The sequence below is a fragment of the Stegodyphus dumicola genome, chromosome 3 (genome assembly GCF_044657685.1).
Source record: "Stegodyphus dumicola isolate Sdum_Otavi_A_Nest chromosome 3, ASM4465768v1".
NCBI lineage: Eukaryota > Metazoa > Arthropoda > Arachnida > Araneae > Eresidae > Stegodyphus > Stegodyphus dumicola.
The window spans coordinates 67,332,187-67,908,902 of NC_140770.1; the positions used below are offsets into that span (position 1 = coordinate 67,332,187).

At 33.1% G+C, this 576,716-nt stretch overlaps 7 protein-coding genes and 1 long non-coding RNA gene across 12 annotated transcripts; 4 read left to right on the forward strand and 4 right to left on the reverse strand.

The window, feature by feature from the left end:
- Positions 1 to 330: 330 nt before the first annotated feature.
- On the forward strand, positions 331 to 46,073 carry Sras (Ras converting CAAX endopeptidase Sras). Of its 3 annotated transcripts, none has more exons than XM_035354370.2 (9): positions 331 to 790; positions 7,881 to 7,986; positions 13,602 to 13,682; positions 18,648 to 18,708; positions 18,830 to 18,888; positions 25,456 to 25,564; positions 33,045 to 33,113; positions 33,260 to 33,314; positions 45,715 to 45,940. In XM_035354370.2, the coding sequence occupies exons 1-9, from the start codon at positions 669 to 671 to the stop codon at positions 45,794 to 45,796; spliced, it is 744 nt and encodes a 247-aa protein (XP_035210261.1). In that variant the 5' UTR covers positions 331 to 668; the 3' UTR covers positions 45,797 to 45,940. The 3 variants fall into 3 exon arrangements, with proteins under 3 accessions (XP_035210261.1, XP_035210260.1, XP_085669100.1); XM_035354369.2 differs by having other exon boundaries at positions 350 to 790; positions 33,252 to 33,314; positions 45,715 to 46,073; XM_085812974.1 differs by lacking the exon at positions 331 to 790 and adding an exon at positions 9,309 to 9,475 and having other exon boundaries at positions 33,252 to 33,314; positions 45,715 to 46,073.
- Positions 46,074 to 92,830: 46,757 nt separating this feature from the next.
- Positions 92,831 to 178,406, reverse strand: LOC118184836 (guanine nucleotide-binding protein G(s) subunit alpha-like). The gene is made up of 12 exons (XM_035354567.2): positions 178,156 to 178,406; positions 159,177 to 159,323; positions 153,687 to 153,759; positions 153,461 to 153,515; positions 127,129 to 127,248; positions 121,720 to 121,817; positions 115,414 to 115,468; positions 115,233 to 115,330; positions 108,283 to 108,462; positions 105,156 to 105,277; positions 99,860 to 99,918; positions 92,831 to 93,701 (listed from the first exon to the last, which is right to left on the reverse strand). The coding sequence occupies exons 2-12, from the start codon at positions 159,289 to 159,291 to the stop codon at positions 93,504 to 93,506; spliced, it is 1,173 nt and encodes a 390-aa protein (XP_035210458.1). The 5' UTR covers positions 159,292 to 159,323; positions 178,156 to 178,406; the 3' UTR covers positions 92,831 to 93,503.
- LOC146998019 (uncharacterized) lies at positions 175,260 to 190,107 on the forward strand. The gene is made up of 2 exons (XR_015040221.1): positions 175,260 to 175,537; positions 189,313 to 190,107. It is a non-coding gene; the product is annotated as an uncharacterized LOC146998019 (long non-coding RNA).
- A 3,980-nt stretch (positions 190,108 to 194,087) lies between these two features.
- LOC118198214 (transcription factor 12-like) lies at positions 194,088 to 348,554 on the forward strand. 2 transcript variants are annotated; one of them, XM_085812975.1, is made up of 15 exons: positions 194,088 to 194,446; positions 197,618 to 197,685; positions 207,070 to 207,175; positions 234,537 to 234,559; positions 298,473 to 298,560; positions 306,553 to 306,695; positions 315,503 to 315,584; positions 317,057 to 317,136; positions 317,830 to 318,045; positions 322,344 to 322,425; positions 322,526 to 322,712; positions 328,834 to 328,920; positions 333,976 to 334,121; positions 341,658 to 341,803; positions 345,041 to 348,554. In XM_085812975.1, the coding sequence occupies exons 1-15, from the start codon at positions 194,371 to 194,373 to the stop codon at positions 345,074 to 345,076; spliced, it is 1,566 nt and encodes a 521-aa protein (XP_085669101.1). In that variant the 5' UTR covers positions 194,088 to 194,370; the 3' UTR covers positions 345,077 to 348,554. The 2 variants fall into 2 exon arrangements, with proteins under 2 accessions (XP_085669101.1, XP_035225728.1); XM_035369837.2 differs by lacking the exons at positions 194,088 to 194,446; positions 197,618 to 197,685; positions 207,070 to 207,175; positions 234,537 to 234,559 and adding an exon at positions 258,634 to 258,784.
- An 8,271-nt stretch (positions 348,555 to 356,825) lies between these two features.
- On the reverse strand, positions 356,826 to 380,474 carry LOC118198215 (uncharacterized). Its single transcript, XM_035369838.2, has 3 exons — positions 380,426 to 380,474; positions 369,110 to 369,944; positions 356,826 to 358,430 (listed from the first exon to the last, which is right to left on the reverse strand). The coding sequence occupies exons 1-3, from the start codon at positions 380,472 to 380,474 to the stop codon at positions 358,289 to 358,291; spliced, it is 1,026 nt and encodes a 341-aa protein (XP_035225729.2). The 3' UTR covers positions 356,826 to 358,288.
- A 75,232-nt stretch (positions 380,475 to 455,706) lies between these two features.
- Positions 455,707 to 484,343, reverse strand: LOC118199688 (cancer-related nucleoside-triphosphatase homolog). Of its 2 annotated transcripts, none has more exons than XM_035371599.2 (6): positions 484,191 to 484,343; positions 483,507 to 483,669; positions 471,252 to 471,351; positions 464,697 to 464,882; positions 459,063 to 459,132; positions 455,707 to 455,890 (listed from the first exon to the last, which is right to left on the reverse strand). In XM_035371599.2, the coding sequence occupies exons 1-5, from the start codon at positions 484,225 to 484,227 to the stop codon at positions 459,067 to 459,069; spliced, it is 552 nt and encodes a 183-aa protein (XP_035227490.1). In that variant the 5' UTR covers positions 484,228 to 484,343; the 3' UTR covers positions 455,707 to 455,890; positions 459,063 to 459,066. The 2 variants fall into 2 exon arrangements, with proteins under 2 accessions (XP_035227490.1, XP_035227496.1); XM_035371605.2 differs by having other exon boundaries at positions 484,157 to 484,311.
- Positions 484,344 to 484,502: 159 nt separating this feature from the next.
- Positions 484,503 to 485,624, forward strand: LOC118199679 (cyclin-dependent kinase 2-like). Its single transcript, XM_035371587.2, has one exon. The coding sequence runs from the start codon at positions 484,582 to 484,584 to the stop codon at positions 485,473 to 485,475; it is 894 nt and encodes a 297-aa protein (XP_035227478.1). The 5' UTR covers positions 484,503 to 484,581; the 3' UTR covers positions 485,476 to 485,624.
- Positions 485,625 to 508,785: 23,161 nt separating this feature from the next.
- LOC118199673 (leucine-rich repeat-containing protein 57-like) lies at positions 508,786 to 532,529 on the reverse strand. The gene is made up of 5 exons (XM_035371575.2): positions 532,358 to 532,529; positions 526,812 to 526,947; positions 520,457 to 520,725; positions 519,504 to 519,689; positions 508,786 to 509,082 (listed from the first exon to the last, which is right to left on the reverse strand). The coding sequence occupies exons 1-5, from the start codon at positions 532,436 to 532,438 to the stop codon at positions 509,041 to 509,043; spliced, it is 714 nt and encodes a 237-aa protein (XP_035227466.1). The 5' UTR covers positions 532,439 to 532,529; the 3' UTR covers positions 508,786 to 509,040.
- Between the last annotated feature and the right edge of the window lie 44,187 nt (positions 532,530 to 576,716).

Here is a 576,716-nt window from a genome sequence, read left to right on the forward strand (position 1 = left end):
ACCCTGAGAGTGCTATAGCACTCTCACTCTCCGCATCCCGGTAAAAAATATCGGTTCCCGAATGACATCCTACCCACATAAGAATTACAACCTTAATTGACTCATTCAGGCTGAATTGACTCTGCGGTCTGTCACCCGCTGCTACATCTTTTCCCCCTCCCCCATTCGCCGCCGCTAGCGCAAACCTGACTCTCTTTGCCCCCCTCCCACACCTCCTACTACACTACTCTTCTTTCTTTTCCTTCCAAATTGTTATCAGAAGGCGAGCAAAAAGGCGTTTCTGCATCTTGACACTCGAGAATAAAATACGATCAGTGTATCTGTGTGATATTGCAAACAACACGGAACTATGGTGCATGGATACCTGGTTCTATAAAGTGTTCGCTGTTGTCCGCAATTTAACGTATTTACGCTGCATGTTTTAATACGAATTAACCACGGGTACGTGGTTACTACACAAGTCCTTATCTAACTGAGAGTTATTCGGAGATTCGGAAAAAATCACTATTGCACGCTATATTGACAACTTTCGTACCTTTAGTGGCAACATCACCTGAGATAAGGTTTGTTTACATGTGGGAGCATGCGTGACTTTGATAAAGTCATGTCGAGACATTTAAAAAGTACTCTATGATGTGGGGTTTAAAAGTCCAGAACGAAAGTGTAACATGCTTACTAAATTGTTTCTCAACCGCCTTGAGTTAGGATGTGTCTCCAATGTTTTGGTGTGCGTTCTTCTCGCTACATTGTATGTGGGAAGTTTATATGTATGGAGGAATACACACGGAAGGTGAGTATTTTTTGAAACCACAACATTTCTGCTGAAATATTTTCTTACCGATTTTCTAAATTTCTGCCCGAGAGTTATTTTTTTTTTTTTCCGCTTATAGTGTAGAATTGGGTGCCCCTTCGATTGGCGACAAATTTTGTTCAATTTTGGTGATGAAACCCCATTTCTGATTACCATGATAGCTTTAACTTAATTTTAGCTTCCTGATTTTTTTAAACTGAAAATAGATCATAGATGTACATGGAAAAACTAAAGGCAGTGCGAAGTGCCGAGTTTGTCCAATTCTGTGATATTTTTAAGTGAAAAATGATCGATGTGTACATGAACACCGAGTTTGCAATTCTTTTACTTCTTATTTTGGTTTCTGTAGCAGCCATCTCGAAATTGTGCCTCCTTGACGCTGATCTTGACGTCAAAAAAGAATCGCCAAAAATAAACAAGGGGCACCCAATTATAAACTTTTACCTTTTTTTTTCTATTGAAATACTTGTATAACGATTTTTAATAAAGAGGTGATTTATTTAATGCGATAAAGAAAGCATGAAAAAATTAAAACTCAGTTTCCGTGAGAATGAAATGTACTCTAATCTTTCTTTAATACAGAAAAGTGAAATTTTAAAGGTACTTGGGGTAAAATATAACATTGCCCATAAATTGCGCTGGCAGTGACCATGCGACGTAGATAGTCAGGAGCCCTAGACATAAGGTTATCAGACTGCTGAGCCACCTAGGAGTTGTGATGTCATCGAAGTATATATCCAGTACTTTTAGTCTAGAGTGATTGTCTATCTAATTAATCATTTGTGAATGATTAATTGATGACCTAATCAGTTAATTATTCGCATATGTACTATGGAATGTGATGTACAGTCAAAGAATTACGTTGGCAGTGACAAGATGATGTAGACATTCTGAAATCCTAAACATAAAGTTACCAAATGTTTGGCTCACCTAGGATTTGTGATTATATCCAAGACTGTATCTAACACAAGTTTAGAGTGATATCCATCTAATTAATCATTTACACAGTTAAATGCATCAGTTCCAGTTGAAATGATTTTCTTCAATTCAAAACATTTGATATCCAGAAAGATGTCGACTAGAGCTGTCTGTAGTAAAGGAATTGGGGAAAGTGCAGAATCGCCCACTGCTTGGCACGTTTTTAAGAATTGCACATACTTGGTATCCATGCACGCATCGACCTATTTTCACTTAAAAAAACATACCAGAATTGCACCAAAATGGCATTGTGCCCTAGACTTTATCCATGTACACATCGACCTATTTTCACTTAAAAAGTCAAAGAAAATTGACAAAAATACAATTCTTCTTACTCTTGTAGAAAGCTCCAAACAAATAAGTGGGCAATTCTGCACTTTAGCCAAGGAATTTTTAAACTTGGAAGTGAATTTCAAATGCTCATAAAGTTTTTTTTTTTTAATTTTTAATTAATTTTTTTTTTTTTTTAACATATAAAATCTAACAAAGAGTTGTTAAGAGAAAACATATCTAATGAAAAATATCCAAGAATGTAAGAAACACGTAAATCCAACTTTTACTCCTTCATACCAATTTTTATCTGTCATACAGCCTTTCATATTTTACATGTTGTAAGCTTTCTAATTAGTGAAATGAGTTTTCAATTAAGTGATCTGGACATGGGCATCCGCGGAGCATTTTTAAAGGGAAAGGTGTGGTGTGGTGTGGTGTATTTAATTATGGCAAAGCACACTAGGGCTATATGCCTAAGGGGAGGGATGCCTTCGTGGAGGACTTTCTAAGGGAAACTGGCTTGTATACACGTTACACAGTAAAGGGAAAGGAGAGGCCATTGGAGACAAATAACAACGATAATAAATTTTGGTACTTTTCCGTTTTGCCGGCGCAAACGAAAAAGTTGCCAATAATGCTACAACTGATGCCAAACGGAATATCTTCGCTGGTAACCTTTTACGCTTCATTTTCAAAACAAGTCGCAGCCATTTCTTATCAGACTGATTGTTTCTTTCAATACTGGCATACAATTACATAGAATTTTTGCAAGATAGTTAAATTTTATGCCCTAAGACCATTCGCGGTAATTAAGTCAATTAGGATGCAGTCACCCCACTCACAGGCGAAAATATAGAAAGGCAAAATCAAGGGTTAAATTCATCCATTCTAATGAGAATGCACTAGCGAAGCAAAGCACTACGGTTTTACATAATTTCTGAGTAAGCTATTCGTACGAATTGAATAATTCTTGCATTTAAACTTGTATTCCAAATTAAGATTTAACTTGAAATTAATGTAGATAATTACTGAGAGAACTATATTTTTGTAGCGTAGTTTACGTGAGATGAGATCACTTGGAGTCACATAATAAGAACCGGAGAACTAGGATGTTGAACCATGAAAGCATAGTAAATTCTTAAATTAATGTCTTTTTACAAATTTATTGTCTATATTTATTAGCTTTTTACACAATTTTAAACCATATCAAAAGAAAAAAAATCTTAGAAGTAACATTTTTTATGTGTATACTGTCGCCAACAAAGTCTGCTTGGCGAGATTTGCGCTGGCGAAACGGAAAAATACCTAAATTTTTTTTAAATTTTCTAATTTTGAGTGATTTATGAGAAGCTTACAGAATGCAGTATTGCATTGATACAAAAACACATGTATTATGCATATATTTTATATTGCAAATTGTTTTTAGTTTCATGCAAACAAGCAGGATGTCAAGTTGATGTAGCATAAGCAGGCGGTATGCAATGTGGAGGTATACAACCTCTTAACGCACAAGTTGAGCAAGAGCGAGACATTCACAACTTATCTATCAGTTTGTACTGTGGTGTGTGCTCGGCATGCCAAAATGTCTCACATGAGTGACAAGTGTACCTACTCAGTGCATTTAGCTACTTGTGTCTTTCAATAAACTGCAGATCTTGCACTTATTTTTAGTGTCAATTTAGTAAGTTTTTATAACTTTGTGTGTTGCTTTTATTTTTTTTAAACATGTTTTCAGATGCCACCTCTTTGCCATGGCTACAAGATAAGTAAAGGAAAATGGAAGTTAAAGTTGAATGGATCAAAATGCTCACATTTATGTAAAACTCAAATGGCCCTCTGAACTGTCTTGTTCGTCAAGAAAAATTGGTGTATAATAAAAACTCAAATTTGGGAAGACACTATTTAAACTAAGATATATCATTTGGCTATATTTGCCAAATAAACATGCATCATTTGACTGTAAATATCCTGCTGGTGATCTAATGAATGAAGCTGATGAACTTCAGGCAAGAAGAGTCAAGTTTTGTATTTAATTTATTGGGATCTGTTTTCCAAAACTGTTAATTGATAATGTTAACAAAGAGACTGCTAAAAGATGCAAACCAAACACAAGTGGTGAATACATTAAAAATGCTTTATAAATGCGTCCGAAAAGCTATTATAGGATTTTAAGAGCAAGTTAGAAATTCTTTAAAAAATTAAAGAATTGCCTTTGTCTTCTTAAACTGTAATATACAGAACAGTCAAAATGTCTTCAAATATAACCCATAAATGAATCAAAGATCTTAAATTGATCTCAGCTGTTTCAATAGTTGTTGATGAATCCTGACATAAATGACACGGCAGAAGTTTCACTTTTTATTCAGTTTATTTCGTGTGTGGGTCCTAAAGAACATCTTTTACTGACTATTGTCACTAAAAGGATTGCACACATGGATTGCAAATGTTGTCACTGAATGCTTGGCAAAGCTTCATATTCCACTCGATAAAATTGTTTCAGTTTCAGCAGATGGAACAAAAAGTATGACGGGAGTGAGAAAAGGTTTTGTTTTTATTTTGAAGGAAAATTTTAATTACAAGTTACTTGTTTACCATTGCATTATTTATCAAGAATTGCTTTGTGCGTGGACATTTCCAAAAGAAATTTGGGTAAAAGTATATTTTAGGATATCCCTTGGCGGTACATGGATACTGAGTTTGTGCAATTCTTTGACTTATTATTTTGGCTTGCACACAAAGCCAAAATAACAAGAGAAAGAATTGCATAAACTCTGTATCCATGTACACATTGACCTATTTTCACTTTAAAAAAAATCCCAGAATTGTACAAAAATGGCATTGCGCATTCCCTTCACTTTGTACATGTAAACATTGATATATTTTCACTTAAAAAGTCTAAGGAGCACCCAATTCTACAATACAGGCAAACAAAAAATACATAATCTCAATAAACTACATTTTAAACCAAACAATAACATAAAAAAGGGGAAACATGTTATACATTTAAGCACTACAAAAAGCAAATATCCTCTTACCCTATTTAGAAGTTCCTTCGTCTTTAGTCTGTGGCACACAAAATTCCTTAACAACATCCAAAAACTTCCTAAAATTAACTGAAGTTGAATCCATATATCGGCATAGCCACATCTGAACCTTTCTTTCTTCCTACAAACCCATTTAAATCCATCTAAACGGTTTTTACGTTCGACTAGACACTTATCCTTTCTACATACAGGACACTTATAATGACTATTAAGTAAACTTTCATTTACATACCAGTCAGTTAACGCTTTTTTCCTCTTTCGTTCCAAATCGTACAGAAACTTCAAATTAATCTTATTACTTTCAGCCATTCTATTGTGTAAACAATAAAACCACAAAAAAGTGCTTACAAAACATCCCATGATTCAAAATTTCCCAGAATCATGCACCCGATTACGCCACAATAGGGTACAATAAAACCACAAAAAGGTGCTTACAAAACATCCCATGATTCAAAATTTCCCAGAATCATGCACCCGATTACGCCACAATAGGGTTTCCATAACATTCAACTACTCAGGCTACCATAAATGAAACAACAACTTGGCGATAAATGAAACAATAACTTGGCAATAAATGAAACAACAACTTCGCCATAATACAAGGGGTGCCTTAAAGTCTACTCTAACCAAAATTTGTAATCTGAAGCTTTGTTGAATCACATTTGAATCTAAAGCTTTGTGTGACTGCTTAGTTTAAAGAATTTTTAGGTGAAATGGAGACAAATACATATCATCTGCTGGATAATAAGATATGTTGGTTTTCAAGAAGAAATATTTTATTGGTTTGTCTGGAAAGTTCATGCTGATTTTTGGCAGGTGGCCTAATGACAGGTCTGAATTTATCAGAATGGCTAAAAACAAATGACATGTGTACATATCATAAAAGATGGTGCTTCAGGCATATTTGGAAAAAAATTGGCTACAATACATTAATTTTTGTCAGTTTTATGCTCTTTTGAATATGGAAGAAAACAAAATGTATTTTAGGCATTTAATGGTTTTTTTTACTGGAAAGGCAAGCAAAAAAGCTATGTGCTGTTTATGGCAAAGGTGCTGTAGCTGAAGGAACTGTGTGGAAGTTGTTTGCTAGGTTTCAACCTTAAAGATTAAGAATGCCCAAGTAGGCCCTCCACAAAGATCAAGATCAGATTAAAACACCATGTCAAAATTCACCATCCACAAGCATTTTGTGAAGCTTGACTACATAAGCTGTCTTGAAGTAGGGTTTTCCACAATTTAAGGGAGAATTTCCATTTGTGACTCTCTCTATAAATGCAATGAAAAGACACCATTTTTGAAGTAAGTAGTGTCGGAGGATGGAAAATGAACCATTTATAATAATGTTGACGCTCTTGGGGAAAGATTCTCAACATATTATAAATAATCAACTGCACTACTATGTTAGATTTTGCTACACTGCTGCTCTTATATGCTGGTAGGGAAGCCAGCTGCCATAGCTTTTTGTGCAGGTTCAGATCCTGGAGTAGGCATGAATATTTATACACACAATAGTATATTTGTGGCAGGAAGAGATTTAAATTGCTGGTTAGCTGAAAGTCTTCTAGAGAGATTGATGGTAGAGAAAGAGGAGTGGTGACCCTCAAATTCATTCCCAGGAGGTATTCTTTCAAAATTATGATGAAAGCTGGTCAAACTCGTATTACCTTCTATATTCAAGGCCTAAACCAGTGAAAAGTACATACTTGCTTTTGAGCTGGAATAACAGATGTGGACCTGATTTAGCTGCAGAAGATAGGTAGGATTGGAAACAGCTGACACATTGCTATGTTAAAGTAAAAAGTTTTAAAACATAAACTGAAAAGGCAATAAAAAAATGGAAAAGAATATTACCTTTATTATATTAACATTATAGTAAAGGTTAGTTTCAGAAAAAAAATTGAACAGTCTAGGATTTTGAAATAATTTATGTTATTCAGGAAATTGTAGTCATGCTCTCCATTTATTATTTTATGTAAATAACTGTAATTTTAAATGATTACCAAGCTTCATCATTCAGCAAGCTTTCTATTATGGAAAATTGTAGTCTTATTTTTGTACAGTTACAATATGCAGATTTCTTAAGAACAGCTGTTCTCAACCTTTTGACTAACTCAGACCATCTAAACAAAAACTGAAAAACTTTAGTACCACCACTACATTTTACAATCATTATTTTCCAACTTCTCAATAGAAATATTAAATATATATACCTTTTGCACAACCTATTGGATATTTGTATTAAATATGCACACATAAAAAATATTAGATTAAAAATTGGTTGCCATTTTAATAAGCAAAATTTAAGTTATAATACTTTAATTCTAAAATTTAGTGTTAAATTTGGGCCTGTTTAAGAGAGATCAATTTCTTTATGTCTGGTCTTATTTCACTTAGTTTTAACTGCAAATTAAGATCCACTTTAAACTTTGGTTGGTATTTATTTTTCAGATATAACATGGAAGAAAATCCTTCTCACACAAATAAGTTGTGCAAGAAGGCAATACAAATTTAATAGCCTTATAAGAAATGCCTTTAAATTCTTTCCTTCAGTTCAGCCAAAAGTTAACAAGTGTGGTATTTTTGAAATATTCAGTTAAAGTTCGATCACGGGAAATTTCTATCAATTGTTCCTTTTCTTTATGAGATTTTTGAATTTAATAGTTAAAATTACTTTGTTTCTTTGCATACCACCAGTGGTATGCATAATATCAATTGAGAATCGCTGCTTTAGAATATATGCATTTAAATTTTATAATATGACTGTTTACTTTCAGAGATCATCCATCAACGATAAAGAAGAGAATTTTAAGTGTCTTCCTGATGTCTTTTGTGTCTGCTGTCTTTGTGTATGTTTTTGCTGATCGAGAATATTTTGGATCTGTAGGTATTTTTAAAATCTTGTTAAATTATGGTAACTCTTTTTTTTTAAACTACCTTTCTCTTGATAGCAATTTTTCTGTTCACTGCCAAAATGCTTATCTGAGAACTTCTTCAAAGTAGAGTTGTTGCAGATATGTTAGAATTATTTTTGAGTGTGGAAATATGTTTTAAAAACGCTCTTGTTATCTAGTTTAATAAAAGTTAAAATATACTGCTTCTTACTGCAACTAAAGTTTGCAAATTTGAGTTTAATGAGATTGAAAATTGTGCTGATCAATCTAGATACTCAAAAGTTAACAGAGGAAGATAAAAAATATTATGCACATAAATGATGAAAATTATTTCATTACATAAGAAATTTTTAAAAATGTTAATATGAAGGAATTCAGTGTATTTATTATACGCTTACATTAGAAAAATGGTGCATGAAATGATAATAGTTTGAAGGCATATAGTAGTTATAAAGGCGAATTAAATTATATATATTTATGTGTAAGTGAGAATGAAGGGTAATAATATGTTCTGTTTACATTTGCTAATATTTTTCTTTCTATTAACAAAAATATTATGTAGAAACATGATTCTAAACAGTGTAATACAGATGCAACTAAAAATGTAAATTTTATTGTAAAACAAGTTTTCTTGAAATTCATTACTATATATACATAAAAGCAAGTATGCAGTCACTCATGAAATAATTAAAAGTTCACAAACTTCCTAGAATGCCCATTGCCAACTCTAGAAGCTGTTCTGGATTCTTTTAGAAAGATGAGATTTTTTATTTCTTATCCTTTTCTTGTTAATGTTTTCCCAACTTTTCTTTTTTCACCATCAAATCAAACCAATTAGAACAAGTGCATATCTATGTTAAATCATCTTTTGGTAGTCTTTCCCCAACAGGATTGTTCTCATTCTCTGAGAACTTTCTTCAGGAAAAAGATATTGTATATGTTTATTCGTCTTATGTTCATTTTGTCTCATGCATTTATTAAACTTTCTGAAAAAGCACATTATATGCTGCATACCGTGTTTTGCTAGGACAGGGAACGCTAGTATTTGAGTTTCTACCCAAGGAAACTCAGTGATCTCAAAATGGGCCCTGTGGGCTGCATGTGGCTCTGAAAAGAACTTTATGTACTTCCTCCCCAGTAAAATAGTGTGCAAAACAGAGTGCAATAAAACATTTACTTGCCCCCAATTTCTCATTTCTCTATTAACAAAAGTACTTTCGTTAGAACTGTCAGAAGAAAATAAATAAATGAAGCAGAATAATTAGTTTGTCTCCTTACAGAAACTCAACCATTTTCTATTACTTCCATTAGGATGATAGAACACTAGATGAAGAAGACAAGACAAATGTTTTGAAGCTGAAGGTTGGCAGGGATGTTTGCTAGTAAAATCCTGATGGTCTTGGTTTGCTGTCAGTCATGCAAAATAGAAAGCAGAAAATATGAAAAAGGATGGTGATGACGTGCTTGTTGTTGCTACGGTAATATTTTCTATATTAATTGTGTCTGTTGTTAGCAGCATCAAATTGTCCTCACATGTGTTTGATATTTCAACTTCAAATGTTTTGGAAGTGGTAGCCTCTTCTTATGTTTGCGCAATTACTGTTGTGGGAGAAGGTGCTGGTTTTGAACATCCAGGATACATATCCATGATTTTTTAGCACTGTTTTGCAGAGTCATTCATTAGTTTTTATCTCTTTTCTGAAACCTTCTGGCCACCATTTTATTTATCCATTCTAAAAAGTAGTGTAAAAGAATTCAATTGCAATATTTTTTGTCATCAGCTTACATTATTCAGTGACAAAGTAAAATTCTCTAGAGAATCTTTATTAATTGCATTTATAATGTATTTTCAATTTCACAATTAAATGAAAACGTGACTGTACTGTATTTTCATAAAGCTACTTAACAACCGTCGACTATAGGTTCTACTGTACCCTTACCATACAGCTACCATATCTCTTGTGAGTTTGAGTGCAATATGTGGTCCGTGCATCCATGTCTCTCTCATGTGCAACTGTCTCACTGAGTCATGTGTGTTGATTTGATGGTTTGAGTTTCTTGATTGCCCCAAAATCGCTCTGTCCCACCAGGCATTTGCCTGCTCGCCCACCAACACTGTCTGCCTCTGTTCACAATACAAACAATACAGAGAATATAAAGACAATACTAATTTAATTTTCTTTTCTTCACACAAAATTCTTAAATCAAATTGTTTTATTTAGGTATTGTTCTGTTATCAGGACTGGATTTAGAAATGTATATATATGTATGCATGTATGTAAGGATGTATGTGTTCATATTTGCATGTATATATTGTAAGTACAAATGTGTGTGTGTATATGCATATACACATATATGCATATACATGATATACACGTGCATACATTTATACATTTCTGAATCTGGTACCGATAACAGGAAAGTACCTTTATTTATTTAAAATTAGTTCACACTTTAAATATGAAATTTTATAATTATCTATTAATGTAAAAATTCAGCTAGATTATCCCGTTACACATGTATTATTTCACATTACACATGTAAATTACATCAGATCATGGATATTTTGGTGGTTTTCTATCATGATGAAATATATTCAAATAATTTTTTCTTAAAACTTTCTATAAACATACACCTTTCTTTGGCCAGCAGACAAAACATACTTTATTAGATTTAAATAACCATATGCAAGGATTTCATCTGATTTTTCCATTACAGTATAAATATCAAAATAAAATAAAAATCAGAATTGAATTTTTGCAATTCAACTCAAAATAATTAAATTACCAATAAGCAATAATTATCGTTAATTGTATTTGAATGTGCAGGGCTACAGACTAACCGTTATATTTTGTAAAACATTGCTCTCATTTCCTAATTTTTAATAATGCCAATATGAGCATAAAAGCTGAGTGTAGAATTAAAAATGCATATGTATTTATAAATGATTACAGAGACTGATCGAAGATAGTTATTATGACAAGATCTACAAAAACTGTCTCTCAAATGAATACTATGGTAGAAAATTTAAAGAAGCTGAAGTACACAATAGCTTATCATATTTTAATTCAGGCACAAATATATATATCCAGTTTTAATATATATAAAAAAAGCACAGATATAAAAGTTTCCCGCCACTGCTAATATCATCTGTGCAAACAGTTTGTGTTGCCGTGTTTAATCATATTTTGCCAAATGATTTTTCTCATTTGAAAGAAAAAGACTTGCTGTGTTGTGAAATTTGTAAAAATATATCGTTGTCGTTTAGTACAAGTTGTTTGAAATGGAACTATCGTAGTACCAGATTAGAACCATCATTTATTTCCAGTTCTGTTACAAAAAGTCAGCTACAGAATCTCACCAAATCATGCGTATAGCTTTAGGTACTAATGTTGTATCCTATAACACTGTGAAGGCTTGGTGCCAAATGTTCAAAAACAAAGACTATGACATTTAAGAAGCAGAGAGCTCTGGCCGCCCTACTGATGTTGCTGAGGCCCACCTGCAAGAACTTGTGGAAGAAGTTTAGTATGAAACCACTCAAGAGTTTCCTAAGGAGTTAGTGCCTTGTCCATTAGTTGCACTATGCATTGCATAAACTTGACATCCAAGCTCAATTGCTGGGGGCTGCAAGCAAGAGTTTAAGTGGATTTACTTGAACAACACAGGCCAGTCATATAAAGATCATGCTTTGTATCTGGTGGGATTGCCGTAGTATTCTCCATAAAGAGTATCTGGAAAAAGGTAAAACCCTCAACAGTTAGGTGTGCAGTGAGATGCTATTCCGTGTTGATGTTGCTAATCAAGGAAAAACATCAAACTGAGTTCCTGCACAAAAAAGGAATTCCCTGTCAAGAAAATGCAAGACAGCATGTGTCTGCATTCACTGGCTGGACTCTAATGGGATCTAACTCTACAGGCTCGAATAGGATCTTTTGCAACATCCACCATATAGCCTCGACATCACCCCTGGTTGCATGGAGATTTTAATGGTTTTCTCATGTGTAATATGAATACAAGCTAGTTGCCCTTTAAAAAGGTCCTTCATGAAGGAATCTATCTTCTTAAGCATATAGTCCTTGTGTGCTTAGCCTTAATAAATTAACTCATCCTGTGTAACTTCAGGTAATATCATTTGCCCCTTAGTTTATGCATGAAGGTTTGTTTTTATAATTCCTGAAATTTCCCTGACGACCTTTTTCTCAAAAGCATTTGGAAATTATATGTAAGAAAATATGACAGAAATAAATAAATAAATAAATAAATACATGAAACTGGTACAAGATCCATTTACTAGATAAATAAATCATTTAAAATTTAAAATCCATTTGATAGATAGAAGGAAATATGGAGGTAGAATAGACACAACAGTTTGCTGATCAGACAAGTTTGCTAATTGAAAACAGATGATTTCTGTTGTCATTTGATAAACACTTTTTAATTCTGCTGTTTATATTTAGTCCAAAGGGGCAATTTGCCCAGAAAAACTATTAATTTCCTTTTGGCATTTTGCATTGATTCACTATAAGCGTTGTTTCACTTTTCTAATTGTTGCCATTAAATATTATTGCCCTGTATTATATTTAAAGAAATTAAATAATGAAGAATCTGCATAAATGTATGTATATTTCTTGCATTGTGATAAAACAACAGTACCTAGAGCCATCAAATTTTGAATGAAGTAATCTTCCTCCGAATATGGGCATCTGGAAGCCCAATTTTGGATTTTGGAATTTGTTTTATTATCGATTTCATATTTTGTAAAACTTAAATGAATTTTTGATTAACAAACTCAAGGATTTGAAAGCAAGCTATGGCAATGTTGTACAGAAAAAAAGAAAAGAATTATATCCAGCGCGGGAGACTGTGTATCGGAAATTCTAAAGATATGCTCATTTAAAAATTATTTTGCGATATTGCTCTTGAACTGAATTTTATGGTATGGTTTAAGTGCAAAGAACATGATGTTTAATAAATAAAGGCAACACACTGGCTTAATCTGAAATGTAAAATCTGAAAGCTTTCAGATTTTTTAAAATTTTTACTTGTATTGTTCTTTAAATTTAAATTCATACTAAAATGTACTTTCAGCCAGCCAAAGTACAACCTTATAAAGGAAGTATCCAATAGATTTGAAATTTGCACCATGTATGTATGTAAGTTCACACTGTACTACATATGCAGTTCATGTGTGCTGCTTAGAAGCAGAATAAAAAGAAAGTTCATTAACTGTTTTAAGTACTGGAATTGTGTTTTCCCATTATTCCTTTCTAGGGAAACCTTCAGTATGTTTTGTTAGAAATAGGACAATTAGTAAATTTCTGAATTTCACAAAAGAGCAAGTGTGGATTCCCCTTCCAAGATATTAGTGCTTGTACTAGATAAAATATAAAATCACAGTGCTATAGGTTACTGTAGTTCTGTAATTCTGATAGAAGAAATTAGGTGTCTAAGAAGGTTTGCTTTTCTTTGATCAAATCAGTTACTAATGATACAATTTTAAGCTAATAGAATTTTATTTGTTGTTTATTATGCTTATATTATGTTCTCTAAGTGAAATTTTTTAACCGTGCTACTGAATTTCACTTGATATATTATTTTTAGGATCACACCTACTGGTCACTGTTGGGCTTGCGACTTTCAGGTATCATACCAGCTGTTTTTTTGCCTTTGATTCTCACCATGGTAAGCTCTTTTTTCAACTCATTAGCTCTTACAGGAAAATATATTTTTGTGTTTAAATTTTAAGAAAGCATAAATTGGAATGCCAAAGCATAAACAATAATAATAGAAGCATAGAGCATAATCTTATCAATGTCTAAATTCTAGTCTCAGATAATATTATTTCTTAGTTTTATTTCCTACTATACAAAGAAAGTGAAATACATAATTATCATTAGATGTATTTAATTGCTTGTATCTTTGAAAATTATGTGGTTTACTAAATTAAATTCATAAATTTGATCGGTATTAAAAGTTTCTCATTGCAACTCCATTACCTACTTTATAGTCCTCTTTTGGATTTATTAATGATTTCGTACTTAAAATTCGTTAAAATGTGATGTTTCCTCCGACAATGAAAAATTTTATGTAAGTGTTAATTATTACATAAAATTTAAGAATCCATTTAATTATAATGCAGTTAATTACAGTAGTTTCATAAGTAATAAAATTTTTTGTTTTATTATACCTAAAAAGATTTTTTTTTTAAACCTAGAATTTTTATTTTTATAATATTTCTAACAAAGGGTGATTAAATAAACTATCTTATGTTTCTGTATTTTTCAACCTTCTTAAGCCTTTTAATAGCTTGTATTTTGTTATCGTATAACCCTGTTATAGATTGATTTCTAATTGCTTTGTGTTTTCATTGCTGTCTGTAGATCTGTTAAAGTGTGCTTTATCTATGTAATATTTTGCATGAATAAAAATTATGCATGGTATAATTTTAAGTGAGTGAATGGTTTACTGTATTAAAACCATTTCATTTAAAAATGTATTCATGAATTTTTTATCTTAATAACAGCAGAGTTTTTAAAAAAATTTGGGTAAATAATTACAAATTTTCTCAACATAATTCAATATTTTAATTTGTTATATAATAAATAATGTCAAAATTTTGATCTGATTTTATTATCTTAGAATATATCCACATAAAACTTAATAAATCTGTATAGAACTATATTCTGTGAAATGTAACTACACTATTACCCCGTTCAAATGCAACGCTCTTTCGCACGTACAGCCACAGCCACCATTTGAATTAGGGAGAAACGAGAATATGAAGTAGATCATTTAGGACCATTCGTAAAAATTTCAAGAGGAAATACAGAATTATTTGTAATAAGTGATAATTTTACGAGATTTACACGCTTATATCCTATGAAAAGTACTGCAACCAAGTATGTGTTAGTTGCATTGAAGAGTTTTGTAGTATAGTGCTGTAGTATAGTTTGCTTTCAGGACTGGTTCAGATGCACATTGTCTTCAATCCCTTAACCCATAAGCCACTGTGAGCAATGAATGATGTCACAAACGCGAATCAGATTTGGCGGATTTCTAACATTTACTTGCATCTTTTTTGACATTGTTTACTATTGCTGTAGAACACCATCAGAGTTTTAACTCTTTAATTAATTAAAATACACCTAAATTAATTTAAAATGCGATTTATATATGAGACTAAATGATTAAAAGAAGAAAAGAAACCACATAGGCTGCTGAGCAGTTTTAAATAAAATGTTTAGTGGCTGCTAAAATTTCAAACTTTGCTTTTTCAAAAAAGGAATAAAACAACAAATTAATAGTATTAATATTAATTATAAATATCTTAATATTGATTATAAACATTTTAGAGAATATTTTATATAATTAATTTATCTCTTAAAATCGTTTTGAATGTTTTTCTGAAGATTTTAAATAAAAGCTTGTAATTTATGTTTATATTAATCAATTGAATAGCACTGGGTTTTATTTTATATCTATGTAATGGAATTCAGTAATACAATTTTTAAGCAATTTGGAATGATTTAATGACTATATAGACAGCTTGTATTCTTTAAACTGTATTTTCTCAGTTTGCATTTTTTAAATAAATTCTTTTATTTAAAGTCCTAAAACTTATATACATATGGCCTAAACTATTTAATACTTTTACTGCTTAATTAAAATCATATACTTTATAGAAATAAGAATGCGTTTTACAAAATACTGAAAAGAAAAATTATTTGAAGTGGGAATGTAATAGAGATATTTGTTTCAAAGTTTTTGCATAAAAATGTGTTTTTATTTTTTTTTTTTCTCAGAAACTAATTCATTAATTGCAAAATCTATCCTTAAAGTTATTAAGAACTTCCTAATAAATACAATAAGAAAATAGGGGGAAAATCATTGAAAATTGTGAGAGAAGAATGACATTTTAATTGTTAAACGTTTCTTCCAAAAATTGAAATTAAAAAAAAAAAAAAAAAAAAAAAAAAAAATTGACAATTTTTTAAAAATTATTTTGTGTTACAAAACTGTTTAATAACATTTATAGAACTAGATGAAAGTTCTTAAACAAACAAACAAACAAACAAAAAAAAAAAAAAAATTCGAAAGGTATTAAATCCTCTAGTCGAGTTGAAGTCGATATGCGCGTCTTTAGTTTTATTTGAACTGTATTTCTGGAATACCCGGCATCAGATAGCATTATCCGTACTTGTTTACAAATTTCCATATTTCATACGGTTCTATGTAATTTTTTTGGATGATATTGCGTCCTCAGATATCTACCAACGCGATTGTTTTGCTGACAGTCCAGCGAGCAGTCATTAAGTGAACCTCGCCGTCACGCAGTGCAGTATGGGAAATCTATCCCGAGATGTAGGAATGCCCTGCTCCCGAGAGGTAGGAATGTTCTACATCCAATTCGGAGAAGCAGTTAATGCTTGTCGTCGTGTGATCGGGACATATTGAAAAAACCAGTTTTCACCACCGGTCGAAGCTGCTCTTGTAAATGGGGCTTATAAGCTGAAAAATATAAACGAGAGTTTTAGCTTTGTTGTATTTTTTTAATAACATACTAATTTGTATTCAATATGAATATTGCTTACATTAATCAATATGTTAATAATTTCTCTTGATGTCTCAGTATATTAATAAACTTCTTTCTGTGATAAAAATTGAAAAAGTATTTATTCAGTTTACGTAAATTGGAAACACTGTTAAAGTCATAGGAATATCATTCTTTAGAATTTAAAGTTTTTCAGTATGAAGAAATCTCAGTAATTTTATTTCAATCAGATTTCTGGAAAATGAAGGTATATTCTCAATAGGTGACTAAATTTCATAATGCATATCAGTTATTATTTTTTCCCTGGTTTATTGAGAAAATATATAATTATAAGATTTTTATAAAAATGGACTGAATTTTGTTATTTAATGTATTACTTTTATATTATATTTTCAACAGCTGAACAGTAATATCATTAAAATCCAAAAATAAGGAATATGATCAGATTCCTATTTCAAGGTCATAATCCATACCAGAATGGCATTTGTTCTACAAATTCATTATGCAGGACACTATTTCCCTTTAGTTATAGTGGGTTTAACTTTTATTTATTTCCAAGCCCAGTTCAGTATCACAAAATATCATGGAAAATTTGAAATAACTAAATAAATAAAAATATTGAAACCCCTATCAGTATTGGAAATGCAGGGAATTTATCAATTTATTAGCTATAAAAATATTTATATACACCATGTATGTCCACAAATGTTATATATTCCCAGTCTTCCATTGGAGGTGGAGTTTCTCCCACTTCTTCAGGATGGTCTTGTACTACAACTTGGCTGTGGCCTAGATAATTTCACACTTCATCAAAGTGTCCATGATGGTTCTGACAGGCATGGATGTTTTATAATCCTCAGAAGAAACTTCCCTCCAGACTTCCTCATAATTCTGTTCAAACAGGACTTGCAATTCTTCAGTGGTAATGTAATATTTAAAAATATGTTTACTTGGTAATATCAACATAATGTAGTTTTCAGTGGTTTGATGCTAATTTTTTTTTAATTAGGCAGAAAAGCAATGTTAATTTTTAATAGATTTTGGATAAAACTCTGCTGCTTTTGAAGAGCCTGTGGTTACTCTAGCGGTGGCACTATCATACTTTAAATATTATGTTTTATGTCTCATATAATATTAGCAAATGTGCTTATTTGCTGACTGTTCTTGTTATTTTCTTACAGACATGTTGTCTGTATTTATGTTGCCTTGAACAGAAACTAAAATTTAATTCTTCTTTTAATGTATGAATAATGTGTGACAATTTTCACAGACATTCATAATGAAGTTTCTTCAAGAATGTATTTTTGGGTCTGTGCATATCTTTGTTTTGCACAGCATTTGTCTCAAGGCACACTGTACCGCAGATGCAGGTTTTGATTAAATCACTTTAGATAATTAATATTTGCTGCTAAAAATAGGCTATATTCACTTTATAAAAATTTTAATATGGCCAGAATCAAAGTTTTTTATAATTGAATGGGTTATGTAATTTGCACCATAATTATAAGGTATGTGATCTTGTTATGATGAAAGCATCTTTGAAGAATGAAACAAAATATATATATATATTGAAATATAAGCAGTCACGCTTTTTTTTTTTTTTTTTTTTTTAAATTTTCCATTCAAGCTTATCATAGTAGGTGTAATAGGTTTCATTCCTGCTCTGGTCTTTGTTACTCCCTACTCATCCAATATGATGTCTTCAAGAATCTTCATCCCAACTTTTATGAGATATAACCCTTCAACTAATTTTGAAATTTCACCATTCCCTTTCTACTGTAGGCTTTTCATCAGACTCTGTAATTTCTTCAAGATTGCTGTAATGCCAGAATTATGAAAATTATTAAACAGGAGTTCCTGTTTTTGATTTATGAAAAAATTTCCCTTTGAGCATGTCTTTTCCGAGCTGGGCTAGTAAATATAATTGTAGTATAGTAAATTATATTATACAGTGAAGTGAGATTTTGCATTCAAAAGACCTTTTCCTTAAATTTCTTTGTTTTAAACTTACTGTGTAAATTTTTTATAGTATTATTTTTTTCTGTCTTGCACTTTTTTTTCATCAATTTGTGAAAAATTAATTTATTTCATTCCAGGTACTTTTTTTGGGACCAGTGTCTCTTCATTATAGTGATGGAATTTATAATAAATTTTTTGGTAGTAAAAGTTTTGTTTATTTTCATATGGCTTTCTTATTTTTTTTATTCAATACTGATTTTTTTTTTTTTTTTTTTTTTATCATAGTGCAGAGAATGAAATTTTTATCACATAATTTCAGATTTAAATTTGTGGATATACTGCCTAACTAATGTTGTTTGGTTAAGAAATCATGTGATAGTAAGTATTTATATATACACTTAATACCCTTTTAAATGTTATATATTAATGAAATAATTCCCATATTACAGGATGAATTACTGAAAACTTGCACCAAAATTATTTCTGAAGTAAAAGGTGCTATTGATGTGCTGATTTCACAGAATGGAAATTTATACAAGGGCTCATAATTTGAGCCCATACACGAATTTTAATAACTATTCTAGCATTCTTGGAAGTTAGACATCAGGTGATTAATATACGTGTTGGAATACAGAGTTCCATCTATGAACAAAGGGCCTAGAATATGATCATTAAATATTCCACTCACCCATTTACACTTCATAAACACTGGTAGTACTTGATGAAGACAATTGGGATTATTTATTGACCAGTAGTGCATCTTTCTGCAGTTGACATGACCGTGATTTATAAAATTTACTTATCACTAAACAAGATGTGTAACAAAGCTTATGTATATATTGTAATACACAGATAGAAAAGTTAACACAATTTCCAACATCATCTCCATGCAACTTGAGAGAGAGCTATATGAAACAGATGAAATATATGACAGTAGAGTATATGTAACACACTTGGCTGATAGATGCCACTTTGTCTTGCAGTGTCCCGGGAGCAAATTTGCAGACCTGCAGCAATGGCGGCCTTAATTTCATGCTCTTCTCTAGTCATTCATTTGTTTCTGCAGTGCTTTATAAATATTACATTTCCAGTTTCCTGCAATTAGTTAAAAGGGATTACAAATAGTTGTTGAGATGGTTTTGCAGCTGTTGGGATATCTTTCAGCATTCATGTTACAGAAACAACTTTCTTCCTACATTCAACTTTTTTAGCATTAGTAAGTACCATCTTTTAGCATATCTCGTTTCCATAAACTATCACAAAGTACTGAGTGAGAAGAAAGCAACCAGTGCCAAGCAGTGTAAAGGAAAGTAAATATAGGCAAACATGTGAACATCCATAACCAGTAACTATGCCATTAAATGAGCAGACAACTGTTGGTATTTACAATTTTGATAGCATGCTAGCTCTATAAACTGCTTTCTCTAGAATTCTAAAAAAAAAAAAAAAAAAAAAAAAACCACTAACATTTTCATTTCTTCTAGTTTTATCATATTGATGTCAGTAGGCATTGTTCTGTTTGAAAGAACATAACCTTATTAACAAAATACACAATTTAATAATTATTAAAATTCAGGCATGGGCTCAAATTATGAGCCCTTGTGTAAATTTCCATCCTGTGAAACCAGCACATCATTAGCATTTTTCATTTCAAAACTAATTTTGGTGCAAGTTTCAAGTGATTCCTCCTGTATCTGCCATAAATGCTAAGGTATTGTATTATTTCCACTGAAAGAATGCTTAGCCAATATAACTTTGAGTCAGGTGATCAGGTGTGCTATTCTGGTGGTTGGAAGAATATTTAATGAAAAAATAAAATATTGTTGTGTGCGTACGGGTTTGTTACAAAATGAATGCACGAGTCCGATGAAAAGTGAGCAAAATTTATTATTATCACAACAAATATGCTTAAATTTCCTCAAATTATTGTGTAGTATTACAATATCTCAGAGTAGATATCTTTAAACTACTCAAACGTTCAATAGAGCTTAATTCAAAACAGCTAAAGAAAGCTAATCCGCGAATTCACTACAATCAACAAGAGCAGTTTTCTAAACAAACTCTTAAAACAACAACAAACTAAGTAACTAACTACGAATTGAGAGGTTTTGTTCCTTTTATAAGCTTTTAAATACCGCGCAAGAACTTTCTGGAACTGTCTCGAAATCAAAAAGGGATATTTATTAAATATTAAATGCACGCACTCTTGTATTTTAAATTTTCTGGCTTAGCTTTCTTTTAATATTCGTCACACATTGCACTGTGCGGAGAATAAAACCATTTAATTTATTATTCAACAAACATTAGCTATTTAAATACCAAATCCGTAACATTGGCCCCTTCCCAAGGACTGCACGAACCGGGCAGTACAATCCCTGGACAGGAAGCCAAACTTGAAACTAACACATAAATACAATAATAAGCATTACATTACAATAACAAACAACATGAACAATAAATGCAATAAATAAAACAAATCAAATGCTATCGAATACAAAATACAAATCAAATACTAAATACATATTTAAAAACAAAAAGGACCATGGTCTTACACTATTTACAATTATTTACACTACGTACTATGGCCATAGTAATGAGCTAACCTAACCTGTCGTAAAGAACGACTTTAAGTTCTTTACGACAGAGTTCGAAGACTTACGGATCCAAACTACGAGGTCATTCAGCCTGTTTAGGACCATGTATGAACCATCCCAAGATGACTGTAATTTAGGTCTGACTCCTTTTCGTTGAATCAGGTTCCACAACCACACTTTGTCTTCTTTGTTGAACTGTGTGCCACACTTTGTCTTCTTTGTTGAACTGTGTGCAGTAGCTTTCATGTCGTATCTCGTCTTCACTTTCTCCGTCGTCAAGTTGACTCGCTTTCATGCAGAAGGTTGCATCACTTCAAACTGGGCCTGGACATCTTGGATGTGTTCCTCAGGCGATGAAGGCGCATCCATATGGCGATCAAACAGGCGGTCACAAGACAGATGAAGGTCTCAACCGAAGAGCATCTGAGATGGATAATAGCTGGTAGTCTGATGTTTCTCTCCAACCCTAGTATGATTTTGGCAGCTTTCTGAGTAGGGTCTTTCACATGAGACGTCGGCATTTCCAAGTGATGATCCCTTTTGAAAATGGATCATCATGTACTCAGGTGCTGAGAAAAACATATTGTTTTTGAAGTCTAAGGAAAAATTATATTTCCTTAAAAAGTCCAATCCGAGTATACATGGATCTGTAATATCCGGCATATAAGCCGTGTGATGGTAGGCGGCATGTCCAAACGTGATGTTCAGGTTTAAATTCCCAGCTATGTCGATTTTATCGCCAGACGCCATCTGAAGGGTAACACAGGAGGGCGTCCAAATAAGTTTATCTTTAAACAGTTCAGTTAAATCTTTTCTAATGATGGTAACATTAGCTCCTGTGTCAATGATCATATTGCAAGGAACTCCATCGATTTGCCCGTTGATGGATAGTCCGTTACTGTTGCCACTCACTGTAGAAATCTTGAGTGCTTTAAAACAAGGTTTTTCATTATCTGGCAACCTCTGTTCCTTGATAAGGTCATTAATTTGTTTCCTGCGTCGTTGCTGAGAAATGGTCTCAATTTTCGTACCCTGGGGTGTTCTGCAATTCTTTCGTACATGGCCTGCAGCTCCACAGTTCCAGCACTTTGGTTTCTTGTCAATCCTTTTCCTTGCCGTGGCATCTAATTGTCTGTTTAAATCATATGCCTTATTTTCCATGCTCTGGGGTGTTCTGCAGTTCCTTCGTAGGGGCTTTCAACGCCGCAGTTCCAGCACTTTAGGGTTGGTTTCTTTTCCCCTTTATTCCGTCTCAAGGCATTCACTAGTCTTGTCAACTCATCCGTTTTATTATCCGTGCTCTGGAGTGTTCTGCAATGCCGTTGTAGGTCACCTTCAGAACCACATCTCCAACACCTTACAGCCACTTTGTTCTCACTGTTACTCCGTATCAAAGCGTCGATTTGTCTGGATAAGTCATCTAAATGAGCCATCAATTGATCCACTGGCTCTTGGACTCGCACAGCTCTGACTGGGTAGTGATCTCTACGAGTTGCTTGCTGGGCTGAGTGGTGAGATGACAGGCCTTAGCTTGGGAATTCCATCCGTTTGCATCTGCAACTATAGAAAATTGGGTATTATACACTTGCCAGGATGTCTTGCCATCATATGTGGATAGCTTCAGAAATAGACGAGCAGGCATCAGCATCGGTAAGAATTCAAAACACTCAGAATTGCTTTCTTTCTAACGCTTTGCTCTTCTTTAAAGTGTTAACTTCTTTGGCAACAGCAGCAGAAACCCTTTCCTCAATTTGTTGTGGACGGCAGAAACTCTTTGTTCAATTTGTTGCTCTACTGCAGAAACTCTCTCTTGAATTTCTCCAACTTTGTCTTCAACTGTATCTATTCTTCCTTCCAAAGCTTCGAACCTGTTTTCTATTATGCAAGTAATTTCTCTCTTCAGTTCCTCTTGACCTACTTTCATTTACTCTTTAACAGATTTCATCTCTCTTTTAACGAATTCTTCCATTCTTTTCTGACTAGCTTCCATCTTTTCTTTCATTTTTTCCTATCCCGTTTTCATTTCTTCCTGTCCCACTTTTATTTCTTCCGGTCCTGCTTTCATTTCTTCCTTAAATGAGGTAAAGGCTGATAACTGCCTGAAGTGTTCTTCCATCAGTCTTGTTATTGGCATTCAAACCCCACTCCTGACACCAAAAATTGTTGCGTGCATACGGGTTCGTTACGAAATGAATGCACGAGTCCGATGAAAAATGAACAAAATTTATTATTATCACAACAAATATGCTTAAATTTCCTCAAATTATTGTGTAGTATTACAATATCTCAGAGTAGATATCTTTAAACTACTCAAACGTTCAATAGAACTTAATTCAAAACAGCTAAAGAAAACTAATCCGCAAATTCGCTACAATCAACAAGAGCAGTTTTCTAAACAAACTCTTAAAACAATAACAAACTAAGTAACTAACTACGAATTGAGAGGTTTTGCTCCTTTTATAAGATTTTAAATAGCGCGCGAGAATTTTCTGGAACTGTCTCGAAATCAAAAAGAGATATTTATTAAATATTAAATGCACGCGCTCTTGTATTTAAAATTTTCCGGCTTAGCTTTCTTTTAATATTCGTCACACGCTACACTGCGCGGAGAATAAAACCATTTAATTTATTATTCAACGAACATTAGCTATTTAAATACCAAATCCGTACAATATGCCAAAAATGCTGCTTTTTCACTTTCAATAATTGAAAGGTCATCAACCAGAAACTATTGTGCAGAATCAATCAAACTGTTTCACAAGCAAGCCTTGCTATATTAGCTGTCAAAATGTATACTGATTATGTGGCTTAAGTGTGAAGTTTCTGTGAAAAAATACATTTAAGGTCTCTGTTTGAAAAAAAACAAAATTACTTTCTGAACAACCCAGTAGGTAGTATAAACAGGTTTACATAGTTTCAGGATCCATTTAGACCCAAAACTGTATCTGAGTGTAGTTTCATAGGGGAAAAAAATCTTATTGAGTTGTTTAATATTTTTAAGGTGAATTTTTTTTATAATTTAATTTAACTGAATTTAGACATAAGTAAAAGATGAGTATCAGTTGCTAATTGGTAAAGCTGAGTGAACCTAAATTATTGTAATTGTAATGCCATGTTTGCATAAAGCTGGATGCTAACTGTTGAGTTCTGTCTCAGCATGTGTTAAACATGATTCGAATGAGAGTAAGCTGTACTGTACAGTATAAAGTGCATATGGTATATTATGCACTAGAAAAATTAAGCAGCAAGGAAGAAGCTTTCTGAGAGGAAAAAACATGTCTCTGGATTTAAAGAAAGGGTGTTTTTGAGAAAATAACCTAAAACTGCTAACAAGATATTATTTCTTCATTGGCTGTAAGTCCTGGTATTAAATTTTATAATTCCAAGCTAGAAATAATTAGATACTTTTTTATGATATTAACAAATAAATACTTTGTGAACCTTAAAACTCGCAATTTAAACCTTGATTTGTTGGTCAAGTTTAATATTTATTAAGGAATAAAAATTCAGTTTGGGTTAACCTCAGATTTACTTTGTGCCTTGATAGCTATCAATGAATATATTCTTTTCTTTGAAACAATAAATAATACCATAACTGTGTGTTTTATTAAGTTAATTTTTGTATTGTTTAGCAAATGTGATTACTAACTTAAAAAAAAAAAAAAAAAAAAAAAAAAAAAAAAAAAAAAAAAACCTTTTTAAACAGGAGTAGAAATGTTTGTGAATAGTTTCAGTTAAAAAAAATCTTTATTTTAAATCTTAATATATTGAAGTGACTTAGTTATTTAAGGTTAAGTTAGATTAAATACTCAAGGCAAATCTCATGAAGGCTATCTGCCTGAGGGGAAGCCTCTATGAGAGACTGTCTTAGGAAAATTAATTTGTATTCACATTCCACATGGAAAAAATTACAAAAGTACCCAAGTAGCTTATTGCTGGAGTTTAAATAATGTGCTTTTTAAGCAAATCTTACTCAATTTTTTCATCTAATAAACAGTGAACATAAAATCTGAATGTAAGGGAATTCAGGTTTTTAATTTGCCATCATGTTATAATTCTGCTTTGAATATTGTTTTCTGTCAAAGTAAACTAAGGCTGTCATGTTTTAATGCAGTGATAATTTGGGGAAATTGCTAGTATTTTATGCTATACTATATAATAAAGATTAACCAAATATCCATGTTTAAAAATATATAAATTTACAGTTTTCTGAAAAGTTAAAGCAAGTGTGGTATTATTTACAAAAGTAGTAATAAAAATTACTGTAATTTTTTAAAGGAAAAATTTTTGCTGTATATTATTTTCTATAATAATACAACTTTTTAAAAATATATACGTAATTTTTGTCTAGGCTCCGTTTTTTGAAGAATTTACTTTCAGAGCATGCATGTTGCCAATTTTAGTGCCATGTTTTGAATACGGAACAACTGTGATTTTATGTCCAATTTTCTTTGGCATTGGTAAGTTATTTTAGTTGATTATGCCAACAATAGTTTTTATAATCAAGACGTGCAAAAGTTTTGCTGTTTTGTACACAGGGCAACTACAGTGTGTTTTAGGGCTGAATTTTTCCTGTTAATGCACTGAAGCTACTATATGCTAATTAAAGTTATCTTATTTCACATAAAAATAATCTGCATAGAGAAAGGATTTTAAATAGAATCGTCTATTTAATTATGTATAATTGTCTTATACACTGTAACTTCACAGACTGAGAAGCAATAATGTTTTCTTTCTGCAGTGTAATTATTCTTAACCCTATTTCTTATTTATGGGATTGGGCATCTATGAGCTACAATCTGTTCTTTAGAGCAAGACCTCAGTTTAGTGGTCATCTTTTAAGACCAATTTATTTACTCAAGATGTATATAATTAGGGAGTGTTCATTTCATAGTTAGGTCATTTCTAGTCCCCTATTCCAGTAGTTAATTTCAACACAGGCATTTAGAAGCTCTCTGATTGTAATGACAATTGTAGTATTACAAGGTATGCATGTAGAAAGCTAAATAAGTTCTTTTTCTCAGAGCTTGATTTATTAAGAATTCATTTTTTGTAGATGCAGTGTATATTTCTTCAAGTAGCTGAAGTTTTTATGCTTCAAAAATGCAAAACAATTCCAGCTTTATTAGAATGATTGTTATAAACCTTATTAGAATAATATTAAAAGTAACTTTTTGATTGCTGTATACTCTATTTTTATTTCATTATATTTAAAAAAATATTTCTTAAGGTTGCAGCTCTCCCTTTGATTTATGTTTGTAACATTTCTTCATGCTGCTTTTAACTTATTTTTCTTACTTATTGAAACTATAATTCAAATCATTCTCTTTCAGTACACTCTTGCCAACATTTGATTTTTTTCATATGCTTACATATTCAGTGGTTTTGTGCCAAAATGGCTTTCTAATTTTTCTTTTAATGTAGAGAAGCAATAGTTGAAGTGACAGCCAGTAGTAGATCTGGCAGCATCTAAATTAATTAAAATTATAATATAAAAAGTTCAAAAATGAATTTTATTGCATTTAAAAATGGAATCATGATTTATGCTTAAATTTAAATAGCTGTTAAAGTTATTCCTTTAAAATATTAAAATCATTTTACTATTCAGAAACATATTCATTTAAATAGTAAATAACATTTAAATAGTAAATACATTTAAATAGTAAGTAAAATAGGAAAATTTATTCTAAATTAACGTGTTGTTTGACATTTCTAATTTGAAGGAAAGAGTGGAATTTTGAAAAGCAGTGCAGGAAAAACTAGTGAACAAAAACTTCCATGTATATTTTAGACATTAATTTATAATTTTTAATGAACTTGAATTTATTTTTGCAGTTGGTGTTATAAAATTTGTGTTTTGGATATTAATAATTTTAATTTGTATAGTGTTGCCTGAAAGACAAAATCTCTATATCTTAGATGAAAATAAAAATCTAAAATAATAAATAAATTGTATCTTAGAAAAATTCTCTAAGTAGTGATTAATAGCTAAAATGCAATTGTATTTTGTATCTCTTACTATGTTTTTTTAGTTAATAATCACTGTTTAAAAGCAAAATATCAAACATAAAATATGTTACAGATTTCTGAATTTTGATAATTTAGTTCAGCCTTATACATATGTAAAATATAAAAATTGCGATGGCTTTGCTCTGTGCGAACAGGCAACCTATAATTAACTTTTCACAATTTCAGGATCTTTCCCCTAGACCAGTACTTTCTAGAACATTCTGGCATGTTATACTAACTAGTATAACATGTATAAACTAGTATAAATACTGAGTGCATGCCATTTTTTGTCAGACTGTTTTTCTTTTATCGTTGCTGCCAGACCTTGCTGCTGTTCTTTCCATCTGTCTTCCTTTTGTTAGAACAGTTATGACGTAGAAAGTCTAAATTTAATCTTACTTAGTGTAAATCACTATTGAATATGTAATTTGGAGATTTTCACCTAAAGGAAAAATTATCTGCTCTGAGAATTGAATAAAGATTTGGTGTCATTTTGCCACCTTCCACTCAACCACAACAGTGCTCTTCTTCTTCAATGGCCAGACAGCCCAGGATGGGCCCTTGCCTTCTCCAGAATCGATTTCCAAGCTCTTCTATCTCTGGCCATGGACATTCACTTGGTTATTTTTAAAATTCTTAAGTCTGTTTCCAAACAGTTGAGCCACCTTAAGTTTAGGTCTCCCTCTTTTTCGGGTGCCGAATGGTTTGGCCGAGAAGATCTTTTTAGTTACTTGATTTTCATCCATTTTGCACAGGTGTCCTGCCTATTTAATTCTCTGAATCCTTATATATTTTATTATATCTATTATTTAAAGGATTTATAGAGTTCAGAATTAGTGCTCCTTCTCCAGATATTGTTACATTTTATGCCACCAAAAATACTTCTCAAAATTTTTCTTTCAAAGACAGAAATGATACTTTTAGCTTTATCTGTCATTGCCCAGGTCTCAGCAGAAATTAAATTGTAAATTAAAATCTTTGTTTTTCTTCTAGTGAAGTTAGACTTCAAGTACTTTTTGAGACCGAAAAAACGTTGGTTAGCATCTGTGACTCTACTATGGATCTCAGGCATTAAATCATTGAGAGCATTAATTTCTGATCCTAAATATTTAAATTTGCTAACAGTGCAACAGTTCTGTGATGTAGTTATATCGTCAAGCTTTGTCATTCCTTCACTTTTAGACAAAGACATGCAATAGTGTTTTAGTAAAATTTCTCCATATTTATCTGATAACTACTGAGGGTGTTTACATGTTTTAAGATCAATTTTGATAAAAAATAATTTTAAAAAAAGAAATAAAGCAAGTGTTTTGAAATAAAAATTTCTGGCCGTAGCTTATTATTTGAAATGAGATATATTGTTTGCTTCTTTAAAAATTTATCCTTCTTTCAAAATGCCACATGTAAATAAGCCATGGATTGAAGGATATGCTTTTATGCTTTCCAAAAAGAATATTTTTTCCACAATTAAAAAACACTGTGAAATTCATGGTATTAAGTTTTATAAGTTCAAAATAAGCAATGCTACTAATCAGAATGGGAAAATATGAGTCAGTACTATATTAAAAATTACATTAATTATACATTAAAAGAAAACTCCAAACGAATACCCAAAAAAGGTATGTACTGAAAAAGGTTCAAAAGTTAAATTGTTGCTAATTGAAAAAAATCCTGCTTCACAGAAATCAAAGTCTTTAAATCGTTTGTAGCAAATATAATTGAAATAAACTAAAATTTACAATTTAAGCAAGCTAAAATACGGAACATTTACCAGCTTTTGCCAAGGCACATGGTGCATTATAGAACGATTTGTAGAACCCTGTATGAAAACTGTTTATCAGGAGATAAGTGGAAATACTTTGGGGCCTTTGATAAAGCATGTGTTTATGTAAATGACTGCCCCTTCCCCCAAAAGAAGGTCTTTTTATTATTGAAAACAAAGTTACAAAAATGTACAAACTTGACTCCATCAATGCAAAGAAAGCTTCAGTGGGGGGTTTTATGATTGTTGCAGGATTCTTTTACAGTGTGAAATTAAAAATAAGATGAGTGGGGGAAAATATTAAAATTATTTCCACATACTATCAAGAGAAAGTTATACATAGATCACTCTGAAATTTTTTAAATATGTGCAGATGATTAGTGACAGAAAAAAATTAATGGTTAGATTTGAAAATATGAACTATTTTAGCCTAGCAGATGATTTTTTATTGGCCAGTTCCAAGTAGTTCAGTGTAGAATAAATATTAGACAGAAGGAAAAAGGGAGTTGATATGAGAATATTATCGAGCTGCAATTTTCTATGATTTTAAAGTGGGATTAAATCAACATCTACAATTAGCATTTGGAAATGAAGATGCTACTTATGCCACTGTATTCATATGGTTTACAGAATTTCACAGAGGTCGCCCTTCTCTTCAGGATGAAGAAAACACAGGAAGGTAATCCCGGATAATGTGTCTGCTGTAGGAAAAATATTAATCGATGATAATTGCTGTACCTACCAAATGAAACAGAAGGATCCGCCGCCATACATAAAATTATTTATGAAAAATTGTATATGATAAAACTTGTTTGCCATTGGGTTCCCCATAATTTAACTGAGTGCCAAAAAGAGGAGCATGTAAGAATCAGTAAAGAAACCCTTAAAATACCTAAAGATGGTGGCCACCACATTATTTATAAAATCGTAACTAGTGATGAAATGTACATGCCATCTTTTGACCACAGTTAAAATTTAGTTGAAGTTGTATATTGTCGATGTTGTACTTGTTAAGTACCATGTAATTCTGATGATTAATAAAGATGTAGGAGCCGAGATATAAAGTAAAAAAAAAAAAAAATTACCTGATGTGCAGCTTTGACCTCAGTGGGGTATAAACTTTCAACGGTTTCAGATTCTTCAGTTTTTTTTCCTTTGAAGATAAGGTTAGAGCTGTGATTTGATGAATTCCTGTCTGTATTCAGTTTCAGTCTTCCTTAGATAGTAGTTATAAATGTTTTGCACTAGTTAAGAGAAGTAGGCTAGGAATGTTTTGTCTGAGAAGAATAAAAAATAATTGAAGAAGATAATAGTAGAATGATAAATGAGCTCATGAGTAATTGTTCTGGTAGTGAAGACTCCGTGGGTGTAGCGATTTGTATGCCAAATTTTGGCAGAGCCTGAATTGGAAGCCTGTTTTGCTTTCACCTCATGGTCCAACACTACAGTGAATACTTTATCCTGAACTCAATCTGGGAAGTAATTGGAGCCATGCGAATTTACTAAAATTATAGTAGATTTAATAGGGATCTATGTAATGAAATTGAATTTCTTCACTTGGTTTTTGATGATGACATAATGAAGATAATAGTTGAAGAAACTAATAATTTATATGAAGAGAAAAAAACCATCTTCTTCAAAATCTGCAACTCTTACTCATGCAGATGTGTCTAAAATGAGAAGATTCTTGGAATTAATTATTCTAATGAAAAAAATGAAAAGGTCTAACCTTAAAAATGCATTTCACAACTGCTAGTTGCATCATTCTTCAATAGCCTGCTCTCTCAGGATATTTTTCTGACTAATTGTAGTTTCCACATTTTAGTGGATAGTGATGCAAAAAAAGTTAGCTGAATTGGGATGCCTTATCAAAAATTTACAGAACAGATAGATGTAAAGCAATTTATGTATTGATGAGTCTCTTTTTGCATGAAAAAAATTCTGCCTGTACATCCCATCTAAAAGGTCTCATTGTTGAATTAAAATATACAAACTCTGCCAATTGGAGTCTGGATATATCTGGAATTTTTTAGTTTACAGTGTTAAAGACACAAACCTGATAACTAACAATGGTTCTTATGATAAGCAAATAGTGAAAATGTTAATGGCAGATTTGTCTAACAAAGGCTATAATTTATATTTAGATCTTTTTTTTTTTTAATTCACCACCCCTTGCTGAATATTTTAATTCACTCCAAACAAACATATGTGTGCAGTTCTTATAATGCAAAAGGAATGCCAAAAGGTTTTATGCAAACAAAATTGAAAACAAGGAGAGCTGGTTGCAATGCAGAGAGAGAGAATATAATATAAATGTTTTCAAAGAAAAAAAATTATTATTATTATTATTTCTTTTTAATTACTGTACCTGTTTTGATATGGCTAAACGTGCTCAATATAGGACGAAAAGACAGCAAACAGTAGAGAACATTCTAAAACTGAAATGTACCTCAGACGACAATACAAATATGAATGGTGTCTCTGACTGAAGTATGAAAGTCCCATCTCTGATTTTTTTTCTAATGGAATTTTAGAATATATCAGTATGACTTGACATTAATCAGCCACCCTAAGAGAGCCTTAAAATTTCTCATCAAGGTGTCGGAATCATGTGTTAAAAAAGAAGAAATAAACAAAGTGTGATTTCAAATCAAAGTTGGACTCTTAATCATAATTTTGAACTAAATCTGCAAAAAGTATCCATAATATTTCATCAGTTAGTAAACTGAGTTTCTTTGAAATCTTTTACATTAACAGAATTTACATTAATTTTCCAATCTAGCTCTTCCCAGTGCTTTCCAAAATCAAATATCTCAGTTTATTCACATTTCATTACTATTTTTCTCAACAGATCTAGCTGCATTTGCTTTTGCTTTGCTCCACATATTGCTTTCTGTATAAACTTGTTTTGCTTCTTCCATTGTTCACATTTTCTTTCTCCCTACTGAGATAGAGGAACTTATGGCTGATCTCTCTCAAAAATGATATCAAAACCTATGTCTACCTAAGGTTTCTTTTCTGTCTAATTTTAAAATCTATGTGTGTTTAGCCTTAAGGAAAAACACAAATGTGATACTTGCCCTTAAATCTTCTTATACAACCTGGAAGCAGCCTTTAATTGGAAAAATACAGGCAAATTTTACTAAAATGTTATTGCATCCTTTTGTTCAAATGCATGTGTTGTAAAGGTGTTATAGGTTAAATGTGCTGAAGGAAAGTATTGTCTAAATATCCATGTTGGCTGAATGTCCTGTTGGTTAAATTTCTGTGTTGTCTAAGTGTCAACAATTGGAGCAGGATATCTTTCGAGAAGACTGTAAGGAAAGCTGTCTTATATATTCATATTACACATTGGGAAAACTTGTTTTTATTCTATTGGAACTAAGAACTGAAGCCAGCATGAGCTACTAATGCTAAGCAGTCTGTTATGTAGCCATTTGTGCACCTAAATGTTACTGAATATTTTCGGAACATTGGAGACATGTATGTCTCGTATACTATATAAATTAACTTCACGACTTCTTAACTGTGTGTGTACTGTACTGTATTATCATGTTCTTATTATCTTAAAGGGAGGAAAATAAATAATTTAACAACAAGTTTAATTTTATTTGGTCTAGAAAGAATACTGTACTATCTAAGCAACAGGAGTTTGACTATATTAAATATATATTACAGGATGCAGAATGACAGACTTTATATTTATAACTATTTATTAATGTTAAATTGTTGTATTCTGCATCAGGGTGAACTATATTTATGAAAGGCTGAAATGCCTGTGATGAATACATTTTCGATTGAAAAGTAATGAACGTGTATAATTGTTCATTGCATACTTGTATGATTCTGTAATATTTTGCAGAAATAGTTTTAAGATTACAATTTTGTATTCAGAATGTGCTCTTGAATACAAATACATATTTTGTAACTAAAAATAATATATACATAGTATGCTCAAATGGGATACAAGGTAATATGCTTATCAATACTGAATCGATAATATAATACAGTATGTTCAAATAACACTGAAGCAGATGTTCCAAAGTGATAAAAGTAACTATAGGTAAAAACTCCAAAATTAGAAAGTCTTCAGCCTCATTTTGTATTTTGTTAAAGTTTATGGGCATAAAATTTTATTTTATTTATTTATTTCAATATTATTCTTTTAGCTCATCTTCATCTTTTGAATGAAAAGCTAGCTCATGGAGCTAAGTTCAAAGTAGCTGTTTTACAGTCTTGTAAGTAATTTTGTATTATCTGAACTTACTATCTGACATTAAAATTTGTTTTATATTGGGGGTTAGCTGTATTCTGGGTTTAATACATATATTTTCTCCTATATATATTATTTTTTCTTTAATAAATATATTTCCTAGTATTTCAGTTTGCTTACACTACAGTTTTTGGTGCTTATTCAACATACTTATTCTTACGAACAGGTAAGTTGGATGAAAGTACTTTTCTTTATTTCTGTAATACTCAGTTTCTGTATAATACATATTATGTATTCATTTATCTTTGAAATGTTATACAGATAACCTTTGCTGAGCATGGATTTGTGGAATGTTATTTTGCATATATATGTTACCTTAATTATTTCCATTTAATTTTTCTAATGGTAGATCTTTGTTCATATATGGTTCAATGTTCATTCATCAGTATTAAATGCTTGCTGGCATCAGCTGTGGCCAGAAGTTATCAACAATTTTAAAGGATTACCATTGATTAAAAATAAAGCCAAAAGAATTGTACAAATTTCTAAAATGCCTGGCAATGAAATATTTTCAGATAGGCAAGAAGAAGTCAAAGAATTCAACGTGAGATGCTGAATGAAAAATTGGATAATCTTATAACTCTGACTGTGAAAACAATGATATGAAGAAGATAAAATGCCTTTAACTTACAAGTCAAATGAATCATTAAAAATGACATAGGAAATGCCTGCTTTTGCAAGGAGATTGACCCAAATGAAGAAATCATAGGACACTATATGAGAGTCATTAAAAATCTCTGCACTCTTTATTGCAAACTATTATTTATTTATTATTATTTTCTTTACTCTTTTAAAGGGTTGCAGCACACATTGTTGTAAGCAATAGTCACCAGCTTTTTTAAAAAAATAATTGTAGCATAAATTTATTAAGGAGAAAAAATTCCATTCAATTTATGTATTATATTATATATATATTCCCTTTTAATTGCAACAGTATGTTTCCTTCAGTGACTTGACAGCCCTTGAGGACCCATGATTTCTTTAAAATTTGATTCTGGGATATTCTGCTCTCAGCCTTAGTCTTCCAGTTAATGAGGTTTAAGTTAGACAGGTCTCTGTCCAGACAATTTAGCCATGTGTGTTTTGGTTTTTCTCTTTTTCGAATGCTTTGGGGATATTATTTTGAACTTTTTTTCAGGCATTCTGATTAGATGACCAGCCCTTCTTAATCTTTGGGTGCTAATGAAATTTATGATGCCTGGATACCCATATGTTCTGTAGATTTTTGTACTAATACTTCACCATATTCATCTATTTGAATATCTCCTACAACTCTTCTCAAAATCTTTCTCTCAAAGACTGCAAGTATTTCTTTATTCTATTCAATCACTGTCCAGGTTCCAGTTCCATACATCAAAACAGGTCTAATTAAATATTTGTAAATTGTCAGTTTAGTTGTCCTTTTGATAAGTTTAATTTCAGATCATTCTTTAAATCAAAGAGTGCTATTATACATTTCAGAAAAGATATTGTTCTCTGTGTTAATTACACAGCCAGGATAGTTGAAACACTAAAAAATTTTCTATTTATGAATTTCTGAGAAGGAATGATTAAATTTTGGCCTAGTGCATGACATATAGTATTTAGTTTTTGTTTGTTTGATGCTAAGATGCATTTTAGCTGCTTTGGCCTCCAGAAAACTTTTTGCTAACAGATGTTATTGGATGTTTCTCACCTTTAACATTTATCTGTAATAATACAGTGCCATTACCAATATTCAAAACGTTCAAACTGTTCAGAAAAGTTCAGACTGTATAACACTGGATTTTCTGTTAAAAATTTCTTGATTTCATTAAAAGTGTTTTGGCACTCAGTCCAATTTATGGTTGATTTGAAACATTTTCCTTTTAACAAATCTCAGTGGTAAAGAAATCAGAAATATGCCTTCGATAATATCCCGCAAGTCCTAAAATTGACCGGACCTGTATTTTTGTGGTAGGTTTATTGAAGTCCTTTATGGCTTGGACTTTTACTTCTCCTGGTCTTCTTTGACCTACTACATGACCTAGATATTTGATGGTCGTATGAGCAAACTGACATTTTGAAGGCTTAATATGCAGTTTAGCAATTTTCATCTTCTCCAAAATAATTTCTAGGTGCTTCAGATGCTCTTCCTAGATTCATGAGAATACTATGACATCATTAATACAGGTACAGCGAATTCTTCACAGTTTTTTAATAATCCAGCCATCAAATGGCTAAAATCATGTGGTGCATTTTTTAGCCCGAATGGGTAACCTTAAGGATCTAATGTGCTAAAACTTGTCTCAAAAGCAGCATAACACTGAGCTCTTTAGTTAATGGGATTTGCCAGTAACCTTGAGTAAGATCTAGAATAGTTATATATCTTGCAGATGATGCTTTTTCTACTAAATGTTCAATGTTTGGCAAGGGAAAATATTGTGTCCAAGTTGCCTTGTTCAGGTGATGGTAATCAATGCATGGTCTTGCATTTTTTCCAAGAATTTCAACCAGTATGAGTAGAAAGGTAAAATCCAATTCATCTGCTTCTGTTACTTTGAGATTTGTCACCTTTCTCCTTCAGTTTTTAAAATCTTGGTTTTGCTGACAGACATCTGATAAGGTTTTGCACATATTGGTCTATCTGCTTCTAGTTTAATATCATGTTCAGTAAGGTCAGTACATCCTGGTTCATTAGAGATAATACAGGAATACTTGTATATCAACTGCTTTAAATCATTTAGTTGATCTTCAGATAACAGTAAATTCAACTGGATGCCTTGCAAAACTTCAGACATTTCAGTATCTGACTCATTATTTCATAGTCGTTTATCCTGTCTTTTAAACATAGCAAGTTTATATTTTCTGCTCATTGAAAATACTGTTTCAGCATATTAATGTGGTACACATGAGTTTTTATTTTTCCGGGAAACTCGATTACATAATTTGTCTCTGATAATTGTTGATTTAGTTTTCCAGGACCTATTCACTTAACTGATAATTTCGAAGAAGCCATAACTGGAACTAAGTCTCCTTCTTAAAATTTATGTTCTGTTTTTGCAATCATACCAGAGCTTTTGCCTTTCTTTGGCTTCTTCCATGTGCTGGAGAGCGAGTTCTTGACATCTCCTCATTCGATTCATTAGTTCAAAAACACAGCCCACTGACACTATTTTCTTCTTCTTTGCCAGATAATTTTTCATACAATAGCGTAATTGGAGTTCTTAAGTTTCCGCCATGAACTAATTCTGTTGGCATGAAACCTGTACTGTCGTTAATAATGGTTCGAAGGGCAAATAAAGCCTGATGTAGTATTTTATTCCAGTCCAGACCATATTCTGGACATAGGACTGTTCTTTGATCTATTGCACCAAGATATTTTACTGTACATTTATTTACAATTTATTTACAAATCGTATGCCACCTGGCATGTTTACAAGCGTTATGCCTCCTGGCATGTACATGATAGACATATTCTGCCACCTGGCATGTGAATTGATACATCATATTAGTTTTCTGCCACCTGACAGATACGATGCAATTACCTCAATTAGCGGTAATACGCCCGACATTTTGGCGTGTCCGCTTCCCTTACGTTCTGTAACGCAACTAACTTTTTGTGCGGTGCGCCCTCTGGGCACAAATCACCACAATCACCGAGGAGGCCAAAACATCCTCCCCCCCTCCGATGAATTACATTCATCTTAATACAATCTTCAATATATGCAAACAAGTAAATGAAAAATATAGAAACTGAAAACATACAAAAACCTTCAAAAAGTATAAAATTACATATCACACTTACCAATCTTCTAGCAAAACATCTTATATCTTACTATATTGAAACGTTAACTATGAGGGTTAAACTAGAACAAACAAATAAAATTATTAGTACAATAAGAAATAAAAAAATAATAAAACATATTCAATATAAACCAAACACTTAAGTTAATGTTCTTCAACTGGTAAAAGACACAGTTTGGTAATAGGACGTTTAATGTCCCCGTGCACAGTTTTTAGTCTAACCACTCGGACATTATTGTCTCTTCCAGGAAACACTTCTATTACTCGCCCGAGTTTCCAACGTAATGAAGGCATATTATCTTCTTTAATGAGAACCAAGTCATTTAGGCGAATATTTCTGCTAGGCTGTCTCCATTTGCTACGCTGCTGTAGTTGGCACAGGTACTCCTTACACCACCGATTCCAAAACCCTTGGAACATCTGCTGTGTTAGTTGCCATCTTTGCAATCGAGACACTCGTACTTCAGTTAAATCTTGTTCCGGAACAGCTGTTAAAGAAGTCCCTATAATAAAGTGTCCAGGAGTCAAAGCTGTCAAATCATTGGGATCACTGGAGACCGGTGTTATTGGCCTCGAATTTAAGCATGCTTCAATTTGTGCAATTAGTTAGAAACTCTTCATAAGTCAAAATTTGAGTTCCAACACATTTCTTTAGATGCAGCTTCATAGATCTAACAGCTACCTCCCATATACCACCATGATGTGGAGCAGCTGGCGGGTTGAATATCCACTTTATGTTTTCATTTGCTAACCACCTTTGAAATTCTGAAGCCTTACGTAACTCATAGGCGGTAAGCACACCAGATTGCTTTTCACGAGCGGATTTACAGTTGTTCACGAAGCGCAGAACATAAGCCATTATTCCCAGTACTTTGGTTAAATTTCCGTACAGTTCAAGATTTAGTAACGGTTCTGTAGATTCCACAAGTGTTTTCAAAGTAACACATTTACGTTCTTCACTAACGTTTTGCAAGTCAGCTTCGGTATTCATTTCGTTTATGTGATGTCGAATATCTACTTCTGAAAGCCAGGGTGGCCCAGAAAACCAATCACTATCATTAATTAGAGCTTTAGCATCCATGCCCCTCGTAAGTTTATCAGCAGGGTTTGTCTTCCCACTGCAAAAGTACCAGTTGTTTAAAATTATTTTCTCTTTGATTTCTACCACACGATTTCTAACAAATTGTTTCCACTCGTTGGCAGATCCCTTGATCCAGTCAATGCAAATTTGGGAATCAGTCCAGTAAAATATATTTCCGTTATTATCACTGAAGTACTGTCTGGGAATTTCGAAAAACTTTATTTTTTCAACTTCTTTTAACCATTCCTGAAATATGAATTCTGTATCAAGGGGAACACTTTCGTCCCATTGAATACCCTTTTCCCACATAGTTTGCATTAAGAGTTTAATTCGAACAGTAAATGGATTCATAATTGTTATTTAAACCTTCAACACCCTCTTTCCACAATAATCGAGTTTCATACCTTTTATTCTTGTAAGTTGTATTTCGTTCAAATGACTCTAAAATTTCTTTATCTGATAGAGATATTTCTTTATCCGAACTTATCCCAATTGCTTCTAATTCCCATAATTTTTTAACTCTTTCATAATCTAAGTCCTCATTTACAACGGTTATATGATTAACTCTTGCGTCCTTACAATTTGATCCTTCGTCCTTGCCTTGAATCACAAAACCGAAAGTGCTTTCTGTTGCGACTAATTTTTTACAAATCTTCACGTTTCGTTCTCCTAAAATTTCCCAAATATAATCCGAACCTATTAATACTTGAATTTCGTCACTCGTACCAGCATCTGCTAATTCTATTCCCTTCTCAAACGCCATCTTTCGTATCCACCGAGAAGGAACTTTTACTTGCCCTAGTGTTATAGAATCAATGACTATTGCGTTAATTTTTATCTTTTTACTGGGATGGCTTACATTTTGCAATACGATTTCTACGATATCATACAAGCGCTCTTTTGCATCTTTGCATCCAAATGTGAAAATAATAAGCGCTTCTTTATTAATAATTTTCAACCCCAGTGAATCAACCACTTCTCGTAAGATGAATGACTTTGTTGACCCTGAATCTAGCATACAACGTAATACCTTTTCGTTCCCCCCTTTACACCTAACTGTTGCCGAAAACGTCTGTAAAAGAACGGAAGTCGGTAGTTTAATTTTGTTATTATTTTCATTGCATAAGAGCGAAAGAGAAGCTTCAGGGATTGGCGTTTGTTTTGTCTGATTGGAAGTATCCGTCTCTAAATCTTTCGATGCAGCGTCACATATTAACGAATTATGTAAACCTTGGACATTGCACAGTCTGCATTTTTCATCTTTATGATCACAGAAACGCCTGGGATGCCCTTTCGAAAAGCAAATAAAACATAAACCTCGATCCATTAATGCCTTTCGGCGAGCCTTTAAATCAAGTGCGCAATCATGATTCATATGACAAGCAGATAAACAAAATATGCAGACATTTTGATTCTCTTTCTTAGGCGGGGTAGAGAACTTTCGATTTTGATTAAAATGTGATTTTTGAAAGTATTTAGAGGGAGTTTCGCTTTGACTAGTTAATACTGAAGCACCTTGCTTATTCGTACTGTAAATATTTCTTTTAGAATGCATGTAAGATTTATTTTGATAACCTTGATGGGAACTTTTGTTTCGTATTGATGTTTCATTTACATCAAAATTCTTAGAATGCATTAACATCATTGATGTTTCCCTACATTCCACTTCAGTTTTCAAGAACGTTAGTTCAGTTAGAGTTAAATTCTCGGGTATTAATTTTAACAAAATAGGGGATAATAAATGTCCGTAAGAACCACTAGTAACATTTAAAGAATTTAAATTCCTTATTTGTATTTCTATATCGTCATAAAGCTTCCTCAAAGAAGCCGTATTTCCGGAATATTTTACAGGTTCTAAACTCAACAATTTATTCATATGCGCATTAATTAGCAGGTCATCTCTGCCGAAACGGTTTTTTAGTATATCAACAGCCACCGTATAGTTTTCACTAGTAAATGTTAATCCACTAATAGCATTTAAAGCTAAACCTCCCAAAAGCGATTTTAAATAACAAAACTTGTCAACCGAACTGAGACTTTCGTTTTGGTGAATGGAATTACTAAACTGATTCCAGAATTCAAGCCAAGAACAAGGATCACCGTAATATTTTGTAATCGTTAATTTTGGCAATTTTAAAGTATTAACTTCACAAGTTTTCAACTTCGTGGATATAGTTTCCTCACTAGAATTTCTAGATTCAACTTTACACGCGTTTTTTCTTAATTTTTCCTGAATTTTACATTTAAAACTTATAATTCTTTCCTGATATTCCTGCGCGGAAATTACTTCTGTTTCTAACTCCTGTTCCGTAATTATAAGTTTTTCAATCTCAGAATCGTATTGTTTCAACAACTGCGATTTTTCAAGTAACATTTCGAGTAATTCTTTTAATTTCTCATCCGCGGTTTCACCCTCTTCTAACAATGCAGAATCTATTTTACTCATCAACTTGGTAGTTAAGTTACGCGTCACCGTACGCAACTTCTTTGCCTTATTCATAGCCTCCATTTTACCATTAGATTCTATCAACTATAATAATCACCAAGATTTTTATTCAACAATTCTATTCAAAACTGGAAAAATGAAAAAGGGCCTACCTCGAATTTCTTCGCGTTAAATCCTGGCTTTTCAGTCATGAACTCACTAATTTTCTTCGTCCATTCTTCATCTCCACAAATCAAGTCTGGTGTCACCAGAAAAAATGTACGTATCCAAATGATCAGAAGGTTGTTGATGCTTGTTCTTTGATCTATTGCACCAAGATATTTTACTGTACATTTATTTACAATTTATTTACAAGTCGTATGCCACCTGGCATGTTTACAAGCGTTATGCCTCCTGGCATGTACATGATAGACATATTCTGCCACCTGGCATGTGAATTGATACATCATATTAGTTTTCTGCCACCTGACAGATACGATGCAATTACCTCAATTAGCGGTAATACGCCCGACATTTTGGCGTGTCCGCTTCCCTTACGTTCTGTAACGCAACTAACTTTTTGTGCGGTGCGCCCTCTGGGCACAAATCACCGCAATCACCGAGGAGGCCAAAACAGGACTGGAAGAATTATGGATTGCTTTATGAATGGTAAATAGAACTTCATAAAACTTTAATTCCAAATTTTTCTAGGAAATTCAATGTCAGCATGCTCATAAAAGATATGGCTTGGTCTGCACCTCTTTTGGAAATCCCATTTGACTAAAAATTTGAAGAAAACCATCAACAATCATTGATGAACAAATATTTACAACAGGAACTGCAGTTATCAGATATTTATTTTCTGAAGGTATCACAAGCAGAAGCCCACAAGCATCAATATTTATTTTTGAAAATATATGCATGGTAACAGCAATTTTCAATGGCTCTTTCTTTTTATCTTGTGGCTTTCCAATTCTTTGACATTTGTCACTAGTTTTAACAAAATTCTTGACATCTTTGTAACGATTTGGCCAATAAAAAGTTTTGAATAATGCATCTTTGATCTTTGTTGCACCAAGATGGGCTGCTATTTCTTCATCAGAAATAGTCATCAACTGTTTCCGATATTTCTCAGGAGCAATAATCAACAGTCTTTGTGTTCCATCACAATCTTCTTTTTTGAAAAAGAGCATATGTCCTTTCAACATATGCCTTGTACCTTTACAAGATTTTATTTTATCTCCCTCATGAAGTGGCTTCAATTCAGCGCTCTCCTTCTGTTCTGGTATAAATATTTCTAAAGAGGCCTTTATCAGATCTAATTCAGAACATCCATATTTCATAGAAGGCAAACTTTCATTTTCAGTCAGTGTGTCTTTGTCTGCAAGTTCAGTTTAAAAATTTAACTCATCTGTTGAGTCTAAATTTTCCATTTCTTTTAGACGTCACTGTTGAGCATGAGTTTGTACAGAGTTTATCATATGGATTTGAACTTCTTCATCTCGTTTTGCCTCTTCAAATAATCCAGCTGTTTGTATCCAGCTAGAAGATGCCTTCCTAGATTTAATTAATCTATTTGTTATTATATGACCAAGATCACATTCAAGCTCTACCTTAGTCAAAGATAAGGATATTGGATGTTCTCTCAAAGATGTTCATATCCACATGGTTTCACCCTTGTACATGGAAGGCTATACATACTTTTGGCAAATTAAATCCACTAGTTGCACTAGTATCTCTAAGTATGGACATTTTATAGCTGGTATGTGGAGGTATGTGGCTGGTTACCTAGGCTGGTATGTGAAGCCATAATATCCTTAAAACTCTTTTTGGAAAATTCATTTGAGGGTACAGTTTCATTTGATGATACAGTTTCCAAATTCTTCATGAGCTTATCACATTAAGGTTGAAAATGCGAGTAGGATCCGCATTCATAACAACAATGTTGTCTTCATTTCACGAATTCCCATTCCTAAATTTTATTAGTACGTTCTGTCTTAATTATATGTTTAGTATTAAAATCTTTTGAGATTTCTTTAGGATTTTGTCTATAGTGATAATTTACTTTGCATTCTTTTCCCATTTTGATGACTTTCTTGAAGTTTTAAACCTTGTTTTCTAGGATTTTCCTTCTTAAAGCTTTGTTTAATACTCTCATACTCTTCTAATTTTTCTGCTAGCTCATATGGAGTTTTTAATTTCATCAACAAAATGGTCTTTTACTTCCATAGGAACTCTATATTTAATTTTCTCAGTAACTATGAAATCTTTCAGATTTTCAAATGTCTTAATTTCTAAATTTGCAATCCACTCCAAAAAGTAACTATAAAGTTCATAAGCATAATTTCTTCAAGGCTTTTCAGGAATGTTTTGATGTCAGTAAAAGCATTGTGTCAGCATTTCACTATTAAGTTTATATTTTTTTAAGATTAGATTTTTCACATATTTGTATTAAATTGCATCTTCAGGTGGTTCTCTAGCTAACATATTGGAGATTTCAGTAGGTTTAACACCCAAAAGATAAGGCACACAATCTTTCTTAGGGATCTGAGTCATTTCAGCCTTTTTCTCAAAATTTATCAAATATAGCCCAATTTCATCTCTTTTTTTTTTTTTTTTTTTTTTCATTAGACTCTGGAGTAGTTTGTGACAACTGGATTTTATAGCTTGATTTTACTTTATTCACTATTGATTATCTAGCTCGCATTTCCCGATTTTCCAATTCAAGCCGCTTTATTTCTAATTCATATGCCCTTGCTTCTCGAGCCAGGCCTTCTTCTAAATCAGCAATTATGTTTAACTTTGAGAAACTTATTACTCGGAGAATTAATTTAACTTCTTTTTTATTGTAAAAGTGACTTTCAGTGATTATTATTATTATTATTATTATTATTATTATTATTTTTTTTAATTTATTTCTGGGACCTTACTTGTGAGTGGCATTTTCTCACCTAATTCTTTGGCTACTTCTATTAAATCTTGTTTTCTACCCTTGGCAAGAAATGTCATTTTTTGAAACAGAAAACTCTTGGGCAGTGTATCAAAATTAATTTTAAAAGCCTTTTAGCCAATATTAAAAAAATACAAATCAACTTAGTCTAGGTTTCTTTTCTTTTTTTTTTTTTTCTTTCTTTTTAATTATAAATTCAAATATGACACAATGTATTTAAAAAAAAAACACTGAATACAATAAAAAGTATGTGCTTTTCATTTAATAAAAATCTGCAAAGCTTGCTCTGAATAATTTATACTAAAGTAAATAAAAAGTATTCAAGACTCTAACTTGATTCACACAACAAAATTCTTGATTTAGGACTCTAATACAAGAGCTCAAATTTCAAAAGAACATCCTAATCAGGCTAATTATTTTGATGTTTTAATCCAAAAGTTCAAACTTAGAATATCGTACTATTAGTTGAATTCAATAATAAGGTGAAACATTTTCATATAAAACGGCACTGTATGTAAAAAAAAAAAAAAAAAAAAAAAACTGATACTCACATGTGCTGTATTCCTTTCATTTTTAAATAAACACTAATTTCACTTTTCAATCCCATTGGCGATGCATATTTTTTATATGAACGTAATAAAGTTTTAGAGAAATCTTACTATTTTGATCATACAACCATCTTTTTTTCGTCAAACTTATAAAATAACTGAAAAAAAATTAAGCATATGCATCTTCAAGCATGGATATTTTATGTGCAAAGTTTCTTTACATTTCTTACTGGTATAACATTGATAGCGTAGCAATGCAAATATGTTACAATTCCTACAAGCTGTTATATGTGGTTTGAAACTTTTATGTCCAAGATTAATATCACAAAAAAAAAAAAAAAAAAAAAAAAAAAAAAAAAAAAAATTGTTCCTACTAGAACCCCCAAGATGTTCAACACCTTCAAATAGGTCTTCGTGAAAAATTCTTTTTTTTTTTTTTTCGTATGCATCTTCTTCTCCTGCCTTCTCACCTCTTTAAAAACTTCAGCTGTGTTTCTTGACTATTATCTCTGTAACATTTTATCATAATATTTTCTTTTATTTTTTTGTAACCAGCTCACATTCTTTTTCAAACCAGCTTCTACATATGATGTTTTCACTGTCACCAAGATTAAAATCTTCTGCATTAGGGAAAATATCCTTAATTGCAGTTGCCTGAATCCAACTTTTGGTTGAGATGAGACTGGTATTTTAGTTTAAAATTTTGGTGCTTTAACGGTTCGTAATTGTACCCCCCCTTTTTTTTTTGTTTTATCTCTCGTATCTTTATCTATCAGTTTTATAGTGATTTTGGCCTTTATGAGTAGGTGGTAAGAGCCAAAAGCAGTACCGCATTAGGTCTTATATCATTAATGTCTATCTATATCTATTATCTGTCTATCTATATTTAAAATCAATAAATACTATGTATATAGTTAATCTAGTTCTATGTCTCTCCATCAGAGGACTGCCAATTAAGTTTCTATATTTTTTAATGATAAAAAAATGTACTGGATATTTTCATACCATCATGACAAAATTACTTGGATTTTACACAAATCCAACAGTTCATTTTCTGACCTATCAATATATTTTGTTGTCTTGTTCTGAAATATAAATTTCTCTGTGATTTGAATTTTTGGGGAATTAATAGCACTTCTTATCTGTGTGATTTGACCTATCCTGGCCAACCTAAAACAGCTTTAAAATCAGGGTCCAATTAATTCTTTTTTATTAAGAGATTATTTGGGGTTATGTAGAGGTTTGGGGCATAGCCTGTTGCCCCATTCATAAAACAGAAACTTGGTTATTAGAAATTAAGGATGATTTGTGAAAACATTAAAAACTAGAGTCTAAGACTCTGGCACTGTATGTTTTGGCCATAATTGGGCCCTAGCTAAAATTTCACTGCCGGTTTAAATTGCTTTTTTGCCTATTTTTTTACATAGGAGCTATTATAGTAATACAGTGGTTTTTTATAGATTAAAGAAAGGATTGTATCTAAATTGTGTCTGTATTTGCTTAACATCAGAATCTAATAGCATGCAACAGATTATAAAAATTAAAATAAATTAGACTTCCATCTTAGTGTAAGTTAGAGAAAAAGAAAGGAAGATAATTCACTAAAAGAGAAGCATAGGCAAAAACTTAGAATTATGCGCTAAAGTTATGTCTTTCAGGTAATGTTCATTAGCATTTAGAATCATTAAAAGATTAGTGAAACTTAATGGCTTTTTGTTTTTTAAAAATTTTGACTATTTTTATAATATGAACTTTTGTAAGATAGCTATAATATGTAATTATGTATTATTTTAATAGGACATGTTGCTGCTCCATTTATTGTCCATGCCTTCTGCAATCATATGGGATTTCCAGATTTTGGTCAGTTATTGAATCTTGAACAACCCAAAAGATCAATTCTAATGATTATTTTTGTCACTGGATTAGTACTGTGGATACTTTTATTGAAACCAATGACAAATCCTTATATTTACAATAATTCTTTGTATTGGCCAACGATTTTAGATTAGTATTGTGTGAGATATGTAAATAATAGGTGCTAATGCATTTATATTTTTATGGCCTTATGAACTAACTTAGTGCTTTTAATTTGTAATATATTTTTGTTATTGTAAAAAATTTCATAATGAAACTATTAAAATATTGCTTTTTTTCCCCTTTTTGAATATTTTATGACATCACGATCTTACAATCTTCTAATCATCTCCCTTTTAATTAAGAGTGTGAATATGTCAAAGATGAAAAATAACATACAAATTTTAGTACTGATATAATAGCCTTAAAAATAAATTATATCGGGGATGAAAATAGGTGTCAGTTTAAGTGTGTATGCATTTATTGCATAGCACAAATATACATTGAAGAGCAAAAACATTATAACCACCTACTCAACATGTTGCATGACCTTTGGCCTGCATAACAGCTGCAACATGCCTTGGCATGGATGCCATAAGTTCTTAGTAGATGACTGGAAACTGGTTATACCAAATGTCTAAGTAGCAGTTATGCAAAGTTGAGACATTCTAACATGGTGGTGTTTGAGCTCTGAGCTGTCTCTCCCTGACATCTCAAATGTGCTCTGTCAGGTTAAGATCTGGCGAGCTAGGTGGCCAGGACATTGATTGGAATTCATTCTTATGCTCCTCGAACCACTCCAACACAATTCGAGCCTTGTGACATGGGGGCGTTGTCTTGCTGGACGATTCCATTTTCAGTTGGGAAGACACATACCATGTAACGGTGCATCTGATCTGCAGTTATGTTAGATAATTTGCAGCTTTCATGGTATGTTCTACCACAATTAAGCATCCCAGAACTACCCATGAGAGCATCCATCAAAACATAATACTGCCACCACCAGCCAGTGTATGATCAGCTGTACAGTAGGGAGCAACTTGTTCACCTGGAATAGTGTGTACCTTGACACGACCATCGATGTGATGAATGAGAAATCTTGATTCATCTGACCTGGCAACTCGTCTCCCACTTATCCATGTTCCTGGGTCCCCTGTAGGCATAGTTGACAATGATGCTTTATCAGCAGAAGCACATGAGTGGTATGTTTGCTGTGCAGTTCCATATCCAACAGTGTCCACTGAACTATGTAGTATTGGACTGTAAACTGAGCCACTGTCTGACATTGATTTTGCTGTATCAAGCAGAACAGTCTAGGGCAACCTTTTTCATTGATGATACTTGAACATCCAACACCTTGGCATCTACTGCTGGTTTCATGGGTGTTTATTCAATTTGCATAAATACTAACAATGGCAGATTGTGAACAACCTACCATTCGTATAATTTCAGAGATATTTGTTCTGAGTCTTTAGGCTGTTAAAATATGCCTTCTATCAAATTTGCTTAGATCAGCAGCCTTTCCCATCACTTGCAAAAGTAAGGGTAAGAATGATTCTTTACCTTTTCCAACAGCAGTTAAATACCATTCCCACTTAATCATGTGCTCTCCATGTCATCCAGATGAGTTCATTGAAAAATTTTGGGATGGTCCTAATGTTTTGCCATATCAGTGGAAATTCACCCAGAGATTTCATGTTGTATGGATAATAAAGGTATGCATCTTGAAGCAATTTACAGAATTTTTGCAAATATGTAGTCTTATTTCACTGTGCCATCAGCTACAGGAAGGAAAACTTCTATTAATTGAAATCTGTTCGTAATCTCTCATTTTATTTACCTAATTTTAGCTCTCACATCACAGATCTTTAGACTTTTTCAGTTATTGCAGACCTTTTATTTTTAAATTTCAGTTTTCAAAAATATATTTTTTATAAAATTTTGAAATTTTTAAAGATTACATAATAAATATTTTCAGGCTTCCAACTTATTTGAAAAGAGGGGAGAATGTAAACGATTTTTTCAAAAAGTTCAGGGAAAAACATAACTTTTCGCCAACAGTTAGGGAAAATGAAAAAAAGTGCTGATCAATCCTCTCAGATGATAAAAAGTTCAAGTTTTAATTAATGTACCAAAAAAATTACTTCTCTTAATAAAAAAGCAAATGAAGAATTATTGCACTTTTTGTTTTTTTTTGCAAACATTAGTTTACCCACTTTGTATCTGATACAGTTTTATCCCATAGTGGTTATGTCAGTAGTCTCAGACTGACAGCTCATAGTCCATATTTGTCCCAGAAAATGGATACATTTGACCCAGAAAGACTCTGCTGTCAAATAGCACCCTAAAGAGAGAGTTTCAGCTGTCGTCAAGGAAGTTTGCTGCTTAAAAAGAAATGCATAACAACAAGGGGAAAAATTTTAGCGATTTGAAATTGTTACCCATGCTATTTCCACCATCTTTTAAAGATATTCTTGTGTGATGGAAAGATCTGGCAAGTGCACAACGTTCTGTTCTCTGTAGTAGCAAACGCAAATAGATGGGATTCTGAAAGTAGGGCCTATCGTCTCGCAACTTCTGTAATAGCAGACGTAGCAGATATCTTTCAGTTCTGCGCCAAAACCAGAGGCATCTTCTGGCACGCGGGAGTTGCACTTTGATCAGAAGTGTTTAAAAGATTATAGCAGGCTTCAGTTAAAAATCTTGCTAACAGAAGCCACGGAAACTGTCCCGGAGCACACCATGGAAATTCAGAAGCTGCCTCTTCAATCCTTTTCGGACTGCCCAACAGAAACCACAGAGATCTAGTCCCTGCAGTACTTCATCGATGGAACTCGAGATCCTGAGATAAGCCCCGTGAATGGGAGGATCTAAAAAATGCCTTATTATACGTCATAAAATTCGAGGCAACTTGTCGAGCAACTCCTAGAGACCACCTCCCAATCAGTCCAGGAGCCAGTGGATCAAGTGGCTGCTCGTCCAGACTATTTAACCAGGCATGTGAGTACAGTGAAGTGAAATAGGAATGGCAACAGACCGATACTAAAGTTCCATAACTGCGATGGGGAAGGCTACTTACGATGAACTGTAGAAAAATCTCCAAGGCATGGAAGTTGAAACCGCTTCCCTGCAAGGAGGCAGGAAACAAATTAGTGCCAAGAAATTCTGCCATCTCGCCCAGCAGAGGTTGCCACGTATTAAGAAGCCCCATTTTAAAGCACTTCAGATTTCTACAATAAGTGGCGGCAGTAATGGACTTCATATGGGGCATATCAATAGAGTTCCTTGCAATACACATATCGAAACAGAAGCCAATGTTACTATTATTCGAAAAAATCTGGCTCAACATTTGGAAAGTAAAACTCATCAGGACGCTGCCATGTGTTACCCTTCAGACTGTGTCCGGTGATAAAATCAGCATGGGTGGAAAGTTAAACGTTAACATCACATGTGGAAGTACCCCCTGCCATCATATGGCACATGTAGTGAATATTATAGATCCTTGCATACTGAGGTTAGACTTTCTAAGAAAATACAGTTTTTCCTTGGACTTTAAAAATAACGAACTGTATTCTGCATCTGAGGACATACCCTGTTTGGAATTAAAGGTGGAGGAGTTAAATCCGTCCACCAAATCATAAGTAAAGATGATATCAGAGCACCAACAAGAACAGAATATTTACTTCCTGAATCCATAGTTAAAAACAGAAATTTCCGGGACAGCATAATGGAATATCTTAAGAACTGTAAGAATCCAAAAAGAGTATTAGTAGCATTGGCAGTCGTCAACCTATTAAGAACCATAATTCCAGTGAGAGTTATCAACCTAAGTCATAAAATGATGTGGTTCCAACTCGTACTCCATTGACCAGCGTTAAATGAAATAGTAACTCTCCAGAACCCGTGTCTTCAGATAGCCTAATGTCAGAGTTATTGCACAGTGCGTAACTAAACGATGAAGAGAGAGATAGAGATCCTGCAGATTCAAGAATTTCAAGATGTTCTTTTCCCTGCTCATCTTCTGAAGTGATCAAACCATTTGGTACAGCGTTCCCATACGGGGGAACGTCTGCCGAGTGCTAAACAGGAAGAGGTAAGGAAAGCTCCAAAGGGCATGGAAGAAAGTGATGTTATTGAGCCTTGAGCAAGTCCTTGGGCGTCTCTCATTCAGACATCTTCTCTGGTCTCACAGAAGATGCTTACCGGCTTAAGCTATTCGCACCAACATTGAGTTGTCAAAGGCGGGTTTCTAGCTTGGCATAGTTTATCATTTTTTAAGGGTTGGCGACTTTCAAAAGTTTAGAAAGGAAAATGGGTTCCTTTTCTTATAAAAAGAAGGAACACATTTACTTTTATTAAAGTATATATAAAAAGGGGCATATTTTTTATGGTCACAATCTTTATCCTTTTCCTGAACGGTTTGAATAGTTTAAATGACTGATTTGAAGGGGGGGGCAAAATCGTGTTGACATTTTTTGTACTTCTTAGAATTCATTTAGCATTAAAGATGTGTCTTGCTCAATCAAGCCTTTAATTCATTCCTCTTTGAAAAATTTCGTCCGATAAAAGATACTAAAAATTAGACAGCAGATTTCTGTGTAAAAATTTAGACATAAAATAAGTTGGTAAAAGTGATTATATGAACTATGAATTGAATTATTCTGTATGCCTGCTTTTTTTTTTTATGGAAATACTTGGCATTTTCAGGACACAGAAAGTGCTTCAAAGAACTTTGAAATATTAGTACAAACACATTAATCAATTAAATTGAAATGAATAATGGGATGTAATTTAAAAGACAGCAATAATTTAATGTAAGAGATTTAGATTTAAAAATTTGCACACACAAATGATTTATCAGATCTTGTAAGGTTTTATTTCATAAATAACTTTGATTTTGAAATATGGCATTTGAACCTATAAACCTGTGTGGATACTGAAAAACCGATGAATATATAAGAATATTATCATTTTCAGTAAGTTTTCTTATTGAATAATAAATTCTGACAGTCCTATGCTATAAGAATAGGGTCTAAGTTTGCATAAAAATTCCTTTGTTAAATAAAAGAATTTAAGTAATTTCTGTAGCCCTTTTCTCAATACACTACCATCATTAATATATAATATTATTATATTATTAATATAATAATCATAACCATCATTAAATCCCTATTTTATCTAATCATTTCCTGAACATTATCATGTATATAGATTGACCTCGTCTTTGTAACTGATAATTATTACTTGCAAATTATTCTCTTGCTGGTGAATTATTAACAACTCTTTCTATTGCTGAGTTAGGGTTAACAACCTTCGCTCTCACTACCACCTGCCTTACGGAAATCGGCGTAAAATGCTGGTACCTGGGCTGCTTGTGCGCATGCGCGAACGTAGGTAGTGTAAATAGCCTGTTAGCTATTCGCACCGTCGGTGCGATTAGCCACTGCGCTTTCTTATACATACTTTAATAAAAGGAAATGTGTTCCTTTTAATATATATATAAGAAAAGGAACCCCTTTCTAAACTTTTGAAAGTCGCAAACGCTTAAAAAATGATAAACTACACCAAGGTAGTAACCCGCATTTAAAAGAAAAAAAAGATTCACTACAACACTTATACAGTTCGCGTACGTAGAATCCGTTCTTTTCGATTGCGCTCAAATGACGGATCCGACAACTCAGTGAGCATGCGTGTTAATGTTGGTGCAAATAGCTCAAGCAGCTAATCGCACTGCTCATGCGAATAGTATCGCCAGTTGGTAGATAAACCCTGGGCCGAGAAAAGACGACATTTACTACCGAGCAAGCACTTTGGTACGTAGGTTATTTTTTTAAGGTCGGATTGGTCGCTAAATGAAAAATCACCGTGAGAATCGGGGAAATTTTATATGGAACAATGTGATACAACATTAAGCTACTTTTCGACGTAATCGCCGTACCGATTTGTCATAGCGTGGTACCAATTTTCCAATACCTTCGTCATAGAAAGCAGCCGCCTGTGTTTTTAGCCAATTCTGTACGCTGGTTTGCAGCTCGTTGTCTGTGGCAGAATGCTGTCCTCCTAGCCAGCGTTTCATATGGGCAAAGAGATGAAAATCTGAGGGAGCCAAGTCAGGACTGTATGGTGGGTGATCAAAAATTTCTCATCCAAAACGCTGCAGAAGGATCCTTGTTTCACCTGCAGTATGCGGCCGCACATTTTCATGAATAAGGACAACACCTGACGACAACGTTCCTCTTGTCTTGTTCTGAATTGCCCTGCGAAGACTTTCGAGAGTCATACAGTACGAAGCTGCAGTGTTAAATATTTGCATAATTGCCTGTAGTAACGGCAACCGCCGGCAATAAAAGGAGGTGCTTTCCTTAGTGGCACCGCAGTTCCTTTTAGTTTGAGCCAGAATAGACCTGCCCGGGGAGAAGCCAGGGGATGAGAGATTCCGGTTCCCGCCCTGTTCCGGTTCCCGCCTTGTTGCGGATCCAGTCCTGTTCCGGTTCCAGTCCTGTTCCGGTCCTGATCCAGTCCTATTCCAGTTCCAGCCTGGCTGTTTAAGTCCAAAACACGTAGGAGCGGATGTCTGAATTCAGCGAAATGGAGATATACGCCGAAAGGGCTAGATGGATTCTGTCTTTTAAAGGAAAGTGTTCTTCACCGTGCCGGCATAGCTGTTACTTTAAAGAACTTTGAATGTTTTCCACCCAAGATGTTAAGTTTTTGTTTGTGATGTTAAGTTTTCATCAGTGTTGAAGTTCCAGTTAAATAAACCTTTAAGTTTTAGACAAGGTTTTTGTGTTCTTCAGAAAATTTTAGATTCGAAGTCAGATACAACACATAGGATTATTATCGGAAAAATCAACATTTGGCATCAAGCGACAGGATATCGTCTGCAAGGTAAGCGACTCTTTTATTTTTGAATCATGGAAGCTTTAAAATTAGCAAGAACTCAATATAGAAGACTATTCAGTAAAGCTTGTAATGAATTTGACAATGAAGAAACTAAATTTAATCAGGAAGAAAAATTAATTAAAATAAAAGTTATTTCCGAGAAAGCTAAAGTTTTGTTTGATACTGAAATGAAAATACGAGAATTAATGTTTAAAGAAATTACAGATGAGACTTTACTTATTAAAGAAATAGATGAATCTGAATTATATTTTGATAGGTGGAGACTTCTGGAAAGTAAAGTAAAAGATTTTACTTCTGGAACCCCGAATGTAACTTTAATTGATCCGTCCTTTGTTCAGAATAAAATATTACATTATCCGAAGATTAAATTGCCTATCTTTGACGGCAACGTGAAGAAATGGCTAGGATTTTGGGGGCAATTCCAAAAGATTGATAAAGATCCTACATTAGATAATAATGATAAATTTGCTTATTTAGCACAGGCTATGGAGAAGAATTCTCCTGCAGAGGAAATAGTTAAAAGCTTTCCGCCAACTGGCGATAGTTACAAGAGCGCAATCGAAGCATTGCAGACGCGTTTTGGTAACAAAGAATTACTAACGGAGATTTATATTCGTGATTTGTTAACCCTTGTTATTCAAAAACAAGGTACACGCTCTTTGCGGAAACTATACGATGAACTGGAATCTAATCTAAGAGCCTTGGATATATTGGGAATAAATAGAGGCAAATATTGCGCGATATTATATCCATTGGTAGAATCAGCATTGCCGAATGAAGTCTTAAAAACCTGGGAGAGACTTAGGTTTTCGCGTAAAGGATCAGAAAGCTTAACCGGCGAAAACGCCCAGTTAAGAGAAAGGGAATCTGACCTTGAGCGCCTTTTATGTTTCTTGCGCGGTGAAGTTGAAAGTGAGGAAAGAATTTCTTTAGCAGCTAAATCTTTCAATGTTTTCGATCGATTGGCTCACGGTAATAAGAAAGGGAATTCGGGTTTAAAGATAAGAGAACCTGGCTTAAAACCTACGGCAGCTGAACTGTTTACTTCTTCAAATGAAGCTAGAAAAGGCTGCATATTTTGTTCCAGTATAAATCATGGTTCTGTGGAATGTTTTCAGGCGCGTAACTTATCGTTGTCGGAAAGAGAAGTTTTGGTCCAAAGGACACGCTCTTGTTATCTGTGTCTGAAATCTGGACATTCTGTCAGGAGGTGTAGATTAAAAACAGTTTGTTTTACATGCGGCAAAAGGCATCATATTTTTCTATGTAAGGGCCATTCACAAATGAGTGAGACAAGGGCAACGGAACAGCCTCCAAATCAGGCTGAAACACTCGCCAACATTTCTTCAAGGTCTCCTAAAGTTTTGCTGCAAACAATAAGAGTAATAATTAAAGGGGATAAAAAATCTCGTTCGGCTCGAGCTATAATTGATACTGGTTCTCAAAGGTCGTATATTCTGCAAAGCGCAGCTCAAGATATGGGTTATAGGTATACGGTAAAGGAATACCTTAACCACGCATTATTTGGCGGTACAACGACCAGTTTGTGTGAACATAAAGTTTACAAAATTCATTTATCTAATATGTCTAGCTCGTACAGTTGTAATTTTGATGCGTTAAGTCAGCCTATTATTTGTAATAGTATACCTTCTATTGGACAAGGAATATGGCTTAAAGAGCTTGCTGACTGTGGAATAAGTTTAACAGATCGTTTAGAAGGACCCATAGAAATTTTAATAGGAGCCGATGTTGCAGGACGATTATTAACGGGGAATCGTAAACAAATTTCAAATGGTCTTGTAGCTATTGAGACAAAGTTAGGATGGACGGTTATGGGAAAAACCGGGGAGTTGAATAGTGAAGGTTCAACATTCTTAGTTACATCAATGTTGAATAAAGAGGCTTGTATTTCTGATTTATGGGCTCTCGACTCGCTTGGTATTACGGCCCCATCCGAACAAAAGACTAAATTGGAATTGTATGGGGCTACCAGGCAACATTTTCTTGATAATGTAAAAATAGAAGATGACCGCTTTGTAGTGTCTTTGCCTTGGTTGGAAGGGCACCCTCCCCTGTTGGATAATTTTGAGTTATCGCTTAAAAGGTTGCACGGTACGATTAGGCAACTTGAAATAGATAATCTTCGCCAAGAGTATGAAAATATATTCCAAGAATGGCTCAAAGAGGGCAAAATAGAGGAAGTACCCGTAAATGAATTAGATTTACCCCATCATTATTTGCCACATAGACATGTTGTTAAGGAACATAGTACTACGAAGTTACGGCCAGTATTTGACGCTTCGTCTAAAGTAAAGGGTTCTCCGAGTCTCAACGATTGTCTTGAAAAGGGATTAAACCTTATTTCATTTATTCCTACAATCTTAAATAGATTTCGCCAAGAAAAAATAGGGGTGATTTCTGATATTCGTAAGGCCTTTCTACAAATTGGCCTGAATTCTAGTGACAGAAACTTCCTCCGATTTCTTTGGATAAAGGGTGAAGTTGGCTTGAAGCATTTTCGTCATTGTCGAGTCGTATTTGGTGTAACCAGTATTGCGAATGTATTAGGTTTGTTATGGGAAAGACAAGGCGATACTTTTCAAAAAAATGTTGCTAATTTACAAAATCTTTGTTTCGAGAAAGTTACGAAAAGAAGTATTTTGGCAATAGCCCATAAAGTATTTGATCCCATCGGTATAACATGTCCAGTCCTTATATTACCTAAGATGTTATTACAGCGTACATGGGAAGCAAAAGTAAAATGGGACGAAGAAGTTAACACCGAAATTAAAAGTAAATTTTTGAAATGGATAAAAGACATTTTTCTTTTGAAAAACATTAAAATTCCAAGGTGGATACGATATCAGCCAAAACAGTGTTCAATCCATGTTTTTTGTGACGCCAGTCAAGCAGCGTATGCGGCAGTAGTTTTTATTCGTGTAGAAGAACCTGAATCAGTTTAAGTCCAGTTGCTTCAGGCTAGGTCTAGAGTTTCCCCTTGTGGTAAAAAGGAAACTACCATTGTAAGATTAGAATTGTTAGCAGCAACTATTGCATCTCGTCTTGCTGCAGACGTTCTAAAAGACTTTGAGGCCAGAAGTATATTTTTCTGGACAGATTCAACTACTGTCCTTGCATGGATAAAAAGGGAAGAACAATGGGGGACATTTGTAAAAAATAGAGTACAGGAAATAAAGCTTTTGACACGTGTGGAGGATTGGAGGCATATACCTGGTCACCTTAACCCTGCAGATCTTCCAAGTAGAGGGTGTTCAGTTCGCCAACTCTCCCGATCAAAATGGTGGGAGGGTCCGAGCTGGCTTTTAAAATCCCAAGAAAATTGGCCGAGTGCCGAATTTATAACTGATGAAGCGGAAATAGCCAGCGAGAAAAAAAAGGCAGTGGTTTCATCTCTAGTGTCTACTGAAGGGTTTAGTTTGAGTGAGCGATTTTCTAGCTATCGAAAAACAGTTAGAGTTGTTGGTTGGATTCAACGATTTTTCTTTAATTGCAGAAATAAGAAAAAAAGGAAAGGTGAACTCACTGTTGATAAAATTGATTTTGCAGAAAAGGTTGTTATTCGCTTGATTCAATCGGAATCGTTTCAGGATATAGAAGACGCACGCTTACGAACTCTTAATCCATTTTACGATGCGGGAATTGTAAGAATTAAAACTGGTGCGTTTCGAAGAGATCACACGTTAGAGTTTAGAACACCTATAATATTACCAGGAGAACATCCATTAGTTAGGAATTTAATTATGGAAGAACATAAAAAGAAAGGACATGCAGGTGTACAATATATACTGAATACCTTAAGGGAAAGGTTTTGGTTGTTATCTGGCAGAAGAACGGTGCGTTCTGTTTTGAGTAAATGCATTACTTGCAAGAGATATTCTGCTGCACCTGTTGACCACATATCAGCCCCACCGCCAATAGAGCGAGTAAATGATTCAGCAGTATTTCAGGTAACGGGTATAGACCTTTGTGGTCCTTTATTGTTGAGAAACAAAGAAAAGGCATGGATTTGTGTTTTTACATGCGCCGTTTATAGAGCGGTCCATTTGGAGTTGCTGACTTCTCTATCTACAGAAGTGTTTCTTCAGGCTTTTCATCGGTTCGTGTCACGAAGAGGTAAACCCACAACTGTGTACAGTGATAATGGAACTAATTTTGTAGGAGCTTCAAATGCATTTAAATTAATAGATTTTGAACAAATTAATCGGCAGGCAGCCAATGAGCGGATAACATGGAAATTTATTCCCCCTGGTGCTCCATGGTAGGGTGGTTGGTGGGAACGTCTGATCGGAATGATGAAGCAAGTCCTTAAAGTTCTTAAACATGCTTGTTTAAATTATGAAGAAATGTACACGATACTGTGTGACTGTGAAGCGATTCTTAATGACCGACCGTTGACAGTAATTCCTTCCGATCCTGAATTTAAAGCTTTAACTCCTGCCGACTTTTTAAAAGAAATTAGAACTAGTAGTTTGCGGGATATAAAATACGGTATTAAATCAAGTAATTTACAAAGAAGATTTCAGTATATTCAAACTGTACGAGAAGCATTTAAAAATAGATTTCGTAAAGAATATTTGGGAATTCTCAAGGTTTCGCATAAAAGAGCTGAAAGGAAAGTTACTATTAAATTAGATGATATTGTTTTGATCGGTAGTAGTGACAAAAGACTTTTTTGGCAACTTGGTCGTGTCATAGAACTACTTCCAGGACCTGATGGAATAAATCGACTTGCAAGAGTAAAGACCCGAAATGGAATTTTGCTTAGAGCAGTTCGAACTCTGTATCCTTTAGAGGTAGCGCAAAATGATGTACCCGTGAAGCTGCAGAATGAAAAACAAGATTCGTTGTCTGAACTTAAACTCAACATAGATGATAAATCTGTCAGGCCTGTAACACGATCTGGTAGAACTGTAACTCCGCCGGACAGACTGGCATATTAAGGCTCTTTGGCATTGTTTTACTTTGATGTGAAAGTTCACTTCTTTTTCTTTTTTTTTTCTTTTTTTTTCCCCTTAGGTGGAAGGATGTTAAATATTTGCATAATTGCCTGTAGTAACGGCAACCGCCGGCAATAAAAGGAGGTGCTTTCCTTAGTGGCACCGCAGTTCCTTTTAGTTTGAGCCAGAATAGACCTGCCCGGGGAGAAGCCAGGGGATGAGAGATTCCGGTTCCCGCCCTGTTCCGGTTCCCGTCTTGTTGCGGATCCAGTCCTGTTCCGGTTCCCGTCTTGTTCCAGTCCTGTTCCGGTCCTGATCCAGTCCTATTCCAGTTCCAGCCTGGCCGTTTAAGTCCAAAACACGTAGGAGCGGATGTCTGAATTCAGCGAAATGGAGATATACGCCGAAAGGGCTAGATGGATTCTGTCTTTTAAAGGAAAGTGTTCTTCACCCTGCCGGCATAGCTGTTACTTTAAAGAACTTTGAATGTTTTCCACCCAAGATGTTAAGTTTTTGTTTGTGATGTTAAGTTTTCATCAGTGTTGAAGTTCCAGTTAAATAAACCTTTAAGTTTTAGACAAGGTTTTTGTGTTCTTCAGAAAATTTTAGATTCGAAGTCAGATACAACACATAGGATTATTATCGGAAAAATCAACAGCAGTGATGGTTGTGCCACGGAGCATGAATTCAACCAAGAGAACGCCTTTTCGTTTCCAAAACGGTAGCCATACACTTTTTGCTGGAGAACGTGCGCTGGAACTTCACTGGCTTAAAACTTGGAGAGTGTGAATGCATCCACTGTTTCGATCGCTCTTTTGTTTCTTCAATTGCATAATGCACCCATGTCTTATCTCCTGTGACAGTTTTGTCCAAAATCTCATCTCCGTCCTGATGGTAGCGCTGGAGGAATGTTAATGCGTTACCCATTCGTTTTGTGATGGCCAGACAGCATCTTGGGAAACCATCTCGCGCAGAGTTTGCGGTATTCGAGTTTTTCAGTCACAGTGCTATAGAGAGCTACTATGAAATTTCAGGAAACAAGTCACTCAACCCAGAAATAGTGAGCCGACGATTTCCGTGAATCGCCTGATCCACGCGCTGAATAAAATCATCGGTTGACACTGGCTCCCTTCCCTGGCCGTCTGCATCATGAACACCTATGCGTCCAGCTTCAAAGCTCCTGCACCATTTCCGCACTTTGCTGTCACTCATGAACGCTTCTCCGTACACTTTACTCATTCGTCTATGAATTTCAGCTGCATTTCTTCCTTCAGCATGCAGAAATCGAATGACTGAACACAATTCACATTTGGCGGAAGACTCTATTTTTCGAAGCATATTTATTACTCCTTACGTACTGAGAAGTGACAACTGCGAATCGACACGTTTCCCGGGCCAACTAGAGACACTGCGCACAGACTAAGCGGATTTTCCCCGAAGCTTTCCTTCAGCGACCTATCGGACCTTGAAAAAAAAATTGCTCTCGTATTTCAAGATCGTGCCTTTTGGATATGTAATGTGGCGATAACATTCGAACACCTTATAGAGACCGCTGTAATATGTCTTGCCTGTGAAGCTTATTTGATATATCTGAGTGACATCATCGTCGGTAAAAATTTTGAACAGCATTTGGAAAATCTTACACAGGGGCTACAGAAATTGAAGGAAGACAGTCCAAAGTAAAATTCTGCCAAATGGGAATTTTTCAGACAGGAAGTGATTTACCTTAGACATGCCATCTCTGCCGAAATTTGTGTAAAGTTCCAGAAAAAGTATCGGCAGTTTTGAGATTGGAGACGCTTTGAAAATATTCATCAGCTGAGGACTTTCTTGGGGCTTTGTACCTACTATAGGAGATTTATGAAGGACATTTCTTCCAGCGCAAGACCCCTTCACAAGCTGACAGAGAGCAAGCAAAAGTTCTCGTGGACAAAAGAATTTGAGGATGCATTTAACAAACTGAAGGAAGCTTTAACATCCACGACAATTGTGACATCCTCAGTAACCATTTATTCTTGACAGGGATGCGAGCAATGAGAGTGTCGGTACCGGTTTGTCCCAAAAAATAAATGGTTAAGAATGTGTCGTAGCGTACTGGAGCAAGTGTCTGTCTAAACCGAAGAGGAATCACTGCGTCACCAGAAAAAGAGTTGCTCGCCATAGTTAAAGCCGTAACGCATTTTCATCGACGGCAGAAAATTCCTGCTGTGCTCAGATCTTGCGAATTTCAAGAATCCCATATACCAGATAGCCAGTTGGATACAGAGAGTCGAAGACTCAGATGGATCCAGGTGTATGACATAACTGTCCGTCATATGAAAGGATCGTCGCATGGAAATGCCAAAGCCCTGTCCAGAGTCCCAGAAAGCTGCCGATGTTCCACGGTTCAAGCGAAATAAGAGCTAGTTTATTCGGACACACGGTCAAGTTAAATCTTCTGATCCAAACCCATGGAATGAAAAAGAAGTCAGAAAAGACCAGATGGAAGACGGCGAGATTAAGCACATAATTTTATATTATTTCAGGATATTTCGATCCTACGTTAAAGGAATATTGTGCTCTTTAGAACTGCCTCCATATTTAAAATGGGGGCGAGCGGTGAAATTGCTGAATGGATGAAAATGCAGTTCGTTGAAAAGTACAATTCCACGGCTAACGCGCTCCTGTCTCGTCCACTGCATGGTTGGTACTAAACGTACATGACATAAAACGTTAGACACCGCTCTTTTCAGTGAGCGCAACCCCACCTTTCTCGGAATAAATGTCGCTAGATGGCATGCGTTTCAAATAAGGAAGTTCTCTTGCCGCACCCTGTACATTACCCCACCAGCCAAACGTTAAAATTGCTGAACAGTGTTTGTTCCGACTTGGGTTTGAATCCAGGCGAAGAGGCTGAGTCAATGGCATTTTCGTGATTTTCCCCCTGTTTAACATGTATACGAGCCATACAGACGAGTCAGGTCTGGGAGACGCCATTGCTTCCGCATATGTTATATATTATTATGGAACAGAGATTGAGAATAATAAATTTAAACTCAATATTTATAACTCAGTTTATCAAGCGGAAGCTGTGGCTATTTTTTATTCATTGAAATGGATTAAGAAGACTCTTAAAGGGAAATATGATATACATATTTTACCTGACAATTCTTCAAGCTCTTTCACGACTTGATCAAGATAATCCTTTAATGGTAGATATTAGAGAATTAAATAAAGACTTGAGAGAAGATCAAAATATTGTGTTTAACTGGGTGAAGGCACACGTTGGACATTTTGGAAATGAGAGGACGGACGCACTGGCCAAGGAGGCAATTACCGATGTTAATGTTCGTGATATTGATGTACAGGGATTAACAAGGAAAGCTGTGACTATTATGAAAAATTATATTTATGGTAAATGGAAGGAGGAGTGGGAAAGGTCTGATCGAAATAAAGGTTATATGAAATTTGTTAAACTTAAAAAAGGTGTAAGTTATTCAGACATTGACGTTAACCAAATAATTACAGGTCATGGCCGTTTTCTTTTCTATTTTAAAAGGTTTAAATTACAAGAGTCTGACTTCCGTGATATCTGTAAAGAACCGGTCACTGCGGAGCATTATGTAGAAACATGTAAATTATTACTGATATCAGGAACGAGTTTAAGAAAAATGATGTTTTTAATATATATGATATTTTAAATGATTTTAAAAGACTGAAAATATTTGCCAGGAAAATGATGGAGAAGATTAATCATGATAAGCTTGCAGTGGAGATTTTAATTTTGTTTTTTATGTCTTAAGTTCTTTATGTCTGTTTGTTGAAAGTGTTGTTTCTAGCTTGCTCTGGCGCAGCCTTCAAAAATGCCATAGGGCGACGTAAAGTCTGCCAGGAGGGTCAGGCTGCGTCCCTCATATCATATCATGTATACGAGCCAGTTTTCCTTAGAAAGTTGTCTGCGAAGGCTTTCCTCAGGCAGATAGCCCTAGTGTATTTTGCGATAATAAACTAAATCAAGTCAAATCAAATCGTTATACATTAAGTAAGCTGCTTCTGATAGTTGCCTCTATGACAGTCAACTAATCTGCCTTCCATGCATTGACCATTTTCGAAAAATCCTAGGCCTGTTAAAGCTTGGTGGATCAACGAACAATGAAGGTAATTTCAAATATGTAAAATGTAAAGTTAAGAAATTACTGGGACATGAACAATTTGTAAATTTATGTATTGATGAAGTTCGAATGAAAAAGGTGACATAGAAAGGGGAATAAAATTAATTGGCTGTCCTGAGAATCTTGAATGTATTGAAACAACATTTGTTCAGTCTTTTATGATTTCTTCTTTATTATCAGATTATAAAGATATCATTACATTAGTAATAATTCGTTTGCCGTAATGCTGCACAAAATTACGCTTTATTTCATTTATGTTGGCAAATGCCAAAAATATTTAAGAAATTTTAATTTTTCTGCTACTTTTGATCTCCTGTGCTTTTTGTTAGATAATAACTAAAATTAATAAAAAGTACATTTGCATACTTTTTGAAAGCTCTGAAATATTCATAGTTTTAAAGCATTGGATACATTACTGATCGTTCATTTAAGTTATTCTTAAAACTACAAACAGAAATAATTATTTATAAATAATTAGTGTGATAAGATAACAAAAAAAATATTTTTATGTCTTTTAATCGGTTTAATAGTGTTTATATTTTGTCAGCTAATTATTTATACTTTGGAATCCTTTCATTCCTTTCCTTCACATCTGCGAAAATAAACCTGCAAAATGTGGGATCAGCGAAATCAACAGTAAATTTTGTAAATGCATTTTTCTGAATATTTAATGGAGAATTTTATTTTAGTATTTAGTATAAGTATGAACAATCAAACTATAAAGATTTATTTATGTTAATATATTGCAACCTTTATTTATTTATTTATTTTAAAACTTTGTTTTTCAGCAAGTACTAAAATGTCATTACTATGCAGTATAAAAATAATTGTACAAAACATAGTAAAATATTGGATAGAAAATTTCATGAATATTTCTTATAGCCTTAACTGTAAATGAATAAACGACCTTTTATATATGTTTTTCCCCCAAGTCTCTGAAAATTTAATTACTATGCATTATTTAAAACAAAAGAATTTAAACATTTAACGAAAGGCGCATATTTAAACCTGAAACAAAGTAAGGGAAGACTCAGACGCCTTCCGTGACGTCACTCTGTAGCTAACCAGGCCATTGTTTTTCCAGTTGGCCGCGGCCTGACCACCACAGAGAAATTGTCAGGATCCTCCTAGCCGATTCTTCTGTAGCAGTAAGGTCTGCAAGATTGTCGGAGCCACTGCAATGGTTCCAACACTCTGGTAGAGTCAGCGACTGCACTTGAGCCACTCTATTGGCGACAAATGGTTTCCAGGCTAATCTTTATAATATGGCAACAGGTTGTTTGGCGACATTTTGGTAAGGCGATAAAGGTTACTAGCTAGGACTTTAGCAGTGTACATGGATAAAGTCAAGAGTGTGCGCAATGCTATTTTTGTGCAATTCTGGGATGTATTTTAAGTGAAAATAGGTCGACGTGTACCGTGTATGTGCAATTCTTAAAAACGCGGCAAGCAGTTTGCGATTCTGCACTTTCTCCCAATTTCGCACCTAATCTTTGTCATGATTAAGCACCTTTGTTCCATAAAAGTTCTAGCATAAACGTAATTCGGCTAGCAGATTGTTGGAAAAAATGTTGAGTAAAAAAAAAAAAAACATGCCTTTACTTTGTGAAAACAAAATGGCGTCCAAACAAAAACTAGCAGGTTGCTGTAGCAGGGTTGGTCGCCAAATTTTCGCCAAAAATCGCCAAGTTACCATAATCCAATGATTAGATTTCCATTGTTTAGATGATCCTTTCAACCAATGAAGGGCGATTTGAGAGTCGCTCCGTTATAAAATCTGTTTCGCGAAATCAGGAAAGAGACCTTGTAAATAATTTTTAAACGTGCTGCCATTAACGCTAATGTTGTAAGAGTCAAAGTTTTTAAAGGAGCAGCCTTACTTTTTGACATGATAAAGCTCATTTTAATTTGGCCATTGCAATTCATGTACCTTAGGAACGCAACAGTCTCATATGCCCCGACATGCCTTAACACATGAAGAGAAATTTCATTTATTTCTGCATCTCAAAAAGTTTTCTTTCAGTCGATACTGATTCAAGTTCACAAAGTTCAGAACACCAGGTTCTCCAATTACTTTGTAAATTACTTGGCAAATCTTCGTCCTATTTTAGATCACGTTCCCATATTTCTTGTAGAAGAATTTTCGCAGTGATTACAAAGGGACTAATCAGTCCACATGTATCATATATCTTTGAAATAACTCTTAAAACTTGTCGCTTGGTGATTCTAACATCAATGGAATCCCTAACATCTCTTAAATCTACTTTAATTCTATCCTCAATCAGATCCCACTTCAATGCCAAGAAGCCTGTCCCTTGCTTCAAATCAGTATTTCTCATATCCGCTTTATTCTAAAGCTTATACAATTCCGGACAATAAGTTTTTAATTTCCTCAAATGAAATCCCGCTGCTTTCAATATCTCTGTTGCCGTAGAGGTCAAATGATAAGCACCCTGAATAGTATTGGATCCATAACACAGATCGTCAGCATAAAAAAGAGAATTTAACATGTGATAACATTTTGGGTGATGTTCTTTAAATTTCTTAATGGGAAATTTCAAAACGCAGGCCAAGGAAAATGGCGAAGTCGTTAAACCAAATGGCAGTCGATTTAAATGAAGAGTTTTGGTAGAACTACCTACCTCTTCTGGAAACCACAAAAATATAAGATATTTTCTATCTTCCTCAGCTATCTCTATCATAAGAAGAGAGAGAGAGAGAGAATGTTTTGAAGGCTAGGGCTTTTCAAATCAGAGGAAGGTATGCCTCACGGCAATGTTTTTAGTGTTACACTTTTTAGTTTTAAAATAAATTCTATTCTAACAGAACTCCTTCCAACCTTTCAACTATTATATGTTAATGACCTCCAGATTAGTTGTAAATATACAGACATGAGATTTATACAGAGACAAATGCAGATTGCTTTTGACAGGTTTCAGAAATGGTCAGACAAGCATGGATTTATAGTTTCAAAGAAGAAGACGTTTTGCGTTCACTTTTATAAAAAGCGTAACCTTCATCCTGAGCCTAAACGTCACCTACAAGTGTTATTAATTCTAGTTGCGTCCGAACTGAAGTTTGTAGGAGTAATGTTCGATGGAAAGCTAACTTTCTTTCCACATGTCCATTGCTTGAGAAAGAAGTGTTTTAAAACATTAAACATCTTGAAAACATCTAAACATCCTCAGGCGATGACGGCGCATCAGGAGGGTTATCAAACAAGAGATCACAAGGCAGAGGAAGGTCACGACCGAAGAGTATCTGGAGATGGGGAATAGCTGGTAGTTATTAAGGATGCCGTCTGACTGGGGATGTAAAAGGCGTCGTTTTGTTTTTGTCAATGCCGAGTATCTTGCAAAGTTCTTTGATTACAGCCGAGGTAAAATTTCTTCTCTGATCGAAATATAACTGAAGAGGCACTTCGAACCTGAAAATCCAGTGCTGTATCTGCTACTGTGATAGCCTCATAATCAAGAATAGGATATGCTTTAGGACACTTGGTGAAGTAATCAATGACAACAAGAATGTATTTGTTGCTATCTGTAGTTCGTGGCAAAGGTCCCAAGATGTCAAAGGCGATACGTTCTAAAGACGCTCCAACGTTGTAATGTTGCAACTTGCCTCGGCTGCATTTCTTTGGTCCTTTCCGACTCGCACAAGCATCGCAAAATCGGCACCACGTTTTCACGTCATCCTTTGCATTACTCCAGTAGAAGCGTTCATGAACTCTCTTCATTATTCCGAAGTGGCCTCCGGTAAGGCTGCTAAGTGGTTCTTTAAGGACATCCGGGATCTTGGGAGTATCAGCTGCCATCAGAATGTCTTTCAATCATCCGATTCGAATTTCCGGTACAAGTCGCCGTTTCGGATGTGGAATGGGTCCCAGAGTGCCCAATATTGTTTTGTGGTAGGATTATAGATCGAAATATTCTGCCAGGTAGGTATTCTGTTTGAAGAATCCATCAAGTCAATTATAGGTTTAATGTAGCCATCTGCCAGCTGGATTTTCCTGACTTCTTTGTCACTCCATGAATCATGATCAGCCGATGTTGATGTAATTTGTCATGCGACTGGATTAAGCAGCTCGTTTTTCGCTTCAATCCTGTAATAAGATCGGCAGCTTTCTGGGCAGGATCTTCTAGAAAGGGCGTCAGCGTTTCCGTCTGATGATCCCTTCCGATGACTGATAGTCATGCCATATTCCTAGAGTCTCTGTAGCCACCTGGCTATTTGGCCTTCAGAATTCTTGAAATTTAAAAACCAGGTCAACGAAGTATGATCCTTGCGGACCAGGAATTTTCTGCCGCAGAGATAGTGATGGAAATGTTCTATGGCTTTAACTATGCCGAGACACTCGTTCCTGGTGACACAGTAATTCCTCTCCGGTTTTGATAGGCACTTGCTCCAGTAAGTCACGACATGTTCTTAGCCGTTTATTTCTTGGGATAAAACAGCACCGACGCTCTCATTGCTCTGTGTTCAGAATAAATGATTTATTGAGCTAAGGATATGTCAGAATTGAAACCGATGTTAAAGCTACCTTCAAGTTGTTAAATGCGTCCTAACATTATTTTGTCCACAAGAAATTTTGTTTGCTTTCTGTCAGTTTGTGGAGTGGTCTTGCGACGGAAGAAAAGTCCTTCGCAAATCTCCTATAGTAGGTGCAAAGCCCCAGGAAATTTCACTGACGGACATTTTCGGGACGCTGCCATTCTTTAACGGCTGACACTTTTTCAGGATCTGTGCACACCCTTCAGCAGAGATAACATGTCCGAAGTAACTCACTTCCTGTCTGAATAGTTTGCATTTAGCGGGACTCAACCTTATATTGGCTTCTTTTAGTTCTGAAATACCTTTCTAAGATTTTCTAGATGTTCTTCAAAACTCTTTCCGACGATGATGATGTCATCGAGGTATACCAAACAGGCTTCGTAGGAAAGAACTTTCAAAACAGTCTCCGTAAGGCGTTCAAATCTTGCGAGGCGCAAAGTCCAAACGGCATTGTCACTAGTATTCTGTCTCAAGGCACTCAGTTGCGGGTTAAATCGTGTAAGCGAGCAGCCCTTTGATTCACTGGCTCTTGGACTTGCGCAGCTTTCATTGTGGGTCGGTCTGTACAAGTTGCTTTTTGGCCTGCCTCGAATTTCATGGCGTACACCAGAGCACTTTTTAAGCCCTTCATATCTGCCATTTTCAGAGCTTTCTGTATTTCAGGATCCCGGATGCCGTCGATGAAGTATTGCAGCGACAGGATTTCCCTTGTTTTTGTCGGGTACTGCGAAAACGCGAGATCAGAAGACAACACTTCAACATCCGTGGCAAGTACCTGAAGTGTTTCCATGGGCTTCTGTTGACTAGATTTTAATCGAAGCTTGCTGAAATCTTTTACACATATCTCCCAAAGCGGAGCTCCAACGCGCTGGATAAAGCTTCGAAATCTAGGCTTTGGTTCTTCGGAACTTCAGGTTTGGTTCTTCGGGAGTTGGAAGGATATCCACAGCGTTTGCTCTCCAAAAAGCGGCGAGATGACTAGTTTTAGCTTGCGAATCCCATCCATTCGCATCCGCCACTGTAGAAAATAGTGTCTTATACACTTGCCAGAAGGTCTTCCCGTCATACGTGGATAGCTTCAGAGCGGGACGGGCAGGCATGGGTAAAAATTTAAAGCCATCTGAATTGCTCCCTGGCCTCGTTAGGAATTTCTTCAACGTATCAACTTCTTTGGCGAAACCCTGTATTCAAGTTCTTGTTCGATTTGTTGTTAGACGGCATAAACTTTTCCTTTGATTCATTATTCCACAACAGAAACTCTCTCTTCTATTTGTTTTTTTACAGAAGAACCGTTTTCTTGAATTTGTTCAACTTTATTTCCAATCACGTCTCTTCTGCCCTCCATAGCCTCAAATGTGTTTTGCATTATGCAGGTAATTTCTCTTTTAATCTCTTCTTGTCCTGCTTTCATTACTAATTTAAATGCAGCAAAGGCTGTCACCAACTGCTTTAAGGGGAGTCATCACTTTTGCGCAACAGAAACGTGAGAATTTTGCTGATTTTTGAGTTTTAATAAGTCAAATTGTTATGGGCTATATACGAAATTTTCAGTGTGTCATTGCTATACATAGATGATTATGTTTATTGATTTATTTAATTTTACTAACAGTGCTTAAGAACTTGTTTTATAAAGAAAAAACAAACTCTATTTTTCGAATATTTAAAATTTGTGCTGAAGCACTGCGTGCAAACTCACAGTAATACAAATTTAGTTACAGTAATAAAATTTTTACAGCTTTGTGATGAAACATCATTAGGTATGATTCTTCCCCTATTTAAGTTTTAAAATATCAAAGAATATTAACAGCATTACAATAAGATCTTAGAAAACAGAATAAGCATTGAAAAATTTGTAAGTAAAGTTATATAAATACATAAAAAATAATTTTTCAAAGAAAAAGGCAGATGCATTTTTTCAGCAATATCATCATGTACTTGCCCTGAAATTTTTAAGTCAATAGTTATGATAGATTTTTTTAAGAGTGTGCGCAAGCATGAAAATCGCCATTTTGAGAAAAATGTTTTTTCAAAATTTTCAGTATATTTTCTCTCAAATAACACTAAAACAGTTTAAAAAGGCTCAGCTGCATATACCATACCCTCCTCTTCAATAGCTGTTACTGAAACCAAGTTTGACTCTTTTCCTTGCTCTGCGAGTATCTATTGCAGACATACCTGCCTTTATTTCAGCTGACTGAATACGACGTTGACTAGTGTCTGCTGCAAACTGGACTGCATTACCACCAATTCGGTATCCAAGTTCATTTATAGTATATAATCGCCCAGCTTGACCATCGTTGTATATAATAACTTCCTCATTCACTTCTGCCTTTAAAATATTATAACCCGCAATTTTTAGGACACAATTTCCAAATCAAAGGATTCAACGATTCATTTGGATTCTGTGTACAGTGGGTACAGAAAGTATTTGCATACATACATTTTTGTTCACAATTTATAAGAAAATGCATTAATAAATACAAAAATTGGCATTTAAAAAATAGAATAAGCCTATTCATTTAAATGAATTACAAAAAATACAATAATATTAATAAAAAAACATTTTTTGCAACAATATTAAAATAGCTTATGTCAAAAAAAGTATTTGCACACTCAACTCAACTCTAGCAAATTTGCATTTTATGCTATTATTTGACAGTCATCCCGCAGTAAATAATATATGTAAGACGACTATAAAAGGAGGTGTTGTCGAAACGTTATCAGTTGATTGCCGATTCAAATTGTAATGGTACCTAAGAAATCTGAATTGTCGATTTCATTGCGAGAAAATTTTTTTTCTCTACGTGAAAATGGCCTTAGTTATCAAGAAATAGGTAAAAAAGTAAATGTTTGCTTCTCTACTATTTGGTATGTTATAAAGAAAGAGGATCTACATCAAATAACTTGCGCTCTGGACGCCCAAAGAAACTTTCACTGAGAATGAAGCGAAAAATCATAAGAGAAGCATCGAAAAATCCATTTGTTAGTGCAATTACTTTAGCCAATGATGTCGCTTCAACATCTGGAGTTCAAATCTGTGCCCAAAGTGTTCGAAATGTCCTGCACGATGCACACATTTATGGGAGATCACCAAGGAAAAAACCTCTCCTAACTGAACGAAACAGACTGAAGAGACTTGAATTCGCTAAGGAATATATCAATAAGCCAATCGATTTCTGGAAAAATGTCATATTCTCCGACGAGAGTGAGTTCAATATCTTTAAATCAGATGGCAGAAAATTAGTTTGGAGAAAACCTTGTGCTGCTTTTCATACCAAAAATAGGTTACCTACAGTTAAACATGGAGGAGGTTCTGTTATGATTTGGGGGTGCATGGAAGGAATTGGTAATTTGTGTTTCATTGATGGGAATATGACAGCTCGAACCTATATTGATGTGTTGCGGGATAACTTGCCGCAAAGTGCAATAAAATTGGGTATCGGTAATTCGTACTATTTTCAGCAAGACAATGATCCCAAGCACACTGCCGGTATAACTCGTATGTGGTTGCTTTATAATGTACCCAGAAAACTTGCCGCTCCACCACAATCACCAGACTTAAATCCTTTGGAAAATCTGTGGAATTCTTTGGATTTAGAAATAAGAAAAAGGAAGATTTCAAGCAAATCTGCCCTTAAGCAAGCCCTTATTGAAGGGTGACCGAATACTGAGCCTACTGTTACAGAAAATTTAATTAAATCAATGCCAGCAAGATTACAAGCAGTAATAGATGCTAAAGGCATGCATACTAAATATTAGTTATTTGAAATTTGCTTATATATTTTATTTCTTTTGTATTCATGCAGGTGTGCAAATACTTTTTTGATACGAGATATTTTAATTTTGTTACAAAAAAAGTATTTATATTATTGTAATTTTTCTGTTTGTTTTGGATGATTAAACTTATTTTGATTTGGCAATACCAATTTTTTTATTTCTTAATGCTTCTTTTTATGAATTGCAAACGAAAATGTAGGTGTGCAAATACTTTTTTTACTCACTGTATGTCCTCCTAAACACTTTTTTAGTAATAATGGCATGCTAATATCTTTAAATATATCTTTGATAGCATCCATTACAGGTGGTGGAATTGAATTTTTATGTTTGTACGATTTCAGATTTCCACTCGCACTTGCTCTTTGATATGCACACCACGAACCCTCCCCTGTTGGGCAAAAATTGTAAATAGGTTCCACTTCAGTTGAACATTTGTGGTAAAATATTGCACATATTGCCTTTTGCATATCTTTTACAGAACTGCAAGTTTTCTAATAGCATTTCCAAAATAAATTGTCAATTGGTTTATAATATCATCCGTAAGGCGACCCGATATGGCAATGTCGATTTAATGATAATGACGATTTAAATGCCCGATATGGCAATATTTACCTCACAATCGTTTTTCTTTATTTCATAATTTTTAAGGTTCTAATTCGAATATCGTAACGTCGTTTGTTTTAATAGGTTCAGAAATGTTTGCAGTTTCTAAAAATGCAAAAAATAAAATAAAATTCGATTTTTTTTTTTTTGAATGTGTAAAGGTGATGTTCTACGTTCCCTTAACTGTTCTGCGGTTTATTATTATTTCTACGGGGACTATAAATTTGTTTTTTGTTATTCAGATTTCTTAGAAATTTATTTAAATTTTTCTTTTTTTATTTTAAAACAGCTTTTTGATACACACACAGGCCAATGAATTAGAAACTCAAGATAAATGTTATATTGGACCACTTTCTGCTCTGATTCGTTTGGGCATCGAGTCTATATCCTTCTAGAGTGCCTTTACGTCCAGAGAATACCATATCATGGAATGATTAGGCAGCTTTGTACATCTTGAAAATTAGATGGAAGAGGAGAATGCTGTCGAACGCGTGTTTCCAAAATATGCCTGCCACACATTTTCTATGGGGTTAAGATCCGGGTTATAAATTTGGTCAGGGAAGGTGTTGAAAGTCAGACTGATATTCAGCGAAACAATTTTGAACCCGTCTGGCACGATGTATAGTTATTATCGTCCATGAAGTATTCGGCGCCATCAGGGTAAAAATGCAATATTGCAAGGTGCACTTGATCAGTATATCTAAGTATCTCATGGCTGTTTGTTTACTCTCGAGGAACAACAGGGCACTACTTCCATGCCAACACAACATGCCCAAAATCATGATACTGCCAGCATACCCTCGCACAGTGCGAGTAAGGCAAGATGGATTCGTGGCTTCATGGGGTTGTAACAGCTTTAATATTGTTATTAATATCTCGTGCATTTGAAATAGATGAATAATAATGTACAGGTTACTGGCAATACTGAAACGCAGGCTCGAGAGTCGCATGCATTTTCTCGCACGAAGCATGTAATTATTTTTTTAAAGTAAGTTTATATATTTCTTCTTTTCTTGTTTGTATGTCGCCATTTTTTTAGTGTAAAATAAAAGTTATTGCTGCGTTACATCATTGGAGTTTATTTCAAATTATTAAAGAGGTATCACAGTCTTAATTATTTTGTAGGCACCGGCCGAGATCGAATAATCGTGCGTATTTTTATTTTATTATTTTATCACTGAGAGTAATATTAGTGGTACCGGATTATTACTTCCTATTAATATTGAATTGCTTTATTTTATTAGTTCATCACTGGACGCAATATTAGCGATACCAGATCATTACTTCCTGTTAATATTGAATTGTCTTATTTTATTACCGTATTGGATATTATTTTTAATATTCCTTTTAGTTGTCCAGACAGTAGATATATACTATATTGCTCTATGTTGTTATTCTTATTTTAGTCACAGTTAATGTGGTAGAGAAAATGAACTTCATATATTTAAATATTTCATTTTTGAGGTATACGTATTTAACAGAGTGCATTTAATTCCGTGATTCCAAACTGCATTAATTAATTAAAGTAATTGAATTGAGCTATTTTGTGGAAGTATAAAGAACACGGTGTTCGTTAATTTTAAATATAGAAACAACGTTTTACTTAGGAAGAGCTCGTAAAGAAGATTTGCAAAATCTCGAGGCTGAACTGGGAGTTCATATGACTGCAGATTTGAAAATAGTCGATTTAAAACAGAAAATTGTTGAAAGTAGAGATTATGATGAAGTATTCGTCAAAGGAGTCTTAGACACAATAATAGAAGAACGGAAAGAGAGGGAGGAAAGGGAAAGAGAGGGAGGAAAGAGAAGAATGTAGGAGACAGGAATAAGCAGAAGAGCGCAAAAGAAAAAAACAGTATGAATTAGAGAGATAAAGAGTTGAAGCAGAGACAAAGTCTCAAACTGCCGGACAGGTCAGGCCGAAAACGGAGCTGCGTCACCTTATGCCGAAATTCGATGACAAGAAAGGAGATATCAGTTTATATTTGCTGCTGTTTGAAAGGCAAGCAGAATGGGCTCAAATTGACAAAGAAGAATTTGTATCTCATTTACTAGGACTACTTCCTTATGAAGTAACACAGTTAATAGCTAGAGAACCATCCGATGAAGCTAAAGACTATGAACACGTGAAGAATTTATTGTTAAGACGGTTTAAGATAAGCCCGGAAAAGTTTACGCAGAAATTTATGAAACATCAAAAGAGTAGCGAATTCACATGGATGGATTTCAACTATGAAATAGAAAATTATTGCAAAGAATAGATGACTAGTCTGGGAGTTGAGACTTTTGACCAGTTGCTAGATTTGATGGTGATTGACCAACTTAAACGTCGATTTCCTCCTGAAATTCGAGATTATTTTCTTCATGAGTGGTTAGAGATATCATCTAAAAAATTATCTGAAAAACTTGATGCCTATGAAAAGGTTCGCGGAAACGTTCAAGAAAGTCCTGTCGTGGATAAGCAGAAAGAAAGATATAATGCACTAACTTAAAGTAAAGTGAGTTCAGATAATAGAAATAAAACTGAAAAAAAAAATTGTCATCAGGATTTAATTCGCAAAGCTGGTTCCATAGACCTAGAAGTCCACTTCCAGATGATATATATGAAAAACGAGAGACGACACAATGTTATCAGTGTGGATCCTATCATCATTTAAGACCCCAATTTCCAAAACGTAAGAATAGTACTGAATCTCTTGCTAATCTTAACATAATTAGTGCAAAACCAGAGGATAAATTTCTATTACCTTATACTATTATGGGTTACGTAAATGGTCATGAAATTCCTATATTAAGGGATTCAGGTGCTGGTATTGATGTAGTTTCTCGCAAATACATCACGCCGGAAATGCTGACACAGGTGAAAATGTGTGAGTGCAACAACCATTAGATTTGAATTCAACCTATTTACCATTAGCTAAGGTCGAACTAAATTTCGATCTTGGGCGAGTTAAAACTAAGTCTGCCATTATTAGAAATGAACTCGACAAAGGAAGAAACTTATTAGGCAATCAAACTTTTGCACTGTTGAATAAACAAAGAAAGGAACCTGATAGTTGTCCTCATCGGGTTAATGCCGTCTCTACTAGAGCTTAAAGTAAAACAGAAATAACTGAACGCGATGAAGAGAAGCTCTTGAAACCGATGGAGGTAGAAATTGAAGTATCCAGAGATGCCATTGAAGAAGTTAAATTACCGGAATTAAAACATAGAAGATGAAGCTCTCCTGAAAGTATTACACATTGACTCAAAAAGGTTTGAAATTAATGGCGTACATATGATTCCTGAAAGTACAGGAAACGAATTAAATGAGCAAGAAAATTTTTCTCATTTAAATAAAGCGTCGAAAAGAAATTACTATGTGAAAAGAACAATTCATTTTATTATTTTTCCCTTTACTTTTTTGTTTGGGTCTTTTCAATTTTTCTTTTCCGAACTTTTTAAATTTTCCTATGATCTGGGTACATCTGTGCAGCAAACTGTCACACCTACCTATAAATTGATCACATGTAACTTCGAAGATGTTTGCGAAAATTTGAAAAACGATAAAGAAATTAATATTAAGAATCCTTTTGCAGTGCAGCTTTATCATCATCTTTCGGCTTTAAATTTAATATCAAAGGCGCTAATAATTGACGAAGAAAACAATTGTCGAAAGCAAATGGCACTTGAATATTATCCAAAAGGCACAGATGAACTAAGGAAAGGTTTTGCTGTGAATTATAGCCGAGGAAATGGTCCAACATGGAAGAGATCTAGGCTCCGTCAAGGATAAAAAAGGAAGACTATTTTGAATGCTGTCCATTTTCTTCCCATTTAAATGTGATGTAAAACTGTTGGTTGAAAACTTAAAATTTTGGTTTAAAGTTTGGAACTTATGAAAGAAATTACCTTCTCTTAAAATAACTGAGAAGGCGGAGCTCATAAATTTTCGAATTTTACAGAACTTTCCCTTCGGAAAAAGTCTCTCCGTTGGGGGGGGGGAGATTGTTGCAGCTTTAATATTGTTATTAATCTCTCGTGCATTTGAAATAGATGAATAATAATGTACAGGTCACTGGCAATATTGAAACGCAGGCTCGAAAGCCGCATGTGTTTTCTCGTACGAAGCATGTAATTTTTTTTAATAAGTATATATATTATTGCTGTGTTCCATCATTGGAGTTTACTTCAAATTGTTAAAGAAGTTCTCGCCAACAGGGTTCTCGCCAAATTCCACGTCTTACATCAGTGCAAAATAAGGCGTGATGTGATTAATCCGACCACATTACCCGTTTCCAATCCTCAGATGTCCAGTGTCTTTTTTCCCGACACCACTGCAAACGAATTCTTGCATGTCGGAAAGTAATGAGTGGTTTTCCTCGCAGGCACCCAACTATGCATTCCTATCTTCTGCAATTCTCTGCCCGCGGTTCGAGCGGAAATCTGTTGGGAAGAGCCTTGGTTGACGATCTATGCTAGTTGAAGCACAGTAGAGTCCCTGTTCTGCAGTACAATTCGTCGGAGACGCCGCCGATCACTTTCTTGGAAAACTGTGCTCAAAGCGCAGTTACATCTTTTAGATAAGGATTGTGGGTTCTGATTCCAACTTTTCAAAACCTTAGATATGTATGCTTTTGAGGACCGAGTGAGATATCCGTCTTCGAAGTCGAGGCCCCTGCTAAACAAGCACCAACAACAAGCCCTTTTCAAATGCTGAAAGATCTGCCATTTTTCCGATTTTACTTCATTCATCGTGAAAAGCACTCTTACATCTTACTTATACTAACATTCTAAGCACGTATACCCACGTCATAACGAAAATTGCACATTTCATTCCTAGCTCGCATTCAAATGAAAATCTTAAAGGTTTATATTTCATTGACCAGTGTGTCTATTAATAATATGCTAACTGCATATAAAAAAAAAGAAAATATTTCAGACCTTTCTAGAAGTTGAAAGTGATAAAGCTTCGTCATATGCAGAATATAGGAAAATTAGGGTGACAATGTATAAGTTGAGAAATCGAAATATTAAAAAAAAAATTTTGGGTACTTTTCCGTTTCGCCGGCGCAAATCTCGCCAAGCAGACCTTATTGGCGACAACACACAGTATACACATAAAAAAATGTTAAGAAATGGTAATTCTAAGAATTTTAAACATTTTTTTTTTATTTTTTTTATTTTGGAGGCATAAATATTTTAATATCGTTTAGAATTTTTTCAAATGGGTCTTTTGTGTCCTTTCGCCACATAAATTCGCGAGGTAACTTTCCAGATGATGCCGAGCAGTTCCTCTGTGTTTCTTATTCCGCCATTTTGCGCTTCTCCATAGTCTTTCAATTTTTTGCGTGTGCGTTCCAGTTTCCGGATCTACAAAATTGTATTTATGGTTCACTTTGAAATGTTCGAAACTTTCCTCTTCCAGTTTTTCAGTGCAATATGATTTCCATGAATCGGAATATATTGTAGTTCCTTTTTCGATGTTTTCATTTATTGCCTCTATAATACTCATGGATCGGTTTGGCACCATCACAAGGAAACATTTGTTTGTTTCACGACAAACTCCACCAAAGATCCACTGTTGTGGTAAATCCGTCCCGCGTTGTTTTTGCGCTTCGTGAACATACTTTCATCCACTTCAACGATCACACCAGGTCCTCCTATTTTGCGTTGTTGACGTTTAAGTAAAGAATCCACACAAACCTCTCGCATGTAGTTATTCCAATCCACAACTGTTCCGTGACTGATTTCCAACTGCTTTTCACACCATTTAACTGAGATTAATTCTTCACTCCAACCATAAATGAATCTTAAACACTTCAAGAAACTCAATCTCGATGATTCAAACCATGTGCCTTTCCGTATACTTCTTTTATTGCGGCAAGTTGAAAGGTTGCAACGCCATTGAATTTCGTCACCGAAATATAATTTCATTTCATGATTATTTTCACAAATAGCAATGTTAGGCAAAACGCCTTTCGCTTGAAAGAATCTGACGGATTCTTCCTCTGTCCTGGGCAAATCCCAAATTTTCATTGGTTTTTCATCTATTTTTGACATATTTGTAAAAGACGTTAATTTAAGAATTTAAAGACGTTAAATTAAAGATTTACTATGCTTTCATGGTATAACCTCTTGATTCGCAGGTTAATATCACGTGATTCCAAACGATCTCATCTCACGTAAAACACGCTACAAAAAATCTGATTCTCTCAAGAATTATCTACATTAATTTCAAGTTAAATCTCAGTATGGAATACGAGTTTAAATGCAAGAATTATTTCAATATTATAATTAAAAAAATTCTATGTAACTGTATGCCAATATTGAAAAAAAAAAGTTAAATCTGATAATAAATCTCAGCGACTTGTTTTGAAAAAGTGCCGTGAAAGGTTATCAGCGAAGATATTCGCTTTGGCATCAGTTCTACCATTTTCGGCGACTTTATCGCTTGCGCCGGCGAAATGGGAAATTGCGCTGGCCAAACGGAAAAGTACCAAATTTTGATAGGCTTGTCTTGAAAAGAATTGTAAAATGGATAAATATAAATAAATAATATACTTATAAATATACGTATCAAAAAAAGGAGTAAATGTTTTCCACAAAAGAGGTGCTTAAGGAACTGAAACTGCTTAAACTCACCTTTAAATATCTTTTATATTTGAATCGTACTCACCCGGCTTTTAATTTTAATGTCAGAGATTTATGGACAACTAGTATAATCTGTAAACCAGGGATTCTCAACCGGGGGCAGGAGAATTTCATGGCTTTTGGAGGAAAGAATATAGTAAGCCTTTTATTTAGCTGTTAAATATTTAATTTTAGTTTATGATTATATAAAATTTCTTTTATTCAAGTTTTTGTGTTTACCAAAATTTTCTATACTTTTCATTTTTTAATTTATAGAACACATTAAAAATTAATCCAAATCTAATTAAATGCATATGTGTATTTTTCAAGTTATGGAAAGGAAGGGGGATTATCTTCTAACAGTGGTGAAAACAGTGCAGAGCCCCCAAAAATGTTGAGAACCACTGATAAACACTTTCATTGCACGATGTCACCTAACCTTTTCTGATTTTATCTTATTGCGTTTTAGCATAGATTATTTGATTAAATACTCAGAAAAATCATAGGCAGTTTTTCTTAAATTTTTGTAGTATATATTCATTGTAGAAAAATTAATTATTAGCATAAATTATCATTTTTATTTCTGTCTGGAGTTAAATTATTCATACAAACAAAATGCCGGGAATATAATTTTACAACATAAATTATAATTTTAGAAGGTAAATTATTAAATGTTATCGATTAACTCGTTTTAAATACTTTCTTAAAATACTTGTATGTATTTAGAACGTGCTATTTCATTTAAAAATAGATTTAAAGAACGCCGTGCTCAATTTCATAATTAGAAACCCTCATGCCTTTCACAAAGCATTCTCTTGTTTAAAAGCTACAAAAATAAAGTAAATATTAAGGAAAATTCAGTTGTTCTTTTTCAACATTAATTGGAGAAGCTCTGTTTCAAAACTCACGTTGCTTACTCAAGAGGTTCAATAAACACTTCCTAAATATTTCTTGCAAGTTATTTTACTGTATGTTTCAATAGATAACTTCATTCATGTACAAATAGCAAAGAAAATGTTAAAAAAATTAAAGTTTGAATCGTAAAGAAGCAAGCATAATTAATGCGAGGAAAACAGATAAATATTTATAACAAATTAGCAAAAATTACAGAGATCCAGAAGTTTTTCTCATATTTATATAAAATTAAATATGATAATGGAATGTCATTTTTAAAATTACCATACTAAAAATAATTTTAAAAAACTGATAGTAACATATTTTATTACTTTATGTATTATTTTCTACTGACCTATAATAATTAATCTCTTGCTATTTGATAAAAAACTGGACTGTAAAATAGTTTCACGTGAGTAGTAACCGGAGGTACTCGGTAGGCGGAAGTGACGTCACAGAAAAGGGGCGTGGCCTCCGCCATTTTGAATTTCTCCGGAAGTGACGACACCAGCGCCATCTTGTATCACGTGTTGGAATGACATCATTAAACTTTCGTTTTGATTCTGTGGCAACGATCTTTTCAAAGTTTTTATTTTTTGTGGCAACGACACTATTTTTTATGTTTATGGCAATGAGCTCTTAACCACGTGTTTGGAATGACATCACTTTTAATTTATTATTTTTAATTATTTGACATGTGATTAATATTATTTTGTTATTTGATTAATTTTTAATACGTCATTAATTTTAACTTTTTAATTATTAACTATTTAGTACATCATTATTTTACTTATTACCTTTAATGAATTTTTGTGGAAATTAATATTATTTTCCCTGAATTTTAAAAGTAACTCCACCGCTGGGATTCGAACTCGCTATCTCTGGGATGGGAGTCTAGCGCTTTACCGCTCGGCTACCGTGTCCTCTTATCAGACTTGTTATTTGAAACTCTCTTTGTCCCTTTGAGTTTTTGCACCATTGATGACATAAGGCTGAAAGTCTGCGCATGCGCTTTGACATGAAAACCGCGTCACACATTTGTTTTTACACGACGGCTAGGATTTCTTTTGGCTTCTTAATCATTACTTTATTCATTGCTGTTTTAAATGTAAGATTTTCCCACGGTTTAATTTTTTTTATTATTAAGATATTTTTAATTGTTTTCAATTTTCATCTCATTCTTACTTTTTTTAAGTTATTAGTTAATTTATTAATTTTTATTTTATTTTTTTCCCTTTCCCAAACATAAATTTTATTTTTAACTTCAACAAAAGTGAATTTAAATTTTCTTTTTACTTTTTATCTTGCAAAGTTTATTTTTTTTTTTTATATTTAATTTTCTTTTTGGTTTTACAAAAGTAATATTTATTTTTACGAATTGAATTTTTCCTTTTCACTTTTTTATTTTGCAAAAGTTTTTTTTTTTTTTTCCCAAAATTTTTCCTTTTTGTATTTTTACTTTATTTTAATTTTTTGTTTAACTTTCTTTTTGGTTTTACAAAAGTAATATTTTTATTTACGAATTGAATTTTTCTTTTTCACTTTTTTATTTTGCAAAAGTTTTTTTTTTTCCCAAAATTTATTCCTTTTCGTATTTTTACTTTAATTTATTTTAATTTTTTGTTTAAACTTTTTTTTTTTTTTTTGGTTTTACAAAAGAAATATTTATTTTTCCAAATTTAATTTTCCTTTCCGCTTTTTATTTTAAAAAAAGTTGTTACTACAAAGTTGTACCTTGTTAAGAGAGTTTTTTTACAAAAGTAATATTTAGTTTCATAATTTTAATTTTTTTGAGTTTTTTGTTTACACAAATGTTTTTTTTTTTTTGTTACACTTTTATTTTACCCTTAACTTTTTTCCCTTGTTTTAAATACAATACGATGTTACATTTCCATTTCTCCAAAAGTAAACTTAGCTACATTTCTGTGTCTTTGAAATTTTAAGCTGGAATTTACATGCATATAACTTCACTAGATAATATTTTCTGTAATATTAAGCCAATATACACAATGCTCTTTCTATATAGTTTAACTGGAATACTACATTTCTTACTTTTTTTACTACTAAGTTGGAGATACTCAGAACTTTTCCTTCTAATGCATTGTACTAACTATTAATGCCTGTATTAACTTTTTTGGCCAACTATACAAAACTTTGTTGATTCCCTTTTACACGTCTTACTTTTATTCAAAGGATTCACCAAACTATGTCTGACAAATGTAATTTTTACACTTTCCATTTACACATTTACCCTTATATTTAACTTATAAAACATATTCATGCTGTATTTCTGATTCCTTTTTCCCACAATAAATACAGACTTACACATGTTTCTTTATTGTAAGACTTACTAACTTTAAAACAAATCTTACAAGGAGCAATAAATTTTCATGGTATGAAGCCCACTCAAACCAATGCATGGAGCATTTCTACCCAGTTAAGTTTAGATACATACCAATGGTACTTCATTTTTTCTTATTTTACTCTACAGATATTTATACATATATATTCAGAACACTCCCTTTCATTCAGTAAGATTCATTTATACTACTAACACAAATTTTGCTAACTCTTTGAAATATTTTACGAAAATATCCTGTATTTTCTTGCACACATCCTACTTAAATCACCAAACATACACTGAACCTTGATTTTTCCTTCATGTGAAAACGTCACTCGGATTTTTAATATGATTCCACCATTTACCGCAGAACTTTATAAACACTACTCTATTTGAACTTATCACAGCCTAACTCTCTTAACAAGGTACAGAAGATTGAATTATATTTTAACTACAGAGAAGAATATCCACATTGTAATGAATTATTTTAAATTTGAATTATAATCACATTTTGTGAAGGAGAACTTAAAGTCTATAATACACATGGAATTAATATTCAGCCATGGAAATGAAACTTTATCGCCTTTTTCCCAATTTGGAATATAAAAATTTGTTAACTTGGAATATTTTTAACGTATTCATTCTAACTTAACTGAAAAATACTCATATTTCCCATTGTCAATCAATAATTTATTTAGCACTGAACTCTTACAGCCTTTTGAGAACGAAATTTAATTTATCATACCTGACAAATGACTCCTACATAGTTATGATACATTACACGAAATACTGAGTAGAGTTCCAAATAATGATCTAACATAGTAATTAACATAAAAGACCTAACACAAATAATTTTAAGATAGAAATTTCAAACTGACATTGCTTACTAATGAACTTTTACAGCTTTTTTTGACTGACATTTAACTTCTCATAGATAATAAATAAAATTACACACAAATAATTATACAAAATAGGTAATAATGACAGAAAGTCCATATAATGATCTACTATAGTCACCAACTTTAAAAATTTTAACGCATTTCTAATATAAGAAAGACCACACTTTTTTGAAAAGCATTATTTTAATTAAACATTGGAGCCACGCAGTCCTGCGCACATGCATAACATCTTTATTTATCATGAGCATGACACATAATAAGTAAATAAAATTTTCACAAAGTACGAAACACATTTCTCTTTTAACTGAACTGTACTCTTAATAAAAATGCAGTATGGAATGCTTAGAACACTCAGGGCCACAGTTCCTCATTTCCCCACGCATTGACCAAAATATACATGTACTTTAAAATCAGTTAAACAAATTCAAATGTTAATATTCAAAGAGGAATACTTCACAAATTAGATGAAAGAAAGGTACACAATGAACTTGAGTGAAAAATACACAAAAGCATGTAAGGACCGAGAAAAAGATGTATTCGTAGAGAACTTTTTTAAGATAAACTTGCTCTATTTTTGCACATGGGTTACATTTTGCATTTCAGATTAAGGAAACATTCAAGATAATTCCTGTATAACTAGGGATTTTACTCACACTTGTTAGTACTGTAATTTATTAGAACAGTCACAGACATATAGGACAAGTATGCCATTTCCAAGGAAAACAATTTTCCCAAGCCAGACTTTAACAGTGAAATATAAAAGGGAATAAGAATATCCCATATTTCAAACAAAATTAGTATCTGAGTATGCAAAAACATGAACAGGAAACGAATATTTTTTCTGAAAATGTTCCGAATGGTTTAAGTCAGGACTAGTTTCATGAACAGAGCATGAAAAATTAATTTTATTTTGTCTGTAGTACATTTACTTATGCTAAAATCTTCCATTTTGGTTGACTGTACTTTACATTCAGACCTAAGTTGATAAATCAGAGTGATTTTGTGTTTTAAAGCTTCAAATTCAGAAATACTACAACTCAAAAGCAAAAAGATTAAAACGACAAGAGAATATACTGCAAGCAAGCGAACGTGATAAATGACTTTTTGGGCTGAATTTCATGACTTCATAGATGGGGTGCAAAATTTTAATGCACTGTATATGAACTATTTTTCAAATGTATTACGATCACCAACTTTACATAGACTTTAAGTAAACATTTCATGTTAATTTACCATTTTATCTATGTATTTACTAAATTTTTGCATTTTGTTTATAAATATAATAACAAAAGGACATAAGAGAACATTTGTTTCTTGAAAATGTCCATAATTTTACCCAATTGTTATTTCTTTCATAGCTTTGAAGTAACCTATTAAACACATAGTTATCTTGTATTGACCTGACAGCCGTTGGTCTTGCCAATGTCTGAGGGAAGTCACAAAGCTAGAGAATTTAAGTAATATTTTACCAGCACGGAGAACTTCTTACGGCGTTTTCGATGAAAATTCACCGAATTTAGTAGTTCGTTACTAACCTAGGAGCCTTTAACTATTTTTTTTATTCGAAAAAAAAACACATCAGAAATTATCATCAAGATTTTCCATACACATATATTGTACTACTTTTCATGCCATTACATTTCAAATGAAATTTGATTCATTGTCAGATAGTTAAATGTTTGTTATTATTTGTATCGCATACGAATGCATTTTCGTGTCTCACATACGCTCATTACATATGATTTAACAAAATTACGAACAAGTTAGAAGTTAAATGAATATTTCCTGAAATACTGTACATTTCAATCCGGAAAGTTTACATGAGTACCTTCATTTCGAAACCCCTAATGTTTCTTTTCCTGAATTCAAAGTAAATTTTGAGTGTAGAATTTTCAGTTTTGACAGAAGTTATTTGTAAGTGGCTGTGATGTGTTCGTGTTTTCATAAACCGTTTTTGTGAAACACCCTATTGGTAACCTTTAGAACAGTTTAAATATTACCATTTTTTACCTTACTGCCACTGCAAATCATTGAATTTTCAAATATTTTCCTTTTTTATCGTTTACAGTGCCTCGTAAAGTCTTGAGAACAAATTTTTACTAAATACTTATATCATTCGATTTAATAATTTTGTTACACGTTTGGAAGATTTAACTTCACTATCACGCTAAACCAGAAGTTAAGAAAAGAAATGTAATTGTTATCTTAGTATTCTATGGGGATAGATTAATTTTCTCTGACATTGACGTATTCGCATGTAGATAATAGAGACTTTTAACCCAGCTCATACAGACTTGGAATATTTTCTCTAAGTCACCACGATGACAGACTTGCATTATCATAGACGTTTTTCTCGTGAAATATATTTCTTTCTTAAAAGTTTATATACTAATTTCTTTAGAAACATGTCTAAGAAAATACCTCATCTTCATAAGAAACATCAGATTTGATTTAAATTAATAATAAAATAAGAATCATTAATTTGTAAATATATTTCTCTTTGACTCAAAAGTTTCTTTATCATATTCGAAATGAACAATTAATTGTACATAACTAATATATTGTATTGATGAACCAGAGTTATATTTTACCTTACTGCATTATATTTCAAAGTGAATGTGTTTTATTGCATATTTTAATAAAATCTTAAAAGCTTAAATGAGTGTTTCATTACAAAATTTGTACTTTCTAACTTTATTCTACTGAAACGAAAACATTCATAACTTATTACGAAGAAAAAGTTTTACATATTATACTTTTTGATTAATTTTCATACCACAGTATTATCTTTGAAAATTTGTTTCCTAATCCACTGCTAATATATTACTAATTTTCGCTCTTTCAATACACTTCGTACGTGATAAAAAAACTCAGTTTAGAAACTTTTTTCCTTAACGTCTTGTATTGCATTGCTGAACCGGGGCCATGCTTTCATTTTTATTACATATCATGCGAATATTTTAAAAAAAAGCATATTTTTTTCCTTCTGTTAGCACAATTTTAACCAGCATTTTACTATTACAGAGACTTCTTTAGTAAAATTTCAAGGGTTAAATTGATCGTTTCATTATTAATTTTGAAGATTCTGGGTATATCCTATTTAAAAGTTCATAACCGATTAGCAAAATAATTTATATATGTACTTTGTTGTCCTCTTGGTTAATTTTTAAAGCGTTTTTCAACTATAACACTTGATTTCTAGCGAAGTATCGAAATGATTATTTACTTTCCACTTTTTCCAAAGAATTTCGTAGACACATATGTTCAGTACGGAATATTTTCCTAACTTAAAAATATTATTACCAAAATAGAAAAATATGCAAAATTTTCCTAAAAATTTATATATTTGTTTTTTAAAAACATGTACACGAATATCCACATTTAATTACTTAATGTGTACTTTCCTAGATCAGAACGAAAATTTCGAACGAAAATTTTTTAAATAATGTCATATTCCATAAAATTTATGTCTTTGTGAAGTCATCGTCTTTTCGCAAACGTTTTGAGAGTAGACGTTTAGACATTTCGAAACTGTTTTCTCTTTGCTATTGGAAACTATTTTATCTTTGCTGTTGGTATATGCCAATGAATTCTGGATACTTTTTTCTTTTGGTTTATCTTCAGCTTATGAGTTATTTAAATACTTAAAAATATATTTGTAGATCTTTTATGTTGACACTTGTGATAGATTTTTTTGGACGTATTTGGAAAATGTATTTTATTCACGTGAATGAAACTGATGTTTTCTTAAAATTTTATTATTCAGAGTGTTAGTCAATTACGATAGAATGCCGGATTTGTTCTCTTTATTCAACATTCATATGAACTTCGGTATTCCAAATCCCTCACGCAAAATGTAATTTTTCTATCAGTAATAGGAAGACGAATGGAATAAATGCAGGTTATGCAGACATAAGATGAAAAATCTGGAAGTAAAAGACATTCTCCAGATCTAAACAATTCAGTAGAATGTGCAAATATTCATCCTATTCGAAGCTTATTTTTTCAATTACATAGAATATAAAATGTAAATTTAATAAAAAGAGATATAATGAAGATCGAGTATTCTGCAAAATCTGGATGGTAATTATACAAAATTAGTCATAAAGCAGGTTTTCGTAAAAACTGGCTCCAGCGGAGGAAACACGCCGGCAGTCTTCTGAAGCTCTAAGTGAGCACCTGATCTTTGCTCTTACAAAAGCTAAGTAGAATTGTAAATTCTACGTAAGAGCGAAGATCAAATGACCACTTAGAGTTTCAGGAGACTGCTGGCATGTCTCCTTCGTTGGAACCGCTTTTTACGAAAACCTGCTTTATGACTAATTTTGTATAATTACCATCCAGATTTTGCAGAATACTCGATCTTCATTATATCTCTTTTTATTAAATTTACATTTTATATTCTATGTAATTGAAAAAATAAGCTTCGAATAGGATGAATATTTGCACATTCTACTGAATTGTTTAGATCTGGAGAATGTCTTTTACTTCCAGATTTTTCATCTTATGTCTGCATAACCTGCATTTATTCCATTCGTCTTCCTATTACTGATAGAAAAATTACATTTTGCGTGAGGGATTTGGAATACCGAAGTTCATATGAATGTTGAATAAAGAGAACAAATCCGGCATTCTATCGTAATTGACTAACACTCTGAATAATAAAATTTTAAGAAAACATCAGTTTCATTCACGTGAATAAAATACATTTTCCAAATACGTCCAAAAAAATCTATCACAAGTGTCAACATAAAAGATCTACAAATATATTTTTAAGTATTTAAATAACTCATAAGCTGAAGATAAACCAAAAGAAAAAAGTATCCAGAATTCATTGGCATATACCAACAGCAAAGATAAAATAGTTTCCAATAGCAAAGAGAAAACAGTTTCGAAATGTCTAAACGTCTACTCTCAAAACGTTTGCGAAAAGACGATGACTTCACAAAGACATAAATTTTATGGAATATGACATTATTTAAAAAATTTTCGTTCGAAATTTTCGTTCTGATATAGGAAAGTACACATTAAGTAATTAAATGTGGATATTCGTGTACATGTTTTTAAATAACAAATATATAAATTTTTAGGAAAATTTTGCATATTTTTCTATTTTGGTAATAATATTTTTAAGTTAGGAAAATATTCTGTACTGAACATATGTGTCTACGAAATTCTTTGGAAAAAGTGGAAAGTAAATAATCATTTCGATACTTCGCTAGAAATCAAGTGTTATAGTTGATAAACGCTTTAAAAATTAACCAAGAGGACAACAAAGTACATATATAAATTATTTTGCTAATCGGTTATGAACTTTTAAATAGGATATATCCAGAATCTTCAAAATTAATAATGAAACGATCAATTTAACCCTTGAAATTTTACTAAAGAAGTCTCTGTAATAGTAAAATGCTGGTTAAAATTGTGCTAACAGAAGGAAAAAAATATGCTTTTTTTTAAAATATTCGCATGATATGTAATAAAAATGAAAGCATGGCCCCGGTTCAGCAATGCAATACAAGACGTTAAGGAAAAAAGTTTCTAAACTGAGTTTTTTTATCACGTACGAAGTGTATTGAAAGAGCGAAAATTAGTAATATATTAGCAGTCAATTAGGAAACAAATTTTCAAAGATAATACTGTGGTATGAAAATTAATCAAAAAGTATAATATGTAAAACTTTTTCTTCGTAATAAGTTATGAATGTTTTCGTTTCAGTAGAATAAAGTTAGAAAGTACAAATTTTGTAATGAAACACTCATTTAAGCTTTTAAGATTTTATTAAAATATGCAATAAAACACATTCACTTTGAAATATAATGCAGTAAGGTAAAATATAACTCTGGTTCATCAATACAATATATTAGTTATGTACAATTAATTGTTCATTTCGAATATGATAAAGAAACTTTTGAGTCAAAGAGAAATATATTTACAAATTAATGATTCTTATTTTATTATTAATTTAAATCAAATCTGATGTTTCTTATGAAGATGAGGTATTTTCTTAGACATGTTTCTAAAGAAATTAGTATATAAACTTTTAAGAAAGAAATATATTTCACGAGAAAAACGTCTATGACAATGCAAGTCTGTCATCGTGGTGACTTAGAGAAAATATTCCAAGTCTGTATGAGCTGGGTTAAAAGTCTCTATTATCTACATACGAATACGTCAATGTCAGAGAAAATTAATCTATCCCCATAGAATACTAAGATAACAATTACATTTCTTTTCTTAACTTCTGGTTTAGCGTGATAGTGAAGTTAAATCTTCCAAACGTGTAACAAAATTATTAAATCGAATGATATAAGTATTTAGTAAAAATTTGTTCTCAAGACTTTACGAGGCACTGTAAACGATAAAAAAGGAAAATATTTGAAAATTCAATGATTTGCAGTGGCAGTAAGGTAAAAAATGGTAATATTTAAACTGTTCTAAAGGTTACCAATAGAGTGTTTCACAAAAACGGTTTATGAAAACACGAACACATCACAGCCACTTACAAATAACTTCTGTCAAAACTGAAAATTCTACACTCAAAATTTACTTTGAATTCAGGAAAAGAAACATTAGGGGTTTCGAAATGAAGGTACTCATGTAAACTTTCCGGAATGAAATGTACAGTATTTCAGGAAATATTCATTTAACTTCTAACTTGTTCGTAATTTTGTTAAATCATATGTAATGAGCGTATGTGAGACACGAAAATGCATTCGTATGCGATACAAATAATAACAAACATTTAACTATCTGACAATGAATCAAATTTCATTTGAAATGTAAAGGCATGAAAAGTAGTACAATATATCTGTATGGAAAATCTTGATGATAATTTCTGATGTGTTTTTTTTCGAATAAAAAAAATAGTTAAAGGCTCCTAGGTTAGTAATGAACTACTAAATTCGGTGAATTTTCATCGAAAACGCCGTAAGAAGTTCTCCGTGCTGGTAAAATATTACTTAAATTCTCTAGCTTTGTGACTTCCCTCAGACATTGGCAAGACCAACGGCTGTCAGGTCAATACAAGATAACTATGTGTTTAATAGGTTACTTCAAAGCTATGAAAGAAATAACAATTGGGTAAAATTATGGACATTTTCAAGAAACAAATGTTCTCTTATGTCCTTTTGTTATTATATTTATAAACAAAATGCAAAAATTTAGTAAATACATAGATAAAATGGTAAATTAACATGAAATGTTTACTTAAAGTCTATGTAAAGTTGGTGATCGTAATACATTTGAAAAATAGTTCATATACAGTGCATTAAAATTTTGCACCCCATCTATGAAGTCATGAAATTCAGCCCAAAAAGTCATTTATCACGTTCGCTTGCTTGCAGTATATTCTCTTGTCGTTTTAATCTTTTTGCTTTTGAGTTGTAGTATTTCTGAATTTGAAGCTTTAAAACACAAAATCACTCTGATTTATCAACTTAGGTCTGAATGTAAAGTACAGTCAACCAAAATGGAAGATTTTAGCATAAGTAAATGTACTACAGACAAAATAAAATTAATTTTTCATGCTCTGTTCATGAAACTAGTCCTGACTTAAACCATTCGGAACATTTTCAGAAAAAATATTCGTTTCCTGTTCATGTTTTTGCATACTCAGATACTAATTTTGTTTGAAATATGGGATATTCTTATTCCCTTTTATATTTCACTGTTAAAGTCTGGCTTGGGAAAATTGTTTTCCTTGGAAATGGCATACTTGTCCTATATGTCTGTGACTGTTCTAATAAATTACAGTACTAACAAGTGTGAGTAAAATCCCTAGTTATACAGGAATTATCTTGAATGTTTCCTTAATCTGAAATGCAAAATGTAACCCATGTGCAAAAATAGAGCAAGTTTATCTTAAAAAAGTTCTCTACGAATACATCTTTTTCTCGGTCCTTACATGCTTTTGTGTATTTTTCACTCAAGTTCATTGTGTACCTTTCTTTCATCTAATTTGTGAAGTATTCCTCTTTGAATATTAACATTTGAATTTGTTTAACTGATTTTAAAGTACATGTATATTTTGGTCAATGCGTGGGGAAATGAGGAACTGTGGCCCTGAGTGTTCTAAGCATTCCATACTGCATTTTTATTAAGAGTACAGTTCAGTTAAAAGAGAAATGTGTTTCGTACTTTGTGAAAATTTTATTTACTTATTATGTGTCATGCTCATGATAAATAAAGATGTTATGCATGTGCGCAGGACTGCGTGGCTCCAATGTTTAATTAAAATAATGCTTTTCAAAAAAGTGTGGTCTTTCTTATATTAGAAATGCGTTAAAATTTTTAAAGTTGGTGACTATAGTAGATCATTATATGGACTTTCTGTCATTATTACCTATTTTGTATAATTATTTGTGTGTAATTTTATTTATTATCTATGAGAAGTTAAATGTCAGTCAAAAAAAGCTGTAAAAGTTCATTAGTAAGCAATGTCAGTTTGAAATTTCTATCTTAAAATTATTTGTGTTAGGTCTTTTATGTTAATTACTATGTTAGATCATTATTTGGAACTCTACTCAGTATTTCGTGTAATGTATCATAACTATGTAGGAGTCATTTGTCAGGTATGATAAATTAAATTTCGTTCTCAAAAGGCTGTAAGAGTTCAGTGCTAAATAAATTATTGATTGACAATGGGAAATATGAGTATTTTTCAGTTAAGTTAGAATGAATACGTTAAAAATATTCCAAGTTAACAAATTTTTATATTCCAAATTGGGAAAAAGGCGATAAAGTTTCATTTCCATGGCTGAATATTAATTCCATGTGTATTATAGACTTTAAGTTCTCCTTCACAAAATGTGATTATAATTCAAATTTAAAATAATTCATTACAATGTGGATATTCTTCTCTGTAGTTAAAATATAATTCAATCTTCTGTACCTTGTTAAGAGAGTTAGGCTGTGATAAGTTCAAATAGAGTAGTGTTTATAAAGTTCTGCGGTAAATGGTGGAATCATATTAAAAATCCGAGTGACGTTTTCACATGAAGGAAAAATCAAGGTTCAGTGTATGTTTGGTGATTTAAGTAGGATGTGTGCAAGAAAATACAGGATATTTTCGTAAAATATTTCAAAGAGTTAGCAAAATTTGTGTTAGTAGTATAAATGAATCTTACTGAATGAAAGGGAGTGTTCTGAATATATATGTATAAATATCTGTAGAGTAAAATAAGAAAAAATGAAGTACCATTGGTATGTATCTAAACTTAACTGGGTAGAAATGCTCCATGCATTGGTTTGAGTGGGCTTCATACCATGAAAATTTATTGCTCCTTGTAAGATTTGTTTTAAAGTTAGTAAGTCTTACAATAAAGAAACATGTGTAAGTCTGTATTTATTGTGGGAAAAAGGAATCAGAAATACAGCATGAATATGTTTTATAAGTTAAATATAAGGGTAAATGTGTAAATGGAAAGTGTAAAAATTACATTTGTCAGACATAGTTTGGTGAATCCTTTGAATAAAAGTAAGACGTGTAAAAGGGAATCAACAAAGTTTTGTATAGTTGGCCAAAAAAGTTAATACAGGCATTAATAGTTAGTACAATGCATTAGAAGGAAAAGTTCTGAGTATCTCCAACTTAGTAGTAAAAAAAGTAAGAAATGTAGTATTCCAGTTAAACTATATAGAAAGAGCATTGTGTATATTGGCTTAATATTACAGAAAATATTATCTAGTGAAGTTATATGCATGTAAATTCCAGCTTAAAATTTCAAAGACACAGAAATGTAGCTAAGTTTACTTTTGGAGAAATGGAAATGTAACATCGTATTGTATTTAAAACAAGGGAAAAAAGTTAAGGGTAAAATAAAAGTGTAACAAAAAAAAAAAAAAAAAACATTTGTGTAAACAAAAAAACTCAAAAAAATTAAAATTATGAAACTAAATATTACTTTTGTAAAAAAACTCTCTTAACAAGGTACAACTTTGTAGTAACAACTTTTTTTAAAATAAAAAGCGGAAAGGAAAATTAAATTTGGAAAAATAAATATTTCTTTTGTAAAACCAAAAAAAAAAAAAAAGTTTAAACAAAAAATTAAAATAAATTAAAGTAAAAATACGAAAAGGAATAAATTTTGGGAAAAAAAAAAACTTTTGCAAAATAAAAAAGTGAAAAAGAAAAATTCAATTCGTAAATAAAAATATTACTTTTGTAAAACCAAAAAGAAAGTTAAACAAAAAATTAAAATAAAGTAAAAATACAAAAAGGAAAAATTTTGGGAAAAAAAAAAAAAAAACTTTTGCAAAATAAAAAAGTGAAAAGGAAAAATTCAATTCGTAAAAATAAATATTACTTTTGTAAAACCAAAAAGAAAATTAAATATAAAAAAAAAAATAAACTTTGCAAGATAAAAAGTAAAAAGAAAATTTAAATTCACTTTTGTTGAAGTTAAAAATAAAATTTATGTTTGGGAAAGGGAAAAAAATAAAATAAAAATTAATAAATTAACTAATAACTTAAAAAAAGTAAGAATGAGATGAAAATTGAAAACAATTAAAAATATCTTAATAATAAAAAAAATTAAACCGTGGGAAAATCTTACATTTAAAACAGCAATGAATAAAGTAATGATTAAGAAGCCAAAAGAAATCCTAGCCGTCGTGTAAAAACAAATGTGTGACGCGGTTTTCATGTCAAAGCGCATGCGCAGACTTTCAGCCTTATGTCATCAATGGTGCAAAAACTCAAAGGGACAAAGAGAGTTTCAAATAACAAGTCTGATAAGAGGACACGGTAGCCGAGCGGTAAAGCGCTAGACTCCCATCCCAGAGATAGCGAGTTCGAATCCCAGCGGTGGAGTTACTTTTAAAATTCAGGGAAAATAATATTAATTTCCACAAAAATTCATTAAAGGTAATAAGTAAAATAATGATGTACTAAATAGTTAATAATTAAAAAGTTAAAATTAATGACGTATTAAAAATTAATCAAATAACAAAATAATATTAATCACATGTCAAATAATTAAAAATAATAAATTAAAAGTGATGTCATTCCAAACACGTGGTTAAGAGCTCATTGCCATAAACATAAAAAATAGTGTCGTTGCCACAAAAAATAAAAACTTTGAAAAGATCGTTGCCACAGAATCAAAACGAAAGTTTAATGATGTCATTCCAACACGTGATACAAGATGGCGCTGGTGTCGTCACTTCCGGAGAAATTCAAAATGGCGGAGGCCACGCCCCTTTTCTGTGACGTCACTTCCGCCTACCGAGTACCTCCGGTTACTACTCACGTGTTTCTTTAGAAGTTTGAGTATACAATTTAAATACACTTTGTAGAATACAATTTGAAGAAAAATTTCACCAAAGGTATTTAAAGAAAATTTCTGTAAAAATAATAAAGAAAAAACATAAGTTTTGCAAATATTTATTTTGAAAGCATCTTTTGCTTTAAAAAAAACCTGCTTGAAAATTTTCTGAATTTAAATTACAGTTAACAGCTAAAACGGAAATAAAAGTATCGACTTCATTTCAGACTGATATAACTAGATAAATTTAAGATGAATTATTCATAATCTTAAAAAAGTTATATTTGTGAAATATTTTCATAACGTTACTATTAAATAGCATGTATTTGTTGAAAATTAAGTAACGCTATTAATGTTTATGTTACTAGTTTACCACATAATTATCGAATTGCCGAAACACATTCCAAAGAATGCTAAAATGGTTAACTAACTATGCCTGGTAAGCTATAACTTAAAAAGTATCTACATTGTAATTAAACAAAAATAAACATCACGATTCAATTTCTGAAAAAAATCCTTAAGAGTTATATAAAGCTCTTCTTAAGGCCAAAACAGATTGAAATTTTAGTGCAAGAAAAATATTTCTGTTGAATTCTCGGAATGGGAGAATAATGCAAAATTATTTTTGTTCGTTAAATGAATATACGAAAATACCATAATATAGAATATATCAATCTCTGAAGTATTTAGGACAAATGATGTAGTTTCTGTTATCCTGGCCGTGGGATTCGTTTAAGTTTCTGTTATTTCACGAAAAGTGAATTCTAAGCTTTTTATTATGCGGGAGCAATGCTTTCAAGATTAAGCATGACGATCATCGTATGAACATCATCGAAAACTCTCTTCACATTCTGGGTATCCGTTGCTGTAGTATAATGCCAAAAGCAGTCTCGAGGCTTCGAACATCTCCGATCACAGTAAGTATCGCTGGATCTGCAAGATCTTGGTATAGTCGGTTGCTTCTTTGTTTCGGCCTAATGGAAAAAAAAGAAGATTTTTAAAATTTAACAAAGTATTTTACATTAGTATTTTTTTTTTTTTTAATTCCAGACATTCTGGAACATTTATGAGGAATGTCCGAACTCATCAATGGTTTATTTCATCACCGAGATAGTATGTAATTTTGCTAGAAATGCTTGAGCCTATCAATATTCATGTTCGATTCTTAAGATTTTTCTAAAGGTTAAATGGAAATGTTACTTAGAATTTTCTCTTTATTTATTCTTATGCCCGTTTTACTGCATTCTTATTGTTACATAAAAAAAAAATAGAAAAAGTAATAGATGCAGTATCGATGTCTTTAAAACAAACTAATTGATGATATAAATCAGCAAAATATTCACAAAATCGTGTATTTATCTTCCATATTGTGCTCAATAAATAATAAAAATTATTTCTTTGAAAGTTATGCTCATAGATCTATCACAGAATACCAGATTTTCCAAATACATGTTTCATTATTTCATATTTACATAAATATAGTATGAAGGATTATTCTTAGTAAGAAACTTCAATGACCTAAAAGGATAATGATGTTTTTTAAAATGAAAATGCGCTTATTTCAGTTTCGGTTCAAATATGATCACGGCTGTTTTATAGACCTCATAACATTCAGATTGCTGGGGCCTAGAATTTCAGAGGGACCTGCAAGATATCTTCGCATTAGATAATTTTTCTTACATTTACTGAAAACATACACAATACCTGTCACAAATTATACTGAGACTTTGTGGAAGAAATGAAAATTGAATAATAGTAAGGTTTATCCTAAGTTTTTAACAGTTATTTTTAGTTAAAGCTACTTTCCTGTCCCTTTTAATTTCAGCTTACAAGTTTAGTTCCTGCCAAGGTGCGTTTTTAGAATCTCGGTTAATGCAGATAAAGGAAGAGCAGTACTTAAGTGGAAGTTCCACTGAGTTCGTTAGAGAGCCAGAGATTCTGAGTAGCGCACGTTTGTCTTTTGGCTTCACTCTCTCTAAGCTATTACTACGCTCGGCCGTATTTCAGGCCTTAATAGCTTCGTCGTTTAGTTAGCATTTAAGGGGCTAACTCTTGTAGAATTTTGATAGCTTCGGCTATATCTTTTTAGTTAAGCATTAATTAAGTTTGATTTTCTTAGTACTTTTGATTTCAAGCCCAAGTGGAGGCTTTTCTGTAAGTCTTGAGAAAAGAGCCATCTGTTAATTCTTACTTTGAGCAATAAAGAGTAATTAACCCTTGAGTTTACGTTTCTGTTTCTTGAGCTGAAGCGATTATTTGCTTACCAGTTCTGAAGGTTCCACAAACATAGCTGTAAATCCAAGGTTGGAACCCTATAGACTAAAAAGCATTATGCGACAAGCATAAATAAAAATTAATAAAAATATGTGTAATTTCTAATTGAAACAGTACTTTAAATTCTCGAAGGTAAAACTACTAATCGCCTAAGCCGTGACACTTTGGCTGTAGAACCTGTTGAATATTCGTCCAGTAACAACTGCTGCCTTCCACAAATCTTCCACAAAAGTATCTTATTTTCTTAGGCGTATATATCCTTTGTGTGCTTTGCCGTAATCCATATAACCTAACCTTCTGCCGAAACTGTCATCTTTAGACACTTAACAAAATTATGCTTGTTTATTTTAACCTGAAGCTCTGGAAAATATATCATATAGATGGAATCACTTGTAAGTAAATGTTTTAATACTAATTTATTGAAAATATGGGTTTAATTTAAAAATAACTAATTCACACTCATAACCGTAGTGGAAAATTTTGGTACATATATTAATAAAGTAGGATAATAATGGATCAAAGTCGTGTTTTTACCAGCTAAGGTAGAAAAATGGAATACAAACGATAAAATAAAAGAAGTTTTCGTAATTTATTTTCTGTATAATATAAAAAAAAATGGCGGGTTCTCTTAATAAATCCTCCACAAAAGGTATCTAATTCCATAAACAGAGTTGAGCGTATTTAGTTCTGTATAAAACATCCGAAATTAGTTCCTGTAAATGCATCCCGCTTTAACTATATTTTTTTACGTATTTACTGAAAATATGAATGATATTTAACAAAGGATTATGTAATAATTTATGTTGCTATTACAAGCTGCAGTACATGCAAAAATTAAACAGGATGATTTTCAGATGAAACATAATAATAATTTTCTTATTCGATTATCTGCTTTGCATTATTTCGGAACTCGCTATCCAAAGCGGTGAACCAATGATTGTCATTAACTGTCATTTTTAATTATGATCACGAACTCCTAGGCCATATATTTGAAAAATCAGGCCAGTTACTATCCTAATTACTTAACTGTAATTACATACTGCAATTATAAATACAGCTGCATTGTAATTGAAGTTATAGTCATAACTACATTGTAATTAGAATTACTTTGTAATTGCAATGTTACTGCAATTGAATTGTAATTAAATTTCACAGTTACTAAGTGATTGTAATTAGATTATACAATAACTGTCATGTATCTGGCTGCAGTCAGCCAATCAGTCATGGTAAGAATCCAGCAGACTAGAGTTGTCTGCAAAAGTGTGGTAGGGCGTTTACGCCTGAGTTCGAGTTTCGATTTTAGCCAGCATTGGTTGATTTAATTTGTAAGGTATTGAACACCTGTGTTTCATTGGAGTTATTTTTTTAAATCATATAATAACAACCTCATGTAAATATTTGTACATAAAAGTCGTGCTTCTATATAATAAAGGGTTAAAATTCTAATAATGTATTGTGTCACGTCTCTGCCATCCCGACAAGCATGACAATAATTTTATAATTACAATTACAATGTAATTGCAAATGCATTGTAATTACAATTACATTGTAATTTTAATTGAAAAATCTAATTTATATCTAATTAAAATACATTGCAATTGCAATTACATAGTCAAATTACTATTGCAGTGTCATTGTAACTGTAATTGCAATTAGATTTTGCCCAACAGTACTGAAATACATAAGGTAAAAAAAAAAAAAAAAAAAAAAAAAAAAAAAAAAAAAAAAGGGAATATAGAGTTCAGAAGAAGACAAATTGTTGGTGTTTCTCTGGCTTTTATATCTATTGCTACAAGACAGCAAGTTATTTTTTTAATGTATCGAGAGGCATAATCCGCAGGATCATGTCCGCATACCTAAAAAATTGAAGAACTTCGTTATTACTTCAAAATAATTCCTTAAACTTAAGTTACCTGAGTAGGATGTTAGAGTGTAAGAATAAAATTTTAGCCGCTTCCAGAAGAATAAAAACTTTCTAACTTGTAGCAATAAACTAAACTAAAAACTTGCTATCTCTAAAGACCTGTCTGATCAAAATAAACTTGTCGGACTAGAATAAAAACTCGCTGCTCAAATTATAGCAGAGCGTACCATTCTTCAGAATTCACCAATTTCTACTAAAATGCCTGTGGGAAACTTTATGAGTCTTTTTTTTTTTTTTTTTTTACATAAATAAAGATTAATGTTCATCGTCGGGTGGCTGTTGCAAAGACCGATGAGTAATGTTCGTGCTAAATGCTGGTTCCAAAAATGTCCTCAAGCAAAATTGGACAGTACTTAATGCAAAATGTGTATTGGTCAGCGTCTTTACCACTTTGCGAAAGATTCATTAAATGAATAGGTCTCTCAGAGACCCACCGTCCGGATTTATGCATTTTTTGCGAATTCTGATTTTTCTGGGCTGTCTCCTGAATCTGCATTTTTGAGAATTCTGATTGTTCTGAGCTGTTTTTTGAATCTGCAGTGGTGGGTCAATGACATCATTATCAAAGACTGTTGATGAATCAAATACACCTAGATGTTCAAACTTCGTATCCTCAACGGCGTACCGTATATCAAGGTAACAATTCTCCATTTCACCGCAAAACTGGTGGCAGATAGTGGATATGAAAGTGAATTGGAATATCTTTCGCAATCTGCAACAAATTCCTAATTTTAATACCACTGAGCCCATCTGGGATGTTCTACAGGACAGATTTAAAAGTTTTTTTTCTGTGCTATCATGAAATGAATCAACTGTTTTGCAAGAATGTTGACTGAAAAAAAAAGGGGGCTTTAATGATGAAATAAGACTTGTGCTGGTCATTTTCAAGAATAATAGCTGCAGTTATCACACTTGGCTACAGTCCCTGCTAGACGGGACTTTTTTGAGAAACGAGATTCTGGTAGCATTGGTTTAAGTGGGACTATTCCTAGAAAAAAGAGCCCCGACGGAAGTGAGCTCCCGCCTAGTTACGGAAACTATGTTGCGACTACGCGGGATTTTTTCAAACCTCACCGAAAATGTCTCGGGTAGAGTCAACCAATCAGACGAAAGTTCTGCTTCTAAAGGATCACGGGTAACTTCCAATATGGCAATGGCTGGAACAGCACGATCGTGAACGGTGGAAATAGAAGCCAATTTTATTGACGAAATTCAAAAGAAACCACATTTTAAGAATGTTTACATACTAATTAAATGTATAATCGTTGGCGCTTCAGAGTTGACAGTATTTTATGAAATTTTTATTTTCAATACTTTAGATGACTTGTTTACAAATTATTCGTTGCCAAAAGTTCGCCAAATTCTCACATTTCTGCTGAGCGATCTGATACCGTGTAGAAATGTTAGCTTTACTACTGAATTTATTTTATTAAATCTAAGGTAAACAATTTTGGAAAATCTTTTTATATATGCACGACTTCACTTTTCTACTAGTTATTTTTCAAACTGTTTATTGCATAATAAGCAACATGTAAACAACATCAAAGATGCATAAAAAAGGAAAGCATTGCTTTAGTAATTGATGACAATACTAATTAAATTTGTGTACTATTATTTTAATGTTTTTAACAAAATACTTTTTAGATTATAAATACATAAGAAAGAAACTGTATTTTTATTGTAAATTCTACATATTGATACATTTGAATTGTGAGTAAAATCATTTGTATATACATTCTTTAATGTAAATCTCCTTAGTTATATTAACAGACATACATGAACAACTACAAACCATCGTATATTTATGTATATGTAAATATATGACTTATTAGATGTGTATTTATACGTTTATACGTAGTTGATAGCAGTTGTACTGATTAGTTCTTTGCACATTATACTGCTTATGTAATACACAGTTAAAAAATAACTGATGAACATCGATATTAAAGAGTGTACACTTTTTGTTTTTGGAGTAATACATTATTATATCATATGTATGATTTACATAGAATACACATGACTTATAAGATAATAAGAAATTAATAATAAGAAGAAATTTAACAGCTATGCTTAATTTAACAGCATGTATAATATTTGGTCACTTAAACATACAGTGCACAACTGATTATTGCTTTGGCATGTATCTACTTAAGGAATTTCATAGTACTTTCTCATTAGCCACCCTTACTGATTTCAAAAGGCAGTAAAATTAACGTTTCTTCTCTTTAGCTTTCAGAATCCCCAGTGTCGAGATCAAAGTGATGAATTTAATAGCCACCACCTTTCTGTTATCTTAAATAATAACAAACAAGTTTAAAATGTTTAATAAAATATACATTCCACACAGTTTCATAGGCATTATTTGCTTTACGAATATATATATCAAAATGTTTTTAAATTTACTTTGTATTACGTGTATTAAAGTCTTCATTTTCCATTTAAAATATTATATAAGTTGATTATTATGATGCTGATATTTTCCCGCAGATATTTTTAGTCAATTTTAGTTCTGCTTTCGCAGCTATTGAAACCGAAATTTTAATTACGATTCCTGCAACGATTTACGAAATGGTTTCCAAATTAGTTACTCACGGTGTAGATGGAGTTTGATGCATTTCTTTTTAAAAATAAAGATCAAACAATTGCTTATTTTCCATTTTAATCTCATTCTAACAAGTACATTTTTGAAATTTTACTACTGTTATGTAGTTTCACAGTACAAATACTTGAGTTTATTGGCAGTTTCTCCACTATACACTTCCGCAATATAAATTTTTAAATTTCGTATAAAATCAAATAAAGAAATAATCAAATAAGCGTCTAACTTTGCACTTAAATGGGCTTTAAAAAATTAAAACTTTTGGATTATTTATAAAAATTTATGAATAAGATCATGGGTAATGGCTGTTCTTTAAATATAAATTAAAATCTTACCAAAAAAAGGTCTCTAATGAAGCATCGTGCTTTTTCATATTCATTACTAATGTTTGGATCTGTAAAAAAAAAAAGAAAAAAAGAAAAAAAAGAAAAAAAAAAAATCGAAATATTTTGTGCAGCAAATATAGTTATATAGTTATTTCAATAAATAGAAATATAAGTTTAAGCAAGGAGAAAAGAAAATGAAGAATTATCAAGAGTAAATTAAATCTAATCCAAACAGGGCCGTGCAAAATACTGCTTCTGCTTAGTAAATATTGATTTGCTGTTTACATTAAAATAATAATAATAATAACACTTCAAAAATATAAAGCAGTGTTTTCCTATTTTAACTGAACAGTTGAAATTTTGTTTATTAGTCCAAACGGGCTTTGTCCCTGAAGGACTATTGTTTTCATTTTGCGATTTTGCGTTGGTTCACTATAAATGTCCGTTTCACTTTTCAAACTGTTCCCATCAAATGTTAGAGTCTTGCATTATATTTGAAGAAATTAAATAATGAAAAACCTGCATAAATGTATGTATGTATGTATATTTCTCGCATTGTGATAAGACCGATGAACACTAGTAGTTCGACCCGAATTCTCAGGGAATGGGCTAGCTGCATAAGTGTTTGCGAGGTTTGTCAATACGTAACGTGAATATGAGTCATGTTGCCGAAAGAAATGTTCTACTAAGGCATTCTTAATATTAAGCAGATAGCCTTCTTTATTTTCTCCATGCTTCAAGCATGCATCATTGAATTGAGCCACAGTCAGTTTTACTCTCTTTCTCTCTAGTCTTTTCAAATCTTTTATTTACCCCTTTTCATTGGCGAATGATCCTCTCCCAGTTTCATCACATGATGAATCTTGGAAAACTCATTTTTATCGTTCCGATAAATGGGAATCAATGGATGGTTATGCTTCAACCGATTTATTTAGAAGATTATACCCACTTGCTAATGTCAATTCTGGTGCCGAATTGAGAAAGTTGGCGTTCTGTAGACTCAACTCTTACGTCGTCCACGAACGTTATTGCTCTCCAGATCAGTGGCGTAAATAAGGGTACGCAAGGAATGCAGTCGCATAGGAGCCCGAGCCCATGAACGTCCTGCTGAACTACATTTACATATTTAAACTTAAAACACGTATAAAAATCATGTATTCGAGTAGTTCAGTTTACCAAAAAGTTTTCTTAAAAAGAAAGTGGGGAAAACTTTACCATATGATCTGGCGAATATTTCCAATGGTCAAGACAAGTTTTTGAACTCAGCATTCACGCGGCTTGGCAAATACCCAGCTTTTTGAGAGCTGTCAATTGACGTGGCATGAGATCTTTAAGTTATATTTCTAATTATGACTGGTTAACATATTGAAGCATTTTAAAACATTGAACACATTTATTAATAATTTAAAGCTGCATTTCATTTTAATGATACTTGTAATCGATATAATTTAAAGTATATTTAGTTTATATTATAGCCACTTAATAATCATGAACATTTGCAGTTTTACAGTGGTCAATAACAGATGTTTCAAGCCTTGCATATTACGTACTCCAAAATATTTTTTTTAATTGTTAAATTTAAAAAATTCTAAATTTCTCTAATTAGAGATCAGCATAAAAGTCTAAATTTGTATTTTCTCTAACTTAATTACCGAAAAGGTCAGGTCAAAAAGGAATAAACCTCATATAAGTTAGGCAGTTTAATAATAAATATTATAAACATATATTTTTTGACAAACTATTAATATATAATTGACAATATTATGAAGTTACAGAACCCATAAATAATAACTAAAAATCTATTTATATTAAAAGTAAACAATCATCAAGAATATATTGAAAAATAAAGAATGGCACGTTTGTTACGTTCTTTCTCTCCATAAATCTCTTTTGTATTGAGATTTTTACTGTTTTTGGCTGGTTGAATTGGTCGCAAAGGTTGCAAGGGCTGTCTGCCTTAAGAGGGTGATGCTTTCTGCATTACATAAGAAGAAAATCGCGAACGCCTCATGCAGCCAGATAGTTCTTTAGGGTTTGAAATCGTCCACACAAAGAAAACTGAATTACTAGATAGTAACTGCGTGGAGGAACCACGCGAAGAATATATATTGTTTATACTGAAGATGATTTTTTTTAACCTCTTTCAGCAGTGCAATAGTTTAAACTGATATTTCAATTTTTTTTTATATTCATCTAATTCCTGTTCTGTGTATTAATTTTGTGTACTTTTGAGAATTTAACATGAATACATTGCACGAAGTTTTGCACATTAAGTTGCACTAAAACGAGGAACTATCACCTGGAGGAAACAAGAAGCTACTTTTACTCCAAGATTCTCTGCGTGGAGAATTGCTACGCGGAACAGCTGTTCCTAGATAGTCTCACCTGAGTCCCATGTGGTCTAGTGGCTATCAGGGATAAATAGAAGGGCTAGGTCATTCCTTTGTTCGACTCCTCGCCGACGCGACCCTCATGGAGGGGGTTAAGTGGAAGTAATCTGACGTGTCTGTGTTGCACCTGCTCTGATTTCGCGCGCTTAAAACTGTAGTTTCTTTCAGTTACGAGACGATTTTCTAGAGGTCGCATATCCCAAATTAATTTTAATCATACATATTTGTTTTCTAATAATGCAAATATTTAATAATCTGTGTTTGTCAATTTTCCTTTTAAATTCTATATTTAAAGTATCCTTTATGTAATATGGCTTCTTGTGCTGTAGCAACGTACCGTAACACTTATAGAAATACGAAAGGAAGAGATATTGTATTTCATGCTTTCCCAAAGGACAATTTGCTTTTGTCGAAAGAATACATACATAAATGTCGACGACAGGATTCTATTAATGTGAAAAACGTAAGAATTTGCGGCGAACATTTTCCGTGCAGTCATTATGAAGATGACATGAGAAATCGCTTGCTTGGATTGCCGCAAAAGAAACTGTTGAAATGCAATACTGTGCCGAAAGTAAATTTATCGTGTGCAGTAAACGAAATAACACCAAGAAATCGGAGACATTTGAAAAGAAAGCTAATGCAGAGTGCTTTTGAGAGACTACACGAATTAAGCCCAAAGAAAATTCATTTTGAGGCCGAGAACGAAATTGAAGCTGACAATAATAAATCAAATGTGAATGATTTTGAAATAAAATTCACAAGTGACAATGCCCTAAGTGGCAATATCCCTGAATGACCTAAATGGAAAGATAAACAAGAATGTATTGATAATTTGAAGAACAAAATAATATCCTTAGAAAATTGTAAAAAATATTGAAAAATAGAGAAAAGAAAAATTTTATAGAATATTTGCTCAGCGACAAAGAAGGTGGACGACAGCTAGAAAGAAATTTGTACAGGAAATTCAGAAATTAAAATCCCAAACAGCGAAATTTAGGAAAATACAACACAGATCGGAGAATTTGGAAAAACGTCTAAATCTTCTCTTTTAAGTCCTGAGTGGCTATGATTTCTGCTTTTCACCCAGGCGGCCCGGGTTCGATTCCCGGCATGTAATGTTAGCACTGTAGACTTCCAGCGATCCGAGTTCAAATCTCGGTGGAACCTGTATTTTTTCTTTTCGAATTCAAAATAATGGATGTCCAAATTAGCCATTCGCACTCCGAAATAAAATTAACTACAAAAATCCCTTCTAGTCTCGAAAAAAATAAAATATATTCAGAGCGTCATCTTCCCCTCTTCCATAACTGGCTGTGAACTTGACTGATGATATACATATTTTTTATACATTTGACTATATTTACAAAACTTGTTGCAAACACCAACCATACATACCAGAGAAAATTTATTTTTATTAATTTTGTTATTTCGTGCCCAAGCGCTTTATGTTCATTGTAATGTATGATACAGCAGATGGTCAACTAACTTTATTTCTGACGATGGCATATACTCGAAAAATAATGTACAGTAGGCGCAAAAGTCAATGACATTTATTAATGCACAGATATATTATTAGTAATATTCTCACACATATAAAGGGTTGTCAAAAAACTCTTCCCCCATATAACAGCTCCTAGTGGCCTTTCCGTTCAACCGATCAAAATGAAATTTCAGATATTGTTATTTGAAGGTATGTGCTAGAGATTGTGATGATTTAAAACAATAGAGCTCTCACGGTTACCATTACAGTAAAAACATTTCGACGTTTTTGAATGGCAACACGCACTTTTTCTTGCTCAAACTGATCATTGCATTGAAAAACCATGAACGACATTGGAACGATAAACTTATCACTAACGTTGCTGGCTTAAAGCATTCGCAAAAAGAGCACCGTAAAGGATCAATGACAAGATGCGACAGGAGAGGGGGGGAAAGGAATTTTACTACTATTGCAAGTTTTCAACGTGCTCACCTTCGCAGAGGATAACGTACTACATGCGGGAAAGTGTTGACAACAATGGCGAATGTAACATCACAGAAAGAATCTGTATAACTTCACGTTTTATATCATCTTTCGGTTCTAAGAAATCTTGTGGATTTGTGTGTAAACCTTAGATTTCAGATAAATCCAAACCAGAGATCCATCGAAGGGCGGTCGGGAGTTCGCGATGACCACGATGCTCTGTGTAATGGAGATGACACTATTTTGAAACTTAACGTACTTTGAAAAGTTGTTATTCCAATAACAGTTTTCCCCCCTGTTTGGGATTGTAATTGTTCCTTTACAATACTCTTCTTTGCAAATGTTTTAAGCCGCCGGCAATTTTCACAGTACGTGCATCGTTCCAACGTCATTTATAGTTTTTCACGCACTGATCAATTTGCGATCTCTTCGCTGCAATTAAGAACTCTATTTTTTAAATCATCACAGTCTTGAGTGCATACTTTTAAATAACTATATCTGAAATTTCATTTCAATTGGTTGAGTGGATAGGCATCTAAAAGTTCATGTATCGGGGAAGTTGTTTTATGACCATCCTATATATAATTAATAATATATAACTTATAATTGAGTAGTCTGTGGCCGGGGAAATGGTGCCAGGTAAAAAATACTGCACCGCTCTTTACAAGGTCTTTTATTCACGATGATTATACATCAAAACTCACGGAGCTGTACACTTGGCAGTGAGTTCCTGAAAAGCTTCACCGAACTCAGCAAAGAAATTACAGAGAGGGTACTAAATGCAAAAGCATGCGTAAAAGGAGATATTCGTTACAGTTCAGTTAGTTTTCATTTATATCTACAGCGTTCACATCTGGTATTGGCTTGCATTCAAGCTTCGTAATAATAATAATAATAATAATAAAATAATTTAAATAAATAAAAAGGAACAAAATTCTATTATACTTACCGGTAGGTGAATAGTTCAGATATTCTGGGAAATAGTCACCTAGCCTTACACCTTTTTCTATTTTCTCTCGAAGTATATCCTGTTTGTTCAGAAACAGAATGAAACCTGATTCCTTTAGAAACCTTCACAGAAAAATACGACAGGAATCCTTAAAACAACGCTCAAAATAAAGAACACTGAAGGTATAGCAAACTCATCTGTTAATTTATCAATGTGGATTTCGGATTATTTGTATCTTCCTTCGTGTACTGTTAAAATGTAGAACTAATAATGTTATGAAACATAAATATTTTATGAATTCCACAAAATATTCATTTCTTTTTATCTGAATTCCCAATTTGATTTTTTAGTAAAACTTCGGGGATTGTAATTGTCTCTGAAGAAAAATCATCGATGAAAGATCATCGATCTTTTGCGAATCTGGAGGTATGTAGAATATTTCCATGGTACTAGATGATAAGTATTTTAAAGGATCTGCTTTTTTTTTAGTTGTACTATAAATTTTGGTTCAAATAAAACTTCCTTTATTGTTCATTATATTGTCTATAATTTAATTATTCATTGCCTAGCTTACATTGCGCAAGTATCCTGATGAGCTTGATACTTGTGTAGCCTAAACTAGGCCATTAAATTAAAACTAATGGGAAGTTCAATTTCAAGTTATAGACATTTTTGATTAATTTTAAAATTAAATGTGAATTCAGTTGGGAAACTGTAATTTTTGTCTTAAAAGTTGGACGTTTTGAAGAAAGTTTTACACTACTTCAGTTACTGAAGTAGCTTTTATATCGTTTTGTAACTTCAATGTTACATTGTTATGTCATTATAAAACTTTTAATGTTTTTCTAAATATTACGTTCAAAAATAATATTGCATGAAGTAGCTGAATGTTAATTAGGCTGCGACAATTAGATGTTTGTAGCGAAGGAACATTGTACTTAAGTGCGTAGAAGCTGCAAAATCTAAAGAAGTATTTTAGCTCCAAGCAATGTTCGATTCTTGACAGGCTGTCGACTCATTAAAAGGGCCTTGTTTTCTGTCATTGGGAAAGTTACTGAACGTGTTTAAAGTGATAGTAAAGCCAGGCGTGAGTTTTAATGAAAAAGGCTTGAAACTGCATTTTACTAAAGAGCCAAAAAAATCATTTAATCTGTTTTGGGTTCTGAAACTTCGGAGTGGGATAACGATAGCGACTGCATCAATTATAGGCATCAATATATTTGCTATAAATATATTGTTAAAAGAATGGTAAATTAGGTTGTGCTAATTAGAACTTACTCACAGCATACTCTGCGGAAAAAGAAAAAAAAAAAAAAACTTGCGAAGTTAGAAACTTTGCAAACTTAAATTTCAAGTTGAAGGAAAGTACCTAAGTTTATTTTGAGAAACGAAGAAATTTTAAAATTGTAAAAAACATGCAAAATTATAAAATTATCGAAATAACGGGTTCATTGATTACTCCTCAAAGATCTTGTAGATCTCTTGAATCCCTAGTATCGAAGGAGTTGTTTTAGTTTACGATGTAGTAAATAAATTAGAGAACTGAGAAAGAAATAGGCAGAAGCATGACGAATTCAAAAAGATTTATATAACAGGCTTACATTTGACTACATGTGGCTCATGCAAGTTTATAATTTAAGTGTGTAAAATTACTCGTAAAAGTCATTAACAGATATATAACATACATGTTGATTATTCTTTTGGAAGGCCTGCTTAGGCAATTTTTGGGTCACTTTTTACTTCCTTGTACGAAGTAAAAAGGAAGTATTGTAATCGCGAAAAGTTTCAGGCAGCATATTTCAACGAAAATATCCATTTTGACCGCTATCGAATGCAATATAACGATGTTTTTGCGTCAAATCTGTACGTAAGGACAGAATAAAATACTCTTTTCCTTCAAAAAAAAAAAAATTATAAAACTGCTTTAAAATTAATTCTGAAGAGAATTTTTCGTGGCATCTGTACGAACGTATGTACGTACGTGCGTACGTTTGTGCGTACGTACGTATCTCGCATAACTCAAAAACGAGTAGCCTCAGAACGTTGAAATTTTGTATATAGGACTGCTATAAAATGTAGATGTGCACCTCGTATTTTGGTTGCAATCGGCCGCACCAAACGTATATAAATATATTTATATATATATCCACTCTATTACCCGGCTCAGTGATCTCAGTTTCTTTACTCTTATATGTTTGTAAATTGTACATTTTTTGTTTTAAAAATGATTGAATTATGTTGTTTTTATCTTCCGGTTAAGGATTTTATGCCTTTAGTAAATCTGTGTGCAATATTTTTAGAATTATCAGCAATTTTAAAGTTGTTTAATTGCCGCTAAGCCTTTTTTAATGGCGACCATTGATGTTTGCATTTGAAACAGGAGACTAGTGGATTTGTTGCCAATCTAGAGAAAGTTAGCTTCGCAACAACAAAGATAACGCATTCATTTATTATTGCCAATTAAATCATGCTTAATTCTTTCTGGAATTTTTTCGAGGAGATAAGCGTTTGAGATTTACTTCGTAATTTTTAATATAGATATTTTGAGTTTTTAAGTATTTTTGCCTTCTCGCGAAGTGAGAACTGAATTAATTAAATGAGAAATACTCAATCGTCTGTGAAAAACTGTTTCTGTTTTGTTTTGTTTGCTTAATTTCTTTTATACATAGTTCTAGCTTTATTATAGTATTTGAATAGAACATGTGGCAACGATTAGATAATTCTTTAAATGATATACATTTTGTGCATTCTGAGTTATAATATGAATGAAATATAGTACTGTTAAGTAAACCTAGCGCCAGAGTGTCGCTATGGTAAACAAAGTGAATTTTAAAGAATGCATTTATTCTATTGTGGTTTATGCGCTGTCGGCGAAGTAGGTTTAATTCAATCTAATAAGTTTAAATAAAATGCAAGAAAAATGCGTATAATTTAATATTCCGTACAAGGAAGTCATGTGGTGTACACATCAGATTTTTTTATTTAATTTATATGAGGTGTGATTCGAAATTATTGCAAAAGATTATTTTACTAAAAAGTGCGCCTTTCCTTTTATTTTTTTAATCAGATGAGAAACAGAATATTATCCTAATCATTATTAAGTGCTAGAATAGAATAAGGACTTAACCTGCTTTTCCAAACATCCAAGAAAAGAGATAGAGATTCCTGAAGTCTGTTCGTTTGGTTATCTTCTCGGAGAGTAAGATCAAAACCAGAAGAAGCAACAAGAAATAAAATGGCGGTGATACCGTCAAACACTTGAATCCATTTTCGTCGTTCACCTCTCTGTCCTCCGACATCAAACATCCTTAGTAAAATTTAAAGGAACATTAGACACCAAAAAGTACTGATAGCACATAAGTAAAGTAATCGTTAATAAATTTAATTGCATTCGACTAATTTATTACATGCATCAAAAATCTGAAGAAGATCTTAAATTAAATGTGGATAATTTTTTGTTTTTTATAGATATATATATAAACTTTAAAGTCATAAAATTCTGTAAATTCTAACGAACGTATCTTAATTTATTTATAGAGTAATAGTGATTAACTTTTGCACCTACTTTTGCTGTATTCTGCAAATATTTTTGCTAAACCTTCTGAATGCTATAGAATGGCTGCTCATTTTGAAGCAACTATCTTCAAGGTAGTTAAGACATGGAAAATCCCCTGCGGGTGCAGAAAAAAGTCGTTCGCGGTGCAGAAAAAAGTCAGTGTTGTTCTTTCCAGTGCACAAGATGCAGAGATGTATTTCATACAACTCTCTTGAAATAATTTACGGAAGATTCTTCATTCGTTTGATTCAAGGAAATCCAGATATGAGTTGCAGTTGCAGAGCTTTGGAACCACTTTGACATTTGCATTAAAATTCTTTATTGGACTAAGATTTGACATCTAATAAACCTCAACTAGATCTGAATGATTTTCTGGAGAGATAAGACTAACATAGTCAAATATTATCGATCTGGTCATCTGTTACCTCAGATCTCATTTCGCCGTAGTATGATTGTCGAATGTTTCCGAATATCTGTCATGCAGCTCATAATATAGATAGTGGATATTTAAAGCTTCATTTAGGGAAAGTGAATTTTGTAACATTCACAAATAAGGAAGCGCGTCAGAGAATTAAATTTTTGAAGTTGAATTAATAAGTTACAAATTTTTATGGTTTACGCAAGAAATGCTTTCATACAAAACATTGTGATTTGATATAAAATCCGAAACTATTCAAATTATTTGCTTGAAAACAAAGTTATCAGCTTAGTACAAACTGAATTTGGCATATTGTTTGCACTTCAAATTTTTCTTTTAAGAAATTATTCAGTAGAGTAAAATTTTCACTAAAGCACGGCATGATGAAAGAGGAGTTGAGAAATTCGTGAGGATTTTAACAACTGTAAAAATTCCTATATTAGTGTCAAAAATTCTGCCTTAGCCGAGTAGCACTATGCTCTGAAGTTTCGAGTTTCACCCTTTGTAAACAAAAAAATGTCGCACGAAGGCGAGCTCTACTGCCACCGTTTTACGGTTCTCATTACACTGGTCTGTCTTTGGCTCTTAGTTCCGTGCCGAGAATTTTATGGTGACCAATCGAGAATTTTGTGGTGACCATTTGTGGTAGATTTCATACTGCCTTCTACTAGCAAACAGTGGATTTCACCGAATTTTCAGTTTGAATGGTAGAACTTTTCTAGTGTTTGGAGGGTATTTCTATTGTTTCTATTGTTTGGAGGAACAGAAGTATTTTACAAGGGCAGAAAAAATACTTTTCTTCTCATTATAAATGCTTCACTTATGGTTCGGGGGCAACTTCAGCAGAAGAAATCTCTAGCGCTAGCCAAGCTGGACCGTATGAAATCAAATTTCACAAGTGCCGATCCGATCATGAATCTGAGAAAATTCGGAAAAGCTGTTCAAAGGATTTTCACTTTTGGCAATAAATGTTGATAATTTGAATGTGCTTTAAAGCTTTGAAGTAGACTGTAATAACTTTTTAAAGGGTACCCTCCAAACAATAGAAAAGTTCTACCATTCAAACTGCAAATTCGGTGAAATCCACACAAATGGTCACCACAAAATTCTCGATTGGTCACCATAAAATTCTCGACGAGGAACTAAGAACCAAAGACAGACCGTGAAAACCGTAAAACGTGGTCGTAAATGAGAACCGTAAAACGATGGCAATAGAGCTCGACCTATGTGCGACATTTTTTTGTTTACAAAGGGTGAACCTCGAAACATCAGAGCACAGTGCTACTCGGCTAAGGCAGAATTTTCGACAATAATCTAGGAAGTTTTACAGTTGTTAAAATCTTCAGGAATTCCTCATCTCCTCTTTCACCATGCCGTGCTGCAGTGAAAATTTTACTCTACTGAATACTTTCTTAAAATAAAAATTTGAAGTGCAAACAACATGCCAAATTCAGTTTGTACTAAGCAGATGACTTTGTTTTCAAGCAAATAATTTGAATAGTTTCGGATTTTATATCAAATAGCAATGTTTTGTATGAAAACATTTCTTGCGTGAACCATAAAAATTTGTAACTTATTAATTCAACTTCAAAAATTTAATTCTCTGACGCACTTCTTTATTCCTGAATGTTACAAAATTCACTTTCTCTAAATGAAGCTTTAAATATCCACAGCTATCTATTATGAGCTGCATCACAGACATTCGGAAGCATTCTTTGTATAAGGTTGAAATTGCTGCCTTTTGCATGTTTACAGTTTCATTTACTAAGATGAAATCACTTACAGTAGAACTCCAATTATCCGAATGAGTTGGGACCGTACCCCATTCGGATAATCAAAAATTTGGATAATTGGATTTTTTTCCCAAAGAAAGGTCTATATACACTTTAATTAATTACTGCATGTTGAAAATGGGAGGAAAAAACTATTTTTTTCTCCCATTTTCAAGAAAAAGAGTTAATTAAAATGAAAAGGCAACAATTTTGCGTACATGTTATATAGTGCACTAAAGAGTACTTGTAAGTGCTGAGAGTCATTGCTTGCTGAACATCTCGGTCAAAGTAAGCTGTTTGCCTGTCTTCATTCGTTTTCGCGCAGACAAGACGCGCATCCGCTTGACAATGAGAAGTTGCATGTGGTCACACTCAAACTGCCGCTCCATCCACTTCAACGCAGTTTCAATGCCAGTTCACGAGCTGATGGTCCCGTGTTTGCTTCAACTTCGAAATTAAGGTCATCTTCTTCCTCGACACTTTCTTCTCACACTTTCAATAAGTTAGTCATCATTTATAATTTGAAACCCAGCGTCTGACGAATCACACACCATCCATTCTGCTGTATCCTCAGCACTAACTTCTAAACATGCAGGAATTTTCAAAAGAATGTTTCTTAATTCCTTAAGTGACACGTAATCCTCATCTTCTTCTACCTCTTCCCTTTCCTTTTCTTGAGCTTCTTTTTCCTTTGTCTCCTTTTCCTTCTCTTCTTCAGTTGATTCTGAAAAATTCTGAAAGCGATTCGGATAATCAGCGATTCGGAAAGTCGGAGCTCGGATAACTGGAGTTGTACTGTACTATGATGGAGGGCGTTATCCAATTCACTCAGTAAGAGCCTCCGACGTACGTAGTTAATGTGAAAGTGAAAATCACAGTGTGGTAAATGAACTTGCTGTTCCACATTTACAGTAATCGTTGTACACGGTGTCACATATGCATGCAATGGAGGATCCTTCTGCATAACAGCATTTCTGCACATGATCAGGTGTATCTTCCAGCACTACGTGGTTGATTCTTTAGAACATTTATCGCTGAAATTTTATCCAAAACAGCGTTTAACAGAATAATTAATTTACAAATCCGATCCTAATAATTTGTATTTGCAAATGAGAAAGACAGCGTAATGTCGCTTGTACACGTACGCAGTGTCAGTTCTCCTCAATTGCACACTCAAAAAAGCGTAGTTTGTAGAATATCGAAAAAGTTAGCACGACAAATTATGAATGCTTAGTAATGTAAATAACTTGTTATTTTAACTTCTCCCTTTCCTCCCTTTCCTATATACCCAGAAAAATTAATAAATTTCTGTTTGATTCGTCATAAATGCCTCCCAGTAATAAATTTACCCTTTATCTTAATACGGATCACCTTTGAATGACACATAATATAGCTCTGAAGTCAACAATTTAAATAATTCAAAGTTTTGTAGCATCTGAATTACCGCTGCACCAGAACTTGAGAACATAATGTTTCAATTATGTTACACCATCTACATAACTACGATGTAAGGATCCTAAGTTTTACTAACGTTTATTTTATTTTAAAACTTTACTATCTTTCTTATTTTCCACTTCCGGCCAGAATTAAATGCGTTAACTTGTTTATGCAAATTGTACTTGCTAACGCCCAAGTATTTAAGTTATGGCTTTTTGCCAAGAGTTAGAAAGAGAGAGAGGAAGCGAGCCGCCTTGCCACTGCATTCTTACGAGTTTTCAATCAGTTGCTGCTTGCCTTTAAGGCCGAAGTTTAGTCCTCTTGATATTTGAAAACGCATTGTAGTTTCAGAAGTTTGCGTACTACCTACGTAACTTTTTAAAAAGGCCAGTCTTAGTGTTAGGCATTTGTATACTAATTCAAAGTTAGCTTTTAGTTTGAGTTTTAGTTAGTAGTTTTGTATTTTTTACGTTTAGACCACAAGTGGTTGGTCTCTGTATCCCGAAGTACGGGAGCACCTGTAAAGTACTAGAGAATAAATAGTTCGGTATACCCTTCCTGCTTGTGTCGTCTATTCCACACATACTGGAACATAGCTTTAGTAAGTTCTCTGTTCCTATTCAGGATACGTTATGTTTCCCAGGCACGTCAAAAGACATACAAGTCCTGACAACATTTCTGAAAATTACATTTCGGCATAGTTAAAATTAAATCCAATAGTCTGTCTAGATTTTGCAGGTGAGCAACCACCCTCACATTTCTGCAAAATTGCACAGTTGCATTCACTTCCTGTGCACGCGTCGCTGCAGAGATGCAAAGCATTTAAAACTCCATGCATGTACATACCCCAAATAATACTCCATGCATGTTCTGGGAAGTTATCATTTCTTGATGCGCTAGTATAATATCTTTCCATGCAAATATAAATTCGTTACTTTACATTTTGTTTATAAATTGGATTTTTTAAAAATCTATTCATTTTTAAGTCATGATTCGATTCTTATGGAACAACGTAAGGAATATGTACAAATGTAGTTTGCAACGGAAAAAGCAAAATGTATTTATGTATCATCTAAGAAATTGAATAAGCGTTTTAAGGTCTGATTTTCTTAAGCTGGTCCTCATGTTAATTCTGTGAGAGAAACTAAACTACTATCTTTTATGAAAAAAAATTTTGGAAATTTTATAGTATGTTTTAAAATAATTTCTTTATTTCTGTTTCAGTTTCTCCTATTCTTACCAAAAGATTCAAGAATAAAGAAAAATTGCTGATTCTCTATTTTAAATTACTGCCTCATTTCTCAACTCGAGAGAAAAGCTTTTCTTTTCTATCACAAAAATAATTAAATTTTATTTCTCTTTAAATTTGCTACTATTAAACTCAAAGAAGAAACATTAGAAGAAAATATTTTGTTTTCCCACATAAAACAATATTCCAGTATATCGTAAAGCAAATCAATGTCCATTGTAGCGACTTACTTTCCTAAGTACACTTAAAATTATTTATTTATTCTCGAGATAACAGCATTTAATAAAATAAACATCTTATTATACACGAAGCGTTTATTTCAATTCAGAAATTATTTTGTTAGTATTTTTAAAATGATGTAAATTACAGCAGCGGATCTTTTTGTGGCTCTTGAGATTTTTTAATTCAATTACGGGCTCCAGATTTCATTGAATTGTGACCACTAGGGTCATAGATAATAGATTGAAGCATATGATGATTTGTATAATGAACAAGGAAAATTTTATGACCATGAAATATAAAAATTGCTTTTATAATAAGTCTGAAACTTTATATTGAAATTTCTTGAGAATAAATAGTAATGGATTAAGAGTTGCGTAATTCTTGGCATTTATGTGTATATATATACAGGGTGATTCTAAATTGTTTCGACAAATTAAGAGGAGTGATAGTATTCATCCGGATGAGCAATAATTACCATAGAACATAGGGTCTCATTCCAGTATGAGAGGCAGAAAAGAGGAATATTAGAATTCCTACCTGAACTTACAACAGTGTTGGGAGAGCGAATGAAGGAAACCAAAAGTTGCGCAATCAGTTTTTGAAAAACTCACAGAGAGTGCACAAAAGGGATAAAACCGAAAGCTTGGCGTTCGAGCGTTAATTCGAGCTCAGACTTTGATGGCAAACACTAAAAGGCACATCTTTAGTTCGCAAGGTCTCAACCTCGCAAACGATTGCAACGAGTTAATTATCTAAATCAAGGGCTAAATATTATCAACTAGCTCCAACTCAAGATAGTTTTGATACTATTCCCCATGGTAGCAGTTATTTTGCCCATCGCCATCTTCTATCCTGTCCTCCTGGACTTTGTGTGCTGAGCTCATTCTACTTGAAGTGCCCTTCTATAGACACGAAGTTCTGACAGCCGGAACACAGCATGAACTTTTCATTCTAAACTCGGCATACAGCGGAAGGTGGAGTTAGGTGATAATATTCAGCCCTTGATTAGATAATTAACTTGTTGTAATTGTTTGCGAGGCTGAGACCTTGCCAACCAAAGATGTGCATTTGAGTGTTTGCCATCAAAGTCTGAGCTCAAATTAACACTCGAACGCCAAGTTTTCGGTTTTATCCGTTTTGTTCACTCTCTGTGAGTTTTTCACTAAACTGATTGCGTAACTTTTGGTCTCCTTCATTTGCTCTCCAAACACTGTTGTATGTTCAGGTTGGAATTCTAATATTCTTCTTTTCTGCCTCTGAGAGTGGAATGCGACCCTATGTTCAATAGTAATTATTGCTCGTCTGGATGAGTACTATTATCCCTCTTAATTTGTAAAAACAATTTAGAATGTATGTATTGTGCTGGGAGAAAATTAAATTTAATGGTTTCATCAGTTATAAAATTCAAAATTCCAATATTTACCAAAATGTCTGTATACCGCCGCCATATTTCTTAGGAATCTTAACATCAAATTCAATTTTCTGAATTTCGGTAGTTCGTTTTCTGCAATGCAAGATGTCCTGCGTATAATATCATTAAAATCAATTTCAAGAACATTGCAATTTACTCTTTGCATTTACTCATTATTCTAAATTATGCTTACTTGATCAGACGGAACATAATCCTCTTTACGAATGTAGTCAACTTTATTCAGGAAGCTAACAAAATAATAAATAATAATAATAAATAAATAAAGATTCAATAAAAAGTAATGCAATAGATGGTCTTATTGTAGTAATCATATTGTTTAATCGAGTTAAAAATAACATTGCATCTGAAAACATAAACTAATAAAATATTTGAGCCTATGAATATCTCAATAGTAAAAATTCAAATTTTCTTCGAGGGAATCGCATGCAAAAATATATTCCACTTATTATGATATTACAGTCATCAATTTTTTTGTTTTCATTGAAAAGAGCACTAACGTTTCTTGTCTAACAAGCCCCCACCAGTGGCCGAATGGCTAAGACTCTAAATACCGGTAGTTCGACCTCGTTTCAAACCTAGACGTGGGTATTGGTGTATTTAATTATGTGTATGTGTGTATGTGTGATTATGGCAAAGCCTCGAGGGCTATCTGCCTAAGGGGAAGGATGCCTTCGTGGAGGACTTTCTAAGGGAAACTGGCTCGTATACACGCTACACATGGGGGAAAACCACGAAAACGCCCATGCAGCCAGCCCGTTCGCGGGATTCGAACCTCCAAATCTAGACGAAAGGGCTAGCTACATAGTTAATTTACCTCATGTGTAACGTGAATACAAACTAGTTTCTGTAAAAATGTCTTCCACGAAGGCATCCCTCTGGTTAAGCAAATAGCCCTCGTGTACTTAGCTGCGTTTAAGTAAGCAAAAAACGCAGTCTAACATATTATTCTAAGTATTATTGTATTTATCCTCTGTTTCATTTGCTATGTCAGCTTATTAGAAGTGTGAATTTTATGACTAAATTTTCGTAAGTTTTAGAAAAACATATCATAGTATTTCTTTATTATAAAATAGGGTACCATGAGACCAGAATTAAATCCTCGTTGCAGAAACCGAACAGAATTAAATCCAAGTTGTAAGATGATTCGCTACCACATGTACAAACTTCTGTAAGTGATTGGACTGCTGAAAGATGAATTGGGATCACATAATAATGCATGATCTGAAACACAATCATCTCGCAGTAGAGGAAGTTGTTGGAGAAGCGATAAGCCGTCCATGACGAAAAATTGTCATCAGGCAGCAGCCCGCAGCAGTAGACGGATGGAAAGTTTCAGAAATGCGAAGTTAGCAAAATTGCATCTAGCATATGGACCAGTAACCGAATCCTCGTACTTTTGTATGGTTACATCAAAGTTAATGTGAAATGGGTTTCTTCAGGAGACGTAGCGTGCATTGGGGACGAATGGCGTGCACCTCCGAAACTGAAGAGATGCAGAAGACACTCCACGTGATAGTGCATTCTATACCAGTACACATCTAATTTCTGCTCGTTGAAGTTTTTTCTAAACTATTGTCTGGAATAGATGAGACTAGTTTTACCAGGGAAGGTTGTATATTGTACATAGCTCCCATGTAAGGGCGGTAATGAATCAAACCCCATACTAAAATAATATGCAGCAGAATACTGGTTTGGTATCAGTGGCTGGGCTACATCGCGTTGTGGAAGACCACTTAGTATGCCCATATCTCTTGCCTGTTCGTATGGACAGACTGTGTTATAAAATTATTTGGCATAAATTTTGCCTCAATTATTAAATGATCAGCAGATACAGCAGTCACTGCATTATAATATATGTTTTATTGCCTAACAAAACCACAGCCCATTTCAGCCGCGACAGTTTACAGCACTTAAATGTAACATTGGAACAAGAGTGGAGGTCCTATTCATTCATTCATATAAAAAATTGCAGAATAAACGATCTTCCAAACTATCCTCCCTCGATTTTTTTTTCTGGTGTCAAACAGAAGGTCTGGTGCACGGTACATCCGGTGGGCACTGAGGAAGATCTTGTCAGTCCAATCTGCATAAATACCTCGACCGTGCGAAGGACGCCTAAAATATTTCAAAACGTGCGGTTGATTCCATTCTGCGTAGATGTCAGGTTCGTGCTGTAGCTGATGGCCGAAACTTTGAACACCATCTGTGATGTATCTTGATTGTAGCTGTTGTTGGATTTTGATTTTATTTCCATTTCTCCTATTCATTATACTCTTCTACATGATGACAACGATTTCGAGCCTTTCTGAGCTCTAGTCGTCTCAGAAGTTTGTACACGCAGCAGAAAATTACCTTATATATTTTATTTAGATTATGCATGCATTTTTTGTATGTACACAATGAATTTTAATTGCATAATTATGGCAGAATTTTGTTAATATATGATTTTTTATAAGAATGTGAGTAAATGTAAATAAATATTTCCAACAGCAAAATTAAACTTTAAATTGCGTTTAAAGGAGATAAGTCTTTTATTTAAACATTTTGATTCAAGGTATTTGGAAAGTACAAAAAATATTAGAATTCGCGTTAACAATAATAACAAGATAAAATTTGGGCTTACACATATCTACGGCATCAAATTCAATACACATTATGTTAATCAAAATATCATGAAAAATTACAAAAAAACGTGACATCTCTTTAAACATTTATGAAAAATCGTTCATTACTACGTTTATCGGTGTTTCAAAATGTTTCCTCAAATTTAAAGATTACATTGAGTATGTGTAACAAACGCGTTTAAGAGGCCGTTTCTTCATGGATAGGCACAATAATTTTTTTAAATTAGTCTTTTATAAAAAGAGGATGAAAATTTATTAAACTTGAATTATTACATCAAGCAGAAGATGCATTTTACAAATTCAAAGGGAGGATGAAGTAGATTTCGATCCTAACGATAGCACTTGTGAAATGATTTCTAGCCAACAGATGGCAGCACTAGATAAAAAATTTAAGAAAAGAGTAAACTTGCCTGCAATGTGAATTATATGCATGAAATGTACAAATGATTTGGGAGATTATAAAGTTGCATTGACACATCTATAATGACATGACTCTGATAGCACAAACAAAGCAGTTTATTAAATTTGGAAGATGTAACAATGAATATCGGTCGTTGTTCCGCAAAAACAAATTTCGTCTTGCTAGTCGCAGTCGCGACAGGGATCGTCTTTCAAATGTTCCCAGTATTTTTTCAAACATCGTAAATGTACTCTGTCTCTTATAATGAAAAGACGCCCCCAAAAGGTCAAGTGAGGTAGCTGTCCACTTTATAAATCCGCTTTTACTTTCCTAGACATATACTGCAACACTTAACGAAAGTTATCATACTTTGTGAAAGCTTTGCAAAATCCTTAATATATGAAAATACATGAAAATTACAATATATTCACGATATTACAATACAGCACTCGGTATATTAAGTACACGAAAAAAACATCAACAAATAAATAATCAGTTAATATGAATTACGAGCAACAACAAGTTACAATTTTATATTTATGTGGGCTTTAAACAGGAAATTTAGGCATTTTGAGGACCCTTAACAGGTATGTCTTGAAACAACAATAAATCTAAAATAAAGGTGTTCTTCACCCTTTTAGTGTCAGACGAAAGTTATGTTAAAGCTAACTGAAAAGCTTTTTCATTTGGCAAATTATATTTCCTTGACACTCTCCATCTACAAAATGTATCACCTTCGATTAATTTCTTCTAAGTCTCTTCCTCCTAAAGTCAGAGTCGTAGCTAGGGTTTTCAGCGCCCAGGAACAACTGAAGATTTTGCGCCCCCTACTGCTTACCAAGGATGGAAACATTTTATTCTAAAATGTTGTAACATCAGTTTGGCGCCCCTTGGATTCTGCCCCCTTGCCCCCCTCTAGCTACGCCCCTGCCTAAAGTTAACCTTTAATCCTTTTCTTTTTATTTTGTTCAATAAAATTCCTTTACTATTGTCCAATTTGTTTTCATTTCCTATGTTTAAGTGAAGTACTTCAGATAAAAAAATGCAGAATGTTTTGTTTCTTAACGGAATGACGCTCGTGTCAACTTCTGTTGAAACGCATAAGGCTATTCTATAAAAACTTCGTCATTACTTTTTGACCATACTCTATTTTTTTCAGTCTCTAGAACATTTTACATAGTTAAGTTTCATTTAACATTTCACATTGCATAACTTTGCTGCCATTACTTAGCACAACATATCTGAACCTAAGTGACAGCTGATTGAGAAAATTAAGGATAAAAATCTCAAAATATAAAAATAAATAAAACTGATTAAGGAAAATATTTTTTTTTAATAAAAGTAACACTATTTAGAAGATATATGTTGATGATTTCCAGAAAATTTTAGACACCTTATCAAAATCCGGAAAAGGAATCCTTTTTTTTTTTTTTTTTTTTTTTTTTTTCAGGGAAGGAGCAATTTTCTGTACTCATACGGAGTTGTAAAAAGGGGCAAAATTCTTTGTGAAGAACTGCTGGCTTAAAAGAAGACTGATGCATACGATAGCGGGTATGTTTCATCTGACAAACAGATACTTTAACCACTTGCGCTAAAAAACGTGCCACGCACGTCGAGATGCTTTTGTCTCAAACCGCGAACGACGTGAACATCACGTCGATAGGCATTTATCGCAAAAATGAAAATAACGTGGTTCACACGTCGCCTAACAACGAGATTGTTTATTTGTCGAGTTACAGCTCTGGATTGCACTCGCAGACGCGGAGCGGCGTAGAGACACTTTACCGCTTGTTATATTTTAGCGCACGGCACCGCAACCGTGAAGTTTAGTCGTAGCGCAAGTGGTTAAAAGTCTGTACGAAACATTGTACCTATTTTTTCTGTTATGTTTAATGTAGCCACGTTCTTTATTATGCATATTACCATGTCGGAAAAAAAATAGGTATAATTTTTTAATGTCGGGTGCAAAAATATCTTACCGGATACAGTGGATAATGTGACTTCTGTCACAGATAATTTCAGGCACCCTGCTTAAATGCCATCCTTAGATGTTGGACGAATTGCTTTCAAAGTACCTGGGACAACGCTTATTAAAACTTTTGAAGCGAGGAGGCTACTCTGTAATCCAAGCGCGACATGTGAAAGTTAATTCAGTACACATCTTCAATAATTTTCCTACAAATTAAAAACTTTGATCTTTTGATTCTCTTTGCAGGAATCTCAGCAGCTCCGGTGACTGACGCTTGACCATTCGCTAACGAGTCATATTTTTCTCTTGACCTTGCGGGATCATAAAACTAAGTCACGTACCCTGAGTCAGGAACAAAGCTTGTGTGCAGAATTACAAGTGTCCGTGCAACAGTTCAACGAAGTCTACAGCATCACACGCTATCAGCACGGCTTTCATTGTTGAGGCTTCTGTTTACTCTGCAGCAGACACAGCTCATCTACACAGGTGAGGCGAATGATGACACCGGACACAAGAGTGGCATCACGACGTCTTTTCGGAATTTCAGTTCTTTACCTTTCGTTCGCATAGCCGGTAAAGTGAATAGTTGCCGTTACATTTCTGATATGTTAAGGTCTGTGGTTGTGCCCTATCTTCGCCACCTGCGTGAAGCTATCTTTCAAGAAGATACTGCACGACCGCATGTTGCTTGTGCTGTCCTGACCTTCCTTGATACAGAGAGTACGACTGTAGTTCTGGCAAGCACGTTCTTCAGATCTCTCCCCGATTGAGAACATGTGGTCAATCCCATGATAAGATGCTCGCCAATAATGCCGAGAAACTCGTATGCCACCACTCGTAAGCTTCTATGATTGATGAATGTTTGGATAGATTTAAAACTTTATGGAATGAAGTACCCGTATCTGTTATCCAAGTTGTGATCAACTGGATGCCCAGCCAGATTAAAGCTGTTGTAGCTGCCAGAAGTAGCAGCTCTGGTAACTGAATTCAACTTACTGTGTGCCCCAAACCACCTGCAAATTTAATCATATCTTCCTCCCAGTATACTTTAGATGTACAATAAATAAGATTCTGCTGTTTACTTCCCTTCGTGGTACAGCAATTTTAATTGCAAGCAGAAGTGCATCAGATTTTTACTTCCAAAATATTGGAATTCAGGAACTACTTGTTAAAAGGAAATACCTCTTATCGGGAGGATGATTGTATACATGTACGTGTTTATGTTTAGATATATATTATTGCATGTAATACTTTCGATCACGCACGCATCCCAATTTGAAGTCGATTTTTCTTAATAAAAAGAGGCGTTTTATAGTCCGAAAAATATCAAATGTTACACTGTTAATGTACCAAATGTTACGCCATTAATATTGTTATAATCTCTTTACTTGCGTTGAATTCTACAATAAGATCCAGTTTTTCTGAAATTTTCAAAAATTAATTCCTTATTAGTACATAACGGAAAAAAGTAAAAGAAATAATTACTATTTAGCTGAGTCGATAATCGGAAACTCATTCATTCTGTTAAATGCTCTTTGGACTCCTTCATCAGCCCATAGCTTCATGACGTGGTCGTAAAATTCCTGAAAATATAACTTGAATTGTAAAAATGTGCTTTTATAACCCAGTGTACCAAGAAAAAATATATTTTGGAAAACATTTGTTTGTAAATGATTAGCCTAAGTATCTACTTTGATTGCAATATAAATAAAAATGTAACTACAGCACAGTTAGAAAGATTTATACTGTTTAAGGGGGGGGAGAGAATTGGAAATTTGGCCTTTGCATGCTAGGATGTTGTCATTTACCTCTCTCTATTATCCGTTATCTGCCGTAATATGTAAACTTCAAATTATGTCATGAAGATTGCATGCAGATGGCGCTCATGATGATGTGTTAGTCAATTTTTACATTTAAAGAATTGTGCTATCCAGCAATTTGTCCCAGTTATAAAATCATATTAAATCTACTACCTTTCCTGGCTGCAAGCGTTAATTTGCTATCTACAAATTAAAACACCTCCAATTTCATTAGAGCTTTGTCTACCTAATCTATTACACATAAGCAACACACATTTTATATATATATATTGTATATATATGCAATAAGATGAAGCTTGCAGTCTCGGATGAATTTTAATATACCTTTTTATTTTCTTTTACAAACATTGTTAAGCCAACAGAAATAAAGTAGTACAGGAAGCGATTGTTCTCGAAAAGTTACGTCGATAGTGTGCAGAATTTTGAAATATGTTTTAAACAGCAAGCAACAAATCCAGTTAGCAAGATAAGCAAATACGGTATTTTCAAGATTATTATTCATTTCATTATTATTCAGAGGTAGGTGTATCATTATTCAAAACGAGTTTCAATTTCGATGCATTGATTGGATGATAATTAACACTGTAAAATTATTATTGGCTGAAGGTTTATGTAAGAGCTTTCATCATTATTGGTATATGAGTATCATATGACGAGTAATAATTTTGAAATGACACAATTTAGAGTGCTTTATAATAAGTAGTTACTATTTTTAGAACAGAAAAGAAAAATAGCCGCATTAAAAAGGTTTGAAGTGAAATGAAAAAGTTTTAAAGAAAGCTCTCTAGGTAATTGTATATACTACTAACGCTAATGCTCATAATATTTAGACCTTTCGCACAGCATGTTGCTCCTAACTCACTCTCGTATAACGTTTAATCTGTAACGTGCATATTTTCTTCCCTTTGTTTAAACCGTTATTTTGTAAATAGTACGTAAACAAATCTGTGAATTATTATTTCGATACTTTTATATATCCTGTAAAATGTTCCTATAATATCTAGCATAGTATGTGACTTTTATGAAATTGATATAAATAACCCTATATTTTTGAAGTGCAACATTTAAACTCAATAATATACTGTTCAGTTGTTGCAACACAGTATTCCAATGGTTTTTCTTTCAAGGGCCTTGTATACTCATTTAATGTCTTCCCGGGCTCGTGGCAAAGAGATACTATTTGTTTTTCCTCCAGAGGACACACAATAGCAGTTGAATAATTAATTTATATTATAATTAATAATATATATAATTAATATTTAACAAATTGAATTTTTAATTATATTCGTCGTATAATGCGCTTTCTTTTTTTTTACGAAGACACATGAAAGGTTTGTCTGCGAATTGCGATGCTCTTATCTTTTAAAGACATTTATTCTAAGAATATTTCTTAGGCTTTCGAACAATGGTATACTGAATTGATCACTGCCAAATGGAGAACAAATCGGTAAATTCCCAAAGGTTACGAATCGTTAAGCAATAAGGGGAACAATATGTGTGCGTGAACAATACTTGAGCGGGTAAATAATTCTGCAAGGAGGGTAGATTATATTCAATGCAGGTGTGCATAGGAATGCTATTCTCGAGAAAAGGAGAGCATAATTTGGGGTAAGAATGACCTTTCGACCAGAATGAATTCGCAGGATTAGGACTCAGATGTTTTCTCTTTTTTTTTAGTCATTTGAAGCCGTAATTTTGCAGTGAACATCGGAGACTTTAATAAATCGCTTTTGCTTTACTTAAAATACAGTCGACTTAAGTGTTCCTTTTAGTAGTAAGTATGGATCCTGCCAAACTAAACAAACACTGTGCTGTCTCAAATGCAAAGTCGTCTACGAAAGAAAACGGAAATCATGTTGCAGCAAGGATATTTGGTTAAAGCTCCATATGTGAGTGGAAGAAAAATGAAATCACAGTAATTAATATGCCAAAGAATAAATATGCTTTATATAAAAATGACTTATCCTAGAAGAATATTTTGCGAACTAGGTCCTAGAAAATCTCCAGAATAGATTAAATGTAACAGCTCACGTTTATTTGGCTTAAAGTGGGCAAAAGGGAATGAAAATGAAAACTTTAAAGAAACTTCATAAGGTACTCCCGCCTTCTTAGCATGACTTCGTGGTGCAGTGGTCATCATGCTGGATGCGTATTCGAGAGGTACGTGGTTCGACTCCCGGCGAGGGCATTGCTCGTTTTTCATGACTTCTGCTTCAAAATAATCCTAACGAATCTACAGAAACACCTGAACTAAAAAAGGTGGTGGATGATGCTTCTCCATCACCAGGATTTGGCGATTGTGTCCCCTAATCCCCAGTCGTTCATTAAAAGGGGGGTATATAAGGTATTTCTTACGCCTTCTTAGCATGCCTTCGTGGTGTAATGGCCAGCACACTCGGCGCGTATTCGAGAGGTCCGTGGTTCGAGTCCCAACGAGGGCATTGCTCATTTTCCATGACTCCTGCTTCAAAATAATCCTAATGCCTCCACAAAACTTTCGGTCAACTGTAGACTGTGAAACTCGGGTTTCAGTGGCAGCATACCTCACATGAGAGCTTTGAAGCTGTAACAGTCCTGCGTCTCCTTGTTGAAAGTGCCAAATAGTGATTCTCATTCACCTTTGTGGATCTTAGTTGGCCTCGTTCGGGTATTCTCGAAATGGATCCAATGCCCTGAAACCATTTCCATAAACTGCACACGACACTGGCCACACATTGCACACGACATTGAGTTCTCTAGCCACCTGCCCTTGATAACCTGCCACCAGATACCTTATAAAGCTAACCGAATTCTTTGGAGAAACAAGGCGAGTGTCGTGAAGGAGTACGAGCGCACAAATTGCCAAAAACCCTTCGTGCGTTAATATCCCTTCCACAATCACATCTCCGCAGACACAAACGCGTAGACTTAAGTGTTTGACTTTGAATATTTGCATAATTCTTTGGTGGCTTATGTAATATGTTAGGTTCAGTACTTTTCGTAAAAATAGTCATAATTTGCGAATTCTGTTAATTTCGCTCACGAGTGTACTGTCGCCGTGGGAGACATCAAGTTAGTCTAATCTGTAAACTGAAACACATTAATTTTAAGCTATTAGTAATTCTAGCCTTTTTATCAGCGAATAATTTTGTGATTAATGATATTATTACTTTTATTGAGTAGAACAGAGAGTTAGGTACCTCTCAGTTCTGCTTGACACTTTTAGATATTGTCGCTTTATTTGCAAAAATTGTTACTATTTAGAGCTACAGTAATGAATGAAGATTTTCTCATCACCTGAACTGTTTGTTCAACAGATCTTTACGAATGCAATAGTATTTAAATAGTTTCATTAGTAATATGCACCAATATTTATTCTATTGCAGAAGGAAGTTTTTTATTTTATTTTATTTCAATATTACTTAATTTAAAAATATTTTTGTTTCTCTGAAACAAAAAACAAAATATAACTTTTCCACCAAATTAAGGTATGAATATTTTTTGGGGGCTTTATAATCTTATTTTCTCTTTCCTTTCTGCATGCCTTCGTGTTATAATAGAAAGCACGCTCAACGCGTTTTTGGGAGATCCGGTGTTCAAATCCCGGCTAGAGCACTGCACATTTTTCACTTCTCCAGCATCAATAATTCTAATGACTATACAGTGGCGCCCGAAATAGGTGGTGACCGATAATTCGTCAACACCAGGATTTGACAATTGGGTCTTCTTATCCTAGATGCCCTTTGAAAGGGGGAGTATATAAGGTATTTTTTCCTACCTTTTCCGCATATCTTCGTGGTGTACGCTCATGGTGTACAATGTGGAAGCACACTTGAGGAATATTCGGGAGGTCCGGAGTTCGAACCTCGCCCAGGGCATTGTACATTTTTCACTTCTTCAACATCAAACTCCTAATGATTACGCAGCTTAAACACGTAACGTATTTCTATACCTGCTGTAATAATACAATGGAACCTATTTTTGCTTACGTAGACTTATACTAAAATTAAACATGCCGTTAATGTTTATCTCTGTAAAATAAATTGCATAGCATATTCGTACTGATACTAAGGCATTGTTTTTACCTGATGCAAAATAATAAAATTGCTAACAGCGCATATTATGGTTTTAATAAAAAAAAGGTTATTTAAATTAAATAAGAATAAAAAAAATGCGTGAATTAATTTACATGCAATAATGCTTCGATTAATTTCAGTACCAAATGTCTAGAGACCAGATCAATAGACTACTGTAGTATAATATTCTCTTGCCGCTATGAGCGGCTATTGTTATTGGATTCTATTGTTATCCTGTTTCACTAATATCTTCACTGTAATATTCCATTTCAGCCTTTCCACCTTCAGGCTTTCTGGAGGATTGCTACAAAAACTGTGATGTGTAAAGCATTTTCCTCTCTTCTGTAGATATTCAAGGTGAGATAAAAAAAAAAAAATGCCATTTCAGCTTTTCTCTCTATTCCTGCTCCCTTGATTATGATTGGTAGAGAGATTTTTGGAAAAGGTAGCTTTTCAAAGTAGTTAGTAGTTTTTCAAAAAAAGTTAGTTTTTCAAAGAAAGAGGCTAAAAGAAGTGATAAGACGTATTTTACCATATATTGTTACTTTATTCTGCATCAGGTAAAAACAATGCCTTAGTATCAGTACGAATATGATAATATCAGTACGAAGTGTTTTTCGTATTCATTCTATTCGATGCCCATGCCACGGACATTAATGTTGTATCTAAATAATATCCGAACCAACAGCTTTATGTTCGAAAGTCTAAAGTGGGACATAAGCAATCTACTGAGAAAATCTAAAACCGAATGCTTTCCTGTATATTTTCTCTTCAAAGATAAAATTCAAAATCTTGTTTATTATTCGTTGATGTACTAAAGAAAGAATTTTTTTAAATCTGTATTCTGGCCAGATGGAACATTTATATGCCATAGCCTTCAAAAATATTGTGTTCGAAACGAGTTAAGCATTTTAGAATGTATCTGAATCACATTCTGCTGACAACACACAGAAAAATGGTAAAATATTAACAGTAATAATAATAATAATAGAAAATTAATCTAAGTTAACTCCTCATACCTGTGGAAAGTGATAATCGTCAATGAGACTAATAGCATTCACGTATTGCAAACTCGCCATATTCTTTTCATTATCGAGATATTCTGGAGGCTTCAAATTCATCATATTGCCAGTCAGTTCCTGAATAAATGAAAGAATATCCACATGATTAGTAGATAATATTATTCATATATGACAACCCAAGTTAAAATTCTAATTATAATAGCTTTTTAAGTCCTTTATTTAATTTGCATATTTCTTTTTTCCATTTTCTAAAAATATTAAATTCTAAAAATAATTGCTAATAAATAAATGACGACTTAAAATAAAAAATAAAATCTTTTAGTCAAAAATAATCAAACGAAATCTAAAATTAGGCAAATTAAGCAAACTTATTTTGGTGTAGATTTTGAATATATTGATTTCGAGAACGATCAGACACAGGTCTTTCTTCAGGAGTATATAAATTTTTGAAAAATGACAGGAGCAACGATCGCTTCTATGCCGAAGCATGGAGCGGAGCAAAGTGAACACGAATGTAGTGCCATTTATCGGGCAAAATAAATAGATCAGTCAAGAGGTATTGATACAGCCGCTATTGAAAAATAGACTTAACCCCCTTCTCAGTCTGATATTAGTATAATATCACCTCTACTCAGGGTCCAATTTGTATTACTAACATATACAGTTCGCCATCTCTCTTTAAGAAATTTCCCATAGTTTGAATGAACTCAGATATACTTGAACACACCTGATTCGCTGAAACGATCGCGGGAGGCTTTAAAAATTGCTTTAACTTTTACTGAAAGCTTATATTATATTATTAACTAAATGTTACAGCGTGAGATAAGTGTAATAACTTTATTAAAGATTATGTGTTAAGAGCATGAAATGTAGTCTGACGATTCCTGCAGTGCTATAGGATGGGAGCCAGCCCACGCGGCACCCCTTGGGAGCAACATTTTTCAAATGAAATATAATTGTATAAGTGTTAGTAATATGGAACGTTGCAGCAGAAAGAAGGTTTGTAATCTATTGTAGCATAGCAAAGCTTACAATAGTTATTTGCTTGCTTAAGCAGGGAGGATGCTTTCATTGAGAATTTAAGCTCTCCGCAAAAGGTTTAGAAACAGAACTTTCTCATATTCATGTTACAAAAAGTACACTAGCTCATATTCGCATCAAACATTCATGAAGACAATGCTAGATATAGGTCGACCGTCTCAACCGCAACCCTGGGTGGTATTTTGCCAAAACACATAGATTCATCCAAAAGGGGGTTATTACTTGCTGCGATGTGAAAGGCCACATGAAAGTCTTCTCTCTCCGGAAAGAGAGAACGGAAGGAAAGAAAGTCTCCCATCCTTCCACTCTATTTTGAGAATAATTCGGTCAGAATGGCGCATGCGTATTTGCGCCCATGGTCGTGGATGAGGTGGTCGAACTAAACCAATGTTACACGTAGCGCAAACCACGAAAAACAACTTGCCCGGCTTTGACTCAGCCACTCGATCATTGGTGAGGTTAAAAATCAAGAAATGCTGAGCAGTCTTAAGAAACTGAATTAAGGAATTTTATATTGCCAGAATATCCAAAGAAATTACAGTGAGATTTTAACAGTTCTATGTTTTGCTATGCCTTCATAACTTCGTCGAAACTTTGAATGAAAACTAAGAATGCCAATTATGAATAAATGAGGATAATTCCTCATTGAGAGAGAAATACTTCAAAGTTCTACATACGATACTGCTTGAAAAGACGCAACAGAAAGAACGCAATTATTGCCAGAACTATTGCCTAACTATTGCCAGAACGCAATTCCAAATAGTATAATAATGCTGTGAATTTTTCTCCCAATTGCTGTATGTATATATGCTCCTATAACTTTTTATACTTGCTGTGAGGGGAATTTCCCTACGTTTAAATTAATTAAGAAGAAGATCTGATTTAAAAATCATATTTTACACCTTAGCAATTTAAATATTTAATGTAATATTTACAAAACAGCAATTGGAGTAATCAAACTTTTAGTAATAACCGACGATTTTCTTGACAGAAAAACACGCAAAATAACACTTTAGAATGTTGGAATTAATATTTGTTTAAAGAATAAATCTAGAATCTAAATCTAGATCTATTCATTTAGTTCAGTGTCTGCCATGTGGTACTTGACAATTTTTTGGTGTGCATTGTAAGCTGCAAAACCTCTGGCTACGCCACTGGATTCATGTGATGATAATTGAATGTCTCATCGCCCATCACAGGAGTTAGCAACCTTTTCAGGTGTACGGAACCAAAACGCCTTCCTCAGGCATAACCGAAATTTTAGGAATTATTATTACAGCAGTTTCACATGTCAGGCGAAAATGAATAAAATCAAAAACTAATGACAAAGCTTTTATGCAGAATCTTTCTATTCTTCTATTCTTGAGGAATTTTTATCAGCCCATAAATATAATTGGCTTTAGCTGTCATATACAGCCACTCGGTTTAAAGATTCATTTTTGATATCAGAGAAAATATAAATAGTTGTTTTAGTTTCTTTTCTCCCTGGAATTGATAAAATATTTGAATTTTGTTCTGAATTTCTTTTACCTACATAATTTTTTTTCCAAATTTTTCCAAAATAATTTAAATTTCCAGTTTTTCAAGAGTTTCACTTGGGATAATATGTAAAATAACAAACAAAAGAATAATATAATAAATATATTCATAATTTAAGTACATTTGGATAATAAAGCAACCTTCAGCTTCCGTTCAAAATTTGTGGGCCTTTTTTCGTACGGATTCGGATTACTCTAAATAGTACTTGAAATTATGTGTAAAAGAAATGGATTACTCTAAATTGTCTTGAAAGACAGACAGATGACTTACCATCTCGTCCTGAACTCTAAGTAAAAGAACTCCGACTCAAAAGAATGGTAAAAATAAACTTTTTTTTTTTTATTTAATCATTAGCTTAAAGGTTACACAACGTGTGTAATAACAGAAAATAAATTGCTACAATTTGCGAAAAACAGAGCAAATATTAAATTAAAATTTAAATATTAAATTACAAGGCAAAATGGCCTATAGATTTTGTCCAAAACCCTCAGAAACACCCGGCAATTACTACTAGCAAGCTAAGTCTGATTCAAATAGAACTCAGTTGCTCGGAGAAATAGCAGCGAGATGGTTGACAGCAGTTGTTAAAAGGTGTCCCCTGCATTTGGAACATTTTCAAGCCTATAACTACCTGCGGGTTTTTATATGAATCTCTGGAGATATTCCCCGAAAGAAATAGTGGAAAATATTAAATAATGCCCAAAGCGCCGCACTAATTGAGTGCAAAATTATGTTGTCGAGCTGGTGACACGGTGAAGAATAGAAAGAAATGATAGAATTTTTTCCGTTAGATTTAGAGAACGATAGCTCGAATTGGTAAGTATTGACCTTATACCTTATCAAGGAGACAGAGAATTCTTTCACTCTCGATGCTATGTTTTGATTTCCTACCAAGCAGGTTGTATGCAGAACAACATGTAAGCGGAGTTAGCTTTAATGAGCATATTCAACGTGTTTCATGAAGATCAATTTGCTATCCGAAACGGCTCCTAATTATTTTGTTGAAGGGACAGTTGGAAGTTGAGTACTACTGACGAAAATATGATTTAATAGCCTAGCATTCTTGTTATGACTTCTGAAGATAATAATACTGCCTTTCATTCGGTTGATACTGATACTCTACCCTGCGCACCGGTGATACATATAGTTAATCCTAAGTTGGGATTATCCATTGCATAATTTGGTTTATATGAAGCACTTAAAATTGCTGTATCGTCAGCATATTTAGCATACAAAATGATATAGCAGCTCATTGATAAACAAATTAAACAAAATTGGGCTTAGATCAGAACCTTGAGTAACTCCGGCTGAAATTCGTTTTCTAGCTGAGAGTGGGTCGCCAGTGCGAATTTGAAACGTTCTATGTATTAAATATGAACAGATTATTTTAGCAAGCTTGGGAGGGAAACGAATGTTATGACTTTCAAAATTAACCCTTGATGCAGACGCAGTCAAATGCTTTTTCGAAATCCACATAACATGCCGCTACTGACATCTTTTTAATGAAGGCATCCGCAGTTTTATCGTCCATAATAAACAAACGATGTACTGTGCTATGGCCTTTGCAAGACCCAAATTGGGTTCTGTCAAAGATATTATATGCCTCAGTTGCTCTATGAACCTTCTTCCTTAAGCTCAAGAAATCTGTGCGTGCACAGCTGATCTTTCACATTGCTTCAAAATGTGATTCTCGGCCTGTATCTAAAGTCTTATTAATATTAAAAGTGTTTTGAAATCTTATTCAAAACATTCCATACATGTTTTAATACAAAGAGAAATAGTGCAATTGCTATACTACACCAGTATATCGTCGAATTTATTCTATGTTACTTGACATTGAATCATTTACTATTAAACTCAAAGAACGTAATAAGACATAAAAAACAAGTGAATTTAAATTCATAACATGTGCTTGCACTTTCTTAGCTTTGCAATGCATAAAAGCGTCGTCGTTATACCTTTCGTACCCTTAAATTTTGCCACAATCAAAATTTAAGTCAGTGTAAATAGAATACTTCACATATGTAATATGTGCAGTACGTACGGGTAATTTAAATTTTTGACTTTTGCTGCCTGTCTGAGCTTATCATCTCCAGGGAATATCTAAGTTGCCAGTACTTTACAAGGGTCCGCTGTACCAACATTTTTAAAGGTGAAAAAACTTCTGAAACAGTCTTTCTTAATATCACTTTTTCACATTACTATGTGTTACTTCTTTCTATATTAAATAAAATTAAATGCATCTTATCCTTAGTAATTGGATGTAAAGAAACTTTAGGCTGTGTCTTGCATGAAAAAATTTTTCGTATACAATGGAGTGGATTACGGAAAAGAAAATGAAGGCCATCTGCCAAAGGGAATGGAAGCCTACATGGAGGACTTTTAAGAGATATTGGTTCATATTTAGGTTGCACATGAGGGAAACCACGAAAAATGCCCTGCCTCTAACCTGTTCGCCGGGATTTTCATATATGGCGAATTACCAATGTTCACTGATCTTACCGCTCCGCCCCTTGCTGGGCCATTTGGCACACAGTGTTTGGTACGTATACCAATAATTTTCACCTTTAGCCTAATATATTTATAATTTTCTACCTTGTATGTAAATATACTGGAGTAGAAAATACACACAGATTAAAAAAAATTTTTTTTGAAGCTTCTACACCCGGTTTCATGAGCTCTATTTGGTTCCTGGCCAAGTTTTATATTATTAGACCAAAGGAGCGTTAGCTCAGAAGGGCTATTAATTTCGTTTTGGCATTTTTCGTCGATTCACTGTAAATGTCCGTATCACTTTTCAAATTGTTGCCACCAAATATTATCGCCCTGTGGTATATTTAAAAAAATTAAATAATGAAGAATCTGCATAAATGTGTCTGGTGTTGTTATAAAACAACGGTACCTAGAGCCATCAAATTTTGAATAACGTAATCCTCTTCCGAATATGGGCATCTGGAAGGCCAAATTTGGAATTTTGAACCTGTTTTATTATCGATTTCATATTTTGTAATACTTTAACGAATTTTTGATTAAGAAACTCAAAGTTTTCAAAGCGAGCAACGGCAACAATGTAGGGTGGAAAAAACATTTTTACCTCCAGCGCGTGAGAGTGTATATCGGAAATTCTAAAGATATGCTCATTTTGAAATAGTTTTGCGAGATTGCTCTTGAATTGAACTTTATAGCTTAAGTGCGAAGAACATGATATTTAACAAATAAAGGTAACACAGAAAACGTTAAAAAAACGCCCCTTTGAGCGTAATGTAAAATCTGAAAGCTTTCAGATTTTTTAAAACATTTTATTCATTATACTGTATTTGTATTATCGATCTGAAGACTCGCATGTAACTATTGAGCTCCAGAAAGGAAAAATATCCCTGGCACACGATCCTTGCCCTATAGTAACGCCCTCATTTATCCCTGCAACAGCCGACGGTGCTCGAAAATTAGTTTGTAGCAGAGTGAATCGAAAAATCTGAATTCCAGGTATTACAAAGCTAGTCGTCACATGGAACCGACTCCGTTGCCTCAGAAAAGCCCCAGTGTGAATGGCCCTTAAGTGATCTTTAAGCGGCAGATCTCTGAAGTCAGACACTTTTTGAATATGGCTGAACATTTTCTTTTTTAGTGAAACAGGTCTCATAACAGAGGAAGCGGAACCTTGATCTACGTCAAATCCAGTACTTCACTAAATCCTGCACTAAATTTTCACTTCATTAGCTCCCCAATCTCAGCACTAGAGAAGATTCGGCAATATCTATAGAAAATGGACAGATGCAGAGTGTGATTTTTTATTGCAGCCTACAGTCTTTTCAATAAAAGAACCAGTACCCAAGATCTGGATATTCTCATCAATTCAAATGTACCTGTCAGACGACTTAAATGATAAACCATTAGTATGAGTAGCAGAAGAGGAAATCTAAAGGTGGCACCCTTGATAACTATTAATAAACTATAATAACTTGATAACTACTAATAAATAATTATTAACAAACAACGGTCTGTCAGTAACAGGATAAGACTCCCCAAACTACTAGGACTCGTACATTTTCAATCATAATCAGTTATAGTAGACACAATTGTTCTAAATAATCTTCATCAAGAACTTCAGCCTAAGATTAAAAATGAACTCTTGCCGGACCATCATCCTGCATTTTTGGCTCTCTATAATTTTACGACTATAAGGATAATACGATCACTAGAACCAACTGGGACAAATTAAGTGATCTCTTTAAAAGTAACATTACTGCTCGATTCAGACTCACCACAGTCCAGTTTATGCAGCAATCAGAGGCTTTACAAATTCAGTGATTAAACGCATTTGTAATACTACCACATCATTGAAAACTTTACTCCTGATTCTGTTCTGTAATTAATGAAGCGTAAAAATAGAATCTGTAAATGCTAGATTGCCAGTAGATTGCCTGAACATTAAAGATTATAAAGCTCTCTGTAAAGGCATATTAAAGAACAGTGCCACAAGCATAGACGAAATGCATGCAACGATTTAGGCAGTTCACTAGCGACAAAAAGACAACAGCATCTGGAAATTATCCAAAGGGTTAAAAAATATGTGTATGTGTGATTATGGCAAAGCCTCGAGGGCTATCTGCCTAAAGGGAGGGATGCCTTCGTGGAGGACTGTCTAAGGGTAACTGGTTCGTATACACGTTACACATGGGGAAAACCACGAAAACGCCCATGCAGCCAGCCCGTTCGCGGGATTCGAACCTCGGACCGAACTACCAGTGTTCAGCGACTTTACCGCTCAGCCGCTGGTGGGCCGAGGTTAAAAAATAAAAGAAGGCACATCGGACCTTGTATGGGTGTCACTGGCATGAACTATTCCCCAAACGACATAAAAAATCCCATTGTCGTTAATTCAGAACTGCGGTTTTCTCCAGTGTTTAAAAATATGAAGAGTGATTTTGCGAAAGAAACTGATGGAATTACCTCAGATTATCTGGCACATCTTCTAACTAGTCAGCTGCATTTCACAATGTCTAATGAAATTATGTGCTGAGCAAGACGAATCTCAATTAAGGAAGAAACTCGTTGCTAGTCAATCATTCTAAACTGCTAACATACAAAGCTATCATCATCTTTCGTATCTATCTTTTTGTATGCTGCTCCAGCTTGGAGTATTTTGCAGTACTCCGAAACAACTTAAAAGAAACTTACAACTTACAACTTCAGTCTTTTCCTAATAAATGCCTAAGAATCATAGTAAATGCGCCATGGTTCATTGAATTCAGCATTCTATACGGAGACCTGGGAGTAGAAGCAATTTCATCTACGGACAGGAGAGTGAAAAAAAAAAAAAAACTTTTATTGGAATTACAAGTTTTTAACGTGCCCACCTTCACAGATGATAACGCATTGCATGCGGGAGATTGTAGACAACAATGACGATCTAATATCGCAGGAGGAATCTTTATAATTCCAAATTGTATGTCATCTTTCAATTTTGACAAATCTCATAGATCTGATGTGTACACCTTAGATTTCAGATAACGTCAGAACCAGAAATCCATCCACGTGAGGTGATGTATTTCAGTATGTCTGTATGTATGATGGATTTCAGAGTATGTCATAAACATTAACTCCGGTATCAGAACACCCGTGTTCATTAACATGGCGATCCCTTGAGAGAGCAACAGCTATGTAAAAAGCATATAACCAGTTGGGGAATTGAGTATTCTTACAAAAATAGGCTTAAAGAATATAAAAAGAATGAAATTTCACTGAACAGCTGCAAAATATCTATTTAAGAAAAAAAATTACGTATTGAATATAAAATAACTGTAATTCATAAAAAGTGCTAAGTTATTTTTTAAAAGTTCAGTTTTCTTAATTTTCCTGTTAAGTGCATCTAAAGAAGATGTTAGATCTAGCATCAAAAATTCTGAATTGGCAACACCGCTTTCAAAGATACGGGAGCTATATAGCGTAGCACTTACCATCTGTGTTAATTAGATGGCGAAATGAGTCAGTGTCTTACGGCAATGGCAACATGAGTGCTTGAGTAAAATCGGAATCCCAGCCGAAGGACACAGAAACCCCAAATAACACTAACTTTAGTACATTCTTGCATAATTGAATTGCGATAGTAACAGAAAAATCTGTTGTTATTGCAACATTTTAGTTAGTTGTTAATATTAAGCGTTTGTACAAGATATTGAACGTACATTTCTCTGTATTTTGGAAGAGCAGAATACTCGGGAAAAAACGTGAACAGTGGAGAAATAATACCCTCATGTCAAGACGTGATTCTTTCAAGAATTTTATCTACCTGTTAGTCCAAAAATACTGGGCGGTTTTCGTTTGGTCACGAAAATGTTTTTGTTTTTCTAATTTTAGAAATGAAGTCTGGGAAAGATAAACATGCGTATTGCAAAAATGTTTTGCTTTTATTGCGTGCATACAAACCATAAGAACAGGAGATCTTTTATATCTGTGGTGTGGATAGGACAAATATAATCTATGATGAGATGTTTATCAAGCTATTATGAAATGAAGAAGGAACCAGAAGCATCTGCTGAGGCATCAGCTTGAAAGTGTATTGTTTCCTTATCTAATGTACGGAAAACGAATTAAATATATTTTAATCTGCTCTCAAAGAACGACAGCTTATTGAATTTGAAGCCTGAGATATGAAAAAAGTCGTTGTGTAACGTGAAAATCTGCATCGAAATATTAAGTCAGATTGATAACAATCAAGTTCTGTTGGTGTATAATCTTTGTTAAGCTATTTTAAGCTGTCTTTTCCTTTTCTTTCTCTCTTTTTATCTTTCCACTTTAAAAAAGTTGTTATGATAAGTATGTGAGCTTGTAAGCTGGTTAACATTATCCGCGGGTACTGGTATTAAGCAAACTGCGGATAATACCACCCTCTATATATTACACAGTATTCATAAACCATATACCATAAATGTATTAAAGTTTATTTCATAAATTAATTTTGTTAAATATAAAATTTAACTCATTATAAAAATACTCTAGATCTTTCATTTAAAGAGAATGTATTGTAGCTGGCGTACGGGTCCGTAATAGATTGAATGCACAAGTATGATAAAAAGTTAATAAAATTTATTCTTATCACAAGAAATATAACAAAACGCTGGATTTTTCCTCAAAGATATTCGAACAATATCACGCAATATAATCAGTAGCTATATTTTAAACTACTAAAACATTAAACAGAACGCAATCCAAAGCGCGAAGAAAGATAATCCGATCTCACCGCGAATTCGCTACAATCAACAATTGTTGATTATAGCGAATAACAACAGCTATCAAAGCAAACTGAGCTGAGATGTCTAGCTCTGGCTTTTTAAAGCATTTTAAATGGGCCTCTTGAGACAATTCTAGCAATTTCTAGAAAGCAAAAACAGTAGAATTACTGTTACAGCTAACATAGTAGTCAATTACATTTATTCAAATTAAATATCAATTACAAAGATAAACTTTTATTCAATGTTAAATGCACGCGCTCTTGTATCGTTACTTTTCAGTCGTAGCTTTCTCTTAAAATTTGTCACGCTCTGCACTGCTCACGCTCTTTTAATTATAATTCTACTAAAAATAACCTAATTAAATACAAAATTCATAACAGCATTTTCTCATACTTTTTCTCTTTTCTATACTTTTAAAACGTTCGTGATTCAAACGCTTTAGTAATAGTCAGCAAACCACAACGTAATGAAAATTTTCTGCGACTGCACTACATACCGTTTCATGCAGATTCAAGCTATGATAAAGCAATAAAAATAGTGCATTTCGATCAAAGCACAAAATAAGCATTGAAAGATTTTAATCACCACATGCATATTTCTATTTATTTTGGGCAGTGCCGTGGGAAAACGAAAAAGATGCATTTGGACTGCTATTTTTCTTCATGTTATGGTCCGTTCTATTAGTTCTTTTTCAGCTTAATAAGCTGTTAATTTCTTTGATTTCTTATAAATTTAAGCTGAGATAATTGTAGATATTGAAGTATGTGTATGAGGTTATGATTGTATTTCATATTTTAGTTAAACAGTTGTAGTTACCTTAAATAACCGAGCATGAAATGAAACAGATTTAGAGGATAGGACTCAAGTAGTATACATTTAGAAAATGCAATTATACGAGTTAAATTAATTATTTGTTATTTGTAGGATTTCTAGATACAACATCAGGTACAAACTGTGTTATCATCTGAATATTTACGTATGACTTACCATGCATGCTGTTACTGCTTCAAGACTTTTTCTGATTTAAGTTATAAATTTCCCTCTCTTCAATTGGATGACAAGGATTAGATTTGGAACTTTTCATATGGTGACAGTGTGAAAAAAATACTTAAACTTATTTGGATAGATTTTTCCTTGATTTTTACTACTATTGTTTAGATTTTTAGAAAAATGTTGATTTGGGGCACTTTTTGGTATATTTCTTTTAGAAATCTATAAAATTTTATTTAATTTTGATCAATTCTTAAGATATAAATTGATTCTTTTCTTTATTTCTCGTTTCATGACGTATTCTTTCAGTCGAAATGTTTTTGCAGATTTCATGAAAAGCGGCGTAGTTTAATTTGAGGGAAAAATTCTTAATCAGCATAAGTTTCCTGAGCACCTGACATTCCACACAGTTTTGATAAGTGCTAACATTAATACAGTTTAGTTTTTAAAAGATTATTCGGTCCGATTGGTATTGCAGCATTGAATACGATCGCGGGTATTGTAGCTAGTAAATTTATTATAAATTCCCAGCCAGCAAATTTAGTTGAGAAAGCTTAAAATTTGTGTTGTATTATATTTTAACTTCAATTCATCAGTCACGAGGAAATTGCGTTTAAAGTTAACATTTACCTTCTGCGTTTATTTTTTGTTTCTAGAGTTACTTTCAGCAAAGGCCAAAAATTCGCCCACGTAGTAAAAGTAACGCTGGTTGATAAAAGCTGTTAATTAGGTAGTAAATCCCCTCTCAATCCTTATAAATCTAATAGCTTACTAATCAGTTTTTATTGAGTATTTTAATTATGACTCAGAAAGGAGAAGAATTATGGTTAGTAACATTTTCCACTATTTTATTAGTTGATCGTTATTAGTTTATCGTAACGCAAATCAAATCATTTTCCTTTCGAAAACGTGTATTAAATACTTACTAAAGCAACTTCACTTTTAAGAAACGAAATTCGGTTCAACGTTATACTATATCATGTTTCTTCTTATTCCGAGAAAGTAATTAGCTCCAACTGGGTTGTCCTTGAGCGCGAACCGCGGAATTCATGGTGTGTGTGTATTTAATTATGGCAAAGCACACTAGGGCTATCTGCCTAAGGGGAGGAATGCCTTCGTGAAGGACTTTCTAAGGGAAACTGGCTCGTATACACGTTACACATGGGGAAAACCACGAAAACACCCATGCAGCCAGCCCGTTCGCGGGATTCGAACCTCGGACCGAACTACCAGGCGGAATTCATGAAACAATTAATGGATTTATTTATCTATTATGCACTGCAAATAATGCTTCATATCTGAACCAACATGTTTAAATATTTATGTTGAGCACCTAATCAAGCATAGAACATCATTCTAAATCTTAAAAATTTTCGAGAACGAAACATTTATGAATTTTGAAGTATGTAAAATTATTTTATATGTTACTTGAAAATGGCAAAGGACAGGACGACTATCTGCGTTAAGTAGTAATGCCTTCCACCTTTTTGGAAGACTTTCGAAGGAAAATTGACGTATTCACACTATACGTGGAGAAAACAACGAAAACAGTCAGTGCAGCCAGCATATTTGCCTGGATTCGAAACCAGGTTGAACTACGAATATTCAGTGATCTGCTGCCCAGACGGTATAGTAGTTAGAGGAGCCTACTACGGTACCGAAGAGCCTGGGTTCGAATCCCGCAGAAGGCATGGATAGGTGGTAGGGGAAGAGAGGTGAGAAACTCTCGTACCCGTTCCCCTGCTGTGGTATCCATCAAAATTAGGGGCAGAACTGAGCGAAATCGTAATTTCACCTGTAAGGCGCTTGCCAACGACAAGCGCAATCTTGGGCTCCTTGCTACGATGAATTTCGTGGGCTTGTCCTGATATTACTGTCAGAGAAATGAGATAAGTCTCAACACACCATATTCAGTGGTCTTAACTATCTTCTGGGTTTCGAGTATGTAAGACTTGTAAAACCAATGAATGGTTCTTGTAGCAAAGTGTCTAATTTTTATTCAAATATACTTTTCTTATTCGTCTGGAAGTGAAATTATAACTTAGAAAAACAATCTTTTGATTTCTATTCACTTTAAACCCCATGTGAAGGCTTAAACTGATTAATCATTATTAGTAAACTTAATTATTAATGTTCTAGACATAAAACAGTAAAAATTTAAAGCACCAACTAAAAACGCCATTATGAAATGGAATATTTTAAAAATTATTATAATAAATACTTTAATTTTGAATACTAATAAAAATGTAATGCATCGAAGACACTTTCTTCGAAGCATTTATTGCTTCCAGTTCGCAAATTTCGAGTCTTGGCAAAATATTACAAAGCATTGTGACAAGAGCGAAATTTTCGTAGCAAGCCTCATAACCAAACAATACGCTGAAATACATGCGCAACTATGTCTTAAATAATTAAATATTTTCCTTACTGAACCGATGTATAAATTTCCATGTGGCATTAATTAAATCTTTTCCTTATTGAAGCGTTGTATAAATTTCCATGTGAAGTTAATTTAGGATGATATATCGGAGCATTAATTTTTTGTCTAACATTTGGTTTGTCTAACATTTTAAAGTAAGATTTTACGTTCTAGATCTTTAATTACTGAGGAACTTATATTTAAATTAGCAAACTTATCTTAATCACTTAGATTGGAATTTTGTTCTTGCTAAACTGAAATCTGCACACCAAGATCAGATAGCAATTTTTTTCCTCTCATGATTTTTATATTTTTTAATTTAAAAAATATTTTATTTTATTATTTATTTACTTATTTTATTCATTTATTCATTTATTATTTTTTTTTATAATTGGCAAGTTCTTCTAGGTCTTAGACTGTAATCTGAAATGTTCAAACTGTAATTCATTTTAGACATTGCTTACTGCAGTTGCAAAGATATAACATTTATTATTATTATTATTTTGGTTAAAAACTTTTGTATGTATTATGTGATTATTGTATTTGTCTAAACAGGACTCGATGCCCTTTCGTAGGAATACTAAATCCTTGATGCTCTGAAATGAAGTTCAGTTGATAATTACATATGAATTGAAAAACCAGCTTTACTTTACTCCACCGACAGAGCAGCCGGTCGACTTGGAGATGGTGCTTATCAGCCTGCTTAAACCTGCCATCGATTTTAATTTTTTTTTTTTTCGGATTTACTAATATCTTGGAAATATATGCATGTTATGAGTGTTTCAAGTTTATGACATTTTTTTACTGCCCTTAGGTATGGCAGGATGTCATTTAGATATTTAGTCGACTGGAGATTCCAAAAGCTGTTTCAGTGCATTTCTGGATACATATGAGCGTGTACGTGTTGCAGCAGATGTTATTTGCCCATGGATGTTTGTTTTCATCTGATGAAACGTGGAGATGATGAGCACTTGTTTCTGGACAGTCAAAAATATAATGGGCAGGGTCTCCAACCCCTCACCGCATATGCACTGCGCACTATTCCAAAAGCCGAAGAGAAATAAATGGCTCATGGATGGGCCATGTCCCGTCAGGAATTGTGCTAGCTCAGAAGTACCACTGCGTAATCGATATCTGTCTTGGGAAGGTAATTATAGCCCTTAACTATGCCAGTGTCGTCGTTATCCCGGGAACTTTGCTTCATCAAAGAGTCCTAATGATCGTTTTCATGTGAAACTTCGGCCATGGTATGTACAGTATTCGCGTACATTCGTCCGTGGCTGCCAATTTGGCAATTTCGTCTGATTAAAAGACTAACTGAATAAATGATCATCCTACCCATTAAAATAAAGCAAAAAAACATGTGTGCTCATGTCCTTAGATGCTTCATTAGTTTCTAAAACGCGTGATTAGTTATTTCTTTGTAATATATATTAAATACTTCTTCAGAAACTGAGTTTTCTTAGAACCGAGTCTTGAAACTTAAATTTGTCACTAAGCATAGCAAAAGGATTCTTTAGTATTCTGTCTATTTTGGGGGTAAACATTTTAACCAGTAAACTCAGGTATAGAGTTTCAATATTAAAAATCTCGATCGAGGGAATCTATTTTAAACTCAACTGTAATTTTTATCGAAAATGTTCAGCTTATTTATGACTTTATTTGTAAATCTTTTTTGTCTGACATTGTACCTAGAAATAAAAATTCTTAGTTAATGTTTGATTTGTAATTTCCTTTCCTGAATATGATTTATTCTAAACTACTACGTTAATTTCGCCAACTATAATAAGAATGCATAGACTACTTACATTACAATTCTTCCATTACAATGTCGTTCAAAATCATTAACCTAGTATGCAAACAAGATTTTTAAATATCTACCTTGAGGCTGTTACAAAGAGGCAGCTGTCTTTTACACTCTTTCTTTTCTACAAAAGGGGAACTCCATGGGAAAATCAATTGAGAAGCGTTTTCGCACATTACTTACTAAAAGCGCGGTTCCTCAAAGTTGATTGAGGATGTTGTAAAAATATTCACCTGGGAATGAAGAACCGCAAATCGCACTCTTTTGTGAAAGGGGTCATTCTTAACGAAACTGGCTTTTTGCATGCTTAAGAGAGATCTTATGCTTGCCGCAAGCCTAAGGCACAGACTCTTTGTTTTGTTTAATTTAGGTGTAAACTTTTCAGAGTAATTTTACAAAAACTCCAGTGTGGAGTATTTTTTAACCTAACTATATATGTCTTTTAAATGGACTATTTTATGAAGTCGTAATAAATTACGTTTGTACTTTTCCAAGAGCAGCCCAGGAGCAACCAATGTCCCAGGAAAGGAAATCCAGCATGTGTCTGCTTTGTTTTGAAGAGATTCTATAAGGCTAATCACATGGTAACAAACAAGTGATTTACATATGCGGTGAGATGACAAAAGGCTTAAAAGAAGTTCAACAGAGCTGAGGAAATTAAATTCGACAAATCCGTATACAGTTGTGACCAGAACTCTCAAATTATGCGAAAGACCGAAATTTAGTGCAGTATCTTGTGTTAGAATATGCCCCGGACTCTATAGATTTTCTCGGATTTTGTTATTATTTGACGTATTTTTTATTATTTCGCTCCACGCCCGTTTGACATCAGAATAGAAATACATTCATTAGCCAAAGTCAAATAGCGATGGTTTCTAGATAATACGTTATAATATTCCTTTTTTAATTAGTTATGAAAGAATAGTAAAACCTCCTCTTGAACTATAAATGTACAACAGAGGCTTACATAGTTTAGTAAAAATAATTAAATATCCAAAAACGAAATAAAAGATTTCAATGAGAAAAAATTTACAAGCTGACAGAAGAACTAAATTCAAGAAACTTACAAAAGGAAGGGCAAAAAATTGTTGCGAAAAAAATCATGATGAAGTGGAGGAAACTTTAAGTTCAGAGAATTTAACTACAAAATTACTTCAGTCTTAACTTGTATTACCCACCAGCGGTCGAGCGGTAAAGTCGCTGAACACTGGTAGTTCGGTCCGAGGTTCGAATCCCGCGAACATGAGTACCCGGGCTGGCTGCATGGGTGTTTTCGTGGTTTTCCCTATGTGTAACGTGTATACGAGCCAGTTCCCCTTAGAAAGTCCTCCAGGAAGGCATCCCTCCTCTTAGACAGATAGCCCTAGTGTGCTTTGCTATAATTAAATACACCAACCAACCTAACTTGTATTATTTTAGACCCGTGAGGAAAAAATGTTTAACGTCTTACACACCCCTGTAGCGGGAATACAAGTCGATTTGGAATAATCCAAACCTCTTTAAAGTTGAAACTGACTTGTGCAGTGATAGATTTAATAATTCTGAAACGAAATAAAAAAAAATTACTTTTACGTCAGTGATAAATAGAGGGACAAAAGGTTTGGTAAGAGAAGCTACAATAATTTTGAAAGAATTTGTAACACTTTTGAACAGGTATCCAGTAACTTAGATGTTTGTAAAAAGATTTTCTTAAAACTCTAATAATCATTATTTGAAGAAAAAGAGAAAAATTAATTTTTTAGCTTCTGTATCAACTACGTTTCGTACTTAAAAATATGTAGATTGCAATTACATCATGTAGTAATGTAGGGAAAAGTGGAGGAAATTTAACCTTTTAAAGAACAATTTTGACGAAAGATAGATATTTAACAGCAAGTTTTTTAATGAAGCATTTAGAAAGATGTATAACAACTTACAGATAAACATTAGTATACATGTTACGGTGAAACACCGAAATCTGGAGAATGTCGACTTTCACCGGTGAATGTCAACATTCACATAGTCGCTTGGTGCATGTCCGAAATATTTTCCAAATACTCTTATTTCTGACTTACACCGGTAAATGTCGACATTCACCATGTGCTAATGGTGAATGTTGAACATATAAGAATATTATATTTTCTTCTCCGTAATTCAGTTTCGAAAAAACGCACTTGAAACTTAAAACGAGAACTTAAGAATATAAGAACTTAAAACATACAGTACATTCAAAATGAGAAAAGAAAATAATAGAAGTTAAAAACTTACTAAATTATGTGATTCAAATCTTATTTACTGCAACAACTTAAACTATTAGGACACTTTGAATTGCACAAGAGGTCCTTGCTTTTACAACTGCATTTATTTGTGGAACACTTCCTTTTGCAATGACAGAACGTACATATACTCCTCTCTTTTCGACCTACACCAGAGCATATCTGTGATTGTCGACATACACCGGTGAGGGTCCGAATGTAAAGAATAATGTACAAGAATGTAATGCAATATTCGATCTTTCACCAACGCATTTGGTGAACGTTGACATTCTCCGGTGAAAGTCGACATTCTCCAATTTCGGTCTTTCAAGGCAACATCAATATAAAACTGGAGTTAAGGCGAATGCATCGAGATTTTCCCCATTTTACACACATTGTTGCTGCATTTCCTTACTGGAAATAAATGCAAAATAAACTTGTTTTTAATAAATTAAGTGTACAACTAGAATAGTTTAACTAAATGTGGATAGTCTGAAATCTACTTGTGTAATTATTACGAAGCTTAGTAAATCATTAAATAAAGAATACGATGAATTCTTGAAGCGAATATTAATATTTAAATGACAAATAAAGTAATTTTCATTGTTTTTGATTGATTGATTGATTGATTTTTTAAATTTTTTTTAATATTGCGCCTTTACACAAAAATACCGAGCGGATGGAACTTGGCGTCGGCATTAATCCTGATTCTAATGCGAATGCTGTTGGTTCTCAAGGAGTCATCTCGGGTATTTCGATGGACCAGCTTATCAGCGTTATGATACAGACTTTACGAATGGCATGAGTTATCTGGCGAACCGGACTCAATCATTGACCTACTGCAAGTTATGATGAAGAAGTGAAAGGAAACAACTGGAATTCTACTAGAATGAGTACCCGAGATTACTTAATGTATAAGATATTTCTCCGGCCTTCATAGCATGCTTTCATAATGTAGCGGTCAGCACGCTCGGCGCGTATTTGAGAGGCCCGTGGTTCGAGTCCCGGCGAAGGTGTTGCTCATTTTTCATCTTCTCTGCTTTCAAAAAATACCTAATGTCTCTACAAATGCAAGATATATCCCCCCCCCCAAAATTTAATTCTAAAACTAAACGTAAAGATGTTACTGACATTGTTGATTGTGAAAATAATAATGATAAATTTATAGATAAATAAAACATAAATAAATCATAATGATAAATTTATCTACTAGGCTAAGACTGTAAACTCTCTAAAGCTCGTTAAACGCAATAATGCTTACAATGTTCAACGCATTAACGTTCAAAATATTTAATGCTGTCAGAACTGATAATTCTAATCTTCAGATAAATAAAATCCAGGCAGAAAAAGTCATTCAGCAGTAAATAGCAGCGATCCGCAACTACCCAGTGCTTCCCCCCATTATGGTTAAGCATACGAATAGCTGTACATTTTGAAAATTTATCAAAATGGACTGATGAAACATTTCATGGGTAAATTAACTGTGAATTTATGAAAGTTCTTCCGAACACAGAAATGGATAAGAAATTAACCTCCGTAATTAGGGGAAAAAAAGTGGAAAACTGCATAGTAACCCAAAGATCAAAAGCCACTTAAAATCTTACTTAGATGGCTTCCCTTTCATGCACCTATGGAAAAGATTAGAGAGGTACTTGAAAGAATTACTCAGCCTGTAGAATCATTAGGTTATTTCGAAGCAGAAGACATGAAAAATAAGCAATGTCCTCACCGGGACTCGTTCCTGGACCTCTCGAATACGCGACGATTGTGCTACCGTTACAACACGAAGGTATGCTGAGAAAAGAGATAAAATACTTTATATACCCTTCCCCCCCCCCATTTTAAAGAGCAAATGGGAATTATTTAGGGGACCCAATAACCAAATCCTGGTGGTGACGAATTATCGCCCTCCACCTTTTAGTGCTTATCGTTACATTGTACCGTTACTTACTATGAAGGCATGCTGGAAGGAGGAAGAAAATACCTTTTTAGCTGACCCCCAGAAAGCAAACGAAGAAACCAATGCTCCTATTCCTAATTCGACTGGTACCAAAAGAAGGGTTTGAAAATATTTACTACCTAAAAGATATTCTCCATTTTGTTTTTATCAAATGGAAAAATATATCTCTAAGAATCGTGTTACCCAATGTCACAACTATAAGCTGTGGCATCGTTCTTCGGAGATGTGTCATTTGAATCCCAAGTGTGTTAAATGGAGACAAGGCACAAAACTCAAAATTGCCCTTGGAAAATTTTAAAAGCCAGTTAGTTGAAAAGCTAGTTGGATGGGTTGGAAGGATATCGGCTTCGTACCGAGGTTGCCTCAAATTTCCCACAAATAAACCAACCAAGAAAAATACCTTAAGATTCGGAATTTGTCTTGCTAAAGCCCATCAAGGTGACCAACCTGAAATTTCTTAAAGGTATTAAAAGTACTACTGAAGAACCGGCTTTCTCTGTTGTTGATGATTCGAGCACTGCGTAACAACAACTACGCAACAATTCACAGCATTACTTTAAATTTTTTTACGATTAGTGTTACTTTTTAACATTTCTATCATATCATTTGATAAATCGAGTACTCGATTTATCAGCAGTACTTGATTTAACAACTGACATGATAAAAACGTTAAAAAAGTAAAACAAATTTTTCCATTATTAATAAAAATAACGTTGATGTTTTTTTATTTAATAAAATATTTTAAAAAACTATAAATGAATTCTACTCAACTTTCAGTAAAAATGAATTTCATGTTATAACTTTCATAGCCAACTAATATATAGAAACATTTGTAATAGTTTAATTGATAAGTTTTATATTTTCTTGCAAATGTTTGCAGAAATCAATAATAACGATAATAATTAGAACATTGATCAGTGGCGTAACTAGGAGAAACAAGGGGAAATATTTGTCCCGGGCACAGCATTCAGAGGGCGTCAAATTGATGTTACGAAATTTGAGAATTAAATATTTTCCTTTCTTGCAAACAGTAGGGGAAGCATAAAGTAGACGGGTAATTTTGTAAAGCTTAAACGAATTTTTGATTAACAGACTGATCGATTTCAAAACGAACAATGACAACACTGTTCGGAGGGAAAAAAATTATAGCTCTAGGGCGCCAGACTGTCTATCGGAAATTCTTAAGATATGCTGCTGTAAAATACTTTTAGACTAAAGGGGCGTTAGCAAAAATGCTCTCAAAACGTGTATGTGGGTGTGAATTCGAAAAACGCCCCTTTGGACGTAATGCAAAATCTAAAAGCTTTCAAATTTTTTCTAATATTAAATCGACGAATGCAAAATTGTTTATTTTACTGCATTAAATATATATAAATATGCAACCAAAATTATCTAGTTAATTAACAATTACTTTTCAAAATTAATTCCGCTTAATAACTGAATTAAAAAATTGTTTTAATCCGTTTACATCTCCTTAACTGTAGGGTTCATTTTGATTGATAAACCGTAAGTTCAGTGTACAAAATTGTAGAAGAAGTTTAAAAAAGAAGACTTCTTAAAACTTCTTAAACTTCTTAAAAACTTCTTAAAAAAGAAGTTTAATAAAATCAGTCTCGAAAAAATGTTGCCAGGAAATGAAAGATGAAAAAAGAGAAGGCTGAAAAAATTCCTTAAAGAAAAATATTCGATGAAAAAATATATTGTTGCGTTTTTCTCTTCTGACACCAGTTGTTACGTTATTTTCTTCCTTCACGTTCGTACGGGGTTTGTAGATTTGGAGTGAATAACGACGACACTTCATGAAGTATCGAAACACACTTTATTTACCAATATTTTATCAGGACAGCTCCAAAACACGTTTTTACAGTGGTCGATGAACTACTATAGACACGATACGTTCAGGACACAGCCTTCACACTGTCAGGCAATAACGATGAAGAAAGCTTCACTGCAAAGCGCCCGAGTACAGCTCCCAACTCTGCTTGGTTGTTCTCGGAACTCCACGTACTCTCGAGATTCTCCACGCGATGCACTCGACGATACACAGTCTAAGGCAAAACTCGACGATGCACTAATTCGCGATGCACTAAAAGACTCTCTCGATGCACTCGACGACCAACTCGGCGATAGACTTCGAGACACTCGCTCAATGACTGACTATCAGCTCGCTAGACGTGGCACACATACTAACTGACTGCGGACCAGCAGGTTTTATTTAGCTTTCGGCTTGTGTTCGAGAACATTCTGGGCTAAACCGGTAAGAATTCGTTCCAGAAGGTTCTCCATCCGTCCATGGTATATTGCCAATTTTGTCGCCAAATGGGCGATTTCTCTCCACATATGGCAACCCGGCCTTCCCTTGGCATTTTATGGAAACCCTAAAACTGCTTTGCGGGGAAGCCATGTTACCGCGCCTGTACATTTCGTAACAATATGCATGAAAAAAGAAATAAAGGGAGTAAATAAAAATGTATGCATTATCAACATTTAATGTTAGACAATTATTTGTAAAAAAAAAAAAAAAAAAAAAAAAAAAACATATTTTAGCTTCTCCTTCCTAAAAAAGAGACCCAAGAAAGAAATGCATTAATTAAGCAAATAAATTTATAATGAAAAAAGGTCAATTTCCTTATTTTTTCAGAAAACGGCATGATGTTATGATATAAATTGATAAATGCTAATAACATCACTATTAATATTTTTACACAGAGGGCAAATCAAGGGGGAAAAATGCATTCCGAAAACTTTCAAATGTAGTTAACACATCGAAGAGTTTACCGTTAAAGTTAATATATATATAAAAACCACACACACATACACACACAAACCCCTCAAAAACAAATTTGCAATCTGCTCGTAATATGCAAATTTCAGTTTAATACCTGAAACAGTTTTAAGCTAAGCAGTTGTAACAGGTTTAATAGTTTGCGGGATTCATTTAATTTATCTAACAATTAATATTTATTTTAATGCAACTTTCCTTTGATTCTTGTCAATCCATGTTTTCTTGCCAGAACGTTGATAAGCAAGCGCGCGTGTATCCAAAATGAGGTAGAAAGGAGTAGTATTTAAGGGAAGGTTTGAGAAGATGATTTTAGAGCGTGTTATGCCTGCTTGAAGTTCCCTTTACTATCTTGAATTACAAGCGATTAGATTTCTGTGGCGTTGAGCACTTTTAACCATTAAGCTTGTTTACGCCGACTTTTACATGTCAGAGCAATCCTGCACCTTAAACTATCCCGTGAATTGTTAGGCTAAACCTAACTATATTTAATTTTAAGTTCATCATTACTTTTTTGAGCTAAGCCAAAAGTGTTGACTTCTGTAAGCACAATTCGGTGCCATCTGTGATTATATTGAGTTAATAAAGGGTTCTTTAAACCCTTCTCTTGCGAAAAACATGAGAAGTTAAAAGTTTAAGAACTAATTCTGCAAGAGTTAGATACAAGACACAAAATTTTATATTTAATACGTGTAATTAAAATGACAAAGTTAAATAACAAAGGGGGAAAGGTTGCTATAGTATCATCGAAAATATTTCTTTCCAGAAGTTAAAGAGCAATAAACAGGAAAAAAAGGGCAGGAAACGGATGGGCTAGTAAATAGAAAATGACGGAACAAAAAGCTTCATTAAACATTCCACTGATATCGAACCATAAGCTACACGACTAATTTCCTTTAATGAAGAGAAATCAATACAAAATAAAGCACAGTACTCTACCTAGATTTCGAATCTATATTTCATAATTGTAAAAATTATAAAGTTTGGATTTTAATATATCCTTTTGTTTTATTTTCAGTTTTAAATTAAAAATTTCTGCTCAGGAAATTATAAATGTTCAGAAATATTTTAAATAGTTAATGTAGTATAGTTTAAATAGTTAATATTTTAAATAGTAAATGTATTTACTCTTCTACCATACAAGAATATTATATATTTAAAGCCTTTTTTAAAATAGATATGTAGTTATTCATGGAAATCACTGATAACTGTATTGAAAATGTAAACAGTCTCATTGAACAGCAATGAAAATGAGGAAAATATGAAGCTGCAAATTTTGGAGGTAAATAAAAAAGATCAGAATTACTTTTAGTAATTCACTGTTTTCGGCTAACATATAACTATGCTCTGACTAAAATAAAATCCTTAGACACGATCATATCTTCCATATGAAGTTACAAACAACTTTTTGTTTAGCTCAGGACATAATTTCTAAATTTAGAAATGCCGGAGCCCTGTGAAAGATCATCAGGAAAGAGGAGGAAGACTAAATAGATAAATAAAATGATAAAGTGATTGATAATTAAAAAATTAAATAATTAATGATTAGAATAATTACATGATTAAAACTTAAATTTAACAAAATGTAAAAAGATAAATAAAAATTTAATAAGGTATTTCTCCCGCCTTCTTACTATACCTACGTGGTGTAATGGCCAGCACACTCGGGGCGTATTCGAGAGGTCCGTGGTTCGAATCCCGGGAAGGGTATTCCTCATTTTTCATCTATCGTGCTTCCGAATAACCTGATATCTCTACAGTGGCGCCCGAACTAAAAAAAGGTGGTTGAATGACGATTCTTCACCACCAGGATTTGGCAACTGGGTTCCCTAAAACCCCAGTCGCCCTTTAAAGATATTTCTCCCGCTTTCTTACCATACCGTCGTGGTGTAATGGCGAGCACACTCGGCGTGTATTCAAAAGGCCCGTGGTTCGATTTTCATTTATCCTGCTTCCAAATAACCTGATGTCTCGACAAAGTTATTAAACAAATGAAAATAGTTAAGTAATAAAATAAATTAATGGACCTTGACTTATTTCGGGTTGAAGCTTGAATTACAATTTTACACAAAAACTAAGAAATTGCTCAACCGGTTACCGATTGAATTTAACCTCTGAATATAATGTACTGCTTCAATTGATGAGAGAAATAAAGACAATTTTTTTTCAGAGATGCCAATTAAAATGGTTAAAGCTTATCTAATGAGTCTAGACGGAATGCCAGAAACAGTAACAGAATGTAGAGAAAATGTCTAGCCATAATCTCGTGCCAAAATAAATCTAACTGTTAAATGAAAAGTGATTGAGAAAGAACTTTTCCCCGAATTCGAGGGTTAGCTAAGACAAAAGTAAAACAGGACAATTTTCGTCCCATCTTCGGTTATATCGTTCCCAAAAGCCTGCAGGTGCTCTTTCCCGCGAGAAGACACTAGCGTTGGAATGAAAAATTTAAGCGCTGTCATAAAGTCATTTTACTTTTTGCAGAATAAGCCTATCCATGTGGCTGGAGGTTTTTCTTCACTTAAAAGTTTCGACCTCCATTCAAGGGTTTGTTTCCCAAGGAAAGATAGGTATGCATTCAGAAGTGAGGATCGGTTATTTTATATAATTTTATTATTAAAAATAAAACTTTTAAGATCTAATTTCTGCTCAAATTGTTGTTCAGTTATATAAGAAGAACATACATAAAAATAAGTATATTTATCTAGTTATGTTCCGGCAGTTTTATGTTCTTCAGAACATAAAATTGCCGGAAGGAATAAAGAATATAATACATAAAGAATAAAGAACTATAAATAAATACATAAAGAACTGCCGGAACTTTCATATTGAGGGTTTTGGAGCCCTCCGCTAGAATTATGGTTTATCAGAAAAACTAAGAAGTGCTGGAGCCTGGCTCCGATTCAATTTAAGCTCTGGCTTTTCTAGGAAAAATATTAAACTAGTATTGTTCATTGAGAGCACATATGATGTAATGTACCTTTTATGGAATTTGCTTTTCACTTACTGAAAAATATCCATTTGTTACTTAATTCATAACAGCATAGTGTCACCATGGATGCTCTAAAAATATATTCATAGAAACAAATGTCCAGGAAAAGTACAGCGGAAAAACACTAGAAGACATTTTGTGGTTTTATTTTTGATTATTTTATGCAAAATTATTTAATGTTATGTCATAAATGTTACCGAAAGATAAAATTTTATTATGTATGAAATTAACATTACTCCTTTATTTTTATACAAGAAAGCTGCCTGTAGCTTGCCTGTATGGTATGAGAGTTATATTTTAAGATGGATTTAGAAATAATAAAATTAAACATAAAATGTTATAGGAACGCAATTATATTACGTAGGATTGCATTATGTGGATATACACTTATATTATGCTCTTATTTAAAAAAAAATTATACGACAAATAATTGTTATGACGCTTATTTTTTACCTTTTACGTAGGATTGCATTATGTGGATATACACTTATATTATGCTCTTATTTAAAAAAAAAATATACGACAAATAATTGTTATGACGCTTATTTTTTACCTTTTATCTCAAAGAAATTCTTCTAAGTGGAAAAAATTTTCACCTTGTGTGTAGTCAATGGATATGTCATTTATTCTTTAAAACGCTGTATATTTTATAAAATACGATATTTATTTTTTATGCATTTACTGTTTTGATGCACAACTAACAAAACAGTAAGTACTAATTAAATATTGGATTATATCTGAATATTTTCCACAGCAAAACGGCTTTAAAAAAATAAATAAAAAATAAAAAACTTTTAAAGGGCAAAATTAAATGTTTGATTGAATGAAACTTATTGTCGTATATCAGCAATATAATCAGTGTACAGTATGATATTTTTGTTCTAAGAAGAACATTATCGCATTTTTCGTAATAAATAAATAATACATTTAATAATTATAACAATCCATGTGTAATATTTCATTGTCTTTTTTCCCAGGAATGCATTGTCTTCGGATAATTTTTCTGTGGATACTTTTCTGAGGATAATATTTTCCGGGAATATCTTTTTCAGGCTCTTTTGTCAAGGTTATTATTATTTTTTCTCTTCCAAGAAATATTTCTCCGACATTCCATGCCGTGAAAGATGTACTCTCAAATGACGGCACAGTTTTAGCAGACTACAATTAAATGGAAATTGAAATTTATATTTACTAATACAGTAAAAATAAATCGAATTTAGTAATTCAGCGATGTTAATATTTATTTTGTCAATTGAACAACACAATTCTTGTTTTCTATCATATTTTGAAATGAAATTAAAGATCATACAGTTGACATGTCTTCATATCATACCTTGATGGCTTCTAAAACATTTCTTCTAATATCCTTAGCCTTTTCCTGCCTTTCACTGAAATTGAGAAAAGAAAAAATTATATTTAGGTAATAGGAAAAAAAAAAAAAAAAAAAAAAAGCTTTGACCATTTAAATCTTTGTGTTACCGTTCAAAAATATGCAATAGGAGTGTTTTAGTAATAATTTTAATGTGAAGAGGAATAATGAAAAAAACTCTTTGAGTTACCTGTCGGAAAATCCTTGAATGTGTAAAATTTTCATTTGTTTTAGGATTGTTGACTTTCCGGACTCTCCAGCTCCTGAAAAATAATGTTCAACTCTGTTACTTCTCACGTTATTTTATTTTAAACTCATTTTGTACAGGCATTAGGTTATTTCGAAGCAGGAGACAAGAAAAACGTGTAATGCCCTCGCCGAGACTTGAACCTCGGACCTCTCGAATACGCGCCGAGTGTGCTGATCATTACACCACGAAGGCATGCTAGGAAGGCGGGAAAATACATTATATACTTCCCCTTTTGAAGGCTCGCCAAATTTTGGTGGTGGAGAATCATCATCCACCACCTTTTTTAGTTCAAGCGCCACTGTAGAGACATTAGGTTATTTCGAAACAGGAGATATGAAGAATTCCCTAGCCAGGACTCGAACTTGGGGCCTCTCGAATACGCGCCGAGCATACTGACAATTACACCACGAAGGCATGCTAAGAAGATGGTAAAAATGCCTTATAATTTTAATGGCTTAAGTATTATAGTAGCCGTTATCATGCTAGATACTTTTCCTATACACGTCATATACTTATCATGGAAAATTTTCTTTACTTTTCTTTTCTTTAATATCTTTATGATAGAAAATCTTTCATTCAAATCTACTGAAATAAGTTTTATAAAGTAAAATTTTCTTAGCTTTGATTCAAGCGCGCTTTCAGTGTGAATGATGGTAAACGTTATTGTAAGCTAGAGTACTTCTTTTAAAAAATACCCATAATTTTAACATTGAATTAGCCTGCACTATAATGATTGCTAAATTATACACTATGAATATTGTAATATTTTAACTAAATTGTGATGATTACTTAATTCGCTGAATTTAGTAAAATATTAATATGCTAATTCAGAAAAGGAAGTAAATCATTTATCATCATGTAATAACTTAATTAAAATACTGGCTATAGTGTTCGATAAAACTGACCTTTACCCACCTTGTTCATTCCTGAAGCAATTAAGCACTTATCTAGAAATTGTGAAAATGGTGAGATCTCAACAAGAAGAAAATTTAATGGACACGTAAAATATGACTTAACTTTTTATTTAATTTTAAATACGTTACTTTTTGACAATTCATCTTCTTAAAAAGTAATTTTTAAGGAAACAATCTTAGCTAAATTTCATATTTATTCCTAGCTTTGATTCCTTTTTTGAAGTACCGGAAGCTGCAAATTTTTTATACTTTTTGGGAAAAGTTTTAGTTTAGCTAGTCAATAATTGTACTGTTATTTTGTATATCTATATGCGCTCTTAAGTGCTTTACTGCTGTTACGTTTGGTTTGCTACTCGGTCTTTTAGAAAGTTTTCGGTTGTTATATTTAACATCAATAACATTTTCTTTCAAGGGCCATAATCCAAGAAACATTACGACAGAAATATAAAATCGACATCTTAAATCAGCATTTAATACTTATCTTCCGTAGGGAATGAGATTGGAAATCTAAACAATAACAAGCAAGAAGGCATTAAAGTTTTAATCCAAAATTTAAGGATTATAAATTAGATTTCAGAAATCTCCTGAATTATTCGCCATCCATTTTTGTATAAGCAACTTTTCATTTTCGATTTCCAGACCGAAAACATTGCATAAAGTAAGTCAACATAGGAATGTTGCTGACATTCAGCTTTCAGAAGCCATAAATACTTATATCTGAAAACAAACATCAGCGTTTAGTGTGTCCTTTTGCTCATATATCTTTCTATGCGCCGATCAGGCTGGAGGCCTTCTTCGTGGATAATACGGAAGTGATATCAATCATTGTTCGACGAAAGATAACCGTACAATAATGGTCGATTCGCTTCACGTGGACTCTTGTATTAGCAGCTAATTTATCTTTTCTTTGAAACTTGCTGATAACGCAGGAGCTCTTTCAGTAGAACCTTAAAAGACAGCAGTTTAAGAACCCCCTTTAGAAAGAACAGTTTAAAGCAAATGCATGTTGAATGTACGGGTCAAAGGCAATAATTCCAGAAAATGTAATTTTCCCACCAGTCTATTTTACTTAAAATACTGTCTATTCTACTTAATAAACTGTTAGCTTCAAAACGGTTATTTTAAGGAACAATGATGGTATCGTGAATAATGGGATCAGTTTTTTCTTCTCACCGCCAAGGATATCTGGGAATAAGCCCGTGCCAAGCCTAATCGGCACCACCGTGGAAAAGCCTAACGAACGCCTTATGCGGTGATGATATTAAGGGGAATTGCTTATGGTTAACACTTAAAGTGAAGTATTATTAACATAACAGAAATAAAAAAAATTACATTTTCTCTTTTAATTTTTCTAAATGGGCAAACGTTTTATGCTTTCTTAAAACCCACACTCAAACATATTTATTGAAGAATTATATAAATATTTATATTATAAAAAAAATAACATTGCAAGCGAAGTGAAATAATGTACTAAACGCACTGGATAACAAATATACTGCTTACCACTCTTTATTTTCTTAAAATAAAAAAATAATAATAATAATTTGCATGTCTAATAAGTTTGCAAATTAATTGTTGTTCGCAGCGTCGTTTACGACAAGGTTCGAACAGTAATTACAACAGGGCACAAAAAATGCTTTAGGGTTGATGTCCAAAATTCTTTTCTGCCCACTTTTTTGTTGTTGACAACGATATAGTTTCAACCGGCGAATGCTACATATTTTCCAAAAGTTTTCAAAAACTACAGTTCATGCCCAAGATCTATACTATTTATATCGTTTTCATTTTTATTAGTTAATGCTTTTTGCTGTTTTTGACATGAGTTAATCTTGTACTATATATAGGAGAAAATACGTGATGCCGATGCGTATGTAAGGGTAGACGCGTTCGACAAATTGATTAATCCTTATTTTGTGTTTACTGTTGCAATCGTAGTAATTTATGTAACAATTACCGTTTTGGTGATTTTTTTTTTTTTTTGGTGATTGCTTACTGTTATTATACATAAAAAAAGTTAAGTGTAGTTACTTATTATGTTAAACTTAGGTTAGCGTTTTAATTCAGGAAAGCGACAATTTGAGCAAAATTTTTCGAAAAACGTTTTACATGAACCATTTGTTTATTAAATGTAAAATTATTAGCTATCGCGAAAAAAGATTGACATATTACAGAATAACATTGAATTTATATAGTATACCTATTTGAGATTTGAAGTGAAGTAAAAATATACAAGGTGCTTTGATATTATAAATTGACCATTTTCTCATTTTTAGCAGTACGGAAAACTGAAGAAAACTTATTCGTTTTCATTACGTCTTAAATACAAACTTTAAATTTGATTTATTTATTTTAATAAACAAAAAAGTACCACTACTTCCTTGAATTATTTGATATTGATCTAATAGTTCATATTTTTTCCCAGCAATAATTTAAGATATACTCAGTTTTTTAGAAGGAAGGTAAAATACTTCAAACAGTGACTTTCTGAGTATTTTTAACAAGAAGTGTTTCTCGCAGGGGTTCTTATAATAGTTATTTTCTACTTTGATTTTACAGGTACAGGAGACGTGAAAATAGTTCAATACCCTCGGACGTGAAAATAGTGCAATACCTTCCGATTGTTAGCCGACTGTGGTTTTTAGTTACATCACGGTATCATTTGGTAAAGGGAGTAAAACCATACATTTTCTATGCTTTTCGGCTATGGTTTATGTTAATTCTAAGATTGCACAAGTACACTAAATTCCTTGTTATCCGTTTTGTAGAATACCATACTTGATTCTCCCAAAATGTTGTATTGCTGAAGCTTGAAGGAGAAAATTCATTATCTATGACTCTTTCGAAGGAATTCAGAAGGATTTAGGGAGTCAGACTGCTAACACTTTAAACGAGTTAAAAATACTAAAATAATAATTCAAACATTCATGCTCGGAAAAACTAATTCTTGATATCATAAGAAAGGAAATTCTCGGACCTCGTTGAAATGATTTCCAATGTTCAAAGTTTTGAAAATAAAGAAAAAAGTCAAGGGTGTGTGTATAGTGAAGATGAATTCTATGGAATTTTATTAGAAAATATAAGCTGTTAAATGTTTTTTTCAAATACGAGCAATCTGTAATTGCCTAATAAAATGGCAGGTTTAAAATCAATAACCACATTTAATAATTTTAATCTTAATTTTATTTTTAATAATCAATCTAGTTATATAATTATAATAAAATACATTCAATACCATAACTTCTAAAGATAATTTTTGTGAATATTAGCAGTGTTATTGTAATTAATAAATGTTATTCTTCAAAGTCAAGTATCTGACACAAAAACTATTATTATTATTATTATAACATAAAATCGCACAAAAAATCGGAATATTAAAGAGATTTATAACTTTTTGTTCTAAAAAGGGGGAGAAAATAAGAGGCAGTACATCAAACGCGTAAAGTAAATAATAACTGATGGCAATTTATTACGTTTCATATCAAATTACAAATCCGGCAGTTATGCGTGTTAAAATGTATGAGCTCTATTATTCCTTGCTTTTTATTATTAAAATTTTCCAAGTCTTTCAGTGTTATCTATGACGGAAGCCATCTTATCACAATTTCCATCAATGAAACGAATAGAACTTTTACAGACACTGAATATTATAATCCAGTTTTACAATCGATGACAAATTTTTTACTTTCTTCCACAAAATAAAGGAAATATTCTAATTTAAAAAAAATTTCCATTATCAGAAATAAACATTTTTGCCGGTTTAACTGCTTTTTACATGTTGTCTGTACTTACGGACAAAATATAGGACTCTTTATTCCAAAATGGATTGTAAAATAAGTTAAAAATGGAATTTTTGTGACGTCTGAACGTATATACGTGTGTTATCTCGTGTCACTCAAAAGCGATTAGCCGCAGAACGTTGAAATTTTATGTATGGGACTGCATCTAGTTGTGCATTTTCTTTTTTATTGAAATCAGCAGTACCAAAAGTATATATATATGAATTTCTTCCTCTATATTGGAATTTTTTACATTTATTGCTTTTAATTTTATTCCCCTTTTGCTTGTAAATCCTACGATACTGAAAATATAGCAAAGAGTTTTTCTATATTTTATATTAATATTTAAAATATAATGTCGCTCAGGAGGTATAGTGGTTAGGGAAGCCTACTACTGTACCTAAGTGCCCGGGTTCGAATCGCGGAGAAGACATGGATGTTTGTAAATGTACAGTCTCGGTGCTGGATGGTGGCACTCTTAATATGCGGCGAACCGAAAGATCTCTCGTGTGGATTGGAGTAAGGGTAGACCCCCGGACATTATCGGTCAGTTTTATCCATTTACCATTTGCTTGCAACTAAAGGTTTAAAATTCTACATTAAATTAATAGTCTGAGGGGAATTCAGGGACATTTAAATTAATTAGATACAAGTAATTAAAATTTTTCTCAAAGTATCTAAATAATTAAAGAATTTCCTTAATCATCTGAATAAGGAGCCAATTAATTAATTTTTCATACCTAACAGGAGAAATTTGATAATGTTCCTATATTCCTTCATCCACTGAGCTATTTCTTTATCTAAAGTTCGGCTGTGACGATAACTAGGGTCTGGAGGTCTACAGCAGGACATCATCTTTCAGATACAGATTTTCTCTATAACAGCAACTGTAAAGAGAAAAATAAAACCAAATAGATTTATTGAAAGATATGCTAAGCATTTAATCAAATTTGACGCACATTATTAAATATAATTTAAAAACATTTTTGTATATTTAATTTTCGACGAATTGTCCTATTAAAGATAAGATTTTATTGGGTGTGTATTATTTAATTACAAAACCTTGGTCTAAGGAGAGGAATTTTTTCATGAGAGATTTGTCAAAGGAAACTGACCCCTTGTTTACGTTACGCACAAGGAAAATCACTAAAACGCTATGTAGACAGCCCAGTCAACCACTGGAAACAAAACCGAGGGTTAGCTATATTCTTTTGCGTTATAAGCCACTCTCGGTTCTCTTAGATTTATTCCAATCACTTTATTCTTAGCTAAATTTAGAAATCTGAAGAATTTATATGCTTAACTAAAAGATACATATTCTGAAGTATGCTCACGATGATGCTAAAATACTCATGTCTTCAGTTGTGCAGAGGTAATGACACCCTGAAGATTAACTTCATTTTGTAAATTCCAATTATTTTGCTATCCAGTTTTGATCTGAAATTTAATTTTTCCTAGGTTTTCCAATTTGTACACGCTATGTTCAAGAGGATATAGGTGAAATGAATTTATAAGATAAATACGCTTCTAAGAATGTCATGTCTTTGTAATTAATTTGGACGATAGGTATCTGCTGCCACTTTAGTCTGTTACTTTAAAATAACAACTTCAAAACTATTTTCCAACACCGGATTTGGCTTGTAAACATGGGAACAAAAGACGGAGGGGGAATGGCGAGTCGCTTAAATTTTTCCCCATCTTCAGTTCCGCTTCATGAAAACAACACAAATGAAGGCTGAGTTGAACTACAACCTCAAATGACTCTAAGAAAATATATGCGCTGGGTGAGGATATAAGTTACGTAAATGGGGAAAGAGCTGGCAAAACCTTGGAATACTTATTTCAAAGTAACACACTAAAGTCAAAGTAATCTTCTAGTATAACAGTAAGAGCTGTATTATTTGCAATGGTTTGAATGCACTCGCTGCTAAACTTAACTCGATGTAAAGAAGAAAAAAAAAAAAAAAAAAAGCTCATAAGTTTCTGTTTTTGAATTTATTAATTTATTACTAGCAAAGAAGAGGTGATTTAGATTATGATAGCAAAGCTTTTGTAATTTAAATAGTTAGAGGAATATTGGAGTGCAACTTAAATGCGTGAAAGATAGTTCAAAGCAAAAAGTGTGCGTCATAAATGAAATAACTTATTTTCTGAATATAAATTTTTATCAAAATCATTTAATTTCCTGATTTCCTGTCAACAGAACTTACAAGCACGTGATTTTGTCAATTAGTTTTGCAGCTATAATCCTCTCGAAAGCTTGTTGTCAGGAAAGGAGATGTAAGAGATACTCTGATGATTTCTCTGTCTCTAGATTGTTCTCATCAAAACTTAGATCACAGCTAATCAGCTAATCAGATCAGGGCTTAAACTGCGCCGGAACCCACCGGGGCCTGGCTCCGGTACTTCTAATTTTTGAAATTAAACCCTGAGACAAATTTCATAGAAAATCCTCTATGAATCTTCTTTTTAGGCAGAAGGCTCTCACATAATTTGCCCTAATCAAGTGGTAATAAGTAAATAAACAACGAATACATCAATAAACAGATTGTGTAAGTTTTGAGGAAGAAGAATAGACTTAGTCTTTAAGTTGTATTGCAATGATTCTTCTTCTGTGCGCGTTAAATCTTTCTAGAACTTCAGGGGCGTAGCTAGAGTTTCCAGCGCCCGGGGTCAACTGAAATATTTGCGCCCCTTTCTGTGTGCCAAGAATGGAAAACATTTCCTTAAAAGATTTCGTAGCATTAATTTGGCGCCCCCTGGATGCTGCGCCCGGGGACAAATGTCCCCCCTTGCCCCACCCTAGCTACGCCACTGTAGAACTTCGTTGGTATTTCGTTTCTTCTTCCCTAAACTAGCTTTCGATTCGCATTCAAGATACATAGTCTATTCAAGCCATCCTTTGTTATTCTTGAGAACAACCGAATTTTTGGTCTGCACAAGCTCTGAATGAGGGCTCAGTAGTATTCGTAGTTAATGGTTAAGAGAAAAAAGTAAGAACAACATTTTCTGCTTCTGCAGCTGAAGAAGAATGTTCTGTATTTAAACCTTCGAAACTAATCCTGGAAATTTACGACGCTCATTCTTGTTGCCTTAACACTTCTAATAATCGTTATTTGAAGCGTTATTTTAATTCAGATAACCTATTTTGTTCATGGGAAGGGAAAGAACGTTCTTTCACCAAATATTCCGATGTTAGCTCCTTCTTTTCGTCGATTTTAAGTCCCTTCTCACTTAAAAAATTCTGTCAAAGTTCTACCTCAGAAAATTTTCCAAATCATTAAAATCACAAAATACCTAGCATTTCATCTGAATTCTTCGTCTGTCGTCCTTAATGTAACACAGAGAGCAATAACAATAAAGAAAGTGCTGATAAATTTTCTTTCGAAAATCTTTATTTCCACTGATGATATTTAGAATCCAAATAAAAATTTAAATATCTTTTCAAAATTTTGCTAGTTGCAAATATTGAGGAACTGAACTTCAATGATGTTATAGTCAGGACCAGTTTAAGGATTCCGCAACACAAGCAGTTGTGAAGATCCCAGACTAGAGAAGGGCCTCGCAAAGTGTTTTCACATTAAATAACCTTTCGTATGTTTACTGCCCATCTACCCAACACCTTTCACAAATTGCTTTGCGGCTTTGGGGAGAAAAAAAACTTGAATGGCAATGGACTAGAACCACTGTATAACAAGCTTAAGTAGAAATTAAGCAAGTAAAATTTCTCACTGAAATAGTACTTTAAATTCTCAAAATCAAAACTATTAATCACAAAGACCATGACAAATTGGGTCTAGGCAATTCCCTGTAAATTATACTGCATCCAGCAAGCTGTCCTTTTTGTTTGTTTGCAATACGTTAATACTTAATTGTCTTTGTGAATGGAAAAAGTTTGGGGTTACTGCCATTGGCGTAAATATTAGTGTGAAAAATATGCCGATGGCATGGGGGCGCAAAACTTTAGACAGTACTTAACGTGTTTTATGTCATTTCTGATGAAGACCCAATATGAAAGCGGGGGAACATTTCCACTGTTCTGAGAAAAGTCTGTAAGCCAGCCAGACTAATGTTTCATTGTTGGGATATAACAGGTTTCGCATGTATGTTTTATTTTTTCAGAAGCGGTTAAAAAGTGAAGATGTGCTTTCAAAACTAAGGAATTCTGTATTTTAAGCCAGGAGCCTGGTCGACTAAGTAAGTAAATTGCAATATTATAACTTCGCGAATTTTGCTCTGAATTGGTTGGTTTAGTTTACTTGATTATGGGAGACAGATGAAGGCCTAAGGAAAGAGATGCCCTCGTAGAAGACTTTCTACGGGAACCTGGATCCTATCTTGGTTACGTTCGGGAAAACCACCTACACGCCCATGAAGACAGCACATTCGACTCGAATCGATCCAGGTCAACTACAGGTGTTTAGTAACTTTACCATTCGGTCACTGATGGGCCACTTTGCATTTTAAGGTAAGAAATTTTACATTTAACTAATTAAACTAATTAATTAATTAACTATCATTTAACTAATTTAACTAAACATTTAACTAATTAAAGTATAATAAATATTTCATTAGCTGAAAAGTGTTTAATGAGGGGGCTGTATGAAAAGTTATATTTTATTACTTATACAGTCCATCCAACTCACTATGCAAAAGTTGTTTTCATAAAATTATATACTTTGTTCCTGAAAAAGTTTTTAATTGGATGCATTTTGTGTCTAGAGCAAGGGTTCTCAACCGGTGGCACGAGTACAACTGGTGATACGCAAGAGAAAAATTGGTGATACGCAAAGAGGCAAAGTATTTTTAACTATTAAATTTAAAAATTAAAATACCAATATACTGATTGAGTTTTTTCTCTAACACTCGTAAATTTATGCGATCTGAGCTTTCTTCAAGAGGGGTGGTGGCAGTAGTACTTTGTAGTGGTGGTACTAAAGGTTTTCAATTTTTGTTTAGATGGTACGCGTTAGTCCAAAGATTGAGAACCGCTGGTCTAGAGTCAATATTTAAGGAAATAAGCTAGTAGAGTTCTTTTTCGAGGACATTTCTTTGCAAGTAAAAATAAATAAATAAATTGCTTTTCTTTTCAAATCTTGTGGCGAAACTCTCCAGCGAATTGAAAATTGATACTCAGTCTCCTTTCAAGAGTATTAGTTTTCAAAAGAGAAATCCACAGAAAACATTTTTTTATAAAAGCTGGCTACATGTGTAGAGAATAACCATCCATATATTCAGATATTATTTTTCCTCTGAAATCGAACTCAGCATGTAACTAGATTTTTCAGAAAAGTTGATTAACTGCTCAACCTTCAGATGTAATGTAGTACTGTCTATAAATTTAATGAATTGAATAAAAAATCCGCCTTAATTTCAATATTAATTTCTTTCAGTCTTGAAACTGGATAATGTTCAATGAATGAATGAAGGCAGGGAAGTTCAGACAGCTGAAAGAATGGATGTCCAGGAATAATAATAATAATAATAATAAAAAAAATAAAAAAAAAAAAATCTACAAAAATGACAGTAAAAAACGCAACTTTAATAAATAAAGGCATTTTTTTACCGTTAATTTTAACAGTCATATTACTCAGCTATTGTATTATCTTAATTATCAAAAAACCAAAGAATATAGAAAAAAGAAAAGTAGAAACCAACAGAAATTAAAAGGTGAGAGAGAAAACCTTTAGATTACAATAATCCTTTACCAAAAAATTATATACTTAGAGAATTTTGCTTATGAAGTTTTCGATGTATGTTTTTAAGGTTACGATTTAAGGCGTCTATATGAATGCACGTTTTAAAATTATAAATGTTTATTTTAAGAAATTCGTAACATTTTTTGCACAGTTTTGAATAATTCATTTTTCTTCAGTAACTCACGGTATCAGGAGGAATTCTCAAGTTAGATTTGTAGAGTCATAAGTTTATTTTTAGCCCAAAGGACGTTAGACCAGAAGGGCTATTAATTTCGTTTTGGCATTTTGTGTTGGTTCATTATAAACGGGGTTTCACTTTTTAAATTGCAGTCACCAAACATTAGAGCCCTGCATTGTATTTACAGAAATTAAATAATGAAGAATCTGCGTAAACGTATGTATGTTTCTCGCATTGTGATAAAACAACGGTACCAAGAACCATTAAATTTTGAATAACGTAATCTTCAACCGAATATGGGCATCTGGAAGCCCTACTTTGGAATTTGAAATTTGTTTTATTATCGATTTCGTATTTTGTAATACTTTAGCGAATTTTTGATTAACAAACTCAGCGGCTTCACAGTGAGCAATGGCAACACTGTGAAGGCAAAAAAACATTATCTCCAGCGCGCAAGATATTGTATCGAAAATTCTAAAGATATGCTCTTTTAAAATTATTTTGTGATATTGCTGTTGAATTGAATTTTATGGTTTAAGTGCGAAGAACATGATGTTTAATAAATAAAGGCAACACACAAAACGTTTAAAAAAAAGCCTCTTTGAGCGTAATATAAAATCTGAAAATTTTCAGTTTTTTTTTTTTTTTTGTTTTTTTTTTTTGTTAAAAGCAGGAGACGAGAAAAATGTGCACTGCTCTCACCAGGACTCGAACCCTGGACTTCACGAATACACGTCAAGTGTGATTCCAATTACACTGCGAATTCATGCAGAACAGAGGAAAAAATTACCTTATAAATTGCCCGCAAATATATAATTTAGAGGACTTTTCCATAAACAGATTTTACAAGCAAATTATTGTGTATGCTGTATCTAGAAACACGTGTTTTTTTAAGTAAATTATTTTTGCAATATATAAACTGAATTTCGAACAGGAATAACCGTTTATCATTATTTATGTGACCATATAAATATATTTATAAATTGCAAATTTCCATTCGGCGTAATGCCTTTTATTCAATGTAGATCGTGCCCGTGTTATCAGTCAAAGCGTAAAGAAAAACATAAGATAGATTTGTTGAAGAGAACATCATGATTGGAAAGCAAATTAAATAAATGTTAAAAGAAAACGAAAGATGTGCATGATTGTAAGTAAACAATGTAAAAAAAAGGGGGGGAACTAAAGCAAATAAAAATCCGGAACCTAGCAAAAAAGTCTTCAATGTGAATGAACAAACAGAGATTAGAAGATAGAGCAAAAGAATTTGTAAATACAACGTAAAGTTATTGAGGGAAAACACTCATTAAATGAAAAATCGAATATGGAGAACACAGATGAATAAGGAAAAGCAATTTTACACTTATCGCATATAATATACCAGATATAAGTGCTTACAAATTTTGTTTTTAGAAATAAGGTTATGTTGTTGTTGCTACTTTTACTCACTTGTCTGACAAAGTCAGCACAAGCCCACGAAATTGGTCGTGGCAAGGAGCGCTAGAATGAGCCTACCGTTAGCAACAGCCTTGAGCACCATTCAGGTGACAGTGCAATTTAGCTCAGTTCCTCCTTCAGTTTTGATGGAGAGCACCCCGGTGGGATGTGTCCCAGGATCAACCACCTCTCTCCCCTTCCACCAAATCACACGAGAGGACTTTCGGCTCGCCGCATATTTAGAGTGCCGCCATGCTGCACCGACACTATACATTTACAAACATCTATGATCTTCTCCAGGATTCGAATCTAGGCCCTTCGAAACGGCAGTCAGCGACGCTAACCACTATACCCGTTGGGCGGCAAATATAAGGTTACTAATGCCATAAAATTATATATAGTCTAAAACAGTGGTTTTTAAACTTAGTTGACTTACGAATCCCTTAGAACTATAAGGTAATTTGTCGGGGAGCCACATCCCATCTTTAGAAAAATATATTTCAAAATAATACTTAAAATAGATCAATATGTTACAGATACTTTATGCAAAAGTAATTAAATAAAATTAATAAAATACAGAAAAAATGATGGTCTCCCTCTGTGTATAATTTGCGGCTATGTGCTGACCAGTAGTTGCGTGTTTCCTGCTAAAGTACGACATAATTTCGTAGAAAACAATACCGAATTGAGAAATAAACTGTCAGATTTTTTAAAGAGGAAGTGCAACAACATTTTTGCTTTCCTAGAAAATCATGACAATATTTGCTAAAAACATTAATTAAAAGTAAAGAAGATTCCTACCTAATTAGTTAAGGTGTAACTCAAGTAGCCGAAGTTTATTTCAGAGGATATGATCGAGCCTTGTATAATCGATAGTGTCAATTGTTTGCTTCATGACACTATAAAATATTTCTCCCGTATTCTTAGCATGCCTTCGTGGTGTAATTAGAAGCATGCTCGACGCGTATTCGAGAGGTCCGAGGTTCGAGTCCTGGCGAGGGCATTGTTCATTGTTTATGTCTCCTGCTTCGGAATAACCTAATGTATCTGCAACACCTCTAGGTTAGCCTCTAATGCCCAGTGTCAAATTCCACTCTTTATAGATGAATGAGAGATATAGCTAACTACGTACAAGAGACACTTATCAGCCTCATCAAGTACACCAAATTTAGGGTATAAATGAATGGATAGACTGACGTCACCAAGTTGCCGGTTTTAGTGGTATTTGTTCGTCACACATACTTAGAAAACTACCAAGACTTTTTTTTTTTTTTTTTTTTTTTTTTTTTTTTTTTTTTTAGTCACTACCAACCAACATATCTGGAGATGAAACCTTTCGGACGAATTCCTCTGGTCAAACTGAAAATTGTTCGAAAATTTTGTAAATATATGTAATGCTTTAGACATACGTATGAGATATTTCCAAAATTAAATATGAGATAAAGAAATATAGCATCAGTCATTGTGTTCTCCATAGACACACACTAACCTTAAGATTAGTTTCTGACCTTATATGTGTTGAACGATGCCATTAAAAATTTTATAAAGTTATGATCTCTGAAAAGAAGATTTCTTAAACTAATGTGTGAAGATATCCAAATCCATTATCAGACCCTTCTGCTTCCCAGTGAAGTAAGGTGGTTATCGTCAGAAAAAGCACTGAAACGTTGATAGAGTTGCATGTAGAGGTAGCAGCATTTTTTGGTGGACTATTAACCTTTACTGGCGATGATTTTTAACGATTAAGACTGGTTGTGTAAACTGATTTATTTGGCCAATACATTAAGCAAAATAAACATAATGAATCTACCTTTGCAATGAAGAAAGAGCGACAAATTATGGTACAAAATCCAAAAGGCTTTCTCCTAAAAGAAAGTAAACAGTGGAAAGAAATAGTATCTGAATAGCACCAGCTCAAACAAGTTCTATTAATGGCAAGTTAAAACTAAAATAAATGATGCTGGGGAAGAACGCAGCGCTTCAGTTAACATAAGAAATAGGAAAAATATCCACCTAGATATTTGTTAATATAAATCACTGGGAGCAGAGATTTGCAAATTTTGATTAGGAAAATGTAAGAACAGCCAATGATAAATACGTGATAAACTTTGATTGGCTTAAAGAAATTATTGAAGCATGCAAGAAAAGGTACTTTTACATTTATTTTAAGAAAATTTTATCAGTTGAAAATGTGAAAGATTTGTCTGAAAGGAAATTAGAATTGTCTTTACAGAATCGTGGCAAAATAGTCAATTTAGAAAGAAAGTGTTTAACCTACAGCAAATATCTAAAAATTTAAATTCAAACGTATCAGCTGCGTTCTGCATAATAAAAAAGCGCGAATCAAGTGAAAAAATGCAAACTATCTGGTCTTCCAAAAATCCCTTTCATTCAGCAGGAGATTGTAGACTGATTTAAAGGTCTTGTGATACCACGTACTGTAAGAAATTATACAGATAGACTTGATTATATAAAGGCAGAAAGGCAATGAAAAAGCCTTATATTAGTGACTCAATTAGGAATAAAAGGCTGCAGTTTGCAAAATAGCATGTTAAAAAAATCTTTAGAATTATGAAAAGCTATAATATTCAATGACGGAAGGAAGTTTGATTTGGAGGAAACGTAGAAAAGTTATTATTACTCAAAATATGGTTTCTACAATAAAATGCGGAGGAGCGGAGAAGGAAGTATCATAGTTGGATGATGTATGTCCTGGAATGGACGTAGTAAACTAGCTTTCTTTGATGGCATTCTGAATATGTGGACATTTTTGTGAGATAACTTATTAGATAGTGCGTCAAAATTAGGTATACAAAATAGTTACCAGTTCCAGCAAGGCAACGAACCCAAGCACACGGCGAGGGTGACTAGAGAATGATTATTATACAAAGCTCCTCCATAGATTAAAAACACCTACCCAGCCTTCTAATCTGTACGCGGTTTCGAATTTGCGGCATTCGTTAGATTAAAATTGAGACAATATACGTTTTTAGGTAAAAATGAATTTCATAAAAAGAATGTGAAACGCTGAATAGATATTCTATCATAAACGCTGAATTTTCTATTCTAACTATTTATGAAAAATCACGTTTTATGAAAAATCCAGTTAATCCGTTCTGCACCCCCAAAAATATCAACATAAAAATCAATTTTTCTAATAAATAATACTGATAAATAATATAACCGTAGTTTACCTTTACGATAGCTTCCGACAGCGACCTTAACAGCTTCTCGTTAATCCACACCAACAACAGCTTGTAGGAGTTTTGAACGGTGCTTGGAAGTAACGGTAACTCCTTTGTTTACATCAAGTTTGTTCACTTCTTCCCTTTTCTTCAGAATAGAGCAGATTGTCGATGTCGAAAGTCTTCGCCAATTCCGCCACTCTTACACCACGCTTATGTTTATCTATGATTTTCTTAATTTCAACGGCCATGGCTTCCTTATTTATCTTTGCAGCACTATCTGAGGCAACAATTTTCTTGGGAGGCATCGTAAAATAATTATTTTCACGTTAAATGTAATAAACAATTAACTCACAAGAACACAAATACGTAGATCAAAGCACACTGAGCCATCTGACGAGAGGATTTCCCGAATCGAGGCGGATCGGAAAAGGGCGCCACGCATACCAACAGCCTGTCTCATTGCTCGTTACTTGAGTCAGTGCTCATATTTAGGAACAACTGTTTCGCTCATACTTTCCTCGTATCTCGAATTTCTCGTATATAGAGGTGGTTGTATCTTGAGGTTCTACTGTATTATTTTGTAGTGACAATTTTGTGCTGTGACATCGAAAGTGGTCAAGAAATAGTTATGGTCGTGACCAGCTGAACACTTCTATATTCTTGATAAAAGATTTCTGAAGTAAACATACGCAGCTAAGTTCGAACAAGCGGCAGCCTAAATGTTAATAAGACAGAAAAGCTGAGAAGAATGCGTTTTTCAGATAAATGCTAGATTTAGAATAATGAAGTTATTGTTGCACTGGTTAGTTAAGGTTTTCAAAAATTTAACAATATTATCAATTAAAAGACTTTAGTATGAATGTTATGGTCATGTAAGTCTATGTGTCATACGATATGAGAGTTAAATAACGTTCATGCATGAGCTTTACATAAGACTCGTATATAACAGGCATTAATTTTTAAGTGATGCAATTCAAACAGTTTTATTATAACTACTTTGTCACTTTCAGGATAAAAATGAGAAATAACCAAATTAAACAGACCTTGAGATCTATTGAAGATCATTACAGTAGCTCCCATTTGTTTCCGGACACTTTTAGTTTTTTTTTTTTTTTTTTTTCCCCAGTTTTAAATGAAAATAACAGTTACTGAATATTAGTGAAATGACATTATTTTTTTTCCACATATACTCTTGACCACCTTATTTAAAAGCTCTGTGTTTTGAAAAACGTTATTTAAAACGTTTTTGATAAAAGAATTTATTCCAAAAGTTCTGGAAATTGAATCATCTAAATATCTGGACACTTTAAAAAAACATTCAAGAAAATAGTGGAACATTCAATATTTCTTTGGCTAAACTTCAGCTAAATTGACTGTTTTCATGGACTTTGGCATGGATATAACCATTTTTTTTTTCCTATAAAAATGTTCCATTTGTTCCATCTCTTCATAAGAATTGCTTTAAATAGAGCTTTCGAAGAAATATCATGTTTCCTTATTCTTTTCTTTAATTCATTCCATACACAGAGGCCGAATAAGACCGATAACAAACTACCAAACTGTTTATTACTATATTAAATTTATTATTTTATTGCGTTATTTACAATTAACGCAATAAAATAATATATTTCTGAATCCATTTTATTTAGTAACAAATCGGAAAAGCTAGTGATATGTTAAATTTTGTCACATACTCCTATCTATTTATCTTTTTCTGCTGTTAGTAAATATGCCCTGAAGAAAACGACCACTAAGGAATTTTTGCGCTCCCATACAGGTAATCGGCTAGCAAAAAATGGCTACCACTGATGCGCTCGATTTATTCGTTTTCCAAGAAATGTTGGTTAGTTTCAGCTGCCGCGAAAAACATCGAAACTTCCTGTTCTGACAGCTTCACCGAAGATATCTTATTGAACACTGTCAACAAACCATTAAGCCGTAAACTTTCATCTTCAAAGTTTGAAGGCACTTTGCACAAAAGTCGTCAATGACTGTTATAAATCATGCTGCTTCCGTGTGCTGTAGCATTCTACTTGCTGCTTTCATAATTCAGATCCAGTGCTTTTATTTAGGTTGACGGTACATCGTATGTGGCTTTGTTAATGTTTATTTTGGATAAATACTTTATTGCTATTCCTTCTTCGTAAACTGGTTAAGTATAACCATTTATTATAATGTACGAATATCTCACGAATGAGGTAGAATTTCAGTTCTTTTGTAATTTAAAGTCATCAGTTTGGGGACATTAATTACAATTTGACAATTACCGTACTTTTCAAGATAACAAACATTTCCCAGTTCTCGAATTTAAACATTCATTCAATGTAACTTTATTAATAATTAATAAGAGCTTAATTAATTAATAATGCTTGGAAATTTTTTCTGATGCTAATATTTTCATTGTGGGTAAAATCTAACTCACAATAAAAGAAATTTAAACTATTACCTAGTTTATGCTGCATGCAATCCTTTAGTTATTTTTCACTTTCACAACAGCATAATCCTCCGGAAACTGACGCAGATAAATTAATATCTATTTCTTAATAACATTTTTCAACAAATTCGTTAAAGTCCATACTGGTAGTAAAGTTTATAAATGATTTTTCAGAAGAGTTATATTACATATCTTTGCTATAAATTTCTCTTCCGAATGTGAGCTATCAATTGCATCAAAAGTAAAACGCAACGATAACAACCATTGTTGTCTATATCAATGTTTCCCAACTAAATTTATTTACGAATCCTTTATTTTTAGAACAATACGTCGGAACTCCTTAAGTGCATTTAACATAGTTTAAGAGAATATTAAAAATGTAAATTCATTGTAGAAGAGAAAAGTCTTGTGGTTCTGGATCAAAATGCATTTAAGTTTGATGTTTCCAGAGACAATTTAATTATCATTTTATCATTTCTTGCGCCATACATATATATATATACAATCGACTTGTACATGAAATACAGTGACATGATTTTAATATTATTAAATTATAATGATGATATTCAAGGCTTAAACTGCGCAGGAGCCCGGCTTCTCATTTTTTTTTTTTTTTTTTTTTTAGAAGCTGAAGCGAATCGTGATCCTAAGTAAGAGGGCTTTGGTAATATTTTTCCGAAACTGAATCACAATATCAGCAGAATGTACAGTAAACTTATGAGAACTTGTTGGAGAAAGTAATTTTTTGTATCTCAAAAGTACTAGACGTGATCATCCTGCTCTTGCCTTTCCCTGATTCGTTATCAGCGGTTTTAGTTACTTGCGATTTACAATAGATAACAAAAAGGATAACCTTAATCGCAGTCCCGGATCTAGAGCGGGCAAGTCGGAATCTGTGCCCGGGCGGCAACATCTGCGGGCGGCATATTCAAGCGTGGCTCTGGATCGTATTTGGAATTTTGTCTAACTTTGATACAACATTAGTAGACAACATTCCAAAATGTTGTAAAGTGATTGGATTAGATGATAATACTAGAATTTTAGGTAAAATAAAGTACAAAAGAGAACTGGCTATTTATAAACGTTTGATTAGGAAGACCAAGAGAGTATGTAAAGAGAATTATTTTTTAAGAAACGTTGTTTATTACGATGGTTTTTATAAGACAGCAATGGGGGGGGGAAAATATATCTGATGGTATGGGTGATGAGCAAGATATTAATATTGTGTATGTTAAAGAGGTACTTGATTTGGGTGAACCAAAAGATATACATATTTTTGAAGACGGTGTTTTGAAATGTAGTGAAAATGACTCACCATTCACATATGATGAAGTTAAGAGTATTATTGGGTTTGAGGAATATGGCTGCTGCAGGTCCGGATCGCATACATTCTGTTTTGATTAAAAGATTATTCTGCTATTACCTAGATTTTTTTTTTTTTCCTATATAATGCCTGTCTTAAGTTTACTCTTTTCCAGATTGTTGGAAATTTGGTGGAATTATTTTGATCCCTAAAGCAAAGACCCATTACACTTTTGAATATTTTGGGTAAGGTGCTAGACAAATTGGTAACTAATAGAATTTTACACTTTATGGTTAATAAATGCCCACTTAGTGAGTTTCAATATGGATTTACCTTTGGAAGAGGTACGGAGGATGCACGTTACCGGGTTGTTTGGTATGTCAGACGTTTCAAAGGTGAACAGCACGTAGCTTTGATTTCTCTAGATATTTCGGTTGCATTTGACTCTGTTGATTGGTTTTCCTTGTTGCATGGTTTAATTGATTTAAAAATACCTAGAAATTTGTTTTATCTATTTAAAAGTTATTTTAGTAATAGAAAATTTTTTAATTGTTTTAAGGATAAGAGTAAAGACTTAGTAATGAATATTTATAAGGGATGCCCTCAGGGCTCCTGCAGAGCTCCCCTGCTCTGGAACATTATTGTGGATAACTTGCTGAAGCAGAAGTTTTCTCAAAATGTGGAATTAATTTCATATGCTGATGATATTATGATTCTTATAAAACACGATTCCCTTGAAAAAATCGGAAAATTATTTGATGGAACTGCTCTAATACTAAGTAATTGTCAAAACAAAGAAAAATTACAATTTAATATTGAAAAAATATGTTCATTGTTTTTTCCCAGAAGAGATAAAAAGACTAGACCACCAAATTTGAAATATCAAGGCAAAAGAATCAAATTTGTAGATAATATGAAATATCTTGGCGTTATAACTGATAGCAAATTAAATTTTATAGAACATTTTAAGTTCGTACGAAGACGAATTGATCTGATTTTATTAAATTATAGAACTTTTTCAGCTGAGATTTTAGCCTTGAAATCCTCCATTCTGAGGAAGATTTACTTAAATGTAGTGCTTCTAATCATCATGTATGGAACTGGAGCCTGGAGATTCAGGGCAGGGGAATTGGTTAGATTACGGATGAAGTTAGACAGTATTCAGAGAGCTTGGGGTTTAGCTTTAACCCGATGTTTTAGAACGATGCCTACCGAGGCCGTCTTTGTGTTGGCTCGGCTGCCTCCTCTCTCAATTTTATACGAATTTTACTATGAGAAATTTTTATTTAGATCTGAACGAATGGAACTGAAAATGTATGAAGATTATTTAGTTACAAAGAATGTTTTTGAAAAATTTAATATTCATTTAATACATCCTTCCAATAGATTTGGTTTAGTTTTTGATAAAAGTAATCCAACTGTTGATGTATTTGATATTTATACAGATGGTTCTGGGGTCGGAGGAAGCGGAGGGAGCCCTTTTTTTTTTTTTTTTTTTTTTTTTACTATGGAACTAAGTGGATTATAGAATGTTTAAGTCGAACATATATAATTCAGTTTTCCAGGCAGAAAGTGAAGCATTTAAACAAAGCCTTATTATAGATTAAAGAATTAAAGATACCTTGTTTATACCCAGGTCTGTAAATATTTACACTGACTGCCTGTCACTTCTCCATGCGCTCTCCCGCCCAGACAATTTCAATCCATTAGTTGTCAAAATTAAGAGTCTTTAGAAACTTTGAGTTCATATTTAAATATTAAGCTACATTGGGTTTATTTACCAATAAAGCCCATATAGGCTTTATTGGCAATGAGCGAGCCGACAGCCTGGCCAAGCAGGCTGTCTCAAATGTCAGTGCAATGGATATTGAAGTAACAGGTTCGAAGAGAGTTGCTATTCGAAGAATGAAAGAATTTTACGTTAACAAATGGAAAATACAGTGGTTTTCTTTATCTAAAAACAAAAAAATTATGGAACTAATTAAAATCCCGAACAAAATGAAATGTATGAACAATATTGATGTTAATCAGGTTTTAAATGGACATGGTAAGTTTCCGTTCTATTTCAACTGATTTGTAGGAAAATAAACTATGTAACAGTTGTCAGGTTGATGGTGATGCTAGGCATTGTGTGGTTGATTGTAGTTTAACAGCCCCTATTAGACAGATTTTTAACCTTACTGAATTTAATCTAAGTGCCATTAATTTAAAAGTTTTTAAATCATATACTATTGCTCTAATGAAATTTATTATTGAAAATAGGGCGCTTGTAGGAATCTTCTGTTAAAATTGAATTCTGTATTTATATGTGTTTTAGATATCTGTGGTGTTCTATGTTGTGATTTTTTTTTTTTTTTTTGTATGTTTGTTTGTTGGTTGGTTGGTTTGTAATTTTGTGTTAGATGTGCTTACTTATTTTTAATTTAGTATTTTTGTTGTTGCTTGGGGGTGGCTGGGTTACTGGCTGATCTCGTTTGTGGAGATACGGGCCCCTTCTTTTGAGCTATGGGGACACTCGTGTCCAGGTGGGATGAAGGCAGCCTCCAGTTCTTACAATTCTTACAACATTAGTAGTTTTATAGTCAAGTTTAAAAACATCTGTTAAGAATATTTATCATTAATTACTAAGAAACCTTTTAATGAAACAGACAGTTAAAAGAAAGCTAAGTACAGCCGAATACGACTCTAAAGATAAGATAAGAGAGAGAACAATAGAGGGACTCCAGGCGTCACTGACAAGCTTAAACGACTCTATCAACACCCTCTTAAACAAGCTATAAAACTTAAAGCTATCGAAACTGAGGAGGCTTCTTGGGCCTATATTCTATCTCTTTTATGTTGCTGATTTTCCGACGCCTTTGACAGGTATTAATATTTATATTGGTTGTTACGCCGACGATACGGCTATTGCTTTGAAGTCATGCCTTGCCGCGAAGTGAGAACTGAATTGATCAAACGAGAAATCCATTTCTAATGAAATTCGAGAAAATAAGTATAAATGAAGCGCAGCAAAAGATGTGTATTATTTAATAGTCCGTATAAGGAACTTGTGTGGTGTCCACATCATACTTTTAATTTAAATGACTGTAAACTTATATTTTTTGTACACTTTTAATGTTTAATACAGTTATGTTTGAAGTGTTTTATTTAGTTATAGTGTTATATGTTTTAACTATATTATATTTTCAGGTTATGTACTGTATATATTATACATACATCTTATTGTCATACGTATAATATTAGACATTACCCTCTAAACACAAAAAAACTCTTGTATATGAGCAGAACCCTTGCCACTTCCATACTTATATATAAATTTGTTATTAATGTACCCTCAGTAAGGCGTCCTTGGGACTTTCAAGCTAGGTGTTATTATCACCAGATAGTGGAAGATATGGGATAAATACTTGCTTACCTCTGTTAGACATCAGGGATAATCGTCTTCCGTTACCTATCACATTGAGGATATTCGTAACTGCATGGGACTGATGGAAAAATGTTGTCTTTTCATGTATAATTCGAAAAAAAAAATTTTAATTTACATGAAAATATATCAAATTTATTGCTCATCTTTAAGAATAGAAAATCTGAATAAACTTTGTCTCACTTGTTAGATGGAAAGAGATAAATCTGTTCTGGTTATGGTAAAATAACTTAAGACTTTGGTTCATGCTCTTATAGAGAAATGGCGGAATAACAAATCACTTTCTGAAGCTAATATTCTCGATTCATTGAAATATTCTGCTTCTGTGATTGCACTATTTTCACTTTCAAGAATATTTTCATATACATTGTCGTTAAGTAAATTTTACAGTTGAAGTCGATAGGTCTTACTGCAGCAATTTATTTATACTACGATATTTTAAGATCTTCAATTAGAATACATAGATATAATAGAGATATTACAAGATCTTCGTAAAAATTCAGGAAAAGATTTCAGTGCAATTTATTCAGAGTCAGCCACAGTTCTCGGACAAATATATCAATTCTTAGAATAAAGTCCCTGCTCAATCTGAATATGAAGGAAAACTAAAAATGCTTTTAAATATATATTATTTTGATTTCTGAGATTGCAACTATTTGTACTAAAATATCAAATATGGGGGAAAAAATTGCGTTATTAGCAAAATAGTTTAATTGCAGCAGAAGCTTTGGAGACCTGCAGTTTACAGATTTGTTTTTCGTAACACTTACAAACTTTGAAAATTTTAACGTTATCAATTTACCACGTGTACTTCGAAAAGATCTCGGTTTCTTGGTTCAGATTTAGCCATACAGTAATTGTGATATCCAATTATATAAAACTATATAACGGATCCAATTATATAAAAATTTGTCTCGTCTAAAAATATCCAATATGATATATCATTGTTTAACATGTGTTTCGTGAACTCCAGGAGTATTTTTTTTTTTTTTAATTTTGTTGTAGAACTGTTTTCCTGATGATTGCACATTATATATATGTGCTGTAAGGACTCTTTTAATAGCTTCAGGGTTAACTTTAATTGCAAACTCTTCTTCTAAATCCTCTTCAAGTTTTTCAGCACTAAATTTTGGGGTTTTACTTCATTTTGCGTAGTACGAACCATCAATTCCTTGGTATTAATTTGGAATGCAGTGCATCTTTAACACTTACATGCAATTTCTACCGTTTTATAACATCAAAGATAATTTATATGGAACTGCTAATATTTTTTTTTACTAAACAAGACTCTAATATCATTATTCAAACGCATACAATAATTCTTGTGATGCATTTTCCTTAAAACAAATGTTTGACTAGAAACATCGTCTGCCAAAATATCTCAACAAAACATTCGAGGGTACGAATTACTATTAAGTTACTAGTTAACATTTTTTGAATAGATTCTTTTATTACAAAGAATATTTTGTTGGTATTTATTTTGCAGCAAGCAAGGTTTAGAATGCAGGAAAAATAATATATTCTAAAAATTTTTGAAGTCTGTGTTTCAGTATTTAGAACAAAATCTATGCAAATAAATTTAAAACATACATAGGCCCGTAAACAAATGTGAGTCATTGTTTACATACTCGTACGTATATATATATATATATATATATATATATATGAGAGATAAAATTATACATTTTACATCTCATATGTACAGCCTTCATATTTCATACGTTTAACAATCAGTTTTAAATAAAGAATCTGGACTGTATGGGAAATATTAAATTAATCAAATTTTTATTAAAACAATGTTTCCAGTTGTATAATATCCTTGCTCAGTACAGTTTTAAATTCTATTTAAGTAAGCAAAGTAAATTTGGCAGTACCATGTAAACATGTACAAAGGAAGTACTTTACTTTCGATAGAATAATTTAATTTTAATCTACCCTCCCTAGAAAAAATAGATAGTTGCATAGAAACATAGATAAAAAGTAACATTTAAATGTAAAAAGTTTCTAAGATTTTACAGTAATCATTGTTATAAGTCTTAAGTAAAAATTTTCAACTTACCTGCGATTGGAGCATGCAAATATACAGTGGTTTGAGCTACAATTTGCTTAAATTCCCCTACATCACGGATCTTCCGAAAGCGCATTTTCGATCTTCATCGTAGAATATTCATCCATTGCCCAACATACGAAATTTAAGTGAAATGTATGTACTAAGTTTAATAGATATTTAGCTGAATTTTTTGAACTGCTTGCGAGTTACAGAATTACTACTTACTGCGATCAGGATGAACATTTCTCTTATCTTTACATGATTCCCATTTCAATAATATCAATGTCTAGAATTGCTTTTTATTTTACTTATCAGAATTCCTTATCTTGCAATACAAAGGAGTATCTTTCGGAGAGAAATTTGCTATATAATAAGTTTCTTCGTTTTATTTTGCCCAAAAAGTGAAAGTGTTACGTTATCGTTAATGTAATTAAATTAATGCGGGGACACTTCTCATCAGTTTGCTTGATGTTCCTCATAACTCTATGCGTCATTATATGCTTTTTTGTCATATACCACTTGCTTTGTTAAAGTTCATTAACCAGCAAACAAATCATTTATATTTTGCTAGTTTTCAAAGAATTAAGAAAATCAATCCAAAAATGCTGAGGTAATTTTAGGTTTTCATTGTTATGAAATTAATTAGTTGACACGCTGAGAGTTCTTAAAAAAATTAATATCAGTATAAGCAAACGATTTTGATATTCAATGTTAAAACTGCTTTTTTATTAAAAATAGAAAAAAAAATTTATTATGATTTATTATTTTATTAATTATTATTTACATTAACCAATTATTATTTATATTAAAAAGCTATTTTAGACTTCATCAAGTGAAATTACTGAAGTTTTTTAGTTAATTATATATGAAGTTTTGTGAAAATTCCTATTAGAATGCTGCAATTTTCCGTTTACAACTAAAATATTTTATTAAATTTACCGTTAAAATTATTACAGCTAACAGTTGTGATCATTACTCTTAAGTTTCACTTATAGTTAGAATTTTGAGTTAAAAACTATTCCTATCTCTCTGGTCTCATGTCGTAATTTTCGTTCTGAGTAGAAAGTTATGCAATTTGAAGACGTAGCATAGTTCAAGATAAGAGTTTAAACTTTTAACTGTGGACCTGTTGCAGTTGTACGCTACATCACCGTTAGAGCACAAGAATTAGTTCTTTCTGAATATGTGGATGGCTCGAAATTTTATTGTAGCTTTGATTTTGAAAAGTGAGATAGTTTTAATAGATGCTCAGCTTCGAATCAGAATTTTATTTTCTAAAAATTCAGATTTCACGTCAACCAAATTGACAAGGATTCAATTCAATCTTTTCCAGTTGAAATTGCGCAGACAGAAAAAAAAAAAAAAAAAAAAAAAAAGACTTATTCAAATATTCGCTTGATATGTTATAAAACAGACTAAAATATAACCTGGTTAATCAATGCAAGACAGTAGTTGTATTGTTAACAGTTCGTTTCAAATGTGATAAAGGAGTAATGTTTTAACCAAGGAGAAACAGTTTACGGAATAATGATTCTTATTCGCCTAATAATTTAAATTAAAATAAAGTTGATGTTTCTTATGGAGATACTGATATTTCTTTAGACATGTTTCTTTTGAAATTAGTACTTTTTTTTTAAGTCTATGGTAATGCAAGTCAGAGACAGTGATAACTTAGAGAAAAGTCCACATGAAGGTGATTAAAATCTCCGTTACCTATACATATGAATACATCAGTATCAGAGATATTTTATATATGATAATAGTTTGTTAAGATAAATTCCATCCAAGCTGACGTTTTCAAAAAATTAAAAAATTATTAAATCAATCATTGTAAAAATTTAATAAAATATGTTCCCGAGTTCTTAGAAGGCAGCATTAAGTAGTTAGAAGAAAATAACTGAAAATATGATTATGAACAGAGGTAGCAAAAAGCGATAATAAGTGTCCAAAAGATCTCACTCACCCTCTTTGGAAACAATTGAGTGGGAACTCAGGAAAACATTAGCGACTTCTCGCTATGTCTTGGAAATTGCACAAGACTTGAAAAGGGTGTAAAAGACCCTTTTATTAAAATCAGAGTACATTAAGAGAAGGCACAGGTTGTGCATAGCTTGTACAGCCAGCATTTGTGGTATTTGTGGTATAAATTAAAAGTAACGAATTTTATCTGAACTAAGTAAATTGTAAGTTACCTCAAAGGCTACACAGACAGAATGCGTGCAAGTTGACTCAAACCTAATATTGGCGTGATAAACCTAATGGCGAGAATAACGCAACATTGCCATTTAAATCACTGTCAAGAGATTCAACTAGTAACGCGGCCTTCAGCAGGTGGAACACACTGCGTTTCTATAATCTAAAACCTTTCTTTAAATGCTATTTCTTTCAACCGCACCTCAATACGCACAAACTAGAAATTAGCATTCTGAAAACGATAAACATATGCTTAACTTTTGTAAGTGAGTGTATTATCGTCTTGTATTATATTCAACGAAATTAAATAATGTAGAACCCGCATAAATGTATGAATGTTTCTCGCACTGTGAGAAAAAAAACGATGGTACCTAGAGCCATCAAGTTTTGAATCACGTAATCCTCGATAAGAATATGGGCACCTGGAAGCCAGAATTTTGAATTTCGAATTTGTTTTATTGTCTATTTCATATTTTGTAAAATTTTGACGAATTTTGGCTTAACAGACTCAACGACTTGCCATTGCTCGCTTTGAAATCGCTGAGTTCGTTAATAAAAAATTCGTTAAAATGTTACAAAATATGAAATCGATAATAAAACAAGTTCCAAATTAGGGCTTCCAGATGCTCATATTCGGTGGAGGATTACGTTATCCAAAACTGGATGGCTCTAGGTACCGCTGTTTTATCACAATGCGAGATACATACATACAGTTAAGCAGATGCTTCATTATTTAATTTCTTTAAATATAACACAGGGCGATAATATTTGGTGGCAACAATTTGAAAAGTGAACCGACATTTTTGCGAATCAAGCAAAATGTCAAAACGAAATTATTAGCTCTTCTGGGCTAACGCCCTTTGGGCGAAAAATAAATAATAAATACTGCACACACTGATGGTAAGAAAACATTTTTTGCTCTCATCATTAATGTGTTTAAAGCTGAACAAACGTAAGTTTCAAATCTTTTGCATGCCTTTTTGCATTACTATCGGTTTAATTTAAAAATTGACAATTTTGTTGCTTATTTTTTTCTTTGGATGTACTGCTCATTATTATTCTGCACCTTTTTTTCCCCTCATTCTTAATTCCTTGTGCAAAGTAAAAGAAGTGCTGTGATTGCGAAAAATTTCAGGTCTAATATTTCAATGGAAATATGCCGATAATAGCAAGCAGTAATCCAGCTAGGCTGAAGGGTTGAAAGCAAGTGCGTTGTGTTCAAGATGAAATTTTAATTCAGACCGAGTTTTGGTTCTTAATGCATTTTGATTGGATAATTAATACTGCTCTAAAATTATTATTGTCTGTCTGGGTTTTAGTTACATAGTTAAGCAGTGTTACGTAAAAATCATATGTCATGGATTAATCGCGAAATGACGCAGTGCAAAAAGAGATTACTATTTTTAGAATAAAGAAAAGAAATTAATTTAGGCGTTAAGAGCTATTGCTTTTACATATTCTTTATTTTTCATTTCTTATACATATTTTATACTATTGCGTGCGTGCGGATTCTTAACAGATTGAACGCACAAGTCCGGTAAGATGTTAATAAAATGTATTCTTATCAAAATTAATATATCAGAGCTCTGGAATTTTCCTCAGAGATATTCGTACAAGTGTTCACTATATCACTCAATATAATCAGCAGTTATACTTCAAACTACTAAAAACGTTAAATATAACGAAATGCAAAGCACATCTAAAGAGAAAGCTAAATCGGATTTCTCAATTCACTCGGAAATCACAACTCGTAACAATAATAATTAAGCAACCTACTCACACGCTCTTTTTCCGGCCTTCTATAAGTTTCAACCGGTAGCGAGATATCTAGAAAGCAATAAGAGGATGGAATTACGGTTACAGCTATCATAGTGGTCAAATATATTTATTTAATTTCAATACAAATTACCGAGTTATCAATTTACTCAATGTTAAATGCACGTACTCTGTAATTTTATTTTTTCGGCATAGCTTTCTCTTAAAATTTGTCTCGTGCTGCATTGCACGTAGAAATACAGCAATTTTAATTATAATTCTACTAAAATTACCTATCTAAATACAAAATTAGTAACAATCCGTTTTGCAGGTTATCTTCAACAATAAATTTTGCACTTCAGAAGGAATTTACGAATGTAGGAAGATTCTCAACATTCTAGCTGACTCATTTGTCTTGCAGTGGATTCCTGCTCATTGTGGCATCAAAGGAAATGGACCGATTTTCTGACAAACCCCTAATAACCATATGACTTTTAATTCTGCAAAATTCCTAATTAAATTAGAATTTAAGAGAAGGTTTGCCTCCTGCCTATTAAATGAAGTTAAAAGGAAAGGCCTGGTAGTGTCACACTATCTCAAAGCCAGTTATTCCAGATTTTCCTCGTTCTGTAGCAGTGGCGTTATTTCGTCTTTTGGCTGGGCACGATTGTCTGAATGCCCATCTTTTTAAAATCCGACTTAAAGACTCTTCAACCCTTATTCTTTGTAACTCTAGACAGTCCATAGATAAGGAACATATTAACGAATGCACTACGCTATTATCTTTTAAGTCTGCTATTTTTAATATTGAGAATCAAAATCAAGACTAATGGCTTATTGGCCACATGTCTGGCATTTTTTAAAATAAATTTTATACAAATAACGAAATCTAAAGCGGTCTCTCGGGTTCTATACTTACATTTGGGAAACTCTTACACTCCTTTCGAAAAAAAAAAAAAAAAATTATAAGAAGTTTGTCCCATACGGCAAAAAATGACCAGGATATTTACACTCTTTCTAAAAAAAAAAAAAAAAAAAATCGAAGCATCATGAAGGAAATGGTTGTTTTTGATGAAACTGAATATGTGTATTGATAGTATTTGTTTATAAAGCATAATTTTAAGTTTTAATATTTTGGCAACATTGATATTAAATTGTAAAAAGAATGAGTTAAAAATGTATCTGGAAGAGAGAGTTTTTTCATTATTATGGTTTGGTAGAATGTGGTAAGATTTCTTATGTCTGATTTTCTTTAATAAAGTTTTCTTTTTGTATATTGCCATAATGTATTTTTGTTAGAAGTGGATGATTCTTTTGAGAATGTTATATATATGCCAATCTTAAAAAACCAACATTTGGTAGCAGAGCGTGGTTGACCCTCTGTTAATAAACTTTCAGATAGAACATTGATGTTGTTTAGGATTAACAAAATAGCCAATTTCTCTAAGAAATAAATTAGACTTGTATTATAATTAGTGAATATAAATTAGAAAATATGGCATATAATATGATAAATTTGAGTCATATAGAAAAATTAAGTGACGATAATTATCTTATTTGGACCAACAGAGTTGAAAGTGAATTAAGAAGTTTAAAGATATGAAGAAGTGTGATAGAAGCTGATGAACCACCAAAACCATATAAAAAGGATGATGTTAATTTCGAAAATGAAATAAAAACTTGGGAAATATGGGATGATAATAACCCGATAGCAAGAAATATAATGAATCAAACTATGACAGCTCCACAAGCGTTAAAATATGCGAATGAAAAAAACGCAAAGAAGTTATGGGAGAAAATCAAAAATGAAATGGCGGCAAGAACAGAAGATATTCAAATCAAATGCAGAATAGAATTAGCTCAACTGAAAATGAGTCAAAATGAATCAGTATATGATTATATATATGAATAGAGCTGTTATTCTGAAAAGTAAAAGTATTCAAGTTGGAGATGGTGTGGTGTATTTAATTATGGCAAAGCACACGAGGGCTATCTGCCTAAAGGGAGGGATGCCTTCGTGGAGGACTTTCTAAGGGAAACTGGCTCGTATACACGTTACACATGGGGAAAACCACGAAAACGCCCATGCAGCCAGCCCGTTCGCGGGATTCGAACCTCGGACCGAACTACCAGTGTTCAGCGACTTTACCGCTCGGCCGCTGGTGGGCCTCAAGTTGGAGATGAAATAAGAGATAAAGAATTAATTTACTTCATACTAGAAGGACTTAGAAAGGAATTTGAATTTGATGTTAAAATTATTAAAAGCAATAAAGAGAAAGATCTAGCTTCAATTAGACAAGCTTTAAAAGAAACAGAAGGAAAAAATAAACAAAGAGGAAAAGAAATAGAAGTAAGTTCTAAGGCAAAAGAAAACTAGATAAAATGGAAATATGAAAGAAGATGCTTTAATTGTGGAAAATTAGGACATTTAATAAAAGAATGTCGAAATAATAATAATAGTATAAAGTGCTTTTGCTGTGGAAATTCGGCCACAAATCAACTGAATGTAAAATGAAAACTAAACAAAAACACCGACAGCAGAGAAATGTAACAAATAAAACTTATAGAATATCAAGCAAGGAAAGAGAATATGAATCAGCTACATGCTTATTTGAAGTATCTAAGAAAATAGAAAGCTCATATCTTAATCAAGATAGAAATGATGGAAAGAATAAAATAAATAAACAAGAGAATAGAAAAATTAAATGGATTATTGATTCAGGAGCCATATCTCACATGGCAACTAATAAAGAAATATTTACTAATTTTAAAGATGAAGAACGACAAATTATGACTGCTGAAAAAGGGGCCATGATTAAATCAGTTGGTATTGGTAACATTAAAATGCAAACTGATAGAAATAAGAACATCTTGAGAGTAGAAAATGTTCTGCAAGTACCGAATTTAAGTGAAAATCTGCTGTCAGTATCAAAAATTGTAGATCATGATTTAAAAGTAATTTTTACCCAAAATAAAGCAGAAGTGATCAATAAACAGGGAAACATTCTATATATAGCTAACAGAAATGGAAATAAATTTGAAGTTGAAGGAAATATTGTTGAAGAAGCTAAAATTAGTTATGTTAATAATGTACTATGGCATCACAGACTGGGTCATATAAATTATCAAAGGCTGATAGAAATGAAAAAACACTCATCGGTCACTGGATTAGAAAATGTAAAAATTTCTGAAAACAATTGTGAACATTGTACATTAGGTAAAATAACACGAACATCTTATAAAAAGGTGAAATTTAAGCAATCTGAAGATATTTTAGAATTATGGCACATAGATTTAGTTGGACTTATTGAGAAATCAATAGATGGAAGTTGTTATTTTTTAACAGTGGTAGATGATTACAGTAATTTCATATTTGTGATAACAATTGAGAAGAAGAGTGAAACTTCAGAAGCTCTAATCAAACTTATCATTCAAGAAGAGAGACAAACAGGAAAGAAACTAAAAAGAATTCGTAGTAATAATGGTAGTGAGTTTTTAGCTAAAAATATAAAAGAATTTTTTGAAAAAATGGGAATTAAGCATGAACTTACAACCCCTTATACTCCGGAAAGTAATGGAAAAGCTGAACGTTTTAATCGCACTATAATTGAATCTGCTAGAACTATGTTAATTGATGCAGAATTACCGATAAAATTTTGGTCTGAAAGCGTTAAAGTAGCTGTACATGTGAATAACAGGAGTCACAAAAATGATAAAAAGTTTACACCATATGAACTATATAAAGGACGCAAGCCTAACATTACTTATCTTAAAAGATTTGGATGTGAAGCATATGTTCATATAAGACGAGAAAAACGTAGAAAGATGGATCTAAAAGCTAAAAAGGGGATTATGATAGGCTATAGCATGAAGAGAAAAGCATACAAAATTTATATCCCTGAACTAAATAAAATTCAAGAAGTGAGAGATGTAAAATTTGATGAACAGAAACTTGGATCACCTTTACTAAAAGAAAATTATTTAAATTTCGATAAAAATCAAATATTAGAAGAACTTATTATTTTTTATAAGGAACAAACTAATGGAAATGCAAATAATTCAGAAATAACTAACAGATACTATAGAGAAGATAATACAACAGATGAAGAAGCTGAGAAAATTTTGCCATCCAATAGTGATGATGAACACGATGATAACAATTCATTGGAAAAGGCCAACCGAGTATCCGCAAATAAATGAAGAACCTGGAAATGATAATCATGGAAATCCTGTACAGAAACCAGCGCGAATTACGAAGCCCCCAGAAAAATTAAAAGATTATGTAGTATACAATACAAATGAAGGATTACCTAAGACGTATGATGAAGCTATAGAATCTACTGAAAGTGAATTCTGGCTGCAAGCAATGACAGAAGAATTGAGTTCAATGGAGGCTAATAAAGTCTGGGAATTAGTTGAAAGACCCATCGATAAGAAAGTTATTAAAAACCGCTGGATATTCTCAAAAAGGGATGAAAAAGGTAATTTAGAAACAATTTACAAAGCAAGACTAGTAGCAACCGGATTTAATCAAAGAAAAGGAATTGATTATGAAGATGGATTTAGCCCAGTAATGAGACTTGCAACCTTTAGAACATTACTATCGATTGCAGTTTACAAAAACTACAAAATAAGATTTTTCGATGTAAAAACTGCATATTTAAATGGATACTTGGATAAACCAATTTACATGGAACAACCACCTGGCTTTATATCAGATCCGAGCAAAGTATATCTTGTAAACAAAAGTATATATGGATTACCACAATCAGGAAAATGCTGGTATGATGAATTATGTAAAGTTCTTAAAGAAAAGAATTTAACCAGACTAAAGTCAGATCCATGTGTTTATATTTATAAAGATAAGATCAAATATTTTATCATAGCAGTATATGTGGATGACTTAATGGTGATTGGAAATTCAAATTCTGAGATAAATGACATCATCTCTCAACTATCTAAATCGTTCGCATTACGAGAAGTCACTCAAACACAAAATTTTTAGGAACAGACATCCGGCAAGAATCTGGAAAACTTATACTCAGTCAAGAAAACTATATAACTAAAATCTTAAAAAACTTTGAAATGGATGAATGTAAACCTATCAAGACTCCAGGAATATTGAGTGAAAATCTTGATGACATAGCGTCTTCACCACTTGTGCCGAAGACAAAATATCAAGAAGCATTAGGTTCATTGATGTACTTAGCAACAGGTACAAGGTCAGACTTAGCTTTTGCAGTAAGTAATTTGTCAAGATATAATCATGATCTCAGAGAGAAACACTGGAAAGCTGTAAAGAGGATATTTAGATATATTAAAGGAAAACAAAATACTTGTTTAGTGTATACTTCAGACAATGGGAAATTAAATGCTACATCAGATGCAAGTTGGTGTACCACTGAAGATGGAAAATCATTTGGAGGTTATTTCATTAAATTAGGCAAAAATTTCATAAATTGGAAGTGCAACAAACAAAGAATAGTTGCTCTATCTACAATGGAAGCTGAACTTTTAGCATTCTGCGAATGTGCATGTGAAGTTAAATGGTACATCTTTTTACTTGAAGAATTGGGTCAAGATGATCTAATTGACAAACCAATAGGAATTAAAACAGACTGTCAAGCATTAATAGATTGGATTAAAAAACCAAAACAAAGTAGCAGTTCAAGGACATTAATAGAAAATATTTCTTTGTTAAGGATGAATATGAAATGAATCAAATCTTTCCTCAGTTTGTGTGTTCACAAAATCAAGAAGCGGATATTTTAACAAAGTATCTACCTAGGGTGAAATTAAAAGATGAACTATTAAAGTATGGACATGACTGACTGATTAAAATTATATCTTTAAATACTTATATTAAATTTATCTTAAATAAGGGGGGAATTGATAGTATTTGTTTATAAAGCATAATTTTAAGTTTTAATATTTTGGCAACATTGATATTAAATTGTAAAAAGAATGAGTTAAAAAGGTATCTGGAAGAGAGAGTTTTTTCATTATTATGGTTTGGTAGAATGTGGTAAGATTTCTTATGTCTGATTTTCTTTAATAAAATTTTCTTTTTGTATATTGCCATAATGTATTTTTGTTAGAAGTGGATGATTCTTTTGAGAATGTTATATATATGCCAATCTTAAAAAACCAACAGTGTATAGCTTATACACAGATAATAAAATCAAGGTCATAGTACTTGTTCACGGCTCACAATCACCCATTGAGTGTTCAAATTAGTAGTTGGTCGAACCGCCCCTGGTGGCAAAGCATGCTTGAATTCGTCGAAGCAAGGAGTGGTAGAGGTTCCTAATGTCATCCTGAGACACATTCTGCCAGGCATTCATCAGTTGTCGCTCCAGATCTGCGATATTTTGTGGTGCTCGAATTTGCCCTTGAGAATATCTCGGATCAATTTTTTATATATGTTTTCTGTATATTAACTCATTGTTCTGTTTCTCTGATATTCTCTTCGCAGCTAAACTGTTTTCTTTAGTGTTTCTAATGTATTTTCCATTTCTTCTAAAAACTTTTCCTCCTGATCTCAGTATATATGATATGGGCGCTACTACTTATATGATGATCTGGGGACGTCTTCCACTTTTTGGTAATTTAGACACTAGATCATGAGTGGGTAAAAGCCGGCCTGTGGGCGAAATTCGGCTCTTTTAATTACTTAATACGGCTCGTTATGAAATCCTGTGCAATGACCTTTCCATTTCTTTCTTACTTTATATTGTACGCAAACTATCGAAATCAAGGAAGTTAGAATAGAAGGAGGGAACGTTCAACTGAAACATCGAATCTTGGTAGCCATGTTACTACTGCTGTGACTTGCGCAAGGAAAGTCTGTCATTGCAATATTTTTAATCATGTAGTCCATTTAGTAAAGGCAATTATAGTAAATTATCTCTGTGTAAGATATACTTGTTTATAGTAAATTATCTCTGTGTAAGAAATACTTGTTATATTTAACCATTTGCTTATTACATTTAAAAATTAAATGTTATATATATTAAGTTCAGTGAACAATCTGAATTTTAAAAAATACTTGGTTGCATATTTCCAGAAATGATAAATATATTTATAATGAATATTTATTACACTTATATACTGTTTTATGGAGTAGAAAGAGTTATAAATGTTTCTAAATCAATGAAAGTAGTTTGCTTCAGAATGCTATAAGTTTACTTATTTATGTTTTTTCTTGTTGAAAATTAGCATTCCTCCCGTTGACCAAAAGAAGTGAACCATATAATTGCGCGGAAGGATCGTTCCGATGGACAGAGAGAAAGGGTTGTGTGTCTTCCCGGCTCTGAATGGTGCTGAAGACTGTCCTTCTTGCCATGCCTATTCTAGGTGTTTGTCGACGTGGCCAGTAGCCGTGATTCTGTCGAGCGGGGTGCAAAAATGTGATGCATAGGTTCCTAACATGGAACAACGCTTTGGAAGACTGCATAGTAATAAGAGTCTATCCAAGCATTCCGTATAATCTTTCTACATCGCCAGGTACCTGCCTGTCATAATTAACTGTTAAGCAAACTCAAATCATGTTGTACCAGTCAAGTATATTCGTATGTTATCCATTGTATAATTTCAACAATGTGTCATAGTTTGACACAATATGATCATCAATTTTGTTAAACGGAAAGAAAGTAGCCGATTAAATCTTTGATTTCAACTTAGTGCAATTTGTACTTCTGCAACAGAGAACCTTGGATTTACACTTAAAACTGCGTTTATTCTCATGGTCTTTTAAAAAACAAAAATTTCAAAAACAGCATTTCTGAAGGCTTAATATTTTGTATGCAAAATTATTAGGATATTCATTCTTTTTTACAGTTTTCTCCTTAATTGTCTTTAAAACATAATTTTTTTCACTTAAATGGCCAAAGGTATATTTGAACTATAATTGAATGTAATTTAATTTTTTATAAACATCTTTAGATACCTTTGTTAGGAACTGCGATATTGTGTGTACTGTTGTAATTTTAATAAAAATGGATGTGATTTTTTTTCGCTGTTGCATTTTTTTAATTCAATATCAGACAAAGACATTTTCGCATCACACGTAGAAATTTTCTAATCAGGAAAACATTAAAAATAAGTTAGAATATAAATTTAAAATCCTCTATTCCTTAATTAGTTGTCGCTTTTGACATTTATCATGCAAATCTATTTGCTGTTTATTTTTATGTCTATTTGTTTAACATTTTAGATTTTCTAATTCCATGAAGTTATTTCATTTAATGTAGCTGAATCAAAATCAACACTTTTCTCAAACTTCTACAAAAACAATCTTCCTCCCCCTTAAAAAACTTCTAAAAATTGATAAATGGATAAAAGTTAAAATGTGTTTTTAATTGAAATTAAGAATTATTTAAATTATTAAAGTATGCAAATAAATGCTTTAAAAAAAGAAAGAAATGCTATTTGCATCAAGTACTAGTCTCCTGAAATTAGCTATTTCAACAACTGCTATAACCAATAAAAAATATGTGAATTTTTGTTTTAGTGTATTACAAGTATTATTACAAGTATTATAGTGTATTACAAGTAGTTTTAGTGTATTACAAGTATTAAGCATACTAAACTTTTTTTCCTATCTGTTATACATTTGTATATAAAATCATTCTTTAATAAATTATGATAATATTGTATAAATCAGAAATATCACTTCTTGAAAAATTAGAACGTACACCCAATAGGTTGCTAATAATACCTAAACTAATCCTTGAAGTATGCAGAAACATCAATGTTTTACACACGCATTTAGATTTCAAACTATTTCTTAATAACTTTCTGTTCGTAGTGGTAAAGGCATTAGGCTTTTAGAAGCAGGAAAGATGAAAAAATAGCCACTGCCTTCGCCAGGAATCGAACCACGGACTTCTGAAATTCCGTCTCAGTGTGCTAACCACTACACCACGAAGGTCCGCTAAGAAGGCGGGAAAAATACCTTATGCAGTAAATAATGGATATCATTTTTATTACTTTAAAACAAAAATTTTACAATAGCGAGGCATTTCATTGTAACTTTAACATATTTGTTTGTTGGTCAGTTCAATAATTAATAATTATTAAATAGCTTACCTTGAATTTTCATCGCCTTATACTTATCAGGGAAACACTTGAATTTGACATAGTCGAAACACTTGAATTTGACATTGTCAAAACACTCAAAAATTTAATATATGAGCTATCAGAATTGTTTACATGTTCTTTATTTTTTTTTAGCATCGAATACTAGTCGTTCGGTTTTATTTTATCTGTCGCTGCAAACACACGGCAAAATTAAAAAATACACTCATGTCCATAAATTAAGGATAATTCGGAGTCACGCGGAAATCGAACTCTAAAATAAATATATCACCTGTAAAATCACTACACACATCTTCAAGAATCATATGCAAATTTCAGGAAGTAACCAGATGACATCAATGGTACGTCACAATGACGAGAGTGTAAGAGAGTGATGTATAAGGAATACAGGCAAAGAAGTAAAATTGTTCGCAGGCGCTTTATACGCATTTCAGTGCAATAACAGAATAGTTACGACACAAAGGACGCATTTGGATGATTTTTTACGTGGCAGAATTATCGGCCGTCTGGAATGGGGGCATACCCAACTAGAAGTATCAGACGAACTTGGAATTGCCCAGAGTGTCATCTCCAGGCTTTGGCAATGATTCCAAGATGACGGTAATGTGAGTAAACGTTACAGCACTGGTCGCCCTAGAGTTACAACGCCGAATGAGGACCGCTATTTGGCAGTTACTGCCAAAAGAAACAGGCGGAGCACAGCCTCAGACCTGTCTCGTCAGTTCTTTTCAGCCACTGGTACGACAATTTCAAGGCAGACCGTGTACAGACGCTTAGGGCAGATTGGTCTATATGCTCGTAGACCTGTCAGATGCGTTCCACTTACTATAACTCACTGTCGCCTGCGGTTAGCCTGGAGTAGAGAGCATGCATTGTGGACACCGCAACAGTGGGCTTGTGTGATGTTTTCCGACGAGTCCAGGTTTAGCTTGCAGTCTGATTCTCGCCGGATTTTCGTATGGAGAGCTCCAGGTATCCGTTACCACCAAGAAAACATTATTGAACGACACCGTTACGGTGGTGCAGGAGTGCTCGTTTGAGGTGGAATTATTCTGGGTTCCAGAACTGACCTGCATGTTCAAATTGGAACCATAACAAGCCAAATCTATCAGGATGTCATTCTGGAACAACATGTACGTTTGTTTCGGGGTGCCATGGGCGCACAATTTGTGTTTATGGATGACAACGCCCGTCCTCACCGTGCAAACATCGTAAGCGAATGCCTTCAATCGGAGGATATCACCCGTATGGACTGGCCAGCATTCTCACCGGACTTGAATCCAGTAGAGCAGGTGTGGGACATGCTTGGCCGACGAGTTGCAGCCCGTCAACCTCCTCCTACATGTCTACCGGAACTTCGGAGAGCATTGCTTTTTGAGTGGTGTAATATCCCCCAAGATCAGATCGATAATTTGATACTCAGCATACCTAGGCGTTGTACGGACTGCATTGCATCGTCTGGGAGACATACAATGTATCATACCAACTATGTAATATTGGTTTTTTGTAAATAGGTTTTTTTTGTAATTTGCTCCAGGGAGAAAAAATCACTAATTTTTTTTAATAATATCAAACATATAGCATCTTCTTTTGCTCTTTTCCTTTTGTTTACAAAATAAGCTTTACAAATAAGTCAAATTTGTTTGGCTTCTAACTCTTCCTTTGCCTGATTTTGCATTATCCTTAATTAATGGACATGAGTGTACATTACGAATCAAATATCTGGCCCGAGGGCAGCGCCATCTATATAGAAGTATAAACTAAGGCATAAAAATTTGTAAAACAATATTTTTACTGGAAAATACATGCACGGAACAGCTTAGAAACGCGCATGTTTCATTGCCGTAACGCAATGTTTTGAAATTACAAATATGGACGCCGCTTGTTAGGTAGGGTTTCATTCCCCGATAGTGGAGGAAACAACGAAGCCTCTCTCCTTCTATTCTTACCTCCTTGATTGAAATGGAGCCTGACTCGTCACTATCGAGATCTATCTCGATGGCGACTCCTGAGCAAAGAATTTGACTTTCATAGACTTTCTTTGGCCTGAGTGCGTGCCAATTGCTAAAATATATGAGCTCAGAAACGCCAAACTATGCTAGCGTTCAACTTAGGCTGAGAAGACTAGATATGCTAAAAAGCACGTGCATCCACCAGAAAATATGTTTTTAATATTTATAGCGGCTTTAAATTAGAAATTAAAGAATGAAATATTTATACTTTTGAGGATGGAGGAAATTTTGGATGAAAAATGGAAAAAATATTTGCAAACGAACTTCGAGATTTCACGTTTTATATTAAGTATATTTTAATTAATAATTATTTTTGCAACCTAGTGTTTGTGATGAAAGTAAAATTGTATGTAAAGCTATACTAAATTTATAAAAATGCTTGCTTAATCAATCAATGTCTGTGTTTGCTTCATATTCCTTGAAATTTACTCGCACATTTTACATTACATTCGTTGAAACACATGAAAATATGTCGTTAACCCGTGTTCATCGTTCATCGTCTGAGACTTATTTTAAGTAAAAAATACGAAATTAAGTGCATAAAATGTTGTTTTAACTTACAATCAAAAATTGGAAATAAAGTGGTACTGCAAAAAATCGTCACACATGCGCACGTCCAACACTCTCTTGAGTCGGTGTTGGCACGTCACATCTAGTGACTGAACGTATTTGCTTAATCTTGTACTAGATAATTGTCAGAATTTTTTTTTTCGCTTTGACATTCGCAATAGACATAACGAAATAATAATTCTAATGAATAACTTTCTGTTCGACTGGAAATTAAAGAACTACCGTGAATCATAAAATAAAATAGGGTTCATGTTCGGCTTTTCCGGAGAGCAGTGAATGACAAGTTTTTGAAAGCGAAACGTGGTAATTTGAAGTTAACTGCAACCTGTAAAGGCAGTATAGCCTGATTATGAACTAGCGTCCCATAGCGTTTTAAAGTTTAATTTATTTTGATTAGTTTACGAGTATAATTTGTAATTCTCCAGTGAATTGTTAAATGTATTTTTATCTTAATGATGTGTCAGTCAATTTCAAAAAAGGCATGAGAGCTCCCGTCCTCTGCTTGCAGAGGTCGAAAAGCCAAGTTCCATGTTAAATGTTTTTTGAAAATATATATTTTACAAATACTTTTATTTTGTAATAAGTAGTTTACGATATGGCGAGTAATGAAGAGCATCTGCATTTATATGAGGTGTTCCAGAATTGTTTTAACAAGATAGCTTATCGACGTGGTAAGAGAGTTTTCCTTTCTTCTTTTTTTCCTCCCTTTTTCTACCCCCTCAGCTTCGATGTCTTTTCTGATATCCTTTTTTTTTTTTCCCTTCTTTTTTTAATTTAACATCATTTTTCCTTGGCATTATTTCGAGTGTATTTAATAGTTAGGTGTTTTTAACTTTTTTTGTGAAAATATATATATGGTCAAGTTTGCGTTACGCTTGTTTACAGTGTTTAATAATTTGATATTTTTTACATAAACAAAAAAATTGTGAACGTCAAATATTTTGATTACAATGTTTGTATTTCCGTCGTACCTTAAAAGTACTGATTTTCTGTATTGTGATCTAATATAGAAGTTATTTTTAGAGATATCATTTAAGAAATAATAAATTATCTAATATTTTTATAATATACAAGTACTTTAACCCAGTCAAAGAGCAACGTACTAAGCTTAAGAAACATTTAGCTGTTTAATTTAAATTGTTAAATTTCCGTACAATTATTGAAATTTTTTTAATAATTTTCTGCTGTACAGTTAGTTAAATGCACAACAGAGAGTCTTGTTCAATTTTATTCCCCCCCTTTTTTTAAACCTTCAGTAACAGTGTGAGTTTCGAGTATTGGATATTTTTCATTTGTGTGAACAGAAATGCTGGATTTTTGAAACTGTCATAGCCACTTTTTAAAAATAGAAATGGATTAGGTTTGAAAATGTCTTGTTTGTTTACATTTCAGTAACTGCACTTATGTACGAGAGCTTGATTTAATCAATTGCTAACATATATATGTAAATTTGAACAATGTTGGTACATTTTGTTTATGACTAACTAAAGCATATGTATGCAGCAAAGATGCATTCTTTGTTGATTGTTAAAGCTTTAGCTTTACTGTGATGTTGTGATTTTTTTTGTGTGGCATACTAAAAATGATAATGGATTGGGAGAGAGAGTTAAAGCATTGGTAGGAAGGAAAAATATTGGAAAAGGACAGAAATTTTTATATTTTCTCTTTCATCTACATAAATCAGTGTAAACGCTTCTTATATGAAAAACCTTGCTTCAAGTTATCTTTTTCATATATTGAACACATGCTCCGAAGCTGCATTTTTACTGAACCTGTAAAGTCTGTGAAAGTTTCTCGGTGGGGGGAGGGGGAAGAAAAAGTATAAACTTTTTATAGTGGGCTAAAAATTAAAATGATTAGATATTAAAAATTATATAAAGCTCAATTTAAAAATAACCGCATTAACACTATATTAATATTGTGTAATAATCAATTTCAGAATATATGGGGTAATTTTTGGACAAGGGGGTTTTGGAAATAAAAAGAGTTAAAATCAAATAAATTGAAGAGGAAATACTAGAAATGTTACAGGATAGAGTAAAGTATAAAATGTTATACTTGTATGTATTTGTTTTCATAGGAATTCTCGCTTAGTTTTTAGTGGCCTTCTTGCATTTTGGTTTTGCGGTTGCTGTTAATATAACCTCCAAAGAGTTTTCTTTCCTAGGCAGTAGTTTCACATAAATTCTGCTAAATGCATTTCAATGCTCTGCTATGTGTAATAGTCTCTCAATAGTATGTAGTATTTTTCACTTCCATTTTAATAAAATATGCAGGAATTGTAATAAAATACACAAGAATGGTAGTAAAATACAATTTCAGGTGAGGAACTACTACTTGTATTCAAAATTTTATGGCTTTGAGTGCTGTCGTTTTTGCATAATGCAAGAAACTAACATGCATACATATAGATTCTTCATTATTTAATTTCTTTAAAAATAATACATAGCAATAACATTTGTAGGCAACAATTTAGAAAGGGATTCGGAAACAAAAGTGGCATGGACAAAAAAAGGAGCTTCAGAATTTTCAAATAATAAAAAAAGCATCTCTAATACCAAAATAAAGGTTTTTATATTCAAGTAAATACAGTATTATAGTGCTTAATGCATATAATAAATGCTTTGTACAACAAATATCCTGCATAATGAATGCATGTACAAAATTCATCTGGCATTACAAACTCTGTTTAGCATTAAGAAGTGCATGCAAATGTTGTCGCATGTTACAGATCTGTAGCTAGGGTATTCAGAGCCTGGGGATAATTGAAAATTTTGCACCCATTCCTATTATCAACAATGGGAAAACATGTCATTTTAAAAATTCACAACATCAGTTTCGTGCCTTGCTGAGCGCAGCAGCCAAACCTCTGGCTGCTGCGCTCAGCAACAGATGTCCCCCTTGCCCTCTCTAACTGTGTCCGTGGCATGTTATTAAAATGTTAAACATGGAATTAAATTTTTTTTAGTTCCCATTTAAGCAGCACCTAAATATGGAATGTATATTTGCACAGAACGCAAGACGAAAAGTAGCCGACAAGTAAACATTTCATGATATTACATTATCATGAAAGAACTGCAAGCCAGCCTTGAATAGACGCAGAAGAAAGTCCAAAGGGAAATATCCTTTGGTGAGGGACACAAGAGTTGATCTTAAGTAAATTAAAAGGTCTATAGCTGTTTCAACCATCCTGGTAAAATTCATAAGTCTAGACGATATCCCTCGCATTTAGTTGAAATGAAGAAAGTGATAGATCTTTAAAGTGTCAATCACCTGCACTAACTGAAGAAGAGGCAGAAGTTATTCTGAATACTTTCTTGAAACTCATACTTTCCAGTAAAACAAAGGCAAGGTGCATGAAAGCAATTGCCTTGCAATGATAATGGAAGACATAGAATGTATCGTATAAAGTTGAACTAAAAACAAGTTGCATAGGTGTGTGTTTAAATAGATTTTAAAGGTCATGTATTAGCATATCCCAAATGTTTCCAACATGTTAGTGTTAAGTTACTATCCTAACATGTTGCTAGGATTTTTTAATGGTCTTTGAAAATTTTTTTTTGTGATATTTCAGAATTTTGGACTATGCGTGGAAACAAATTAAAATTATTCATATAGTATTTTAAAGGAAATAGTGTCTCATAAAATGGTTTCCATTTTAGAGTAGATGGCATTCAGTTTGTGGAGTGTATATGATAGTTTCAAATGCCAGTCAATACTTTTATGTTTTTCAGTGACATATATAGCATGCTTGATTGTAAGCTTTTTAAAATAGTCTTCTAGGTGTATTTAAGTATTTTTTATTATACTTTCATATGAATAATATATTTTTAATTTTACAGATAGTAATAGAGATGTGCCCTATGATGTGTTGTATGAAAATGATTGTGATAATAAGGGACTTCCTCAGGTAAGAAATTACATTATTTTTAATATTGTGGAAAATCTAATCTTTTTTTTTTTTTTTTTTTTTAATATGTTAAAAACTGGGAAATATTTTTTTCTTTTACATTTTCGAGGTAAATTTTAGTGCCAGGCTTTCATATAATAACACATTTCATGCATTATTAAGCCGTCAAGAAAACTGTCCAGAAATAAACTGGCAATATCAAGGCAAGATAAATTTCCAATAATTTTCTGATTGAAGTTTAAAGTAGGATGACTTGGAAGCATGTTTTATTAATTACTAAAATGCTGAAGGTGTTCATGAAAATTCTTAAATATATCATGAAATAAAATACTAGAGTCGGGAATGTGAATGCCAGTTATGTGAAAACTCCGAAAGTTGCGAATTAAAAAAATACAGTTCTTGGTAGCAAATCTGATTGAAGAAAATAAATTTCCAATCTAAAATCGTAAAAACAGTCATCAGTTATTAAACTAATTATCTACATCCAAACTGCAAAGACGAAAAAACTATTCATGAGATAAAGCAGTATGTCACCAAAATAGTAGTTATGTGGCAACCTACAAGTGTTGCCAAAAAGTACTTATGTGGCAACCCAAGTATATGCATATTATATGTCTGTTTTACCTAGTGCTTAATGCTGAACTTGTGTGGATACTGAATTTGTGCAATTATCTGATTATTATTTTTTTACCAAAATGCAAGGAAGGAACATATAAATAACAGTTAACATATATCCTTCTTTATAATATTTAAGCTGGAATAGTGTAAATTAACTGGATTATATGAAAACAATATGAAGATCTTACGATTGTGTTGAAACATTAGTCTTAGCTGTTATTGATGCTAAATTACACTGTTTGACAACAGTGTTCTATACAGGCTTTATAATGGTTTACAAGTCTCTCATTTGTTTATTTATTTTTATTTATTTATTATTTTTTTTTATTGAGGAAAGAGGTAATTTTTAAAACTCTAAAATATTATACACTTCAAGTTAACATGGGAGCACATACATGGCTATGAAAATTGAATCACTGCTTTTCCTTTTATTCTTCCTGTTTCGCATGTGCATTGGATTCTTGTGAATATTCAGTTCCTTCAGTGTGCTTTTACATTTGGCAGTCATTTACCAAACTGGTACATTTAAGCAATAATTTTGTCTACCTGGTATATGAGGAAGTTAAAATTGCAGCTGAAATTCTAGCACAACATTTTTGTTAATAATTATTCTGTATATTATAAATCAAATCTTTTAACCCTAGATTAAGTGCATGGGTGATAGGTGTCTCCCAGTGATATTTGTGAAAGTTTCCAACACTGCATTAATTTTCAGAGTTGTGCCTTTCAGTAGCTGAACGTTAATTGTTGCTGTTTGTTGTGATGACAGCACCATAAAAAATGATTTTTCAAATTCTAGGTGCATTTTAACCTTTTCGTCGTCTGTAACATGTCTAGCGCGTTCAAGTGAAACTTCTACAGGGCGGCTGTGACGCGCTTCAAGTATTCTTCTACATTTTAACCTTTTCGTCGTCCGTAACGTGTCTAGCGCATTCAAGTGAAACTTCTGCAGGGCGGCTGTGACACTCTTCAAGCATTCTTCTACATTTAAAAATTTTTAAACGTTTAAAACTCATTCTAAATGTTTACTTGTTTGAGTTTTTATTTTTGTTTGTTCTAATACCTCCTAGAGGGCAGTACTAATCAGGCATTCTATTTCTAATTGAATTTCCTCTGGGTTTTATGAATATTTGCACCATTTTACGTAAGATACAAGACAGTGAAAGATCTTCAATGTCTACTCGGTAGAAAAAGAGAAAAAATGAGGTTGTGAATTTGAAAGACGAGAAGGATATACGTTTGATGAATACAGCCCATAATAACTCTATGATTGATGTTGAAAAAAGGGAAAAGAACTGTAAAAAAAACCAATAATTGTAAAAGATTACAACAATAAAATGGTAGGGGTGGACCGCCTGGATCAGATGTTATCAAATTAATTCTGCTATTAGAAATAAGCAGAGATATTATTACTTTTCCAGTATGCTGTATTTCCTTATAATTTTACTTCATAGTCATTTACATTCATCCGCTACAAAAAGTTATGTATGTACAGAGAAAACAACATTACATGCAGCGATAAACAAAGGGTCGCTGGGAAGAAATTTTCGTGGACAGGAGAGGACGGCGAAAGGGTTAATAGGTGAGTGGAGACCTATAACTCATATGCCTAATTATGCAACACAAAAGTATATACCTAACTTAAAGGGTTAATATTTCTGAACTCTAGTTCATAAGTATTGATGAATTCACAATATTAAAAAGTAAAATATTATTCAAAATTAAATTGCAATAATATTCTTTGTAATTTGGTATTTAAATTATATTCTCTTAGTTAAGAGTAGTATGTCGATTTCTTCGAATACTGATGGTTCTAAAACAAGTATTTTAATTCTGTATAACCATCAAAAGATATCTTTTGATTCAAATCAAACAAAGTAATTCAAATGCAAAAATATATCTAGCAATTAACTTTTAGGAATCACTTTTATTTTATTTCTTTACAAAGTGGTTATAAAAATCTTTCTCAATATATGAACCCCTAGCGGCCTATCCACTTAACCAATTGAAATGAAATTTCAGGTATTGTTATTTGAAAGTATGTGCTGAAGATTGTGATAATTTAAACAGTAGAGCTCTAAATTTTGAGATGGCAACCCTCACTTTTATCTTGGCCGAATTTATCAGTGCAGTGAAAAGCCATGTACTGGCTTTTAAACAGAACATGAGCAAAGAATAGCATTGTAAAGGACAAGTGTCAACACAAGAGAGAGAGAAAAAAAGGTTGATCTTTACATTATGGTAACGTAACTTGGCGTTTTTTTGGCGAAAATTTGGCGACCAACTTTCCTACAGCAACCCTCTATTTTTTTTTTCCGCCGCCATTTTGTCTTCACGAAATAAAGACATGTTTCTTTTCTTTTTATCTACTGAACACTTCTTCCAACAATCTACTAGCCGAATTACACTTATGCTAGAAATTTTATCTAACAAAACTGCTTAATATTCACTGCAAAATTGGTAAAAAGTGCACAATGCCATACTCCTTACGTGTTTTTCAAAATAACACATACACATAAACCATGTACATGCCGACTTATTTTTACTTAAAAAAAATCCCAGAATTACACAAAAATGGCATTGCGCACACTCTTCACTATATCCATGTACACTGCTTTTTTCTCATAAATTAGAAAAATTTCACGAAAGTACATGACAATTTTCTGAATCTTTAAACCCGGGAAAAAGAACATATATGAAATTACCTGATCGCGAAAAAGTTTATACCCTTTCCAAATATGAACATTTCCACATATAAAATAAATAAAATATCCAAAAACTTTTACCTCTAAATCATATATTATATTATACACGTCACCAACGAATTCATACCGCAAGCATTACAAATACTTAGTGTCAGATATTTAAATTATTTCCATGCACGTTTACTTCAACTTAAACGTATACCAAATTCCTACAAACATAAAATTCACAAAATAACTATCATTTAATTAAAATATCACTAAACCATGTACACGTCGACTTATTTTTACTTAAAAAAACATCCCAGAATTGCACAAAAATGGCATTGCGCACACTCTTCACTATATCCATGTACACTGCTTTTTTCTCATAAATTAGAAAAATTTCACGAAAATGCATAACAATTTTCTGAATCTTTAAACCCGGTAAAAAGAACATATATGAAATTACCTGATCGCGAAAAAGTACATACCCTTTCCAAATATGAACATTTCCCCGTATAAAATAAATAAAATATCCAAAAACTTTTACCTCTACATTATCTATTATATTACAAACGTCACTAACTAATTCATACCTTTCCTTCATTACAAATGGTTACAAATACTTAGTGTCAAATATTTAAATTATTTCCATGCACGTTTACGCAAATTACTTTACTTCCACCTTACATTTAGAACAATGCATAAAAATAATATCCTCAAATAATTAAAAATACTAACTTACCTATTCTTCTTCAGAATCTTGATTACGTGTCCGATAAACCTTTCTTATTTCTGTTTCAGGATCTTTAAAATCATATTTATAGTTCACACCAAGGTACCAGGTAAAATAAATATTTTAATAAAACATCTTTACTTCTATCTCGCACAACCTTAAAGAAACACTTATTACCCCTTTCAATCCCACTAAATACCCATTTCGAATTCACTTCAGTTAGGGACATGGGATCCAAAAATTAACGAACACTGTTTCACACAACACAGAATAAAGGCAAATACAAAATTTCAGATTTTTTCCCGATTTCCCCCCTTTTCCGATTAAATAACCGTAATTCGTCCATTAATATTACATGGCATATCACATGATCCCTCATTTCCCTCACACAAAATAATTCGTAATCGGAGCTGAGTACTGCTCACATTATTACCAAAGTCCCAGGTAGTAACCTTTATCGCCTCCAAAATGTCACCAAACTACCAGTTACCATATTGTAAAGATCAGCCGAAAAAAATTGTTAGAACTACAAATTTTTTAATATGTGCACTGTTTCAAGATGGTCATCCCTCATAACTTTGCAGTTTCATGGCCATCCTGATCCCCTGACCTTTTTCTGATGAATTTCTAGCTTTGAGACTATCTGAAATCTTGAGTTATACACATCAGATCTTCAAGATTTGTCATAATTGAAAGATGCCATAAAACGTGGAGTTGCACAGATTCCTCGTGCAATATCGCGTTCATTGTTGTTCTTGACAATCTCCTGCATGCAGTGCATTATTCTCTGTGAAGGGGAGCATATGAAAACTTGTTATTCCAATAAAAGTTTTTTTCTCTCTCCTTGTCTTGTCATTTGCAAATGATTCACACGGGCAGTTTTTGTCATATATGTATTGTCCCAATACCATTTATATTTTTTCAGTGATCAGTTTGCCATTTGAATGTTGCCAATCGAAAATTTAATAAATTTTCACCATAACCATGACTACAAACAGATCTCGAGTGCATACCTTCAAATAACAATGTCTGAAGTTTTATTTCGATTAGTTCAGCAGATACATTAGGGGATCGTATATCAGGGGAAATTTTTTATGGCCCCCCTATATCAGTTAAAATTAGTTACATAAGAAAAGGGCGAGTTCTTGTGAATTTTTCCAATTAAATTTACTATTATTGAACCCTTTCGTGACAAGTTTTTTTTTTTCAACAGAACAATTTTGATAACATAAACTATGAGTAGGGCACTCTAGAATGCTAAAAATTAAGATGTTATATTTTTAGAAAAATTTTGAACACTGATTTAGGACCGGGACATATATGTCCCATCAGTTCTGACCGCTGGGACATATGTGTCCCAGTAGTCTTCAATGAGTAATTTTGTAAAGAAAACCAATGATTTTCTAGTCATAAAAATTTAATTATGAATCGTATGGTTTGAAACAATCAATGCACAATGCGACATTACACATCGTGTGCATTATTTTAGTGCGCGATTCCTTCTTTTGTTGTGCACATTTACGGCACCGCCGTCGTGTTTTTGTTGTTACTGGCAGATGGTCACCAACAATGAGTAAGCTTCGTGATGTTTTGGATGGGCGTCCAGTTCCTCTACGGCGTTGATACTGTGCGTTGAGCTTTCCGGACGCCATCAAGGCTTCTGCAAAAGGTACAAGGAAATCAAGAAGTGGGGTTTTTCGATGTTTGAGTTCGCAGTACATAATCCATGAGTTGACCACTGCGCTCATCAATAGGCGAAAAAATACTTTTTTCCACCACTTGCAAGATTTTTGATCTAATTCATAGACATTTGCCATTTGATCTGCAAGGTCTACACCTCCCATGATTTTGTTGTAGAATTCGATGGCCACAGGGCACTTAAAGTCTTTTTTGCTTCCATCTTTCATGGTGCGATTTACTTTTGTGTATTTAGCTTCGTGGCAATTACTTAGCATCATCACTTCCTTTGAATCAAGCCACCTCGCACACAATGTTCCGTTTTTAGTTACAAGAAACTCAGCCTCACCCCTTTTGCTTAGTTTTGTTGCAAAATTAGGAACATCTTTGCATGTCTTGATGCATGTACCAAGAGCAGGAAATTTCAGGGTTTCCATCAGGTGCACACTTGTAAAAAATCGGTCAAACGCAAACATCACGTCTTTACCTCGGATTGTCTCCGTTAGCTTTGATACTACCCGTTCCCCGAGTGTGCCTTGAACTTCACCCGTTTCTTTTCCGGAATAAATGTTCATGTCATATATATATCCTGTTTTTGAATCACATCACTGCCAAATTTTTATCTCTCTTTTCACAGGTTTCATTGGCATATATTGTTTGAGGGATGAACGTCCCTTAAATTTCGCCATCGATTCATCAATAGCTTGATATGAGCTTTCGCTTCGGCACTGTTTGACGGTTTGTTTCAGGCACGAAACATCCTCATCAATATAATACTATGTTTTACTTGCATTTTCTGGCTTTTCTGGTGCAGCAAAATATAGTTTCGACAGCAATGTTTTACATCTGTCTCTGGAAATAGCATTTTTTATTGCTACGTTTCCCAAAGAAGGATTAGATGACCAATAGTGAGAGAATTTCGGCACCCTATTGTAAGACATGACAAGCATGCATCGAAGGACAAGCATAATTTCAGAGGGGTCTGTAGGGTGAATTGTTTGTCCTAACTTTTCGAGTCGTTGGTTTGTCCATTGAGAGATCCAAATCATAAGACTTTTTGGAAATATCTTGAGAAACATGTCCAATTTCGTAGCTGAACGATTTAATTTGAATAACAAACTAGGCGATGACTCTGCTGGAATTGTCATTCGAGGTTGGAAAGTTGAATCTGCATGAAACCATAAGATTGGTTTGCAGCCTGAAGCATTAGCTGACGGTATCTCATCAACTGATGAAAGTGATGTTGTATCAGTATCACTTAAAGCATCGCTGTTCTTTGTATTTTGGGGAATGGTATCATGATCGATATCCATTTCACACTCGTCTGAATCGGATGAGTACTGAAAATTGTGTGTAGGATCTTGAAAATCGGGATCGTCTATTTCATCATCCAAATCAATATCTTCGTCATCTGACTCTTCTAAAATGTTTTTGATTTCTCCATTATTAAGTTCCTGGTGTCGAGTCATTTTAGATTGAATTAATATGTGCCTAAATTAAAAATAATAAGCAACTATTTCAAAAGTAAACGAAAAATATAATATCTAGAGAAATGATCACATAGGACTGTTGGGACAATGTGTTCCCACTATCCAAGACGAGAGGGACGCATATGTCCCGATAATAAAAACGGATGTAAAATTTTGTCACTTACCAGTTTATTAGAGGTAATCCGCTTCGTGAGTAACTTATCTGGCCTTAGATTTATGGATAAATCAAAATTTAAGTGAAAATAGGCGGTATTTTCCAAAACTAAACTATTTACATTCGTAGAGTATCGAATGAGCTGCTATAACACTTAAAAAACGTGGGAATTGCATTATGTACGGTAGTGCCATCTATGTTCTGTGAATGAAAATACCTTATATTGGCAGGACTGGTGGGAAAATCTCCCATTAGACAGAGAAGCGTTTCTATTCCAAGAGTATTTTTTTGAAATTTGCTTGGGACATATGTGTCCTGTTAGGTGCGAAAGGGTTAAAAAAATTCAAATTAAATTTTGTAGAAGGTTTATAAAAGTTGCTTCATTAATATGTGTAATGACTGCAATTTTGCAAATCTAATAAATACAGCAATTTTCTGAATTTTAGTCATTTAATTCAATCTTTTATTAAAATTAAACATTAAGTCTAAGCTACAATTGCTATTAATGCATGATTAAAAAATATATAAAATTGTTAGGAACAGCTGTCATATACGGAGCGGGTTGGCAAAAGATTTCTTGCGAAACATCTTTGGCGAAAAACTCCATGATCTAAATTTTTTGTTTACATTTCAAACTTAAAGGCCTAAAATGTCTGAAAAAATGCATTTTTCAGATTTATGACATTTTAAAACACATGATTGACTTAAAATTAATATGAATTATACTTCTTTGTTAGAAAAACAAAAGGCATTCCATACAGAGAACAGGGCTGAGTTATTTTTCCTATTTCACTATCTGGTCTGTCTCCAGCTTTTCAGCATCTCTTGGGGCCATCTTGTCTAACAGTGCGTGAGGTTAGAAGAAATTTTTTCGAGAAATGAGCTTGTCCCTTGCCTACCATTGATGGGTTCCTAGCTGAAACAGGTTTCATCAAAGCCTGTGTCCTACCTAGCTACATGAGAGATTTTGAAATTGAATTGAAAATGTATTAAGTTATGTCCCTCGTATGATTTCTTCAAAGAACTGGTTGTCACCAATCAGATATTCCCAAACTAAAAATTCTGGGAAATGTTTCTTTTAATGCGTGGTTAAAGATAGCTTGTAGATCTGGTAACAATTTTAGGCAATCGGCAATGTAGATGCCATATTAATCAAAATAAAATATACTTTAAATTAGTTTTCTGAGAGGAAATTTCACCCCTTCCTCTGAAAATTTTAATTTTCTTTAAAAATGCATTTTTTACAACCATACCGATGTTATGCATGCAGCATGATCTTAAAAAGTTGTTAATTAATATAGCATGTCAGTTATGCCTTAATTTTTAGCATTGCAGTGTGGCTAAGCATAATTTTTTACCATAGGAGTCATATTTATTTACATTTTAGACTTGGCAGAATAGTAATTTAAGTCAGTTTCTGCACCTGCAGTGTCTTTTTGCCAAGTGGGACCAAAATTAAACTTTCAGTTTTGTGCACCAAGAAATCTGCCTTCTTACCCACTGGCCAAATTGCTTGTTTTTGCGTAGAAACTGTAATTTTAATTGTAAAAATTGGTTTAACTGTATTTGATGTTTTATATTTTTCAATTTTAAATGAAGATATTTTGAAGTTTAATTTTTGCCTCGTTGTGAAGTGAGAACTGAATTAATTGAATGAGAAATGTATCTCTAATGAAATTCGGGGAAATAATTTTAAATTAAATGCCGGAAAAAATGTGTAGAATTTAATATTGGAAGTCATAGTGTACACATCAGATTTTCCCCCTATGTAAAATACATTCAGATATGGATGGCTTGTCTGCGCAAATGTTTTTATGGTTTATACCATATATAGCATAAATACACGCCGATTTCTATTCGAAAACCCTCATCAGATTCAATTGAAAATAGACTTTTCCAAAATTCACAATCATCTTATATGCAAAGCTACTATAATAAAATTGTATTGCTTGATAATTGAAGGCATGACGAGAAATGTTTTTCTGAAAGTAGATCAGAAATAAGTTGTACATTTTTATTTTTCAGGATGCACTTCCAAATTCTCATGGTGTGAGAGGATTAGATGACTCTATTGGAATTACATCAGAAAATGGAACAGAACACTGGCCATTGGGATGCAATGTTTATGATGGTAATTTTTTGAATTTTTTAGTTGATTTATCTTTTTTATTAGCCAATATACTTTTTTTAAATGTAAACTAATGTAAATTTTAAATGCAACTTTAAAAATCATTGAAGTCTTTATTAAGAGCATGTAGGTTCACTTTGTTTGAAATGCAAACTTAAATATAAACTTATCTGGGGCTTAATTATTACCAGATGCACTGCTAACAATCTGCTGGTGTTATTTGGTGTTGAAATCTGTTATTATTATTATTATTATTATTAAATCTTTAGCAATTGCATTCAAAATGGCATTGAATAAATTGTTATTCTGTGGAACTTGTCTCTGCTTCTATACAAGCTCTAATACACAATGTTTTTTGTTTTATGGTGAGCACTAACCATTTTTAGGCTTTCGCCACTACTAAGGCCAGAAGAGGTAGCCATTTTATTATTGAAGCTCGTAATAGGCAGCCACCATTGCCTCCTGTGAGAGAACAGGCAGTTTGCTTCCATACCTTCTCCAGGATTTGAACCCAGGCTCTTCGGTATCACAGTCAAATAGGGAAACTGTTTGCTATAGTGTCATGATGACCTATAGTATGTTACTGTTCTCCATTTTTTAGGTCTGAATGCATATTCAACTGTTGGCGTGCAACATCAGTTTTATAATCATAAAATTATGTTAATGGTTGTTTACTTGTAATTTATCAAATCCAACTTCTTGAAGCTGTGTACAATAACCTTTCCAACAATTAGAAAAAAAGTTATGGCTTATTTGATGCTTTTTTGTTATTCACTACAGTAATGCACATGTGGAAAGGTATGCACACAAATGAAGTCTCCTTTGGCTGCCTGAAAATTATGCCAAATACTTACTATGACAGTAAGACCTTGTTCAACATTGTTCTTTCTCTTTGAGAATAAACTTTAAGTTCTGATCTTCCAATTTTCCTTCTTTTCTATACTTGCAAGTGTTCATTACATGATTTTCAAAGGTAACTGTTTCTTTCCCAGAGGTAACAACTGACAAATCAAGTTCTTTGGCATATTGTTATTCTTGTTCCAAAGATAAACAGTATTTTTGTTAATGAAATCATATTCCTGTAAATTCATATCCCAGGTCTGATTCTAATACTTTGTCTCAGTTTAACACAGCATTTCCATTATGGATCTTTGATCATAAACTGTTTCATTATGTGAGAATTAAAGTACGAATAATTTTTTTTTTTTCCAAAATATTTCATGTCTAGAAATTTAGAGTTGTTTCCATTACATTTCTAAAAAAATTGAGTAAATATATGATGCAAATTGCAGTAAGAAGCTGATCCTTGCTGTAATATTTTTAAATTAACATTGAACCCCCCGCACACAAATCTTATCTGCATCTTGCCTTAATCCCCCTTTCCCCCAAAAGAGAGTAAGGACATTAATCCTGTGAATGGCACAGCTTTTTAAATTTGCACAGGAAGACCCATATATAAACACGAGTATTTAAATTTATATAATTACTTATTTTAGTCTATGTTTTCAGAAACTTCTTTCATTAAAATGATATTTAGAAAGAAATATTTTAAACTTATAAGCTAATATGTACCAGGTGACAAAATATATCAAAATTGGATAAAGGTGGGTCGTGCCACTCAGGGAATTAATAAAAAGATAAAAGAAACAAAAATCTCATATTTGTCAAAGAATTCAGAACAGCTTCTAGGTTTGCTGAACAATCACAAGACTTAACAAAATTGTGGAAACTGACCGAAGCTTAATCACAAAAAAGCAAAAGTAACATAGTTCAGCAAAATTATTATCCACAACTACCATGATTATGTTGCTGCAATCAGTGTTTCCTTTTGCTATGATGTCATTTGTTATGCATTTTTTATCCTTATTCCAAATTTTTTTGGACTACTGTTAACCCTTACCAAGGCCGGCCATAGACAGTAGGCAAAATAGACAACTGCCTGCAACAGCAGAATTTAGGGATGGGAAAACCAACTGAAGGAAGGAACCTAAAAAATATATACTGATTGCCTGAGTCTAAAAAATAAAGGAATAATAAAATTAAATGCTACAGCAATTTGCAGGCTTTTGGCCATTCATATATTTTGAGATGCATAGCAGACACAAACACAAAAGCTTCTAAGTTCTGGGTATTTTTATACGCGACTGTGCGATGCAAATTGAGAAATGCATGCTCACTGCTGACAGGATTTAACAAGCTTTTTTTACTCTCTAATAAAAGAGAGTTTGATTTAAAACAATGCTTTATTTATGCAATGATAACCACCATATCCATTTGGATGATGGTAGTAATATTGTTTATGCAACATTTACAGTGTAGTAGATGTGAAAAGTTCTTTTTAATGTAAGTTTGTATTATTTATACCTGCACCTTTAACATTCTAAGTTCACTCAATGATTTTAAATACAGAATCGTGGAATTTTAGAAAATGGAGAATACATGTCACGAGATTAGCTGGTACATTCAGTGTCAAAAGTTTCTGTGTGATATTTTTTGTTGCAAACATTTTAGTAATTCAAAACTGAGTTCAGTTGTAAATTTAGGGTTATAGAAACTGGAAAAATATTGGCAAGATATTAAAAAAGCGGTAAGCCTCGAAAGCTCATATAATGGGCAGAGCTGAAACAAAGGCTGGACATCTGTCAGACGGTAGATTCAGCTGCACAAAGATCAAGTAATTCTGAAATTAAATATTGACATGGAGTAATGTTATGCATAATGCCAGTTGTTAAATCACAAGGTGAAAGTTCTCTAGCCTTTCGGGGTACAAGTGACAAGCTTTATGAACATAATAACAGAAATTTTGTGAAGTTAATTCAATTGCTAGCTGAATTTGATCCAATAATGGAAGAACATTTTTATAGAATCCTCAATAATGAAGAAAAGTCAGCAACATATTTAGGAAAAATCATTCAGAGTGAAATTATTTGACTGTTACGTAACATAAAGTCTTAAGGCCCGTTTCCACTGCTGCGTATGCATTGCGGTGTATATGCGTTTCTCCAATCAGCGAGCAAATTCACTTTGATTGACATCTGCAATCCGGTCGATGTGCTATGATGGATGACAGATGGATGAAGTTCAACTATGTTCAACTTCTGTTCATGTGTTTGCGGACGCGTTGGTGTCACGAGGTTAAAAAAGGAACAATCAGGTGTTGTCTCCAAAAATTAATGGCGGTTGAAGTAGAGATGAACTCTAGCTTAAGGAAAGAATGTTTTGCTAAAAAATACTTATTTCTAAATTAACATTATGGCAAGAAATCTGCATACTGAAAGAGATAGCAATCAGCTGAATTTAGTTTAAAAAAAGAAAAGAAAAGAAAAATAAGATAACTGAAACTACAATACTAGTTCGCAGAGAGCAGTGCTTACTGTCAGGAAAATCAGGTGAAAAAGATGTACTTCCAAGTCCATGAAATAGCCAAATTTGTCTTGACAATTATTTCCTAGTTCTGCATACACATTTACTTATAATGAAAATGAACATCTGACTATATCAAACTGCTACAGCAAATTGGATATGGCATTAAAAGATTTGTTATTTTTTCTTTTGAAAGAGGTAAAAACTAAAAACGTTAATTATAAATTAAATTTGATAGCCTTTTAAGTATTTCACTGCATTAAAAAGTATGCTAAATTTGTATTTCTCTATTTATAAATATACCTTTTTGGCTAACATATATTTTTAGCAGCGTTTAACTTCAATCAGAATGCCACTTTAAAAGATAAAATGTTTTTGGTAAGAAATGTCCTAGAAGCTGAAGAGCAAACTCTTGTGAATTTTTTAGACGACAGCACGGTGAAATAGGACCAAAAATTTTAGTTTTAAGAATTCATTTACTTGATGATTATATAGGCCAAAATTCCATATCATACCTGTATGACGATAGCTTAGTGGTAAAGTTGTCGGTAACATGATTTAACTTTTGGGGTCGTGAGTCGAATCCCTTACGCATTTTCTACCCTGTCTGCAACTTTCTTAGTTTCTTGTTCCAATTTGATCTATATTTGTGTTTTATAATTTATTTCTATTATTATATGTGTAGTGGGGGAGTTAAAGATGCTAAATAACAATTCCAATGTTGTTTTCCACACCACAGAACATTTAATAAAGATAATCAGAAGAAGGTACAAATTAGATTAATCACAAGTGCCTTTTGATACAAACAGGATTCTGTATAGCCTTTGCCAGTCTTATCACATAACCGATTAGTGCCTACTAGCACCTTGCTGTTGTATTATATAGTCAATTTACCACCTTCGTGTGGAAAACTATAGTTCCTTATTCTACACCTTCACGTGTAGACAGACATCTCACCACCTTCACGTGGGATAACAGAAGAAAGTCTCTGTCATACTCCTCTTTCACCTCGCTGCTGGTGCATCGGTGAGGGCCTCTGGTGGTTGTGTCGCACTTACAGATATTACAACTCGTCTGTTCTGACACATTTTCGTCCTCGAAAACACGGATCTGCAACACTGGAACATCAAGACAGCACCTGAAAATAAATTTTAAAAAAACAAAAGAAAAGAAAAAAAAAAAAAGAAGTGTGGAAGAACCACACCATAGTTCTATATAGTAGAAGTCCACAGCTTCATGAGATTAGCTACTGTAGTTGTACATCCAGGACCTTCATGGTGTCCCACTTTTTCCACCTGGTAACGATCTTTGCCTTTCCTCGCTGTTACACGATATGGGCCGAAGAACTTTGGCCTTAACTTTAGACCACCTCCATAATGCGTTCTTTGTATGGCAACTAAGTCGTTCACATTGTACACTTGTGCCTCTTTTCTCTTCTTGTTGTATGTTTTTCTATTCTCTTCCTGAATTTTTAGAATGTTTTTCCTTGCTTCCTCTCTCATATCTTCTCCATCTTTCATCATAATATTTCTTTCTTCTTCTTCGAGAATTTCCATAATCTTTAGGTCTTCTCGATTTCTCATTTTAACACTAGTGAGGAGCTCAAATGGAGAACTCTTTGTGCTTCTGCTTTTAGTACTGTTTAAGATCCTTTGTACATCTCCAACATATTTGTACCACTTGGTTGGATCATCTATGGATAATTTAGATAGGACTGGAATCAGAGTGAGATGAATTCTTTCCACTTGCCCATTTCCTCTAGGAACGCCTGTAGTTGTAAATATGTGCTGGGTCTTCTCTTGACTACAGTAATCTTCAAAGTCTTTAGAGGTAAACGCCGTACCTTTATTGCTTATAATTCTCAAAGGACTACCGAAAGTTGATTGTTGCAGTTTCAGCTTCTGCAATGCCTCTTGAGCTGATGTAGACTTTACTGGATAGAGTCACACGAACTTTGTGAATGCATTAACCACGGTTGGGATGTGATTGTAGTTCTTATTTGTCGACGGGAATGGTCCTATAAAATCGATATGAAAAGTGCTCAAAGGAATACAGTCAAAAGTCTTTAATCCGGACTCGTCGGGACTTCGGCGATTCCGGATTATCGATTTTTCCGGATTATAGATCATCAGTTTAAATCTGGTAAGATGGCATGCAGAAATTATAAAATTAAAAATATGAAACCGTAATTTATAAAATAATGAGCAATTATGATTTAAAGGGTATCAAAATTTACCAAAAAAGAAGCCTAATATTTATTTGTTTACTTTATTAAACATTTCTTTCAACGCGCGGATGCGTAAAGCATACCTTATGCATAGCCGAAATTAGAAAATTGCAACCAGAAAACTATTTGATTTGTATTCGTGGTATTTATAATGACGAGGAATTTGATTTAAATCATATCAAAGACGGAGTACATCGAAATTAAATACTACATTTAGTAAAGAATTATAAGCCGAATAAAATAAAAACATCTGCTCTGAAGATAACGATAGTGTTGACAAATCAACTTCCAGTTCACTGAGCGCCGCGACGTCTCCCCCCCCGCGCAGAGCAGCGTGAAATTGATAAACAGATTTCGGAACGGTTAGATAAACAAAGAATATGCCTTTATCCATTTTTTGTAGCAATTCGCTTTTTTGTTTGATGGACATCGAAACATACTTTCGTTTTCTAGATCCTTTGGAAGCTCCAGCATCGGAAATTCTATTTGACATAATCAAAACTTCAAGCTTACTTTTAGAAAATTGCTCTTACAGTCTGCAAAAAATAATAAGCCGGATCCAATTCGAAGATTAAGGAACAACGCAATCATCAACATAACTGAAATAGATAATTAGATAATTTTAGCTTATAGCGTCTGTTATACATTAAACGCGCACGCGAAAACGTATTCTGCACTTGCGCAGATGCATATGCACAGTCGTAAATTTCTTGGGCGCACGAGTAAAACGCCTATGCGCATGCGTCAATGCGGCGCATGCGCAGAAAGATTTTAGCTTTGAGGTCCGGATTATAGATCATTCCGGATTATGGGTGTCCGAATTAACGACTTTTGAATGTACTATCTTTTGGTATGGGATTCAGCAACCCTTCGCTCTTACCTCGTTTTCTGTCGCACAAAATACATTCTACACAATTCGAAATAACTTGTTCAATTTGTTTTCTAAGGTTAGGAATGTGAAAGTCGGTTTTCAGCAGATCTTCCATTTTAGACACTGCGAAATGTCCCTTGTTATGGATACTACGTATGATTTCTAGCTCTAATGCTTCGGGTACCACAAGTAACTCACGACCACTGTCAAACTTGTATAATACTCCATTTTTCACTAGAAAATCTTTCTTTAGTCCTTGCTCGACTAAGGATTTTAGCAACTGGAGATGCTCATCACTTCTTTGCGCAGCTGCAATTTTGGCTGTAACTTCTCCCTGAGAACAAGTAACCATCATAACAGCATTTCTACTTAATGAATCCATATGTTTCATTTGTTGCCCAGATCTGTGAACAATTTCATAGTCAAATTCTTTTAGAAGTAACACCCATCTCGCCACTTTAGGGGTTAGATCTTTCTTAAACATAGTCTTCTGGAAAGCATCGCAATCCATAACTATCCTGACCTTAGATCCTAAAACTTAATTCTTGAATTTCTTTAGAGCTTCTACTATACTATTCTATACTAAAACTTCAAGCTTATAACTAGATAGCTTCTCTTGTTGGAGACTAGTTTTTTACTCATGAAGTAAATGGGGTGTAACTGTACATCATCTGACTTTTGTAGCAATACAGCGACGAAACCATGACTGCTTGCGTCTGTATGCAACTCTAATGGTGCTTCTTGTTTAAAAATAGGAAGAACCGGACTTGTGGATAAAAGTTCTTTCAATTTATTAAATGCTTCTTTTTGCTCAGGCCCAAATTTGAATTCTGCTCCATTACGAAGAAGATCACTTAATGGTTTCGCTATTTTTGAATAATAGGCAATAAATTTCCTTAAATACCCTGTAAGGCCCAAGAAACTTTGAATCTGCTTAAGGTTTTTGGGTTCTGGGAAATTTTGAACAGCACTGGTTTTTTCAGTAGAGGGGCGAATAGTACCATCCTCAATAACATACCCGAGAAATTCTATTTTTCTTTTCCAAAATTGGCATTTCTTAAAATTAATCTCCAAACCATATTCTTTGGCTACTTCTAAAACGCGTTTCAACTTTTCTAAACCTTCTTTCTCATTTTGTGCTGGAATAATAAAATCGTCCATGTAAGTAACAACAGTGTCATCCCAAATTAAATCTCTAAACACATTATAAATAAGTCTTTGGAACACACTAGGGGACATGCACAAACCAAAAGGTTCTTTAAGAAATTCGTACAAGCCTGCATGAGTAATAAATGCCAAATATTTAGTGCAGTTTTCCTCAACTGGAACATGAAAAAACCAATTTTTTAAGTCTAGTGTCGAAAAAACCTTTGTTTCACCCAAACGATCTAAAACCTCTTCTACTTGTGCCATAGGAAAAGAATCCTTAACTATTTTTTTATTTAACTGGCCTGAAGTCAACACAAATCCGTGTCTTCCCACATTTTTTTCTACACAAAACAATTGGCGAAGCATATTCTGAACACGACGGCTTTATAATCCCATCCTTTACCCATTCATCTATTTGATTATCAACAATTTTTTGATCAGCAAAAGGAATTCTCCTCGAACGCTGAGAAACTGGAATTTCATCTTTTAATATTACTTTCATTTTTAAGTCTGTACTGTGCGGCTTTTCTAACGGTTTATACTCATTAATAAGAGTGGAAACAGTATTGCGTAATCCTTCATCTTTAATCTGCAATAAATCTGTTTCGCTGTCTCCCTCAATAGCTGCAGAAATAAAAGACAAAAAATTCCTTTCCGAGGAGACGGAATCATTTTTATATTGCGTAATCGTCACCTGGTCACAACAGATCATTTTTAGGCAGGAAGGGGGGGAAAATACAGTCTGTTATCAAGTCATAAACCATCGCTGCTTCTATATCTTTTTGTTTTTTGCTTTCGCGTAAAGAAAAAATAAACTTAGCCGTTTCTGCTTTAACCGCGTGACCAAACGAACTTTTGAGCTCTATACAACAATTTGATAATTTATTCTGAAAAAGAGATTTCTTTACAACTATCAATTCACTTCCAGAATCTATTAAACATTTTACTTTCTTACCATCAATCAACAGTTCAATAAATTCTAACTTATTCCTAGCTGCATTATTCGATTCAATCTCTAACCCAGATACCTTTTTTGGAGACAAACTTTCCTTCTTTTCTAATTGTTTGGGACAATTTCTCGCAAAGTGAAATAATTCCCCTTTATTCTCACAAACATAGCAAATACGTTCTGGTTTACTACTACCCTGATTTACAAACTTCCCTGAATCCTTGAAATTGTTCTGAGCTTTTCTAAGATTGTTTTTGGAAAACTTAAGCTTTTTATTTCTGGAGTTTCGATTCGCGTGTTACTTGTATCAACTAAAGATTTACCCCTGGATGAATAAAATAAATCACATTCTCTCCCCAACTGATTAGTGGGAACCAACTTTGACCGTCCTGAACACTAATATGTGTCTTTGTTTTAGAATCCAGAGTTTCATACAACTTATCAGATACAATAAGATCACACAATTTCTTAAAGTTATCTACCTCTCTTAACTTGCAATAATAATTGAAAGTTGCACTGAGTCAAGACGCGAACTGAACATGTGATTCAGATGAATGTCTCTGTGCATTTTTAAAATTGTTCAAACATTCACGCTGTGTTGGCTGAAATTCTTTCAAGATTAGAGTTTTTAATTTATCATAATCCGCAATTTCTTGTTCAGAAACATACATTAAAACGTTATTACATTTATCACCTAATAAATTAATCAACACTTCTGATTTTAACTCCACTGGTAAACTTTTAGTAGTAAAAGCTTTCTCAAGTGACTGAAAATACAAATGCAGAGCTTCCGGTTTCTGGGGTACAGCTATAGTTAGTGTTCTTTCAAGATTAGAGTTTTTAATTTATCATAATCTGCAATTTCTTGTTCAGAAACATACGTTAAAACGTTATTACATTTATCACCTAATAAATTAATCAAAACTTCTGATTTTAACTCCAGTGGTACACTTTTAGTAGTAAAAGCTTTCTCAAGTGACTGAAAAAACAAATGCAGAGCTTCCGGTTTCTGGGGTACAGCTATAGTTAGTGTTTTGACGCTTTTAATGATATCTTCAACACTAGTCTGCATGTTTCCTCTATCACTCGATAATGATTGTGATTTTAAACTTTCTAACTCAATCTGCTTCTCAATTTGAGCTAATTTAAGACGTTCGATCTCTAACAGATAGTGTTCATTACTTGTTTTAGACGTCCGATCCTCTGCGATCGATTTGACGACACCACGAACAAATTCAACGTTCGTTTTGAAAATATCAGAATTTTCGATAATTTTTCTAATGTCAGCTTTTTTAGCATTTTCTGGAACAGTCTGTCCAATTTGTTACGCAATTACTATTAAATCACTTTGCTTTAAATTATTTAAAAAACTCATTTTAAAAACAAAACAAAAGTATCACTATCTTCAAGAAAGAAATAAAGCAAAGTTTTCACAGTACCTTCTCTGAAGTATCCAAGTATGAAGTATCCAAATATCAAGTATCCAAATATCGTGGTCAGAGCCCCCAGATTTTCTGTAGTGGGGGAGTTGAAGATGCTAAATAACAATTCCAACGTTGTTTTCCACACCACAGAACATTTAATAAAGATAATCAGAAGAAGGTACAAATTAGATTAATCACAAGTGCCTTTTGATACAAACAGGATTCTGTATAGCCTTAGCCAGTCTTATCACATAACCGATTAGTGCCTACTAGCACCTTGATGATGTATTATACAGTCAATTTACCACCTTCGCGTGGAAAACTATAGTTCCTTATTCTACACCTTCACTTGTAAACAGACATTTCACCACCTTCGCATGGGATAGCGGAAGAAAGTCTCTGTCATACTCCTCTTTCACCTCGCTGCTGGTGCATCGGTGAGGGCCTCTGGTGGTTGTGTCGCACTTACAGATACTACATATGCATTAAATGTAATGTTTTATTTATGCTCTTATTTATTTAAATTTTTCCCGAAAAAAAAAATTATATGATACAAATTTGAAGCATGCTCCCTGTATATATATATATATATACGAGGCGTATTCGGAAACTAAGTACCGTTTTGAAGAAAAAAAAAATAGTAAAACAATTTTTTCGAATCCAGTTTTATTTTTGCATGAAAATACATGTCTTAAACTATTTTTCAACATAATTTCCGCTAATGATCAAACACTTGTCATAGCGGGTGACCAGTTTTTGTATACCATCGTCAAAGAAACTTCCCGCCAGTTTTGATAACCACGACTCCACAGCATTTTTCGTGTCATCGTCAGATCCAAAGCTCTTGCCACCAAGCTCGCACTTCATGTGCAGGAACAAATGATAGTCGAACGGCGCCAAGTCCGGGCTGTACGGCGGGTGATCAAACTGCTCCCAATGAAACTGTCGAATTAACGATTGAGTGACACCAGCAGTATGGGGCCGAGCATTGTCATGGAGCAACACAATTCCTTTACTGAGCATTCCTCTTCATTTATTTTGAATGGCATGTCTTAGTTTTGTTAAAGTCTCACAATATCCTGCCGCATTAATGGTTTCACCTCTGGGAAGAAATTCAGTAAGCAAAACGCCTTTCCTATCCCAGAAGACAGTGCACATGATTTTTTGTGATGACATTGTCACTTTGAACTTTTGTTTTTTCAGAGAATGAGTGTGTCTCCACTCCATCGATTGTTGTTTCAATTCTGGTGTGAAATGACACATCCAAGTTTCATCACCTGTCACAATTTGGTTTAAAAAGTTTTCTCCCTCATCACTGTACCACGTGAGAAATGTCAAGGCACTACCAAGTCGCTTTGTTTTGTGAACATCAGTGAGCATTTTTGGAACCCATCGGGAACACAGTTTGCGATAATTCAAGCGGTCAGACACAATTTCGAACAAAACAGTACGTGAAATTTGTGGAAATGCCTCTGAAAGAGTTGTCATTGTGAAGCGTCTGTTCTCATGAATTGCTTCATCAACTTTCCTTACCAAATCATCGGTGACAACAGAAGGCCGACTACTCCGAGCCTCGGCGTGGACATTTGTTTGACCTGCATTAAACATTCTTACCCACTTTCTCACCATTCCATCACTTATCGCATATTCACCGTAAACTTCTGTCACTTGATGATAAATTTCGGCCGGTTTAACATTCCTCGCGTTCAAAAATTTAATCACAGCACGAATCTCACAGTTCAGCGGGAGAACTAATTGTCTTAAACATTTTGAATGTGCACAGCAAACTGAAAACACAACAGAGAGCAACCAAAATGGCGACAATTGAAAGTCAGTGAACAAGAAAAGACAGCACATGCGCTGGACGCCTACCACAGCGCTGCGACGGCGCTAGAATGAAACGGTACTTAGTTTCCGAATACGCTACATATATAGTTTTCATTCTTGCTATAATGTATATAATTTTGTGTAAATGTACATACATGTGCTGGGACGTTTCCAGCTCTAAACTTTCACTACCAATTAACATGAGACAGTATTAATACCCTAAACATTAAAAAAAAAACTTACTATAATAATTGCTTTTAAATTCAGTCCTCTTCCGCAGAAGCACGGGAATGGCTTAAATAATCCATTTTCTTTACCTAATGTGTGTTTATATATATTGTTACGTTTTTTCTTTTCTGACATCAGTTGTTATGTTATTTTCTTCCTTCATGTTCATACGGGCTTCGTGTGGAATTGGAGTGAATAATGACGACACTTGATAAAGTATCGAAACCCACTTTATTTAGCCAATATTAATCAGGACAGCTCCAAAGTCACTTTTTACTGTCGTCGAAGGTCTACTATCCACACGCTGACACAATCGGCGACACAGTCTTCACATTGTCAGGCAATAACAATGGAGACAGCTTCACTGCAAAGCACCAGAATACAGCTCCCGACTCTGCTCGGTCGTTCTCGGAACTCCAAGTACTCTCGAGATTCTCCACGCCACAACTCGCAATGCACTTGAAGGCACACAGAGCACAGCTCCCGACTCTTCGGTTTAGTCGTTCCTGGAGCTCAACGCTCTCTCTCTCTATGATGCACTAACCGCAGTACACTAAGAGACTCCTTAAGTGCACTTGACGACCCACTCGGCACTCGCTGCCTGGCTGTCAGCTCGATCGACTCTATACACAGACTAACTCAAGACACACTAACTCGCACTCTGGACAAGGTGCACACTTTCTCTCTCGACAAGGCAGACTGACTGACTGCAAACCAGCAGGGTTTATATAGCTTTCAGCTTGTGTTCCAGAACATTCTGGGCCAAACCAGTAAGAATTTGTTCCAGAAGGTTCTCCATCCGTCCATTGCATATCAGCAATTTTGTCGCCAAATGGGCGACTTCTCGCCACATATGGCAACCCTAAACTTGCTTTGTGGGGAAGCTACCTTACTGCGCCGCCGTGACATTTCATAACACTGCCCCATCCCAAGGACTGCACGTCTCGGGCAGTACAACCCTTGGTCAGAAGCCAAATTCGATACAATCAAAACGCTTTAAAACATACAGATAACATAGCTAAGGAAACAAATATTTACACTATATACAAATTATATACACAAATTAAACACATAAGAATTTTAAATTATACAAATTAAAGTTCTGAATGAATTTCAGTCTCAGACTTTTCCATAATTTATACCCGGGTCAAATACTTTACCACTGCAGTTCTCAGATGCACTTCTGTTTTGCATATCACAGTATCAAGATTCAGTCCTTTCAGACTTTTCATCCACAGGAAAATCTGAAGCAGTTTGTTCCTTTGCAGCATGCATACAGTTTACCTCGGTATTTTTAGCAGCTGGTACGTACTTGTTATTCCCTGTTTTATGGGAACCAGCTTCAAATTCTGCATCAGAGTCATGAATGGAACCTAATTCTTTACAAACAGAAGCATCCTGGTTTAGAATAAAGTCCTTGTCTGCACAACCTGCAGTATGAGACGCACATATAGTTTGCGAAGTGGGGGAATTTTCTTGCAATACTGGAGCACACTGCATAAGCTGCACATTAGCTTCTCTCATCTCTGCATCACTTGCACTTTCAGATGGTTCAACACTTCCTGCCTGTGACTTCGTAACTTCACTATCAGTTTTGACAAACTTAACAGTTGCATTTTCATTTCTTTCTACTTCAGCCACTTGAGAATCAAAAGCTTCTTTCCCGTCTTTTATTTCTTCAAGTTTTCATTCTTTTCCTTTAATCCCATTAGATGTTTCATCCATCATTTTTTAATTTTTCTCGGGCAGTTCAGTTTTAATCTTTCTTGGGCAGTTAGCTACTTCTTTCATTTCTTCATCCTTTATTTCTTCAACTGCCACTTCTCTCATTTCCACAGTGTCTTTTATGCCTCCATTATCTTCTGCAAACTCCATTTTCACCTGGAGTTGGAGTTGCTCTCGTACCTTTTCTTGGCCAATATTTGTTTCTTCTCGTCGGGCTTTCTTCTCTTCCAGTCCGTCTTTGATCTCAGCTGTCACCTCTTTATATCCAGCTATTATCTCATCATATCCGGCTTTTAACTCTTTCAGTTCGGCTTTCATCTCTTCCTGTCCGGCTTTGATCTCATCTAAGAAGTCCATCAAAATCTTCGTTTCCTCCACCATAGCTTTCCTCTGCTGGCGGGTCACTGGCATTCACTCGCAAATCCCACTTCTGACACCAATTGTTGCATTTTTCTTTTCTGACACCAGTTGTTATGTTATTTTCTTCCTTCATGTTCATACAGGGTTCGTGTGGATTTGGAGTGAATAACGACAACACTTGATAAAGTATCGAAACACACTTTGTTTAGCCAATATTAATCAGGACATCTCCAAAGCCACTTTTTACAGTCATCGAAGGTCTACTATAAACACGCTGACATAATCAGCGACACAGTCTTCATACTGTCAGGCAATAACGGTGGAGACAGCTTCACTGCAAAGCACCAGAGTACAGCTCCCGACTCTGCTTGGTCGTTCTCGGATCTCCACGTACTCTCGAGACTCTCCACGCCACAACTCGCGATGCACTCGACGGCACAGCTCCCAACTCTTCATTTCAGTCGTTACCAGAGCTTAACACACTCTCTCAACGATGCACTAACTGCGATACACTAAGGGACTCTTCAATGTGCTCGACTACCCACTCGGCACTCGCTGCCCGGCTGTTAACTTGATCGACTCCGCACGAACTGACTCGCTAGACAAGACACCAACTATCTCGCATTCTAGATGAGGCACACACACTAACTGACTGTGGACCAGCAGGGTTTATAAAGCTTTCGGCTTGTGTTCAAGAACATTCTGGGCCAAGCCAGTAAGAATTCGTTCCAGAATGTTCTCCATCCGTCCATGTATATTGCCAATTTTCTCGCCAAATGGGCGACTTCTCTGCACATATGGCAATCTGGCCTTCCCTTGGCATTTTATGGCAACCCTAAACTTGCTTTGCATAGAAGCTTCCTTACCGCGCCTTGACATTTCGTAACACTATATATATATTAGAGAAAAAGCTTGTTTTTATAACTTCTATAAAAAGAGATATGAATTAAAAATTTTTTAATTAAAAATAATATTTTATGGATTATGCATGAAATATAACTGGGCATAGTGCATTTTAAAGCAAAGGAGATTTCTAATAAATTATCCAGTTGTGACCTTGAAGAAATAGATGCTAAAATTTTATATATTGCCTGCTTTCTCCCCAAATTTGGGCATATTTTAAAAATATGCAATCTTGCATGGCAAATTTTGTGTAAATATTATGAACCTTTCTTTACAGTTGCTCTGTATTTTTAAAGTACCAACTATTTTTTAATTCTATATTGAACTATAACCTTTTTATTTTATTTAGTTATTTATTTTTTTCAGTAACAGTACATTTTAGTTTTAGTAATATATATATTATTTCATTAATATTTAAGGCTTCTAGAAATGTAAAAAAATTAAAAAAATTTACTCCAGCTTCTATGCAATTAGAGATGTTCATAATATGTATTATAACCTTACTTATCTAAAAATTTATCTAAAAAAAGTGAAACTGACTTTACTTTCACAGTTCATAAGCAGAAATAAAAATTTCTAATTACATAAAATTTAAATATCTTAAGAAACCAAATCCTGTAAGTTAAATACAGAGACATCTGGTCGCAATAAATGCAATCGACCACCGAAATTCCACGTGCTTAAGTCCAGCGCAATAGTATAAATGGTCTTCTGTCTGCGTATGCGTTTCTGCCAATGACATTTCGCGTTCGTAACGTACTAATGGAAATGGGCCTTTACGTTGTAAAACAAATTCAAAAGTTAAATATTATTCAGTTATTCTTGATTTAATTGTACTTCTGGTGCGAGTAAGGTTGAAGAAACCACACTTGCAGTAAGATATGTTTCCATTGATCAATCAGATGTGGGATTTGAATGCAACTTTCATGAACATTTTCTAAGTTTTTTTCCTATTGAAAGATCTACTTGGTAAAGAATTATCTCAAGTTTTATTAGAAGAGTTGAAGAAAAATGGATTAAAATTTGATTATAAAAGGTGAAGATTAAGATAATAGTTCAAATATGCAAGAAGACATAAATTGGAAGTATAATCAAGAAATAATACATTTTTAATTCCTCGGCATTTACATGCGTTGTAACAGCCATACGCTGAACTTAGTAGTAAACAGTATGGCAAAGTCTTCCTAGCAGGCAGAGAAGTTTTTTAATATGTTCAAAAGATATATAAACTTTTGCATCGTTGACTTTTCAGTTGCCCATATTAAGAAAAAACTTTAAAACTCTTACTTTGAAGCTACGAAGTGTTTGTTGGGAAAGTTGTATAGATTCCCTAAAAACTTTTAAGTCTTGAAATAGAAAATATTTATGATGCTTATTAGGCATTTATGAAAATGTAGAAATAGATAATATGATTCAAGATGAGGCCTGCAGTTTATTGATCACAATAAAACAATTTAAGTTTTTATGTTCGATTGCCATTTGGTATAAACTTTTGAATCGTATTAATCTGATAAGTAAGCTACTTCAGTCAAAAGATTTTGATTTATCCCTAGTTACTGTTTTACTAAATAGTTCATTTACTCTTTTAAAGAATGAAGATTGGATGAGTTTTGACAATGAAGCTGAAAAATCAGCTAATGAAATTGACATAGAAAAAAAATTTGAATTTACTACACCATGTCCTCGCATTTGATTTAAAAAACCAAATTTTTCATAGGAAAGTGCAGATGAACCTATACAAGATTCAAGAGAAAAATATAAAATAGAATTTTTATTTTATTTATTTATTTATTTTTTGTACTAAAGATCAGGCGATTAAATGCACTGGAGCTGAGATTCAACCTAATGAATAATCATAATGATTCTTTTGAATTTTTATGCAATATCCACAGACTTAAAGACTTGTAAAAATGAATTACTGGCATATTGTAAAGGTCTGAAAAATATCTAAATAGATGGTGATTCCTTCAATCGTAATGCTTTAGAATTGGCTGACAAAATAGGCCTTGTTTCTTACTTTTAAAAGAGAATAAAGGTCCAGCTGATGTTCATAAATTGATTTCCTTTTTTAACATGTGGCCAAATTTAAGCCATAAACTAAAAAAAATACTTAAGAACTGTATCTACTCAAAATCGTCTTAATGGATTAATAATGTTGACCATTGAACAGAAATTGAGTAATATATGAGATCTGAAAGAAGTTAGTTTGACTTTTGCAGAAAAAAGCAGCTTGAAAGAGATTATTTTAATTTAGGTTTCAACTTGGTATATTGTACTGGTATTCTTTATTCTTTGTTATTTTAAAAGTATTGTTTGTATTAGTTTTAGTTCTAAAGTTTGTGTGTTTTTAATTAAAAAAATAATTTATACTAGTTATTTAAAGAGGACTATCTCAGCATAGCCGACGTTCTGCATTGTACTGTGTATAATTGAAATCCTTGCACTGGGCAAATTAAAGGGAGACAATTTAAGATAATGCGTACATGCAAAATTGCATTCTGCAAGTACGCATTCAACTAGGGTTTACTGTTCTATCGTATTAACTGAATTTTCTGTTGCTGTCGGAGAAGCTGCCCAGATTTCAAAAGATTGGCAGATTTTTTTAGTCTTCTACCGTATAATTTTTATTCTTTCAGCTTAGTAAAAGAAATCCTCTCATGAAATGTAATAGAGTTCGTACGGTCCTTAAAAGTCTTTAGATTTTTTGGAATATTCCTTAATTTTAATCATCTGAAATTTCTGTCTTGTTTTTTTATGACTGCTTTTTTGAGTGTGAATTATCATTTTGGATGAATATTTTTGACAATTCACTGACAAATATGATTATCTTTCGAATTTTTTCACTGACAAATATTTTGGGTTCATGAGTTATAATTGGTTCCTATTTTTAATATAAAGGATGGAATACTGGAGTTTCTGAGCAAGGAGTAAAACAGCACAACAAGCATTTCAAAATCATTTAATTTTTTTTCTAATGAAGAGCTAGGCAGATAGCCCTCGTGTGCTTTGCCATAACTCAACACACACCAACACCTAATGAAGATCTCTAAAACAACTTTTCACTTTTGGGGATGTGAATTCTTTTAATAAACAGCTTTAAATTTGGTGACTTTTAAACGTTTTGGCGATTTTAAGATCAGTTTCTCTAGAAAAATTTTATTTCGAAGGTATGGGAATTTTTTGACAATTTTTTATACATTATAACATTGATAAATTTAACTAAAATAATGGTAATATATTGAAATTATATTTAAGGGATGACATTAAAATAAAACATTTTTATTTTTATTTTATTTATTTAACTTTGGCTGTCATATTATAAAGTAATATTAATTTCCATTTTGATGACTTATACAGTATATTGAATCTGAAAAATAAATAAGGTAATAAATGCTATAAAGCACAGTTTACAAAACAGTTCATAGCAAAATGAAAATAGCTATGTAATGAAATAAAAATTTCTTTCTTTTAAATTTATGATGTTAAGAATTTTCCCCATGTACCGTAATTTCCGGAAGAAACGCCGCGGCGTTTACGTGTTTAAAACTTAAATTTTCAGCGGGTGCAGCGTTTCTACCCATGCGGCGTTTAGGTGCACTAAAAATAAAATATTTCCTATGATGGTCATTGTACATAGTTTGGATGGCGTTTAGGTGCACTAAAAATAAAATATTTCCTATGATGGTCATTGTACATAGTTTGGATGGCCTTGTCATTGTGCATAGATTGGTGCTGTTCCCACACAAAAGACCACTCAGTTGCTTTTTGCGAACGTTTATTTTGTTTACATTCTTTCCCTTGAACGGACCTACATGCCTTATTCACCCTAAATGAGATCTCAGAACAATAACATTCTTCCCCCTTTCAAATCAACATTCTCATCAGTTTGAATAGTCTCTCTTCTCTGCTATTCGATGAATCTTCCAGAACCCATCCTCTCCCCACCCCTGCCTTTTCTGAAATTTTTTTCAAAGGTGGACACGACTCCCTGCCTCGCAATAACGAACTCTGACGTATTTCCCCTTCAGCATGAACGGATTTTTCTTGGCATTCTGCCAAATACAGATCCCATCAGTTTGAGTACAAGTACTTGTTGGATAGTTTTTAAGTAAGAAGGAAGCGGAAAATTTTTGAAAATGTCTCTAAACGGCACAGAAGCTATACATTTCTTACCTTTAATTTATTTTTGAGTTATGGTTTCATTTCATGCATTTTTCTTAACTGGTATGTCATATATCAGGACTTAGGTTGAGTTTTTGCATCTATACGGCCCACGACGATGTCACGCGCAATTTAATCTATTGCGGCGTTTACGCTAATGCGGTGTTTCTGTGTAATTTTAATTTTTTTCCCGCCATTTTTCTCGAGTGCTGCGTTTCTTCCGGAAATTACGGTAATTGTCTCAGAATATTCAGAATTGTCAGAATATGGACCAGTTTATATATATATATATATAAAATTAATTTTACACTGATTTTTTTTTTCTTTCGAAATATTTCTTGCCTTTTTTCTGTAACAGAATTGGTAGGGCTAATTTTTCTTTATGATTTAAAACATTGCAACTTGAAAAATGTAAAAAGATTTGATGGCAAGATTTACAGACCCACAATCCTAGAAGGCTGCATAAAAATGTGACAAAATGACAAACATCTTCATTGTATTAACACATAATGGATGTATTTTACAAAATGTTTGTGATGAATTTTTTACATTCTGGAGAATTTTTGGAAGGACAATAAAAGCATAATGTTTGAATGCTGTACTTCTGATACTAATAGTCTTTCTCTTAACATGCTTATCTTCCCTTTATTTTCTCAACTTTTCACTAGACACAAATAGGGAAAATATCAAAAATGTTTCTAATCTTTTTGCATAGACAAGCATTGATAAAAAAGAGTTTTTCTATTAATAAAGAAGTTAAAAACTGACAATTTGAAAGATTCACCTTATCACCTATAATCATATATAATCTTATCACCTATTCATCTCCATGCATCATACACAAGGCTGGTGCTAGGCAGTTTCCCTCCTGATGCTCTGTGCATCCTAAATTCTGCTGCCTAATGCTCTCCTAAATTCTAAAAGTTTTGCGATTTCTAAACTTTATAAATATTCATATTTGTTGTGAATATTAAGCTTTTTCTTTACATTCTAAATGCATTTAGTTTTTTAGAATGACAGAAATCTTTAGTTAGCTAAAAAAATTCTAAATTGAAGAAGAAATGTATTGAAGAAAGAAAGTGAATACATAAAGAGGAAGAAAATTATTCTTCAAAGATGTGCAGAGTTATTATTATGCATATTAACCGCTTCCCTTACAAATTTTTTTGAAAAAAATTCTGAAAAATCATCACATTTTTTATTTTATTATTAAATACAACAAAATGAAACAAATCAAAATATGTAGGTTTTAAGTTGAATTTTTAATTTTTTGAAGGTGTAAAAGCATTTATTTTTAATATTAGTTTACTATCCCGAGTTATTTCGGACAAACGAAAAAACGTTGAATATTAATCTTTGTATGATATTTTTTGAAACAAGGGACAACACAGAGTGATACAGGACGTTCTACACTGGTATCTGGTCTCTTTTCTTACTGGCTTACCGCTGGAATCTCTTTCACGGGAGCACAAAGTGCACTGTCTCGTTGGATTTGATTTTTTTTTTTTTTTTTTTTTGATTTTTTCCCCACCTTTTCCTAATCACTATCTGAAAAATCATCGCTTTCGCTATCTTCCGTCATCGCCATTATTTTATTTTTTCCAACGCATGGATCCTTCTTTATACATTACTAATCCACAAGCCAACGTATACTATACAATAGGAAAACACATGATCAGTCCCTCCAAAAAAAAACCGTGCAACCAACAAAATTTGGCAAACTGCCAATCAAAGCTGAATATTTCCTTTCATTTCCTCCAGACCGAGTAAAACCGTGATAAAAGAAATCGTACTAACAAATTCTGCTTTGCCCGAGTTTTCTCGGGATAATAATTAACTGCAATATATATGAACCCGAGATAACTCGGGATAATCAGGCAAGCTTTTAACCAGTGATTTATAATTTTAACCTTTACTATAACTTCTTTCCATTTCATCACTATAATGCAAATCAGATAGATTTTAAAGTACTTAAGGAAAATCCCGTCGACCATTCTTGCCTATTAAAGACAACACATCAAACTAAGCGATTTTTCCGCCAAAAATGGAAAAGTCGTCTTTAAACATGCTGGTTTTGGTGTAACCTTGATTACACATGTTAGTTATTCAGTAAAGACTCCTTTTCCCCCTAAATCACGCATTTTTTTGGGGGAAAAAAATAATTAAAATTTGGGACCTGCCTACCACAGAAGAGCACACTGTTGAATATTTCCATGTTATGGAATCTTCCTGGCGATTAAATTAAAACCTAGCGAAAATAATTGGTCTTACAGTATATCTTCTTAATAAACGTAATGGAAATATGAATAAATGATAATATAATAAATTTGAAAGACAAATAAGAATGTTACTTTTTTTCTTGTACAGTCCAAATTCCGGAATTGTCGGGACTTCGGCAATTCCTGGGATTCTTCCGGATATTAAATCATCATTTTAAATCTAGTAAGATTGCATGTAGAAATTATAAAATTAAAACTATGAAATCGCGATTTATGAAATAATGAAGTATTTATGATCTAAAGGGGTATCAAAAGTTACCAAAAAATGCTTAATATTTATTTGTTTATCTTATTAAACGTTTCTTTCAATGAAAGTTGTTTAAAGTTTCTTCGTTTTTGTGCTAATACTTTCTCTTTAATTCTGTAGACAGACATAATCTCTTGTTTAGTTACTTTGCTGAAGCCCTGTAACTGCTGTGTCGAGAATTCCAACTGGTCAATCGAAATTTTTTCGTTTTCAGTAACTTCTCTGTCACTTTCTTCACTATCAGTAGCGGTATTTTCTGGATTTAGAACCATACTACAGATTTCGCCATTCATTAATTGATTGATGATAGAAAAGCATTGTCATCACAATGAAAAACTTCTTTTATATCATCATCATTTATTACTGCTTCTCCACATTTCTTTACAAAATCTGTAAATTTGAAAATTTCACCTTTGTTTTGCGGTATCTTTGTTACGACAATAGAGTTTAAAATTAGCGGCTATCATCATCAAATTTAGCTATACTTCACTATACATTCTTGGCTATGCATCATGAGTTTGGTGACTAACGACAAGTTGTTCCATTAAATTTTATCTTGCTTCTATAACTTTTATCAGATCAAGTAAAACCTCGTTAGGTACACTTAAGAGATATGCAAGTTAGGAGATAAAGCATGCAGAAACTAGTGTGAACACTGGTTTGTGTATTGAAACAGATTTCTAATTGTTAGAAAAGATGTTTAAAGAGAAGAAAATTGATATAAATTAAGCCAAATGTCTGGAAAGGCCTCAAATTAAAAAGACGTGTAAGTCTTTTGTAGCTTTTAATGTGTAATTATCTTAATACAATTTAAAAATCAATTATCATAAATTACATGGATTTTAAACTGTAAAATGTTATTAGAATATGATTTTAATAGTGTTTTTTTTAACAAATGTTTTTTAAAAATAAATAAAATTTAATAGTGGTTATGTAAATCTATAAATACTAAGGGTATTTAACTACCTAATTTAATTATTTGTAACTAACTGCTCACCTTATCTCTAAATATTAAAGCAAGTTATTGGCTTTCATTAATTGTTACTGTGGTCACAAGATGCAGCACAAAATTCTAAGAATTAATGTAAAACTTATTCTTTACATCTAGTGAGACTTAAAATAATAATACAGAACAATTTATCAGCTCTGGTGCAATAGTCGCTTATTGGAACAGGGTTGCCACGCTACGTGGAAAACCGGGAGAACCGGGAAAAGTCAGGGAATTCGAAAATTGACCAAAATATTCAGGGAAAAGTCAGGGAATTTAAGTATTTTTGTCAAAATGTGGAAAAGTCAGGGAAGTTCATACAACGATGCCGCCAAAAAAAGCGATTTTTGCGCCGACGTCGGAAGAGATAACTTTTTTGGCGAATTATGTATCACGTGAGTGTCATTCGGGTAGCTGGCATAGAGCCAATTTTCGCAGCTCCAATTTGATTGTCTTTTAGAAAGGCAAAGCAACTTTTGGTTTCCAGTATTCTCGAGAATCGCATGTGCAGTGCATGAACTAAAGAAAGTACCTGTTCTCGTATAAAACAAAATGGGTTTAATCCTAGTATACGGTACCATGGAGGTTAGAATCAAAGAATATGTATTGTAAAGAAGAAAAACTTTTCTGCAACAGACGTGGCTCCGTTCCATCATAGAGGGAAACAGCTGTGCATGTCTGATATATCTGTCGCCGAAGATCGAAACTGGTGTCGAAGTTCGAAGGTCACGTTATCAAGAGTTCATAAAATGAATATCGTTTAAAATTTCTTGAACGACTTGCGCTAAAAAGACGTGCCACGCACGTCGAGATGCTTTTGTCTCAAACCGTGAGCGACGTGAACACCACGTCGATAAGCATTTATCGCAAAAATGAAAATAACGTGGTGCACACGTTGCCTAACAACGAGATTGTTTATTTCTCGAGTTAAAGCTCTAGATTGCACTCGCAGATGCGGAGCGGCGTAAATGAGACACTTTACCGCTTGTTATATTGTAGCGCACGGCACCGCAACCGTAAAGTTTAGTCTTAGCGCAAGTGGTTAAACTCTAAAGGAAAAGAAAATATTTTTTGGCGCAAGTAAATTAATTCATGGATTAGTTATTTTCAGGGGAAAAAAAACTACGAAAATCCGTTTTTAAAATTATTGCGTGGATTTATCGCAATAATTTTAAAAACGGATTTTCGTAGTTTTCTTTTTGTCAAAGAGCGTTTCTTCTTAACACGTGTTTCTCAATTTCCTGTACACATCGCGAAGAGAGAAATTCTGGCCGCCAGGTTCCGTCGCCAAATCCCTTGACAAATTTTCCCTCCGCATTCTAACGGCGTAATAGCATTTTACTTGTATGGAACCTTTTCTTCTTTACATAGACGTTCTTTGTTTAGAATAATAATGGGATTTTGCGACATCATGATGCGCAGTAAACGGGTCATTTTGGTCTTGGCGACAATTTTCAAAATCGTGCCAAAGCCTTACCGTATACTACCTTTTTTTTTTTTTTTTTTTTTTTTTTTTTTCTTTTTAATAAATACCTTGCCATTTTGCAGTAAAATAAAAAAATAGTAATCAGTCATCTAGGCTAGCCATGTAATATAACTATATTCGCTAAAATATCGTTGATTATTCTAATTCAATTTTTAAGTAATTATTTTTATGTTATTCATATAATTTAATGTTGCTTCTTCCCTCTAAATTTATTTATTATTAGTAAATAATATTTCCAAATTTCAAGAAATTTTCTCTGGCATAATCCTAAAATTAATTATAGTAGTATGATGACATACCATCACGAAATTTAATGCACATATTTTTTCCTTATGTATGCTGCAAAATAAATATAAAATACCTCAATTTATTAAAATAGATTTCTTTCTTTCGTTTAGCTGCAGAACGTCTGCAAAAAAAGCCTTATTTTATTCCAGATTGGGAAGATTCTAATCTCAATCTTCAGTGGAGAAAACAACAACTATTATAATTATATTTGTGTTTTCAAGTGTTAAGGTGCCTTATGTCCTCTGGGATTTATTGAATAATTAAGTGAATTTGCTACACAATACAAGTAATACCATAATTAATTTACCTCTTAGCACAGCCAACGTACATTACGCGGATAGACTGGAATTTTCTTGAAACACACCTGGAAAACCTGGAAAAGTCAGGGAATTTCATTCTCCTGTTTGAGTGGCAACCCTGTTGGAACCTTACAGTATATTAACTCTTTCGCATCGAGAGAGGGCAAAATCTCAATTCCCCAAACATCGAAAACGCCCGTATCTAAGAATTTCTCTTGGAATGCTTTCCCTTCCCCCATGACAAGTTGAATACTACAGTGCTAACAATAGCCTTACTTAAGTAAAGCGAGAACTTCTTTCTTCGACGCTTTGACACTGCGTGAAGTTCCCCCTTGGGACGGGATTGCAACTTCGGGCATCAAAAGCTAAACACTGACAGTAAACAAAAAAAAAGGAAGGAACAAAGGAAACAAGGAAGCTACTTTTAGTAGCTTCAAAAGAATGATTGACATGTGATTTAACAACACCTGAAAGCAATGAGTAATGCAGCAACATGAAGGTTGAAAGCACTGGGTAGGAAATTATTCAGGCGTTTCGGGTGTCCAGCCGATGTCTGAATTCTCAGGCGCTTGGGGCGACTTCGACGCGAAAGTGTTAACAGTGTTACAATCCCAGAAACTCTACATGAAGCTACAACATTAACTGTGGACAGAGAACAATTAACTTTTAAAACTTGCCAACTATGCCTACATCAGGTATTCAGGTTTCTTCTGCTTAACAGGTCTCTCTCTTGGCAAGAAGCAAGAGTCTTCTGTTACAAATCGTGCTGATTAGGATTTTATTTCTCATTTTAATCTACGCCATTTGACATAAAATCTATCTGTTATTTACTAAATCTCTAGACTAAGCACGTGGCAAAATGAGACATAAAAGAAAAAAGTCATCATAAAGGTAACTGTTAGTAAAACTCAAAATGTCCCTTATCTTTCAGATGTGTCCAACTATTTACAGGTGTAAAATATTTAATACTACTTGATAAATTTTATGAAGTGGATTTTATTCTCAAATTTGTGTTATAGTTATGTTTATTAAATTATGTTTAATAAAAATGCAGCCTACTTAAGAATCTATTTTATTCTTGGAGTGTTATTACAAAAAGGAAGTTCAGACAAGTTCATTGAATTTTAATTGAATTTATTCAGCTTCCATTTGCTGATAGGTCCTTAATTTTTTTCATTAATGGTCCTTAAAAGTACTTAATTTCCATGTGCAGAAATGTGTACAAACCCTGTCTAAATGAATTTTAATATTATGGAATAGAAGTTTTAAATTTTGCGAACTTAACAATTTACATTTTATATTTTGTTGATATTAGGAATCCTCCAAAGGAAGGATTAATAAATAAATACTTATACAGTCAAAAGTCGTTAATTCGGACACCCATAATCTGGAATGATCTATAATCCGGACCTCAAAGCTTAAAAACTTTCTGCGCATGCGCTGCGTTGACACATGCGCATAGGCGTTTATGCGTGCGTGTAAAACCTTTACGACTGCGCATTTGCGTGTGCGCAAGTGCAGAATACATTTTCGCGTGCGCGTTTAATCTATAACGGACGGTATAAGCTAAAATTATCTAATTATCTATTTCAGTTGATGTTGATGATTGCGTTGTTCCTTAATCCTCGAATTGGATCCAGCTTATTATTTTTTGCAGACTGTAAGAGCAATTTTATAAAAGTAAACTTGAACTTTCGATTATGTCAGATAGAATTTCCGATGCTGGAGCTCCCAAAGGATCTACAAAACGAAAGTATGTTTCGATGTCCATCAAACAAAAAGTAGAATTGCTGCAAACAATGGATAAAGACATGAAGAAGGTGACAGAGAGGTTAGTGAAAACGAAAAAAATTTCGATTGACAAGTTAGTCGGTATTCTCGGCACAGCAATTACGGGACTTGAACAGCGGAACTTTGTAACTGAACAAAAAATTATGTCTGTTTATAGAATTAAAGGGAAAGTATTATCACATAAAAAACGAGGCAACTTAAACAACTTACTTTGAAAGAAATGTTTAATAATATAAACAAATAAATATTAAGCTTTTTTTTTTTTTTTTTTTTGTAAATTTTGATACTTTTTAGATCATAATTGTTCTTTATTTCATAAATTACGGTTTCATATTTTTAATTTTAGAATTTCTGCATGCCATTTTACGAGATTTAAACTGATGATCTATAATCCGGAAAAATCGATAATCCGGAATCGCTAAAGTCCCGACGAGTCCAGATTAACGACTTTTGACTGTATTTAAAATTTTTCTCGCCGTTCATTGTGAGGCAGTAATACTAAGGGGACAGCATTTATGAAAAATGTGTGTTTTCTTTTTAGTAGCAACAATAATGTCTTCTGTAAATTTTGTTTTTTTGAAGAGCTTATTTAGGCTGTGTTTTTGAAATAAAAGCTTATTTAAGCTGTGTTTTTGAAATAAGAGCTTATTTAAGCTGTGTTTTTGAAATAAGGCAGAATTCAGCTTTCAGTTGACAGTGAATAAAACAAGCTCAGACAAAGGTTGAATTGTGTCTAATTGATATAATTATTTATGATTGTTGTAATAACAAGCTAAATGATTCTTATATTTCTTTTTAGGTGATGTTAATAAAGCACAAAATGTAAGTTGAATCTTTGTATTTTTCTTTAAAAATATTTTTATTAAATATCAGCTTAAGCTGAAAACCAGTATGCAAATTATGTTAAAAGTTTAAAAAAAATTCTTATTACTTTGCTATTTTAACAAATATCTTCAGAACTTGCAATTTCAAATGTCTGCTTGCATCTATAGTAACTTTCAATTTTAATAATGGTCATGTGACAAGAATTAACATTAAAAATTTTTACAATGGTGTTTTTGCGATTGTGTATGTGTGGCAGTAGTATACATAATAATTTAATTATCATCTGTTTTCTTGCCCACCAGCGGCCGAGCGGTAAAGACGCTGAACACTGGTAGTTCGGTCCGAGGTTCGAATCCCGCGAACGGGCTGGCTGCATGGGTGTTTTCGTGGTTTTCCCCATGTGTAACGTGTATACAAGCCAGTTTCCCTTAGAAAGTCCTCCACGAAAGGCATCCCTCCCCTTAGGCAGATAGCCCTAGTGTGCTTTGCCATAATTAAATACACCACACCACACCACATCTGTTTTCTTAGTAAATAAAGTAGTGTCAGAATTGTCACCATTGATTTTAATTTTCTGTGCTTGAAGCCAGGTTTGCAATGTATGGATGTATGTTTGCATGTTTGTTTGATTGAGCTAAAAGATACATTCTAAATGAGAATTGCAGTATAATCTGCAAGAAGATGATGTAAAGAAATTGTCTCTACATGTTAACGCGAGTTATCAGCTTTCTTTAATCTTTGCTGTGAATGCAGAATCTAACACAAAACTATAAGAATTTAAAAAAAAAAAAAAAAAAAAAATCCCGAAGGTTTCAGATTTTAAATTACATCTAAAGGGGCACTTTTTTTAATGTTTTGTGTGTTACCTTTATTTATAAAATATCGCACCTACACCATAAAATTCAGTTCAACAGCAATATCGCAAAGTAATTTTAAAATAAGCATATTTTAAGAATTTTCGATACACAGTTTTGCACGCTGGAGATAAAACATTCCCCCCCCCCATCATCATGTTCTGCGGCTCCCTCCTTACCACTGCAATCTATACGCAGCAAAATATTTTAGGTCATCAATCAAGGAAAGGAATATAACTGGTGACTTAAGTGTAGAAAATTTGAAAGGTTTATTGTACAAAGCTTTGGATAGAGTCATTTCCCAAGAATGGGAAGCATATTGCAATCATATAGAAAAACTTGAACATTCTTCTTGTAATAAGGACAGACTTCTAGAAGCATTTATCGATGATTTAGTGATTAAAACTGGCAACAGCAATTCTGATTCAGAAGAAACTGAATCTTGTGACAGTGACTTTTCTGATTTTACACCTCTATAAGCACCGCTAATTTTTTGGGGGGGCCATCCAGAGTGGAGGTAAGATTACTTGACCAAGTAAGTCTGAATGTTGTTAATTTGACCAGACTTCAGTTTTGCAAATGGGCAGGCTACATGGCCATTTTTGGTTTTTATCCCATGAGTAAAGAGGATACAAACCATGTTTCCTTAGGAAGTTTGCTACGAAGGCTTGCCTCTTCTTTAGCTGATAGCCCTTGCATATTTTGTCATAATCAAATAAATCACACCAAATCTCTCAAATGTTAGGAGAAGAACTATTGAAATTGTCGCTGCTGAGAATTTCATGAAATTTCCTTTGTCACAATATACGAATGGTGTTTTTTAAGTAAGGGCCATTTGAAAATAAAAACCGAATGAAGAAAATTTTCAAAAACCAAATTTATTTTCAGATGCTGCATATGTTTCTCTTTTTCAACATAACTGCCAAGTTTGTTTAAACATGTATCATACCTTAGAACTATATTTTGAATACCCTCTTCATAGAAACTTGCTGCCTGCTCTGATAAACAAGAGGTCACTGCCGTTTTCCCATCCTAGACCAGACATTTCAGGAAATTTGTTTGAAAGAGTGCTTATGGTGAAACTTCTGTTCTCAAGAATTTTCCCTTCAACTGAAGCCACGATGTCGTCTACAATCACAGATGGGTGACCGGAGCGGGACTCATCATGCACGTTGTCATAGCCAGTCTCTGACCCACTTATGCACTTTGCCTTCACTCATGGCAGTAGCTCCGTAAACTTCAGATGAATGCCTGCAGTAGACATTTTTCTTGCAGCCAAAAAACTTATCACAAACCGTACCTCACATGCAGCGGTTGATTTGATAATCTTGAGCATTTTAACCCTTTTGCGACGGCGCACCTTTGTTTAAGACACTTGTGCGGGGCGAAAGGGAATCAAAGGCAGTCACTGTACGGGCCGGGGGCGTTGCATCGCTAAGCCTAATTTCATTAAAAAAAATCAGGAAAAAAAAATTTCACTTCTAGCATTGTAAATTATGGTATCATTTTAGGTTATTACTTGAGCTCTTATATATGTTAAAATTAGCACTTAATAACCTTTTTTTATTTATTTTACATGAAAATATACTTAAAAAATTGCTGCTTATCTTGTAAAATAATTTTCGGAAGCGCTATTCAAATCATTCCAAAGTTTTAATATCAGTTTAAGCATAAAATTAATAAAATAACACAATAAAGACTATTTACAGAAAGAAGTAACAAAATTTTAAATGAAGACTAATTGTAGTAAATCTCAAAGCACGGAGAAATATCACTTTCTAACTCTTAAAAAATGAGATGAGTTTGGATCAAAGGATACTTTGTACTGTATTAGTATATGCAGCAAAACGGTCCTTACTTAAAAGCATGCTATGTAAATGAAAGACTACCAAAAATAGGCAGCAATACATTGACAAATGCGAAACCCTCTTCTGGGATAATAAGAGGATAAACCAATGAGTCTAATAATAATTAGCCAATGAACCTTTAAAATTAAAAAAGTTTCATTTTATTATAAAAATATCAGTACAAAATTATGTTAATACAAAAAAGCTAACTGTACAATATACATCTGTAATGCACATTGTAAATATAAAATAGGTATCTGAATAATTTAGAAAACCTCTGTTCTCATTTTAATACTTTATTATGTTACTTGCTATTACAGTGTACTTAAAAACCTGCATTAATTGTTAATATGAGAATCAGGCTTGGTAATTAAGATAAAAGCAGTTTTGATTTTAGCACACCTTCTTTGCTTCCCAGCTCCATTAAAATTACCAGCTTTTGGTTTTCTCTGAAAGTTGGGAAAAGAAATAACGTTTGCTAAAAGCATTTATTGAGAGTATAGCATATAAATAAAACATTTTTCTTCCAAATGATTCCATATCAATATAATGATGAAATGTGTAGTCATTATTAATGCACAAGCAATAAATTAACAGAAATGTGAAATAAAGAAAAATAACGAAACCTCATTCAAAGAATAAAGAAATTATTTTGAATATTCTCACTGGCATAGCCGGAAGAGAGTGATTCACCACAGGCGGCACACTTTTTTGGGGTGGCATTTTTTATAGGAAACATTATTTGGTAAAGGTTAGTCATGGATTTTTGAAGTATGTAAAAATAATGAGATTCTGAATTGCATACAGAATTAAATTGGGGGGGGGGAGTAAACAGTTTTTATTTTAGGTAAAGAGTTTCAAAGAAATCCCGTTGTGATTTCAATGACTACAATACGCTTGTTATATCTTTGTTATTCTATTGAAACTTTTGAATGAAAATTACGAATATCAACTAGATTTTGATCATGGTAGCATATATAATGAATAACTCCTTTTTGAGAAAGAAGTATTTCAAGGAGTTTCATTACATTATTTCTAGGGAATAGGAATGTGAAAGTGGCAATCCTTTAGAATTTTTGCAGTTTATTCTAAAATACAAATTTTTGAATTTCTTTCTAAAATACAATGTCCAGAACAAAGTTTTTAATATTGTAATGCTACTGTGAACTTTTCTAACAGCTGCTGTAAGCAATGCTGGTTGTGAGAACAGTTTTCTAAATGAAAATACTTTAGAATCATAAATCTTTATTTTGCATTTAGGAAATATTTACGAATTATAAATATTCATTTTTCATTTAGGAAGTATTTAAGAACTATGCAAATTTATTTTGCATTTAAGAAATTATGGTTTTGGGAAAAAAAAAAAAAAACCAAGCAAACTAATAACATAATTTTAAAATATTGGAATTAAAATTTTTCTTCAAAATAAGCATAGAGTTTAAATTTATTTCCCTGTGCGTTGTTTTGACATATTTTTAGTCATGAGTATAGTAATATTCAAAAACCAAAAGCAAATCAAATGTAGTGAATTACAAAAAATTTTAACAAAAGGAATTTTTAGAAATTTAGAATATATATATATTCTCTATTTTCATTGTTTTCTCTTATGTTATGTTTGTGCGAGTTATGCCATATTTTTGGCTTTAAACTTGTTTGATATTAAACCAGCTGGGTTCCAGGTTTGAAGATACCAGCAAACATCTTGCAATCAGTTTTGATGCATGCACTTGCCTATAAGAAGTCTTATATTAATTCTCGGTAACCCTTAATGGCAGAATAAGTTGTATATTTTCATGTTATTTGCAGCTACAAACAAGTGTTCTCTAGAATTATGAAGTGATGAGAATTTGAAATGGAGTCTCCAGGTGTCTAGGGTGCTGTGCTTATAGAAAATTGAAGATTGTATTTCATAATTAAAAATTTAAACTCCGATAGAATTTTATGTTACAGTGTGTGAAGTTTGGTAATCAGGCAATGGATTGTAGTTTGTTCTTTCACTGGGCTACTTGCTTTGGAATAGCCCAATGGAAGAGTGAGCTATAGCAAAGCAGAACATCTAAAATAGAAGAAGCACATGCCCAGATGGAAGAATGGGTTACCATTAGCTTGAAGAGTATTAGACATACAAGATTATCCATAACCATAAAGAGCAGAAATATCGATAGATGAAGGAAATGTGATATTTTAATGGCTTTGAAAAAAAGGTCATCAGTCAGCTTGCGAAGAAATAGCTCAAGCTACAATAATTTTAGAAGCATCAATATACTGTAATTTGAGAAAAGTTTTGTAAGAACGAAAAGTTTCTTCCCGCTTCTTTACTGCATAGTACAACTTTATTGAAAATGAAGACTTCATGATAAAGATGAATTTCTGTCTCGAGTAAGCTGATGTAATTTGAATTGAACTGAGTTGTTCTCAGAGTGAATCCTATGAAGAATTCTTAAATCCTATTGTTTCAGGATCACTTTACGTCGGTGTTCTTCTGATAAATTGTCAAAGTAGAGATATGATGTATGTAGAAAAACAATTATCTATCACTCTGAATAGGATGCAGAAATGGTAAGAAAGAAATAAGTTTGTTTTCAAAACATATGACTACATCATTTTCTCAGAAAGCGAAATCACCATCCCATGCTTGAGCTTCATCAAGAATCATTGATTCCACTTGTACCTGAAGTGAAATTTTTAGGAGTGATAGTCGACAGAAAATTAAATTTCCATCCATATATCCTGTACTTATGGAAGAAGTGTTTTGAATTGCTACATGCTTTAAAAGCCCTGGTGAACACCTGAGGCATGAAATGTTGTGTAGTGCTTCACATTTATAGAACACTAGTCTGCTGTAGATTGGATTACAGCTCAGAAGTTTATGTATCAGGGCAGTATTCACTAGTTTTATTGAAACTAGATCTCATTCAATCGCAGCCTTAAAGGGGTTTAAAATAACCTAAAAAGTTAGTAAAGCTAATCACTGTAGCGCTAGATGAAACAAAAATCATGGTAAAAATATAGAATGAAAAACCAATTGAAATTAAAAATAGCATTTAAAAGGGTGATGCGTTGGCACGCCTTCTCTTCAGTCTTCACTAGAAAAAGTAATAAAGAGATTCAAATATCAACACCAGAGGAAACACCTTTAATAAATTGGTAGAGTTATTGTCTTTTGCTGATGACATTGACATTATAGCTAGAACAGCAGCAGCACTAAAGTGGGCTTTTATATTTCTAGAGATGGTATGAAATTAATGAAAATAAAACAAAATGTATGCCATGCACTAAAACAGACTTCAGGGGCACTTAGAAATTGGAGAATATAAATTTGAAACTGTTGACAGCTTCACATATTTAGGCTCTGAAATTAACAACAGGAAAAATATTACTACAGAAATACAAAAGAGAATCACTACAGTCTATAGATTCTTCAATGATATATGAAAATACACTCTATAACAAAACAAATTGACGCACTAAGAAAGAATCAACCGATTGCTTTGAAATTTTATATGCATAAACGTTATGGTTTGGTTATGCATTATTTTGTTGTGTAAAATTATTATATTATTTTATTGTGATTAATGAATTTGTATTGTTCTTATTTAAAAATTAATGTATGGTATTTAGTATTGTTTAAACTTTATTACGGTAAAGCTCCTTTAAGTTTAGCTGAACATGTGCTTCAGAAAAAAAACCCGAGGCTTGTTACTTCCGTTTTCCACGAAGCGGTCAGTTGTAGCCAGCTGCATTTTCCTCATTTCGTGGGGATTAAAAACACGTGTTTTGCTCATTCAGAGGCGAATAGTTCTAAGGGGCGGTGATTATTTGACAGAGTTATAGGTTGGAAACATTCCTCTTTGCATGGGAAAGAAAGGGTCTGTCATCTTGCTGAGATTTCTGAATTTTCTTAGAAATTTCGTCATGGTTTATCACCTGGTTGTAGTTGGCTAGAGGGGGTCCAAAAGTTTCGTTAAGATTGGTTAAATTTTTAATTTTAGTGTTGTTTGAGCCAATAATGATTTTGAGGCATTTCTTGATGAGTGTCAACCGAGTTTTCTTAAGCCGTTGCATGAGAGGCAGGAGCAGATTTTTGGACTGAAAAAAGAGATTTTAGGGAAAAAAAAAGAGAAACATGGCGAACCTTCGGGGGGTCAACTGTGGATTACAGTTAAGGGTGATTACCGCGTTCCCCTGGTTCTGGCTGCGGACGCCTGTCCAAGCCCGTTCGTAGTCTCATCATGGTAGACGGCGGCGAAGTGTTTCTCCTGTCCTGCAGTACAATGGTATTGGTTTCATTATGGTGGTTTTTTTTAGTAGAAAGAAACAGATTTTCTGATGGAATGGAATATGGAGTAAGGGCGCGTCTTCTTTTCCTATTAATCCCGAATTGCTCGCGCCGAAGATACAGATTTTGTGATGTTAATACTGAATAAAAGGAGTGGCTTCCATTTCAAGTATTTTTCCGAAGGTTTCACACTGAAGATGCAGATTATTCCAGAGATTATTGACTGTCGTCAACTCCTCTTGTCTGTTTTTATCCACAGCGACAGCACAAGGATTTTGGAAGAATTAAATTCTAACGTCTTAGCTGACCTTTTATATAGATTAAAATTAGGATTTTACTACTAATCAGTTAATTAATAGTTAAGAAGGTGATAGTTATGTTTTTTTATATGTTTAATTGTCATGGGTTTAAATTGAGTACATATTTAAAGGATTAATATGAGGTGTTTCACTATGATTTTTGTATTAATGGAATAATGTTTAAAATGAGATTGATACGGGAAAAAAAAAAACTATGAGTAACTTTTAAAAAGATTTTGTAGGGGTAGTCTGGCCAGCTATTTTAAATTATAATGTGTGGGAATATTCAATAAATGTGTTTATTATTTTTATTATTGTATGTTTCTTTGAGTTAATTGTGGTCTACTGTGTCACCCATGTGATCCTTACGGAACATGGTTATTCTATCGAACCTGGGTAACCATATTGCGGCAGTAAAAAAATCAGTTTTATAAGTTGTGCCCTATATGATCAATTACTTAATTTATTTTGATTTTGATGGGTAGACTTCTTAAGTGTGAGATGTATCTTTCCCTGTTGTTTTGAAGAGGTCTGAGTGGTATTTTAAATTTTGTTTTATGGCTATCTGTAGATTTGTATTGAAATTTATGTGTTTTCAGGTTAGAGATCTGAATTAGTTTTATAGTTTAGTGAGAGATAGCGCGTTTATTATTTTGATGGAGAAAGGCATTTTCGCATTTTGTTTTGACAATAGATTCTTTTTTTTTTTTTTTTTTTTTTTTTTACCTAAACACCAGGGAGGATATTTTCTTTGATTTCTCCTTGATTTTAAAGTGTTAAGATTTTGATTCTGAGAGTAGTAAGAAATTAAATAGTAGTTTTTTTTTGGTCGCAGCACCAGGAAAAAGTCAGTTTAGTTAGTTTAAAAGTTAAAAGTTGAGAGTAAATGTAAAAGGTAAATATTTTTTTTTTTTTTTCTACGTAACAAAGCTTAGACCAAATATGCAAATGATTAAATTTTGGTGTTCAAAGAATGAATAGTGCGATCTCCAGCAGATGTATATAAAGAGCTGTTCTTGAATTGTTGTTAAAAATATCTGTTGCATTGCGATTTAGGATACCTTTCAATGACTGAAGAAAACGTCTCACTGTAGGATTTGAGCTCATTACAAGCAACTCTCTGAGTTTAAAAGATGTCGTATCATTTTGAGAAAAGAGAGAGGCAGGTTGGGCAAATTGGAGAATTGCTCATTATATGATTCGAAGTGATGCTGCAATTAGAAGATGCTGCCAAGAATGGGTGGACAATTGCAGATTTCAGCGTCATGTTGGTAGCGGTCGACTTAGGGCCACAACAGATTGGGAGGAGAGAGTGATTGTCAGATTAGCTATCACAGCACCTGATTCATCGCTAACAACCATCAGACGTGTGACCCGCGCATAAGTGTCCACCGTCCCAGTCATAGATAGCTGATAGAGTGAAATCTATGCTTGTACCGAACGTTACGCCACCTGCCATTCATGCCTGCACACTTTTGAGCCAGATTACAGTGGTGCATAGTTCGATTAGGTTAGAATGATGCTGACTAGGGACATATAGTCTTCAGTGACGAATCCTGCTTCCAACTGTGTCTTGACGTTTATCGAAGACGTGTCTGGTGATACCCAGAGCAGCGTGCTGATCCTACTTTCACTATTGCATGCCACACAGGCTCTCAACCAGGAGTTATGGTCCGGATGCCATTTCCCTTGATACCCGGACCCGTTTGGTCATCATTCGAGGGACACTTACAGCACAGCGGTACGTTGACGACATTCTGAGACCTATTTTGCTACCGTTCCTTATGCAGTACCCTGGCCTTATGTTTCAGCAAGACTACATACAGCATATGTTACTATGAAGTATCTTAAGTGCCATTCCCACTGGGGTTTATCTGAGCTAACAGAGTCGGTTCCATGTGTCAACTATCTCTGCTGTGCCTGCAGTTCAGATTTTTCAACTTGCTGCCCTTTGGGGAAAAAATGGTTTTGGAGATGGGTCAACTATGTTAATTGTGTTTGTTAGCTCAGATAAACCCCAGTGGAAACGACCCTTTACAGCTTTTCAAACACTACTTTGGCCATCCAGATCGCCAGGTCTCTTCCCATCAAGCATGTCTGTGATATGATGGGAAGGCGACTGCATCTACCAGGGAATATTGATGACCTTTTCCGAAAATTGGAGTAGATGTGGCAAGAAATACCACCGTAGACTACCCGGGAGCTTTATAAGTCTATGCCACACCATGTAGCAGCTTGTATCCAGGCTAGAGGTGAGTTAACACCTTATTCAGCTCGTTACTTTGTAACTATGAAACTCTGAAATAAATCATTCAATTGTTCTGAAATTTTAATCATTTTCTATTTTGTATATAATTTTCCTATCCACCAATTTTTGTCTCCATTGGAGAATTCCTTCTTGGTGCACCGATTTTTTTTTTTTTTTGTTATGAAGTGTATATGAAATCAAGTGAGTGTAATTCAAAGAAAAATGAATGTTTTACTGTATAGGAGCTTTCTAAGACCAATTTTGACATATGCATGTGAAACTTGGACCATGATATGCACAGGACATGTTGAGTATTTCTGAAAGGAAGGTTTTAAGAAGTATTTTTGGAGGAATACAAAAAGAAGGTATGTGGCTTTGAAGATCCTGCTTCCAATTGTGTCATGACGTTTATCAAAGATGTGTCTGGTGATGCCCAGAGCAGCGTGCTGATTCTACTTTCACTATTGCATGCCACACAGGCCCTCAACCAGGAGTTATGGTCCGGGTGCCATTTCCCTTGATACCCGGACCCATTTGGTCATCATTAGAGGGACACCTACAGCACATTCTGATAATTTGGGGCTAAATCACTCATATAATGAACCTGACATCATTAATTTCATTAAATACCAAAGAATAAAACAAGCAGGCCACATTATCAGAATGGATGAAGACCGTGCAACAGAAAAATCTTCAACACCAGACCCAGCAGCAGCCACATGGAAAAAAAGCAGACCAAATCTAAGATGGTTAGACTACCTAGAAAATGACCTAATGGTCTTAAAAACCAAAAAATGAAATAGCAGGACAAGGATTGGCTTGGAAAAAGCTTCTTGAGAAGTCCAGGGCTCAACATGGGCTGTCAGGCCATTGAGGAAGAAAGGAAGATCTTATTCAATATCAGGATGTGCAGTTGGTTCTGGAGCCTTCAGAACATCTCCTGTGTAGAACTTGTATGTGTATTGTTTTGAATCTTCATTTCAGTTGAGATGATAACAACTGCCTCTTTCTTCATCTATACTTTAGTATGATGTCACAGCCCCACCACTCTTGTTGGCTTTATTGTGTTAGATGACAGCTGTAATATATTGTTTGCTGTGCGACAATTACAGCTTGTCAGCTTGTGTGCCACCTTTCGCTACCAGCATTCAGTTACTGATTGGAAAATACTACTTGTCTGATGTGAATGCCTAGGCTGTAAACCAGTTTGAAATCTTGTCTTAGTAAAATGCTGAAATTCAAGTACTGGATATTTTTGGTGATTTTTGTCAAGTAAAATACTACCAAAATCATATATGAGGAAATTTTCTAAAAGCACAGATATAAATACTGTAGTTATATTCCTATATTTACAGATGGATGGAAAGCACCTGGTTATGATGGAACATCATTTGTGGTTGGGAACCATATGGAAGGGAGGCAGTTGAATGGTGGTTGTTTAGGGCTTACTACTATATTATGCCCTTTCATTTGCATGTAAGCTTTGCGAAGAAAAAAATATATTATTTATAGTGACTCACCATATATTATAAAGTTTTGTAAACATTTTCAGATCCCACAACCATATAGTAGTTGAACTTTTGCAATTAATTCTAAATCCAAGGAGCCAAGGTACCAAATTCTTTCCATCTGTGTTCCCAGGGATCTAGAAATAAAAGGAAATGAGTTGGCAGACAATGTGGCAAAGTCTGCGATAAAAATATCCATGCAGCATGCCCCATTAAAACTGTTTAATGAACAAAATCATAGATAAATCGTAGTTACTTTGGTGCATGCAGGTAAATAATAAAATATCAAACTTATAGTGGAATACTGGAAGTATTCTGAAACAGGAAAGTGGAAGTCCTTTTAATTCTTCTTAGAATTGGACACTCTTGAGTCATATGTAAGGCAAGAGTGAGCTGTTGGGCTTAAACTGTAATGTTCCTGTATTGGTACATCATATTTTAATCGACTACCCATTTTTAATAGACTCTATTCAAAGTAATTTAATAATTATGATTTAACGCTTGACCATGGGAACTGGAAAAAAGGATGTTTAACCAGAAAGATAGCATCTCTCAGATATTAAATAAGATCAAAACCATTTTTAATCTATTCAGATTATTCGAGAGGATATTATTTAGTTTTATTTAAAGTTGGTTAATGTTAATTCAGAAGTCAAACAACAAAAATCAGCGTAATATTTGCAAAATTTTCACAGGACTAGTTTCGATGGTTTTACCGAACCACCATCTTCAGCTGCAAAACCGCAAATGAACAAGATAGGAAATAATGATTAGATAAGATAAGAAAGCCTGGACAAGAATAAGCAAGTGGCGCCATCTGCTTATTCTTGGCGAAACCAGAACTAAAACATAATTTCTCTAAAAGCCGAAGGCAAATTTGGATTGGAATTAGGATCGTTAACTAGAACAGAAAGATTTTTATGAATGTGAAATGCCTCTAGAAAATCCAGTTCTCCAATGGAAGATGTTTTTTGAATAATTTTAGCAGCAGAAAAATTGAAAGTGTGATTTTCGGACCAACAATGTTGAGCAACAGAAGACTTCTGTGTTTCCTTTTTGCTAACATATGCCTCATGTTCCTTGATGCGAAATTTTAAGGCTCTCCTGGTTTGGCCAATGTAAATTAAACCACATTGGCAAGGAATCCTATAAATACCCCAGGAATTCATATCCGGAATGGGGTCTTTGAGTATAGAAGTCCGAATTTTATTGATGGGAGAATAAACAACCCGAAAGTTAAATTTCTGCAAAATATGTGCAACTTTATAGCTAATTGATGGAAAGAAGGGAATGACAACAGAATTTTTATAATCTCCTAAAATAAGAGTGTGGCTTTTAGTGTGTTGAGATGAGAATTTTTTAACTGCTTGATTAATAATGTTAAGTGAAAAGCCCCTGTCAATAGCTATTGCTTTTAAATAATTTAGTTCTTCATCAAGGGCTAGTTTGGAGGAGCAAACAAAAGAGCACGGAAAACATAGGAATAAAATGAAGCTAACTTTTGTTTAGTCGGATGACATGATTTAAAGTTTGGTGGAAGGCAAACAGATGAAGGTTTACGGTAAACTGTAGTACTGAAATTGGATGTGTTACGTGTGACCAGAATGTCGAGAAACGGAAGAGAATTGCAAGTCTCAAGTTCAAAAGTGAACTGAATAGCAGGATCGATAGAATTCATTGTTGAAAGAACTTTATTTAAATCATCTTTATTACCTTCAAACAGGGTAAAAGTATCGTCTACGTAGCGGAACCATGCCGGGAAGTTTAAAGTTTCAAACAGTTTTGATTCATAATAATGCATGTAGATATCAGCCAGGATGGGACTGAGAGGGCTTCCCATGGCTAATCCCTCAGTTTGCTTGTAATATTTATTTTGGAAAACAAAATGTGTTTGTTTCAAACACAGTGAGAGAAATTAGCTCATCAATTTTGATGCAAGTGAAATGAAATTCGCGAAGTCTGGTTTCTAGACATCTTAATGCACCCTCCACTGGGACATTGGTGAATAATGATTTTACATCAAAAGAAACCATGAGTAAATTACTAGGAGAAATGTTTTTAACCTTTTTTACAAACTCTATTGAATTTTTTATGGTGTAAATGTTATTGTCTAATAGAGTGGAAAATCTAGAAACTAAATATTTAGCTAATGGATACGAGGCAGTACCTAAATTTGATACAATAGGGCGGAAAGGAACACCACTTTTATGAATTTTGGGAAGAGCATATAATCTGGCACAATTCGCAACAGATGGGATAAGCGAATGTTTTAAGTTGCTTGAAATGATTTGCGAAGATTTGATCGCAGTTTTTATTTTGGACAAGTCCGAAGGTGAAGGATCTTTAGGGATCGGATTATATGGTCCTTCGTTTAAGAGTTTAGTGACACCATCGATGTAAGTGTTCTTACCCATGACGACTATCTGGCCACCTTTGTCGGCATTTGAAATGATAATATCCGGGTTAGAATGAATTTCGCGCATTGTAGCTCTTTCTCTCGCAGTTAGATTTGGTTTCAAAGGTTTATTATTGAATTTCACATTATGAGCGATAAGATGCCTAATCATTTCTTTCTGTGAATCTGAAACTTTACTGAACTTGGAAGCTTTTTCGATAGGAGCCAAAATCTTTGGAATCGAGGGTTTACAGGTTTGTGAGAAGTTGAAATTATATTTTAGAATTCTCTCTTGTTCTTCTGAAAGACTAACATTAGAAATATTAACTATTGGCTTGATGTTTACAATGGGAAGATTTTTTGAACTACTTGAACTGGAAGACTGTAAAAGAAGTTTTTTGAATTTAACTGCAAGGGTGTTTTTATGACGGTTAACTGCATTCTTCGTTCTAGACCGAGACTTTTGTTCAAGGGCAGTGAATTTTGGATATTTTAGCGAGTTCCAGATGAAGCTTATAGAGTTCATGTTCAATTTTGGACAATTGTTGACGTGTATCCCTTATCACGGACCGAAGTAAGGCAAGCTTGCAATTTAACAGAATTCTTGAAATGCGACTCGAAGGTTTTTGATTAGATTTGATTTGAATAAAATTGGGGATCAATTTCTTACATTTACATTTAAGTAAAAAGTCAAGATGATTCAGGAATTTTTGCCGTTTCAGGCGTAATTTAGTGAAACGATTAACGGATGAAGGCATGTTAAACAATGCAGAAAATCAAACTAAATTAACTGAGCAATAATAAAGTACACACAAAACAGCAGAAAAATCCCTCACTGAAATGAATAGAAAACAAAACGTTTGTAAGCAAAATGCATGAAATCAGACAAGCAAAGCACAATATCCAAATGTACAAAACATAAACATAACTTGAAAATTGCAAAAAAGTACTCACCGAAACTCCTACAATCACAAAATGGCGGCCACACCACGTGCAAAAAAAAACAAAAAATAAGCCTGTTTGGGGCTTCTATAATTAAGACACAATAACACGCCGAATAAATATTAATTCAGATGTCAAACAACAAAAATCAGCGTAATATTTGCAAAATTTTCACAGGACTAGTTTCGATGGTTTTACCGAACCACCATCTTCAGCTGCAAAACCGCAAATGAACAAGATAGGAAATAATGATTAGATAAGATAAGAAAGCCTGGACAAGAATAAGCAAGTGGCGCCATCTGCTTATTCTTGGCGAAATCAGAACTAAAACATAATTTCTCTAAAAGCCGAAGGCAAATTTGGATTGGAATTAGGATCGTTAACTAGAACAGAAAGATTTTTATGAATGTGAAATGCCTCTAGAAAATCCAGTTCTCCAATGGAAGATGTTTTTTGAATAATTTTAGCAGCAGAAAAATTGAAAGTGTGATTTTCGGACCAACAATGTTGAGCAACAGAAGACTTCTGTGTTTCCTTTTTGCTAACATATGCCTCATGTTCCTTGATGCGAAATTTTAAGGCTCTCCTGGTTTGGCCAATGTAAATTAAACCACACTGGCAAGGAATCCTATAAATACCCCAGGAATTCATATCCGGAATGGGGTCTTTGAGTATAGAAGTCCGAATTTTATTGATGGGAGAATAAACAACCCGAAAATTAAATTTCTGCAAAATATGTGCAACTTTATAGCTAATTGATGGAAAGAAGGGAATGACAACAGAATTTTTATAATCTCCTAAAATAAGAGTGTGGCTTTTAGTGTGTTGAGATGAGAATTTTTTAACTGCTTGATTAATAATGTTGGGTGAAAAGCCCCTGTCAATAGCTATTGCTTTTAAATAATTTAGTTCTTCATCAAGGGCTAGTTTGGAGGAGCAAACTTGAAGAGCACGGAAAACATAGGAATAAAATGAAGCTAACTTTTGTTTAGTCGGATGACATGATTTAAAGTTTGGTGGAAGGCAAACAGATGAAGGTTTACGGTAAACTGTAGTACTGAAATTGGATGTGTTACGTGTGACCAGAATGTCGAGAAACTGAAGAGAATTGCAAGTCTCAAGTTCAAAAGTGAACTGAATAGCAGGATCGATAGAATTCATTGTTGAAAGAACTTTATTTAAATCATCTTTATTACCTTCAAACAGGGTAAAAGTATCGTCTACGTAGCGGAACCATGCCGGGAAGTTTAAAGTTTCAAACAGTTTTGATTCATAATAATGCATGTAGATATCAGCCAGGATGGGACTGAGAGGGCTTCCCATGGCTAATCCCTCAGTTTGCTTGTAATATTTATTTTGGAAAACAAAATGTGTTTGTTTCAAACACAGTGAGAGAAATTAGCTCATCAATTTTGATGCAAGAGAAATGAAATTCGCGAAGTCTGGTTTCTAGACATCTTAATGCACCCTCCACTGGGACATTGGTGAATAATGATTTTACATCAAAAGAAACCATGAGTAAATTACTAGGAGAAATGTTTTTAACCTTTTTTACAAACTCTATTGAATTTTTTATGGTGTAAATGTTATTGTCTAATAGAGTGGAAAATCTAGAAACTAAATATTTAGTTAATGGATATGAGGCAGTACCTAAATTTGATACAATAGGGCGGAAAGGAACACCACTTTTATGAATTTTGGGAAGAGCATATAATCTGGCACAATTTGCAACAGATGGGATAAGCGAATGTTTTAAGTTGCTTGAAATGATTTGCGAAGATTTGATCGCAGTTTTTATTTTGGACAAGTCCGAAGGTGAAGGATCTTTAGGGATCGGATTATATGGTCCTTCGTTTAAGAGTTTAGTGACACCATCGATGTAAGTGTTGTTCTTACCCATGACGACTATCTGGCCACCTTTGTCGGCCTTTGAAATGATAATATCCGGGTTAGAATGAATTTCGCGCATTGTAGCTCTTTCTCTCGCAGTTAGATTTGGTTTCAAAGGTTTATTATTGAATTTCACATTATGAGCGATAAGATGCCTAATCATTTCTTTCTGTGAATCTGAAACTTTACTGAACTTTAAAGCTTTTTCGATAGGAGCCAAAATCTTTGGAATCGAGGGTTTACAGGTTTGTGAGAAGTTGAAATTATATTTTAGAATTCTCTCTTGTTCTTCTGAAAGACTAACATTAGAAATATTAACTATTGGCTTGATGTTTACAATGGGAAGATTTTTTGAACTACTTGAACTGGAAGACTGTAAAAGAAGTTTTTTGAATTTAACTGCAAGGGTGTTTTTATGACGGCTAACTGCATTCTTCGTTCTAGACCGAGACTTTTGTTCAAGGGCAGTGAATTTTGGATATTTTAGCGAGTTCCAGATGAAGCTTATAGAGTTCATGTTCAATTTTGGACAATTGTTGACGTGTATCCCTTATCACGGACCGAAGTAAGGCAAGCTTGCAATTTAACAGAATTCTTGAAATGCGACTCGAAGGTTTTTGATTAGATTTGATTTGAATAAAATTGGGGATCAATTTCTTACATTTACATTTAAGTAAAAAGTCAAGATGATTCAGGAATTTTTGCCGTTTCAGGCGTAATTTAGTGAAACGATTAACGGATGAAGGCATGTTAAACAATGCAGAAAATCAAACTAAATTAACTGAGCAATAATAAAGTACACACAAAACAGCAGAAAAATCCCTCACTGAAATGAATAGAAAACAAAACGTTTGTAAGCAAAATGCATGAAATCAGACAAGCAAAGCACAATATCCAAATGTACAAAACATAAACATAACTTGAAAATTGCAAAAAAGTACTCACCGAAACTCCTACAATCACAAAATGGCGGCCACACCACGTGCAAAAAAAAAAACAAAAAATAAGCCTGTTTGGGGCTTCTATAATTAAGACACAATAACACGCCGAATAAATATTAATTCAGATGTCAAACAACAAAAATCAGCGTAATATTTGCAAAATTTTCACAGGACTAGTTTCGATGGTTTTACCGAACCACCATCTTCAGCTGCAAAACCGCAAATGAACAAGATAGGAAATAATGATTAGATAAGATAAGAAAGCCTGGACAAGAATAAGCAAGTGGCGCCATCTGCTTATTCTTGGCGAAACCAGAACTAAAACATAATTTCTCTAAAAGCCGAAGGCAAATTTGGATTGGAATTAGGATCGTTAACTAGAACAGAAAGATTTTTATGAATGTGAAATGCCTCTAGAAAATCCAGTTCTCCAATGGAAGATGTTTTTTGAATAATTTTAGCAGCAGAAAAATTGAAAGTGTGATTTTCGGACCAACAATGTTGAGCAACAGAAGACTTCTGTGTTTCCTTTTTGCTAACATATGCCTCATGTTCCTTGATGCGAAATTTTAAGGCTCTCCTGGTTTGGCCAATGTAAATTAAACCACACTGGCAAGGAATCCTATAAATACCCCAGGAATTCATATCCAGAATGGGGTCTTTGAGTATAGAAGTCCGAATTTTATTGATGGGAGAATAAACAACCCGAAAATTAAATTTCTGCAAAATATGTGCAACTTTATAGCTAATTGATGGAAAGAAGGGAATGACAACAGAATTTTTATAATCTCCTAAAATAAGAGTGTGGCTTTTAGTGTGTTGAGATGAGAATTTTTTAACTGCTTGATTAATAATGTTGGGTGAAAAGCCCCTGTCAATAGCTATTGCTTTTAAATAATTTAGTTCTTCATCAAGGGCTAGTTTGGAGGAGCAAACTTGAAGAGCACGGAAAACATAGGAATAAAATGAAGCTAACTTTTGTTTAGTCGGATGACATGATTTAAAGTGTGGTGGAAGGCAAACAGATGAAGGTTTACGGTAAACTGTAGTACTGAAATTGGATGTGTTACGTGTGACCAGAATGTCGAGAAACGGAAGAGAATTGCAAGTCTCAAGTTCAAAAGTGAACTGAATAGCAGGATCGATAGAATTCATTGTTGAAAGAACTTTATTTAAATCATCTTTATTACCTTCAAACAGGGTAAAAGTATCGTCTACGTAGCGGAACCATGCCTGGAAGTTTAAAGTTTCAAACAGTTTTGATTCATAATAATGCATGTAGATATCAGCCAGGATGGGACTGAGAGGGCTTCCCATGGCTAATCCCTCAGTTTGCTTGTAATATTTATTTTGGAAAACAAAATGTGTTTGTTTCAAACACAGTGAGAGAAATTAGCTCATCAATTTTGATGCAAGAGAAATGAAATTCGCGAAGTCTGGTTTCTAGACATCTTAATGCACCCTCCACTGGGACATTGGTGAATAATGATTTTACATCAAAAGAAACCATGAGTAAATTACTAGGAGAAATGTTTTTAACCTTTTTTACAAACTCTATTGAATTTTTTATGGTGTAAATGTTATTGTCTAATAGAGTGGAAAATCTAGAAACTAAATATTTAGCTAATGGATACGAGGCAGTACCTAAATTTGATACAATAGGGCGGAAAGGAACACCACTTTTATGAATTTTGGGAAGAGCATATAATCTGGCACAATTTGCAACAGATGGGATAAGTGAATGTTTTAAGTTGCTTGAAATGATTTGCGAAGATTTGATCGCAGTTTTTATTTTGGACAAGTCCGAAGGTGAAGGATCTTTAGGGATCGGATTATATGGTCCTTCGTTTAAGAGTTTAGTGACACCATCGATGTAAGTGTTCTTACCCATGACGACTATCTGGCCACCTTTGTCGGCCTTTGAAATGATAATATCCGGGTTAGAATGAATTTCGCGCATTGTAGCTCTTTCTCTCGCAGTTAGATTTGGTTTCAAAGGTTTATTATTGAATTTCACATTATGAGCGATAAGATGCCTAATCATTTCTTTCTGTGAATCTGAAACTTTACTGAACTTGGAAGCTTTTTCGATAGGAGCCAAAATCTTTGGAATCGAGGGTTTACAGGTTTGTGAGAAGTTGAAATTATATTTTAGAATTCTCTCTTGTTCTTCTGAAAGACTAACATTAGAAATATTAACTATTGGCTTGATGTTTACAATGGGAAGATTTTTTGAACTACTTGAACTGGAAGACTGTAAAAGAAGTTTTTTGAATTTAACTGCAAGGGTGTTTTTATGACGGTTAACTGCATTCTTCGTTCTAGACCGAGACTTTTGTTCAAGGGCAGTGAATTTTGGATATTTTAGCGAGTTCCAGATGAAGCTTATAGAGTTCATGTTCAATTTTGGACAATTGTTGACGTGTATCCCTTATCACGGACCGAAGTAAGGCAAGCTTGCAATTTAACAGAATTCTTGAAATGCGACTCGAAGGTTTTTGATTAGATTTGATTTGAATAAAATTGGGGATCAATTTCTTACATTTACATTTAAGTAAAAAGTCAAGATGATTCAGGAATTTTTGCCGTTTCAGGCGTAATTTAGTGAAACGATTAACGGATGAAGGCATGTTAAACAATGCAGAAAATCAAACTAAATTAACTGAGCAATAATAAAGTACACACAAAACAGCAGAAAAATCCCTCACTGAAATGAATAGAAAACAAAACGTTTGTAAGCAAAATGCATGAAATCAGACAAGCAAAGCACAATATCCAAATGTACAAAACATAAACATAACTTGAAAATTGCAAAAAAGTACTCACCGAAACTCCTACAATCACAAAATGGCGGCCACACCACGTGCAAAAAAAAACAAAAAATGAGCCTGTTTGGGGCTTCTATAATTAAGACACAATAACACGCCGAATAAATATTAATTCAGATGTCAAACAACAAAAATCAGCGTAATATTTGCAAAATTTTCACAGGACTAGTTTCGATGGTTTTACCGAACCACCATCTTCAGCTGCAAAACCGCAAATGAACAAGATAGGAAATAATGATTAGATAAGATAAGAAAGCCTGGACAAGAATAAGCAAGTGGCGCCATCTGCTTATTCTTGGCGAAACCAGAACTAAAACATAATTTCTCTAAAAGCCGAAGGCAAATTTGGATTGGAATTAGGATCGTTAACTAGAACAGAAAGATTTTTATGAATGTGAAATGCCTCTAGAAAATCCAGTTCTCCAATGGAAGATGTTTTTTGAATAATTTTAGCAGCAGAAAAATTGAAAGTGTGATTTTCGGACCAACAATGTTGAGCAACAGAAGACTTCTGTGTTTCCTTTTTGCTAACATATGCCTCATGTTCCTTGATGCGAAATTTTAAGGCTCTCCTGGTTTGGCCAATGTAAATTAAACCACATTGGCAAGGAATCCTATAAATACCCCAGGAATTCATATCCGGAATGGGGTCTTTGAGTATAGAAGTCCGAATTTTATTGATGGGAGAATAAACAACCCGAAAGTTAAATTTCTGCAAAATATGTGCAACTTTATAGCTAATTGATGGAAAGAAGGGAATGACAACAGAATTTTTATAATCTCCTAAAATAAGAGTGTGGCTTTTAGTGTGTTGAGATGAGAATTTTTTAACTGCTTGATTAATAATGTTGGGTGAAAAGCCCCTGTCAATAGCTATTGCTTTTAAATAATTTAGTTCTTCATCAAGGGCTAGTTTGGAGGAGCAAACTTGAAGAGCACGGAAAACATAGGAATAAAATGAAGCTAACTTTTGTTTAGTCGGATGACATGATTTAAAGTGTGGTGGAAGGCAAACAGATGAAGGTTTACGGTAAACTGTAGTACTGAAATTGGATGTGTTACGTGTGACCAGAATGTCGAGAAACGGAAGAGAATTGCAAGTCTCAAGTTCAAAAGTGAACTGAATAGCAGGATCGATAGAATTCATTGTTGAAAGAACTTTATTTAAATCATCTTTATTACCTTCAAACAGGGTAAAAGTATCGTCTACGTAGCGGAACCATGCCGGGAAGTTTAAAGTTTCAAACAGTTTTGATTTGTGGGTTAATGTATTTTAATATAATCACTTAAGTTCTTACCTGGCCTTTAGTTTTGTAAATGTTGATCATAGACATATACTTCCAATTACAAAAAAATTTAGATGATGCAAATATTCATATTTGGCAGTTTCAAAGAAATCAGTTTTGTAAAAATTATGAAATCTAATTTTTTATATGTTCCTCCCATTCCCTGTATTTATAATTAGGATAATTTTGTGCAAGTTATTATATAAAAAGCTGAACACAAAAGTTTGATTTATTTTTTGTAAATAAATGGCTCTCCATCATCATATTAATCGGTTTATTTTCTTATGGTTGTTATATTTTTCTCTGATTTTGGACAAGTTGGAATATATTGAATAAGCCTTTGATGCGTTAAGAACCAATAATTTCACCATTCATCTGTCCTCTGAGGACAGACCTTACATATTTTCTTTAATTAATTCAAATCCATGCTTTTGAAAGTAAAGTTTCTATTAAAGTTTTAAATTCTGTTGAATTGTAAAAGCTGAGAAAATAGGGAATTACATTTTTATACTTGATTATTAAATAATATTGATCAATTTAATAAATAAACAAAATGCTATTTGTGGAATATTTCTATAAAGTTTTCTTTTCTAATGCATTTCTTTAAATACTCTATGTTCATTTTAAAATAATTTGTCTTTTATCGGAAAAAAATTTTATTCTCGAAAAGCGATGTATGTATGCATTTTAATTTGCTTACACTGGGCTATATATGGGTATGCATTTGGAAAAGCACCGTTGAAGTTTCTGTGAGCGGCTATTAATTGCGCTTGAGGTATTCAAAGCCAGACAACTAGTATCAATTTTCTTTATATGATAACAGAAAATAAAAATAGTTTTCATCTAGGATTACAGTGTTTTGCTTCTAATTTAATTGAGAAACGGTCCCGCTAAAAAATTCTCTTTCCCGAGGGGTTGCCAGTTAGTGTAGACCATGAATTCCAGATCTCGGCGATTTACCGCTGAACGGACGCTGACCTTTCGCTGTCATTTTTGGGCGTGATTTTCTCTGACCTAGAACACGTCGTAAGTTTCCCAGAAGCGATTAAGAATTTTCTTCTTTTTTTCTCCGGATAGAGATGAACCACGATTAAAGATCTCTATTGAAAAGTTAACAGTCGGAAGAAATAGTATTTGTCTTACGCGTTAATGAGGATATGCATCATGACATGAGAAGCGTTTTTATTGATGAAATATTCATTAGATGCAAGATTGAAATTCTGTATGTTATCATATATAAATATTTGATTAGCAGCATATGAAGACGTACCGCATTTTTTATTTATACATATATATATATAGTAAATTCCAACTTCCATGCTCTTTTTTGCAGATTTTTTGCGTTCAGAATAAAGCCTTTAAGCTAGTTTAAAGAAAACTTATTCTCAAATAATGTCATACCGGGTTTGTTTGAGAATGTTAACTTCGTGATTATTATAAAGAGTGCAAATACTTTCTTTTCGTACATATGAGGAAGAGATTTGGTTAAGAACAATACTCAGTATAATTTTAAATTTTTAATGATTTGAAACTCCGAATTATCCATATTATAAGTGTGCATAAAATCGGGTAATGCTTATCTTAATTAAGCGGCAACTATCAATGTCCGTGATTATTACAGCCAATGGAGAGAGCATTTCTTTGAACAATCAAAGAACGCATTTAATTTATTAAACTCTGAGAAATAAATATATGATGCAAATGTGAGATTTCACTCAGAGTCATAAATAGTGACGTTGCCCGTAATTCAGATTTGTATCAGTGTGCCATCTCTCATCGAGAATTCGGGCCACTCATCATCTCTATTAATTTTTATTTTAAAAGACTAATATCTGAATTATCAGACGGTAAAATATTCTAAATTCTTGATGACATTATACCGTATAGATATCTTCAAATGTTTTTTTTAATTAATTAGGAAATTTTTAAAAATCCTATCTAATACTACTTGTTAGTATTAACAGATACTTAGATCTGTTTCAATATAGTTAGATTAAATTGTGTATTACTATAGTTGATGGCAAGAGCGTGCGGGAACGTTAGTTACTTTAGAGAGTAAATAAGTGCGAACCCTTTCCAAGAAGCCTATCATTAATTTTTTGTAGATATCCTTTTCTTATCGTATTAAAGTATGTAATCGGCTGTAATTTTAGATTATTTGGGGAATAAAAGTAAGTAGTAAAAAAAAATGTAGCTCTTGGTAACATTTTAAAAATATATTGTAAATTAATGGTAATAACGTGTAAATCATGTTAATTGAATAATTAAAGTCCCCTTTTCTTCGTCAACATATTGATGCTCATACTTTAATGAATATCTAAACCGTACATGCATGTTACAACCTAATTGTATCACTGAATTCGCGCAAGTGTGTTTTAAGCCGTTTTTTTTAGTCACTTTATTAAAAGTTAAGTGAAGCAAATTGTGCTTTGAGGGTCAACCGATTTGTTTTTAAAGAACTGCGTGTAAATTTTATAAATAATTTGATTTCTTGTATAAAATGCATATTTAAATGTACTAGCAAGGAAGTAAAAAAATTGCTTAAAAGTGAAAAAAAGTATTTTGTTAATTGGTTTTACTTCTAATTTAATACAGTAGATAGTTCCACTTCAAAACTGTCTTCGTGAATGGGTGTGTTGTTCGACTTTTGAGTCGTATTCGCCACTCCTTTTGGCGATATTTTGGCGCCGTAAGTAGTACGAAAAAAACTCCCCGAAAACTCTTAAACGGGACTCCCCAACCAAACCAGTCAACGTGGAGCCGCGCATCGGCGATGTTTACTTCCTCTGGAAGAGCACTCTCAGATACGGCTTGTAATAGTGTCGAATGTCTTTCCTCGGCCACTGTCCGTTCCGGAGCGAATATGGTTTATGATGGCAGTTATTCTACGAGGTTATTTCCCCAGGTCAGTTTTCCGTTATTTGTTTTGGCGAAAATTTTGTTTGTGTCTTAGTTTTGTTAGTGTTAGTGTTAGTGTTAGTGAAGTGGTTTCTTCTTAAACAGTTATTGTACCTATAGTGACTTAATATTTATACATATTCACAGAGCTTAAATTGCGCCGGTCCTTCTTAGTTTTTGGGATAAATCATAATTCTAGACGGAGCGCACCGGCGTCCTAAACAAGAAGGCTCCGGCACTTCTTTTATGTAACTAAACAACAATTTCAGTAGAAATCTGATCTCGAAAATTTTATTCTTAGTAAAAAAAATTATATTAAAAATCGCTTATTAAATTTTGATTTATCTCTGTACATTTAATTTAATTTTAACCATTTACTTATTTTAATTATTTAACTATTAATTAATTAAACAATAATTACTTATTAGATAACAACGCAAAGATTAATTATTAATATTAATTTAATGATTATTAATTAATCTGTTAATAATTAACTATTTAATTTTAAAATTATTAATGATTTTAATGACCATTTCATTTATTTATTTACTCTTGTTCCTCTTTACTGACAGTCTTGCATAGGGCTCCGGCACTTCTAATTTTAGAAATTAAGCCCTGCATATGCATTAATTTGGCGGAAGTTCTTTCTGCCCGTTGTTGTTTTACCCTTTTAATTTGGAAATAGTATGCTTTACTTTTTTATCCTTATCAGCGGAGAGGATTATTATTATTATTAGAGGTGCAAATAATCTCGATTGGATTACTGCCCCTTTTTGTGTCCGATTCTTTTTTCAAATTGTTGCCACCAAATGTTATCGCACCCATGTACTACTAAAGAAATGAAATTGAAAATAGTTATTTGTTTAAAAAAAAATAAAAAGGTTCAAATTTTAACGATCTCTCAAAAGAGCTCTTAAAGTTTAATTGGTTTATCGGTAAGGGTTATTGATAGAAATGGCCCAAGTGGAATAGCTCAATATTTCATAAGATATTAATATGCATTTAGATTGGCATGGGAATGTTATATATCTTCTGTATATTTAAAAGGTGGAAAAATGGGTAATGTAATTCTGTAAAAATATGTAATGTTAATTAGATAAATTATGAATTAAATGCATTTTTATTCGAATCAGTCAAATTCAAATTAAAAAAAATATGAACTGCATCTATTACTTTTAAATACAACAGTTTAGCTTGTTAATTAATAACAAACAGATTAAAACGGAAAGCGTAATACGTTATTCCGAACGGCAACAGACTAGAAAAAGGGTTTTCAACCGGTAGTACGCAAAGAAGCAAAGTAGTTTTAGCTATTAAATCCAAAAATTAAAACCCCAACATTCTGAGTGAGTTTTTTCTCGAACACTCGTAAATTTATGCGATCTGAGTTTTGTTCAAACCAAACTCTTAACTTGCATAGTACTCCGAACGACATGTGCATCTTGAAGCCTGAATTTCGAATATCTTTATTTATTTAATATTTTGTAAAATTTTATGAATTTTTTTATTATCAAACAGCGATTTGAAAGCAAAAAGCGGCAACACTGTTTGAAATAAAACATTTTTATCTCTAGTGTCAGACTGTTGCCATTCGGCAAAAAGTTAAGCTCTCTATCTTTCAGTTTTAATCAATAAACTGGGCTGTTTAAAAACAATGTGGTCCTATTTCCAGAACTCGTTCCGACCTGTTTTTGTTCATTAAGATCTACGATATTTAACTTTCAAGATTTAATCTCGAAAGGTTGTTGAGTAACTATCTAAGGCGATTTAAAAACACATTTTTTAAGTATATTTTTCTACTTTTTAATTCATTAAATTAAAATGAAATGTCTAATCAGGCATATTAAATACTCTTATGAAATTACACTAGCTAGACTTTTTAAATCATTATATTATAATTAATTTTTATAACAGTTTTAGGTGGCCGGCTTTGTAAACGGCTGGTTTTTAAGGAAATAATATAGCATATATATATATATATATATATAGTTGCAACGAAAGTTTTTCCCCAAAAAAAAAACGTTCTTAATAAAGTTAAAGGGGGGAATGAAAGCAGTGCCTTTATTGCGGGTAGTAATCACCACCGAAATCCATGGTTTTCTGCCAACATTTTGGTAGTTTTCAGAGCCTTCGTTCCAGAAACTTTGTGGCTGCGAGTCCGAAAAACAGATCAACCTCATTTCGGACGTCCTGTGCATAAATGGATGATAGCACCAGCAAGATGTAGCTGAAGGTGTGAAAAAAAATAGAAGCCCAAAAGAGCGATGGCGGGGCTATATAGTGGGTGCGGTTAAAGATCCCATTCGAGTCCGTACCGAGTCCAGCTGGTGAATGCAGACGCATGTGGTTTTGCATTATCTTGATGGAACGCTACCTTTTTGCGCCGGAACTCAATTCGATGTTTTTCCTTGATAACAGCATAAATAGAGACTAGAGGGTTTTACCTTTTTCCAGATACTCTTTGTAGATAATACCATGGCAATCCCACCAGATGCAAAGTATGAGCTTTTTGTTAATCAAACTGCGCTTTGCGATGCTGCCGACGGGCTCACTGGGCGCATACCAACCCCGTTTTGAAGTAAAATGATTTTTCATCACAAGTGACGATCCAGTCCAAAATTTGTTCGTCCTTTGATATTCGAGCGGATTAGTGCAGCCCCAAACACGTCTGTCCTTATCTGCTTGAGTCAACTGATGTGGCACCCAACGATTGAACTTGTACGTCAAATTTATGTAATGCATAGCGCTATTAATGGACATGGCACTAATGTCTAACTCCTTAACAAGCTCTGGAGTGGTTGCATACTGATATTCTTCTACAAGTTCTCGCATGCGGGCTTCATCAATATCAGTACGCCGGCCAGAGCGCTCAGCATCTTGAATGTCGTAGTCCTTGTTTTTGAACTTTCAGTACCACAGCTTCACAGTATCGTATGATACAATATTAGTACCTAATGCTGTGCGCATCATTTGGTGACATTCTGTAGCTGACGTTTTGCAACAGAACTGGAAGTAAATGATGGTTCTATAATCTTGTAGCGTGATAGTTCAATTTCAGACACCCTGTACTTAATTATAAATAACGGTATTTTTTGTGCAACTTTCACAACACAGTGTTCTAAAGCAATTCTCTTTCTTTCAAATGCTAAAAATCGTTTCACAAAATTTGATTTAAAACGCCAATGCGAACTGTTTGTGCAGATGTTTGCGGTCGCGGGAAACTTTCCTTAAAGCCTGATATATAATAAAAGGTCTATTTGAGTTTTGTTTTATCTAGGATTCAAATTGCATTTGTGTTAAATGATCTTGGATGTTTTTTTTTTCTTTCTCTAAAAGCCAGCTAATAATATTTTGTTGCAGGATAATGTATAATTATGAATCTGAAGATTATATATATAAAAGTATGACAACCCCTAATACGTAATCAGGAGTTTTAATCTAAAAGGATTTTAAATATTTCGTGATTTTGATGTTGAGTTTTATGTGGCGTGAGTGCGAAGAAAGCAATGCTTAATAATAAACTTAAAAGAAAAAAACAGCTGTGTTTTGCAGGACTGAGTCCAAGAGCAGACTAGTGATTCGGCATTCTGTATATGTAATACCCTATGATGATCTAGACGGCAGCAGCATCTTCTGTCCTAGAGATATTCTCGTAATGTTGGGTACTTAACGACGGTGAGGACGGGAGTGTCGCCATTATGTGACGTATAAAAAGAAGCCCTTTTTCTCGACCGGACAAAGAACGCTTTGAAGCAAACTCACCTTTGCCCCCCTGCCACAGGTGCATGTTGTTCTGCAGTAAACAGACAATACCCCGTATTTCCCGTGCTGTGGTTTACCAAACTGCCCGTTACGTTTTAAAAACGTGTTTCAGATTTTCTGCCGTGGCAGTTTTTATTTTATTTTTTGGAATATAAATTTAGGAAATAAAAGCCTTCAATGTGGTTCCTGACAAAATTTCAGAAGATTTATTTATTTTAAGATTATTTTATTTGAATGTTTAGTAGAAGGAATTCTTAATTGCCATAATAATAAAACTACATTTTTAAGAGCTTCTTTTCCAAGATTTAAATATAATGCAGCAATATTAATTAATAATATTGCTGACTATATGATAAATATGCTGACACTCTTTTAGCTGTTCATTTTGGTCCAGGTTGTCACTAGACATTAATTGAAAATTCCATAGGCATTTCTAACTGTCATAGTGAATGCACTAGCAAGCAAGGGACTATAAGTTTTTTTTTTTTTTTTCTATGAGCTACATAATCATAACTGTTTTTAAGAGCAAATTAATAGTGTTCAGGATAAACTAAAACTCGAGATAATAACTTCAGTTACAGGACTGAATTAATCATTAAGGAAAAATTAGCGTGTTATAAGGTATTTCTCCCACTTTCCTAACGTGCCTTCGTGGTGTAACGGTAGCACGCTGGGCCGGTATTCCAGAGGTCCGGGGTTCGATTCCCGGCGAAGGCGGTTGCATATTTTTCATCTTTTCTGCTTCCAATTAACCTAATGACTCTACAGTGTATATGGGGCATTAGGAGAGCACCGAACATTTTACGTAACTGTTTATTATTCTTTATATTTTAAACTGGATATATATATCGATGCAATTTTTTTAAGTAATTAGAGCTTGTTCACTTCTTATCCTGTTCAGCGAGATCGTCTTTGGTCAAGCTGTTTGGAATTTGATAATATCATCTTCTAAATGATAAGTGAGCAGAAAGATGCGATATTGTTAATTTTTAAAAACCGCGATGTCAACTTATGTACTTTCTGCATAAAGTTGAGGGCACTTGCAGATCAGTTTCTGACTTAAAATAAGCAAAATTCATAAAAAGTGCATGCCGGGCTATTGCTGTACAACGATGGTTTTAGTGTGCACTCTTAATTGATAAAACAAATGAAAATATAATTGCAGTTTTGTTAACTTGGTTTTAAACCGCAAAAAAAGACCTTCTAGATAAAGGCACCAGATCCCGCATCATCATGAATCTTGGTCTTTTCCAAAAAAATTTATGTAGGTAAAAGTGCAGGCATTATCTTGTCAGGATCAACCTTATGAAGGTTTACTTTCGAATTGCGTCTGACTTTCATGTAAAGATGCCGGCATTTGTTTGAAAAGACGTCCGCATTGCAGTATTGTTTGAGAAAGGGAAGAAAGATCGTGTCGAAGGGAAAGACTGCTAATCGTGTATGATGCGTTTTTTACCAAGCTGAATGTCCCCAAAAAGAAACATTGGAGTGGAGAATAAATGTTGAATGTGGAAGTTGCTGAAAATTATCTGTACTTTTTTTTTTAGTTCTAATCAGTCAGCTTCCTGGCATCGCGTCTGGTGCGAGAGACACTAATAATCATGTATGAGTTACTAGATGGCCTAAAGGTATGGGTGGATCTCGTACTGGTGCAGTGTATTTGCATAATTAAATAAGAATGGGTATAGAAAATCATTAAAATATGTTTTCAATGATGAAGCATATTTTTTGTACTTTATATACTATCTGTCTGTATCCGGATGTTGTGCGATTTAATGTATGAAATATGAAATAGTAACTTTGAGGAAGTTAAGATTGAAATGTATGAAATACGTTTCATTTACAGTCAAAATGGAAATTACTCGTATTTTTTTAAGCATTGTCAGCAGATTGAAGGAGGAAATAATACCAATGTATGTCTTTAAAATAATATTTTTATTTGTCGAGCTAAGCAATGAAAAACCTAACCTAACCTTCCCGGTTTAAACTGCAGATAATTTTCTTATTTTAGATTTCAATGCAAACTCTTAGCGTTCGTTTGTTCCACTGCGTAGCATAGTCAGATTTATTACATTGCCCATGAATTATCTAGTCTGAATTATTTGTAATTCCCATATTATGGTAAAATTTATGTTGGTATGTAATTTAATAAGAGTGACTTCCTCTCTAGTGCCGTGACTTTTTCGTGCTATAATTGCCGGTCGAGGTAATCTGCGGGGCTGTTCCCCCCCCCTTTCGGGGCTGAAGAATGGAGAAAAGCCCTAGCGGCGGAAGTACATAGCTAAATGAGTGACCGTGTTTTATAACGTAATCGATGTGAGGTTGAATCGCTGGCGTTCATCTCTACCATGCGTGGGTCGTAAGGATAGAAGAACGAGATATTTGTGTCGTTCCCAGAACGAGTGGACCACCCGCTTTGTGCGGAAATCTAATTCGTAGGTCGAAGTCCTACATTTTGCCTCAGACATATATGAACTGTCTGTGGTTAACTTAGGTTGTTATATATGCTTTCGATTATAACAATCGAAGTCTCGGAAGAGGTAAAACTGCACTGATACAAAGAAACTGAAGTCCCTTTTTAAATTTTTGGCAAGCAGATGTATATAAGTGGCATATAAATCCTCAGTGTAATAAAAAAATTCATATGATGAATTTTGGAATTGTTTAAATTCCCATCTCTGTTTAATCCAGTCTGCATAATTACTTAGCATTAGAAATATTGATGTATATACAGTACACTTAAGTGCAAATTAAAAGCTAAGTATTGTAATGTAATATAATTATTGTAAACCCATTCCTCGAAGAGTTATGCATTCTTTAGTAGACTTACATTACCTTTTCTCAAGTGTTATTGTTTTCTTTATTCTCAATAACATTATTCCCTGTACATTTTTCTTCATTCACTTAAATAACTAATTGTATCTAAAATTTCTGTACTTAATGCACAAGCACATACTGTACATTTTTCTTCATTCACTTAAATAACTAATTGTATCTAAAATTTCTGTACTTAATGCACAAGCACATACATTTGTATACTTAATGCATACAGCACATACAATAAATCTTAGAAATAAATTTTGATATTTTTAATCCATTATTCGTGGTTATATTTCTTCCAAGAAAAATGTTTATATGATAGCAACAATTTCATTTATGTCACAATTTTTAGTTTTTCCTCCCCTCAGTGATCACTTACTAGAATATCAAAAATGTTATATAATACTTTGTCATAATGTGCATTGAAAGACAATTATTTAATTTTCAGATGAGCTCTACTATAGTAATTAAAGTTTTTAAAATGAAAAAAAAAAAAAAAATTACTAACCTATCTGATTTTACTAATTTGTGTCTTAGTATTATTGCTAATCACTCAAAAAAATTATATATATACCTTTTAGTAGAGGATAATTTAAAAATTTAATTTGAACAGTGCTTGAATTTGGGACTGTTTTTTTTTTTTTTTTTCAAAAATCACATATAGAAAAATCTTATTTTTCTTAAAAGTGTTTCTTATATTTCTAATCATATAATAAAGAAATATAAGCAAGAGCAAAAATTATCCACCTGAAAGCAACTAAACAAAAAGTATTTATAATTTTAGGGAATTGTATGATAAACAGAGTATTTATTTATTTATTTTGTTTCTTGTTTTAATGATTGATGCAGTATGCAAACTAACCATTTTATAACCTTAAAAGGGTATTCCAAAATTACCGTTGTGTATGCTTATGACAACTGTATTATTTATTATGTTCTATTTTATCTCAGAATTATGTAATTGTTTTATGCAAATTATCCATGAATATTGGTTCAAAAGCATAGTCTAATATTAGTTGAAAACGACAATAGTTTTTTTCCTTTTCTTTTTTTTTAATGATCCTTCTTTTTTTTGAAGATTACATGATTATGCATCAGATCATTTGCTAGTATCAGAATCAGTTATTGCTGAACATATAGTATACCATGTTCAGTGGAATGGTATAAGAAGGAAATATAATTTAAATAATAATCTATTAAGACATTTTCTATCACCATGATGACCAAGATTTAACATTTGTAGTTACATTGCTAATTGTTTTTCACTGATGTAGAAAACGGATATTTACAGGAATGGAATTAATGGATTATAAAGTTTTCCTATTGACTATAAATTAACCTTAAAAGTAAACTAAAATAATGTGTAATTCTGAATACATTTCAGTAAATAGTAAAAATATTTGCAGCACATCCAGTTGGATGTTTGCAGTTTTATAGGACAAATTATGTGTATATTGTTACTGATGTTGATAGTATCCAAAAAGAGAGATCTTGAAAATGGCAATAAAGGTTACTTATGGAAATGAAGAATTTTAAGTTTGTTTTATTTATTTATTTTTAATTGTGTGTTTAAACTACATTGCAGTTCATTTTCATTTCATTATGCTCTTTTCCAAAAGTAGTAAATAAATAAAGTAAGTAAATAAATAAGAGATAAAAAAGTAATAAATAAAAGCAAATATAAAATAAAGCAATTTACTATTGATAAATTTAAAACGTCGTTAAGTAAATAAATAAAAAAACCTACAGTGAATAGTCACTTGTGAAAGTTGTAAAATTTAAAAATGGAATGATAGCAATCAATAAAAATACACTATGGATCTATTTTACTTCATATGATTTAAATTAAGTTTAAAATAGAAATTTTGAAGTTTTATTTTATCGGAAATCATTTCAAGTCACAAAGCAGCATTTTGACTCAGAACGATTTCTACAAAATTAGGGGCTTCAATTTTTTATGACTGATCAGTAATTACTGGTAAAAAAAAAAAAAAAAAAAAAAAAAAAAAAAAAAGGAAATGATATCCAAAATGGTTTTAGGCTGTTTGGGATAAACAAGCATTTTTTACGCTATATTTTGCGCTATTTATCACCGTCATGTTCCGAGAATTATGCAGTAACTCCTAACTTTGTTGAAGAAGGAACAAATTTTCCCTGTCATGAACGAATGCTATTTTATTTTCTGTATCGTCCCTTGGTCCAATGTTAGGAGGAGGAGGTCCAAACAAAAGCAGCCTTGTGGACGTTGGAAGAGTAGGGGAAACCGGTTTCCCCGTTGGCACGTGCTCAGAAGGCAGACTGCTTGACGCCGAAAATCCTTCCCTTCTGATGTCGAGAAATTGAAGTAGGTTGAGACGATCTTTTTCCCCTTTGCCTCAAGGCCATCTACAGACCGGGAATATAAGGTGTATTTGTCCTCGTTTAAAATTGCTGCAGATTTTTTTTTTTTTTTTTTTTTTGAATATACGAAGAACTTAGAATCACGCTTTAGCTGCAGAATATTTCGATTATTTTTAATTATATATTTGCAAAAGAGCAATGGTTTGTGCATGTAAGTTTTCTTGAGTCTGCAAAGAGAGAAAGAGAAAAAAATCTGCACTACCCGAGTTTTTGCAGTATTTTCCCCAAGTTTTGAATAAACAATCGAAATCAATCCTCTTTTGCTTAAATGTTAACGCTAATTTTAGCTAAGTTCAAATGATGTAATTTATTAGGATCTGTTTTGCAAGATTTACCACTAATACAGCAAACGAAATTTTATAAGCACTTTAAATTTAGGGTACAGAATGTTAATGACCTTTATATTAATTTTGTTCCCTAGTAGTTATAAAATGTTTATAGTTGATTTAAATACATTATTTCTTTCTTGTTTCGAGATTCGAAAACTTGCAGAGGGTTTATAATTTTTAACACTGATATTTTTCGCATCTTTCTGAAGTTAATATATATATATACTTCCTAAAAAAATTCAAGAGCATTTAATTGTCTTTAGAACATTAATAAAAATTCAGTTTTCGCCTTGGAATACACTAATTTCCTGTATAATTCCTTAAAAGGCTTCCTTGCTGAGGTATTTAAATATGTGTTTGTTTTATTTAAGGAGATTTAATATCTTTGGGGGCTAAATGTATTGCTTTCAAAAATATAAATGAATTATTATGGAGAATAATTTTATATGCATTTCATAATCATAATTGTATTTAATCATTTCAATCAAAAATCAGTTTATGATTCTAGTTTCATATATTTGTTAATTTTACCTTTGTGATTTTATAAGCAAAATTGTGTTATGAAAAGTAGTTTGTAGTTTACTTTTTCCTATAATTTAGTTTTATGATTTTTATCTTAATACTTTGTCTTTAAATTTATGTAATCAGATCAAAGACATCAGAAGAGATGGATTATGGTCTCTCAAAATTCGTAATTTCTTATAATAAAATTTCTAGGGGTTTTTACATCCTGTCTGTGTAAGATATTGATTTTCTAATTTCACAGATGTATTTTTGAAAAGAAAGTAGAAAATATTAATAGTTTGTCTTTTATTATTCCCTAAGAAAATATTGTGAATTATATTGCTTTTCGTAAGCGTTAAAAATTGCTGCTCTAATGCTCAAATAACGCAAAAATACTAAAATGCTTTAAATAACTTGTATTCGATACATGGAATTACGGGGTGGGGAATTCTGAAATTACTGAAGTATCATTAAAGATGCGAAATTATCTGCTCTTAAAAACTTTTATCTCTGGCATTTACTCAAAGTTAGCCAGTACGCAGAAGTATTTTCTACGATTCGACACAAAGATCGCGGGGATTTTTGAATGCCTTTTTACGATTCCCAAACGAAAGGAACAGACCGCTCGGCGCTTAATGCCTCTGACCTTGAGTGAAAGTATGGAAAAATGAGCATTTCTTGTCCTGCCACCCACTTTTCTTTGCCTCCCTTTTTTTCTGACATTCCTCCTTCACCCGAACTTCCCGTGGAATTTTTCCCCTTCTCCCGCCAAATCCCGATGCTAAACGATTTTTCTCACTGTGTTCGATCTTTAACCAACCCCTCGTTCTGCTCTTTTTTTAAGACTTGCGTAATATGATCGAATTTAGAAACTTTGGGACTGTAACTGATAATTAGGAAATATCAATGACATAAGTTTCTGGCATTGAATCACTAACATTTTTGTTTGACAATACACTTTACTAAGTGCTTCTCATCTTGCGATACAGTGATTTAGATTTTTAATTGTTCTTATATTAAATGACAGAGCTCTGATGTAGCTGAGAGATTCCCACTCGTTCATCACTTCTCCCGGTAAATTTGATGTTTAAATTTGGAAATGTTGTAAAGAAAATTTTTATGACAAATTAAAGAGGGGGGAATTGTCATTTGTTAATGAATTTTATTCATTTGTTAAATAAATTTCAAATATACAAATTCTATTCCCTCGGCAGTATTCAATGTTTTTTACCTGATAAATTTTATTCGATTTGAACTGTTTTAATCTTAGAAGAGCTTGTTAAGAGCTGTAGAGCCTTTTGTGAAGATTTAACTAATGTTCGAAAAGTAAATATTTGTATTTAATTTTGCCCATTAAATCATTATATGATATTGTTTATCCATATAACTCTATCTACATTATTACTTTTATTATGTTTGAAAATGCTTTGGTAAATAAAAAATTTTCTTCCGTACCTAAGATTTCATTAATATAAAATTAATAAAAAATTAATATAGCCTAAAGCATTAAAATTTAGAGTAATGAATGAAACATTAAATTAATAGATATTGCATCAAAAATCACACATTAAAAACTGACAGTGAATTTGTCGTTTCTTTTGAAATCATGTTACTGCTCAAAGCAGAAGCCTGGCTTTTCATATTTTAAGGTTGGCTGCTATTATATTAAAACTTACCTCTAAATCTGAAGTCTGCTTTTGTTATATTCACAGAATGTGTCAAGATATAGTTTTAATCGTGGAACAATGCAGTTCTCTTTCCAATGGTGGGCACTTGCCTGTAATGGCATTGGCCACTTCTAAGGCCAGAAGTGGAGGCACCTAATAGGGTACCACCGTTACCTCCTATGAAGGGACAGACAATTTTACATCTCCGGTATTCGAACCCAAGCCCTTTGGTATCGCTATCAGGTTCCCGTAATCACTATACAGTCTAGGTGACCAAAACATTGCAGTAATCCTGTTAAAAGTGCACAAATCTGTTTCTTTGTATAACTTTCACCCTTTTTATCACAAGTGCTGAATTATGTAAGTGGAATGTTGGACATGGAAGCAGAATTTTACAATGCATGTTTATTTCAAATTTCTTGATGCACTAATTGAGAGGTACTGTGTTAAAATCGTTGAAGTGTTGTGACTGAAAATAAACTCTGGATACCAAAACATATTTTCTTATTCAAAATTAGGTAGTAAAGTTATAATTGATTCTAATTTAATTACATAAAATTTTAAATTCAATGTATTTCCGTCCCGCATGCAGAGGAAAAAGTATTTTTGGTAATGTCCATCCTTCTGCAAGGTAGTCGTTATATTGCAGTGAGAATTTCTGCTATTATTTTCATAATTGTTTTGGATTTTATTACATTTTGTAATGTTAGAGTATAAATTTTCGGCTGTAAAAATTTTATGAATTTTCAATATTTATCTTGGATTTTATTACATTTTGTAATGTTAGAGTATAAATTTTCGGCTGTAAAAATTTTATGAATTTTCAATCTTTATCTTGTGACTACACAGTGAATTTTACTTATTAAAATTACATGATAAATTTATTACCCTAGTAACAGATATACTTTTAAGTCATATACTGGCTACAAAATCAGGGTGTAATTGATAAAATTTGATCCACTAATTTATTTAAATTTTGGGAAATATTGGCAAAATTAAAAGACATAATTTTCAAAAATTTTATTAATAATACAGCATTTGAATCCAAAATATATTTTCTATTTTCAAAGTGGTGTTTTTTAATTACTCCAGAATGAACTGGCTTCATCAAAATTAGTGTGAATTGAAGCAGTTTTATTATGAAGATCTTTGAACTCATTCTTCTCAAGTTATAAGCAAGCAAAATAAACAGGCAGACATTGTACGTTAAGAAAGTAAAGGTGTACTTGAAAATGTATTTTCATTACAAAACATTAAAAATCTTAAGCCTTTTTCCTGTCGTTATGTGATATGTTGATATTCTTTAAGTATTAAATTCGATAAATGTCTATATCATTTTATGTTTAAATGTAATTTGCTTGTGATCTTCAAAGTAACTAAGTCGGGCATTAATTTGTCAGAATCAGTGTTTTCCTATCCTTATTTTTGGTAGTGTCAGTAAAGCAGAGTTCTTCAGTCATGCATGGCTTATAGCACACAGCAATTTGTTTTTTAAGAAACTGCTTTTACAGGATGCCACTGGCATGCATATAGTCATAATTTTAAATTTGTTATCAGGTTTGTTAAGGTTCCTATAATGTCTCATTAAACCAATAAATTTTAAAACATTCAAGGTCATTTGAATTCCTGACTTTTAAACTAATTTTACTCAATTTTATTCTTCTCTTTTAAATGATTTCTCAATTTGGTATTTCTGATAGCAGCTCAAGTTTGGAAACATCGTCTTTAAAATCAGTTTATGTAGGTACAATGAACAACCTTTTTTTGCATCAGAACAACCTAGTTGTAATGTAACCAAACATTTTAACGTACTAATAAAACTAAATTAGCAAACTGATCAAAATTAATGTATAGAGAGTATGCCTAGAGAATCCTCTATAGGGAGGTGGTTTTCAAAATATGACTAGAAGGCAACTTTGATTGCAAAATGTTTTGAAGTACTATTTTGTGTATTGTGTAAATTATATACAGTTACCTTTAATTATACAATTGTATTAGCAGTTACTAATATACAGTATAGCATACAATTGTATTAATAATTGCATATTAGTTTTAATAATAATATCTGTTTATTATCTTCTCTTCCTTTCTCTCAGAGCAACTTTATATATGTGGGTTGCAAGATATTGCAATATATGCAAGTAGGTTGCAAGGTTAAGTTTAAAAAACACTTCTTTATAGAATTGTACTACAGCACGTTGAACAATTATACTGCTTTATATTTTATAATTTTTTAATTCTGCATTCAGTATGCATTAATTTATAGTAAAAAATAGCATTTATCACCATCACTTTTATTTTAAGTAGACAATTGCTTATTAATCAGTACGCAAGAATTATTGAATAGTAGTTACTTGATTAATGAGTATGGAAATGCCTTCATAAGGGTATCATACCCTTATGCAAGTTGGTCTCTATTTGGAAAGACAGAAACTTTCATAGCATTGCCCTGGCATAAGGAAGCATGCACAAGCTGAAGATTAGTTTTAGCTTGCAAAAAAAACTTTCATTAGGATTTCATTTCATTAGTCCAATTTTGGTTTCAAATATTGATGAATTATTAAACTGGGATGAAATAAATCTTTGGCACCTAAATGAAAAGACAGGGACTTTGCCTAACGATGTTTGCAATTTATGAAAAATGCCCAATTGAAATAAATTTACCTTCACTTGAGAAAGCTGTATTAGCATAAGGGTATTGACATTTTTGACCTAATTTTTCAGGTTGGGCTTCTGGGAAGGGCCTCGGGTATTTCAAAAAATTTATTTTCATCGAGATGTTAAACGTATAAGGTATACAAGTAAGAAATAAAAAAAGAGATATATAGTTTTTTTTTTTTAATGTGTAGTCCTTTTTTTTAATCTGGAATGAATATAAACCTTAAACTAATAACTTTGCTGAATCTTCAATATTCTATCAGATATTAGATTTTTGATACATTCTGTCGGATAGTTTAAATCATAATTTTCTTTTGACTATCAATGTACATATGTTGATTTCAGATATAAAAAAAGCATTTGTACTGTTAATGTACTGTAGACCTTAAATTAATAAAAGGTCTTTTACTAAATCTTTAATATCCTGTGAATACCTGTGAATACTATGTGTGTGTGTTTATACCTGTGAATGAATGAGGAAATTCTTGCAATCAGTATATATTTTAATTTGAAAAATTAATAAAATACTGTGAAGGGAAATAAGTGTTCCAGTTTGTTATAATAGTCCTTTGAATTCTGAATGATCAAAGTTAATTGACAGCACCTTTTCTTTCTTCTTCTTCTCTTCCTCCTCCTACTCTCCCCGCGTTAGCAAATTATTTTATTGCTGCCATAAGTGAATGTAATTTTTTCTGTTTTAATCTTTGAGATTAATGTAATCCTCAGAGTAAGTAAAAGTATTTTTCCACCTTGTTTTAACTTTTATGTGAATTTAGGTAATAAAATATATTCATATTTTTTTAGGAGGAGAGTTTATTAAACTAAGCATAATCATACAATTCTGCATATGGTTATGAACCTCCGAGCTCTGTAAGAACACATATGTTGCTTATACTGTTTTCTTCTACTGCCTTTTTCTCTGTTCCACTATTTTGATTAACCGGTTTAAGGGTATTTACATTTTAGTTTGAGAAGCTTATCAAACAAGTTATGAGTCATTTTACATCATACTTGGGCTGTTGCAAGATCATTGTTTATTTTGAGAAAGCTTAAAAATGTTTCTTTTTAGTGTTAGCTTGACCTTTTTAGAAAATGCATGTTTAAAAATAGTCTTAAATAACCGGCTTCTATGGGACTAGACCTTAGATTGGATGAATGAATTTTTTCATTAATTTTGGATCTCATTACTAAAACCTATGTGTATTATACGCTGTGTATAAATATTTAAAAAGCCTTATTTAGTTTAAACTTCAATAATTTTTGTTTTGAAGAAAAAAAAAATCAGGCCAGTTTGAATTTCATATTGTGATAATTTAGATGATACATTGCTTGAACCAAGTCTTCTTTTTCATGCTAAAATTCTTTTATCTGTTAAAATAGTTTGCGAATGTGCATAAAGTTTTATTTATTAATACTGCCATAACTGTATTTTATTTTTTGATATTTCCACCCTTTTCTTTTTTTGCATTGAGATCTGATGTAAAATGCAAATATCACAAAATTTGTTCGAAGCAATTCTGTGGTATGTCATCTTTGAATAATTTGACCTTGATATCTGTGAAATAATTGTCAGTATCTTTATGATGATTATAAGCAATAGAACCTGATTGATAAAGTTCTTGCCGAAAAATATATTTTACAGATTGTTTTGCTTCTTTTAGAATATTTTTTTTGTCAATTCGTCATTAAAAAATAAACTGAAAAAGTCAATTTCTGTCTAAAAATGTGCGCGTGAAATGCACCTTCGCGGTCACTGTCAGCATGACTACGTCATCACTCCTTACTTCCTGTATCAGCTAGCCCTTCGTTTCAAAGTCTTGGCTGTTGAAGATTGTGTGTGCTTACTTAAAATACAGAACGTTACATTTTGTGCTTTTTAAAAATGCTGTACACAAATTTCCCGATTGACTCAGTGAAGTGACTTAATCATCAAGTTTTCTTAACCTTCTAAAACCGGGCAGAAATTCTCATAATAATAGCCTTCAGACCGGCGCGATCCGAAACAGTTTTGCCCCCTCTTTGACATTTTCCTAATGAGAAAAGTCATTAGTTCTCCATGGATGAAGTAAAATTTACATGTTTGTCGGACGCTTACGTCCCATAGTAGAGGGGTTGCTAGATTTGCAATTTTTTCGATGATTATTTTGCTTTCATTTAAATGAAGTTCTAAATAAAAAATGCATAAATAAATATGCAGTACTGGATGCATATCCAGTGCACACTTTATTTAGAACAAAATGTATGCAATGTTTATATTTCACTCACTATTTCTAATCAATCTCGTAAATAATTTGTGAATTTTTTAACTTTGTTTTCACTCTTCATTTATATTTGCGTATTTTCGCTTTAGAAATTAGAAAGCGAGAACAAAATTTAACAAAATATAGTAAATACGGACTAGATTTGTAAGTCTGCAGGCTGGAATGCGATTTTTAATAACATATTTTCATTAATAAAATACTGGTAATGACTAATTTAATGAAATAATAATAATAATATTTATTACCATTAGATGATTAGAATGAGATTCAATACAATTAGATTTTGAGATGAACTTACAGCAATAATAAAGCTTTACATAACAATAACATAGATTTAAATCTGCTTTTTTTGATAATTTTGTTGTTATAATATAAAAATCAAAATCCGAGATACATTGGTTGCGTTTAATAATTTAACTTTAACAAATATTACATTGTACTATCAGGCAAAGAAGGTATATCTTTAACGAGAATTTTTCTTTGTAAAATTGGCTTTTGTTTATGTTAGCAGAGAAAAAAAATCCGTGACCTATACATGCAATCATCAAAAGAATTTTAAGAACAGTTTTAAATGTTCATGAAGAATTAATTATACGTCAATTTCTTTTCATAGGTAGAAATTTCGTCTAAAACCATCGTTATATCCAAAAGTTGAAGTCTATTTCATTTTCAACGAATATTCTATTTGCACATAATATATTTTCTAATTTATTTTAGAAAGAGTAATCTTTCACATTTTCAAAAGAATAAGGAAATACTGGGTGTTGACCCAATGTAGTAAATCTGTTTTTCATATTTCTTCCAGTAATGAAAACGATTACCCTGGAATATTTTCAAAGCAAAATTAAGAAAACTGTTTACGCCAAATTTTGCATAAAGTATCTTCTCATGTATTTTTTTATTTAAAGTGTGGAATTTTCTCTTTGAAAATATCAAAAATCATGAAGAGCAAAATTAATTCATGAGAAATAACTTTGAAATGCAATAATTCCATCGTAATATGAAATAGTGGAGAAAAGTGCAATACAGTTTATTTATTCACAAATAATCCCCCTCATATGCATAATTTATGTACTGTCGATTGAGAAATATACTAGGTTAGTAAATTAAACCGGTTATTTCAATACTTTTCCTTTATCAATATTTTTACGGGCTCTTCAGTAGAGCGGTAAAGGTGGCTGAACACTTGTAGCTCGCTTGGGTTTGAATCCCGGCTAAATAGTTGGATTCACGGTTTTTGTGTAATGTAAATGCAAGCCAGCTTCTCTTAGAAAGTCCTCCGCGAAGGCATAACTCCCCTTATACAGGTAATTGTGTGCTTTGATGTAATTCAGTAAGTGAACAAAATTAATCCAATCAATACCGAAGAGCGGGTTGATTACATGTGGAGTTTTCCACCAGGAACGTAAATGCGAGCAATTTTCTCTTAAAAAGGTTTACACGAAAGCATCCATCCCCGTAAGCAGATAGCGTTCGCGTGCTTTTCCGTAATCCAATCCTAATTTTCATAGATTCATTCCCTTTATCTCTTGAGGAGTATAAGAATTTCAGCAAATAAAACTGGCCGAAATTTTATAAAATGTAACTGATGTTTTGATTCAATTTAGAAGTAACGTGAGCTTTACTGATATTTAAATACTTTTTTGCAGATCTCATCCTAAAAGAGGGTCTAAAGATAAATTGATTTTATTTAATTTACAATCAATGAAAATCATTGAAAGCAATCACTGAATGAATGAAAATCACAAAAACTTTTATGCATACAATTGTCTCTTATTTATCTCCTGATAAATCAGACAAAATTGCCTACATAATAGAAGCACTTTGAAAGAGTTAACTGTTCTTAAGGGTTTTATGCACTCCACAAAAAATGTCAAAATAAAATCTTATTATTCATAAGTATGAAAAGGAAGTAAACGATAAAAGCGGTTTTACCTATTTTCTAGAAGGGCATTAAATCTAAAATATTAATCTATTCTTATTTGTTATGATTAAAAAACATTAAATATGTTAAATATGCTTAAAATATATTAAATATGTTAAATATGCTTAAAGAGCGTGCAAAATCGCTGACTTTTTAATCATAGCAAAAGTCAGTACTAAAAAAATTAGCATTAAAATTATGAGACAGATTGAGAAAGAGATGGCCTCTATTTAATTTTCAAGTATATTGGCGTGAGACGAAACCTGCGGTTTTTGCCAAAATGTAGCCAAATTGATAAGAAGAGGGAAATAATGCGTAGCCAGCGGCTACTCTGAGCAGTGACAATGGACCACCCAAAGATCTACAGATAGGGGATTCTCTAAAATGGGGAGGGCATGGATGGTACGACAGTTGTACCAATGCCGGCGTCTGGAAAGTCATTCTCCTTTACAACTGCTGTACCAGCCGGCTTTGAGAGGTTAATTGCAAATTGTTTTGGAATTTCATAACTGACTGAGCAAATTTAGTTATATTTTCTACCAGCATGCTGTGAGTAAATAAATGACTTTGTTTTCTTATTTTATGATACTACATACTTCATGTGAAGGACATTTTTCTCACTTTCTCCGACGAGTTTAAAAAGGTAATCGTAAACTTTTTAAAAAGTCTCCTATTTTCGAAGAAAAGAGTGGAATAAAATTCGATATTTTAAAAATCCTCCTTCTTAATTCTGGTAACGAGAAGCGCTGCAAATGTATATGTGTCACGTAATGTGAAACGAACTATACTTCTTTTAAAATTAATTAATAAAGTATTGTCAAAACAAAATATTTAAATGCTGCAATGTACGTTGCTGATTACTCTCAGCATTCGTAAAGATAAGAATTATTTTGCTAAAAGTAGTGTGTTATCAACATGATGCATAGTTTTTCATTTATCGAAAAAACAACTTCGATATATATGAAAAGGCTACATTACGCCTTAAACAAAATTCGCTGTTTCATATGATAAAAGTAAAAAGAAGGAAGAAAACAAAACATCTGAAAGACCTGTCGCGGGCAGCGGTGTTCGCTATCACCGATGAGTCTGTAGCATCGTAAGAGTTCTCATTAAAAATGGCCGCCTCATCTGTTTGCATTAGATCCGCTCGGGGTGCCTCGGTAATGACTTTGCCCAGTTCGGATCGGTTCTTGAAGAGACGCTTAAAAAACTGTGCCCTGGATGCGACAAAACAGAGTGAAATAAACAGGCACATCGTATTGGACTTCCGCCTAGTTTGGCGGAAGTATTGGTTCTCCAGTGCGTAAACATGGATCAGCAGTTCATACTGTTCAATGCATTGAAAAGTGTATTGCCAGCGGAAGTCTTTGCGGTTTCAGAATAAATCCACACCGCTGCGTAGTCGGTTGAAACTCCAAACAAATGGGGTGATGGTAGTAAAACTGCCCGAAAATAAACCGTACGTATTAACAAGACTTGCAAAGTTGACGAGATCTTTGCTTTGCTTGTTCTGGAACCTTCGTATGCTTTGCGTTTATTAAAGAATCGCGTTCATTCAAACAGAATTTTGAAACCTGGGAAAGTCATAATCTTGAATTAATGCATGTATATTTTAACTAGAATAAATCACTTTGAAGTATAAAGGTCATCTATCTATAAAGGAATAGTATCTGAAAATTTCATTTAACGTGAGAAATTAATTAAATTGGTATGGTATTTCATTTCAATTGTATTTAATATTGCTGAATTTTTAAATCCATCTGTGTGTATTAAATGAAGAGGAAAAATTACACTGAAGACCCAGTATATGTTATTCCTAAAATTTATGAAATGTGGCAACAAAATGTAATCAATTGTAATTTCCGTTCTTAGTAGCATTCAAGAGAAACGAGTGCATTAAATGCAGATGCCATTTCATAAGGAAACTATTTTTATTTAATTTCTGTTATCTATTATTGAACTTCTACAAAATGTATTTGTACTTTTGTAAAAAAAATCACTCCAGTCAAATTAACGAAGTCAATATTAAACGAAAATTTAAACAGTTGTATTTATTTATTTTAGCTTTGATCGTTTTTTTTTTTTTTTTTTTTTTTTTTTTCCCCCACGTTTTAATATTACTTTTCCCATACTTGCCAGCCGAGGTTCGAATCCGGCTAACGGTCTGGCTGCATGGGCGTTTTCATAGTTTTCCCGCTCTGTAACGTGTATACGAGTCCGTTTCCTTCAAAAACTCATCCGCGAAAGTATCCCTCCCTTTAGCCATATAGCTTTCGAGTGCTTTGCTATAACCAAGTAAGCGAAACCCCCCAAATTTGCGCAAACTGGGGGTGGTAAATTGTGCCTCTTTATTTATTTGGTAGATTAAATAACTGTATTAACCATTTGATATATAATTGCTCTTAGTTGAAGCGCTTCGCGTGAGAGGCGTGAGGCCGCAGAATGACTGACCAAATAAACGAGATTTCGTTTTTCTCGTTGCTAAGCAACGAATGAGGTATGAGATTTCTGCGAGTGTTGGACATATACGATAATTTCCGAATATACACGAGACAGCAGTAAACAGTCAAAGCCTTCGCCGAGCGCGCATTTGCGTCTGTAGTCTACATGAGCTATTCTCAACCGGTGGTACTCAAGGAAAAATATGGTAAAAAATATTTTGACTATTAAATTCAAAAATTAAATACCCCAACATGCAATTAATTTTTTTTTCTAACACTCGTAAATTTATGCCAACTGAGCTTTGTTCAAGGTCAATAGCCGCTCATAGACATAAGCAAAATAATCCGTTTTTATTTTCACAAATATTCTTCTACACACAGACATAACAAAATTTTGTCATAAATGATGTTTGTAAAAGGAATGGGAATGTTTGTGAGGGGGAAGAAATAAAACAAACCTAGATTTTCAAAATGGAAAAGTAGCTAAGATTGAATAAGCGGAAAAGTGATGATTCACAGGTAATGGATCCAGGACAATCTACTAGCACTAAGAAAATTGAAAAGCAAAGAAAAATTGTTTCTAAAAAATATAATGAAAGTTATTTATTATTTGGGTTTACTTGGAATGCAGATGAAATGGACTTCTCCTCAATCTCAAAGTTTTGTTTGCGGTGAACTATTATCGAATCAAAAGATGAAACCATTGTTTCTTAAAAGACATCTTGAATCTAAGTATACCAATTTAAAGGGCAAATCTGAAGAATATTTTAAGAGGAAATTTTCGGAGTCCAAAAATAGTAAACAAGTAATGAAAGGTTTTGTTACTTCAATTGAAAAAGCTTTAGAAGCTAGTTACCTAGTAAGCCTAAGAATTGCTAAGACTAGTCAGGCTCACACTATTGGGGAAAACCTTGCATTACCAGCAACTTTGCAAAAATCGAATGCTGATGTTCGATGTGTAAAGTCATGCATTATACTGAAAACAGCATTTGCAAAGTAGGGTAATGCAGCCTACAGCACGTCATCCATATATCAGCATACGACAAGGCCTCTAACGCGAACTAGAGAAATCTCGACGTTGTAAAGCAAACCATGTCGCTACTTTCACGAGCAGAAAGGCTGTCAACAATCGCAGCAGAATTCGATCTGTCTCCACATAATCTACAAACTACCTCTCGGCGACTATCATTAATAAGACAGGAATAAGATTCATCACTGAACACTATACTATGTGCCATTCATTACACCAAGATTCGTCTCGACATTATTGCAGTCTTTCAGTCGGTTAACTGGTATCAGAGGTAGTTTTTTGTAAGGATAGCTTAAGTGTAACCCATTTCGGAAAACTGTTGTCGTAATGTTGGAGCATCCACAGTTTCCTGAACACTACATGTCGAAAGTGGTGCATTATGAGACCGTCGCTGCATTTCTCGATCAAAGATTCAAACCGGATGGGGGGGGATTCCACCCTGGTAGGAATCTCATAGTTTCTGAGGTCAATGCCATCCCGTTTTATTTACCTATTAAGTATTTAGTTTATGTATATAAACACTGCTTTTGTTTATGTTTGGTACTTTAAAAAATAATCTAATTTTAAATAAATATATGTGTAATTTTTTAGTTTTGGAAAGGAGAGGAGATGATCATCTACCAATGGTTAATGGAAAGCATGATTCGAAAAAGTTTTAGAATCACTGCTGTAGATGCATCTACTGTCCTTTAACGATTAACATCTCCTTGTTCAACCCTTCATCTTCAAATCCTTTGCATATTTGACGAATGATGGTGTGTTTCAGCTACAATATGTCTGTATGGTGAACCAGCAATATGCAGAACTAAAAGGAGGCCCTTTGTTGAATTGTCAATTTGATTCAAATTTATTCACCAATGTCTCACGCAGTCCTGCCTTTTTAGCATTTATTCCAACTAGCTGAAAAAACAGTTTTCCGTTAAGAGAAAATAACAAATGTATGTATGTCTGACCGTTTTGTCCCGGTTTTTGTTCATTAACCACGTAATCAATTTGTATTTTAGATCATTTGCATGGATCATGAAGTTATATTTCTTGCCATTTACGTAATGCTTCAGCAAAATCTTTATGGTGTTGCATTTTCTTTGTCAAGTAGTGTATTATTCTAATAGAAGCGTTAGTTTATTTCACGAAAATGGTTAGTGGTTAAAAAAAGGAAAAAAAAAGGGGGGGGAAGAAAGAAAAGAAATTGTGAAAAAAATAGAGTGAAGGGGAAACGTATTTGAAACAATATATTATAATAATACGTTAATATAAGCTGAAGTTACCAGAACAATTGATGATCTACTATAATTAGAAAATTTGCATATTCTTCTCGCCTAAAAGTGGCCTCTATGGAATCGAAGAATATCCTCGTCATCCTTTTAGAAAAGGTGGTTATGGAGAAAGGAGGAGAAGGAGATAAAAAGGTGAGCGTCATCGCGAGCGGACGTTCCTGAAATTAATCCACGCTTTTGCCCCGCGTAACAAGTGTCACCATCTTTAATTTCCAACTGAGTTCCTCTTCTCTCTCTCTTCATGCAACGGCTCATTGCGCTAAAAACGCCGACTGCTCATCGCGGGATACGTCAAAAAGAGAGCGCCCTCCCGATGACGTCTAATTAATGAGACTGTGTCTCTGCATAGAGGCACGCGAAGAAAGAAAACAAAACAAAAAATGTAAACAATAATTGTTTGCGTGGTCTGCGAATGAAAGTTTGAAGTCAAAAAATTAGACACGCATGCCAGCACATCGTATCGCATTGCCAAAAAGACTTCGAAAACAGCGAGAAATGCGATTTCTCCACATTATCCAGACCGTCGATAAATAATCACACGCCAGCGGTTCACTATGGAACAGAGGGATGGTGGGGAGGTAATTCTTCCTTGTGTCTAAATGGCTTAGGAGATGAGCTATGATTGGTTGAAAGTTGTTGAGCTGTAAAGGAAATTTTATTTACGATCGTTTAACTTGGGTGAGAGATCGCATTTATTTTGCAGATACTATATTTTACGCGATGTTGAGGTTACCAGAAAGATTAGTTTATACTCAACATTGCTTAAATTAAGCTTGTATTTCTTCTTTATTTTGAAAATTCTGAGTTGAAACAGCATTTTTTTTTTTAATTGGACGTTTGCTGTGCAACATAAAACTTTTAATTCTTTAAGAATCATTCAGAATATTGCTTTAGGCTATTCACGATAATTTTTAATTAGACATTCTACCACGGTCCGAAAAATCAGAAATCTGAAGGATTTTGAAGTTACTTTGATAGCAAAGTAAATGAAAATTAAACTTGCGTCCGAGAGACTCAACGTAAGTTAAGTGCCCGCACGCTTATGAAGGGTGCGAGTATCTGTGGAAATGCATTCTTATGAAAGTTTGTCGTTTAGAATATTAGCTGATTCTCTTATAGGAACTGGTACCGTTGTTGTAGAAATGCATTGCGATATATGAGAAGTCTCTGGGAAGGGAATTTGTCATTAGAAAAGAAAATGAAACATTGTTTGTTTACTTGAAAACATGAAACAAAGTATAACTCTAATAGAGTACATGTTTTATTTACGTTATGTAAAAAGTTCGAACTTTATAGTAAAATTCGAAGCAAAGTCGCATGTAGTAAATGAAGTAATCGTCCTCAATATCATGAAATGTGAATTTCTTCTTTTATGACGCTGCGTTTAAGACGGGAATTATCTTCAGAATGGTATTTTAAGAAAAAAGAAGTCTTATTATATATATCAATACCGTGCATTTTTCCCAGTTGTATCTTCAACTTTTTTTTTTCTTTTATGTTACTTGAAATAACACACAGTTCAGTCATTTAATTATTAAATTTTTGCTAGAGGAATAAAGAATGTTTAATTTCTGCTACTAATTTAATAGTGATAGCAAAATGAGAACATTTCTCTATCTGAAGACCTTTCATAGAAGCTTCTCAAAGAGTTGCTGTTATGTGAATGTGAGGGGTACCAAGTACAGGTACGACGAGAATCAGTGTCCAGGCTGAATCTCGACTATGGAAAATGGTGCTCCACTGAAGTCCAAGGTACATGATGTATGCACCATGCTAAACACGTGTCTTGTGTGCTGCAGTGAGCGGGGCGCAAACAGCGTGCCTTCTGGCATACAGGCCTATGTCATGAAACCATCGGGCAACTCAGACCGTGAAATTCGGGTTCCAGTGGCAACTCGTGAGATCTGTGTCAGTCCTGTGTTGCCGTGCTGAAAGTGCAAACAGCGATCCTTATTCTTCGTTGTGGATCTTGCTTGGCTTTGTCCAGGTATTCTCGATATGGTTCCAGTGCAATGAAATTGTTTCCACAAATTGCAGACGACATTGGACGTTACATCGAACTCTGTAGCTACCTGCGCTTCTGATTGGTCTGCCTCCCGTCTACCGACAGTTTTCGATCTCATTCCGTCATCCATGCATTCATGGCTACTCATTTTACCTAATCTATATATACTATATAAAGAAGACTGTTTGTTCGCGAGTAACTCTGGCACTACTACGGCTATCGTCACCAAACTTTCTACAATTTTCCGAGTCCTGGGAAAGGTCGACGTCCACTTTTTTCCAAAAAAAAGTAGTTAAAGTCAGATACATTAATTAAAAACTCTGAAAACGCTCGTTTTCGCCCTCATTTTTCAGAGTGGCAACAGTCTCGCTTGCTGGAGATAAAAATCTACTTTATTTCGAGAAGTGTTTGCCATTGCTAGCTTTCAAATCGTATAAGTTTGTTGTTAAAAAATTTGTAAGTTTTTTAAAATATGAAATAAAAATTGCCAAACTTTAAACATATTATTATTATATAAGGTCATATTCTGACGTTGAAGAAAGCACGCGATTGCGTGTGAAGTCATTGTATGTCGAAAATTTTTCCTTACTGTCAGCATTTTAAATAAAAGCTGCTGCTGGCAACGTTTTTATTTCAGGTTAGGCTAATTGACACAGTATGTTATTGCCACGTTAATTCGTTTATTGATTATTGAGAAAAAGTTGTTATATTACAGTTGCCACTGCTCGTTTTCAAATCGTAGTTTGTCAATAAAAAAATTCTGAGTTTTACAATGAAATAAAAATAGCATCCGCTCTTGGACGCCAAAATTTTCAAGCATAATCGCCTAGTCTTTAAGAACGCTATCGCATATTCTTTTATTTCGGACGAGCGACTGTTTTAGATTTTTTTTACAGACAGCCTTTGTCATCATAAAAAAAAATTGAATAGGAGTACCTCCTCAAACTTTGTGTTTATCATAATCACTTGGTGATTAGCTGTTTTATATCATGTGATAAAGCAAAAAAACTGCATTAAATAAATATTCTTTCAAAACGTTTGTGTGATAGAGCATCTAAATACGTATTTCAAGTGTTGCCAAGGACGTATGTGATGGCCGCTTTAAAGATGAGGTATTGGAGGGATGTGATACTTAGGCACATGGCTGTTCCGCACAAGGGACATTTGCGCATATCATCCCTGCAGGGCGTGAATCTATAGCAGACACAACCAACCAGTTATGGACAACAAGTGATGCTCCTGCACAACCTGTCAGAAACAGTCAATCAGCCTTATTTATTGACATAATTTTCCTTAAGTAATGTCCATTCCTGCTGGACTTTTGCCTCATTGGTCAGTATATCAGAAAAATTTGAAAAACCGTAGCTGAGTATAAAATGAGCTATTTTGCCTAACAATTTTTAGTAATTATTTTTATTTAGTATACAAATTTGACGCTCATAAACCTGTCATAAAGATATTGAGTCGAGACTTTGGCTATACTTGGGATTTTCCCGGATATTAGATCGTTAGTTTAAGTACAGTAAGATGGCATGTAGAAATTATAAAGTTAAAAATATGAAATGGGGATTTACAAAGTAATGAAGCATTCACTACCTTAAATAAATCGATATTTACCTCCCCCCCCAAAAAAAAACAACTACTCACTATTTATTTGCTTTAAACATTTGCTATAAAAACATTTCTTTCAATGTTGCTCTAATACTTTCTCTTTAATTCTATAATTAGACATAATTTTAAATTCAGTTACAAAGTTCCTCGACTGTAATAGCCGTCCACTTAATTATATATCGAAATTTTTTCGTTCTCAAAACCTCTCCTCACTACATGTAGCCATATTTTCTGGATTTAGAGCCGTACTACAGATTTCATCCTCCGTTAGTTGATTGCTGATTGGTGCATTTTCATCGCAATGAAAAACTTCCACCATGTCATCTTCATTTAATCACCACTTCTCCATACATTCCATTAATTGGAAAATTGTGCTCTTCATTCGGGTTATCTGAACACCGTCAACTTCGCAGCAATCATCATAGAGCTTAGCGTCCTCTGTACACTGTTAGTGATGTATTTTGAGACTGCCAACTTAAAGTATATTGTTAACCTAAATTTTATCTTGATTCTGTCATCCGCTGACGAAGTTAAGCCTCAGTAGTAGTAACCGGCCGTCCTCAATGGGCGTAAGTGACGTCACAGAACAGGGACGCAGTCGCCGCCATCTTGAATCGCGTGACAACCGGAAGTGACGTCGTTGGATGGGGTGACGTAGCAGAATGACGTAGTACATAGTTTCGTTCTTGTTCTGTGGCAACGACCCTGTTTTTCAAAGTTTTTATTTTTTGTGGCAACGACAATATTTTAATTATTTAATACGTCATTATTTTAATTATTACCTTTAATTAATTTTTATTGAATTTAATATTATTTTCCCTGAATTTTAAAAATAACCCCCACGAACGGGATTCGAACCCACCGTCTCTTGCATGGGAGAAAAGAGCGTTTACCTCAAGACAATGCTTTTATCTTTTGAAACCTGTTATTTGTCAAATTTTCCTCCCTCTTTGTGCATTTCACATTGTGTACCATGATGTCACGAGGCTGAAAGTCTGCGCCTGCCTTGAAAACGGCGTCACACGTTTGTTTTTTCACGACGGTCAACGAATGCAATCTTGATGGCAAATCAGATTCTTGCGTATAATATCCTTTTTTGTAACCAATGAGCATGCTTATGTTTCTTGAAACGGACTAGGATTACTTTTGGCTTCTAAATCATTACATTATTCATTGCTGCTTTAAATGTAAGATTTTACCACATTTTAAATTTTTTTTTTTTATTTTATTGGGATATTTTCTTTTTTCTTCTCATTCTAACTAAAGTTAATTTATTAATTTTTCATTCCATTTTTTTTCCCTTTCCCAAACATAAATTTTATTAACTTTCTCAAATTGACGTTTATTTCTACAAAAGTGAATTGAGATTTTCTTTTTACTTTTTATTTTGCAAAAGTTTTTTTTTTTCCCTTCAAATTTATTCCTTTTCGTATTTTTACTTTAATTTTTTTATATTTAACTTTCTTTTTTGGTTTTACAAAAGTAATATTTTATTTTTCCTTTTTCAATTTTTTTTTTTTTTTTTTTTTTTTTTTTTTTTTTTTTTTTTTTTCCAAATTTATTTCTTTTTGTATTTACATTTAACTCTTTTACTTTCAAAAGTTTTTTTTGCAAAAAGTAATATTTTTTTTACAAATTTTATTTTTCCTTTAGGCTTGTTATTTTAAAAAAAAAGGTGTTACTACATTTTTAACTTTATTTTTTTACAAAAGTAATATTTATTTTCATAAGTAATTTTTTTCCCGTTTTTTGTTTGCACATATGCAGTTTTTTTTTGTTTTTTCCCTAATGTATTTTATTTCCAAATTTTTATTTAATGCATTGTATATGAACTATTTTTTCAAATGTATTACGATCACTGTTTTCCAACTTTACATAGACTAAGTAAACATTTCATGTTAATTTACCGTTTTTCCTGAGATTTATCTACTTATTTATTAAATTTTTGCATTTCGTTTGCAATTATAATACCAAAAGGACGTAAGAGAACATTTGTTTCTTGAAAATGTCCATATTTTTACCCAACTGTTATTTCCTTCATATGTTTGAAGTAACCTATTAAACACATAGTTATCTTGTATTGCCCAGACAGCCGTTGCTCTTGCCAATGTCTGAGGGGAGTCACAAAGCTAGAGAATTTAAGTAATATTTTATCATTACGGAGAACTTCTTACTGCGTTTTTGATGAAAATTGACCGAATGTAGTAGTTCATTACCGATCTAGGAGCCTTTAACTATTTTTATTAAAAACAAATACACGCAGAAATTATCATCAAGATTTTCCATACAGATATAATTTTTTTCTACTTTTCATACCATTACATTTCCAATGAAATTTGATTCATTGCCAGATAATTAAATGTTTGTTATTTTTCCTGCATAGGAATGTTCATTACATATTATTTAACAAAGTGGCAAACAAATTACAAGTTAAGTGACTATTTCCTGAAATACTGAACATTTCATTTCCGAAAGTTTGCATCAATATTTTCATTTTGAATATTTTAATATTTCTTTTCTTGCATCCCAAGTAACATAAAATTTTCAGTTTTGACGAAAGTTAATTGCAGATAGCTGTGATGTTATCTTGTTTTCATGAACAGTTTTTTGTGAAGTACCATTTTGATAACCTTTTGAACACTTTGAAGAATACCACTTTTGCATTACTGCCACTGCAAATCGTTGAGTTTTCAAATAGTTTCCTATTTATCGTTTACAATGCTTTGTAAAGACTTGGGAACAAAATTTTATTAAATAGTTATATTATTTGATTTAATAATTGTGTTGGACATTTAGAAGATTTAACTTCCAACAATAATACCACGGTGAACCAGAAATTAAGAAAAGAAATGGAATTTTTATCTTAGTATACTATATATAGGGATAGATTAATTTTCTCTGACTTAGATGTATTCGAATGTAGATAATGGAGACTTTTAACCCAGCTCATACAGACTCTGAATATTTTCTCCAAGTCACCATGATCACTGACTTGCATTGTCATAGATTTTTCTCGTAAAGACTATTTCTTAAAAGAAGTTTATATACTAATTTCATTAGAAACACGTCTAAAAAATATCTCATCTTAAGAAACATCAATGCTTTGATTTAAATTACTAGGAAAATAAGAACCAATGTTTTGTAAACATGGTTTCTCTCTGACTCAAATGTTTCTTCTTTATCATATTCAAAATAAACAATTAACTGTACATACCTAATACATTGCATTGATGAACCAGAGTTATATTATAACTTACTACATTACATTTCAAGTGAATGTGTTGATTGCATCTTTTAATTAAATCCTAAATGCTGAAATGAGTGTTTCATAACCAAATTTGTACTTTCTAACTTCATTCTACTGAAACGAAAACATTCATAACTTATTGCGAAGAAAAATTTTTACATGTTATGCTTTTTGATTAATTTTCATACCATAGTATTATCTTTGCAAATTTGTTTCCTAGTCCACTGCTAATATATTACTAATTTTTGCTTTTTCAATACATTTTGTACGGGACCAAAAAAAAAAAAAAAAAACTCTTTAGAAACTTTTTTTACTTAACACCTTGTATTGCATTGCTGAACCAGGGCCATGCTTTCATTTGATTTTTATTATATATCATGCGAATATTTTAAAAAGGGCATATTTTTTCCTTCTGTAAGCACAATTTTAACCAGCATTTTACTATTACAGAGACTCCTTTAGTAAAATCTCAAAGATTAAATTGAATGTTTCATTACTAATTTTGAAGATTCTGGATATATCCTACTTAAAAATTCATAACTGATTAGCAAAATAATTTATATATTTACTTCGTTGTGCTTTTGGTTAATGTTTAAATCGTTGTTCGATTATAACACTTGATTTCTAGGGAAGTATTGAAATGATTATTTACTTTCCGCTTTTTCCAAAGAATTTCGTAGACACATTATGATCAGTACAGAAAATTTTTCTAACTTATTACTAAAATAGAAAACATGCAAAGTTTTCCTAAAAATTTATATATTTGTTTTTTACAAACATGTACACAAATACCCACATTTAATTACTTAATGTGCATTTTCCTATATCAGAACTAAAATTTTTAAATAATGGCATGTTTCATAAAATTTATGTATTTGTGATGTCATTGTCTTTTCACAAACGTTTTGAGACTGTGCTCTAGGTAGTTGTTTAGACATTTCGAAACTGTTTTCTCTTTGCTATTGGAAGCTATTTTATCTTTGCTGTTTTATCTTTCTGAACATATGCCAATGAAATCACGATATGTTTTTGGTTTATCTTCAGCTTATTGAAATATTTAAATACTTAAAAATATATTTGTAGATCGTTTATGTTGACACTTGTGATAGATTTCCTGGGTGTTTCTTTTTGAGAATGTATTTATTTTATTCATGTGAATGAAGCTGATGTTTTCTTAAAATTTTATTATGCAGAGTATTTGTCAATTATGACAAAAGTCAGGTTTGTTCTCTTTATTCAACATTCATAGGAACTTGTTTAAAAAAAAAAAAAGTATTCCAAATCTCTCACGTAAGTGTAATTTTTCTTATCAGTAATAGGAAGACGAATGGAATAAATGCAGGTTATGCAGACATAAGGTAAAAATCTGGAAGTAAAAGAAATTCTTCAGATGAAGCAGTTCAGTAGAATGTGCAAATATTCATCCTATTCGAAGCTTATTTTTGGAATTACATAGCATATAAAATGTAAATGTAGTAAAAAGAGATACAGTACAAAGTCCATAATCCGGACTCATCATTGCTTCGGCGATTCGAAATTAGGGGTATTTCTGGATTATAGATCATCAATTTAAATCTGGTAAGATGGCATGCAGAAATTATACAATTAAAAATGTGAAATCATAATTTATAAAATAAAGAGCAATTATGATCTAAAGGGTATCAAATGTTACAAAAAAACGCTTAATATTTATTAAACACTTCTTTCAATGAGTGCATGCGTAGAGCATACATTACGCGCATTTATAAAGCTTACGAAAAACGTTTGTGGCCTTTGAAGTCCAGATTATAGATCATTCCGGATAATGGAAGTCGGGATTCCAGACTTTCTACTGTATAATGAAGATTATGTACTCTGCAAAATCTGGACGGTAATTATACAAAATTAGTTATAAAGTAGTTTTTTCATTAAAAGTGGTTCCAGCGGAGTAAACACGCCAGCAGTCTCCTAAAAATTTAAGTGAGCACCTGATCTTTTCTCTTACAAAAGTTAAGCAGAATTGTAAATTCTACGTAAGAGCGAAGATCAAATGCCCATCTCTCTAAACGGCAACATATTCAAAAAATGGTTCAAAATTTTGGAAGCGTTGGCACAAAGAATATCTGTGTCGATTACAACAAAGACCAAAATGGCTTTTGCCAACTAAAACTCTTCAAGTTAATGATCTGTGTCTCATAAAGGAGGATAACTAACCTCCAACTAAATGGAAAATGGGTCGAATTACACAGTTACATCCTGGTTTTGATAATATTGTTAGGGTTGTGACTATGAAGAGTTCAGATGGCATGGTCAAAAGAAATATTACAAAATTGTGTCCATAATCAATTTAAGTTTTAATTCATATGTACTATAAACTAAGTATTATATCATGCTTTTAATATTGTAGTGTGTTTTTTGAATTTGTTGAATTTTAATCACTGAATGTTTAAATAGTATTTCAAGGTGAGCGGCATGTTCGCGCTTTAAGTAAATTTTATTTTGTTCTCTGCAAGAGGGCGCCTGCGAGTGCCAAACTATATCTATTGTACCAACTTCTTGTTCTCACGACCAATAAACGCAATAACCAACGTGTGTGTCTACTTTCCATCCACTTTACACTAGAAATACGCAGAATTAGTTTTAGAATGTAGGTGCAGAATTGGCACGTCGAAGTAGTAAAGGACACTGTTGCAATACATTAGAAGAGAAAGTTCTGAGTATCTCCAGCTTAAGAGTACAAAAAGTATTCCAGTTAAGCTATGTAGAATGAACATTGTGCATATTGGTTTAAAGTTACAGAAAATATTATCCGTCCACAGTGAAGTTATATGCACGTAAATCCCAGCTTAAAATTTCGTAGACAGAGAAATGTAAGTAACTTTACTATTGGAGAAATGGAAGTGTAACATCATGTTGTATGTAACACAAAGGAAAAAAGTTAAGGGTAAAATAAAAATGTAACAAGACAAAAATTTTAAAAGAAAGAAAAAATAAATAAGATTTACGTTTAAAATAAAATACATTAGGGAAAAAAAAAAAAACAAAAAAGGAAAAAAAAATTAAACTTATGAAAATAAATATTAATTTTGTGAAAAAAAAATAAAGTTAAAAATGTAGTAACACCTTTTTTTAAAATAACAAGCGAAAAGGAAAAATTAAATTTTTTAAAAAAAATAAGTTTAAAAAAAAAAAAAAAAAACTTTTTAAAGTAAAAAAGTTAAATGTAAATAAAAATACGAAAAGGAATAAATTTGAAAAAAGAAAAACTTTTGCAAAATAAAAAAATGAAAAGGAAAAAATAACAAATAATGCGGGGAAAATAAACACTTAATTATCTGGCAATGAATCAAATTTCATTGGAAATGTAATGGTATGAAAAGTAGAAAAAAATTATATCTGTATGGAAAATCTTGATGATAATTTCTGCGTGTATTTGTTTTTAATAAAAATAGTTAAAGGCTCCTAGATCGGTAATGAACTACTACATTCGGTCAATTTTCATCAAAAACGCAGTAAGAAGTTCTCCGTAATGATAAAATATTACTTAAATTCTCTAGCTTTGTGACTCCCCTCAGACATTGGCAAGAGCAACGGCTGTCTTTGCAATACAAGATAACTATGTGTTTAATAGTTTACTTCAAACATATGAAGGAAATTACAGTTGGGTAAAAATATGGACATTTTCAAGAAACAAATGTTCTCTTATGTCCTTTTGGTATTATAATTGCAAACAAAATGCAAAAATTTAATAAATAAGTAGATAAATCTCAGGAAAAACGGTAAATTAACATGAAATGTTTACTTAGTCTATGTAAAGTTGGAAAACAGTGATCGTAATACATTTGAAAAAATAGTTCATATACAATGCATTAAATAAAAATTTGGAAATAAAATACATTAGGAAAAAAACAAAAAAACTGCATATGTGTAAACAAAAAACGGGGAAAAAATTACTTATGAAAATAAATATTACTTTTGTAAAAAAATAAAAAATAAAGTTAAAAATGTAGTAACACCTTTTTTTTAAAATAACAAGCCTAAAGGAAAAATAAAATTTGTAAAAAAAATATTACTTTTTGCAAAAAAAACTTTTGAAAGTAAAAGAGTTAAATGTAAATACAAAAAGAAATAAATTTGAAAAAAAAAAAAAAAAAAAAAAAAAAAAATTGAAAAAGGAAAAATAAAATATTACTTTTGTAAAACCAAAAAAGAAAGTTAAATATAAAAAAATTAAGGTAAAAATACGAAAAGGAATAAATTTGAAGGGAAAAAAAAAACTTTTGCAAAATAAAAAGTAAAAAGAAAATCTCAATTCACTTTTGTAGAAATAATCGTCAATTTGCGAAAGTTAATAAAATTTATGTTTGGGAAAGGGAAAAGAAATGGAATGAAAAATTAATAAATTAACTTTAGTTAGAATGAGAAGAAAAAAGAAAATATCCCAATAAAATAAAAAAAAATAAATTTAAAATGTGGGAAAATCTTACATTTAAAACAACAATGAATAATGTAATGATTTAGAAGCCAAAAGTAATCCTAGTCCGTTTCAAGAAACATAAGCACGCTCATTGGTTACAAAAAAGGATATTATACGCAAGAATCTGATTGGCCATCAAGATTGCATTCGTTGACGTCGTGAAAGAACAAATGTGTGACGCCGTTTTCAAGGCATGCGCAGACTTTCAGCCTCGTGACATCATGGTACACAATGTGAAATGCACAAAGAGGGAGGAAAAGTTGACAAATAACAGGTTTCCAAAAGATAAAAGCATTGTCTTGCGGTAAACGCTCTTTTCTCCCATGCAAGAGATGGCGGGTTCGAATCCCGTTCGTGGGGGTTATTTTTAAAATTCAGGGAAAATAATATTAAATTCAATAAAAATTAATTAAAGGTAATAATTAAAATAATGACGTATTAAATAATTAAAATACGCATTAGAAAGAGTAAATAATCACTTATCAAATAATTAAAAAGTGATATCTAAACATGTGGTTCAAGATACCTTGGCCACAAAATCTAAAAAATATTGTCGTTGCCACAAAAAATAAAAACTTTGAAAATAGGGTCGTTGCCACAGAACAAGAACGAATGACGTATGTATGACGTCATTCCGCTACGTCACCCCATCCATTGACGTCACTTCCTGTTGTCACGTGGTCCAAGATGGCGGCGACCGCGTCCCTGTTCTGTGACGTCATTTACGCCTACGGAGGACGGGCGGTTACTACTCTCAGTTATATTAGTTATTTATTATATTTTCGCCTGTTTCCCGCACATGCTTAAAGCTTATCTGAATCCAGAATAAATAAAGTCCCGCATATACTTAAGGATTATCCAGGGCTGTCGCTAGACGTTTTCTGGCTGCTGGTAATCCTGGGATTACCTGAATACCAAATCATTGTTCTAAATTCAAACACCACTATATGTAATCCTTTGGCCTATGAGTAACATTTACAAAATCTTTTTGCATATGGAAAGAAATGTATGTTTAATTTCGCCTCGCCAACACACTCAGCAGCGGACTTAGCTGAAGCCTATAATCTTCAAGCGTAATATCAACCTAAAGGTTACCATGCTGTATGGTATATAGTTACAAAGATTTTTAAAAAATAATAATAAATTGTTGTTTAGACATGGCTACGGGAATCATTTCTCAAACTGCAGCGTGTTTTGTTTGATAGCCCTGAGGCGATGAAAGCAAAAAATAATTAATAATGATTCGCCAGGTTGTTCTTAGAGCCGAATTGAAATAAAAAATCGTTTTATTGTGAAATGTGTTTTATTCTCCACATGTTTTATTGTGAAAAAATATGAAATGCGCAAACGTGATGTATGAAAAAAATTAAAAAAAAAAAAAACTGAAATGTTTCAGATTTTAAATTACGTCCAAAGGGTCGTTTTTTTTTTTTTTTTTTTACGTTTTGTGTGTTACCTTTATTTATTAAATATCATGTTCTTTGAACTTAAACCGTAAAATTCAGTTCAACAGCAATGTCGCAAATAATTTTAAAATGAGCGTATCTTTAGAATTTTCGATACTCAGTTACGCGCGCTAGGGATAAAAAGTTTTGGGGTTTTCTCCCCCCCCTCTTTCCCGTAGAGTGTTGCCATTGCTCTATTTTAAATCATTCAGTTTGTTAATCAAAAACTCTTAAAATTTTACAAAATATGAAATAGGTAATAAGACAAATTTCGAATTCGCAGTAGGATTACGTCATTCATAATTGGATGGCTCTAGGTACCATTGTTTTATTACAATGCGAGAAACATACGTACATTTATGCAGATTCTTCATTACTTAATTTCTTCAAACATAATACAGGGCGATAGTATTTGGTGGCAACGATTTGAAAAGTGATGCGCCGTTTGTAGGGTTCGGACGCAAAATCGCAAAATGAAAACAATAGTCCTTCAGGGACAAAATGTCCCTCATAGATAAAATGTTCCTATAGATAAAATGTAATGTTTAACAGTTTTCTTTCATATATCTTTCCTTGATATTAATATTTATTTTGTTTCTGTAACCCCTCCTTAATTACAATTCATGATTATTTTCTACTAGGAATTGCCGTTGTTATTTTTATTTACATTGACTCTTGCTTCAAAATAAGATACTAGTGGTTTCCTTTACCCCCGGTATTTTAACATCCTTTTTGTGAAATGTTTCTTGTGAATGAAATATTTGTTATTCATTCGCCATGGCCGATATCCTTCGAAGATGAATTTTAAAGCAGCGATTGTTACAGACCGAAAACTATGAAAACTTTTTTGTGGTCCTTGGAGGTGACGTTCGCATTCCAATAAGTTTCCACCATCTAAAATAAATTGGAAAGATTTTATTCCTCGCTTTTTGCTTTCGATTATTTAACAAATTCCGCCTCTGAGGAGCTGCTCGTCTAAAGAAACCGTGTAAAGGGGAGGGGGTAGGCATTGTTTTGATTCTTTTTACGGTGCTCTGAGAGAAGTTGGGCTGTTTATTTTGCTCTACACTTTCTCCCTTTTACTACACGAGCGACTAGCGCCGAACCCTCTGGGACACCTGCTCAGCTCCTGGAAAACTTCTCTTGCAAATTTAGAGGGGGGGGGAATAGGAAATCCCTTTATTTATTTTTACACTTTCCTATTCCGTTGGCTGAAACTAGAATAAACCATAATAAGCTATAATACATTCTGTCCCGATAAAAGACCTTTTGAAAATTAAATTTTAGCTTTTATGGTTCATCATGATTTCTGTTGATCAATAAAATTCACTAATGTTTTTACCGACTGCTATTGCTTATATATTATATAATCACGTTTCCAGGGTTTGTATGATCCTTAAAAGTACTTAAGTTTTTTGGAAACGATTATGGTCCATGAAAAGTCCTCAGTTTCGGCCAAAATCGACATGAAGCCCTTAATTTTACTTATCTGACATTTGCATCTGTTTCTGCCATTTTGAGAGTGTAAGTTAACGTTTTGAAGGAATATTATTTGAGGGGTTAGCGTTAGAATTCTTTTCCTAATACAAACGGTGGATACTCTAATTTTAGGCACTAGGTGCTGCTGCGACTAAAACATAACATTTTGAAATTATTTCTCTTTTGCGAATTTCATAAACTATTACATGGAAAAAAACGTTTCCTTTTTTTGAAATACGAGTCTTTTATTTTGTGGTGCTAAATTTGGCGACTTTAAACATTTTTGCGATTTCCAGATTAGTTTGTGTACTTCGGAAATTTGCAAATTTTTGGATGATTTTTTTTTTCAAATATAACTGTTAAATATCATAAAAATGATAACGTATTAAAATTATATTTAAAAAATAATGTTAAAGCATTTTTATTTTCTTCTGCCCTATTTTAAAGATAACTTTTCATTTTTGTGGCTTCATATTTTGATTTTGAAAAATAAACAAAATAATAAGTGCTATAAATATAAAGCACAGTTTCTGAAGCACTTTTTAGAATAAAACAAAAAGGCTGCTGTAATTATTTTAAAATTAATTTTATTTGTTTTCTTTTGTATTTTTTTATGATAAGACCTTTTTTACCATGTAATTGTGTCAAAGTATTTAAATCTGTATCCGCTTTGAAAATTCGTTGTACAGTTTTCTTTTCCAAACCTTTTTTTTTTTTTTTTTCCAAATGTTTTTTAGCATTTTGCTCTTACGAAGTTGGTAAAGGATTTTTAGACCTAAGCATCTCAGAAGGTTTAGATGGATTTATAGACAAGATTTATAGACCTACAATTCCAGGAAAATGTGACAAAATGAAAACTTGTCTTCATGGCATTAACACATAATAGATGTGTTTTGTAGAAAATTTATGATAAATTTCTTATCTTTTAAAGAAATTTTGAAAGAAGAGTGAAAACAAAATTATATGAATTTTCTTGTTTTGATACCAAAAGTCTTAACATGTTTATCTTCCCTTTATTTTCTTGTCTTTTCACTAGACACAAGCATTGAAACAAAGAAAGAAACTGAAAACTAACATTTTATTAAAAGATTCATCTTTTATGTCACAGTGCACTATACATTTCTCAGTGCTTGCACTAAATTCTGAAATTTTTGTCATCCCTATATTTTGTTGCTTGGTTCTTAACTAAATTCTAAAAATTCTGCCACCCTGGCACTGGCACCAGTACTGACCTTGTATCATTTCACATTTATTCTCAATACTTATTATTAAAGAATACAAAATTAACAATTTCTTCTATACATTCGAAGTGCAAGCAGTTTTTTAGAATAACACAAATGTTTAATTAAATCTGAAAATTCTAAAATGAAGAGGAAACTTGATTTCCTAAACGGGAGAAAGGTATTCTTCAGAGGTACATCCTTGAAACATTAACAAATTAGGAGATGAAACAGAGACTAGTGGGAACAGTGATTTATTTATTGAAACAAATAAACTTGAAAAAGATGCAAAAGAGAAGGAAATTGATCTCAATTAGCTCAGCTATCTGGAAGATTTTCAAATTAAAAAGATGCATTAATATTTGTTGTTGTTGCAAAACACAAATATTTTGTAGCTTTTAATGTATAATTATACGAATATCATTTTAGAATTAGTGTAATAAATTATAACTGCTGTAAAATGTGTGCTTAGTGCTTTTTTAATGGATATTTTTTAGAAATTTAAAAACAAAATGTAATTGTAACCATATAAATCTATTATGATAAGGGATATAACTAAGTAATTACTACATAATTACATAATATAATAAGTTACTCTACATGTTGAGTTATCACCTTTCTGATCATGTCTCTAAATATTTCTGATTTCTGTCTCTAAGCAAGTAGCCAGAGGTAACTACTAAACGTCGGTTATGCTAGCATGCTGTTTATTATTTTACTTCTCAATTTAACTTATGCTAGAGATAAAATCTGCATAAACCTTTGGACTGAGCGAGTACATGATGAAATGAGGCATTAGAAATAATTAGTACTGACTGTGAGTAAATTTTAAAGAAAAAGGTCACTCATCTTCTCTAAAATATGTAGGACTCTTATAAGTGTAAAATATAAATGTTTCAAGAAATCTTATAATTTAATGCTGAGTCAAGTATTAGATTAGGTTTAATAATAATTTATCCTACTTGCAGATTTATTTTATTCTTATGAATTACAAAAGTGGTATTACAGAAGTTTGAGTATAGAAAATTGCCTTAGTTTATTCAGTTCCTATTTGCTCCTAAGTCCTCAATTTTTTTCTTTGAGGGTCTTTAAAAGTATTTAATTTCCATGTGCTGAAATATGTATGAACCCTGTTTTTGAATTGTTTTTTCTCTTACAGAATTATGGGTCAGAGACATATGAACGAGAAACACCGCCATATTCTGTGTCAAAATCTGTGGTATATGGAGATGGTTACTATATGAATGGTGAGTTGTTGCTCTTAGTTAACATATTGTATAAGATACCTCTTCATTAAATCATGTATTTATTATATCCTCCTATAACTAATGTAGTTTAGGTTTAATCAAACATAATTGACTTTTAACATATAAAATATTAAAATGTGGCTTTAATGTTCAAATTTTTATAATTGCTTTTCAGTACTTTTCTGTCAGTAATATTATCTCATAAATGTTTTGTTGCCAAAATGAGAAACATCAAAAGCCGTTTTGAAAGTTTTCGGTATGATCAAGAATTATATGATTTTTTCCTTCTAATTGTAATTGTTTGTTTTTCGAACAGGTAAAAGAAAATACACAATTTAATGTTATATACTTATAGTAATAATTTTAAAATGCATTAGGATACCTGTAAATTTGATGGATAAATTTGAGTTATGGAATATAGTGCCTGCTGCTTATTAAAATCGCTTCCATTCCAAACATATTTGAATTTAATAAAAACCAATATGTGTACTGCAAATTTTAATAACAATTTTAAACATAGTAAAATAGCAGTTAATCAAGTAATTAATCCTAAAATAATAATTAAAAATTAATGCTAAAATTAAAGTTATGTATGCAGTCTTGGAATTTATTTGAATTTTTTTAAGAAATATTTTTATAATTATGTATTTGATGAGATTTCTAAATTGTTATAGCCATGTTTGTTTCATATTGTTTGTCACAGTTTTTCAGTTATATTCTCAATTTCGTAAACCTGCTAACTTTTTTGATCGGCACTTTTCCATTCAAGAGTTTGTTTTAGAACTTGCTGTGCTTTTCTAAATTTGATTGATGTTGGCATATAATCACATTCTCCTATATTATTTTCACTGTCAGTGTGTGCAGTTCTTTTAACATATTCTATAGTGCCATAGTCAGATTTTGCATATTGTTGCCTTAATATTGTCATCAAATGAAATATATTGTAAAAATAAATTGTCATTACTTCCATCGGTGATTTCTGAAACATTAGCTTCAGAATGGCTTTCAGTTCCTCTCAGGCTTCTTCTACATAAAACCCATATATTTGAAAAATAGTTTTTAATTGTGTTTTAAGAGATTCACCCTCTGCATTGACTATAATATGCATGGTCTCTATCAGAATGCTAACTTAATACTCTTTCAAAATGCTTGCATTTTCACATGATTGAATTTTGTTTATCATTTTCTGAACATCTTTTCTGCAGTGACATTTGAAAGGTTTTTATAATATCTTGGTCTAAAGGCTAAATGTTAGAATTATATTGCAGAAACAGACTCTAATGTTTTCCAGACAGAGGTGTGTGCGGCACAGTAAAGCTATTTTTTTCATTTTATAGTACAATGTCCCATTAAAAAAAAAAAAAAAAAAATCCTCAGTACAAATATTTCTTATCTTGAGTTCCTGTTGCTGTGATAAGTTGGAGGTAAATTCTTGACTTCTTTCAAACATAACATTTTCTGCTTCTATCAATTACCAGTGCTGTCTTTTAAACTTTGGTGTTCATGTTGTATGTTAACAACACAGTAATGCTTTTCTTCATTTTTTTTTTTTTTTAATTGTCTTGCTGTTTTCCTTTTAAACATTGACATATGTTCTGTTAATGTGTTTGTTACATGGTCTATTTTCATCTGTATTTGTATTATAAAATTTTTGTGGTTTGCATTCATTTAGCAGCCCAGGTAAAATGTCATTTATCTTGTTATCAGTTACATGATGATGTTCCTCTTTATTCTCTTCAACCTATTTTCAGTGAACAATGTTATTTTTCTCTTTCCAGCTTGTAAGCAACCCGTCAATTGCACAAAATTCTCCTAGCAATTTAGCAAATACAACAACTTTTATAATAAAAGATCTCCAGAATATAAGACTATTTTAGAATATTTAGCAATGAAATATTTTTTTGTATCATACTTGTAGTTTGAAGCCATTCCAAGAAGGAATTTCCAGCATCTTTGGATTTTCCTTTTTTGCGATTCTTTGAGACATTTGCACATTTTATCTGTCCTTCATCAGTTATAATTATTTGCTTAAGTAGACTGGCCATTGCTGCTTGGAAAATTCAAAGTTTAAATGCATTTTTTCTCCGGCTGCACTTACCAGGAACATTGAGATTGTAATTTATTCTTTTCTTTCAGACTTAAATCTTTTCATTTAGGCATTTTCAAAATGTTAGAACTTATGTCGACAGTAGATGTAAAAAATTCTTCTTCATGGTTTATTTATTCAATTTCAAAACTCATGTTTCTAGTCTAGTTCCTTAAGATTTTGAAATTATGCATCCTCGAGGCTCTAGTGTATACAAATAGTTTTCAAAACAATGCCTTTCAGGTTAGACTCGAGGAGGTAGGAAAATTTCTGCAAACCCCTTTTACTGAAGAACCAAATAAACCATGGTCCACAATAAATTAAATAGATTAACTACAAAAAGCTTTGATAAGTACAAATAGGAAATTCTGGGCAATGAAGAATCAATCCTTTGCCAATAAAGTTTATAAGTGTGAGGGCAGAAGGTTTAGAAGGATTTAAAGACAATTAGTTACTTCCATGTATCATAATAATAATGAACGCTCTTAAAAGAGGCTCCATATAAATATATTATAACTGATATTTTGAAGTAACATATTTCCAATATCATGCATTGAAATTCTGTTTTTCCTTAAATTTTAAAATTGTCATTATGTGGCACAGTTGTTTATTTAATTGTTCTCCATAGTGAAAAGAAGAGAGTGAAGTCATTATGATTAAAAACAGAATAATTTTAAGGTATACTGATATATAAAATTGAAAGGGGGAAGAAAGGGAGCCTTTGCTAGAAGTGAATGAGCCAAATCTAGTCTAAAATATTGTTTGCCATTATTAAATTATGAAATTTAAAAAAAAAATTTCTTTGTTGCTTCATTAAATTTGAGCATTTTCCTGAAAATTTCAGTTTTTTTTTTTTTTTTAAATAGAAGAAGAAAAGTTTCATGTAGTTACTTAACTACAATTCTTGGGCGCTTAATGGGGAAATTTTTTTAGCCACCCTGATTGACTGCACTCATTTAAAAAAAAAAAAGAGGAGTATCAAATGTTAGTTTTCTGAATAATCATAGCTTTTTGTAGGTCTGGTTAAGTGCTGAGGGTAGCAAATCAGAAGTAATGCCATCTTGAAAGGAAGAAGGCCGAAGGTAATTGAATTCTCGTGTGATATTGTGTAATTAATGAGGATGAAGTAAGTTGAGAAACAAGGTTATGTACAGTTTGGAATACAGTAAATGTCTTCCATTAGCTTATAACCCCTTAACTAGTTTACCTGCATGGTGTACAGGCTATTCAAAGTTGAGCCCAACTAGTTTCCCTATTCAGCTTGTGGGAATCAATACTTTCCCATTCTCCTTTTTTGTTTTGCCTGCATTTTTAATACTTGTCAAGTTATTTAGTCTAAATATCTCTAAATAGATGGCACAACTTGTTCATATCATTTGAAATGGTTCCATCCAGTTTATTTCCTGTGGGATTGAAAATTCTGCTTCAGAGAACATTTGCTCTATTAAATGCAAGGCTTGTGAATCCAAATCACCTTATTCGCCCTCCCCCTTTTTCTTAATGAAAAATGGATGAATATGGCAATGAAAATCCTATGTTGCTAGAGGATTAACTGAATTTTAATACAGATTCAGAAATATCTTTCAGTTGACTGGTTGATTCAGATAAATAAAAATATTGATTTCAAGGCAAACAGATATAGGTCCCTCTTAATAAGGAGCTGAAAAATTCTGCAAAGAAGGTAGAAATCACAGCCATATGTATGCCACAAAGAAAGTGTGCAGCAAAAAAAAATCTAAATATGTGTTAGGAAGCACATCTCCATCTTTGATGCTTGGGGAATTTATAGCATATCTTGTCAAGGAGCTTTTTTAGATACAGTACAAAGTCTTTAATCCAGACTTGTCGGGACTTCGGCGATTCCGGATTAGGGTTTTTTTCGGATTATAGATCATCGGTTTAAATCTGGTAAGATGGCATGCAGAAATTATAAAATTAAAAATATGAAATCGTAATTTATGAAATAAAGAGCAATTATAATCTAAAGGGTATCAAAATTTACAAAAAAAAAATGCTTATTATTTATTTGTTTACTTTATTAAACATTTCTTTCAACGCGCACATGCATAAAGCATACATTACGCATAATCGAAATTAGAAAATTGCAACCAGAAAACTATTTGATGTGTATTCATGATATTTATAATGACGAGGAATTTGATTTAAATCATATCAAAGATGGAGTACATCGAGATGAAATACTACATTTAGTAAGGAATCATAAGCCGAATAAAATAAAATTATCTGCGCTGAAGATGAGGATAGTGCTGACAGATCAGCTTCCAGTTCATTGTGCCCCCCTCCCGGCAGAGCAACGGGAAATTGATAAACAGATTTCGGAATGGTTAGAGAAACAAAGAATATGCCTTTATCCATTTTTTGAAGCAATTACACTTTTTGTTTGATGGATATCAGACTGCACTATGCTCATGATCAAAACATGCTTTCGCTTTGTACATCCTTTGCAGCTCCGGAATCGGAAACTCTTTTTGACATAATTGAAAGTTCAAGCCTACTTTTTATAAAATTGCTCTAACAGTCTGCAAAAAATAATAAGTCGGATCCAATTAGAAGATTAAGGAACAACGCAATCTGCAACATTAACTGAAATAGATAATTAAATAATTTTAGCCTAGCTTATACCGTCCATTATACATTAAATGCACATGCATAAACCTATTATGCGCATGTGTAAAGGTATTTTGCGCATGCATAGAAAGTTTGTAGCTTTGAGGTCCGGATTAAAGACTTTGTACTGTATATCATCCAAACTAAAAGAGCATTAAAATGATGCTTCAGTGAAAGCAGATCTTATGTCTGAAAAAGAGAAATAAACAAATCTTCAATATATAATCAAAACTGGAAATTTAATCACAATTTTGATTTGTGATTGTGATCATCTGTGAAATTTAAGTTGTTTTGTTAATGGCATTACTTGCAATTCAGTTCTTCCTAACGCTTTAAAATTTTAATGTCCTAATTTTTCATGTTTGTTTAATATTTCTCTGAACAGACTGCACTATGCTCATGTTTGCTTTCCACTTTGTTTTTGATATAAATACAGTTGTAAAATTTCTTTTGCTACTAACAAAAAGGGACTTGTATATGTTTGTTCTCAAAACCAATAGAGTTTTAATTAAAATCAATGTCAAACACGGGATTGCTATTTTTCTGTATTTTAAGCTATGCGTAAAACTATTTGAATATTATTAATTTATGAAATAGCAGCACTTAAAAAAGTATCCTGTTTTTTCAAACCTTTATTAAAGACGTGTATGCACTTAGGTGTTTCTTTTTTACTTAATATTCCTATATAACATATATGGGAAAAAAAAAGTGTTATATTTTAATTATCTAGCAATAAAGCTAAATTTTCATTCTGACTGCCATAGTGATGGGTGGGTTCAAATTCTGGAGAAACATGGCTGTAACTGTTCATCTCTTCATAGGAGACAATGGTGGCCACCTATTAGGTGCATACTGAAATGACCACGATTTCCGTCCCTTGTTATGTTATAAGATATATCTCCCACTTTCCTGACCTGCCTTCCGGGTGTAGTGGTTCTGCACGCTGAGCCGGTATTGCGGAGGTCCGTGGTTCGATTCCTGCCAAAGGCAGTTGCTAATTTTTCATCTCTTCTGCTTCCCCAAAACAAAACAAAAACAAAAAAAAATTACCTAATGTCTTTACAGTGGTGCCCGAACTAAAAGGGCTGTAGATGATGACTCTCCACACCCAGGATTTGGTGATTGGGTACCTTAAAAACCCCAGTCGCCCTTTTAAAAGGGGAGTATATAAGGTATATCTCCCGCTTTTCTGGCATGCCTTCGTGGTGTAGTGGTTCTGCACGCGGGGCCGGTATTCTAGAGGTCCGTGGTTCGTTTCCTGTCGTAGGCGGTTGCTAATTTTTCATCTCTTCTGCTTAAAAAAAAAAAAAAAAAAAACCTAATGTCTCTACAATGGAACAAGGCTAATGGCTATTAAATAAAGTGCCTGGCTATTATAAAAAATATATATATTGTTTAAAATAATGATCTTGGGGAATGTTTTTAATACCCTTTGTATTTTTATTTATGTATAATGAAAGAAATAGAAGCATAATAATTGAACAAAAGTGATATATGTAGGAAACAAAGTTTTATAAAAATTCTGAAACAATTTTTTTGCTTCAACCTAGTTATTAATTATTTAAATATTTTATATTTATGTTTTGTATAAGTGATAAAAGGTGAAATATTCAGAATAATATGATTTTGTGTTACAGTATATTTGTACATATGTAGATAATTTTTGTGAAATTATATGTAAAATTGTAGTTATCTCTTGGGTAATATAACATGAAACGCCTTGAGAATGTGAAGCTTTACCCAAAAAAAAAAAAAAAAAAAAAAAAGATTACAAGGGTAAGTCTATTTAATATTGAAACAGATCAAGCTGGAGACTGTTTTGTCAACTAACTTTTGATGCTAAATTCAGCGAGAAATTCCCAGAAGTCCACAAACATGGCAGCCATTTGGTGATATTTTGTTCCAGTTTCTGAGCAACTATAATTGGCCTGGTGCATATGTGTCTCTAACTGTATTCGGTTATGTGTATGTATGTGTGTGTAACCTTATATGTCTTCCAGCAATTTAAAAAAAGTCGAAGGCACTTAAATTTCTTTGCGCCCAGGGGAAAACTATATAAGACTGGAGAGACCATCAGATCTTTGTTTTTACTTCAAAGTTTGGAGTATTTAAGACATCTTGGTGCAAGCTTCGGTCTTTAGATACGCTTTGCATTGCACTGTGTTTAGCATTCTTAATAGACAGAAATGGTAACTGCTGATTGTGCCCTGTAATACTGAGAAGAGCTGTATGAGTATTTTTGTGGAAAGTTCCAGAACTATAAAGTATTTCTTTTGAGAAAATAAACTTTGTCAACCTATTATGGGCTCTGTGTGCATTCAATCCATTATACACCTGTGCACGTATAACAGTTAGTATTGGAAATGTTATGAGTGAATGCCATTAACAAGAACTATGGAGAAACAACTGAAGCAGCTGTTTACATTCTATTGGGGTTAAAATCCATTTGATGGTCTGAGTTATGTTTGAGAATGATAATTTCAGAAAACACTCATTAGTTTAATGCTTTGTGTATATTCTCGAAAACATTGATCACTTTCAATTGAACTCACCAAGAGAACTCTTACTGTAACAGTCTGTTCCTAAAATATATACCTCTATTGGAAATTTCATTTTTAGTTGTATTATATTATTTTTGTGTGTATGAATATGTTAATGAATATATGCCCTTTTTCACGCCTTTTAACTTGTTTTGGTTCATAATATTCAGTTCAATCAACTCGGGTTCTTTCAGATTGACTTCATGTTTCTTTCTTATATTATATATTAATGGAAGCATTTTCCAAACATTAATAAGCTTTACTGATTGGTTTTATTCATTATTAAGCCCACCAATTATGTTTTCTGTTATTAACATGCTGCATTATTAGGAGATGAAGCTTTTGAATTGCACGAATAATTTGGTAATCATGAAGAATGTTATGTGAATGCATGAGTTGGGATTATTTCTAATTTAACAAAAATGACTGAAAAAACAAATAATCTAAACTAAAAATCTTATTTGAGGAATAAATTTAATACTGATGGATGCTAATAATTAATATAATTTAATTGATACACTATGAATTAATATAATTGAGGATTAATATAACTATGAGTTAATATAACTGGATAAATAAAAGGCATTTTGATTGAATTTTCTCTACATCTATTATCATAAATGAGTTATTTTACAAATGTGGGAATATCTTTATAATCCACATTTATAAATTGTTTTATAATTCTCATATTCTCATGTTATTATTTCATTTATAACAAGATTTTTTCTTCCTTTTTAGAAAGTGTTCCAGATACTTGGTCTTCCAATGCAAGTCTTAATTCACCCAATTACACATTTCCTACATCCTTAATGCCAAATCCACCTGCTTTAAATCATGCAGCTCCAGGTTTTTCATCAATGTATCTACCTACAGATTTATTGGTAAGGAAATACATCATTAAATATGCCAAAAAATTAATGATAGGAAATAAAAGTTAAAACTATTTAAATTCTGAGTTAAGTAATTAAAGTGTCATTCTGATTTTGCATATAACAAATAAGATGCTTTTATTAGGAAACTAGATTTTCTTGTTTACAGAGTATTTATTGCAAGCATTAAAATAATTGCGTTAAAACTGGTCAACAGAGTTCCCATCATAGTTCAGTATGCCAGTGCTAACAAGCACATAGATATCATGGAAAAAGAATTCTTGATACAATCAAAAGTCATTAATCCGGACACGTCGGGACTTCGGTGATTCTGGATTATCGATTTTTCCGGATTATAGATCATCAGTTTAAACCTGGTAAGATGGCATGCAGAAATTATAAAATTAAAAATATGAAACCATAATTTATGAAATAAAGAACAATTATGTTCTAAAGGGTATCAAAATTTACCCCCAAAAAATAAAGCTTAATATTTATTTGTTTACTTTATTAAACATTTCTTTCAATGTAAGTTGTTTAAGTTGCTTTGTTTTATGTGCTAATACTTTCTCTTTAATTCTATATAAACAGACATAATTTCTTGTTCAGTTACAAAGTTCCGCTGTTCAAGTCCTGTAATTGCTGTGCCAAGAATACCGACTAACTTGTCAATCGAAATTTTTTCATTTTCACTAACCTCTCTGTCATTTTCTTCATGCCTTTATCCATTTTTTGCAGCAATTCCACTTTTTGTTTGATGGACATCGAAACATACTTTCGCAGCCTTTGGGAGCTCCAGCATCGGAAATTCTATTTGACATAATCGAAAGTTCAAGCTTACTTTTATAAAATTGCTCTAACAGTCTGCAAAAAATAATAAGCCGGATCCAATTCGAAGATTAAGGAACAACGCAATCATCAGCATTAACTGAAATAGATAATTATAGCCTATACCGTCTGTTATATATTAAACGCGCATGCGTAAACGCCTATGCGACGCATGCGCAGAAAGTTTGTAGCTTTGAGGTCCGAATTAACGACTTTTGACAGTATATATGTAGCCACTCGCGCATTTCTAGCTAAACTTCATTGTTGTTGCATAATTTAATTCTGCCTGTGCATTCATGTGAGTTAAAGATGATAAAAGGAGTTGAGTTGTGAGAAGCATTCAAACTGTAACTTCGTAATAATTGGTATTGTTATGTATGGCCTCATATTGTCAAGAAGGAATCTGCTTATGCTGTATATCCTCAACAAACAATGCTGTATATGGCAAGTAACTGGCTTCAGATTTTACCTTAAGAAGCTTTTGAGTAGGTAGTTTTGGTTGTAATGTTTATAGCCTTATCCCAAATCAGCTTTGATAGCCTGAACCAAAAATAACCTTTGACCATGATTTGCTTCTCAATTCTCCTATTTTAAAATACTCATCAAGTAAGTGATAATATTCCTAAAAGATCCACTGTTCCTTCACATGAACCTGAAATCAGAGACTTGTTGTTATCAACCATAGCCTTCAAGTGATGAAAATTTTAGAAATATCCCTCATCAACGCCAAAGTTATAACTTCTCTTTGAAACCATTTATCCTTTTGCAGAATATCAGTACATTTACATCTTTCTTGTGGATAGATACATCCAGTTTATTCATATGAGTGAAAATATCATTCAGTAGTCTAATATTTGGCTGAATTCTTGTGATTCCATTTCTCTAACAAGATCATAGTCTCATTTCTTTAAAAACGTTTTGACTTTTCCCAGTTCAAAAAAGCATGTTAAAGCATTCCTTCCACATATCTGTTATTGATGTGTGTGCAGGAAATATATTTTACATATGCACTAATGTATTTTTTACAGAATTATTTATTTTATAAATAAAATAAAAAAAAAAGTATTATTTTGCACTAACCAGAATGCAGTGAGCGCCCATGGTTAGGAACCTATGCTGTAACAGATATAATGTTGGTTATATGTGTATTATTTCCCGATATAAAATAAAAACATGCAAGAGGTTCTGTTGCGTACTGATCAGATTGGTGGTTATTCAATAAGTTTCATATTAATTTATGAGGAATTCCTGATGAGCTTTTTATCTTATTTGTTAGTTATATTATAATGTAATCTGTTATTCAACGAAATGGAAACAGGTATTATCTCAGATAAAATGAAGAATCACAATCAGTTTTATGAAGGGTAAGCAATTATTATAAAAATTTGTGGGAATTTATACGCATCATTGTCGGCCTCTTTTCATAAGTTCTTAAGTTTAATGCTGCCTGAAAAAGTTTTGTAGTGGAGATAAATAATCTGTAGTTCCACACATCATTTATTTATTCACTGTAATAATGGCAGAGTGTATAGAAATAAAATTTGTTATTTGTGCTAATGGTAAAACTTAGTAATATTCTTAAAAAACATGCATATTGTTTTAAAATCTCCCACTGTGCTAAAAGTTCTGTTATGTCTTGAAAAATATTTCAAAACTTATTCTGCGTAGAATGACAACATCACGTCGAATTGAATGACTTTTGAATTAATCAAAGTTCTACATGTAAATGTTTTTCATTATTTTTATTTGAATCATAAAATGAACAGATAATAGAGTAATAGGAAATTCTATACAAATGGTTAACCACTTGCACTAAAAAGATGTGCCATGCACGTTGAGATGCTTTTGTCTCAAACCGCGAGCAACGTGAACACCACATCGATATGCATTTATCGCAAAAATGAAAATAACGTGGTGCACACGTCGCCTAACTATGAGATTTTTTATTTCTCAAGTTACAGCTCTGGATTGCACTCACAGACGCGGAGCGGCGTAAATGAGACACTTTTACCACTTGTTATATTGCAACGCACGGCACCGCAACCGTGAAGTTAAATCGTAGCGCAAGTGGTTAATAATCTTATTCCTCTGAAACCGAATTATATCTCATTTGAAAATATTCCTTTTTTACAACTAGTAGTATATGGCAATATGATTTATTTCAAAGTACTGTACGTTAAAGAAGTGCATCTATTTAATTTTTTTTTCTTTAAGTGTTCTTTTAGAACGAACTAAATGTGGACGTCTAATATGTAAATTCTCAAAAGTCAACTTTTTAATATTGAAAAAGATTAAATTAAAAAAAAGCTTATCATCAGAATTATAATGAAATATTACTATTGACTAAAATTTTTGGGAGACAATAATAATCTGCTTTATAGTGTTTATCTTAAAAATTTACAAAAAAAAAAAAAAAAAAAATGTTAAAAACTTGTATCATGAATGATACAGCTGAACCTTGTATCATGAGCAAAGTTTCTTAACGAAAAATGTCTTGAATAAAGAGTTGTCTCCAGGTCAAGTTAGCCAGCAACAAATAATACTGCAAAATGCAGATTATGCAGTGGAGGAAATTTTTTTCAGAAGACTGCGAAAGGAAGGAAAGGAAGGACGTTTCTAGTAATTTGATTTGTGAAATTTGTATGAAATGGGTTAAGATGCAAAAGTTCATAATATATTATCACTCTGATAAAACAGTAATGAGCTGTAGCATAAATGTTTGTAATGACAATATTACGTTTTTCTTTAAGAATATTTAAAAACATGGATTAAAACAAAACACTTTGAACAAATTTTTTAATGGGAAAAGGACCCAGCGATTCTCAAGTAGAGTCAAGCAGTATTAAGGGAAAATAAAATAAAGATGGCAGCTATGTGATAATTTTATTGAATAGGATTTCTTTTTCAAACAGTGACATTTTGCACCTTTCACTTCTTCACTGTTTTTCTTGCACCATCAACTTTCCTTTGCACATGGTAAAATTTAATTTGTTTTACTATTTTTTATATGTTTAGTAGTGTTAAATACTGTGTGTTAATATTACATTATCATATGCATTATTCTTTTCTAAGCAACTACTGGGGATCTGGGAATTGGTTAATTCATATGGGAAAAATTATTTGGTTTATGAATATTTCAGTAAATGTTATTGAACAGCCTTCAGGAATAATTAAGGTTGTGAACCAAGATTTCGAAAACTAAAACCAAAATTTTTTGTTCTCATATATCATCATATCTCAACAAGATAAATAATCATTAAAAATATTCTGATGTTGAATGCACTGACTTTATATTTTCTTATTTATAGCAAGGGTTGTGAAAACATGACTCTTGACTGTGTGATATAAATGAAATGAAGAGATATTTACTGATCAGGATGAACTGGGAATAAAATTATTGATGAATCTTCCTTGCTAAGGGTCAAATGGGAATGAAAGGCTATTTTGAGAGTGGGATCAGTTGACATTAACACGTTCACGCCGGCGTGGGCCACCAGTGGCCCGCACTGGTCTGTCTCATCGGGCAGCACGTACCACCGGTGACCCGCACTAGTCTGTCTCATCGGGCGGCGCATGCCACCGATGGTACACACCGATGGTACACATAATGGTAAAACTTAGTAATATTCTTAAAAAACATGCATATTGTTTTAAAATCTCCCACTGTGCTAAAAGTTCTGTTATGTCTTGAAAAATATTTCAAAACTTATTCTGCGTAGAATGACAACATCACGTCGAATTGAATGACTTTTGAATTAATCAAAGTTCTACATGTAAATGTTTTTCATTATTTTTATTTGAATCATAAAAGACGCTAAAAATTAAAATAATGAAAAATTAACGTTTATTTAGTATAAAAACCTTTTTAATAACAATTATAATTAATAACTATTAGCAAACGTACAACTTGTGTACAGGTCTGAACAGGTAACAATTGCGCGCCGCCAGATGAAATGTGGCAAAAATTCGAGCGCCGTCTCACAGCGAAGAACATAAAAATTGGCCCCGCCGTGAAAGTGTTAAGCTGACTTTGATTCATTGCTTCCTGTGGTTGTAGATTGTTGTACCCACTGTTTCTTCAGCTTTAGGGGCTGAAGTATTGGTCATTGAAGAACACCTGTCTCTCCAATTACAGTATGCTATCAAAATGTCTTACCATCTTGCACATCTCAGTGCTTAAGTGTTTAGTAAGTATCAACAAATGTCTGATATTTTGAGTGAAGTTGCTTGGATATCCATCTTGCACATATTTTTCAAGTCTGGGGTGTGATGCTACTTTTTATGTTTTGCATGACTGTCAAGAATGCTGGATTCAAACTAGGAAAATCTTTCATACTAATATGATTCTTGAAGTTCAGTTCATTTATATGGACAGTTATGTCTGATTTTTACACCTGTCACTATATTAAATTCTCATCTGATAATAGATTTATAAGTCTGTATGTTTCATGCCTTCACTAAGCTAAAAGTATTTCTCAGCACTTTACTGCTGTTATTTGTTGTACTGTTGTCAGGTGCCACCATCTTGCTGAATTGTTTCCCCATGCATGCGACATGTGCTAATTATATTAACTCATCCAATAGTAATATGTGCTAATGCTAAATGATGGTAGCTTCTTGCATAGTCCATGCTTGATATTGTTATGGTTTTTGTATTTATTTAGCTATTTTTAGTAGAATTAATTAAAATTGTTTTATATTCCCATGCAATGCAGCACAAGACTTATTTTAAGAGAAAGCTATGCCGAAAAATAAAAAATACAGGAGCATGCACATTTAATAAATAGCTATCTCATAATTGTATGCTTTTGCTTTCTGGAAAAATCGAGAAAATACCAAAATATTCTCGTGCTTGATTTATAAAGCTTATAAAAGCTGGTGTTAAACATCTGAATTCAGTTGTTTAATAGTTTTTTTACTTAATTCTTGTTGTTTATTGTAATGAATTCGCCGTGAGATCGGATTAGCTCTCTCCATTTTGAATTGAATTCTGTTAAGCATTTTAGTAGTATAAAATATAACTACTGTGAGATATTGCGATATTGTACAAATATCTCTGAGGAAATTTAAGCATTTTGTATTCTTGGGATAATAATAAATTTTATTCACTTTTCGTCGGACTTGTGCATTCAATCCATTGTAAATCCGTACACACACAACAGTATCATTCCTAAATATGATTATTAATACATTTCTCCTGTATTCCCACTCATTAACTCTTTTACAATACAAATTAACCTTTCAGCAAGCTTTCAAGGTATGCATTTTAATGTGCATAAGAGCTCACGTGAATGGTTTCTACTTAGAGGGACACATTCCCACTTGCAAAGTAACTCTTTGCCATGATCTGCTAATATAATCTAACCTTATTCCTGAATGTAATCTAGTGTTCTTTGTAATATCTTAGATCTGAGTCACACAGATTAGTTGAATTTCATGATTATAGATGCTGCATTATTTTTGGCATTATGTGGAGGAATATAGCTTTTACATTAGGGTATTGGAACATGGTGAAATACACAAGGGATCTCTGCTTGCAGAAGCATTTACCTTTTTCATATTTCAGTTTTTAATACATATCTGTTTAATAGTTCGAGAAGTACCATAATGTTCTCAGTTTGTTATTATAATATTGTTCAATTGCATTGCTACAATACCAAATAAATATTCATCAAGAAATGCAGCAGATCCTCGTGCTTGAAAATGTTTTAATTTATAAGTGATGTACAATTAAAAGAAAATAAAAAGTTGATATTAGACCAAGATTGTATTTGCTAGGACGAAAAACTGAGACTAAGCTTTAATTTTAAAAACAGAAAATAACAGGATGCATGTGCACCAGCCATCATAAAAATATGAATGTGGAGCCATTTTCTACAAAAATATTTCATCTTGTTACTGAATTTAATTAATAGTATGATATTCTGAATTTGAGCCTTTTCTTTAAAGTGTCAAATTAATTGCAGTGTAGTCCCGAAAATTCGGTACTCGATAACTTAGTCATATTCCTTCCTGTCAGGTCGGCAGAAAATGCTGAAAACATTGACTTTGAAAACTGCACCATATAAAACCCTAAAATATCACATAGTGAGGAGGGACTAAAGATTAACAAAACCTCTCTACAGTATTTTGAACAACAAGGTGCATTGGTAATAGACTTAGTGTTCATTCAGCGTCTTCATAATGAAACAGCAAAATGCAGAGTTCAGTGCGGAAAACAACTGGATGTTACACATTTCTTTAAAAAAATAAGTAACTGGTTTTTGCTAAGTTGGCTAGTCAGTTTCTCATTATAGAAAGCTCTATGCCTTCATAAAGTATTTTTCTGAGGTCTGTCTTATCAGGTAAATTACTATACAATATATATTCATTAATTTTCAATAGTAAAGGCTCTATGCCTGCATAAAATACATACTTTTCCTTTTTTTAAGGGTATTTTAATAGTTTAATTTTGAGTTACAATATTGAATTCTTTGTAAACTGTTGTATTCTCAAGGAACCAATACATACAAGTACTTTATTTTCTGAGGAAACACCCGTACTTATACATTTTAAAACCTTTTCCGATAACCCAGCATTTTCACAAACTCGGCCCACAATAGGCCAAGTTTTCAAGATTCTACTAGCATTAGAGTTTTTTTAAGAGATTTTTCTATTAGAGTGGTAGATTTATTATGCCATATTGGAATATTTCCAATTTAAAATTTGTATTAGAATTACAAATCAAAAGTTTTGTTGAAAGTTATCAAGTTAAAGGACTGAATTTTTGTATTTAGTATTCCTTTGTTAAGAGCAATCGTTACAATTTTTTGTTGAATGAAAAGTACATGTTTTTATTGTAATATATGAAATATTATTGAGTACATTCTTTGAAATAAAATACTTTGTGTCATATTTGAATTTCAAATTTTACAACAAAAAATGAATTGCTAGATTATGTATGCTAGGTGATTAATATCCTGAGTTGAATTTTTGAGTATCATTCAAAAGTCTTTTTGATTAAATTTCATATGCTATTAAAAAATTTTCTTTTCTTGCCAAGAATAGAAAACACAATTTAATAGAAGTAGCTGAAAAATTAGGTGAGGATGTGCCACTCAACAGTAAGGTGCCAGAAATTTAGAAAAATAATCACTACTAATGCAGTGAGGAAGAAATTAATTTTAAATCAAGAAGCTGAAGAAGAAAACCCGGCTAAGGAAATGAAAGAACTCATCACTGGAAGCTAGAATACATAAATTAGAAATAAAACAACTTAAATTGCAAAATCAAGAAATGTGGGGTAGAGAATCACCAGTGAATATAGTAGAAAGGAGTAATAAAACCCAGTTGGCACAAGTTACTGCAAAATTTGATTTTAAAAAAGGGGATAAATTGGACTGTATTTGATAAATTTTGAGAGAAGAACTGAAATGGCTCAGGTTCATAAGAAAAATTGGGTGGCTAACCTTTTGGGCAGTTTACTTACCGAAATCCCCAATATACTAGCAAAGATTCATCTGAAAATGCAAATAAGTATGATTATGGGAAAAGTCTTATGTTAGAAAAGATATAAACGTTATAGTGAAAAGTTGAAACAGTTCTTTTATAAACATAAAAAGGCTGCTGAAATGTCTTGGAGAAACCATGCTCATAAACTTTATTTGTATTTATTTTTTTACAATGAATTGGGGATTAAAATTTCAAGATGCTTATCAAAATGAGACAGAGTGCAAAGTAGCTATCACAGTAAATACAGTCCTGAAGAAATCTCGAAAGATTTTAATACTAAACCAGTAACTAAGACAGAATTTTCTTATCAATTTCATGAGAAGGAATTTGAAAAACAGAGACAACTTCATTGTTATGAATGTGGATCTTATCTCATCTCCAACATCAGTGTAATAAATTCAAGGAATTTGGTATTTTATTGCTAGTGATTTAAGTTTATATATATATCTTTTCTGGCATTTTATTTCATAAACTTAACTAAATTTTCCTCCATTTTTCAGCAAACATGTTCAGCTGACCAAACCAATAGTAGCTTCTCGTCTGCACCATCAACTCCTATCAGTTCACCTCCACCATTAACCTGTAAGTTTTATAGCATTTTTATATAAACTGGTTTTATGCTAATTCTACTGTAGCTTGTAATATATATACTTGCTTAGGCAGCTGCGTAAAAGAGGTACCATAGAAAGAAAAAAAAGTATATAATAATTTTAATGAGGTCCAGATAGTGTAATTTCATGGAAATATTTAATGTTCCTAATTAGACATTTCATGACGTAAAAGCAATTTTATTTAAATCAGTGAGATAAAAAAATATTCTTAAATGCTGCTTTTATTGCTTTAAAACCACTAATTTGTTACTCAGTAACTGAGAGAGTAAATTGAATGTTAAATATCCTATGGTTACTGAATGGCAACATTCTGGCAAGCTGAAGATAAAAATATTTTATTTCAAACAGTGTTGGCATTGCTCATTTTTTAAATTGCTGAGTTTGTTAAGTCACATCATTTAATTCATACAGAAATGTAAATTCAATCTTATTCACACTTTGGGTGAAAGACTGGGTTCAAAATTCAGAGCTCTAGGTGCCGCCATTTTCCCACAATGCATAGAACATTCAAATATACAGATTCTCCATTATTTAATTGTAGATATATATATATATAGAGAGAGAGAGAGATTGTGTTTGCTCAGTTAAGTCCTAACTCAGCCTTTATTTTTGCAGTCATTGGTTGTAGGCATGTACTTCTAATTACAAAAATGTTTTTAATTGTGCTGAAGTTATCTATTATTAGCTTTATGTAAGATATTTGCATCATGAGCTTTATACTAGGATCGTATGATGCTGTTAATTTGGAAATAATGCAGTTTAGAGAGCTTTGGTATAAGCAGATGCTATTTTTAGGACGGAAAGGAAAAATTCCCAAATTAAAACAGAGTTAAGGGACTATTCTCAAATTAAAGTTAGTATATTGATTTATGTATTTGATCTTTTGAATATATATAATCAACATCTGCTTTTGAAAAAAAGCATTCAAAGCATTTTAATAATAGTTAAGTTAAAAATCTTCCTACTTTGAAATAAAATATTGTCAAGCGTTATTAATTTAAAACTGAAAAAATCAGGAAAAAAGAATTTGTCATGTTGGATGCTTTGACTTTTCAAGAAAAATTGCCATTAATTTTAAATTGTAAATGTCTATATTCAGCTTCTCTTGCTGGAAATTCATCTTACCAGAGTGTTACAATTATTACTTAAAAAGTAAATAAATATTTGTTCTTTTTTAAGAGATTTCAATAGTGTAAGCAAAACAAAAAGGCTAATTTATTCCAAAGTTGTTTGGTATTGATGTAAAAGTATTGTTTCCATCGAAGTGCACAAATGCCTTTTTTTGAATGAATATTTACTTTGTTTAGATTTCTCTACATTAATTTAAAGCCTGTAGCATTTTAATGGAAGCCCAAAAAAAGTGTTTGATACAAATTTTGAATGTACAGATGTATAATTATTTTACTTGTACACTTAATAATTGGTTACTTTGATATTTTTTAGCATCTGTCCCAAATTGGCCTCGTGGAAATAATCAGTTCAATCCTCAGCCTGCTTCATATACAGAGCTCACAAATACTGTTGTGAGTTTATTATTATTATGTTATATATTTATGTATTTTACTTTTGTGGTGTAAAGTTAATTCATTTTCGTATCTTAGATATACTTATTCATTCTTGTCCTATGAATACAATTTCTCAAAGTCTGTGCTTTGTTTATTACAATTTGATGCTTGTTTTTACCTGTTTACCAACTGAAATTTTCTGAATATGTAAAAAAACTCTGTCCTGAACATGTAACTGTTGTTGTTGAAGCCTTAATGATACAACTGTCAAACCTAATTCATTTTAATGTGTAGACATTGTCTTTTACTATGCAAATAGACTACCTAATTTTTTGAGAAATTTGTTGTTTTAAGGTAATTATAGACTTAGATAGAGCCTGAAACACCAGAAGCCCCCAAGAGTTCTTCATCACTTTTGTAAAAAAAAAAAAAAAAAAAAAAAAAAATTCATTTGGACTTTAGTTTTTATGTATTGTTTATTTAGATACATCAGTTGTAGGAAAACAGTTAATTACATATTTTACCTTGCATCCAATTTGTGAAATAAATATTTTTATGAACAAGATTTAAAAGTTAAAACATTATCACAAAAACCATCTGTTTAAATATTTCTTTGTTTCAAAAGCATAAATTGTTAATACTTTATTATTTAAAATACTGTTTGTAATCCCCCCAAAAAGAGTAATTTATTATTTTTCATTCCTCCAACAGAATACAGGGGGAATAATTGAAGAAAGGCTAGATGATGCTATAAATGTGTTAAGGAATCATGCTGAAGGATCCCTGATACAAACACTGCAACCGGCTGTGCCTGTAGGTTCTTCACCTACTTCTAATTTGAATACTTTACATTCCAGTATGACACAAGGAAATTCTCCACCTGCTGTAAAAACTTTTCCCGGAATAGTCCCAATCACCCAAGTGGTTGTAAGTGTATTTGCTTCCTTATTATACTAAAAGAAAAGTGGTTTTGTGTTTATTGTTCTTTTTAATTACATAATTAGATCAAGATCTGTTTTTCCAATTGTCTGTTATCATCAATGAAAATGTAATTTTTGCCTTAGTATTAGTCTTCTGCTCTTTATCATGAGATTTCTGAAAAATGTATTTTTTTAAATTGCTCAAATCTGCAGAAAAACATTAAATTTAAAATTTTAGAATTGACTTATTCATTATTTATTTCTAACAAATTTTTTACACAATTATTCTTTAATGTATTTGGTAGCATTCCCCCTCCCTTTTTTATTATTATTGTTTTAACTTCTATCTGCGCTTTAATATATATGATCGTTTCAATGGGTAAAAACTTACCATAATTGTTACACATCTAAGTTCCTTCTGAAATCTAGTAACCGATACAAAAAACTACCATAATTGTTACATATCCAAATTCCTTCTTACTGAAGTAATCAGTACTCAAAAATTCTTTTATATGCTTTATGCACATCGCAAATTAAAAATTTGTAGGGGGAAGCACATCTGCAGCAGGTGCATGTGTATTCCTATGAGATACGTATGTTTTCAGATTGCTTCTTCCATGATGATTTTTCAGCAGAATAGAATAATTTACAAATTACATTAGGCTGTGTTTAGTCTTTCCAAAATATTTGTAAAAAGGTCTTAGCATACTAGAGAGTTTGTTAACGTCTTAAGATAAAAATGATTTTGAAGACTGGCTTTTATGATGATTATTTGCACCCTCTAAATAGTTTATTAAATCCAATAATTTATTTATTTTATAATGGCTCTAACAAAAGATTGAAAACTTACTTTAAAATATAATGTATTCAGAAATAAAAATTGAAAATTTAAATTACACCTATCCCTTGGTTTACGTGTAAGATACTTGTAAATAGCAATGAAAAACACACTAAATGAGCACAATTTAGATATTTATTTATATAAAACAAAAGTAAGATATCTTAAAATAAATAAAGTTCATAAAATAACAAAATATATGTAGGTAACAGAAGTATATATTTATTTTACATTAGGAAAATATGACTATTCATTCAAATAAATAATTATAAATTTAATCACTGTCATCGCTTTCATGAACTATTAGTATTTTCTTCTTGATTAGTATGATGTCACTTTCATCACTTGAGCATTCTTGATAAGATTGACGAATTGGGGAAGAATGTAATGAAATTCGTAATTAACAATTGCCTTTTTTTTTTTTTTTTTTTTCTAAATCTTTGTAAACGCCCTCATATTGATTTAAGCACTAAGCTCTCACTGGAATCGGAGAGCTTGTTCAATATTCATATCTTACTGTAAAAAATTATTACCCAATTTTCTTCACAATTCAAGTCCTATGCTGATGACTCTTACTGTGAGTGCAGCTGGTTCAACTTGCTCTTCATCAGAATCATTGTTCTCATATGTTTATTTGTTTCATGAATCATGTAAACTAATGTATTCTCATTTAATTCTTCATTAGTCATTATTTCTTCAACATCTGCTTGAGCTAAATCCTGAAAACCTCCTCCTATAGTTTGGGCTAATTTAGTGATCTGAGAATATTTATTCTCCTAATGGTAATCTATCATTTTCATCTTTAGCAGCATCCGGCAATATTGCTTTCCAGCATGCATTGAGCATTGATTGTTTAATCTGAGTATATGACATTCCAACATGCTTAACACAATCTAAGGTAGTAAATTTCTTCCAAACATCCATAAGAGTAAGAGATTCATCATTCTCCATATGTACTAAAATATACCTGAAGGTTTCTTTGATATACAATGCCTTAAATTCGAAATTATTCCTTAATCTAACGGCTATAATAAGAAAGTTATATTCTATGGTAAAAAAAAAAAAAAAAAAAAAGCTTCTACATTTCCGTGTTGTAAATCTTGAGGATGACCAGGTGCATTATCAATTTATAGAAGAGACATAAAAGGCAGTCCCTTTTTACTTAAATAATATTTTACATCTGGGACGAACATGTTATGAAACCATTCGATGAAAGCTATGGCAATGACCCATGCTTTCTTATTAGCCATCCAATAAACAGAAAGGTTATTTATGTTTATTCCTTTAAATAAGTGTGGTGTTTTTGATTTGTTAATAACCAATGGTTTCATTATGTAATCGACTGAAGGATGAAACGGAAAAAAAATTGTTACATGGAATTGTTGCAACGGAAAAGAATTGTTATACGATTTATCACTACCTTATGACCACTAGCTGATTTGATATACCTGAAAGAACCTTTAACTAAATAGATTCTTTCAGCCAATTTTTTCCAGAACAACCCAGACTTATCACCACTGAAGATCTGATCAGAAGTGTAGGAGTTGGTGGAATGATTTCAGCAAATTTGCTAGATATTGTTGTGCTGCATCCAAATCAGCATATGCACTTTCTCCTATCAAACTTAGATTATGCAAAGAATGTCTTTGTTTAAATCTCTTAAACCAACGATGACTTGTGGAAAAAGATACCTTTATTTCATCTGACAAAGTCGATGGTGACTGATTCTTAAGTTCTTTATAAATCTTTAAAGCCTTATTTGTAATGGCATCAGTATCAGTTGGAATCCATTTTTGATTTTGGTCTTCTGTCCATATTATTATTGCCTTTTCCATATTTTCCATTGTAGTGTCTCTTACATATGAAATTGTGCTCTTACTGCTGCAAGTTCCAGCTGCTACACTTTTTCTAATAGTCTTCATTTTTTCTAATTGTCCTTATTGTGGCTTCATTCATGGAGCAAAATTTAGCAACATCTGTTACTCTTTCTCTAATATGTAGATGATTTAATATTTTAATTTTTGTTTCTAAAGAAATAACTTATTTGATTTTTTTTTCCCAAATCTTTTGCCATTATAAAACGTTAGAAATTTTACGTAAATTATAAAATTGCCACAAAAAATATAAATATTGAAAACTTAAACCAGGAAACATAGATAAAAATAATGTAAGCTTTGCTGCTAAAATACTGATACTGCACTAGTTCATATGAACCAAATAGCTTTACTGTTGTGAAATACATAAACATACTACAGGGATTCCCCTTGGGATAACAGGGATAACATGGGGAATCCTCATCCTTGATGCTGCCACCAGTTTTACCAAAGGAATGAGATTCAAAAATGACTTCAGATATATATGTATTTGCGTATATGCAGCCGAATATACATTTTTACCAAGTTTTTGAAATCTGCTAATTTTTAAACCATGTAAAATGAGTACAATGTAAATTGAAGGATAGGTGTATTATTTACTGAAATTGAGTTTATATTTAAATGCTTGATACTATTTTGAAAAAATATTATCCCCCCTCACACACACCATTTGGAATTCACATAATGGTTAAGTAATAACTTCATTCCATTGAGATACACGATTATATTCTGAAGATTGTGATTTAGTAAATAAAACTTCAGTAATATTCGAAATATAACCTTGCTGATAAAAAGTAATTATATTTTGGTAGTAGTAATGATTTCTCTTTTAAAATAATACCCTTCCCCTAAAGCATATTTTAAACATTTTTTATTTTAAAATAATACTAGCTATCTGTTAGTAAATTGTGATATATTTTTAAGTAGAAAAAGTGCAAAATAAAGATTAATGTTGGTTATCCTGTATCTGTCAATGTATATCACCAAAATACTTGCTCTGATTCTTGTGAGCATATGGCAATCCTGAAAGATGTTCAGGATTTCTATTTTTCTTTTCTGGCTTAATATTCAATCTCTTTTAAGGAGAGGGAGGATAACTTTTCTTTTTTCTCTTATTTTATTTAAATTTTAACTTTGATCCCAAGACTAGTATCTATAAATGGGCAATGGAATGCATGTTGGGGTCAGCAACATGAATGTATATGTAGCAGTATGATACAGTTGGTCATCATTGTCTTTGTACTTAATCAGATTCCTGTGAAGGCAGATATGAATTGTAGAGAATAGCATTCTGCTTGATATCAATTTAAATGCAGTTCTCGGGTAATAAAAGTTAGAGCAAAAAAAAAATCATTACTGAAAGGCTGCAGTCCTCAAATGTTGGCAAAAAGTGGCTGTGGGTTCTTATTTCATTGGTAAATAATTTGATTTGAATGTATAATCAGAAAAATTAGCTTTTTGTTAACTTAAATATATCATTTCAAAAATATTAAAGTCACTTTAAAATATGTTGAGACATTTTATGTTCTGTAATAATTTTTTATTTTAAGGTTTTTAAAATATTGTAATTGTTTCTGTTGCCTGTTTTCACAGCCACAACAAAATGGACTTCCAGATAGCAGAAGAGCTGTTATTGGAGCTCCAGGTCAAACAGTGCCAACGCCACAAACCTTTGGTAAGTTTAAAAATCTTTTGTCAGTGTGTGAATTTGTTAATTTGTATCATTGGTGTTAAAAATAGAAAGTTAATTTTCTTTTTCTCCACCCCTCCCTCAGCTGCAGTAAATTCTTGTGGAAATCTAAAAATTGAAGGTTTATCTGATGCCAAAGACTTGACAGCCCTTCAGGTTCCTGTTGAAACTCTTCCTGTCATTGCACCAACTCCTATATGCACACCTAATTCTAATAGCACGACTAGTAGGAAGTCTGTATCATCCAGGGGTGTGAAAAGAACACGGTCCAGGTCTGTCTGGTTAATAGTTTATTCACATAATGCATTCATTGAAGAAATTTCACATATTTTATTTAAATTGATATATGTTTATTGTTAAACTATTTACTTATATCTTCATTAAGAGTACAAATTTTACTTTGAAATGATCAATTCGATTGTTACCACTGAAGGGCAGATTATCTAGGTAATGTGCAGATTAACTTGGGTGATCTGCTAAAGTGCTAAAAATTGTTTCATTCTCAAATTAGCTAGGTAATTGCAAATTTCCCAGATAATCTGCACATTATGTATTAGGCACTCATTAAAGTGAAAATAAGATCTTTGCTGGACAATAGCAACATGTCTGTACGCTTAAATTAACAATTCTATTTATTTATTTTTCAATATCTAAAGAATCGAGTTAATACAGTCAGACCGTTGGCAAATTTGTTAATAGAATCAATTATCAAGTAATTAAAAAAATATTATATACTAATAATCAAATGGTTTAAAATATTACTACAGTCAAGGAAATGAATCTGTAAAACGTACGATAAAATATGCTTAGTGCAATCAAAAGGTAAATGACACTTTTAATTACATAGCAATTGGTGTTTTTTTTTTTTTTTTTTTTTGGCAACAAGCATACCTGTTTGTGGTACATTTAAATTTGCAGTAACATTTTCTCAGTACCAAGGGTTTGTTTAATTGATGTTTGACGTAAAGATGTTTCTACAGTGGGAACTTTTTGCAAATGCAGAATTCAAATCTTGCATACAGTTGTTTTAAAATATCCATTTTAGTATCAAGTTTATGAAAGCCATTCTCTGTTAGCTAAAATCGTGGTCATCAATTTTTGCTGTGTTATCGACATTTGGTTGCTTTGCATTAGAAATTGCTAACATTTTCTTTGCTTGCTTTTTAAAATCTTTCTTAGTTTCATCACATTGTATTTTCATATCCATATATTCTTTTTACAAATGTGGCACAATACATTCTTACCATACCTCTTTAGGATCTGCTTCACCACAAATTACATAAACAAACATGTCACATGGTTTACACTTGTGAGCACCTGATGCTGCTTTTGAGTAAACAATGCAGACTGTGTCTTGTACAGTCCTCTTTACAGGCTCTGTGCGAAACTTATGGTACTCTGTAAGTTGATTCTGCTGAAGTTGAGGGTAAGTCAGTGTTGGCTTCTTCAACATGCAGAGATGATTCCTTGGTAACTGAATATTCTTCATAACTGTATCCTCAGTCAGTGGTGTAGATGGCAGTTTAAGATTACTGACAATAAATTCTTGCATTTCTATAGGTGATTCTGTAGAAATGGAATAACAGAATGTTCTGTAGAATAAGAGTCGATCGTGTTCTCATAATTACAGTCTGTTGTGAATCTCGTAATTTTTTAGCGTTTTCTTCAGTATTTATCAGATGTGTGGTATAATAGAAGACAATCCTACTTTTGCATGATAACCAAAAATGGCTTCATATGGACTTCTTTTAATTGCAGAATGATTAGCATGATTCTTAAGGGATCGTGCAAGTCTTGCGCCTTTACTCCACTTGTTAGTTTGGTTATCAGCCATTCAAATAGTGACAATGTTTTCAATGTCTTAATTTGCTCTTTCAACACTTCCTTGACTTTGGATGTGTCTAAATTTACCATTAACCATGTTGATTTCTGGCCTTAACCGAGGCGCACATTTTAAGATTTAACTACAATTTGTGTCCATTATCAGAATGCAAAATACTTGGGACACAAAAAAGGAGAAAAATATCAAGCAAGTTATGGGCTACTTCATCTGCCCACTTTTATGTGAGCAACTTCAACATAAGAAATTTTGTTGTTCTTAGTATACAAGAAGATACTTAAACTTTCCATCCGGTTGAGATTGGTAATTGATGAGATCCACCTGGCATTTGCTACTGACGTGTGGTGAAATAATTGGTTTTACAACAATCCCTTTCCTTGCACTTTTTTGTTTTTGTTGACACCGTGGCCATTTGACAAATGAGTGGAATACAGTATGTTAAATAATTCTTCAGCTTGGGCAAACTTTTTCACACTTTGTTGCACAGCTGACAATGATGCTGTGAGTTTTTTGCAGCCTTGTACAGTTAACCAATCTAATCTCTGAATTATTCAATGAAAGTGGAGGGAGAGGGGGAAGAAGTAAGGGAAAGAAATGAGAGCATACACATCTGTATGCTATGATGTTGTTGCCAGCAAATTCCAGAGCTAATTTGTACTTGAAGTCATGATCTTTATTTTTGATTATAGCTTTTTATGATATATATCTAAGCAAGCAAAGGTCAGAAAAGTGAGCATCCATTTCCAGAAATTTACATGAACTTTTTTTTTTTTTTTTTAGCTAGAAAAGATATATATTTTTGAGAAAAATTTAAAATAATATTATAATTCTGCTTATTTCTCTGTTGAAAAACACTGTATTATTTTATTATTACTGGTTCTTAAAAGTTTTGAAATAAAAGCACATTGGCTGTATTATTTGTTCACTGTATACTGTTTCATTATATGTACTTACACTGGCTTCAAAAAGTTAAGAAAAAAGTGGTACAATTAACAAAAGTGGAAAAATAAATATTTAATTAACATTACATTGCATATATGCAGGTAAAAAATATGCATATGTGTGAAAGAAAACAACCATTTATGTACAAAGTTAAAAGCAATATTTAATTTTCATAAATTATATGGTTACATCGTATTTGGTTCATTAACAAATTGATGTTTAGAACTAAAAAGAAACAAAACTTACATAAAAAGGTATATGACCACCCTGCATCTTCATAGAAATTTTACAGCTATTGCCTCTGTTTTCATTGAGGTGATCAACTATTGCATATGCTGGTAATGGACATTCCTCCATTAGGGTAGTTACCAACTGCCTAAAATTGGCAGCAGGGGGTAAATGTTCTGAGAAAACATCCCACAGGGCAATCCAAAGATTCTCAGTGGAATTAAGGTTGGGTGAATACAGCAGCCACTCCATGCAAGAAATGCCTTTACAAAGGGGTTGAACCTTTGGTCTACTGGAGAGGGGTCTTCAGAAGATTGTTCAACTTGTTTGGAATTGTTTGCACACTTGAGAAATTTCTGATTGATTGTCCTATTTCAGTGCATCAATAGCATGCCAATGCTCACTATCCGTCATTCATCTTCTTTCAACCATGGTAACACAAACAAAATCAAAAATGATCCTAAGAAAATTATAAACAATTAACATTTAAATAAACCTCCTCAAACCCTTCAGAATGCTGGCATCTTCAATGACTGCCGAAGTAGTATGTTCAGGCAGCCAATTATTATTCACTGTAACATAGGGTATTTGTATTCTGCCATCTGCATCCAAAGTGATTTTTCAGTCACTCAAATTCAATTGCACTTTTGAAAATTTTTAATTTGCATTGTGTGCTTAGCTTCTGGAATCCTGTGCGTGCATGCATGTGTGTGTGTGTCAGTGTCAGATAGAAAATTTAAAATAAAAATTCTAACTTTAATTTGTTGTAATCCCTTAACACTCTATTTAATTTATTTCTCCTTTCTCTCTTGAAAAATGTAACTGCATGTAATTAAAATGTTAGCGCTTAAGCCATTAGTTTGCGCGCTCTCCAGTACTTTTTAACTATGTCCATATACAGAGAAAGTGCAATACAGTTATTTAAATGTTCAAAATTCATAGGCTAATTGGAGTCACACAAACACAGTTTAGGGAATCCACCACTCCAGTTCTGTAGAGGTGGTCTCGCAAACAGTCATGACCAGTCAGATGTCTAAATAAAGCTACTACCGTCTTTCTTGGAAAACTGGAAATGAAAGTTATCTCTTGCCCCAGAATCCTTCATCTCCTATCTGTAGCATGTTGAGTCATATCCTGCTTAGGAATTTTCTTAAGACCTGACGGTTAACAAACAATTTAGTCATATGGAAAGAAAGCGGTCAGTAGCCAATGTATCAGCTTTTTCATTCCCATAATTCCACAGTGGGCCGGAATTCATTGGAAAGAATTCTGTGTGCTTTTGCCTTTATGTAGTCTAAGATTCTTAGAGAACTATTTTGATTATTCAGAAAGGCTTGAAGTGCACTTTTGGAATCTGACAATATGAATGCCTTTACAAGAGTGCCTATGAATCGACAGTTGTTAAATAGCGCCACAACAATGGTTTCAATTTGCCTATCAAAGGCAGTAGTTAGAGGATGGTTATGGTAGTAGTTGGTCATGGTATGTCATAGTATGGTTATGGTATGTCAATGGTTAGTAGAAACTAAAAAGTTCACTATGAATACCTGCTCCAGCACTGTGCTTTCTCTAACATAGAGCCGTCAGTATAGCCATGCAACCACTCATTTTGAGGATAGCAAATCCTAATAGTTTCCATTGCATTAGAATCTCTCATTTCATTTTTAACAACTCTTTGACTAAGATCAAGATTTATATTCAAATTCAAAAAGCCCAAGGGACATTGGAGAGGAGGTAAAATTAGATAATCTCGGCTCAAATTCCAAAGCATCACATTCTCTCTGAGCAGCCTGGTTAAAGCCAATTTGAGTTTTTAGCCAAAGATTTCTAGAAATTCTGTTATTATAGTTCCTCCAAAAAGGGGGGTCAGGTAAATGCATCAGCTTCTGGTATTAATATGATCGCTTTCCTTTTTGTAAAATCATGAACCAGTTCCAGATTGGTTAAAAGCTGCATTGCAAGAATAGGAGTAGATCTCACTGCCCCAGTAATTATGCATAGTGCTTGGTTCTGGAAGACTTAAGAGGATCTGGACCTAATTCTCTGGAGCTGTGATGAGGATCAATCTACAATAACTAATAATTGGTTGAACATATAATTTGTAAGTAGTCATCAATGTTTCTCTGTCACAGCCCCACCTGGAGCCAGCCAGACGTTTTAAGACAGAGGGACAATTTCAGACTGAAATTAAACCTTTCTGAACTAAGCTTTCATTTGAGCACATTACATTCTTTCTCTTGGTTTGTTAATGCCTCTTGCTCCATCTATGTTTAAATATGTTTAAAAAATCTAAGAGGTACTATTGTAGTCTTTGAAGAAACAGGCATACTTTTGATGTCAGTTTATTTGCATTGACTTTAAATAATGTTTATGAACAAAAATAAAGAAATAGTATACCGGCAAGGATTGCAGCTACTTCCTTATGCATGACGCAAATGTTGAAATGCCTGTATTATGTTATATGGTCACTTTACTTAACCTGTTCCGGCAAACTAAATTAATGACACTACAGGGTTAGGAAGTCATCCTAGTCAATGCTAGCAATCTCACGGTTAGGCCGCCTTTCTACATTTTACATTAATCTGTAGTTTCCTGGATATAATTATTTTCATTCACTTGCTTCATTATCTCAAAGATGCCCTTGTTGCAGTAATAGTCCGTGAACAGTCTGTTCACAGGATATGTGATGTAGTCGGAAGGAAAGAACTGCTGTCGAAGGTGCTCTGTCAGAGGGCAGGAGAGCAGGTAATGAAGTGCGTCCGCGTCTTCCCCGTGAAAACCGCAAGAACAGTTGACGTCCCGTCTGAGGAATCGTCTGTAATACGCTGGGAATTTCCCGTGCTTGATACAGGCTTGGAGGAAGAGTCTGCATTTGAGCCTCTTGAGAGAAGGTATTGGGAAGATGTTGTAAGTGTATTATGTTATGTCTTTTGGAAAAGTACTATCTAGTGAAGTTGAGGGGAAATATATGTGGTTTATCAAATTATCTCTTTACAATGTAAAGCATATCTGCAATTGTATTTTAACCTTTCTCCATGTACATGTTGCTGGTACCATTTCTCAATTTTTATGTTAAGATCTCTGGCTTTTGCATCAGAATTTTAATATGAATACCAAAATATAAGTTGTGAACAATAATTTTTTAAACTTTTATGTTATTTTTTAATCTGAGCACACTTGGGTATTTTTGAAACATATGAAGAGGATTTGATCTTGTAATTTATAATCTTAGACGTATCCATCATTTTCATGTATAAATATTAGAATGATGAGAGACCCTTTTTTATTTTATTTATTTGTATGACTTAGTCAACTGTCATTATTCATTGTTTGATGTATAGATAAGTATCTATCAGACATAAGCAGTATACTTTTCGTTCCAGATCTGTAGATGATGATGATGATGAACCTCCAGAAGTTAAAGCTGAAAAAGATAAAGAAAGGAGGCAAGCCAATAATGCCAGAGAAAGGTATTTAAATTTTTTTAACAGGCTTTATAAACACTAAAGCTGAAGGTTGCTGTTAGATGTACATTATCTGTATCCCTTTGTGTTACCATTACCAGAGTTGCCAACTCTCTCGATTTGAGGCCCTACTCCTGTCAACTTGATTTACAACATATTTCCTCTGACTTTCTCTTTATTAAATTATTTAAAATTTCTCATAATTTTTATGTAGCTTGGCTTAATACTGCATTATTTAAACCCTAAAAAGTTATTTTTTGGCGTCTGAAAGCGCCTTTTTTTTTTTTTTTTTTTTTTCCTCCCATTGTGTGTAAAAGATAACCGATTTTATCAATGAGACAATCAATGCTTCTTTCTGCTTTTTGTGTGAGAGTATATGTGTCTGAAAATGTCGTGTTCTGGTTTTCCAATGAGCATCAAGTACTGCTTGGGGTCATCTGGCATGTATTAGCCAGTGAGCGCAACGCAAGATTGGGGTTGTTATTTCATTTGTCTTGCTGCTGAGCTAAAGAACATGTGTACTTTGACTGAGCACATTGAGTTTTGCATGCTTTCAAGAAATAGTTTAAAAAATTGCAATCTTTGTTATGTCTGCCAAAAAAAAAAGATAAGAGGCTCATGTACTTTTCAAAAATTGTATACAGATGATTTCACCAAGTAAGTGAACATTTGCGATGGGTACCATTTATCTTTGCAATTTTTTTCAATTTCACACAGTGGAAGGGCTAAAGTTCTTAAACATAGACATACACAAAAACAATAGGACAACGTGAGCTTTTTTTGTAAAAAAAAAGGGAAAATTAAATTTTTCTGTGGAAACAAAAGACCAAAAAGTTATTGATAAATATGCCTGTTCTCTGCTTCCTTACTGGAGGACCAGCAGCTAAATGCATCAGATCATGCTGTAGGTTTATTTAGAAAAAAATTTCCTAATGGTGAAATCAATAAGAAATACTCAAATGCAAGAACAAAAACAGCTGCATTTGTTAAAGAAATGTGTATGAGTAATAACTCTTCTGTTATTGATTGCATTAAAACAGCTCCATTCCACCTCTTTGCGGATGGAAGCAATAATACTGATGCGAAACAGTATCCAATTGTTGTCTCTAGTTCCAGAGTCTTCAGAAATTGAGTGTAGTTTACTTCCTGTCCCCACTTTAGAAGGAGATTCAACAGGTTTTAATATAGCACAGCTAGTTATTAAAACTTTTAAAGAAAATTCAATTTATCGTGTTAATTGCTTAGCACTAGGTGCCAATAATGCTCCAGTAATGGAAGGCTTGAAGACTGGTGATCCTGCTTTCTTAAAAAATTTTTTATTTAATTAATAGTGCTTCTGGGCAAATTGCTCCTTTAGACTAAAAATCTGAAAATTTTCAGATTTTAATAATTACATCCAAAGGGGCATTTTTTTTAACATTTTGTGTGTTGCCTTTATTTATTCAGTATCATGTTCTTCGCACTGACACCATAAACAGTTCAACAGCAATATTGCAAAATTTTTAAATGAGCATATCTTATACAGTCTCGCATGCTGGAGATAAAAATGTTCGCCCTCCGTACAGTGTTGCCATTGCCTGCTTTGAAATCATTTAGTTTGTTAATCAAAAATTTGTTGAAGTGTTATGAAATATGAAATCGATAATAAAACAAATTTCAGATTCAAATTAGGGCTTCCACATGCCCATATTCTGTGGAAGATTACGTTACTCAAATTTTGATGGCTGTAGGTACCGTTGTTTTATCACAGTGTGAGAAACATGCCTACATTCATGCAGATTCTTCATTATTTAATTTCTTTAAAAATAATAAAGGGCGATAATATTTAGTGGCAACAGTTTGAAAAGTGGAACAACGCTTGTTGTGAATCGACGCAAAATGCCAGAATGAAATCAATAGTCCTTCTGGGCAAATTGCCTCTTTGAACTAAAAATTCAAATTCCTAAATTATGAGGTGCACTTGTAACCTCTTAAGTTGAGCAGTTGAAAAAGATGCAGCTTCTCTACCAGTAGTGGGGATGGACACATTGTTGTTATGTATTATTATCGTGAAAAGAATTCTGAAAAGAAGGGAAAAAATGAAACAGCTCCAACAGCTGCATAATATTGAAATAAGAAAATTTTTGAAACATGTATGTACGTGCTAATTATCTTTAGAGAAATACTCAGCAAGATTACTCGACCAATGGAACCCACTTCTTACATTTTTTAAGAAGGAAGTAAATGAGTCTGGAGTTAAGATAAATGGTTGTACTGAAAGTTATAATATACCTAAATGGAATAAAGTAAATGGAGGTGAAACTACTACTTCCACTGTTAAAAGTAGGTATCAGAAAAAGTAATTTCTGCATCTGTGAGCAATTTAATTGGTAGTTCTGAAAATAATACTGCAAAATATAAGCATTAAGCTGATAAGTTCTCTCAAAATAAAAAAAAAATAAAAAATTTTAATTCCTGGACAGGGGAAACATTTTCAGATTACTGCAAGTTTATCTTGTGAAGAAAGCTTTTTGCTTTTTTGTGCGCTTCATTTTGCTACCATTCAATGTTCTTAACACAACTCTACAGTATAGAATTCCATTAATTTATGTTTGCAATCAAAGATTATAAAATCAACCTTTCTTTTGCCTTAAATATATTGTGATTAATTAATATATTTAAGGCAAAAGAAAGGATGTTAATTCTAAATATATTGCGATTTATGGTAAACTAGAAAATAAGAAAAAAGATCAAGATTTTATAGGGGTTGCAAGTACTGTGCTAAAGCAGTAGAAGAAATTTTAGGGAAAGACAAAAATAAGTTTTGTTTCCATATTAAAAGCTACTTCCACTGAGTAAGTGATTTTACATGCTAAAGTTGCAGATGTGTCTGCTCTATAGCAAATGCATCTTCTTACATTATAAATTTTTTGTATAGATTTTCAGTTTTATTCCATTTAGTTTAGAAAGATAATGAATTGCTCAATTCCAATTGTAGTTTACAATTAGAAAACTGGAATAAAGTTATTAAACCAGCAAGGATTGACACCCAATGGAGTTTAATTGGAAAACTGAAACGTGCCAATGGAATTTTAAAATGATTTGAACTGTCTAGAATAATATTGGCCGTCCTAACAATTCATATAGTAATACAGAGTGCAAGAGGATTTTGTGTGTTATGACAACAAGGACTAAATTTAGATCCAATATTAGTAATGATACATTAGAAAACCTTTTGTTGGTGAAAGCAGGCCTACGAGGTAATTGCTATGAACAAAGTTACGAAGTTTCTTTCTCAATGAAAGCAAATTCTGGCAGTGTTTTTAGCATTTGTAGGAAAACTGATTGAACTACTTTAGAATTCCAGAAATCCGCAAAGGTTCTGGGACCAGAGGTTGTGCGGATTTTAGGATTTTGTGGATTTCAGGACAGAAAAGATGAAGCATAATATTCGGACTAAAAGTGCAAAATGAATGATGCGTATTAGATACATTAAATTAAATTATTATTACATATATAAATTGATTATATTATTCATTGTATTATATGTACACAGCATCGAGGTTTGCTGATTTCGCCGCATGCAAAGATTTCCGGTGTTAGAATCATTGTTGCTGTAAAATTTCAACAGCTTTTCTTTATTCTTTCGTATATCATACACAATCGTGTCGCAATTCCATACCATTCTGCTATAAATCAAGGAGTAGCACCTGCTTCCATCTTTTGCAGAATTTGCACTTTTTGCGTTACTGTGAATGTAACGAACGAGTTTACGTTTTTCGGCGTTGCAAGCAGTAAAATCACGAGTGCGTTTCTTATCTGTCATTGTATTAAAAAGGGCTGAAATTAAAAATATTCTTCATTTAGCCACAAAATATCCAGATAAAAAAACGGCAACACTAAACAATCTCGTGAAATGAAATAACAAAGCTCAGAAAATACAACAACGTCAATCGTGAACGTGAACAGAGTTGAGTGAATCATCTGCTTTTTTACCTCTGCAGATTAGAGGTAAAAAACTATCTTATTTTTCTAACGTTTTTATATCAATAATTGTTTTGACCCGTTATTATTTGGTAATTATGACGTCATTATTTGTTACGTATTTTTTTCTTCAATATTTCATACTCAGTGTTGCGGGTTCCGGAACCTATAAACTGAATGTTTATATTCTGAGAGGTAACGCAGATTTCAGGTCGGCGGATTTTCGGTATTTGACTGTATTATTTTTCTGTTGAATGTACAAATAATCAAAATGTTAGTAACATAACTTTTCACCATTAATAACTATGTAAAGGTTAATTCATTATTAAAAATTATATTTTTTCTATAATTTTTTATCATTTAAAAAATAAATCTTCCTTACATGAAAGAAACTAAATGAGCGAAATGTAAATATTGATTCAGTGTTTTGTTTTCACATTTTGCAATTTTGCATTCCGTAAAACAGTTGTTAGTGGATAACTCAGAATTTTATCATAAAAAAAAATTTTTTTATGAACTGTTAAATTGAAAATAAAAGATTATTATTTAAGTAACCTTAATAATAATAATTAACCTTATTTTCTCAGTATATATAACCATATACACGTTTATATATATGCATGCATTATTTACCATCCTATTGTAGAAGCTTAAATTATTTATATCATATATTTTACAGATTATTCAATTTTTATATTTATGCTGTATCTTTTTCTAGCTATGTATTTACAGCTATTTGTAAATCTAAACTTTTTTTTTAACTATTCAAAAAATATTTGTTGTTAAACCTTATATAAATAATCTATTAAAAATTTACTGTAATAATAAATTTGCAAAGGTAGTAATCTATCTGCCTGATGATGGCTGAAAAAAAAATTTACTGTAGCAATAAATTTGAAAAAAAAGCAAGGTAACTAAGGTTTAATAATAGCAATAAATTGCAATAGTTTGTTTTGCCTAATGATGGCTGAAAGCAAACAATTTTAGTCTTAGTAATTTTGCTGGGATTTAGTATTAGTATATTTTTAATTTAATGTGGGAGTTTTGATGTTAATTACCAGTATAAAACTTTTGTTTTTCTCTGCCTATGTATTTTAGAATACGAGTGAGAGACATAAACGAAGCGTTTAAAGAGCTTGGACGGATGTGTATGTTGCATTTGAAATCAGACAGAGCTATGACAAAACTCAACATTCTGTACCAAGCGGTTGAAGTTATTTCTTCTTTAGAAAATCAAGTCAGAGGTATAATTCTGGATATGCTATATGTAATGGTTACATTTCCATAATTATACATTTATTTTATATGTAATAAGTAAAGTACTTCAAATTACTGCAGTTAAACATTTTTGTTATAAAATTTGAACTGATATTTTTTGGAAGAGGGTATAATTTAGTCATGTTTATTTTTTATTTATCTAGTGGTGCAATCTTTAGTATGATCTTAGATTTTCTAAACTACTTAATACTTTAATAATTATATTTGTTATAAAGGACTTTGATTTTAATTATGTTAGAAAGACAGCTGTTCAGGATTACCATTGCCTGGCATATTAAAACATTTTTATTTGATGCTATGCATTTTATTAAGATTATGATTTCATGCACTCATCTACTTATCTTTAAATTATCTTATTTTCCTGAGGTGCATTAATTTTGGTTTAATAAAGAAATCACATGGTTATTTATTATTCTGTGTACTGTGGATGCCTTTGTTTATCGCAGACTAAAATTCAGATTTATTTGTGTAAAAAAACTTTTTGGGGGGGTGCTTGAAATTTAATTCAAGTGTATATTGATGTACTTAAAAACTTAATTAATTATGTTAAAATTATATGAACCTTGTTTTTAAAAAAATGCTGGGTGTTTTTTTTTTTTTTTTTTTAAATTTATTTATTTATTTATTGTGTTTGTAATCTTGTAAATTATGCACCACCTTGATTATACTTTACTGTTAAAATAAAAACTCACCCAGTAAATTTATAAAAATGCTGCTAATAAATTTTTATTTTTAATTAAAAGAAACACCTTTTTTAATAGCTAATAGGTCAAAAATAAATTTTTTTCACTACTGATTCAGTGTTAATTTTAGTTAATATGAGTTTTTTTAATTAAATATTTATTCATTTTCTTTAATTAAAAAACACGTATTCACTGAAATTAACAGTAAGTCAGTAGTGTGGCATGCTAGTCTAAATTGTTTCAAAATCATATCTCAAAAGTGCCCAAGTTTTCTGAAAAATATCTAGGGTTAGTGTATTAAATAGAAATTAACAGCATAAGGGCTTGGGTTGCAGTGGAGAAAGTATTTAGTTGGGAATTTGATTAGTTACATCATTTATCAAATTAATCATATAAAATCCAATGAAAATTTTTACTGATGTAAAATATTTTAATAACTAACATCATCATAGATATTATTTATGATTTGTTATTTTATATATTTAATTAACATCGGAATTTGATTTTATTATCTTGTATAATAAAAATAATTATGTCCCTGAGTATTCTTATAGCAAGAAACTTCATAGTATGTACTCAAATAAATTTTATATCAGTGTTAAATACAGTGGTCATTATTCCCATGCATTCGGTAAATAGTTTAATTCTTTTCAATTATGATTAGGCATTAAAATTTCATCCTTATGTATTCTCATTGTGTATGGCATATAGAATTTGTAGTGCTCAGATTAGGCTTGCACAGTTGATGAACTTAATGATGATGAAGTCGCACTTTATGAAATGATACTTTGAAAGTCATGTTTCATATTAGAATCCAAATGTAAACTGCATCTATCAGCGTTAGAATCCAAGGAGATTAGTATTAGTGAATACTGGAAACTACAAGTTCACAAAATAATGTTGCATGCATTCAAATTTTGATTGCTGTTACTATATGTAACATAAGAGCAAATCATTTTCTTATTAAGTATAACCTTTCTAAGCCATGTGCTTTTGTAATGACCCTTCTTCATTCAAGGATAAATTTTAAGAAACAAATGCCTTGTGGTAATTCTGAGAAAGAGGTATTCTTCCCCCCCCCCTCCTCCTTCAGACTCTGGAAAAGAACACTGTTAGCTTTGATTTAAGGACACTGTTATATGTACATTGTTACCTGTTTGATTTCGAACATATTATTGACAGCTGAAATAGATACAGGCCTAAACTGAAATCACTCAGATAGACATGGCTATTATAATTAGAGGTAGTTAAGTAATATGCATGTAGTTTATATAGTATGATAATTAAACTCCTTTTCCTCATTCTGCCCCCCCCATTCTATTTTTGCAAATTTTAGAGCAAAAATAGAATGTCTTATATTCAAGTAAATATAGTATTTCACTGGGTTTTCAGAAATTGGTGATTATTGTCTGTTTTAACTGTTTATAATGATAATTACAGAAGAGTGTTGTAGTAGGAATCTTTTCATTTTATTTTTTTACTATTCAGTATCTTAAAGATAAACTTCAATTTATATAAGTATAAAATTCAGTCTTGGGTGTCTTATAAACTGTTGATTAAGTGTGAATGAATGAGGACAGTTTGTAAATAGATAAGTAGTAATATTTATCTCAGACAGGTATTGCATGATGTGAGAATGAAATGTGATTAAAAATATAGAAGAAAAGTATTTTTGAAATAGTGAAATAACAGTACAAAGTCGAGATCGTCAAAACTTCTATTCAATTCTGTAATTTCTATTCACAATTCTATAATTTAGATTTTTCAATTTAAATCTTGTTAGATGACATGTAGAAATTATAAAATTAAAAATAATAAATAATGAAGCATTCATCACTTTAAGGCAATCAAAATTTACAACCAAAAAAAATCCAATGTTTATTTCTTGACTTTATTAAACATTTGTTTCAATGTAAGCTGTTTTGCTTTTTGTGATAATACTTTCACTTTAATATTTGCCATGTTGAGAATTCCTACTAAATAGTTAATCGACATTTTGTTATTCTCATCAAGCTTTCTGTCATTTTCTTCACTATCATGAGCTAGATTTTCTGGATTTAAAACCATTGTATAGATTTTTCTATCCCTTAGTTGATTGATGATTAGACCATTGTAGTCACAATGAAAACCTTCTGTTATATCATCTTCATTTATTACCATTTCTCCACATATCTTCATAAATTCCATTAATTGGAAAATTTTTCTTTTGTTGGTGATATCTGAAAATCTTCAAATTCGCAGCTATCACCATAAAATATATTAAGGTCGTACAGAAATGAATGACACAAATGCTGCCACAGAGCGGTATACAGTTTATTAACAAAAAAAAAAAAAAAAAAAAAAAAAAAAAACAATTAGAAATAATCCCTGTCCATGTCATTACACTTCTGTCATCTGGCTTCCCGAAGGGCTATGGTAAACAAGTCTGTGGGGCTGTTGGTGCACTACCTATGGACAATTGCATGCAGTTTGGAAGAAGATTCAACATGTTGGCCCCTGACTGTGTCCTTCATCTTGTCAAGCAAGGCGTAGTGTGAGGTCTTGGTTCTAGGTCTGAGATCCACCCACTTTGCATGCACATTTATTCTCTCCAAATCACTTGCAATGTTCCTTCATCTTTTCTAATGTTATGCACCTGTTTGCCATGATCTAATCCAACATGGCAGCCACATTCACTGCTGTATGCGATATTGCTGGTCTTCCGTGCTGACACCTTTGGCTGTTGTCTCCACTCCACTGCTGAACTTGGCCAAGCAACGGGATATGGTATGCCTTGAGGGTGCTTTGTTTTCCCTCTCACCGACACCATGCAACTATGGATCTCACTACCCTGTATCCCTTTCTTCCATAGGAACCATGCTGTCCAACTGCTGATCGTTATACTCACCTTCCATCATTAAGCCGTTATCACATTAGCTGTTTGTTGCCACGCTTGTAGCAACAGTTCTGAGAAACGGCCTTTGGCGAAATAGGGTTACCATCTTCACTTGGCAAACAGGCTGAAAGCCAAACAAGAATCAGTTATCGCTCAGATTGGCGAAAGTGACGTTTCCTTTCAAGTGACATTCGCTTCTTCGTGTTGTTTTGTATCGCTCACACGCTTTTCGTTTTAAACTTTATTGTTAGTAATGGAAGATAATAGAAAGGTGATTGCTATCAAGTTAATCACTTTGATCTCCACTCTAGCACTTCATGTAACAGATAAACACACTTCTGTTTATAGAAATCAATTACATCAGTAATAGCCAAATTCTGTATACGCCTAAGAATAGTTTAAAAACATGTGCTGGATAAGTCTATTTATCACACATCGCTTATGTGTATTTTCTGTTGTCTGCATTTCAATGAAAATTTGATGGCTCACTGGAAGATTTGTGACCTGGTGAAAGCATTTTCTGACTAACTTTATGGCTCATAATTACTGTTCTGTCCATTCACATGACAAAAATCTATATAGCTGATATTTACCTCCTCACAGCCAGCAGATACTATTCAGCAAAATGAAGATCAAATAAAGCATATGAATACATGAGCAATCAAACATGTGCGAGTTGTTTACTGTCCCATAGAACACTCGGTAATATACCTAAAACACATTAATTATACCAACTCTAGAAATTAGGTGTTCACATCATGAATTTGTTTTATGGTTTGGTTTATTGAGATTACAGCAAAGCACACTAGGGCTATCTGCCTAAGGGAAGGGATGCCTTCAGGGAGGACTTTCTAAGGGAAACTGGCTCGTATACACGTTACACATGGGGAAAACCACGAAAGCGTCCATGCAGCCAGCCCGTTCGCGGGATTCGAACCTCGGACCGAACTACCAGTGTTCAGCCACTTTACCGCTCTGCCGCTGGTGGGCTCAGTTGGTTTTATGTGATTACCGCAAAGCCTCGAGGGATAACAACAGGAGGGATCCCTTTGTAGAAGATTTTTTAAAACTGGCTCGTATACCAGTTACAAATGGGGCAAACCAAGGAAACGTCATGTAGCCAGCCCGTTCGCGGCATTCTAACCTGAGACAGAACTACCAGTGTTCAACGACGCTTCGGCCACTGGTAGGCCCGTGCACTTAATTGGAAAGTGCAATTCATTATGTAAACAGACATGAAGGTGATAATCAGTTGTGCGCTGTTTTAAGTAATCAAATGTTATAAATGCACAGCTGTTACATTTCTTATTATTTAATAGTCATGTTTTTATTACGTAGATCATACGTATGATATAATTATGAATTAACCCAATAACAAAATGTGTACACTCTTTAGTACTCAAATACTCATCAATTATTTTTCAACTGATTATTACATACCCATAATAATTTGCAAAGAACTGATAACTATAGTTGCTGCCAATTACATAATCGTTATCTGAATTAAAAGTAACTTCAAATAAACGTCTTGGCAATGTTCATTTTTGTATTCATACATACATCTATATATACACATCTAATAAGTCATATATTTACATACAGATAGAGAGATGCGATGTTTTAGAAGTTATTAATATATATTTATTAGTATTAATGTAGTGAATAAGATTTATATTAATGAATGTATATACAAATGTTTTTCATCATGCATAATAATAAATCCAAAAATATGTAGCATTTACAATAAAAGTATAGTTTCTAATGTATTTATAATCCAAAAAGTATTTCATTAATAACATGAAAATAATAGACAAATTTAATGAGTATTCTGATTATTACATAAGCTATGCTTTTCTTTTTTATGCATCTTTTATGCTGTTTAAAATGTGTCACTGATTATGCAGTTAACAATTTAAAAGATAAGTAATTAGGAGAAAGCCGCGCATATACAAACGGATTTTAAAAAATTATTCAACTTAAATTTAAGAAATAAAATTCTATTATATAACAGTGTTATAATACACGATCAGCACGAAATACGACAAATTTGGCGAACTTTTGGCTACGAACAATTTGTAAACAAATCCGAACTGCAAGAACGTCGTAAAATACTGTCAACTCTGAAATTTCCACGATTATATATTTAATGAATATATACACATTTAAAAAATGACTCAGGCAGTTGTATTACAACAAAACAGCAATAATTAAATCGGCCTCTATTTCCACCGTCCATCACTTCACAGTGAGAGCCATCGCCATATTGAAAGTTACCCGTGATCCTTCAGAAGCTGCCCTTTCGTCTGATTGGTTGAACGTTCGAGGAACACGTCTGGCCGGAACATTTTGGGAAAAGTTTTAAAATGTTGCTCGTAGCCGGGACACATTCCTCCTAGCTAGACGAAACATTTCTCGGAAGCCTGCCGCTTAAAGCCGTGCTACTAGAATCTCGTTTCTCGGAATTGTCCCGGGTAAGCGCGCGCGTGTATAGATGTGATAACAGCATTACTTTCTACGCTCTCGATGAGGACGGCGAAAGGGACGGATGCTGGTTTATACCGCTCAGCTTGCGACCAGCGCCATGTATGCATTCTGAGTAGCTCATGCCCCCTTGTGTCTATTTCACTTGTTTTCCCTGTCGCATAGTGTAATAGTGTGAGAGCCGTAGTGTTGGACATTTCTGTACAATCCAACTTAACTAACTTCCAGTATACATTGTTGGAGGTGATTTCACTAAATTTTTCTTGATTTTATTGCATGCTGCCAAAATTAAGCCTGATTTTATTAGTTTAACTATTTATTATACTTTCGTCTAGTTTCCACACACTTATCCGAGTCTCGAATTAACTAATTCCCACATATACTTAAGGCTTATCCAGGGCCAATGTTAGACATTTTGCAGCTCAGTGTTATCTCTGCGGGTTCTTAATAAGGATTTTGCTATCTCTTAATTTTGTTGCTCAGAGCTTTCAAAATTCTAAAACTTCTGTCACCAGCTGAGGCCACACCAACTCTGGTGCTGGTCCTGGGCTTCTCTGACTAACAAATCAGTTATTCTCTAAAGTTCTAAATGTAATTCTTTGATCTTATGAGTATCATTTACAAATTACATTACTCTGTTTTCCATGTATAGAAAGAAATTTCTTCTCATCAACGCACTCATTAGCATAGTTAGTTGAGGTCTGTAATCATTGCCAAGTATAATGTCAACATTAAAGGTCTCTTTGGCATTCAATTACTAATTAAAAAAGAGAATGTTTTTCAACAATGCTCTACCACACATTTTTGAAGCTGCTGTGTAATGATAGTCATATGGGGGGGAACAAAAATATGGGGATATTATTGCTTTCTTCACCACAAAGCAGTAATATAGGGTCAGGGATATAATTTACTCAGTAGGAGTAAAATCAATGATGTTTTGGTTTGAGATGTATGCTAAGTAAAAAGCTCGCCATAGAGCCAAATTAATTATCATAGAAATTTATGGTAGTAGTTGATTGTTTTTAAATATGGGAGTATTTTATTTATTACTGAAGTTAAATTAAGAGTTAGAACTCTCCACGTCCTTTATCGTGGAATAATCAAATCCACGCGAGTAAAGCATAGAAAAGGAAAAAGGGTTGCTGTGTGTCCAGAGGCTCTGATTTTAGAACGTTCCAGATATCGGATGACCAGATTTTGACTTTGTACTGTATTGTTCTTTAAAAGATTTTTTCTACTAAGTTATAGAAATTAATTCTGGCATCCATTCATAAAAACATGACTCATGTTTGTAACTGATGTTTTCCTGGAAATTTTTAAATCATTTTCATTTACTGTAAAAATTGAAATGTATGTATGTCATCAGATAGCATTTAATTAAGAGTTTAAGAAAAAAAAAGTATTACTGATAGCAATAAAAAAATTATTTAATATTTATATACTATATGTGATTTTCAATCCAGAGAGAAATTTAAATCCAAAAGTTGCCTGCCTTAAAAGAAGGGAAGATGAAAAGAATGAGGAAATGCCAAAGGCTCATGGTCCTGCAGGAATGACTCATCTACTAGATCCTTTCCCACAGATGATGGCTCACCATCCAGCACAACCAGTAATAAAATTTTAAGTTCTTTATGCACACTCATAATGATTACCAGACAGTAGCACAGAGTTTTGTTGTAATTTTGAGTTTTCCATTTACCTCCAGTGACTTGAAAAATGTTCATTTGCTTTATTTTTTGTTTAAGGCAGAAAGGTTTTCAGGTGATGTGACTAAAAATTTAGTTGAAAAATCCATGACATAAATTTGTTAGTAATTAAGTCATACTTGCCATTTTTGTCTTTTATCAAGTTATATACATATTTCACTTTCGTTGCTTTAGTAACTCTGCCAAGGTAATTCTTGCATATTGAAAGTTTAAGAGGCTTTTACATTAGATGTATAGCATTGACTGTATTTCACTTATTATTCAAACTAATCCTGCAAACATATGTGACTTGATTACTCAGTATTTTTCTTGTCAAGTTTAAGTAGAGTTGTATTTCATTGCAGCTTATGCATCCTTCAATTTAAGTACTTAAACCCATGATGATAGCACAAGGCTATGTGGGGTTTGATGGTTAAAACCACTGAATACTGGAGTTTTATTTTTCATAATATGATGCTGAATACTTGAATATTATTCCATCTGATGATTCAGTGTGACCAATTGCGTAAGAATGTTCTTCCAAACAACACAACAGGATTTATTAATGACAAAATGTAACACTAATTAACACTAGCATTATGGCGTTTTCCGTATGCCTGTAAGTATTATCAGCGGTCATTTTGACCGCTTGCTCCGAATAGAAGAAAACGCTCACATTTTGCTAATGTTACGTAAAGTTAATGCTTACAACGATACATTTGGCTTGTTTAATAAGTAAATTGAGTAAATAGATGCAACGAAAAGATAATTTAATTGTAACAAAGAGCAAAATTAAGTAAATATATTAATTCAAGGATAATTTAATATAACAGAGAGCTAAAAGAAGGGGGGAAATCACTCTAGGTAATTTTAAGCTTCTTATCATTTAATAAATTAACTCATAAAATTTTCAGGAGTGAAATAAATGTGTTGAAGATTACACATATTAGTACTTGCATATTGTCAGATACAGGAAGTTGTGAATTTTGGATGAAATGTACATCTTTCAAAGCTCCTCACCCGTACTTAAAATAAAATCATGACCGGTAATATTCTTATATTAAGTTGTTTCCTTGTAAATTATCCATGCATTTATCATGACCAAAACAAGAACATTACAAAAAACTTGGAACTGGCCAATGTCTGGATGAGAACTGCACTGAATATTTTCTGGTTATCTGATCCAAAACATGAAGTCCACATTTGGTCGAATTGTAAAAATTCACAACTTCCGATGCCTTTTTTTCGTCAGATGTGATTTGCAATGTTGGGTGCATGGTGCTCTTGAGTAGGACATTCTTATTTTTTCTTCTTCATAAGACATAAGCATTATATTTTCGTGCTTAGCAATCTTACTAGAAGAGAACTCATGTCTCATATTTTTTAAAGAATAAGATACTCTTCTCTTTTTGAAAGATTAATAGTGCCAATGCAACTGATTGTAATGATTATTGTGTATAACAACTTTTCCATTACAAGAATTGGTGCAAGAAGTCTCCAGCTCATAAAATTATCTCAAATTCAATTTTAATATATTTCTTTTTCTCTGGGATGCAAAGGATTGGTATAATGAGCAGAAATGTATATATATTTTTATTGCCATATAAGCAAGGTTTTACTGTATGTATTTTCCTGAATTATGTACTGTGAATTCTTGCTACACCAAATCATCATAAAAACAAATTGATGATGGAGAATCTGAAAGCTGATCATGTCCAATCTTCTTCCTTTCTCCCCCCCCCTTCTTGTTGTATTATTTACTAGTAAATGGATCTCACTGTTTTGCATTAAAATATGATGGGCTAAATTTTTTGAAGAGTTATGGTATTTGATTATTTATGATAAAATATAATAAAACTATCTGCCTGTGAGATGGGATACCATTATAAAGAATATTTTCAGGAAACTGACCTATATTATCTTTGGCAAAAAGAATGACTTATGAATGATATCTACATAAATTGATAGTCTGTCATTTAAAATTTGCTGTATACTAAAAGCATTCCATAAACAGAATACCAAAGTATCAAAAATTTCAGTAAATTAAAATCTTTATGCACAAGTTTTTTTTTTTTTTTTTTTTTTTGGAATTTTTTTTTTATTTTTAACTAAATATATATATAACAGACAGTCTCACTCAGATAAGAACTCCACATAATACATCCCTCAAGAATTCCAAGTCCCACCCACTACCATAAATTACTTCACCCAAGTCTTACCGACTGATATTATTCAAAGCCCCCACTGCCGCTAAGAATTTTTGGACACCTTACACTTATGAGTCAGACACGAAGAGAACACTTTGCCAACTCCCCCACTAGAAAGAATGTAAGTTACTTAATACCTTTTCTGGCCTTTATATCTTCATGTACATTCACTGATCTTATTTATATTATTTTTATATTGTCTTTGATTTGTTTTTACAAAGTTTGCATTATTTATCTTATTTTGTAATCTTCTATGTTTATTTCAACTTTACTTTGAATTCGATTTCATAATGACAATTTCCAATGTTTAATTTTTACAAATAATATAGTACTCAAATGCATAAACGTGAAAGTGTCAGGGACGGTTACTCGGGTTAATTAGGATTTCTCTACAGTAATTGATTTTTACTCCAAATTGAATTGACTAAAATGCTTCATAAGAATAAGTTCTTTGAGTATCAGCATTGGTTCATAATTCCTTCTATTCGTGGAAATATTTGGCCTGACTAGAATTGCCGGTTTGGCTTTAACTTATAACTTGAGTAAAGACGAAACACTTTTATATTTACGTATTTTTATCAATTATTGTTCATTGAACGGGAGTTAGTTTGTTCCCCTTGAAAAGTCAACTAATTTCCGATCAATGACAATGATTACATGTTTTTAATTTTTCCTTTTGCAATTGATATTTTATTCTTCATGATGATTTAACTCCAGTCCCCGTTAAAACATTATTAACATTTTGCTTTCAAATTACTTCAAAACATCTTTCAAAATATAACTTACCAGTATGGATTCACACTTTTAAAATAATTCTACTTTAATTAAACTTAGGAGATAATATAATCAATTAATCAGTACTGTTTAGGAAATAAATTATTATATATATATATATATATATATATATATTTTTTTTTTTTTTTTTTTTTTTTTTTTTTTTTTTTTTTTTTTCAGGTAACTCAACACACTCTTCCTGTGTCCCAGCCTTGAAATTTAAAGCTTTTGTATTTGGATTTCCAATTACAGGCATTACTTGAAAGTCCGACATTTTTAAAAGAAAAACCAAAGAATACTTAAATATATATATATATATATGTGAAATAAAAATTCAGTGTGCCATCAGTGAGAAAATTCAAACATGAAGATGAACTCTTGTAAAGTGATTTTTATGTTGCTAAAAATGCAATGAATGTCAGCAACAGTGAGAAATATTTCAGACATTTATGTAGATGCAAGATATGGACAGTTCATACATACCTCAGTGCTTAAAAAAAAGCATGAAAGGAAATTATACAAATATTTACTTTGTATATTTTATTTAGTCTATTTTTGCAGTAATTTCATATATGTAACAGAGGCATTGATAAAAAAATGGTTTTCCAGTGAAATATTTTATTCTATTTGTAAATTTCTTGAAATCAAGTGAATAGCAAGGTTTAAAAATTAGACTATTTTTTCATATTGCAAAAATTATTATGCATGTAAATGTTTTCCAAGAATATTTCAAGCACTCGCCTAATAGTGAAGTTGTGGTTTCTATTTAGATGGTCTAAAAGTTATGTCTTGAAGAAGCCAAGAAGTATACCGAACAGTGAGAAACTAAATTTTATGATATTCAAACTTTGCTTCTTAATTATTTAAATCTGTTACCAATTTTAGTGACTTACTATTAATTAACAGGCCCAGCCCTATAGCAGGTCCTAAAACTATATTTTGAAGATAAGACTGTTGTCTACCATTTAGTGGCAAACTAATATTAAAGCTTCATTTTTTATTTATTCAAGTGCATTATTAATTTTAGTGAGATATATCATTAACTAACAGAGCATGTGTTACTGTTGTGATTGTACTGGGCAGTAAAAGTTAGGAAACAGCTAGAGAAGATTTTAAAAGTGGTAGAGATAACACTAGGCAACAAAATATCTAGTACCAGTCTTGTTTACTAATTTGGCCTTTTATTCATTAACATAATTTTAAAGTATAATGATTGGAGTACACATTTTATTTTAAAACTCCTTATCTTATTTTGTAGGGGAGACACATTTTTTATATTTAAAGTGCAATCTTGTCAAATATAATTTTACTTCAATATTAAGAACTTTCCAGAAATAGATAGTACAAATATAAAATTGATCTATTTAATAATAAAACTTGAATATAAACAAGAGCAACCAAAAACTCCAGTCAGTACAATATGTATCACAGCCCTGGTGAATGTGCCAAAGCCTATGCTTAGTGACATTTTGATACAATACTGTTGTCATTTAAGAGATATTAAGACCTCATAGTTCAGTTTTATGTTACACAGCAGTCTACAAATGCAGCTTTATTAAAATACTGTTACCATACAGGAAACTATATTTTATGTGTAGTTTTCTTTTTGTATTTTAAGTTGAAGGAGAAAACTCTTCTTTCTTTAAAAGTGAGGGTTAATACCATCTAATATACTCTTCAGTGTGATATATCTTTAATGCTGCAGAGCTGATTGTATTTATGTGTATATAAAGACAGTCACTCATACACACTATTTTTTTTAATTTGATAGTGAATTTCAAAAATAAATTTGGAATATAATAAAATCTCTCTAAAAACCTTGAATGATGTAAAAGCATTGCTAATTCTGACCATTATTTAAATTTTGAAATTTTTAAGTAAGTAAAATAAGGGTCTGTGTTTAGTATTCAGAAATGTGTTATAGTAGAAGTATTAATGCTCAAATAACCAGAAAAGAAATATCATTACTAAACATATTGTATAGTGCTCATTAAAACACTTTTTTATGATGCCTCTGTAATTGAATCTTGCCTTATATTTGATGCTGAATGCTTTTGCTTCTTTTTTAATTGACACATCTAATTTCAATTCACAAGAGTGAATTTTTTTAATGTGCCATTTGATATTCTTTGGCATTAAGTTGAACTTTTCTTTACTGAATATTCTCTCTGCACCAAGAAGAATAACTGTGATGCAAAGATATATAAAAACGGTATGGCACAGTAATATGTAATTTTTTTATCCTTGGTTCTTTTTTATGAGAATAAGAAAAGTCAGTATTACATTAAAATTTTCCTGAAATTCCGTATGTATTTTTATTACTTTTTATGTGGGGTTTATCTTCATATCCTGTAAAAGTAACTGATATGGGAAATGATGCATGCAATCTTGATGCAAATAGCTGTTTTCTTTAGGGAATAAGTCTTAGCTGTATGTACAGTATTTATTTGGAAATGGTTTTTCATTTACCTGTATATTTTTGGTTTTTTTTTTTTTTTTTTTTTTTTTTTTTTTTTTTTTTATGTCTGATTCTGTAGGAAAATTTTTCTTCATATTAAAAAGTATGTAAAATTGCATTTAGAATTGATAAGCATTATTTTTAATATTAATGACTTTTTTAAATCGTAATTGTGCAGCACTGTTCAAATCTAAGATACTGCGTTTCTTTTATCACTAAATTCTGAATTTCTTAAAAGTATTATTTAATGTAAAAAATTTGAATATATCATAACTTCTTGAAAATTTATGCTAGAATACATATTCTGGAAACTTTTATATTAAATATTTCATCTATAGTGAGCATTATTTGCATTTATCTTATATATATTTTTAATATGTTTAGTTCGAGGTAATTCGATAATGTCTAGCCTGTACATAATGAACTTGGATTTAAAAAAAAATGTGCATTTTTTTCCACTATTATGTCATGCATAAACAGTAAAACATGATCTGCAATGTTAAATGCTTATTTTATGATATTTTTGTAATGTCTTTTTACAGTGTTTTATCGTATAGATCATTGTGTATTGCCTATTGCTAGAAATCTTCTATGTATCAGAGACAACGACCAGGTTTATTATTTTTTAATTGCTCAGCATATGAAGAGTAATTCCATGCAAACATCATTAGCATAACAATAAAATCATTTAACTATGTTCTTCAAACTATGTAATTATCATTAATTGGGAATATTAATTTTTTAATTCTTAAATACTTGGTTTTTACATATTTTTAAATTTATTAGAAACTATATAATATGTGTAATTCTCACAGCATGAAAATAAGTCTACATTTTTATATAATGAAGATGTATTTAAGTAAGAGTAAAGAAAGATGTAAAGAGTATTTATTTTGGTACTTAACAATTAAATTATTTCCATACTTCTCTGTGACATTTATGTATATGTTCTTAGGATAGGTTTGGCTTATTGCCATTGCTATAAAATGTTATAAGGTGTAATGGTCTCTGATACTGGAAGTTTTATTCTAGTTCAATACAACTGAATAAGGTATTGGCAGTGGGCAGCGTTTCTGTTATTGTCCACATGCTATTGAGTCTTAGTGCCAGACATCTTGGGTACTCTAGAGTTTCAGCTAGTTTAAACAATCACAGTTTGGGTAATTACGTGCCCAAGTTTTAATTACCCACTGTGCACAGTCTTGAAAAATAAAAGTGCCATTTTTTTAGAACTAAGCTTTGTCATTTATTGTTGTTGAAGTACATTTAATTTTTTACTTACTATCATTAACCTATGTTCTAGTAAGTTCTTATCAAAACATTTAGAAAAATTCAGAATTTTTTAGTGTAGTTAGGCACTTATGCATTTTAGTGTGCACGTTTTCATAAAATTTCTTCATGGAAGGAGAAGGAATTTCGTATACGAGTGTGCTTATTGCATTATCTTAAAATAAGTATTGAAAAATGCATTAGAAACAACAGTTATATTTAAAACAAAATTTGTCACAAGTGTGATTTAAATTAATATTCTTTTATTTAAAAATGAGTTATTTTTTTTCATTTAGAAACTTGATTTTTTTTTTTTTTTTTTTTTTTTTTTTTTCTGTTGATTGGCATTAAAGGATTGAAAGCTTTATCTATCTCTTCAGCAAAACATAATTTTATGATCATTTGAACCAAAAGATGTGGTAAATAGCCAAGCATGGCAACTTCATTAAACAAACAAAAAAAAAAAAAAAAAATTATTATTTTTTAATATGTATACACACATGTGTGCAAAACTTAATGGGCAGATTCTAATGAATTTGATGTGAATATACATTTATAACAGAAGAAAAGATGTACCATTCAAGAGCCATTTTTTTGTGTAGACATGATTATAAGTAAAATTCATAATGCAAGGGTGTCCAAAGATATTGAACTGAAAATCAGTTTGATACAGAGTATGGTCTCCTCTTGCAGCCAGACAGGTCGCACAGCATCAGTCATACTGGACAGGAGGCAGTTAAGGAGTTCCTTTGGCTGTTTATCCCACTAAAATACCCTTTTGAGCAATGTTAAAATTGGACCTTTCTTTAAAAAAAAAAAAAAAAATTACTTGAGGATTCCTGTTGGTAATGATGTTACAAATATTGTATAAAATCTTGACCAGAAATATTTTTTCATCTGTTAGGAGCTTCGATATATTTATTTTTAAGTACTTAATTGAAGAATTGTTGCAAATCCTTTTTTCGATGATTTATTATACATTACCTACTCATTAATTCTGTAAGATGTGCATATGAGCCTGAATGTTTACCATAGATCTGTAAGACAACTTCTGTGATTGAAGAATGAAGGGATGTGCTTATTAAAGATGTATGGTGATGATGTTGCTGGAACATACATAATTAACATTCACAGTATATGTCAAGCATGCCCAACTGTAGTCTTTTGGTTGTAGTGACAAAACATAGTTTTATTGCAATATGTTTTGCAAAAGAAAAAAAAAAAAAAAAAACTGGGCCTGGGGTTTTTAACAATTTATGATGTATTTTTCATGCACCATGAAAAATAGCATTGATTCTGCCAGATTGTGCTAATCATTCTGGTGGAATTTTGAAAGAATGGATGGCTCTTTATTCAGTTTGGTACTCACTGCTCGCTTTTTATTTAGTTGTACAGTCAACATATGCTAGCTGATACAGGTATAGGTCGAAGCAAGGCCAGCACCTGTGCATTCCTGTAGGTATACATTAAGTATTGCCTGGGCTTGGTATCTGTTAAGCTTCTGTCCCAGTTCTGAGGGAGAATACTCCATGGGATTGATGCAACACTTTTACCATCCTCTTTCCATACCACTAAGCTCTCAAGAGGAATTCTGGTTTGCTGCATATTGTGACTGCCATGCTAGACAACTGTATGCTTACAAATACCCATGGCTTCTTCAGGATCTGAATCTGGGCCCATCAGTACAGCATCACTAACCACTATCTGGCTGAGCAGCTGCTAATTGATATAACATATGAAAAAACTTTAAAAACTTAATGCCTTGAATTCATTTTTATTTATCTGATGCATTAAAACATCATTCAACAGTTAAAAAACCTTAATAGCATTTAAAATAGCAACAAAATAGTTGTCTTTGTTATAAATATGAATTTAAATGGTTCCATGCTGTTTTTTATTATATTTTGGTCTTTATGTTTTTTGAGTATGCTTACTAGTTTTCAACATTTACAAAATTGTATAAGTGATTAAGACATTTCACATTTTGCAGCTGGGATTAATTAGTTTTGTAGACCTGCCAAAAACCTGAAACCATTGTAAATCCATCTTCTGTATGTTCTTTTATTTATCTTTTAAAGTAGCAGCTCTTCTATCTCAATCCATCAAATATTCATTGGCTATAAATGTATTTAACCTGGTTTGTATGGTTTGTAAAAAGGCTTTTGCATACTTTGGTTAGGTCTTTTGATTTTAGCCGAAACTCTGTTTTAAAAGGTTATGTGATCTAAATCTTTCTAATTATTCCAGTCAGTTACTGCCTTGTCGGGCCTTAAGGGTACTTAGATTTTTTGGTCCTTAAAAGTCCATAATTTTGGTCAAAATCAGCAGAAGGTCCTTAATTTTAATCATCTGAAATTTGTTTGTTTTTATGACTGCTATTTTGAGTGTGAATTAGTATTTTGGAGCAATATTTTGGGCAATTCACTGATGTATATATGTTTATCTTTTGAATGGGTTCATGAGTTATAATTTGTTTCTATTTCTAGTATAAATGATGGGATACTCGTATTTCTAACCAAGAAGTGAAACATAAGCATTTCGAAATTCATTTTTTCTAATAAAGAGCGCTTAGACAACTTTTTGCTTTTGGGGTTGTGAATTCTTTTATTAAACGATTCTAAATTTGGCGATTTTAAGATCAGTTTCCATAGAAACTTTTTAATTCTGAGATCTGAGACTTTTTCGACGATTTTTTTAAAACATTGTAACATTGATTAATTTCATTAAAATAAAACATTTTTATTTTTCGTTGTCATATTATAAAGTTTCATTTTGGCTACTTATTATACAATATTTTGAGTCTGAAAAATTAACAAGGTATAATGCTATAAAGCACAATTTACGAAATAACTCTTAGCAAAAACAAAATTAGCTATGTAATTAATGAAAAATGTCTTCTTTTTAGTTTTTCATAGTAAGAGTTTTCCTATGTAATTGTCTCAGAATATTCAAAATTCTGAGAATATGCATCAGTTTTCTCTATAAAATTAATTTTACACCTTTTTCCCCAAAATATTTCTGGCTTTTTGCTGTTACAGAATTAGTTGGGATAATTTTTCTTTAGAATTTCAGACATTGCAGCTTGGAAAGTTTAAAATGATTTCAAGGCAAGATATGTTTCCATAATATCAACACATAATGGATGTATTTTACAGAAAGTTTCCAATGAATTTCTTACTTTTTGGAGAACAATGGAAACATAATATTTGAATGTTTTACTTCTGATACTAGAATCTTAACATGTTTATCTTCCCTTTATTTTCTCTAATTTCACTAGACACAAGCATGGAAGATATTAAAAATGCTTCTAATCTTATCACAGAGGCAGGCATTATAGAAAGGGATTTTTTTTATTAATAAAGAAATTGAAAACTTAATGTAAAATATTCATCTAATACGTCTTAATGCATCATGCACATAGCTGGCACTAGGCATTTTCCCACCTGATGCAATGTCTGTGGATCTCAAATTCTGCTGCCTAGTGCCTTTCTAAATTCTGCTTCTAATGCCTGCTCTAAATTCTTAAAATTTTGCCATTTCTAGATTTTGTTGTTTGGCATGTTACTAAATTCTAAAAATTCTGCCGCATCAGCTCTGTAACCGTCCTTTACCATATATATTTCATATTATTAAAGATATAAAATTAGCCACTTTTTCTGTACATTCTAAATGCATTTAGTGTTTTTTTAGAATAACAGAAATCCTTAATTAAATCCAAAAATTCTAAAATGAAAAGGAAACGTGTTCAAGAAAGAAATTGAGTACATGAAGAAAATTATTCTTAAAAAAATATGTGCAATTATTATGTAAATTACCCAATTGTTCATGATTGCAGCCTTTACTATAATTTCCCAATTCTATTTCCTCATATGATAGAGTTACTGAGCCAAATTAAATTTTAATTAAATTGCATAATCTTTGACCACTAGTCTACATTTTTAGTTTGTGACTGTTCTTGTTTAATTACGTCATCGTGAGATGTAATTGACTTCGTTAGCATTAGAACATGCCTTAAAGTTTGTTCTAAGTTCTTTTTAAATAAGAGGCTTATTTAAACCTTTGTCTCATATTGTAGTTACTGTCAGACAAAGTGATAATTTGCTTCACATCTATCGGGGGTTTTGGACTATTAAACTTTTAACAGATCAAGTATACCCTCATAGGTACATTGTAGAGAGGTTGACAAGTTAGCAGATAAAGCACGCAGAAGCTAGTGAGAACAGTGGTTTGCATATTGAGACAAATTTCTAATTGTTAGAAAAGATGCTTTAAGAGAAGGAAATCTATATAAACTAGCCAAAATGCCTGGAAAGCCTTCAAATTAAAATAACGGATAAATATTTTGTTGAGTGTTGTTATTATAAAACATTATTACAAACATTTATACAAAACAAACTTGTCTAGAGACAGGTCTGTCTCTAGACAAGCAGTAGCGGTGACATTCAGTCTTTTGTTATGAATCATGCTGATTATGATCTTACTTCTCATTTTAACCTATGTTGTTTAACATAAAATCTACCTGCTATTTACTAAACCTCTAGACTGACAAAGTATGCGACAAAATGAGACAAAAAAAAAAAAAAGAAAAAAAAAAAACATCATCATAAAGCTAACTGTTAGTAAAACGTAAATGTTACGTATCTTCTTTCAAATATGACCAACTATTATAAGTGTAAAATATTTAAGGCTACTGGATAAATTGCATAAAGCTTATTTTATTCTCAAACTTATTAATAATTATGTTCATTAATTCATGTTTAGTAATAATGTGCACTACTTGGGGATCAATTTTACTTTTAGGATGGTATTACAAAAGTGAAAGTCAGGCATAGATAATATTTTTAATTGAATTTATTCAATTCCCATTTGCTCACAGGTCCTTAATTTTTTCATTAATGGTCCTTAAAAGTACTTAATTTCAGTGTGCAGAAATGTGTACGAACCCTGAAATGTTCTTTTCCCTGCTCAATGCACATTAATTCTCTCGGCCAGTTGTATATGAACCTGAATGCAGTCACAAATGTAATTTTAGAGTTCTGGAACCATGGTTCTTTTCGAATGAATATTCATTGCCAGAATTTTTCACATTGTGTACTATGTTTTCATTTTCAAATGAAGTCCCATATGGTGTCTATTAATGCATAACTTTTTTTTAATAGTAGATCCCATAATTTTGAGTTATTTTTAGTTGTTTTGAAGAAAGCAGGTCATATGTTTTAATTCTTTTTTAAAATACACTAGAAAAGTAAAGAAATAAAAATTAATTTATTTCCATCAACAAAACTTGATAATTTGAATTGCATAAAATGAAAAATCTTAGTAGTGCATTGCAACATCACATTTATCCATTATTGGTATTTGATTGAATCCTGTTTTTACAATTGTTTTTGTTTGTTGAAGGGTCAAGGAAAATATGTAAGTATATAATTAAAATTTTTAAATTACGTTATATTTGTAATAATTTTAGCCAATTTTAAGCTATGCAGTAATTGTGTAATTGCCAATTTTAAACTGTGAAGTAAGCAAAAGGCGAATAATTCCCTTTCTGTGATTAACTAATGTGGCTTTAAGCTTAACTGTTTGGATAGTTTGTTATTTAAACAGTAAACATATCCGAAGAAGTTGTCTAAAGACATTTTCAGATGGATAACTTTGAAACCTTAAAATAAGGCAGGATATCTGTAAATTAGACATTGCAGGCTAACTAAAATCTGCTGATAAAGACATTGCATATAAATATAATCCCGATGCCCGAAGTGATGAAGAAATAAGTCATCGTTTTGTTGTTCAAGTATTAATAATGAAGGCGTAGCTAGGATTCCAGCTTCCGGGGACAACTGAAGAATTTGCGCTCCTTTTTGTGTGCCAAGAATGGAAAACATTTCCTTAAAAACTTTCCTAGCATCAATAGGGCGCCGCCTGGATGCTGTGGGTGGGGACAGATGTCCACCCTTGCTACGCCACTGTATAACAGCCCTGATTCATTCTTTGTATCAAGTGGATTTTCTGAATTTTATGTACATGTAGGAATTTGTTTGACCAAAATTTATTAGATTCTGATTTTAGCTTCAAAGATTTCTGTATTCAATTCATTTAATTCAATGCGAGATATGTAATTATTACAGTTACTATTGCTGGAGAACAAGTGCACAATAGCCCAGTGTTACAAAAATGCTTGACTGATGGCATAATTCTGTTGAAGAAAGCAAAAATATTTATCTAGTGACCAACTGTTGATTTATTAAAAACAATTCAGTTAGTCTTTTTTCAAACAGTTCATTAATCACACTTTTAGGAGATGGAGTTATTGAAAGTGATAAAATTGAACCATTTGAGGGAGAGCCACGTAACTGCATCATAAATCAAAGTGTGTTAAATCCACAGATAGCAGAAGACATGACCATTCAACCAAGATTAGTTGACTGAAGGCAATTGAAACATTAAATACATTTGTGAAATTCAATTTGATGATTTCAAAACAAAAGGAAATGAGATGAAATTATACAGGAATAAATTTATGTATAAATGTGTTCCGCAGGTTAAATGTACTTGCAAAGGTGATATGTGCAATTTTTTTCATTCTTTGATACATTCAAGAATGGGGGGAGGGAATCCTTTTGTTATGCTATTCAGTTTTAATCTGATCCGGCATTGTTGCTGTAGTAAATGTTGCTTTATTTCAAACTAAAATTTTTAATGCCATGCATTTTACAACATTTTCGAATATGAATGTTTCTTTTTTGGGGAAAATAAATGACATGTTCTTCGATCTATAGCTTATTTACATAGGTCATTTTGAAAGAAAAATATATCTCAAAGTAACACGTATTATTTTTCATTTCAAATCATACAGCACTACCAGAAGTGTTTATTCCACATTATTTTTTCCTACACTTAAATTGTTCTAAAAATGTATTAACAGCTTCTCTAATTGTGATTCTTGAATATTCCTAAATTTTAATTTTTGCTGCTCCTAACAACGTAAAATTTGATCTCTCATGGGTGTGTTCAACCTGAAAGAGGTTCCTTTTTTGATAACAGCATTGTGAAAAAGATAGATCATCATCATCGGATATATGTTTGTCTTTAACTCGCATTTACAAAGATGCGATTTATCCATAAGATTTTGAAATTATTACTACTCAGTTGATTATTATTCAGTAATTATTATCAAAACTACTACTCGGTTTATTGATCAAATTAAACTGAAAAATCTACATAAAGAAAACTACAGGGTGTTTATAAAGTCCCGGACCCATTTTGATGTTTAATAACTCATAAAATAATGAAGATGTAAACAAACTTATGGCATTTATTGGTGGAATAACTTATATATTTTCCTTTTCAGGTTTGAATATCTTTACTTTTGTAAATATCGTTTGCGCGTGTGGTTAATTTCTGATAATTTCATTTTCCTGTCTAAATATCGTCTGCTTATTAATTGCATTTTGCTCTTTTTTGTTTTTGGCAACTATTGCAATGTTATGTTTACTTTTGATGTGTTTGTTCTAGTATTTTTGTATGTGATGTTTTATTCGACCGGATATTAAGGAGAATGCATACATCACAAGAGAAAGCACAGATTTTATGGTGGTTCATAAAAACGAAATCCATAATGCAAACACAGAGAAATTGCAGAAGAATTTACCAAAAAGATCCTCCATCCAAAAGCAGCATCTTGCGGTGGAAAAAGAATTTTCTAGAAAGTATCGCAGATAAAAAACGTTCCAGATGTCCCTGCACAAGTGATTTTGATGTTGAGCGTGTCCGAGAGACATTTTTACACAATCCTGGAAGATCTATGAGATGAGCGGTAAGAGAATTGGATATGCCAATTTCGACGGTGTACAAGGTTTTAAGAAAAAATTAAGACTGCATGCATACAAAGTTCAAATTCAAGTTTTGGAACCGGACGATAGGCCTAGTCCTAGGAGGATGGCCTTTGCAACAGATATGCTAAGGAGGATTGAAGATGATGCTGAATTTCTGAAGCTCATAATGTTCTCCGACGAAGCATCCTTCCATCTTTCTGGCATTGTTAATCGCCATAATGTGCGCATATGGGGATCTGAAAATCCCCATGAATACCGTGAGGAACAAAGGAATTCCCCAAAGGTTTAATATACCGAAATGTATCTGCGGATGCCAACATGCTTGCCGGTACCTGGCGTGAAATTGAATATCGACTTGATATTCTCCGTGCGACGAAGAAGGCACACGTGGAAGTTGGTTGACAAGGGTCATCAAACTTTTTGACTCTATCTAACTATTTATGTTATTTATTTTAATCTATCTTTATTATTTTATGAGTTATTAAACATCGAAATGGGTTCGGGACTTTATAAACACCCTGTATATCTAGGTTATTTTGCTTATGCGAAGCAATGCCTAACAAAAATCTTATGAAGCTGATGAGAAAATTATTACTGTTATAAATCAGGGGGGAGTAAATCTTTTTAATCGTACCCTAAAAGAAAATTTATTCAATTCTGATATATATATATAACAAAAAATTAAAATCTGAAATGATGCCATTTAATTTTCTGAACCGTAAAAAATTTCTGTCCTAATTGTGTTGTGGTAACTATGCCATCTGATATTAACTATTTCCAAGTAGTAATATATTCAATAAAATATAAATTATATCTGAAAGATAAATATTTTTTAGATTTATCTTTATTTACAAACCCCCCCCCACCTCTTTTTTTAGTCCAAAGGGATTTGAATCCCGAAGGACTATTAGTTTCATTTTGAAAGATGAATAAATTTAAAAGTTGCAGAAGATATTTCTCATTTCAAATAGAAAGCTGTTGCAAGAAATTTCAATTCCTTATTTTGCATTTAAAAATTTTTTAGTATATTAGTTCTAAAATTGTTTTCATATACTCTGTATCTATTAAAATATGAGCTTCAATTCTATTACTAGCCCAAAGGGCGTTAGCCCAGAAGAGATATTAATTTCGTTTTGGCATTTTGCGTCGGACTCATAAATGTCCGTTCACTTTTCAAACTGTTGCCATAAAATGTTAGAGTCCTGCATTATATTTGAAGAAATTAAATAATGAAAATCTGCGTAAATGTATGTATATTTCTCACATTGTCATAAAATAACGGTACATAGAGTCATCGAATTTTGAATAACGTAATCCTCCAACGAATATGAGCATGTGGAAGACCAAATTTGAAATTTGTTTTATGATCGATTTCCTATTTTTTAAAACTTTGACGAATTTTTTATTAACAAAATCAAGGATTTCAAAGCGAGCAATGGCAACGTTGTGCAGAAAAAACATTTTTATCTCCAGCGCGTGAGTCTCTGTATCGGAAATTCTAAAGGTATGCTCGTTTTAAAACTATTTTGCGATATTGCTGTTGCACTGGATCTTATGGTTTAAGTGCGAGGAACATGATATTTAATAAAGAAAGGTAACACACAAAATGTTAAAAAACGCCCCTTTAGACGTAATTTAAAATCTGAAACATTTCAGTTTTTTTTTTTTTTTTTTTTTTTTGTTTATAATTCCTGAATTAGATTCGTCATCTTCAGAATCTCTAATATAAAACTACAAATCTCATTAACTGCATTTTGCAACCACTGTAGTCTTCAGTATTATGGGAAATGAGAAAAATGAAACATTTCATTTCATTCTGCAGAGAGATGACAACTAAATTCAATTTTTCTCTATATATATATGTTTCCTTTATGAACTTGGCTTATCAATCACTTCACAAAAATAGTTAATACACCGACCATGATTCTTCTTTCCAAACATTGAGCCTTTACTCAAACGTCCTTTAAGTGATGATGGAATCAGAGGATTCATCATAACATTTCGCAGGATCCTGGAAAATGAAAATGTTAGTTTAATATATTTTGCTGTTGAAAACTAATTAAGATTTATATAATTTAAAGTAGCTTTAATGTTAAAGATTAGGCGATTAAGTTTGCCAGTTTTGACAACTAAGTGCAGTGTTTTCTTTAACAAGAAAATAACGTATTTAGAATTTATATTTTAATCAAAAATGAATTCTTTTACATACTTTATATGAAGGTATGAATATTTTTAATCAACCTTTCATTATACTCGCTATTGTAAAAATTATGACTATCACTAATTTCTGTTTCGACTGCACACTACCCATATTCGTTCATTCAAACTCTGCTAGCAGTTTTCCTTAGACTCTATAATTGACCAAGCTATTGCGAAGAGCAATAGTGTTGCCGGTTCCAGAATTAAAGCCCAAGGGCACTTGACATAAAGAAATCCATACGTGGAGAAAATCTCAGATGAGAAAAGGGGAAGAAGAGAAGTACTAAAAGGAGCAAGACAATCCAATCGGATAAGTTCGCAAAACGTGACGAGCGGCCATCATAGCTTTCAAGGAGGACCCAAGACAATGCAAATCAATGACAACAATATGAGAAGATACTCTACAGCAATGTTTCCAGTGACAAATTCAAATACAACTAAACAACCTCAATCAATAGTGCTAAATACAGCACAATACAATACAACTATTAACATACAATTTTAATACAACTATTCAACGCAATAAACTACAGCAACTCAACAACAACTTAAGCAACCTATTTGCAACACTACTATATCATCACAATGCTTAAAATCTCACAGCATTAGTTTTATCAATCTCCAAGAATAATATTTAAGCTACAGAAGAACTTCAATCAAAATCAGATGCATTGGAAGTATAAACAGCTACCAATTTAGGAACTAAGTGAAAAAGTTGTCGTCTCCTCCCATGAAGGTGTGAGCTGCAAGTGGTCTGACGCTTCTATCTTCGAAGAGAATTTCATAATTAAAGACTTGGGAGTAATTAACAAAGTCATGTTGCACAGCTTTGTTGAAGAATTTTTCATTAGATCTTCTGATGTAATCTGGAATCGTCTCGAGTTTTAAGTCTCTGTGTAAAAGTTTATTGCGTATAAGATAGTGTGAATCAGTAATAATGCGCAGAAATTTGTCTTGCACTACTTGTAATTGATGCAGTTGAGTTTGAGTGAACGTGTCCCAAGCAGGAGCAGCATAACAAAGCATCGGTCGAATGCAAGTGGTATATATATGTTTTTTGGTACGCAAGCTAAGATTTGAATATTTTCCAATGACCGGGAGAAATCTGAATATTATGCCCATGGCTTTGCTCTTGACACTATTAATGTGGTTAGACCATGTGAGCCTTTGGTTCAAAATAATTCCGAAGTATTTGGCCTTTGTGACCAGAGGAACAGCTTCCTGAAAAAGGTAGAGATCTTTAAAAGCAATGTTTTTCTTAGTTTTGCTAAGAATTAAAAGTTGTGACTTGCTAGCATTGATTTTTACGCGCCAATTTTGTGCACCAGTCTTCTACGGCATAGAGGTAATTTTGCATTTTGTCTATTGCAGGATTAGCTTGGATGGATTTAATTGCAATCGCCGTATCGTCGGCATAACATGCTAACAGAGAGTAATTGTCCAAACCAGGTTGAGGAAAATCTGATATGTAGAAAAGATATAGCATTGGACCGAAAATACTTCCTTGTGGAACGCTGGATCTTATAAGTCTTGAATTGGATTTCTCATTTCCTTGAGCGACGAAGAAAGTGAGGTTCTGCAAAAAGGAGAAGATCAGAAGAATGAGTTCTCTGGGAAGTCCCAAGTTGATAAGCTTGAAGACGAGTCCCTCATGCCAGACGCGGTGAAAGGCATTTGCCACGTCCAGCATAAAGGGTGCAACACTTTGCTTGTTATGGAATGCAGATCCCACAAATTCTACAAATCTTACTAGCTGTCGAGTAATACTGAGGTTTTTTCTGAATCCGTACTGATCATTAGGTAGCAGGTGAAGAAAAGTTTCCAATCTTGCGGGGATAAGTCTTTCATAAATTTTACCAAGGCTGGATAACAAACTGATTGGACGATAGCCATCAGGCTTGGTCACATCTTTACCCGGTTTGGGAAGAAGAAAGATCTTGGCCTGCTTCCAAGGATCAGGGAAATAGTTGAGAGTAAGACAAGCGTTGAGAATACTAGCGAATTTACTTATAAGATTTCTAGGTAAGGTTACGAAGCATTTTATTAGTAATTTGATCACTTCCAGGAGCTTTTTTGATGTTGAGATATCTAATAATATTAGTAATTTCCATAGGAGAAGTAAGCCTTGGGATGTTATGAGCCGAAGAAGAATGAAGCCAGGAATACACATAATTTTCCAGAACATCTTTAAAGGTCTGATTCATGGGCTTCATATTAGGAGTAAACTGCTTTTCCAGGTATTCAGCGAAAATATCAACTTTATCTTTAAGTGAGTAGGCAATTTTAGTATCCGTATGAATAGGTCTATTGTTAATACTACTTTTTTAAGATTTTGAAGATACTTCCACAAAGAACCATCATTAATATTTAGATATAAAATCTTCTCTTGTTTCCTTTTAAAAATCAGTGATAAGCTTCTTGATTCTTCTATTAAAAATATTGATTTCTCTTTTAAGCGCAGGGTCCCAGTTACGGTGCCAAAGCTTCAGCAATCGGTTTCTTTCTTTGATGATACTGCGATTGAGTCGAATATTATTCAGGGTTGCCTCGCTACCTGGAGAACCGGGAAAAGTCAGGGAATTCGAAAATTGACCAAAATATTCAGGGAAAAGTCAGGGAATTTAAGTATTTTTGTCAAAATCTGGAAAAGTTAGGGAAGTTCATACAACGATGCCGCCAAAAAAAGCGATTTTTGCGCCGACGTCGGAAGAGATAACTTTTTTGGCGAATTATGTATCACGTGAGTGTCATTCGGGTAGCTGGCATAGAGCCAATTTTCGCAGCTCCAATTTGATTGTCTTTTAGAAAGGCAAAGCAACTTTTGGTTTCCAGTATTCTCGAGAATCGCATGTGCAGTGCATGAACTAAAGAAAGTACCTGTTCTCGTATAAAACAAAATGGGTTTAATCCTAGTATACGGTACCATGGAGGTTAGAATCAAAGAATATGTATTGTAAAGAAGAAAAACTTTTCTGCAACAGACGTGGCTCCGTTCCATCATAGAGGGAAACAGCTGTGCATGTCTGATATATCTGTCGCCGAAGATCGAAACTGGTGTCGAAGTTCGAAGGTCACGTTATCAAGAGTTCATAAAATGAATATCGTTTAAAATTTCTTGAACGACTTGCGCTAAAAAGACGTGCCACGCACGTCGAGATGCTTTTGTCTCAAACCGTGAGCGACGTGAACACCACGTCGATAAGCATTTATCGCAAAAATGAAAATAACGTGGTGCACACGTTGCCTAACAACGAGATTGTTTATTTCTCGAGTTAAAGCTCTAGATTGCACTCGCAGATGCGGAGCGGCGTAAATGAGACACTTTACCGCTTGTTATATTGTAGCGCACGGCACCGCAACCGTAAAGTTTAGTCTTAGCGCAAGTGGTTAAACTCTAAAGGAAAAGAAAATATTTTTTGGCGCAAGTAAATTAATTCATGGATTAGTTATTTTCAGGGGAAAAAAAACTACGAAAATCCGTTTTTAAAATTATTGCGTGGATTTATCGCAATAATTTTAAAAACGGATTTTCGTAGTTTTCTTTTTGTCAAAGAGCGTTTCTTCTTAACACGTGTTTCTCAATTTCCTGTACACATCGCGAAGAGAGAAATTCTGGCCGCCAGGTTCCGTCGCCAAATCCCTTGACAAATTTTCCCTCCGCATTCTAACGGCGTAATAGCATTTTACTTGTATGGAACCTTTTCTTCTTTACATAGACGTTCTTTGTTTAGAATAATAATGGGATTTTGCGACATCATGATGCGCAGTAAACGGGTCATTTTGGTCTTGGCGACAATTTTCAAAATCGTGCCAAAGCCTTACCGTATACTACCTTTTTTTTTTTTTTTTTTTTCTTTTTAATAAATACCTTGCCATTTTGCAGTAAAATAAAAAAATAGTAATCAGTCATCTAGGCTAGCCATGTAATATAACTATATTCGCTAAAATATCGTTGATTATTCTAATTCAATTTTTAAGTAATTATTTTTATGTTATTCATATAATTTAATGTTGCTTCTTCCCTCTAAATTTATTTATTATTAGTAAATAATATTTCCAAATTTCAAGAAATTTTCTCTGGCATAATCCTAAAATTAATTATAGTAGTATGATGACATACCATCACGAAATTTAATGCACATATTTTTTCCTTATGTATGCTGCAAAATAAATATAAAATACCTCAATTTATTAAAATAGATTTCTTTCTTTCGTTTAGCTGCAGAACGTCTGCAAAAAAAGCCTTATTTTATTCCAGATTGGGAAGATTCTAATCTCAATCTTCAGTGGAGAAAACAACAACTATTATAATTATATTTGTGTTTTCAAGTGTTAAGGTGCCTTATGTCCTCTGGGATTTATTGAATAATTAAGTGAATTTGCTGCACAATACAAGTAATACCATAATTAATTTACCTCTTAGCACAGCCAACGTACATTACGCGGATAGACTGGAATTTTCTTGAAACACACCTGGAAAACCTGGAAAAGTCAGGGAATTTCATTCTCCTGTTTGAGTGGCAACCCTGATTATTGTTAGTTAATTGAATGGTAACTGTAGCATCTCTGAAAGCTTTCAGTATACTGTCAGTGAAGATTTGAATGGCAAGATCGATATCCTGTTTGGTAGAAAGTGAAGTGAAAATAGGAGGATGTTTGATTAAGATATTGTGAAAAGAAATCCGGTCAGTATTATTTCTGGTAATAGGAGGGTCTTCTTTAGAAACACCAAGAGAAGCAATGACAGGTACATGATCAGATGTAAGTTCTGCCTCGATTTCCAAGGAAATAGGGATAGAAGTATTTGTAAGGATAATATCCAAGATTTCCGAGAGATTTGGAGAGGCAGGACGATAAGTGGCTTCAATAGGTACATGTAATGCGACAGGATGATTGCAGATAAAATTATGCATAATACGTCCATTGAGCAGTTTTCCTATAGATCACTTAGCCTTTCGGTCTGTTCAGTTTGCGATTTAAAAAGGTGATCATATTTTGTGTTGTATATTTTATTACTCGTGAATGCTTGTGTTTTCTTTTTTGCAATGTCCTCTTTTATTTTAACTATAATTTTTAAGTACAGAAAATGCTTAAATGATGACGAAATTAAAATTGCTTAAATATCTATAGATGCAGAAATTTTTATTGAGAGGTATTTAGACTTAAATGACGAAAATGTGGCAAAAAATATTGATGGAAATGATCCCAAAATGCTGTTATTTAATAATGATGTTATTAGTTATGATAATGAAGATAACTGCTATTTAAACTAGGGCACCTTCCCCCACCCCCACCCCAAACATATTCTATAGTAATGAAAAGAATCATTTCTCAAGCAGATGATATTTTCCAACCTTATTCTTTGATATCCCAGTGTTGACATGTGGTCAGTCACACGATAGTAAACAGGAAATTACCTTCTCCGTAGAGCAAATCCCTTACAACTATGACAAGGTCAAGAAGAAGACCATAGAAAAGCATATTTCAGAAATGCTAAAAAATAAAATTATAATCCCTATAATCAGACCCTACGCCAGCCCTTCAGTATTATGCCAAAAGAAAATTAATCTCCCACCCACTGATTTTTAAAGCATGTCGTTTCGCTATTGACTACAAGAAACTATTGTGTTGTTTTTGTGACTTATCTCACATGTCTGACAGCAACATCACACCAAGCCCACGGAATTCATCGTGGCAAACAGAGCAAGATTGTGCCTGCTGTTGGTTAGAACATTAAGCATCATACAGGTGGCAATGTGACTTCACTGAGTTCTGCCCCAATTTTGATGGAGAATACCCCGGGGGGGGCGAGGGTCTCCTATCACGCTTCCTGTACTACCATCCTTTTAAGGGAACTTTCGGCTCTCCATGCATTTAGAGCGCCTCCATGCCGTAAAGACACTATACATTTACAGACATCAATGCTTTCTTCGTAACCTCGAACTCGAACCCTTCGGTATCGCAGTAGGTTCCCCTAAACACTATGCCATCTGGACGACTCTACATAAAACTAAATATCCGGTTTACCCCTTACCAATAATTGAGAAGATAATAAGGTACATGACGACATTAGACCTCTCTGGATGTTTTCAGGAATGTGTGAAATTAGAGGACATACGAAAGACCGCATTTATCTCCAAATCGTAGGTTCACGACTTCTTCAGAATGCCTTTTGGCCTATGCCGAGCCCCTCTCCGTTTCAAAAAGCCATGGATATAACCTTAAAACCTGTCTTCGGAAAATCAACTTCTTTTTATTTAGATGACATAATCACAAGCGATGCTATTGATGAACATATTCAACATTTTGCACGAAGTTTTTCACTTCTAAAAAAAAAACAGTTTTAAAAGCGAATGCAGCAAAATAAAATTCACAGCCAAAGAACTCCGATACTTAGGCTATAAGATATCAAACAGAGGAATCGAACTGAGGATTTTGAAATTGCAACGATAAATAATTATCTGCAACGTAAAACGGCAAAGAAAAATTGACATAATTTTGGAGCTTGTGATCCTATTATAGGACTCTCATAAAGATTTTGCTCACATACTAGAGCCCCTATTAAATTTTAAAAGAAAAAAGACCACATTTGGTCGGCAGAAGCAAATTCAGCGTTTGAAAAACTTAAAGCGCCAATAATCCAAGCCCCCGTGTTGCAATTCGGCGCCCATATAAAGGAAAAGTACCGAAAGGACATTTGCATTAACAACGGCCAAATATGATATAACTGGGGAGACAATTGTCTGAATTATTTCTTGGCAAAAAGTCAATTACGACCGTCGATAAACTCTTTTTTGTTGTTGTTGAAAAGAGATTTGCAGAATTTAAGATGGCAGACATTCAGAAATAGTGAGGAGGCAAATCTAAAAGTCGAATACGGTTCGGGAGAAACCAAAAATTTTGTTATGATAAGAAAAGGCAGAAAACTGATTTTAAAGTCAAGAAGGTCTTAAAAAGTAAGCTGTCTTGTGCGTCAGAAGGAAAGGTGGGGAAGTTTTGTCACAAGTTCGAAGACCCCTTTGTAACTAAGAGAATTAGGCAAACATTGGTATTTTTGAAAGCACAAAATGGTGAATGTGTAAAAGAAAATGTGGACCAGATTAAGCTTTAAAATGAGGGATTCCAAATTTTTCATAACTTCTGGTCCTCTGGTTCCAATAAATCTCTGTTTTAAATGTGCAGTGATCTTCAAAAATAAGAGAATTTTCCGCATTTAGTCGATTATCTTCAGAACTGATAGCTACACTGCGGAAAAAAAAAAAAAAAAAAAAAAAAAAAAAAAAAAAAAAAAAAAAAAAAAGAGGGGGGGGACAGAGTTATATCTCTCGTTCTACTGGGCGGTTGACAAAATTCAACTTGCGTTTTTCATGTCTCGAATTAGGATATGTATTAGATTTATATATAACATTGCTCTAATATAGGTATTTTGACACAAAATCGGACTTTTTCTGAAATAGCATACCAATATTTTTTCCATATTTCGATTCGCTCACCAGCGGCCGAGCGGTAAAGTCGCTGAACATTGGTAGTTCGGTCCGAGATTCGAATCCCGCGAACGGGCTGGCTGCATGGGTGTTTTCGTGGTTTTCCCTATGTGTAACGTGTATACGAGCCAGTTTCCCTTAGAACGTCCTTCCCGAAGGCATCCCTCCCCTTAGGCAGATAACCCTAGTGTGCTTTACTATAATTAAATACACCAACACCATATTTCGATTCTACGACTCAAATTACGCCAAACTACCAAGTTTTGTAAAAATCGCACGAGTAGTTTTTAATAATTTAGTTCCTCAATGTTAATTGAGTTTCAGTGGCGTAGCTAGGGTGGGGCAAGGAGAGACAGCTGTCCCCGGGCGCAGCATCCATGGAGCGCCAAACTGATGATATGAAATTATAGAATGAAATGTTTTCCATTCTTGGCACACAGAAAGGGGTGCAAAATCTTCAGTTGTCCCCGGGCGCTGAAAACCCTAGCTACGCTTTTGTTGAGTTTGGTATATCTCTTTTTTCATTAAACTTATTTGATTCTTACTTTCACATTTCGAAATTTAAGTTCATTCCAAATAAAATTCACCCATTTTTTATGATTTATTTTAAAAATTTGTATTTTTAAATAATTTTTATAAATTTTTCAAAAAAATTTTTAATTATAATCTGTAAAATGTTTACCATCATCTTAAAGTAGATGTATTTCTAAGTATACCTGCAAAAAATTACAATTTTTTATTCAAAATTTCCGAAGATATACGTGAATTTATATATTGGCGCGTTTTGAAATTTGGCATATTTGTTGAAAGCGATAAAACATCAGATGTGGTTTAAACACTTTACTAAAATTATTTGGATTAAATAATATAAAATGGTAGGAACGAGGTGCCTTTTTTTTTCCGCTCCAGCATAATGGAAGGAAAAGGAAAATTGGCTGTCATATATTAAGAAATTCGTCAAGTGAATTATTCTTGGCCAAACTGAAAAAATTTCTCCATAAATTTCGCACCAAATTTTACAAAATTTAATATCTAGGATAATTTGAGTCGTAGAATCGAAATATGGGAAAAAAATTGGTATTGGTAAAATAATATATAAAATTTCAGAAAACGTCCGCTTTTGTGTAAAAATACCTATGTTAGAACAATGTTATATATGAATCTAATATCCTAAGTCGCGCTTTCGAGACATGAAAAACGCAATTTAAATTTTGTCAATCGGCTCAGTAGAACAGGAGATATAGAACTGTCCCTTCCCCCCCCCGCAGTGTACATTTTAATGAAATGTAATACATAGATGGGTTTAAGTAATAAAACAAATACCGTGAAAACTGACATGTTTTATTATTATTATTTGACGATTTATAGCAGAATACCATAAGACGGATTACTGAGGATATTAACTTGATCGATTGGCCATCCAGTTAACTATACCTAAACTCTGTAGAGAATGTTTAGGACGCTCTTGGGAAGGTAACTCCAACTTTTCCCAGAACGCTCCTAAATCTGAGAACAGGAGGAATGGTACCAACTGCTACAAGGACTTATAAACTGCTTTCTTGACAGAATGAAATCATATTGTGACAGCTATATAACTGTTAAAGGGGACCATATGCCCTACTAGCCTCCTTTATTGTTCAACCTTGCAAATTTTGTTTCAGACCTTCGTACAGTGTCCGATTACGACTTTTAGATGTCCTAAGCACTTAAAAGATTTTGGTGTTCCTACGTACATTTACAGCACACTGCCTGCTTTCTCACCATTCCGTCCTTCTTCGTCTTCGTTTCACTGCACTATACATTCCACTGTAAAAACTGGTAATGAAAAATTTTTGTGGTGCTCTCTTTCCTAAGCTTTAAGCACGTGCTTACTTTTCCATTAATGGTTAAAAGTTGTTTTGCCTTTGTGCGTTGACGAACCTCGCGCACAACCATGTATATGTACCATGACTGTTCTGTGGTATATTTTATTGTATTATATCTACCTATGTCTATACTAAAGTTCATTAAAATTTGTCAATTATTAGATTATTGGTCAAATACGAAAATTCTTTTAATTTTGAAGACCAGTGCAATTCTAAAAGAATTTCTGATCATTAAATGTCACGGGAAAAGAAACTATTATAAAAAATCATGACAAATTCTTTGTAAAATAATGGCTAAAATAAAGAGGTTATTATCTCCTAACGAAATTTAAACTATTCAAGTTTTCATTTTTTTTTTTTTTTTTTTTTTTTTCCCTAAGCGATTGGGGCTAAATTTTTCTCATTAATTTTTTTTCATCTTATAAGGTTACTTCAATTAACCAGTTATTTATAATTTCAGCATTTACTATAATTTTTCCTTTCTATCTTCTCACTACTAGAATGTAAATTAGATTAGCTAATTTTAAACTGAGATTTTTTGTGCTGGAAGATGAGGGTATTTCTCCCTTCGCAGGCACATTAAGTTAGTTCTTTGCAGCTCTGATAAGTTGCAATTATTCGGCTTTGCGTTATCGCTGCGGGTATTTGAATTTGATACTCTGGTTAGAACTTCTAAATCAGCTTTAGTAGCCCTGTTGGCAATGCAAAAATGTATTAAAATTAAATTGGAGTAAAATTAAATTTTGTAATCTTTGACGACTGACTGTACTACGTATTAAATTGAAATATGACTGTTCTTTTAGTTGCATTACCACGAGCTGTGGTTGATAATATTAGCACAAGAACGTGCACTTATATTCTAACTTTTGTTTCATAAAAAGGCTTTTTAAAGCCATTTATGCCTTTTTAAAGCCTTTTCAGGCATTATAAAATTATTTTAAATCAAATTTAGCAATTTTGAGTCGTTTAAAAAAGTCGTGGTGAGAAAAACTCCGGGCGTTTCATATTTCAATGCTATGCTAAATAATTATGGATCAACTAATATTGTCGCACTTAGAATAGTTAATACTCGATTTAAATTGTGATAATTCTGCAATGATAGCAATAAGCATGTGAACTGATTAATGGAAAATGTAACTTACAATTTTGCTACTCTTCTTTCATTGGGGTCGAGGACTGAAGTTTCATCAGAGTATTCACAAGCAACACGTTCGAGGCATTTGTTTCTTCGTTCTGTATATTTTGTACATTTGAGAAATGCATTTCCCATTTCTTCTACTAAATTTTGCGATCCTGATTTAGCAATGAAATCTTGAACTTCCATAAAGAGCTGTAACCTCTTTTCTATTTCAAACATTTGTCTAGGATCATTAATTGGGGATCTTCTTTTCCGTTTGCCACCAGCAATTGTACTTATAGTATTGAGTCCTCCACTGGCAATCCAGGGTATCATAGACTGTGTTGCAAGAATGGGTCCAAATACTGCGAGTAATATCAAAGGTGCCAATAAAATGAATAATGCTTTAGCCTCTTTGCCCTTTTTCAGTGCACCCATAGCATGTACTAATCCTCCTCCGCTTCCGCTTCCACCACCTCCAATATGGAATCCATTTGGGATGTTGTCCCATCCACCATCGTACTGACCTCTTACGTAATCATGCTTCTTCATTGGATTATCATAGTCATCCAAATGAAATAAAGGATAGTCTGGATATGGTCTATGAACACTTGCCTGGGCAGCGAGTAATTTCTGATGTGATTCCAAGTCAATAAAATGAGGATTACGATGTACTGGTCTCGGTGACCTTGTTCCAAAATAGCTTCTGGTAAGCAACTCTTCAATATTTTGGATATACTCACTGGAATCCTTACCAGGATGCCCATATTCTGCAGATGCTGAAGCTGAATTATCACTGATAAGAGGTGTCAGATGATGATTTTTTAATGATATATTGTGCCCATGGTATTGCAGAGAGTCTGAAAAAATAGGAAATCCACATTTTTATCAACTGCTGTAGTTATATAATCAAAGTAAATAAAGAAAAATTAAATAAATGGAAAAAGTATTTACAGTCTAAAAATGCGGTTACTTCAGAGAAATTAGTTTGCTGCCTTTCCACCACCCCGAAAAAGTAAAATTTTTCATTTATTTATAACACATTAATAATTATGCCTAAGTTTTCCCTTTTCATGGATTGCCAGTCTAGTATTTAGTTTAAATTTTATATATCCTCATTTTTTATTATGGATTTTTGACAGTTCCTTTCCTCGTGCAAATTCTTTTCAGTGTAAATGATATCATTGATGCGAATTATGTATAGAATTTTGTGAAATAATTTTACTATTTTTCAGCCCAAAGGCGCAATTTGCCCAGAAGGGCTATTAATTTTGCTATGAAATTCTGCGTTGATTTACTATAAACGGCGAATTACGTTTTAAATTGTTGCCAGCAAATATTAGAGTCCTGTATTATATTTAAAGAAATCAAATAACGACGAACCTGCAAAAATGTATGTTTGTTTCTCGCATTGTGATAAAACAGCGGTACCTAGAGCCATCAAATTTTGAATCGTACATCTCCACACAAATATGGGCATCTGGATGCCCAAATTTGGAATCGGAAATTTGTTGTGTTATCTATTTCATATTTTGTAAAGCATTTATGAGTTTTTGATTAAGAAACTCAGCGATTTCAAAGTGAGCAATGGCAACACTGTACGGGAAAAACAAAACGTTTTTATCTCCAGAGCGCGAGACTGTGTAGAGGAAATTCTAAAAATGTGCTCTTTTAAATATTGTTACGAAATGTCCAGGGGCGGTAAGATAGCTTCTCCGCAAGGCAGGTTTAGGGTTGCCAGAAAATGGCAAGGAAATGCAGGATTGCCACGTTTAGTGAGAAATCGCCCATTTGGCGACAAAATTGGCGATATGCCATGGACGGATAGAGAACCTTCCGGAACGAATTCTTACTGGTTTAGCTCAGAATGTTCTCGAACGCAAGCTATATAAACCTTGCTGGTACGCGGAGTCCATCGAGTTGGTAGTCAGAGGCAGTCGAATGAGTTGATCGTCAGTAAGTGCTTAGTCGACTCAGTGAGCGAGTGTCTCGTAGTCTAGTGCCGAGTTGGTCGTCGAGTGTTTCGAGAGAGTCTCTTAGTGCATCATCGAGTCTTATCTTAGAGTGCGTTAAGCTCCAAGAACGACCGAAACGAGTCGGGAGCTGTACGCTAGTGTATCGTCGAGTGCATCGCGAGTTGTAGCGTGGAGAGTCGAGATCACGTAGAGTTCCGAGAACGACCGAGCAGAGTCGGGAGCTGTTCTCTAGTGCTTTGCCGTGGAGCTGTCTTCACCGTTATACCTTGATAGTGTGAAGGCTGTGTCGCTGATTGTTTCAGAGTGTTTATAGTAGTTCTTCGACGACTGTAAACATGGTTTTGGAACTGTCTTGAATAAAATACTGGCCAATAAATTGTGTTTCAATACTTCATCAAGTGTCGTCGTTATTCACTCCAAATCCACGAACCCGTACGTACGTAAGAAAAACATAACAATATTTGTGACATTGCTGTTGCATTGAATTTTATGGCTTAAACACGAAGAGCATGAGTTTTAATAAATAAAGGTAACACACAAAGCGTTAAAAAAACGCCCCTTTGGGAGTAATATAAAATTTGAAAGCTTTCGAATTTTTTTCAGTTATTTTTTTATTTAAAGTTATTGAAAAAAGACATTTCATCTTTCTACATTGTTGTAATTTTTGTAATTATTTAAATCCTTTTGATTGCATTGTTATTTTTGTGAATTATTGTAATAAAGTATATTGGTTTATTTAGAAACTAACTGAAGTACCTGGCATTGCTCGGGTTTTATGCAGAATGAGAGGCTTCCTTTAGCGAGATCGAGATACTTTTGTTTTTTGAAATCCCGTTTTCGAAGGATTCGCGAAAAGCTGACAGAGAACGCATTTAAATTCTGCTAACACTGTTCTAAAGAGAAAATTAATATGGCACCATCTAAAGGTTTTAGCACGAACTGATAGTGGGAATGTAAAATTAGCCTAAGATAGGTGACATGATTTCAAAATTGAAACTGTGTAGAAATATTAATGTTGATTTTTTTTTTTTTTTTTTTTTTTTTTTTTTGTAAAAACAATTATGAATTCCTTGCTTAGCATATATTTTGCAACCCGTTGCAATCCGTCCTTTACTTCGTACAATGAAGTAAAAATAGTTATAGGAAATGTTAATCAATGCTTAATATTATCATCTGGATGAAACACTTATTCAGTATTTAATCCAGTGTATGGCAAACAGATAATCGGCATATTTAAAAAAAACGAAAAGTTAATCGAAATGAGCTATGTTTACATTTTTCCGACTGCAAAATCATCTTAAGAGATTATCAGCTTTAACCTTCAAATTATTCCAATGTTATTCAGAACAATGTAACCATTATTTTTAATCATAATTCACTAATGCAGATCATATTTTGGTTTGAAATGGTTTTCATTAATTACGTTAATAGTGTAAATATTTTCAAAATTATTAGTAAAATAGTTTTTATAAATACTTTATTATTAATGTTTATGTACTAGTACATTATTTTTAATAATGTTTAATGTAATGCAATGCTTATTTTTAATTAGCTCAGATTTTGTACTGATAAGCAATAAACCATTATGGTATGAAATAAATAAAGAAGCAAAATTAATTACTTGCTGATATCTGGGAAAATTTCATCAGCCAATATATATGAAGCTGTATCTATAATTGTTTTTAAACCACTGTTTATCATATCTTTTACATTTACGAATAATATTTCACTCTTTACTCAGGCTCACAGAATCCAAGTCTATAATACCAATGAATCGAATGATCAACCTGGTAATTCATTTCCAATTTCAAGCTAGTGAATGGGCTGGCTGTGTAAACTGCAATGAGCTATGAAATTTTTAACAAAAAGCTCGTACTTTATTTTATGAAAACAAAGTATCAGAGTGTTCCACTTCTTAGAAAAAGAGAAAATACAAATAATTGTGAACAAACAAAAAATATCTTTAAATGTTTTTAATTAAATTAAAATTTACAAAATTATAAGTATTATAAAATATTGTAGAAATTACACAAAATAGCGAATAAGTTTATGCGGCATATGCTGCTGCATATTGTTTTTATCTTTTATATCAGTTGATCTTCTAGAAACCCGTAAGGAGCCCACCTACGCGTTTGCCGTGCGTTGTGACCCGTAAGGCTGGAAAGGAGGGTCCTGGTATTTGAAGGGCGAGGTACTATCCCCAACACACTGCTTTGGCCTCTGCTTCAGATTGAAACGTGAGGCACTTAGTTGTCCCCGCTAGTGTCAATCGGCTGTTCATTTGCCCTTAAGGATAGTGGCTTGGATAAGCTTTCGGGAGTTCCTTCTTTCAAGAGAGCTGACTGTAACTTCAGATTGCGTATGGACCCGGTTAACCCTGGCGCAGACTTCTGGGTCCCCTGTTGGACTCTGTGGTGGATGGGGCTACCTGGTACGAATAATTTCTCTCTTAAATATGGCTAATTCTAAAATATATTTAATTAAAATCAGTCCCGTCTCTCAAACCGTTAGTGCTTCTGAAAAACCTGCTAAAAACGTACGTACAGATGCAAATGCAAATAATCCTAACAATACTCCCCATTTCCTTGTTGTCTCTAGTTCTTCTGGCGAGTTGCAAAAGATGTCTTCTTTTCTGATAAATAAATATATCCGTTCTTGTATTGGTGCGTCCAGAAATATAAAACGTCTCCGCTCTGGAGACTTGCTTATTGACACAACTTCGGCGACCCAATCTGCTTCCTTACTATAAGTAACCAAACTTGGGCAAGCGAATGTCACTATAACAGCACATAAAACATTGAATTATTGTCGAGGTGTCGACCCTTCAGTGGGTTCCTGAAGAAGAGATAGCATCCGAATTGTCTGACCCAAATGTCTGTGGTGCTAAGCGGATCAAGATGCGTAAGGAAGGTCAGTTGATCGATACGAAACACGTGATCCTGACCTTAAACTCGCCTGATCTGCCTAAGAATATTAAAGCCGGATACTTAACTTGTCATGTAAGACCTTATATTCCAAACCCTATGCGATGCTTCCAATCCCAGCGCTTCGGCCATTCGAAGATGTCTTGTCGTGGCAGCCCCACATGCGCCCGATGCTCACAGATTGGTCACAATTGTGATAAATGTGATAATTGTACCGCTGCGCCTTTGTGTATAAATTGCAAGGGAGAACATCCAGCATTTTCTAGCTTGTGCCCAAAATGGAAATCAGAAAAATAATAGCAGACTGCAAAAGTAACTAGGAACATCACATATGCTGAAGCCAGAAGACTGATCCAAAGCACACAGGTTCTATGAATACATCTTATGCCAATGCTCTTAAAACATCTCGTACAGTTTCCACCCAAACTTCAACTAAAACACAAACTCTACCAAATAAAACCCAACCGATTACAAACAACAAGAAAAACGAAAGCTGAACTCATTTAGTACAAAAAAAAAGAGAACAGTGATACAAAGTAAACCAAAAAGTGCCACTCAGAAAGTAATTAAGTAATTAATAAAAATAGAAATCCCAGAAATAGATGTCTTGATGGGATTATTTCTGAATCTGGGGATTCAGATAGTATGGAAGTAGAAAAGGGTCTAGAAGTTGCCAGGCATCTACTTCCACGAAAAACTAAAAAGCAGCACAGAAAGAACAAACACCAATCATAATGGCCACCCTCGTCTCATGGAACTATCGTGGTTTCCACCGAAATTTGCTCGACATCAAAGCTATAACCAATGCTTATCATCCTGTGTGCTTAGCAATACAGGAAACAAATCTGAAACCAGAACAACAAGCAAAACTTCGAAGGTTTTCTTTCGTCAGGAAGGATAACCTTGCAGGTGAGCGTGCCATTGAAGGTGTAGGTCTCCTCACCTCATTGGACTATCCTTCAAATGCACTTTCTTTTGACGACATCCCTCCATGTTGTCGCTACTTAAGCAAATTTTGTATTTGCGTCCAAATGAGCACATTGATCAGCAAGATTTAAATGTTCTTATAGAGCAGCTGCCTGAGCCTTATATCATAATAGGATATTTTAACGGCCATAGTCCGCTCAGGGGAAGTAAAGACACAAATTCTCGAGGAAGACAAATTGAGCAGATGATTGAAGATCATAGCCTTTGTCTCCTGAATAATGGCAGGATACTTATTTCCATGAGCCCTCAAGGACATTCCACGCTCTCGACCTTGCCATCTGTTCACCATCTCTGTTGCCATTTTGCCTGTTTAGTGTCGGAAATTATATTTACAACAGCGATCATTATCCCATTTTTGTATCTCTTGCACGAAGAGGAGCAAACGCCATGTCGAGATCCCCTCGGTTAATACTTCATAGGGCAGACTGGAAACTCTTCTCTTCCACCGTAGAGCTCACAGAGAACATGGTAGAAGATGTGCATATCGATGATGCATTTGAAGCAGTTACTAATGCTATTATTCAGGCAGCTATGCTCAGCATCCCTAGAACCTCAAGAAAAATGCTAAAGTATTCGAAACCATGGTGGAATCGTGACTGCCATGAAACAGTAAAAAAGTAGAAAAAAGCATGGGGAATTTTTCGCAGATACCCTACTTTGCGAAACCTTACAGCATTTAAAAAAGCCAAAGCAAGTGAGTGCACGGAAAGTAAGGAGGTAAAGCCAGAGGTATTCCTGGATTTCATATGTGTCGTCAATAACATCCTCTACGCCTAGTAAGCGGGTTTGGGAAAGAGTTAGAAAAGCATGCGGAATATATAAAGACCACTCACTTTCCTTTTTGTAAAAAGATGGCCGAGTGATTAGCTAAACAGAAGAGATTGTGAATACTATTGGTGAAACATTTGCTGCCGCTTCTTCCATCAGAAATTATTCACCTGCATTTCTTTATACCAAACAGCACTCTGAGAGAAATCTCATCGCTTTCATGTTTTCCAACTTTGAACCTTATAGTAGAGATTTTATTATGCTACAGTTAGAGAGCTTTGTTGCAAATTCATAAGTCTTGTCCGGGTCTTGATTGGGTGTATTACGAAATGCTGAAGCATCTGTCCTATAAGTTACTGACTGCCCTTTTCCACTCTTTACGATAGGGGATGGAAAGAGCGAACTTTTCCCAGTGCATGCAGGAGAGCTGTTGTGATTCCCATTGCTAAGCAAGGGAAAGACCCGAGGAATCCCTCGAACTATTGGCCAATTACCCTTACTAGTTGCGTATGCAAACTGTTTGAAAAAATGGTAAACAATCGCTTAGTCTATTTTTTGGAGCAGAATAAGATAATTTCGCCTTATCAAAGCGGTTTTCGAAAGCGAAGAACAACGATAGATAACATGCTCCTTTTTGGAGACATCTATTCGTAAAGCTTTTTTAAGAAGAAATCACCTTGTCTCAATTTTCTTTGATGTAGAGAAAGTTTATGATAAGGCATGGAGATACGGTATACTTCGCGATCTTCATGACAGTGGCTTGCGCGTCAACCTACCAATTTCCATTCAGAATTTTTTGGGCCCTAGAATTTTCAAATAAAGATTGGCTTTGTTTTCTCTGAGGTTTTCGAACAGGAGGAGGGTGTGCCTCAAGTCTGTGTACTTAGTGTAACCCTGTTTAGCTTAAAAATAAACTCTGTGTTAAAATAACTTTCTTCACCCTATTTTAAGATCTTTATATGTTGATGATCTACAGATTAGCTGTCGAGGGGTAGACATGAGACATATAGAAAGGCAATTGCAGATCGCTTTAACTAGGATCCAGGAATGGTCAGACAAACAAGGCTTTACGTTTTCGAAACAGAAGACCGTGTGTGTGTGCACTTTAGTAGAATGCGAGGTTTCCATCCTGAACCTGTGTTATATTTTAACGGTTCAAAAATTCCAACTGCACTTGAAGTAAAATTTTTAGGGGTCATTTTCGACCAAAAATTAACTTTCCTTTCTTACGTTTTGAACCTGAGAAAAAAGTGTATAAAAGCACTAAATATTTTAAAAGTTTTCACGAACACCTCCTGGGGTGCAGAGCATTGCTCTATGCTTCGCATTTACATTGCAATTGTACGTTCTAAACTGGATTATGGCTCAGTTGTTTATGGATCTGTCCGGTCTTCAGTGTTGTCAAAACCAAATCCTGTTCATCATCAAGCTTTGCGAATCTGTTCTGGAGCGTTCAGGACATCTCCTGTCCAGAGTCTTTATGTTGACTGTTACGAACCATCACTCCGTTTGAGGCGTGAGGAGTTGTCTCTTGTGCAGTATTTTAATGTACTGTTTCAACTTGACTATCCTAATAATCTAATTTTACTTGATAACATCTGTGACCTCTTATTTAAGGCACGACCATCTTGTGTACTTTTTTTTTCTTTAAGAGTTCGTTCTCTGATTGAGAAACTATCTCTGTCTGGTATCTCCCCCCAAGCAGTAGAGCATTTCCAAATTCCACCTTAGAAAAATACAGAAATCCATCTTCTTGAAGTTTTACACAACCATGTTAAAACAAACACTAACGAGACTGTTTACAGACAACTTTTTGCTGAGCATAGGCATAAATATAGCAGTTATGTTCCCATATATACAGATGGATCCAATTCAACTGATCATGTTGGGATGGCATGTGTAATTGGAGGCCACATGGGGAGCAGAAGTTTGCCCCATGCTTCCTCAGTCTTAACATCAAAACTATCTGCTATATATTCTGCGCTTCTGTACACATCAAATCTATGCCATAAAGAAATTCATAATTTATACAGACTCATACAGTGCTTTAAACTTTTAGAAGCTGCTTCCAACACTCACAATCCTGTTATTGTAGATATTCTAAAGTTAACTTTAAAGTTGCGAAAAGCGGGGTTACGAAATTCTGTACTGCTGGGTCCCTGGTCATATTGGTATCAGGGAAAACGAACTGGCAGATATCGCAGCCAAATCTGCTGTTGACTCGTGCAGCCAGCATGTTCCTCTGACGGATATTAAGAAGGTTGTCAAGAGAAAAATCCTTGAAAAGTGGCAGCTATTGTGGGATGTTTAGGTCCTCAATAAACTTCAAAGCGTGACACCTCTAATTGAGTATTGGGACTTCATACGAAACCGAAGGGAGGAAGTGTTGTTAACACTTCTAAGGATTGGTCACTCTCGAGGCACGCACAGCTACCTTTTGAAGGCCGAGAGAGAACCTGTTTGTTCTTTCTGTGGAATTGTTCTAACATTGTGTCACTTTTTAGTCGACTGCGTGTATTTTAACACACTTCGTTTAAAGTATTTTAATGACTCTGATTTGCCTCTGGACCGAATAATCGGGAAACAGGTCAATACTAATTTATTTCAGTATTTGAAAGAAATAAGTTTTTATCATCTAATTTGATAATACCCTTGTATATTAATGTAATTTAAACATACATTTCATATTTTATATCAATTATGTGTCACTGCTTCACATTCCATATTTTTATATAATGAGTAACTTCATTTAACTTTTCAACATTTTATTACTTCTTTTTATTTTATATATCTGTTGTATTAAATTTGAATTGTTTTTTGTGTTTTAATTGTGTTCTCTCAACATATGTCTGGCGCTAATAACTTTTTCAGGCTGTGCGCCATTAAAACCACTAAACCAAACCAAACCGAAGTATTATGTGTAAAGAATTTCGTGATTTTCTTTAACCATAAAGCAAATAGCAGATTTTCCATAGAATATTCTTCAAGAAAGCATGTCTTCCTTTTGTCAGCTACCCTCATATGTTTTGTCATATTCAATTAAAAAGCCATACAAGCCCTCCTTATTCAATATGATTAAGCAATTAATTTCACGTTAGATGGTATGAAGCATTTTAAAAACTAGCTTAAACCGCAGAATTCGCCGTTTAAATCACTTTTTATAAACAATTACAGTGCTAGAACTGTAACAACTGGAATTGGATCGGATTATTTGTCTATGACAGTGCTTCCTAAGCGTTTCAGCCCACCAGAGGAAGAACGTTTGTGGACTTGCCAACGGTTGTTGAACATTGGTAGTTCCAACCTGGGTTCAAATCCAGGCGAGCAGGCTTAGCTGTTTGGGCGTTTTCGTGGTTTTCTCCACGTCTAACGTATATTAGAGCCAGTTTCTCTTAGAAAGTCCCCCACGGAGGCATCCCTTCCCTTAGGCAGATAGCACTAGTATGCTTTCCCAAAATAAACTAAACCAAACCAAATCAAACTCAAGTTTCTCAGCTTTGTGACCTACATGTTGTTGAAGGTATTCGTGGTTCATTTTTGTTTACTGTTACAACTTCACTAAATCGAGACGAGCAGATGAATAAAACAGAATTAAAGTTACCTTAATAAAGTGTAATCCAAGCTGCCGATGTAAGGAACACGATCATTATATTAGCAAACACAAAATAACATATTTATTAGGTATTAGAAGAGAAAACATAGCGATGGTTACAAGCGTTGTTTACTATCCATTGCATAACGCGAGAAGTGAGTGATACAAGGAGAGAATGTTTCTCCTTCTTTTTTTGGGGGGGGATCAAGTCCAATCACAGTTAGCGGGGGTGAGGGGGAAACTAACGTCGGAGTTGTACAGCCTCATCGCTGTCGTTATGAATTGCTCCACACATGTATATATTGCTCAGGTAAAAAAAGAAAAGGAAATTCTTAGATGAAATTATTAATTAATGCTGATAAACAAATAGATATAATCAATAAAATCGTCTGATAATTATAATTAAATTTGCAATTATAAGTAGATGTATGTTATTAATAATCCAGAAAAGCGCATACTAATATTATTAAACTGTTTAATAATGCATAAAGGAAAAAGCTCAGCAAAACTTTTCGCAGTCTATGTAATGCCTCTATTTGGTACCATGTAGTACATACATGTACACATTTTGGTAACTACTGACTTATGGTAAAGAACAGATGAGAGCTCTCTCTATAACTCCATGCTACTTTTTATTCCTGATATATTGATATTCAACGAGACTTAAAAACAACTTTCTTTTAAAAAATATCTCCCCCTATGACTTCTAGCACACCCGTTTACTTTCTCCTCTGTATTTAAAGTTAAAACTACACCCTCGTTCTATACGCGCACTTAATAGCTAAGCTGCGCTAGCTCGAAAGTAAAATACTTAAACACAGAGTTAGATATTTTTTAACCCCACATTCGGTTTTCCTGACATGAATTAACCTCGACATTCTACTCTTGACATTCTGAATCATTGCATAGCATTTGGCATCTTACATCATCGTTGTGTTCGGTGAAAGGAACTATCATCATGAATAAACTGTAACCTGATGAGAAATCAAAAGAAATAAGAAGGAAGAGAGGCAGAGTGTGTGCTAAAGACAATACTGAAAGGAAGCATCTTAATTGCCTTTCACCTCTACAACTCCAGCACTATGAATACATACCTTCAGGCACGAATCGGCGGCGAGTGCCACGGACAACACGAAAAGACATTTCAGGAGAACTGCAGAGCAGCGGTGGAGGAGTTTAGGCTTCGAAGGCCTTCTTTATGATAGATTTCTTTTCCATTTTCGAGCTACTGATGCTATAAAAGTAGGACGTCAGTGAGAATCCTCTTATTTTCACCTTTTGTTTCTGTGCCTTGTAATGCTTGCTTTTCAAGTTTTAATGGACACCTGATTCTTAATATGGACGTTAATTTTGCATAGCTTCCCTCGTGGCAAACTATTCTTGCACGCTCAGACGCCATTGGATATGAACTCTTCAAACTCGAAAATTCTAGAGTGCTACTTGAAGGTGAGAGATTTAATGAGATCTAATCAACTCAAGGCTGAAATAGAAAGCTTATACACTCTCTTTTAAAGTGCAAACTTTATTCCTAAGGAAGCTGCAGCAAACACTAACTCTCCATCCACTATGATGAATGCATTCACCTGTGAAACCGCTCCCCATATCACGAAGGTATCACTTAGAATTCGCAAGAAAAAGTGCAAGCTGATGATGACGGTTTTACAGAGCCGCGAATTACAAGCAAACGAAAATCTTCAGTTTCTGACTACGAATCCTTAAATGCTAATTGCTTATGCTTATATTAGCCCAGTTGGGCTTTAGTAAGGTATATTGATCTAATCCCCCTAAGGACAATCAGAGTGTCAATTATCAGCTAGTTTCCAGCGGAGAAATCGGAGCAGGTAAGGAAAAGAGGGCTCATCGGCCGTAGTGATAAAAAGTCCAATCATTAAAGTAACTTAACTCTCACCCCTGAAACAAGAGTAATAATCACGTGTATGGAGCTGTAAAGATGCAAAAGAAATGAAAATACATGAAATGTGCATAGGATGCATTGTTAATATGTAATAAACAAATGAAAGTTAAGTAATGTACGCATGAAAAATGTGTTATTTACATATGTAAAAACGAGCAGACTAAGTGACAAAATTGTGATCCCTCATTCTGTGAGCCTTGAAAGTCCTGATATTGTAGTCCTCTTGAATGCAGGCATAGTTCAGTACAGCATTAAAGCTTCCTTTATTGCAATTAAAACCTTTGTCAAAGAACAGCACGTTCTTTGACAAAGAACAGAAAATTGACAAAGACAGCGAAGAAACTCCTTATGCCAATAAATTTAATAATCTGAATCCAAAGGATCACATGGAAAAATTGAGAAAGCGAAAGGATTCAAGTCGTCCCAAAGGAAACTTCTGACCACATTCCGCCGATTGTTATTCCAGATTTTAATCTCGATTGAGATAACTTATAGCAAAGACGACTGAAATCAGACGAAATCAAAAAGATTTTCGGAAACTTAAAGGCTGATTCTCTGAGAATCAGAGTCTACGACATCGATGGCTACCGCAGAGCCACCAAAAATTTCAAGATGAAAGGAATTTTTTTCCATACCTTCACTATGAACGCAGATATACTGATTAAGTTTGCAATAAAGGAACTTCCTCATAATTCAAATATCGAATTAATCAAGCAAGAACTCTTAGTTCTGAGGATCCCAGTTCTAAAAATTCAACAACTTCACACTTATAAAGATGGAGCTCCTGTTCCTCTACCGATGTTCCTTGCAGAAACGACCTCAAATGAAAATGGGAAACGTTTCTACAAAATCTAAACTCTCCTGAGACCTGGACGTCTTCCTCGAGCCATTTGTATCGAAACGGGATTTACCCAGTGCCACAAGTACCAGGGGAACGTACGGGCACACAAGAGAAAAATTCTTTAATCCAGCAAGGTGTCTTAAATGTGCGGCACATCATGAAAAGTACACTTGTAAACAAAACAAGTAAGAATTGCCAGCAGTCTGGTGCGCTGTGTGGTGAAACTCACATATCGTCTTACAAGGGATGCGAGAAGTATCCAAAGAAATAAAAAAAAGTGCTGTAGTAATCAAAGAAAAAGAAAGCCCACCGCTCTTCAAACGAAACGAAAATGATTTTCCTTAACATCCAAGAACGAAGAATGAGGATTCCACTTCTCCGAAGCCTGCTTAGGGAAATCCAGCTAAAAAGAACAATGAACTTTCTAATTTTCGACTGAATAAAAAATCTGCTAATGAAATCCAGGGAATTCCTGCAAAAATTAAAAATGTCAAAAACTCTAATGGATAATGAAGTGGGCAAGCTATCCCCTGAATATTTTGGATATAAATAAAATAGGAAGGTCTTTACAGAATACTATAATAAATGAATGAATTGAGATCTAAAGTTTTGAGATAAGATTTGTGTCTCATCAGCATAAAATGTGAGTGGAATGCGAGGTAACTGCAGTAAATCATACTTAATAAGAAAACAGGAAAAAAAAAATATATTTTTAGTAGACTAAATTATTCTCTCGTGCTGTGACATTTTTAGTGATTTCATATGATTATTAATTATTTAATGAATCCAACTGGTAGAATAGAATATTCAATAAACTATTAGTTTAACAATTTTGTGTACTTCTACACATTAATTATACTTAAGTATCATTTGATAGTTCTAATATTTTTTTTAATTGTCTCCTTACAGGCAAACTTCTGGTTACGCTGCATTACATATGTTTATTTTGAAGCACAATTTATGATAGCTTAATTTCCTATAAAATTTTAGTACTTTTCTTACCTGGTCGAGTGCAGGAACAAAGTTTTGTTGATGCCCATATAAGAAAGACACGAAATAAAATAATCTTCATCTCTAAAATCTGAAAGGAGAATATTTTTTAGTGAAACAATCATTATGTATTTTAAAGCAATTAAATTATACAAACATAAAATTACATACGTATGATATAAATATAGATGTTAACATATTTACATATTTTTAGGATGGCTTTGGGACATTTAATTAATGCTTAAAATGCAAGTATTGAATCATTATGGTAATTTTTTGGACTCTAAAACTGCATTGTTCTTTCCATGATAAAAGAGCATTTCATAAAATTTCCAGGGTCCCATCTTTAACTATTTTCCTACTTTTTTTCTCCCTTCTTTAATTACTTCCCCAAATCAACCAAACATGGTAAGACTGTGCTTAAAAAGATTTATTTTAAAAGTCAATTAAAGGCAGAATCGTCCCTCAATTTGCAAAAGTGAAATGTCTATAAACTTTGCAGAAATGTATTGAAAATCATTGGGATTAAGAAATAGAATTCATTAATTATATGATGAATAATATTAATACACAATGTTTTCTTGATATTATAAGAAGTTAGTTTTAACTATTTTTTTTTCTATTTTTCTTATTTTCTTATTTTTAACTTCCCATTTTAGGAGAAATCTGCAACAATCATAAATCTGTTTCTAAAACTTTCTCTGTTTTTTTTTTTTTTTTTTTTCTTAAACAGGATTTGTACATCTTTTTCTTCTACTTTTCTATAACAAATAGCTTTTTCTTTGTTTCATATACTTAGAAAAATTCATGTTTCATCAAACGCCACAGTGTATTTCCTTTTCTCACCTGCTAAAAAATGTTCATACAAAGGCTTCTCAACGTTGCTCTGTGCGTTGAGTCATGAGCCATATGCCTCAGCAAAAGCTAGCGAACTCTCTATTTCATGATTTTCCATAGTTAAAAATAAATAAATAAAATATTTTTAAAATTTGAAAGCCTTCAGATTTTATATTACGCCCAAAGGAGCCGCCTTTTTTTTTTTTTTTTTTTTTTCATATACACACACATACACGTTTCGAGAGCATCTGAGCTAATGCCCGTTTGGGCTAAAAATATTTAAAAACAGCATAGTTTTAGAATTTCCCATGGAATGTCTCGGGCGCTGGAAATAAAAATGTTTCATTCCGTACAGTGTTACCACTGCTCGCTTTGAAATCGGGAAGTTTCTCAAACAAAAATTCGGTGAAGTTTTACAAAATATGAAAAAGAAAATAAAACAAATTCCAAATTTCACATTTGGTCTTCCACATGCCCATATTCGTTGGAGGATTACGTCATTCAAAATTCGATGGTTCTATGTACCGTTCTTTTATCACAATGCAAGAAATAGACATACATTTATGCAGATTTTTCATTATTCAATTTCTTCAAATATAATGCAAGACTCTAACATTTGGTGGCAACAGTTTGAAAAGTGAAACTGGCATTTATAGTGATTCAACTCAAAATCGCAAAACGAAAACAATAGCCCTTCAGGGACAAAGCGCCTTTGGATTAATAAAAATACTTTGAGTTTTTTTTTTTTTTTTTCTTTTCTTTTCTTTTTCTTTTTCGTGCCACTTATTTTGCTCTTGAGTACCACCGGTTGAAACCCTTGTGTAAAGCATATACTAAAGATGTTCAGATATTTCAGTTTCATATTTGAATGGCAATGCTTCTGTGACGCAATCATTACATAATAAATTATCAGGTTCAATGTTCCTTCTAACCTTCTTCGGGAATATACAAGGACCTGACTCGGAACACAGAGCCTACTAAAGCTATGTTCACTAATTGTGGTAAGTAGACAGGATACAGACGAAGGGTATACAAAACCCTTTATTTTTCTCTATATACAATAACTTCCGTACTTCGGAATACACTGACCCTCCACTCGGGGTCTAACGTAAAAAAGTATAAAAATAAGACTAAACTCTAATTTAACTTTAGAATAATACATGTGGAAGATTGGCCTTATAATAACAGGAAGCGTATGTAGCACAGAGACTGTGAACACTACAATACGTTTAATTTATCAAGAGGATTAAAACCTCTGGCCTGGAAGGCGAACAGCAACTGCGTAACTTCTAAGGTAAGCGGCCTGCGTTGACTTACTGCTTCCTCTCTCTCTTGCTTGGCAAAAAGCCACAACTTAAGTACTTGGCGTTCGCCAGACAAACTTTGCATAAAAACCTTCACGCTTATAATTCTGGCCGGAAGTAGAAAATAAGAAGTCATAGTAAAGATTTAAAATAAAATAAACGTTAGTAAAACTTAAGATCCTTACATACTTCCCGCCAGAGTTAATTAGTTTGAAACTGAGGTCTAAAACGACCTTGTTGAAAACTTTTAGCTCTAGAATCTAACGCGAGGCCAACCTTTTACAAACACAACTTCGCTAGAAAATAGAAAATTTAAAGAAAGAAATTTGTTACAATAGCAGCTCCCAGGATATACAACAATCTTTTTTTCATCTGTACTGCATCTAAACAGGAGCTTTATTCAATTCTGGTTCCTTCCAGAGATCTGGAAGGAAAACTAGTTTAATGAAATGTTACAGAATGACATTGCAAATAACATATAGAATATACTTCTCTTAACATTCTTATTTCATTCATGACTATTTTAATTATCTCTCCCCGTGCTCTCTGACATGTGTTGTAAAAGAACACCAAACACGAATGTGTTTCTGTCTACGTGTGCCACACTTCCTCCTACAATCAAAACACTAACGTGTTAAAATTCAACATAACGAGACCTCTTAACACACCCTACTTTCAACTCTAAACCCTGAGGTACTATTCTAAAAGTGGCTAACTCTAAAGTGTAGCGTCAGAGAGCCTAACTACATCATTCAACCTTTACCACATATTCGCCATGATTTAATCTTTACAGTCACACGAATAACAAATTTTTAACATTACTTTCACTTTTACCATATCACGGTATTTCTTAACATTTAAAATAACAGTTCACATGTATATAAGAACATATCAACATGCCGTTAATTTTACACATTTGAAAACATACATTAGTAGTACATTGTTAACTTCTATTCTTTTCAAAGCAAGTGCCAATTCTTTCTACATTGAAATAATACTACATTTCAAAAAGTCTTTCAGACTAAAACTTCTTTCTTGCTAGAATGTTTTAAATAAAATTTATACAATAACTTTTTACAATATTTAAGTCTTTACACAACGCTATTATACATCAACTTTAGTTTTACGCGCGAGTAATTGAAAAACATAATAAGAAAATTGGTCACAACTCATTTCTCGCCCTTTTGGCGATAAAGGTAGACCTCGCATGAGGTAAAACTTCTTGAAATCTGCCACTTGCAGTAAGAATGAAAGATTAACTTAAGTTTGCAAAGTAACATAAAATTTTACTTATCTTTGTAATATTCGGACATCCTTTTCTGGGCCCAGTCTTTAAAGCTACCGCAGATAGTAGCTTGGTTTATCCTCCTTCTTGTACGGGCTCGCCCTTCAGTGCTTTCCTCTGGAAGCTTCCTTTTTTCACCAGTACGGCCACCCTTGAATACTTTCCTTTTCTCCTCTGCTTGTGGTCTTTGCCGTTTGATGGCAGCTGGTCTTGGCGGAACCGGGAAACTTCTGTCGTGATCCTGCTTGGACCTCGTTGTTGGCCGTTCAAATTTTTCTTGTACTTTTTCCTCCGCCGCTGATGGCCCTTCCGCAGTTCGGCGACTTTTGCTGCGGAGAGTTCTGTCGGATGAGTCAATCTTCCGTTTCACAGCCGGGTTATAGTTGCCGTCCTTTCTCCCGGTCCTTTCCACATACGTCGTCCTTCTCCCTTCTTCATTCTGGGGATGTTCGTGAACTCTGTTTTCTGGACGGTGGAACGGCTTCTTTTTCTTTTTACCTTCAGTTTTTTCGCGGGGCAATTTTCTTTTCACTTGCTTCTGTCTCTCATTGGCTTGCCCTTGTACTTGTCGTTTTTTCACCTCTGGAACTTGTACCTGCGGTGTCTGCCGTGCCGGATCCTGCAAAAGATCTGAAAAGATTTGCATTTTATTACGATCGAAGTAGGGCTTGATTTGATCATTGTTTGCGGAACAGGTTTCACCATTTCTGGCTTTTAACACTACAACAGCGTGAGTTATTTTTTTCTATAACATATGGTCCTTCAAATCGTGGAAAAAATTTGGCAGTTTTATCTTCTGGTGCTGAAGAAAGTGAATGCTTAATTTTTAAAACTTCATCCCCTACTTTATAAGTTACTCCCCGTCGTTTCAAATCATAATATAATTTCTGTTTTCTTTGTGCTACTTCCGTATTCTTTTTTGCTTCTTTTATTAGTTTTTCTATATCACCCATTTTAAATTCTGGGGCTCTTTGTTGCACATAAAATAGTTTATCTAACGGTGTTATAATCTTTCTGCCTAGAAATAACTCAGCAGGAGTTTTGCCCGTTGTATCATGTTTTGCGGTCCTAAGGGCGAAAGCAAATTCATTGACATAGTTATCCCAGCTTTTATGAAAATTTTTAACATAACTACGGATAATTTTCACTATATTTCTGTTGACCCGTTCCGCTATATTTGATTGCGGCCGATACGGGACCATTTTTAAATGACGTATGCCCAGTTTTTGGCACATGTCTTCAAATATATTACTTACAAATTGAGGATCATTATCCGATATAACTTTTAGGGGCGCCCCGTATTTTAAAATATATTTATTTAAAATAGAATCGGTAACTAATTTCGCGGAGGCTCGTTTTAAGGGAACAATTTCGGTCCATTTACTAAAATGATCAACCATAACAAGGAGATAGCGACTTTTATTTAACTGACTTTTTGGGAAAGGGCCCAATAAATCGATGCCAATTATTTCATTTGGAAATTCCGATTTAATACTATTTAGAAACCCGGCCGGGCGGAAATTAATATAATTAACTGCTTGACATGTTGGGCAGGACTGGACATACGCCCTTGTTAACTTTTGCAGTTCAGGAAAGTAGACTGCCTCGCGTACGCGTTGGATAGTTTTTCGAATACCAGCATGAGAAGCTAAAGGGCTGTCATGGAGCTCCTGCAGGATATTTAATCTAAGACTAGCTGGGATAACAGGTCGAAATTCGTTGTTGGAATTCGTAGTTTTTGTGTAGAATAATAGACCATCTATTAGTTCGTAATGGGCCGCCCTATTTCTTATCGCCACAATATCTTGGTGGCTAAAATTTTCAGGATCCTTCAAATACTCATAAATACTTCCAAACTGAGAATCCTTACCCAGTTCTGTTATTACAGTTTCTCGGGAATTTATTGTACACGCTGTAAGCATTGCAACTTTTACGGTATTACCCTGTTTGTCTAATTTAATTCGTGATAGGGCATCTGCTACGATATTTTCCTTTCCGGGGGTATGCTTGATTACCAGATTATATTCTTGCAGCTTGAGTGCCCATCTTATTAACCTTGGGGATAAATTTTTCCCTGAGTACAATCTAGTTACCGCCGCATGATCAGAGTATACTGTTATCGGCGCCTTTCCAAAATAGACTCGGAACTTTTGCACTGCTAACAGAACTGCAAGTGCCTCTCTCTCGGTCGCGAAATAGTTTCTTTGTGTTTGATTTAAAGTTCGGCTAAAAAATGCCACGGGCTGCTGATTTTGCGAAAGTACCGCTCCTACCGCATAATCCGAAGCATCCGCTGAAATTTCTAAATTTTCATTCTTTTCAGGAAATTTTAACACAGGGGCTTGCGTTAATGCTTGTTTTAATTTTTCGAAAGCACTATTGGCTTCGGCCGTCCACGAGAATCTTGCCTTTTTCCTTTTTAATTTTAACAATGGCTCAGCGATAGCCGCAAAATCTTTTATAAAGGACCTATAAAATGAACAAAGTCCTAGAAAAGAAGAGAGCTTCTTTGCCGTGTTTGGAGTCGGATACTTTTGTACAGCGATTATTTTTGATTCATCTGTCTCGATCCCTTTTTGCGATATTTTGTAACCTAAATATTTTAATTCAGGGGCTGCAAATTTGCACTTTTCGACATTAACTTTTAGACCGGCCTCATTTAATAAAGAAAACACCTGTCTTAAATCCTGTACATGTTGATCTAGATTATCACTAGTAATAATGATATCGTCTAAATAGATAAATGTGGACTTTCCAAGAACAGGTCTTAACACAATGTCCATGCATCGCTGAAATGTTGCTGGGGCCCCTGAAAGGCCAAACGGCATACGCAAAAATGCATAAATGCCAGACTTGGTTATAAAAGCAGTCTTAGGCACGTCCTCAGGCCTCACCCCTATTTGAAAATAACCAGTCGTTAAGTCTAAAGTCGTCATAAATTTGGTTGATTTTATGTTCCTTAAAATTTCTTCTATGATCGGTAACGGATATACCGGATATTTCGTTATGGAATTTAATTTACGGTAATCAATAGCGAATCTCCACCTTTTTGGATGCTCCAAAGGATAATCATTATTTTTCTTACATAAAACCACCGGGCTAGCATAACTACTTGAGATGGGCGTTATGATCTTTTTACGTAGCATATCGGTAATATGCCATTCTATAATTTTTTCCTTATTCTTATCATACCGGTATGGTTTTTGACGAACTGCCAATGCATCTCCGGTGTCAATACTATGGTTAGTAACCTGAGTAAATCCTGGAATATCACTAAATAAGGAAGCAAATTCACTTACCACTTGTCGGATTCTATCTTGCTCGTCATTAGGCAGGTGGTCAAGATTTAACCTTGGCGGTTCAACCTTTTCTACACGCACTGGTTTCATTGTCAGCTTAAGGGACGCTTCATTAAAATCCAGTGTAGCTTGTGCGTCTGAAAGAAAGTCTATTCCTAAAATTAAATGTGCTTGCAGATTCTTTACTATAAAAAACATCACCTTTACTTGTTCGTCCTTGATACGGATATACAAAGGTACTTTACCTACGCACTTACATTTTTCTCCTTGCGCCGCTAACACTGTTGTATTATCCGTAGCATTATATATGCGGTATTTGCGAAAATACTTTCTAAAAAACTCCTCTGCCACACAGGAACACTGCGCGCCGGTATCCAGGAGTGCGGTGGCCGGGATATTATTCACCAAGACTTCAATCTTCGGAAGAGTCAAATTTTTCACCATTACTGTATTTAACTTGTAGGAAAAGGGGTTTTCGTGGCCTTCGGATTTCCGCACCCTCTCGTCAGCAGAAATCCGTTTTAGTTTAAATTATTTTTCCTTTCCGTGCTTTCCTTCTTTTTCCCCTGGCCTTGAGACTTTTTTCCTGGGTTGCTATTGAACTGTCGACGTTCGCCGGCTGTTTTTGAATGCTCGGGTTTCCTTGCCCACTGATTCGCTTTTTCTCCGTAGCCGTATGCTTGAGTTTGCTGTAGTCTTGGCGTACCAAATTGGTTTCGCTGTTGATATTGGCGTCTTCTTTCGACGTCCGCCGTTCTTCTACTTTCAAACTGGATTGCTAGCTCAAATAACTTTTCCAGTGTAGTCGGATTTCGTAATTCAATAAAGTCTTGCACTTGGAGTAGTAACCTCGGCAAAATCACTTGAATTATTTCAGGATCCGGACGGTTTCCATACAAGAGCTTGAAAACGTGAATTTTTCTTAAAATAAAGCTCGAGAGGTTTTCGATTCTTTGTTGATATATACTAAAAATTCCGTTTCTAATTTCGCACGATCCCTTACAACAGGGAAGGCTTTTAGTAAGGCAGTCTTGAAATTTTCGTAAGTATAGGTGGGACTTCCTGCTTGACCCAAGAGACTTCTGCCGATACATTTGAACCAGTTAAGCGCTTGGCCCCTCAAAGCGCTGGTAGCTAAGGTAACTTTTTGAAACTCGTGCACGGGGTAGAGCATGAAGTGGTCATCCAATTTTTCCAAAAAACTGGTTACCGGTGAGTTTCCATTAAACGTTGCTTCTGGTTTCATCGAAGCGCGCATGGTCTGGACGATGTAACCGAATCCTTCCAGGGCGGCAGCTGGCATTTCTGGATTCTGAGCCGTTTCTGCAGGCAGCACAGGTTCTTCTTGAAATTCGGCCATGGTTATTCTTCGTCGGGCGCCACTATCAGGTTCTATGTTTCTTCTAACCTTCTTCGGAAACATACAATGACCTGACTAGGAACAGAGAGCTTACTAAAGCTATGTTCACTAATTGTAGTAAGTAGACAGGATACAGACGAAGGGTATACAAAACCCTTTATTTTTCTCTATATACAATAACTTCCGTACTTCGGAATACACTGACCCTCCACTCGGGGTCTAACGTAAAAAAGTATAAAAATAAAACTAAGCTCTAATTTAACTTTAGAATAATACACGTGGAAGATTGGCCTTATAATAACAGGAAGCGTATGTAGCACAGAGACTGTGAACACTACAATACGTTTAATTTATCAAGAGGATTAAAACCTCTGGCCTGGAAGGCGAACAGCAACTGCGTAACTTCTAAGGTAAGCGGCCTGCGTTGACTTACTGCTTCCTCTCTCTCTTGCTTAGCAAAAAGCCACAACTTAAGTACTTGGCGTTCGCCAGACAAACTTTGCATAAAAACCTTCACGCTTATAATTCTGGCCGGAAGTAGAAAATAAGAAGTGATAGTAAAGATTTAAAATAAAATAAACGTTAGTAAAACTTAAGATCCTTACAAAATAATTCCTGAATTTTGTACGGTTACTATACTTCAAGATTTGACTGACTTCTATTCTGCTCAAAAGTAACTTTTCTGCCACATTTTTTTTTTTTTTTTTTTAATCTTCTTTGCAATTAACTTCTACGTCAGTGGAATTTCTATTTTCAGTTATTGAGTCTTACTTCACTTTAGAAACATTAAAATCAGTAACTATGTGTCTTTATTCGGGTAATCGTGTGGAGTCTTCTTGTCAAATAAAAATAACGGTTCACGGTTCTTACTTCCTAAATATTTATATATACCCACTCGGTATGTTCAGTTTTTTTTTTTTTTTTTTCATTATTCTTATATGTTGGTAAATTACGCATTTTTTGCTTTAAGAGTGATTAAATTACTTTGTTGTTCTTATGTTTCGGTTAGGGTTTTTATGCCTTTAGTTAACCTACAGGCAATAATTGCAGAATTATCTACAGTTTAAAAGTTTAAGTTAAGCCAAACGATGCCGCCATTTGTTTACATTTGAGCTCCAATTTTAATTTTAAAAAAATAATAATAATTGTTTTGTACTGTATTTGATATTTTATGTTTTTCTGTATTTTACGATGAAAATGCTTTGAGTTTTTATGCATTTTTCCCTTGCCACGACGTAAAAATTGAACTAACTGAATGAGAAATATATCTGTAATGAAATTCGAGGAAATAAGTTTAAATGAAAGGCAACAAAACATGTGTATAATTTAATACGCCGTACAAGGAAGTCATATGGTGTCCACATCAGATGTTCTCCGTTGAGATTAACAATATTACTCATTTTATACTTAAATGTTTTAATATTATGTATTTCACAACACTTTGAATTAAAGAGTATGTCTCTTGGTAAAAATTTAACACTTATACGTGATCTGCAATTTGCTTAGATACATTTTGAAAGCAGAATAAAAGTAACAGACAATATTTCTTATTTCAAATTATAAGCTGTTGAAAGAAATTTTGGTGTGACTTTGGTAGAGGGTTGCACGGATTTTGGCGATTTTTTTTTTTTTTTTAACCGATACTTTGTTGTCATTTTATTTTTTAAATAATGCGTTTTATTATGCATAAATTAAGTGTTTTAAATATTATTTATGGCTTCTAAATATTAAAAATCAATTTAATTTTGCATTTCTATTTGAAATAAAAATTTTGTTGTTTATAATATTTGATATAATTTTATGTTGTGGATGATGTAATCAATGACGTCACCTTACTTAAAAAGTAATTGGTTTTATTTATATCTATAAATTTAATCTAGTATTTTAAACATTACTTATGGCTGTTAAATATTAAAATACAATTTAATTTTGCATTTTTTAAAACGATTTTATTATGAATGATTATTTAAATAATTTTAATTCTATGCGTGATGTAATCAGCTCCCTGATTGGTTACTGAATATTTGTGCATTACCGCGGCATTTTAAAATTTTATTATTCATCTCTTCGAATCCCTCAGATTTTAAATGGAATGGATATGTCCGTTTCGAAGATGAATGTTGTTATTGGTAATTAGCATGAATTATTGGTATCGGAATAAAAAAATTACCCTTTGAAACCTTATTTTGGCCAACCTGGCTTTCCTAATCAAAGATTTATTTATAAATTGTTACAAGCCTCAGAGGAAATTTATTTTAAATTTTTGTAGGAAACCTCGCTAATTGCTTCTTCAATGAAGTGCGAGAGATGTGGATCACAGAAGATCTTTTCGATCGAGAGATGTGTGAAGATCTTTTTTGTGTGTGTGTGTGTGTGGTACTTATCAATACATGACAGGTAAAATACACTCATGTCCATAAATTAAGGATAATTCAGAGTCACGCGGAAATCGAACTCTAAAATAAATATATCACCTGTAAAATCACTACACACATCTTCAAGAACCAAATTTCAGGAAGATGAACCTGATGACACCAGGTACACCAGGTACTTTCAGATGACACCGATGGTACGTCACAATGACGAGAGTGTAAGAGAGTGATATATAAGGAATACAGGCAAAGAAGTAAAATTGTTCGCAGGCGCTTTATAAGCATTTCAGTGCAATAACCGAATAGTTATGACACAAAGGACGCATTTGGAGGATCTTTTCAATGGTAGAATTATCGGCCGTCTGGAATGGGGGCGTACCCAACTGGAAGTATCAGACGAACTTGGAATTGCCCAGAGTGTCATCTCCAGGCTTTGGCAACGATTCCAAGATGATGGTAATGTAAGTAGACGTTACAGCACAGGTCGCCCCAGAGTTACACCGCCGAATGAGAACCGGTATTTGGCAGTTACTGCCAAAAGAAACAGGCGGAGCACAGCCTCGGACCTGTCTCGTCAGCTCTCTTCAGCCACTGGTACGACACATGTCTACCGTGTACATGTCTACCGTGTACTACATGTCTACCGTGTACAGACGCTTAAGGCAGATTGGTCTATATGCTCGTAGACCTGTCAGATGCGTTCCACTTTCTGCAACTCACTGTCGCCTGCCGTTAGCCTGGAGTAGAGAACATGCATTGTGGACACCGCAACAGTGGGCTTGTGTGATGTTTTCCGACGAGTCCAGGTTTAGCTTGCAGTCTGAATTCTCGTCGGACTTTCATATGGAGAGCTCCAGGTACCCGTTACCATCAAGAAAACATCATTGAACGACACCGTTATGGTGGTGCAGGAGTGCTCGTTTGGGGTGGAATTATTCTGGGTTCCAGAATTGACCTGCATGTTCAACTTGGAACCATGACAAGCCAAATCTATCGGGACAGCATTCTGGAACAACATGTACGTTTGTTTCGGGGCGGCCATGGGCACATAACTTGTGTTTAGAGATGACAACGCCCGTCCTCACCGTGCAAACATCGTAAGCGAATGCCTTCAAACGGAGGATATCACCCGTATGGACTGGCCAGCATTCTCACCGGACTTGAATCCAGTACAGCACGTGTGGGACATGCTTGGCCGACGAGTTGCAGCCCGTCAACCTCCTCCTACATGTCTACCGGAAATTTGGAGAGCATTGCTTTTTGAGTTGTATAATATCCCCCAAGATCAGATCGATAATTTGATACTCAGCATGCCTATGCGTCGTACGGACTGTATTGCATCGTCTGGGAGACATAAAATGTATTAACAATCATACCAACCATGTAATATTGGTTTTTTGTAAATAGGTTTTTTTTTGTAATTTGCTCCAGCGAGAAAAAATCGCTATTTTTTTTTTAATAATATCAAACATATAGCATCTTTTTTTGCTCTTTACCTTTTGTTTAATAAATAAGCTTTACAAATAAGTCAAATTTGGTTTGCTTCTAACTCTTCCTTTGCCTGATTTTGCATTATCCTTAATTTATGGACATGAGTGTACTTTAAAAAATTGTAAGTACATAGTTTTCTTTTACTTTATAATTGTATACTTCAATTTTTATTAAAAAATTAATACACTGTTTTCAAAAATTGCTTATATATTTATTGCCATATATGTTTTAATGTTAAATAATTATTTCTACATATAACAAAAGAAAGAGTCTGTCTGTGTGTTTTTCGTTCGCGTTGGATGAAAGTACTGATATAACGAACTTTGTTAAGTTATTAGTTTACATACGTCTCGAACAAGATAACGAATTACAGAAGAGTATTTATTTTGTAAATCTCTTCATGATCGAACTGAATGAAATTTTCAAATTAATTGACAATTTTATATCTGAGAATGCTATTCCTTGGAATAAATGCGTCGCCATGTGCAGTGACGGAGCTCGGGCTTAACAAGAAAATATCCCGGTGTTATTTCTTAAATAAAGAAATTTGTTCACTACTCTATTTATCGTGCAGCTTTAGTAGCCAAAACAATCTACCCAAACCTAAAAATCGTTTTAAACAAAATTGTGAAAATTGCTAATTTTGGGCAGTGAACATGAAACGCTTTTATTACATTTCGAAATATGATGGTTATGCAGAGGCAAAGATTTAAATCATCTTTTTGAACTTCGATCAGAAATTCTGAATTTCCTCTGTGATTCAAATTCAATTGAAATTCAAAATTTGAATTACAAAAGTGTTTAGTTAGTGAATTATGATTGGCGCGTATAGCATGCTATACGCATATTTAGCTGATACTTTTGGAAAGTTAAATGAATTAAATTTAGGATTACAAGGACAAAGCGTTAATTTGCTTACCATTAGAGATAATTGTTTTTCATTAATAAATAACTTATTATTAAACATATATTATCCCGAAAATTATGAAAAAGAACATTGGATTTGAAATCCATTTTGTTCTAATGTACCTGAAATTTTATTTCGCGAAGAAAAAGAACAATTTGTAGAAATTTCCTGTAATCAAATTCCAACTGAAGATTTAAAAAGTGATACATTTGTTAACTTCTGGCTGTATGGAAAAAAAGAATTTAGAGGCATATCAAATAAAGCTTTTAAATTTTTATTGATTTTTTGGCATAACCTATTTGTGTGAACAAGAATTTCTTCCGTGTTATATTTGAAATATAAATACAGAACAAAATTAAAAGTGGATCTTAATTTACGGTTAAATCTAAGAGAAATGATACCAGATATAAAGAAATTGATCGATCTTAAATAGGCCAAATTTTCCCACTAATTTTAGAATTATTATACCTTTATTTTGATAATTAAAACTGTAATCAATTTTTAATCTAAAATTTTTAATGTGTGCATATTGAATACGAATAGCCAATATAGGTTGTACAAATGGCAAAATATGTCTCTTTTTTTTAATATTTCTATTGAGAAATTGAAAAATAATCATTGTAAAATGGTTGTACTAAAGTTTTTCACTTTTTATTTAGATGGTAGGCGTTAGTCAAAAGGTTCAGAACCGCTGCTTTACACCAATAATGATTCACTGAACAGGTTGCTTTGATAGTCCGCTTTCTATGGCTTATCTTTCTTTAGTTTTTCCGAAAAATGTTCGTTCTGTAAATAAAGTGGCAGGTGTAATCAAATCAAAAATCAGTGCAAATTAATGGCTTAGCTGATTGCTGGCTGCATTTAGTGCTGGACCGTGTACTTTTTAAACTATTCCGAAGGCTTTTTAAATCTTGACTAGTTGTTGTTGATATATAATTTAAAAACTATATCAGGAATTATTAGGCTAAGTAAGATAAACTGTTGATTCAGCTTCACGGTTGAAATTAAACTATGAATTCGCCTACTTACTTGGATTTTGAATTTCAATAGATTTGAAAACAACTGCTTATCTCCTTGGGTAGTGCGTAGTTTATATACAAATTTATATCGTAAATACATGTTTTGTTTGAAATTTGCATTGAATTCTGGTTAGGATGGCTTTGAGTGAACTCAAAATTGATCAAATTGGATTTCAAACACTTTTTGAACATTGCTTAGGAACATTATAATACAACGTGATATAACGAAAGGAATAGCGGGACAAAACTGTAATATTCCTTGAAGAAGATATGAGCTTATAGCGAATGAAGAAGAACATGATCCGTTTTTACAGCTTAGGTAAATAGTGATACATTTGCAATGAGACACCATATAGTGATCGACTAAAAGGTTTTAATTTAATCTTTAAATTCGATGCACTGCATGGGTAAAACGTTTGGATCTGCATATTTGAACTTATGGAGGAGTTTCTACCTTTGATACTTTGATACTTTTGATATGCCTGTTTCAGCAGGAATTATATCCCGCTATTACAGGCACCTCAAATAACCCCGGTTAGAGGAGGCATAACATACAGTGCTTCGCAGGAATACCTTGACAAGGGACTGCAGGAAGATTGTGTAGATGTGGTCCAGGCCAGTGTAAATGAAAATGTCATACTTTGAAACTTCAAAATTGACTGAAAGAAGTTAAGATTATTTATGGGGGATTCCGATAAATATGGGTTGCATAGGGCCTTAAATTAATGTCAATTTCTAGGAGCTCGTACTTAAAAGTGTCTGAATAATTTACTTCCGCGTTGGTGATGGCTTTCTTGAAAAAATTATTTTTTAATTTATTGATAAATAACGCCAGACTTTGGAGTTTAAGGTCTCTGTGTAGCTGTTCATTGCGAACGAACCAGGGGGCTCCAGTGATTTTTCGTAAGTAGTTGTTTTGGAAAACCTGCAAATACGGAGGTGGGAACAGAGCACCATGTAAAGGAGGCATATGTAAGAATGGGTCTTAATATTGATGTGTAAATGTGCTTCTTTCGAGCAAGATCCAGTGGTGAGGAGGCGTCAAGAAAGTTTCGGAGCTTCCTAGAAACTCCTATGGCTTTCTCTGTGGTCATGGAAATGTGAGGACCCCATGTAAGCGAGCCGTTAAAACGAACTCCCAAGTATGTAGCCTCTCTGACTTTGGGTATTGTTTCATTAAAGAGGGTCAGATCTGCAGTTTCTGCCTTCTCATTATTGGGCTTATAGCTTATAGCAGTGTATTGGGTTATTACGAATGAAATGGCCTGTGAATGCCATGTTACTCATGGGGGATGCAACAGAAATATTAATTCCGTTGAACAAGTATTAAGCATTGAATGTTTGAATGCTGGTTCTATGACCGATATCAAATCAGTTATAGAACTCAATAATTAAATTACTTTACGAATTCAGCAGCTGCAGTTAAAAAGAAAAATCTGAAAGATTTCATATTTAAACGGTCGCCCAAAAGGGTTTGTTAAGGTTTTTTATTCACTCGCTGAGCTCTGAGTCTAACAGACTGCTGTTACACTCACTCCTACTAAGCCCTCCCTTTTTTTATCTTTATTAAAGCATCGTTTTCTTCCTCCTCATACCATATACAGTTCAACAGCAAAATTACAAAAACTTTAAAACCAGCACAGCAATTTACATTTAGAATTTCTGAAGCAGCTTTAAATGCTGGCATACATTTTTCTGTTCTTTTCGGTGTTTTCTCAGTTCATCATATCAATGCTCCGTTTTCTTACAAGAATGGGGAGTTTGAAAAGGTTCCACTCAAAAGGACGGGTAGTCCAAATGCATTTCTACTCCCTTTTAGCTGCCATTGTAAAGAGAAACTACTTACTGTTTTGAAACCTTTCCTTTAGGAGTCGCCTTTGTTAATTTTCAGATAGGAGACTAGGGATTAAATATAAAGGAATTTTTCTCTTTTCTGCTGTCTCTTTTCCTTGAACTAGAGAAACGAACATACGATACTGAGATTTCGTAGCTAAATAATTGTCGAATGGTGGAATATTAACTTCCATCACTGCGCTATAATGAAAATACGCCTTAACAACAAATACCTCCTCTCTACGCCTAAAAATCATAGCCTAATCAGTTTTTATTTGTTTTCAAACTGAATTTAGTTAAGAGTTACATTTACTGATTAACAGTTTTTAATTTATACTCGAAAACGATGTTTTAACTATTTCTCGCAAAAAATCGGCAACTCGCATTCATTTCGTTACAAACATTTTGTAGCAGCTGATATTTACATTTATATATAAAACAAATCCCCTTGTATTTTTGTGATATTAGCTTCGTTTCGCATTTTCATTAGTATTCTTATTCAGTTTTTTTTTTATTTATTTAATTTATTGATTTCCCCCTTCCCATTGTGTCGTAGGTATTTCATCTTCTATTTCTTTAGCATGTTTAAAAAAAAAAAAAAAAATCCTTTAGTGTAAATAAAAGATTTTATTGATTATATTTTCATGATATTGCATTGCATTTTGCGTGTTTCAGACAGCAATATTAAATTTAAAAATTGCAATCAAACGAGGAAATATAAAGAAAAAATACATTTTTGATGACACTGAAAAACTGGTGAATTTAATACTAATATCGTAAAATTTCAAGCGGATTTACTAACTTTATTTATTTACATAGACCCACCAAAGGTCGAGCGGTAAAACTGATAAACATTTTGATAGTTAGGTTAGGTTTATATTTTCGTGAACTAGCTGGCTGCATGTGGCGTCATGTGTAACATAAATATCAAACAATTTTCCTTAAAATGCCCTCTAGGAAGTCCTTTCTCCTTGTGCCTTCGTCATAATCCTAAATAAATAAATCGATTGAGTGTTTTAACATATGTACGCTAAATACAAGGTTGTTACTGCGATTTTAATTTTCACATTGGCGAGTTTCTCTTCTCTTCTATTTTATTTATATATTTAAGACTGGAATTTTTGTAAACAAATAAGTATTTTGTCAAAATATAGATGCTGCTATGTAGATCACTTCTGCAGGAATTTAGCATGTATTTTCATTATGCGTAAGAATATGAGGGATACTGAGATTACAAATGTTATTAAAATGTATTTCTCGTTATTACTTCACCAAATTAATGTCAATTTCATTCTTAATTTGAAAAAAGGTCTTATGCCAAAAAGTAATTCAATCTCTCAGTAAAATACGGAATAAGATAAATTAGATAGTATAGATGAATTAGATTGTATGATTGTGCAAAATTATGCTAGTGCTGTTTACCTATATAAAAAAATAACATCGTCAGGGACTATATTATTATTTTTTGTTACGTGTTCCGCCGTTAGGCACTACACGGAGTGGGAGGGACGCTTCGTGGAGGACGCTTTAAGGAGATCTGACTCGTATCCACGTTACACACGAGGAAATCACGAAAACGCCCATGTAGCTAGCCCGTTCAACGGGACTCGAATCCTGGACTGAACTATCAGTGTTCAGTGGCTTTTATCGCTCGGCCTGTGGTGGTCTTTTGTTAAGAATTTTCTGCGTGAAACTGACCCCTATGTTCGTTGTACGTTTGTACATGAAGGAAAAAATAGAAGCTTTATTTAGCTGCAACAGAGAACAGAACTTTCGAGAATCACCACTATATGTATCAGCTTTACTGATATGCCATTAGGTAATATTCAATTCACCGAAGGTATTACCTGACTGTTATCAGCACGGGTACAATGTCTTATAAGAAAGAAGTTGAAGATACGTATCAATATTTTAATTATTTATATTCATTTTGATTATCTCCTAGGAAATGAAAAGTAAATGCTAATTTAATGAGAGAATTTTTAAAAGTTAAATCTTAGTAAATGCTCTAAAACTGTAGAAAGCAAAATGTTATTTAATACATTTTCCATATTTTGCTTTGTTACCTTATTTTGCATTTGCAAATATTAAAAATAAAAGAAATATAGAAAGCAAATAAGCAAGGGTAATTATTGCTGATCTCATAGAAAGTTCTGTCTTTATAAGGGGAATTAGCCTTTTTCCATATAATCATCAATAATTGAAATGTAATTGCATTTCGTCTCTTTTGTATATTTGAATAAAACCTCTATGCCGAATGTGAAAAAATATGCATTAATATAATATTTGAATTTAAATCTGTAATTTTCAAATATATATATATATCCATACATGTATGGATACATCTATATATATACGGTTGTCATGGTATACAGTTATTATGGTACACAGCTATACATGGTATTTATACATACGTGTATGTGTATGTGTTTATCCGCATATGCATATAACATGCCTATACGTACACAATTAACATACAGACATGTTACAAGTTCGCGTTTGTGTTGCATATGCAAGCACACCTCATTTGCATATGTATACACCATATACAGTATCAGTATCAAAGAAAATCTATGTCTAACAATACATATTCTTTGCTCAGTATGGTAAAGTTACTTATGTAGAATTCTAGAGAGCAAGTTATTCATGTGAACACAACTTTTGCCTCGAGCTAACATTCCACTGTTGAGGCGAAATAAAAGGTAATTTACGAAACTCCATAGCAAAGAATATGTATTGTTTCATAGACGTTCTTTGCCCATAGTTTGTGAGGTGCGAAAGTCAGCGGACAAGTGGCAGGGGATGGTTATCGAACAATCTCCGCACAACTTGAACGGTGGGGGGGTGGGGAGAATTTCTCTGTTCGAAATTTCGGCCACAGCCGTCTTTCTGAGTATGCAACTATCTCCTCGCCATAACGTCACTATATTATGATTAGCGCCATTGCCAGTGAACCAAATAATCATTAATATCTTTCCTATCCGCTTTCTGCTTTAATTGTAATTGTGCATAAAACTTTTAAAAATACCCAAAAAATTATAAAACCATAAAACACACACACAAAAATAATAATAAAAAAAATAAAAATGCGCAAAAAAATCAAAACTTCATATATGTGATTTTTTTCATGTCTAATGTTTCTCGAGCTAATGTGGCTTCCTCTAGTTAGCATCAAATGAACTATTTATGCAGTTTTCCTATTTCTGCTCTCTACTTAGTTTTTTCTGATGTGGAGAAACCATAGGTACTCGTAATGTTTAATTATTGGCATTGGCTGTAACTCTGGCCTATAATCCGGTCACGTTACGATGGCTTTATAAAACTTTTTTTTAATTAAGGAGGTCACTCGGAAGTTTTTGTTATACACGTAAACGATCAGTGGCATAAAAAAAATGTTAGATTTGAAAATATGAAATATTTTAATTCAGCAGACGAATTCGAAACAAATTCAAAATTCGAGCTTCCAGAGCCCATGTTCGGGTGGAGACCTACGTTATTCAAATTTTGATGGCACTAGGTACCGTTGTTTTTCATAATGCAAGAAACGTGCCTATGTTCAATAAGAAGAGTATGCGAGTATTGCGTGTAGATTATTTAATTTCTTTAAATATAATACTGGACGATAATATTTGGTTGCAAAAATTTGAAAAGTGATACAGCATTTATGGTAATTCATAGCAAAATGTCGTTTCGAGACTACTATCCCCCCACCCGAAAACCAAAGAACTTTTGGTGAAGGAACAACTAATAAAAACTTCTGGTAATTGATTTACAAATCTTCGCTCAGGAGATTTGAAGCTGCAAATCAAATCCCGTGGACATCGGCCTCTGTCCAGTGATTTGAATAAACTAAGCTTTAAACAAATTAGATTCGTGATAAATTGTACGAAAGATCGCTCAGATACTAAATGTATATTTTTCAACTAACGGCATTTGGCAATAATAGGAAGACTCAGAAAACTCGGCAGTTGGGTGCTTCACGAATACACTAATGAAAACATAGCTCAGCATTCGGAAGTGTTTTCTTCTAAGAAACAAAGAATAAAGATTTCTGTAATAAATTTTGACTGTGGAGGAAAATTGGATAGTCTACAGAGAGCGTATACATTCGACGCAGTGGTTGGGAATGGAAGGCGTTTCAGAAAAAGACTAGTGCACCTTTGCTTCCAAAGATGATACTGTTCACTGCATTGTAGTCATCTGTTGATTTTATTCAGTATTCCTTCCTTCTGCGAGGTGATACGATAAATGTAAGTCGATATCGCACAAATATATGCCAAAGGCAAAACTGTGCCTGTGATAACCATCAGCATTTATAAACAGGTCAATTTATCTTCTTTCGCTTCAGGATAATGGCCGACCACATACGGCAGTATCATCAATGTAACAAATCAACAATTTGGGATACGAAATTGTACCTCACCTTTCATATTCTCCTACGATTCGTTCAAGAGATTTTGGAGGTATTTTTTTAATCCAAGAATTACTTAATAACTACGCATCAATTTATCGGGCAACGGGAGGATTTCGTCACTTCCAATGTGAAACATTTTTACAAATGTGGCATAAATAACCTTGACGCGTATTGACAACGGTGCACTGGTGTAGCTAGAAACTACTCTGATTAAACAGCTATTTTTCTTCTTTTTTATTTTTTAAAATTAATTAATTTATTTTTCAATCTTCCTTAAAGTTGGCCATTTCTTTCGCCCTCAGTTTTCCTCAGTTTTCAACAAAAGAACAAAATTATTAATATTTTTGGGGAAAGAATTGTTTTCAAATCGAATATGGCAAAGCTCGCGAGGCTATGTCTTAAGACGAGAAATACCTTTATGAAGACTTTCTGAATGAAACTGGTTAGCTTCATATTCCCGTTGTGCATGGGAAAAACCTAACATGAACTTATAACAAAATTTAGTCTCATTGATAAGTATTTTAACACACAAAAGTTTTGCTCTTCACATGAATGCAATGAAAACGTCATGTATATCACGATAAACAGTATGACATAATTTCATTATTTTACTTTTCGCAAAAGAATTTATTTTAGTTGTAGTAAAAAAATGTAATGCCTCGGTTCTTCATTTCGCATAAATTGTCTAACTACTTTATATAATCATAAACAATCAATTTATAAGGATCTTAAATTTTACTAACATTTATTTTATTTTAAAACTTTACTGTCCTCTCTTATTTTTCACTTCCGGCCAGAATAAACGTGTTAGTTGGTTATGCAAGTTGTGCTTGCTAACGCTTAAGTATTTAAGTTGTGGCTTTTCGCCAAGAAGAGTTAGATGGAAAGAGAGTGAGCCTTCTCACCACTTGACTTCACGCGCGTTTTAAGTTAGTTACTGTCAGCCTTTAAGGCCAGAGGTTTAGTCTTCTTGACATCTAAGACATATTGTAGCTTTCCGCAGTTTGCGTAATAGATACGTAAAATATCTGAAAGACCAATCTTAGTGTTATTCATCTGTGTAAAGTATTGAGTTTAGCTCATATTTAAATTTAGTTAGCTAGCAGTTCTCATTTTCTCACGTTCAGATTACAAGTGGTTGGTCTTTGTATCCCGAAGTGCGAGAGCGCCTGTAATATCGTGGAGAATAAAGAGTAATTAAACCTTTCGCATCCTTGTTATCTCTTCTACAGTACAACAGGACATTGCTTCCCGTAAGCTCCCTGTTCTTTTCAGGACACTTACATGTTTCCTAAACAAATTAGGAGAAGCAGTAGTCCTGATAGTGGCGCCCGAAGAAGAAGACACGTGGTCGAGTTTCAAAAAGAATTTGAGGTGCCTGCAGCATTGGCTCAGAATCCAGAATTGCCAGCCGCTAGCCTAGAAGGATTTGGGTATATCTTTCAGACCATGCGAGCGGCAATGAAGCCAGCGGCAAGCTTCGATGGGAATGCACCGGTGAATAACTTTTTCGAGAAATTAGATACCCATTTCATGTTGTATCCAGTCCATGATCTCCAAAATGATACTTTGGCTACTAGAGCTTTGAGGAGTCAAGCGCTTAATTGGTTCAAGCGCATCGGGAAAAATCTCAAAATCTCTTGGGTCAACCGGGAAGTCCCACCCATACTTACGAAAACTTCAAAGCTGCTTTAGTAAAGGCCTTTCTAGCCGTAAGAAATCGAGCAAAGTTGGAGGCGGAACTCTTCAGTATATACCAGCAATGAATTGAGGACCTCTCAAGTTTTATTTGAAGGAAAATTACAAGTGTTTAAACTCTTGTATGGAAGCCGGCCGGATCCTGAAATAATCCAGGTGATTTTGCCTAGGTTACTTCCCCAGGTGCAAGGCTTTATCGAATTAAGGAATCCTACTACGTTGGAAAGGTTATTTGAGCTCGCAATCCAGTTTGAAAGCAGAAGAACGGCGGACAACTAAAGAAGATTGCCAGTACAAGCAACGAAGCCAATTTGGTGCGCCAAGGCCACAGCGGAGGCAAGATCACGGATACGAAAGCAAGTCAAATCAGTGGTCAAAGAAAGCCGAATATTCAAAAACAAGCGGCGAACGTCGACAGTTTAATAATAAGCCAGACAAAAAGTATGAAAGTCAGCGGAAAAAGAAGGAAGGCCTAGAAAAGAATAAAGAAGATTTAAACTGAAACGGATTTCTGCTGACGGGAGGTTGCTGAAATCCAAAGGTAAAGAAAACCCCTCTACCATCAAGCTAAATACAATCGTTTCGAAAAATTTAGTTCTGCCGAAAATTGAAGTTCTAGTTAGCAATATCTCAGCCACCGCCCTCCTGGATACAGGAGCTCAATGTAGCTTCGTGTCAGAAGATTTTTTAAAAAAATATTTTCGTGGATACAGGATCTACAATACGGAGGATACGACAGTGATAGCCGACCAGGGGGAAAGATGTAAGTGTAGATAAACTGCCAATGTATATCCGGATTAAGGACGAGCAGGTAAAAATAATGTTTTATATTGTAAGAAATTTTCAATTGTGTATTATTTTTAGGGATAGATTTTCTTTCAGCGTTCGAAGCAACACTGGATTCCCTGTTCTTTTCAGGAAACTTATACGTTTCCTAAACAAATTAGGAGAACTTCCTAGGAAATCTACAGGAAAGTATGCTCGAATGGAAAAAGTGCATAACTGAAAACACTAGTTCTATTATTCGGCAAGTCACGGTTGTTCTCTTTTGATTGTTACTAAATCTGTAATTCATAAAATTTAAGTTTTCTGGTTAGATTTGTCATTTTTGTGCCATGCATCATGAAAAACCATTTTTGGATCTTAAAAACTAATTTGAAGCTGAATTAGCCTTTTACGACATCAACTCCTGAATATTCGATCCATAATCTCATTTGATAACAGGGAAAAAAAATAGTATATGGTTTCACAAAATATGTCCTAATAAAAATTAATCTCAAAATCTGAATCTTAACGAAATTTTGCCTGCTGAGAAAGCGCTGCTATTTCAAAAGAAAAGCCAATGAACTTAAGCAATATTCGTATAAAAATTTTAGATCCTATTGTTGTTTATTTGATTGTTTAATATTATAGTTTAAGGCGGGGAAGAAAAAGAAAGAAAACAATAGAGAAAATCTGAAAAGGGACAAATTTCAATAGTAGTCCAAAAAGGACTACCACGTTAAACTTTAAAAAAGTTTAATAGGGTTTATCAGTTGGGATTATCAAGTGAGATGGCCCAAGTGGGAATAACCAAACATTTTATAAAGTACTAGATGAATAAACACATAGACTAACACAGTATAGTATACCTTCTATATGCTTGGAACAACGTATACCGTAATTGTATAAAAATATCGTTCCGTTCTACGGCTTCGTGGATTTGGAGTAATTGATGATAACACCTAATGAAGAATCAAAACATAATTTATTCGCCAGTACGCACTGTTACACAGGACAGTTCCAACGACACGTTTACAGTCAGCAACACAGCCTTCAGGCTATAACGGTGAAGACAGCTTCACGGCAAAGCACTAAAATACAGCTCCCGACTCAGTCGATCGCTCTCAAGCTAATCTCTGAAGTCAAGACACTACTTTCTCATTTGACAGGCAGGGTATATATAGCTTTAACCTGCCTTTGAGAATATTCCCGAGAAAACAGCTAAAAGTGCGTTCTAGAATGTTCTCGCTCCATCTATGACATATCGCCAATTTTATCGCCGTATATCACCAAACTGACGACTTTGCGACAAATCTGGCAACTCTGGCTTTTCCTGCCGCTTTCTGGCAACCCTAAGCCCGCCTTTTACCTTTGAAAAGTATATACAGCCTTTGTGGTATAAGGGCACTTAACATACTGTGAGCGGAAAGTTCTCTCAAGATGTTTGGTGGTAGGGAAAGAGGGCGGGAGACTCTCAAATTCTTCTGTCGAGTGTTCTCTTTCAAAACTTGAATGGAACTTACTTTTTTTTGCAGGTGTAATTCGGTCGCCCTCTGAAATGCATCCTCGACTATGTTCAAGGTGGTGAGACGTCTAAACGCTGCTCAGTCGACAAACTTCTTTCTCTGCTCGACTGGAAAAGCTTCGTTTTCGACACGTTTTGCGGAGAAGCTATCTCACCGCGCAGACGCTTGGCATTTTGCAACAGTATTTAATATGTTTAATTAACTATATCATTAATTAAATGCATTCTTATTTCAATCATTCAGATTAAAAAGTAATATTAATAGGAATTCCATCTATTGCTTTTAAATGGCTTAATTTGTTAACCAGTAACAGACAGATTCAATCTGGAAGACATATTGCATTTTACTGAGTGGCAATAGGCTCGAATGAAAAGTGAAATAACGCGTTTAAAGTGAATCAACAGAAAATCGCTCGAGACTAATAGTCCGCTTTGGCTAATAATTCAGTTTAGAATCACAATATCAAAATTAGACTGAACGTATCCCACTATAAAGCTAACAGTAACGTTTATTTAGAAATATAAAATAATCACCATAAAAATATGTTATGTATACTTATAAACGAAAGATTCATGACACTGCTTAGGTATGCACAATTTAATGAACTAACGGAATTCCCATTAAGATATCCTGCTTATTAATTTTCCTTTTCCTCGGTTAAAAATGAAATTTTGAAATTAATTTATTTCCTATTATTAATTGTACTCCTATGTATCCTTCGTCAATTCCTTTTAATAAGAAATTTTGCATTATACACAAAAAGTGCACCAAAATTTTACATTATATTCAAATTATCAATCTAAATTTATTCACAATAATGGAAGAATAGTCTACCCTTACTTTAGTTCATGTGCATTAATGCAATAACTTACCTTAATATCAAATGCAGTAGCAATTTTAAAATTATAAATTATAACTTATTTCAAAGCATTTATTACCTTGCATTTTGTAACGATATTTTACTGCGCGTATCAAAGCAGCAGAAATAAAAATAGGAGTTTCTTAGTGCGTAATTAAATCAAATTCAAGAGGAGTATTGTTAGCATTTTCCTGCCCTATTGGCATGAAAGTCGTGGAGCCGGCTACCATTATCTCGGGCACACGTTTGAATCCCACAGAACGCGTGGATGTTTGTAAGTATATACAGCCATTGTGATATAGAGGCACTTAACATACTGTAAGCGGAGAGAGGTTTGGTAATAGGGAAAGAGGGTGGGAGACTTAGCCCTCCTGTGTTTTGCTTGTGTTGTAGGTCGACGTCTGGACAAGTCGCTTTTTAAAAGTCCAAAAGCGCATCCAGGAAATTAACAGTGGATTTTGACTTGCGGCTGCTTGCTTTGTCTTGATGCAGTTCTACTGATGGATGGCATTGTGGGTAAATAGATGTTTCATATTTGAAAATTGGGTATAAAATATGTTCCTGGTAATTTGTGGATTTGATTTTGGAAGTTTTCCGCATCGTCTTTAATTTTTATTTGTCGTTATATCAATAAACAGAAACAATTATAAATCCTTTGAAAAACTTAGATTCTTTGAACCATGTTCCAAGATTTTTTTCTTTGATAATAAATGGATTTCTTTTTATTCTTTTTATTGCGATCATTTAAACATATCCAAGATTCATCTATTGTGACAATATTTTTCCATTTTTATCCGAATGATTTTTTCTCAGAAAATTATGTAGCGCGTTCTGCTTTCGACAAAATGTCGATGAGAAAGACGATGCACATTACACTTTTTTCGCTCTTTTAAAATTCAAAGCAGTATAAATCACTTTGTTTACAGTTTACACTGAGCATTTAAATGATTATGCAACCGTCCTTTAACTTCACAGATTACCTTTTAAGATTAAAATTGTTACCTTTGTATTTAATTTCTGTGTCCGAATTTAGCAGATTTTATGTTACTTTTATTATCACAAAATGTAAATATTCTGTATAACATTTTCTTGTGTTTTTACGAATGATATAATAAATATTATAATCAAATTTCGCTTGTATTTGGATATTTTTGAGTGATCATTAGTTTTTCCGTTTGTTACTTAACTTTTGGAAACCAGTGTAGTTTTGTTTTCGCATTAAATTTATTTATTATTTTAGGTATTAATTATAGGATTAGTTAATATTCTTTTAGATAAGTATAAAACTGATGTCGCAATTTGTAATATACAAATCATTGCCTATTAAATCCAGTCACTTAATAAACAGAAATATGCTTGGAACGGAAGTGATTTTAATAAGCGGGGGGGGGGGGGGGTACGTTAGACACAAACAACTTAGAAAATGTAGTAGAAGTCCAAGTAATAATGTAGCTTGCATTATCCGACAATAATCTGTAATCGGTAGTACAATACTTTCCTCACAATTCGTAAAACTTTTGTCAGGAATAAATAATCTACCTGACAAACAGAAAATCTATACTTGATTTCTTACACAGATGCTACAAAACAATACTACGCAAATAGCGATACACAAACATTGATCTACCAAGATTTGGTGCTGAGGATAATGCAAAATACTGCGGCACAGAAGTGAGAAATCATTGTAAAACACAATTTATAGAAGACGTGAAAATGTACTTATATTCATTCTTATTCTCAAAACTTATTCTCAGACTACTGAAATTTCAACAACGGTATTTTCTTTTTTCTTTTTTTTTCTTTTTCTTTCTTTCTTTCTTTCTTTCTTTTTTTTTTTTTTTTTTTTTTTTTCAACGATGCTGTTGGAAAACAAGAAGAGGAATCTCTCCAAAGTTTTGAGTTAAAATGCTAAAAGTTATTTACGTTAGGATTCAGCAGATGAAATAAATCGCGAAGATACGAATTTTCGAATCTCGAATCTTTCAAGATTCTTGGAATCCGAAGATTTTCTTGGTCCGAGTATCCCATCTCTAATAATTAATTACTAATAGAAATTTGCAGATAATCAGCTTTCCGTAGTAAAACTGCATAAAAGTAATAATCTACTGATTGCTTTTTATTTGACTCTTAAGAGTTTTAACATTTTTCTTTACATTGAGCAAAAATTTTAACAATTTTACTATAACATGCAGATAATGATTCCTATTGAAACAACATTTAGTCTTACAGAGAAATTTTAGCATGATTGTTTATTCGTTCTACGACAAGAACAAACAATTTTACAATCATTTTTGTAAAATTAAATAACTAATTAATCGAATGAAAAACTTACTTTTGATATCTTTCAGGCTTTATTCCATTTGCGTGTTAGTCAGCAGAGATATTTTGTTGCTCATTTTCAAGTAAACTACATTTTCAGAATATATATACCCCCCTGCTTAACAATGTGATGAAAATATGGAAACAAAATATCGTTGCAAACAAAGACATGGAATTGTTTTGGGAAATCTTTCTAGCATGTCTGGCATTTCGTTGATGGTCAATATCGTGAAGCGTTCGCCCTGTTTCGGTAAAAGAAAATTCGGTTCACTGCACCTTACACTCAATACGGGTGGTGCAGAAATCGAATATATTTTAAAAATGACCTCTATTTCGCGCCGCTGGGTATCGTCAAAGCAGTAAGTTGCTACTCGGGCCACCGGATGTAAAGTTTTGAAAAGTATTCTTTAGAATAAAATCTTAAAAAATCAGAGGGTGTGGAATAGTAACATAGTTATATCAACAGCAATTCAACAATTGCGAAATTTAAACCAGAAGAGCGATTAATTCCAAAAGGGGGGATATGTCAGATCTATAATAAAATACTGAATCTTGAAGCATATCGCTATTTTCTTTTACCGACGTAAATTTACAGTTACATTAATGAATTTAAAGGTGAATGATTACGAGTATATAATTGATAAAAATTTACAGATTCTTTAAGGATTTTGTTTTCGTACTAATTTTAAATGTGATAATCATTATATTAATTTAGATTTTAGTTTTGAGATTTTTATTACTAAAATTTCCATGAAATAAAAGATGCACCATGTATTCAAATATAACGACAACGATCTACCTCACAGCATATGTTTATATCATATAACATTAGGAATATAGGTACTCAGATTTAACGAAGTCATAAATTGTTAACTTAATTTAATTGGGGTCCTCAGAATTTAAATCGGCCGTTGCTCATGCTATGAAGTAACTTCTTCAGATATTTCTAATCGAAAAACTTTTATTTAATTTTACACTGGTGTGGTACAAATTCCAAAGACCATAGCATTATGTTACACTTAATGCTTTTTTAGCCCAAAGCGGATGTTAGTCTCGAAACGGCATTTTGCGTTGATTCACAATAAACGCGGTATCACTTTTCAAATTGTTGCCACCAAATATTATCGCTCTGAATCATATTTAAAGAAATTAAAAAATGAAGAATCTGCATGAATATATGTATGTATCTCGCATTGTAAAAAAAACGGTACCAAGTGCCATCAAATTTTGAGTAACATAATCCTCCACACGAACATGGGCACCTAGAAGTACGAATTTTTAATTTCGAGTTTGTTTTATCAGCTATTTTATATCTTGTAAAACTTTAAAGAATTTTTGATTAACAAACTCAAGGATTTTAAAGCGAATAGTAGCAACACTGTAATGAATAACATTTTTTTTTTTTTTTTTTTCCTCCAGCGCGTAAGCTTGTCTATCGGAAATTCTAAAAATATGCTATTTTTTAATATTTTCTGATTTTACTGTCGAATCGAATTTTATGTTGCCTTAGCTCCAAGAACGTGATATTTAATGGATAAAGCAAACACACAAAACGTTAATAATAAAAATACAAAAAAAAAAAAAAAAAGTTTTGTAAAGCCATCTTAGTAAGAAAAGTGAACATTAATATGATGAACTGAGAAAAGACAAATATATATATATATATATAATTTATTTCCTAAACAATATTGATTATATTATCTCCTAAGTTATATATATATATATATATATATATTCCAACATTGAACATTGAAGGCTGCATCGGAAATTCTAAACGTATGCTGGGATGCTCTTATAAAGTTTCTGTAATTTTGCTGTTGAATTGTATATGGCGTAAGTGCAAAAAATATTATGCTTAATCATGAACCTAAAAAAAAAAAAAAAAAAAAAAAAAAAAAAAAAGGAAGGTTAGCAGGAGTGAATGTAACAGACACCGATAGACTGCGAGATCAGCAAGAGCGTAACCTTAACAAACGCATCTGGGAGAAAGGATAAAATTTTAAAACCTTTCAGTTCCCCCCCCTTTTGTTTTCCTTTATATTATTTGGGGATTATTATATCTCTCAGTTTCTTCATCATTTACTTCAAAATTATCTTTAGTCTTTCAATAACTGAAAGCTTGCAGTATATTGTATCTAAATTATTAATCATTTCTACAGATTATATACTTGAAAAGTGTTTGCAAAATATGTATTTATTAAATACAGTTATACATAAAATTTTCAAAGCTCCGTATAAATATTAACATACATTTGAAAGAGAATGAAAAAAGGCTTGCGTTATTTTAAAAAGAAATATCTTTTCTAAACTTTATTTCAAAATAAAAATAAACTCGAGGATATTAATGAGCTATTGATAATCGGAAGTAGGAAAACCCACTTTCAGAGTTTTCCACCTAAAATGTAGTTTGTTTATTCAACGAATATAAACGAATGATATTTCTCCTTGCGATTTATATATTACTTTGGTAGTTATTGAAAGAATGAAGCATTCACCACAATAATTTTTGCACTCAACAGTGAGCGAGCAAATAATACTATTGATCAATGGCAGTTTGACATCTGTACCAGTTCCGGCCTTTTTTCTTCCTTTGTTATTTGAAGAATATCATCAGTCGGATGATTTTGATTTGATAAGACATTCACGCATGTCTTTATCTTTCCACGTTATGCAGGCAATCTTATCGCTGCTGAAAAATCAAAATCTTCTCTTCCTAAGTTTTTTTCCTCTTTCTCTCTCTCTCTGTAGAACGGTGTTTGAGACACCAGGGTACCTGAACCAAGGCTCTACTCCTTGTAGAACAGTTTGATTATTTCGAAAGGTGGTTTAGAATAACTGAAAGATAAGTCGAATAGTATTTTTTTTAATAATTGTGCTAAGGTCAGATAGGAATACTTGTTAACGTATTAATGATGACGGAGTTGCTGTCTAAATTAGTGCAAGCAGAAAAGTCGAGGAACTGGTGACTGTGACAAGAATGAGGTAGTGCAAACATAGGCAAATTGAATCCATTAAGAATTATCAAATACAAAACAGCAAATACTCAGACATGAACTTTCAAATATTTGGCCCCTTTTTTATTTCCTTCCAAAGCTAAATGTTTTGCATCGAAAACTGGCCTTGGAAATACTTTTCCTCCTTTCAGTAACAACAAAAACTAATTTCGAAAACAACCTAGTTCTATCCTAAATCTGATGGTAAAATTTCTCTTGTATTCCGTATCTCTCATCTGAAATTAACAAAACGATACCCTCATGCTTTCAAATCAGCAGTTTTTGTAATCCATTAAGAGACGGCCCTAAAGAGCATGTCTATTACCCCTGTTTGTAAGTGTGTGTTTTGTGTGATCTTATCACAGTCCTTTTGCAGAAATCGAGTGACAATGGCATGACAAATCAGCTGGCAATCACGTCTTTTCATTTTCGCTGCATTCCAGGATTTTCGAAAACAGGAAGCCAAAGAATATGTATACATTCTTTGACATAGACATTCTTTGAGGAAGCGATGGATGTTTTTCTCGGAGCTAACATGCCACATTTAACCCCTACGATTGTGTATAAAGGGGCTATCACTTTTAAGAGGTTATCACATAATGGCTACAATCCCTGTTAGACGGGACTTTTCTAAGAAACGAGATTCTGGTAGCACGCTACTGTAGCGTCTCCGTTCTGCGGGCCTTTACGCTTCACGCTCGCGCAATACACATTTTTTTAGCACGGCAACCTTCGTCGATTTCCGACGAAGGTTGACAGACTGCAGGCACGCATTGTAAATTGCTGCGAATTGTGTGTGCTGTGTTTTTTAATCCATATACAAAAAATAAATGTTTTAAAAGTATTCATGTTCCAAAAGATAAATATTCAGTTAAAATAGAGAAAATCTCAGAACACTGCCTAAGCAGAAACAACCGTGGATAATATTATAATGTTTCAAAAGTTCAGAACTTAAAGCAGATAACCAGAATAACGCTTAGTGCCTTGCAGTTAACAATATGTAAAAACTATTATTAGTTTATAATATTCAACCTTGTTCCTCTGGAGTCTTTCCCGCCGTGATGGTATATAATTCCGTTTGGTTCATGTCCGTGGTCGGAAGCCATCATAGCGGTGCACTCACTCACTCACTCACTCACTGTCTGAATTAAGAATTACTGATTTGTTATTCAGATAAACCCAAAAATGTGGAATTATTTACTGGGGATTTAAAAGCTTATGCCGAAACTTACGTTGTTCTTTCTTCAAAACAGACGTTGTTCTCTGTTGACGTTTCTTAATTGCTTTAAATTAATACTGTAGGTTTCTGTAACGCTTAATAATCATTTGACTTAACCTTATTTCATATTTATTTCCTAATGTATTTTTGTTTGATATTCCATTCTATATTTACTGTTATAAAATTTCTTTTGAAATTTATTTGAATTCATATTTCCCACAAAGCATCTCTCATCCAAATAATTGTTGAGTGCTTTGCTATAATCAATTAACTAAAACTCATTTTCCAATTTTTTTCTAATGCAGTTTTTATAGCTATCTATATTATATATCTATATTTTCTTCTTTGTTATACTATATCTATAGCATCTTGAAACAAATACAGGGAATTCCAATGGGAGGTAATTTTTCAAGTTCTGTCTGTGAATTATTCCTTTTTACAAAAGAATTGACCTTTGTCCGTTCATTCAGTAAAGAAGAACATAATTTTTACCAACACATCTATAGATATATTGATGATGTCATTGCATTTAATAACTATAGCAAAATAGAAGTTGCTAATATCTGCCCTACATGCTTAAAACTAAATAATACAAATACAGTGCAACATAATGTAGTCTACCTTGATTTACATATTATTAATTACAATTTTATAAAAGTTTACGACAAAAGAAGAGAATTATATTTTTCAACACTAAAATTAACCAACTGGAATTCAAATATTTTCAAAAGAGTCATCCTTACCACAATTTATTCACAGCTACTCAGAATAAAAAGAATCTGCAATACTACAAAACACCTTCAAGAAGAAATACTGTACTTCGTAACTATCTTGAAAAATAACCGAATTCCTCATAAAATAATTAAAAATACATTAAAAAAAGCTGGCATTAGCCTTACCAATTTTTAGATTTTTTGACTTAGATAATGATATTTTATGCTTAAAGTCCAATGGGACGGTATAAAGTGGATGGCTGATTCAGAGAATCTAATGTAAAAATGTACAGATAATTCTTGTCACTACATTTTGATTCCTCCAAAAAATTTTGGCACAATACTTTTAATGCTATTGTTTAAATAGTTTTAAATTACTTTGATGGCCAATTTTACTACTTTTATTAACAAATCGGGCCTTTTCGTTTTTCATTGTAGCTTGACCGCCTTCTAGCTTGAAGAATGACGACTTTTATTAACAAATGGCTGTTTTTTCCTTTTTACTCTTACTTTTGTGGCCATGTTGAGTAATTTTAGCTGAATTAGCCATTTTCACTTTTAGAAGCAATTTTTTCTTCAAACAACTTGACTGACGCCGTTTTGAAATCTTTCCGAGTTTCCCGAACCCCCTTTGAATATTAGGGACGAGTTACAGACAACGGACAGTCTAATCGCATTGGCTATTGCCCAGTGACATTGTTCCCCCTACTTACGTCACACGACGAGTGGGATGGCGATAAAGGACACTGAGGGGAATTGCAACCCTTTTTCAACTTGTAACACGATGGAGAACTCTACATCATCACAGGTCTGTTTTTTCAGTTTCTTTTACAAATTTTTTTTCTTGGTCTTAGCAAGACCCACTGTGTTTGTTTTCGTTTAAATTTAATTTCAGTTTTCTAAAATTTATAAAGGTATAATTCTTTAAGCTTGCAGGTCCAGCCCGTAAGTTATTGTATTTTTTTACTAATAGCAGACAGCTATTTATTTTTATCTTAATTCTTGCACATCAGAATTGTTTTTACATCTTTTAACACCTTAATGTGTCATTTTGTGCGGAACAGAGAATTTAGACTAATAAATTTTCTAAGACAATTCGTCTATTTAATTAAAATTTGTAACGCAAAAGTTTCAATTGTCTGTTTCGGCGAAACGCGTAATGGAGTTAGCTTAATTCGACGTTCAGCTAGAAATTTCCCTTGAAAAGCCAGGTTGGACTTCGGTTTTCGGTTTAGGCTAATTTACCCTTTTCCGCTTTATATTTTTATATGTTTATGTTTGCTTTATGTTTTAACTTGTTCCATCGACTGGTTTTTCTACGTTTTAACTTTACACTTGTCACATCGATAGGTATTTACTGTATTTTTTTTCCGTTACTAGTTTCCAAAGATTAGTATTTTACTGTGTTTAATTTAACGTGTAACATAATTTTTCACCCCTCAATGACATTGTTTTTAAAAAAATGTGTTGAACTTTTCTTGGAGCTTTTTTTGGCGAGCTATATATCTTCTATATTATATATCTATATTTTCTTGTTGATTGAAAGACATACACCTTATTCTTCATCGATCCTATAATGACTAGGCTTACCTTTATATATTTTGCTCAAACCAGAAGATCCCTCAGGGGGCTCACTTTTGTGAGTACGGGTGTGGCAATCCCGAGGTACCCTAGCCCTTCAGGGGATCATCTTGGTGAGACGGGTGTCACGATCCTGGAGCCCCAGTGATCTTTCCTCTTTTCCGTCTCCTCTCCTCTTGGCTGGAACTTTTTCCCCTTCCCTTCCTCCTTGTGGTTTCTCTCTACGGAGTTTGGGGCTCGTCACCAGAGACTGGAACAGACCTTGTCTCTAGTCTTCGAGTGGCGAGAAAACTGCCCACGTGTTTGCCGTGCGTGGAGACCCGTGTCGCTGGAAAGGAGGGTCCTGGTAGTTGAGGGGCGAGGTACTGTCCCCAACACACTACTTTGGCCTCTGCTTCAGCTAAACGGGAGGCATCTTAGTCGTCCTCACGGGTGTCAATCGGCTGGTCACTAGTCCTTGTGTCAGTGGCTTGGGGTCAAGCTCTCGGAAGTACCTGCTTTCGGGAAAGCCGACTGTGGGGCTTCAGTTTGCGTATAGGTCCGGCTAGCCCTAACACAGGAATCTGTGTTCCCTTGTTGGGCTCCGTGGTGGGCGGGGCCGTCGGACCCGAATCTTTATTCTTTCACTATGGCTTCTTCTCATATCTACTTAATTAAAGATTTCGAGGTAACTCCAGTCATTCAAACTAGTTCTGAAACGTCTACAGCTAAACCAGTCACTCAACCTAGTTCTGAAACGTATACTGCTAAACCAGTCACTCAACCTAGCTCTGAACCATCTACTAATAAACCAATCATTCAACCTAGCTCTGAAACGTCTACTACTAAACCAGTTACTCAACCTGTCACTCAACCTAGTTCTGAAAATTCTGCAAAAAAATTACGGACAGATGCAAATAAAAAAAATCATCACAATAGTCCCCGTTTCCTAGTCATCTCTAGTCCTTCTGGCGAAATGCATAAGATGTCTCCTTTCGTAATAAATAAATACATCCAGTCTTGTATTGGTGAGCCGAGAAACATAAAGCGTCTCCGCTCCGGAGACTTGCTTATTGATACAAACTCAGCCACCCAGTCTGCTTCTTTACTTCAGATTACTAAACTTGGGCAAGCGAATGTCACTGTAACACCCCATAAGTCACTGAACTATTGTCGTGGTGTAATCTCAGAATTCGACCTTCTGTATGTTTCTGAAGAAGAGATCGCTTCTGAGTTATCCGAACAAAATGTCTGCGGTGTAAGGCGGATCAAGATGCGTAAAGAAGGTAAGTTGATAGACACGAAACACGTGATCCTTACCTTCAACACGCCTGATCTGCCTAAGAATATTAAGGCCGGATATCTAAATATTCCTGTAAGACCTTATATTCCAAACCCTATGCGATGTTTCCAATGCCAGCGTTTCGGCCATTCTAAGACGTCTTGTCGTGGCAGCCTCACATGCGCCCGATGCTCACAGATTGGCCACGATTCTGATAATTGTACCGCTGCGCCTTTGTGTATAAATTGCAAGGGTGACCACCCAGCATTTTCTCGCTTGTGCCCAAAATGGAAATCGGAAAAAGAAATCCAGACTACAAAAGTTACTAGGAACATCTCTTACGCCGAAGCCAGAAGACTAGTCCAGAGCACACAGCTTCGACCAAATTCATCATACGCCAGTGCTGTTAAATCATATCGTACAGTTGCCACCCAAACATCAATAGGCACACAGACCCTACCAAATAAAACCCAACCGTCTACATCCATCAAGAAAAAAGAAAATGCAACTCATATAGTACAAAAGAAAGAAACAATTATTCAAAGTAAGCCGAAAACTGCCACACAAAAAATATCAAATAAAAATAGAAGTCGCAGCAATAGCTCTCTTGATGACATGATTTCTGAATCTGCGGATTCAGACTTTATGGAAGTGGAAGAGGGTCTGGAATTTCCCAGGCATCTACTTCCACGAAAAACAAAAGAACAGCACAGGAAAAACAAAAACCATTCATAATGGCCACCCTCGTGTCATGGAACTGTCGCGGTTTCCACCGAAATTTGCTTGACATCAAATCTATAATAAATGCGTACCATCCTGTGTGCTTAGCAATACAGGAAACAAATCTGAAACCAGAACACCATGCAAAACTTCGGAGGTTTTCTTTCGTCAGGAAGGATAACCTTGCAGGTGAGCGTGCCAGTGGAGGAGTAGGTCTCCTCTCCTCACTGGATTATCCCTCAAATGTACTTCCTTTGACGACATCCCTCCAAGTTGTCGCTACTCAAATAAATTTTGATATTGTTGTTTCATTTGTTTCTTTGTATTTGCCTCCAAATGAGCACATTTATCAGCAAGATTTAAATAATCTAATAGAGCAGCTGTCTGAGCCTTTTATTATAATAGGAGATTTTAACGGCCATAGTCCACTCTGGGGTAGCAAAGATACAAATTGCCGAGGAAGACAAATTGAGCAGATGATCGAAGATCACAGCCTTTGTCTCCTAAATAATGGGCAAGATACATACTTCCATGAGCCTTCAAGGACATTCCACGCTCTCGATCTTGCCATCTGTTCACCATGTCTGTTGCCATTTTGCACTTTTAGTGTCGGAAATGACCTGTACAACAGCGATCATTATCCTATTTTTGTGTCTCTTGCACGAAGAGGAGCAAACCCCATGTCGAGATCCCCTCGATTCATACTGGACAGAGCAGACTGGGAACTCTTCTCTTCCATTGCAGAGCTCACAGATGAAATGGTAGAAGATGCGCATATCGATGACGCTGTTGAAGCTGTTACTAATACTATTATTCAGGCAGCTATGCTCTCCATTCCTAGAACATCAGGAAAACTACTAAAATATTCAAAACCATGGTGGAATCGCGACTGTCATGAAGCACTGAAAAAACAGAAAAAAGCATGGGGTATTTTTCGTAGATATCCTACTCTGCGAAACCTCATAGTTTTTAAAAGAGCCAAAGCAAATGCACGGAAAGTAAGAAGGCAGAGCCAGAGGGATTCCTGGATTTCATATGTGTCCTCAATAACATCCTCTACGCCTAGTAAGCGGGTTTGGGAAAGAGTTCGAAAAGCATGCGGAATGTATAAAGACCACTCACTTTCCTTTCTGGAAAAAGATGGCCGAGTGATTAGCTCCATAGAAGAAATTGCAAATACAATTGGTGAGACATTTGCTGCCGTTTCTTCCAGCCGAAATTACTCACCTGCATTTCTTTCTATCAAGCAACGCTCTGAGAAAAATCCCATCGCTTTCAACTCTTCCAACTTTGAGCCGTACAATAGAGACTTTACTATGGTTGAATTAAAGAGAGCTTTGTTGCAGACACATAGGTCTTGTCCGGGTCTGGATGGCGTGTATTATGAAATGCTAAAGCATCTGTCCTATAAGTCACTGAGTGCCCTTCTCACACTTTACAATAGAGTGTGGAAGGAGCCTACATTTCCCAGTGCATGGAGGAGAGCTGTTGTCATTCCTATTGCGAAGCCAGGGAAAGACCCGAGGAATCCCTCGAACTATCGGCCAATTGCCCTTACCAGTTGTGTTTGCAAACTGTTTGAAAAGATGGTAAACAGCCGCCTAGTCTACTTCTTGGAAAAGAATAATATTATATCGCCTTATCAGAGCGGTTTTCGAAAGGGGAGAACGACCGTAGACAATATGCTTCTATTAGAGACATCTATTCGAAAAGCCTTTGTCAGAAGAAGTCACCTTGTCTCAATATTCTTCGACATTGAGAAAGCTTATGATAAGGCATGGAGATACGGTATACTCCGGGATCTTCACGAGAGTGGCTTGCGCGGCAACCTACCAATTTTCATACAGAATTTCTTGAACGCTAGAACTTTTCAAGTAAGGATTGGCTCTGTTTTTTCGGATGTTTTTCAACAGGAAGAGGATGTGCCTCAAGGCTGTGTGCTTAGTGTAACGCTGTTCAGTTTAAAAATAAATTCTGTATTAAAAGAACTTCCTCCCACCATCTTAGGATCACTATATGTAGATGATTTACAGATTAGCTGTCGAGGAGCAGACATGAGATACATAGAGAGGCAATTGCAGATGGCTCTGAATAAGATCCAAGAATGGTCAGACAAACAGGGATTTACTTTTTCTAAACAGAAAACTGTGTGCGTGCACTTTTGTAGGAAGCGAGGTCTCCATCCTGAACCTGAGTTATATCTAAATGGTACAATTATTCCAGTTGCGCCCGAAGTAAAATTTTTAGGAGTAACGTTCGACCAGAAATTGACTTTCCTTTCTCATGTTTTAAACCTGAGAAAGAAGTGTCTCAAAACACTAAATATTTTAAAAGTGTTGGCGAACACCTCCTGGGGTGCAGAGCGTTGCTCCATGCTTCGCATTTACAGAGCGCTTATCCGCTCTAGACTGGACTATGGCTCAGTTGTTTATGGATCCGCTCGGTCATCTGTTTTGTTAAAACTGGATCCTGTTCACCATCAAGGTTTGAGGATATGTTCAGGAGCCTTCAGGACTTCTCCTGTCCAGAGCCTGTATGTTGACTGTAATGAACCATCACTTTATCTGAGGCGTGAACAATTGTCCCTTTTGCAATATTTTAATATACTATCCCAACCTGAACATCCAAATAAGCTGTGCTTACTTGATGATGTGAGTAACGCGTTATTTGAAACACGTCCATCTTGTGTTCCTACATTTCTTTTAAGAGTTCGCCCTGTCATTGAGGAACTTTCCCTCTCTGATATGCACCCCCAAGCAGTACAGAATTTTGAAATCCCACCTTGGGAAAATGCACGGATTCAGCTTCTTGATGTTTTTAAGTATCATGTGAAGGCAAGCACTAACGAGATTATTTACAGACAACTCTTCGCTGAGCACAGGAACAAATATAGCAGTTATCTTCCAGTTTATACAGATGGGTCCAAGTCAAAAGATCATGTGGGGATGGCATATGTAATTAAAGACCACATGGAGGGCAGACGCTTGCACAATGCTTTCTCTGTCTTAACATCCGAATTAACTGCGATATATTATAGTCTTTTATACATCTCAAGGCTCTGCTACAAAAAGTTTATAATTTATACAGATTCGTATAGTGCTCTTAAATCAATAGAAGCTTTTCCTAATACTCAAAATCCAGTAATAGTGGATATTCTCAAAATACATATAAACTTAATGAATCGTGGGTATGATATCCTGTACTTCTGGGTTCCCGGGCATGTGGGAATAAAAGGGAATGAGCTGGCAGATATCACAGCAAAATGTGCTGTTGAACTGTCCAGTCGTCTCATCCCTTTTGCAGACATTTGTTGTGTTGTGAAACAAAAGATCCGAAACAAATGGCAACAACTTTGGGATGTTCAGCTTCAAAATAAATTAAGACATGTAAAACCTAGAATTAAGCACTGGGAATTAACCAAAAATCGTAAGGAGGAAGTTCTTTTGACTCGCCTCAGAATTGGTCACACTAGAGTGACACATAACTACCTTTTAAAAGCTGAAAATGAGCCTGTTTGTTTTAACTGTAATGTTTGTTTATCTGTTCGTCATATTTTAATTGAGTGTCCATGTTTTAATAGTCTTCGCCAGAAATATTTTAATAGCTGTGACTTACCTCTCGACCGTTTAATCGGAAGAGAGGTCAATTCTAATTTATTTTATTATTTAAAAGATATTGGCTTTTATTACCAAATGTAATTTGTTTTGAAGACTGTCTCTTGAATTTTAATATGTGCTTTTAACTTGTGTTTATATGACTTCATCCTCTGGATTTGGTACATTTATCTACTTGTTCTTATTTATTGAATTTTAATGTCATCAATTGTAATCATCTCATCTTTCGTTTGGCGCGTCATAATCATCTCTGGTTTTGCGCCATAATCACTCACTCACTCACTCACTCAAACCAGAAGAATTTTGAGAAAATAAAACCTGAAAAGAAACTACTAAGAAAAAAGTTAACTGAAGAAGGATTAAAAAGCCTAAATAAAGAAGTTATTAATAAAAAATAACAATAAGTTAAAATAAATTTTTAGTAACTCAATATATTATTCATTAGTATTTATCATTTGTATCTAGTGTTCACACTAGTGCTTTTATAACTAGTGTGAATTTTGCTTAAAAATTCTTTGTTACTTTTAACAGTATCGAAAAATTCACTGCAATTTAGTTGGCTATTGATTTTGTAGCTTAGTAAAGCTTTTACTGTTGATTCAGTCAGTTTACTTCTTTCTTAAAACAATTTTTTATGAGGATCATAATTGACAATATTCTTTTGATTGCTGCCAGTGTGTCTCGCATGCTTGAAAATGTATTCTATCATTTAAATGGCACTGTGCAATGAAATGTGTTTTCTCTGAAATGACTGAAACTTTGTGTCCATTTTTCTTCACAAATTTTTCGAAGTTGCTTTTGTACTTTCCATAATCAACAGAGCTTTGTTAAATAATGTGAGTTGCCCTTGTACAAACCCGAAATAGTACATTTGAATACAATTTTTATCATCCCTTCAAAATGTTCTTGTTAAATAAAATTTGAATTCCGCCTTTATAGAGGCAAAATCACATAACGGACACTTCCGCTTGCTCTGCTTGCATTTTTAATTTTTACTATCTTCTGCGAATTCAGGTGCATCATTTTTACAATGCTCTGTGCGGTCATGTGCAGGAAGCAAGTTTTGTTTTGAAAAAACTTCCTCACAACCATCACATGTAAGTTTGCTAGCAGTTCTTAATGTAGGAATTAGTTCCTCTAATTTCGAAGGATGGTACTAAATAAGATGCGGTCGTAGATTTCGTCGGAATGAATAGGACTTCGAGCATTCCAAATACAAAAATATTTTCTTCCATAATAATCACGCTAAATATAAGACACAAGTAAACCCGTAAGTCAGGGTTAACTCTAACGTGACAATATTTAACGGAACTAAATTAATCGCCAATCATATGATACATCGCCAATAGTGTATAACAGATGCAGCATATTACGCTAGCGAATCATATCACCGCACATGCGTGAAGTGTTAGCCCCGCAGAACGGAAACGCTACTTGGTAGCACTCAGGGATAAATAGAAGGGTTAGGTCATTCATGGTTTTGAACCATAGACACTCCATAACTTCGTCATTGGCATTGGCCTTTGTTTGACTCCTCGCCGACGCGAGCCTCATGGAGGGGGTTAACTAGAAGCAATCTGACGTGTCTGTGTTGCACCTGCTCTGATTTCGCACGTTTAAAACTATAGTTTCATTCAGTTGCGAGACGATATTCTGGAGGTCACATATCCCAAATTAATTTTAATATTTATTTTCTAATAGTTCCCCTTGAAAAGTCAACTAATTTCCGATCAATGACAATGATTACATGCATTTAATTTAATTCTTGCCTTTAATTTATTCCTTTTACAATTGACATTTTGTTATTCATGATTTAATTCCAGTCCCCGTTAAAACATTTTTAACAATTAACATTCAAGTTACTTCAAAACATCTTTCAAAATAGAACTCACTAGTATGGATTCACTCTTTTGAGATAATTCTACTATAATTAAAATTAGGAGATAATATAATCAATTAATCAATATTATTTAGTAAATATATATATATAATAATTTATTTACTAAAAATATTGATTATATATATATATAGATAGATAGATAGATATAGTCAGTTTTCTTTTAAATTCTATGCTTAAAGTATCCTTTATGTAATATGGCTTCTTATGCTGTAGCAACGTGCCGTAACACTTATAAAAATACGAAAGGAAGAGATATTGTATTTTATGCTTTCCCAAAGGACAATTTGCTTTTAACGAAAGAATGGATACATTAAGTGTCGAAGACAGGATTCTATTAATGTGAAAAACGCAAGAATTTGCAGGAAACATTTTCTGTGCGGTGATTATGAAGATGATATGAGAAATCGCTTGCTTGGATTACCGCAAAAGAAACTGTTGAAATGCAATACTGTACCAAAAGTAAATTTATCGTGTGCAGTAAACGAAATAACACGAAGAAATCGGAGGCATTTGAAAAGAAAACTAATGAAGAGAGCGCTTTTGAAAGACTACACGAATTAAGCCCAAATAAAATTTATTTTGAGGCCGATAACGAAATTGAAGCTGACAATAATAAATCAAATATGAATGATTTTGAAATAAAACTCACAAGTGACAATATCCCTGAATGCCCTAAGTGTAAAGATAAACAAGAATGTATTGATAATTTGAAGAACAAAATATCCTTAGAAAATTGTAATAAAATATTGAAAAATAGAGAAAAGAAAAAATTTAGAATGTTTGCTCAGCGACAAAGAAGGTGGACGACATCTAGAAAGAAATTTGTATCTGAAATTCAGAAATTAAAATCCCAAACAGCGAAATTTAGGAAAAAAACAGCAAAGATCGGAGAAATTGAAAAAACGTTTAAAGCATATTTTTACAAAGACGCAGATTAATGCACTGCTAGAAAAGAAGGAAAAAATCAGGTGGTCTAGTGAAGATATTTCACGTTGCATTGTCATAAGAGCTCTGTCATCTAAAAGCTACGATTTTGGAAATAAAAAATGGAATTCCTTTACCTAGCACTAGCACATTAAAGAGATGGTGTGCTAAATTTTCATTCAGAAATTCAGAGGGATGTTCTTGCTGTAATGAAGGAAAGATGAGAATATTAGAATTGTGTAGAAAAAAATATGCATTCTCAGTTTCGACGAAATGCATGTAGATTCTAAACTCTGCTATGACTCTAAACTGGCCCAAATTCTCGGTCCTTTTCAAAAAGTGCAGTTTGTTTTAATCAGAGGTCTTATTTCGCATTGGAAATAACCAATATTTTTTTATTGTAACACTCCAATGAAGAAGAACTTTTTTCACTCATAAGACATATTCAGTCATCTGGAGTGGAAGTGAAAGCAATAGTGTCTGATTTAGGAGGATCTACTACTTTGTGGAAAGAGTTACAGATTTTGATTAATAGCTGTCAGTTTCCAAATCCAGTATTGCAAACGAAAAAAATATGGGTTTTTGCAGATTTAGTGCACTGCCTCAAATTACTGAGAAACCACATTTTAGATAAAAGATTTGTTTTAGAAGATGGAACTATTTTAAATGTTGATATTATTAAAGAGGTTTTAAATAGAGATTCAGGAGAAATTAAATTGTGTCACAAACTAAAACCAAATTATTTAATGATCAAGGGAAACGAGAGACAAAATGTCGCTCCAGCGAAAACATTATTTTCAAGAACTACCGCAAAAGGTATACTCCATCTCACAGGAAATCAAAAAGCATCTGACTTCTTTAAGTTAATCGACAATTTTTTCGATGTTATGAATAGTATCAAGCCATACCCCCCTTCAGATGAAATACTTAAAGCAGCATTTGGATTAAATGAACATCATGAAAAACAATTTTAAGTTTTGGAATTAATGAAGAAAGTCATTGGTGGATTAAGAGTTCAGGTAAAATCCAACATACTGCCTTTCCAAAAAGGAATAATAATTTCAATAAATTCTATTTTTGGCCTACACCAGGATTTGAAATCATTGTATGTTGCTAAATATATTTTAACCTCTAGATTAACTCAGGATCCACTTTTCAAATCTCCAAGTCTCTTTAGTCAGATTCGAGGGCTTGGTAGGTTTAACGACCATCTATCAAATAGTGAAGTTACACGCCGCTTAAAGCAATTAATACTCGCTAATAAGCTGCCAAATTTATCTTCAAAAGTGCGCATGACTAAAGAAAGCAGAAATATTGATTTAACATCAGAAATACTTGAAAGGGCTTAAAAAACTGAGGAGGAAGATGCTTTTCCATTAAATATTATTGATTATTTGGATTTGGATTTCATAGAGGAACCTTGTCCTATGGCTTGGAATTAGAATTGAATTCTGCCAGACAATTTTCGATCGCCGAAAAAAGAAGCATTAACATGTTGCAGGTTATATTGCCTACCATGTGCGAGACAAAGACCCATCATTGGGAACAACATCTAAAATAGTGCTGATGAACCACTATTTAATTCGAATGGATTAAATTATTGTCATTAGGATGTTTGACTACACCTCCTCATTCATGGATGAATACAGTTTACGAGTTCGAAAACATATTTTGTGCAGTTCATGGTACAACTTACTATAAAGAGAAGCATGTAATTGGATCTTTAATTAATAAACTGGAGAAACATTATCCTGAAATTAACAAAAAAGCAATTCATTTATTTTGCAGAGTGCGATCTTCTATTTTCTTAACCCGCGAGAACGCGCGTCGGGCCTGCGAGGCTCGGTCGTTACAAAAACCTAATACAAAAATTTCTCCCTTTGGTGAAATATTCCGACCTTCTAAGTAGCTGCGTTTAAGGTCATGTACTTGTCATTCACAAGCATTTCCGGAATTTAACCCTTCATTTTATCTCAGAAACTGAGTAACCGGGTTTCCCAGGCCTGAGGCGCGCGCTCGCATTGCCATTTAAAATTGTGAGAGATCAAAAAGGTCTTGCTATTTGAGTTATCACTATGAAATGAAAAGGCTACAGAAACTATTAGCCGAAATATCGAATGATAAAGATACAATTAATGAAGATGACGAAGAAATAGTTGGTGAAGAACAGTTTAATGACCGCCAATCGAATTCTGAAGAGGCATTAGACTCAAGCGATGAATATAGTAATGAATTAAGTAAATTTGTGTTCGTCAGCGAATTGTTATCTTGGCAAGTATAATGTGATAAAATGGAATAAAAAAGAACCAAGACTTGCTGTGAGAACTCTTGCTCACAACATTGTGAGAAAATTGCTCGGAAATGTTTGTGAAGCAAAATTTGTGTCCTCCCCTATGAATTCTTGGTAACTGCTTATGGATAAAATAACAGTAAAAATTCTAGTAGATTGTGCGAACATTTATATCGAATCTATTACCGTCAAATTTGGAAGATAGAGAGAGTCTCAATCCACAAATATTACAGTAATTAGAGCATTTATCTGGCTTCTTTATTTTGAAAGACTCCACAAGGCTTCTCACGTAAATGTTCTCTACCTTTGGGTGACTGACGGAGCAGTGTTTTACATTTTTCATCGACCAATGTCTAACAAACGTTTTTTTTTTTATTTCTAATGAGATATTTGAGATTTGATGACATAAGAGATCACCCTTCTAGAAGGGAAATAAATAAAATGACTCCGATAAGATATGTCTTTGAAAAGTTCGTCACAAATTTGCTGCGCTATGTGCGAGAAAAATGTTTTTGGTAAACACAGCAGGATTATTTGCAAAAAAAACTGTGAAATGTAAGTTTTATTTTGAAATTGTTGCTGTAAAAATTTAATATTGCATAAATTAGTACTAAATTTCATTTACGCTCGAAATCATTTAAATTTTTGTTGTTAATGATAAATAAGTTCAGTCTTAAAATTGTTTAAAATACAATTTTATTAGACTTATTAAATTAAAAGTATATTTTTACATTTTATACACTCTGTTTTTATTATTTGTTTTTCTTCAATTACACAAGCAATTTTATTTTTGTTTTGTTAAAAAATAACGCTTCGAGCCTACGGAACCGACGCGCGTCTTCGCGGGTTAAATACAAATGCATGTTTTTTCCCCAAAGAACCCAAAAGGCAAAAAAAAAAGTGCATTGCTTCGAATGTGGCAGCCAATAAATAATATTTCAACAACTTGTAGTTGTATTGCGACTGTACAAGTAAGCATATATAATATGTTTTGATTTGAAATATTTCTAGATGACATTTTAGAAGTTAATAGCGTAAAGCATATTTCAAATGAGAACTAATTTTGTTAAGTTATTATTAAAGTTATTTTATTGTATCCTGTGTTATTATTGATTCGATTTTGTGCTAGCTTAGCATTCTAGATAATATATATATATTTGGTGGTCGTGTGTGCTTAATGCATGATATAATTAAAGAAAATAAGAGTAGACAATCTCCTATAACAAAAAATTATATTAAATACTAAATTACAATTTAAATTACATTGCAGAGATCAACACAGAGCTCGGAACACAGTTCGTGCTAGCGTCGCGTACACTTGTCCGACGAGAAGTCTGAGTGAGTAAAGATGTCGCTTTGCTGCTCCGATTAAGAACTGGATTTTACACGTGGCGCCATCTCATGAATAGAAGTTGAAGTATCTGTCGGAACGCCACAGTACTCCCCCCCAAGTACCATCGGTACGTTATAAGTACTTTGGGTTAAATTTAACCTTTCTTCCAGATCTGGTAGTTTTAGGTTGCTCTTTAACGGGATGTAAGCTTTCTTCCGGGAGTGATGTTGATGAGGAAGTTGTTGGATCTTGCATTAGAAATGCTGGTTTGAGACGATCGATTCCAATCACTGATTGTTTACCATTGCAGATGATGGTGAAATGTTTCGGTGTTCGTTTGACAACTTTGAATGGACCATCATATGAAGGTGTTAAAGTTGGCTTAATTGCATCATTGCACACGAATATGTGCGAAGATGTCTCAAGCGCAGGATGTACAAAATAGCTTGGCTGGTTATGCGAAGATGCTGGGGTTGGCGAGATATTGCTCATGGTCTCACGTAAACGTTGAAGGAATGTTGGAGGGTCGATTACTGGAGTAGATTCCGGGTGAAAGAATTCACCTGGCAGACGGAGGGTTGCACCATATAACATTTCAGCACAAGTGCTACTAATGTCTTCTTTGAATGCTGTGCGAAGACCAAGCAAGACTAGGGGTAAGGCTTCTGTCCAGTGTGTGCTACTGTGGCACTTCAGACCTTGTTTGAGAGATCGGTGAAAGCGTTCCACCATCCCATTTCCAGATGGATGGTATGGTGTTGTGCGAATATGGCGAATGCCAAGAAGAGAGGTGAGGGATGCGAACAAGTGACATTGAAATTGTCGGCCTTGGTCAGTAGTGATGGTGGTACGAATGCCAAATCTTGAAAGCCACTGGGAGATGAATGCTCGAGCTACAGTTTCAGCTGATATATTTTCAATAGGAATGGCTTCAGGCCATCTTGTGTACCGATCAGTACAAGTGAGGAGGTAAGTGTTGTAAGGATCTTAAGTTTTACTAACGTTTATTTTATTTTAAATCTTTACTATCACTTCTTATTTTCTACTTCCGGCCAGAATTATAAGCGTGAAGGATTTTATGCAAAGTTGTCTGGCGAACGCCAAGTATTTAAGTGTGGCCTTTTTGCCAAGCAGGAGAGAGGAAGCAGTGAGTTCGAAGCAGGCCGCTTACCTTAGAAGTTACGCAGTTGCTATTTGCCTTCCAGGCCAGAGGTTTTAATCCTCTTGATAAATTAAACGTATTGTAGTGTTCACAGTCTCTGTGCTACATACGCTTCCTGTTATTATAAGGCCAATCTTATTCTAAAGTTAAATTAGAGTTTAGTTTTATTTTTATACCTTTTACGTTAGACCCCGAGTGGAGGGTCATTGTATTCCGAAGTACGGAAGTCTTTGTATATAAAGAAAAATAAAGGGTCTTGTATACCCTTCGTCTGTATCCTGTCTACTTACTACAATTAGTGAACATAGCTTTAGTAAGCTCTCTGTTCCTAGTCAGGTCATTGTATGTTTCCGAAGAAGGTTAGAAGAAACATAGAACCTGATAGTGGCGCCCGACGAAGAATAACCATGGCCGAATTTCAAGAAGAACCTGTGCTGCCTGCAGAAACGGCTCAGAATCCAGAAATGCCAGCTGCCGCTCTGGAAGGATTTGGGTACATCGCCCAGACCATGCGCGCTTCGATGAAACCAGAAGCAACGTTTAATGGAAACTCACAGGTAACCAGTTTTTTGGAAAAATTGGATGACCACTTCATGCTCTACCCCGTGCACGAGTTTCAAAAAGTTACCTTAGCTACCAGCGCTTTGAGGGGCCAAGCGCTTAACTGGTTCAAATGTATCGGCAGAAGTCTCTTGGGTCAAGCAGGAAGTCCCACCTATACTTACGAAAATTTCAAGACTGCCCTACTAAAAGCCTTCCCTGTTGTAAGGGATCGTGCGAAATTAGAAACAGAACTTTTCAGTATATATCAACAAAGAATGGTAAACCTCTCGAGCTTTATTTTAAGAAAAATTCACGTTTTCAAGCTCTTGTATGGAAACCGTCCGGATCCTGAAATAATTCAAGTGATTTTGCCGAGGTTACTACCCCAAGTGCAAGACTTTATTGAATTACGAAATCCGACTACACTGGAAAAGTTATTTGAGCTAGCAATGCAGTTTGAAAGTAGAAGAACGGCGGACGTCGAAAGAAGACGCCAATATCAACAGCGAAACCAATTTGGTACGCCAAGACTACAGCAAACTCAAGCACATGGCTACGGAGAAAAAGCGAATCAGTGGGCAAGGAAACCCGAGCATTCAAAAACAGCCGGCGAACGTCGACAGTTCAATAGCAACCCAGGAAAAAAGTCTCAAGGCCAGTGGAGAAAGAAGGAAAGCACGGAAAGGAAAAATAATTTAAACTAAAACGGATTTCTGCTGACGAGAGGGTGCGGAAATCTGAAGGCCACGAAAACCCCTCTTCCTACAAGTTAAATACAGTAATGGTGAAAAATTTAACTCTTCCGAAGATTGAAGTCTTGGTAAATAATATCCCAGCCACCGCACTCCTGGATACCGGCGCGCAGTGTTCCTGTGTGGCAGAAGTCTTTTTTAGAAAGTATTTTCGCAAATACCGCATATATAATGCGGATAATACAACAGTATTAGCGGCGCAAGGAGAACAATGTAAGTGCGTAGGTAAAGTACCTTTGTACATCCGTATCAAGGACGAACAAGTAAAGGTGATGTTTTTTATAGTAAAGAATTTGCAAGCAAATTTAATCCTAGGAATAGACTTTCTTTCAGACGCACAAGCTACACTGGATTTTAATGCAGCGTCCCTTAAGCTGACGATGAAACCAGTGCGTGTAGAAAAGGTTGAACCGCCAAGGTTAAATCTTGACCACCTGCCTAATGACGAGCAAGATAGAATCCGACAAGTGGTAAGTGAATTTGCTTCCTTATTTAGTGATATTCCAGGATTTACTCAGGTTACTAACCATAGTATTGACACCGGAGATGCATTGCCGGTTCGTCAAAAACCATACCGGTATGTTAAGAATAAGGAAAAAATTATAGAATGGCATATTACCGATATGCTACGTAAAAAGATCATAACGCCTATCTCAAGTAGTTATGCTAGTCCGGTGGTTTTATGTAAGAAAAATAATGATTATCCTTTGGAGCATCCAAAAAGGTGGAGATTCGCTACTGATTACCGTAAATTAAATTCCATAACGAAATATCCGGTATATCCGTTACCGATCATAGAAGAAATTTTAAGGAACATAAAATCAACCAAATTTATGACGACTTTAGACTTAACGAATGGTTATTTTCAAATAGGGGTCAGGCCTGAGGACGGACCTAAGACTGCTTTTATAACCAAGTCTGGCACTTATGCATTTTTGCGTATGCCGTTTAGCCTTTCAGGCGCCCCAGCAACATTTCAGCGATGCATGGACATTGTGTTAAGACCTGTTCTTGGAAAGTGCACATTTATCTATTTAGACGATATCATTATTACTAGTGATAATCTAGATCAACATGTACAGGATTTAAGACAGGTGTTTTCTTTATTAAATGAGGCCGGTCTAAAAGTTAATGTCGAAAAGTGCAAATTTGCAGCCCCTGAATTAAAATATTTAGGTTACAAAATATCGCAAAAAGGGATCGAGACAGATGAATCAAAAATAATCGCTGTACAAAAGTATCCGACTCCAAACACGGCAAAGAAGCTCTCTTCTTTTCTAGGACTTTGTTCATATTATAGGTCCTTTATAAAAGATTTTGCGGCTATCGCTGAGCCATTGTTAAAATTAAAAAGGAAAAAGGCAAGATTCTCGTGGACGGCCGAAGCCAATAGTGCTTTCGAAAAATTAAAACAAGCATTAACGCAAGCCCCTGTGTTAAAATTTCCTGAAAAGAATGAAAATTTAGAAATTTCAGCGGATGCTTCGGATTATGCGGTAGGAGCGGTACTTTCGCAAAATCAGCAGCCCGTGGCATTTTTTAGCCGAACTTTAAATCAAACACAAAGAAACTATTTCGCGACCGAGAGAGAGGCACTTGCAGTTCTGTTAGCAGTGCAAAAGTTCCGAGTCTATTTTGGAAAGGCGCCGATAACAGTATACTCTGATCATGCGGCGGTAACTAGATTGTACTCAGGGAAAAATTTATCCCCAAGGTTAATAAGATGGGCACTCAAGCTGCAAGAATATAATCTGGTAATCAAGCATACCCCCGGAAAGGAAAATATCGTAGCAGATGCCCTATCACGAATTAAATTAGACGAACAGGGTAATACCGTAAAAGTTGCAATGCTTACAGCGTGTACAATGAATTCCCGAGAAACTGTAATAACCGAACTGGGTAAGGATCCTGAGTTTGGAAGTATTTATGAGTATTTGAAGGATCCTGAAAATTTTAGCCACCAAGATATTGTGGCGATAAGAAATAGGGCGGCCCATTACGAACTAATAGATGGTCTATTATTCTACACAAAAACTACGAATTCCAACAACGAATTTCGACCTGTTATCCCAGCTAGTCTTAGATTAAATATCCTGCAAGAGCTCCATGACAGCCCTTTAGCTTCTCATGCTGGTATTCGAAAAACTATCCAACGCGTACGTGAGGCAGTCTACTTTCCTGAACTGCAAAAGTTAACAAGGGCGTATGTCCAGTCCTGCCCAACATGTCAAGCCGTTAATTATATTAATTTCCGCACGGCCGGGTTTCTAAATAGTATTAAATCCGAATTTCCAAATGAAATAATCGGCATCGATTTATTGGGCCCTTTCCCCAAAAGTCAGTTAAACAAAAGTCGCTATCTCCTTGTTATGGTTGATCATTTTAGTAAATGGACCGAAATTGTTCCCTTAAAACGAGCCTCCGCGAAATTAGTTACTGATTCTATTTTAAATAAATATATTTTAAAATACGGGGCGCCCCTAAAGGTTATATCGGATAATGGTCCTCAATTTGTAAGTAATATATTTGAAGACATGTGCCAAAAACTGGGCATACGTCATTTAAAAATGGTCCCGTATCGGCCGCAATCAAATATAGCGGAACGGGTCAACAGAAATATAGTGAAAATTATCCGTAGTTATGTTAAAAATTTTCATAAAAGCTGGGATAACTATGTCAATGAATTTGCTTTCGCCCTTAGGACCGCAAAACATGATACAACGGGCAAAACTCCTGCTGAGTTATTTCTAGGCAGAAAGGTTATAACACCGTTAGATAAACTATTTTATGTGCAACAAGGAGCCCCAGAATTTAAAATGGGTGATATAGAAAAACTAATAAAAGAAGCAAAAAAGAATACGGAAGTAGCACAAAGAAAACAGAAGTTATACTATGATCTGAAACGACGGGGAGTAACTTATAAAGTAGGGGTGAAGTTTTAAAAATCAAGCATTCACTTTCTTCAGCACCAGAAGATAAAACTGCCAAATTTTTTCCACGCTTTGAAGGACCATATGTTATAGAAAAAATAACTCAGGCTGTTGTAGTGTTAAAGGAAAGAAATGGTGAAAACTGTTCCGCAAATATTGATCAAATTAAACCCTACTTCGATCGTAATAAAATGAAAATCTTTTCAGATCTTTTGCAGGATCCGGTACGGCAGACACCGCAGGTACAAGTTCCAGAGGTGGGAAAACGACAAGTACAAGGGCAAGCCAATGAGAGACAGAAGCAAGTGAAAAGAAAATTGCCCCGCGGAAAAACTGAAGGTAAAAAGAAAAAGAAGCCGTTCCACCGTCCAGAAAACAGAGTGCACGAACACCCCCAGAATGAAGAAGGGAGAAGGACGACGTATGTGGAAAGGACCGGGAGAAAGCACGGCAACTATAACCCGGCTGTGAAACGGAAGATTGACTCATCCGACAGAACTCTCCGCAGCAAAAGTCGCCGAACTGCGGAAGGGCCATCAGCGGCGGAGGAAAAAGTACAAGAAAAATTTGAACGGCCAACAACGAGGTCCAAGCAGGATCACGACAGAAGTTTCCCGGTTCCACCAAGACCAGCTGCCTTCAAACGGCCAAGACCACAAGCAGAGCGCAAAAGGAAGGTGTTCAAGGGTGGCCGTACTGGTGAAAAACGGAAGCTTCCAGAGGAAAGCACTGAAGGGCGAGCCCGTACAAGAAGGAGGATCAACCAAGCTACTATCAGCTATACCTTTAAAGACTGGGCCCAGAAAAGGATGTCTGAATATTACAAAGATAAGTAAAATTTTATGTTACTTTACAAACTTAAGTTAATCTTTCATTCTTACTGCAAGTGGCAGATTTCAAGAAGTTTTACCTCATGCGAGGTCTACCTTTATCGCCAAAAGGGCGAGAAATGAGTTGTGACCGATTTTCTTATGTTTTTCAATTACTCGCGCGTAAAACTAAAGTTGATGTATAATAGCGTTGTGTAAAGACTTAAATATTGTAAAAAGTTATTGTATAAATTTTATTTAAAACATTCTAGCAAGAAAGAAGTTTTAGTCTGAAAGACTTTTTGAAATGTAGTATTATTTCAATGTAGAAAGAATTGGCACTTGCTTTGAAAAGAATAGAAGTTAACTATGTACTACTAATGTATGTTTTCAAATGTGTAAAATTAACGGCATGTTGATATGTTCTTGTATACATGTGAACTGTTATTTTGAATGTTAAGAAATACCGTGATATGGTAAAAGTGAAAGTAATGTTAAAAATTTGTTATTCGTGTGACTGTAAAGATTAAATCATGGTGAATATGTGTTAAAGGTTGAATGATGTAGTTAGGCTCTCTGACGCTACACTTTAGAGTTAGCCACTTTCAGAATAGTACCTCAGGGTTTAGAGTTGAAAGTAGGGTGTGTTAAGAGGTCTCGTATGTTGAATTTTAACACATTAGTGTTTTGATTGTAGGAGGAAGTGTGGCACACGTAGACAGAAACACATACGTGTTTGGTGTTCTTTTACAACACATGTCAGAGAGCACGGGGAGAGATAATTAAAATAGTCATGAATGAAATAAGAATGTTAAGAGAAGTATATTCTATATGTTAATTGCAATGTCATTCTGTAACATTTCATTAAACTAGTTTTCCTTCCAGATCTCTGGAAGGAACCAGATTTGAATAAAGCTCCTGTTTAGATGCAGTACAGATGAAAAAAAGATTGTTGTATATCCTGGGAGCTGCTATTGTAACAAATTTCTTTCTTTTAAATTTTCTAGTTTCTAACGAAGTTATGATTGTAAAAGATTGGCTTCGCGTTAGATTCTAGAGCTAAAAGTTTTCAACAAGGTCGTTTTAGACCTCAGTTTCAAACTAATTAACTCTGGCGGGAAATATGTAAGGATCTTAAGTTTTACTAACGTTTATTTTATTTTAAATCTTTACTATCACTTCTTATTTTCTACTTCCGGCCAGAATTATAAGCGTGAAGGATTTTATGCAAAGTTGTCTGGCGAACGCCAAGTATTTAAGTGTGGCCTTTCTGCCAAGCAGGAGAGAGGAAGCAGTGAGTTCGAAGCAGGCCGCTTACCTTAGAAGTTACGCAGTTGCTATTTGCCTTCCAGGCCAGAGGTTTTAATCCTCTTGATAAATTAAACGTATTGTAGTGTTCACAGTCTCTGTGCTACATACGCTTCCTGTTATTATAAGGCCAATCTTATTCTAAAGTTAAATTAGAGTTTAGTTTTATTTTTATACCTTTTACGTTAGACCCCGAGTGGAGGGTCATTGTATTCCGAAGTACGGAAGTCTTTGTATATAAAGAAAAATAAAGGGTCTTGTATACCCTTCGTCTGTATCCTGTCTACTTACTACAATTAGTGAACATAGCTTTAGTAAGCTCTCTGTTCCTAGTCAGGTCATTGTATGTTTCCGAAGAAGGTTAGAAGAAACATTGAACCTGATAGTGTAACCATTTGAAGCAGGCAATGGGCCAACCAAGTCTAAGTGTACATGATCAAAGCGTCTTGCTGGAAGGTTAAATTGTTGAATGGGACTGTGAGTGTGACGGGATACTTTACACCGTTGATATCTAATACATGAACGAGTCCATTCTGTGATGTCTTGATTCATCGCTGGCCAGACAAATCTGTCTGTGATCAGCTTTTTGGTGGCACGGATTCCAGGATGTGCCAAATTGTGCAAGGCATTAAACACTTCACGTCTAAAATTGACAGGAATATAGGGACGTATTCTATTGTTCTCTATGTCACAGTAAATTTTAAGCGTTGGATCAATGTGCAGCGGTTGTAACTGAAGGGAGGTTTGTGGATTTGAGATTAGGTTCTTGAGTTCCTCATCATGCACTTGAGCTTTTGCAATTTCAGAGAAATCTGGGGTAGTGAGGTTGATATTGTTTACCCGAGACAAGGCATCAGCGACACAATTATCAGTACCAGAGACATATCTGATATCTGTACTAAACTGGGCGATGAAATCCAGATGTCGAAGCTGACGAGGAGAACATGAGTCAGAGTTTTTTCTAAAAGCGAAGGTTAATGGTCGATGATCGGTGAAAATGATGAAGTCGTGTCCTTCCAAGTTGTGCCGGAAGTATTTAACAGCACAGTACACAGCAAGTAGCTCTCTGTCATATGTGCTGTATTTCCTTTCTGCAGTAGTGAGTTTTCTGGAGAAGAATGCCATTGGGGAAAGTCCTTTAGTGGTATGGGCTTGAAGCACTTCTCCTATGGCCGTGTCAGATGCATCTACCATAATAGAGAGCTGATCACTAGGTGAGTGATAAGAAAGTGTGGCTGCATTTGCCAGATCGTGTTTGCATTGCACGAATGCTGCAGATGCAGATTCAGTCCAAGGGACAGCTCGTTGATCGTTTTTTTGCTATTCTTCAGAAACTCATGTAGGCAGGCTTGTGTTTTTGTGGCATTTGGCAGAAAGCGTCGGTAGAAATTTAACATTGCTAGAAAACGTTTCAGTTCAGAGATGGTTTTGGGCTGAGGTAGGTCGTTAATTGCTTTGACTCTTTCCGGTAAAGGTTTAACTCCGTTCTGGGTGATAAGACATCCAAGAAAGGAAACTGAGGGTTGACCAAGTACACATTTGGATGGATTTAGTTTTAATCCATGATCTTTAAGGCGAGTGAAAATCTGACGCAGATGTTTAAAATGTTCTTCCGCATCTGTAGATGCAACCAGGATATCATCAAAATATGGGATGCAGAAATCGAGACCAGACAGTACTTGGTGTATGAAACGCTGAAATGTTTGGCCAGCATTGCGAAGGCCAAATGGCATATATAAGTACTCAAAGAGACCAAATGGTGTAGTCACTGCGGTCTTGGGCACATCTTCAGCATGCACTGGGATCTGATGATATGCTCTGGCAAGATCGAGGGTAGAAAATATGTTTGTTCCATGAAAAAGATGGGTACAGTCTTGGATATGTGGGACTGGATATCTGTCAGGGACTGTGACGGCATTAAGTCGACGATAATCTCCACACGGCCGCCAGTCACCATTAGACTTTTTAACCATGTGAAGTGGACTGGCCCATGGACTTTTAGATGGGCGAATGGTTCCCTGTGCTAGCATGAATTCAAATTCTTTGCGAGCAGCTTTTAGCATCTCTGGAGAAAGACGACGAGGCTTGGAAAATACAAGTGGGCCATGTGTTTCAATGTGATGATACACTTCTGGCTGATGAGTATGCTGCCCTGATTTGGATGGGTTTAAAATGTCAGGGAATTCTGCTAATAACCGATGAAACCGTGTGCTGCCCGATAAAACACTTATGTTGGTAGGTACGTTTGATATGTGAGAAGCTTGGCCCTGTGATGTCAGCTGAGTTGTAGCATCAATTAAGCAATTATTCTTGACATCCACTAGAAGGTGGAAATGTGTCAAGAAGTCGACACCAATAATTGCTTGAGTTACATCCGCAATAATAAAAGGCCAGTTGAAAGTCCGGCGCAGGTTTAAATCAAGTGTCAATAGTTTGGTGCCGTAGGTTGCAATTTGGGTACCATTGGCTGCATACAGTACAAGTTTATTAAGTTGGTGAGCATTTGTTTTAGTTCTCGGGAGCACTGATATGTCAGCTCCAGTATCTACTAGAAAACATAACTGAGTTGAACGATCAGCCAGTACTATTCTGTCGATGTGGCGGACATTCTGTTGGCCAGCAGAAGACCGCCCATTTAGTTTCCCGCTTGTTCAAAAGTGCATGGAGGGGCACACTTGCGAGCCAAAATTCATATGATAAAAACATATGCCACTTGTGGGTTCTTTGTACTGCATTCGAGTATTATGACGAGATTGACTCCTGCTTCGGGCACGAAATTTATTACGTGGGCCCTGATTTGATCGATTGTATCTCCGTGAAGCATGAAGACTTGTAGAGAGTTCAGATACTTTTTTGGTCAATTCAGCCACTTTTTGTTCGAGGGATGAACTGGAAGGTGCAGCATTAGCAGCACTGACATAAGCTGGAGTAACAAGTTCATTAATTTTGTCAGCCATTGCTGCTAAACAGGTTAGATCTTCATTGGAAGCAGCAAGAATTATTTGTATGTTACTAGGGAGACGCGAAAGCCATAGTGACTTCAACAAGTCGTCACTAAAATGGCTTCCTGCCAGATCACGCATTCGTGACAGCAAGTATGAAGGTCGCTGATCTCCAAGTTAAAGTCCTTGTAGTAAAGTACGTATTTTTGAAGATTCACTTTCTGAATAGATTTCAATGAGCCGCTGTTTCAGTTTGGAGTATTTATCACAATCAGGTGGTTTGAGAATTAAGTCATGTGTCACATTCTTGCCACTAGATGGCGGGCATCTCTTCCTTTACTTTTGCTGTAATTAAGTTCCGAGAAGCAGTCGAGATTGGAACCGCTCGGAGGAGCGTAAATACTCAGAGTTAAAAATGTACTCTCTTAAAATAATTATCACTTACCTTGTAAATAGTGTATATTAGCGTTTTCTTTGAATAAATAATTAAAAGACAAGATGGCCTGCTAATTGTAATAGAAACTCTTACTGGAAAACGTGATTATTAGAAGCCTGGCGTCGAGAACACTGAAGATGCAGCAGGTAAGGAATTTTACATTAATTTTATTGTAAATAGAAGAACCTGATGCAACATTTTTATGGCGCCCGAACAGGGACGCCAGGTTTTTTGAAAAGTTCTAATAAAGTGAATTCAAAAGCTGAATATTAAAATTGAAGATTTTAATACTTGTTCTTGAAGTATTCAGCAAAAGAATAATTTTGTTTTCTAAGTAAGAGTTAAATATTTGTTTTTCATGAAACGTATATTTTTTGTGTAAGTGTTTGAATCTAAGAAAGATAATGGCTGAAGTAGATAAATTAAAAAAGAAAAGAAGTATCTTAAGAACTGCCGTTACAAAACTATTTAAGAAAATCGAAAGTGAATTAAATAAATCTGAAGGTAGTATTAATGAGCTCGAAGAATTGTTAGAACAGCTTAATGCTAAAACCGAAACGCTATCTAATGCCGATGTGGAAGTTGAACCAATTCTGAGTGTAGATGAATTCGAAATTACAGAACAATATCGCGAGAAGATAACGTTATGGAAATTCAGGCTTAAGAAACGGATTAGGGAACTTAATCGTGACTTAAATGCACCGAACACACAACAAAATATAAAAGATACACCTAATGTTAAATTACCAAAACTTTCGATTCCCGTATTTTATGGGAACAGTAGTCAATGGCTTACTTTTTGGAATAGTTTTGAGTCCTCAATACATAATAACGAATCATTGAACAAAGTAGACAAATTTAATTACCTGAAAGCATATTTAGGAGGAACAGCTGCTAGCTGCGTTCAAGGATTTCCGTTATCGCCAAAACATTATGATTCAGCAATTCAAATCTTACACGACAGTTTTGGAAGGAGAGACATTCTTATTAATGCGCACATGAATAATTTGCTGAATATTGAATCTTTAAAAAATGCGAATGACATAAAAACATTTCGTAACTTGTATGATAAAGTACAAACGCAGATTAGATGTCTCGAAGCGTTAGATGTTGTATCGGAATCTTACAGCGCTTTGCTGTGTCCGATGATTTTGAAGTTATTGCCTTCAGAATTAACGCTTGAATTTCATAGAACACAAAATGTTGGCACAGATTATAACATAAAAGATTTAATGTCATTTTTACACGCAGAACTTTCATCCCGCGAACGCACAAGGTCAACGGTTTCGCAACAGCAAAAAGTATCCGATCGGCGACAGTCTTCTTTCCCCCCTGCAACGAAAAGCGCATTTGGTTTCTCAAATAGACATAATAAACCAAAGATTCCGACTGCTACAGATTTGTTTACAAAATCTGAATGCAGGGAGGAAGATATGAACTGCGTATTCTGTAATCAATTCCACAAGATTCATGACTGTAGTTTCGTTTCCGGCTTATCATTACAAGAAAAAAGGAACATTTTAAAAAGAAAATGTGCTTGCTATAAATGCCTAAAATTACACCATTTGGCTCAAAACTGCAGAACAAAAATAACTTGTTCTATTTGTAAAAAAACAACATGCAACTATTATGTGTAATAAACAAAATCCTTCTGTCGAAGTTTCGGAAATTAAAAAAGACAAACAGATAGAAAATAAAGTACTTTCAAATCAAGCAGGATGTTCAGAAGTATATTTGCAAACTTTAGTTGTTCGCATATATGGAAGAGGGAATAACCAATTTGTTCGAGCGATAATTGACACCGGAAGTCAAAACTCATACATAAGCAGGTATGCAGCAGAAAGGTTACAATTAAGAAGCTTAGGTGAACAAAGTGTAACCCACGGACTTTTCGGTGGCATAGAAGTTTCGGAAAAACATAAACGTTATAGAATAAAATTGGGTAGCGTAGATAAACGGTATAATTGCGAAATCAATGTATTGGATGAAAGAAAAATATGTTCTTCGGTCCCTAAAATCAAAAATATACACTGGATTAGGGAACTTAGAAGAAGAGGAATATACGTCAGTGATGTTTTTGAAAACTGCAGATTATTTCAGGAGAACCCCCAAGAGATTCATTTGTTGTTAGGGGCAGATGTTGCTGCAAATTTATTTACAGGTAAAATCGAAGTTCTTCCTTGGGGAAGATTAGTTGCTGTAAGTACAAGACTTGGGTGGACAGTCATGGGGAAAGCGAACACTGACAATTATGAAATAGAAAATTCCTTTTCCACGCTTTCGTTATCTTTACATATTTCTGATGCCACTCTGTCAGAACTGTGGAGGCTTGATGTTATCGGAATAACAGATCCAGTTACAAAGAAGGCTAGAGAGGAAAGGGATTTGCAATCAAAATTGCAATTCGAAAATTCTGTATCTCTAAACGAAGAGGGGCGTTATGAAGTCGCACTTCTGTGGGCGGAGAATCATGTACCACTCTCCACCCACAAGGATTTAGCGTTGAAACGTCTACAATCTACCACCCAGAAACTTTTATCTCAAAATTTATTTTCTTCATACAATGCAGTTTTTAATGACTGGTGTAACTTAGGAGTGATCGAAGAAGTTAAAGAAAATATTGCGGTTGACTATGGACATTATTTACCGCATAGACCGGTGATCAAAGAAAATAGCTCAACACCAATTCGACCGGTGTTTGATGCGTCTGCGAGGAAACAATCGTCTCCTTCTCTAAATCAGTGTTTGGAGTGTGGACCAAATTTGATAGAACTATTTCCTTCTATTTTGTTGAGATTTCGGGAAGGCAAGTTTGCTGCTATAGCAGACATTGAAAAGGCTTTCTTACAGATCAGTGTAAGGCCTCAAGATAGAGACTGGCTTCGGTTTTTCTGGTGGAATGATGTGGAAGAAAGGAAAACGAAAATATTTCGTCATACTAGGGTAGTATTTGGGGTTAAGAGTAGTCCTTTCCTTTTGGCAGCTGTTATAGAATTCCATCATGAAAGTACATGAAAAATTCTTCATATGATACGGAGATAATAGCTAAACTCTTGCGTAGCTTCTACGTAGATAACGTTGTTACCAGTTTTTACAAAGAATCCGAGATGATTCAGTTCATCGAAAAACCTCGAGAAATAATGAATGAAGGAAAGTTTAATCTTCGAGGTTGGTTACATAATGGAGATAACCTGAAACAGGAAACTATTTCACCCGTATTGGGTCTGTTATGGAACTGTCAGAAAGATAATTTAACTTTGAATCTGAATTGGCTAGAAGATTTTGAAATTGGTATAATAACGAAGAGAACAATTCTCGCTGTAACACACAAAATATTTGATCCTATTGGTATTGTGAGTCCTGTTCTCTTGTATCCTAAAGTATTGTTGCAGAACCTATGGAAAACAGGAATTTCTTGGGATACTGAAGTCGACGTGAGTACAAAACAAAATTTTGTGAATTGGTATAAAAGCCTTTTTCTCTTAAAAGAAATATCCCTCCTACGTTGGATACATTCCAGCAAGGACAATAGGAAGTTCTGCAGCATTCACACATTCTGTGATGCCAGTAGTAATGCGTATGCTACTGCAGTTTTCTTGAGAACTGTGACGAATTCTGGAGTTGAAGTTCATCTGTTGGCATCAAAGTCTAGAGTATCTCCCGTAAAATCTATTACGATCCCTCGTCTGGAATTGATAGCTGCCACGATAGGTGCCAGACTATGCTCTTCTGTTTTAAATGGTTTGCAATGGCAAAATATGGAAACGCATTTTTGGACGGATTCTACGACAGTTTTGACATGGATTCAAAGGGAAGAGATTGTCTGGGCTGTCTTTGTGGAAAACAGAGTCAGGGAGATTAGGAAACTGACGGATCCAAAAACGTGGAAACATATTGCTGGAACGAAAAATTCAGCTGACCTCCCATCAAGAGGTTGCACCGCTAAACAACTTTTAGCAGTTAGATGGTGGGAGGGCCCCGACTGGCTGAAGAAAAATCAGGAAGAATAGCCTAGACAAAGGGAAATACCGGACATGGAAATAGTGAATTCAGAAAAAAGGAAATCAGTCATTTCTGCACTAAATACGCAAAGGGTAGAACATTTTTTTGAGAAATATTCATCTTACCATAAAATGTTAAGAATAACTGCTTGGATATGCAGATTTATCAACAACTGCAGAAGACCAGATTCTAAACAATCAGAACTCACGGTCCCGGAACTAGAAACTGTAGAAAAGAAAATATGCAAGATAATACAAATAGAAGCATTTGGCAAAGAACTTAAAGTTAGCAACCTTTGTACCTTTTTTGACTCAGATGGCCTTATTCGGTTAAAGACCAAGATTACTAGAAGAGAGGAAGAAGAAAATTTTCTCTGTCCAATTGTATTGCCCTCAAATCATGACTTAGTTCATAGGTTAATTTTAGATTACCATTTGCGACTATCCCACGCTGGTGTGCAGTTCGTACTAGCCAATATTCGACAGAAATTCTGGGTCCTGAGAGGAAGAAAAACAGTACGTAAAGTTCTTATGAAGTGTGTTCGCTGTAGAAGATATAGCGCAAAGAATATAGAGACTGTTCCAGCACCTCTTCCTGAAGATCGAGTTCGAGATGCTCTGGTGTTTGAAGTGACCGGAGTCGATGTAGCCGGTCCTCTTTATTTAAGAAAAGGAAAAAAGGCATGGATCTTGCTCTTTACTTGCGCGGTCTATCGCGCGATACATCTTGAACTGATAGAAAGTTTATCAACAAATGCGTTCATCTTGGGATTAAGGAGATTTATTGCCAGAAGAGGTCGTCCAGGTATTATTTACAGCGACAATGGCACTAATTTCGTTGGAACTGAAAATCTGTTAAGATCGATAGATTGGAAAGAAATAGAATGTCATTCAACTAGTATGAGAATACAGTGGAAGTTTAATCCCCCAACTGCTTCATGGTGGGGCGGTTGGTGGGAGAGGTTGGTACAAACAGTGAAAAAGATGTTGAGAAATGTTCTCGGCAAGTCCTGTGTCTCTTATGAGGAAATGTTGACTATACTTTGTGATATGGAATCAGTAATCAACTCAAGACCCCTTACGTACCTTTCAGAAGATCCAAATGATCTTACGGCACTAACTCCTTCAATGTTTCTACAAGATGTGCACGATGTCGGAGTGCCTGACTTAGACTACCTGGATACCATTAATCTGACAAAAAGATACAAGTTCTTGCAGAACTTAAGAGAACATTTCCGCAAAAGATTTCGTGATGAATATTTAGCTATCCTAGTGCAAAAACCATCTAAACGATCTACTCGGACTATCAACAAAAATGACTTGGTGTTTGTCGGCAACAAGAAGAGAATAGATTGGCCAATAGGTCGTGTTGTAGAACTATATCCTGGGAAAGACAACGAAGTACGTGTTGTCAAAGTGAAAACTGCAACGGGTGAACTCCTAAGACCTGTGAAACGTATTTATCCTCTCGAACTTGATAGACCTAACTTGTTTAGTGACTTCACCATGAACAGAAAAAACTCTGCCGATAAGTGTGACAGTGATATGAACTATCAAACTAGATATGGACGTAAAACTGTAAAACCTGTTACATATTTTTAAATTGCTATACTAATTTTTGTTTCTTTTCAGTATTTTAGAAATTTAATTGTCCTAACAGTAGTCAATTGGAACATGTTATCTGGATATGGTATGAATGTAATGCAGAAAATGTTTAGATGTGTAATCCTTTTTTGTAAGTATTAATTTTAGAGCATTAGTTACTTTTCATATTTGTGAAAGTTGTACTTGAATTTTTGTTTGATTATTGATAAATTTTGTTTTGATTTTCCCATCTTATCGAGGTAAAATCAAAAGGTGGGAGGATGTCACATTCTTGCCACTAGATGGCGGGCATCTCTTCCTTTACTTTTGCTGTAATTAAGTTCCGAGAAGCAGTCGAGATTGGAACCGCTCGGAGGAGCGTAAAGACTCGAGTTAAAAATGTACTCTCTTAAAATAATTATCACTTACCTTGTAAATAGTGTATATTAGCGTTTTCTTTGAATAAATAATTAAAAGACAAGATGGCCTGCTAATTGTAATAGAAACTCTTACTGGAAAACGTGATTATTAGAAGCCTGGCGTCGAGAACACTGAAGATGCAGCAGGTAAGGAATTTTACATTAATTTTATTGTAAATAGAAGAACCTGATGCAACATCATGCACTGAATTCAGAATATCAGACTCAATTGCTGCAACTACGTGGTTGAATTTTGTAGAATCCTCACTAATGCGAGCGATAGAAAATTGTGCTTCGATCTGAGCGAACCACAATGAAGGATTATTTTTCCAGAAAGGCGGTGGCTTCACCGCAACGCGTGTGATTTGTGGCTCTGGTGGAATATCGTCGGGCGTACTGATAGATAATTTTCACTTTAAATAATAAACACTTAACAGCACAAATATTGTAGCAAGATGATACACTATTGATATTTTGCCATAACAATAAATATTTTAACCATGCATAAAAAATTTACGTAATGATACACACACAAATAAGACATGGTCAGCAATTACACATACAAATAATATTTTACCGAAATGCATTTGAAAAGAAACCCCTATTTGAGAAAAAAATGATGCGTTAATTTTGTATTGCGCACGCACAAAATCACCACTTCACACTGCTAAGGCACTTTCGAAGGAAAAAGGAAATCACTCCTGTAGCACGTGGGAAAGAAATTCACTACTTTCGAACACTGAGGGAAGAATTTTGCCGTAGCACGTTGCAGAAAAATTACTGATGTAGCACATTTAGCGAAAATCACTGTTGTAGCACATTTGTCGTTGAATGATCGAAGAATTATTGCACGACTGGCGAAGTCAGCGGAACGGAACAGATCACATTGATGATTTGCTGAAGCTCCTTGCGATGATATGCACGACTTTGAAAAAACACAAGCAATATATATCAATACTTCTAGAAATAATTGAAGGGGTACGTTGTAGCATACGTTCAATGTCCATATTCGTTGTTATTTTTAGTCAGTTCTTCAGAATGCCTTGGATGCACGTGGCTTAGGGTCGTTGAAAATCCATTCTCAGTAGCGTGCTCAGTCAAAAGGTCACCACTTTTGGTGGTCGTGTGTGCTTAATGCATGATATAATTAAAGAAAATAAGAGTAGACAATCTCCTATAACAAAAAATTATATTAAATACTAAATTACAATTTAAATTACATTGCAGAGATCAACACAGAGCTCGGAACACAGTTCGTGCTAGCGTCGCGTACACTTGTCCGACGAGAAGTCTGAGTGAGTAAAGATGTCGCTTTGCTGCTCCGATTAAGAACTGGATTTTACACGTGGTGCCATCTCATGAATAGAAGTTGAAGTATCTGTCGGAACGCCACATATATAAAGTACAACATTAAAGTAATTGGCATAAGAAGACCTGCCTCCTTAACCCCCACTTTAGGAAAATTAAATAATTTGTTTAGGTACTGTGAGTAAAGTTGTTTTGTCTAAATTAAGATAACAATCTCACATGTATTTATTTAAATGTAATATTGATGTAAGCCTAAGTTACAAAAATATAAATATTTATATATATATATATGTTATTATATTGAATCGGGATAAAAATATGCCAATGTAAAATTTACAATTACTCAAACTTAGATTACCAGAAATTTTGCCATATATAACCATACATGTTTAAAACTATGCCAATTTAGGGTTGTTTTTTGATTAATTTTAAATGGCTGTTATTATAGTTATCTTAGAAGCAGTAGTACACTTATCTTAGTTAACATGCAGATAAAAGAAATGATTAGAAACAAACAGGCATTTAAAGAAAAAAATCCCTGCAAATTAAAAAAAAGGAACTTTATGCTAAGAGTAGCGCATTTTATCTGTTATTTTAAAATTGAGTAAGTATTATTAAATTTTTTAATGTTCAGTGTAAAATGCATACTGCAGTAACATTGTCTCTTCCAAATTATAGCTATCTTTCACACACAGCTCATTTTAAACGCTGGTTCTTCAAATTTAAAACGCGAATTTCTATGTTGTCAATTGCATCTCCGCGCTCAGTGTCATCATGGCTACGTCATCACTCCCCACTGCCTGTTTCAGTGTATGAGCTAGCCCTTCTCTTTTAAGTCCTGGGTAGCACTGGCTTAAATGAGAGGATTCCTAGAAAAAAGAGCCCCGCTGGAAGCGAAGTCCCGCCTAGTTACGGAAAAATGTTGCGGCTACGTGGGATTTTTTCAAACCTCAACGAAAATGTCTCGGGTCCCGGGTAGAGACAACCAATCAGACGAAAGTTCTGCTTCTGAAGGATCACGTGATCCCAATTTGAGCGGTAATCGATTTCTGTTTGGCGTTCAAGTCTTTGTGGTAAGTGAAAATGGTCGAAGCAGGTTGTTTCGACGCCGACGGTTCGACGCCAACGTTTCGACGCCGGGGTAGTTCGACGCTATACTTTTTTCGTATTTTTATTTATTTTTAGAATAAATATGAAGTAATACGACTGATTTTTATTTATTGAATTAGCGATTGTTTGCATGCATATTTGAAATAAATATATGTGTGAAAGCGTTCTAGATTTTTGTTTGTGTCCCAGATTAGTGAGAAGCCCCTTCGCCAACGTCAAGTCCCCGGGACATGAGAGAGATTTTTTTTTATTTATTTATTTCACAAAACGGCATCAAGAAGGCAAAATACACAAATGGTAAATAAACATATGGTTACAACGTAGTTATATTATATTGCAGACAGATATAATTGCAGATAAATGAGATTACAGATAAATAAGATTACACATAAATAAGAGTAGAGATAAATAAGATTACATCACAGAACTGTTATTAAACTAATCCATTGCAAAAGTATGCGCCACACCTTTCAGGTATTTCATTATTTCTCCATTTTCAAAATCCTCAACTATTACTTTAATTCTAATATCAGCTCGCAGATACATATTCCGCTTGTGCAGCGGTTCATCTCCACGTACAAATTGTTCATAACTTTGATCAATTGATTTTTGAACACGCCTGAGACAATCTATGAATTCCCATAATGTGGGGTGCGAAATACCAAATGATGATGACACCAAATTTATTTGAAGGATGATGCAAACTTATTTTAAAAATAAATAAAAATACGAAAAGTATAGAATCAAACAAAAGCAAAAAATGTATGGCGTCGAACTGACCCCGCGTCGAAACAACCTCATGTCGAATTGACCACGCGTCGAAACGCTGGCGTCGAACCGTTGGCGTCGAAAGGTTGGCGTCCAACTGACCTGTACCGAAAATGGTAACCTAGCTACGTGTATTTCCTGGAATTGTGCGGGTTTTGAGAATTGTCCCTTTCGACGTCAAGTCCCGCGTAGCCGAAACATAATATGATTGAAACTTTAGAAATTCAAATTTTGCCAGTCTGGTTAACCAATTAAAGAATTTAAAAATTGTACTTATGTATGGTTATTAACATGAATAATCCATTTTACATTATTTTTTAAAAATATAAATTCTGAGAATTATCTAATTATTTTAAAAATAAAGTCAATATAAATATTGAAGGTTTCCACCTTAAAATTTTTTATACATAATTATTATTTATATAATTGAGTGAAAATAATTTTTTTGATAAAATGAAATGTTTTAGCGCAGTTCAGAAAGGCTCCTATGCAAGAGATGGCGGGTTCGAATCCCGTCCGTGGGGTTTATTTTTAAAATTCATGGAAAATAATATTAAATTCAATAAAATTAATTAAAGGTAATATTTAAAATAATGACGTACTTAATAATTAAAATTAAAAAGGATAAATAACAAAAAATAATAAAATAAAACGGATATCATGCCAAACACGTAGTTCAAGAGCTCGTTGCCATAAACATAAAAAAATATTGTCGTTTCCACAAAAAATAAATCTTTCAAAAATAGAGTCGTTGCCACAGAATAAAAACGGAACTATGAATGACGTCATTCCTTCATCTACGTCACTTCCGGTTGCCACGTGATCCAAAATGGCGAGACCACGCCCTTTCCCTGTAACGTCACCCGGTTGCCTGCGTTTACTACTTAGGTACACACCAAAAGAAGGGGGGGGAGGATTTAGTTTATAATTTCACGTTCTACTCGGCCGTTTGACAAAATTCAACTTGCGTTTTCTATGTCTGGAAAGCGCGACAAATGATATATATTAGATTTATATATAACATTGTTCTAATATACGCATTTTGACAAAAAACGGATTTTTCCTGAAACGACTTGCCAGTTTCTTTCTATATTTCGATTCTATGCCACAAATTACGTCAAGGTGCAAAGTTTCACAAAATTCGCAGCAGTAAGTTTTGTTTTAAATTAGCACTCAAAATTTTAACTCCGCAATGTTGATTGAATCTGGCATATATTTAATAATATCGATTTTTTAAATTAAACTTACTTAATTTCTTCTTTCATAATTCGAAATTTAAGTTCAATCTAAATAAAATTCATACTTTTTTTCTGATTTATTTAAAAAATTTATACATTTAAATAATTTTTCAAAAACAATTTGAATTATAATCTATAAAAGTTTTACAATCACCTTAAAGTAGACGTATTTCTAAGCATCCTTGCAAAAAATTAGAGTTTTTTATTCAGGGAAATTGTATATTAGCTCATTTTGAAATTTGGCGTATTTGTTACAAGGGATTATAATTCCAAATGTGATTTACGTACTTTGTAATCTTTAAATGAATTGCAACAGTTATTTTGAACTTTAAATTTCCAAACAAACACGGAATTTCTTTACTCTCATTTTTATTAATAATGCCTAAAATATTTATTAATAATATATATGAAAGTAATAATATATAAACATCAAATTTTTTAGTTATAAAATATATTGATCAAAATCTAAAGTTTTTCCCCCTTTATAAAAGTAAATTTTTACCTTTATCGCCATTATATCGTCTGCTTTTTTAATAACTTCATTTTATATACAGAAAAAAAAAAAAAAAAAAAAAAAAAAAAAATTTGCAGATTTCAAAATTGCGCATAAGTGCATTAAATACTTCTGAGTACATCAGATAAGGTAGAAATATTATAATCAAAGCATGCTGATAAAGCATTCTGATATATAAATGTCTGACAGAGGCAAAATTTACTAGAAGATTTTTACCTTATTTTCTATGCATAGTAAGGCAACAAGTAAAGATGATTCTGAAGATGTTTTATGTCCAAAAATGATATTAGCTGCATGATAAATTTAAGCAAACTCTTATTTACATTTGAAAGTGTCACAATTATAAAATATTCCCCCTCTTTTTTAAAGCAAAATATATTTTTATGTAAATATAGGATTTAGAATAAATACATTTTTAGAAGTCAAATTGTGATTTGTCAAGATCTGGATTCTATTCATTAATAACACAGTAAATGATGATTATTGTTACATTTATTTCAATATTGTTATTATTTTTCTGTTCCATTAGAATTTATTAAAATTCTTCTTGTAAAACAATTTCAAAAATATAAAATGTTGTCCCTCTCTGTAGACATATTTATAATTTTATACAGTCAAAAGTCGTTAATTCGGACACCCATAATCCGGAATGATCTATAATCCGGACCTCAAAGCTACAAACTTTCTGCGCATGCGTCGCGTTCACGCATGCGCACAGGCGTTTACGAGAACGCATAAGACCCTTACAGCTGCGAATATGTTTGTGCGCATGCGCGTTTAATGTGTAACGAAGTTATACGCTAAGCTTAAGTTATCTAATTCAGTTAATGTTGCAGATTGCGTTGTTCCTTAATCTTCGAATTGGATCCGGCTTATTATTTTTTTGAGGACTGTTAGAGCAATTTTATAAAAGTAAGCTTGAACTTTCGATTATGTCAAATAGAATTTCCGATATATATTTACTACAAAGCGAAAGTATGTTTTGAAATCCGAAATCTGTTTATCAATTTCACGCTGCTCTGCGGCAAAGGGGGGGCAGAAACGTCATTATTAGATTATGATAGATTAGAAAGATTGTCAAATAGAATTTCCGATATATATTTACTAATAAGTAATTTGTATCCACAAAGCGAAAGTATGTTTTGAAATCCGAAATCTGTTTATCAATTTCACACTGCGGATTGGAAGTTGATCTGTCAGCACTATCCTTATCTTCAGAGCAGATGTTTTTATTTTATTTGGTTTATAATTCCGTACTAAGTGTAGTATTTCATCTCGATATACTCCGTCTTTGATATGATTTAAATCAAGTTCCTCGTCATTATAATTCGCTTCCGATAGTGAAGAAAGTGACCCAGAGGTTATTGAAAACGAAAACATTTCGATTGACAAATTAGTCGGTATTCTCAACACAGCAATTATAGGACTTGAACAGCGGAACTTTGTAACTAAACAAGAAATTATGTCTGTTTAATAGAATTAAAGAGAAAGTATTATCACATGAAACGAAGCAACTTACATTGAAGGAAATGTTTAATAAAGTAAACAAATAAATATTAGGCTTTTTCTTTTTGTAAATTTTGATACCCTTTAGATCATAATTGTTCTTTATTCCATAAATTACGGTTTCATATTTTTAATTTTGTAATTTCTGCATGCCATCTTACCAGATTTAAACTGATGATCTATAATCCGGAAAAATCGATAATCCGGAATCGATAGTCCCAACGAGTCCGGATTAACGACTTTTGACTGTATCAATCAAAATTCTAACACCTGCACACGTATGCTTTCTGTCAACCAAAAATACAAAGTAAGTGAGTTTAACTAAAGAATGACAATCTAAGTTCAGAATGACAGCACTGACAATTAAGCCGTTGGTGCTTTCAATCATATACTTTCCAATTGGATAACTACACTGGTTTTCGGCGAAATCCCGGTTTCCTTATGTTAGAAATCTGCATTTAAAAATCTTGCATAAATTAGGTTAATTGATTATCTAAATACCAAAAAGCACATGGAGACTAACCAAAAGGAAGGAATTCCTTTTTGGAGACCTTTCAGAGGAAAAGTGGCTTGTTACACACGAGGAAAATCATGAAAACTATGCATCCAACCCGTTTGGGTCCGGGACGTACTTACCAGTATTCAGCAGTCTTTAACAGTTCAGCCATTGACGGGACCGCTTAAATTACGTGTCAGGTTATCAGATCCTAATTTATTATTTCATATGCAACTATTTAAACTGTTATTATATTCTCAGACAAAAGCAATAGAGTTTTAATAATGCATTAGCATTTGAACTAGAACTGTAGTGGAAATAAACATTCAGTTACATTTGCTGTTATTGTATTCAGTTGATATTCGTGGAATCTAAGCTATAGATGGAATGATTATCTCCCTGTGTTTATTAATCCTGGGAAGATTAAACAGGTGTTTAGATTAAGTACATTAATTTTTCTAAGAAACTGTGGTGTCAAAACAGTGCTACAATTTTAAAAAATTGTCTGAGTAACGGATTTCAATAGTTAAGAATTAAGCAGACGATTTTTAATCTTACGTTAGTGTCAAAAACTGTCCTATTACATGATAATGCATCTTACCGCTGGTCAATAACCACTTGACATAGCTGTTCTGTTCTGAAAATAAGTATGTGTACTAAGTCATCTCGTGTATTTTACAGATTTGTCTCTGCGATTATTTTCTCTTTCCAAAATCTGAAGTGTCTTTTAAATAAAAGATTTCTCTAAACCCTTCGAATATGCATCGAGTGTGCTTTCAATTACACCATGAAAACATGCAAAAAGGAGGGAGAAAATACCTTATAATGGAATACGCATTTTTACTGATACCTTATAACTGAATATTTTATACTTTGAGTGTTTTTATGATAAATACCATCTATTAATTATATCTAAATAAAAATATAATAAATTAGAACAAAACTAATGAGAAATTGCTTTTTGAATGACATTTTTACCCTAATTTAATTTTTTACATCAGTTCTGTAAATATTTTTCATGAATAAATTTTCCTTCAAAATAAAATAACATTAAAAAAATAAAAGCATGCTGGATGATTTTTCATCTGTAACTCCATATAATACCATTCAGGCTAACAATTCTTGTTGATAACAGAAGAATTTAAATAATATGACTGTCACTTAGAGCTTTAGGCTTAATTTTCTTGCTTATTTTTTACAGTACAGGCTCTCTGTTTACATATATATTCAATTTAAAATCCTATACAGTTAAATAGAATTTGAGCATACAGGAGAGCAAAGTAATGTGCTTTCCTTGTTAGTACACTAGTGGGAGTGCAAATTCTAATAAATGCTGCAAATTTATTCTTAGCTTGCTGCCTGACTGTAATACATGCCTTTTTGCACAGAAACATCTGATACATGTCAAAGTTTTTTATACCCTAAGAATGAGGATTTCTAACAAATGCTCTTCCTGGTTCGTTTAAAAGAACTCCTTTTATAACTATACACATTAATGAAGAGATATTATGAATAATTTTTTAATGAGCTATTATGAATTACTGATACTACTTTTATAGTATTTCAGCTCCAGTACATATGTATATATACCATGTGGCCATAATTAAACTGACAGTGCTCACAGTGTTTTGTAGTGCGATCTATTTGCGAGAATGACACCACATTTTGTAGGAAGATTAAACAAAACGGGGGACGAAGGATTCCGCGAAAAAACAAATTAGTTCCAAAAGTCACCACTAGGGGAATATTTAGCGCTGTGTAATAGAAAAATAGAGTGTAACTTGTCTCCCCATAAGATTTTCCACGGCCAAGCATCATCCATCTCCATTCTGGCAAGAAAAGTGAGAGCAAAAGTCAATCGCTTATCATGGTCGGGGTACAGTAACTCCTGTACACGGCTGATCTTGTACGGATAGAAGTTGATAATCTTTCGTAAGATTTTCCATACCGTACTGTAAGGCATATCCATATTCCGAGCTACTCCACGAGCGCTAGAGGTGGCAGCAATATTGTCTGGTCCTCTGTCGACAATCGCCGTGGCAACTGCTTCGATTGTATCCTGTAGTACAGGTTTTCGCCCTCTGCCTGACTGAACCTGTTTTCTCAAACGTCGCAACCATTGCTTTTAGCCCATTAACTGACACAGGACCGTTACCTTTACGCATTTTTTTGTGCGTTCTAAAAGCATGAAGAGCGGCTGACGCATTGCACTGGTTGAGGTAAAAGAATTTCACTAGTAACGCACGCTTGACTAAAGAAGGAGACATTGCACATAAACTTTCAATCCGATTGATTCAAAACGTAACACATTACCTTTTGAAACCCAAGCAGCTGGCACTATGCGAATGGATGTAACGTGAAATTTGAATAAAGAACTTCTGCTCAGCGTGCATGATATTGCAGATCACGAGACTTTATCGGTGTTTATGTAGATTTTACGCTTTTTAAAAGTGTTGCCATATTGCACTTGAACTAAATGAGAAAATGTGCATAATAAAAGGTAATTTTATTCCGTATTAATTTGCATTTGTTAACACTCTATTTTCTATTACACAGCGCCAAATATTCCCTAGCGGTGACTTTGAACTAATTTGTTTTTTCGCGGAATCCTTCGTCCCCCGTCTTGTTTAATCTTTCTACAAAAATGTGGCATCATTCTCGCAAATATATCGCGCTACAGAACACTGTGAGCACTGTCAGTTTAATTATGGCCACCCGGTATATATATATATCATATTTTCAGAACTCAATACAAAATTCATTAAATTGGTATCAGTTTTAAAGAAAGCATTGCTATTGGTGTGTGTCCCTTCTACATTATCATATTAAAATAATTTTTTATGCGATTGTAAATTCCTTTGATAAATTTTTTTTCAGCAAAGGGACATTTTTATATAATATGTCTAAAAATTTATCAAAGGATGCAGGCATAGTACAGATGAAACAACTCTAATAAATTGAAGTAAATGATAAGTTTGGATAACAGAATTTATTTATTTTAAAATATACATAACTAACACATCAGCTTCTAAAATCTTAAATACTGAGTCTTCATCAAAAATCTTTTCTTAATATATCTGTGCCAATCCAATATTAAATCATCATATGTGATTCAAGATTAATTTGATATTTTTTTCAGGAATATTCATTTATTCTAAAAGAAAAGTTCAGCTTTCAGTGTCTATAATATGTATTTCACTTCACATAAAATATTTTATTAATCTTTACAGTATCAACACAAAGAAAATGTAATACATTAAAAAAATCCACAAATAAAACAAGTTTAATATTTTGTATGATAAAATGAAATAATTTAATCAACATAAAAGTAAACACTGACATATTTTTCATATAATATTTTATAATTTGGAAATTAATTTTTAAATAAAAATGTACCTCCACTTCAGTCACTAAAGTGATTCTCTCTCTCTTTAACCCACTGTGTATGTAACTTGTATTGAAGATACCCAACTTTCCAATGGATGACATTCAGTAGTAATATCTGAAGTACCTTTTTTATTACTATTATTACTCCTTATATTTGGCATTTAATTTTATATTCTTAAATTTTTTATCTCCTTTAAAAATTTTTTTGATCAACATATCAATACATATTCAACTAAGTAAATGATCTCAATGCCATTTTTGCCAATAATAGTAAGAAAAACTCTTGATTTTACCTTTTCAGTGCTTTTAATTCTCAGTTTTCTAAATATGCAGTTTAATTCTTTCATTTCTTTGAATTACAACAGCAATATATTACAGTCACTTTATTTGAGTTATAGTTTTGTAATGTAATGCTTTTAATTTTTTAATATATTGTTTTCGGCTGAACTGTCTCTTTCACTCAAAACACCCATGTGCAATATCTTTCTCTCCTAATATTGCAAATTAAAGTTTTTTTTTTACAGTTCCACCATTGGTTATTAGAATAAAATCACATAACATAAATAATAGGGTCTCAATAACTTCTTCCAGCTGTGTAAACATAATTATCCTCTACATCAAATTAGATCCCCAGGCATTATACAATACAGAACTACATTAAAAAATTAAGCAAATTATTTGTTACTGTTACCCCAGTAGATATTTTTTGTACATGTATACAAAATGTTCGAAAAAGGTGGGTACATACTTATTTCTTTAAATACTAAACCCAGGCTCATATTTCTTATTACAAAGTTTCTTAAAGCACAGTAAGGAACTTTATAGAAGTTTAAACATGATGAGTAGAAGGATACAATAAAAATGAAAGGTACTTATAATTAGAACCAACCTAAGACATTTTGCTGCCTCTTTGACAGAATTATTACATGTTTAATTGTTTAGGTCAATTTTTTCACCTTCAAAAATCTTTATACAGACTATGTACTATAAGAATTCAATAAGACAGAATTCACGAACGGATTTTAATCAATGGAAGATTAAGTAAGCATAGTTATTTTCTTAATTATAAGTATTGATTATACAAAAGACAATCAGACATAACTTTCATAAGTTAAAATAGAATATTAGTTCTATATTACAAATATGAAAAAATATTCATAAATGAATTTATTAATTTAGATCTTTTTTTTTTTATTTGTCGCCTGTTATAGACTTTAAATTTTGAGAAAAACTTCAGTAAGAATTGGCAAAAGAAAATTGTTCATATGGGAATTAATGGTCTGTTTGAAACAAAGCAGTTCATTATTAAATATGTACCTGGCCCCTTTAAAATGTTTATTCAGCATCTCTGAGAATTTTACTAGAAAAAGTATGAAATTTTTTCTTTTCAACTAATTAAAACATAATAAATTTTCAAGACCCGAAAGTTTTATTTTAAAGATATATATACAGTCAAAAGTCTTTAATCCAGACGTCCATAATCCGAACCGCAAAGTTACAAACTTTCTGCGCATGTGTCAATGCTTAATGCGTTAACGCATGCGCATAATGCATTTACACATGCACGTTTAATGTATAACGGACGGTATAAGCTAAGATTATCTAATTATCTATTTCAATTAATGTTACAGATTGTGTTGTTCCTTAACCTTCTAATTAGATTCGGCTTATTATTTTTTGCAGACTGTTAGACCAATTTTATAAAAGTAAGCTTGAACTTTCGATTATGTCAAAAAGAATTTCCATTTCTGGAGCTACCAAAGGATCTACAAAGCGAAAGCATGTTTCGATGTCCATCAAAAATCAATGTTTCGATGTCACAAAAAGTGGAATTGCTGAAAAAAAATGGATAAAGACATATCCTTTGATTCTCTAACCATTCCGAAATATGTTATGTTTATAAATTTCATGCTGCTCCGCGGGGGGGGGGGGGCGACGCAGCGCGCAATGAACCGGAAGTTGATCTGTCAGCACTATCCTTATCTTCAGGGCAGATGTTTTTACTTAATTCGGCTTATAATTCCTTACTAAATGTAGTATTTCATCTTTATGTACTTTGTCTTTGATATGATTTAAATCAAATTCCTCGTCATTATAAATATCACGAATACACATCAAATAGTTTTCTGGTAGCAATTTTCTAATTTCGACTATGCGTAATGTATGCTTTACGCATGCGCATGTTGAAAGAAATGTTTAATGAAGTAAACAAATAAATATTAAGCTTTTTTTTTTTTGTAAATTTTGATACCCATTAGATCATAATTGCTCTTTATTTCATAAATTATGGTTTCATATTTTTAATTTTATAATTTCTACATGCCATCTTACCAGATTTAAACTGATGATCTATAATCCGGAAAAACCGATAATCTGGAATAGCCGAAGTCCCGCCGAGTCCGGATTAAAGTCTTTTGACTGTATATATATCTAAAAGAAAGTTTTACATTTATATAAATTCTTTTACCTATTATTTTTAACCTTTTTCATAAAATTCTCTGCGTTATTTTAAGAATTGAAGATATATGTTTAGGATAAATACTTCAGAAAATAAAGGAAACATTTTTTTTCAATATCCATTTGACGTTTTTTTTATTGCTTAAAATAAAAGCACGCTTAACTAAAAAAAAGGGGGGCACAGCAATTTAAGACATATATAGAAATGAAATTGACATCCATTCTAGAAAGCATCAAGGTTGATATTGACAATTACACATTCACAAGTTTTCTTCACCGACATCAGAATAACTATTAATATAATATTGCCACATTAAATATATATATATATATAACTTTAAACAAATTTAATTAAACATAGTTATTTTCTTAATTATAAGTACTGATTATACAAAAGATGTTCAGACACAACCTTTTTTAACTGAATAAAAATACTTAGAAAAACTACTACTACTAAAATAATGAGATATGCTGATAAATACATTTTTATTTCATTTTCAAAAGCTGTTCTACGATTTCACTGGGTAGATCATTTCTGTTTTCTCTGGTAACCTGAAAAGCAAGCAATATTTGAAAAAAAAAAATGCATAAATACTAAATAATATATCAAAATTATCCAAAACCTTTAAAAAAAAAAAAAAAAAAAAAAAAAAAAAATCATATTTATGCAAACTCTAAAAGTATAACACCATACAAAATAACTGGTTGCTGATGTGCAACCATGATCTTTAAACTGCTGGTCATTGGTGACAATCTTTATAGAAACTGGAATACATATTTTTAATTAAAAAATATATCTAAGTTTGTTGCTTCAGCCCAAACCAATGCATTGACTGCCAAAGACTGTCAACTTGTAGGTCACCGGTGACCAATATCCCTGAAGGACACTAGTATTCTTTGACTTAATTTAGAAAAAAATTAAAACCTAATTTACTATATCTCAGTAGATCAGTGTCCCTTAAACTGACTGCCTACATTTTACAAGAGATCTGTTATAACTCTATAAATGACAAGCATTCAACAGCCTTGATGGGCATTGCTATCCTAAGATTTAATTTTAACTTTAAATTATATATAAATTTACTTCACTGTCTCACAAAAATGATATAGCAGGGTTCGTAAGGTCCTTAAATTTTTTGGAATCGGTTTATGGTCCTTAAAAAACCTTAATTTTGTCCAAAATCAGTAGAAGGTCCTTAATTTTAATCATCTGAAATTTCTATCTGTTTTTATGACTGCCATTTTGAGTGTGAATTAGCATTTTGGAGGAATATTTTTGGCGATTCACTGACGTATATAGTTATCTTCTGAATGGGTTCAAGGGTTATAACTTGTTTCTATTTCTAATATAAATCATGAGATACTCGAGTTTCTAAGCAAGAAGTGAAACATAAGCATTTCGAAATTTATTTTTTTGTAATAAGCTCTTAAACAATTTTCGCTTTTGGGGATGTGAATTCTTTTATTAAATGGTTCTAAATTTGGTGACTTGTCAACATTTTGGCGATTTTAAGATCAATTTCTATATAAAATTTTTAATTCCGAAATCTGAGAATTTTTCGACGTTTTTTAAAAATTCATAACATTGATAAATTTCATTAAAATAATGGTAATATTTTGGAATTATATTTAAAAAATAACATTAAAATAAAACATTTTTTATTTTTCGCTATCATATTATAAAGTTTCATTTTGGCAACTTATTATACAATATTTTGAATCTGAAAAATAAACAAAGTATAATGCTATAAAACATAATTTACGAAAGAGCTCTTAACAAAAGCAAAATTAGTTATGCAATTAATTAAAAATGTCTTCTTTTTAATTTTTTCATAGTAAGCTTTTTCCCATGTAATTGTCTCAGAATATTCAAAATTCTCTGAATATGCATCAGTTTTTCTCTATAAAATAATTTTACACTTTTTCCCTCCCCCTTCCCCCCCAAATATTTCTGGCTTTTTGCTGTTGCAGGATAATTTTTCTTTAGTATTTTTGACATTGCAGCTTGGAAAATTTAGAAGGATTTGAAAGCAAGATTTATAGAGCCACAATTCTAAAAGATTTGAAAAATATGTGACAAAATGATAAATGTCTGCATGGTATCAACGCGTAATGGATGTATTTTACAGAAAGTTTACAATTAATTTGTTACTTTTTGGAGAACGTCTGGAAGAACAATGAAGACATAATATTTTAATGTTTTACACCTTAGAATCTTTTTCTTAACACGTTTATCTTCCCTTTATTTTCTCTACTTTTCACTATACACAAGCATGGGAAATATCAAAAATGCTTCTAATCTTATCACTTGGGCAGGCATTATAGAAAGGGATTTTTTTTTTATTAATAAAGAAATTGAAAACTTAATGTAAAATATTCATCTAATATGTCTTAATGCATCATGCACATAGCTGGCACTAGGCATTTTCCCATCTGATGCAATCTCTATGGATCCTAAATTCGACTGCATAGTGCCTTTCTAAATTCTGCTTCCAATGCCTGCTCTAAATTCTAAAAGTTTTGCCATTTCTAGATTTTGGTGTGTCACTAAATTCTAAAACTTCCGCCACACCAGCTCTGTAACCGGCCTTTACCATATATATTTCTTCTGAATTTCATATTACTAAAGAAATTAAATTAGTCACTTTTTCTATACATTCTAAATGCATTTAGTGTTTTTTAGAAAAACAGAAATCCTTAATTAAATCCAAAAATTCTAAAAAGAAAAGGAAACATGCTGAAGAAAGAAATTGAGTACATAAAGAAAATTATTCTTAAAAATATGTGCAATTATTATGTAAATTACCCAATTGTTCATGATTGCAGCCTTTATTATAATTTCCCAATTCTATTTGCAGCCTTTACTATAATTTCCAAATTCTATTTCCTCATATGATAGAGTTACTGAGCCAAATTAAATTTAAATTAAATTGCATAATCTTTGACCACTAGTCTACATTTTTAGTTTGAATTTGACTGTTCTTGTTTAATTACGTCATCGTGAGATGTAATTGACTTTGTTAGCATCAGAACATGCCTTAAAGTTTGTTCTAAGTTCTTTTTAAATAAGAGGCTTATTTAAACCTTTGTCTGATATTGTAGTTACTTTCAGACAAAGTGATAATTTGCTTCACATATATCAGGGGTTTTGGACTATTAAACTTTTAACAGATCAAGTAAACCCTCATAGGTACATTGTGGAGAGGTTGACAAGTTAGGAGATAAAGCATGTAGAATCTAGTGAGAGCATTGGTTTGCATATTGAGACAAATCTCTAATTATTGTTAGAAAAGATGCTTAAAGAGAAGAAAATCAATATAAACTAGCCAAGATGTTTGGGAAGGCATCAAATTAAAATGACAGATAAATATTTTATTCAGTGTTGTTGTTACAAAACATAAATGTTTTGTAGCTTTTAATGTGCAATTATTCTAATATCGTTTAAGAATCAGTGTCATAAATTACATGTATTTTAAACTGTGAAATTTTATTAGATTTTGATTTTAATAGGGCTTTTTTAACAACTATTTACCTAATTTAATTATTTATAACTAACTGCTTACCCTTAAAAATTACCTCTACATATTAAAGGGAGTTATTGCCTTACATTAATACTCTCTGTGGTCACAAGATAAAACACAAAAACGTAGAAATTCAAGTAAAACTTATTCTTTGCATCTAGTGAGACTTAAAATAATAGAAAACAACTTATCACCTCTGGTGCTTTAATGGCTTATTGGAACTCTACACAAAGCTATGACACTAACTGCATGAAACAGAGCCTGACTAACTTTTAACACCTGGCCAATCGTGCCTTTCAGGTTTGTTCTAATCAGCAGGTCTCTCTCTAGACAAACAGCAGCAGTGATAACATTCAGTCTTTTGTTATGAATGATGCTGATTATGATCTTACTTCTCATTTTAACCTATGCCTTTTGACATAAAATCTACCTGCTATTTACTAAACCTCTAGACCACCCGTTCTCAACCTTTTGACTAATGTCTACCTTCTAAACAAAATTTGAAAAACCTTTAGTACCACCACTACAAAGTACTACTACCACCACCACTCTTGAACAAAGCTCAGATCGCATAAATTTACGAGTGTTAGAGAAAAAACTTAACCAGGATGTCGGGGGTTTTAATTTTTGAAATAAATAGTTAAAAATACTTTGCTTCTTTGTGTACCACCGGTTGAGAACCTCTGCTTTAGACTGACCAAGTATGTGACAAAATGAGACACACACACACACCAAAAAAAAAAAAAAAAAAAACCCATAAAGCTAACTATTAGTAAAACGTAAATGTCATTTATCTTCTTTCAAATATGTCCAACCTATTATAAGTGTAAAATATTTAATGCTACTTGATAAACTGCATGAAGTTTATTTTATTCTCAAACTTATTAATAATTATGTTAATTAATTCATGTTTAGTAATAATGCATACTACTTAGGGATCTATTTTATTTTTAGGATGGTATTACAAAAGTGAAATTAAGGCATAGAATAATATTTTTAATTGAATTTATTCAGTTTCCATTTGCTCATAGGTCCTTAATTTTTTTCATTAATGGTCCTTAAAAGTACTTAATTTCCGTATGCAGAAATGTGTACGAACCTTGTATAGAAGTTGAACCTAAGTAATCTTTAACCAAAAGGTGGTTGGTGACCAGCAGTCTTCATGAACATCAGCACGCTTTGGTTTAGTTTGAATATTCAAATAAATTTAGACACTATCCCACACCAGTAATCTTTCGATTGATATCAAGTGACCCCTCCCCCAACTTGAAAGTTATCAGTAACCAGTAGCTTTAACAGAAAACATCTACAATTTAGTTTGATTTTATTGTAGCAAAGTACATTGGTGACCTAGTTTGATATATGACCATCAACCTATAGATCACTTATCAGAATCAACACTTTTAATGAGATTTCTGGCAAATGAGAAATGGGACTCCCTTCTAATTTAATGAGAAATGGGACTCCTTTCTAATTTTAATTAAAAAAATTTGTTCTGCTCTACATCATTTGCTTCAACCTGTAAGTCACTGGTGACCAACAACCTCAACAAACATTGATATCTTTTGATTTAGTTTTAATTTACAATACTACATAAATTCACTGTACCATCTTACACAGATGACATTTGTTGCCCACAAGTGACAATCAATTTACAAGTAATTTCTAATCCTTGATGATCACCTTTAGTTTATTTTCTTTTAGTAGTCTTCTTAAACGATATAATTTTTAATGTGAATGATTGATATGCGTCTAATTAGTAAAATTTTTATTAACATCTGTAGCATCATCTTAATTAATAAAAAAAATTCAAATGCCACACATTCTGTTCTTTGTTTGTAATGGCTTGGGTTTTTAAAGTTTAAATATATAATTCTCCATGAATGCTGAAAATTAAAAGTAAAGCTTATTAGCTTAACTATATGTTACACTTCAGTACTGAGAAAACATACTTCTAGTATCATACAGTGGTGGGTGGTTATTTATTCATTTGGAATAATAATAATAAGGTTTGTTTAAAAAGTTCCTGATTAAAAAAGGCTCCTGAGTCTGTTCTAAAGTTTTTTACAGCACATCAATCTGATGTCATAGTGATATCTAGAAGGTGACACTACATTTCAGTAACTTTGTCAATATTCTTCTCATCTACAACACCTTTGAATTGTGATTAGTTGTCATATTATGTTGCTCTGTTCAAATATTTGTGTTTTTTCTGCGATTTCAAAATTCATGATTTTCGTGAATAGCATATTAACACAGATGTTTGGACATTCAGATTTAAAAATAATAAATCATTATTTTGATATTCGAAAGGCATTTTTTGCTTTTATGTTTAAATTTTTGTTTTTGTTTTAAATATTAAAAAATGTTCAAAAAGTAATTTTATACCATGAACCACCTAAAATATAACCATTTTATTAGGAAAACAAAAACAATATTTTTTTTAATATATTAAGCAAGAGTACAGTTAGTTTGATACTGAGAAAGAGCAAAAATGATATTAAAAAAGAAGAGAGTAATTTTTAATTCTTTTATGGCACAATACAAAACCAAAACTTGTTTTTACTATAATAAAAATTTAAATATAAAATATACCTGTACTAATGTACAGTCTTTACGATTTCTTAATTCATCAACAAATGGCAAAGCTTTCTTTGCAATAGGAATTGTTGCTAATATCTTAAAGTTGCCTTCATTAAATGCCTTTTTTGTTTTTTCTGAAAAGGAATGGCTGAATAGTTCCATTTTCCCAATTTCATCCAAGATTAACACTGAAGGTACCTATTTACAAATGATTAAAAAAATTATATAGTATATAAATAGAATCTTACTTTGCTTAGAATAGAAAGAAATTGAAAAGGCAAACATTTAATAGTAATTACAAAATTTGCCAGTTTAAAATTTACACACATCTTAAAAATATTTCTTTTTCATTAGCTTTTTAATCATCAGAGTTTTATGTTCCTCAGTCACTAAATTATTAGATTATCATTTTAATCTAATACTTTTCAGACAATAAGTCTTAATTTTTAATTAAGTCTTAACTTTTTAATCTAACACTTTTCAGACAGGATCAGGCACTTTCATTTAAAAACATAACACATCTGGCATGTTTTAAACATTACAATAACCTTCACAGAGGAACGACTCTTTTTATACAGCCAGGAGTATATTGTAGCCAGTTTGTATATAGTCCAAATTCCAAGATTTGGACTCTTCAGTTATTCTGAATTTGGGATTTTTCTGGATATTGGATCATCAGTTTAAATCTAGTGTGATGTCATTAAAACTTATAAAATTAAAAATATAAAATAATGAAGCATTTATGACCTTAAGGGAATAAAATTTTACCCCCTCCACCATTAAAAAAAATTCCACAATATTTATTTGTTTGCTTCATTAAACATTTTTTTTTACATGCAAGTTGTTAATACTTTTTCTTTAGTTCTACAAACAGACATATACAAAAAGTCCCATTGTTCAAGTCCTATAAGTGCTGTGTTGAGAATTTCCACTAAATTAAATGTCTATAATTTTTTTTTTTTTTTTTTTTTCTTCTCAACAACCTTTCCTTTCACTTTCTTAACTATAGTGATATTTTTTGAATTTAGAATCATACAATATCTTCATCCGTTAGTTGACTCATTGATGATTGGGACATTATCATTGCAATGAAAAACTGCTGTTATATCATCTTCATTTATTACCACTTCTCCACATTTATTCACAAATTCCATTAACTGGAAAATTTGCTTTTTATTTGCAACATCTGGAAACCTTCAAACTCACAGCTATTATAATAATACTGAGTTAGTATCTGCTATACACAAATGGCAATCTATCATGAGATTGAATAAAGATATGTTGTTCCAGTAAATTTCGTCTTGTTACTATCTCACATTGACAACAGTCTGAAATATATTAATTTAGCTATTTATTATACTTATGATTATTTACTGTACATGCTTAAAGGTTTTCTGAGTAGTTAATAATTCCCATACATACTTAATTACAGATAGCATTAGATATTTTGCAACCCAGTGCATTCTCCGCGGGTATGAAATTCTGCTACCAAGCCCTCTCTGGATTCTAAAAATTTTACTTTCAAAATTTCAGTTCCTTCCCTAAATTCTGAAGATTTTGTCATCCCTTAATTTTGTTGTTCGGTGCTTCTCTTAATACTGAAAACTTTGTCTGCCCTAAATTTTTCCACCTACTAAGGCCGCACAAACTTTGGTACCTGTTCTGGGTTTAATTAAATAACAAGTCAGTTATTATCAATTCAAACAGAACTAAAGGTAATTTTTTGGCCTATGAGTATTATCATTTACAAAATCTATTTTTTGCATATGTAAAGAAATTTATGTTAAATTTTTCTTCATCAACGCACTCAACATTTAGAAAAACTGAAGTCTGCACTACACAACTGAAGTCTGCAATCATGGCCAAGCATAATGTCAACATAAAAGGTTATCATGCTTTTTGATATTTAATTACTAATATATATATATATATATATAAATGTTTAGATATTGCTGATTTAGAGTCATTTCTCAAGACACAGTTTGTTGATACTCATGTGATGATGAAAACAAAAAATATTAAATAATGATTTGCCAGGTTGGCATCAATGCAGAAGTGAAATTAAGAATCCCGACTCTCCACATGCTTTATCACGAAAAAATATCAAATAAGCATAAAGTATTAATAAAAGAATTCTTGAAAAAAGTTGCAGGTATTCTGGATATCTGGATTTTAGATCATTCTAGACACTGGACACGATCATTCTAGACACGAATTTCAGAATTTGTATTGCATGTATAAAGCACTCTGCTCTTATTTTGTTTAACGATCTGAGAATTATTTAAATGTTCTATAAATTTTAAAAATATGTTCACAAATATTACATAAATACAATACATAGTGTGGCTAAGAGATGCTGTTGCTAAGTAAGCTAAGGATACCAGTTTACATGCATATTATTTCAAAACTCTCCTCGATATTACTTCATCCACCTAACCACCACAAAGTTGTCAATTGTTGTTGAGTAAGCTTTCACTAACCTAACATGTGAAAAACACTTTAAAAAAAAGGGCTAAAATGCAATATCAGTCAAAACCAGTTACTTTTGGGATGCATAAAAATCTCTGAAACACACGTTATACAAAGGCACATAACAACATTTATTACAAACAGTTATTGTTTGACTATCATAGTATTCACATCTTTCACTTTTAATTGTTGAATTTTTTTCGATAATGTGATTTGTGGGATCCTTTCTCTTTTTTGCTTAAATTCTGAAAGAAAGATGGTTGGCTAGCACAAACAGTATATGGAGATGAAGCCTGCAAATTTTCAGAATATCCTTCATTGCTTTTGGCAATGCCAGTGCAATACTGCTTTGAAAATCTAACAGAGTATTTTTGAGGCCTACAGCAATCTTATAAAGTTTACATGCATTTGATTTAGCTACATGAATAACATTTGTTAAAATAGGCTGCAACAATTTCTTACTTTTTACTTGCACGCTGTATACATCGCAATAAAATTGTCCAGAAGGTCCATGCCTCCCATATTGTCTGATGAATTTAGGATGCTTTACGAGTACAGATTTGTTTTCTTTTCTTGAGTACCTTTGAGCACGGCACAAAGATAAACTGTATCAAAGTTAGTTGCCATACCTATGACAGAATTGTTGTTCCATTGAATTATTGTGATGCCATACTCTTTACCAAAAGTAGTGTCATATGTACCCCATTCTTCGTTTTCCATTTTATTTACAGGTATAATTGTACAATTTCCTTATCTGTATTCAAGAATTGTTGCAGTTGCATGAAATAATCAGCTTATTCAACTATGACAACAACATGTGTTACAAAAAAAAATTGTCGAAACTTACAAACTGATTTGTAGGATCTTCCAACACACTTAAAAAGATTAAAGATCTTTCAGTGCTTCCAACACACTTATTACATCTCAACCTAGTCCAAGATCAGTCAATGTCTTTGAATATTTTACAGAATATATAATAAACATACAAGTACTTTTCACAGGAACACAAAACACCAAACTTTGTACATGAGATATACAAGTTTCTTTTTAAGAAACATTTTGTACGAACATCTACCAAAATAAGGTATCATTTACCAATCTATAGAAAACGGTGTTGAAAACACCTCATACTGCTAGAAACTGGCATTTAAATTATTTAAAGAGAAACGAACCTTAGATGATTTTTTGATTTTTCAATTTGATCCAATGCATTATCAGCTATGTGCAATTTCTGCTTCATAGGTGGAGCGTGTCATTGCTGCACATACTAATGGATTCTTTGTTGACAGGAACTATGTACAGAACAACTTTTCCAAGCAATTGCTTTAGATGATTCAGAATTTTTTTAATAATTTCTTGAATTCAGACATTTTTTAGATGAAAAAATCTCAATCTAACCTGATACATCTTTCAGCATAGGTAAATCATCATTTAACATATCATCATCATCAATGCATTCCTTATCAATCACAATATCTGGTTCTGGGAGAAATGATTACTAAATCTATTTCATCTTGACCATCATCATCTAATGAAAGTTCTAAAACATCATATTCGTCTAACTCCTTCATAAATTATGCATTTTTGCTACATTTTAAAAAACGCATATTTATTCTTAAAAAAAAAAAAAAAAAAATCTTTCAGATTTTATATTATACCCAAATGGGCATTTTTTTAACGTTTTGTGCGTTACCTTTATTTATTAAATATCATGTTCTTCGAACTTAAATCATAAAATTCAATTCAACAGCAATATCACAAAATATTTAAACGAGCATATCTTTAGAATTTGCAATGGCTTGAATCAATTACCTTTATGCAAGATGGAGTACCTCCACACATTGGAATCTGTGTACAGCAGTTTCTTTGGTAATATTTTACTAATGATAGAATAATTAGTCGTGCGTTTCCGACAACCTGGCCATCTCGCTCTCTAGATCTTAATCCCTGTGATTTTCGGCCGTGGGGTTACTTAAAAAATTTTGTTTATCGAGAATATCTGGTAACCTTGGCAGATTTGAAAGACAGTATCACTCTGCATGTAAGAAGCATCTCAATTGACCAATTACGATCCGCAGTTGAACAAGCTATCCACAGACTGCAGATTTTACATCTTGAAGAAGATTCATTTCCATCTCCATCTGAAGCAGCATCCCCTGCATCAATAAGGTCCTTGTGATATGAATGTTTGGTATGTTCAAATAAAAGGTGTTACAAATGTGTATTTTGTGTCTTTACAACATAGTTTTGTTGAACAGCACCATCTACTGGTGTTTCTAGAGCTATTTTTTCGCAGAATCCATTTCTCCATGCTTTGAATAGCATGTTCAAGAATTTTGGAGCCTTTACACTCAGTCTATATACATTCTATAATACAAAAGGTGATGGACCAAGAAGGAGTTATCTGAATGAGTCAAAACTCATGTGATGTGATTTACACCTATTGAAAATGAAACAAAAACGTTATCATGGGAATGGAATGTTTCATTTTAGGAGATACAGCTACAAAGGTAAAAAAATCAGTAATGCATTCGCCCACCTGTGGGTCTGTTGCAATGTTATTCACCTGAGCATTGACTCATAGAGTTGAAGATGCCTTCCTGCAGGACTGCTTATCATACCTGCTTAAACTGGTTAGACCAGCATAATTCAGGCACACTTGGAGATGCTTGCTCATTAGAGTCCAGATGCGCTTTACTGGGAAGAGATTTGGTGATCATGCCAGGGGGTAGTGTTAGATAAGAAGCATGAAAACAAACAGTAGAAAGGCATGGCAAATGCAGCTGAGCTTTATGCTGATGAAATGTAAGCCCAGGTATGCATGAAAGGAAGAGCAACATTACATATAGAATCATGCTGTATAATTGTCACAGATGACAACCGAATGAAAAGGCATACCATAACTCTTAGTTGTCAGGCTGTGTGGCGAATGACAGTCAGATAAGTATCCACCACTGTCCTGTATGTCTACAGATATGTCTCTGCTGGTCATTGGGCTGAATTCAAAGCAGGACTTATCAAAAACAATTCTACTACAGTCCATAAGATCTCAGGTCGAATGCACCTGGCACCACTGCAAATGTGCCTGGCTGTGTGTAGTGGTAAGGGGCAGTCGATACAATGAGTACAGTTACCTCAGCTCCCACTTGCTAAGTCATCTATGGTTACTGCAGTCACAAAAGTCCCAGTTATGCAGCAGATTGTTGACAAGGATGCAACAGGGGCTATAAGTGCCAATCAAATGATCACTCTGTCTTTGTATTCCGTCACAGTTCTCAGTTGACAGCTACCTTCTTGATTGTCTGCACGACAGTGGTTCAACATCATCGAATGGTAGCATAGGTAAAACCTTAATGTCTAGCAGTCGTGCAATTTTACTGCCCTATTTCCTTTGGTTCAATTGTAAATCCTTTCTCAAATAGTGACATCTGCTCATACTATTTGCGGACTCTTCTGTTAGACACTTGTACAGTTCATCTGGATTGACAAAACCTTATTTCCATGAAAGTTATTCCTTAGCATAGAATGTCCTTTGGTTTTTACACCATCTGGATGCTCTGTTGCATGGTGCTGGAAATCCAGTTAGACAGTTACTGGCTGCCAAAAATTAATCGTTTGCATATTCAGTCTTAAAGTACTGGCATATGCAATTTCCCCCACTTGAATAACTCCTTCTTGGTGCAATGCTTTTGATCTTATAGAATGTATATATATTGTTTTGACTTAACTCATTTCTCTGACAGTAACATCAGAACAAGACAATCAAATTCATCATGGCAAGGAGTGCAAAATTGTGCCTGTCATTTTCACAGGCACAGTTTTACATCATGTTTTATTGGTCTTGAGCACCATAGAGGTGACAGTACTACTTTACACAGTTCTGCCTCCCTTTCGGTATGGTAGTCAACGTCGCTAACCGCTATCCCGGTTGGGCAGCAGAATATAAATTACATCAAATATTATAAAGTTTGTTATCATCAAATATTATAAAGTTATAAAAATATATTATAAAGTTACAAATATTATAAAGTTATAAAGTTACAAATATTATAAAGTTATAAAGTTACAAATATTATAAAGTTTGTAAGATATGCTTACAGGAGAATCAAAAACGGGTAGGGCTAATTTTTCAAATGATGACACATCTACAAGATATTTGCCAACTTTTGGAAGACCTCTAGAACTTTGGTCACTGGAACTAGAAGATAAATTGTAAGGAAAACATTATTTTTTAATCTAAAAAATGACTAATTATTAAGAAAAATTATTTATTTTATAATAATAATATGAAGAAAACTATGTCACAAAATTTTTATTCATCATATAAAACACTGATAAATCAATAATGTATATTTGTAATCTTAATTTTGTTTACAAATATTTTTTTAATATTTATTTCAACATTGAGAAACCTGTGTATTTTACAGTTCTAGTACTTAAATCTGTGTATTACATTACTTAATTTAAATAACATTAGAAATTATTGGAGATTCAGCAGTTAAATGTTTTATTAAAATACATTGCATCCTTGATATAATTATGTAACTTCAATGCACATGTATTTTAAATCATTAAAAATCTTAATACTTATGACATAAGCCCTGGGTTAATATTTGGTTGGAGGTAAAAGGTTAACTTTAGCAAGCACTAGTAATGTTTGGTCATTATGGTGATGAGTTTCCTTTTCAGTACTGAAACAAGCTATCATATTTTTCAGGTGGCTGACTTTATAATTGCCGAAAATGAATAATTCACTATAACTCATCAACCTTGTACCCTCAACTGAAGATAAATTAAGTTCAGATTATACAGAAACTTATCACAAATTAAAAACTTTTGGTACTTTCAAAATTTTAACTTAGATATAGCTCTGAGAGTATTGTTGAAATGCAATAAGAATTATTTAATTTTTCAGGGTTCATTATATGAGGGTGAATCAAATATAAAAGAGAACAAAATTAATTTTACAGGGAACATCTATATTTCTTCAAATTATTTTCTAAATAAACTCCTCCTTTTATGATACATTTCCCCCGCTTTGGTAATTTTTTCATTCTGTTTTTGTAGAATGAAGCTCGACGGGTATCTAACAAGCTGCAAAATGTTTAATGTCTACTTAATCTTTGGACTCAAATCGCTTGCCTCCAAGAGCTTCTTTGAGGTATCCAAACATGTGAAAATCGTATGGCAATAAGGGTTAGAGTAGTTTGAAGGGCGCCTTTTGCATTATCGGGAAGTTGTTGTTTCATTTATTGCCAAGTTATTGTTTCACTTATGATAAATTGAGCAGTTGAATGCTATGGAAACCCTATTATGACGCAATCGATTGCTTGTTGCCAAAAATTTTGAATGACGGGAAAAAGATTTGTAAGGGCTTGTGATGTGTGTTGGTTAGGAAGTACATTGCTTGTTTTGTGGTTTAGACCAGGGTTTCTTAAACTGTGGGTTGCGATGCCCAAGGTGGCTGCCAAAAATTTTAGCAATTTTGATATTTCTTTAACTTATAATAATTTTACAATTACCAAGTATTTTTACACAATGTATCTGAAAATAGATAACGATAAGACAATACAGAAAAAGAAAAAAATGAAAATGTTTCGACGCATCCTTTTTATAATATAAACATTCATTTTCCTTGCTTTGCACGTGACGCTATCATTTCATTTGTTATTTATTTAAAATTTCCACATAGTTCTGTGTCTGAAAAATAGAAAATTAAAGTTAATGATCTAAAACTGCAATACAGTACAAAGTCCATAATCCAGACGTCCATTATCTGGACCTCAAAGCCACAAACTTTACGCATGCACGTAAAGAATGCTTTATGCATGCGCGCATTGAAAGAAATTTTTAATAAAGTAAAGAAATAAATATTAAGCTTTTTTTTTTTTGTAAAATTTGACACCTTTTAGATCATAATTGCTCTTTATTTCATAAATTACGGTTTCATATTTTTAATTGTATAATTTCTGCATGCTATCTTACCAGATTTAAATTGAAGATCTATAATCTGGAAAAATCCCTAATCCGGAATTGACGAGTCCAGATTACAGATTTTGTACTGTAGTATATTACAGTACAAGTGAAAAAATTGACAGTTTAACTCACGCCTGTGTTGGATTTGTGCAATACTTATGGAGGTCCCACAAAATTTTTGTAAATATTATGTTGTCCTGGGGGTTGCGACTGAAAAATGTTTAAGAAACCCTGGTTTAGACAGTAGAATGAATGAATATTGTAAGATTAATTTGAATATCTGTATGATTTGAAACAAAAGGGGAAAAGTGCATTAACTGACTGGTGTGTAAATGAAGAGTTACTTAGTAGCCATTATAAGTGTCCTGTTTGTAGGAAGGAAATGCATATGGTTGAATGTCAGAGGATATCGGCCCTGCGGAGGATATTTTTGTGAATTTATGCAGCGATGAAGATATACAGATTCTAGTTCAGATAATTTTAGGGGAAAACTCAAATAAGCGGCACTTGGAGAAATTTTTTCCGCCATCCTCAAAATTGCCATATCCTTGGGAGGAATTTTTTGATGCCGTCTTTGAAATGGCATCAAAAGGTGCTTTCCAAAAATTCCCTCTTCAGACCAATATTGGGGAGAAAAAGCTCTGCTGGGTAAAAATTGTGTAAGGCAAAGTGTAGCATTTGCATTGAGATAGTAAACCATACACATAGAATAAACTGTAAACGATTAATTATAGTTGGGATTAAGTAAATCTACGTACTTTTTTTCATCTTAGTATTTTATATTATGATATACAGTCAAAAGTCGTTAATTCGGACACCAATAATCCGGACCTCAAAGCTAAAATCTTTCTGCCCATGCGCCGCGTTGACGCATGCTCATAGACATTTTACGCGAGCGCGAGACATTTACGTCTGCGCAAGCGCAGAATACGTTTTCGCATGCGCATTTAATGTATAACGGACGGTATAAGCTAAAATTATCTAATTATCTATTTCAGTTAATGTTGATGATTGTGTTGTTCCTTAACCCACGAGCATACGCAACAGGTATGTCATACCCACGTGCATTTTTCTTTTTGTATATTTCTCACCTATTCTTTCATACAAGGACGAAACTTGGTGTAGCTGAGTTCAAGGTCACATACTTAAATGGGGAAAATTCCTGAGGTGACACGTGCAACGGTTTTTTAGGAACAGCATTTTTCGGGCATGTCATACCCGCGCGTGTACTCGCGTTTCTCAGTGAGTCACTTCGCACTTCTCGTTTTCAAGCTTTTAGCATAGGTTTTTCTTGAGTTGTAAGCATGGCGCCGTATATTCCTTACGATGAAGAGATGAAAAGATTGAGAAATCTTCTTGAAACAGTTTCTTCTGATGAGGATTCATTTAGTGAAGACGATGAAGATGTTGATGACGAAGAATATAATAGTAATCATGATTCATCCATAGAGAGTAGTGATTCAGATACAGGAATTGGCGCCAAAAATATTATAACTAAACTCCCTGGAAATACGAAGTATTCTAAAGACGTCTCAACACCTTTAGATTCCTGGTCACTGCTTATCGATGAAGATATGTTAAAACATGTAGTCGACAATACAAATATTTATATTGATTCAGTAAGTGGAAATTTCACTCGTGAATGGGATGTGAAAGCAACAAATGAGTTGGAAATCAAAGCTTTAGTTGGATTGCTTATGTGGATTTTAGTTGGATTGCTTATGATTGATTATGTGGAGTTTATAAATCATCCCACGTGAACGAAGAGATTTGTGGGCGACAGACGAAACGGGAATGGACATATTTCGGGAAACAATGTCAGTGAACCGATTCCTCTTTCTTTTACGATGCCTCCATTTTGATGACATTAGAGATCGTCCCAGTAGAAGAGACGTTGATAAATTAGCTCTGATCAGAGAATTTTTTGGAAATTTTGTCACAAATTGCCAAAAGGCTTATACTGTAGGAGAGTATGTGACCATTGATGAGAAGTTGGAATCATACAGAGGTCGTTATTCCTTCAAACAATATATGCCCAACAAGCCAGCAAAGTATGGCATAAAAATATTTGCTCTTGTAAACGCAAGGGTATTTTATACCTGGAGTATGGAAATTTATGCTGGTAAACAACCAGATGGGCCATTTCAAGTTGAAAACGTTGAACCTACTATCGTAATTAAGTTGTCAAACGTTTAATAAGGCCCTTATACAACTGTGGTCGAAATTTAACAGTTGATAATTGGTATATGGGATATGAATTATCTCAATATCTCCTAAAGAAGAAAATTACGATAGTAGGTACAATAAGTAAAAATAAGAGAGAAATCCCATCTGAGTTTCTGGCAAAGAGAAGAGAAGTGTATTCTTCAATTTTTGGTTTTCAGAAAGAAGCAACACTTGTATCTTATGTGCTGAAAAAAAATAAGAGTGTGATCCTGTTGTCCACAATGCATTCCGACGATCAAATCGATGACTCTACTGGGGAATTTGAAAAGCCTGAAATCATTACATTCTATAACATGACAAAAGGAGCAGTCGATGTTGTAGATGAGAAGGCTACAGCAAGAGTAGCACGTCGGTGGCCTATGGTGATTTTCTTTTCAGTGTTAAACGTGGCTGCCATTAATGCAAGAATAATTCTACTATCAAAGAAGGAACCACCAACGGAATACCGTACCAGGCATACTTTTCCCAAAGCCTTAGGGATGCAGCTAATAGAAAGTGTTCAAAATGAACGACGACGAACATCTGTAGTTCCTGATTCTAGACAAACACTGACCACCGATGAACATGTTAACACAATGAACCACCCCCCAAAAAACCTAAAATTATTTACAAGAGGTGTACAGAGTGCCCCAAGAAAAAAGATAGAAAGACTATATTCATTTGTGAAAATTGTAGCAAAAGTATACGTATGGAACATATGACCTCATTTTGTAAACAATGTTAAAAAAATTGTAAGTAAATAATTTTACCTCTCCTTATTCTTTCATATTTTGTCTAAAATGAAGTATTAACTTGGTTTTACATTTTAATTTCTTTTAAAAACCGATTAATTTTATTTGGCAAATTTTTAATTACAAACTTTTCATTCGGGTACGACATACCCAGCGCGTGTTCTCGTGTTCGTCGGATCGGTGCGTGTGCTCGCGGGTTAATCTTTGAATTGGATCCGGCTTATTATTTTTTGCAGACTGTAAGAGCAATTTTATAAAAGTAAGCTTGAACTTTCGATTATGTCAAATAGAATTTCCGATGCTAGAGCTCCCAAAGGATCTAGAAAACGAAAGTATGTTTCGATGCCATCAAACAAAAATCGAATTGCTACAAAAAATGGATAAAGGTATATCCTTTATTTATCTAACCGTTCCGAAATCTGTTTATCAATTTCACGCTGCTGTGCGCGGGGGACGTCGTGGCACGCAATGAACTGGAAGTTGATTTGTCAGCACTATCGTTATCTTCAGGGCAGATGTTTTTATTTTATTCGACTTATAATTCCTTACTAAATGTAGTATTTAATCTCGATGTACTCCATCTTTGATATGATTTAAATCAAATTCCTCGTCATTATAAATATCACGAATACAAATAAAAAATAGTTTTCTGGTTGCAATTTTCTAATTTCGGCTACACGTAAGGTACGCATGCGCGCGTTGAAAGAAATGTTTAATAAAGTAAACAAATAAATATTAAGCTTCTTTTTTTTGTAAATTTTGATACCCTTTAGATCATAATTGCTGATTTTTTTATAAATTACGGTTTCATATTTTTAATTTTATAATTTCTGCATGCCATCTTACCAGATTTAAACTGATGATCTATAATCTGGAATAGCCGATGTCCCCACGAGCCCGGATTAAAGACTTTTGACTGTATATATAACTCCAGCATTATTAACTTTTATACTTCTGTTTTTTAATTCTTACCATTAATTTGAACAATTATCTGTAATAATGCTTATATATGTTTGAAAAAACGTTTTTTGTATAAATGCAGTAATGTCGTGAAAATGTGATATACAGTCAAAAGTCATTAATTCAGACACCCATAATCCGGATCTCAAAGCTAAGGCTATTTGAATTTGTCTGTATTTATTCCATGAAAAGTTAAATTTTAAAATATTGTTTTTGTGAAATTTAAACATTGTCTATAACAGTGGATTGAAAGTTTCGGTCCCTGAAGCAATTTGATTTATTCGGCAAATGTATTTCAGTTATGCATTTGTTGCAAATACAATGAGGCAAAGATTTCTATGTTTTGCTTATTTTAAGTTTCAGTTTATTTTACAATCATTACTATTAAACATGAACATCAGAAAAATCTATAAATATAAATCTTAGTCAACAATTTGAATATACAAGTTTAATTAACTTTTATTCTTTTCCTTGTGCATGTGAAAAAATAAAGAAATGTTCACATTTTGGCTAACGGCCTAGATTTTTTACTTATATACCCAACTTTTAATTCACAAAATCCTCTATATAAAGAAATCAGTGAAATAAGCTTGACGTAGAAAAACATCAGAATAATGTTTGTTTAATATTTTATACTAATTTATCAACATTTCAAAGTCTGGTTACCATTTTATTGCATTAGAAGTGTAATTAATTTATTTAGAAATTAGTTATATGTAAATGTTAGTTACATGCAGGTCTGTGGAGTTGGTAGGGAAAATGACCGACTCCAACTCCTTCATATATATGTAAACATATACACATGGGGACAGCTTATTTTTTTAATATAAAAGAAGTAATAGATGATACAGAAAAAAAAAAAATTGATGCCTAGCAAATTTTTTATATTAATTAGCATTTATTATGAAATGAGAAAAAATGGTACAGTCAAAAGTCGTTAATTCGGACACCCATAATCTGGAATGATCTATAATCCGGACCTCAAAGCTACAAATTTTGCGCACAGGCGTTTACGTGCGCGCGTAAGACCTTTATGGCTGCGAATATGCGTGTGCGCATGCCCAAAATACGTTTACGCATGCGCATTTAATGTATAACGGACGGTATAAGCTAAGCTAAAATTATCTAATTCAGTTAATGCTGCAGATTGCGTTGTTCCTTAATCTTCGAATTGGATCCCACTTATTATTTTTTTGCAGACTGTTATAGCAATTTTATGAAAGTAAGCTTGAACTTTCGATTATGTCAAATAGAATTTCTGATATATATTTACTAATATGTAAAGGATCTACAAAGCGAAAGTATGTTTCGAAGTCTATTAAACAAAAAGTGGAATTGCTGCAAAAAATGGATAAAGGCATATCCTTTGTTTATCTAAACTTTGTTTATCTTTAACGCCGCGGCACGCAATGAATTGGAAGTTGATCTGTCAGCTCTATCCTTATCTTCAGGGCAGATGTTTTTATTTTATTTGGCTTATAATTCCTTACTAAATGTAGTATTTCATCTTGATGTACTCCGTCTTTGATATGATTTAAATCAAATTCCTCGTCATTATAATTCGCTTCCGATAGCGAAGAAAGTGACAGAGGTTATTGAAAATGAAAAAAATTTCAATTGATAAATTAGTCGGTAGACACAGCAATTATAGGACTTGAACAGCGGAACTTCATAACTGAACAAGAAATTATGTCTGTTTATAGAATTAAAGAGAATGTATTATCACATAAAAAACGAAGCAACTTAAACAACTTACATTGAAAGAAATGTTTAATAAAGTAAACAAATAAATATTAAGCTTTTTTTTTTTGTAAATTTTGATACTCTTTAGATCATAATTGTTCTTTATTTCATAAATTACAGTTTCATATTTTTAACTTTATAATTTCTGCATGCCATCATACCAGATTTAAACTGATGATCTATAATCCGGAAAAATCGATAATCCGGAATCGCCGATGTCCCGACTAGTCCGATAAAGTCCCGACGAGTCCGGATTAACGACTTTTGACTGTATTAGTAATTTCTAAGAAACAGTAAAACTTCAGCAAGATACTCTTTGTTAAAGGACTATAGATCCGATTTGATCACTGACTTCAGATATGAGAAGAGTCTTTCCACACTGACTTGAGTAGGAAGAAGAGCTGTTACTGTTAGGGCTACTTCCTTTAACTTTTCAGGATAGATTTTTATAACTTTTAAAAGAGGTATCTTGCAAGAGCAATCATATTTATCTATTTCTTTAAAGGCCGTGTATAAATTTTGTTAGCATTTTTTCATTTTTATATCTAAAGGCTCTTGGTTATTTATTTTCATTCACTTTGCCTTAGCCTTTTCAATATTATTCAAATATTTTTAAAAATCTAATTCATCAGTGGAAGACGATGATAGAGACTCAATTACAATATCTGAAGTTTGACTGTCGTGATTTGAATACTCCAGTTGTTCTGATAATAATTTCATTTTTAATGAAAGTTCATAGATGGCTTTCTTTACCTTTTTAATATGTTTGTCATCCAACAAAATTCGGCGATTTGGGATCTATATATGTTGAACCCAGCACGATCTCATTGTCTAGCAAACTAGTTTCTCTTTTCTTCATTGAAGAAATGATTCCTTCTGCAATAAACCCTCCAATTCTTCAGATTGTAGCTTTTTCGTGGCTATATATGGTATAGAAAGAAGAGTTTCCAATTCTGCAAGATCATTCTACAGTCTTTCTGTCAGTGAAACATTAGGGTTATCTACATCTTCTAACATTCTCATCTCCTGTTAATTCTTCAGATTGGAGCTTTTTTATAGCTATATGAAAGAAGGGTTTCCAGTTATGCAAGATCATTCCACAGTCTTTCTATTAGTGAAATGTTAAGGTTATTTACATCTTCTGAAAATGTTCTTAATCCTAACAACCACTATATCATTAAATATGTACTTCTCCATTGTGTTGCTCCTTTTCCTGCTCGCTTCCTAAGAATGGCATCAATTTTGGGAATTCTCGCTGCTTACCTAAATTCACCAACGAAATTAGTAACTAAATGAACAGTTTAATTAATAATGGCAAATATCACGTCCATCTTGCTCCCTTATATTTATTTACTAATATGTTAATAAAATAGAAAATAAATATTTATTAATGTATATAATCCATAAATAAAAATATTAACTCAGTTTGTCATTAATTATTTTTTTCAATTCACTTTAATTTCATTTCAAATTCAAACTGTTCAATAAAAACTGGAGTCGGAGTTGATGTGTTTTTTAGCGACTCCAACTCGACTCATTTTACCCAAAAATCTACCCGACTCCACAGCCCAGGTTACAAGTACACATGGGATAATGTGAGTACACATGGGATAATGTGTATAAGTATAGAAAAGAAGCATATTTTGTAATTTTCTTGGATAAAAATAAAATTATCTTATTCTAATTACAATTAATTTATTTGCTAATCTTTGGAATATGGTAATAGGTAGTTGGCGACATTTTGGTAAGGTGATAAAGGTTACTAGCTAGGACTTTAGCAATAATCTGAGAAGTACACAGTTCGAATCACAGATTATTTTGTCTCAGAGAAATGAGAGATCATGAGACATGTAATGTGACATTTTCCGGAAAATTCCAATCGGGATTTTAGCTAATAAGCACTAAGAAACAATTTCACTGCTAAAGTGCAGAATCGCCCACTTATTTGTTTTGCGCTTTTTACAAGAGTAAGAAGAATTGGATTTTTGTCAATTTTCTTTGACTTTTTAAGTGAAAATAAGTCGATGTGTACATGGATAAAGTCAAGAGTGTGTGCAATGCCGTTTTTGTGCAATTCTGGGATTCTTTTTAAGTGAAAATAGGTCGACGTGTACATGGATACCGTGTATGTGCAATTTTTAAAAACGCGGCAAGCAGTGGGAGATTCTACACTTTCTCCCAATTTCGCACCTAATCTTCGTCCTGATTAAGCACTTTTGTTCCATAAAAGTTCTAGCATAAGCGTAATTCGGCTAGCAGATTGTAGGGGAAAAAAAAAAAAAAATGCCTTTACTTTGTGAAAACAAAATGGCGTCTCCCCCCCCAAAAAAATAGCAGGTGGCTGTAGCAGGGTTGGTCGCTAAAGTTTCACTAAGTTACCATAATCCGAAGATTCATCAATTTATTTAGAAAATAATTAAACAGTGAATTTGAAATGTCTACTGACAAAGTCATGCGATCATCAGCACAAAGATTTTATCTGCAAAGTAGCAATCATATAGAAAGAAAATATCCGTTTCCTTTCCCCTATCTTATTTAATATCTGGGCTAACAACCTAAACACTTTTCCAACTATTTGGTGCCTATCGCCCAAGTTGGTGAATGCAATTTCTGGAATCTTGCCAAGTGTGGGTTATCTGAGTATCCCCAATTTCAGGAAGTTTTTGGATGCTGTTAAGGAATTTTGTGTGCCACAGTTTGAAGGACTCAGAAATTTCTAAATAAGGTAAATGGATATTTGCATTGTGTAGTGCTTAGATGCATAAGATGGATTTCCTTTTCATGTTATTTTATTATTTGATTTAAAATGTAATTTATTGAGATTATGTATTTTTTGTTTGACTGTACTGTAGAATTACGTAATCCTTTGACTTTTTAAGTGAAAATAGATCAATGTCTACATGGACAAAGTCAAGGGAGTATGCAATGCAAAGTTTGTGCAATTCTCTGAATTTTTTTAAGTGAAAATAGGTCGATGTGTACATGGATAAAGTCAAGGGAGTGCACAATGCCAAGTTTGTGCAATTCTCTGAATTTTTTTAAGTGAAAATAGGTTGGTGCGTACATGGATACTGAGTTTGTGCAAAGGCGATTTTTGTAAAAATCGCCACTACACAAAGCCAAAATAACAAATACGCGCGCAAGAACTGCACAAACTTGGTATCCATGTGTTGCCGAAAATTGCCAAGGGGCACCTGTAAATATATTTTTACCGGCAATAAGTCTAGACTGTATGGCGGATGATCAAGCATTTTCCAGTGCACCAGTTTTGGCTTTCATGGTGTTTCTTTCACCTTTCCTTCTCCAATCCATGCTTGCATGCTTCGACTGAGGGGTGTAATGACACACCATGTCCCGTCACGGGTGACTATTTTATGCAAAATAGCTTTCCCTTCTTCCTCAAATTGAAGCAACTGAGAAATGCGAACTTGTGCAACTTTTTCATCATTATTCAGCAATTTTAGAAACCGATAAGCTGAGAATTTTTTCTGTAACCCAACTACTTTCTGATGCCTGACTAGATAATTAGGCAGAGATTGTGGTAAACTTTGGCTGGTTTCACGTTTTCACAGACGAGGAAACTTTATAATTATGTGTTGCAGAATAGAGCCGAGATCACTCCTCTTACTAATCGTAAGGGCTACTACATAAAGCATGGGACAAGCCGGCTGATGTGGTTCCTTTACTCTAGGCAACCCCACCTAATGACTTCAGCTGCCCAAACACATACAAATATCCATCCTGATGCTCAGCCAATAAAAGCTCATTCATATTTGATCACCCTACATAAAGTACCATCAAAATGTAAAAATTATAGCTTATAAAATAGCTTTTATGAACTGCATTCGGTACTTTTCCGTTTCGCCGGCGCAAATCTCGCCAAGCAGGCTTTGTTGGTGACAACATACAGTATACACATAAAAACGTTAACGAATGTTAGTTCTAAGAATTTTTTATTTTGAAGGCATAAACACTTTAATATGGTTTAAAATTTTGCAAAATTCCAATAAATAAAGACAATAAATTTGTAAAAAGGCACTAATTTAATAATTTACTATGCTTTCATGGTTCAATATCCTGATTCGTCGGTTCGTATCACGTGACCCAAGTGATCTCATATCACGTAAACTACGCTACAAAAATTTAATTCTCTCAGTAATTATATGTATTAATTTCAAGTTAAATTTTAATTTGGAATACAAGTTTAAATGCAAGAATTATTTCAATTCCTACGAATAGCTTACTCAGAAATTATGTAAAACCGTAGTGCTTTAATTCGCTAGCACATTCTCATTAGAACTGATTAATTTAACCCTTGATTTTGTCTTTTCTATATTTTCGCTTTCGGGTGAGCGATGTGGTTGCATTTCTAATTGACTTAATTACCGCGAATCGTCTTAGGGCCTAAAAGTAAACTATCTTGTAAAATTTTTATGTAATTGTATGCCAGTATTAAAAGAAACAATAAATCTGATAAGAAACGGTTGCGACTTGTTTTGAAAATGAGGCGTAAAAGGTTACCAGCGAAGATATTCCGTTTGCCATCAGTTGTACCATTATTGGCGACTTTATCGTTTGCGCCGGCAAAAAGGAAAAGTACCCTGCATTCATTTAAAATTCTTATTTAGTTATTTCCGCTAAAATTATTAAAAGAAAACTAACAAAAAAAAAAAAAAAAAAAGGCCATGAAGTGTTCTAATAATGAAAAATTAAATACCTTACTCTGGCTAATGTACTGCGATTTCCCTCAGTCGTAACAACATCGAAGCCGACCCTTTCTCGTCCACGTTTTATTTCTTCCGTAAAAAAGCCATGATATTTTAGACTTTTACTATTCAGAAGTTCGCAGCTCTTTTTAATAACTGTAGTTTTGCCCACACCTGCAGAATTGGAAACATGTTATCTAAAGATAAACTTTACAGCATAAAAAAAAATGAGGTAAAAGTTTACAATTGGGTGCCCCTTGCTTTTTGGCGATTTTTTTTTACGCCAAGATCGACGACAGGAAGGCACAATTCAAGATGGCCGCTATACAAAACCAAAATAAGAAGTCAAAGAATTACACAAACACTGTGTCCATGTACACATCGATCTGTTTTCACTTAAAAAAACATCCTAGAATTGCACAAACTAGGCACTGCGCACTGGTTTAAATTTGTCCATGTACACATCAACCTATTTTCATTTAAATAAAATCAAGAAGCTAAAACAAAGTTAAAACTATCATGGTAACCAGAAGTGAGGTTTCATCGCCGAAATTTGAAAAAAAATTGTCGCTAATCGAAGGGGCACCCAATTCTACACTAGAGCCAAAAATGAAATGTATCTCAATTTATACTTTGAAAATATAAAAATAATTCATTGTACATTTCATAGAGACATAGTCTAATCCATTATTTACCAGGTGGACCAGTCAATAGAATATGACGATTAGTCATGAGAACGAAACTGATGGAAAGAATTCACTTTTGCCGCTCAAAACACCTAAAATGTAAACATATTGTGCACATCGCAGGTTAATGGCACAGGTACTAACACCTAGAGGAGAAAAACTTTCGGAAAAGTTTATACGCTTCTTACTTCTATTAATTTGCAGAAAAAATATTTTTAAATTTAAAAATCTTTTACAATCGAGAGAAACATCATAATTAAATGAATTAAATTAAAATTAATGCCTAAATGACAGTAGCAGTAAGATGACATCTCAACTTACTCTGAAGTGGGAAATACGAGCCAAAACACAAGCATATGCTACAGAACCATAAGGCGCGTATTTGTAGTTTGGATGCGCCATGTCGAACTTGAAAGATTTTGAGAAAATTGAAAAAGTTGGTGAGGGAACATATGGAGTTGTTTATAAAGCGGAAGATAAAGTATCCAGAAGAATTGTTGCTTTGAAAAAAATTCGATTAAAAGCTGAAACGGATGGTGTTCCAAGCACCGCTTTGCGAGAAATTAGCTTACTGAAAGAACTCGATCATCCAAATATTGTTCTGCTTGAAGATGTTGTATATTGTGACCATAAACTTTACCTCGTATTCGAATATTTAGATTTTGATTTAAAAAAGTTTTTAGATCAACACACTGTGAACGGTCTTTCGTTAAACAAAGCGAAAAGCTATCTTCATCAATTACTACAGGCTATTGGATACTGCCATTCCCGCAGAATATTGCATCGTGATCTGAAACCCCAAAATTTGTTGTTGGATAGGAAAGGAAATATTAAACTAGCTGACTTTGGTTTAGCTAGAGGATTTGCTTTACCCGTCAAAGCTTATACTCATGAAATCGTGACATTATGGTATAGAGCACCAGAAGTCCTCTTAGGAACTAAAGAATATACGACAGCTGTAGATATTTGGAGCTTAGGTTGTATTTTTGCTGAAATGCTCACAAAACGAGCTTTATTTTCTGGAGACTCTGAAATTGATCAACTATTTCGAGTTTTTCGAACTCTAGGTACTCCAGATGAGAATAGTTGGCCAGGTTGCTCAAAACTACCTGACTATAAACCAACGTTCCCCAAATGGGCTCCTCAAGATATCGGTACTATATTGCCTATGCTGAATTTAGAAGGACAGGAACTTTTATTAAAATTGCTGACCTATGATCCTGAAGCCCGGATTTCAGCTAGGTTAGCTCTCAGTCATTCCTTTTTCAATGATATATCCAATCATGCCTTGTAATTTATTTATATGAATTTACCTCATATCTGGAATTATAACAGGAGGTATGTGATATGTGAATTTCTACTATTTATGTAGAAATTGTCATTAAATATATTTATAAACTAACTAAAGGCAGCATATAAATAAATACATGAATTTTTTTATCACTGTTTTCAAATTTTACTAGTTATTTGTGAAATTTCTGCAATGTGCTTTAAGTTTTATTTTTATTAAGCGTTGTTATTAATTTTGTGCCACATCAATTTTAAAATAGTAATTTTAATTTCAAAATTTTTAACTGAATAAAATAGCGATACTTGATACTCTCCCAAAATATCTTCACCTGTAATTCAGTGTTATCATAGGAAAAAAATCCACGAAACAGCCGGATGAATTGGGATCTTTCTTTGTATGTTGCCATATACAGAATAATATTTATGACTTAAAATGCACTAAACCATAAAGATCTTCTACACTGTTTTTTAATCACAAGTTTACTAAAGGTTTCTGCTTTATGAATGGTAAAAGCTTTGAAAAGAATATTTTATAAAACTATCTTTATGAGCTAGATTATATATTTTTAATAATAAAGTCAACATCCCCGTCAACATTAAATGAAATTGGAAAAGAAATATTATTCTGATTTTAAAAACATTAACTCGTAATAAGTAATTTTTCATGTTATAACAAATTGTAAAAATATAGGGTAAATTAATTAGTTGGAAAGTACTATACTGAAATACTTTTAAAAATGCAATTTTTAGTTCTCTTATTTCATAAACATCAAATGTATAATAAATTCAGTTATTGATATTTATTATTCATTACCTTTATTTCCAACTGAAACAAACATGTAACAGCTTTTTCTTTAAAAAAAATAATGCAATGCTTTCATTTGAGAAAACTGCTATATTTTACTGATTAAAATTAAATTTATGATTTAAGAGTTAAATATTTTTGTAAATTTTATTATACTTCTTGAGTCATTATTTTCAGGTGTTGTTACCATGAATTTAGAAAAAGCAAAATGAGTTATAATTCCACATATAAAGCTCCCATAAATTATATTTTCAATTTTTGTTTTAATTAAAAACTATAATTTTGAAAAACATAAATACAGGTGGAAATAAAATAAAAGTTTTGAAAGATTCGTCGGCTAATCTTTGGAATATGGTAACAGGTAGTTTGGCGACATTTTGGTAAGGCGATAAAGGTTACTTACTATCTAGGACTTTACCAGTGTATATGGATAAAGTCAAGAGTGTGCGCATTGCCATTTTTGTGCAATTCTGGGATGTTTTTTTAAATGAAAATAGGTCGACGTGTATATGGATACCGTGTATGTGCAGTTCTTAAAAACGCGACAAGCAGTTTGCGATTCTGCACTTTCTTCCAATTTCGCACCTAACCTTCATCATGAATAAGCACTTTTGTTCCATAAAAGTTCTAGCATAAGCGTAATTCGGCTAGCAGATTGTTGGAAAAAACTGTTGATTAAAAAAAATGCCTTTACTTTGTGAAAACAGAATGGCATCGAAACAAAAACTAGCAGGTTGCTGTAGCAGGGTTGGTCGCCAAGAAATCGCCAACTTACCATAATCCAAAGATTAACCGATTCATCGTTAATTTGGAAGAAGAAACAGGAATATAAATTCAACCCGAAAACCATATGTTTGATATTACAAAATATATTTTGCAAGTATTGAAATATTTGTTCCAAAATTAAATTCAATGTAGTTAATATGCATTTCATGTTTCAAAGATTAACACTTTTGTATACATCGGCAATATACAATGTATATTATGCACAATAAACTTTAATCCTTATGGATGTATAGGTTATATTTTAAGTTTTTAAGCTTAATATTCTTTGTTATCTACCTTGCGTACATATGTAGAAATAAGACATTACAAGAATGAATTTTAACAGTGAAACCACATAATAATAAAAAAAAAAATATTTGTATATATTAACAAGATGTGATTTTAATAGATACGAACAACAAAATATTCTTCATAATTCATTTGATTGAAAGATAAAACTTAATAAAAGGTAAATGAAATAAGTGCTTTATTCTGTGATCCAGGACAGAGGTGATAAAAAAGCTTTTAGACATATCTAGTCGATCGTAAAGGCTGGCTACTATCGAATAGTTAAAGTTGGCGGAGATCCAGCCAAAGTTGCATCAGTCTTTCTTGTGGAATTCTGAAGGAAATAAAACTTCTTTATTTATTAAATAAACAGTATTTGACCTGCTTTATAAAAAGGCCTTCCTTGATTTCTACTATTTTGTTAGGTAGTCTGATTTTACCAAAAACTCTGTTTATAACCCTATGAACAAAAACTTTTGGTGGGTAATTGTTCCAATCTACTATCTTTTGTCAGCTATATCCAGTCGAACACATCCTGTTCATTAATATATACCTTTTGATGGTAAGATTCCATAAATTTGAAAATAATCTGTTTGGTGTTTTCTAGAACCAGGTCCTAAATTTTAATAACTTTTTCAAAATGCAAGAAAAAGAAAGAGAGCTATAACAATTAATTTATACTCTTGTTCATAAAAACAAAACATGGCATATTGAGAATCAATTAGGTTGTATAAGATGAAAGCGTAGATACTAATAAGTGCTACATCATGCTTAGATATAATTGGTTATAATCATGCTGCTTGGCAACAGTTTCATTATTGAGGAGATAATAAGTAGTGCTAAAACATTTTAACTCGCTTAATAGAATGAATAATTTTGTGTGTACTACACTGACAGAAAACTCTTTGTATGACACTCGTAAAGCAATGGAAGATCATGCCTTTAACCCGGAAGGCGCATCAAGAAAAGTTACTTGAGCAGGCGCGTGGGGTATCACATACCCCAATATTTAAAATATGATAAAAAAAGTTTTATTTAGTTTTAAACCAGTTTTGTCATTTATTATATGTGAATAAACCTTTGGTTACAAAAAATTAATTTCCAGTGTTAAGCTTATAGAGTTAAAATAAAAATAAATGAAAATAATAACAAAATAAACATACCTCTAATTTTTTTTTTATATATATTTCATACACAATGCTTATTTTATCTGTTTACACTTTGAACAAAATACATGTTCTTGGCACAGAAAGATTTCACATTTTGAACATCACATTCGTGTTTTTCTATCCTTAGCTCGGCCCACCAGCGGCTGAGTGGTAAAGTCACTGAATACTGGTAGTTTGGTCTGAGGTTCGAATCCTGCAAACAGGCTGGCTGCATGGGTGTTTTTGTATTTTTCCCTATGTGTAACGTGTATAAGAGCCAGTTTCCCTTAAAAAGTGCTCCACGAAGGCATTCCTCCCCTTAGGCAGATAGCCCTAGTGTGCTTTGCCATAATTAAATACACCAACACCTATCCTTAGCTTGAGGACATTCATCACATCTTTTATATTTAGTTATTTTGAATTTCATAGATTCATTTTAATTATTCGTAGAAACTTCTGCTCTTCTTTTGCATGCCATATGTAAATTTCTCGTTAACGTATTAATCTCTGATCTTTGTTCAGTACGATTTTTAATTGGTCCTAATGCTAAGTCCTTCAAAAACAGACGTCTGCTTCTATATCTGGTTGGTGGATTAGCAGTTGAAAGCAATATGATTGGAGCATTTATTGCAGCAATATTCAGTGCAGGAAAAAACAATACCATTGGCCATCTCCTTGTTATTATGGCAACTGAATAACTTGCTGCCATTTCATCTCATTATGCCACCTATACTTCCACAGGCATAACACCTTAGTTCTGTACTCTTATTAGGTATAGCACATGCTTTATTTTGTATGTTAGTACTTGAATAACCCTTATTCTTCATATCTCGAATGTGGATTTTCTTATAAATTTTTAATTTCTCTTTGAATTTAGAAATAGTTTTACACCCATACAAAATAATTTTGTTACTACTCATTATGCGGTATCTCATTGATTACATAATCAAGAATTGATGAATCATCAACTGAACCATGACTGGCTATTTCACGCATGGCAATTAAATATTCGGAAAGGGATTCACCAGGTTTCAAGTGTTGTTTAAGTCCAGGCATAGTCTAAATGAACCACATTTTTTTCTACTTAGCACGATATTAGTTGCATAATCAGAACAGCTTGGCTTAACAATTTGTTTCTCTAACCATTCCGAAATCTGTTTATCAATTTCACACTGCTCTGTGGGGAAGGGGGGCCAACGCGGCGCGCAATGTAATGTAATGTGTAATGTATGCTTTACGCATGCGCATGTTGAAAGAAATGTTTAAGAAAGTAAAGAAATAAATATTAAGCTTTCTTTTTGTAAAATTTGATACCCTTTAGATCATAATTGCTCTTTATTTCATGAATTATGGTTTCATATTTTTAATTTTATAATTTCTGCATGCCATCTTAGCAGATTTAGATTGATGATCTATAATTCGGAAACACCCCTAATCCGAAGTTCCGACGAGTCCGGATTACGTACTTTGTACTGTACCAGTTATCTGCAGTAATATTTCTGCCAGATTTATACAGTGGTTGAATTAATCTTTTCACAATGTCAGATGGACTGGTACTGACCTTAAAGGGACCATCTAGCTTTGTACCGCAGTATATTTCCATATTAGAAGTATAAAAAGTTCTTGAGTCTACCAGTGCTAAAATCTTGATTCCGTATTTTGCTGGTTTGTTCGGCATATATTGCCGGAACCCACATCAGCCCCGAAAGGGTTCCAGTTTCTCGTCAATAGTGACGTACTCACCTAAATTATAGGAATCTTTGCAATTTGAAATAAATTTTTCAAAGAAATCTCTAATTGCTCTAATTATCAAAGTGACTTGTAAAGGGCACATAAATATAAAAGTCCTATAACTGCTTTTATCTCGACCATGTCCGTAGCTTTCGCATCTCTTTTACATTTTATAATTTAAAACTACCTCAGAAATATATAAATTTGTACAATCTACAATCATTGACAATATTATTACATTCTTTCTTTTCTGACACCAGTTGTTATGTTATTTTCTTCCTTCACGTTCATACGGGGTTTATAGATTTGGAGTGAATAACGAAGACACTTGGTGAAGTATCGAAACACACTTTATTTAGCCAATATTAATCAGGACAACTCCAATAACACTTTTTACAGTCGTCGATGAACTACTATAAGCACGCTGGAACAATCAGCAACATAGCCTTAGCCTTCAGACTGTCAGGCAATAACGGTGGAGACAGCTTCACCGCAAAGCACCCGAGTACAGCTCCCGACTGTGCTCGGTCATTCTCGGAACTCTACGCTACAACTCCCGATGCACTCAACGACACACAGAGCATGGCTCCCGACTCTTCGGTTTAGTCGTTCCCATAGCTCAACACGCTCTCTCGACGATGCGCTAACTGTGATACACTAAGAGACTCCTTCTGTGAACTCGACTACCCACTCGGCACTTGCTGCCCGGCTGTCAACTTGATCGTCTCCGCAGGGATTTACTCGATGGATGAGACACCAACTCGATACTGACTATCTTGCACTCTAGACGAGACACAGGGTTCGTACGGTCCTTAAGAGTCCTTAAGTTTTTTGGAATCGATTTTTGGTCCTTAAAAGTCCTTAATTTTAGCAAAAATCAGCAGAAGGTCCTTAATTTTAATCATCTGAAATTTCTGTCTGTTTTTACGACTGCCATTTTGAGTGTGAATTAGCATTTTGGAGGAATATTTTTGGCGATTCACTGACATATGTGGTTATCTTTTGAATGGGTTCATGGGTTGTAATTTGTTTCTATTTCTAATATAAATGATGGGATACTCGAGTTTCTAAGAAGAGAAACATAAGCATTTCGAAATTCATTTTTTGTAATAGAGCTCTTAAACAATTTTCTCTTTTGAGGATGTGAATTCTTTTATTAAACTTAAATTTGGCGACTTGTCAACATTTTGACGATTTTAAGGTCAGTTTCTATAGAAAATTTTTAATTCCGAAATCTGAGAATTTTTCGACAATTTTTTTAAAAATATCATAACATTGATAAATTTCATTAAAATAATGGTAATATATTGGAATTATATTTAAAAAATAACATTAAAATAAAACATTTTTATTTTTCGCTGTAATATTATAAAGTTTCATTTTGGCAACTTTTATTATACAATATTTTGAATCTGAAAGATAAACAAGGTATAATGCTATAAGGCATAATTTACGAAACAGCTTTTAGCAAAAGCAAAATTAGCTATGTAATTAATTAAAAATGTCTTCTTTTTAATTTTTTCATAGTAAGCATTTTTCCCATGTAATTGTCTCAAAATATTAAAAATTCACAGAATATGCATTAGTTTTCTCTATAAAATTAATTTATAGAGAAAATATCTATAAAATTAATTTAGTCATAATTAAATCCCTATCCAAGTTTCTTTTCATTAATACTCACTGTGGTCACAAGATAAAATACAAAGATGTAGAAATTCAAGTAAAACTTATTCTTTGCATCTAGAGAGACTTAAAAATAATACAAAACAACTTATCACCTCTGGTGCTTTAATGGCTTATTGGAACCTGAAAGTATATTAATTGGGTTACAACCCCTAGAACTCTACACAAAGCTATGACACTAACTGCATCAAACAGAGCCTGACTAACTTTCAACACTTGCTTAACCGTGCTTACATCTGGCCTTTCAGGTTTGTTCGAATCAGCACGTCTTTCTGGACAAGCAGCAGCGGTGATGATAGCATTCAGTCTTTTCTTATTAATCATGCTGACTATGATCTTACTTCTCATTTTAACCTATGCTGTTTGACATAAAATCTACCTGCTATTTACTAAACCTCTAGACCAGCGGTTTTCAACCTTTTGGACTATGAAAACCTTTAGCACCACCACTACAAAGTACTATTACCAGCACCACTCTTGAACAAAGCTCAGATCGCATAAATTTAAAGTGTTAGAGAAAAAACTTAACCAGGATGTCGGGGGTTTTAATTTTTGAAATAAATAGTTAAAAATACTTTGCTTCTTTGTGTACCACCGGTTGAGAACCTCTGCTTTAGACTGACCAAGTATGTGACAAAATGAGACACACACACACACACACACAAAAAAAAAAAAAAAAAAAAAAAACATAAAGCTAACTATTAGTAAAACGTAAATGTCATTTATCTTCTTTCAAATATGTCCAACCTATTATAAGTGTAAAATATTTAATGCTACTTGATAAATTGCATGAAGTTTATTTTATTCTCAAACTTATTAATAATTATGTTAATTAATTCATGTTTAGTAATAATGCATACTACTTAGGGATCTATTTTATTTTTAGGATGCTATTACAAAAGTGAAATTCAAGCATAGAATAATATTTTTAATTGAATTTATTCAGTTCCCATTTGCTCATAGGTCCTTAATTTTTTTCATTAATGATCCTTAAAAGTCCTTAATTTCCGTGTGCAGAAATGTGTACGAACCCTGGAGACACTCTCACCCTCTCGAAGAGGCACACACTCAAAAGTAGCTCACTTGCACTCTATGCGAGGCACACACACTGCGAACCAGCAGGATTTATATAGCTTTCGGCTTGTGTTCGAGAACATTCTGGGCTAAACCGGTAAGAATTCGTTCCAGAAGGTTCTCCATCTGTCTATGGCACATCGCCAATTTTATTGCCAAATGTGGCAACCCTGCCTTCCCTTGCCATTTTATGGCAACCCTAAAACTGCTTTGTGGGGAAACCATCTTACTGCGCCTGGACATTTCGTAACACTGCCCTCTTCCAAGGACTGCACGTCCCGGGCAGTACAACCTTTGGTCAGAAGCCAAATTCGATACAATCAAATCGCTTTAAAACATACAGATAACATAACTAAGGAAACAAATATTTACACTATGTACAAGTTATATACACAAATTAAACACATAACAATTTTAAATTATACAAATTAAAGTTCTGAATGAATTTCAGTCTCAGTCTATTCACTAAAATATATCCGGGTCAAATACTTTTCCACTGCAGTTCTCAGATATATTTATGTTTTGCATATCACAGTCTGAAGATTTAGTCTTTTGAGACTTTCCATCCACAGAAAAATCTAAAAGAGTTCGTTCACCACTCTGTATTTCATTCGCAACATGCATACAGTTCACCTCGGTAGTTTTAGCAGCTGGTACATACTCGTTTTCCTCACTTTCCTGGGAACCAGCTTGAAATTTTGCATCAGAGTCATGAATGGAACTTGATTCTTTACAAACAGAATCATCCTTGTTTAGAATCAAGTCCTTGTCTGCAAAATCTGCACTATGAAACACACACATAGTTTGCAAAGTGGGTAAATTTTCTTGCAATACTGGAGCACACTGCTTAAGCTGTACATCAGCTTCCTCCATCTCTGCATCACATGAACTTTCAGATGGTTCAATACTTGCTGCCTGCGACTTCGTAACTTCACTATCAGTTTTGACAAACGTAACAGTCACATTTTCACTTTCTTCCACTTCAGGCACTTGTGAATCTTGTGAATCAAAAGCTTCTTTCCCGTCTTTTATTTCTTCATGTTTTCGTTCTGTTTCTTTAATCGCGTTAGATTCTTTGCTATTAGCTAATGCTCGACAGACAATTTTCTTTTTGCTCCCATTCTTCGCTTCATATTTATTTTTAATTTCAATTTTGCACTTTTTGGAATTGGTACTTAAATTACTGTGTTGACTAGAATTGATGTTGACTTCAATTTGAAATTTTTTATGTATGTAAGTATGTATTTATGCATGTATCAGAATTGTCATGATTATATCAGTAAACACTTTTTAAGTTCAGAATTTCACTATCAGCCTCTTTAGGAAGTATATTTTCAATAAATTTCAAATTAGTTCCCAAATAGAATTGTTTTCATGAAAAACTGGACTTAATTTCTGTATATCCAACAACTATGTATATAAAACAAGATATAATAATAAATAGAGAAAACACAACTAAAACATTAGAATAAATTAGACACAAGTGAGAAGGAAAGTAATACATACAAAAGCAGTGTCAAAATTTTATCTCCTAAGTTTGTCGATTATTGTTAGATCATCATTACATGAACTAAAGTTGGCTATGCTGTCCAAAGAAAGAGTAATAAAATAATAGTGAAACATCTTTTAGCATGTTTTTTTGATAAAAATAAAACTAAGCAATATTAAAATTCTGAGTTTTTCTTAGTTAAAGCAACCACTACATAAACATTTGATAAAATTAGAAATTTGTATTTTACATATTGGACAACTAAGTGCGTCAGTTTTGGCAACTAACTACAATAGCTACTTTAACAAGAAAATGCCAAACTGTTTGTTAACATATGATGAAATAATATTGATCTGAATAAATTATGTAAAATTAATGAGCAAGACTAGTTTTATATTAGTTTCTCATTCTTCATTATTGCTTATTTGTAAATAACTGCATCATAATATACTTATATTCTGCCCAATCAAACTGTGTAATATTTTTAAAGAACTTTTACTTCCTCGTATGAAGCAAAGGAATCATTGTAATCTTTAAAAAATTTTATTATCAAATTCTAACAGAAATATCCATTTTTATTTTATTTTTTTATTTTGTTTTGCATGATGTCTGTATGTACGGACAAAATAAAGGATTCCTTATTTCAAAACAGATTATAAAACTGATTAAAAATGGATTTTTTTGTGATGTCTGTACCTATGTACCGCACATAATTCAAAAACAATCGTAGAGCATTGAAATTTTGTATATGAGGCTGCTATAACATCTAGTTGTGCACTTCCCTTTTTTATTGCAGTTGGCAGTAATAAAAGGCTATACACACATATATCTGTATAAAGACCTAAATTGGAGAATGTCGACATTAACCGGTGAATGTCAACATATACCAAATACGTCGGTGAAAGACTGAATATTTGGTAATATTCTTGTACATTCAGACCATCACCGGTGTATGTCGACAATCACAGATTCACAGATATACTATGGTGGGGGGTCGAAAAGAGATGTTGAGTTCAACAAAGGGGTGACTGTCTGTCGCCAAATCCTTTGCTCTGCTGCGATTGAAGTTATGTAGCATGTATTTGTTATACTCTGGAACACTGTTTGTCAGTCTTATGCTAGGTTTGATAGTACGTGCAACGTTTTGTTAAATTTTGTTTTTTTATCCAATACCCTAGTTTATGTTGAATGGATACTGCAGTGAATCGTGAACTTTTCCTTGAAAAGTTAAATGCAATAGTTGCGAGTAAACAAGAAGACAATTGTTTTTATGTTTCAAACACATCTCTCCTTGCCGGGATTGATTACTTCTTATGAAGCTATGTTTGGCATTAAACCAAGAAGAGGCATAGCATCGTCTTTTTTGCCTGGCGAAAGAAATCACAAATATTGAAACCGAAGAACAACTCTTAAGAAATTGCTAATACTTTTGAAAAAAATTTGAGCAGTGGCACTACCGAAAACCATATTCCAAAGAAAAATATTGAGGAGGACCTGCAACCTACCACATCTTCGTATCAATCCTGGACTGAACAACATGAGTTAATTTCTATAAAAAGATTGGCCATGAAAGAGAATCTTTTACTGCAAGCAACAAAAATGTTACGAACCTCAAAAAAATTTTGTCCTGCTCAAATTGGTGATACCGTACAAATACAAGTCCCTGGTGTCGACCGTGGATGATGGCCCAAATGTGTTTGCAGTTGTTGTTGGAATAAGACTCCGACTTTTATAAACTAGCAAATAAAAATGACACTTTCAAGCAGCTTTATACCCGTAATCAGTTTGTAATTTGTAAAGAAAAGTTACTTTCCATAGATGAGATTCCTTCTCAAGTAATGTCGCTGAGAGAAGCAGCTGCAGCTAATTCGAGAAGCAGAGGGCAAGGCTATACATGCTGTCACTGCAAAAGGAAGTGTTTCATAATTAAATGCAGTTGTAAAAGCAAGGGACTTGTGCAATTCAAAATGTCATAAAAGTTTATGTTGTTACAATAAATAAGATTTCAATAACATAATTAAGTTTTTTTTTTTTTGTTTCTTTTCTCATTTAGAATGTATTGTTCAAGTTCAAAAGTTTATTTACATGTGCTGTTACTTAAGCTTTTTCATATTTTGACATATACGGTATAAATGCAAAAGTAAAAAAAAAGTTCTTTATTGACTAAATGCTTAACATTTATCCAAGCACGACTGCTGTCATTATTAAGAAGTCAAGTAATATCGAGTAGCCCTTCTCGTGCTAGAATCAAAAGCTACATGTCACGCAGTGAAAACGCCTCTATAGAGTTACGAACAACTCTTCTCACCAGCGATTGGTTACTCCTCTTAGCAAGACAGGCAAAAACATTATGTCACCCTTGAAGTTTTATGGTGCTTGAAATATGGAGAACAAAAAGTAAATCTCTGACTACCTTACCTTACCTTTGTTTTATATAAATCCTAAGCCTTTATTAAAACACTACTGGTTACAGAAATATTTAAATGATGAAAATATACATGTTTTGGCAATATCAGTTTGTTAAAAAAAAAACTAATTTTGGACAAATAAAATCTAACTTTCAAGGCAGTCTCCTGGTTTCTGTATTTATATTTGGGAAAGTTTTATACTCGTTATTGGGGGGGGGGGAAGACATTTGATTCCTGTATGACAAAAATTGACTGAAATACTTAATTTCAAAATCTGCAATTTTTTATGTCATTTTCAACTTGCTTTCAGGGATTGGTAATTAAGTTAAAATAATTCAAGGAAATAAGCTTAAATGAAGTGCAGCAAAAAAAAAAAAAAAAAAAAAAATATATATATATATATATATATATATATATAATTTAACAGATATTCTCTAAACAGGATGTACAAGTGTGATGTCCATGTCATTTTTTTTTTTTTTTTTTTTTCCTTAGTATTTAAAATGAATGAAGGTGATGTTAGTTACCTGCTCCTGGTGTACTGTTTTTCACTAAATGCTTGACACCTGTTGCCCTTACAATATTTCTTTTCTATGACAGATATATCTTGATGCTGATTTTTGAATGATTTTCAAAACCTGGACATGGCCAATTCTGAATTAAATATTCCTTTTGGAAATTCTGGTAGTTTCATTATTGACAAGTTCACTGAATCCAAACTTGCTTTTTTTTTTATTTATAATACTTAACTTTAGGCATAGTGGAGAGTGGTGCCTCTACACAAAATCTTAATTTATATTGTATTCCTGATATTGTATCTTCTGATTTTTAATGTTCGAACTGGGCTTTTATTGCAAGTATGATTATGTGACATAAAATGATTGAAAATAATGTAAAAATAGCAGAAATAAAACATTTGGGAGAATAACCAGTAATTTGGAATCTTTTTTATGTACCATCCCCCCAAAACTTATCCAAACTTTCACTGCCCTGAAGATTGTTGGACCACTGAGTGGTTATGATGCTCATTTTCAAAGAAGTATTATGACGCTACCAATCCAGCTGGTTACATATTTGACAACTTTATTGACTGTGCTCAGATGAAGTTTACTGAGAACACAGATACTTCCAACATTTGTTTTCTGATTTTATGATGGCGCACACTAATCTTTTGGACTATTAATATTTTGTTACCTGCCTTTGATGGAGTATCTTTTAGGCTGCTTTTGGCCTCATTAAAAAGAGAGCAGACCTACATAACTAAAATTTCCTCATTGGGAAATTAAGCTAAAACAGATACTGGCAACTGACGGATTCCCTAATGAATGAATCTTTTACAACTGACAATTTTGATAAGATAGTTAAATATTTTACTGAAGAAAATCATATTTCTAAAGGAAAAATTATGTTTCCCACTTTGGAGGGATGATGTGCAGTGTATTAAAGAAAATTAAGATGAGACTTGATTTACAGTACAATGTATTGGACTAATTAATGTCTGACTGCATTGAGCTTTGTAAAAAGCCACCTTAAGCTGTCTCTTAAGGAGAAAAAAGCCATTATTTTCTAACTTTTTAAAAAAGATTTGGACCACTGTGAAGATTATTTTTTTGTCTTAAGATTAATAGTCAGGCTGAGAACAAAAAAGTAAACATATTAGAACAAGCAAATAGACCATTAGAAAGACCATATGGTTATTAGAAATTTTACTGAATTTATCACAGTATGTGCAGAAAATGTTATCTTTAGAGGACAAATGAAAAGAGTTTTCCCGCTTTGGAATGATGATTTGCAGTATGTTGAAGAAAACAAACAGAAAACTCAACTTAAAGGACATACCACCTTTCTATTAAGAAAAAGAAAGAAAGAAAGAAAGAAGGAAAGAAAAAAAAAGGAAAAACTGTCACTCTTTTCAAACTTTTTTTTGGAGGATTTGGGTTAATGTAGGGATGTTATGAGAGCATATTATTTCATAACATCAATAGTTAGGCTGAGAAAAAAGTGAGCCAGTTAGAACTGCAAGTGGACTGATTTCTTCAAACAGAAAGATTCCTAGAGTTTTTGAAAAATTCTACACTGACCTCTGCATTTACAGACCATCTGACAAACTTTATAAAAATGAAATAAGACATCTATAGATTTGTTTAACCCCAGAAATGGATGATATTTTCAATTCTCCTTTTACTACGTGGGCCTTACAGCTTTATTATACAACATTCCTGGTCCTGTGAAAATTTTGCCCTGTTTCCTGGTGAACATTGGTGAAAAGTCAGGGGATGCAATTCTTAAAATCTTACTTGCACAAATAGCCTCTGTAGAAAATGATGAAATTCCTCCAGTCCTCAGGAATGGTATTAATTGCAATTTATTGTGAAATTATCAGCCGATCTCTATCATCAGTACTTTGAGTAAATTCACAGAATAACTGATCGCTGAACTCCTTTATTTATTTAGAGAAATATAATTGTATTTCTGACAGACAGATTTCAAGAAAAATGAAGTACTAAGGAACAGATACTTAAACCTAACCAATTAATTAAAAATGCTTTTCAAATGTAAACAGAGTTTGGTTACATTTACTGACTTTCAAACAGTTTTGATAGGTTTTCTTACAAAGATATGAATTTTGGAATATGTGGAAATGTGCATAGTTGGATTAATTCTATTCTTGATTAATAACTTATTTTAGAATCAGGTTTGCTAACTGAATATTTCGTTTTAGACGAACTTGGTAGGGAGGAACCCTCTCAAGGCTCAGTTTTAAGTTTGATCCTGTTCAATGTTATAATCAATGACGCGGTCCACTGAATTATGGACACAGATAATGCAATGTAGGACATTCTGTTTTCAAGTGATTTTATTCTGTACTCTGGTGAAATTTTTTTTTTTTTTTTTTTTTTTTTAAATCCAGGACTTCCTTAATGACTCTTGGCAGTTTTTATTATGGTCAAGAGAGAATGAAATGACTATAAATATAAATAAGACTAATTATCAAGTTTTTACCTTGAATACAAAACCTAAAGATGTTACACAACATCATATTAACAAGGATTACATCAAGTAAATAAAACTCAAGATGCTATGTACTTGAAAACCACTAAATCTCCAGAAAGGCATATATTCTTGTAAGATTACAAAGACTGGTACCTCCAGAAATAAATTATTAAGAAGACTGGCAGGGATGAGATAGAGTGCTTTATAAGACTTTCTTTGCACCTTTGGCCATCTGGAAAAAGCTCAAAATTGTTCCAAATAATGTTTTTAGAATAATCCAAGGCAATGCTCATTCTATCCCAAAAGAAACTAGGAAACTTCAGACTGGTCTGTAATTACTGTCTGACATTAAGCAAAGATTTACTTTGAAACTATTTTGAAAAAGGTGATTGACATGCCAAAAAGGTGATTTGAAAAAGGGGATGACCAGTTGAGTCAACTGCAATCTGGTTCTTCTTGGAAGTAAGAATTTTTCCACAGTTACAGAGCTCAAGATGGCTATTTTTGCTGTAAGTGACAAAAGATACCCTTCTGCAAATTAGCTGCATTCCTAGCAGAACCATGTTTACACTTATGGTTTCCCTAAGGATATTGTTAAGAATGTTGGAATAGGAACATACTCAAAATATTTAAATCTTATTAGAGATAGTAAATTCTGCGCTACCTTTAATGGTGCAGCAGCTGCTGTTTCTTTAGCTTTTGAGAATTCTGGCAGAAAAATGGAGCCAAATGTTATAAGTATTTTTTCCCTCCTTTCTGCATGCCTTCGTGGTGTAATGGTAGCATACTCGGCGTGTATTTGAGAGGTCCAGTTTTTAGTCCTGGCGAGGGCATTGCACATTTTTCACGTCTCTCCTGCTTCAAAAATCCTACAAAGTTCTACTGACTCCCATGCTACCACTAAAGTAGTTTTGTTTCTGTCTCTTAGTTCCTTTCTGTCTAAAATTTTTCTTTGACTCCCCAGGGTGCAGAAAGCAATAAAAGACAAACTTGAACAAACCATTCATTCCAGCTCTGGCTGACAAAGCAGCTGGGTCATATGTGAGCGATTCTACTTTAGTTTAAACATGGTTTTAACATGTTAACCTAAAATATTTTTATTCTGTTTTTAACTGCTCAAGAGAGACTAACATCTGCAAACCTCAGTCTAGGGCAAAATAAAGCAAATATGAGTCTGAAATTAAAGTTGCTAGACTGTTAGCATTTACAAGTTTGTTGTATGGAAGTGAAAATATAAATGAGTGATCAGTATTTCAATTCAGCAACAAAATTACATAAATGATTTACAACAAAATATGAAAATTTTTAGCTTACTGAAGGATGACTTTAAGGAAAATTTGTAAAAAAATTGGCTGGAGTGCATAAAGGAAAATATTATTGGGAGTTTTGTGTTCCTGGCAATCATTTCAATAACTATTCCAAATAAGCAGAAAGAAATTACAATTTATTGCAATAAGTATAGCTCACAATAAAGTAATGGCTATAAATAGGTAAAGGAAAATAATGAAGATAAGGCAGCTTCTTCATGTACAAGAAATATTGTACAAAACTTGAGAAAAATTCAAGTGTAAGGGTTCAGAAATATATTTTCTAAAAATTTCGATAATTAGCAAGCGGGCGCTGGTGGGCCCCATAAAAACATATAAACATATAAATAAAAACACTAAATAACAAAAAAATTACAACAATGTGTACGTAGGCAGTCCATCTGCTGCTGAAGATTGAACCCAAGATCTTTTATGAATTGTCAACCCATACATCACTAGCTTCAGTAATCTTCCGAGCATAAAAAATTTCCAGTTTTGAAAATTTAATTATAAATGCAATAATAAATAATAAGAAACATTTGATTTATATTACATGCTTTGTTAATAATTCTTTAGGCAGTCTTAAATCACATCTATAATAATTTAAAAAGATGTCTCTGCACATGTGTGTATTGCATCATGCAAAAATTGATAGATACAGAGTAGTGTTTTTCAAACGTTTTTGGTTTACTGCCAACTTTTAGAAAAATTGAATGTTCTATGTCTCATACCCTATGGGAGACTACATCTACATTTTTTACAAAAATATTTAAGAAACACAAAACTGTAATGATGAGGTTGGGTTATTTGTATATTAAACAAATTAAGGGTAAATATTAGTCATACATTATGAAATTATATAAAGAATGCTAACTAAACTAACAAAATGAGTTTAATGAGAAGGATCAGCCTAATGAGCTTTTACCAGTTTGTCAATATCTGGCTCTGTTTTTGTTAAAAACATTCTGAAATATCAGTGATTAGTTATATACAGCGGACTTCTTTTTAAGTTATTAGAGTTAGTGAACTGAATGAATACTTATGCCACTAAATAAAATGAAGATACTGCTGTGAAACATTTCTGCATAATATTCTATAAATAAGAAAGTTAAAGTATCTACTACACAGCCAAACTGTTGATATCCATATCTAAATTTAAATTTCAGTTCTTCATTTGTTCTTGACTCAAATAAATTCTACTTTCTGAAACTGGTCATGAAAATGAATCCAAAAGCCAGTTGGGGACATTCATATTTAAGATACCTTGATTTCCTGAAGTCTAATTCCAAAGCTTTCACATGTTGGAAATATTCAAATGCATAATTTTTTTTTCTTTAGTTGCCGGGTTTGGAAAGTGGCTAAATTATCCTTGCCTCGAGTTTCTTTTATGCATCTGAAGCTTTGCTACAAACTCAGATATTACATTTTTGGTTTTTATTATAATGAAATCATCATCTCAGAACTGAATACTCAAATCATTGAATTTGTTCTAAACTATATCTGTTTCATAATTTATCAAAACAGTTCTTAAAGCAGCATCTTTATCTTTCCCTGGGTTGAAATGTTTGAAATAATAGCTCAAACAGATTTCCTTTGATAGTTAAAAAAAATTCATTTTTTTTACTTATGTTCTAAACATTTGTCTTCATTAAAAGTGCTAGCAAAAATGATTTTTATAGCTACTCCAATCAAAAAATTGTGGGAATGCTAAAAATGAGGGATCAAATCTTTTGAATTAAATATCTGTCATTGTTAATAGTCACAGGGATAGCAAAATCATCAAAATGATTTCTGAAAACAAAAAACTAAAGTAATTTGGAAAATTATTTTCAATATATCCAATGATGCAAAAATCTGTGATGTTACTTTGATTGCTAAAAAAAGAAATATAAGCAAAAAATGTTTTACTGGCAGGGAATTTAACTCATTGGGGACCTATAAAAAGTTAAATCTTTTTATTTATAAGGCTCTCCCATCATCTTTTATGAAATCTCTACTTTGTTTTGAAAATATAAACAGAAGTATGCATCTCGATAAAAATATAAATCCTATAGTCATTTTTTTAAAAATAATTTTATGTAATGCTTATCTAATGAATACAAGGTTCCCATTTTATATGCTGTTTTAGTAATTGTCAGTGTATTTCTCCTTAGATGTCAACAGTTTACAATTCAATAGTGCAAGCAAATTTCTCTCAAGTGATGTTTGACCAGATCAGCCTTTAATCATGTAGTACATTCACAGTGAGAACATAATCATGTTATTGTCAAATATAGTGAATATACAAGTTTGCTTACTGAACACAACAAATGATGTGCAAATTAAGAGGTTGTATAAGGCATTAATGTTTCATATGTTTATGCTCATACAAGATTCTTGCCCCTCCAGACAATTAATGAAAGCAAATTAAAAATGCATAGGAAAATAATAATTTTAATAGGCATAAAAAGAAGAATAAGTGATTTTGGATAGTTACAGTCCTAGACTGCAATTTACAATTTAGATAACAAAACTAGACTTCCAAATTCATTTTATAAATGATAAATATTTTCCATTTTTCCCCCTAGATTTGCATGCGTGTGTGTGTGTGTGTGTGTGTAGAATCTATATTATAATTTGTTGAAATTTTTTTTGGTATGAAAATCTTTGTCATCAGAAATATTTCAGTGAGAAAACAGATATCACCAGTACTTTTAATAATTTTTTAAATATATAGTAAAAATTAAAATTTAGTATAAGTAAGATATATGCATAGATCAAATTCAATAATAAATATAATAATATATGAATGTAATATACTAATACTACAAAATGCATGAAATATGGTAAATATAAAAAATACAGTTAAAGAGGTTCTTTTCGGTCAAAAGATAGATCTTATATAAACTTAAATCTAGTACTACATCAAATGCATAAATTAAAGAAACTCTAAGTAATTGCTTACAGTAGTGATGCCAACACAATTTATAAAATGCATTTGTATCCTAATTACAAGTACATAGTAAATTATCACATAAGATTTAAGAGTTATTTAACATTTTAAATATTTAATATAACTCTCATTATTCATGTTTTAGATTTTTAATACCTTGTATGATTACTACATACATATTTTACTCTTATTCCTCAATAATATCATACATCATTAGGTAATATGAAACGTGCTTCTTTTGTGCTATTATCAAAATCGGAAAAGTACATCTGATGATCATGGTTTTAAAAAAAGAACTATTAGATCAAAGGTTTAAAAATATATATACTTTACAGTTTAACCACAAATTAAATGACCCCAAAATCATTCTATAAATTTGTAAATGCCCTCTGTGTAATGCAATTAATGGTTTCCAAACTGTGCATTGCGAGAAGTGATAACAATCATACATATAGAATAGAATAGAAACACGCCAATGTGACAATCAAAATTGCGATAACAACCTTGTATTTAGTGTACATAAATTAAAACACTCAATCAATTTCGAGGGCAGCTAAAGGTCCCTCCCCATCAGGAGAATGAAATTACTAGAAATGGGAGAAAAGAAGTAAAATAAAGTAGTACCAACAAAGGAGTCTCAGAAACACGTGGTCGTTATCAGCACTGCAAATGATCGTAACCAGATTTTGAATCAGAGTTACACTGGCCGCTACTTTTACTGAGCCATGCTATTTGTTCAAACATATAACACATACAATAATAAAAAAAAAAAAAAAATCAGCGATGTCGAAAAATAGGGAGCGAGGGGAAACTGCACCTTCACACGCACCAAGTCTGAACATTGAACCTGTCATTTAAGGTTCAGACTTAGTGTGTGAAGGTGCAGTTGACCCCCGCTCCCTATTTTTGGACTTCGCTACTTTAAAAGTGGCAACTATTTATTTATTTATTTATTTTGCATTTTAGTCTATGTGTTATATGTTTAATCAGATAGCCTGACTCAGTAGAAGTAGGCAGCCAGTGTAACTCTGATTCAAAATCTGGTTACGACCAAATGCAGTGCTGATAACAACCACATGTTTCTGAGACTCCTTTGCTGATGCTTTATTTTTCTTCTTTTTTCCCATTTCTAGTAATTTCGTTCTCCTGATAAGGAGGGACCTTTACCTGTTCTCGAAATCGATCGAGTGTTTTAATATATGTGCACTAAATACAAGGTTGTTCTTGCGATTTTGATAATCATATATATGTTAATGAACTGAATTACAGCATGGGTATTGGTTAAGTAACTCAAGCACTCCCATAATGAGTATTTATAATCTTAAAGGATTTACAACAAATTTTTCTTACAGATGCTATGCATTTGATCCTAATTTGTTTCCTGTTCTTTACATAATAAATTAATGAAGATATTCCCATCAGGTATTAGTATCTTGTATATCTTAATACAGTCAAAAGTCGTTAATCCGGACTTGTCGGGACTTCGGCGATTCCGGATTATCGATTTATAGATCATCAGTTTAAATCTGGTAAGATGGCATGCAGAAATTATAAAATTAAAAATATGAAACCGTAATTTATGAAATAAAGAACAATTATGATCTAAAGGGTATCAAAATTTACAAAAAAAAAAGCTTAATATTTATTTGTTTACTTTCTTCGCTATCGGAAGCGAATTATAATGACGAGGAATTTGATTTAAATCATATCAAAGATGTAGTACATCGAGATGAAATACTACATTTAGTAAGGAATTATAAGCCAAATAAAATAAAAACATCTGCCCTGAAGATAAGGACAGTGCTGCCACATCAACTTCCAATTCATTGCGCGCCGCGGTGTCCCCGCCGCCGCAGAGCAGCGTGAAATTGATAAACAGATTTCGGAATGGTTAGATAAACAAAGGATATGCCTTTATCTATTTTTTGCAGCCATTCCACTTTTTGTTTAATGGACTTCGAAACATACTTTTGCTTTGTAGATCCTTTACATATGAGGGTTGGAACTTTAAAAGTGGCAACTATTTATTTACAAGCAATACAAAAGTGTGATTCATGTCACCATGTTTTACAGTCCTTTAGTTGCCAGCATTGTGTACAACCCATTTCCAACAATGTGGAAGTTGCAGAATACCAGTAGCAGCGCCTGTTTCGTTGATAGTTTGAATGGACCGGTCTAATGCCACAAGAATCTCAGGAACAGTTTGGAAGCGAGTGCCACGAAGTGGTTCCTTCATCTTAGGAATTAAGTCATAGTAACAAGGGCTTAGATCTGGGGAGTATGGTGGATGGTAAAGCACTTCCCAGCCCCATCGTTTGAACAAATCAGTCACAGCTTGCGCTGCATGCGGCCGAGCATTGTCATGCAAAATGAGAGGAGCGTTATGCAGAAAGTGTCACCGTTTTTTTCTCAAAGCTGGTCGGAGATTGTGCTTCAAACTGAGCAGTAATACTGCGCAGTGACGGTCTGCTGTGGGGGAATGGTATACGTTAGGATGACACCATCACAGTCGTACACGAGAATCACCATAACTTTCACATTGCTGGGGTTCTGACGAAATTTCAAACGTCGTGGTGACCCATGATGACGCCATTCGTTTGATTGGTGTTTCAGTTCTGGCTGGTATGATCGGGCCCAAGTCTCATCCAGCGTAAAAAAGCATCTCCTTCGCGCTCATAGCGCTCCAGGTGGGTTTGGGCAGCATCATATCGTAGCCATTTCTGCATTTCCGTCAATTGATGTGGAACCCATCGTGAAGCAATTTTTCTCATGGACAGGCGTTCCTTCAGAATGTGCAGCACAGTCATATGTGCTAATCCTGTTTGTCCGGCCAGCTGACTAATCGTTTGGCGGCAATCACTGTCCATTAGTGCAGCAACAGCTTGCACATCTGCATCGCTGACACTCGGACGACCTGGCCGCAGCATGTCTGCCACGTTTTGGCGTCCTTCATTGAATGCTTTCACTCATCTTGCTACGGTTCTGTAAGGCAATGCAGATTCCCTGCAAGCCTCTTGAAGCCCTTAATGACACTGTCATGCTGTACGACCTCTGGCACATTCAATTTTTATCCAACATCGTTGTTCTTGTTTTGAAAACATCCTGACAACACTTACTTTTAGACCACAAGCTAATAAAAGGATCCGTTCTTCGCGTTACTCCGCATGCATGTGACCTAGGCAGGACGAGTCTTTTTGCTGAGAGGTAAGGTAGGTATGTAGTTTACGTGTGGTATACGCGATATTCTTTGGTTTTGTTGCGTAGCGTTTTTTCAGGTGTGTTGCCACTATTAAAGTTCCAACCCTCGTATTAGTAAATATATATCGGAAATTCTATTTGACATAATCAAAAGTTCAAGCTTACTTTTATAAAATTGCTCTAAGAGTCTGCAAAAAATAATAAGCCAGATCCAATTCGAAGATTAAGGAACAACACAATCTGCAACATTAACTGAATTAGATAATTTTAGATTAGCTTATACCGTCCATTATACATTAAATGCGCATGCGTAAACGTATTTTGGGCATGGACACACGCATATTCGCAGCCATAAAGGTCTTACGCGCGCACGTAAACGCCTATGTGCAAAATTTGTAGCTTTGAGGTCTGGATTATAGATCATTCCGGATTATGGGAATTAACGACTTTTGACTGTATCTTGTACAAAAATAATCTTTTTAAAATCTTTGAACAGCAAGTTTTTCATCCCACTTGATAAGCATCAATTATTCATAAGTACTATATAATGCTAACTTACACATTATTAAAGAAAGAAATTTACAAAAACAAGAAATGGAAATGTGTTTTTGGGATAAATTGAAATATATGAAAAGAAAAGATTATTTCTAAACAAGAATATATGCAAATTTATATTGAAATTAGAGAGAATGAATGAATAAATAAAAAGAATCATTAAAGTTAAAATCGATTTACAGAAACACAAAACTGAAATGTGTGTGTATATATATATATAAAGGCCTCTTAGAGCCTAACATTAGATATGATGTCTTTCTTTCAAAAATAAATTGAAACCATTAGAAATAAATCTTTATTTTGTCTATGTTAGCATTTTAAATAGTTATATTTTGTAGTTCACTCTAATTTTTATACATAAATTAATAATTATTTAATCATAATGTTTAATAACTATTTCAGATATATATATATATATATATATAATGATTATCTTTTTATAAAACAAATAAAAGTAATACAAAATTAAATCTAAAACTTTATGCTTCTGGAAATTAAAATACTTTTCTGCAATTTATCCATCAGTACTACTGTATACACACTTGAAAGCTATGATTTCTTGATATAATTAGCTTTATCATAAAGCTAGTTGTCATAAATAAATCATAAAGATTTCCTTAAAAAATAACTCATCCATTAATAATTTCCTTAAAAATAATTATAGCAATACTCTTCATGCATAATACTTAATTCATATTTTATAAAAGAATACATATATATTATTAACAAGCTACAAGACTGAAATTTTTTTATCACTTAATACCAACAATTATAAATTTTATGTATATTAATATGCATGTAAAGACTGATTATGTAGTTCTTCGAGAACATCAGAAGTCTAATTTAGCTTAAAGCATTATAGTACACTAAAAGTGGAAAGCATCATTCAATAAGTTTTAATATTAATTTCACATGCAGTAAGCAATAAAAATCTGAGTTTGTTCAAAAATGTCTTTTATTTTAAATATTTATATAAGAACAGCAAATGCATGATTAAATTCTGACATAAATTCAAGAACATTTTCAGATATAAAATACAACATAAGTTTAAAAGCTGACTGGAATTTACGTCTGAAATATATTAAATATACTATATACATAAAATTCAAAAATATTACAGTATGTTTATAGTGCTTATAAAAGCTATGCAGTACACACCAAAATGAGGCTGCAAGGTATGAAATATTTTGTTCTAATATAACTTCTTTTTTGTAGCAGTGAAGCGTTCCATATACTGTAAATAAATAGAACAAATCCAAACATTAGATACATTGCACATATTAAGTGAAATTAAGTGGTATAATAAAATGTACAAAAATAAACTCTCACATATAACAAACAAGCCCGAGTACATTATTAAAAAATATCATTTAAATATAATCATCAAACTTTAGTAACTTTTTAGAGAAATGATAAAACGTTTATATTCTTCATATAGATAATTTCTGCTAACAACAATTACTAAATCACAAGCTAGTTTTTTAATTATGTTACAATCAATTTATAAATTATTTTAAAGTATAACAATAACTCTCAAGATTATTTTCATATATTGCTAAGGATCCAACATTTAATATTTTATGCATACAATCTGAATGCTAATTCAAACCAAGGATATTCACAGCCCCATTATATTCATTCTCCTGTTTTGTTTAAATTTTTATAACTAACATAAACATTCATTATTATTCTCAGACATACATATTCTCAAACAATTAAGAATAACTGCAGTTCATAAACTGAAAGTAAATGCAAAGTTTTCTTTAAATTCTTTTCTCGATTGTATCTTGTACAAAATATTTCCATTTCAAATAGCTCTCTCAACAGGCCTGTCATTTATGAGAAAACTGTAAACAGTCTTTTTAATAACACTTATTTATAACTGAAATTCATATTTATATATGTAAAAAAGAAACTACAGCCATTTTAAAAATTTATTTCCACAAAAATATATTTATGTATTCTTTTTTAAAAGAAAATTGACTGACTACAACAACTACAGAGGGAAATTAGCTTGTTATTACTTTCACAAAAAATATTTAAGATATTTCAGACTAAATGATGAAGGAAAATAATGGCACAGGTAGCTAATTTTTTATTTTGAGAAACAAAAGGGAATAATACACTGAATTCAAAGAAACAGTACAAGGTAGAAACACATTATTCTTAGTTAACTAGAGATCATAGTTGATTAGAACAATGCAAGTATGGTTTAAAAGCGAAAAAAAGTATAACAAGACATATTAAAAATCATAAAAAATTCATAATTCACATCAAAGGCCTTTTTCTAAAAGAAATTTCCTATGCAGAGATAAGCAAAAAATCAGTTACATGTCACTGATTAATAACTGAATTATAATGTAATTGGAAATGTAAGTAATTCAATTGCAATGTAATTAATTACACTGCAGTTACTCATACTCATATTTAGTATGTAATAGTGGCTATAATTAATGATTATTTTCCAATTGTAATTTGGAATCCTTCTATTACAATGTAATTATAATTATAAACTGGGCAATTAAAATATAATTGTAAGTATAGTTAGTTCAATTACAGCATAACTGTATTATAAATAGTACAATCACAATGCAGTTGTCATTGCAATTAATTCAATTACAATGTAATTGCAATTACAATTAACTCAGTTACAGTGCAATTATATTATAAATTGTACACTTACATTAAGGGTAATTGCAGTTAATTCAATTACAATGTAATTGTAATAGCACAATCCATTATTACAATACAATTACTACATCAATAAAATTATAGCTGCAGTTATAGTGTACATACATTAACTAGAATTATTAAATTGTAATTACACTGTAATTCTGGTTAATGTAAAAATAGTGTGCTTCCCTCAAAGTGTAATAACAGTATTCACAGTTTATAGGCACAGTAGTTTCATATATAAAATATATCCACCAAAAACAAAATTTGCAGACATGATCATGCCTCAGAAATTGATGTATGAGATGAAAGGAAATAATCTAGAAGTAGCTTTGAGGAATTACATCAGTGGAAGAAATATAATATCTTAATTAAATTTTCATGTCATTTACATGTGTACATTATTTCTAAAATTTAAGCTATCTTTTACTACCTGAACAAAGTTCGTAATTCACTGCAGTTACTTGGTATTTAAAACTATATTTAATGCAGCTATAATTGCAGTTATAACATAATGACTTTTAGAGTTACAGTATAACTGGAAAATCAATTTAACTTGTGGGTTAGCAGTAAGAGTAATTGAGACTCATTTTTGAACAGTGGTTGATCAATTTGAGTTTAAATTCCAGCAAACAATCTAGATGTTTGGATATCTTCCTGTTTTTTTTTTTTTTCCCCTTCTATTACACAAAATAACTTCCGTGAGAATGTTCTCCATGATGACATCCTTACCCTTAGATGCTTTGTCACATTCAATTAAACAAACAATACTCACAGTTAATAACATTACTACAAGTTGAAGTTCGCACATTAATTAAATAGGATGGTCTTGGATAGAAAATGATATTTCTTAATAATAATATGCTTGTTTATTTGTATCTGACACTATAAAAAATAGTATGGGGAGGTGATCCACTTGTAAAACAATGTATTTTAACTATTTAGTTAAAATATTGGTTATTTAATAAAAGCCTATTTCATAGTTAATATCATTACTACAAGCTGGAATTTGCTTATTAATTATGTAGGATAATCTCGGAATATAAGCTCATTTTTCTGCATTTCAAAGTCTACCAGCAGCAGAGTTGTAAGACTGATAATTTGTGTAGTTCGGCCCTGATTTAAATCTCAGTGAATGGGCTGGCTGGATAAGCCTTTCCATGGTTTTCTCCCACATATGAAGATCAGACAATATCATTAAGATCATACAGGTGTATTCACTTGTAAGTAAATAATATTTTTAAATTAGAAAATGGTTGTTGTTTAGATTTTGTTACTTTCAATTTAAAATCTCTAGCTAAGATTCTCCAATTTGATACATCTTCTATATTACCTCTCATCTCAGCTGTTATTCTTGCTGCCTTTGGAATACTGTCCACTCCAAACTTTATCTTATGCAGCAGTGACCATGTGATGGGCACTGAGTATCTCAGAGTATGTCTTGGAGTATCTGTTCAGCTGTCTCGGGAAAGATTTTCGATACATATTGGAAGGCTAAAGAACAGTTACAAGCCTTACAGACTAACTGACTTTTGTTATCGATATTTTTGTTTGTTCACTGTTCACAGTTTGATGCTTCTTCTTTCTTTTTTATGTTTTTAGTTAATTGTTTCTCTTTGTGTGTTTGCGCTGTTTTCAATCTTGTGAATGACGTATATCAAGTGCTACTGCTAGAAATTTTAAAGAAAAAATACTTTAAATTCTTTTTTGAAAATACGGGTTGTATTTAATAACAAACTAATTCACAATAATCAGTACTGTTATTGAAAATTTTAATATACATAGCAATTAAGCAGGATGATTATGGATAATTTTCTATCAATCAAAGTGAACAATGATTCAGTTGTGTAAGATTATGAAAATTAGTCTAGCCCTGTTACAGATACCTTTGTGAAACGGAAAGTCTAAATGAAGCTTTTTCTGATAAATTTTCTGTGTAACACACACACATATATATACATATATAAATATGTGTGTGTGTGTGTGTGATGAAAGCAAAATTTAGAGGTACTGATGAAGAACACGTAGCAGTGTTGTTAGGCATAGAACGTAGATCCATATTGAAGAAGGAAGAATTCTTGATTGTGCAGAATACTGAAATGCTGATTCCCGATGAATAAGAAAGTTGGCAATCAAAGCAGATTAAATTTTAATTTTGATTTAAATTGAAATTTGTGGCCACAATCACTTGGCACTCTAATTGTGCCTATTTCTAAAACATTTACATTTTTGATACTATTGCAATGGAAAGAAAGCATAGAAAAATAGCATCTAAGCAGCAACAGAGACACCAGCGAAGTGCACATTTATCCAATATGGAAGCTTACTTTGGTATAGGTTAGGAAAATTTCAGTTCTCAAAGTTTTGAAATAACTACACCATCAGCATTGCACAGAGATTAATTCTCCACAAAGGCATCCCTTTCTATTGGAATGCAATCGTTGTTTGCTTTCATTTAAATGAATAATTCAAATCCACATCTGTCGTTGAGCATCATATACACACATATTCATTTAAAAGAGTTATGCATATTTGCTTCTATATGAAACAGTCAAGATTAGCTCCTGTAAATATAATCCACTTTATCTATTACAAACTGCAGTACATGCAGAAACTAAGCTGAATGATGCCACATGGAAAATACTAATAATTTCTTATATGCAATTATCCCTGTGAATTATTTAACAGTTAGTTATACAAATGGTGAACTATTTTGGATATACTGTCATTCACTACAATTTTCAATTATGATCACAATTTCCTTAGGCTATGTAACTGTGATTATCTAGGACAATTACTTTCCTAACTGTACTTAACCACTGCAATTAAAATTACTATCACAATTAAATTATAATTCTAAATATATTATTCCATTGCAATTGCTAGTAGATTTCTAATTGATAATTCTAATTGAAAGAGCAGTTGCATTGTAAATGTAGTTACAAAGTAATTGCATAATCTAATAATGATTACTTTTTGTTCAAATATGGTCCTATGATTCCCAGAGAGCCACAAGATGATTTGAAACAATATTTTTATCAAATAGAAGTTGTTTCAGGTAGAATGTGATAATATTGAAAAAAATTAAACTGAAAATGATTACATGATGAAAATACAACACACTGTACAGAGGAAAAGTTAAACAAGTTTCCTCTATCAAATGAAACTAATTAAATGACAAAAATAATTTTTGCATATTTCAAAGAATGGAAGAAACACATTTACAAGATGTTTCTACCAAAATAGTTTTACACAGCATCAAGCCAATCTTCAAGACTTTTTCATATTTCATGAAAAGAAATATGTTTAAATTATGAAATCATGAAATTAAGGTGGTAATTGCAATAAAAAAATTTTAGATCCAAAATATGCTATAGCACTAACTTGATAGTTATAGCATACAATAATTATATTTTATTGAATTCTTATTTTTATTAATTAATGTGGAGAAGCCAGAATACAGTTTTATCACATTTGAAGAGATCTTAGCAGCTACTGTTGCCTACTGACCACCTTTACATTAAATGAGATATTCTTTGCTCTTATAAACAGAGCACTTATTTTTAAAGCATTGTCAATAAAAAGTTTTTGAAGTGCATCAATCTGCTTTAGTTCTTTGTTTATTGAAACAACTTTAATTTCTAATTTTTAGAAAAATTTTATCCTCTTGTTGTCCTGTAACAGAGGGGGGGGGGAAACAAAATTTTTAAAAGAAATTAGGATGTAAAAGATGACATTACAGATGAATATTTTTCCATGAAAAGTCACCTCACTTTACTTTTCATGGAAAAATAGGGGGAGGAAAAAATTATTGCCTATTTTATTTTTGTGATCAAAATTGGATGCACTTTATATCGAGTTGATTAGTTTGAAAAATATATATATATACAAAATCATTCTTTGCAAGGAAAAATGCCATAATATTAATACTAAACATCAAACTTGAAGCTTTACAATGAAACACTCTACACAGTGTTCTATTTCTGAGCAAAGAAACATAGATATATTTATATATAGAGAGATTTCTTTACATTTTGTTTTGGAAAAGAATATTTCACTCCAGTGAAAGATATAAAAATCTAAAGTCATTTCATAAAATTCATTCAATTTTTTAAAAAAATATTTAAACATTTTCCAAATCTTTACTGATATAAAAAGTATGATCGGATAAAAACATTATTTGCAAATAATATGCATATTGTTCACATTTCTTGGCCATTACAAGTGGTACTAACAAACATGAAGTTATATCCCTGAAATAGAAACTATCAGAGTTTTAAACTTCAGAAAAACGTACTTTATTATGAATGCAGCTTTTCATGTTTTTATCCCATTTAACTCTTCATAGCTACAGCATATTAAAACAAGCTTGTTTACATGCAGTATCATTAGGAAAAAAACCGATATCAGATATCAGCCAAATATAGATTTATTGTGCAATAAGCACCCAACCATATACATCACATTAGATAAATACCGATTTCAGAACCTAGATCACTTAAAAAAAATTCCACATTAATTTCTTTCCTTAATTTTTTTCTTTCTTTGGTTAATACTACTTTTAATTATTTTTAAAATTTATTTTTACCTTTCTTTGTCTATTATCATGTAAATAAAATAGACACAATAATAAATTAAATAAAAATATCAGGGTACTTTTCCGTTTTGCCGGCGCAAGCGATAAAGTCGCCAATAATGGTACAACCGATGCCAAATGGAATATTCTCGCTGGTAACCTTTTACACCTCATTTTCAAAACAAGTTGCTGCTTTTTCTTATCAGATTGATTGTTTCTTTCAGTACTGGCATATAATTACATAGAATTTTTATCAGATAGTTCAGTTTTATGTCTAAGGTCATTTTCGGTAATTAAGTCAATTAGGATGCAATCACAGCGCTTAAGCCGAAAATATAGAAAAGGTAAAGTCAAGGGTTAAATTCATCGATTCTAATGAGAATGCATTAGCGAAGTAAAGATTTGCAGTTTTACATAATTTCTGAGTAAGCTATTCGTACGAATTGAAATATTTCTTGCATTTAAACTTGTGTTCCAAATTAAGATTTAACTTGAAATTAATGTAGATAATTACTGAGAGCATTAGATTTTTGTAGAGTAGTTTACGTGAAATGAGATCGCTTGGGGTCATGTGATATGAACCGGAGAATCAGGATGTTGAACCATGAAAACGTAGTAAATTCTTAAATTAATGTCTTTTTACAAATTTGCTGTCTTTATTTATTGGCTTTTTATAAAATTTTAAGCGATATTAAAATGTTTATGCCTTTGAAAAAAGAATTCTTAGAACTAACATTTTTTAAATATTTTTTATGTGTATACTGTATGTTGTCGCCAATAAAGCCTGCTTGGCGAGATTTGCGCCGGCGAAACGGAAAAGTACCAATATCAGTTACCTTTAATACATAAAACTAACCATGCACAAAATATTTAATCAAAAAATTACAGGCTATATACAGAAGGGACTACAAATTATAGTTGTGAAACAGAATTTCAAAACTATAATTTGGTCGATGACCTCAGGTGAAACAGAGTTTCAAACAGCACAACATACTCTTATGAAAAATACTCATTTATAATGTGCTTATACAAACAGTCAGCAGTAATAGAAACATATGATTTATAGAAAGTTTCAGTTGTTCAAAATAAATTTACTTTGAAGTTCACTGCCTGGATTCATCACTTGCAAACTAGCTCATCTGAAGGAACTGAGAATTGAGACACATCTTTGCGGTTGCATTAAAGTTTTTTGTTTCATTATTAAATCATGTAGATGTCTTAAATATGTTCATTTATTCTCATGTTTGATTTGTTGCATGGGATTAGTGATACAGTTCAAACATTAATTGCCTTATTTCAGTTTTAGACTTTTTTCATTGTTCTAGTTATCATGTTAATCGTATCATCATTTCATCTCAACTTCTTCACTGGAAAACGTGATAGCCAGGATCATTTTTCTCTTTTAACCAAAAATCAACTACCTTCCAGTGACACTTTACTGAATGAATTATTCACAAACAACACCATTTAAACTTGTTCCACAAACAGAAATGTGAATACAAAATTTCATTTCATATACACACACAAATAACACAGACTAACACAATAGAGTAATAAATTATAACAGACATATGTATAAAGGGAATTATCAATAACCTGAAACACAAATGGGATTTTAGTCTCAGCTCCTGCAATATTACAAAACACTAGTAAAAACTAATCAAGAGTAAATGAAAGTGGCCAAATGAGGTGTGAATCATTACACTAAACAAAAATCACGTAATGGGAAATACTTATGTTTTGCATTCAATCTACACTCTTCATCTATGACCACTGTTTAGAGAGTTTACAGTATTTGGGAGAGCTATGATTAAGAAAAGTATGGTTTAATAGTATCCATAACGATGTGATCTTATAGCATTTAAATCCTGCAGATTTTGTAAAATCCTTTAATTAGCACAATAAAGGAACATGGGTACCTGACTTCTGTAGCAGTCCCTTGGCCAGAAAATTCTATTTATTTCATTTAATGTAATCTCAGCAATTTATCTTAAAAATCAACATATATAAACATATCAGAAAATTCATATTTACGGATTCTTTCTGATGGGCACAGTTCAGTAATAGTGCCTCAGACATCAACTACAGCATTTTTCCATTGATGGAAGATCACAAATAGCATAATGAGTACTTTACAGGAAAGAAACTAATATACTGACACAATACTAGTACGGCCAATTAGTCAGATCACTTGTTTCTCACACATATGCACATCAGTTGCTGTTTGCTTCTTGCCAATCTGTGCAGAAACACCCCAAATCAGCATTCTTGACAAATTGTTACAGACGACAAGTATCGGAATACACGTGAAGAATACGAAAAACTTATGCAATTACTTGATAAAAGAATTATTTTTACCAAAAACTGCATGTTGGCAGCTGGTACTGGGCAAAATAAATTTGAATAAGACTGGACTGAAATACTGCCTGAAATATTTCTTCCCATTATTAAAAATATGATGCGTACACCACATGACTTCCTTGTATGGAATATTAAATTATACACAATTTTTTCCTGCATTTCATTTAAACTTTTTCATTAGAAATATATTTCTCATTCAATTAATTCTGTTCTCACTTTACAACAAAGCAAAAATGCACAAAATCTCAAAATATCTATATTATTAAAAATTAAAAGTTATAGATAAACATAAACCACAAAATATGGTTAAAACAATTAATTTTTTTTTTTTTCCTCAACAATTAAAATTACAGTTTCTATGCAAAAACAAGCAACTGATGAATATATCATGTTCAGAAATTGAAAAGCTCAGAATATGTTCAGGATGTTATTTGCAATGCTTGAACAGTTACTTTATGGTTAAAATTAATTTAATGGTACAATAAGTTTTGCTATACAGTCAAAAGTCGTTAATCCGGACTCGTCAGGACTTTGGTGATTCCGGATTATCGATTTTTCCGGATTATAGATCATCACTTTTTACAAAATTAAAAATATAAAACCGTAATTTATGAAATAAAGAACAATTATGATCTAAAGGGTATCAAAATTTACAAAAAGAAAAAGCTTAATATTTATTTGTTTACTTTATTAAACATTTCTTTCATCGTAAGTTGTTTAAGTTACTTCGTTTCATGTGATAATACTTTCTCTTTAATTCTATTAAACAGACATAATTTCTTGTTTAGTTACAAAGTTTCGCTGTTCAAGTACTATAATTGCTGTGTCGAGAATACCGACTAATTTGTCAATCAAATTTTTTTGTTTTCAATAACCTCTGTCATTTTCTTCACTATCGGAAGCAAATTATAATGATGAGGAACTTGTTTTAAATCATATCAAAGACGGAGTACATCGAGATGAAATACTACATTTGGTAAGGAATTATAAGCCAAATAAAATAAAAACATCTGCCCTGAAGATAAGGATAGTGCCAACAGATGAACTTCCAATTCACTGCGCGCCGCGGCGTTCCCCCCGCCGAGCAGTGTGAAATTGATAAACAGATTTCGTATTTCGAAACATACTTTCGCTTTAGATCCTTTACGTATTAACAAATATATATCGGAAATTCTATTTGATATAATCAAAAGTTTAAGCTTACTTTTATAAAATTGCTCTAACAGTTTGCAAAAAATAATAAGCCGGATCCAATTTGAAGATTAAGGAACAACGCAATCTGCAACATTAACTGAATTAGATAACTTTAGCTTAGCTTACACCGTCCGTTATACATTAAACGCGCATGCGTAAACGTTTTATGAGCATGCACACAAGCATATTTGCAGCCGTAAAGGTCTTACGCGCGCACGTAAACGCCTATGCACATGAGTCAACGCGGCGCATGCGCAGAAAGTTTGTAGCTTTGAGGTCCGGATTATAGATCATTCCAGATTATGGGTGTCCGAATTAACGACTTTTGACTGTATAGATCCCAAACTGGAAATTATTGAAAGTCGTCAATTAAATGTTATATCATACAAAATATCTCCAAATAATTCTAAAAATTTTTTATTTTGGTCATACAGAATTTGAATTTCAAGTGCCAAATTGCATGTAAAAGCAAAGACTGAAATAAGTATAAAAAGATAAAAAAATTGTCTTTTACAGATAACATATTAAGAAAGTTACTCTTTAAATAAAAAAAAGAGGGAAAGAAAGAGCACTGATAGGGAACTTGATGGAGAAGAGGAGATCTAACTTGATTTGAAGGGAGAAAAAATAGTAAATATAGAGACAATGCTAAATGACATGGCTGGAGATAAGGGAGGGAAATGACATAAGACCATATGAAATGGAGTGCAAAATTAAAAACCTTATGTACCAATTTAATATAAAAATAATTAGTAAATGAATATAAATATTTAACTTTTAGAACAGTAACACATCCAATAAAATAAATAAAGAAATAAAAATTCTATACACGAAATAATACAAACAATTACTTTTTCCCATCCTTCACGAGCATGAAGATCCTTTGCTTCAAAAAGATTACCATCTATGGCAAGAAGAGAAATTTGAGAATCAGTGAGTATTTTTTCAGGAACAGCTTGTAACTGAAGGCAGTTTTCTTCTAAACGTAGGACTTTTAATTTAGTACACTCAGCTATGGCTTCAGATAAAACTGCAATCTGAAAATTAAACAAAACTATGAAATAAAAATGCATCAATATTACATAATCTGAAAAGTAATGAAATTTACTTATAAAATATATGAGATTAAATGTATCTTAAACTAAGCTTTATTTGAAATTAATACCATGGGCATTTTCACACAGAAAAGAAGTGTTAATTATAAATTCTGTAAAATAAACATTTTAAAACAAAGCCAAAATTGTTATTTATGACTGAAAAATAAGGGAGGCAGAAGCAATAATGTTTTTAAATGATTGTAAATTATCCTTAATAATATAGGGAGTCCCTTTTTTTAACTTAAATTTTTAGCCCTAGGTAAATCACCACCAGATTTCATTTTAAGATAAGGCTAAATAATGAAATATAATATTAACTCTTTTAGTGCCAAATGATTAACAAGTGGCCACTTTAAATGTCTTTCCTTTGATAGTGGCAGAAAAATCCACCTCACTTGTAAAAAATGCTGTAACCATCCAGCTTCCCTGGATCACATGGGTTGAATCGGACTTTGTAAGGGGGACTTAACATCTGATCCCCTTATTGTTATTCAGTTTTTGGCTGTTAAGAACCTTCTGGAGCTGAACATCAGATCTTTTGAGGATAAGCAACAACAACAACAGTACCAAATGAATTTCAACTAATGCAGTTAATCTTCATCAATTCACTTAAACAAGAAATCAGTAAAAAGTAAATAAATTATAGCTAAGAATAATTTTAAGAGTTTCTACAGTTTCATATTCCATACATTAAAAATAAAACTTACTTGATTCTGATTTAAATTAATTTCAATAGCTGATATTTCTTTAACATGATCTGGAACTTCTACCAGTTTATTATGAGACATGTCAAGTAATTCAAGTCGTTTCATGTTTGAAAAAACAGAAGGCAATTCTGTAAACTTGTTTTTACTCAGATTTATTGTTCTTAAATTGACCAATTGTGCAAATGATGAAGGGAGAGATGTCAATTCATTCATGCTGAAATTTACAGTTTCAAGCTTCTTTAATGTTCCAATTTCTTCAGGTAAAGAAGCTGAAAATTTTTTTAATAATAGTTATTGAAAGCATTACATAAAATAAAAAAAAAAAAAATAAAAAAAAAATTACAATTTTATTAATAAAATTATGGTCCATTTTCTAAGAAAGGAATCTCATATAAGAAAAGTAAATAAATACCAAAAATATCAAATAAAAATGAAATAATATCATAACGTTAACCAACTCAATTAAAAGTATATAAATGTTAATCCCCGACTGTCATAATCACAAATATGACACATTGAAAGAGAAAAAAGTAATAAGATTGTAATAATGAAGAGAGAGAATCTTATAACTGAAAGGGATGATGATTTCAGAAACCACATATTTTGTTTCTTTGAAATTTAAATGTAGTCAGAAACAATATCCCTCCCCTTCTAATCCTGCCTCATCTTTTTTGCTTATACAAAGTGACAGATTAGATATGTCAATGAAAGCAATAAGCTAGGTATAAACTATATTTATTTGAAGCAAATATTGATAAAAGATGAACAGGAAGCTAAAGCAGTTAAAGATGACTTCACCAAACATTTCCATTAATTACTCAATAATTAAAACCTAAACTTTCAAGCATGTTTGTCAGGTATGTGATATAAAGATCATTACAGTGTAATTGCTTTTCTTACAATATCTGCATTGACACTTATTCTTTCTTCTTTGTGAAAGTAAAACAGATTCTTTGTTTTTGGTATAAAATTTACAACAAATTATTCTAAACAATTTGTAATGATATACTTATATGATGAAACTCCTACCTGACCTCAGATTTTGAGCATACTTTTAATCTGTCTGCATTAAAGACAAGTGATAATTTTTGATTGATGACACTAAGCTCAACAGATGATATTACCACTACAATGTCTCATTCTTTTCAGTTGCCACTAAAATTAGTGGCATTAATTCAAGAAATAACAATCTTTAAAGATATGTTGTTACATTGAAATAAAATTTATTAGTATTTGAAAAACTTTTCTATTGTGAAAACATAATTAACCTCATGATTGGCATTGCCACAAAACTAGAATGTTGATAAGAAATGTGTTTATTTCCAAGAAACTAACAAGCATATGCAATTAAATGTTGACAATGAAAATTTTGGAAGCTTCAGTGCATGGAAAAAAGTAAAATAAAGGGAATGTGGGCTTTGTGAGTAACAACTAACTTCCTTTGATAACTAAATAACATTAGCCACACAAAACATATTAAATTCACAGTGTTTTTTTTTTTTCAATAATTTCTGACTGTAAAATATTATAATACCATCAATGTACGAAAAACAGGCATTCTATAGAATGTCTAGACCAGGGGTTCTGAGCTGGGCAGAATTTCATAGTTTAAGCAGAAGGGGGAAGATGTGGATTGGATTGGATTGGATTATTTAATTACGGCAAAGCACACGAGGGCTATCTGCCTAAAGGGAGGGATGCCTTCGTGAAGGACTTTCTAAGGGAAACTGGCTCGTATACACGTTACACATGGGAAAAACCACAAAAATGCCCATGCAGCCAGCCCGTTCGCGGGATTCGAACCTCGGACCGAACTACCAGTGTTCAGCGTCTTTAACACTCGGCCGCTGGTGGGCCTGGGAAGATGTGGTCGGCCTTTTTTTTACCTATTAAATATTTAATTTAGAGTGTGAATATATATAAAAAAAAAACTACTTTTATTCAAGTTTTGGTGCTTATGAACATTTTTTTTCTTTTTTTTCTTTTACTGTATAAATCTGCATATAAGTTGACAATTTTAAGGGGAAAAAAAACCAAACTTTGAAGTAGGGAGTCGACTTATACAAGCAATAAGTTGCCTCCCATGATTGTTTTAAAGCAAAAAACGTTATAAAAAAAGACAGCATTTCCGGCAGGTGTTTGCAGCCAGAAAAATTATTGGATGGACGAAACCCTAAAGATTGATTGGCTTCCTATACAATGTCTAGATGGCACAGAAGATGATGCAATCTATCCAAGTGACAATAATGATACTAGCTGTGATGAATCAAGTGATGAAACTCATCACCACTCGTTAATGACTGAAAAAGAATTTCAGGATTTATTTGCAGATTCTGACTTTGAATCTGAATTTGAATGAAATTCTTTGAAAATTTTATATATATATTTTAAATTTTATTATGTGCTAAAACGAAAATAAGCAAAAAGTGTGAGTGCAATTTTATCAAGTACATCGGCATGCTGTTCTATCAGCAGCGATAGTGCCACTCATGCAACAAATTTCTTTTTCTGAAAATGTTTCTCAAAAGTCGGGTCAATTTATATGCAGGTATATATGGTAATTTATGAAACACATTAAAAATAATCCAAATTTAAATAAATGTATTATGTATTTTTGAAGTTTGGGAGAAAGGGGGGAATGATCATCTAAGAATGGTAAAAGGGGTGCATGGGGCAAAAATGTTGAGATAACTGGTCTAGACATCATATAGGATGCCTGATATTTTTGGACACAGCATCCAAATTATTCTAATGCATATTATTCTAATGCAAATTATTCTAATGCATATTTTCCTTAAGCATTTTATGTAATATTTAGAAATTATATAGAATGACAAATGCTATTTGAGCAAAATATTAAAAAAAAAAAAAAGATTCATGAAAAGACTTTTCTTGAAAACGCCTATATGAAAATGGAAGAAACACAATCATTAGTCATCTTGGCATTTTTCATATTGCTCACTTACTTCTGTTAACTAGTTCCCATTAACAAAACAGAGCTGTTTTCTCCCCTTCCAGCATTGGCTTTTTTATAGACAGTTTATTTTAGCACTGCTATTACATATTGCCGTGCCATGATTCCTTCTAGGATATCAGATCTTAGTCTTCCATTTCATACAAAACAATATGGGCTTAGAGTCTTTGTCAAACAAATTAAAAGTAGCATCTTTAATTACTCAGAAATAAAGACTGAAACACAAATGGAAAATTCTCTGACGTGAATATCAAATGCCACGTGCCTTGCCACGTGACATTTCAAATATCATTAATGAGAGTATTTTATAGTTTGTCTACATGTTATTTCTCATTACACAGAATGCCTACGAAATGTATGAAATATTAATTGTTTCACACTCTGACATCCCATATTCGACATTCTATACAATGCCTGCTAAACTGCTGGGAACAGCCATAATTCCCTCCCATCTTATATGAAGCAACAATATAAGCAGTGAGAACTGTCACGTTAAAAAACTCATGAATATGCCATAAAGCAGATTAATAAGACTGAATGAAGAATAAAGCTTTAAGGAACATTCAGATGTTAAAAAAAAGAAAAGGGGGAAGAGAGAGAGAGAGAAAAATGGAAAATCTGGACATGCAGCAGATGAGAGGAAATCTGTGAAATGAAATAATTAGTAGCTCTATCATTAACTCCAAGTGGAATGACTGCCTTTATGCTGACATGACCTTTTTTGTTAGTACATTAGTTTACAATTTAAATTAGTATTTCCTTGCTATCTGTTTGATGGCACTTTCATGGTCGATGGGATAATATGTTAAGTACCTACTTAGGTTTCTATCTCGAAGACAAACACATCAATGCAAAATTTAAAATTAAGCAAAACAGGAATTTTAGATCAGTGTAGATTTTGAACAAAACTCTTTTGATATCAAGGATAATCAGATATTCTCTCTCTTTTAGGAGGGAAACTATTCCTCCCCAGACTCTCACACATTACCAAATTTAGCTATTGTACAATTACTACTTAAAACATAAATATATGTTTACTGATCAATTAATAAATATCATTATGTATTTATACGATAAAAGAAGATTTATGCAATTATTAAACGAGGGATACATATATAGAGTACATATATAAGTCCGAAATCCATACCGAGTATACATATATAAGTCCGAAATCCAGACTCGTCGGGACTACGGCAATTCAGGATTTGAGATTTTTCTGGATATTAGATCATCAGTTTAAATCTAGTAAGATCACATGTAGAAATTATAAAATTAAAAAGATGAAATCATGATTTATGAAATAATGAAGTATTTATGATCTAAAGGGTATTGTTCATGCGATGCGTGCATTGTTATGCAACAATTTCAAATTAACTAGATATGGACTGTACTAATTAATATTTTATTCGACAACTTTAATCACATGCGTGCCATCTTTCAAGCAATGGCTTACTACTAACAGCAATAAAAAACTGAGCAAGCGGTTACAGGGTTGCTGTAATGAACATCTGCACCATGCAAGGCACCAAGAAGAGAAAAAATTACATAATCTTACAGTTAAATAGTCCTAATGACTTAACAGGTATCAAAATAAAATAAAATATAAAAAAAACTTAATATTTATTTGTTTACCTTATTAAACATTTCTTTCAATGTAAGTTGTTTAAGTTGCTTAGTTTTTTGTGCTAATAATTTCTCTTTAATTCTGTAGACAGACATAGTCTCTTGTTCAGTTACATTGTTGAAGTCCTGTAACTGCTGTTTTGAGAATTCCGACTAACTCCTCAATCGAAATTTTCTCATTTTCAGAAACTTCTCTGTCACTTTCTTCACTATTGGAAGTGATATTTTCTGTATCCAGAACCATACTACAAATTTTGCCATTCATTAATTGATTGGTGATTGAGAAGCTTTGTTATCACAATGAAAAACTTCTTTTATATCATCTTCATTTATTACCATTTCTCGACATTTCTTAACAAAATCTGTTAATTGGAAAATTTCATCTTCATTTTGCGATATCCGAAAACCTTTAAAATTAGTGGCTATCATCATCAAATTTAGCTATCCTTCACTATACATATTTGGCTATGCATCATGAGCTTGGCGAGTAACGACAAGTTATTCCATTAAATTTTATCTTGCTTCACTAAGACAATTAAGCCTGAATTGTATTAGTTATTTATTATACTTATGTCTATTTCTTGCACATGCTTAAAGCTTTTCAGAGTTTTGAATAAATAAATTCCTATATATACTTAAGCCTTATTGAGAGCCGACACTAGATATCATACTACCTGATGCAGCCTCTGTGACTCAATGTAGCCATATGAGCCCTGGCGCTGGTTCTGGGTTTATGTGAATAACAAATTAGTTATTTGTTATTAAATTAAATTACTTATTCTTAATTCAAATAGCCCTAAATGTAATCTTTGGGTCTCTGAGTATCATCAACAAAATCTATTTTTAGCATATGAAAAGAAATTTTTGGCAAAGTTTTCCTCGTCAACATTTTTTAGTGCGTTTAACTTAAATCTGTAATCAATAACAAGCGTAATGTCAAAATAAAAGGTTACCAAACTCCTTTATTATTCAATTACTAACATAAAAAAATGTTTAGGCAACACTACACGAGTCATTACTCAAGTTGTCATGTTTCGATAAGCATGTGGTGATGAAAGGAAAGTATAATAAATGATTCGCCAGATTGGCATCAGATCAACGATGTATCTATGTGAATGTTTGAGATATATGCCAAGCAGATACGCAGCAACAGAGCTAAATTTATGCTAAATTGATTTTTTCTTCAATAACAAGGTATTTTATTTAGAGTTGAAGTGAAATTAAGAAACAAGACTGCAGATGTTTTATTATGCACAGAGGGGGGGGAAATCAAATGCGTATGTGTAAAGCCTACGAGAAGAAACGTTGTTGGTGATTTTGAGGTCCGGATTTTAGATTATTCCGCGTATCGGACGTCCGGATTTTGGACTGCGTACTGAATAATTATTATACAAGGAATGTTAGCCAAAAAGGAATCATAAAATATTTAATCAATTCCATTAATTTTTAAGCTTAAATTGTATTTCATAATAAAAATGCATAAATGATGATTTTAACATTCTCGTTATTTTTTTTTAATTACTTATTTTTAAAATCTCAATTCTTCCATGGATTTCAGATGAAATAGCAAATACTAATAAAAATGAGTTAATTAAAATATCAACAAAAAGTCTACTTTATAATAAACTATATATATATAACTTAATCTAATAAATATTTAGAATGCACAGTAAATAAATATCAAGATATTCTAAAAATAAGAACATATAAATCTTTATTATCTTATAATGGTACCTAAAAAAGGCAGATGCAACTTACTAATTCTTATTTGGCTAGCTGACAGGTTCTTTAGATTTGTAAACTGTCCAATAGATGGAGGTATGTTTCCAATTTTATTATTTGACAAATCTAATGTCCTTAGAACTCCAACTACTTGAAACAGCTCTCTTGGAAACTAAATAAGTAAAAAAAAATTATATCTTACAGAAAAAAGTTTAAAGAATATTATTTTTCATTTGAACATATTTCAGTTATTAAAAAATTCAGATTGACTTTGCTGAGAAAAGAGTACTTACAGTATATATAAATTCATTTCCAATAAAATGGCAACAAAATTCATTTTTAATATAATTATATGCTGCAATATACTTTAGGGATAGAATATACCAAATTATCAATAAAAAATCTTTTTAACCCAAAAGAGCTATTAATCTCAAAACATGATTTTGTGAGATTAGTGGATCTATATTAAGCTGACCTCCATCATTTAGAAAACGTTCCAAAAATTCTCGACTTAAACATAGAATTGGTTGGCCTATAATTAAAGGTGCCCTTTGGATTATCGCTAAGTTGTTTCATTTATCACCAAGTTGTTGTTTCAATTATGGAAACCTGAGTAGTTGAATGTTATGAAATCCCTATTATGACATAACTGGTTGTGTGATTTTGGTGAATTTGACTGATGGGAAGAGATTTGTAAGGGCATGTTTGTGTGTTGGATGTTGGTTAGTAAGTACGTTGCTCATTTTGTGGTTTACATTGTAAAATAGCTGAATGTGGTATGATTAATTTGAAGTTTCTGCATGATTTGGAAAGAAAGGGAAAAGAAACATTTATTGACAGGCATGTAAATGAAGGTTTACTTAAGAGCCATTACAAGTGTCCTGTTTGTACGAAGAAAATGCATACGGAGAATATTTTTTACTCTTATTTTTGTGAATTTATGTGGTGATGCCAGTATATAGATTCTAGTTCAGATAATTTTAGGAAGTTTTTGGATGCTGTTAAGGAATTTCGTTTGAGGGAAGAGAAGGAAAATTTCTAAATAAAGTAAGTAAACATTTCCTTTGTGTACTGCTTAGATGCTATAACATGAATTTCCTTTTTTATGTTATTTCATTGTTTGATTTAAAATGTAGTTTATTGAGATCATATACTTTTTGTTTGGCTCTAGAGTAGAATTGGCAGCTCCTTTTGCTTTAACTTTTTAAGCGAAAATAGATCGATGTGTACATGGTTAAAGGGAGTGAGCAATGCTGAGTTTGAGAAATTCTCTGATGTTTTTTTAAGTGAAAATAGGTCGATGTGTACATGGATACCGAAATTGTGCAATTCTTTGACTTTTTATTTTGGCTTTGTGTAGCAACGATTTTTGGATTGCACAAACTTGGTGTCTATGTACCACAAAAAATCACCAATTTTTGCCAAGGGGCACCTGAAAATATATTTTTACAAATGGAATTATATGGTATTTAGATATCGTAGGAAAAGATACAATTCGACATAAAAGGTTTCATAATAAAAGTGCCAATAGCAATTACAACTGTCAAGTTTATATGCAAATACTACTCAATTCACTTTACTGTACTGCACTAGATATACAAGACAAGACTAACTAAATCTTTATTTATACATGCATAGCTCACCAAATCCACTAGTTAGTATAGGTTAATTTTTTTGACTTGGAGGTGAGTTACATATGTTTTACAAATAACTTTAAAACATGAAAAAATACTATTAGCATAGAAAATACTGAATAAGTGATACAAAAGTTCACAGTTCTTTTGTTACAAAGATCTTATTCACAATAAATTTGTACATGAAAATCAATTGGTAAAAGTATAGTTTAGTGTACCCCTTGGCTAAATTTGGCGATACACGGATACCGATTCTTTGACTAGTTATTTTGGCTTGCGATTTTTGGTGCAAAAATCGCCGCTACACAAAGCCAAAATAACAAGACAAACAATTGCACAAACTCGGTATCCATGTACACATCGACTTATTTTCATTTAAAAAAAAAAATACCCGAATTGCACAAAAACGGCATTGCGCACTCCTTTATCCACGTACACGTCAACCTATTTTCACTTAAAAAACAATCCGCCGAATTGCACAAAAATGGCATTGCTACCTCTTTTAACTTTATCCATGTACACATCGACCTATTTTCACTTAAAAAAAATCCCAGAATTACACAAACTTGCATTGCGCACTCCCTTTACTTTGTCCATGTACACATCGATATATTTTCACTTAAAAAGTCTAAGAAGCAAAAAATTCTACAATATAGGCAAACAAAAAATACATAATCTCACTAAAATAAATTTTAAACCAAACAATAAAATAACATAAAAAAGGAAAAACATGTTATACATTTAAGCACTATCAAAAGCAAATATTCACTTATCATGATTTTCGAGTTCGCTTCGTATACCCAGAGCCACGTAAAAATCAAAATATCAATCATATTCAAATGACTTTTTTCAAACCAGGTACTCTTTCTGATCGAATGCTTCACAAAGTGACCATCTGAACATTTCTTCCTACAAACCCATTCGAATCCATCTAAACGGTTTTTACGTTCGACTAGAGGCATATCCTTCCTACATACAGGACACTTATAATAGCTACTAAGTAAACCTTCATTTACACACCAGTCAATTAAAGCTCTTTTCCCCTTTTGCTTCAAATTGTACAGAAACTTCAAATTAATCTTACTACATTCGGTCATTCTGCCGTCTAAAGAATCAAACCAACACATACCACAAAAACGCTTACAAAACATCCCATGATTCAAAATTTCCCAGAATCATGAACCCGATTATGTCACAATAGGGTTTCCATAACATTCAACTTCTCAGGCTACAACTTGGTGATAAATCAAACAACAACTTCGCCATAATACAAGGGGTACCTTAAAGTCTACTCTAACCAATCAATCACTTAATCAGTACTTTTGCAGTGCTTTTTTGTTAAGAAACAGGGTATGGAGAGTTACAAAGAAACTTTTTTTTTTTATTCTGGTGATTTTCCCCCCTTTGTTTCATGATAATGTTATACAGCATTGTCTAAGCATTCCACTGTGCTAAAATGCCCACTATATTCCAACTTATCACCAGCTGATTTTTCCTTTTTCTGAAGCTTTATCTTTTTTAAGATGGCCAAGAAAGAACAAAAATTTAAAAATGACTCTGATATTAAATCAAATATAATGCATATTTTGCAAATGGTTATTTTCAGAGCCTATGAAGGCCTATTCGATTACCTGAAGAAATGTTGGAAAGATTGTGTAGACTCTTCTGGCGATTATTTTGAAGGAGAAAAATTTATTTGAAAGTTAGTAATCCTTTTTTATTTTATAAGAAACTGTCCAGTCACTTTATGAGCATACCTTGCATTTTGATTTTTCAATCAACAGAAAAAGAAGATATAGTTGGAGTATGATACAATTTTTAGAGCAGCTGCTGAACTATAGCCATCAGAAGCAGTCTGTAAAAAATTACCGTATTTGCCGGCATATAGACGCACCTTTTTATCTTTGAAAATAGGTCTGTAAAACGGGATGATTCTTATATGTGTATACTCAGTTTTTGGTTACCATCATTTCTGGAAATTTCCGATATTTGGAGTTATGCGATTTGTTTTCTTGCTTCTTTGCGGCGTGTGGGAATATTGTAGTTATGCAGAGTTCAGTGAATGTGCATGGGCTGACATCAATGATCACATTGGATGGTACAGAGAACAATTTGTTGTATGAGGACTCAGAAGATGATTTAAAAGAGGCTTCAAGTGACTTTTCATTTAGCTCTGGAGATGAATGTCTCAGTTTTGATGAAGAAAATTAAAAGGTGTTCTTTCCCAGATAGATTGGGTATTTGAAAAAAGTATTACATTGTATTTGTATTACTTTATATTTAAAATACTGTAAATTCATTATAATGATCAGTAATACAGTTTTATCCTTCAAAAATGTGTATAAAAAAGCGGTGCGTCTTATATGCCAGCAAATATGGTAATTTTCCACTATGTTTATATATATTGTCTTTTTAAAATAAATTGCTAACAAAATTGCATTAAATAAAATAATAAATAGAATTTTACAGTGTGTTTAATAATAAACTGAATTTTCTGGCATGCTTATATATGTTATTTCAAATCAGTTGCTTAATAAATTGCATTAAATGTGATAACTGATGTATATACTAAACAAGCTTCACTGAATTATGCTGTTATTTTTAATATATTGCGCACAAAATTGTATTAAATATTATAATAAAATTCTTCTATATGTATATACACTGGTTTCCAAAAGTTACATATGCATTACAAATGAGCAACTTTTGAAAGCATAATTAAATATGAGTGGCTGAAAACTACTGTGAATGCAGATGGCAATATCAAATACCTTATGTTATAGTCAATTCTTTTATAATTTTCCTCAGATAATGCAAAATTTGAAAGACCAATATTTAAAAGAAAAAAATATTCTACAAGATGTTAGACATCTTGTAGCATTTCTCTAAGGGTTTAGTGCCGTGAGATCATGTAAGAGGATAATCATGTTTCTTAACCATATAAATGAAGAAAGCAATATTAAAATAATTAAATACTATAATTGTACATGTAAAATACCTTAACTAGTTAAACCCCTATATTACTAAAAGATATAAGATGTGCATGATGCAAATTTAAATAAAAGTTGTGATGAAAACAGATTGAATATTAGATACAATATAGATACAATAATATAATAGCAAATGCCACAAAAGAAATAGAATAGCTAAACGTAGAATCAGCTATAATCTATTAGACGAATGACAGATTCTGATTATTGCATATGCCTGCAAGGCTTCTGACTCTGGTAATCTCAAATTTATCATATAATTCTTTGCAATCCTATTTTTCCATCATGAAAACAACATCATCAACAAAAATCGTCATTGAAGGATCTGCAAAGGAATAATATATTTAATGTTTATTTTTAAATTACTCTAGAAAGCCAAATTATTAATATTTATCTTTTTTTTCTTATGCTGTTTATGAAATATGAAACGTTTTTATATCTCGACTATAAAGTGGAGGGAAAATAGATCTCAGAACTGAGTTAAATTGTGATTAGTCAGTCATTTAACACACTTTTTCGAAAATTTCTGCTTTAAGAAAATTGCGTCCTTTTCGTGAGGTAGAACAAAATAATTCATATTGTTTATGTCTCAATAATTTACATATTCAAAAAGAAATTGTTGCATTCCAGAAGAAATTGTATTGCGCACTCCCTTGACATTATCCATCTACACATCGACCTATTTTCACTTAAAAAGTCAAAGAAAATTGACAAAAATTCAATTCTTCTTACTCCTGTAAAAAGCATCAAACAAATAAGTGGGCGATTACCCAAATTGTAATTGACATATTGCTCAGAAATGTCTTTTCAAATTTAAATAGAAATTTAGAATAGAATTCCAAAACGCATAGATGAACAATTTATTCTGATATATTATATTTCCTGATTTAAATTGTGTATACTATTATAAAAATTTTAGAGAAAAATTACAGCTGTTAAAGACAGATTATATTTCTACCTCTGTTAACCCAATATTTGCAAGCTGAAGCACCCCAGTCTTTTCTGCATTTTTTATATGTGGTTTTATAGCGTTTCCCATATTTGAGACAGATTAAATGTTGATGAAAGGTCATCAAATTACTGGAAAACAGGTTGTACAATCCTATCTATCAACCACTCAGCAATTTCATATTTACTTTTTACGGAAGTTTTATGGATGAGTTGAGTAGATGAAATCCAGATCATCATGGAGGAAAAAAATGTTTTTCCTTTTCTCGACTTTATTTTAATTTTATTTCTTTTTCTAGTACCTGACATTAATTACAGAATCTCAGAGAAATATGTGATCTTAAACTAAGTTAAAGACTTAGATTAGCTATAAAAATCAAATTTGTAATTTTCGAATCAGATTCCTTCTAAACGATTGAAAGGCGATAAAAACTTTATTCTCAAACACGAAACAAGGAGAAAGCAATTGCAATATTTTTTTTAATGAGAAATGGTTATTCTTATATACAAGCTTTACAAAAATCGAGTAACGGCAAACTTGCAAATGTTTTTTCGTACGTGAGTTGGCAACATTTCCTATTTGTAGATATTACAGCACCTGTGCTGGCAAATTTTATTTTATAGGACTACTACTAGTACCAAAGAATATCGGGTGAAGCCGTGCTTCAGAAAGCCGTGCTGATTGTTCTCTCATTTTGTAAGTATGACTTTTGATATGCGACCAGTCAGCTGATATGTCGAAATATAAACCAGAAGGCACCGATAAAGCAGGCAATTGCCTGAACAAACCAAAAGCAATTTCTCCTGATCCTACAGAAATTGATACATTTCTACAACGAATAGCAGAACTCCGTAATGCAGTTACTGAAGTTAAAAAAATGCCGATTACACGCGAAAGCGTAGAAATCCGACGACAATTGAAAGCCGAACTTAAAACACAGGAATCGCTTCTGACGACGGTTATGCCAAAGAAAACGATGGATAAAATTCTCGCAGCTTATCCGCCAACCAGTACGAGCAATTCTGATACACAAGATTGGACTACGGTTAAACGTAAAAAACGATCCAGACATGATAGCAACTTCTCTATAGAATCTCAAGCGCTTAGTACGAGTTCGCGATTAGATTCCCTCAATAATGAGGAATTACTCGACGACAAAATAGAAGATGTCACGAAAGCCAAAAGATAAATGATTTAACTAAGAAACCGCTAGATAAAAAATACGAACGTGATTCAAAAAGATCTATCCATCCACTCTTCATCACTGATAAAGAAAGAAATTGGCATGAACTTAAAAAGCACATAAAAGAAAATTTAAAAGTTACCAACTTAGAAAGTAAAGTAGAAGGCGATAACATCATGATCCAACTTTTTAAGCGAAGATGATTTCCGTACCGTACAAGAATATTTCGAGAAAGTACCCATCCCATTTCATACATCCCTAATCACTTGCGAGAAAAATCTCAAATCAGTTATCAAAGGACTTAACAGTCCACACTCCAATAAAAGAAATTAAGGAGGAACTTAAGTGTCGAGGAATAACTGTACTTAAACTGCATCAATTGCAGCGTATGCGTAACGACGTCCCAACCATGCTACCTGTGTTTTATTTAGAAACTCCGAGAAATGCTAAAGAAAAAGAAGTCTTCAATATCACTCACATAGCAGATATGAGAATCCACATAGTTGGTTACAAGAGCAGACAGGGGCCGGTACAGTACTTCCGGTGCAACGATATGGTCACACACAGAGAGCATGACACTCCTCGATGTGTTCGTTGCTTAGAATCTCATCAAAGCTACCAATGTCCCATCAAAGGTAAAGCAGAAATCCCAGAAAGATGTGTCCTGTGCAGTGGTTTTCATGCGGCCACTAGCCCCGATTGCCCTGAACACCCCAGCAAAAAATTTCAGAATAAGCAAAAAATCCCCCAACAAAAGATTTTCCGAAATTCACTGAAAACGAAACAGCTCAATCGAAGAAACTCTCAGAATCCTGCATCAACATAACGAGCAACAAAGTTAAAGAAACAGAAATCCTTCATATTTAAACTAAAAGATCTCTATCATAAATTCATTAATGTCCAAAGCGAGAATGAAAAATTTGAATTTGCATTACAGACACTTCAACTCTTTGTTTAAAGAGTTTTAAGCGATTTTTGACAAGAAAAGCATAGCTGAGCGAGTTAGACCCAACTACTTCATATAACAGTATATATCTCGTTGGTTAGACCCATGACTCTTTTGCACTATGAAGATCAATAAAATCTTTATTATTAACGTCACAATCCCTCAGATTGTGACGTTAATAATAAAGATTGTCTACTTCTAAGGGGTAAGCTATGTAACGTCACAATCTGAGGGATTGTGACGTTACATAGTATACCCCTTAGAAGTAGACAATCTTCATTATTTCCTGAAAATGTTAAGCTTTAGCGTTAATGGGGGAAAAAATCTGAAGGGTTTCAGATTTTAAATCACGTACAAAGGGGCTTTCCCCCCCTATTTTGTGTATTACATTTATTTATTAAATATTATGTCCTACGTATTCAAACTTTAAAATTCAGTTCAACACTAATATCCCAAGTTAATTTTAAAATGAGGCGTATCTTCAGAATTTTCGATACAGAGTCTCATTCGCTGGAGATAAAAAAATTCTTCGTACAGTGTTGCCGTTGCTCGCTTTCAAATCGTTTAGTTTTTTTTTTTAATTAAAATTTCGTTGAAGTGTTACAAAATCTGAAATTGATAATAAAACAAATTTCAAATTCAAATTAGGGCTTCCGAATGCCCATATTTTTTGGAAGATTACGTTATTCAAATTTTGATGGCTCTAGGTACCGTTGTTTTATCACAATGCGAGAAACATACGTACATTTATGCAGATTCTTCGTTGTTTAATTTCTTTAAATATAAGACAGGGCCATAATATATGGTGACAACGATTTGAAAAGTGATACAGCTTTTTAAGTTTTCGACGCAAAATGCCGAAACGAAATTAATAGTCCTTCAGGGCAAATTGCCCCTTTGGACTAAAAATAATTTTTTTACAGCAAATGAACTTCATACGCAGCTTTCAATTCACTATTTTTAAAATTCTTAAATGATATCATATTATCTATACACATATTAGTTAGTATTCCATATAGGAATAAACGGAAAAAATATAGGTACTTTTTTGTTATCGAGATCAGATTCCGAAATGTATGGATGTATGTATGTGTGTATGTATGTGAATATATGTTTACATATATATGCATACGTACACTCGTACTTACATCCATGCATACATGAACGCATCCATCCATGCATACATATACTATATATATTGTTTGGTCCTGATAACAGAACAGTTCCAAAATACATTTTCTCGAAATAAGAAAAATAAGATAGAATAATAAAAAATACAAATTTGGAATAATGCGCAAAGTTTAAAGTAAAAAAAATGTAATATCTAGGGCAGTTACAATAGCAAACACTATGTATTAAAATAATGAGATAAAAGTTACTTGTCGGGTGCAAGGTTTCAGTCTTCTAAGTAGAATTAAGAAGATCGCCAAACTATCGATATATATCGTAAATAAGAAAATATAGCCCATATATAAAAAAAAAACATAAAACAGAGTTTAAAATACAAAAGTGATGACTAAAATTAAAATTCATAGTTAAAAAAATAATACAAATTAAAAATACACGCATGAAATATTAAACATTGTACATAATACACCATACATTATTTTGTTCTCCTCTTATTCACAGCAATCTATTTTCACTAAAAAGAAAAATCGCAGAATTGCACTAACTCGGCATCGTGCACAGTATTTGCATATCGTCATTGCATATCAGCCATGATCCCCTAAAACAGTTGAAACTTCAGCGTATAACTATAATGTAATGTAAATAAAACAGGGTTCCAATTTTTAACTTTTTAAAAATAGGGTGTTTTAAGAATAACAGATAGCATTTCGAAACAGTTTTTAACTTTTTAAAAATAGGGCGTTTTAAAAATAACAGATAGCAATCCGAAACACAGAAATGACGAAGAGAAAAGAAATATCACAGAACTACATTGATTCGAGTTATAAAAAATAAGGTTTCCTTAAAAGTGACTCAACAACGCAAATAACGCTACCAGAATAAAGTAAGTACCTAACAGCAACAACAACAACAAAAATCCATTTGCAACGCATTCGATACTTCACATTGTAGAGACATTAGGATATTTTGGAAGGCGGAGAGATGAAAAATAAGCAACCGCCTTCGCCAGGAATAGAACCACGGACCTCTGGAATACCGGCCCCGCGTGTAGAACCACTACACCACGAAGGCACGCTAGGAAAGTGGCATAAATACCTTATAACATTAGCTAATAATAATAAATAAAACTCACTTTCAGTTACACGTTATCATCTTTTGCAGAATATATACCCGACATCTCGCTTAGAAATACCTGCATTAATTCCATCTCTCAAACAAACCAAATACTCTTTTTCCTTCGATTCTTTTCCCTCTATGCTATTTTTGCTTACCAAATTCACTTTCGTCAATTTTCCCAATCCCGCCCTCCCCACCCAATATGATACCCTTCAAACATAACTCCATGTATATTTCCCCACAAAACATTTTTAATCTGCCACAGTTTTTTTTTAGCAACTCCTAATGCCGATCATGTAAAATCATTCCCGCACTTAGCCAATCGTCATATCGCATAACACAACACATACTCTATTTACTCTTAGCTTCGCAAAACCACAAAGCCTTTCGAACAGACCTTGTAATTCGATATTTACATTTGCCTCGCGCAACTTTACATATCCACTCAAAACCATCTGTACAACTTTTCACTCTACGAATTTCATATACATTTCATAAATCGGATATTTATACGATCTTAAATCAACGTTTACTTTATACGCTAGCCAATCACGCCTCTTTTTTAATCCTTTCGCTCCAAACGATAAAAAAATTCGAAATTCAAATTTTTCATCCTTCCAACAATAGCTATATCGACATTCAATATTAAAGCATATTTGTAACTTGTGTCTAGAATGAGATGCACGTGCCCAAGTCTAAGGCAAGTAAATCTCATCTACGATTTCTGCAGCGTCTTCTAGGCTTTAGCCCCTGTATGTCAAACCGGCGGTGCCACAATGTGGCACGACGGAGTTTTAACTGCAACGCGCGAAGACGTATTAAAAAATTAAAATATGTGAAAAAATAATAATATTGTATATATCAACTCCGTCGATAGATACACGTAAATACAAGTACACTGCGAAAATAAATAAATAAATAAAATAAAATATATAAATAAAAATTGGGACAGCTCTATATCTCCCGCTCTACTGGGCCGATTGACAAAATTCAAATTCTGCTTTTCATGTCTCGAAAGCGCGACTTAGGATATATATTAGATTTATATACATAGCATTGTTCTAACATAGGTATTTTAGCACAAAATCGGACTTTTTCTGAAATAACACACCAATTTTTTTTCTCCATATTTTAATTCTAAGACTCAAATTATGCCTAGATATTAAATTTTGTAAAATTTGGTGTGAAATGTACGGAAAAATTCAAAAATTTATCTTGGCGAAATGTTTTCAGTTTGCGCCAAGAATAATTTACTTTGCGAACTTCTTAACATGTGGCAACCAATTTTCGTTTCCCTTCTATTATGCCGGAGCGGAAAAAAAGGTGCTTCGTTCCTACCTTTTTACATTGTGCATGAGCGAAAAAAAGTCACATCGTTTCTACTTCCGAATAATTTTAGCAAAGTGTCTAAACCACATTTGATGTTTTATCGCTTTCAACAAATATGCCACATTTCAAAATGGGCCAATATATTGCATTTTGAATATGGAAATTTTGAATAAAAGAATGTAATTTTTTGGAGGTTTGCTTAGAAATACGTCTACTTTAAGATGATGGTAAAATTTTTATAGATTATAATTAAAAAATGTTTTTGAAAAATGCCCAATTGACTGGCGCTGTTTTCTAATTATTCAAATTTTGTGTCATATCACATTAGTGTTCTTTCACCTCCAACCTATTTCACCGATATTAACTATTATCGATAGCTTTCTGTTACCAGCAACGAAAGAGATCTTAGCGATCTTAACATAATTTTACTTTAATGTTTTCCATCCTCTTGAATTTTAAATGCAGTACCTCTTATATCGTGCATTATTTCGTCGTGATATATTCGAATATGTCTTTTCTTCGATAAAGGTACAATTTTCTGTAAACCAGGCACTACGGTGTTGCAACATTGCTACCACAAGAAAAGAAGGAAAATTTATGGCTAAATAAATGGTTAATCATTTCATAATGAACCAAGCAGCGACTGACAAGCCTGAAGTGTAATTCGAAATATCGTTTGAATGTTTCTACTTTTCAGAACATTGTTTCTTGAAGAATATTGTTCCAAAATGCATTGAAATTAAAACAATAAAATTTGATTACAGTTACCACTGAATAAGAAAATCACTTACCAATGAATAAAAATAGTAAATTAATAAAAATAGTAAATAGTAAAAATAGTAAATGAATAAAAATTTCCTTGTTCCTCCGTCCTCCAATGTTGAGATGAGCTTTCTCTTTTCTCATTTTTATTGAAAATAATTTTAAGCATAACATTCTTCAAATTGTGCCGCTTTTTTCATTATACTAATTCATTTTATTTCGACTTTAAAAACATAAACGTATAATTACTCCATCTCAAATGAAAATACAAGTACAATTTTTTTTATCAAATGTTTAGTACATTCTAAAGTTACCATTCCTGCAATGCATAATTATTCTATCGTTTGCGAAACTCATTTTAAGTGCACAAAACTGTACACGAGTGGAGGGGGGGGAAAAAAAGAAAAAGAAAAAAAGAAAACAAGCACATGTAAAATTTAAAGTAGGCAATAAAGTTATCTTAGCTCACCGTAGATTTTGAAGAAAACTCTATCAATATCAAGGGCAATCAGACACAGGTCCCTCTTCTTCCGTCACAAAACATTATTTTTGTTCGTGATGAAAAAGAACATGAAAAACAGAAATAAATAAATAAATAAATAAATAAAATAAAATCATAATTTCAAAATTTGTGATAGCTGAAGACATTTTCAACTTACCTTGAGAGTTAGTTAATAAATAAATTAGCATAATTCTAGGTTGATTTTTTCGCCCCTGCCATTTAATGGCATTTTTAGCCCAAAAAAGAGTTAGCTCAGAAGAGCTACTAGTCTCGAAATGGGATTTTGCGTTAAATCACTGTGAAAGGCTGTATCACTTTTCAAATTATTGACACCAAATATTATCGCCCTACATTATTTTAAAAGAAATTAAATAAAGGACAATATGCATGAATGTAGGTATGTTTTTTGCATTGTGAAAAAGCCATCAAATTTTGAATAAAGTAATCCTCCACCCGAACGTAGGCACCTGGAAGCCCGAATTTTGAATTTTGAATTTGATTTATTATCTATTTCACTTTTTGTAAAATTTTTGATTAACAAACGCAGGGCTTTCAAAGCGAGCAATGACAACACAGTAAAGAAAGTAAACGTTTTAATCTTCAGCGCACGAGACTTTCTATCGGAAATTTTAAAGATATGTTGTTTTTAAATACTTTTGTGATACTGCTGTTGAATTGATTGTTATGTGACTTAAGTGCGAAGAACATGATATTTAATAAATAAAGGTAACACATAAAACGTTAAAAAAAAACACCCCTTTGTGGGCATAACGTAAAATCTGAATGCTTTCAGATTTTTTTTTTCAAATTTTATTTTTTTTATTAGCCCAAAGAGGCAATTTTCCCAGGAGGGTTATTAATTTCATTTTGGCATATTGCGTTGGTTCACTATAAACAGCGTTTCGCTTTTCAAATTGTTGCCACCAAATATTAGAGCCCTGCATTCTATTTAAAGAAAGTAATTAATGAGGAATCTGCATGAATATGTCTCGCATTGCGAAAAAACTACGGTACCTAGAGCCATCCAGTTTTTAACTACATAGTCCTCCAACCGAAGATGCGTACTTGGAAGTCCGAATTTTGAATTTCGAATTAATTTTATTACCTATTTCAAATTCTGTAAAACTTTAACGAATTTTTGATTAACAGTCTCAACGATTTCAGAGGGAGCAATAGTAACACTGTACGAAAAAAGAAAATTTTTATCTCCCTCGCGCGAGACTGTGTTTTGGAAATTCTAAAGATATGCTGTTTTTAAATATAATGTGATATTCATGTTGAATTGAATACTATGTGGTTCAAGTGCGAAGAACATGATATATAATAAATAAAGGTAAGACACAAAAAGTTAAAAAATGGTCTTTTGAGAGTAATATAAAATTTGAAAGCTTTCAGATTATTAGTCCAAAGGGAAAAGTTGCCCTGAAGGACTATTAATTTGGTTTTGGCATTTTATGTTGAAAACTATAAACGGCGAACCACTTTTCAAATTGTTGTCGACAAATATTAGAACCCCGCATTATATTTAAAGAAATTAAATAATGAAGAATGTTGCATGAATGTAGTATGTGCACTGGAAAAAAAAAAAAAAAAAAAAGAACAGTTCTATATTTCCCGTTCTACTGGGACGATTGATGAAATTCAAATTGCCTTTTAATGTCTACAAAGCGCGAATTAGGATATGTATTAGATTTATATATAGCATTCTAACACATAGCAATCTAACATAGGTATTTTTACACAAAATCGTATTTTTTCTGAAATAACACAGCAAATTTTTTCCATACTTCGATTCTACGACTCACATTATGCCTAAATATTGAATTTTGTAAAATTTGACTCGAAATTTACGGAGAATCTTATAATTTTAAACTGTCGCATTTTTTTCAGTTCGCGCCAAGAATAATTCACTTAGTGAACTTCTTAATATATGGCACTAATTTTCCTTTCCCTTCCACTGCGCAAGAGCGTAAAAAAAGTCACAGCGTTCCTAGCTTTTTACATTATGCATAAGCAGAAAAAAGTTACATCCTTTCTACTTTCAAATAATTTTAACAAAGTGCCTAAACCACATTTGATGTTATTATCGCTTTCAACAAATATGCCAAATTTCGAAATGCACGAATATATAAATTCACGTATATCTTTGGAAATTTTGAATATAAACTGTAATTTTTTGAAGGTATGCTTAGAAATACATCTATTTTAAAAAGATGGTGTAAATGTTATAGATATAATTCAAAACTGTTTTCGAAAAATTTATAAAAATTATTTAGAAATACAAAATTTTAAAATAAATCATAAAATATAGGCGAATTTTGAATTGCGAGCAAATTCCAATCATTTCACTCTTTTACTCCTGAATATAATCTCCAAATCTAAAAAAACCTAATAGGAAATTTTTATCTTGCAAGAGTCAGATATTTTTTATTTTATTTTTATAATGAGTATATTTTTTTACGGTATACAAAACATCTTAATTTTAATCTTTTGATTAACAAACATCTTAGATTTCGTTATTTTTTAAATGGGAAAATACCTAACTATGAATATGTGTATCATTCGATAATTTGCACTTGGAAATAAATAGTATCTGAGATCAAAGATTGAAAAAAAAAAAAAAAAAAATTGAACTGGTGAAGATTTTTGCAGTATGTTCGAAAGAGGTTACAAAATTAAATTGCTGTTAAACTAATGGTAGAGCTGGGATCGATTTTTTCTATTATATCTCCATGGGAATAAAAATATACAGAATCTAAAACATGAAGGAAGTGCGTGCATGATGTCGACTTAAATACAAATAGCGGATAAGTAAATGCATTATCTCAAGACCGGTCATCTACTCGAATAGACTCAGAACTTTATTTCTAAAAAACATATAAAATCAACATTAACAAAGATGAAAGGAAAGAGTACTTCATAAGTAAGATAATCAGTTATTAAAATAAAATAGAAAAGTATATTTTTGTTAAGATTTACATATGATTTAATGAAATTGTGTAGTAAATGGAATAACAAAATATTGCTTTAGCTAAACGTAAAAAATTCTACATACTCTTTCTATCTTCAAATGTAGAGTGTACGCAATATTATTCGCACATGAAATTAATGCATGTAATTCTTTAAATTAAATTATTCTTTGGCGAATTTTATACTTAGATAAGTAATTTTAGTAACTGTTATATTTCTTTTGCAGCAAGAAAAATCTAAAGAGAAGCTATGCGGGAAAAGTAATAATACAGGGGCAAGTGCAATTAACAGTGAGTAAATTGGTATCTCGGTGATTTGTCGAGATATCGCCAAGTTAACAATGGGTTTGGCGATTTATTTTGTCGCCAAACTTGGCGAGAAAACGCCAAAAGTCGTCAAATTTGGGAAATTTTACTCCAGTAGGCCACGATATGTTTTTGATTGTTTATTTCTTGGGACAAAACGTACTAACACTCTCAGTGCTCGCATCCGTGTCGAGAATAAATGGTTTGTCGAGCTGAGAATACGTCAGGATTGGAGCAGATGTTAAAGCCTCCTTCAGTTTGTTAAAAGCGTCCTCATATTCTTTTATCTACAAGAACTTCTGCTTGCTCTCTGCCAGCTTGTGAAGGGGGTCTTGAGATGGAAGAAAAGTCCTTCACGAACATCCTATACTAGGTATTATAATATTTTATTATTTAACAAATAGGTATATTTATTATTGGAGTGGCAACACCATATTTGTATCATGTAACCGTTGCTCAGCAACGTAAGAAATTGTTAAAAAAAATTGATATTCTGAAAGCTTTACCAGCTAGTAGATGTATGAAAAATTTGTAACTAAAAGATTGTATTCAAATTATCTATCTCCGTAAACTAAAAATAAAATTTATGTTTTACTAAGAAGATCATCTGTTATTTTGGTAAATACTGCAGAATACGTTACAGTATAAAGTCCTAGAAAACGTCTTAGCTGATGGATATTTTGGGGCTTCTCCAGCCTTTAACTGCTGACACTTTTTCTGGATCTGTAAACACACTATCGGAAGAGGTGACAGGTCCGGGATAAATCACATCTTGTCTGAATAGTTTACATTTATGAACTTTAGAATCACTTCTTTCAGTTTCTGAAGCATCTTTCTAAGATTTTCTAGATGCTTTTCCAAACTTTTCCTGACGATGATGATGTCGTCCAGGTATATCAGACAAACGTTTTAGGAAAGACCTTTCAAAACAGTCTCCATGAGGCGTTCGAATGTTGCCGGCGCATTACATAATCCAAACGGTATCACCTTGAACTGCTAACATCCTTATACGATTGTAAATGACGTCTTTTCTCAGTCATCAGGCTGTATCACTGCTTGCCAATATCCACTCTTCAGATCAAGAAACCACTTGCTTCCGGAAAGAGTGTCCTGAATGTCATCAATACTAGGGAGAGGGTAGCTGCTTTCTTCACAACCTCGTTAAACCGGCGATAGTCAACGTAAAATCTAGTTGAGTCTTCTTTCTTTCTGACCAGGATGATGGGAAATGCCTATAGCCTTGCTGAAGCCTCGATGGCATCGTTTTCTTGCATGTTCTTTAGAAGTTTTTCTACCTCTTCTTGTATAGAAATCGGTAGTCGTCTTGCATGTTGCTTGATTGGTGGATGATCCACCAATTGGTGGTGCTTGATTGGTGGATCTATTCTATGCTGTGTCAAACTAGTTCGATTTATGTCAGAAGAGCAGCGGGAGAAAACATCTTGAAATTCTTGGATGAGACGTTCGGGAGCACTCCTATCTTCATAGCTTAATTGTGCATTCTACAATAACTCCTATCTAATGATCTTCAAAGACATGGGCTCTAGGGGGTTACTATTTCGTTTAACTTTGGTCACTGAGTACATGTTCTAATAACTTCACCTTTCTTAATAACTCTCACCGTGTCAGTTACATTGGGAACTGTTACCGGGACAACTATCATCGATAAGTAGACAAGTGCCGAGGCTACTAGTACTCCTCGCGCGGTATTAGAGTCCTTAGAGTATTCTTATACACCGTACCGGACTTTTGTATTTTTGGCTATTGATCTAGGAAGTAGAAATTCCGTTTTTGCTGGTTCTGTGATATTGTCTTGAGATATGATTTCCTGGACAGATTTAACTCCTTCATCATTAATTCCGAATAAGGCTATATCCTCAGAGGCAGAATGCAGTTAGTTATTATTCTTATTATTAAAGTCCAAGAAAAATTGCATTTCCTTAGAAAATCCAATCCGAGTATGGAAAGATCTGTAATCTCTGCCACATATGCCGTGTAATGGTAGGCAGCACTTCCAGACGTGATGTTAACGTTTAATTTTCAGTCGATGTCGATCTTCTCGCTAGACACAATCTGGAGGGTAACTCAGGGTGGAGTCCAGATGAGTTTACCTTTCAGTTGTTGAGCCAAATTTTTTCCGAACGATGGTAACATTGGCTCCTGTATCGACGGTCATATTACAAGGAACTCCACTGATATGTCCGATGATGAAGAGTGTATAACTGTTTCCACTCATTGCAGAAATCTGAAGCGCTCTAAAATGGGGCTTCTCATTATCTGACAACCTCCGCCCCGAGAGATGGTCACTAATTAGTTCCCTCCTTCTTGACAGGAGCGGTCTTAACATCTGTGCTCCGGCCAGAGCTCCGAAGTCTAGCCTTTGCTTTTCAGGAAGGGTTTGAACGATATCCGCTGTGTCTGCTGTCACAGAAGCGGTTCCCCCCGGGGGGTGACTCAGGCGAATGCCTGCGAAGTACTGGTTAGGATCTGTACCTAGGCAGTCTCAACCACAGGTGTATAAAAACAGACTTCACAGAAGGCCTCAGGGCTCTCGAAACAGAGTAAGGCTCCGCAGGGACCGTACTGGTACTGCCTTGTCTGCCCTTGATCTGTGGGGTCGCTACATGGAGATTGATCCAAGGGAAGAGCGGTATTAACCCACCGGGCGGCTCGCATTCAAATCTATTTACGTCTCGAAAACTGCAGTAAAAATTAACCATGTTTACAATTTTTTTTTCATTTAGAGTGAACCAAAATTGTCCTGAAAACGGCCTTTGTTAGATTTTCTTCCCCCCTTCTTGTAGGGCGATCAACAAGTCGTTTCACTTAAGTGATGGTTTCCTACTGTCCTTTGATTACCGCCTAGAGGCGATTAAGCAGATGGGCTGCTTTTGCCCTTACGGAGGAAGGAACACGTTTTGTGTCCATGCTTTGGTTAGACGAAAAAAAGATATTTTTTTCTGGAAATCCAAAACAGAAAAGGAAGTTTTATATTGCCTTGTTACTAATTTTGTGCACATTTCTAATCTTAATTGCTTATCAGAGCCGTGTCAAGATATTTTTCCACCTGAGGCAGAAAGGTCAATGCGCGTCCATATAGATATAAAAATAACTACACTTGTATTAAGCAAAAGTAATTGTATTAAATCAAAATGTCATAACTCTTATAGCATAATTACACCATAATTCTTATTCGTAGTATTTTTTAATCATAGTTTTATAAATTCAGAGAAATAATGTAGCCAATTATTTATAATTTTCAAATGAAAACGTTAAAAAATTCGTTTTTGATAAATAAGAAATAACACTGAAATGCATATTGCATTAATTTCCAGGTTTTATTGCAATTTTTTTGGTTTGTTTTATTGATTTAAGTTTGACGAAGCCTATTTCCCCTAATAATTAAAGTAATTTTCGAATTCGTATAGCCAATTTGGCGCCTCTTCTAGTGATTCACATGAGCCCGACTTTTTTGCTTTTTAAGTATAAAGGTTATTGATTTTTATTGCGTTTCGGTATTTTAATGTACGTTTATAGAATGTTAATTTGTTTTTATATGCATATTTCAGTAATATAATCTTACGACTAGTGAGACAGTGTAGTTTAACTAATTTTCTGCTTTTGATTCATGTTATCGAGCTTTAACGCTAAGAAAAAATTTATAAGATGCTTAAAATACCTAATTCCTATTGAAAGCTACATGTAATTGATAATTAAATTACTATTAAAATAACAAACAGATACTCAGTGTCCGTCATTTCGACATAATGTTTGTAATTCATTTTACCACAAATTTATTTCGTTTATCTTGTTTCATATTTATAAAAGGGGATTTTACCTTTATCGCATTTATTGGTTGATAGAAGTTATGAAATATTGAATATTATGAAACAAATTTCAGTCATAATAACCTTATTAAAAATTTTCTACATATAGACAAGATGTCACAGATACCTCTCAGTTTCCGAACTAAATTACATGGTACTGAAATTCGGTGCATTTTCATATGATTATTTTTGACACAAAGAGTTACCTTACGTAAATCACAAAAGAACATTGTTTTAATTCTTAATTAAATATAGCACTTGTATTAAATTGCTAAAATTCATTGTTAGGAAAATCTCGCTCTAAAAAATTAGACACTTTTACCTTTCAAAGTGGAATTTTTGTGGTTTTCTCTGTGCATAATGTGGGCACGAGTAAGTTTTTCTTAGAATGTCCTCCACGGAGGCATTCCTCCCTTTAGGCAGAGAGCTCTCGCATGCTTTGAAGGAAAAATAAAGCAAACCAAAACAAAAGCTTCAAAATTGGTGTTTAACATTTTTTTGGGTTCAAATACGCAAATTACTTAGAGATCTCAATTCACATTATCAAATGTTATTATTTGAATAAATAAAAGCAAGCTGAGGATTTCCATTTAAATTGTTTGTTTTAAAATAAAAAATAAGAACAGTAAGTTTTGAATAAATCTTGTCAACATCAAGCAGGAACAGGAACATGCCAATGTAAAATTTAATATTAGGCCAAAAAGAAACGCTTTGACGTAGATTTTGGATAAAACTTGATCAAATTCTCAGGTAGTCAGAGACAGGCCTTTCTTCAGTAGAGAGAAAAAAATGTTTCTGAAGTATTTGTGTATTTATTACATAAATGTTTTAATACTTCCATAGCACTGCTAATCGATAAAATTTATTTGATGAAAAGTAGGAAGTTTGCTTTTAAAATTCCGATTTTTCAACCTTTTTCAGTGACATATGTGGCATCGAAAAACACGTCTGGCCAGGAGGCAGATTAATGGCTGAAAAATTCTTGAATTTAAAGAGGTATCGAACAAGAAAATTTAGGGATGGCGAAATTCTAAGAATTTGGCACTTGACAACGGCAAAAGTTTTAGAATGTAGAGAGCTACAGAATTTAGGCAGGGCAAAATATTTTAAATTTATAGAACATCGGTCAGTAGAATTAAGATCCCACATCGATTGCACTGAAAAACAAATCGACCTGCTTCTCGATTATGCGGATGGACGCAGATTAGCTTGCGAAAGCCCAGTGAAGCAAGAGCTATACATAATGCAGCTATTTACGATTATTGCTACAATAAACTGAAATTTATTATAATAATTTAACACTATATATCAGTTTACGAAAACATGATGATACTTTTGAGAAATTTTCTTTAATTCCCCAGTACACTAAAAAAAAAAAGTACAATAGATTATATAATGATATTACTAACAAAATGATGTCAATGACGCATTTAATTTTTATCTTTTTATTAATCTAAATAAATATGTCATTGAGTTTTCCATAACTTATAGTTTTGCAAATTAAAAATGTTCAATAATATAATATGTGATTATGGTATTATTGGTATGGTACTATTCAAGGCAAAGCACACGAGGGTTATCTGCCTAAATGGAGAGATGCCTTCGTGGAGGACTTTCTAAGGAAAGCTGGCTCGTATTCACGTTACACATGGGGAAAACCACGAAAACGACCACGCAGCCAGCCCGTTCGCGCGATTCGAACCTCGGACCGAACTACCAGTGTTCAGCGTCTTTACCGCTCGGCCGCTGGTGGGTAATACGTGATTATGAAAGCTGTGTAAAAGAAGAAAAATTCTTGCACATTCGTGAGGCAGCATACGATGGGCACCTGCTTGAGAAAAAGGATGCGTTTGTAGATGACTTTTTCAGAGAAACTGGTTTGGTATATTCAACCTAAAATTCACCAAAATACCAAGCAACGAACGGATTCGCTGAAATTCAAACTTAGGCAAAACTACTAGTGTTCAGTTGCAAAAGAGATTTAACAACATAAACAGGCAACATGTCTGAAATTAGTATTTATTGCATCCAACAGTGATATGATTTTCTGATATAATTTAATGGAATATCACTGTAAAAGAACGGAAATCTTTTTTTTTTTTCCTTTTGTAAAGAGATTTTTTTCCGCTTTGTTTTCAACATTTGGTTGAAATGCAAATTAAATAAATATTTACAAATGCAGAATATTGGATAGTTATTGATGATTTCCAGATTCAGTTTCTGAAATCCATTTCATGTGTCATTTCCTTAAAAAGGTGATACTGAAACCAACCTTCGAGGAGTAAAATGATTACTAGAAAAGAGTTTCCGATTTCTTTCATTCCCATTATAAATTTATCCCGTAGTTCTTAGAACATTCTTCTATCCGTAAGTGATGATTTGCTTTCCGAGAAAATTTTCTGAAAGGAATAAATTACTTAGTCTTCAAACCATGGGAAAAACTTGCCATCGCCGGTACTTAATTCCCTTCATTTACTGAGATAACCTGCTTTGTTATAAGTATGGTACTTGTTTTCTGATTTTTACTGAATTTGCATGCTCAAAGCTATCTAAATAAAGAAACGCTATTGTGAATATCAGAGTATGAGTAAATATATGACAGGGTTATATATTTTTCAGAATTCCCCTATGAGCTGTTTATTCTTAGGGCAGAAAGAGGAAAAAGCTTGCATACATCGCCATTCCCGGAAACTAGACAGTACCAAAAACATTACTAGACAGTCCGGTTTACCAAACAATAGAGTTTATCTGATTCCTAGTTGTAAAAGCTGACAGTTATAAATTGTTATGTTCATGGCGACCTTCAGAAGGCATCAAATTACTTCAAAAGTTCCGCTGCTATAAATTTTCAGACTGCAATTTTGTTCCTTTAAATTTTCGAAAATACCTATTTTTTAAGTATTTTTCGGTACTTATATTAATATTGATACAAATAATATAGAAAGCACCAAACGTAGCTATGATGTATTTCAATTTGTCCTTAGTATTTTCTCACATATAGTATTAACACTTTGTCTACACGTTTCTAATGTTTCACCATAGTAAGCCTTCTCTTTCCGAATGTATTCAGTTCCTTTTCGCTTTCGTTTTCTTCTTCTTCTTTTTTTTTAAATTTTATTTATTTATTTATTTAATGTTACCATATCCTGAGTTTTACTCTAGATATTAGCTAGAGTAGCTACTAGGTAGCATTCATTATAGTACATTCATTATATTCATATAGCTACTAGCTAGCATTCATTATAGTACAAAAACTAATATAGCTTGTCAATATCAACACATTTTTATCTTCAATAAAATCCATTAATTCGATTGATGCTGTAAGAATTACAATTTAATACTTTAGCCAGTTATTCTGATTATAGTGATTTAAATTCGATTTTAGACAACATATGCATTCTTTCAGAAAACGCGATATATTGAGCACCGCTGTTACAAGTAAATACTGTACATTCAACCATTTCATAATATGTAAATGTAGCATAACTTCTTTTCGAGTGCTTGCACTGAGAGTCTCCTTCAAGTAAACCTTAATGGAACTTTATTTCATGAAAATTTAGAAGTATTATAAAAGCCTCAGAATTATTTCCATTGCAAACATTTATGAATTATGCAGAAAAATATATAAGAAAAATATCAATGAGAAACTATTATCGAATATACATTTCATGACAGTAATAAAACATTTTTTCAGTACCGACGGTATTAAAAAGCTCAATATTGTGATAAGCTAAATAAAATAAAACGGTATTAAAAGTTTAATATTGTGATAAGTAAAAGTATACTAATCAATAACACTCATTTGATATTTTTGCCATTAGAACTATAATGTAATTCTAACTTTTAAAGTAACATTGTATTTGTATTAACTAGAATTATAATTGTAATTTCGATTAAATTTATCAGTACTCATTGTTTCCTGCACCTTGAGGGAGACGCATTATTATTATTATTTTTTTTTTCTATTATATAAAATACTGTCCTCAGAAAAAATGTCTCTAGACATGATTCTGTCTCCAAAATTAATGGATGAGGTGAACAGAAATAATCTTGGAACAGCCTTTGGGCAAGTGCTGCGAGTATGCGAAATGTAAGACTGTAATTAAACTTCGACCATCCTGGAGACTACACTTTCTTAAAATATTGCCATTCGACAAATTATAAGACCTTCCATTTATCTTTAAAGTTTAAGCTTCCTGTTATTGACTGAGAAAAGCTGGTAATTCATTGTAGTTACTTTGTAGTTAAAACTACAACTAATGCAGTTATAACTGTAATTGTGCCGCCCAGATGGTATAGTGGTTAGGGAAGCCTGACTGCGATACCGAAGGGCCTGAGTTCGAATCCCGGAGAAGGCATGGCTTTAACTGTTCGTCCTTTCATAGGAGGCGATAGTGGCCCACATATTAGATACCTCCATAATAAAGTGACAACAACTTCTGCCCTTGTATAGACTAATGGACTGTGTTGCACTGTAACTGTTCCCAATCTGCCATTGGGGAAAAAATTAAAAAAATAAAATAAAAAAATAATAATAATTGTAATACAATGATTGTTCGAATTACATTATAACTTCAAAAGCAATTAGATTTTTCGCTCATCAGAGTAATAAGTCCTCTTTTGAATACTACTAGTTCAAATCGGATGCTCATTTTGGCAAACAATCTAAATGTTTAGATAACTCCGTGGATTTCCTTATGTGTAACATGAATACAAATCATTTTATTTTAGAAAGTTCTCTATGAGTACATCATTCTTCTTAAACGTTTCGTTGCATTCAATTAAATAAAGATCTTTTCCTGCTTTTATTAACGGGTGATGTGAACATGAGCCAGTTTCCCTTAGAAAGCCCTCCACAGAAGCATCTTTGCAGTCTTTACCGTAATCCAAATAATATGACAATCACAGGTGCATAAAAAAATTGTACTTTTATTTGTTCTTACGTGAAACAATGATGGAAAATAGTTCATGCAAGTACTTGTAACTGAATAATGCATTTAACTATTTATGGAAAATATGTGTTATGTTGAATAAAAGACCAATTCGTAAATTTTTTTTTCCAATGGCAGGTAGTAGCCGTTTATAGATATTGATCACTACTAAAGCCGGTCATGTTATTAAGGAGGGAACTAATACGTGGGCCACCGTTGCCACCTATGAAGAGGACGAACAAATTACATTCATGCCCTATCCGGGATTCGAACCCAGGCTCTTCGGTACGGCAACCAGAGTCACGAACCGCTTTACTGTCTGGGTGGTAATTCATAATAAATGGATTTAGTAAAATGTCTAATACACACAGCAATTAAGCATACTGATTGCTGATCAGAATCCTTTTTTACCAGCTAAAGCAATAGGTTGGATAAAATTATGAGACTTAGTTTAGTCCTTGATGATCTCCTTTCTGAAAAGAAAAGGATAAATGTAATTTTTATGATTTATTTCTTGTGTAATGTAAACAAGACAAGCGTCCCGTAACAAATCCTTTGCGAAAACATCCCTTTGCACTGGCATAAACTCTTTGCTTGCTTTCCCTTAATCTTGTAATTTAAATTCACATGTATATCGAAGATCATAAACATACATATTTGCTTACTAACGTTATGTGCATTTCAGTCTATATAAAATATTTCCTTTAAATAAACTCCTATTTATGCTGGTACCACAAACTACAATATATGTATGATGATTCAGAAGACATGACAGAAAATATTAATATTTTTCTTATAGGTGCTTATCCCTTTGTATTATTTAAAAACTCATTATCCAAAATGCAGAAACATTTCGAATATAATATTATTCACTGTAATTTTCAAATATTATCACGATTTCCTTATCCTATGTCACTGAAATTATAAGGGGCAGTTGTTTTTCTGATTAAATAGTTACAATCATCTGCTGCGCAATTTTATTTAAGAGGTCATTACAATTGCATTGTAATTTTTATTAGATTATATAATTACAATTATACTGTTTATTCAATTAGATTTCACAATTAAAATGCATTTGAGTAAATTGTATATGTAATTAAAAATTGTTACATTGTAATTCCAAGATAATTGCATAATATTATTCCAATTACTATGTGTTTTCAATTGCATTCTGCAATTACATTTGCAATTAAGATCATGATTTGCCTGGGCTACGTAACTGCTTTTATCAGAAACAATTGCTATCCTAATTACATTAATTACTTACTGGAGTTACAATGACAGTGTAATTGTAATTAGATTATATGATTGCAGTTGCATTGAATATGAAATTGGATTTCACAAATATAGAGTAATTGTAATTTAAATGAAATTACGTAAATTGTAATTGTAATTAAAAAAACAGCTACTTTTTAACTATAACTACTTAGTAATTGCATAATTTTATTACAATTGCATACTACACTTAGAATTACAATTATGATCATAATTTCACTATGTTAAGTAATTCTAATTATCAGAGACAATTACTTTCCTAATTACGTAGTTATAATTACCTACTGCAATTGCAGTTAAAATTACGTTGTAATTAGCTAATATTTACCGTAGCTGTGATTAGATGCAATAAAATTTGTAATTGTAATTAGATTATATAATTATAATGTTTGTGATTATCATTGCATTGTAATTGTAAGACTTAAGAATTAAAATGCAATTACATGCATTATTGTTGCATTTAAAAAGTACTTACTTTCTAATTGTAATTGCGAAGCTAATTACAATTGCAATATAATTGAAATCACATATTTCAAAATATTGTTGCAGTTTCTTGCAATTTTAATTTTAATTACATTTTGCCAAACTGCATCTAAAATTTGGAGAATAATTAGGCTGGAAAATGAAAATTCTCTTTACGAACATAAACATTTAAGTTTACTATAGCTGGTATAAGCACAGAACGGCTGGAACAGCTGGAAGTTTTGACTGAGCTATTTATTCCGAGCTGTTATTCAAAACCTAATGATAAAACCCATTTGCCCCTAGCGAATAGATAGTTTCCTCTCCTCAATTACCTCCCGCAGAGAAAAATTATCACCTGTCAGTTTACATTAAGAGCAGAGAGGGGAGGGCACTCTGAGACAGGCCGTATATATGCTGCTTTGCCGTTTCGTGCCAAAATTTAAGTTTACGTATATATGCTGCCTTGCCGCCATGAGGACCAAAATATTTGGACGCATATATGCTGCCTTGCCGCTATGAGAGCCATTATTTTCGAACGCATATATACGGCCTTGCCGCCTGGAGGGTTAATCCTGTTTGGCACCCTCGAGGTTGCATTAGGTCGGGAGCCGTCTCGTTCCAACAGCCTTGTCACAGAAGCGGGGATATGATAGGCCTTTATAGAAAACTGTGTTTTATACACTTGCCAGGAGGTCTTTCCATCATGTGTGGATAGCTTCAGAGAGGAAGGAGCAGGCGTGGGTAAAAATTTAAAAGCCTCAGAATTGTCTTCTGTTATAACTATACACTGCTTTAAGGTGTCAAATTCTTTGGCGACGGTGGCAGAAACCCTATCATCAATTTGTTCATCGATTTGTTGTTGGACGGCAGAAAATCTTTCTTCGATTCGTGCTCCACAGTAGAAATTCTCTCTTCTATTTGTTCTTTGAAGAAAGAAGCTCTTTCTTGAATGCGTTCAACTTTATATTCAACAGCGTCAATTCTGACTTCCATAGCCTCAGATTTGTTGTCTATTACGCATGTAATTCCTCTTTTCATTTCCTCGTGACCTGCTTCAAGTCTTTTCTTGAACACCTTTATCTCTCTTTTAGTGGATTCCTGGCGAGCTTCCATGTTTTCCTTAACGGATTCTTGACCGGGTTTCATCTCTTTTTTAACAGTGTTGACTGCTCCTTCTACCCCCGGGGGTTAACTCAGGAGAATTTCTGGGGAGTACTGGCTAGGATCTGCTAGGGCAGTTTCAGCTAAGCGGTATATAATCAGTCTTCACATGACTAGAACCTCCGTCCTCAGAGGGATGGTTCAGGCTACTCAGGGACCGTACTGGTACTGTCTTGTCTGCCCTTTGGCTTGGGGTCGTTACATCGTATGTATTTGAGCGTTTGGTCCCATTTGGTCCCCTGAGGAGGACTGTCATTAGTATGGACCACCCTTTTGAATCTTCGTTGATTCCGAGTCTTCGCTCAATACTCGTCATAGCCTTCTTTGGTCCCACGCTTTGTAAAAGCCCAAAGGGAGCGCTTAGGACGCGCCCGCTTGGACAATCTCCAGAGTACGGACGTAACTCCCTGTGCGACAGTATTCGCAGATCCAGGTCAGAGTTTCATCTCTGGTGTTCTGCCTCTCCTATCTTTTCTAAGAATGCAGCAAAGGCAGTCAGAAACTATCTTAGTTGCTCATCCATCACTCTTGTCACTGGCAAGGAACCCCACTCCTGACGTCAAAATTGTTTGCGTGTGTATGGGTTCGTACCGTACGCACGCAATAGATTGAATGCACACAGGTTCGATGATAGGTCAATAAGATTTATTTAATCAAAGGAAACACTTAAAAATTCTGGAATCTTCCACAGAAATTCTCGTACAGCTAAGCGCAGTATCAGAGAGTGCAATCAGTAGTTACACTTCAAACTACTAAGAAAGTTAAACACAAGTAATGCAAAGCACATTTTAAGAGAAAGCTAACTCGGATATAACTCAATTTACGCGGAAGTAACAACTCGCAACAACAATAACTAAGCAACTGTACTCAAACAGAGACATGACTTTATTATTCGTCGCTTAGCTAGTAAATCAAACTAGCTTTTTCTAGGCTCAATGCAATAAGACGCTAAATGTAGAAAATTATTTGATCTAGAAATTACACATCATGAAGTTGAAGAAAGGAAGGCCAAGATATAACTGGCACATAGCACTAGGAGATAGTTTATCTTGAAGCTGTAGAGATGTACCAAGCTCGAGAAGTGGTGCCATCTATCCTGCCCTGGGAGAGTTATTCCATTCATTGTTCTAAAGAAGCTGAAAAGAGAGTTATAGATTTTCTATCATATCAATAAAATACAATGCAAGTTATATATTTTTTTTCTTGCGAATTCGTCTTTCTAAAGAGCTCAACAAACTTCAGTAATCTATTGAAAAATCCAACGACTTGTGTTAACTGTGCTCCAGAAAATATATCTTTTACAGCGTTAGAGTCCACCCTCTTATCAAGAGTAGCTGACGCACGCGCAGTAGCTTTAACATCTGAAGATACAGACTTGGAATTAGAGTCCTTCTTAGAGAAATTTTTAGTCAACACTGGTGTTGATTTAACTTCAGATTTCTTTGGGCGAATTTTGGGAAAAAACTCACATCACACTTTGGGAAACTCTCGTCATCACAGAACTACATGCGATTTTTGGCATCTCACACATGTAGGGTTTTCTTCGCGTTTTAATGTGCAAGTATAGGTAAGATGATTACGGCCACACATAAGACATCTCGGTGAGTTATTGCAGAATAATTGTCCGTTTCCAAAACGCTGACAACAAAAGCACATTATAGTGCCTTTACTAGATCTGAATCTGCGAATTTTAACATGCAGGCTCAGTGTCATTTTCCTTTTGCACTCAGACGCTTTCTCTCCGGCCTTTTGTAGTTTCAACCGATTGAGAAGAGTTTCTAGTAATTTCTGCTTCTTGAGATTTCTGGAAAGCAATAAGAGGATGAAATTATGGTTACAGCTAACATAGCCGTCAATTACATTTATGTAACTTTAATGCAAATTACCGAGATATCCATTTGTTCAAATTTTAAATGCAAGTGTCCCTGTATTTTTATTTTTCCAGCATAACTTTCTCTTAAAATTTGTCTCGCACTGCATTGGAAAGGAAAATACAACAATTTTTAATTATGATTCTACTAAAATTAAGTATGTAAATACAAAATTGGTACCAATACTTTTCTGGGAAGTACTGGATTCATACAAGGAAGGAAATAAAAAGATAGCAACAGATTTTGTCCCAGACATCTGATTCTGAAAATCCGGATAAAATGAGGTACTTGGATTTGTGACAGAGTGTGATTCTGACATTGCCGTACGTGGTTAGTTTCTGCCAGTTTTAACAGTTGTAATTAATTGGCTTTGCGTTCTCTCGCCTCCGCTGGTACTTTAAATCTGACGCACCGATAGGTTATTGAGTTAGCTTCTAATCTAGTATTTAATTGCGTAATTTTAGTCTATCGCTCAAAGCTTGAATATACTGACTGTAGTTGCGGCGTAAGTACAGCTCAGAACCTTCTCTGTAAAAAAAAAAAAAAAAAAAAAAAAAAAAAAAAAAAAAAAAAAAAGTGTAAAAGTCTGAAAGCTTTCTGATTTTACATTACGCCCAAAAGGGCGTTTTTTTAACGTTTTGTGTGTTACCTTCATTTATTAAATATCATGTTTTTCGCACTTAAACCATAGAGTTCAGTTCAACAACAATATCGCAAAATAATTTTAAAATGAAAATATTCTTAGAATTTCCGATACACAGTCTCGCGCGCTTATATTAGATATTTTTTCCCCCGTACAGTGATAAATAATAAGACAAATTCCAAATTCCAAATTTGGACTTTCGGATGCCCATATTCAGGTGGAAACGTACATTATTCAAAATTCGATGGTTCTAGGAACCGTTATTTTATCACAATGCGAGAAACATACATACATTTGTGCAGATTCTTCATTATTTAATTTCTTTAATATAATACAGGGCAATAATATTTGGTGGCAACAGTCTGAAAAGTGAACCGACATTTATAGTGAATTAACGCAAAATACCTAGACTTAAAAAAAAAAAAAAAAAGGGGGGGGGAAAGAATAAAATTTTCTTTACTGGATGAGAATTTTGGTGAAGGCTGGATTAATTATTAAGCGATATGCGTATAGGGCACAGAGATGGAAGATAAAATTTTTATGAGATTTTCCTTCCATCGGGGTATGTATCAGGGATACATAAGTAAATCTATCGAGAAAAGAAGAATGCTCTCTAAAATACAGAATTAAAAAGAAACGTACAAAATACAGAGCTAAAGAAAGAAGCTCTAAATTAGTAGATTTTAAGTGATTTTTGTTTTAATTTTATATGAAATTTGCACCAATCTAAGGTTACAGATTAGCAAACAGAAAGCATAATAGGTAAACATACAGAAAAAAATCATGCTAATTTGCACCATAGTTTACTTAGGTCACAAAATATGAATTAATCAAAAATTCGCAAAAAATAAAAGTAAAAATAAATATGAGCTCTTCTGCAATGTATATGTATTGTCTAACCTTAAAACATACCTTTATATCAGAAATTTCATAAACAAAATTGTTCGGTCATATTACTTTTTATAAATAGTATATTTACTGAAGTTTTCCCTTTCTTGCCCATTTAATTCTTCTAGGTCTCTAATTTTCGTCTTTCAATCAATTATAATATTTTGGTAGTTAAGATAATACTGTAGTATGTTATGCGACTGATAAAAGACACAATAAAAAATAACAATAAATCCTGATTTATTAAAATTTGGCACCAGAATAGTTTCATTTCTAAAAAATCATTTATTAATTTTCTGTATACCTTCCATTTTGCCAATCATGTAAACTTCAGCGGTCATGATAAGCTTGAGTGAAATTAAATATATAGTAGAATAAAATTAAGATCTTTCATGCATTTCGAGTGGTTAGGACCAATAAGCACTTTAAGACCGCTCGACGCGGTTTGATGCCAAGCGAATAGGCTGGCTGCATGTTTCGGTTTTCATGGCCTCTCTCTTATGTGTAATGAATATCTGCCAGTTTGCCTTAGAAAGTGCTCCATAAGGAATCCCTCCCTTTCGGCATATAACCCTCGTGTGCTTTACCATATTTAAATAATTTTACTTGTTATGCATTTCTTTTTCAATTTATTTTACAGACCACTGGTCCACTAGCTGCATAATAATAGATGTTTGAGTAAGTCTGAATTGTATTGTTTTATTTAGGTTACACACACAAAGCTATCCACCTAAGGCAAAGAATGCTTTTGTGATGGAATATCAAAGGCAAAAGGGGGCTGGTGCTTATGTTCATACATGAAAAAAACACAAAACTAGTCAGTCCGTTCGCAGGAAGTTGAAGGCTGAAAAAGAAAAGTTACAGAAAGTTCTAAATTGCATCCTAGATTCCATTTCTGGAAACAGAAAGATTTAAATGCATCTATGTTTGTTTTCGCACGAAGCCAATTTTTCTCCAAAAATTATTTTCAAGTATTTCTTTTGTGAGAGTTCGGACTTTGAAAGCAGGCTAAGTATCAGTTCTCGAGTGTCGTCATAAGATACGAAAACAGGAAAAACTTAATTTGTTTACTGTGTAACAAAGAGTACTCGAAAAAGGTTTCTGCTTAGTTATTTTTTTTCAACTATTGAATCTAAACATATGTATCAAGTTACGAAATGTTTAAAAAACGTAGATAATTCTGCAGAAACAAGTTTGCCTGGTGATTGTATTGAGTATTGTGTAAGTAGCAAAAATTGACATTTTGCATAGTTTTCGTCACGTAAAATATCCAATAAATAAAATATTAAGCATATTTTGATTCATTAAATAAAAGTTCCATACATTTTATGCAGTATTCGCGAAATTAGAACACTTTCTTTGTGAGTTAGTTACTCATTTATGATTCAGAACACAAAGAGTAAAGAACTGTTTGGTTCTGAAGAGCACCTTTAATAAACACATGTGTGAAAGCAGTTATTTAAGACTGGAACACATCTCTGGGGAAGGGGCGTTTTGAGGAAAAAAAAACAAAAACTCATGAACATATTTTTCTCAGATTTCTAATTAAGGCAAAAATGCTTTCCCTTACATCAAATATGCCCTTCATCAAATGCCATTCTAGTACTTCCTTGGTGTATCTCATTTACAATAGAACAGTTTCCGATTATTTCCGTTTTCAGACCTACATTCCGTACATGTGCATATTTATTATGTCCTAATATTTTAGTTCAGATTACAATATTCCCGTTTCTTGAAACGCATATAGGCTTTCAAAGATAACACAGATTGCACATCTGCATATTTTCCTTACCTCGGGAAAATTCCTACGGCGGAATTATCTCATGAGATATTAACAGGATATTATAGGTATGAGTTTCTATAAAAAATACAAAGTTTTCAGAGAGTGGGAATGTAGTCATTTTTTTACGATTTTAAATGAAAAGAAACTGTTAGGTATGAGAAGAATTTTCAACAAATTATTTATCGTATTTCACATTTGTAAAACTTGATTTATGCTATTGATCATTTCGTATCTGAAATTTCGTATCGTAAATGTTCTTATTAGACATGCAGTTTTTCTCGAAGTGCTTCACCAAAATGTTATCATATGTGAAAGCTTTTTTAAATTCTAAAAATGCATAATATTAATTATAAATTAATTAAATAAATGTAAGATTCGAAAATAGCAAAGCTACTTATTTTGACTTAACATGAAATTCTTAAAATACATGCAGAAGTTCTCAAATAGAATATTTAGAACAGGGAAGTCTGTCTGGAGATAATTTAAGGAATTTTCTTCTCAAAAATTCCTGGAAACTTCTAGGAAAGTTTAAGGAAATAAAACGTCTCCATTTCCTTAGAGACGTAGCCCAAACGCGCACTGTTCAGAAATCCTAACTCTCTCAACACGTCAGTGGAAATTGACGTAAGTACTATTCTCTTTCTCATTTGCATTTAACGCGATTCAAAAATTCATTCTGGTAAGGAGTTATAACCTGATGCTAGGAATGATAGGAAAGCAAAATTAAATTAAAAGAACTGCTATAAAATTAAAATATACCTTACAAATTAATTAATTATTAAATAAATTCCCTGAATATTCAAGAAAATTTCCCAAACTAAAAGGATCATACTAATTTTTTAAGGTATACCATGTATGGAAAGCTTAGGAGGATTCATTTTTTAGAAAAATCTACAGTGTTTATTTAAATAGTTGAATCTTAAACCTTCAGCTTTTCTTTGATTTTGAAACCGTGTATCTATGTATCTTGATTGTATGACAGATACATTAGTACATTAATCGATACACGTTGTAACGATTCTTCCATTACAATGACGATACAAATACTCTCATTTGCTTATTAAAGCAATTTTTGCTATAAAGGCCACATTTTATAACAGTCTTCTTATATTCAATTGTATATTCTTCTTATATTCAAATATATTTTCCTCTATAATAATTATCTTATCATATCACATAAGATTTCGTTGATGTGATAAGATGTTTGATATTAACAATAAAAATAACTTTTGATATTAGGCAAATTTAGGTTATTTACTTAAAATTAATGTATTTAAATTAAGTATTAAAATTACTCTGCATGAAATAATACCTTTAATTAGCTATTCTCGTAACTGAGGAAAAAAAAAAAAACTAACTAATAAGCTGATTAGAGAAATAATATCTGATGTGGAGACTACAGGACTTCCTTGTACAGCTTATTAAATTATATACATTTTTTGCTGCAGTTAATTTCAACTTATTTTCTCGAATTTCATTACAAATATATTTCTAATTCAATAAATTCAGTTCTCAGTTCGCGGCAAGGCAAAAATACATAAAAACTCAATCTTCATTAAAAATTGTAAAATACCGAGATACCAAATACCGCTAAAAATTAGTAAAGCAATTTTTTACAATTAAAATTAGTGTCTACGGAAAAACTAGCAATTCGGCCAACGGACTGGAAGACAAAATTTTCAATACACATAATTGAAAGTTAACTTCCCTTTTGTATATTGAAAAATGCCTTTTTGCCGAATGTGTCTTCGGTGTCTTCTTGCCGAGATCCCACTCGGCAAAAAGACACCGAAGATGCTGTACCAACTGATTTAATTCACTGGTTCCATTAAGAGTTTCAAATGTAAGCAAATGGTGGCCTCGTTAGGCTTAGTAGCGTCACTTAAACTTAACTTAAACTAAAAGCTATTGATAATTCCAAGACTATTGCATGTAAGTTAACTAAAGGCATAAAAAACTAAACTGAATATAAGAATAACATAATTCAGTGACATCTGAAGCAAAATATGCATAATTTACCAAGATATAAGATTAAAAAAACTGAGCTCACCGAGCCGGGTACCAGACTGGCAATCAATATATGTATAACACATATATACATATAAGTATTATATATATATATATATATATATATATTTATACAGGGTGTACCGTAAATGTTGCGGCAAACTTCTAGAGGTAGAGCACATCATTAGGATTAAGAATTGCATAGGAACCCATGGCCCGGAAATGTGAGGGGTAAGTGGTATAGCAGAAATAGAAGATGGGAAACGAAGCAAGAGTGACTAATTTGAAACATTTATTGGACATGAATATGAATGGTGTACGACAGTTTGAATGTTACAACAGACGTTCGAAGTTTGCACCATCAGACGCGAAACATGCCTGACACCGACGGACCATTTGAATGCCGTGAATTAGCTGATCTTTCTGAAGTAGGTTCTTCTTCACTTGCTTGACGATGTTCCATCAAATGTGAGGCGCAACATGTGATTCCAACATGATGGGGCGCCTGCTCAATTTGGACTGGATGTTCATAGCCATTTGAACAGATCCTTCTCGCATCGATGGTTTGGGCGTAGTGGACGGTTCCCTGGCCCCCATGCTCACCCGATTTATCAAGCCTTGATTTCTTTTTTGTGGTGAGCCATCAAAAGCGTCATGTATCACGATCCTGTTGTGGATCCTGAAACGGATCTCGTGGCAAGACTCGCCTGCGCAACTGCTACAATCAAAGAAACTCCCGGTGTCTTTAAACATGTTCGACAATCAATGGTCCGTCGATGTCAGGTATGTTTGGCGTCTGATGGTGCTAACTTCGAGCATCTGTTGTAACTTTCAAGCTGTCAAAACACCAATTGTATTCACGCCCAATAAATGTTTAAAATTAATCACTCTCTTGTTTCCTTTCCCATCTTCTACCTCTGCTACCACTTACCCCTGACACTTCCGGGTATAGGTTTCTATGCAATTCTTAATCCTTCTGATGTGCCCTACCTCCGCTAGAATTGAGTCACAACATTTACGATACACCCTGTATACATTCCTGGACTGCGTCATTTCTAGATCAAACTATGTCACACTGCTTGCGTATAGTTGACGACGTAGCTAATTCGGAACTTCAACTCAAAATTTTGAGAACCAAAACCTTTCTAATCTAACCCAAAACTTTCTCTTGATGAGCTTCCATATTGGATAATTGCCGATTTTTCCTTCCACCTCTGTGCCGGTTGGACGCTATTTCATTACGCTCTACAGACACAGAATACAGACACAGAAAAAAAAGAATACGTTTCGACGCATTCTTTTTATAATATAAACGTTCATTTTCCCTGCTTCACACGTGACGCTGTCATTTCGTCTGTCACTTATTTAAAATTTTCACTTTGTTCTGTGTCTTAAAATTAGAAATTAAATTTAATGTCCTAAAACTGCAATAGTACAAGTAAAAAAATTGACAGTTTCACTCACGAGTGTGTCGGATTTATGCAATACTTATGGGGTCCCACAAAATGTTTGTAAATATTATGGGGTCCTGGTGTTCGCGAAAAAATCTCAGTGATAAAAAGGGGTCGCGACTGAAAAAATTTTAGAAACCTTGCTTTAAACTAACTGCTTTTTGTGTACAGAAAAATATTTGACGTGCGGCAATAAAACAAGAATATTTTTTGCATCTTTTTATTGGGACAACTAATGAATTATGGATGGTCCTAATGTCCTGTACTTTCAGTTTTGCAGTTTTTGTAAGAGTTTGGAGCCAGAAACTCAGTAACCGCTTTCACGATGATCCTGAACTTCAAATTGTCAGCAGTACAGAATCACTGAAAATCTTTATCACTAACGACTGGAAACCGTTCAAGTCGAAGGGAAACTGAACAAGGGAGAAGCTGAAACGAGAGAAGGTTAAAGAGATCCTATTGCGCATATCGCTGGGAATCAGAATAACAATATACATCTTGTTTTTCTATTCGAATTTGCTTTCAATTGACATTTGTCCAGTTTCTGATGTTGCCTATCTAAACGCAAATACGAAGCTGGAACGAAGGTCAAAGATAAGAGGCTGAAACTAAAGAAGCTTTAGGGATCCTTTATTCTCATATCTGCAATTACATAAAATTTTGCTTTTGCTTCTGTAAGCACACTATATATATGTGTTTCCATCATATATCGTATGTTTTCATGAAAGAAAAAAATACCAGTTTGTTTATATTTTCGTTTAAAATTTAAAATTTACACATATAAATTTAATCTTAGCAGATCATCTAAGGGCGCTCAAAAGCCTTGGGGCCCTATGCGGCTGGGTTCCTTGCACACAGTTATTAACTCAACTGATTGCCGTTCTTATTTTAATTTGCATTTCTACAAGCTGTGGTTATTGTAGCGCAAAGTCTCACTTTTATGCTCAAAGTTCTGTTTGAATAAAAAGGTAGTATCCATAGTATAGCTTTATCTCAGTGATAACTCCCTTTACGTCTCTTAAGGACTAAAGTCGCATTGCCAGATCAAGTATAATCCTACAGCTTCCTGAATGGTTATTATATAGGGATCTAACAGCCTGATTGCAATAATGTAGCAGCAATAATGTAACAGATAAAGTAACTTCGCAGAAAATATCTGTGCATGAGGACAGATATTCCTAATTATTTGCCAGAACCGAATATAGACTTTTAGAGGCTTAAGCGCTACTTTAGATTCGCCAAATGCATTTACAGTACAGCTCCTAATTCGCCTCCATTCTTTCTTTCTTCATTATTGATTTAGCTGCATCATATATTCCATGGTGCAGTGAGCAATTATAGTGGCCACCCTTTTCCTTAAGTCCTGAAAGCATCATTTTGTAATGCCCCTTGATGCACGTGGTTATTCTGCTTAAAAGTTCATTTAGCTCTGTTAAATGCTTAACGAGAAAGAAACATTAGAACGAGTCAGATCACTTCAAAAGTTATCGGAAATAAACTCATATAGAGAGACAAAATTAGCGATATGTATGTAGTATGCGTATCAATGATATATTCACATAAATGCATTTTAGGATCATATGTAGTGTGTGCACTGGACTCATATGTAGTGCGTGTATTGGACAAAGGACTAATAGCAAACCATCTTCTTGAAAAGAGAGATTAGAAGTACTTTATACTTACGAAGTCTTATGAAGAAGGGTGCTAAAGAAAAAGGTTTGGAAAACTCTGCACTTTAAGAAACTTTCGGCTAAGCTTCGTTCTTTAAACTCTTAAAATGTTTTTATTCATCTCCCCCCTCCCCCTAAAATATTTTGAAGGAACTCGCAGCACGTTTGCGTGTCATCTAAACACAGTTAACTGACGTTAAGTAAATATTAAAACAGACTTATAGTTTCTTATCTCTTAAGGGATAATCCAAACTGCAAACATGAGAAAAACATTTTCATTGTAGAAACATATTTATTATTAGCTGTAAGAAAGAAAAAAGTATTGTGCAGTGATACAAGCACTATCAATTCTACATCCGCTGTGTGTAATTAATTATGCAAGAGAAAGTTTCTATAGGGTCATATCTATGTTTCAATTAAAGAGGGGTGAAGGCAACATTGGATGGGCACAATTCTATGAACTTAAACTTTTCTCAATGCCTGAGATGTCTTAACCTGTGATTTATTTACCTTGTCTTAACCTGTGATGTATTTTCCCGTACTATCTTAGAAGTATCCTAGAAGAAACTTCGTGTTTCAGACAAAAATCTATCATTAGGCACCCTCTGCGGCATTTACCTGCAGAAACATCAATCAATTCGCTTGATAATCATAACATATAAAAACAGTTGAAGCTTTATAGCGATTCAACGTGTATGGCTCGATCTTTTTATAATGATATAAAATTGATTTTAATTCTTTTCAGAAATTCTTCACTTCTTGTAGAGACAGATTTACCTACATTATACATGCTTTACATAATTACTGTAATTACACGCATAATTTCCACCTCGCGTATTTTTCTACATAGCTTTTTAGCACAAGGTTCTAAACATTTTTGAAATATTGCCTTCAGCAAGATGTTCAAAAAGTGAGCTGTCCTAAATTTTATAATGGATTCGTTCACTCATGACTGTTTTCGCCTTACTAATTGATTTCTCGTGGAATTGGATGCATGGGCTCTGAGTGATGAAGCAATAATAGCGAAAAGTTTATGTTCCGAAGATCATTATAAGTGGGAAGACAAACAAACTGGTGATGAAGACGATGACATCCGACGACCTGCAAACTGTAGCAGATAACACAGATAGCACTTCTAGAGGCATTAAATGATTTGAGGCCTAGGGATTAAGTGTGGAACAACAGTTAGACTCTGGGAGATTCAAGATACAAGGAAGTAGAAATCAGGATACCTTAGTGGGATGTTAATGGTAGGATAAAAACTGCGCGAAATTTGATTGAAGATACCCCCTCTTATCTAATTCACGAATTGCGCGACGTTTTCCTGTCCCCGCTTTCTAAGAACTTGAATTCCCAAGAATATTGGGTGCTACAAAAAGTCATTTATCGCTATTAATCGGGCATTTTTATTGAGACTACAAGCCTCTATTTTCGTTAATCAATATTGTAAAAATTGTGCATAAAAAATATTAATTTAAAATCTGACGTGTGCTAGAGTAAAAATGAATTTCTTTTACACTTATTTTAAAGTTTTATGATGCTTAAAAGAATGATGTGTCAGATCTTTTTTGTTCTCTGTAAGAATTAAAAACTTTCCAAGCTGTACATTTTATTCTCTGATGTATATATATATATATATATATATATAATGTTGTATGAACTTAAATCCATTTAGTGCGAATACAAGTTATTATTACTTGCGCAATTGCTTCAAAGTTAGTTAATAATAATTTATTACCTAAACAGTATTGATTAATTGATTATATTATCTCCTAAGTTTAATTAAAGTAGAATTATTTTAAAAGTGTGCATCCATACTGGTAAGTTATATTTTGAAAGATGTTTTGAAGTAATTTGAAAGCAAAATGTTAATAATGTTTTAACGGGGACTGGAGTTAAATCATTACGAAGAATAATATATCAATTGTAAAAGGAAAAATTAAAACATGTAATTATTGTCATTGATCGGAAATTAGTTGACTTTTCAAGGAGAACAAACCAACTCCCGTTCAATGAACAATAATTGATAAAAATACGTAAATATGAAAGTGTTTCGTCTTTACTCGAGTTATAAGTTAAAGCCAAACCGGCAATTCTAGTCAGGCCAAAAATTTCCGCGAATAGTTGCTACTCAAAGAACTTATTCTCATGAAGCATTTTAGTGAATTCAATTTGGAGTAAAAATCAATTACTGTAGAGAAATCCTGTAAAACTCGAGTAACCGTCCCCGACACTATCATCTTTATGTATTTGAGTACTATATTATTTGCAGAAATTAAACATTGGAAATTGTCATTATGAAATCGAATTCAAAGTAAAGTTGAAATAAACATAGAAGATTATAAAAAAGATAAATAATGCAAACTTTGTAAAAACAAATCAAAGAAAACATAAAAATAATATAAAAATGATATAGAAAATAATATAAATAAGATCATTGAATGTACATGAAGATATAAAGGCCAGAAAGGTATTAAGTAACTTACATTCTTTCTAGTGGGGGAGTTGGCAAAGTGTTCTCTTCATGTCTGATTTAGAAGTGTAGGGTGTCCGAAAATTCTTAGCGGCAGTAGGGGCTTTGAATAATATCAGTCGGTAAGACTTGGGTGAAGTAATTTATGGTAGTGGGTGGGACTTGGAATTCTTGAGGGATGTGTTTTGTGGAGTTCTTATCCGAGAGAGACCGTCTGTTAAGATTTTTTTGAATTGCCGGTTTGGCTTTAAGTTATAACTCGAGTAAAGATGAAACACTTTCATACTCGTATTTACGTATTTTTATCAATTATTGTTCATTGAACGGGAGTTGGTTTGTTCCCCTTGAAAAGTCAACTAATTTCCGATCAATGACAATAATTACAAGTTTTAATTTTTCCTTTTACAATTGATATATTATTCTTCGTAATGATTTAACTTCAGTCCCCGTTAAAACATTATTAACATTTTGCTTTCAAATTACTTCAAAACATCTTTCAAAATATAACTTACCAGTATGGATGCACACTTTTAAAATAATTCTACTTTAATTAAACTTAGGAGATAATATAATCAATTAATCAATACTGTTTAGATAATAAATTATATATATATATATATATATATATATATATATATATATATCAGTGTTGAATAATAAAGCTGATAAATTAAAGACATACACAAAACTGATTCATAATCAACCTATAAAATATCGGATTTGTAGCGCACCTTAAATAAGTTTCTTGACTAGATAAATATTAACAAATCTTCTTAGATAGTAGAATGGTTTTAACTTTCAAATTTAAAATTTTAGGTGAACAGTTTTAATTTAATTTAAACAATTATCTTTATTAAATCTAAAAATTGAATTTCTTAAGCTGTTCAAATTCACACTAATAGTATTATTGCAATACATGCCGTATTAAGCTTTCCATTTTTAGTCATTGAAGTTATTTTAAGGTTATTTAACTTTCTTAGAAATTCCATATTTTAATACTAGAAACGTTTAAATATTTATTCTGTTTTTCAGTTACTCTACCTGATGTACTTTAGCGTACATTTCATTTCTAATATAAATTTAATTAATAAATTGATAATTATGAGCGTCTGCAAAATTTTCATAATTAACAAAAAAAAAAAAAAAAAAAAATTGAATTTCCTTATTGTAAGGGAGTTTGAATTATATACCTGTATCTTGGGAACTGAAAATCCCAAGATCTCCTGTATCTTGGGATTTTCAGTTCCCTTTTTTATCCATTCCTTTTCACATATTGGTACACTGTATTCAAGTTTTCATGCATGCAGAATTTATACATTTTGTATCGTATTTATGCCGATTTATATTTAAATAATAATTTTTACAAATTCTTGCATCATAACTCTAGTTAACAGAAGATATTTCTAACACTTTGGTAAAGCTTAATATTCAGCATGCAGCTTATTTTTTAATTTAGTTTCAGGCTGAATTATTTGTAAAATTAATTATTTAAAATTATTTGTTAACAAAGATGGTCGCTAAATTCCGCTAATAATATTTCTAACTGCTGTAATTTATAATAGAATTCATTTATAATTTATTCAGCAGTATTGCAATTAATAGCAGATCTTGATACATTTAGATCACAATGATTTAGTTTGCCATTGCCTTCTTCACTGATGCTTTTATGTTACATTCCTAATATTTCATTTACTTATTTACTGTGTAAAAATGTATAGTAGAAATGTCAGTTCATGAAGTAAAAAGTACTTTTAAAATTTATTCTTTAAAAATATTACAAACCTTTACCTTGGCATATCTTTTTACAAATCTCTCTAATAAGAAAAAATAAGGAAAGAAATTAACTCGGTTTCGGTGATTGATACCTCGGTACAAATTATATGTAACTTTTTCCAAAAGCAAAGAGTTTATATGGATATAAATAAACTTAGGATTATTTCTTCATCTAATTTTCTTAACATGTTTATTCCAGAATTTTCTTTTCACACTGTAGCTCTTAACTTACCTTTTTTCTCTAGCTTTTTTCTCTAGTTTTCTCTAGCTATGGCAACTTTGCATACCTTCTGACAAGTAGTTAAATTTTTAACCACTGTATTTTAATTCCTGTTGACTATCGGGCTCACCAGCGGCCGAGTGGTAAAGTCGCTGAGCACTGGTAGTTCGGTCCGATGTTCGAATCCCGCGAACGGGCTGGCTGCGTGGGCGTTTTCGTGGTTTTCCCATGTGTAACGTGTATACGAGTCAGTTTCCCTTACAAAGTCCTCCACGAAGGCATCCCTCCCTTTAGGCAGATAGCCCTCGTGGGCTTTGTCATAATTAAATACAGCACACCACACCTGTTGACTATCCTGTTGACTGTTATTAACTTGTTTCACAAGTCCAAATATTTATTTTATACGCAAATCTAAGTAAAACAGCAATAAAACTTCAGTTATGCGGAGCTCCTGATCGATTGCTTGTTTTAGATTGAATGAAATTAATCTTAATGTTACTGTTAATTAGCTTGTTATTAATTTAATTATGCGTTTCTAATTAATTATATGTTCAGATATTTCCAAGTATATTACACAAACTTTTGCATCCCAATTTTTAATTTTTGGTTAAAAAAATAAGCTTTTATTTACTGAGAGGCTTGATTGATTATACTAATTTGCAGTACCGCTTATCTAATTTTTTTCTTCTAGATAAATTTTAGAAAAACTTCTCAGCATATTAATTTAAATTTATTTAAAATTTATACGTCAGTGTTCCAAACGCATAGTAACGTTGTTATAATAGATTTCATGCTAAGTTTTTTTTTCTAATTTAACTATTAATTTCTGTAAACATTTACGTGATTACTTTAATTTAAGAAAACTATTCTATCACACCCTGATACGGAACAATCTTTTGCACGCTAGAAAACTACATTAAATTTTCCAGTCTAGTTCAGACATCATGACTATTATAAATGTAATTTATAAAAAATATAATTGGTACGCTTTATAATTATTTAATTTATAATATTATTATAATACTCTTTGGTCTAATATTGTAATTAATGAAAGATGTTTGTAATGCTAATATGTATGTTTACTTACACCTTTTATTTCCTTTGTTAACTCTCGCATTTATTATTGTTATTCAAGTAATTAGCCTGCTTGTTATATATTCTTTAATTGTTTTTGTGATTGAGATATGTAATTATATTTCTTTATTTTTATTTTCCTCTTGGCTACAATGGCTTCGAAAAGTAAAATTGTAACCCTATAGGCAACGGGGGCAAGAAATTTTGATTCACGCATTTGGACTATACCAGGACGGGGGAGGGGAATTTTCATTCGCGCAGTTGGATTACACCCATATTAATATTACTATGCATTCTTATTCGAATGTACACTGCGAAAAAAAAAAAAGAAAAGCCAGTTCTATATCTCCCATTCTACTGGGCCGATTGACGAAACTGAACTTGCGTTTTTCATGTCTCGAAAGCGCGACTTTACATATATATTAGATTTTTATATAGCATTGTTTTAATATAGGTATTTTTACCCAAAATCGGAATTTTTCTGAAATAACATAATTTGTTTTCCATATTTCGATTCTACGACTCATATTATGCCTATATATTGAATTTTTAAAATTTGGTGTGAAATTTACGGAGAAATTTAAAAATTTATATTGGCACTTTTTTTTTTTTTTTTTTCCCAGTTTGCGCCAAGCATGCCACTTGGCGAACTTCTTAATTTATAGCAACCTATTTTCCTTTCCTTTTTACTTCCTTGTACGAAGTAAAAAGGAAGTATTGTAATCGCGGAAAGTTTCAGGCAGCATATTTCAACGAAAATATCCATTTTGACCGCTATCGAATGCAATTTAACGATGTTTTTGCGTGATATCTGTACGTAAGGAGAGAATAAAATACTCTTTTCCTTCAAAAAAATTATAAAACTGCTTTAAAATTAATTCTGAAGAGAATTTTTCGTGGCGTCTGTACGAACGTATGTACGTACGTACGTATCTCGCATAACTCAAAAACGACTAGCCTCAGAACGTTGAAATTTTGTATATAGCACTGCTATAACATGTAGATGTGCACCTCGTATTTTGGTTGCAATCGGCCGCACCAAACGTATATAAATATATTTATATATATATCCACTCTGTTACCCGGCTCAGTGATCTCAGTTTCTTTACTCTTATATGTTTGTAAACTATACATTTTTTGCTTAAAAAATGATTGTATTATGTTGTTTTTATCTTCCGGTTAAGACTTTTATGTCTTTAGTAAATCTGTATGCAATATTTTTAGAATTATCAACAATTTTAAAGTTGTCTAAGTGCCGCTAAGCCTTTTTTTTTATGGCGGCCATTGATGTTTACATTTGAAACAGGAGACTAGTGGATTTGTTGCCAATCTAGAAAAACTTAGCTTCGCAACAACAAAGATAACGCATTCATTTATTATTGCCAATTAAATCATGCTTAATTCTTTTTGGAATTTTTTCGAGGAAATAAGCGTTTAAGATACTATAATAATATAATTAATAATAATAAGCGTTTAAGATACTATAATACTTCGTAATTTTTAATATAGATATTTTCAGTTTTTATGTATTTTTGCCTTCTTGCAAAGTGAGAACTGAATTAATTAAATGAGAAATACTCAATCGTCTGTGAAAAACTGTTTCTTTTTTGTGTTGTTTGCTTAATTTCTTTTATACATCATTCTAGCTTTATTATAGTATTTGAATAGAACATGTGGCAACGATTAAATAATTCTATTCTTTAAATGATATAAATTTTGTGCATTATGAGTTATAATATGAACGAAGTATATAAGTTAACTGTTATATAATTATTGGATTATATAACAGTTAACTTAGTTTCCGTTATATAATTATTATATAAGTTAACTGTTATAATACTTTAATTATTAATACTGTTAAGTTAATTATTAATACTGTTAAGTGAATCTAGCGCCAGAGTGTCGCTATGGTAAACAAATACTAGAGTGAATTTTAAAGAATGCATTTATTCTATTGTGGTTTATGCGCTGTCGGCGAAGTAGATTTAATTCAATCCAATAAGTTTAAATGAAATGCAAGAAAAAATGCGTATAATTTAATATTCCGTACAAGGAAGTCATGTGGTGTGCACATCAGATTTTTTTTATTGTACAGGAGCAGAAAAATGTCACGTTCACTGCTTTCTAATAATTTTAACAAAATGCGTAAACCATATTTGGCGTTATTATCGCTTGAAACGAATATGCCAAATTTCAAAACACGCCAATGTGTAAATTCTCGTATTTCTTGGGAAATTTTGAATAAAAAACTCTAATTTTTTTGCAGGTGTGCCTAGAAATACATCTACTTTAAAATGATGTTAAAAATTTTATAGGTTATAATACAAAAATGTTTTCGAAAAATTTAAAATATATTTAAAAATAAATTTTTTAAAAATAAATCATAGAAAATATGCGTATTATATTTGGATTAAGCCCAAATTTCGAATTCTGGAAAAAGGAATCAAGTTAAGTTGAATAAAAAAAAAAAGAGATATTAATAAATAAATATCAAATTCAATTAACACTGAGGAGCTAAAATTTTGAGGGCTAATTTTTTAAAAACTACTTGTGCGATTTTTACAAAACTTGGCAGTTTGGCCTAATTTGAGTCCTAGTATCGTCCTAATATCGAAATATGGAAAAAACTGGCATATTTCAGAAAAAGTCCGACTTTGTGTCAAAATACCTAGCTTAGAACAATGCTATATATAAATATAATACATATTCTAAGTCGCGTTTTCGAGACAGGAAAAACGCAATTTGAATTTCGTCAATCGGCCCGGTAGAACGAGAAAGATATATATATAGAACTGTCCCCCTTTTTTTTTGCTTTGCGCAGTGTACGCTTCTTTTACACAAATAACATTTTTATAGTTACCGGTAAGTTTATTCATGAACACTTTTCATTAATTTTGTTCTTACTGTAACTGCGTCCTTAAGAAATTAAATTATTCGCTCATTTTTTTCATATGACAAAACTATCAAAAAAAAAAAAAAAAAAAAAAAAAAAAAAGGGGAGGCAAAATGCGTAGGTAAATTTGGTAATTTATCAAGTTTTCTAGAAAAGTGCATTCTCTCTATTTATATAAGTACGTTGGTCATACTCTCCGTTTGCCTGGCACAGAAGAGTGGCTGTGTCTCAATTGCCCAGTCGATTCAGTAAAAATCCTGCTTTTGTTTCATTTTTAAAAATGGTTTTACATACACTAAATGCCGATTAACATACACTAAGCACCTGTGAATAAGTTTCTGTCAGTAGTGCGAATTCCGTCTATGGAGGGTGCTGCCTAAGACTCACAAGACAGGAAACATGCTATCTTAGTTACAGCTGCGCAGCGATGTATGCTCCGTAACTTTTATTTCATTGCATTTACATTTTATTTTATTTAACTATTTATTTGCATGCATGTTTATTGATTTTATTATATTGTTGCGTGCGTACGGGTTCGTTATGAAATGAATGCACAAGTCCGATGAAAAATGAACAAAAATTTATTATTATCACAACAAAAATGCTTAAATTTTCTCAAATTATCATGCAGTATTACAATATCTCACAGTAGTTATCTTTTAACTACTCAAATGTCCCATAGAACGTAATTCAAAACAGCTAAAGAACTCTAATCCGCGAATTCGCTACAATCAACAAGAGCAGTTTTCTAAACAACAACAAACTAAGCAACTACTACAAACTGAGATGTTTTCCTCCTTTTATAAGATTTTAAAATCACGCGCTAGAATTTTCCAATACTTTCTCGAAATCAAAAAGAGATATTTATTTATTTAATGCACGCGCTCTTGTATTTTCAATTTTCCGGCTTAGCTTTCTTTTAATATTCGTCACGCGCTGCACTGCGCGAGAAATAAAACCATTTAATTTATAATTGAAGTAACATTAGGTTTTTAAATACCAAATTCGTAACACTGCCCCCTTCTCAAGGACTGCACGTCCCGGGCAGTACAATCCTTTACAGGAAGCTAAACTTACAACTGTGGCATAAATGCATTAATAAGCATTACAATACAATAATAAACAACATGAACAATAAATAAAACAAATCAAATGCTATCAAATATAAATCAAATGCTAAATGCAAATCAAATACTAAATACAAATCAAATCAAATACACATTTAAAAACAAAATGGACCATGGTCTTATACTATTTACAATTATTTACATTATGTACTATGGCCATAGTAATGAGCTAACCTGTCGTAATGAACGACTTTAGGTTTAGAGTTCGAAGACTTACGAATCCGAACCACGACGTCATTCAGCCTGTTCAGGACTGTGTACGGCCCATCCCAAGGTGACTGTAATTTCGGACAAAGTCCTTTCCGTCGAGTCGGATTCCACAACCACACCTTGTCTCCTTCGTGGAATTGATGTTCAGTAGCTCTTGTGTCGTATCGGGTCTTCATCTTCTCCGTCGCCAAGTTGACTCGCTCTCGTGCAAAATTGTGCATCACTTCAAACCGGGCCTGGAGATCTTGAATATATTCCTCAGACGATGAAGGAGCATCCGGAGGGCGGCCAAACAATAGATCACAAGGCAGACGAAGGTCACGACCGAAGAGCATCTGTGATGGAGAATAGCCGGTAGTCTCGTGGACAGCACTGCGGTAAGCCAGTAAAAAGAGTGGTAATTTCTTGTCCCAGTCCTGTTGGTTTCTGGAAACCACTAATGAGAGGTTATTAAGGATGATTCGATTGAACCTCTCTACCATGCCGTCCGACTGGGGATGCAATGGCGTCGTTTGAGTTTTGTCAATGCCAAGTAGTTTGCATAGTTTTTGATTACTGCCGAGGCAAAATTCCTTCCCTGATCGGAATGTAACTGAAGAGGCACTCCGAACCTGGAAATCCAGTGCTGTATCATTACCTCAGCTACTGTGACTGCCTCTTGATCAGGAATAGGATAAGCTTCAGGCCACTTGGTGAAGTAATCAATGACAACGAGTATGTATTTGTTGCCATCAGCAGTTCGTGGCAGAGGTCCCAGGATGTCAAAGGCGATACGTTCAAAAGGCGCACCTACGTTGTAACGTTGCAGTCTGCCTCTGCTGCGTTTCCTCGGTCCTTTCCGACCTGCACAGGCATCGCAAGATCGGCACCACTTTTGCACATCATTCTTTGCATTATTCCAGTAAAAGCGCTCACGAACTCTCTGTAAGGTCTTCATAATTCCAAAGTGACCTCCTGTAGGGCTGTTATGTAGTTCTTTGAGGACATCAGGAATCCGGGATCTTGGAAGTATCAGTTGCCATCGGAACGTCTTCCCATCATCCGACTCGAATTTCCGGTATAAGACGCCGTTTCGAATGTGAAGTGAATCCCAGAGTGCCCAGTATTGTTTTGTTGTAGGACTACAGATAGAAATGTCCTGCCATGTAGGTTTTCTGTTTGATGACTCTATTAAATCAAGTATGGGTTTAATGTCGCGGTCTTCCAGCTGGTCTTTCCTGACTTCATCATCACTCCACGGGTCTCGATCAGCCGATGTTGATGTTGTAATTTGTCTTGCGACCGGAGTCAGCAGCTCGTATTTCGCTTCCAACCTGGAACAATATCGGCAGCTTTCTTGGCAAGGTCTTCTAGACAGGGCGTCGGCGTTTCCGTGTGATGATCCCTTACGATGACGGATAGTGATGTCATATTCTTGGAGTCTCTGTATCCACCTGGCTATTTGACCCTCAGGAAGCCAGGCCAATGAGGCATGGTCCGTGCGGAGGAGGAATTTTCTCCCGTATAGATAATGATGGAAATGTTCTACAGCTTTGACTATGGCGAGCAACTCTTTCCTTGTGACACAGTAATTCCTCTCCGGTTTAGACAGGCACTTGCGCACTTGCTCCAGTAAGCTACTACACGTTCTTGGCCGTCTATTTCTTGGGACAAAACAGCACCGACACTTTCATTGCTCGCGTCGGTGTCGAGAATAAATGGTCTGTCGAGCTGAGGATACGTCAGGATTGGAGCAGATGTTAAAGCTTCCTTTAAGTTGTTAAATGCATCCTCGCATTCCTTTGTCCACAAGAATCTTTGCTTGCTCTCTGTCAGCTTGTGAAGTGGTCTTGCGATGGAAGAAAAGTTCTTCACGAATCTCCTATAGTAGGTGCAAAGCCCTAGGAAGCTTCTCAGCTGATGGACATTTTCGGGACGCGTCCAGGATTTAACCGCTGATACCTTTTCAGGATCCGTGCTCACACCTTCTGCAGAGATGACATGTCCCAGGTAAGTCACTTCCTTTCGAAACAATTTGCATTTAGCGGGAGTCAGCTTCAGATTGGCCTCTTTCAGTTTCTGAAGCATCTTTCTAAGATTTTCTAGATGCTCTTCAAAACTCTTTCCGACGATGATGATATCGTCCAGGTATATCAGACAGGCTTCGTAGGAAAGGCCTTTCAAAACAGTCTCCATAAGACGTTCGAATGTTGCCGGCGCATTACACAGTCCAAACGGCATCACTTTGAACTGCCAAAGTCCTTGTCCCGTAGTAAATGCCGTCTTTTCTCGGTCATCAGGATGGATTTCTACCTGCCAATACCCACTCTTTAAATCAAGTGTTGAGAACCACTTGCTTCCAGAAAGAGTGTCTAGAATGTCATCAATTCTAGGAAGAGGGTAACT

Bases quoted from the DNA above. Each gene is read 5' to 3' on its own strand.
- Sras (XM_035354369.2), top strand. From the start codon at position 669: ATGCTTACTAAATTGTTTCTCAACCGCCTTGAGTTAGGATGTGTCTCC. The intron at 7,987-13,601 runs GTAGGTATTTTT...TATTATTTTTAG, and splicing joins ATCGAGAATATTTTGGATCT to GATCACACCTACTGGTCACT. The intron at 25,565-33,044 runs GTAAGTTATTTT...TTATTCTTTTAG, and splicing joins TCCAATTTTCTTTGGCATTG to CTCATCTTCATCTTTTGAAT.
- LOC118184836 (XM_035354567.2), bottom strand. From the start codon at position 159,291: ATGATGTCCTGCTGTAGACCTCCAGACCCTAGTTATCGTCACAGCCGA. The intron at 153,760-159,176 runs GTATGAAAAATT...ATTATTTTTCAG, and splicing joins TATCAAATTTCTCCTGTTAG to GAGCTGGAGAGTCCGGAAAG. The intron at 115,331-115,413 runs GTAAGCATAATT...TATTATACGCAG, and splicing joins ATTATGTTCCGTCTGATCAA to GACATCTTGCATTGCAGAAA.
- LOC118199679 (XM_035371587.2), top strand. From the start codon at position 484,582: ATGTCGAACTTGAAAGATTTTGAGAAAATTGAAAAAGTTGGTGAGGGA.
- LOC118199673 (XM_035371575.2), bottom strand. From the start codon at position 532,438: ATGGGAAACGCTATAAAACCACATATAAAAAATGCAGAAAAGACTGGG. The intron at 526,948-532,357 runs GTAGAAATATAA...TTACTTATTTAG, and splicing joins CAAATATTGGGTTAACAGAG to TTTCCAAGAGAGCTGTTTCA. The intron at 519,690-520,456 runs GTAAGTTTTATT...TTTAATTTTCAG, and splicing joins TTAATTTAAATCAGAATCAA to ATTGCAGTTTTATCTGAAGC.
- LOC118198215 (XM_035369838.2), bottom strand. From the start codon at position 380,474: ATGTCTTTTCGTGTTGTCCGTGGCACTCGCCGCCGATTCGTGCCTGAA. The intron at 369,945-380,425 runs GTATGTATTCAT...CTATTTTTTCAG, and splicing joins CCGCCGATTCGTGCCTGAAG to ACTCTCTGCAATACCATGGG. The intron at 358,431-369,109 runs GTAAGTTACATT...TTCATTTTCCAG, and splicing joins GAAAGAAGAGTAGCAAAATT to GATCCTGCGAAATGTTATGA.
- LOC118199688 (XM_035371599.2), bottom strand. From the start codon at position 484,227: ATGACTAATCGTCATATTCTATTGACTGGTCCACCTG. The intron at 483,670-484,190 runs GTAAATAATGGA...CCAATTCTGCAG, and splicing joins TCTATTGACTGGTCCACCTG to GTGTGGGCAAAACTACAGTT. The intron at 471,352-483,506 runs GTATTTAATTTT...TTTATCTTCTAG, and splicing joins AGTACATTAGCCAGAGTAAG to TTCCAGTGACCAAAGTTCTA.
- LOC118198214 (XM_085812975.1), top strand. From the start codon at position 194,371: ATGGCGAGTAATGAAGAGCATCTGCATTTATATGAGGTGTTCCAGAAT. The intron at 298,561-306,552 runs GTGAGTTGTTGC...CTTCCTTTTTAG, and splicing joins AGATGGTTACTATATGAATG to AAAGTGTTCCAGATACTTGG. The intron at 322,426-322,525 runs GTAAGTTTAAAA...CCCCTCCCTCAG, and splicing joins GCCAACGCCACAAACCTTTG to CTGCAGTAAATTCTTGTGGA.